General features: G+C 38.0%; 4 protein-coding genes, 1 long non-coding RNA gene, 2 other non-coding genes and 4 pseudogenes across 54 annotated transcripts; 7 read left to right on the forward strand and 4 right to left on the reverse strand.

The window, feature by feature from the left end:
• The first annotated feature begins 29,712 nt into the window (after window positions 1-29,712).
• On the forward strand, window positions 29,713-31,281 carry LOC102139572 (bone morphogenetic protein receptor type-1A pseudogene; annotated as a pseudogene).
• Window positions 31,282-34,444: 3,163 nt separating this feature from the next.
• LOC102116578 (RWD domain-containing protein 1-like) lies at window positions 34,445-36,431 on the forward strand (annotated as a pseudogene).
• A 46,602-nt stretch (window positions 36,432-83,033) lies between these two features.
• On the reverse strand, window positions 83,034-218,704 carry XRN1 (5'-3' exoribonuclease 1). 14 transcript variants are annotated; one of them, XM_005545990.4, is made up of 42 exons: window positions 218,555-218,704; window positions 209,368-209,600; window positions 205,213-205,310; window positions 203,901-204,010; window positions 203,699-203,809; window positions 202,025-202,107; window positions 201,298-201,385; window positions 201,045-201,213; window positions 199,945-200,012; window positions 199,485-199,622; window positions 197,290-197,356; window positions 196,987-197,092; window positions 195,586-195,675; window positions 192,365-192,521; window positions 190,795-190,914; window positions 183,202-183,371; window positions 182,165-182,285; window positions 181,969-182,067; window positions 177,797-177,900; window positions 174,557-174,688; window positions 160,062-160,224; window positions 159,184-159,297; window positions 155,949-156,047; window positions 153,725-153,840; window positions 153,038-153,184; window positions 148,461-148,550; window positions 147,653-147,788; window positions 142,118-142,174; window positions 141,852-141,984; window positions 136,876-136,945; window positions 133,950-134,157; window positions 132,436-132,531; window positions 123,891-123,999; window positions 111,803-111,864; window positions 109,269-109,391; window positions 108,681-108,837; window positions 105,775-105,956; window positions 95,580-95,693; window positions 95,382-95,484; window positions 89,551-89,589; window positions 89,009-89,169; window positions 83,034-88,225 (listed from the first exon to the last, which is right to left on the reverse strand). In XM_005545990.4, the coding sequence occupies exons 1-42, from the start codon at window positions 218,627-218,629 to the stop codon at window positions 87,923-87,925; spliced, it is 5,121 nt and encodes a 1,706-aa protein (XP_005546047.2). In that variant the 5' UTR covers window positions 218,630-218,704; the 3' UTR covers window positions 83,034-87,922. The 14 variants fall into 14 exon arrangements, 9 of the variants coding, with proteins under 9 accessions (XP_005546047.2, XP_005546048.2, XP_045242776.1 ...); XM_045386841.3 differs by having other exon boundaries at window positions 87,170-88,225; window positions 108,693-108,840; XM_005545989.5 differs by having other exon boundaries at window positions 87,170-88,225; window positions 108,681-108,840.
• Window positions 185,934-186,031, reverse strand: LOC123571991 (U6 spliceosomal RNA; annotated as a pseudogene).
• On the reverse strand, window positions 198,681-198,848 carry LOC123572125 (U1 spliceosomal RNA). The gene has a single exon (XR_006696457.2). It is a non-coding gene; the product is annotated as a U1 spliceosomal RNA (small nuclear RNA).
• Window positions 218,705-219,921: 1,217 nt separating the features above from the next.
• Window positions 219,922-340,717, reverse strand: ATR (ATR checkpoint kinase). 8 transcript variants are annotated; one of them, XM_065540059.2, is made up of 47 exons: window positions 340,570-340,717; window positions 329,936-330,027; window positions 328,228-328,368; window positions 324,366-325,243; window positions 323,370-323,548; window positions 322,694-322,885; window positions 321,697-321,887; window positions 321,075-321,227; window positions 318,799-318,991; window positions 318,292-318,404; window positions 316,278-316,468; window positions 316,094-316,194; window positions 315,685-315,856; window positions 312,568-312,738; window positions 310,774-310,968; window positions 309,021-309,206; window positions 303,996-304,088; window positions 302,212-302,342; window positions 299,489-299,632; window positions 296,489-296,582; window positions 295,146-295,271; window positions 287,680-287,886; window positions 286,328-286,441; window positions 283,805-283,920; window positions 279,302-279,422; window positions 277,383-277,520; window positions 276,144-276,354; window positions 272,160-272,338; window positions 269,352-269,516; window positions 267,559-267,650; window positions 263,831-263,922; window positions 262,798-262,975; window positions 261,208-261,387; window positions 260,556-260,715; window positions 257,682-257,861; window positions 249,626-249,768; window positions 240,560-240,657; window positions 239,810-240,042; window positions 238,421-238,555; window positions 236,799-237,008; window positions 235,557-235,700; window positions 232,440-232,590; window positions 229,686-229,842; window positions 229,416-229,569; window positions 228,068-228,219; window positions 224,383-224,488; window positions 219,922-220,282 (listed from the first exon to the last, which is right to left on the reverse strand). In XM_065540059.2, exons 1-47 carry the CDS (start codon window positions 340,626-340,628, stop codon window positions 220,109-220,111), a joined length of 7,785 nt encoding a protein of 2,594 aa, XP_065396131.1. In that variant the 5' UTR covers window positions 340,629-340,717; the 3' UTR covers window positions 219,922-220,108. The 8 variants fall into 8 exon arrangements, 7 of the variants coding, with proteins under 7 accessions (XP_065396131.1, XP_005546051.3, XP_045242774.1 ...); XM_005545994.5 differs by having other exon boundaries at window positions 318,292-318,554; XM_045386839.3 differs by lacking the exon at window positions 321,075-321,227 and having other exon boundaries at window positions 318,292-318,554.
• LOC102131585 (eukaryotic translation initiation factor 2-alpha kinase 1-like) lies at window positions 220,497-223,211 on the forward strand (annotated as a pseudogene).
• On the forward strand, window positions 337,485-339,379 carry LOC123571890 (uncharacterized). Its single transcript, XR_006696189.3, has 2 exons — window positions 337,485-337,701; window positions 339,176-339,379. It is a non-coding gene; the product is annotated as an uncharacterized lncRNA (long non-coding RNA).
• Window positions 340,718-358,991: 18,274 nt separating the features above from the next.
• PLS1 (plastin 1) lies at window positions 358,992-470,313 on the forward strand. 3 transcript variants are annotated; one of them, XM_065540063.1, is made up of 17 exons: window positions 358,992-359,066; window positions 420,690-420,804; window positions 421,459-421,564; window positions 427,661-427,824; window positions 429,251-429,380; window positions 434,507-434,639; window positions 436,684-436,765; window positions 440,797-440,962; window positions 441,043-441,185; window positions 443,023-443,115; window positions 446,347-446,542; window positions 451,217-451,295; window positions 454,648-454,762; window positions 460,515-460,648; window positions 461,110-461,233; window positions 468,153-468,277; window positions 468,524-470,313. In XM_065540063.1, exons 3-17 carry the CDS (start codon window positions 421,495-421,497, stop codon window positions 468,657-468,659), a joined length of 1,890 nt encoding a protein of 629 aa, XP_065396135.1. In that variant the 5' UTR covers window positions 358,992-359,066; window positions 420,690-420,804; window positions 421,459-421,494; the 3' UTR covers window positions 468,660-470,313. The 3 variants fall into 3 exon arrangements, with proteins under 3 accessions (XP_065396135.1, XP_015300669.1, XP_005546053.1); XM_015445183.3 differs by lacking the exon at window positions 420,690-420,804 and having other exon boundaries at window positions 358,992-359,344; XM_005545996.4 differs by lacking the exon at window positions 420,690-420,804.
• A 10,260-nt stretch (window positions 470,314-480,573) lies between these two features.
• TRPC1 (transient receptor potential cation channel subfamily C member 1) lies at window positions 480,574-562,843 on the forward strand. Of its 26 annotated transcripts, XR_012430775.1 has the most exons (16): window positions 480,574-481,243; window positions 492,014-492,136; window positions 492,867-493,021; window positions 499,946-500,047; window positions 504,664-504,866; window positions 532,702-532,833; window positions 535,934-536,129; window positions 539,818-540,154; window positions 546,075-546,214; window positions 547,861-548,004; window positions 551,322-551,376; window positions 552,753-552,799; window positions 557,334-557,509; window positions 558,963-559,164; window positions 559,423-559,617; window positions 560,990-562,843. XR_012430775.1 is itself a non-coding variant. In XM_005546000.5 (14 exons), the coding sequence occupies exons 1-14, from the start codon at window positions 481,075-481,077 to the stop codon at window positions 561,215-561,217; spliced, it is 2,502 nt and encodes an 833-aa protein (XP_005546057.2). In that variant the 5' UTR covers window positions 480,574-481,074; the 3' UTR covers window positions 561,218-562,843. The 26 variants fall into 26 exon arrangements, 18 of the variants coding, with proteins under 18 accessions (XP_005546057.2, XP_073887325.1, XP_045242772.1 ...); XR_012430774.1 differs by lacking the exon at window positions 552,753-552,799; XR_012430781.1 differs by lacking the exons at window positions 492,014-492,136; window positions 492,867-493,021.
• LOC123572032 (U7 small nuclear RNA) lies at window positions 556,388-556,449 on the forward strand. The gene has a single exon (XR_006696377.1). It is a non-coding gene; the product is annotated as a U7 small nuclear RNA (small nuclear RNA).
• Window positions 562,844-571,591: the final 8,748 nt, after the last annotated feature.

Consider the following 571,591-nt stretch of genomic DNA (forward strand, 5'->3'; position numbering starts at 1 on the left):
TCGTGATCCGCTCGCCTCAGCTTCCCAAATTGCTGCGATTGCAGGCGTGAGCCACCGAACCCGGCGGCCCTTAACTCTTATTTTTTCTCTTGCGTCTCCAGCTTCCTGAGAGGCAGCGCCTGCGTTTCTCTTAACCCTAGCTACATTTGAGGAATCTCTATTAAAGAAAAATAGCTACCCCATATGCTAATCGTGAGGAGGAAATTATAGGCTAGTTTATATAAAAATCTCAGAAAGTTTCGAGGTGCCATAAGGCACATTTATTCATTTCTCACCCATGATTATGACTAGAGTGTTGGAGAAATTTTTATCTCTGAGTAACTTTGGCAGACTAACCTGGGTCTCTGCATTCGTGCAGAATTTTTCAAGCTTAAAACATTTGTAGAGGTCACTACCATATATGGTTTCCATTTTTTTGCTAACATTTTGGGTACGACTTTATTTCAATATTATTAAATGCACAGCCATTGACTATGCTAGAGTTGAATAAAGTGCTGTTTTTCAAAAATGAAATAAAACAAGTGCCATAAAAAATTCAAAATTTGGCCAAAAGTATTAATGTTTATTAACAGAGAGTTGCCCACGACTTCTCTTCCCAGAAAACGTGGTAAAGTTTGCACACAATGCAAAGTGGTAAATATTTGCTAAATGAAATGCGACGCAAGGAAGAAGACTTTTCCCAGCCCTCTAGTGGGAAAGAAAGGAGAAAGCTTAATTAAGGTGGCTGCTTTGACTATCACGCTCCACTACGGCGGTTGCTTTTTGGAATCTGAAAACCTCACAGAGGCCCTTTACCTTTTGTTGCTGCCCTAGGGGATGGGCTCATCCAGACACTTGACCAAAAGGAACAAGGCGTCCTGTGGAAATTGCGAGATTCTCGCGGCTCAGGTTCCTGGGCCTGGAGCTTTCCTGGGGAAGGTCCTGATCTGCAGGGAGTGGGGAGGTGGTTCCGCCTGCGCCACCCACCTCCCACTGCCACCAGCAATCTGTGAAGTCAGGGCCTGAAAATATTCCTTATCTTTTTGTAAAATTAGCAAAATATGAATATATGTTTTGTGTGAAAACGTTTAACAGTGCCAACTGGTATATCAATTAAAAAGTAAAAGATAATCATTTTGGCTGGGCGCCGGGGCTCACGACTGTAATCCCAGCACTTTGGGAGGCCAAGGCAGGCGGATAACTTGAGGTCAGGAGTTTGAGAGCAACCTGGGCAACATGGTGAAACCCCATCTCTACAAAAATACAAAAATTAGCTGGGCGTGGTAGCCGGCTCCTGTAATCCCAGCTACTGGGGAGGCTGAGGCAGGAGAATCACTTGAACCCGAGAGGCGGAGGTTGCAGTGAGCCAAGATCATGCCACTGCACTCCAGCCTGGGCGACACAGCAAGACTCTGCCTCGAAATAAATAAATACCTACATGCATGCATACATACATACTCATTTTGAATCAAAACTTTTTAGACAGGGTCTTGCACTGTCACCCAGGCTAGAGTGCTGTGGCGCCACCTCAGCTCACTGCAGCCTCGACCTCCCGGGCTCAGGTGATCCAACTACCTCAGCCTCCCAAGTAGCTGGGACTACAACCACCACATCCGCCTAATTTTTGCATTTTTTATAGAGACTCTGTTTCACCATGTTGGCCAGGCTGGTCTCGAACTCCTGGCCTCAAGTGATCCTCCCACCTTGGTCTCCCAAAGTGCTGGGATTAGGGGTGTGAGCCATTGTGCCCAACCAAATCATTCTTTTTTTTTTCTTTTTTTTTTTTTTTTTCTGAGATGGAGTCTTGCCCTTGTTTGCCCAGGCTGGAGTGCAGTGCTGCGATCTGGGCTCACTGCAACCTCCGCCTCCCGGGTTCGAGTGATTCTCTTGCCTCAGCCTCCCAAGTAGCTGGGACTACAGGCACTGGCCACCATGCCCAGCTAATTTTTGTGTTTTTATAGAGTTGGGGTTTCACCATGTTGGCCAGGATGGTCTGGATCTCTTGACCTTGTGATCTGCCCGCCACAGCCTCCCAAAGTGCTGGGATTACAGGCGTGAGCCACTGTGCAGGGCCAAGTCATTCTTTTGGCCAAATTGTCCTGTTTATCAACTTACTTTCAGGCAATTTGACAAAACTGGCTCTTTGACTATACAACGTTAAGCTTGGAACATACACCTGGACGAGTATGTTTTTTTTGTTTGTACCCTGTTCAACAGTACTGATTTGTTCCAAGTGGCCTCAGGACTGCCTTCACCAGTCCTGACCATTTTGGTCGTGTGTGTGTGTGAATTATTGTAATTTGAAATAAATGACTAATGGGTCCAGTACTCGTCAGGGTTCTCCAGAGAAATAGAACCAATAGGATAGAGAGAAAGAGAAAGAGAGGTTTATTATTTTAAGGAGTTTCTTCATATGATTATCCAGGGCTGGCAAGTCCTGGATATTTCCGGGGCAGGCTAGCAGGCTGGAAACTCAAGAAGAGTTTCCATGTTGCAGTTTTGAGGAGACTTCCTTCTTTGGGAAACCTGTCTTTGTTCTTAAAGCTTAAAACCAACCTTGTGTGAGACTCACTCAGGTTTTGGAGGGTGATCTGCTTTACTCAAAGTGTACTAATTTAAATGTTAATTACTTCTAAGAAATACCTTCACAACAACACCTAGACTGGTGTTTGACCGAACAGCTGGGCATACAGTGTGTCTAACTAGCCTAGCCAAGTTCACACATAATAGTATCCATATCAGTTCCCCATTCACAACAGAGAAAACGGCTTTGTATTACCTGATGTTAATATTTAGTATATTTCTCAAAGTGATATTTCTTGGCTTCTTGAAACCTGACACTTCCTTAATGATCCTTTTTATAAATTCAAATAAATTATATTGAGTATTATCAAAATCATAGAATTTGAAAACAGGGGCCTTAGAAACCACTTAATCTAGTGTTTCTCAAATTGTTTTCAGATCTTGAACAACTTTGAGGCCCTAATGAACACTGTCTTCCCAAGAAGATGCTTATACACACAAAATTTTGCACATAACTTCAGGTGCTGGGTGTTGGGTAAAGCAAACATAAAGATCTCAGATAAAAATCAAGATCTTATTTCACAGTTGAGTAGGAGAGGCCTGGGGGAACAAAGAGATACCTGTTTCTCCCACTTTCTTTGTTCTCTGTCAGCACCTCCTACCCTGTTCTTCCCTAAGGGAAAGGAGTATATGGGCAACAGGGCACAGGGCTCAGAGGCTTCTAAGGCCCTTTGATAACTGGTCATTCTCTTTTTTTTTTTTAATTTTTAAAAAGTTTTATGGGTACATAGTAGGTGTATATATTTTTGGGTTACGTGAGATATTTGGATACAGGTATGATAATCACATCGGGGTAAATAGGGTATCCTTTATGTCAAGCATTTATCCTTTGTGTTGCAAACAATCCAATTATACTCTTTTATTTTTAAATGTACAACTAAATTGACTGTCAAAAAATACTCGATGTTGGTGTTAATGTGGTGAAAGGGGAACACTTAGACTGCTGTTGAGAATGTAAATTAGTACAGCCTCTATGAAAAACAGTGTGGATATTCCTTAAAAGAACTAAAAGTAGATCTACCATTTGATCCAGCAATCCCACTACTGGGTACCTACCCAAAAGAAAATAAGTCATTATATGAAAAATACGCCTACACAAATATATTTATTGCAGCACAATTCACAATTGCAAAGATATGGAATCAACCTAAGCGCCCATCAACTAATGGGTGAATAAAGAAAATGTGGTATGTGTATATATATATATATATATATACACTATGGAATACTACTCAGCCATAAAAAGGAATGAAATAATGTCTTACAGCAACTTGGATGGAGCTGGAGGCCATTATTCTGAGTGAATTAACCCAGGAATGGAAAACGAAAGAAGTAGGAGCTAAGTACACAAAGGTACACAAAGTCATATAACAGACTTTGGAGACCCAGAAAGAGGAGGGTGGGACGGGGGTGTGTGATAAGAAGCTACCTATTGGGTACAATGTACACTACTCAGGTGACTGGTGCACTAAAATGTCAGAATTCAGCACTATATAATTCATCCGTGTAACCCAAAACCACTTGTACCCCAAAAGCTACTGAAATAAAAAAAATTAATGTGATTTTTAACTATAGACACCCTGTCGTGCTATCAAATACTAGATCTTATTATTCTATTTTTTTTTTGTACCTATTAGCTATCCCCACTTCCCCTGGCCCTACTCCTCACCCCTGTCCACTACCCTTACCAGCCCCTGGTAACCATCCTTCTACTCTCTATCTCCATGAGTTCAATTATTTTAATTTGTAGCTCCCACAAATAACTGAGAACATGAGAAATTTGTCTTTCTGTGCCTGGCTTATTTCACCTAACATAATGACCTCCATTTCCATCCATGTTGTAAATGACAGTGTCAGGCCTCTGAGCCCAAGCCAAGCCATCGCATCCCCTGTGACTTGCACGTATAGGCCCACATGGCCTGAAGTAACTGAAGAATCACAGAAGTGAAAATACCCTGCCCCGCCTTAACTGATGACATTCCACCACAAAAGAAGTGAAAATGGCCAGTCCTTGCCTTAAGTGGTGACATTACCTTGTGAAAGTCCTTTTCCTGGCTCATCCTGGCTCAAAAACCTCCCCCACTGAGCACCTTGTGACCCCCACTCTTGCCCACCAGAGAACAACCCCCCTTTGACTGTAATTTTCCTTTACCTACCCAAATCCTATAAAACGGCCCCACCCTTATCTCCCTTCGCTAACTCTCTTTTCAGACTCAGCCGCCTGCACCCAGGTGAAATAAACAGCCATGTTGCTCACACAAAGCCTCTTTGGTGGTCTCTTCACATGGACGCGCATGACATTTTGGTGCCGTGACTCGGATCAGGGGACCTCCCTTGGGAGATCAATCCCCTGTCCTCCTGCTCTTTGCTCCGTGAGAAAGATCCACCTATGACCTCTAGTCCTCAGACCAACCAGCCCAAGGAACATCTCACCAATATTAAATCGGGTAAGCGGCCTCTTTTTACTCTCTTCTCCAACCTCTCTCACTATCCCTCAACGTCTTTCTCCTTTCAATCTTGGCACCACCCTTCAATCTCTCCCTTCTCTTAATTTCAATTCCTTTCATTTTCTGGTAGAAACAAAGGAGACATGTTTTATCCGTGGACCCAGAATGCCGGCGCCGGTCACAGACTGGGGAAGGCAGCCTTCCCTTGGTGTTTAATCATTGCAAGGACGCCTCTCTGATTACTCACCCACATTTCAGAGGTGTCTGACCACGCCGCAGGGACGCCTGCCTTGGTCCTTCACCCTTAGCGGCAAGCCCCGCTTTTCTGGGGGAGGGGCAAGCACCCCGACCCCCTTCTCTCCCTGTCTCTACCCCTTCTCTGCTTTTCTGTGGGAGGGGCAAGCACCCTGACCCCTTCTCTCCGTGTTTCTCCCCTTTCTCTGCTTTTCTGGGGGAGGGGCAAGAACCCCAACCTCTTATTTTTGCACCCCATTCCTGCCTTATTAATAAGAAAAATAAAACAAAATAGTGTTGAAGTGTTGGGGCGGTAAAAATATTTTGGGGGGTGGTATGGAGAGAGAATGGGCGATGTTTCTCAGGGCTGCTTCAAGCGGGAGTAGGGGCGGCGTTGGAACCTAGAGTGGGAGAGGTTAAGCTGAAGGGAGATCTTGTGGTAAAGGGTGATATTGTGGGGTTGTTAGAAGAAGCATTTGTTGCATAGAATGATTGGTGATGGCCTGGATGCTGTTTTGTATGAATTGAAACACTAAATGGACTAAGAATTGGGAGGACCTAGGACATCTAATTAGAGGGTGCTTAAGGATGCTCAGCATAGCCTTGCTAGCAAAGATTATTTATTTACTTTAAGAGGGAATTTAGAGTGGTGGTTTGGGATAGCACTAGGGGATGGATATCAGCCGTGATGGCTTGGAGAAACAGTGTAAACTAGCAGTGTAAACACGAGCAGGGCATTTATGAGTAGTTGAGAGTAGTTGAGAACAGTGAATAGGAGTATGACTAGACAGAAGATAGCAGGGATGACAAGTTTTTTGGGTTGCAGTCCAAGTTGATCTGGTGTCTGGAATGAGACTGGGACTTAATAAAAAGGAGTGTCCACACAGGAGCTCGAATGGGCTGGAACCTGTAGCATTCCCAGGACAGGCCTGAATTCTGAGAAGGGAAAGTGGTAAAAGTAATGTCTAGTCCTTTTTAAGTTGGTGACTGAGCCTAGTGAGGTGTGTTTTTAAAAGACCATTAGTCCGTTCTACCTTCCCTGAAGATTGAGGACGGTAAAGGGGATAAAGGTTTCACTGAATACTAAGAGCCTGAGAAACCGCTTGGGTGATTTGACTATTAAAGGCTGGTCCGTTATCAGACTGTATAGAGGTAGGAAGGCCAAACCGAGGAATTATGTCTGAAATGACTGCGATGGCCTTCTCAGACCCTGTGGGAAAGGCCTCTACCCATCCAGTGAAAGTGTCTACCTAGACCAAGAGGTATTTTAGTTTTCTGACTCGGGGCATGTGAGTAAAATCAATTTGCCAGTCCTGGGCAGGGGCAAATCCTCGAGCTTGACGTGTAGGAAAGGGAGGGGGCCTGAACAATCCCTGAGGAGTAGTTGAATAGCAGATGGAACACTGAGAAGTGATCTCCTTGAGGATAGATTTCCATGATGGAAAGGAAATGAGAGGTTCTAAGAGGTGGGCTAGCGGCTTGTAACCTACATGGAAGAGGTTATGAAATGATGACAGAAAAGAATGGGCCTTGTGAAGCTGGAAGGAGATATTTTCCTTGGTCTAAGAACCATTTGCCTTGTGTGGGAAGAGATTGATAGGTGGAAGTTTCAGCGGGGGAGTAGGTGGGAGTGGCTGATGTGAAGGAGGAAAACTGCCGTGAGGGATAGAAGTTGGAATGCTAGCTGCTTTTTTAGCTGCCTTATCAGCATAAGCATTGTCCTGAGCGATGGCTGGGGGAAGAAAATAGATTTGAGAAGTTATGAGAACTGTAGAGAGTTGAGCATAGTTTGTGATTTTTAGGGCCTCTAACAGTATTAAAGCAGTGGCAGCCGCTGCGTGCAGACATGAGGGCTAGGCGAAAACAGTAAGGTCATTTGGACAGAAAGGCTATAGGACGCGGTCCCAGCTCTTATGTAAGAATTATGATTGCACTAACCATGCCTAGGAAGGAAAGGAGTTGTTTTGTAGAAGGGATTGGGGTTTGGGAGATTAGCCGGACACGATCAGCAGGGAGAGTAAGTGGGTATTTATGAGAATTATGCCGAGATAGGTAACAGATGAGGAAGAAATTTGGGCTTGACTGAAGTAATGGGGCTGTCCGTGAGGCCTTGCAGCAGTACAGCCCAGGTAATTTGCTGAGCCTGATGGGTGTCAGGGTCAGTCTAAGTGAAAGCAAACAGAGGCTGGGAGGAAGGGTGCAGGGGAATAGTGAAAAAGCATCTTTAAGATCAAGAATGGAATAGTGAGTTGTGGAGGAAGATATTAAGGACAAAAGAGTGTATGAGTTGGGCACCACAGGGTAGATAGGCAAAACAATTTGGTTGATAAGGTGAAGATCTTGAACTAATCTGTAAGACTTGTCTGGTTTTTGGACAGGTAAAATGGGGAAATGTAAGGAGAGTTTATAGGTTTTCATGCTGTGGGATGGGATATTGGCATTGAGCGGGGTAAGGGTGATTGAGTTTTAATGGGATAGTAATGGGCATGTGATCAGTTGCCAGGGAAGGAGTAGAGATGTCCCGTATTTGTAGGTTAAGGTGGGGGGATACGAGGGGACGATGTGAACGAGGCTTTGAACTGGGGGGAAAGGCAGCAATGAGGTGTGGCTATAGCCTAGGAATAGTCAGGGAAGCAGATAATTTAGTTAAAATATCTTGACCTAATAAGGGAGTTGGGCAGGTGGGAATAACTAAAAAGGAGTGCATAAAAGAATGTTGTCCAAGTTGGCACCAGAGTTGGGGAGTTTTAAGAGGTTTAGAAGCCTGGCCATCAATACCCACAACAGTTATGGAGGCAAGGGAAATAGGTCCTTGAAAAGAAGGTAATATGGAATGAGTAGCCTCCATATTAATTAAGAAGGGGACGGACATATCCTCCACTGTTAGTGTTACCCAAAGCATCTGTGATGGTCCAGGAGACTTCCGAGGTGATGGGGCAGCGTCAGTCTTCAGCCACTAAGCCAAGAAGCTCTGGGAAGGAGTCAGTCAGAGAGCCTTGGGCCAGAGCTCCAGGGGCTCTGGGAGTGGCTGCCAGGCGAGATGAACAGTCCAATTTCCAGTAGGGTCCCACACAGATGGGACACGGCTTAGGAGGAATCCCGGGCTGCGGGCATTCCTTGGCCCAGTGGCCAGATTTCCGGCACTTGTAGCAAGCTCCTAGGGGAGGAGGTTCTGGAGGAACTTCTGGCAGCTGCGGTTTAGGTGTTTGGAGTTGTGTGCTAGAGATGTGGCTGGGGTTTGTCTCACAGTGGAGGCAAGGAATTGCAACTCAGAAATAAATTGCTACTTGGCTGCCTTTACTCTATTATTGTACATCTTGAAGGCGACGTTCATTAAGTCCTGTTGTGGGGTTTGAGGGCCAGAATTTAATTTTTGGAGCTTTATTTAATGTCAGGAGCAGATTAGGTAATAAATTAAAATGCATATTAAGAATAAGACGGCCTTCTGACCTTTCAGGGTCTAGGGCTGAAAAGCTTCTCAGGGTTGCTGCTAAATGGGCCATGAACTGGGCTGGGTTTTTCACATTTGGTGAAAAAGAGTCTAAACACTAATTGATTTGGGAGAGGTCAGATAAAGAAAAAGGAGCATTAACCTTGACTATGCCTTTAGCTCTAGCCACTTTTTTAAGAGGAAATAGCTGGGCAGATGGGGAAGGGCTAGGAACGAAACTGTAAGCCAGACCGGGTGTGAGGAGGGCAGGTGATAAAAGGATTATAGGGTGGGGGAGCAGAGGCTGAGGAAAAATTGGCACCTAGCTTGGCCTGGCGAGGAGGGGAGAGGTCAGATGGGTCTGTAAAAAACGAAGATTAGAAAGACTCAGCAACGCTTGGGGTTGGGACTGAGGGGACAGGAGGAAGGGAAAGAAGGAAGATTTGGGATGAGTTGCATTGGGAACAGAGACTAGGGAGGGACTGATGTGTAAAAGAATGCCTGGACGTCGGGCACCTCAGACCGTTTGCCTATTTTATGACAAGAGTTATTTAGATCTTGTAGGATGGAAAAATCGAAAGTGCCATTTTCTGGCTATTTGGAACTACTGTTGAGTTTGTATTGGGGTCAAGTGGCATTGTAGAAGAAAATAAGGCATTTAGGTTTTAGGTCAGGTGTGAGTTGAAGAGGTTTTAAGTTCTTGAGAATACAGGCTAAGGGAGAAGAAGGAGGAATGGAGGGTGGAAGGTTGCCCAAAGTGAAGAGAGTAAAGACACAGAGAGAAGGAGTTTGGGGTTCTTGCCCTCCAGAAAAGTGGGAAAGGGGTCGGGGCGTGGAAATAAGGGATTGGGGTGCAAAAATAAGAGGTCAGGGCACAAAAATAAGACGTTGGGGCACAAAAATAAGAGGTTGGGGTTCTTGCCCCTCCCCCAGAAAAGCAGAGAAAGGGGAGAAACACGGAGAGAAGGGGTCAGGGTGCTTGCCCCTCCCACAGAAAAGCAGAGAAGGGGTAGAGACAGGGAGAGAAGGGGGTCGGGGTGCTTGCCCCTCCCCCAGAAAAGCGGGGCTTGCCGCTAAGGGTGAAGGACCAAGGCAGGCGTCCCTGCGGCGTGGTCAGACACCTCTGAAACGTGGGTGAGTAATCAGAGAATCGTCCCTGCAATGATTAAACACCAAGGGAAGGCTGCCTTCCCCAGTCCGTGACCGGCGCCGGCATTCTGGGTCCACGGATAAAACATGTCTCCTTTGTTTCTACCAGAAAATGAAAGGAATTGAAATTAAGAGAAGGGAGAGATTGAAGGGTGGTGCCAAGATTGAAAGGAGAAAGACGTTGAGGGATAGTGAGAGAGGTTGGAGAAGAGAGTAAAAAGAGGCCGCTTACCCGATTTAATATTGGTGAGATGTTCCTTGGGCTGGTTGGTCTGAGGACTAGAGGTCATAGATGGATCTTTCTCACGGAGCAAAGAGCAGGACAGGGGATTGATCTCCCAAGGGAGGTCCCCTGATCCAAGTCACGGCACCAAAATGTCATGCGCGTCCATGTGAAGAGACCACCAAACAGGCTTTGTGTGAGCAACATGGCTGTTTATTTCACCTGGGTGCAGGCGGCTGAGTCTGAAAAGAGAGTTAGCGAAGGGAGATAAGGGTGGGGCCGTTTTATAGGATTTGGGTAGGTAAAGGAAAATTACAGTCAAAGGGGGGTTGTTCTCTGGCGGGCAGGAGTGGGGGTCACAAGGTGCTCAGTGGGGGAGGTTTTTGAGCCAGGATGAGCCAGGAAAAGGACTTTCACAAGGTAATGTCATCACTTAAGGCAAGGACTGGCCATTTTCACTTCTTTTGTGGTGGAATGTCATCAGTTAAGGTGGGGCATGGCATTTTCACTTCTTTTGTGATTCTTCAGTTACTTCAGGCCATGTGGGCCTATACGTGCAAGTCACAGGGGATGCGATGGCTTGGCTTGGGTTCAGAGGCCTTACACAGGGGATGCGATGGCTTGGCTTGGGCTCAGAGGCCTGACATACAGGGTCACATTTTTTTTTAATGGCTGAATAGTACTCCATTATGTGTAAGTACCATATTTTCTTTATCCATTTCATTTGTCAATGGCCACTTAGGTTGCTTCCAAATGTTGGTTATTGTGAATAGTGCTGCAGTAAACATGGGAGTGCAGATAGCTCTTCGATGTACTGATTTCCTTTCTTTGGAGTAGTCCATTGTTATTGATTCAGAGGCCACTGCTGCTGTGTGCTGCATTACCTGGTGGCCTTATCCTTCATCTGACCCAGCTGCTACATCCTAGATTCTGGGCTGGACAGCTCTCCCAGGCTCTTTCTCCACCACTGCCACTTCTTACACATTATCCTCTTACAGCAGGCCCAGGATTACAAATCCTTATACCTGCCTCCCACACTCTCAAGAAATTTGATTGCAGCTCCTCAGGGCTGGATCAGAAATCAGGTGAAGGTCATCGTTCTCTGGGGAATAATGTCATACCCCAAAGGGAAATGAATGGTGCCTCAGGACTGAACCCAGTGACCTCAATGCCCTCCTTCCTCCAAAGAAACCAATCAGTGTCCCTTTCTCCTAGGGTGACCAACAATCCCAGTTTTCCCTTGACTGAGGAATCTCTTGGAACACAGGACTTTCACTGTTAAAATCAGAAGTTGGTAGGGCAAGCTGGAACAGTTGGTCACCCTACTCCTTTCAGGAGCTGCAGGTGCTCCTACCAACGTGTTTGGGCCTAATCATCATCCCAACCTCCTTCTCACTAGTCTTCCTAGAGGCTCTCGGGTTCTGCAAGTAACTTCCGTTGGGGACTCTGGCTACATTATGTTTTGGTGTCAGTTGTTGGTTTTAGACAGTGAACTCCTTGAGAGCAGGGATGGGGCCTTAGTCTTTTTTCCTCAAGGCACAGAAAGTATTCAATGACTTGGCTGAACACAGTGGCTCACCCCTGTAATACCAGCACTTTGGGAGGCCAAGGTGGGCAGATCACTTGAGGCCAGGAGTTCAAGACCAGCCTGCCCAACATGGCAAGACCCTATCTCTACTAAAAATACAAAAATTAGCTGGGCATGGTAGCCCATGCCTATAATCCCAGCTACATGGGAGGCTGAGGCATGAGAATCACTTGAACCCAGGAGGCAGAGGTTGCAGTGAGCCGAGATTGTACCACTGCACTCCAGCCTGGGTGATAGAGCAAGACCGTCAGAAAGAAAGAAAGAGAGAAAGAAAGAGTGAGGAAGGAAGGAAGGAAGGAAGGAAGGAAGGAAGGAGGGAGGGAGGAAAGGAAGGAAGGAGAAGAGAGAAGAAGGAAAGAAAAGGAAATGAAAGAAAAGGAAATGAACGGAAGGAAGGAAGGAAGAAGTATTCAATGACTGAATAAACAAACAAATATATACAAGTCCCTACCAGACCTCATCTTCTGCCTGACTTGGCCACAAGACACAGAGGGCCCTGGGCCCTTCCTAATCTCTGCACTATGCTGGGCACATTGTAATGTGACCACCAATGCAGATCATCCAACCTGAACAGAAGGCCTGGGGTTGAGCCAGCTGCCCTGAATAACCACATGAACATTAAGCCACCTCCTTTTTCTTAACCCTTGTTTTACGAGCCCTGCCTCTTTTGCAGTGGACCTCTGTCTCAGTTTCCTGATTTGACTGTCTGGAACCCAGACCCCTCTGCAGCACAGAGGTAGATGAGCTGTGGAGTTAATGAAGCTTAAGCTTCAGGCCCCTCCCTGGCATGGGCCCATGCCAAGGCCCTGAGAAGAGCCCCTAGCAAGCTGTTCACAATGTATGTTTTAAAGCATTTCAAAAGTGAGATATATATATATATATATATATATATATATTTTTTTTTTCCCTTAAAGGGGTTTCCCCAAGTTTTACAAGCTTCAGGTCCTGCAAAACCTTAATTTTCCCCCCCACTTACATACACCTCAGAAATTCATTCTTTTCTAAGGCCGGGACTCCCTCTCCTGGATCCCCATGTTGTGGTCTGGAAGGCTGCCATGTACCCACTCTGAGTACCAGAACTCCCCACTCACCATTCTGAAGCTCCTGGAGTATGATACCTGCTGAGACTGTCTGTCTTCCCTTGACAACTGTTATATGTAAAATGTTTGTTTCTCGGTACTGCAAGGAAAAATCAACATTTAGACAATAAGTTTCCTCAGCTAAGTAATTTTACTTTCTGCAGAAAGGGTGCTGCCCGTTAGTAATCCTGCCATGAGAGCACAATGAACAAAGGAAAGGTAGGCATATTTATTCCTTACGCACTGGGTCCTTACTGCTGTGTCTGATCTCCGTTGGTTGGAGCCAGACCTCACAATCTAAACTGAACCCAATTGGCTAACAGCTTAAAAGCTTTTGTAAATAGGTAAAAGCAAGGGAGAACAGAGGCAAAGAGGAAGTTGCTTAAAAAGGACTTAGAAAAGTAATAATATTCCCAAACAAGGAAGGGGCATAGGCTGTGAGTTGGGACATGCCTGGGAGCACGTCCAGCACAAATATCTTGGTTAAAGTACAAGGACATAGAATGTACTTAATTCCCTTAAGTCTAACAGCTACATAGGATAGGGCTTAACAAAAAGTTATTAAGAAAAAGCAAGAAGGCTTTGAAGAAAGTTGTTAGTCTTTAAGAGAAACTATTATTTCTAACATTTGTTATTATTATCTTCTAACAAAAAGGAAAACTTTGAAGAGGAACTTTTTACTTTCCACAACAACTCTTGAGTGTTACAGTTTTAAACACTGGCTTCTGGGCTGGGTGAGGTGGCTTATGCCTGTAATCCCAGCACTTTGGGAGGCCAAGGCAGGTGGATCATGAGGTCAGGAGTTCAAGACCAGCCTGGCCAACATAGTGAAACCCCGTCTCTACTAAAAATACAAAAATTGGCCGGGCGTGGTGGCGTGCGCCTGTGGTCCCAGCTACTTGGGAGGCTGAGGCAAGAGAATCGCTTGAACCCAGGGGGCAGAGGTTGCAGTGAGCCAAGATTATGCCACTGCATTACAGCCTAGGTGACACAGTGACACAGCAAGACTCTGTCTCAAAAAAAAAAAAAAAGAAACAACAACAAAAAACAATAACAGCAACAAAAACACTGGCTTCCTTCCTTGGCACCACCTCTTTCAGCAGGCTAATTCCCTAAAGACTCAACCCAGGCCCATTCTTCACCACTGAAGAATCTTAGCCTTGAAAGCTGGCCTTGAACACCCTTCTTCACTGAAGTCCTAGCCTGCCTTGCTGTTAAGCCCATTCACTTCCTGAAGCAGTCAAACCAGAAGGAATGAGACCCAGAAACTTCAAATTCTCAGGACCCATATCCATCAAGATCTGAAGATAAAAGAAGACTTTGAGTCAGACCAAAATCAAGGGGAGAACTGGAAATTAAAAAGTAGAGTAACAATACCAGAAAACCTGGACTAAAGGAAATTTCTTCATAAACAAATAAACACTGAATTCCTCATGCTTCCTAGAAACCAAAGCATGAAAGGCAGTATGAATTTTCTATCAGAGAGAAAGAAGTCATGTGAGTGACTGCTGTGCCGAACACTGCATTTGTCCTTACACATACAATCCTGTATGTTCTCTTACTTAATTATCTCCAGAACCCAATGAGGGTCACTGGGTTACAGCAGAGAATAACCCCTCAAGGCTGCACAGACAGTACGTGATGAAAGCAGAGTCATTTCCCCTATACAGTAGTTCTTCAGAGGGGCTGAAACATCCAGTGTTTCCAGAGGTAAAGAATCAGGACTTACTCTGCCACCCAGATATGTTTGTGCAAACTTGACAGCATAGATGCCACCATGTCCGAGGCTGGCTTTTTTCAGCCTTCCCAGAGACAGCTGAGTAGCGACTTGCCTACCTAAATCTTAAGGGGGTCTGGGGGAAGTGATGGCGTCCCCATGGCTAAGCTGCAGGGAACCTTGGAAAGAGTTACTGTTTAATCCAGGGAAACCAGAGTCACAAAGCCACACCTGGCCAATTATCTGCCCATCTCCGTGCCCTTAAAAGGCATCCAGTGTCAGAAACATGAGCAGGCTTCTTCCTCCCTCTCTTAAATTCTCCCCTCCTGAAGTGTATTGAGTGACAAGAAATCTTTTCATTCATTCACTTACTGATCTGTACAGGTCATGGGCAGGAAGGAGCTACGTGGGGCACAGGTTTTGTGGACTCACTTTTTATGTTTATGAACAGCCAAGGCCTGGAAAGTTCTAAAGAGAGGCCATTGCCTAAGAAGAGCATCCATCATCTCATCTCAGTCACTATGTTTTCCTTAGGGTCAGATGCCTTTTCCTTAACTAGGGACATTGTAAAATCTCAAGTGAGTGAGTTCTGTGGATTAAAAGTTAAACCACGTTAGAGTTTGGCTGAAAACCTTTGTGAATACAGACAAAACTTTATTTTTTGAGGAAAATGTTTGTATAAGGCAATTAAAATCCAAGGTAAAGAAAGATTATACAAGGCCAGGCGCGGTGGCTCACCTGTAATCCCAGCACTTTGGGAGGCCGAGGCAGGCGGATCACCTGAGGTCAGGAGTTTGAGACCAGCCTGACCAACATGGAGAAACCTCGTCTCTACTAAAAATACAAGATGAGCCGGGCGCAATGGCGCATGCCTGTAATCCCAGCTATTCGGGAGGCTGAGGCAGGAGAATCTCTTGAATCCGGGAGGCAGAACTTGTGGTGAGTTGAGATCACACCATTGCACTCCAGCCTGGGCAACGACAGCAAAACTCTATCTCAAAAAAAAAAAAAAAAGAAAGAAAGAAAGGAAAAAAAAGAAAGATTATACAGAAGAAAATGCAAAAAATAAGGGAAGTTACTAGATTCAAGATATTTTTGAACATCTTTTTTTTTTTTTTTCTTTTTGAGACAGGGTCTTGCTCTGTCACCCAGACTGGAATTCAGTGGTGCAGTCATAGCTCACTGCAACCTCGACCTCCTGAGCTTAAGTAATTCTCCCACCTCAGCCCCCCAAATAGCTGGTACTACACGTGTGCACTACTGTATCCAGCTAATATTTTTCTTTTTTGTACAGACAGTGTCTCCTTATATTGCCCAGGCTCAAGGGGTGTGTGTGTGTGTATATATACACATACATATATATACCTTGTGTATATATAAAAATATACACTTTTTTTTTTTTTTTTTTGAGACAGAGTCTCACTCTGTCACCCAGGCTGGCATGCAGTGCAGTGGCACGATCTTGGCTCACTGCAACCTCCTCCTCCCGGGTTTAAGTGATTCTCCTGCCTCCGCTTCTCAAGTAGCTGGGACTACAGGTGCATGCCACCACACCTGTCTAATTTTTTGTATTTTTTTAAGTAGAGACGGGTTTTCACCATGTTAGCCAGGATGGTCTTGATCTCCTGACCTCAAATGATCCACCCACCTCAGCCTCCCAAAGTGCTAGGATTACAGGCATGAGCCACTGTGCCCGGCCCAAGGTATATTTTTCATAGTAAAGAACCCTATCTTAACCTTTTGCCTAAGAAAACTCTTCCCCACACATTGCTTAACCTCTATTGACATAAAGTTTCTTCTCAAATGGGATTGTTTTCATCTTAAGGTCAGATTTATTGAAATGTACAGTTATGCGTTTTGACAAATGTATACAGCCATGTAACCATCCCATCCCCACCAAGACAAATAATATTTCCATCACTCCAAGAAGCCCTCTATGCACATAGTACTCTGAACCCTTTATAGTGAGCATAAAGTGATGTCATCTGCATATATAAAACTCAGAATTCTGGAGTTGAAAAGATTGATCTGGGCCAGGCATGGTGACTCATGCCTGTAATCCCAGCACTTTGGGAGGCTGAGGCAGGTGGATTACCTGAGGTCGGGAGTTTGAGGCCAGCCTGCCCATGGTGAAACCCCATCTCTACTAAAAATACAAAAATCAGCAGGGCATGGTGGCAAACACCTGTAATCCCAGCTACTCAGGAGGCTGAGACATGAGAATCACTTAAACCTGGGAGGCAGAGGTTGTAGTGAGCCGAGATCGTGCTACTGCACTCCAGCTTGGGTGATAGAGCAAGATTCTCTCTCAAAAAAAAAAAGAAATAAATAAATGAAAGATCGATCCATAATTTTAATACAGCCCATCTTGGAAAAAGTTGCAGTTTCCAGGCTGACTTTAAATAAGCTCTTAGTTCTGATGACTGTCAGGCAGAATGTGTGGACCTAGGGACTTTGACCGTAATGATGTGTTTATGTAAAGCTAAGCATAATAAACTACTTGATACAATTGTTAGCAACCCAGGCATTTATTCTTTCTTTTTTTTTTTTTTTTTTTTTTGAGAGAAGTTCTCACTCTGTCACCCAGGATGAAGTGCAGTGTCACAATCTCAGCTCACTGTGACCTCTGCCTCCTGGGCTCAAGTGATCCTCCCACCTCAGCCTCCAGAGTAGCTGGGACTACAGGCATGTGCCACCATGCCCAGCTAATTTTTGTATTTTTTTTTGTAGAGTGGGGTTTTGCCATGTTGCCCAAGCTGGTCTCAAACTCCTGGGCTCAAGCCATCTGCCCTCCTTGGCCTCCCAAAGTGTGTGAGCCACCATAACCAGCCACATTTATTTATTTATTATTTATTTTAGAGACAGGGTCTTGCTCTGTTGCCCAAGCTGGAGTGCAGTAGCAAGATCCACGATCATAGCTCACTGCAACCTCCAAGTCATGGTCTCAAGCAATCCTCCTGCCTCAGCCTCCTATCAGGGAAACCCCACCCGTGATATTCAATGTGGGTTCTTTTCTATTTCCCTAAGCATTGGCAGGTCTGAGAAATAAAGGGAAAGAGTACAAAAGAGAGGTATTTTAAAGCTGGGTGTCCAGGGGACACATCACATGTTGGCAGGTTCTGTGATGCTCCCTGAGCCATAAAACCAGCACGTTTTTATTAATAATTTTCAAAATGGGAGGGAGTGTATGAATAGGGTGTGGGTCACAGAGATCACATACTTCACAAGGTAATAAAATATCAAAAAGCAAATGGAGGCAGGGCGAGATCACAGGATCACAGGACCACAGGACGGGGCAAAATTAAAATTGCTAATGAAGTTTCGGGCACTCATTGTCATTGATAGCATCTTATCAGAAGACAGAGTTTGAGAGCAGACAACCGGTCTGACCAAAGTTTATTAGGCGGGAATTTCCTTATCCTAATAAGCCTGGGAGCACTACGGGAGACCAGGGCTTATTTCATCCCTTTGTCTGCGACCATAAAAGAGAGCCACCCCCAAAGCGGCCATTTCAGAGGCCTACCCTCAGGGGCGCATTCTCTTTCTCAGGGATGTTCCTTGCTGAGAAAAAGAATTCAGCGATATTTTTCCTATTTGCTTTTGAAAGAAGAGAAATATGGCTCTGTTCCACCTGGCTCACCAGCAGTCAGAGTTTAAGGTTATCTCCCTTGTTCCCTGAGCATTGCTGTTATCCTGTTCTTTTTTCAAGGTGCCCAGATTTCATATTGTTCAACCACACATGCTCCACAAACAATTTGTGCAGTTAATGCAATCATCACAGGGTCCTAAGGCAGTATACATCCTCCTCAGCTTACGAAGATGATGGGATTAAGAGATTGAAGTGAAGACAGGCATACGAAATCACAAGGGTATTGATTGGGGAAGTGACAAGTGTCCATGAAATCTTCACAATTTATGTTTAGAGATTTCAGTAAAGACAGGCATAAGAAATTATAAAAGTATTAATTTAGGGAACTAATAAATGTCTATGAAATCTTCACAATTTATGTTCTTCTGCCATGGCTTCAGCCGGTCCCTCCATTCAGGGTCTCTGACTTCCCGCAACAGCCTCTCAAATAGCTAGGACTATAGGTAAACACCACCACACCTGAGTAACTTTTAAAAATTAACTTTGTAGAGACAAGTCTCACTATGTTGCCCAGGCTGCTCTCAAACTCCCGGGCTCAAGCAATCCTCCTGACTTGGCTTCCCAAAGTGCTAGAATTATAGGCATGAGCCACCATGCCCAACCAGCAATGAGGACATTTAGTAGGCATGTTCAGATTTTATCCTGTCAAGGAAAAAAAGCTCTACTTTAAAATATACTTAGTACAGACTGTATTTCACAAATTGTAGCTCTGGCTCTCCATCATGCTTTATTGCTATAAAGGAGAATAGAACTTAGAATGAATAAAACCTAATTGATTCAAATGCAAACAAAAGTAGAAATAAAGACTATAAGCAGTATACACTGAATTTTAACTGAAAAAGAATCATACTCGGCCGGGCATGGTGGCTCATGCCTATAATCCCAACACTTTGGGAGGCTGAGGTGGGCAGATCACCTGAGGTCAGGAGTTTGAGACCAGCCTGGCCAACATGGCAAAACCCCATCTCTACTAAAAATACAAAAATTAGCCAGGCATGGTGGCGTGAGCCTGTAATTCCCACTACTTGGGAGGCTGAGGTAGAAGAATCACTTGAACCCAGGAGGCAGAGGTTGCAGTGAGCAGAGATTGTACCATTGAACTCCAACCTGGGCATTAAAAGAAAACCCCAGCTCAAAAAAAAAAAAAAAAAATTATACTCGATTCTCATTACTCACAGTAGTTATGTTCTGTAACATCACTGGCAACCCCGAATTAGCAAATATTGAACCATTTTTCCTAGAGGAAATACAGGGTTAGCTTTCTGCAGGCCCCTCGTCACATTTTCTTGAATTGATCAATACCCAACCTTGTATTATATGCATTCCTGTTTAAAGACATCTTATTTAATATATAGTTGATTGATTAACATTGAACCTAGTATCTCCCCTGAACAAAGCTTATCTAACACATATTCTCTCCTACAATGACATTGCCTTCATATGCTTAGGAACACTGGTGAACATTTTAGTACTACACTTGGAACTATTTTAAACAGTGAAATCACCAACAAAAAGCATAAAGATGTGAAAAATGTGACTCTAAACAGACACTGAAAAGGACACCTGTTTACATTAGGAGAACTGAAACAAGAAGGCAAAGACCATCTTATTTGAGCTCAGCTGGGAACATGCATGTTGAGTGACTCAGATTTTTCACAACTCGGCCGGGCGCGGTGGCTCAAGCCTGTAATCCCAGCACTTTGGGAGGCCGAGACGGGCAGATCACGAGGTCAGGAGATCGAGACCACCCTGGCTGACACGGTGAAACCCCGTCTCTACTAAAAAATACAAAAAACTACCCGGGCGAGGTGGCGGGCGCCTGTAGTCCCAGCTACTCGGGAGGCTGAGGCAGGAGAATGGCATGAACCCAGGAGGCGGAGCTTGCAGTGAGCTGAGATCCGGCCACTGCACTCCAGCCTGGGCGGCAGAGCGAGACTCCGTCTCAAAAAAAAAAAAAAAAAAAAAAAAAGATTTTTCACAACTCTATACATGTCCACAAATTACCCTGAAAGCACTACAAGTATTTATTTTTTTAATGGGAAATGTTACGCTCTACATTTGGGGGTTACGAATAAACCTTAGTGAGCAGACTAATTTGCAAATGGAGAATCAAAGAATAATGAGGATAAACTAACTGATAATTTCTTTCTTTCTTTCTTTTTTTTTTTTTTTAGATGGAGTCTTGTTCTGTCACCCAGGCTGGAGTGCAATGGTGAGATCTTGGCTCACTGCAACCTCTGCCTCCCAAGTGATTCTCCTGCCTCAGCCTCCCGAGTACTTGGGATTATAGGCGCCGGCCACCACACCTGGCTATATTTGTATTTTTTAGTAGAGACAGAGTTTTGCCATGTTGGTCAGGCTGGTCTTGAACTCCTGACCTCAGGTGATCTGCCCACCTCAGCCTCCCAAAATGCTGGGATTACAGGTGTGAGCCAACACACCTGGCTATAATTTCATTTTTAACATTTGAGAGTTCTGTATTCATCACCTAAAACTCTCCCTCTTTTAGATATATTATCTTAATGTAGAATTAAGAAAAATCATGCTTATTAAAATAAAGATAATAAGAAAAAACATTTTTGGTTGAAGGTAAAAAGATATTATTCCAAGGCCGGATATGGTGGCTCACGCCTATAATCCCAGCACTTTGGGAGGCTGAGGAGGGTGGATCACAAGGTCAGGAGTTCAAGACCAGCCTGACCAACATGGAGAAACCCTGTCAGTACTAAAAATACAAAATTAGCCGGGCATGGTGGTGCATGCCTGTAATCCCAGCTACTTGGGAGGCTGAGGCAGGAGAATCACTTGAACCCAGGAAGTGGAGGTTGCACTGAGTCGAGATCATGCCATTGCACTCCAGCCAGGTCAACAAGAGCAAAACTCCATCTCAAAAAAAAAAAAAAAACAAAAAGAAAAAAAATCTTATTCCATTTATATGCACCTATTTCTTTATTATGTCTTCATAAGTCAGGCATGATAAATAGGGAAGAACATTACCAGTGGTCAGAGAGAATCTTCAACACAGACGGCCTGACATGATTTAGTATGATTAAAATTTAATAGGATATTAGGGACTGTGACAAAGTAATTCACATGCTGGGTTTCAGATGATTGAATTATAAGTAGTTATAAAATCAGTTTGTTTTTAATTATGTATTTTATTTTAGTGAAGGAAAAAAATATTTTCATGAGCTTCCTGTTAATCTAAATCACACTCTTGAGTGCTAATGATCTTTTTATGGCTCAACTTCTTTTATCAATCCTGAGAAAAAAACAATAATCAGAGCGCTCAGGAACAGTCTAGTTGATAGCTCTGAAGTAGGCAGGAATGCCCTCCCCTGCCAAAGATGTCCAAGTCCTAATCCCCAGAACCTGTGAATGTGTTGCCTTACATGGAAGAAAGGATTTTGCAGATGTGATTACATTAAGATCTTGAGATGGGAGGATTATCCTGGATTATGTGGATGGGCTCAATGTAATCACAAGGGTCTTTATAAGGGTAAGAGAGAAGCAGAGCTTCAGAGAAGCAGCTGTGATGACAGAAGCAGGGGTTGGAGTGATGGAATTGTTGGAAGGGGGCCATGAACTAAGGAATGCAGCAGAAAGCAAGGAATGAAGTCTACCCTAAAGCCTCCAGAAGAAACATACACCTGCCAGCACCTTGATTTTACCCCATAAGACCCATTTCAGACTTCTGGGTTCCAGAAATGTGAGACAGCAAATGGGCATTGCTTTAAGGGATGAAATTTGTAATAATTTATTTTTGTTTGTTTGTTTGTTTTTTGAGACAGATCTCACTCTGTTGCCCAGGCTGAAGTTCAGTGGCATGATCTCGGCTCAGTGCAGCCTCTGCCTCCCAGGTTCAAGTTATTCCTCTGCCTCAACCTCTGGAGTAGCTGGGACTACAGGTGCATGCCATCACACCCAGATAATTTTTTGTAATTTTAGTAGAGACAGGATTTTGCCATGTTGGCCAGGCTGGTCTTGAACTCATGACCTCAGGGGATCTGCCTGCGTTGGCCTCCCAAAGTGCTGGAATTACAGGCGTGAGCCACCGTGCCCAGCCAAGTTTCTAATAATTTGTAAATACAACTCTACAATCCTTTGACAGAAGAGACTGCCTTCTGGCATGACAGCATGAGAAAGCTCATGGACCCACACCCTAGTAATACCAGTGAAATTATAAAAACAAAACACAACAATTTAAAGCCTCTGAAAATTGTTCTAAGGTCAAACAGCAAATGAAGAAACATCTACACAAGAAAATCTATGCAGATTCAGTTAAAAAGAGTGACAGTCTGAGATATTTGAACTGAGACAGCTTCCTCGGTCCCCTCCTCCTCACTAAGCCAGACAGGAACTCCAGTACAGACAGAAGTCAAGAACACAGGGTTCCTGCCAGGCACGGTGGCTCACACCTGTAATCCCAGCACTTTGGGAGGCCAAGCGGGGTGGATCACAAGGTCAAGAGATGGAGACCAGATGCAGCTGGAAACCATCATTCTTAGCAAACTACCACAAGAACAGAAAACCAAACACCGCATGTTCTCACTCATAGGTGGGAACTGAACAATGAGATCACTTGGACTCGGGAAGGGGAACATCACACACCGGGACCTATCATGGGGAGAGGGGAGGGGGGAGGGGGAGGGGGGAGGGGGGAGGGATTGCATTGGGAGTTATACCTGATGTAAATGACGAGTTGATGGGTGCTGACGAGTTGATGGGTGCAGCACAGCAACATGGCACAAGTATACATATGTAACAAACCTGCACGTTATGCACATGTACCCTAGAACTTAAAGTATAATAATAATAAGAAATAAATAAAGAAAAAAAGAAAAAAAATTTAAAAAAAGAGATGGAGACCATCCTGGCCGACATGTTGAAACCCCATCTCTACTAAAAATACAAAAAATTAGCCAATACAAAAAGATAGGGGTGGTGGCGGGTGCCTGTAGTCCCAGCTACTTGGGAGGCTGAGGCAGGAGAATCACTTGAACCCGGGAGGTGGATTTTGCAGTGAGCCAAGATCGCGCCACTGCACTCCAGCCTGGGCGACAGAGCGAGACTCCGTATCAAAAAAAAAAAAAAAAGAAGCAAAACACTTTGTCACAGCCCCTAACCTCTTCATAGGACTTATACGATTTTCTCTTTGCTCTTGAGAGGCTGATAAGGAACAGGATGGGGTCTTGAAATTCGAAGGCATGCCGGGACAACCCTCCTTCAGGGACCCCAGCCAGTTGCATGTTTGAACATTATGGCGCATCCATGTACGTTTTTAAACTGACGCGAAGATTATACCAAAGATAATTTAGAGCTCCAATGGCCATATTTTAGGATCGTTTCAACTCTCAAGCTTGTTTTCCTTAGAATTAAACTAGAAGACCATGGCTAGAGGGTCAAACAGTTCAAAGGGGATGCACATTGTAATTGGCATCTCAAGATTAGAAAATGCATTCAGGACTCAAAAGTTGGCTTCCTGCAAAATACTGTCTCAAAGCTAGCTGAGACTCCTTCCTCTCTAGAGACTTCTACTTCCTTTCCTACGGCTCCTCCTCTTCCTTATCCTTCTCTAGATGAACTCCCTGAATTGACTAATACATCCCTTTTCTCCTACGCTCTTCTTCTCTCCACAGTCACCAACTTAGGTTTTAATGTATGAAACTTCTAGGGAAGTTCCAGTCAAGGGAAGTGAAGTCATTAAAATATGCTATTCTGGTATACTGATTTTTTAAATTAAAAACACCTAAAGAAGAGCAGGAGCAAAAAGGATCACTTTGACCTTCACGCTGTTTCTTAGCACAGAAAATGAAATTCCCATATGAAAGACATTCTCCCTGAAGGAAAGGCAACTAGAAGGAAAAACAACACTAGAAGGAAAGGCAACAACCTTATTTTCAAGAATGAGAAGTTGAGACTGAGAGAATACTGCACAGACCTTGTTGAAATAAGTCTTATTTTTAACTCTCCCCACATAATTTAGTAATATTTTCACAGTTTTCTATTCTTTGTCCAATCCATTATATTGGTAACTGACTCTAACTTCTTCCTTGGGGTCTTCATTTCCTTCTAAGGGCCCCCATTTATAAGTTTACATAAAACTTGTATTGTGCTTTTCTCCTGTTAATCTATCTTATATTGATTTAATTTTTGGAACCAGCCCAGAATCTAAAAGGATGAAAATGTAATTGTCTTTCCCTACACTTTCTGGTGATGAGAAAGAGACCCTAAAGCCTGGGACATCCTGCTTGTAATGAAGCCTACAGAAGGGATCCTGGGAGACCTGAAATTCTTACCAAAGTCAGCTCCTCCATATCTCTATCTGTAGTGCTTGTCTGAGAGAAGAAGATAAAGATTTTTGCTTCTCCCCTCTTTTCTAGATTTGGATTACCAGGATAAAAACATCAATAGGAATTGATTATTTGAATTGTGGCTCTTGTGAATTTGGTTCTAGGTGCCCATTGATTATTAATCCAAAGCCTCCCAAAAACAGACCTTGTTTTTCGTCTCTCTCTCTTTTGTGTAATTTGTTGAAAGGAGAAATATTATAATACATTTTCCTTTCATTTTCTTTTATGTCTTGAGAACTTGGCTTTGTGGCCAGTGAGGATAGGATATTCCCTCTGGTCTCCACCAGCCAGGGTCGGGGGTATAAGTTGTTGGCCTTGGGTCAGGTTGTTAGCCAGCTGGTTAAGAGAACAAAACACAAAATGCCTCTTTGTCTAACTCAGCCAGCTCTTAGGGGAATTTGTCTTAATTGTCTCAAGTTTTGTTGCCTTGTGAATAATGAGGGTCTTTGCTTTCTTAGGCTGTCTTGGGGAGAAAATCTGGATCTTCAGGGAGACTGCAACCTTTTTTTTTTTTTTTTTTTTTTTTTGAGTCTCGCTCTGTCACCCAGGCTGGAGTGCAGTGGCGCGATCTCTGCTCACTGCAACCTCCACTTCCCGGGTTCATGCAATTCTCCTGCCTCAGCCTCCTGGGTAGCTGGGATGACAGACGTGTGCCACCACACCTGGCTGATTTTTGTATTTGTAGTAGAGATGGGGTTTCACCATGTTGGCCAGGCTGGTCTCAAACTCCTGAGCTCAGGTGATCCACCCGTCCTGGCCTCCCAAAATGCTGGGATTATAGGCGTGAGCCACCGTGCCCAGCCAAGACTGCATCTTTTGCACCCTCTTTAGGGGTACTTTTCACATCCATGGTTAAGCCACAAAAAGCTTATTGGTTTAAGTGGCAATTTGACTAGGTATATCTTTGGAGATTTGGACTTTTGTATCTAAAAGTATATTTTTAAAAGAGCTCTCATCCTAAACAACTGTCCTATTTGTACCTATGGCTTGAAGGAAGAAAATAAATGGTTTTGTAAATTAAGCATTCTCTCAGGAAAATAGGAAATAACCCAAATATTTTTCAAGTTTACATGACCTGGGATGAACATTAGTAAATAAAAAGCTAGTTTAAGTCTGTTGGTTTAATTAAAACAGGCACGTGTTCAGAGTTGTTAACATTAACTATAATGCAGACACACAGCTGCTTGTACCCGGATTTGCTAATCAAAAAGCTTCTGTGGTTTAAGATGGTGCTATGGTTTGGTATATCCCTGCCAAAATGTTGAAATTTGGTCCTCAGTGTGCCAGTTTGGGGATATACGGCTTTGTAGGAGATGTTTGTGTCATATGGACAGATCCCTCATAAGCAGATTAACGCTCTCCCTCAGGGGTGAGTGAGTTTTCACACTCATGAGAATAGATTACTTCCTAAGAGTAGGTTGTTAAAAAGAGTGGATCCCTCAGTTTCTCTCTTGCTTCCTTTCTTGCCATGTGATCTCTTTGCACATGCAAGCTCCTCTTCTGCTTTCCACTATGAGTTGAAGAAGCCTGAGGCCCTCATCAGTTGTAGATGCCCAATCTTGAACTTTCCAGCCACCAGAATAATGAATCTCATAAACGTATTTTCTTTATAAACTACCCAGTCTCAGGTACAGTAGCAAATTAAGTGAACTAAGACACATCGTAAAATTATAAATACATTTAACTTGTGAACAAATACACAATAAAAATAAATTGCTTGATGTGTGTCAAACATGACATTTTTTAAAAGGAGAGAATTAAAAATAGCCATAACTTTTCTTTTCTTTGTTGTATGATGATTTTTGACAATTGCTACTAAGAAGAAAAATAACAAGAAAATGACTAACTTTGTTTAATGTCTCGTGAAATTTTTATGAACAAACATAATTTATCCATTTCTTTATTTTTAAATGTAAAGAAATACAAAATATGAAAAGACCCAAAAGATACAAAAAATGAATAAGGAAATTGAATCAGTAATAGGAGGACTTCCATCAAAGAAAAAGCTCAGAACTTGATCACTTCATTGTTGATTTCTACCAAACATTTAAAGAAGAACTAATACCAATTATTTTCACTTATTCCAGAAAATTGAGTAGAAGAGAATACTTCCAAACTCATTTTATGAGGTCATCAATATCATGATTCAAAAACCAGACAAGGACTCCACAATTAAAAAAACAAACAAACAAACAAACAAACAAAAAAACTACTGGCCAATATCCCTGATGAACATAAATGCAAAAATGATAAAAAAGGTACTAGTCAATTGAATTTGATGGCACAAACAAGCCAAAACTGCAAAAACCACAATAAGTACCTGACTCTTCAATGCCCAGACACTGATAAACATCCACAAGCATCAATACCATTCAGGAAAACATGACCTCACCAAACAAACTAAATAAGTCACCAGTGACCAATACCAGAGTGATAGAGCTATGTGATCGTTCACACCCAGAATTCAAAATAGCTGTTTTGATGAAGCTCAACAAAATTCAAGGTAACACAGAGAAGGAATTCAGAATCCCATCAGATAAACTGTCAAAGAGATTGAAACAATTTTTTAAAAATCAAGCAGAAATTCTGAAGTTGCAAAATTCAATTGACATAATGAAGAATGCATCAGAGTCTCTTAACAGTAGAATTGGTCAAGCAGAAGAAAGAATTAGTGAGCTGGAAGACAGCCTACTTGAAAATACAGTTAGAGGAGACAAAAGAAAGAAGAATAAAGGAGAATGAAGCATGCGTACAAGATCTAGAAAATAGCTTCAAAAGGGCAAATCTAAGAGTTATTGGCCTTAAATAGAAGATATATGTAGAGAAAGATCAGGGTAGAAAGTTTATTCAAAGAGATAATAACAGAGAATTTCCCTAACCTAGAGAAAGATACCAATATTCAAGCACAAGAATGTTATAGAATACCAAGCAGATTTTTTTTTTCAGACAGGGTCATGCCCAGGCTGGAGTGCACTGGCACAATCATGGCTCACCACAGCCTCAGCCTTCCAGGCTCAAGCAATCCTCCCACCTCAGCTTCCCAGTAGCTAAGACCATAGGTGCATCCCGCCTACTTGGCTAATTTTCTAAAAATTTTTGTAGAGACAGGGTCTCACTGCATTGCCCAGGCTGGTCTCAAACTCCTGGGCTTAAGATATCCTCCTGCCTCAGCCTTTCCAAGTGCTAGGACTATAGGTGTGAGCCATCACACCCAGCCTGCCAAGCAGATTAAACTCAAAGAAGACTACCTCAAGACACTTGATAGACTCCCAAAGATCATGCTGCAGAATACACATCTTCTCCTGGGAGGTGGAGGTTGCAGTGAGCTGAGATCACACCACTGCACTCCTGCCTGGGCAACAGAGGGAGACTCCATCTCAAAACAAAACAAAAACAAAAAAACAGAGACAGCCCAGAAATAAGCCAAATATTTATAGCCAATTGATCTTTGACAAAGGAAACAAAAACATAAAGTAGGGAAAGGACACCCTATTCAACAAATGGTGCTGAGATAATTGGCAACCTACATGTAGAAGAAGGAAGCTGGATCTTCATCTCTCATTTTATACGAAAATCAACTCAAGATGGATCAGACTTCAATCTAAGATCTGAAACCATAAAAATTCTAGAAGATAACATTGGAAAAACTCCTCTAGACATTGACTTAGGCAAAGAGTTCATGACCAATAATTCAAAAGCAAATGCAATTAGCCGTGGAGGGCGGCACACACCTGTAATCCCAGCTACTTGGGAGGCTGAGGTAGGAGGATCACTTGAACCTGGGAGGTGGAAGTTGCAGTGAGTGGAGATTGTGTCACTGCACTCCAGCCCAGGCAACAGAGAGCAACCCCAAGTTAACAAAAAAAAAAAAAAAAAAAGCAAATGCAACAAAAACAAAGATAAATAGATGGGACTTAATTAAACTGAAAAGCTCCTGCACAGCAAAAGAAATAATCAGCAGAGTAAACAGACAATCCACCGAGTGGGAGAAAATATTCGCAACCTGGGCATCTGACAAAGGACTAATAGAGAATCTACAAGGAACTCAAAAAAATCAGCTAGAAAAAAACCCAAATAATCACATTATAAAGTAGGCTAAGTAAATGAATAGACAATTCTCAAAAGAAGGTATACAAAGGGCCAACAAACATATGAAAAAATACTCAACATTGCTAATTATCAGGAAAATGCAAATCAAAACCACAATGAGATACCTTCTTACTCCTGCAAGAATAGGCAAATTGAAACAACAACAACAACAAAAACAACCCAATGTTGGCATGGATGTGATGAAAAGGGAAAACTTTTACACTGCTGGTGGGAATATAAAATGGTACAACCACTACAGAAAACAGTGTGGAGATTCCTTAAAGAACTAAAAGTAAAACTACCATTTGATCCAGCAATCCCACTACTGGGTATCTACTCAGAGGATAAGTCATTATACAAAAAATATACTTGTAAACACTTTTATAGCAGCACAATTCGGAATTGCAAAAATATGGAACCAGCCTAAATGCCCATCAACCACTGAGGGGATAAAGAAAATGTGATATATTAAATATATAGAAATATATGTATATATAAATACATAATATTTACTTATACAAATAAATAATGAACAAAATACTATGGAATACTCAGCCATAAAGAGGAATGAAATAGTGGCATTCTCAGCAACTTGGATGGAGTTGGAGACCTTTATTCTAAGTGAAGTAACTCAGGAATGGAAAACCAAGCATCGTATGTTTTCACTTTATAAGCAGGAGCTAAGCTGTGGGGACGCAAAGGCATAAGAATAATATAATGGACTTCGGGGACTCTGGAGGAAGATTGGGAGGGGAGTGAGGGATAAAAGACTACACACTGGGCATCTGTCCGCGCAAGGTGAATGTCGCACTGCCAGATGGAGGGGCGACCAGCCTGGGCCGCTGCACGCCGAGGGCGGAGTCGGCCCCACTTCACCCTCGCGGCTCGCCACGCCCACCCGCTCCGCGCCGAGGGCTGGAGTCCGGACTTATGAAAATATGCACCAGTTTAATACTGTCTTGGAATTCATGAAATGGAAGCATATGTCAAAGCTGTTTGGAGAAAATTGGAAGTACAGTTTTATCTAGCCACATCTTGGAGAAGTCACGAGAAGCAGTGGGAGTGGGAGTCACTGTCAAGTGCTTGCGATCTTTTAAAAGAAAATCTCACTGAAGGATAGTCATTTAAATTAGTGAAGTAGCAAGACCAGTCATTAAAGGTGGCAGTAGACAGGAAGCATTACAAATGAACAATGGCTCAGCTATATATTTACATCAGAATACTGGGAGCCTATCTGTTCATCATTTCTCGTGTCCAAGGACAGAATCTAGACAGTATGCTCCATGGCACTGGGATGAAATCAGACTCCCACCAGAAAAGTCAGAAAATGGAGTAACCTTAGCACCAGAGGATACCTTGCCTTTTTGAAAGTGCTATTGCTCAGGGCACTGCCCGGATGATGCTATTAATAACACATGCATAACTAATGGACATTGCTTTGCCGTCATAGAATAAGATGACCAGGGAGAAATCACATTAGCTTCAGGGTGTTTGAAATATGAAGGATCTGATTTTCAGTGCAAAGATTCCCCAAAAGCCCAGCTAAGCCAGACAATAGAATGTTGTTGGACCAGTTTATGTAACCAGTATTTGCAACCCACACTGCCCCCTGTTGTCATAGGTCCATTTTTTGATGGCAGCGTTCGATGGCTGGTTTTGCTCATTTCTATGGTTGTCTGCATAATTGCTATGATCATCTTGTCCAGCTGCTCTTGGCTTTTGTAACAAACATTATTGCAAGAGCATCTCAAGCAGACGTCATTACAATCGTGATTTGGAACAGGATAAAGCATTTATTCCAGTTGGAGAATCACTAAAAGACCTTACACACCGGTCACAAAGTTCTGGTATGGGCCTGGACTACCTTTATTGGTTCAGTGAACTATTGCCAAACAGATTCAGATGGTCTGGCAAGTTGGTAAAGGCCGATATGGGTAAATGGCGTGGTGAAAAAGTGGCGGTCAAAGTATTCTTTACCACTGAAGAAGCCAGCTGGTTTCCAGAAACAGAAATCTACAAAACTGTGCTAATGGGCCATGAAAACATACTTGGTTTCACAGCGGCAGGCATTAAAGGTACAGGTGCCTGGACTCAGCTCTGTGAAAATGGATCTCTCTATGACTTCCTGAAATGTGCTACACTGGACATCAGAGCCCTGCTCAAATTGGCTTAGTCAGCTGCCTGTGGTCTGTGCCACCTGCACACAGAAATTTATGGCACCCAAGGTAAGCCCGCAATTGTTCATTGAGACCTAAAGAGCTAAAACATCCTCATCAAGAAAAATGGGAGTTGCTGTATTGCTGACCTGGGCCTTGCTGTTAAATTCAACAGTGACACAAATGAAGTTGACGTGCTCTTGAATGTCAGGGTGGGCACCAAACACTACATGGCTCCAGAAGTGCTGGACGAAAGCCTGAACAAAAACCACTTCCAGCCCTACTTCATGGCTGACATCTACAGCTTCGGCCTGATCATTTGGGAGATGGCTCGTCGTTGTATCACAGGAAGATTGTGGAAGAATACCAATTGCCATGTTACAACATGGTACCGAGTGATCCGTCATACGAAGATATGTGTGAGGTTGTGTGTGTCAAACGTTTGTGGCTAATTGTGTCTAATTGGTGGAACAGTGATGAATGTCTGAGCAGTTTTGAAGCTAATGTCAGAATGCTGGGCCCACAATTCAGCCTCCAGACTCACGGTATTGAGAATCAAGAAGATGCTTGCCAAGACGGTTGAATCCCAAGATGAAAAAATCTGACGGTGAAACCATTGGAGGAGAAACTCTAGACCTCAAGAACTGTTTTTACCCATGGAATGCGTGGAATTAGAGTGGAATAAAGATGTTGACTTGGTTCTCAGACTGTTTCTTCACTGCGTGTTCACAGGCTGCTAATTAAACCTTTCAGTACTCTTAATAGAATACAAGCTGGGAACTTGTAAATACTTCATTCTTTATATATGGACAGCTTTATTTTAAATGTGGTTTTTTAGGCCTTTTTTTAAATGAGTTTTTATGAATTGCATCAAGACTTCAATCCTGATTAATGTCTCCAGTCAAGCTCTGGGTACTGAATTGCCGGTTCATAAAACAGTGCTTTCTGTGACAGCCTTAAGAAGATAAATGAGTGCAGCAGAGATGGAGAAATAGACTTTGCCTTCTACCTGAGACATTCAGTTCGTATGTATTCTACGTTTGTAAAACAGCCTATAGATGATGATGTGTTTGGGATACTGCTTAGTTTATGATAGTTTGTCCTGCCTTCCTTAATGATGTGATGTGTGTGTGTGTGTGTGTGCGCGTGCACATGCACGCCAGGATTCTTCTGCTGCCATTTGAATTAGAAGAAAATAATTTATATGCATGCACAGGAAAATATTGGTGGGTTTTTTTTTTTTTTTGGATTGCAGAAATTTATTAAAATTGGAGACGTTGTTTTAATCTTCTTGTGCCATGGGACTCCATCAGGCTGTCTACAAAGACCATTGGGAGGCTGAGGATCACTTGAGCCCAGGAGTTTGAGGCTATAGTAAACCTCAAAGGGCCACTGCACTCCAGCTTGGGTGAGGCAAGACCCTGTCTCAAAAAATAAGCCAGACTTTTAACCACATTTCCAGACTTCAATTAAAATGCTACATGGGAATACAGAATATCAGATCTTTTATTGTCATGTAATCAGTGAGAGAGTTGATATCGGTGGTTTTGTGCTTTAAAAACGCAGTATCTGACCAAGATTCGCTAATCTCATACAAGCCATTTACCTTGCAAGTGAGACAGCTTCCCCACCAGCTATGTTTTTTAACATGAAAGCTGATACAAAGGCCAAAAAAAGCTTAAAAGATCTGTAAATTTAGACTGTTTTCCTTCTACCACCTGGTTTTTTTTTTTTTTTTTGTAGTTATTATTTTTCTCATGGAAAGCATCCTCTCCAAAGTTGAAGCTTCCAGTGCCATGAACCATGCTTACAAAGAAAGCACTGCTTATGGAAGTGGATTCCTGCATTTGATAGCAATGTAAGTGCCTACAACCATGTTCTGTATTCTTTATTCTCAGTAACTTTTAAAAGGGAAGTTGTTTATATTTTGTGTGTAATGTGTTTTATCTGCAAATCACCTACTCCTTTACATACTTTATATATGTATGTACATTAATACTGTAGAAACCAGCTCATGTGTATCTCACATCCCATCCTTAAGGGAAGAAATGTTGTAAAGTAGAACTAAATATGAATTTTCAGAATTAATGCATTCAAAGTAATATATCAAATCCAGGACTTTGTTAACTTCAGGCAAAAACTTCATTAGGGTAATATCATCTCAATTTTTTTAAAAGAAAGGATTCTCTAATTAGAAATTTATATGTCAGAGGTGTTACAAATTTATCAACTGTTAAATATGTTTTGGACATCTAAATCATTTGAGATTTTTGGTTTTTGACTTCTGATCCCTAACGTGTGAAGACAATGAAAAATCAGGCAGAAATATTTAGTATCTAGTCAGTATCTGTAGTTATACTGTATAACTGTTCTTCAATAAAATGGTACATAAAAAAAAGACTACACATTGGGTACAGTGTACACTGCTCAGGTGACAGGTGCACCAAAATCTCAGAAATCACCACTAAAGAACTTTTCCATGTAACCAAACACCATCTGTTCCCCCAAAACTATTGAAATAAAAATAAAAAGAATGAAATACTGTCACTTATGACAACATGGATGAACTGGGAGGACAGTGTATTAAGTAAAATAAGCCAGACACAGAAAGACAAATACTTCATGATCTGACTCATAGATGGAATATGAAAAAAAAAAAAAAAGTTGGTATCATAGAAGCAGAGAGTAGAACAGTGGTTACCAAGACTGAGAAGGGGAGGATAAAAAGAGATTGGCCAATAGGTACAAGGTTACAATTAGATAGGCAGAATAAATTCTGGTGTTCTATTGTACAATAGAGTGACTATGGTTAAGAGTAAGGCATTGTATGTTACAATATAGCTATAAGAGACACTTTTAAATGTTCCCATCACAAAGAAATGACAGGCCTGGTGAGGTGGGTGGCTCACATCGGTAATCCCAGCACTTTGGCAGGCTGAAGTGGGAGGATCATGTGAGCCCAGGAGTTCAAGACCAGCCTGGGAAAGATGGCGAGACCCCCATCTCTACAAACAATAAAGGAATTAGTTAGGCTCTGTGGTGCGTGTCTGTAGTCTCAACCACTTTGGAGGTTGAGGCGGGAGGATCCCTTAAACCCAGGAGTTTGAAGTTGTAGTAAGCTATAATCATGTCACTGCACTCCAGCCTGGGTGAGAAAATGAGACCCTGGCTTTACAAAAAATAAACAAAACAAAACAAAACAAAACAAAAAGAAATGATATATGTATGGGTGATGGATATGCTAACTACCTTAATTTGATTATTATACAACATATATGTATTGAAATATCAAATTGTACTCCATAAATATGTAAAATTACATGTGCCAATGAAAAAGTAAAAATAAAACCACAATGATATAATTTTAAAAAATTATACAATAATGTTAATGTACAAAATGCTGATATAAAACAGTTAAAATTGCTTACTTCTTAGGTTTTCACTAGAAATTAAGGTTACTAAGATTTTAAAATTGGAATTAATAGATGTAATTCAGTATACAAAGTGTACCAAAAAATTAAGATGGGTTTTGATGAGAAAAATTTTAAGAAAGATATGAGAATTATAAGAAAGATATGAGGATATGTTTTTTGTTTAAAAAAGACATGCTTTTTGTTTAAAAAAGAATAATTTTGTCTGGTTTGGGGGTTATTTCAAAATAAACAAGAGGCCCTGGGCCTTCCAGCCAGGGACTCTGCACCAGCCGGTCCCAGCTGCTGCACACCGCCCTAGGTATCTGGGTGATCACAGGCAGTAGCAAGGGCCGTGATGACAGATGATGGCGAGGAGCAGCTCAATGAGCTGGAGGTTCTGGAGTCCATCTACCCTGACTCCTTCACAGGCAGATGTCTCTCAGTTATCCCTGTATAGCTCCAGTCCTGTTCATGTTATCTCTCACTTAGCAGTACATCTGTGCTGTGAGGGTGTAACAGGGTATAAGGGGATAAGTGAAGAGAGGTTTGAGGGTTTCATTAACTGGCTTGATTGCACATTGATCCAACCCTCCTAACAACTAGTCTTCCAAAATATACATGGACTTTCCTCATACCACATTCTCCTTCAGTAGTGCTTCACTTGACAGAGTCCTGCTAAGTAGTGTCAGAAAATCCACCCAGCTTCACCATACTGTGACATCTGAGGCTGGAGAAAATGATGAAACCCTCAAGTTTACATACCATGGAAAATAGCCAGACAGAGCTTCCTTTTATGAAATATTCTCCCAGGAAAATCTAGAAGATAATGATGTCTCAGATATTTAAATTACTAGCATTACAGCTGAAGGAAATCTCGGTATGGTGGTGATCTTTATCTAGTGACAGCTGTACAAGAAAAATTAAATGAAATAGTAGATCAGATAAAAACTAGAAGAGAGGAAGAAAAGAAACAAAAAGAAAAAGAAGAAGAAACTGAAAAGCAATTATTCCACGGTACTCCTGTTACAGTTGAGAATTTTCTTTCTTTCTTTCTTTTCTTTTCTTTTTTTTTTTTTTGAGATAGAGTCTTGCTCTGTCGCCCAGGCTGGAGTGCAGTGGCATGATTTCAGCTCACTGCAACCTCTGCCTCCAGGGTTCAAGCCATTTTCCCGCCTCAGCCTCCGGTCCTCAGCCTGGGACTACAGGCATGCACCACCATGCCCAACTAATTTTTTCGATCTTAGTAGAGAGGGGTTTTGCCATGTTGGCCAGGCTGGTCTCAAACTCCTGACCTCAGGTGATCCACCCGCCTCGGCCTCCCAAAGTGCTGGGATTACAGGCGTGAGCCACCATGCTAGGCCAAGAATTTCTTAAACTGGAAGAGCAAGCTTGATGAGAAACTCTTGAAAATTAAAAAGAAATGATTGAAAGAAGAACCAGCAAGAAAAATAAATTAAGTGGGAAACAAGATTTTGAAACAGATCATAATCTTGATACATCTGATATCCAGTTCTTGGAGGATGCTGGAAACAATGTGGAGGTATTATAAATGAGTTGTTTTTTTCTTTTTTTTTTTTTTCTTTTTTTTTTTTGAGATGAAGTTTCGCTCTGTAGCCCAGGCTGGAGTGCAATGGTGCAATCTCGGCTCACTGCAACCTCTGCCTCCCAGGTTCAAGCAATTCTCCTGCCACAGCCTCCTGAGTAGCTGGGATTACAGGCATGCGCCACCACGCCTGGCTAATTTTGTAGTTTTAGTAGAAATGGGGTTTCACCATGTTGATCAGGCTGGTCTCGAACTCCTGACCTCAGATGATCTGCCCACCTCGGCCTCCCAAAGTGCTGGGATTACAGGCATGAGCCACTGCACCTGGCTTTTTTTTTTTTTTTTTTTTTTTGAGACAGAGTCTTGCTCTGTTACCCAGGCTGGAGTGTAGTGGCACGATCTTGGCTCACTGCAACCTCTGCCTCCTAGGTTCAAGCGATTCTTCTGCCTCAGCCTCCCAAGTGGCTGGGATTACAGGCGCAGGCCACCACGCCTAGCTAATTTTTTTTTTGCCATGTTGGCCAGGCTAGTCTCAAACACCTGACCTCAGATGATTCACCAGCCTCAGCCTCCCAAAGTGCTGGGATTACAGGTATGAGCTTCCGCCCCTGGCCAGATGAGTCTTTGTTCCAGGAAATGGATGACTTGGAGCTGGACGATGAGGAGGATGACCCAGACTCCAGTCTTGCAGACCCAGAGAGTGACTTCACTGACTAATGGAACATCTCCACCTGCAGAGAGGCTCGACTGAAAACAGCACCTGTGGCTATGCTTAGAGGGTTTTGATTTTCCTTTCTTTTTTTTCTAAGAAAAAATAAGTTTCAGTAGAATGTTTTTCTGATAGCTTTCATCATTGAACTTAATAAACTGACCTTAAAATTTCAAATAGAAAAACCAAAATAAATAAAGAAAAGAGTGACACAGCTAAAACTACAATATGAAAAGTTGGGAGAAAAAATTAGAGAGAATCTTGTGTTGTTAGAGTGATAAAAAAAAATAGTATTTTTCGTTCCAAAGTAAAATGACTGGATTGTTATTGTTCCAAAATTGGAAAAAAAAAAAACCCATATATATATCCCATATGTACACATACACACACATATATAAAAACATATACATACATACATATGCATACACATAAACATATACATACATAATATGCATACATATATATAACTAGATTAAAGAGTTGTAAAATATTTTGTGAAAATTTTGTGAAATATCCATCTTGTAAAAGGAGATTTTGTGTGATCAAGCTAAGTAATATTAAACATACATTATGTGTAAGTTTTTCTAAAAACTGAGCATTCATATCAAAGGTATGCTGATATAAAACTAGAATTTTATCTCCTATGTGAAAACTACAAGATGTTCTTAGAGGATTGATCTGCTTGTAATAGAAAATAGTGAACGTTTTTTCTTTATCTTTTAGGTAATTGGCCTGTGAAATGAAGATTTGGTGTATTATCAAAATAATTCTCTATGCTTTATGCTTTCTTTACTAGGTCTTTGATTACTTTTAAAAACTAAGTCTTCTCAATATCAAAGAGCTACTTTTTTTGTTCACAACTGTGTAACCTTTTGTATTTGCCTTCATAATATTTTATTGTCATTTATACTAAATAGATGACCAAGATCATATTTGATGTAAAGCTTTAAGTTTTTTGACATTTTTGACAAACTTTCCAAAATGAAATTCCAAATTAAGTCCTTTTTTGACCTTGAAATAACTTTGGGATTTTCCAGTAGGGCCCCTGGAAAGCTCAAAGGACATGTTTCTTACCTTTAAAAAGAGCAATACTGGCCGGGTGTGGTGGCTCACACCTGTAATCTCAGCACTTTGGGAGGCCGAGGTGGGCAGATCACGAGGTCAGGAGATAGAGACCATCCTGGCTGACACGGTGAAACCGTCTCTACTAAAAATACAAAAAATTAGCGGGGCATGGTGGTGGGCACCTGTGGTCCCAGCTACTTGGGAGGCTGAGGCAGGAGAATGGCATGAACCCGGGAGGTGGAGGTTGCAGTGAGCTGAGATTGCACCACTGCACTCCAGCCTAGGCAACAGAACGAGACTCTGTCTCAAAAAAAAAAAAAAAAAAAAAAAGAGCAGTATTAAATTAATTAGGCTTATTTGATAAGTTATATAGAAAGCATTGTCAAATTATAAGTAACACTAAAGCTTCTTTAAGTTATATCTATAAATGTTATTAATATGAGTCCTCCAGAAATGGCATGACATTCCTAAAAGTCTAATACGTTATCAACTATAATTTTAGTTATTATGTTAAAATGTTATATGCCACAGAAATAATCAAATTTCCTTGTTAATGTCTCATTATAATTAACTGTCATCAGATTTTTAAGCATGGCCATTTAAAATCTTTGTCATCCATGGAGAGTTACTGTTTCACTTTAATTCTTCTTTAAGGACATTAACAGGCAGCTAGAGTTTAAAATAATTTCTTCTTCTTCTTTTTTTTTTTTTTGAGACGGTGTCTCACTCTGTCTCCCAGGCTAGAGTACAGTGGTGTGATCTTGGCTCACTGCAACCTCCACCGACCGGGTTCAAACAATTCTCCTGCCACAGCCTCTCAAGTAGCTGGGATTACAGGTATGCACCACTGTGCCTGGATAATTTTTGTATTTTTAGTAGAGATGGGGTTTCATCATATTGGCCAGGCTGGTCTTGAACTCCTGACCTCATGATACACCTAGCTTGGCCTCCCAAAATGCTTATATTACAGGTGTGAACCACCATGCCCAGCCAAGAATCTGCTTTCTTTATAACAAGATACAATTATAAAGAATAGTTTGTCTTCTTAGCCTCAAGAGGGATTTAAAAACCTGATCCATGATTCCTTATCAAAAGTTCCAGCAAAACAAACTTAAAAAGAGCCAATGTGGTCAGTCACTATTCTTGCTGCACTTATGTATATAATCAGGCCAAGTTTAATGAGGCTAAGCTTATTCTGCAAGCAAATTAATCTTACTCTGATTATCTTTGGTCAAAATGGGGGTAACTGTAGAGAGAAAAATTGTTTCTGAAGAAAAGTATAATACATCAGTTATTAGATTATAACCCTGTTCATTGATTTGGGATTTTGTTATCTACCTGTAGAGCAGACTGGATCCTTAATTCTTCTAGTTTCCTCCAGTATCTGACTACTACTCTTCAACTAAGAACAAGAACTCCTGTCAGGCACAGTGACTCACACCTGTAATCCCAGTGACTCTGGAAGCTGAGGTGGGAGGATTGCTTGAGGCCTGGAGTTTGAAGTGTCCGGGGCAATATAGCAAGACTTCCCTCTATAAAAAAAAATTTTTTTTTAATTAGTTGGTCATGGTATTCCCAGCTACTAGGGAAGTTGAGGAGGGAGAATTGCCTGAGCCCAGGAGTTCTAGGCTGCAGTGAGCTACGATCATGCCACTGCTGCTCAAAAAGAAAAGAAAATAAAAGAAAAGAAAACAAAACAAGAACTGCTTTGCCCCAGAATGCCTACCATAAACCTGAGGCTGGACAACTTTGATGTAAATTTCAAGGAACAAGTCTCATTTCTAATGGTTAGCCTCACAGACAGTTCACTAGAATGCCTGATGTCATCATCAGAGACATGCAAACTGCAAATCAGGACAAGAAGTTGATGACTTCATGCTATGGACAGCTCTCTCCAAGACACCAGAACAAGACTTTGGAGGAGACTCTCACCTTTCTTAATTTTCCCTTATGTATGTTGAGCTTTTTCATTTGGCAGAATGATGCTTTTGTCTGATTTTCACAATTGGTAAACTCCTTTTGCCTTGGCTTGGTAAAAACACCAGTGAACATGTGATTAAAAATTTATCCATCACCTTGGGTACCTTTGCAGTCTCCTCTGTAAAGCCCATTTCTATTCAGCTGCACTCATTAGACTGTCTTTCCAGAGTAGTCACAGATAAAAAATAGCTTTTGATTATCTGTTGGTTGAATCAGAAGGTGTCTGTGTCAGCACTAAGAGTACATGCTGTACCTGGATAAATTTCTCTGTGAAAATTGAGACTCAATTGCATAAAATTAGGGAACAAACCACTTGGCTATAACACATCTCATTCAGTCCCCCATGGTCATTTGTTTAGTTGACTGCCTCCATGCCTAGCTTTATGGCTCAAAACCATTATGCAAACAGGGGTTCTTATATTGCTGTTATTTTTATTCTATATTATTCCTTTTTAAACTTTGAACCTGTTACCTGTCAAATTTCTACAGAAGTACAGCTCCTAACAGAATAATGCTTTCCCAGTGCTTTAAGATAATAACCAACACCTATGGAACAGATGAAATTAAATGTGTTAATAAGATCCAGACACACATAGCCTGAGAGCTTCTCCTCTCTCAGAGAGGGAGGGAAATGTTCAAATGTGTATCTTGGTTTTAACATCAACTTCTAATTGTTGGTCTGAGCCACTTCTGCTCCACGTGGGACCAGACCCATTGGGACAATAAAACCTAATTTCAACGATTGATCAGTGATGCTTCTGGAGAAAGATCTTGATCAAAAGGGGGATATGTGAAAATTATCAGTATCAAAATAGAGTCACCTTGACCTCATGATGGGGGCAAACAACAACAACAACAAAATGGAATCACTTAGGTCAAACCCTCACACAATGGTGCCAGGAGGCCATAATGAAGGAGCCCTTATGCATGTATGGCTCTAACAAGACTTAACCATATGGAATCCCCAGATGCATGTCTACGATGGAAGCCATACAAGAAATTCCTCAGAAATGCAGTATTCCAGATAAGCCACTTGCACAAGGACACTAGCACAACGACAGCTGCCTCCACCAAGGAGTTCATACCACCTCCTGCAACAAGTCCTTGTAATCAATGGTCTTTGTTTCAAAACAACTTACATGGACTTCTCCTTTTCTTATCTTTAATAGCCTCCCCTATCCCCAGCCTCTTTGGATGTACCTATGGTTCAAAATAGTATGCTATTCCTGATTGCAATTCTCTGCTATTCCTGAGACACAGTTATTCAAACTCTGCCTTTGGATAGTCTCTTTCTCTCTCTCTCCCTCTATCTCTCCCTCTCTTTATTTTTATTTTAAGTTCACACCATAGACTCCATCCCCAGATTCAGAGCCCTGACTCAGAAATTTGCCTAGATGGAGGAGTGAGGAGTAGGCTATGAAACAGATAGCTCCTGATCTCTCTCCATTTTTTTTTTGTTTTTTTTTTTTGTTTGTTTGTTTTGTTTTTGAGACGGAGTCGCTCTGTCGCCCAGGCTGGAGTGCAGTGGCTTGATCTCGGCTCACTACAAACTCCGCCTTCTGGGTTCAAGCAATTCTTCCTGCCTCAGCCTCCCGAGTAGCTGGAATTACAGGTGCCCACCACCATGCCTGGCTAATTTTGGTATTTTTAGTAGAGGTAGGGTTTTGCCATGTTGGCCAGGCTGGTCTCAAACTCCTGACCTTAAGCGATCCACCCACGTCAGCCTCACAAAGTGCTGGGATTACAGGCGTGAGCCACCGTGCCGGCCTCCTGATCTCTTTCTAATGTGAACTGACTTAATTTGTAACAGAAATTTGGGAAGCCTTAGTTTAAGTGAGGTAGGAGATCAGCAGGACTAGTATCCCAAAACAAATGGCAATGTTGGTTTCCCAAGACACAGGTCACAAGACTCTGCTGATAAGACAAGATATAATAAAGAAGCCAGCCTTGCCAGGCATGGTGGCTCACGCCTGTAATCCCAGCACTTTGGGAGGCTGAGTTGTGCAGATCACGAGGTCAGGAGTTTGAGACCAGCTTGACCACCATGGTGAAACTCCATCTCTACTAAAAATAAAAAAATTAGCTGGGTGTGGTGGCACACACCTGTAATCTCAGCTACTCAGGAGGCTGAGGCAGGAGACTCTCTTGAACCTGGGAGGCTAAGGTTGCAGTGAGCTGAGATTGCACCACTGCACTCCAGCCTGGGCAACAGAGCAAGACTCTGTCTCAAAAAACAAAACACAAAACAAAAAAGAAGCCAGCTCAAACCAATTAGAAGTAAGACGGCAATGAAAGTGACCTCTGATTGCCCTCACTGCTCATTATAGGCTAATTATAATGCATTTCACATGCTAAAAGACACACCCACCAGTGCCCTGATAGTTTACAAATGCCATGGCAACGCCTGGAAGTTACCCTATATGGTCTGTAAAGGGGAGAAACTCCCCGTTCTGGGAGCTCCTTGCCCCTTTTCGAGAAAACTCATGGAACAATCCTCCTGTTTACCATGTCATCAAGAAATAGCCATCAAATAGCCAGGTAGCAGCAACCCTCACAGCACACTCTGCCTGTGCTGTAAGCTTTCTTTCATTTGTTTCCTTAATAAACTTGCTTTCACTTTATTCTGTCAGCTCATTCTTGAATTCTTTCCTCCATGAAGCCAAGAAAGGGTTGATTTCCCAGGTTGAACACCAATTTTTCGGGTTCCCCTGTGTCATAAGGGTGCTCTCAAAAACAGAAGAGGTTGTGGTGAAAGGCAATTGAGAGGAGATTCAAGACACAGGCTAAACCATGGGCCAGCTTGTCTGCAGGAGAGAACCAGAGAAAGACACAGCTGGGAGGAGTACCCTGGTGTCAGAACAAATATCCAATGCTGACACCCAGACGTATCTCTTCGAAGGAGCCTGAATTTTATTAGATTCGTTTCTAGATTAACTTATGCCCCTGTAACCGCCCAAGGGGTTCACCTTGCCCGATGGGTAAGCAGAGCCAATTCATCAAGATAGGGGAATTGCAATAGAGAAAGAATAATTCACGCAGAACTGGCTGTGCAGGAGACCAGAGGTTTACTATTACTCAAATCAGTCTCCCCGAGAATTCAAGGAGCAGAGGTTTTAAGGATGACTTGATGGGTGGGGGTGAAACCAGCGAGTCAGGCGTGCTGATTGGTCAGAGATGAAATCATAGGGAACCGAAGCTGTCTTCCTGCACTGAGTCAGTTCCTGGGTGGCGGGGGCCACAAGAGCAGATGAGCCACTTTATTGATCTGGGTGGCGCCAGCTGATCTAGCAAGTGCAGGGTCTGCAAAATATCTCCAACACTGATCTTAGGAGCAGTTTAGGGAGGGTCAGAATCTTTCAGCCTCCAACTGCATGACTCCTAAACCATAATTTCTAATCTTGTGGCTAATGTTAGTCCTACAAAGGCAATCTAGTTCCCAGGCAAGAAGGAGGTCTGCTTTGCGAAGGGGCTGTTACTGTCTTTGTTTAAACTATAAGTTTCTCCCAAAGTTAGTTCAGCCTGTGCCCAGGAGTGAACAAGGGCAGCTTGGAGGTTAGAAGAAAGATGGAGTCAGTTAAGTTAGATCTCTTTCACTGTCTCAGTCATAATTTTGCAAAGGTGGTTTCACCCTCTAAGACTTCTTTGAAAACAATAGAACAACTAGCTAGCAATTCATGGAGTTTAACAGATGGATGTAGTCAGGGAAAGAGATGAGGTGAACACAGCCAAGTCCACTGCCCTGCCAGGGTGACTGTGTTCATCCCCACCTGGGCCTCCTTGAGGAGCAACATCAGAGGCTTAGTAGCACAGAGAGGCTGGGGGTGGGGGAGAAACTAGACTTCACTAAAATAGTCCAGCCAGTCACTAAACAGATAAACAGCAAATAACACGAACAACCTCGGGAAGGGGTGGGGACAGACCCAGAGTGGCTACCATATGTTATCTACAATGTATCACACCTGTAATCCCCTTGGGAGGCTGAGGACCGAGGATCCCTTAAACTGAAGAGTTTGAGACCAGCCTGGGCAATATGGTGAGACCCCATCTCTACAAAGATACAAAAAATTAGCCAGATGTGGTGGTGTGCCGCTGTAGTCCCAGCTACTCAGGTGGCTGAGGCGGGAGAATTGCTTGAGCCCAGGAGGTCAAGGCTGCAGTGAGCCATGAGTGTGCCATGCACTCCAGCCGGGGTGACAGTGAGACCCTGTCTCAAAAATAAATAATAAATAGGCTGCCCTGCCTGTGGAGTAGCCATTCTTTTATTCTTTTACTTTCTTAACAAACTTGCTATCACTTTACTCTACAGACTCGCCCTGAATTCTTTCTTGCTTGAGGTCCAAAAACCTTGTCTTGGGGTCTGGATGAGGACCCCTTTCTGGTAACAATCACACCACTGCACTCCAGTCTGGGTTTTGGGAGTGAGACCCTGTCTCAAAAAATAAACAAATAAATAAATATGTTCAAAGACCTAAGAGAAACCACAAAGAAGTAAAGGAAGTTGTGAAGACAATGTCACACTAAATACAAAATATCAATAAAGGGATAAAAATCATAAAAAGCACCAAATGGAAATTCTGCAGTTGAAATTTATAAATGGAAAAAAAATCACTGAAATTAAAAAAAAAAGATTTGAACTAGCAGATGAAACAATTAGTGAACTTGAAGATAAATCAATAGAAATTACATAATCCAAAGAACAGGGAGAAAAAGAAATGAAAAATAATAAAGCCTCAAAGAAACGTGGGATACTATTTAGCACACCAACATATATATAATGAGAACACCAGAAGGAGTAGGGAGAAAGGAGCAGAAAAAACACTCAAAGAGATAATGGCTAGAAACATCCCACACTGAAAAACACCAACCTATGTATCTGGGAAGCTCAAGGGACTTCAAGTAGGACAAACACAAAGAAGTCCAAAAACAGACCATCATAGTAGAAATACTGAAGCTCAGTGACAAAGGGATAATCTTCAAAACCACAAGAAAAAACAGTTCATCACTTACAAGGTAACTCTAGGAAAACATAATTATGAAAGATAGTATAAATGCATATTTTGTTTTTTCTTCTCTTATTTAAAAAGCAATTATGCAAAATATGTATATATTACTGAGCCTAAAACATATAGAAGTAGAATATATTTTTAATATATTTGCCAATAACAACCCAAAGGAGGTGATTGGAAGCAAAGCTGTATTGAGCTAAGTGAGTACAGATGGTAAAATAATAATTATAACAACATATTACTTGGTATGCAACATTACTAGAGTTAATATGTACAACAAAACCAAAAAAGGAAGAGGGAAGAATAGACTTACATGAAAATAGTGCTTCTATATCTCACTTGAATTAAGTTAGTATAAATCTGAAGTTGATTTTAATGTGTTAAGAAGCCCTTGTTACCAGTGGAGCGTGTCCAGGTTCCTGGCATCTCAAACAAAGAATTCGACAAAACGCACAAACAAAGCAAGGAAAGAATGAAGCGACAAAAGCAGAGATTTACTGAAAACAAAAGTATACTCCACAGCGGGAGCGGGCAGGAGCATGGGGCTTGAGAGCCGAGTTACAGACTTTTCTGGGGTTTAAATACCCTCTAGAGGTTTCCATTGGTTACTTGGTGTACGCCCTATGTAAATGAAGAGGCTAAAGTGAAGTTGCAAATTTATTTATTTGGTGTACACCCTGTAAATGAAGAGGATATTTCCTGTCATAGCCGAAGTGTTTCCATTTGACTTAGTTCTAGGAAGTCCTTAGGTTCCCTGCCTCCAGGCCCTATTCTTCTGCCTCACACTGAGAAAAAACAAACCTCAAAAAGTAGGAAAAAAATAATTATAGAAATTTAAATGCTTCATTAAAAAATATTCACTTAATGCAAAAAATATCAGTAAAGGAAGAATAGAGGACCAAAAAAGAGATGAGACACATAGAAAATAAGTGAAATTGTAGACATAAATCCAACTGTACCAACAACAGCATTCAATATGAATTCATTAAACAATCTAAGGGCAGAGCTTGTAAAACTGAATTTAAAAAAACAAGATCTAACTATATAATATCTATGGAGAATATAATTTAGATTCAAAGATACAGATAGATTGAAAGTAAAAGGATGGAAGAAGATATGCAAATCACCACCACAAGAATTGAAATGGCTGTCCTAATATCAAACAAAATAAAGTGTAAAACAAAAATGTTAGTGGAAATAAGAGGAAATTTATAATGAAAAAAGGTAACACTCAAATTGTTGCCAGAGAGCTTAGGTTGGTCTCCAGGTGCTGGTGAGACCCCAGCCCCAGGCAGGTGTTTCAGGTTCTTGAAACCATTGCGAGAAAGAATTCAGGGATGAGACAGAACGAAACAAAAGACGAGAAGGTTTTGTTTTGTTTTGTTTTTGAGATGAAGTCTCGCAGTCTGCAATGGCATAATTTTGGCTCACTGCAACCTCTGCCTCCTGGGTTCAAGTGATTCTCTCATGTCAGCCTCCGAAGTAGCTAGAATTACAGGCATGCACCACCATACCCAGCTAATTTTTGTATTTTTAGTAGAGACGGGGTTTTGCCATGTTGTCCAGGCTGGTCTCAAACTCCTGACCTCAAGTGATCTGCCCACCCAGGCCTCCCAAAGTGCTGGGATTACAGGTGTGAGCCACTGTGCCCGACCAAGAAGCTTTTATTGCAAAGCAAAAGTACACACTCGAGAGCGAGAGTGGCTGGGGGTGTGCTCAGGAGACTGAGTCACAGGCAACAGAGTTTGGGTTTCTAATTTTATGGGCTCTTCTAATAAGGGAGTAGAATAATCATGAGGTCTTCTAGGAAAAAGGTGTCGATTTACTAGAATTGGGTTGCCACATATTTTGGCATGCCTGGATCTATCATGGCGTTGGTGAGTGTGTGCTTTAGTATGGTAATGAACATATAATGAGGTCTGGCATAAGGTATGGATCAAATCCAGCACCATGGTGAACCCAGTTGGTCTCAGTCAGGTTAGCACCATCCTGTTTGTTAGGGTCTTACCATCCCAAGCTTGTTCTTACCCTTGTAGCTAATTTTAACAGCTCCCTTCTGGCTGCTACCTGAAATTGCTGGGTGTTTCTTAATTAGAAGAAGGAATAATGGCTGGGCCCAGTGGCTCAGACCTGTAATCCCAGCAGTTTGGGAGGCTGAGGTGGGAGCATTGCTTGAGGCTAGGAGTTTGAGACCAGCCTGGTCAACATAGTGAGACCCCATCTCTATAAACAAAAAAAAAATTAAGAAAAAAGAAGATGGAATAATTATTAGGTATTTAGGAAAAGTAGGGGATTTCTGGGAAAACCCGTCTCCTTTGTTTGGGTTTCCCTGGAAGAGTCATGGACAGGTCACCCAAACCCGAATTTTGGCAATTTTCTCTCCCTTATTTTGGGTTTTCTATTATCCTGTAGTTTCTTTGCTCAGTTCCTGTTTTAGCTGTTTGGGGTTTTCCATCCTCCAGCCACCACCCAGTGCTATTCCTCTCTCTCAAGATTACTGGAATCAGGCAGTGTTACTTCTGACCTTACAGACATGAAAAGATTATATAGGAATATTATGAATAACTGCATGCCAATAAATTAGATAATCTATGGGTTGCGCACGGTGGCTCATGCCTGTAATCCCAGAACTTTGGGAGGCTGAGGTGGGTGGATCACTAGAGGCCAGGAGTTTGAGACCAGGCTGGCCAACATGGCAAAACCCTATCTCTACTAAAAATACAAAAGATTAGCCGGGTGTGGTGGCAGGTGCCTATAATCCCTGCTACTTGGGAGGCTGAGGCACTAGAATCACTTGAACCTGGGTGGCAGAGGTTGTAGTGAGCCAAGACTGCGCTACTGCACTGCAGTCTGGGTGACAGAGTGAGACCCTGTCTCAAAAATAAATAAATAAATAAATAAATAAATAAAATAACCTAGATCCTAGATAAAATAAATTCCTCAAAGACACAAACTATTCAAACTGACTCAAGAAGAAATAGAAAATTTGAATAGACCTATAACAAATGAAGAAACTGAATTAGTATTTAAAAATGTAAAAACTGCCCACGAAAAAGTCCCAGGTAGCTTTAATGCTCAGTTCTACCAAACATTCAAACATTTACAGAAAGCTAATACCAACTCTTTATAAACTCTTTCAAAAGTTAGAAGAGGAAGAAACACTTCCCAATTCATTCCATGAGGCCACTATTACCCTAATATTAAATCTGTACAAAGGCAACACAAGAAATCTACAGACTGGCCAGGCCCATGTGGGTCACCCGCTATAATCCCAGTGCTTTGGGAGGCTGAGGCAGGTGGATACTTGAGGTCAAGAGTTTGAGACCAGCCTGGCCAACATGGTGAAACCCCATCTCTACTAAAAATACAAAATTAGCTGGGTGTGGTGGGGCATGCCTATAGTCCCAGCCACTTAGGAGGCTGAGACAGAAGAACCGCTTGAACCTGGGAGGCTGAGGTCGCAGTGAGCCGAGATCACACCACTGCACTCCAGCCTGGGCAACAGACCATGACTGTTTCAGGGGGAAAAAAAAAAGAAATACAGACCAATATATCTTATGAGTATGAATGCAAAAGTCCTCAACAAAATACTAGCAAGCAGAATCCAGAAATATATAAAACAAATTATATTCCATGACCAAGTGGAATTTATCCCAGAGTGCAAGTTTGTTTTAACATCCAAATGTCAATTAATGGAATATGTTATGTCAATAGAATTAATGTAATATATCATACCAGTATCAAACAATCATCTCATTAGACACAGAAAAACCACTGGACGAAATTCAACACCCTTTCATGATAGAAACATTCAACATACTAGGAATAGAAGGAAAATTTTTCAACCTGATAAAAGGCGTCTATAAAAAAACTAATTTAAAAATAGACAAACGTGAGCCATGATCATGCCACTGCCCTCCAGCCTGGGTGAGAAAGCAAGACTCTGTCAAAAAAAAAAAAAAAAAAAAAAAAAAAGGACAAAAGATCTGAATAGATATTTCTCCAGGAAAGGCCAATAATCACAATGAAAAGATGCCTGACATCATTAGTCATCGGGGAAATACAAAGCAAAATCACAATGAGATACCACTTTACATCCACTACAATGGTTAGAATAAAAAGATCAGGTAATAAACTGGGCACAGTGGCACACGCCTATCACCCCAGCCCCAGGTATTTAAGAGGTTGAGATGGGAGGATTGCTTGAGCCCAGGAGTCTGAGCCCAGCCTGGGGGAAACATAGTGACACCCCATGTCTCTCTCATTCTCTTCCTCTCTCTCTCTTTGGTTCTTCTTTTGAGACAGGGTCTCACCCTGTCGCTCAGGCTAAAGTGCAGTTGGGCAATCAGAGCTCACTGCAGCCTTCAGAGAGGGTCTTTGAGTAGTTGACTTTCTTAGTTTTTGAATACTTGAAAATATCTTTATATAGCTTCACTTTTAAACCATAGTTGACCTTGGTTAATAATGCTAGTTCTTTTCCTTTTTTTTGAGACAGAGTTTCGCTCTTTCACCCAGACTGGAGTGCAGTGGTGAAATCTTTGCTCGCTGCAGCCTCTGCCTCCTGGGTTCAGGCAATTCTCCTGCCTCAACCTCCTGAGTAGCTGGGACTTACAGGTGTGCACCACCACACCCAGCTAATTTTGTACTTTTTAGTAGAGACAGGGATTCTCCATGTTGGCCAGGCTGGTCTCAAACTCCTGACCTCAAGTGATCCACCCACCTCAGCCTCCCAAAGTGCTGGGTTTACAGGTGTGAGCTACATGCCCAGCCAGACAGTTACTTTCTTTCTCTATTTTGAAAATACTGTTTCATTGGCTTCTAGCACTATTATTGCTAATGATAAATTAGCTGTCAATCTAATTCTCATTCTTTTGAGGGTATCTGTCTTGTTTCTCAGGTAGCTTTTTTTTTTGGTTTTTGGTTTTTGGGTTTTTTTTTGAGACAGAGTCTTGCTCTGTTGCCCATGCTGGAGTGCGGTGGTATGATCTCAGCTCACTGCAGCCCCCACTTCCTGGATTCAAGCGATTCTCCTGCCTCAGCCTCCTGAGAACCTGGGACTACAGGTGCATGCCATTATACCAGCTGATTTTTGTATATTTAGTAGAGATGTGGTTTCTCTGTGTTGGCCAGGCTGGTCTCGAACTCCCGACCTTGTGATCTGCCTGCCTTGGCCTCCCAAAGTGCTGGGATTACAGGCATGAGTCACCATGCCCAGCCTACATATGTTTTATTTTTTCATTCTGTTCTTCATTTATCTCTCTCTTTTTTTTTTTTTTTTTTTGAGATGGAGTCTCGCTCTGTCACCCAGGCTGGAATTCAGTGGCACGATCTCGGCTCACTGCAACCTCTTCCTCCCAGGTTCAAGAGATTCTCCTCTCTCAGCCTTCTGAGTAGCTGGGATTACAGGTGCCCACCATAATGCCTGACTAGTTTTTGTATTTTGAGTAGAGATAGGGTTTCACTCTGTTTCCCAGGCTGGTCTCGAACTCCTGACATCAGGTGTTCCAAACTGCTGGGATTACAGGCATGAGCAACCATGCCTGGCCACATATCTTAATAGCTCTTTCACATGTTCTGTTTATTTATCACTTTGTGCTATATTATGGGTGATGTCCTCAGCTCCATTTTCCAATCTAATCATCCTCTCTTGGGCTATGTCTCTGATCTAACCACTTAGTTTTAAAACTGACTATATATATATTTTTTATTTTCCAGACTTTCTACTTAAAATTACCTGTTCTTTATCACTATTTTACATTATTCTTGCCAGAGAGGGTTTTTTCTTTGCTTTACCTATTTGATTATTTTTAACATACTGATCTGCTTGTCTGTGTCCCCACCCAAATCTCATCTTGAATTGTAACTCCCACAATTCGCACCTGTTGTGGGGAAACCCAGTGGGAGGTGATTGAATTATAGGGGCGGGTCTTTCCTTCACTCTTCCTGTGATAGTGAATGAGCCTCAACAAAATCCCGATGGTTTTAAAAATGGGAGTTTGCCTGCACAAGCTCTCTCTTTGCCTCCTGCCATTGACGTAAGATGTGACTTGATCCTCCTTGCCTTCTGCTATGATTGTGAGGCCTCCCCAGCCATACGGAACTGTAACTCCAGTAAACCTCTCTCTTTTGTAAATTGTCCTGTCTCGGGTATGTTTTTATCAGCAGTGTGAAAACAGGCTAATACACATACTTATTTCAAATTCTTTTTCGGATTGCTCTATTATCTCTATCTCTTGAAGTGTAAATGCTTCCAGTTGCTGTGTATGTTCCCTCACCCTCACAGTGCTAATTTTCTTCTGTGGTTTTTTGTCTTGTAAATTGTAAAATTATCTCTGGTGGAGTTTTTTTTTCATGGAAATTCTGTGCATTGTGGGTTATGTGAGCATCCCTATAGAGCAGTTTCATGTTTGCGTCTGCCAGGACCTTGAAGGTTTCATGGGTTTCCAATGAGTTTCCATATTAATTTCTCAGTTTAGGGTTCCTACCATATGAAGTATTGTGAATTCAGACCCTGCATTGACGGGTGACATAGTGTCAGGCAGTCCTTAAGTGCCACTGACTACAGTTGCTGCTGGGTCAGCTCACCACACTTCCATATATTCAGCCACTAAGGAGACAAATCCTGATGGCTTAGGCATAGCAGGCAGTGCAAGCCTCATGCTCACTTTGGGGCACTCTGTGCATTCAGACAAGTCCTGAGGTACTAAGAGTGCTGAGGAGTAGCTCAGTGCTTCTCGGCTATGTCACAGTGACACAGTGACTGAAGCACTGAGCTTAGGAAACCTCCAATCTTTTTGAAGGGACTGCTGGCAAATATACCAATCTTTGCCCCTGAGGAAAATATTATCTTTATTATCTTTATCAAGGAACAATCTGCTCTCTTATCCGGAGGGAGGCACTATCTCTAGTTTCCAAACCCATCTCCGGTACATGCTTGAATAGAGAGTTTGGGACAGAACTTGTCATAAGACTAGTAGAAATGCCATGGAGGGCCAGGTGCGGTGGCTCATGCCTGTAATCCCAGCACTTTGGGAGGCCGAGGTAGGCAGATCACCTGAGGTCAGGAGTTTGAGATCAGCCTGGCCAACATGGTGAAACCCCATCAATACTAAAAATATACAAATTAGTTGGGTGTGGTGGTGCACATCTGTGGTCCCAGCTACTAGGGAGGCTGAGGCAGGAGAATTGCTTGAACCTGGGAGGCAGAGGTTGCAGTGAGCTGAAATTATGCCACGGCACTCCAGCCTGGGTGACAGAAAGAGACTTTGTCTAAAAAAATAAAAAAATAAAAAGCCATGGAGAATTGTATTAGTCCATTTTCATACTGCTATAAAGAACTGCCTGAGACTGGGTTATTTTTTTAAAGGAAAGAGGTGGCCAGATGTGATGGCTCACATCTGTAATCCTAGCACTTTGGGAGGTAGAAGCATGTGGATCACATGAGGCCAGGAGTTCAAGACCAGCCTCGCCAACATGATGAAACCCTGTCTCTACCAAAAGAAAAAAGAACCAAAAAACAAAAATTAGCCGGGCATGGTGGCACACACCTGTAATCCCAGCTACTTGGGAGGCTGAGGTGGAAGAATTGATTGAACTGGGGAGGTGGAGATTACAATGAGCTGAGATTGTGCCACTGCACTCCAGCCTGGGTGACAGAGCAAGACTCTGTCTCAAAAATAATAAAGATAAAAAAAAAAAGAGGTTTAATTCACTCACAGTTCAGCATGGCTGGGGAGGCCTCAGGAAACTTACAATCATGGCGGAAGGCAAAGCAAGACACCTTTTTCACAAGGCAGCAGAAAGGAGAAGTGCCAAGGGAGGAGGAGGAGAAGAGCACCTTATAAAACCAACAGATCTTTTGAGAACTCGCTCACTATCACAAGAACAGCCTGGGGGAACCACGCCCATGATTCAGTTACATCTACCTGGTCTCTCCCTTGACAGGTGGGGATTATGGGGTTACAATTCAAGATGAGATTTATGTCAAGACACAAAGCCAGGCCGGGCGCGGTGGCTCAAGCCTGTAATCCCAGCACTTTGGGAGGCCGAGGTGGGCGGATCACGAGGTCAGGAGATCGAGACCATCCTGGCTAACACAGTGAAACCCTGTCTCTACTTAAAAAATAGAAAAAACTAGCCGGGCGTGGTGGCGGCGCCTGTAGTCCCAGCTACTCGGGAGGCTGAGGCAGGAGAATGGCGGGAACCCGGGAGGCGGAGCTTGCAGTGAGCTGAGATCTGGCCACTGCACTCCAGCCCGGGTGACAGAGCGAGACTCCGTCTCAAAAAAAAAAAAAAAAAAAAAAAGACACAAAGCCTAACCACATCAAGAATTATCTCCAAACACAAAGGTTCTAGTTTCTCATAAGGGACTTTTTCCACCCATAGCACATCCTCACCACTCTAAGTACTTCAGGATTCGTCTTTCTTCGTTTCAAGTATAGTAATAATTAAAATAATTTTTGGTTGCTGTTGTTAGGCGTTAACCAGCATTTTTATTTATTTGACTGGGAGTGGGCATGGTTGGGGGCAAAGCTTCCGCATCTGGTCAGCCCTCACTATTTACTGAATGTCAGTTATTACTTGTCTACTTCCTTGTTTAAACTGTTCTGAGTATAAATCTCAATCATACCTATCACTAGTTGTCAGTGCCTCCTTACTATCACCAAGGTTGGACTCTTGCCCCAGATGTCTAACCTGAATCTAGTAATGAGAAAACAACCAGACAAATCCAAACTGAAGACCTCTCTTCACAACAACTGGCTTGGAACCTTTAAAAATATCAGTGTTATTAGGGAAATATGCCTGAGGACTTAGATTAAGGGAGATTAAAGAGACATTAATTAGGCAACTAAATTCAGTGCTAATCTGATTCTTTAAAAAATTTTTTTTTTAATTTTTGAGACAGAGTCTCGCTCTGTTGCCCAGGCTGGATGGAGTGCAGTGGCGCGATCCCTGCTCACTGCAGCCTCCACCTTCCAAGTTCAAGTGATTCTCGTGCCTCAGCCACACAAGTAGCTGGGATTACAGGCGTGAGCCATCATACCCGGCTAATTTTTGTATTTTTAGTAGAGACAGAGTTTCACCATGTTGGCCAGTCTGGTCTTGAACTCCGACCTCAAGTGATCTGCCTCCCTCGGCCTCCCAAGGTGCTGGGATTACAGGTGTGAGCCACAGGGCTTGGCCCCAATCCTTATTTGGATTCTAGATTGAACAACAATAACAACAAAAAAAGCAGTTATAATATTGGGAAATATGAATATGTTCTGCATATTAGTTATAGAATTACATCCAGGTTAAAATTCCGTATTGTAATATTCTGTGTTTTAGTAGGAGAATGCCCTTTTTTCTAGAAAATATATGTCTAAGTATTTAGAAGTAAAAGATCAGAAAAAAAGAGAAGGCTATGGAGAGAAAAAGAGAAAGACTTAATGTGGCAAAAATGTCAACAATTAGTGAACCTGGAAGATGGCTATATTTATATTTAGAAATACATATGATCCCATCCATTCATCTACATTTAGAGAGAGAGATGTTTATCATAATCTCCTTGCAGCTTTTCTGTAGGTTTGACTTTTTTTTTTTTTTTTTTAAATGAGGAGTTGGGGAGGGGGAAAAGGCTCAACACATTTGTGCCTTCTTTATGAAGCCTGTCCTGATCGACTGGAATGCTATCTTTGCCGTGCTCCACAGGGCCCTGTAGACACTTCTATGTCAGCATATATCCATTAACTTCATGCTCCAATTCTTTTCCCTGCATAGAGACCCACCTGAGCACAGGGACTTTGTTTATTTCATCTTTGTATTATCATCACCAACCACACAGCAGGGTGGAATAAATGTTTGTTGAATACATCAAGGAAAGATGCAACAAATCTTTGAGTTCAGCTAAACAATTTTGGGAACCATTCCCATTTTTAGATCTAGACAGTAAGCTTTCAGAGTTGAACTCCCACCATGAGCTGCTGCTGGGATTGATGTTTTATAACTCAACAGTTTGAATTCATCAGACAACCTAAATATGTCACTGTGAACTTCCTCTCGTAGAATGATAATCAAAATGTTAAATGAAACAAGTGTGCATTCTGATTCCTGAGATGACAATTTTCTGTTTGAGAGGAGTTCGTTTATACTTGCCCTGTTTCTTATCTCGAAGGCAGTTCTACAGATAAATTTTCCTTAAGACCAAGGAATCTCTTTAAACACTTTTTTTTAATGTCACACTAATTTTTGTAGGCAAAATACATTTTATCCTTGTTTATATGTATTGTGTCCACTTATTTGGCACTTTAAGATATTTTCCGGAGTACTTTGGCCTCCTTTCCACTTAGAGAAACTGTGGTTCCTAACCAGGTTGATTCAAGCAATATTAACTGACTTAGATTTTGTGGGTTCCCTGACCCTTGGGTGTTTACAATGTGGTGTATATGAAACGTAAACCCCTCAATTTGATTATGTTGGCTATGATTTTCTTGGTTATGATACCATTTGCCCAATGTAGGCATTAAAAATAGCATAGAATTAAGGTCATTAAGGCCTCATTTTCTATGAATTTCTAACAGTATTTTGTCTACATTAAAAACTATTTTGGAGGATTAATGAGGTTTAATTGAGGAGACTCACTATTTCTCCATTGTGTTTAACTTCTTCGATTACAAAAGCAGTGTTTTTGCCACCGGTTCTGATAATAGGATTTAAAGATTTGAATTTCAGTGTAATGTAATGCCTTCTAATCAGGATATTCAGCTCCTTTCATAAAACTAGAATAGCATCATCTGAAAAGTTGATCCTTTTAGGTAAACAATGCACACTCTTTGTTTTACCATGCCTTAAAAATATCACATGTTGGAATAAACAAACCTTAATCCCCTATTAACACTGCAAATACTAAATATAAGATAAAATTATTTGGAGAAAGAAGGTTGTTTTTTGGAGTTAAAAGAGACTTCCTGTAAAAAGGCAAACAACTCAATTTGAACATGGGAAACAGACTTGACATTTCTTAAAAGAAGTGATACAAATGGCTCGCAAACCAGTGAAAATATTTTCATTGTCACTAGTCATTAAGGAAATGCGAGCTAAAACCATGCTTACATACCACTTCACACCCGCTAGGATGGTCATAATTTTAAAAAATAGAAAACAAGTGTTGGTAAGGATGTAAAGAAACACAGCACATTGCTGGTGGAAGTGAAAAATGATGCAGCTGCTGTGGAAAATGCTTTCCTTTCACGGCATCTGCGTAAGTTAAATCATAACCCCCAGCAATTCCATCCTAGGTATATGCCCTTGAGAACTGAAAACAGGTGCACAAATAAAAACTTGCACATTAATATTTACAGCAGCACAAGTCTCCACAGCCAAAAGGTAGAAGCAACCCACATGTCCATTAAGCAGCTGAATGAATAAATAAAATATGGGATACAATGGAATAGTATTCAGCCTTAAAAAGAAAGGACCGATACACGCTGCAACATGGATGACCCCTGGATGCACGGTTAGGTGAGAGAAGCCTGACGCAAAAGGCCACTGTAATAGAATATTTCACAAGTTCTGTCTTGACCCAGTTTTGAGTCAAGCTAAAACTTGGCTAAAAGTCTTGCTGCCCCTTTGTGGACAGTTTGCTAATTCTCTCTCTAGGTGACTTCCCACCTCAGGTTCTCGTTGTTCACGGGTGCTATAATGTGTTATTTCACAAATGCTGTCTTGATCCTCTTTTGAGGTCATGGCAGTAAAATCATATTTCACAAGTGCTGTCTTGGCTCAGTTTTGAGGTCGCGGCTACACCTCTCAATTCCCCTTCATGGGCAGTTTGCTAAGGCTCCACCCTAGCCACTTCCTTTCTTGGGCTGTAGCACTCTGGATTTCTGTTCATACACACTCAACGGCAAGAGACCCCAAGATACCCATAGCCAGGGACTGGCTCTTCTTCCTGGGGCCCATGGAATTATTCAGAACAGCCAATCTGTGGGAAGCCAGCACCACCCAGCTAACCCCACCCTGTTGGTCATACATAAGCTGCTTCTACAGTTCCAGCTTGCTGTCACCCTGTCCCCAAGTGCTTCCCCAAGTGTGCTCCCGCATGGTAGCCCTTTTCTTCTTTTTGTTTTTTGTTTTTTTTTTTGGAGCTACAAGTAACAAAAGGTTCTGTCTTTCATTTGAATGTCTGGCCATGCAAAGGAACTATAATTATACCTTATATCATATAATCATAAAACAGCCACATACTGTATAATTCCCATTTGTATGAAATATCTGTAGTAGGAAAATCCATACAATAGGAAGCAGTTGGCCGGGCGTGGTGGCTCATGGCTGTTATCCCAGCACTTCGGGAGGCCTAAGCTTGTGGATCACTAGAGCCCAGGAGTTCAAGACCATCGTGGGCTACATAACAAAACCCCATCTCTATAAAAAAAAAAATACAAAAAAATTTAGCCAGGCATGGTGGTCTGTGCCTGTGGTCCCAGCTACTAGGGAGGCTGAGGTGGGAGGATCACCTAAGCCCTGGAGGTGGAGGTTGCAGTGAGCTGAGATTGTGCCACTGCACTCCAGCCTGGGCAACAGAGCAGGACCCTGTCTCAAAAACAAACAAACAAACAAACAAAAACACAGTAGGCAGTGGATTTGTGCTTGCCTGGGCTGTGAGGAAACAGGGTAGAGAATGACGTCTTAATGGGTACAGAGTTTCCATTGGGATGATAAAAATGTTCTGAAATTAGGTAGTGGTGATGGCTGTACAACACCATGAATGTTCTTAACACCAAAAATGGCACATATTATTATGTGTATTTTACCACAATAAAAAACTACAAGTCCAAAAATAAAATAAGACAGGGTCTAAGAAAAGAGAATATAAGTACTTTGTAAAATATCCTAATTTTTGGCAGGGCGCGGTGTCTCACAGCACTTTGGGAGGCCGAGTCGGGCAGATCACGAGGTCAGGAGATCAAGACCATCCTGGCTAACACAGTGAAACCCCGTCTCTACTAAAAATACAAAAAATTAGCCGGGCATGGTGGCGGGGGCCTATAGTCCCAGCTACTTGGGAGGCTCAGGCAGGAGCATGGGGTGAACCTGGAAGGCGGAGCTTGCAATGAGCCGAGATTGTACCACTGCACTCCAGCCTGGGCGACAAAGTGAGACTCCGTCTCAAAAAAAAAAAAAAAATCCTAATTTTCCAGTGAAATTGTCTACCACAGGGGGGAAAAATAATATATATATGTGTATATATATATATATAAAATAAAATATTCTAATTCCCTGAGTACAAGAAAACAAAGTTTTATCAATTTCTCTAAGTGTGCATGGCTGATTTTTCTAAAACTAATCTGACTTTGTTGTCTAAAGTAGAAAAAGTAAATAGATCTGGTTGTGTTAATGTATTTGTAAATAGATCTGGTTGTGTTAATGTATTTATCAAAAAATAAGTTGGAATGGTGGCTCATGCCAGTAATCCCAACACTTTGGGAGGCTGAGGTGGGAACATCGCTTGAGCTCAGGAGTTTCAGACCAGCCTAAACAACATAGTGAGACCTTGTCTCTACAAAAACTTTAAAAATTAGCCAGGCCAAATTAGTCTGGCACATGCCTATAGTGCCAGATACTTGGGAGGCTGAGATGGGAGGATTGCTTGAGTCCAGAAGGTGGAGGCTACAGTGAATCATGATCACACCACTGCGCTCCAGCCTGGGCAGCACAGTGAGACCCTGTTTTGGTAAATAAATAAATAGAGCCCCTATATATCAAACAGACTGGCAAAAATTGAAGACCGACAAGACAAATGTTGGTGGGGACATGAAGTAGCCTGGATTCTCATCTGTCATTAGTGGGAGCATAAAATGGCACACCCACTTTAGAAAAAGCCTGACACTTTCTTCTGAAAAGAAACAAATGCTTATCTTAGACCCAGAAATTCAATTCCTAAGTATTTACCCAAGATAAAGGAAAACAAATGTCCCCAAAAAGACTTGTACAAGGATGTTCATAGCTGCTTTATTCCTAAGAGTAGCAAACTGGAAATAGCCCAGCTGGCCATCAGTTAAAGAATAAATAACTAGCTGTATTCTCCACACAATGGACTACTATTCAGAAATAAAGAGAATCAAATTACTGATGCACACAATAGCATGAATGAATCCCAAAACATTATATTGAGAAAAAGAAACCTTATGCAAACAATACATACTGTATTATTCCATTGATATAAAGTTCTACAACTGGGAAAACTAATCTATGGTGGAAAAATTTCAGAACAATGGTTGTTTCTGAGGGTTGGGGGTGGAGAGTCATTGGATCAGCTATGAAGGAATTTTCTGTGGGTGATGGTAATGCTCACTGTCTTGATCATGGTTTAGGTTGCACGTGTATATATATGCCAGACCTCATGAATTAGTACACTTAAGATTTGTGCATTTCATTTTTTGTAAATTTTACCTCAAAAGAAACAAAAACAAACCATACAAATATTGCACTCTAGTTAATGATATGCACATTGAAATTTTGGGGGAGAAAGTATACTGATGTCTACAACTTACTTGGAAACGTATACAAAATAAGATGGATTGTTAGATGGAAAGAGAGATGGATAGAAGGAGCGGTATACGCTGAAGTAAGAAGAGAAAAATGTTAATGGTAGAATGTAAGGAATGTGTATGTGGATGTTCACTGACATATTGTTCACCTTTTATGTACATTTGGAAATATTTATAATAAACTGTAGTGGGAAAGCAATAATAAGTAAAGAAATAACAAAATATACGTCATCAAACTCATCCTTCTTATTGTTTGGTGTCTTAAAACTTGGCGAGGAAATTAGACAGACATTTTTTTCAGCAAGCCAAGGACCCCACATTCCAAGAATGATTTTTCTTTGCCTAAAAATCTCAGTGATCACCATGAGCAACAACAAAGCTTCTTTGTCAGTCTTGACTGTGCTGACTTCATAACAGCTGGGCCAAATGCTGGGAGCCAAAGCCTGTTGGTATCAATTACTAAGCTTTAATAGCCAATTACAGTGTGAGCAGATGACACTCTCTCATTTGAATGAATTAGTATGAATTATTTGTTGCCTGGGAGTAACCACTCTGCAATGTCACTCTCAACTTCCCTTCCCAGCCAATATCTGATGGTGGTCTTTTAATCTCCATGTTTTTTTCTACTTCTTCTTCTTTTTTTTTTTTTTTAAATTATACTTCAAGTTCTAGGGCACATGTACACAACGTACAGGTTTGTTACATAGAAATACATGTGCCAGATTGGTTTGCTGCACCCTTTAACTAGTCATTTTAGTCATTTACATTAGGTATTTCTCCTAATGCTATCCCTCCCCCAGCTCCCCATCCCACGACAGGCCCCAGTGTGTGATGTTCCCCTTCCTGTGTGCAAATGTTCTCATTGTTCAATTCCCATCTATGAGTGACAACATGCAGTGTTTGGTTTTCTGTCCTTGCAATATTTTGCTCAGAGTGATGGTTTCCAGTTTCATCCATGTCCCTACAAAGGACATGAACTCATCCTTTTTTATGGCTGCATAGTATTCCATGGTGTATATGTGCCACATTTTCTTAATCCAGTCTGTGATTGATGGACATTTGGGTTGGTTCCAATTCTTTGCTATTGTGAATAGTGCTACAATAAACATACATGTGCATGTGTCTTTATAGCAGCATGATTTATAATCCTTTGGATATATACCCAGTAATGGGATGGCTGGGTCAAATGGTATTTCTAGTTCTAGATCCTTGAGGAATCGCCACACTGTCTTCCACAATGGTTGGACTAGTTTACACTCCCACCAATAGTGTAAAAGCATTCCTATTTCTCCACATCCTCTCCAGCATCTATTGTTTCCTGACTTTTTAATGATCGCCATTCTAACTGGTGTGAGATATTATCTCATTGTGGTTTTGATTTGCATTTCTCTGATGGCCAGTGATGATGAACATTTTTTCATGTGTCTGTTGTCTGCATAAATGTCTTCTTTTGAGAAGTGTCTGTTCATAACCTTTGCCCACTTTTTGATGGAGTTGTTTGTTTTTTTCTTGTGAATTTGTTTGAGTTCTTTGTAGATTCTGGATATTAGCCCTTGGTCAGATGAGTAGATTGCAAAAATTTTCTCCCATTCTGTAGGTTGCCTGTTCACTCTGATGGTAATTTCTTTTGCTGTGCAGAAGCTCTTTAGTTTAATTAGATCCCATTTGTCTATTTTGGCTTTTGTTGCCTTTACTTTTGGGGTTTTAGTCATGAAGTCCTTGCCCATGCCTGTCCTGAATGGTATGGCCTAGGTTTTCTTCTAGGGTTTTTATGGTTTTAGGTCCAACATTTAAGTCTTTAATCCATCTTGAATTAATTTTTGTATTAGGTGCAAGGAAGGGATCCAGTTTCAGCTTTCTACATATGGTCAGCCAGTTTTCCCAGCACCATTTATTAAATAGGGAATCCTTTCCCTATCTCTTGTTTTTGTCAGGTTTGTCAAAGATCAGATGGTTGTAGATGTGTGGTATTATTTCTGAGGGCTCTGTTTTGTTCCATTGGTCTATATCTCTGTTTTGATACCAGTACCATGCTGTTTTGGTTACTGTAGCCTTGTAGTACAGTTTGAAGTCAGGTAGCGTGATGCCTCCAGCTTTGTTCTTTTGGCTTAGGATTGTCTTAGCAAAGGGGGTTCTTTTTTGGTCCCATATGAACTTTAAGGTAGTTTTTTCCAATTCTGTGAAGAAAGTCATTGGTAGCTTGATGGGGATGGCATTGAATCTATAAATTACCTTGGACAGTATGGCCATTTTCACGATATTGAGTCTTCCTATCCATGAGCATGGAGTGTTCTTCCATTTGTTTGTGTCCTCGTTTATTTCGTTGAGCAGCGGTTTGTAGTTCTCCTTGAAGAGGTCCTTCACATCCCTTGTAAGTTGGATTCCTAGGTATTTTATTCTCTTTGCAGCAATTGTGAATGGGAGTTCACTCGTGATTTGGCTCTCTGTCTGTGATTGGTGTATAGGAATGCTTGTGATTTTTGCACATTGATTTTGTATTCTGAGACTTTGCTGGAGTTGCTTATCAGCTTAAGGAGATTTTGGGCTGAGACAATGGGGTTTTCTAAATATACAATCGTGTCACCTGCCAACAGGGACAATTTGACTTCCTCTTTTCCTAACTGAATACCCTTTATTTCTTTCTCTTGCCTGATTGCCTTGGCCAGAACTTCCAACACTATGTTGAATAGGTGTGGTGAGAGAGGGCACCCCTGTCTTGTGCCAGTTTTCAAAGGAAACCACCGTTATTTTTATCTTTCTTAAGAAAGAACATAAATCATGAAGCAGGTATTTACTCACTGTGTGCTTATACTCCACAACCTTGTGGTATCTGGCCTTGCTGATCTTACAAATCCCATCTTCTTAATACTATTACCACTATCTTCTCTTGGCTTTTTTTTTTTTTTTTTTTTTTAAAGACGGAGTCTCACTTTGTCACCCAGGCTGGAGTGCAGTGGTGTGATCTCGGCTCACTGCAAGCTCTGCCTCTCGGGTTCACGCCATTCTCCTGCCTCAGCCTCCTGAGTACCTGGGACTACAGGCGCCCACCACAAAGCCCTGCTAATTTTGTTTTTGTATTTTTAGTAGAGATGGGGTTTCACTGTGTTAGCCAGGATAGTCTTGAGCTCCTGATCTCGTGATCTGCCCGTCTTGGCCTCCCACAGTGCTGGATCTTCTAGCATTTTTACAGTTTCAGGTTTTAGATTTGAGTTGGTTTTTGCATAAGGTGAGAGACGAGGATCCAGTTTCATTCTTCCACATGTGGCTTGTCAATTATCACAGCACCATTTGTTGAAAAGTGGGTCCTTTCCCCACTTTATGTTTTTGTTTGCTTTGACCAAGATCAATTGGCTGTAAGTATTTGGGTTTATTTCTGAGTCCCTATTTTGCTCCATTGGTCTATGTGCCTATTTTTATACCAGTACCATGCTGTTTTGGTGACTATGGCCTTATAGTGTAGTTTGAAATCAGGTAGTGTGACACCTCCAGATTTGTTCTTTTTGCTTAGCTTTTCTTTGACTATGTGGGGTCTTTTTTGGTTCCATATGAATTTTAGAATTGTTTCTTCTAATTCTGTGATGAATGATGGTGGCATTTTTATGGGAATTGCATTGAATTCGTAGATTACTTTTGGCAATATGGTCATTTTCACAATATTGATTCTATTCATCCATAAGCATGGGATGTGTTTCCATTTGTTTATGTTGTCTATGATTTTTTTCAGCAGTGTTTTGTAGTTTTCCTTGTAGAGGTCTTTCACCTCCTTGGTTAGGTATATTTCTAACTTTTTTTTTTTTTTTTTTTTTGCAGCTATTGTAAAAGGGGTTGAGTTCTTGATTTGATTATCCTCTTGGTCCGCTGTTGGTGTATAGAACAGCTACTGAATTGTGTACATTAATCTTGGATCTGGAAACTTTGCTGAATTCTTTTATAAGTTCTAGGAGCTTTCTGGAGGAGTCTTTAGGGTTTTCAGGTATATGATAATATTGTCAGCAAACTGACAGTTTAAAGTCCTCTGTGCTATTTGGATTCCCCCCTTTTTTTTTTTTGAGATGAAGTTTCACTCCTGTTTTCCAGTCTGGAAAGCAAGGGCCAGAGCCTCAGGTCTAGAACTGGGATGGGAGCAGAGGGGAAAGATAAGTGGCAGTGAGCGTGGGAGAACTGCAGTAAAGTCACTGAGAGACATCTATCTGGCTGGAAGAGAAAACTTGAATCTTTATTTTATGTAATGTTTTACCTAACACTACTTTCACATCAAAAAATGGGAAGAATCTTATGAATGTTTTCCGTTAAACTGTGGGGGTCCACACATCTCTTGGCACTACCATTGCAAGTCAGCTAGATCTCCACACCTGTTCCGAGCATGTCAGCTACATTTTTATCTGCTTTAGATAGAAGAATAATGCTTTCAATCTTGTTGATTGAAACAATCTATGGCTTTAAAAAAGATTCCCTGCAATTGGCAATGGGGTGCCATTGAAGAATTCTGAGCCAGGAAGCAGGTCAGGTTCATTTTAGGAGAAGCCTCTGATAGCAGAGTGGGGAGGGAGGCAGTGTTGCATGGTGACTCGGTCTCTGGCTTTAGGATCATGCAGATTTAGATTTGAATTACGCCTTTACCACTCACCATCTGTGCGTTCCCGTGTAAGTCACTTTACTTCCCTGAGCTTTAAACAGAAAACAGGAATACTAATGGCTGTCTTATGACAGTGTGGTAAGGGTTAAATGACAGAATGCTTATGAAGTACTTGATCTATGAACAGTATTTCTTATTGTTACTTTTATGGACTGAAGTGGAATGAAGTGGTTCAAGACTGAAAGGAGGGAAAATAGTGGACTATTGAAACAGTCCAAATATGAGAGGAAGAGGACCTGCATGAAGGCATTAACCATACGGATGGAGAGCAGAGGGCAGATACAGGAGATAATAGCACACCAGGACTTGGGAACCAACGGATTTGGGAGGCAAGGAAGGGGGAAGGAAAGGCAGAATCAAAGATGATTCATATAATTGTAACTTGTATTACTGGTTGTTCGTAAGTGTAGAAATACCAGATGATGACATTTCTGGCAAAAAATGATGACTTACTTCACTTAGTGGCCTAGAGGAAATGTAATTGAGAAATCATTATGTGATAACCCCATAAATACCGGTTAAGACTGCAGGTTCCTCTCCCTGCTTTGTGGTGAGAGAGAGAGAGAGAGAGAGAGAGAGAGAGAGAGACTGCTAGTATTTTACTAAGTTCTTGATTTGGGAGAAGTGTGTGTATGTGTCTGTGTGTGTGTGTGTGTGTGTGTGTGTGCATGTTTTGAATTCAGGAGAGATTTGTCTGGCAATGGTGGATTACAGATTTAAAAAATCACAGGCTGGGTGTGGTGGCTTACACCTGTAATCCCAGCACTTTGGGAGGCCAAGGCAGGTGGATCACAAGGTCAAGAGATCGAGACTATCCTGGCCAACAGGGTAAAACCCTGTCTCTACTAAAAATACAAAAATGAGCTGGGCGTGGTGGCGCACGCCTGTAGCCCCAGCTACTTGGGGGCTGAGTCAGGAGAGTCACTTGAATCTGGGAGGCAGGGGTTGCAGTGAGCTGAGATTGTGCCACTGCACTCCGGTCTAGCGACAGAGCGAGACTCTATCTCAAAAATAAATGAATAAATAAATAAATGATCACAAAGGCCACAAAAACTGCCTTACTAATTTGTTTCAGTTTATGCTGCAATGTGTGCAGATTCTGGGGTTTAAACTCCTGAGACCTTTGCTTATAAACACCAGCATTTGTCTCATAGCTGCTAATTTGAGATTGGCATCCTACTCTGAGTTACTTTCTTATATCACCCCGTAGTGATTTTTCCTTCCAGGGAGGAATAGATGAAATCAACAAGCTGTGACTAATGTCTGCTGTTCTCTAGCAAGGGCCTCTGTGCTCATTCTCCAGAAAATACAGTATGTAGCAACAAATGAAGAGAGTAATATTTTCTGTCAAAAGAATTGCTTTGCCTTGAAATTATGCCAGCTTACTTTTTTTTTAATGTTCTGATTAAAGAAGAGAGAAGAAAAATTGCTCCTTAAGGTTCCGAGTGAGGCAAGAGCATTGTGTAGTAAGCACACAGTCCCCTTTCTGTGAAGGAATTGAAGTCTGTATGCTGGTTGAGCCCAGGGTTCTCTCCCCACTCCTTTGGAGTTCTTCTCTGGAAGGCCGGATTTCCTGGCAACTCCTGGAACACAGCAGGCCCCTGCTATGGTTTGCATGTCCCTGTGATGTGTGCCTCTCCATTGGAACTGAAATCCCAAAGTGATAGTACCAAGAAGTGGGGCCTTTGGGGAAGTGATTGTTATGGGGGCTCTGCCCTCATGAATGGGATTAATCCCCTTATTACAGAGGCTTCAGAGACTGCCTGAACTTTTGGCCCACTGCCTTTCACCACGTGAGGATGCAGCGAAAGACATCATCTATGAAGCAGAGAGCAAAGCTTCACCAGACGCTGAATCTGCTGGTGCCTTGATCTTGAACTTCCCAGACTCCAGAACTATGATAAATAAATTTCTATTATATATAAATTACTCAGTCTAAGGTCTTTTGTTATAGCAGCAGAAGGGACTAAGACAGCCCCCAGCTAATACTTATGAAACTGCATTGAACGATCTCCTTCAAGCCGTGTCGTAAGTTCTCCCTTCAGCATGGCCAGCCCCACAGATTCTGCCCCTGGTCCTTGTTGACATTTCCTCCAATAATGTCCTGCCCTCTGGCAGAAGGCTTACCTTTTCGGCACTGCATCATCTATTACATGCTTCAAGGAACACCTTTGAATGGGGATGCCACAATGGCCTTCCTGCTCTTACATGTCGCAGGCCCAGTAACCTGAGTCACCGATGTGGGAACACACTCCTGGAAGAAGCCTACGCGAAGACCCCTACAGACAACACTGCAGCTAGAATGCTGTGTGCCCCTTAAGTCCTGCTACAACTAGTCAAAGCCAGTTTTGAGATTCTGCTTTATGTTTTGAAACATTGATTAATTCACTCTTAGTCACATTCTTTAAAAATAATAGGTGTGGAGGGAGACGAAACCTGGCAAGTTGGTACCTAGAGGTCTGTACTATCTTAGCCTGTCCATCTGTAGGTTTAGCCACACTTGATCACAAATTCCCTCATCTCAAGTGAAATAAAGATAGACTTATTGTCATAAATGACAGTTCTTGCCATTCTGGTGCTGCAAATAGTTGGTTCAGGGCTGCTGCCCCAGAGGTTTGAGTTGGATAGGAAAAGACATTGATCCATTTTGGGAAGTCATCCTTGAAGTCTTCTTCCTTGATATTAACCTGGATTCTTGACGAAGCTTTCCTGGTGCCTTCTTTTGGAAAAGTGAATGGTTTATTTTTAAATTAAATTTTTATTTTTGGAGACAGAGTCTCATTCTGTTGCCCAGGATAGAGTGCAGTGGTGTGATCTCAGCTCACCGAAATCTCCACCTCCTGGGCTGAAGCGATTTTCATGCCTCAGCCTCCAGAGTATCTGGGATTACACTGGTGTGCCACCATGCCCAGCTAATTTTTGTGTTTTTAGTGGAGACAAGGTTTCACCATGTTGGCCAGGCTGGTCTCAGACTCCTAACCTCAAGTGAGCCACCGCACCTAGTCAGAAAAGCATATAGTTTTACTACTTCTCCCCACTCATGCAAGGAGGCATAATAGTCATTCTCTGACATTCTAAGTGGAGCAGATGACTCAACACAGTGCTCCCAGGAGCTCTTCCAAGATTAAAATATTTCTGTAGATGGATAGATGAATGGATATATAATAAAGCAAGTACAGTAAAATGTAAGTGGTAGACTCCAGGTCGTGGGTACATGGATGTTCACCTGATAATATTTTAAACTTATTATCTATTAGAAAATTTTCATAATAAAACATTGGAAAAAAGAAAAAAAGCCCTTACCAGTGCCTGTTGCTGTCAGTGGCTATTATCAGCTGAGACCTTTAGCACTAAGAGTTAAGAAGAAATTACTTAGGCAGATATTGAGGGTACGGGAGTCCTTGGTAAGGTTTTCCTTTTAATAAAAAGCAGCCCCAAAGGATATGAACAGACATTTCTCAAAAGAAGACATTCATACAGCCAATAGACACATGAAAAAATGCTCATCATCACTGGCCATCAGAGAAATGCAAATCAAAACCACAATGAGATACCATCTCACACCAGTTAGAATGGTGATCATTAAAAAGTCAGAAAACAACAGGTGCTGGAGAGGATGTGGAGAAATAGGAACACTTTTACACTGTTGGTGGGATTGTAAACTAGTTCAACCATTATGGAAAACAGTATGGCGACTCCTCAAGGATCTAGAACTAGATGTACCATTTGACCCAGCCATCCCATTACTGGGTATATACCCAAAGGATTATAAATCATGCTGCTATAAAGACACATGCACACGTATGTTTATTGCGGCACTATTCACAATAGCAAAGACTTGGAATCAACCCAAATGTCCATCAGTGACAGACTGGATTAAGAAAATGTGGCACATATACACCATGGAATACTATGCAGCCATAAAAAAGGATGAGTTTGTGTCCTTTGTAGGGACATGGATGCAGCTGGAAACCATCATTCTTAGCAAACTATCACAAGAACACAAAACCAAACACCGCATGTTCTCACTCATAGGTGGGAACTGAACAATGAGATCACTTGGACTCGGGAAGGGGAACATCACACACCGGGGCCTATCATGGGGAGGGGGGAGGGGGGAGGGGGGAGGGATTGCATTGGGAGTTATACCTGATGTAAATGACGAGTTGATGGGTGCTGACGAGTTGATGGGTGCAGCACAGCAACATGGCACAAGTATATATATGTAACAAACCTGCACGTTATGCACATGTACCCTAGAACTTAAAGTATAATAATAATAAAAAATAAAAAAATAAAATAAAAAAATAAATAAATAAAAAATAAAAAAATAAAAAGCAGCCCCAAAATCATTTCCTTTTCTAACAAAGAACAGCCTGTAAAATTGAGCTACAGACATGGACAAGCAAGCTGGAAGCTTGCACAGGTGAATGCCAGCAGTTGTGCCAATAGAAAAATACTATGTGGGACTAGGCAAGTTCAAAATGGTGGCTCCATCTTCCCTTCTCTTTGTCAGTCATGTGTACAGTAAGGAGCAGACAAGATGGCACTGGCCAAGTGGAAAGTCAATTTGCATAATAAGATTAGGGTGGGGAAACCAGCCTTTCCTGTGGGCTATGTAAATGTCAAACCTGATTGAACCGATCAGTGGGCCGTACCAAGCCTACCTATAAAATCTGCTATAGTCTGCCACTTTTCCCTTTTATGGACACCTCTCTCTCGCAAGGAACTGCTCTTCTCTCTCCTTTCTTCCGCCTATTAAACTTTCTGCTCCTTAACCCACCCACATGTGTTTGTGTCCTTAATTTTCTTGGCATGAGACAATCAATGAACCCTGAGTATTTACTCCAGACAACAATGCCACTTCATTTGGGGGCTCATGCAGGATCAGAACTAAAATGGAAAGTATAAACATCACAGCGGTAAGTATGGAACAAACTTCACATCTGACCTTTAATTTCAAGGCTCTCAGCCTCCATTTAAAAATGCTTCAAACCAGTTTCCTTTCACAGAGGACCAAGTCATTGCGTGGGGCTGGGAGAGGTCCTGGAGCAACTGAGGATTTCCAGCGGGGGCACATCCTGGTGTTATCCAAGGGTTTCTGGGTTGAACCCAGCCTTTGGTCACCCATCTGAGTGCTGGCAAAAAGGATCTCCAGCTATCCTGTCACAAAATTTTCCTTCTTTTCTATCCATGGTCACCGTGTCTCCTATTTTCTCTGTATGCAATGTGCAGGAATTTTTACAGTTCAGGGAAGTAATCCTGTTAGGAAAGATCAGGAAATGCTGTAGTAACTGGAATATAGCTCAGGGGAATGGCATTGTGATTTCCTAGGAACAGAGGGTCTTGTCCCACAGTGAGCATTTCACTCTGGAGAGCACATGGCATCTCCAGGTCACTTTCTGCCCTTGGTCTGGAGAGCACATGGCATTTTAAAGATCAATAGCGCCACCTAGTGAAATAAAAATCATCTCCGTGAGGCATTGTCGGTCCTTTGACATAACACTGTAGCTTCCCAATTCTTCTCCCATTTTGCACCTCTCTACTAGAAACCAAGCTTTGTACTGCTTCTGTGGATGGGAAAACTGCGTTCAACAATTAGGAGTAAAATGTCCTCCAGAACAAAATTTTAGTTCCAATACTGTCCCTTCAGCAGGAAAATCACCATTAGGTCCATATGTTCCTCTAAGGCACCTATTATGTCTCCAATTAAAACAATACTTAATTAGTAAGGGGATTTTAAGTCCAGAAGTTAACGAGAACCATTCTCTAGGGGAAACACTTTAGCATGGGCCATAGTAGTAAAATATGGAGTTCAATCTACTACTCTCCCCCTATTAAAGGAGACTTGCCCAAAGGCAACAATTTTTTTTTTTTTTTTTTTTTTTTTGAGACGGAGTCTCGCTCTGTCGCCCAGGCTGGAGCGCAGTGGCCGGATCTCAGCTCACTGCAAGCTCCGCCTCCCGGGTTCACGCCATTCTCCTGCCTCAGCCTCCCGAGTAGCTGGGACTACAGGCGCCCGCCACCTCGCCCGGCTAGTTTTTTTTTTTTTTTTGTAGTTTTTAGTGGAGACGGGGTTTCACTGTGTTCGCCAGGATGGTCTCGATCTCCTGACCTCGTGATCCACCCGTCTCGGCCTCCCAAAGTGCTGGGATTACAGGCTTGAGCCACCACGCCCGGCTTTTTTTTTTTTTTTTTTTTTGAGATGAAGCTTTTGCTCTTTCACCCAGGCTGGAGTGAAGTGGCCCAATCTTGGCTCACTGCAACCTCCATCCCCTGGGTTCAAGTGATTCTCCTCCCTCAACCTCCTGAGTAGCTGGGATTATAGGTGCCTGCCACCAAGACTGGCTAATTTTTGTATTTTTAGTAGAGATGGGGTTTTGCCATGTTGGCCAGGTTGGTCTCGAACTCCTGACCTCAGGTGACCCACCTGACTCGGTCTCCCAAAGTGCTAGGATTACAGGTGTGAGCCACTGCACCCAGCTCCAAAGGCAACTATTACATAGTCCTTCCCAAGATCTATTTTTCAGGGAGGCACACAGATCACACAAGTGTAGGAAGTCAAAGGGAAATCACAGGCAGAGGACTAGAGTCACATGGGTAAGCATGACTAATCTCAATCGCTTAGTTCCTCTGGTTCCATGGTTGGGGGTGGTCACACTGACCACCATGGGTGGCATGTTCAACAAGGTGCCAGGACCTAGGAACCAAGGAGGGAAAACAGCAGAGGGGACGCCCCCATTGTCTTTTCCTCCACCCTTGGTCACACCAAAAGGAAGGAGACAAAAGGGATGCCTTTTTCTTGCTTCTCTTTCTAAAGGGTAACAAACCATCTTCAGCTTGCACCTTCTGGGGGGCATACGGAAGCACAGGGACTCCTTTAACCCTGCAACTTTGAAGAAAAAGCGGCTCATTTTCTTTGGCACAAGGGCATAGCCTTCTTACTAGACCTTTGCAAGTACTGCACAGTCAACCCAGCTCTTGTAGCAGTCATTATCAGGCAGGCCTATAGAGAATGTTTCCCCAAAATTGGAGATGTAACTTCTGGGGGAACCATCTGAGGATCCCCCTGACTTGGGGTCCCCTGAAGTTCCCTTATCATTACAGGACCTTAGTTTACCTAAAGGGAGATGTAGGCTGATTTTCTGACAGCCCTGATAGTTATGTAGAAGCTTTCCAAAATTTAACTCAGGTGTTTAACCTCTCATAAAGTGATGTTATGCTGCTCCTAAACCAAACCCTACCCGTAACTGAAAAACAGGCAACTCTGCAGGCAGAAGAGCATTTCAGAGATGAGCAATATGTCTCCTACGGCAGGCCAAAAGGGAAAGGAGAAAATAGGGAATATGAAGAAATAGGGGAAACACCATTCCCAATAGGAAGAGAGGCACTACCTCTTGACAATCCTGATTGGAACTCCCAGACTTTTCTCTGGTAATTTTAAACCTCTTTCATGGTTTAAAATGGCTTCTATCTCTTCTTTTATAATGTTCTTCCAACCTGGGAAGAGCTAATTTCTCCAAACCTTAAAATGCTTGGCTTAGAGTTGAGCTAGGGGTAAGGGAACCCAGAAGCCTGACATGCTGACAAAAGGGTAAAAGGTGTGTGTGTGTGTTTTTTTTTTTTTTTTTTTTTTTTGCTAGTTGAGCTTTTGGCTTCTCTTTCCCTGAACAAACTGGTAAAAGTGGAAATAAGGATTATTGTTGATATTCTTTATAAAGTTTTAATTAATGAAAAAGGATTTGTGCGGTTGGTCTTAAGCTGTAGCCATCTATTGTACTTTGTGTGTCTTTCTGCATGGTTTTGTCAAAAGAAAGGGTACCTTAGGATGCAGGGCCAGCACCCCTTAAGACTGCTATTCAAGCCAGCCCAACAAAATCGTCAGTAACAAACTTGGCTACAGGCCTCCATCTTGTTTCATGTCCTTGGAAACAAGACCTGTAACCACGTGGCAATACTTTGTTTTAGTCTCCCCTGTTTTACAGTGGTGGCTGTCTTCTTGTGCTAAGTCAGTTCCTGGGTGGGGGCCACGAAATCAGATAAGCCAGTTTATCAATCTGGGTGGTGCCAGATAATCCATCAAGGCCAGGGTTTACAAAATATCTTAAGCGTTGATCTTGAGAGCAGCTTAGGGAGAGTCAAAAATGTCATAACCTCCAGCTGCGTGACTCCTAGGCCATGGTTTCTAATCTTGTGGCTAGTTTCTTGCTCTGGTCCCTAGGCAAGAGGGAAGTATACCTTAGGAAGGGGATGTTATCATCTTTGTTTTAAACTATAAGCTGCAAACCAGGGTCCTCCCAAAGTTGGCTCAGCCCATGCCCAGGGATGGGTGAGGACAGCTTGCAGGCTGAAGCAAGAGGTGGTTACTTGGGTTGGCTCTCTTTCACTGTCTCAGTCACAATTTTGCAATGATGGTTTCAAAAGCTGCTTACCACCCCTTTGAAAATACCTCATACACTCGAGGTTAAGTTATAACCTAATTAAGGCTTGTTGGTTTCACCTGTGGGGTTACTGTTTGTAAAGTTCAAAAGCTGAAAATCTTAACTGCTTCGCGTGGCTAAAGTTGAGTAACAAAAGATTTAAAAGGATTTTCTTAAAAAGCGCTCAGCTTAATTAAAAATGGATAGCCAAGTTATAGGTATATTTAAAAAGCATTCATGTTTTTCTCTTCTTGGATCTTATTTTTCTGGAAAAGGTTCTTTTCTTCTCAGTCAACTGAAATATTTTTCTCCATTTTTTTTGTCTTTCCACTCTTAATGCACACATGAGAGGCCCTAAGATAACTTCTGGTAGCCTGGGACTCCTTGGGAAAAACAGAGGAGGCACCATAGATCCCATTTTGGGGAAAAACAAACAAACAAACAAAACCAAACCCTGTTTTCCTCATGTAATCCTAGGAAGTAAAAGTAGATAGATCCCTCTCAAAATCAAAGGCTCTGTTCTGTTTTGCATTGTGTTGTCTGATGGTTAGGAAATATAATTTAAGGGATGACTAATAGTGTTCATGGAGGGATACTTAACTCTTTGCACATTTGAATCAGAGAAGCATGCTCTTGTCCACCTGGAAGATATGGAAACATCCCTACTCCCCATTAAGAGATGAGACTCCATAGAGAATGGGCTAATGACAAAACAAGCCGACTGGCTTTGGGTTGCCTTGCAATGATATGCATGGTAGAAGCACTGCTCTGTCTCCTCCTGTAGTATCTCCCTCCTTTTGGGGATCCAAGATCCAGTATAAAATGGCACCCTTAATTTTGGGGATCTGTCTTTGCCTTCAACTGTGTCTGCTTATTAGGCCCTAAAAATGCATTCTTTCCTGTTCCTCCAAGGGCTCTACCCTGAAGCCAGTAATCCAGTTAATAAATTGGCAAATGCAAAATCTTACAAGTGCTGAATCTTCTGTCTGTCTGTGTATATATATGTTGTGTGTAATGTCTATAAAAGGAGCTCTAATCAATTGGCTTAAAGAAAAATGAGTGCTTAAATCAAGTATTTTTAAAGGAAAAATAAAAAGCTGTAATGCTTTTTAGTTCATGTGACTTTAATCTTTAAGAAATAAAAATTGTCTTAAGAATTATTGGTAAAATAAAAGGGTCATAAACATGGAAATAGGTGGTCTAAATCATGTAAGTCAGATACTAGGTTTGCCAAATATTCCAAGGTTGTAAACTACCTGCTTTACAACTTGGTAAGGCCTGGGGACATACAAAATTAACCACACCCCTAAGTATGCTGGAAAAAGTCAGACTTTATCTGTGCCTAATACATAATCAAAACAACCTACCAGGTTTCACATTAAAGTTAAAAATTACCAAAAGTTACTACCATAGTGATACAAGAGTTAAGAAGAAATTACTTAGGCAGATAGTGAGGGTATGGAAATGCTTGGTAAGGTTTTCCTTTTAATGAAAAGCAGCCCAAACAATTTTCTAACAAAGAGCAGCCTGTAAAGTTGAGCCTCAGACATAGACAAGCAAACTGGGAGCTTGCATGACTGAATGCTGGCAGGAAAGAACTAGCTGGGACTAGACATGTTCAAAATGGTAGCTCCATCTTCCCTTATCTGTCAGCCACCTGTACAGTAAGGAGCAGACAAGATGGTGCTGGCCCAGGGGAGAGTTCATTTGCATAATACGATTAGGGTGGGGTGAGAGCCTTCCCTGAGAGCTATGTAAATGTCACACGTGATTGAACCAATCTGTGAGCCCTATGTAAATCAGACACTGCCTTCTCAAGCCTGACTATAAAATCCAGTACATTCACCACTGACCAGTTTTTTTTTTCCTCTCCGAAGTCCCCTCTCTGTCACTAGAAGAAGAGTTGTTTTCCTTTCTCTTTCTTCTGCTTATGAAACCTCCAGTCCTAAACTCCTCGTGTGTGTCTGTGTCTTAAATTTTCCTAGTGTGAGATGATGAACCCTGGGAATTTACCCCAGACAACATAGCCACTTCAATAACATGTAATTTAAACTACTAAAAATAAATTTATATGCAAGGCGTGTAAAAACAGTAGAATGGACCAGGCACAGTGGCTCATGCCTGTAATCCCAGCACTTTGGGAGGCCGAGGTGGGTGGAATATGAGGTCAGGAGATGGAGACTATCCTGGCTAACATGGTGAAACCCTGTTTCTACTAAAAAATAGAAAAAATTAGCTGGGCATGGTGGTGAGCACCTGTAGTCCCAGCTACTTGGGAGGTTGAGGCAGGAGAATGGCATGAACCCAGGAGGCAGAGCTTGCAGTGAGCTGAGATTGTGCCACTGCACTCCAGCCTGGGTGACAGAGCGAGACTCCGTCTAAAAAAAACAAAACAAGCCAGGCGCGGTGGCTCAAGCCTGTAATCCCAGCACTTTGGGAGGCCGAGGTGGGCGGATCACAAGGTCAGGAGATCGAGACCACGGTGAAACCCCGTCTCTACTAAAAATACAAAAAATTAGCCGGGCGCGGTGGCGGGCACCTGTAGTCCCAGCTACTCAGGAGGCTGAGGCAGGAGAATGGCGGGAACCCGGGAGGCGGAGCTTGCAGTGAGCCGAGATCGCGCCACTGCACTCCAGCCTGGGCAACAGCGTGAGACTCCGTCTCAAAAAAACAAAACAAAACAAAAAAACGGTAGAATGTATTTTCTAGGAAAAAATTACAAGAAGGCATGGAAATGTACATTTTTCCTAGTCATAAAAGATTGTCTTAAGTTAGATAAGAAAGCTGAAGGTTTAAGCAAGTTATAGAGATTGTGAAAATTAATCTTGCAAAAATCCCATGTGTAAACATTAACTAAATCTAAAAGGGAATTATATGGTTGTTTCATAAATTAAGCATTGAAATAAAGGTTGTTTTAAAACGCTAATCTTAGTCCTGAGTTCTAGTTTGATTGCACTGTGGTCTGAGAGACAGTTTGTTATAATTTCTGTTCTCCTACATTTGCTGAGGAGTGCTTTACTTCCAACTATGTGGTCAATTTTGGAATAAGTGTGATGTGGTGCTGAGAAAAATGTATATTCTGTTGATTTGGGGTGGAGAGTTCTGTAGATGTCTATTAGGTCCGGTTGGTGCAAAGTTAAGTTCAATTCCTGGATATCTTTGTTAACTTTCTGTCTCGTTGATCTGTCTAATGTTAACAGTGAGGTGTTAAAGTCTCCCATTATTATTGTATGGGAGTCTAAGTCTCTTTGTAAGTCTCTAAGGACTTGCTTTATGAATATGGGTGCTCCTGTATTGGGTGCATATATATTTAGGAAAGTTAGCTCTTCTTGTTGAATTGATCCCTTTACCATTATGTAATGGCCTTCTTTGTCTCTTTTGATCTTTGTTGGTTTAAAGTCTGTTTTATCAGAGACTAGGATTGCAACCCCTGCTTTTTTTTTTTGTTTTCTGTTTGCTTGGTAGATCTTTCTCCATCCCTTTATTTCGAGCCTGTGTGGGCGTCTGCATGTGAGATGGGTCTCCTGAATACAGCAAACTGATGGGTCTTGATTCTTTATCCAATTTGCAACTCAGGACTAAGAAACTCAATCAAAACCGCTCAGCTACATGGAAACTGAACAACCTGCTCCTGAATGACTACTGGGTACCTAACAAAATGAAGGCAGAAATAAAGATGTTCTTTGAAACCAATGAGAACAAAGATACAACATACCAGAATCAATGGGACACATTTAAAGCAGTGTGTAGAGGGAAATTTATAGCACTAAATGCCCACAAGAGAAAGCAGGAAAGATCTAAAATTGACACCCTAACATCACAGTTAAAAGAACTAGAGAAGCAAGAGCAAACACATTCAAAAGCTAGCAGAAGGCAAGAAATAACTAAGATCAGAGCAGAACTGAAGGAGATAGAGACACAAAAAACCCTCCAAAAAATCAATGAATCCAGGAGCTGGTTTTTGGAAAAGACCAACAAAATTGATAGACCGCTAGCACAACTGATAAAGAAGAAAAGAGAGAAGAATCAAATAGATGCAATAAAAAATGATAAAGGGGATATCACCACTGATCCCACAGAAATACAAACTACCATCAGAGAATACTATAAACACCTCCATGCAAATAAACTAGAAAACCTAGAAGAAATGGATAATTTCCCAGACACTTACACTCTCCCAAGACTAAACCAGGAAGAAGTTGAATCCCTGAATAGACCAATAGCAGGTTCTGAAATTGAGGCAATAATTGATAGCCTATCAACCAAAAAAAGTCCAGGACCAGACTGATTCACAGCTGAATTCTACCAGAGGTACAAGGAGGAGTTGGTACGATTCCTTCTGAAACTATTCCAATCAATAGAAAAAGAGGGAATCCTCCCTAACTCATTTTACCAGGCCAACATCATCCTGATACCAAAGCCTGACAGAGATACAACAACAAAAGAGAATTTTAGACCAATATCCCTGATGAACTTCGATGCAAAAATCCTCAATAAAATACTGGCAAACTGAATCCAGCAGCACATCAAAAAGCTTATCCACCATGATCAAGTGGGCTTCAACCCTGGGATGCAAGGCTGGTTCAACATATGCAAATCAATAAACGTAATCCAGCATATAAACAGAACCAAAGACAAAAACCACATGATTATCTCAATAGATGCAGAAAAGGCCTTTGACAAAATTCAACAGCCCTTCATGCTAAAAACTCTCAATAAATTTGGTATTGATGGAACGTATCTCAAAATAATAAGAGCTATTTATGACAAACCCACAGCCAATATCATACTGAATGGGCAAAAACTGGGAAGCATTCCCTTTGAAAACTGGCACAATGGGCCGGGCGCGGTGGCTCAAGCCTGTAATCCCAGCACTTTGGGAGGCCGAGACGGGCGGATCACGAGGTCAGGAGATCGAGACCATCCTGGCTAACACGGTGAAACCCCGTCTCTACTAAAAAATACAAAAAAAAACTAGCCGGGCGAGGTGGCGGGCGCCTGTAGTCCCGGCTACTCGGGAGGCTGAGGCAGGAGAATGGCGGGAACCCGGGAGGCGGAGCTTGCAGTGAGCTGAGATCCGGCCACAGCACTCCAGCCTGGGTGACAGAGCGAGACTCTGTCTCAAAAAAAAAAAAAAAAAAAAAAAAAAAAAAGAAAACTGGCACAAGACAGGGATGCCCTCTCTCACCACTCCTATTCAACATAGTATTGGAAGATCTGGCTAAGGCAATCAGGCAAGAGAAAGAAATAAAGGGTATTCAGTTAGGAAAAGAGGAAGTCAAATTGTCCCTGTTTGCAGATGACATGATTGTATATTTAGAAAACCCCATTGTCTCAGCCTGAAATCTCCTTAAGCTGATAAGCAACTTCAGCAAAGTCTCAGGATACAAAATCAATGTGCAAAAATCACAAGCATTCCTATACACCAGTAATAGACGAACAGAGAGCCAAATCACGAGTGAACTCCCATTCAAATAGCTTCAAATAGAATAAAATACCTATGAATCCAACTTACAAGGGATGTGAAGGACCTCTTCAAGGAGAACTACAAACCACTGCTCAGTGAAATAAAAGAGGAAGAAATGGAAGAACACTCCATGCTCGTGGATAGGAAGACTCAATATCGTGAAAATGGCCATACTACCCAAGGTAATTTATAGATTCAATGCTATCCCCATTAAACTACCAATAACTTTCTTCACAGAATTGGAAAAAACTACTTTAAAGTTCATATGGGACCAAAAAAGTGCCCACATTGCCAAGACAACCCTAAGTCAAAAGAACAAAGCTGGAAGCATCACGTTACCTGACTTCAAACTATACTACAAGGCTACAGTAACCAAAACAGCATGGTACTGGTACCAAGACAGAGATATAGACCAATGGAACAAAACAGAGCCCTCAGAAATAATACCACACATCTACAACCATCTGATCTTTGACAAACCTGACAAAAACAAAAAATGGGGAAAGGATTCCCTATTTAATAAATGGTGCTGGGAAAACTGGCTAACCATATGTAGAAAGCTGAAACTGGATCCCTTCCTTGCACCTAATACAAAAATTAATTCAAGATGGATTAAAGACTTAAATGTTGGACCTAAAACCATAAAAACCCTAGAAGAAAACCTAGGTAATACCATTCAGGACATAGGCATAGGCAAGGACTTCATGTCTAAAACACCAAAAGCAATGGCACCAAAAGCAATGGCAACAAAAGCCAAAACTGAAAAATGGGATCTAATTAAACTAAAGAGCTTCCGCACAGCAAAGAAACTACCATCAGAGTGAACAGGCAACTTATAGAATGGGAGAAAATTTTTGCAATCTACCCATCTGACCAAGGGCTAATATCCAGAATCTACAAAGAACTCAAACAAATTCACAAGAAAAAAATCAAACAACCCCATCAAAAAGTAAGCAAAGGATATGAACAGACACTTCTCAAAAGAAGACATTTATGCAGCCAGCAGACACATGAAAAAATGTTCATCATCACTGGCCGTCAGAAAAATGCAAATCAAAGCCACAATGAGATACCATCTCACACCAGTTAGAATGGCGATCATTAAAAAGTCAGGAAACAACAGGTGCTGGAGATGATGTGCAGAAATAGGAACACTTTTGTACTGTTTGTGGGACTGTAAACTTGTTCAACCATTGTAGAAGATGGTGTGGCGATTCCTCAAGGATCTAGAACTAGAAATACCATTTGATCCAGCCATCCCATTACTGGGTATATACCCAAAGGATTATAAATCATGCTGCTATAAAGACACATGCACACTTTTGTTTATTGTGGCACTATTCACAATAGCAAAGACTTGGAACCAACCCAAATGCCCATCAATGATAGACTGGATTAAGAAAATGTGGCACATATACACCATGGAATACTATGCAGCTATAAAAAAGGTGAGTTCATGTACTTTGTTTGGACATGGATGAAGCTGGAAACCATCATTCTCAGCAAACTATTGCAAGGACAGAAAACCAAACACTGCATGTTTCACTCATAGGTGGGAACTGAACAATGAGAACACTTGGACACAGGAAGGGGAACATCACACACCAGGGCCTGTCATGGGATGGGGGAAGTGGGGACGGATAGCATTAGGAGATATATCTAATGTAAATGACGAGTGAATGGGTTCGGCACACCAACATGGCACGTGTATACATATGTAACAAACCTGCATGTTGTGCACATGTATCCTAGAACTTACAGTGTAAAAAAAAAAAAAAAAAAAGATAAGGACAAGAATGTAGCCAGGCCTGTACATAGAACCATGGCTGCCAGAGGAGCCCAGGTTTCTAGACCCATCAACTCACTTGCCGATCTTTGGCTTTCTCGTTTCCCTTCCCAAGCCTCAATTTTCCAGCTGTACTTTGTGTACTTGTGTGTGTGTGTGTGTGTATATGTGTGCGTGAGGGGAGGGCTAGGCTACTCACCTCTGAGGTCTCTTCAAACTTGGACACACTGTGGTTCTAATGAAGTAGTTAAAGCCTGAGGCAGGAGTCTGGCGGGGGAGCTGGGGCTCCTGAAAGCTATCTGGGGGAGTTGGTACATTGTGGTCTTTTTCTAGAGTGCTTGGTTGCTGACTGAGGACTGGGGAGTTCCATCCCTGCTCATTATCATCTATATAACCTTCAGCAAGTCACCGTAATGCCTCTAATGTCCCAAGGCCAGTTTTACCCCCACCTCGGTAGGACATTGCCCTTGTGGAGAACAGAAGATCCCCTTTGCATCTGATAAGAGGGCTTGCAGCATAGCTGTGAGAGGGACCCGCACCAATAAGTCTCCATTGTGGTTCCCACATCCAGCCTGGCCAGCCCCCTGCACAGCTGGCTCCTTGACAGGCTGCCACCAGACCTCTCAGCCTCCAGGGCTTTGAGCAGACTGGCTCGCCTCTGGCTGATTCTCCTGGGGCAATCACGGGTCTGGACTGTACCATTCCTCCAGCAGGTGCCCCTCTCAGCAGATGGCAGGGGGTTTCACCTTTACCCTGAGTTCATGACATGTATTCATTTATAGGGCTTTAAATTAGGCTGGGGCCAGGCACAAAATGATCAAGACCAGCGAGAGGGAGATGTCTGTGTTGGCCCCTTTAGTTGTGGCCCTAAAGGACATACGCGGAGGGGAAAAAGAAGTTATTTGGAGACACAGTGAGTTCCGAAAGCCCAGGGCTGGCTGGGTCATTTGGAGAAGCCAAAGAGCTTGGTCAGTTAGAAAACAATATCAGCATAAGTTACAGTAGCTGGAGAGAGTTCAGGGAGGGAGGGGAGAAGGCCAGAAGCTCAAAGAGCTCCCTCCTCAAGCCCCCTGACAGCCAGCCAGATACTCCTCATGGAAAGAGGCATTTCAGAAACGATTCCCAATGTCAGGGTCCATTGGCAGAGGTCAGGTGAGGAGAAGCAGTACTAGAAGTAGTGTATGAGCCTGACTGTCCCTTGGTTCTGTAACATACTTCCCTGCCTCGCTGGGTGCCTGCCCTTTCTCTGAGGTTGGTTCTTCCCCTTCCCCAACAAAACTATGAGCCATCCCAAAGCTTTCCAAGTAAATCTGTTTTTGGTTTAACTTAAAAAACAAAACAAAACAAAACAAAACAAAATCACAAAGACTCCTCTAGAAAAACTTCCAGAACTGATAAAAGAATTCAGCATCCGGATACGAAATAAATGCACACAAGTCAGTAGCTCTTCTATACAACAACAGCGACCAAGCTGCGAATCAAATGAAGACTCAATCCCTTTTACAATAGCTGCAAAAATAAAATAAAATAAAATAAAATAAAATAAAATAAAATACTTAGGAGTATACCTAACCAAGGAGTTGAAAGACCTCTACAAGGAAAACTACAAAACACCACTGAAAGAAGTCATAAATGACACAAACAAATGGAAACACATCCTATGTTCATGGATGGGTAGAAGCATTATTGTGAAAATGACCATACTGCCAAAAGCAATCTACAAATTCAGCGCAATCCCCATCAAAATACTACCATTGTTCTTCACAGAACTACAAAAAAAAAAAAAAAAAATCCTAAAATTCATATGGAACCAAAAAAGACCCCACAGAGCCAAAGCAAGATGAAGCAAAAAGAACAAATCTGGAGGCATCACATTGCCTGATTTCAAACTATGGTATAAGTCCATAGTCACCAAAACAGCATGGTACTTGGTATAAAAATAGGCACGTAGAACAATGGAACAGAACAGATAACTCAGAAATAAACCCAAATACTTGCAAGTGATCTTAGATAAAGCAAACAAAAACATAAACTGGTGATAGGACACCGTATTCAACAAATAGTGCTGGGACAATTGGCAAGCCACATGTAGGAGAATGAAACTGAATCCTCATCTCTCTCACCTTATGCAAAAATCAACTGAAGATGGATCAAGAATTTAAATCTAAGACATGAAACTATAAAAATTCTAGAAGATAACATTGGAAAAACCTTCTAGACATTGGCTTAGGCAAGGATTTTATGACCAAGAACCCAAAAGAAAATGCAATAAAAACAAAGATAAATAGCTGGGACATAATTAAACGAAAGAGCTTTTGCACAGCAAAAGGAAGTCAGCAGAGTAAACAGGCAACCCACAGAGTGGGAGAAAATCTTCACAATCTACACAACTGACAAAGGACTAATATCCAGAATCTACAACAAACTCAAACAATCAGCAAGAAAAAAACAAACAATCCCATCAAAAAGTGGGCTAAGGATATGAATAGAAAATTCTAAAAAGAAGATATACAAATGGTCAACGAAGATATGAAAAAATACTCAACATCACTAACAATCAGGGAAATGTAACTTAAAACCACAATGTGATACCACCTTACTCCTGCAGAATGGCCCTATTAAAAAAAATAATAAAAATAAAGATAAAAAAATACACGTTGGCGTGGATGTGGTGAATAGGAAATACTTCTACACAGCTGGTGGGAATGTAAACTACTACAGCCACTATGGAAAACTGTGGAGATTCCTTAAAGAACTAAAAGTAGAACTACTATTTGATCCAGCAATCCCACTATTGGGTATCTACCCAGAGGAAAGGAAGTCATTACATGAAAAAGATACTTGCACACGATTATAGCATCACAATTCACAATTGCAAAAACATGGAACCGGGCCGGGTGTGGTAGCTCACGCCTGTAATCCTAGCACTTTGGGAGGCTGATGCAGGTGGATCACCTGAGGTCAGGAGTTCAAGACCAGCCTGGCCAACATTGTGAAACCCCGTCTCTACTAAAAATACAAAAATTAGCCAGGCGTGGTGGCATGTGCCTGTAATCCCAGCTACTGGGGAAGCTGACACAGGAGAATTGCTTGAACGCATGGAAGGAGGAGGTTGCAGTCAGCTGAGATCATGCCATTGTACTCCAGCCTGGGTGATAAGAGCGAAAACGCCATCTCAAAAAACAAAAAAACAAACTAGAACCAACCCAAATGCCCATCAATCAATGAGTAGATAAACTGTGGTGTGTGTGTATATATGTATATATGGTGGAATACTACTCAGCTATAAAAAGGAATGAATTAATGGCATTTGCAGCGACCTGGATAATAATGAAGACCATTATTCTAAGTGAAGTAACTCAGGAATGAAAAATCAGACATTGTATGTTCTCACTCATAAGTGGGAGCTAAGCTATGAGGATGCAAACGCGTAAGAATGACACAATGCACTTTGGGGGTCAGAGGGAAAGTGTGGGAAGGGGGCAACGTATAAAAGACTACAAATATGGTGCAGTGTATACTGCTCAGGTGATGGGTGAACCAAAATCTCACAAACCACTAAATAACTTATTCATGTAACTAAACATCACCTGTTCCCCCAATAACCCCAGGCATGGTGGCATGTGCCTGTAGTCCCAGGTACTTAGGAGGCTGAGGCATGAGAATAGCTTGAACCTGGGAGGTGGGGGCTGCAGGGAGCTGAGATCTCCAGCCTGGGTGACAGAGCAAGACTGTCTCAAAAACAAATCAAAAGACTAATGTTTCTACTTTTGATATCAACATAGTAATAAAAGAACAAACAGCTTATAAAATCATTCTCAAGTCTTTAATTAAAATCCATAGAGCATTTAACATGAACAGATGTTTAAACTCTTTCAGTGACTCTCATATTTTAAAATCCTTTGCACAGCATTGTGAGGCTAACTTCATGCTAGAAATCTACAGATAATGTAACACCACAAAAATACATTCGGAGTCCATTCCAATGCAAGTTTAAAACACTTTAATTGGCAGACAATGTAAAGATATTTAAAAACAAAAATTACAAAATGAGCACATAAAAGTCTTCCCTTTTGAATTTTTAATAAAATACTTCTCTGTATAAGATCTAATGAAAAATTCCAGTTATTTATAAAAGTTATGTGAGAAATCAATTAAGATATGTATCTATATATGATCTATATATGTATGAATTACACTATTGTTTAAATGAACAAAATGTTGAACACTTTGACGACACAGCACACCATCTATCACTCATATTAAAATAGATGAAAATACTCAAAGAAGCAGTTGGATACAGGCAAAAGAAAGTATGATACTTGAGGCCAAAAGAAAAAAAAATCCAAAAAACAAAAACAATCTCCCCATCCCCCACCAAACCCTTAACTGTAAGGGAAAGAAAGGAAGAGAGAACTTAAAGCAAACTGTGGACCAAATTCTCATTATTATTATTTAATGAGAAACAGCATGAGAATTTGGCTTCAAATTACTAAAACAGCTACAGAAACTTATTTGGCCTGGACAATTTAATAGTATACCAACTGCTGAAATAACCAAGCGCAGCTGGTATACGGCTGGAGGAAAAAAAAATCAGACTTTTTACAGCTTTAACTTTGTAAAAAAATGTATCTTTTGGAAACCATAGTCTCCTTCACAAATTGCACTTGAGATAGCTGAATGCATTGATTGAGCAAGGCATTATTATTTGTTCACTGACACACACACACAAAAGCAGCTACAGATAGTTGACATTTTGGACTACTAAAACTATTTTAGACATGTTTTTCTTCTCTAAGAAAATGATCTATGATGTTTGTGAAACTTAACGGCCTGTCTGCTCTGCCATGTTTCCGGAGACCTGATGCTGGTTCAACACTATCTCTTACTGTAATGGAGGAGTTTGATGGAAATATGAATAAAGTCAGTCCAAATGATATTAATTTCTGGAATTTTAAGCTTTATCTTGACCAGGAAAGGAAGCTCCTGCAAAACTGATGGTTTCACTGACAGAGCTTACAAAATGTACATAATGAGCACTGCCAGTTTGAATACTATAATTTATCTCTAGAAAATGACAAATGAACTCTGTAATTGATTTTTAAAGATAGAGAATGACTTTCACAGCCACTTCTCTACAATAAATTGTCTTTTACAGTAAAAACAAAATTTGGAAGCAACATGATACTAAGAAATACAGCAAGCTCATAAGGCTGAGAAATTGTACGGTTGCTTTAAAAAACCTTGCTCTAAATAATGGGAAGAAGTGTGACAGAACTAACTTCAGTGAAGATCTGCACAGTTCTCATATAATAAAGTAAAAATTAGACAACCACTATGAACAGCTATGACTAACACAAAAACTGATACATAAAGAGTAAAAAAGACCCTACAGTTTATCTATTTCCTTGAGCTAGAAAGATATAGTATAGTCCAAAAATGCAGTGACTGGGTATGTCTTTATTTAACTGTTTCTCTTCTTCCATCTGCCTCCCTTTCTCTGCCTCCTCTCATTAAAACCAAGATTCTAGCTTAGTTTGGAAGCAGCAGTCTAAAATGAAAGCAGATACCTGATCATAGAAAAGAAACAATGAAAAGCTTGCATCAATAGTTCTTCATTCCTCCGACCAACTGGGAAAAAAACCCTTCAATCTTTATCAGTTACCCCTTTGAAAAGCAAGAAAAATCTTAAATTGAAACCAAGGTTCAGTACAGATGACTTTAATTTTTTTGTGCAACTGAGTCTTAGATGTTTAAGACTTTAGTATACATGATGTTTAAATCAATTAATACATTCAGTCAAATTCTAACACTGAGGTAATTATTAGATAATGCAGGAAAATGTGAAAAGGAACAAGACTGGAAGGAGCAATCTTCAAAATTCACTTAAGTTGCTCAAAAAAGAAAAAACTTATTGAATAGAAATATTTAGAAATGTTTCAGTTAGGAGACAAAGGCTTAAATAGACTGAAGTGCTCTAGTTATGTGGAAACATAAAGCAATTTGGGGAATCTGTCCTGTGTGCCCTAAACAGTCCACCATTTTCACAAAAAGCTCTCAGAAGATTCAAGTTGAATGAGCATATTTTTAAACTTTGGGGGTGGTCTTAGTCCACGCCATCTCAAAGAGAAGGTTTTAAATTTATTGAAGTCCAACTGCTTTTCAGATATACTCTAGATTCCAGGCCTATCAACAGATCGTTTCCTCATCACGGGGCAGAAATGGCCTCTGCCTCTTACATCCTCCATAGGGAGGGCACATCTCCCATTGACCTCAGGCCCACATTTGGAATGGGTCTACAGGGGAAAAAGAAAAGAGAATGCCTGACCACTACCCAGCCATTATGGAGCTCTATCCTATCTTAATCTCTTCTCAGTTTTGGCCTTTAGAATAATAATGTTAAAAAAAAAAAGTAAGGATAATACAACTTTTTCTTTTTGTTTTTTTTGAGACACAGTCTTGCTCTGCTGCCCAGGCTGGAGTGCAGTGGTGCAATCTCGACTCACTGCAGACTCCGCCTCCCGGGTTCAAGTGATTCTCATGCCTCAGCCTCCCGAGTAGCTGGGACTACAGGCATGTGCCACCATGCCCGGCTAATTTTTGTAGTTTTAGTAGAGATGGGGCTTCGCCATGTTGGCCAGGCTTGTCTGGAACTCTGGACCTCAAGTGATCCACCTGCCTCAGCCTCCCAAAGTGCTGGGATTACAGGCGTGAGCCACTGCACCTGGCTGGAAAATAAAACTCACTGCCTATCTGCATAGAACTGTCAGCTTGCTGTGCTCAAATATTGGGGAAGTATCCTTATGGGTTTAGCGCACTATGTTTACTAAAATTTCCCTTTGGAGTTTTCAGAAGATGGCAGGTGCTGCTTCTTCTATGCTCTAAAACAGATGTGAGTTACATGCTATTTATATAACTGTCACACAGGAGTAATGAGTGAGGCAATTTCTAAATGCTGGAGTTTGTACAGCTGAGGTGAAACATTACACACTTTAAAGTAGGAAGAGGTTAATATAAGATTACTGTCACAATTTAACTTTTCTTTGTATTACCATAATAGATGTTTCCTTTAAACACAAATAGAGTTTATAAGGCAATAACGATAAACATTGAGGATTTACTTGAGCCTCATTACTCAAGATCCCACTACAGATAAAGAAACAATGTTGGGAACTGATATACATCTGAACTTATGAAAATAACAGAAAATAAAATCATGGAAACTTATATGACTATGATAAATGACAGATAATGAATATTTCTCTTTTATACTGAAGGCACTGCTAATACACAAATATCCTGCTAACATTTAAACTCTGAAATCAGAAGTTAGTGAAAGGAGTCCATTTAGTTTAATACCAGCATTTTAAAAAACAAATAAGACTACTTTAAGAGTCATGGCAGAGTTTCCAACGAGCTAAATGAAAATCAGATATAACAAGCTGCTCCATATAAAGATTGTGGTTCCTACTTTTAAAAAAGTATGCTATAACTTACTTCCTTAAAAATATAAGCATATCACAAAAACTAAATAATAAATATATATATATATAAACATAGGCCCTGCTGAGAAATCTTCATAAATTCTAAAATAATTTCAACAGTTATAGGTTGAACCACACATTCACATATAACATGCAAAGAGAGAATCCCAGCATCATTGAACAGTTCAGCATAAAGCTAAAAATACAGAATTAGAATGAAATAGGCGGTAAATAATGTATGTCACAAACTGATGACTGTGCCTCCTATATTGTAGCACACCTTGGAACAATTAGAATTTCTTCAGTCCCAGGAAGCACTACATACCGACCAACCATGAAGCTCTCATAAAATGTCAGGTAAGCAAATAAAAAGCCATACAAAATAATACAATTTATTAACATGACTAATATTTCATATTTTGTTAGAAGATTAATTTGTAATCATTGTACCCTGTAGATTTTGAAACAATTTTATTAGAAATTCCTAATGCTGGTTCTTGAGTAATCTAAAAAATTGTATTTACTCAAATTTAGAATGCTATTTATAGTTCTAAGCAGTTAGATGAAATATTCTGATTATTCTAAAGTTGCTTTGGTACAAAATTTAGAATAAAGCAAAACTGGCAGCACCACAACAAATGTGATCCTTTCGCAGCAGGTCTAAGGGTCCCTCAGAGACAACAAAGCGTAAGTTAAAATACATATAAATAAGAGCCATTCTCCTGACAATTTTCTCACATCATTAACAAGGGAAATAAAATCCACATTCAGTAAGTTATACTGGAGGCCCAAATTTCATGCTCCATGTCATTATTCCTCAATGATAGTGTAAAAAATGCTTATTATTGCTAAATGATGTCTAATTCATAGTTCTGGATGCTTCAATGATGAGGCCAATGATTAGAGTGGTACATTTTAATGTTTAGTCCACTGATACTGTGATGTTATTTTAATGCAAGGTTTAATTTAGTTTTTTATTACAGATTTATTGAGGTATAATTGACATACAACAAACTGCACATACTTAAAGTGCACAATTTGATACACAGTCTTTTAAACAGCATGAAAAGTGCCTGATAAATTAAAAATGAAAAAATTTCAATTTACACATCTTTTTTTAAAATAGTACATTCTAATTTTTATGAGATATAGATATGGATTTATAAAAAGGTAGATGGAAAGAGAAGAAACTAATTCCAACAGCCAAATTTACTCAGAAGGTTTAGAAACACCAAAATTGACAGCCAGTTTTCTTGATTTTCTTCTTGAAGAAGAGCTTGGTGTTGACTTATGGTGAGATATACTACGGCCCTGAGAGGCCGTTTCAACTTGAAAAGAAGATGCAGGTTGAGCAATCTGAGAGGACTTCAAAGAAGCTGATGAGCTCTCCTGTGGACTTACTTTGACAATGTTGGAAGAATCTGGCTGGCTGGTCTGAACTGGAGTGGCTTGAGAACTCTGGGCTTCCTTATTCTCAAAGTTCTTTTTGTTTGCAACCCTTTTTTTAGTAACCTGTTAGGAATAAAAGCATCACTAATTAATAATGTAGGCAAAAAAAAATTGGAAATTACCATAAACCATGCATGCTGCTAATATGTCAATCACAGCTGATCTGTGACTTCCACTTATAATTTCCAAGTAAGACTTTAGTAATTCAAAGAACTTAATTACAAACAAAATATTTAAAATTCTTGGGCTGGGTGCAGTGGCTCACAACTGTAATATCAGCACTTTGGGAGGCTGAGGCAGGTGGATCGCTTGAGATCTGGGGTTTGAGACCATGGCAAAACTCCATCTCTACAAAAAAATTACAAAAACTAGACAGGCATGCTGGCACATGCCTGTGGCCTCAGGTACTCAGGAGTCTAAGGTGGGAGGATCACTTTAGCCCAGGAAGTCAAGGCTGCAGGGAGCCGAGATTGTGTGTGGGCTGCGTTCCAGCCTGGGCTACAGAGTGAGATCCTTCTCCAAAAAAATGAATAATAATAATAAAAAAACAAATAAATACAATTCTCCACAGGTTAAATATTTTAAAAATGTTTGTGATTTTATTTATATTTCAGATTTTAATCAATCTGTATTAGAATAGCATATTACTTGGTACAATTATTATTTATTAGAACACAAACTCAGAGAGCAGGGACAGGTCAGACTTGTCAATCACTGCCTTCTTACTACCCACACTAGTACTGAACTTCTAGTTGGCACTGAATAAGTAAACTGAACAAAAAAATCTTTATCAATAGTCTTTCAGCATTAAACAAATAATTATCTTAAAAATGTAATTTTTCTCACCTGCAGAGGTATAAACTGATTGTGCACACCCCCTGGCATTCCCCCAGCCATGGGCATGGTCCCAGAATATAAAGTATGATGGAAGGGCTTCCCAGGAACTGGCACTGATGGTCCCCATGGCATTGAGCCAAAGAGATGAGATGATGAAGGCATTATATTAGCTGTTAAAAACCAAGGAAAATTTTTCTTTTAGTAAAATGGTATCATCAAAGCTCTGAAGTTTGAGACCTCCTTCTGTTAGCCTGTTTGGGCTTTTTGTTTTTTTTGCCTTTAACAAAAGGCCTACACTTACTTCACCTATAATTACTCTTCCTTACAACATTTAACCTCAGGATCCCTTCCTAGGACTGTGTGGACTATCTACAGAAATGAATTTATCATTATACTGGCCTGAAAAGGAGAATACTACTACTAATATCATATGCTGATACAAGTTTTAGGAATATTTGCAATTATATTTATAAAAATAATAAAAGGGTCATGAAATTGTCCCTTGTGAGAGAAAAGCTTGGGCACAAAGAGAGAAATCTTAAGGATCTCACCTGCCCCCAGTGCATAGTTGCTTCCATAGTGATCCCAGCCTACAAAAAAACCAAAAAAGCTCAAGTCCTGAAATCTCATCACCTTCATATGACAGGTAGAATCTTTCTTTTTTCTATTTTAATAATTGGAAGTCAAGGCCTTTTTTCACTTATGGTTTGTTTCTTATTAAAAATGTATTGAACCAATGGGTTCCAAATCTAATTTGTATATCTGAATCACTTGAGGAGCTTGTGAAATACAGATTCCTGGGCAGGGCCTCAGATCTAGTAAGCCAGACTCTGATGGGCCCTAGAGTTTGTATTAAGCTCCATAGGCGATTCTTACGGAGACAGCCTGTACCAGTGCAGCATTTCAAAACTACATTAAACGGTGACAAGGCACCAGCACACTGCCACTGAAGAAGATATGCACTATGTTCAAATATTCTTTTCATAGAGATAAAAAGCAGCCAGACCCATAAAATAGTATAGCTTAATTAAAGTTCAGCTATTTAAGACATTTTTGAATTAGGAGAGAAGAATCATAACATATTTCAGTGTTATGAAATACACATACACAAATTCTAAGAGGAAGAAAACTTGTAATATGAAAAACACTAATAAGATTCAGAAAATTATGTAAAAATAAATGTTAAAAATAATTTTTTTAAAATTTATTTTTTTTATTTTTTATTTTATTTTATTTTTTTTAAACATGAGCAGTGGCTCATGCCTGTAATCCCAGCACTTTGGGATGCCAGGCATGGCATGTGGCTGTGGTCCCAGCTACTCAGGAGGCTAATGTGTGAGGATCGCTTGAGCCTGGGAGGCGGAGGTTGCAGTGAAGCAACATCAGGTCATTGCAATTTAACTTGGCTGAGAGAGTAGAGAACTTGTCTCAAAAAAGAAAACAAAAGTAGAAAATTAGGTCTTGAAACTATCTACGAGCAACTTTGGTGGGAGTCATAATGCTAAGAAGGTCTATTTAAAAGATGCTATGCTAATCTTATACAATGGTCAACTCCGTAATTTCCCCAATAGATCACTGTTATAAATATGAAATACATATTCCTCAACTGGGACATTTTATGAGATAAATTTTTTTATAACATAAAATAGAAATTTACAAAATAACTTTAAAATGTTAATTTAATGCTTAAGTTGTTCTCTGCTGATTAACCTTCAAATATCTTGGCATTTATGTATTTACATATTTTAACTGGAATATTTGGAGAACACCTTTATAGGACCAAAAGCATTCCAATTATAACCTTAAAATTATTAGTAGGTATGAATAAACTAATCAACATGAAAAAGGCTAAAATATCAATAATAAATGGGGAAAATAATCATTCCTCTTAAAAAATATATGATCATAAGACAATTCTGTTTTTAGAGAAGTTTGTGTGCAAACTTTTAGGTACTCTACACATATTAATTAAAATTAATCTATATATAGCTACTGTATTCATTTTTGAATGTGAAGAAGCAGCAGTCAAATTAGATTTTATAAGTTATGGGGATACTATTATATTGAGCTATACAAAAATATCAGATCCATTATGTCATGAAAACTTTATGACTAAAACATTGTTGGCCGGGCACAGTGGCTCATGCCTGTAATCTGGCACTTTGGGAGGCCGAGGCTGGCGGATCTCTTGAGCCCAGAGTTTGAGACCAACCTAAACAACATGGTGAAACCCTGTCTCTACAAAAAGACACGAAAATTAGCCAGATGTGGTGGTGTGTGCCATAGTTCCAGCCACTTGGGAGGCAGAGGCAGGAGGATCAACTGAGCCCAAGGAGGTCGAGGCTTCTGTGAGCCCTGATCATGCCACTGCACTCCAGCCTGGGTGACAGGAGTGGCACTCTGTCTCAAAAAAAAAAATCCAAGTCTGTCGTCATCTGTGTGTGTTTTTTTTTTAGACCTAGGCTAGAGTGCAGTGGCATAATCTTGGCTCACTGCAGCCTCCACCTCACAGGCTCAACCAATTCTCCTGCCTCAGCCTCCTGAATAGCTGGGAACTACAGGCGCACGGCACCACACTCAGCTAATTTTTTCTATTTTCTGTAGTGACAAGGTCTCCCTATGTTGCCCAGGCTGGTCTTGAACTCATGGCTCTAGTGATCCTCCCACCTCAGCCTCTCAAAGTGCTGGGATTACAGGTATGAGCCACCACACCGGCTATCTGTTTTCAAAGCCCATGCTTTTGTTACTGTACTGAATTGGCATTCCTTTGACTGTATAAAAAATGTTTTCTTTTGTTTTGGTTTGGGCCTTTGGGGGTTTTCTTGAGACAGGCCTTCCAAAGTGCTGGAAATACAGGCATGAGCCATCATGCCTGGCTCAGACTTGGATTTTGAATGCCAGTTTTGCTAGATAATAACTTACGACCTTAGACAAATTACATTAAAAAAAAAAATCAAAATACTACTATACATTGTACTAAAAAAGATTTTCTTCTTTTTTTTTTTTTGAGATGAAGTCTAGCTCTGTAGCCCAGGCTGGAGTGTAGTGACACAATCTCAGCCCACTGCAACCTCTGCCTCCTGGGTTCAAGCAATTCTCCTGCCTCAGCCTCCTGAGTAGCTGGGACTATAGGTGTGTGCCACCATACCCAACTAATTTTCAAATTTTTATATTTTTAGTAGAGACGGTTTCACCATGTTGGTCAGGCTGGTCTTGAACTCCTGAGCTCAAATGATCCACCTACCTCGGCCTCCCAAAGTGCTGGAATTACAGGCGTGAGCCACTGTGCCTGGCCTAAAAAAGATTTTCAGCAGAAAACAGCAGACATCTGTTCTACTCTAGGTTTAACTGTTTTAGATATTTATTTCCACACTGTTCAATAATTTGCTTATGCTACTTGTTAATAATTTATTAATTTTAGGCATTTTTATGTCTACTGACTTCCTATTTAGATAGAACAAAATTCAGTTTTTTTGCATTACCCCTCACTACTTACCCTGTACTCCCAATGTAAGTACATTACATCATTTGTTTAAATATACAAGCAGTGTTATCTATTTGTGGTATGTGGCTATGTAAATATTATCACTGCAGAGCCAGGCTGGGTACTCTGATTATGTTTCTTGTAAGAAGAGATCCATTATGTACTTTCTTGTAAAACCTTTTGTTTTTACTTGAGTTGGTCATAATTTTTTTTTTCTTTTTTTTTGAGACAGGTCTCATTCTGTCACCCAGGCTGGGGGGCAGTGGCATGATCACAGCTCACTGCAGCCTTGACCCCCCAGGCTCAAGTGATCCTCCCAAGTAGCTGTGACTGTAGGTGCATGCCACCATGTCTGGCCACTTTTTTATTTTTTGTAGATTAGAGATGGGGTTTTATCATGTTGCCAGGCTGTTTCGCCATGTTGCCCAGGCTAATAATTATTTTTTAAAAGCTTAGTCTTGCTTATATCAATTCTTTAGGAAAAATATAATAAAAGCTGCTCAGTCTTCTCTATATCCCTCCTTAATGTCTTCCTGTTGCTCATCTATTAATAACCTTACTGCCAAGACTTCCCTCTGCCTCTCCAGTTGGGACTAGTCACTTTCTAGACCCACTGAGCAGCTGGCATCCTGGGATTTTCATTCATTGTATAACTATACTAGATCTGCAATTTGTCATTTTGGTTTCCTAATTTTCTTTTTTAAACTGCTGCTTTGTTTTGTTGGAGCATATAATTCAGTAGTTTCTTAAAAGAGGGTAGGCAAGGCATGATGGCTCACGCTTGTAATCTCAGCATTTTCGAAGGCTGAAGTGGGAGGATTGCTTGAGCCCAGGACTTTGAGATCAGCCTGGGCAATATAGTGAGACCTTGCCACTTCAAAAAAAAAAAAAAAAAAAAGGTACATAAGAAATACATTTGCATATCTGAAAATATCTTTTTGTCTCCTTTATACTGGATTCATAGTTTGGCTATACAGAGAAATTAGGATGAAACTCATTCTGCCTCACGGTTTTGAGGTATTCAATGCTTTCTGGCTTCTAGGCACTGTTCAATAGTGCAGTACCATCCTAATTCTTGTTCTTTTATATGTACTGTATTTCTTCTCTTCTCTGAATCTCTTAGGACCATTTTTATCACTAGTATTCAGAATCTGAAGATAATCTGTGTCTTTATTCATTGTGCTCAACATTTGGGGGCTCTTTTAGAGATGCACATCATTTTGTTTTAGAAAAGTTTCTTATTTGTTTGACACTTACTCCCCTTCCTTCATCTCTGATTTCTTTTTCTGGAACTCCAATAACGTGGGAGCTGGATCTGTGCACTAAATCTCTGTTCTTTCTTATTTTACAACTTTTATCTTCCTTAGCTTTGCTAGGACTTTATCTACTAAATTTTAAAATTTTAGTTAACAATTTTACTTGTTCTCTAATTATTCTTTTTTCATCTTCCAATTTCCTATCTGGGGAGAAGGGTATGACTCGCTACAATCTGAGAATAGGATGAGGAAAAGGGAACTTTTCCTTAATCTCTGTGTTTTCAGTCTCACATTCCATTCTCTTCTCTGCCTGGTATTCCCATATCTAGAGAGCTCCTCTAGAAAACACACCTCCAGTTTTTTGCTTGTAGCGGTCTGGCTGCGTTGCGGAGGGATGAAGGGGGTAGTCTTACCACTCCACACGTAGACTTTCAACTAATCCCTCTCTTTTTAGCACATGCCTCCTCTTTATCTTCTCTAACAGTTTCTGATGCTTCCAAGTTCTGAACCTCTTGGGAACGGTGAGGGACGATCTACTTATCATGCTCATTTGTAATCTCTTCTATGGGTACTTTAGCTTGTAGCTTTTAACCTTGCTCTGCTAAAATGGTTACTTCTTCAGTTGTTTTTCTCAACACAACCTCTTTTCAAATCTCTAATCTGCTGATATTTCTTCTCCTGTCTCTTTGTCCTCGTAGATTTACACTTTTGAAATCCTTTATTATTCAGTTTAATGAGAAGAGATAACTGCATGTCATAAATTTAATCAGTATTATTCACTTTTCTAATGCTTATTGTAAGCATTATTTAGAATTCCTGGAATATTGCCTGGCAGTAGATGCAGAAAAGTGATTTTCTAAACTTAAATAAATTATTATTATTATTATTATTATTTTTTTTGAGACGGAGTCTCGCTCTGTTGCCCAGGCTGGAGTGCAGTGGCGCGATCTCGGCTCACTGCAAGCTCCGCCTCCCGGGTTCACGCCATTCTCCTGCCTCAGCCTCCCGAGTAGCTGGGACTACAGGCGCCCACAACCGCGCCCGGCTAATTTTTTGTATTTTTAGTAGAGACGGGGTTTCACCGTGGTCTCGATCTCCTGACCTTGTGATCCGCCCGCCTCAGCCTCCCAAAGTGCTGGGATTACAGGCGTGAGCCACCGCGCCCGGCAAATTATTGGCTTTAAAACAATAATAATTAAGATACAGGGAAGCCAACTGCTATTAGGGAAAAAAGCTGAGTGATTTAGAAAATCTCAGAACTTAAGATTTAGAATTATAAAATGTTAGTCTCAACAAAATTTTGGACATAGTCTACTACAAATAAGAAAATACAGTCCTGAAGAAATTATATGATTTTTTTTTACCTTTTGATATCTAACTTAAACCCAAATTCATGTTAGGAGCTATTGGAGAATAAGAGCCTACCTACTCAACCTTTTCTTACTACTCTAGCCATACTAGAGGCTATAGGAAAAGAATGGCATTTCTAGATGAATCTGCAGGCTGTGGCTTTGGACTTTCTCACAATTTCTTAACATTCCTAGATATTTGAGTACATTTTTTATTTCTTAAAAGAGACGCTTCTTAAAAGAGCTTAGTAAAAATAACAATGACAAATACTTATACATGAAAAATATCTTACCAGTAGGTGGGGGAAAGACTGGAGGAATGGTTCCAGGTGGCACAGCTGAAGGATAATTTGCAAATACTGGTGAAGGCAAAGGGAAATTCGTGCCTAAGGATCCCTGTGGAAGTATTTAAAAGTTACAAGAGAGTGAAATACAAGCTTTCTACAGAGACTAATAAAACATTTAATAGAGAAGTCATGGACAGTTCTTACCAATTGTTGTAAAGCAAAAAGTGCAGCTTTCTCCTTGGCTTCATTTTCAGAGTGGCACTGTGGCCCATGTATCAGTAAGCCATTAGATAATTTTACTTGGCAAACAGTCATTGTCTAAATAAAGAGAATATATTTGTCTATGAAATTCTCTGTCCAGGAAGTTGATCTCCCCCCAAGTTTAGTCTAAACAAGTAAAATAATTTTATCAAGAATTTAAAAAAGGGCTTTCAGTTCAAGTTTTCAATTGCCAGGCAAAAATTTTAGAGTTGTTGCCTTATATTTTTCAGTGTTTACAAAATAAAAAGCTTTCTAAGCTGGCTGAAGGGTCAAGCAACCGAATGCAAATGAAAGCCAGCAAAACTGTTTCCTTTATACAGGGGTTGACAAACTACGGAGTTCTACCTCTTTTTGTAAATAAACTTTTACTGGAACATAGCCACATCCATTCTAATGGCTACTTTCACACTGTAACTGTAGAGTTCGAAAGCTGTGATAGAGACCATCTGGCCCACAAGGCCTAAAATATTTACTATCTGACTCTTTACAGAAAAAATATGCTGACTCATGTTTATACCATCCTTTACTTAGGAGGTATTTTGGTAATATGAGTTAATTGCCAAAATATAAAAGACTCAGATATTCTGATGTGTTTTCTACTCATATTTAAATTATAACTACATTATACTTTAATTTTCCGTTTTATAAAAAAGCTTGTTTTGTTTTGGTGTACCTTAATTTTTTTTAAAAAATAGACTTGGGGGTACAAATGGTAGTTACATGGATATACTACATAGTGGGGAAGTGTGGACTTTAGTGTACCCATCGCCTGAATAGTATACATTGTACCCAGTAGGTCGTTTCTTATCCCTCGCATCCCTCTTAACATCCCATCTTTTGAAATCTCTAATGTCTATTATTCCACTCTGTATGTCCATGTTTAGCTCCCATTTATAAATGAGAACATGTGGTATCTTTCTATTTCTGAATTATTTCACTTAGGATAATGGCCCCCAGTTCCATTCATGTTGCTGCAAGACACATGATTTCATTCTTTTTATGGTTGGATAGTATCACATGGTGTGTGTATACATACACACACACACGCACACATACACCACATTTTCTTTATCCAGTCATCCACTGATGGACACTTAGGTTGATTCCATATCTTTGCTACTATGAATAGTGCTGTGATAAACATACAAATGCAGGCATACTTTTTAGATAATCATTTCTTTTCCTGGGGCAGATACCCAGAAGTGAGACTGCTGAATTAAATCATAGTTCTATATTTAGCTCTTTGAGAAATCACTATACTGTTTTCATACAGGTTATACTAATTTACATTCCAACCAACAGTGTATAAACACTCCCTTTTTGCCACATCCTTGCCAAAATCTGTTGTTTTTTGACTTTTTTAATAATAGCCATTCTGCCTGGTGTGAGATGGTATCTCATTGTGGCCCAAAACTGCACTTCTCTGGTAATTAGTAATGTTGAACATTTTTTTCATGTTTGTTGGCAACCCCTTGAGATGTCTTCTTTTGAGAATTGTTCACTCACGACCTTTGCCTGTTTTCAATGGGGTTATTTGTTTTTTACTTGTTATTTGAGTTCCTTGTAGATTCTGGATATTTAAAGTCCTTTGTCAGATACATAGTTTAAAAATACTGCAGATTGATTGTTTACTCTGTTGATTATTTCTTTTGCTGTGCAGGAGCTTTTTAGTTTAGTTAAGTCTCATTTGTCTATTTTTGTTTTTGTTGCATTTGCTTTTGAGATATTAGTCATAAATCTTTGTCTAGGCCAATGTCCAGAAGAGTTTTTCCTATGTTTTCTTCTAGGATTTTTATCGCTTCAGGTCTTACATTTAAGACTTATTTTCTAAGTTCTCTATATATTCTGGATATTCTTTTTTTTTTTTTTTTTTTTTGACACGGAGTCTCGCTCTGTCGCCCAGGCTGGAGTGCAGTGGCCGGATCTCAGCTCACTGCAAGCTCCGCCTCCCGGGTTCACGCCATTCTCCTGCCTCAGCCTCCCGAGTAGCTGGGACTACAGGCGCCCGCCACCTCGCCCGGCTAGTTTTTTTTTTGTATTTTTTAGTAGAGACGGGGTTTCACCGTGTTAGCCAGGATGGTCTACGATCTCCTGACCTCGTGATCCGCCCGTCTCGGCCTCCCAAAGTGCTGGGATTACAGGCTTGAGCCACCGCGCCCGGCCTATTCTGGATATTCTTTATCAGATATATCATTAGGAAGTATTTTCTCTTATTCTATGAGTTACCTTTTTCACTCTTGTTATTGTCTTTTGATGCACACAATGTTAACATTTCCATGAAGTGCAATTTGTCCATGTTTTCTTTCATGGCCTGTGCATCTGGTGTCACATCCCAGAAATCACTGCCAAATCCAGTGTTGTGAAGCTTCTGCCCTAAGTTTTCTTCTAAGACTTTTATAGTTTTAGGCCTTATCTTACATTTAGGTGTTTGATCCATTTTGAGTTAATTTTCATATATTATGTTAGTTAGGTAAGTTCTTTAAAATGTGAATATCCAGTTACCCAGCACCATTTGCTGAAAGATCATTCACTTTTTTTTTTTTTTTTTTTTGAGATGGTGTCTCACTCTGTTGCCCAGGCTAGAGTACAGTGGAGTGATCCTGGCTCACTGCAACTTCTGCCTCCCAGGTTCAAGCAATTCTCTTGCCTCAGGCTCCCAAGTAGCTGTGATTACAGGTACATGCCATCATATCCAGCTAATTTTTTGTATTTTTAGTAGAGACAGGGTTTCACCACATTGGCCAGGCTAGTCTTGAACTCCTGACCTCAAGTGATCTGCCTGCCTCGGCCTCCGAAAATGCTAGGATTACAGGCATGAGCTATTGCGCCTGGCTATCCACTTCCAATTGAATGGTCTTGACACCTTGTCAAAAAATACTTTGAACATGTATGCAAGGGTTTATTTTTGGGCTATCTATTCTATTCCACTGGGATTTTGATAGGGATTGCATTGAATTTGTAGACTGCTGTGGGCAGTATTGAGATCATAACAATAATAACTCTTCCAATCCATGAACACAGTGTGTCTATTTATGTCTTTTTACATGTCTTTCAGCAACATTTTGTAGTTTTTAGTGTATAAGCACATCATTTCTTTTGTTACATTTATTCCAAAGCATTTTATTATTTTTGATATTATTATAAACACTTTTGATACTATCATAGTTTTCTTAATTTCCTTTTCAGATTTTTCACTGTTAGTGTATAAAAATACAACTGATTTTTGTGAGTTGATTTTGTATTCTGCAACTTTGCTGCATTTATTAATTGGGATTTTTTGTGGAATCTTTAGGGTTTTCTACTATAAGATCATATCATCTGCAAACAGATACTGCTTTACTTCTTCCCTTCTAATTTAGATGTCTTTTATTTATTTTTCTTGCTTAATTGCTCTGGACAGAACTTCTGTTACTGTGCTGAATAGAAGTGGTAAAGTAGGCATCTTTGCGGTGGCCCTGATTTTAGAAAAAACTGCTTTCTGTTTTAGGTTAGAGGGTATCAAGAACTGGATATAAAGAGAATAAAAACTTTCTTGTGGCCAGTAGATCTCAAAGTGCATTCTGGGGATGGCTGAGGGTCTGTGAGACCCTTTCGGGAGCCACTGAGATCAAAACTATTTTCATAATAATATATGCACATATTTTTTAGAGTTGGGGTCTCATTCTGTTGCCCAGGCTGGAGTACAGTGGTGTGATCAAGGCTCACTATAGCCACCAACTACCAGGTTTAAGCAATCCTCCCACATCAGCCTCCTGAATAGCTGAAAAAATAGGTGGGTACTACCACACTTAGCTGTTTTTAAAGTTTTTTTAGAGATGATGGCCGGGCACAGTGGCTCACGCCTGTAATCCTAGCACTCTGGGAGGCTGAGGTGGGCAGATTACCTGAGGTCAGGAGTTTGAGACCAGTCTGACCAACACAGTAAAATCCTGTCTCTACTAAAAATACAAAAATTAGTTGGGTGTGGTGGCGCTTGCCTGTAATCCCAGCTACTCTGGAGGTTGAGGCAGAAGATTCGCTTGAACCTGGGAGGTGAAGGTTGCACTGAGCACGCGCCACCGCACTCCAGCCTGGGAGACAGAGCAAGGCTCTGTCTCAAAAAAAAAAAAAAAAAAAAAAAAAAAAAAGATGAGGTCTTTCCCAGGTTGATCTCAAACTACTGAGCTCAAGTAATCCTTCTGCCTCAGCCTCCTGAGTTGTTGGGCTTACAGGTGTGAGCCACTGCACCTAGCTTATGATAATACTAAGGTGCTATGCCCTTTTCCCCATTACTTTTTCTTATTTCCTGCTTTCTCACAGTATATGGAGGACAAAATGTTTATTGATAAGATTTCAGATTCCACACTGCAAGATTCTACACTACAACTAACCTTAAACAAAGTACCACTTTTAAGGTGTTTTTTTTTTCTTAATGGAGTTTTGCTCTGTCACCGAGGCTGGAGTGTAATGGCACAGTCTCAGCTCAGTGCAACCTCTGCCTCCCGGGTTCAAGCGATTCTCACGCCTCAGCCTCCTGAGTAGCTGGGAGTACAGCTAAGCACGACCACGCCCGGCTAATTTTTGTATTTTTAGTAGAGATGGGATTTCACCATGCTGGCCAGGCTGGTCTCAAACTCCTTATCTCAAGTGATCTGCCCGCCTTGGCCTCCCAACGTGCTGGGATTACAGACGTGAGATACCACGCCCGGCCCACTTTAAAGTTTTAATGTAATATTAAAGTATAGCCAAAACTATCTGAAAAGGCTACTAAGATTCTCTTCATTTTTCTAATTTTATATCTGTATGAGGTCATATATTTCTACCAAAAAGAAAACCATATAACTAGTGATTGACAGTATTAAGCAGACAGGAGAATCTAGCTTCTCCTATTACAATTGTGCTGAGAAAGATGATTAAAATGTAGAGCAGGACGGGCATGGTGGCATGTGCCTGTAATACTAGCACTTTGGGAGGCCAAGGTGGGAGGATTGCTTGAGGCCAGCCTGGGCAACAAAATGATACCCCATCTCTTTAAAAAAAAATTAGAGTAATATCACTCTTCTAACTAAATTTTTAAAGTAGTTAATATTTTTTACTTTGTTTTTATTAATTTTTTTTGTTTCTAGTTTTATGAATACATAATAGTTATAATATACATTTATGGGGTATGTGTGACATTTTGATACAAGGATACAATGTATAATGATCAAATCAGAGTAACTGAGATATCCATCACCTCAAGTATTTATGATTTTTGCTGTGGTAGGAACATTTCAATTCTACTCTTTTGGTTATTTAAAAATATACATTATTGTTAACAATAGTTGCCCTATTGTGCTACTGAAGACTAGAACTTATTCTAACAGTATTTTTGTATCCATTATCATGCACTCTTCCTCTCCTATTAATACCATCCCCATTCCCCTTCTTTCCCTCTAATAACCACCATTCCACTCTCTATCTCCAAGAGGTCAAATTTTTTAGCTCCCATGAGTGACAAAATGTGTTTTTTTGTGCCTGGCTTATTACTTTTAATACAGTGCCCTCCAGTTCTATCCATGTTGTTGCAAATAACAGGATTTCATTCTTTTTAGGGCTGTATAATATTCCATTATATATCTATATCTATATATATTTATAGATACACACACATTTTCTTCATCCATTTATCCATTGATGGACACTTAGGTTGATTTTGTATCTTGGCTTTTCTGAATAGCACTGCAATAAACATGAGAGGGCAAATATCTCTTATATATACTGATATCTTTTCTTTTGGACCTATACCCAGCAGTGGAACTGCTGGATCACATGGTAGCTCTATTTTTATCTTTTTGAGCAATTTCCATACTGTATGTCCTTCATAGTGGCTGTACTAATTTACGTTTCCACCAACAATGTATGAGGGTTTCCCTTTCTCTGCATCCTTACTAGCATCCATTATTGCCTGTTTTTTTTTTTTTTTTTGGTAAAAGCCATTTTAATTGGAGATAATATCTCATTGTAGTTTTGATTTACATTTCTCTAATGTAGTGATGTTGAGCATTTTTTCATATACCTGTTGGCCATTTGTATGTTTTCTTTTTAGAAATGTTTGTTGAGATCATTTGACCATTAAACATTGTTATAGTTATATTTTATTTTTTTAAAAATTCAACTTTTGTTTAGATATGGGGGTATATGTGCAGGTTTGTTACATCGGTATATTGCATTTGCCCACTATCAAATGGGATTATTATTTTTTTTTTCTCTGAGTTGTTTGAGCTTTTTATATATTCTGGTTATTAATATCTTGTCAGATGGGTAGTTTACAAATATTTTCTCCTTTTCCGTGGATTGTCTTTTCACTTTGTTGATTGTTTCCTTTGCTGTGCAGAAGCTTTTTAAGCTTGATGTGATACCATTTATACATTTTTGCTTTAGTTGCCTGTGCTTTTGATGTCTTACTTATCTTTGCCCAAATCAATGTACTGGAATGTTTCCCCACTGTTTACTTCCAGTAGTTTAATAGTTACAGATCTAACATTTAAGTCTTTAATCCATTTTGATTTGATTTTTGAAAATGGTGAGACAGGCATTTAGTTTCATACCCTTAAATATGGATATCTAGTTGTCCCAGGACCATTTACTGAAGGGGCTGTTCTTTCCCTAATATATGTTCTTGGCATCTTTATAAAAAATAAGTTGACTGTAACTATGTGGATTTATTTCCGGATTCTCTATTCTGTTCCGTTGGTCTGTGTGTCTGTTTTTAAGCCAGTACCATGTTGTTTTGGTTACTATAACTTTGCAGTATAATGTCTCCAGCTTTGTTCTTTTTGCTCTGGATTGCTCTAGCTATTCAGGGTCACGTGTGGTTCAAGATAAATTTTAGGATTTTTTTTTTTTTCTATTTCTGTGAAGAATATCATTGGTATTTTGAGAGGGGTTGCACTGAATCTGCAGATTGCTTAGAGGTGGTTTAGACATTTTAACAATATTGATTCTTCCAATACATGAACATGGACAATCTTTCCATTTCTTTGTGTCTTCTTCAATTTCTTGCATCATTATTTTATAGTTTTCATTGTAGAGATCTTTCACTGCTTTGGTTAATTTGATTAATTTCTAGGTATTTTATTTGCAGCTATTGTGCAGGGGATTAATCTCTTGATTTCTTTTTCAGATTGTTTGCTGTCAGCATATAGAAATGTAACTGTTGATTTTGTATCCTACAACTCCACTGAATTTATCAATTTTAACAGTTTTTTTCTAAATATAAGATTATATTGTCTACAAACAAGAGCAGTTTGACTCCTTCCTTTCCCTTTTGGATGCCTTTTATTTCTTTCTGTTGTCTAATTGCTCTGGCAAGCATTTCCAGTACTATATTGCATAACAGTGGTGAAAGTGGGCATCCTTGTCTTGTTTCCAGAATTTAAAGGAAAGGATTTCATTTTTTCCCCATTCAGTATGATACTAGCTGTGGGTTTGTTGCTGTTTATTATGTTGAGGTATGTTCCTTCTATACCCAGTTTGATGAGAGTTATCAAAAAGAGATGTTGAATTTTATCAAACACTTTTTCAGTATTGAAATGATCATATAGTTTTTGTCCTTCATTTTGTTAAAGTGTCAGTTATTGACTGCATATATTGAAACATCCTTGCATACCTAGGATGAATCCCACTCGATCACGATGAATTATCATTTAAATGTGCTGTTGAATTCAATTCACTAGTACTGTGCTGAAGATTTTATATCTAGTTCATCAGATATATCGGCCTGTAGTTCTCATTTTTTGTTATGTCTTTCTTTGGTTTTGGTATCAGGGTAATATTGGCAAGTCTGGAAGTATTTTTTCCTCAAGCTTTTGGAACAGTCTGAGTATAACTGTTATTAGCTCTTCTTTCAGTGTTTGGCAGAATTCAGTAGTGAAAACACCAGGTCCTGGAGACTTTTTAACTACTGCTAGGAGTAAAAAGTACTTTTTACTACTGCTAGGAGACTTTTTACTACTGTTTCCATCTTGTTAATGTTGTTGTTCTACTTAAGTTTTGGATTTCTTCATGGTTCAATCTTGGTATGTTTTATGTGTCTCGGAATTTATCCATTTCTTCTAAGTTTTCCAATTTATTGTATATAGTTGCTCATAATAGTCTCTAAAAATATTTTGAATTTCTGTGATATCCGACGTAATGACTCCTTTTTCATCCCTGATTTTATTTATATGGATATTCTCTTTTACAGTCCGGCTAAAGGTTTGTTGATCTTGCTTATCTTTTCAAAAAACCAACTTTTTCTTTCATCAATCTTTTGTACTATTTTTAGTATCAATTCATTACTTTCTGCCCCAATCTTTATCATTTCTTTTCTTCTAATAATTTTGGGTTTGGTTTCTTCTTGCTTTTCTAGTTATTATTTATTTTAAAAATTTGTATAAATGTAAGGGGTGCAAGTGCAATTTTGTTACATGGATTTACTGCACAGTGGTGAAGTCTGGGCTTTTCTTATATTCATCACCTGAATTATGTACATTGCAGCCATTCAGTAATTTCTCACCATCTACTCCCCGCCCATTCCCCACCCTTCCAAGTCTCTAATGTCTATTATTTCACACTCTACATCCATATGTACACATTATTTAGCTCCCACTTATAAATGAGAACATGTGGTATCTGTTTCTGAGTTGTTTGCTTAAGATAATGGCCTCAGTTCTATCCATGTTGCTACAAAAGACATGGTTTCTTTCTTTTTTAAATGTCTGAACAATATTTCATTGTGTATGCATACACCACATTTTCTTTATCCGATCATCTGTTGATGGACACGTAGGTTAATTCTACATCTTGGCTATTGTGACTAGTGCTGCAATATACACACAAGTCAGGTATGTTTTTTATGCAATTTCTTTTCCTTTAGATAGATACCCAGTAGTGTGACTGCTGGAACTAATTCTTCAAGACACACTGTTAGGTTGTTTATTTGAAGTTTCTATACTTTTTGGATGTAGGGATTTATTGCTATAATCTTCCCTCCTAGTACTACTTTTGCTGTATCCTTTAGGTTTTGGTATGTTGTGTTTCCATTTTCATTTGTTTCAGGAAAATTTAAAATTTTCCCTTTTTTCATTGACCCAATGGCCATTCAGAAACATAATGTTTAATTTCCATTTATTCATACAGTTTCCAAAGTTCCTCTTGTTATTGATTTCTGGTTTTATTTCACTATGGTCAGAAAAGATACTTGATTGAATTTTAATTTTTTGAATTTTGTGAGACTTGTTTTGTGGCCTATCCTTGGACCAATATCCAAGGATATTTGGTCTATCCTTGAGAATGTTGCATTTGTTGAGGAAAGAATGTGTATTCTACAGCTGTTGGATGAAATGTTCTACAGATGCCTATCAGGTGAAAGTTATTTTTAATAAACAATAGATTAATAAACATATAGGTTTACTTATAATATTTTATATAGATAAAATTTTATATATATATACATATATAAATAAATATTTCAGAGACAAGGTCTTGCTCTGTTGCCCAGGCTGGAGTGCAATGGTATAATCATGGCATCATGGCATCATGGCTCACTGAAGTCCTGACCTCCTGGGCTTCTGTCCTCCTGCCTCAGCCTTGTGAGCAGCTGGGACTACAGGCTCACAACACACGTGGCTAATTTTATATTTTTTTGTAGAGAAGAGGTCTTGTTATGTTGCCCAGGCTGGTCTTGAACTCCCAGCCTCAAGCTGTCCTCATGCCTTGGCCTCCCAAAGTGCTGAAATTACAGGCATAACCCACTACACCCGGCCAATTTTTTTGTTTTAATTTCGAACACAGTAAATATGGATATAAGCAAACAAAATCTCTTTGGGGTCCTCCAAAAAAAGTGTGGAGTTTCTGAGACCAAAAAATGTGAAAACTGCTACTGCAGGCCAAGGTCCCTGGCTCTATTAGTCTGAGTAATCTTGCCAGGATACCTGTAGCCCAGTTCCTCCCTGTCAGTGTCTCTTAGGGCTTTGGTTATGTATAAATATTAAAGCTAGGGTAAAAAGCATAAATCTATGCTGCTCATAAAGTTAAGAAAATTAGGCCCCATTACATTTTTTCTAGCTAAACATTTTCAACCTATTTAAGCTTAATGTTAAATAATTTATATAAATGGAACAGTAGTATACTATACCTGCGGCGTCCTAAGAAAGGAGAAATCAGGTTGTGGCATTCCAACAAGGGAACAAATTCGAGAAAGTTCAGTTACTGGTGTGGATACAGGAGGGATCTGGCTGGGGGCAGGCCAACACACATTGTCCATAGACTGAACATTATGGTACTCATGAGCACTGTGAGGCTTGTTCACATAAGATGCTACCAAAAAAGAGAAAAGAGTCTATCTGTATTAATAAAATACTATCTCAAATTATGAACTTATTGTAGGGTTTTATAGAAGAGCAAGCAGGAAACTGCTAAAAAGTGAAGTGAATTGCTCAAGGCCACCCATTATTAAATAACAGAATCAGGATTTCAGGTGCCTCTTGTTCCAAATCCTGGACTCTAGCAGTACAATCTCCCATCCAAGTGACTGTCAGCTTACCTTCAGTGGCCCTCTGGTCACACACCTTATAAATTTGGTTGAAAAGCCTGAGAAATTCAGTTAGATGCTATAGAGCCACCAACTGCATTAAAAAGATGAGTCTTCCACGAAGCACATATAAAGAACTATTTAGTACTTCCTAAAATTATTGCGACTTCAGTAAAGGTTTTTCAATGAGTATAACTGATTAATGATAAATTAAGATAAAGATTTTAAAATATGATAAGTACCTAACTGCCAAAAATTAAAACTTTGAGCAGCTAATGACTACATGGTACTGTTACAGGTAAAAGTTGAACAAATAGCTTTCTTGTTTTGCAGAAGTAAGAAGAGAAAAATAAAACAAAAGAATGAATAAACAAATGGCTTTCTTGAGCTGAAATATAATTAATCCTTAAGTTTTGAAGTTTTGGCTTCCATCTCAATTCTTGCAATTCCACCTTACATTCTGAGACACATGGATGAATATTTTTGTTGCTCTGAAATATTAAAAGTTTTTTTTGAAATTGTCTTCTAAGTGTTTTTATATGGAAGATAATTTTAAAATTCTGAGTGTTCACATTCTTTATGATTAACAAACTCACTAACAGAACGAGAGCATACCTCATTGAAGAATTAATTAATATATTCTTGCTAATATAGATTTAAAAAGCAGTTAAGTGGCTTGCTCAAAGTCACGGAGCCAGTTAGTACTATAACAGGGGGTGGATTCTGAGCTAGTGATCCTAAGACTCTAAAGCCTATGAGTTTTGTTTTTTTTTTCCTATACTGAAACAAAGTAAAACTTGTTTTTGACAATGGGACCATCTTTATCTAGTTTTGTCTTAAAATTTATTTGGTTCTATTTTAGGAGAGCGTCTGTCACTATAATAAATAATCAGTTTCCTAATACTTTTTGGAATTTTTAATTAATTATCATTGAAATATAAATGGGACAAGGTTCTGCTTTTATTCCAGGTTTTTTTTGTTTTTGTTTTGACAGAGTTTTGCTCTTGTTGCCCAAGCTTGAGTGTGATGGCGCGATCTCGGCTCACTGCAACCTCCACCACCCGGGTTCAAGCGATTCTCCTGATTCAGCCTCTGAAGTAGCTGGGATTACAGCTACTTGGTGGCACCTGCCACTACGCCCGGCTAATTTTTTGTATTTTTAGTAGAGAGGGGGTTTCACCATGTTGGCCAGGCTGGTCTCAAACTCCTGACCTTAGGTGATCCACCCGCCTCGGCCTCCCAAAGTGCTGGGATTACAGACGTGGGCCACCACGCCCGGCCAATTCCAGGTTTTGATCTTTAATACACTTAGATCTGCTTATTCAAAAATGTTTTTCACTTCTCTGAGAAACTTCTGCCCACATCCACTTTTGTATCAGTCATTCTTCCTGGCTGCCTTTGGCAGATCATTACACAGATAAAATGCTAAAGTATAAGGGTAGGAACAAATATGGCAGATATTTACTGAAATCCAGTTATGTGCCACATGTTATGTTATAGGCTTTACAGACTTAAGATTATGACCCACTTTCCTATATCTAACTCTATTAATTATTTTTAATCAATTTTGTAGATTTTTCTATTTTTACAACGGCTATTTTAACATATTAGTATCAATTATTAGCACCTACAATGTGTTGGACATAGTGCTAACTGCTTTATATTTATACATGTTATATAACTGTCACAAGTAATTTGCAATGTATTATTTTATAAATAACAAACAAGATTTCAGAAAAGTTAAATAATGTATTGAAGTTACATGATCATTTTTAAATTACTGAGGACAAAAGCTAGAATGTGCAAACTTTTAAAGGTTTGGATGTCTACAGAATGAATATCTATAACACTACAATTAAGTAATCACAAGAAGACATTTAGTGACTGTAGATCTACTGGTTACATGGTTATATTATTACTGTTCTTTTTTTCTTTTCTTTTTTTTTTTTGAGACAGGGTCTGTCTCTGTTGCCCAGGTTGGAGTGCAGTGGCATGATCTTGGCTCACTGCAACCTCCACCTCCTGGGCTCAAGCAATCCTACCATGTCAGCCTCCCCAGTAGCACAAGCCACCACACCCGCTAACTTTTTTATTTTTTACAGAGATGGAGTTTCTGCCATGTTGCCCAGCTGGTCTTGAACTCCTGAGCTCAAGTGATCTGCCTGCCTCAGCTTCCCAAAGTTCTGGGATTACAGGCATGAGCCACACCTGGCCAGTTACATTATTATATAACTGAAACAAGTATAAAAATTATAGTTTTAAGAATAAAAGTAGTTTTGGGCCAGATGTGGTGGCATATACCTGTAATCCCAGCACTTTGGGAGGCTGAGGTGAGAGGATTGCCTGAGGTCAGAAGTTTGAGACAAGCCTGGCCAATATGGGGACACACCATCTCTCAAACAAACAAATTAATTAAAATAAAAGTAGTTTTATCTTTAAAAGTACCCAATAAAAAGAACCAAATGAATTTTTAAAATGATATTATTGGTAATAGTATTTAGTTTACTTACCTAATTTCTTACTTTGTTTAGGCTGAGAGGGTAATCCATATTCATCTCTTCTAATAGAGGAAACAGGGATTTCATTACCAATCTGTTTCATTTCATTCTTACGGTCCACAGTGTTAGAGCCATCAATTTTTAGAATTTCTTTAAGCATCCGTGTTCCCTTCTTTTTGAAAATGATTCACATGGAGATGGTGAGGGTGAAGCGAAGAAAGTCAACATTAGAGTTATAGAACTTACTGATCTTTCTTGGAAAGAATTCCATTGTTAAAAATTAAGACACTAACTACATTCAGATAGAAACTGAAAAAAACCCACCACCCACATTTCTGATATAGAAATGATACTTATCCTCCTGCTTAACTTTTACCCCAGTTACCTAGTAGCAATGTTTGAAAAGCAGGGGAATTGTGGTCTAAAGAGAAAAAGTATGGCTAAATTGCCCAGGGCAGCCTGGCTTCCTCACAAGATGACAATAATGATGTAACATACCAGCCTCCACGAGGGAAGTGTTTGAACACTTGCATGGGATATGTCTGCATGGTCAACAGTCGAGAAATTACCATAGTAAGAAAGTTCCTAGAAAATACGAACCATGGCAAATGATTGTGGTGACAAATGCTCTTCACTTGGAGGCTCCCCATGATGAGATGACTGTACTTCATTTTCTTTGGAGATATTCAAAGACGCTAAAAAGTTCTCAATTCCAGAATTAGGCTAAAAGAATAAATATTTTGGGCATGAAGATGAAAGTATAACACAAGAACACACAAAAAGCTGAGTTTTATATACAAAAACGGTCATTCAATTTCACTCAACCATCTTCCCAGGTGTTAAAAGTTTGGGAAGAGAATTTGAATAAATAGTTTTTTACTGTAACAATAGCATTTGAATAACCAGTCACAACCTTTTGGGTTTCTGAGACTTCTGGACTTTCATTTCTCTTTGATAGCTTAATATCATATTTGGTAGGCCCTTCCAAAGTCTACAAAAAAAGTAAGAATAAACTTTTTGTGCAAATATATTTATAGTTAACATGTAATAGTGTTCTAAATGAATTGTTGCAAAAAATTTTATGTGCTATTTTCCCTTTTATATCGTAAGAAAAGGGTGCCTATAAACTTGGATGGGGAAAATTACACCTTTATCTTCATTAACCTCTAAATGAGATTTAGCATTTCCTGCAATTATGAATATAGGCAACAAACCACTTACATGGTCTGCATGTTTGTATTCCCCCAAAATTCTTCTGTTAAAATCCTAACTCCTAATGGGATCATATTAGGAGGTGGGGCCTTTGGTAGGTAATTAGGTTTAGATGAGGTCTTCAGGGTGCAACACCCATGATGGTATTAGTGTCCTTATATGAGAGAAAGAGAATAGAGCTCTTTCTCTCCATCATATTAGATTATGAGAAGACGCATTATCTGCAAGCCAGAAAGGGAGACCCCACCAGACAATGGCACTTTACGAGATTCTAACTGTATTTCAATATAACTGGTTTTCTTTTAAATCTTTTTAGCATTAAAGACATTATTCTGCTAGTGCCTTGATCTTGGACTTCTCAGACTCCAGAGCTGTGAGAAATAAATGTTTATTGTTCAAATGTACCTAGTCTGTGGTATTGTTATTACAGCAGCCCAAATCAACTACGAAAACCACAACACTGGTGATTCTAATTGTATATCAGTATAACTGGTTTTCTTTAAAACCGTATGTATTTTATTTTAGCATTAAAAATACTGTTCTGAGAATAATAATGGCTTCGCCAAAAGTCCATGGGCTTCACCAAAGATGTCTATTGCACAAAAAGTTTATCAATCCCTTTTCCAGAAGAAAGGAAATTACAGTATAAGTTTCAAAAGGAGAGGGCCTTAAAAGTCAAGTAATTAAACCGTTTACCGGTATCTAAACATTAATGGGTTCCATTTACTACCTGTTATGTTCCAAATATTTAGCTAAGACACTGTTTATAAATTTAATATATTACTATAAGAGATCAATTTTTAAAAATATATATTAAAATATGATAGGCATACAGAAAAGTACACATCTAATAAATACACATGTCAAATTTTTTTAGATCAAAACTTTGTTATTCTTTCATTATAAAATGTATACAAAATCCTTGTAAACAGCAGAGACTATATAAAGTAAAATATAAATGATCTCAGCTTCCCCCACACCAATCTAATTCCACAGAATTTAGCCTAAGTTTGCCATTTTGTTCCATGTACTTCAACTGTATATGTAAACATATATTTCCATATTATATATAAGTGTGTGTGTAAATATATACATATAAAAGGCCATATATATGTCATTATATGGTATATATGTGTGTGTATATATATAAGAACATATATATGTAAGACCATACACGTCTGTGTGTGTATATATATGACCATATATATATGTCTATGTGTATATATAAGACCATATATAATGTCTACGTGTGTGTATATATGTGTATACACACACACACACACACATATCAAAGACCATATATACTGGGAGCAACTACAAGGGATTAATTTTTTTTTTTGAGACAGATTCTCACTGTTGCTCAGGCTGGAGTGCAGTGGCGCAATCTCGGCTCACTGCAACCTTCGCCTCACGGGTTCAAGTGATTCTCCTGCCTCAGCCTCCCAAGTAACTGGGATTACAGGCACATGCCACCACGCCTGGCTGATTTTTTTGTATTTTTAGTAGAGACAAGCTTTCACCACGTTGGCCAGGCTGGTCTTGAACTCCTGACCTCAGGTGATCCACCCACCTCCCAAAGTGCTGGGATTACAGGTGTGAACCACCGCGCCTGGCCAAGAGATTGATATTTTTATCTCCACTTAAAGATGAGAAAATTGAGACTGTGAGAGGTAAAGTGAATTGCTCAAGGCCACCCAACTATTAAATGAGAGAATCAGGATTTCAGGTGCTTCTAGTTCCAAATCTGGGACTTTAGGTGTACAAACTCCCATCCAAGTGACTGTCAGCTTAACTTCAGTGACCCTCTGGTCCCATATCTTATAAATTTGGTTGAAAAGGTTTAGAAATTCAGTACAATGCTACAGAGCCACAAATTGCATTAAGAAACTGGTAACCAGAAATTTGATTTTAAGGAAGCTTACCTGCTTATTGGACATTTTTTGGGACCAACACTCAGCTTTAGGACTCTTACCCTCTTCTTTAACTAGAGACAAGAAAACAGAAATTTTCATAAATGGAAGTATTTACTGCACAATTAAAACTACCAAATATTTATAATAGCAAGGCACTGTGTTAAAAACTCAGATAATTTTAAGACACAGTCTTTGAACTTAAAGGAATTTATAATATAGATAAGGGGGAGAAGAGACACTTAGATAAGAGTAGTGAAAATGGAAAGGTGGCATCTGAATTGGGCCTCGAAGGATGGTAGGTTTCTAAAGGGCAGACTAAGAAGTTAAGTACTCCAGGCAAAGGAAATAGTGGGAAAAAAGACATGGAAGCAGAAAGTTAAGGAGTAAAGTGGAGCTTAAGAGAACTAAAAAAGCAGGTTAGAGCCTTAATTTGCAAGTTACTGAAGACTAAGCTATTATATTAAGTTGGTAGGCAATGGGCAGCCAATAACAGAGAGTTTTTGAGCAGGTAGTAATCTGATGAGAACTGTGCTTTAGGATGATTAAAATATGGCAATAGCCTATTGGCTAGATAGAATAATAATACAAGACCAACTCAGGCAGCTATTTGAATAGCCCTGTTAAGGGGAAATTGGGGGATGGTAGGATAAACGAAAATAATGAATTTGAAAAATTCTAGGATTCAGCTAATGACAGGATGTGAAGATGAAGGAGATAGCAAAGGATGAATCTGAGAGATTACTTTCATAGGATTTGGTAAATGACAGAATATGAAGATGAAGAATACGAGGGGCATGAGGTAGATTTGAAGCAGCAAAAAAAACATACTTTGAAATTATTGCATAATATTCTATTATACTGGATATACAGGATTATATAGATCTACTATAACTTATTTTTACCACTTTCTATCACTAGACTGTTCATTAAGCCAGCCTGGAAAAATAAAAAGGTGGGTGGAAAGAGAAGAAGAAAAAGGAAGGAAGGAAGGAAGGAAGGAAGGAAGGAAGGAGGGAAGGAAGGAAGGAAGGGAGGGATGGAGGGAGGGAGGGAATATTAAAAAAGAAAGACTGAGGAAAGAAGCAGGGGAAGGGGAATAGTGAGGAGGGCATGGGAGGGAGGGAATGCGATCAGAGACAGGGGAAGGAAGCACAAAGGGGAGAAGGAAGGGTGAGAGAGGAATAGAGAAGGGGAGGAAGGGGAGGAAAGGAAGGTAATGGAGGTAAGGAAGAGAGGAAAGGAAGAAAGTGATCTTATGAAACAAAGGAAAAGAAAATGTGAGCTGACATGCCTTGACAGTGAATATTTGTTGAGACATACACAAAAGAAAACTAATTGAAACTCCGCATAACTCAAATCGTTTACATACATTTATGTAAATATTAATTTGAAGAAAAATTAAAATCCATTTGAATATAACACCTTTATGCTATATTTATCATTATCAGATTACAGGGACATTAATCTGTATTTAACTTAAAGAGTAAAATAAACCAAAATAACATATAGATACTGGTATTAAAAAAGGTATAGCAGTTACCAAACTGAACCAAAGTTAAAAACCACAAAATTTTTTTGAAAACAGCTTTTTAGAAAAAATGTTTAAAAGATTTTACTACCTATAATATACAGATAAATAAAGTGTCATGCATATATAAAATATAATAAGTTAGACTCAGGGCTCTGCACTTGATATTTCCTTTACTGGAAAGTTCTTCAGCTAGCTTTGCACAGTTCATGCCTTCTTGAACCCTTTATTAGGGTCTCTGCTGGAATCTCATCTCCTCAGAAAGACCTTTCTTGTAAACCCAATTTAAAAGAGCACCCCTGTCACTCTATCCTCTTAATCTGTTTTACTTTTCATCATAGCACTTATCATTACTTCAGATTATGAGATTTACTGTTTACTTGCTTATTATCGGTCTCCATCTTAGAGTGTAAACGCCATTATACTCTAAGAGGTCAGAAAATCTGTCTTCTTTTTCAGTTATATATCCTCAGCATCTAGAACAGTGCCTTGTACTCAATAAATAGTAGTTGAATCAATAAACGAGTCATAATTTGAACATAAAGAATAATTTTCTGATATTTGGAAATACTTTGGTCAAGGGAAGAGAAATAATTACTACAGGATGAAGATTCTCATTCCTGACTGTGCCTGAACACAGTAGACACTACTGAATAAATTTAAAGAGTATAAATATATAAATTATGTAAGAGAGAATATTAACAAAATATTTGCACCTATTTTAAAGAAAAGCCTGTAATATAATTTGGAGTATATAATAGGTAAGTGTTTATAAGCAAAAAAGTAACTGGATCACTCTAAGATTTATCTCAAGTAGTTAGGGAAGGGACATCAGCAAAAATGTCAGAGTAAGGACCTCCAGAAATACTCTCCTCCATAAAAGCAACAAGAGAATGGGCATAAATTAGCAGAATTCATATTTTCAGAACCACAGAAGTTAACCAAAGGCTTGCAGCAATCTAGGGAGTGTTTATTCAAGAAAAAAGGCAGTGGGAACTTGAGTACCTGCAAGCCTTGCCCCCATAGACTGAAGTGCTTTGGAGCTCTAAATAAACCTGAAAGGCTGTCAAGGCCACAAGGACTATACATCCTAGTGCTGAGTTGGGCTTGCAGCCTTGGATTTGCTAGGCATGTGACTTACTGAGACTCTTGCTGGGGCAGCTAAGGGAGTGCTTTTGCCACCACTCCCCCAACTCCCCCAACCCCAGGCAAAACAGCTTGAGGCTCCAAAAGACATCCCTCTCTGAGGAAAGAAAACGGAAGAGTAAAGAGGACTTTTGTATCTTGGATACCAACTCAGTAAGGCTTGTGTCAGAGTCATGAGATCCCATTCCAGGCCGTAGCACTCCTGGATGACATCTCTAGACATGCCCTGGGCTAGAAGGGAACCTACAGTCCTCAAGGGAAGAACCCAGTCTTAGCAGGATTTGCCACCTGTTAACTAAAGAACCCTTGGGACCGAAACAACCAGCAGCGATACCAGGTAGTACCCATATGCCTTGGATGAGACTCTGAGACATGCTGGCTTCGTAAGAGACCTAGCACATGCCCAGCTGTGGTGGCTATGCTGAGAGAGTCTTACTTGAGAAAAACAGAGGGAAAAGTAGAGGAGATTTTGTCTTGCATCTTAGGTACCAGCTCTGCCAAGTGGGACAGAGCACTAAGTGGGCTCTCAGGGTCCCCAATTCCAGGGTGTGGTTTAGATGGCATTTCTAGACCTGCCTTGGGCCAGAGGGAACTCCACTGCCCTGAAGGGTAAGTCCCAGGCCAGGCAGCATTTATCACAAGCTGACTGAAGAGCCAGTGGGCCTTAAGAGAACATTAGCAACAGCCTAGCAGTACTCCCCATGGGTGTGTGGTTGGTGATGGCCACAGGGAAATACTCCTCTGCCTGCAGAAAGTGAAGGGAAGAGTGGGAAGGGTAATGTCTCAAGGTTTCAGGGCCAGCTTAGCTGCAGTACAACACAAGGTAGATTTCTAAGGTTTTTAAATCCAGTCCCTATCTCCTGGATGGCACCTCAGGATCTACCTGGGACCTAAGGGAACACATTTCCCTAAAGGGAAGGACACAAGCCTGGCTGGTTTCACCATCTACTGATTATAGAGCACTAGGATCTTGAGTAAACACAGGTGACAGCCGGGTATGGTGGGCTGCGGGCGAGATCCAGTACTGTGGTGGCTTCAGGTCTGACCTAGTGGAGTCCCAGTGGTGGTGGCCACAGGGGTACCTGTGTCACCCCATCCCCAAGCCCAGGTGGCTCAGAAAGAGAGAGAGAGACCCCACTTGTTTGGGAGAAAGTAAAGGAAGAGAACAAGAGTCTGCCTGGGAATCTGGAGAATTCTTTTGAATCTTCTCCAGGACCACCAAGACGGTACCTCTGATTTTCTAAGAACCACAGAATTATTGGGCTAGAGGTGCTCCTTAATGTAGATACGGCTTAGATCACAAAATCCAAGTCATTTCAAATACTTAGAAAGTGTTCCCAAGAAGGACTGCTACAAACAAGCCTAGACTTTGAAGACTATGAGAAGTATCTAACTCTTTAATCCCCAGACACCAATGAATGTCAACAAGCATCAAGACCATCCAGCAAAAAACATAACTTCAACAAATTAAGTAAGGCAACAGGGACCAATCCTGGAGAAACACAGATATGTGACCTTTCAGACAGAGAATTCAAAATAACTGTTTTGGTCACGTGCGTTGGCTCATGCCTGTAATCCCAGCACTTTGGGAAGCTGAGGTGGGAGGACTGATTGAGCCCAAGAGGTTGAGCCTGCAGTGCGACGTAATAGTACCACTGCACTCCAGCAACAGGGCAAGACCCTGCCTCAAAAACAAAAACAAAAAATAAAAACAAACAAACAAAATCCCCAAATAGCTGTTCTGAGGAAACTCAGAGAAATTCTAGATAACATAGAGAAAGAATCAGAATTCTATCAGATAAATTTCACAAAGATATTGAAATAATTAAAAAGAATCAAGCAGAAATTCTGGAGTTGAAAAAAGCAACTGATATACTGAAGAATGTATCAGAGTCTCATAATAGCAGAACTGATTAAGCAGAAGAATTAGTGAGCTTGAACGGGTTATTTGAAAATACATAGGCCAGGCACGGTGGCTCATGCCTGTAATCCCAGCACTTTAGGAGGCTGAGGTAGGTGGATCACCTGACATTGGGAGTTCGAGACCAGACTGACCAACATGGAGAAACCCCGTCTCTACTAAAAATACAAAATTAGTCAGACGTGGTGGCGTATGTCTGTAACCCCAGCTACTCAGGAGGCTGAGGCAAGATAACTGCTTGAACCCGGGAGGCAGAGGAAGCGGTGAGCTGAGATTGCACCATTGCACTCCAGCCTGGGCAACAAAAGCGAAACTCCATCTCAAAAACAACCAACCAACCAACCAACCACACACACACAGAAGACAAAAGAAAACAGAATAAGAAAGAATGAAACACGTCTACAAGATCTAGAAAACAGCCTCAAAAGGGAAAATCTAAGAGTTATTAAGCCTTAAAGAAGGTAGAGAAAGAGGGGTAGAAAGTTTATTCAAAGAGATAATTTCACACAACTTCTCAAACCTAGAGAAAGGTATCAAAATCCAAGGACAAGAAGGTTATAGAATCCTAAGCAGATTTAACCCATAGAAGACTACCTCAAGGCATTTAATAACCAAACTCCTAAAGGTCAAAGATAAAGAAAAGATCATAAAGCAGCAAGAGAAAAGAAACAAATAACATACAATGGAACTACAATACATCTGGCAGCAGACTTTTCAGTGCAAATCTTACAGGTGAGAAGACAGTGGCATGACGTATTTAAAGAGCTGAAAGAAAAAAATTTTTATCCTATAATAGTATACCTGACCAAAAAAAAAAAAAAAAAATCCTTCAAACATGAAGGAAGAATAAAGACTTTCTCAAACAAAAGCTGAGGAATTTCATCAACATCACATCTGCCCTACAAGAAATGCTAAAGGGAGTACTTTAATCAGAAAGCAAAAAATGTTAACGAGCAATAAGACATTATTTGAAGGCACAAAACTCACTGGTAACAGTAAGTACACAGAAAAACATATAATACAACACTGTATGGTGTGTTATATTATTATAACTGATGAACCAATGAAAAATAATAACTGACAACTTTTCAAGGCATAGACAATATAGTAAGATATAAATAGAAACAGCAAAATATTAAGCGGCAGGATGAAGTTAAATTACAGATTTTTTATTAGTTTTCTTTTTGTTTATGCAAGCAGTGTTAAGTGTTAAGTTGTTAAAAATAATGGGTTATAAGAGTATTTGCAAGACTCATAACTTCAAATCAAAAACATAAACAGATACACAAAAAATAAAAAGCAAGAAATTATATCACACCACCAGCAAAAATCACCTTCACTAAAACGAAGTCAGGAAAGGACGAAGAGAAGACCAAAAAACAACCAGAAAACAAATAACAAAATGGCAGGAGGAAGTCCTCACTTGTCAATAATAACACTGAATGTCAATGAACTAAACTCTCTAATGAAAAGAATTGTCTGGAATAAAAATTGAGGCATGAAAACTACTCGTGCAACACTAACCCTTGACACGTCAGGGTCAGGATGTAGAGGGAAATAGCCCTTTCTTCTATAAATACATCTCACTCCCCTTCTCAGCAAGAAGACCACCCTCCATGGGCTTTATTAAAATTTAATCACCATTTTGAATTGAGCTTATTGTAATTATGTTTGTAGACAATAAATCCTTTTCTCTCTCTTTTCAAAAAAAAAAATAAATAAATAAAAATAAAAATAAAAAGGAACTGAAAAGTGTGCTTTATATATATGCTGATAAATACCATAATAAAGTCCTGCTGTCAACTTAAAAAAAAAAAAAAGAAAAGACACACAGTGGCTGAATGGATTAAAAAAAAAAAGAAGACCCAATGATCTGTTGCCTAACAGAAACACACGTGACCTATAAAGACACATGCAGACAAATAAAGGGATAGAAAAAGTTATCCAATGTCAATGGAAACCAAAATGGAGCAGGGGTTAGCTATACTTATATATTAGACAAAATGCATTTCAAGACAAAAACAGTAAGACACAAGGAAGATCATTATATAATGATAAAGTGGTCAATTCAGCAAGAGGATACAACATCTGTATAAAAACAATTGTAAAAAAATATATATCCAACACTGGAGCACCCAGGTATATGGAGCAAATATTATTGGCACTAAAGAGATAAATCCAAATATAGTAATAGCTGGAGACATCAACATTCCATTTTCAGCATTGTACAGACCTTCCAGATGGGAAATAAACAATATTTGGAAAAACCTGAAGACTCCACCAAAAAACTATCAGAACTGATAAATTCAGTAAAGTTTCAGGATGCAAAATCAACATACAAAAATCAGTAGCATTTTTATATGTCAACGGCAAACAATCTGAAAACGATATCAAGAAAGTAATTCCATTTACAATAGCTACAGATAAAACTAATTATGTAGGAATTAACCAAAGAAGTACAAGTTCTCTACAATGAAAACTATAAAACATTGATGCAAGAAATTGAAGACGACACAAAAGAAGAGAAAGACATTCCAAGGTTCACAGACTGGAAGAATCAATATTGTTAAAATGTCCTATTACTCAAAGGGATCTATAGATTCAATGCAATCCCGGTCAAAATACCAATGACATTCTTTACATAAATAGAAAAAACAATCCTAAAATTTACATGGAACCACAAAAACCCCAGAATAGCCAAAGGTATTCTGAGCAAAAAGAACAAAACTGGAAGAATCACATTACCTGACTTCAAATCATACTACAGAACTATGGTAATGAAAACGGCATGGCACTGACATAAAAACAAACACACAGACCAGTGGAACAGAACAGTGAACCCAGAAATAAATCCACACATCTCATTTTTGACAAACGCACCAAGAACATACATTGGGGAAAGAATAGCCTCCTCAATAAATGGTGCTGGGAAAACTGGATATCCATGTGCAGAAAAATGAAACTAGACCTCCATCTCTTGCTATATACAAAAATCAAACTGGATTAAAGACTTAAGTCTAAGCCTAAAGTATGACACTACTAACAGAAAACATTGGGGAAGCTCCGACACTGGACTGGGCAAAGATTTCTTGAGTACTAGTCCCCCACAAGCACAGACAACCAAAGCAAAAATAAACAAATAGGATCACATCAAGTTAAAAAACTTCTACACAGCAAAGGAAACAATCAACAACATGAAGAGACAATACACAGAATGGGAAAAAATATCTGCAAACTATCTATCTGATAAGATGGATAATAACCAGAATATATAAGGAGATCAGACAACTCTCTAGGAAAAAAATCTAATAATCTCATTAAAAAATAAGCAAAAGCTTCAAACAGACTTTTCTCAAAACAAGAGGCATAAATGGCAAACAGGTATATGAAAAGGTGCTCAGCTGGATGCGGTGGCTCACGCCTGTAATCCCAGCACTTTGGGAGGCCGAGGCACATGGATCACGAGGTCAAGAGTTTGAGACCAGCTGGCCAAGATGGTGAAACCCTGTCTCTACTAAAAATACAAAAATTAGCCAAGGGTGGTGGCACACGCCTGTAATCCCAGCTACTCGGGAGGCTGAGGCAGGAGAATTGCTTGAAACAGTGAGGCGAAGGTTGCAGTGAGCTGAGATCGCACCACTGCACTCCAGCCTGGGCAACGAGAGCGAAACTCTGTCTTAAAAAAAAAAAAAAAAAGAAAAGAAAAAAAGAAAAGGTTTTCAACATCATTGATCATCAAAGAAATGCAAATCAAAACTATAATGAGATATCATGTCACGCCAGATAAAATGGCTTTTATCCAAAAACAGGAAGTAACAAATGCTGGCGACGATGTGGAGAAAAAGGTACCGCTGTATACTGTTGGTGGGGAGGTAAATTAGTACAAACACTGGCGAACAATTTGGAGGTTTTGTAAAAAACTAAAAATAGAGTTACCAAATAATTCAGCAATCTCACTGCTGGGTATATACCCCAAAGAAAGGAAATCAGTATACTGCAGAGATTATCTCCACTTTCATGTTTGTTGCAGCACTGTTCACAATAGCCAAGATTTGGAAACAACTTAAGTGTCCATCAACAGGTGAAGAAAGAACATGTGGTACATATACATAATGGAGTACTATTTGACCATAAAAAAGAATGAGATCCTGTCATTTGCAACAACATGGATCAAACTGGAGATCATATGTTAGGTGAAATAAGCCAGGCACAGAAAGACAAATTTCACATGCTCTCATTTATTTGTGGGAGCTAAAAATTAAAAACGATTGAACTCATGAAGATAGAGAGTAGAAGGATGGTTACTAGAGGCTGGGAAGAGCAGTGGGGCGGGGAGAATGGGGATAGTTAGCAGGTACAAAAAATAGATGAATTAGACCTAGTATTTGCTAGCATAATGGGGTGACTATAATCAAAATAATTATATCTTTTTAAATAAATAAGAGAACATAATTATATTGTTTCTAACATAAAAGATAAATGCTTGAGGTGATGAATACCCTATTTACCCTGATGTGATCATTATGCATTGCATGCCTGTATCAAAATATCTCATGTAACCCATAAATATATACACCTACCATATATCCACAAAAATTAAAAATAAAAGATAAAAAACAAATAAAAGGCAAGGATGTATGTCCTCACCACTTCTATTCAGCACTGCACTAGTTGTTGTAAACACAGCAATTAGGCAAGAAAAGAAATAAAAGGCATTGAGATTATATAGGAAAAAGTAAAACTATCTCTATTTGCAGAAGCCACAAAAAATTAGGGTTAATGAACAGTTCAGGAAAGTGTCCAGATCAATATACAAAAATCAGTTTTATGTCTATAACAGCAATGAACAATCAAAAAATAAAATTAACAACCCAGTTCCATTGAAAAAAGCATGAAAAAGAGTAAAATATTTGGAAATAAACATAACAAAAAAGTGTAAGACTTGTATAACTGAAAACTACAAGACATCATGGAAAGAAATTAAAGACCTAAATAAATGGAAAGACATCTTGTGTTCATGGATCATGGACAGGAAGACTTAATACTGTTAAGATGACAATACTACCCAAAGTAACCTACAGATTTAATACAATCCCTATGAAAATTCCATCTACCATTTTTGCAGAAATAAGCAAGATGATATAAATTCGTACGGAAATGCAAGAGACCCAGAATAGAGAAAACGATCCTGAAAAAGAAGAACAAAGAGGGCTCAAACTTCCTGATTTCAAAACTTACAACAAAGCTACAGTAATCAAGACTGTGTATTTCACATAAGGACAGGCATATACATTAGTGGAATGGAATTGAGAGTCCAGAAATGAACCCATACATCTAAAGTCAACTACTTCTTAAAAATGAGATGGTGTCTTACTGTTTCCCAGGCTGGACTCAAATTCCTCGGTTCAAGCAATCCTCCTGCCTCAGACTCCTGGGCAGCTGGTACTACAGATGCATGCCTGGCTCTATAATCAAATAATTTCTGACAAGGGTGCCAAGACTACTCAATGGGGTGTCAAGAAAATTCAATGGGGAAAGAGTAGTCTTTTTAACAAACAATGTTTGGATAAATGGATATCCGTACGTAGGAGAATGAATATGAACTTGTATATCATATCATGTATAAACTTTTACTTAAAATGGAAAGAGACCCAAATCTAAGAGCTAAAACAGTAAAATTCTTACTAGAAAACACACTGTAACTCTTTGTGACTTTGGATTAGGGAATGGTTTCTCAGATGTGACACCTAAGGTACAAGCAACCAAAGACAAAGCAGAAAAAAACACATAAATTGGACTTCGTAAAAATTTAAAATTTTTGTGTTTCAGGAGAGTATAAAGAAAGTTAATAGAAAACCCACAGAATGGGAGAAATTTGCAAATCACATATCCAAGAAGCATGTAATATCTAGCATATATAAAGAACTCTTACAAATCAAGAAAAAAGATAAAAAATCCAATTCAAAAATGAACCAAGGATTTGAATTGACATTTCTCCAAAGATGATATACAGTTAGTAAGTGAGCATGTTGAGCACATGAAAGATAATCAACATTATTAGTTATTAATAAATTACAAATGAAAATCACAAGGACATTCCACCTCACACCTACTAGGATGACTATCGTCAAAGAGAGGGACAATAACAACTGTTGTGAAGGATGTGGAGAAATTGGACCTTCACACATCGCTGGTACAAAGGTTAAATGGTAATATCCAATTTGGTAGTTCTACAAAAAGCTGAACTTAAGAGTTACCACCATACAACTCAGTAATTTCACTCATATGCATACACCCAAGAGAACTGAAAACATATGTTCACACAAAAACTTTTCCACAGATATTCATAGCAGCATTATTCACTATAGCCCCAATGTGGAAACAACCTCCATGTCTACAAATGGATGAACAGATAGACAAAACGTAGCATTCATACAATGGAATATTACTCAGCCATAAGAAAGGATGAAGTACTGATACAGTTGTCCCTCCGTATCTGTGGAAGATTGCTTCCAGGACCTCCTGTGGCTATCAAAATCCACATACACTCAAGTCCCTTAGAGAAAACAGTGTAGTATTTGCATACAATCTACACACATACTCCTTATATATTAAATAATCTCTAGATTACTTACAATGCTTGATACAAGGTAAATGCTGTGTAAATAGTTGTCATACTGTGTTGTTTAGGGGAATAAGATTAAAAAGTGTGCACATGTTCAGAGCAGACACAATCATCCTCTTTTTTTTTTTTTTTTGAGAAGGGGTCTCACTCTGTCACCCAGGCTGGAGTGTAGTGGCCGATCTTAGCTCACTGCAACCTCTGCCCCCCACCCAGGCTCAAGCAGTCCTTCCACCTCAGCCTCCTGAATAGCAGGGACTACAGGTGCATGCCACCACACCTGGCTAATTTTTATATTTCTGGTAGAGATAGGGTTTTGTCATGTTTTCCAGGCTGGTCTTGAACTTCTGGGCTCAAGTGATCTGCCTGCCTTGGCCTCCCAAAGTGCTGGGATTAGAAGCATGAGCCACCGCACTCTGTCTTTTCTGAATGTTTTTGATCCTCAGTTGGTTGAATCCATGGATGTGGAACCCACAGGTATGGAGGGCCAACTGTACATGCTACAACATAGATAAATCTTGAAAATACACAAGTGAAAGAAGTCAGTCATAAAAGTTCATATATTTTCTGATTCCATTTATATAAAGTGTCTAGAACAGGCAAATCAATAGAGGCAGAAAGTAAACTATGGGTTGCCAGGGCCTGGAGGAGTGACTGCTAATAGGTATGGTGCTTCTTTTTCAGGTGACAAAAATTTTCTAAATTTAGATGGTGGTGTTGGTTATAAAGTTTTGTGAAAATACAAAAAACCACTTACTGAATACTTTAAAAGAATGAATTTACTTTATGGTATGTGAATTATATCTCAATAAAATTGTTTATTTTTTTAAAAAAGAAGCAGATAGCACACACAAGTACACCTTTCTAATTTAAAACTTACATTTTCTGTGAGGGTCATGTTTTCTTTGCTGATATTTAACACTGTTGTCATTAAAGCCAGATTTATGATGTTGGTTTACTTGGCTTATTTCTTGAGGTAGCACTGCACCCTGAAAATTAAAATTCTTATAAATTAAACAAAATATTAATATTATAACTACTTATTATCTTCAACTTTTAATAATTACATTATTTTTATAAATTATATAGTTCCTTAGAAAAAAACTTAATATAGAAAAGTATACAGACTTCGAAAGCCACTTGAACTCTACCACCAGACTCATTAACATAACGATCATCATTCTATTTTTTCTATGCATTCGTTTGCAAGATATAAAGAAAACAATCATTTTATAAAGATGCTACTTTTAAAATTTGAGACAGATTCTTGCTCTGTTACCAAGGCTGGAGTGCAGTGGCGCAATCTCGGCTCACTGCAACCTCTGCCTCCCAGGTTCATGTGATTCTCATGGCTCAGCCTTCTGAGTACCTGGGACTACAGGTGAGTACAATCATGCCTGGCTAGTTTTTGTAGTTTTAGTAGAGACGGGGTTTCACCATGTTGGTCAGGGTGGTCTCAAACTCCTGGCCTTAAGCAATTCTCCCAACTTGGCCTCCCAAAGTGCTGGGATTACTGGCATGAGCCACCGCACCCAGACAAAAATGCTCCTTTCAATAAAATAATTAAATCTAATTTTGCTTGATGTTAACAAATGCAGAAACCAAACAAAATACTAAACTTTAGGTAAATGTTTCTTCACAACAGAAATATCAGTCTCTAAAGATCCCCCTAGATTTGCTTCAAAATAATCCCATCCAATGGGTAGGTGGAGGTGGGAAATGAGCAAGGGTTATAGAAGAAATAGTACTGGACTAGAGCAAGGTAGGGAATGAGTACTGGTGGGTTCATTCATTCTATTTACTTGATATCATTATGGTTAAACTTTTCCATCAAAAATTTTAAAAAGGTTATCATTTCTGGCTCTATATTATGAAAATTGAGGATGTCAGCCCACTTACATTCCCTTCCATGTTAATTTTATTAATCCCATGTTTTATTGGGATTAATAACAATCCCAATACCTGATTTTTATTAATATTTATATTGTCGAGGTTTTTAAATGATGGAAGACTTCACTACTAGATAGCCAGACTGATTATAAAGTTACAGTAATTGAGACAGTTCATAAATAGACAGAATTAGCAAAATGGCATAAGTTTCATATGAAGATTCTATCAGATCCTTTCATTTTTGCATAGGCCTGAATGCAAAAAGAGACAGACAATTTCCCACAGTTGAAGCAGCAAGAAGCAGCAAAAGTGGAGGCTAGAGAAGGTCAATACAAATGAATTATTTCACAGTTTTGCTTTTGGTAGGCCCTATTTACTTTCTTCTCAGCACAGACAAATGGACACTGGGTACGGAGACACAACATGTCCTCGCTGGTAGTGGGCAAGCTCCAAAATAGTTGTGATATGCATGGGAGTACCAAGGAAGATCTAATGAGGTCACATGGATAGAAACACTCAAGGCTCTTCAGTTTTTAAAAAATCTATTTTTTATTTTATTGTAGAGACAGGGATCTTATTATGTTGCCCAGGCTGGTGTCAAACTCCTGGGCTTAAGTGTTCCTGCTGCCTTGGCCTCCCAAAGTGCTGGGATTACACGCATGAACCACTGTGCCCAGCCCAAGGTTCTTCAGTTTTGTTTTTTGTTTTTGAGACAGGGTATTTGCTCTGTCACTCAGGCTGCAGTGCAGTGGCATGGTCTTGGCTCACTGCAACCTTCGACTTCTGGGCTCAAGCAATCCTTCTGCCTCAGTCTCCTGAGTAGCTGGGGCTATGGGCATGTGCCACCATGTCTGGCTAATTTTCGTATTGTTTTGTAGAGATGGGATTTTGCCATGTTGCCCAGGTTGGTCTCGATCTCCTGGGCTCCACGGACCCACCCACGTTGGCCTTCCAAAGTACTGGGATTACAGGTGTGAGCCACTGCAACTGGCCAGCTCTTCAGTTATTAAGACTGAAAATGGCATGAGATTTCTATCATCATGGCACAATGGCTGGTGGGACTTTGGCCTACAGCAGTACATTATAGGTGATTTTGACTCTAAGGAGAGGAATTAGAACATTAGGATAGAACAAGTATTGTCTGAGTGTCTATTATGTGCCAGGTATGGTAAATGAACTGTGTACCCATTATTTTAATATCATTATAGTAATGCTACTGTCATAATAATGCTGTTATTATTTTGATTTTATTTTATAGACAAGTATAAATGAGGCTCAAACTGATAAAGCAATTTATCACAGATCTATGTAACGGGAGAGCTGACATTTGAGGTCTAACTCCAAAATCCATGTTCACAGTACTACTTCAGAGAAAAGGTAAGCCATATGTTTAATCAGAAAGCAAATACTTGGGTGTAGTTCTTTAGGGTGTTCTGTTTGGTATCTATATAAAGGTATTTGTACACATTGCCATGTTTTGCCAATCAAAGCTTGAATATTTTTTATTACAGTGAGTTCTCTTGAATTTGCTCATCAGGTTAGGCTGCTTATTAATGTATATGTGTTATATTTTGGCTCTCATAATTCTTAGGACATTTAAGAGATAAAACATGAGAGTGTTCAGCTGAAATAAACAATGAAATAGCACCCAGTAAGACAGGCTGCATGCAGGAGATAATGAAAAAATATAACATCAAATGATTCTCAAGGAAATAGCAGATTTTGACTGAGACCTAGAGGGTTATTTGTAGTGAGAGAAAAAAATGGGCATTCTAAGTGGAAGGAACAGAAAGAACACATAACCCCAAAAGGGAATCATCTGTGGGAAAGGGAAAGTAAAGAGACCAGTCTGACAAGAACAGACTATTATGTCCAAACGGTTGGATATACATCATATAATTAGGTGGGGTTAGATTATAGAAGGCCTTAGACATTAGTTTGAGGAGTTGAGGCAGGATTCCAACCCTGGAGCTGTATATATTCTAGAGTACGACAGCAATACTATTTTGTGGCTAGAAAAGACCTTAGAGGTCATCTAAGTGAACTTCATTGTATACATGAGGACACAGAAGCCTAGGGAAATAAGCCTCTCTCTGAGGAGATAAGAGTATTCCAGACACATTCAAAGGCCCTGTTGTGGGAATCATCCCTGGCATACTCAAGGAAGAGGAAGAAGACCATTATGGCTGTAGCAAAAAGGTGAGTTAGGCCAGGCGCGGTGGCTCAAGCCTGTAATCCCAGCACTTTGGGAGGCCGAGACAGGTGGATCACGAGGTCAGGAGATCGAGACCATCCTGGCTAACACGGTGAAACCCCATCTCTACTAAAAAATACAAAAAAAAAAACTAGCCGGGCGAGGTGGCGGGCACCTGTAGTCCCAGCTACTCGGGAGGCTGAGGCAGGAGAATGGCATAAACCCGGGAGGCGGAGCTTGCAGTGAGCTGAGATCCGGCCACTGCACCCCAGCCTGGGCGACAGAGCGAGACTCCGTCTCAAAAAAAAAAAAAAAAAAGGTGAGTTATAGAAAATGTGATTAGAGAGGTGACACATCAATATTGTATGGGACATTCCAGGCCATTATATAAAAACAATGGCTTTTACTCACTGAAATGGGGAATCAGTGGAGGGTTTTGAGCTGCAGAAGGACATGATCTCTGACTTATATTTTAATATCATCACTCTGCCTGCTATCTTGAGAACAGACTGTAGAGGAGCCAGGATGGAAACAGATTACTAGACTACTGCAACCATCAAGGTGAGAGTTGGTATGAATTTGGAGTAGGGTAGTAGGAGCCTGTGAGAAATGGTCCAATTCTAGACATATTTGGAAGAGATTTACAGATGATAATGAATTGGATATGAGGGTAAAAGAGAAAAAAAGGAGTAAAGGATGTGGCTCTCAAGGTCTGAGTGAAAGGAGGGAGTGGCTATTAACTGAGATGGGAATGACATCAGGTAACCTAAGTTTGTGAGGGAAGAACGAGAGTTCAATTTTGGATATGGTAGGTTTGAGATGTATATTAAGTATCCAAGTGGAGACACAGAGTTGGACTTTTGAGTGGTGATGAAGGGTTGAACATTGAGTCTAAAGATCATAAAGGACTTCCAAGCTGGAGAGAGAAGTTTGGGAGTCACGATGTATGTGTTTTTGTAGGTATATATGTTTGTGTGTGTATCTATATCTATCTTATCTAAATCTATTTTTTTCTCTATCATCTATCTCTCTATAATTATCTATCAATCTATCTATCTATCAATCTATCTATCAATCTATCTATCCATCCATCCATCTATCTATCTATTTAAGGAAATGGGTATAGATAGAGAAAAAAATCCAATAATTTAGCCCTAGAGGATTCCATCTTGAAAGAGCCCGAGAGATTAGGTAAAACTGACAAAGAAGACTGAGAAACAACAGCCAATGAGACAGGAAGAAAAACAGGGAAGGGTGGTATTCCAATGACAAGTGAAGAATGGATGACAAGGAGAACACAGGGATCAACTGTATGCAATGCTGCTGATGGCTCAATTCAGATGGAAACTCAGACTTGATCACATGGTTTTGTACACGAAGGTCCTTGGGAACCTTGAAAGGGCAGTTTTAGTAAAGTGATGGGAATGAAAGACTGAGTAGAGTGGGTTTAAGAGGGAAAGGGAGAGAGAGGCACCAGTATAGACAATTTTTTCAAGGAGTTTTGTTCTAAAAGGAAGCACTACTCTAAGTACCTTCTTGCCTTTATCTATTTGTTCAACTTTTTAATTAACTCCTGCTCTTCCAATCTTTTACTGAGGACTGTTCCTCCAAATTCAACAACAGTTTTCTTTTCATTTTTTGCCTTACTGCTTGACTAATGACTTTGACTGTTACCTCTCTGCTAAGTATTACTAATCTATATCTCTGATTTGAACCTCAGTCAAGATTTAATCCAGTATCTGCAACTTTCTAGAACAGATATTATAGCTGGATACTCCACCATCACCTCAACCTCAAGGTGTCCCATCTTAGACAAGGCAGCATGAAAGAAGAAGAAAATTTTTTTTTAAGTAAAAAAAAGAAAAAAAGGAAAAGTCCCAGATTTGGCCTCACCTAAAGTCACTTCTCTTACCCTTATTTCTAACACCACCATTCCTCAGGCATATAATCTAAAATGCTTAGAGTCAAAAATTTTTGCTTTCTAACATGATTTTTCCAATGATATTATAAATCATTCTATCATTCTACTCCTTTTCAGTTCCTGCAACTGGACTTTAGATTGTCATTCTTGGCCTAAATTAACTTTCTAACTACGATTCTCGTTTCCTATCTTTTTCGCGTATAGTCCTTCTTACATACTGCTGACTGATGAATCTTTCTTAAAGACCCTTTCATCTTTTTTGACCCCAAGGCAAAATTGGGCAAAATATCTCTTGGGTTTGAACCCAGTTTACACCCTGAAGCAGTGTGGTGCAGTAAGTACAGTACCGGACTCGGAATCAGGAAATTAGGTTTTGTGATTCAAATAGTTTAAAAAAAAATAATTTATGGATAACCTAAAGAAAGCTTATAATAGCACATTGCCTGAGGAGACCTATGTATCTTGTCACCCTAATATTTTTCTTTACTGTTTAGACTGAGTTATGACATATGCACTAATTTTTTATGTTTATTTTACTATTTATATTTATTTTGCCATTTATGTTTATATTTCCTTTGTAATTTTCTCTTTTATCTCTGATAATGCCACCATTACTGCAGGATACTAGAATAAATGAGGGTCTGAAGGTACAGGCTACTGGTTTATAAACTTCAACATTCCTTTTTTTTTTTTTCTGAGATGGAGTCTTGTTCTGTCATCCAGGCTGGAGTGCAGTGGCACAATCTCGACTCACTGCAACTTCCACCTCCTGGGTTCAAGTGATTCTCTTGCCTCAGCCTTCTGAGTAGCTGGGACTACACGTGTGCCACCACACCTGACTGATTTTTTGTATTTTTAGTAGAGATGGGGTTTCACCATGTTGGTCAGGCTGGTTTTGAACTCCTGACCTCAAGTAATCCTCCAGCCTTGGCCTCCCAAAGTGCTGGGATTACAGGCGTGAGCTACCACGCCTCACCGAACATTCCTTTTTGATCTAAGCTGAGAAGATAGGTAACTAGCAAAACATGTAGTAGGAATTTATTCCTTTCCTCTTCCTTTCTTTGTCTGAGTCTCTACTCTTTTAGCAGCACTTTTTTCCTCTTCTTAATCTCCACCAAGGAATGCTTATTTGTTCATTCATATTTAAGATAACCAACTACCAGCATAAAGTGACATGTTCAAGTGGAAAAAAATAAGTTGTTAAATGCGATAAGGGCCTTTGTTAAATTTAAAATATAGTTACTATGACTTTGTAAATAACTAAAAAAAACTAAAGCTGATTTAAAACAAAAATTATCTATACTCTCGACTCATTGGTCCAGAAACTTTTACAGGTCTGAAAATAATTATGAAAATTCATAATCACATGGAACCAGAAAACAGCCCAATAGCCAAGGCAATCTTAAGCAAAAAGAACAATGTTGGAGACATCACATTACCTGACTTCATGTTATACTGTCAGTTTATATTACCATGTATCTGCCATGTAACAAAAGTAGCATGGTACTGGTACAAAAACAGACACACAGACCAATGGAACAGAATAGAGAACACAGAAATAAAATGGCACACTTACAACCCCCTGATTTTTGACAAAGTCAACGAAAACAAGCAATGGGGTGAGGACTCCCTATACATGATGCTGGGATAGTTGGCTAGCCATATGCAGAAGAATGAAACTGGACCCTTACCTTTAAGCATATACAAAAATCAACTCAAGATGGATTAAAGACTTACAACATAAGACCTCAAACTGTAAGAATCCTAGAAGAAAATCCAGGAAATACCACTTGGAGTGTAAGCCTTGAGAAAGAATGCATGACTAAGTCCTCAAAAGCAATCACAACAAAAACAAAAATTTACAATGGGACCTAATTAAACTAGAGTTTCTGCTCACAAAAAAAACTATCAACAGAGTAAACACACAACTACAGAATGGGAGAAAATATTCGCATACTGTGCATCTGACAAAGGTCTAATATCAAGAATCTATAAGGAACTTAATTCAACAAGCAAAAAACAAATAATGCCATTTAAAAATGGGCACAAGATGCTTGCTTCAGCAGCACATATACTAAAATTGGAACGGTACAGAGAAGATTAGCAAAATCTTAAGAAAATTTATATTTTAATTAAAAAATTATTTTTTTTAAAAATGGGGAAAAGACATGAATAGACACTTTGCAAAAGACATATAAGTGGCCAAGAAAAATATGAAAAAAAAGTTCAACATCACTAATCATCAGAGAAATGCAAATCAAAACTGCAAGATAATACCATCTCACACCAGTCAGAATGGCTGTCAAAAAATAACAGATGCTGGTGAGGTTGTAGAAAAAAGGGAATGCTTATAAACTCTTGGTGGGAATGTAAATTAGTTCAGCCACTGTAAAAAGCAGTTTGGAGATTTCTCAAAGAACTTAAAACAGAACTACCATTCGACCCAGTAATCACACTGTTGGGTACATACCCCAGGGAAAATAAACCATTCTTCCAAAAAGACACATACCCACATATATTAATTGCATTTGCTATTCACAATAGCAAAGACATGGAATCAACCTAAGTGCTTATCAATGGTGGATAAGATTGATTCATTGATTGATTGATTTAGAGACTAAGTGTTAGTTACTCTGTTGCTCAGGCTGGAGTGAAATGGGGTGATCTCGGCTCACTGCAACCTCTGGCCTCCCAAGTTCAAGCAACTCTTTTGCCTCACCATCACGAGTAGCTGGCTAATTTTTGTATTTTCAGTAGAGATGGGGTTTCACCATATTGGCCAGGCTGGTCTCAAACTCCTGACCTCCAGTGATCCACCCATCTCAGCCTCTCAAGGTGCTGGGATTACAGGCGTGAGCCACAGTGCCCAGCCAGATTTTTTAAAATGTGGTATATATACACCACGGAATATACACTATGGAATACTATGCAGTCATAAAAAAGAATGAAATAATGTCCTTTGCAGCAACATAGGTGGAACTGAAGGCCATTATGCTAAGTGAATGAACACAGGAATAGAAAACCAAATACTATATGGTTCTCACTTATAAGTGGGAGCTAAGCATTGGATACACATGGTCATAAAGATGGGAATAACAGACACTGGGGGTTACTAGATGGGGGAGACAGGGAGGAGGAGGGAAGGGCGGAAAAACCACCTATTGGGTACTATGCTCACTGCCTGGGTGACAGGATCATTTGTACCCTAAACTTCAGTGTCACACAGCATATTCATGTAACAAACCTGTACATGTATCTCCTGAACCTAAAATAATAAAGTTGAAATTATTTAAAAAAAAAAAGAACATTCATGATCAAAATTATGAGATTTCACAGAAAAATAATCATTGTAGTCTTAAAAGAAAAATATAAAAAAAATTTTCTTTAAATTAGTTGTCCATCAAAACAAGGAATACTAACCTTCTCTTGTACAGCTGGCTGAAAGTGTTGCATCTTTCCAGATCCCTGTAAGGACTGCCAAATGTTGCAGAATTCATCATCATCTTTAGTAGATACCTAGCAAAGTACAAACAATTTCTTAAGAAAATAGGAAGAAATAAAAATGCATATTAAAAATCAAACAATTTATTTATTAATGTTATTCAGTGGTAGATGGGATATTAAACTAACTTGTTTTTTTTTTGACTCGGGGTCTTACTCATGTGGGGTCTTGCTTATGTCACCTAGGCTGGGAAGCTGTGGTGGGGTCACAGATGACTGTAACCTCGAATTCCTGGGCTCAATCCTCAGCCTCCTGTGGAGCTAGGACTACAAGCATGTTACCACCATGCCCAACTAATTTTTTTTTTTTCTTCTAGGGATGGGTTACCATGTTTTGCTGTATTGCCCAGGCTGGTCTTGAACTCCTGCCTCAAGCAGTCCTCCTGCTTTAGCCTCCCAGAGTGTTGGGGTTACAGATGTGGGCTACCATGTCGACCCCTAAACTAACTTTCATTATGTGAAATCTCTTAGTTCCTTTTTTTTCTAAAGCTCAGCATAGTAATCACAAAAGTATTCTGTGAGAGTGAAACTGGTGTTCTTTATATGCAACTGGTCTTGGTTTTATTTGTTGAAAAATAAAGCATAACAAACACTATAAAAGATTATACTGAATCAATATCCCCATCAATAGGTTTTTTTTTTTTGTCTTCTAATGTAAAATACATTCTCTCACTCAAATTAACACCTAAAAATTTTATTTTAAAAATCTTCACCTTACACAAAATAATCTAATAAATTTAAAAATCAACAATTAAGATTTAAACTCTGGAAAAATAGGCACCAAATTTTGACAGTGGTTACCTATGAGATTTGAAAGGCCGTTTGCTTGTGTTTCCTTTGTTATCATCTACTTCTGTGTTTTCCAATTGGTTTATAATAAACAGGTACTATTTGGGTTAAAAAATTTACTTAATAAGCATGAGATTTGGGGCCATGGAATTAAATAGTGTCTCAAACAAGATAACTCAATTTTTGTCCCTAGAAAGAAGAAATAAAGGAAATTGCCCATAAATTGTATGGTAGAAACTTGAAAATTGCTTTTGATAAATGTGATATAATCTTTGCCCTTTATCTTTCAAATGTGTTATTTATAGCAGATAGCACAGGACATTTGGATTATACAAGAAAAAAATTAAATGTTAACTTGAAAAGTAAACATATAAAGAGAAAACATGGACATTCTTAAGTTCCTTATTTAAATACACTTTTTTCCTTTAATACAACTGTTATTTTATAGCAGAGGTAGAATGCTAGCAATAGCATTCTTTACTAGCCTAGTATCTTAAATTTGGAATTGACCTGAACCAAAACTTTTTAAATAAAAAAGGGAAACTAAGTTAAATTAGGTTTACATTTACAAAGTCTGCCGTGATTTCTGATTTGTAAAAGGGGTAGAGGAGAAGTTAAAAGAAGTTAAAGACTGAGAGTCTTACTTGAGTAGGAACAAAAAGTGATTGAGGGGAATGGTTGAGGCCTCCCAAATGCCCACAGGAAACTGATGAATTTGAGCTATAGTGATGCACAGCTGGTTGTGGTTTTACAATAGCTGTCAACTTCTGATTTCCAGTTTCAGAGCGACTCCCATGAGAAAGGTTCACCAAGGCACTTGTTGGCAGTCGATAACCTCTACCAGGCGAGCATCTAAAAGTAAAAAGTTACATCAGTGTCAGAAGGAAAACAATACTAAATGTGTTAGGGAGAAAAGTCAAATAATTTTTGGTGGACAATCCATCATCAGCATTAGTAAACATCTCTTTTTAAATTCAGTAGAGGAACCTCAAATCATAGAAATAGCTCAATTTATAAGATGATGTATTTCTACAAAGTTTCCTAAGAGCACATTTAGTATTTACTAAGTAGAGAAAACCCAACTATGTTTTAGGGGTGTGTGTCGATTTGTTGTTAAGAAGCTTGCATCTTAATTGTTGAATACAACTGAAAATTTATGAATTTTGTTGTTGTTGAGAGATGAGATCTCGCTGTTACTCAGGATAGAGTGCAATGGTGCTACATCCTAGCTCACTGCAGTGTCGAACTCCTGGACTCAAGCAGTCTTCCTATCTCAGCCTCCTGAGTAACTGAGACCACAGGTGCAAGGCACCATGCCTGGCATGCTTTTGTATTTTTTTAGAGCCAGGGTCTCACTATGTCACCCAGGCTGGTTTTGAACTCCTGGGCTCAAGTGATCCTCCATCCCTGGCCTCCCAAAGTGTTGGGATTACAGGTGTGAGCCACCACGCCTGGCCTCAAACTTCTTAAAAACTGTGGAGCCGGGCATGGTGGTTCACGCCTGTAATCCCAGCACAGCACTTGGGAGGCCGAGGCGGGCGGATCAGTTGAGGTCAGAAGTTCAAGACCAGCCTGGCAAACATGTTGAAACTCTGTCTCTATTAAAAATACAAAAAAATTAGCCAAGCATGGTAGTGCACACCTGTAATCCCAGCTACCCGTAAGGCTGAGGCAGAATTGCTTGAACCCGGGAGATGGAGGCTGCAGTGTGTCAAGATCATGCCACTGTACTCCAGACTGGGCAACAGAACAAAAATCTGTCTCAAAAAACAAAACAAAACAAACAAAAACAAAAAAATGAAAACTGTGGTTTGGGCAGTCTAGGTTATGAAAGCTCAGGAGCATGGAACCATTCTCAGTATGGCTCTTCCTAAGCAACAGGGTAAGTGTTAGCTTTGATTTCATTTGTCTATTGGTCAAATGTGGAGTCCGGCCCTTTTTATCCTCATTTTCCCATCTTAAAGTTCTGGGCCTGTATCTGGAAAGGCTTAAGAGACAAGTATTTGTGATTTCCATCTTTCATGGCCTTGATAAACGTGTTAGATATTAAACAAACCTTCTCTTAAGTTTTCAACTCTATGACCTACTTTTTTCTCTTTGAGAGTATAATTTTCTTATATTGAAAGAAAGTGCAAAAGTAGAGTTCTATGAGAAACCTTTGTAAGTTCAAGGTTGCTAGGAAGTATCTATTTTCATGAGAACTAAACTTACTAAAGATTCTGCATTACATAAATGAATATACTGCAAGCAGGTAATCTTTTACCCAGCTCTCTATCAGTCAATAAATTCACTGTCCCTTACTAGGAGACGGGGAAAAAAGACACTGAGGAAAAAAAACTCACAAAAATATACTTAAAATATATTTTGAAAAGTTAGTGAATCAAAGGCATTGGTTATCAAACATTTTCATGAACAATAAAATCAGACAGGAGATCCGGATTCTGCCACTGTATGTGAAGAGTGCAGACAGGAGAAGTCTTTGAGTAACAAGCATATTTAAATTGCAAAACAACAATAATAGCATCCTGAAGGTAACTACTTGGTATAACGGCCGAAGACTGTGATTTCATGCAAGGAGGTTAAAAAAGGGTAATTTTTAATTTTAATTACTCATTCATCAAAATAGAGGAGAAAAAGAAACTAGATAAATTCAGTTGCTTTCCAGCTGATTTTTAGAAAGTAGAAAACTGGAAAGGATTTCGTTTTATTCTTACAATAACCTAGGGAAGTATGTATATATCTTCATTATAGATGAGGAAATTGAGGGTCAGACATTTAATTAACCTACCCAAGGTAATACCATGTTTAAGTGTGAGAGTACACCACGGTGCCTCTCATTTTATCATGATCCTTGTTCCTATAACTTTAAACTTTCTATTGGCACTTTCTCCCAAAATACTCATCTTATCTGTGTTAAATTTAACTCTCTTCCTTTAAACCTCCTAACCTCCAGTTAACTTTCTCCTTTCCTTTATAGTCAAACTTTCCAAGTGTTGCCTCCATTTCCTGTCTCCATTACTACACTTGCCATTCACTTCTCAAATCATGCCAATCTGTCGTGAGTACCTACAACTCCACTAAAATTGGTGACAAAGACATACATGTCACTAGTTTCAAAGGACATTTCTATTCCTCAAGTTATTTAACCCTAATACCATTGTTTATATATGCTATTCCCTCTTCCTGTGCACATGTCATTATTCCCCCCTTTTTTCCCTCAGTAGCTATTATTCATTCTTCAAGTTCTATCTTAAATACCACTTCCTCAAGGAGGCCTTTCCGTTACTCGCAGGACAGGTCACACTCTTTATAAAAACTTGCACTTCTTCCTAGCGCTTGCCATGTTTTAATTAAATAATATTGTAATCAGTTGCTTAATTACCTCCCTCACTAAAATGAAAGCTCTATGAGGGTAGAAAGCATGTCTGCCTTATTCAGTGTTACATCTCTAGTAGCAAGTATGTCTTACACATACCATGCATTGAAATTGTAAGCAAATAAAAAATAATATAAAGCCACTGGCCACATGAACATATTCACAAAGGGCAATTATCATTGGGAAATACAAACCTTATTGTTAACCCTCCAGGAAATTCTTCATCAAATAATACTTCAAACAGTACATCAGCTTCTCTATTAGCTGTTAAAACACAGAGAGAAAGAGACAATAAAAAATCATATGATGAAAAATCAACAGATAAGTTTTCGGAGTGTTTGGAAGTATTTATTATAAAAATTCTGGATATGATATAAAATATTCAGGATATGAAGAATGGCATAATATTAATAGAAGGAATGTTATATAAGCTAAGAAACAGAATACCAGTGCCTTAGAGGATCATATTGTCCCAATTCCCAACTAGGTAACCATTATCTTCAATTTGGCAGTTATGATTCCTTATGTTTCTTTATACTTCTACTACATACATATATATCTGTGAATAATATATAGTATTGTTTTGCAAGTTTTGAAACATATACATGGTATCATAGAGAATATATTATTTTGCAACTTATTTTTATTTCTTTCAACCTTATATTTGTGAGATTCACCCAGGTAAACGTGTGCATTCAGTTTTCTGGATATACAGTATCCCATCTATGGGTAAAAAATAATTTATTCATTCTCCTGCTGATAAACATTTAGATGATTTCTAACTTTTGCTATTATAAACAATGCTACAATGAACATGCAAATGTGTCCTTTATGCAGGTGATTGTTCCCTAGGTTAAAAGTGAAAACTGCTGGGTCTTAAGGCATGTACTTTTTTTTTTAAAAAACAGCCTTACTGGGCCTGGCACGGTGGCTCACGCCTGTAATCCCAGTACTTTGGAAGGCTGAGGCGGGTGGATCATGAGGTCAGGAGATCAAGAAGATCCTGGCTAACACGGTGAAACCATGTCTCTACTAAAAATACAAAAAAAAAAGTTAGCCAGGTGTGGTGGCGGGCACCTGTTGTCCCAGCTACTTGGGAGGCTGAGGCAGGAGAATGGCATGAACTCGCGAGGTGGAGCTTGCAGTGAGCCAAGATTGCGTCACTGCACTCCAGCCTGGGCGACAGAGCGAGACTCCATCTCAAACAAACAAACAAACAAACAACAACAACACAGCTTTACTGAGGTATAACTGACATATGATACACTGCACATATCTGAAATATACAAGTTAATGAGTTTTAACATACATAATTAACCATGAAGCCATGACAAACAGGATAATCACTTCCAAACCTTTCCATGTCCTTTTGTAATCTGAATCCTCCTAAACCAGGCAACAACTAAAACTCTGCTGTCACCATAGGTTACTTTACATTTGTAGAATTTTATGTAAATGAAATAATACAATGTGTATTCCTCATTCGTCTGGCTTCTTTGAGCATAATTATTTTGAGAGTCACCTATGTTGTGTGTATCAGTAGTTTCTTTTTTATAGCTGAGAAGTATTCCCCTGCATATGGATCCAAGAATTTGTTTAACCATTCACCTATCAATGGGAATTTAGATTATTTCTAGGCTTTGGTTATTACATATAAGGCCGCTATGAAGATTCATGAACAAGGTTTAATGTGGATTTAAGCCCATTTCTCTTGGGTAAATACCCACCTATGAATGGGATGGCTGGGCCCTATGCTATGATGTATGTTTAACTTTTTAAGGACTTACCTTCATCATGATAGCCCACCAATGGGGGGAGAAAAAAAAGAACCCACTAAACTACTTTCCAAAGTGGTTTTATCTTTTACATTACAACTGGCAATATAGGAGAGTTCTAGTTGCCCTATATCGTTGTCAACACTTGGTATAACCACTCTCTTAAATTTCAGTCTTTCTAGTCTGTACATGGTAATATCTTATTTGGTTTTAATCTGTATTTCCCTAACAACGAATGATGTTGAGCAGTTTTTCATATGCTTATTTGCTATCCATATATCTTCTGTGGTAAAGTATCTGTTCAGCTATTTTGATCATTTTAAAAACTGGGTTGTTTGATTTATTAAACTGTAAAAAACTTTTATATAGTCTAAATAAAAGCATTTGTTGGATTTATGTTTTGCTAATATGTGCCTTTTCATTTCTGTAATACGGTCTTTTGAAGAGTGAGAGTTTTTTTTTTTTTTTTAAATTTTGATGAAGTCTAAAGCAGCAATTTTCTTTTTCTGTCTTGTCTTTTTTTTTTTTTTTTTTGAGACAGAGTCTTGCTCTGTTGCCCAGGCTAGAGTGCAGTGGTGTGATCTCAGCTCACTGCAACCTCTACTCTCTGTGTTCAAGAGATTCTCCTGCCTCAGCCTCCCGAGTAGCTGGGATTACAGGCACCTGTCACCATTCCTGGCTAATTTTTGTTTTTGTTTTTGTTTTTTTTTTTGAGACAGAGTCTCGCTCTGTCGCTCAGGCTAGAGTGTAGTGGCATGATCTTGGCTCACTGCAACCTCTGTCTCCCAGGTTCAAGTGATTCTTCTGCCTCAGCCTCCCAAGTACCTGGGACTACAGGCATGCACCACCATGCCTGGCTAATTTTTGTATTTTTAGTAGAGATGGGGTTTCACCATATTGGCCAGGCTCGAACTCCTGACCTTGTGAGCCACCTGCCTTGGCCTCCTAAAGTGCTGGGATTACAGGCTGAGCCACCGCGCCCGGCCCTAATTTTTGTATTTTTAGTAGAGACAGGGTTTCATCATGTTGGCCAGGCTGGTCTCGAACTCCTGACTTCAAGTGATCCACCCGCCTTGGCCTCCCAAAGTACTGGGATTACAGGCGTGAGGGCCCGGCCTTTTCTTCTTCTTTTCCCCTCCTCCCCCCACCGACCCTCCCCTGGCCTTTTTCTTTTTCTTTTCTTTTTCCCTCCCTACCTCCCTCCTGCTCCACCCTTTTCTTTTCTTTTTCTCTCCCTCCCTTCTTTTCTTTATTTCTTCCCTTCTTCCCCTCCTTCCCTCCCTTCCTTTCTTCTTTTTCTCTCTCTTTCTTTTTTTGACAGGGTCTCGGTCTGTCATCCAGGCAGGAGTGCAGTGGTGCAATCAGGGCTCACTACATCTCCGATCTCCTGGGCTCAAGTGATTCTCCCACCTCAGCCTCCTGATTAGCTGGGAGTACAGGTGCACAACACCATGACTGGCTAATTTAAAAAAATTTTTTAGTAAAGACAGAGTTTCACTTTGTTACCCAGGCTTGTCTCAAACTCCTGGGCTCAAGCAATCCTCCTGCCTTGGCCTCCCAAAGTGTTGGGATTACAAGTGTGAGCCACGGCACCTGGCTGGCAATTTTCTTTCAGACTCTCTGTGTGTTATTTAAGACATCTTTACCTAATTCTAGGTTACTAAGATTTTCTCCTTAAAGTTCTATACTTTTAGCTCTTACATTTAGGTCTTTGATTCATTTTGAGCTAATTTCTATAGAAGATGTAAGGTAAGGAGTTGTGGATTTTTTTTTTTTTTTTGCATATGGTGTCTAATTGTTCCAACACCATTTTTTCTTTTACATTAAACAAGTCCTCAATATATACAGCACGATTTTTAAATTAAATTACATTTTTTTTCCTCACCACTATACTAATGAGGACAACAGCACTTGTTAAAGACATTATCCCTTCTTCATCAAATTATCCTGGCACATTGTTGTAAAATCAATTGACCATATACGTCTGGGTCTATTTCAGGACTCTAATTATATTCCACTGATCTATATGCCATCTTTACATTAATTCACACTGTTTTTCATTACTCCAGCTTTGTAAAGTTTTGAAATCAGGTGGATAAATTCTCCAACTTTGTCCTTCTTTTTCAATTTTTTCTGGTTAGTCTAAAGCCTTTGCTTTTAAAATAAATTTTACAACCAGCTTATCAATTTCTACAAAACAGGCTGCTGGGATCTTGATCAGGATTCTTTGACTCTACAAATCAAAGCAACTGATTTCACTGACATCTTAACAATAGTGAGTCTTCCAAAAAAGTAAAAAACAAAATTAGGGAAGAAAATTCTTTTAGTTATATGGGCAGGAAGATATTCAAAGAGGATCTACAAATGGAAAATGTACAGAACCACTGTTCAAATTTAGGTAGGAATTAGGGGAAGGAGCTCAAATCCCAGCTCTGCCACTTATCTATGTAAACACAGGAAGGTTACTTAACTTCTCAGGTGAGACCACCCCTTGGGTGATAGTGAGGGTTAAAAGCAAAATGTGTTAGTGCCTGGCACATTGCTGGCACTAATTAAGCAGTTCTCTTCAGCTAGTGGCCTGCCTGTTCTTCCTACTTTTGGGATAGTGAGACCAAGAAGTCTGATGCCTGGGATATATATAGAGGAACAGTGCTGCCAGAACACTGACCCCTGGGTGCATGATACTGCTTCATGCTGGCACTAACTTTTTTTTGAATCTATGCTATAAATCTGGTTATTCCTGGAATATCTTTGAGGGCACATTCAGCTATTTAGCTGCTGCTTCCTTTTTTTTCCCCTTCTCTGATTTTTTTTTCGCCATCTTAGCCACTTTTAAGTGTATGGTACAGTAATGTGAACTGTATGCACACTGTTGTGCAACAGATTGATAGGTCTGTTTTATATATGTAATTTAGTTGTATTCATAAAGTCCAAATTAAAATACACATTTAATTTTCAAATCTTTTAACTGTAACTAACGTAATATGTATTTAATCTCAGAAACTTAGTGATTATGATTAAAATAAAGCTCTGAGCAAGATTAGACAAATGTTTAACTCGGGAGAAGCAATGAAAATTCTTTATCAGTTTCATGAAAACATATGTATGCTCACCAAGATCTTGCATAATTTTAATGTGATATAAAACTACTAAATTCTCAGCAGCCCCTTCTCAGTTTCTCCTCCTTTTAATCTCTTTACAGATTATACAATAAAAAACAGAAGAGTTTTTTCTCTGAAAAGTATAACCTAAGAAAATTTTAACTAAAACATAAAAAGATCTAGTTTGTTCCTGATTTATAGTCACTTTCTGGTTAGATATAAAAAACAAACAAGCCTGTGTATTACTTTACAATATAAACTAAGTTGAAGACATTTCAAGTATTAGGATATTACCTCCTTTTATTCCTATGATGGTGCCTCGAAGGCCAACTGGAACTGAGAAGTTTTCTCTCACATTTACAACACGGTCAAAAAGACAAAATTCTGCATCCCGATCAGGAATGACTCCATGTTGCTGTTCTAAAGGCTGAAGAGAAGAAAGCTATTAATTCTAATCAAAAAAAAAAAAGTTTTCCTACTGATATACTGAAAACATTTTTGTTCCTTCCATGAATTCAAAGTGAAAGCAACAACTCTAAATTCTTTGATAGGAAACTTACTCTGTATAGCAAATGGGGCTTCACTGTTACTCGCACCTTCTTATTATTCTTTCTTTGCTGAGGAAAAGGAAAAATTGTTAAATATTTTTAAAATATAAAATTATAAAATCACTAAACTACTCACTACTTCTACATGTCTGAATTTTAAAAAGCCAAATGAAGTGATTAATTTTAAAAATATTTAAATTTCTGCAGCTGCAGCAAGAAAAAATAAAATAAACACATATAAAATGCCTGTAGCCTAAATTATCATTTTAAAACTTTAAAGTAAAATTTTTTGTTGAAGTATAAGACAGCATGGGGAGGAAAATGCAAAATTATATGTATATAGGCCAATGAAGTTTTATAGTGTATCTATGTATAACTATACCTGGTTCAAGAAACAACACTGCTAAGTACAACAAAAGAAATTCTTCCATCTCCTCCCAGTTACTACCCTTTCCGGAAGTAACGTTACTTTTAACACAAAATATTACATTTGTCTGTTTTGGACTTTATATAAATGCTATCCTATTCAAATGTCTTTTTTGTAACTATAAAAAGAATTACATACAATGGCCAACAAAGATTTATATATTTTAAAAAAGTATCAAGTACTGACCTATGACAATACCATGAATTTTGTGGCCACTTATAAAAATTATGGTGGCAATCATTTGACAAAACTCTTTGCTTTGAATTTATTGTAAAATTCGATATTAGAATCTTTTCATTATCTAAAAAATGCTGGAAGACTCTTCTCCTATCTTTGATACTTCCTAGTTCTGTGAACTCACACTTAACTACCTTAGGCATCAGCTTCCTTCCATCTGTAAGATGGAAATATTCCCTGTTCTATCTAATAAAAACATGAGAAAAATTTATATCCTTTGCAATTCATAAACTACTATTCATACTAAAAAAATTTGAAGTTAATTCTTACCTAATTTTAAAAATTACAGCTGTTTAATTATATGGCAGCCACCTCTCTTTAGAACATAGCTTATGGGAATAAGTACAAAAGGACACAGAACAGATCCAGGCTATAGAGTCCATAAACTATAGGGTTCATGTATTTACATACTATAAAATGCTCAAGCCTTTAAACAGTGTCTACTTTCTTTTGTTAAGAGACATTTCATTTATTCTTTCAATAAATATTTACCGAGATCTATTTGTGTGCTATATATTGATTAATCTAGGTGCTGGAGATAAAGCAGTGAACTGTTCTTTTACTCTAGTTGAGGGAGATATACAAGAAACAAAATAAGGAAGATATATAGCATGTTAGAAGGTAAAAAGCCTAGAGAAAAATGAAGCAGTTAAGGAGGATAGCAGTAGGGGGAGACATTACAATCTTAACACAGTGAACAGTGAAGGCTTTAATGACAAAGTATCTATGCTGTCAGCCCACAGCAGACTAGATGCACTAAAAGACACACAACAGCCAAAGGAAAGACTATGAAGAGATTTAAGGGAACTTTAAAGAGCAGGCACAGTGGGGTATTGCATATCAAAAAACAACCCATATGCTCTAAGACATTCATAGGCATTATCACACTATGGCATTGATTAGAGGACATGGATCAAAACCGATTCATCAGGAAAAGGAATAAGCTGGGTAATGTTCACAATAGGCCCAATCCATATCTAATGTATGAGAAGTTTGCGGACTGGCTACTCAAAATGTGATCACCTAAGAGCTTATTAGAAATGCAGAATCTTGGCCAGGTGCAGAGGCTCACGCCTGTAATCCCAGCACTTTGGGAGGCCGAGGTGGGTGGATCACCTGAGGTCAGGAGTTCAAGACAAGCCTGACCAACATGGAGAAACCCCGTCTCCACTAAAAATACAAAATTAGTCGAGCATGGTGGTGCATGCATGTAGTCCCAGCTACTCAGGAGGCTGAGGCAGGAGAATCGCTTGAACCCGGGAGGCAGAGGTTGCAGTGAGTCGAGATCATGCCATTGCACTCCAGCCTGGGCAACAAGAGTGAAACCTTGTTTAAAAAAAAAAAAAAAGAAAAAGAAATGCAGAATCTCAAGTCACACCCTAGACCTACCAAACGAGAACTGTATTTTAACAAGATTCACTGGTGATTTGTTTGTATCTGAAAGTTTGAGAAGCACTGCTCTAGAGGTGGAACCCAGAATTGCTCTAGAAATGGACCCCAGAATTTTATTCTAATTTTACTAATGAGGAAATAGAGGTATAGAAGCAAAGTTCTGCCAGTAATTTTGATAATTAGCTGAGTTTGGAAACCACGTTCCAACAAGAAAACTGACTTTTTTTTTTTTTTTTTTTTGTGAGACAAAGTCTTGCTCTGTCGCCCAGGCCAGAGCGCAGTGATGTGATCATGGCTCACTGTAGCCACAAACTCCCTGGCTCAAGTGATCCTCCTGCCTTGGCCTCCCGAGCAGCTGGGACTATAGGCATGTGCCACCACGCCTGGCTAATTTTTTAATTTTTTGTGCAGCTGTTGCTCAGACTGGTCTCAAACTCCTGACTTCAAGTGATCCTCCCATCTCCCAAAGTGTTGGGATTACAGCTGTGAGTCACCGTACCCAGCCAACTACTGATACTTTTAATGATGATCCTGCATTACTTAGAAAAGTTTAAATTATCTTCAGAATTGTTGTATTTATTTTTTAGTTTTTTTCTCCTTCTTTTATTGCCCTAGTAACATAATCCTGAAAGAAAAAAAAAAAACCTCATAACTGCACCTCCCTGACACATTAACAGGTTTAAGAAAACTCCTGTCTTATCTATATGCACATATATGATTATATATATAATATATATGATTACATATTATATATATTAAAGGACATGAAGTTAATATATATTAAATATTTAACATATAAACATTAAATGTTTAATATGTAAACATTTAATTTATAAACATATAAATTTTAACACATACATATATATAAATAATGATATGGAGTCTCACTCTGTTGCCCAGGCTGGAGTGAAGTGGCATGGTCTCAGGCCACTGCAACCTATACCTCCCAGGCTCAAGTGATTCTCCTGCCTCAGCCACCCGAGTAGCTGGGATTACAGGTACCTGTCACCATGCCTGGCTAATTTTTGTATTTTTATTAGAGACAGGGTTTCATCATGTTGGCCAGGCTGGTCTCGAACTCCTAAACTCAGGTGATCCGCCCGCCTAAGCCTCCCAAAGTGCTGGGATTACAGGCATAAGCCACTGCACCTGGCCTATATGCACATATATTTTTAAAAATGTAATCAAACCTGTAGTCCCAGCACTCTGGGAGGCCGAGGCAGGTGGATCACAAGGTCAGGAGATCGAGACCATCCTGGCTAACACAGTGAAACCCTGTCTCTACTAAAAATACAAAAAATTAGCCAGGCGTGGTGGTGGGCGCCTGTAGTCCCAGCTACTCGGGAGGCTGAGGCAGGAGAATGGCGTGAACCGGGGAGGTGGAGCTTACAGTGAGCCGAGATGGCGCCACTGCACTCCAGTCTGGGAGACACAGCGATACTCCATCTCAAAAAGATAAAATAAAATAAAATAAAAAAATAAATGTAATCAAAATAATAGACTAAAACGTTGTATATGCATCTTCTATTTGTAAAGTAAAGGGAAAATGTGTGAAACATTTTAGAAAGCTCTGAATCCAAATGGCTTAAAACTGGGGGTGGGAGGGCTTAAGGTTTTAAAGATTTGTTAACTGGAAAACTTACCTCAAAAATGATGCTGAACAAACTGATTTCACTCTACACTGAAAGGCAATTAAAAAGAAATACAGGCTTTCTATCCTCAGCTGAATATCAATGACCTTTCAAAAATTAAACTCTTGGCTCTAAGCCTTATATTTTTTCCTAAAGAGAAAAAGAGTCATCTAGTGTTGATTTTCTAGACTATAACCACGGCTCTTCAGTGTGTGATAGGATAATTTAAAAAATAATAAAAGCATCTAAGCATTATTAGGCATTAATAATAGCTAGGCATTATTAGAAGTAGTTTACTCAGTATTAACTCGGTTAATCTTTTTGAGGACACTCTAAGGCAGGTACTATTTTATTCTCATTTTACCTATGAGGAAACAGAGGTATGGAAGGAGAGGTTAAGTATCTTGCCAAAGGTTATTAATATTAAAAAACCGATTCAAACTCAGGGTGTTAGGGGAGACAGCTCCAGAGCCCAGTTCTTAACTTATTCTGCAATTAGTTCAAACAACAGAATGCCGTATTGGCAAAGCAACAGCATTTTAATACAACGGGCAAATGTGTGAAAAATGAAATAAAAAGTTGAAAAAGGCAAAATAATCAATTCATTTTCTATAGATAAAATGCACAACTCTACTATAAAAGTTTACTCCGTAAAAGAAAGCAAGACATAAGAAATAGGAGAGATCAAGGGATTTCAAAAATTTTTAGTAACTCAATGAGTGTATGAGTAAGAAAAGTACATTTTAGGCTGGGCACGGTGGCTCACGGCTGTAATCCCAGCACTTTGGGAGGCTGAGGCAGGTGGATCACCTGAGGTCAGGAGTTCAAGACCAGCCTGGTCAACATGGCAAAACTCCATCTCTACTAAAAAACACAAAAATTAGCTGGGCGTGGGAGCAGGTACCTGTAATCCCAGCTACTCGGGAGGCTGAGGCAGGAGAATCGCTTGAATATGGGAGGCGGAGGTTGCAGTGAGCCGAGATCGCGCCACTTCACTCCAGCCTGGGTGACAGAGTGAGACTCTGTCTCAAAAAACAAAAACAAAAACAAAAACAAGAGTACATTTTAGAATTGATTGTCAAAAGTCAATTAAATTTTTTTGTGCTACAAAAAGATGAACTGTGTCCTTAAAGAATGTAGTCAGAGGCCAGGCGTGGCGACTCAAGCCTGTAATCCCAGCACTTTGTGAGGCTGAGGCGAGAGGATCACCTGAGGTCAGGAGTTCAAGACCAGCCTGGCCAACATGGCGAAACACCATCTCTACTAAAAAATACAAAAATTAGCTGGGCATGGTGGCAGGCACCTGTAACCCAGCTACTCGGGAGGCTGAGGAAGGAGAATTTGCTTGAACCTGGGAGGCGGAGGTTGCAGTGAGCCGAGATCGTGCCACTGCACTCCAGCCTGGGCAACAGAGAGAGACTCTGTCTCAAAGAAAAAAAAAAAGATTGTAGTTAGAACAGGAAGAAATAGGGGATTATTAACCTTATTCTCAAACTTTCTATTGTAACTAAAATCACAAAATATTAATTCTCAATATTGGAAACACTACAAGGGCATAAAATTTAAATGCTATGGCTTTTGTACGTTGAAAATATAATTTTATAAGTTTATCATTAGTTATAATGGCTAATGGAGCCATTAACATATTAGTGTTATACAATATAAATTTGGTATAACACTATTGGCTACTAATAGCTACTGTAAACGGTTAGAACTTTTTAAAATTGTGGGATTATCTGATACTAATTAGAATCACTAAGTATATGTTTTATTTGGTTGAAATACAAATGAATTATTTGTAAAGTATAGTCCATTTAATTCCAAATCTCATCAATAATCTTGGTTACTGAAAGTTAGTACCTTGCACTTTTCGACTTCTTCCTCAATTTTCTCAACAATAGCTGCATCCAGAATTTGTAAATCACAAGAAGAACGAGATAAAGTACTGACAGGATGTCCTTTTAGCCAAGTAATAATTTCTTGAACTTTCTCAGCACTAAAGCAAAAACAATAATTTTTAAAATTTGATTAAAACTTTCTCGGGGCTATAAATTATAAAAGACATCAAACTTATATCACTAATAATAGTACTGAACTTAATTGGGACTAAGTATAAATCTAATATAATATGGACATATTACCTCTTAGTAATTAAAAGACACACCAAAAGATTGGTTTAAAAGTATTTGTTGATAGAAACGAAAGAAAATTTGTTAAGCTCTTAAAAGCAAAAATGAAACAATGCAAAAACAAAACAAAACAAAACAAAAACCAAAAAGAAGTAATAGGACACGCCTGTAATCCCAGCACTTTGGGAGGCCAAGGAGCATGGCCTGAGCCCAGGAGTTTGAGACCAGCCTGGGCAACATGATGAGACCCCGTCTCTACAAAAAATTTAAAAAAAAATTAGTCAAATGTGGAGGCATACGCCTACAGACCCAGCTAACTCAGGAGGAGGCTGAGGGTAGAAGGATTGTTTGAGTCCAGGTAACCAAGGCTGAAGTGAGCTATTTGAGCCACTGCATTCTAGCCTGGGCAACAGAGTAAGAATCTGTCTCAAAAAGAAAAAAAAAGTAATATGAAATTCTTGACAAACCAGCTGGCTGCACCTGTCATTGAAAACACTCAACCGAACTACGAGGTAATAAATACCATAAATCTTGCTTACCCATTCTCATTTTCTCCAGGCCAAATGTCATCTTCATAGAACACATCCTCTTGGCTATTTTTGGCTATATAACTAAATAGTTCCGGAGCTCTGGTCAAACAAACAAAAATATTGTCTTAAAATACATATGGTTAACTTCAGATAAACTTCCTATGTAATAATTTCAGATCCTAAAGAGACATATAAAGCTTATTGAGGACTATTATAATACTAATAAGGGATATTATTAAAAGCGATAGAAAGTGTAAGACTGGTAAGTCAGAGTACTCCTAAGCCCTCAAAAAACTCCCACTGGCTAAGGTTCAAGTCATAAACTTACAATAAACTTCAATTACTGTCTCTACCCTCTTTCATTATAATGACAGCTGATAGACAAAAATGGTATCTATAGATTTTCTAATTTTCACAACAAAACTAGAGCACTCCACAATACAATAAATTAAAATAGATTAAAAGCGTTTTCTGATAATCCTCAAAACTCCATTTTTTTCTGAAGAGTGCAAGACTTTTGGATACACATAGCAAACTGAACAAATGTGCTTATCTTCCATCCCTCTCCAATCCATTAAAATGACAATATAGTAAAAAAAAAAAAAAAAGAGCATAGACCTAGAGAGACAGATGAAAAACGAAGCACAGCATCTGGTGGCATATATAACCTGTTAAAATTTTAGAAATTGGAAACTGGATGAATGAATGTTATCTGATTTGACAGACAGGAATAAGTTGAATCCTGAACTACCAGTGGGGAAGTCAATAAGCAGCAAGTTGATTTAAAACACAGAACACTCTGAAAAAGTTCAGGAATTATACGTTCCAGGTACATTTGAAAGTGTGGGGTGAGGTTTAGTAAGATTTAAAGTTTGTATAACAAGCAGTTATACTGTCATGTGGTTGCCTGCCTGCCACCCCAGCATATGACCTGTAGCGTATATTTTAGAGAGGTCAAATTGATACTATAGCCTTGTGTATACCAGTCACAGGGACTTGGGGGTGAGGAAGGCATAAGGAGGAGAGGACAGGTGTTATACTGAAAACAGGGAATTAATGAAAGCATAAATACTATACCATGTGTCACTAGGAAGCATAAGGTCTCTAGGAATGGACTCTGGGATGGAGATAAGCATGCAGAAAGTTTAGTAGGGAGTGCTTGTGTGATCAACACCTGTGAAAGGGAAGGGAGAGGAAGAAAGCACAATTGGGCATGGGAAGAGGTTGGGTTGTGACTAATTCTCAATGAATTCCTTGGCCAGCCGCACAAAGATCTCAAACTGGGATGGCCCTTCAGACTTGCCATGAATTGGGGCAATCAGAATGTCTGGGCTTCTACACCTCCTTACAGATCAGGCATTGATTTGTGGCGGTTGTGGGAAGGGAAAGTAACTTTAGGTGAGGCAGTTCTCTTCATCCAGGCAATTACTGACGAGGGCTCACAGCTCAGGGCTGTCAGAAAGCAGCATTCCTGCTGCAAGGGGATAGGTCTTTCAGTCTTGAAAAGTGATCTGGAAGGTGCATCACAGTATCCACTTGGTAATGAAACCTTCTTTCCCTGGTTAACTTCCAGAACACTGGCAATCAGTTTAATCCACTACATTTATATCCACTGCCAAGGAAAAGGCTGGAGGCCACCTCTCAGAGAAAGAAAAGATAAACATGCAGGTAGTGATACTAGGAGGTCCTCTGTAGAAATAGGCAAAGTCCCTCCTGATCCACCTGATAAGCCCCACCTAAGTACACTAAATTTCCAATCAGCTATTTAGTGCCTCATTCTTAAATATAATTGGATATCAAAGAATCACCAGACAAGAACAACAACAAAACTTTAACATTGAAAGAGAGACTAAATCAAACAGGAAGAAAAAAAGCAATTAGAGAAAACAGAAAACACAAAAAATAGAAGGAAAAATCCTAGAATTATCTTCAGAGAAATAAATGAAGATATTCCATTCACTGTAAGAACAAGATGCTATATATAGCCAGAGAATAAGGACACACTTTTAAAAATTAAAATGATTAAATCAAATATAAATTTTAAATGATAAACAATAAAGTTGAATGAATTTCCCAGAGTAGAACAGAAGTATAACAATATAGGAAATGGATGAGGAGAGATAAAACTAAGAGGATCAATCCAGACAGTCTAAGATTTAACTAAAAGGATTCCCAGAAATAGAAAGCAGGAAAAAAATAGTGAGGAGAAAATTATCAAAGAAATAATACAAGAAAGTTTCTCAGAATGGAAGGGCATCGGTTTCAAGCCTGAAAGAGCTGAACAGGAGAAGGGAAGAAAAAAGATCCATACCAAGGCACACATCCTCACATTATTAAAAAGCACCAATAAATGAAAGGTGCTAAAAAGATTTCAGAAAATGAAAACAGATCACATACAGAAATTCAGAATCGGAACGGCACAGGATTTATCAACAGCAATATGGAAATGAGAAGAGAATCGAACAGTGGCTTCAAAATTCTGAGGGAAGGCCAGGTATGGCGGCTCACACCTGTAATCCCAGTACTTTGGGGGGCCAAGGCGGACAGATCACTTGAGGTCAGGTGTTTGAAACTAACATGGTAAAACCCCATCTCTACTAGAAAAAAATACAAAATTTAGCCGGGCATGGTGGCAGGTGCCTATAATCCCAGCTACTCAGGAGGCTGAGGCAGGAGAATCACTTGAACTGGAGAGGCAGAGGTTGCAGTGAGCCGAGATTGTGCCAGTGCACTCCAGCCTGGGTGACAGAGTGAGACTCTGTCTCAAACAAAACAAAACAAAAACAAAAGCAAAAACAAAACTGAGGGAAAATAATCTCCAATCTAGGATTCTACACCTAGGCAAACTATTAATCAAGTGAAGGAGAAGAATAAAGACATCTCCAGACATGCAAGTTTTCTCAGGAAGCTATTGGAGTAAGTGCTCTATCAAAATGGAGATATAAATCAGAAAGAGTGAGGCACGAGAGTCAGAAAATGAAGGAATCCTATATGGCAGACTGGTGAAGAGAATTGAATTCCTAGGATAACAGCACCGGGAAACTGCAGAAGGAGAGCTGCACAACAGCCGTAGAGAGCAATCAGTTCAAACTGAAGCAGGAAGACAGAGGTTTTAAAAGAAGTCTCCAAGAGGAAAATGGAACTGAGCGATCACCTGATCTGTTTGACCACACTGTAAACAGCTATGGCAAAGAATTTGTTATGTGAATGTAGATAAGAAGCAAATGAAAAAAACAGCAGAGAAAATAAAAATGTGTACAAGAAATAAACTGTAATCTTAATACTCCATAACGTCCAGCTGTGAACATTTACTTCATCTTAAGGAAGTAAACTTTTAATACATATTTAATAAAAAATCTTGATAAAACTTTCGTGAGAGAGGAAATATGTGTGTGAGGGAATCCAGAGTGGTAGAAGTCAAAGAAAACTGAAGCTCAGGGTAGGAAAGCCACTCACAGTAGGAAATCCATAAATATGTCAAGTTAAAAAATTAAGAAAAAGTAGTTTAAACACGACCTTTTAAAGAAATAAGAAAGTGAACAGAAGAAACAATCTAAATTTCCAGATGGTAATATGGGATTGAATTGTGTCCTGCCCCACTCAGAAGTTATGGAATGTGACTTTATTTGGAAATAGGGTTTTTAGTAGAGGCAGTCAAACAAAATGTGGTCATTAGCATGGGCTCTGATCTGACTGGTATTCTTATAAAAAGGGGAAATTAAGACACAGAGACAGACATACAGAGATGAAAGATGATGTGAGACACCCAGCAAGAACATCACATGAACATGGAGGTCTGGAGAGATGCATCTACAAGCCAAATAATATATAAGGCTATGAGAAGGTAGAACAGAGGTGCTTCCCTAGTGCCTTCAGAGGGACCATCATTGTCCTGCAATATCTTGATTTTGGACTTTTGGTCACCAGAACTGGTTGAGACAATAAATTTCTGTTGTTTAAGCCACCCAGTTTGTGGTACTTTGTTATAGGAGCCCTAGGAAACTAATAAAGATATCTTCAAATATAAGGTTAGAAACCAGTGAAATAATAGAAAGAACATTAAATTATGAATCAGATGAAAACATACATCCTGTAAGTCTTTGTCAGTAGTAACTCAGTGAATCTTGGTACTTGGCTTTCTCACTTTTGGTATGAGTTGACTTGCTGATTTCCTTGATAATTTCAGCAATAAAATTCAATAATTCTAAAATAGTAACCTGTGCAGCTACAAAGTTCTAAGAATCAGAAAAAATCCACTATGCTAAGAGCTTTGTTTATCCATATCAGTCCTCTCAGTGCTGACACAGGTATGCAAAGTAGTGAACAATTTATGATAGTAAGTTAAGAAAAATTTTAACTAAGGAGGCCAATTCTCATTACATACTTTCTTTTTAATAACATGGTATTTTTCTACTCAATTTTAGCTAGTGGCTATGATAATCCATGATGCAAAATTAAGTTTACATGTAACATATGCCAGATTTTACTAATGGAAATATTTGTCCACTAAAACTAATGTAAGCAAAAAAATAAACAGTATTTTCCTAAGATTCTGGATGACTACTAGGATCTTATTAGGTACTTACCTCTCTAAGTACTCTGCCAGAAGTTGTTCTGCTGCAGATGAATACATCCATTCACTTCCAACTTTCTTGGTATATCCAGGTACCTCCTCATTTTTCTTGTTGAATTTGAGATTTAAACCCACATTTGCTTTATGGTCTCCATGAGGGCTGAATTTAAACCACACATGCACGCACGTGCACACACACACACACACACACACACACACACACACGTTTTAAAATATTGTTCAAGGAATAAAAAGTTTTGCTTTCAATTCTTAGAAAAGCTCAGTTTTGATTATTCTTCTATATTTTAGTTATTATGGTTATTTCCAAAGTAGCAGTAATTGAAAAACTAGAAGAAAAGCTTCAAAACCCAAGTTAACAAAGCATGTAAATAAATTATGTAACTATAGAGGAAAATGAAATAACAAGATGCAAGGAAATATACTACTGAGGTTCACACACACCCTCTGATACCTTTTTTCAAGGTTCAATTTATTAGCTGCTAAAAAATAAGAACTGTCTTTTCCAACCACCTAAAACATGTGCCATTCAGATGAAAGATTACCATCAGAGAAATTTATGCACAATTTTAAGACAATTCAGAGCAATTAATAAGAAAATAAATACTGAAATATTAAGCATTTAATCTTTATCATTTAATTTTTCTGCCACTTTAAGTAAATTTCTCTAACATAAACTTACTTTCTCCTAGATCCTCTTCCAATAAAAATACTTCCTGTAAACCTTGAAACAAGGTATCCACTCACTCCAAGGCGACTGGCCAACACATATCCTGGGTTGTACTTTATAGAATATTTCTTTAAATATAAAAACAAAAAGGTCAATTATGGAAACACAAGTTTACATTAAATGTTATTTCTTTACCTTTAAAATCTGGAGATAATCAAGACATCACTAACCATTGGATTGTGGCAATATAAGGATTTTCACTTAGATCCATTTCCCCTTTTTTTTGAAAGGATCTGTAGGCAGAATTTTTCTGCTCCTCTCTCTTTCTCCTTAAAGGACAGAATTCCCAAGGATGGATAAAAGGGGGGAGGAAATATACAGTTTGTGAAACTGTCTTAAGAAATAAACTCTACTGTAAGTACTAAATGGCAAACTCCACAGGCAACTTTTTTGTTTGTTTTTGTTTCTACTAATTTTCATATTCCAAGCAGGGCCTAGCAAAGTACTTGGGACAAAATGAGGCCTCAATAATTACTAGACTGAATTAAAAAACAGGTACGTCATCAAAATAGTTGCTACTGAGAAAAACTAAAAGTGTCCTTCATATATGGATATAAGTAATATTCTTTTCCCCTAATATTTACTATCATATGAAAATATACAAGCATGTATAGACCCATAATTAATACAGTCAATGAAATGTAACCTTAATTTATATACTTAAGGGAAGAAAACATATTGTCACATTAAAAAAAGTAAGTAACAGATCATATAATATTTAAACAGGAAGCAAATGACTGATGAATCTAATACTAACTAGGATAAACTACCATATACTCCTAACATCATGTACATAACAATAAAATATACTTAAGAACATAATCAGATTGAGCAATAATCTAATACAAATCAAGTATGCTTTCCAGAAGAGTTCAAAGAATTATGGTAGTAGGTCTCAAACATAAGTAGCAACACTTTTCTAACAAGCATTTAGAAATGTGTAGAGGCACATTTAATTACCATAACTGGCATGGGCTACTAGTACTTAATGCCCTTGAGCCAAAGATGCCAACTGTCCTGCCATATACAAAACAGTTTTATTTAATACATAACTGTCCTGCCCAAATGGCCAATAGTACTCCTTTTGAGAAATAATGGGTTTTGCTATAATTTAAAATTCATTAAAACCATCACAAACATCCTAGAAAATATAAAATAAGTAGCTGAGAATGTTGTGGTAGAAAAAGAAGGCAGCTGGAGTGAAAGTTAAACGTATGTAAAGAGACAGAAACCAAACTGAAGAAGGCATGCCCATCAACACTGTATACTACTATACAAGAGGACAGGCTCTTCGAGATCTAGAAAAAGCCAGGGATGAAGGAACACAAGTTCTTTAACCTTCACTGATTCCCAGTACAAATCTCCAGCTACTTTATTTAATGAGCCACTCTCCTGGTTTCCTGACTATGCTGTCTAAATTTGTTCTTCAAATGGCACCAGATGGTAAGATTTTAGGGATGACTGTCTTCCATACATAAAGTTTCCTCATGGGTGTGCTGATATGTAATGCCTTAAATTCATTTCACAGGATATAAAGCTTTACATTTTACTATTAGTGTGAGAAAAAAACCCCTAAGTAGCAATAGTTGGTTGATTGTGAATTAATTTTAGCTAATTATCCAACCAATCAATAAGAACAAATGACAGATATCAGAACCTTCCCTCTGTTTTAACAGGAGATAAGAAAGCCAGTGGAATTTTTTGGTGAGAAAGTCCTGAAAAAGATGCTGTTAACTTAAATGCATTTTTCCAATATTCTTTAGAATTGAGACCGTTCATTCTTAGCTGAGTGGATACATACAGCCTTTGCAGAAAGGCCATTTGTCACTTGCAACTAAAAATGCAGGCTCTGAATTATTATGAAAGGTTTAAAACACCTAAATCTATTCCCAGAGAGTGTGCTAATCAATGTGCATCTTATAAGCTTGAACACAATAATCCCTAACAATCACTATGGATTAATAATTGGATATCAGTGATTTCCCCCCATAAAGGTCTACATGAAGTTTTGAGCACAGATTCCACACTGATTTTTAAACAGCAGCTGCAACTGGGAGAGAGAATCTAATCAGTATTAAATAAAATATCTGAAATAAATTCAAATGAGGTGGCAAAAATATCCTAATATTTTAAGATTATCAATTCAAAATGCAACGATACAAACTACTGTACTCACATGCTGGTTCTGTATTAAAGCATCAAGATTGGGTTCACATGGAATGCTGAAAATCACACGAATCCTACCTTCTGTAATCACATCACCTGAATCCTGCACCTTAGAAGAAAAAAAAAATCACAGTATAGTCTCTTTCAGTATATTTTATTTTTTAACTTATTTGAACACTATTATTTTTGAAATACAGTATGACAAGTTGGATAGTGGAAATTCTCTTGAAATTTGTTAACTGGGTATGAAAATACTGTAAATTTGAGTCACTGTATCATTGCTTTAATGGTTAACTTCTTTTGAGACAGGATCTACAATACTGTAAATTTGAGTCACTGTATCATTGCTTTAATGGTTGTTAATTTCTTTTTTCTTCTTTTGTTTTCTTTTTGACAGGATCTCACTCTGTTAGACGAGATCAGGTGCGTTCAGGGTGGTATGGCCGTAGACAGGATCTCACTGTCATTCAGGCTAAAGTGGCAGATCACAGTTCATTGCAACCTCGAACTCTTGGGCTCAAGTAATATTCCTGCCTTGGTCTCCCCAAAGTGGTAAGATAATAGGTGGAAGCCACTGCACCTGGCCATTTTTTTTTTTTTTTTTCTTTGGCAACAGGGTCTTGCTCTGTCATCTAGGCTGGAGTGCAGTGGCACTATCACGGCTTGCTGACTTGCTGCAGCCTTGGCTTCCTGGGCTCAAACAATCTTCCCATCTCAGCCTCTCAAGTAGCTGGAGCTACAGGTGTGCACCACTAAGCTCAATTATTTGCAGAGATGGGATTTTGCCATGTTGCCCAGGCTGGTCTCAAACTCCTGGGCTCAACCAATCCCTGCCCCCCGCCTTGGCCTCCCAATGTGCTGGGATTACGGGTGCATACCACTGTGCTTGGCCCAATCATTCTTTTTTAAATTAAGTTTTTACTTGCAAATAATTTCAAAGTACCAAAAAGTTGCAAAAAAAAAAAAAAAAAAGTGGAGGTTGCAGTGAGCCCAGATTGTGCCACTGCATTCTATCCTGGGTAATAGAGCAAGACTGTCTTGAAAAAAAAAAGAAAGAAAATTTATCCAGATTCACCTTTTGTTATTAGCATTGTAAAACAAATGACTTTAACATTTGTGTACTGTGTATTTACCTATACATAGTTATCTTTCTGAACCCCTTGAGTATATATTACATATATCATGTCCCTGACCTCTAAATATTTCAGTGTATATTTCCTAAGATAGATATTTTACTATATAATCACAGTACAGTTATTAAGTATATAAATTTACATTGACATAATACTTTTATCTAAGCTGCCATCCATATTCCACTTTTGTCAGTTGACCTAATAATGTCCTTTATAGAACTATTTTCTTCCTTTATTACAAGATCCAGACTAGGATCAGATACTGCATTTAATTGTCATATCTCTTTAGCATCCTTTAATCTAAAATGTATCCACTGCCTTTCTTTGCTTTTATGATACTGATCTTTTAAGTTATTGTTTTTTTTTTTTTTTTTTTTTTTTTTAACAGAGTCTTGCTGTGTCATCCAGGCTGGAGTGTAGTGGTATCATCTCGGCTCACTACAACCTGTCTCCCAGGTTCAAGCAATTCTCATTTTCAGCCTCCCAAGTAGCTGGGATTATATGCATATGCCACCATACCCGGCTAATTTTTATAATTTTAGCGGAGATGAGGTGTCGCTGTGTTGGTCAGCCTGGTCTTGAACTCCTGGCCTCAAGTGATTGCCTATCTTGGCCTCCCAAAGTGCTGGGATTACAGGAGCGAGCCACCATACCCAGCCAACATTTACATTTTGAAGAATATAATTTGTCCCTCCCTTTTCAACCTACTTTTGTAAAAAAAACAAAAACAAAAAACCAGTTCCTCATTTTGGGTTTGTTTGATGCTTCCACATAATTAGGTTATGGTAATACATTCACAGCCAGAATACCGTATAGGTGATGTGTCCTCCGAAGGGTATTACATCTGGAGGTACACAATGTTTGTCTGTCCTTTAATGCAATGTTAACTTTGATTATACCATCAAGATGTTGCTCAATTTTTTTCCTTCATAATTACAGTTTTTGTTTCCCTTGCAGCTAATAGTCTGTAGGAGACATTCTAAGACCATGCAAATATCCTGCTCCTGATTAAAAAAAAAAAAAAAAATTCACCCTAGATTTAGTTCCCAAAGATGATTCTTACATGATTCAATCTTTATCATAATGGTGGCACAACAGTTTTTCAACTGCAGCACTCTCTCCAAATTTACTTCTTACATGCTACTACAGACAAGAGCCCATCCTTTCCCTATTTATATTTTCACTGTCACTATGGAATCATGAATTTCTGTTTTTCCCCCAATGGTTTATAATTCATTACTGAATTTAATTATTTTATCTCTCAAAGTATCCAAGATTTGGGCAGTGGTAGTACCCTCAACCTGGTTCTTATGTTTACATGACATACTCCCACCATTCTTCTGAGCACCTCCTTACTTTCTGGCATAACAAGATGTTCCAAGTTCATCTTGTATCTTCCCTGCCTCAGATCCAGAATCAGCAATTTCTCTGAGATGCCCTGTTCCTTTTAGTGAGGTATGAAATTAGAGGTCAAGATCTGGGTGGTGCATGTGGTCATTGTGCTAAGCTGTCTTTGCTTCTTATCCCTTTCAGCAAATAGAGCTAGAAAATACATGTATGTATAGAAACATATTCATATGTGTATATATACATACACATATACATGTGCCCATATACATAGATATACAAACATATATACATATTTTAGAAACCGTAAGTTCACACTAATACTTCCAAATTTGTCCCTATAGGTTCTTTCTTGCTTTCTCCCCTTCCATATTTGCATGTACCTTTTTCCATTTAAGAACTGAAGTTCCTTAAATATGAATGCATTTACAATTTCACTCAAGCCTGTTACATATCTAAAATAGTTTCAAAATTGCTTCATCCATACCATTACAATAAACAAAACTGATAAAAAAAAAAAAAAAGAGAGATCAGGATTTGAACACACCACCTCTTGATCCTAATCTGCTCAAGACTAAAAGTATAGAGTCTTTAGTTTTATAGTCTTTAGATATATAAGTCAAATACTGTGTTCATAAGTTACATGGATAAATTCTTTATTTTTTCCCCTCATTATTATATTTTAATTTAAACCTAAATGAAGAGAAGTTAAATAACTGCTTTAAACTAGAGAAAAATGTATCAGTAACAATAATGGAAACTAACTTCTCCAGTGCAGCCATAATAGGGAGTTCCCAGCATAAAGACCATACTTCTCAGAGGAAACAAATCATCCAATGTTTTGATATTGGAGAAACGGGAGTCGAAAGCTCGGATGTCCTACATAAAATAAAAGTAAATCATCTTAGTCACAATTTCTATAGATTGCATATCAAGTTTTTTTCCTATGGGATTATGACTATGCTGTTTGCAAATGTCAACGTGAAGATTTTTCTACATAGTGCTAACAGCTAAAATTTGCTGACTGGTTATATGGCAGGCACTCTTCTATGTGCTTCACACATTTATTGAGTTCATTTAATCCTCATGACAAACCTCTGTGGCAGAGACCATTATTAGCCTCACTTTCTGGATGAGAAAACTGGGGCACAGAAAGGGGATGAATATTGTCCAAGGTCATGCAGCTAAGAAGTCAACTCAGGCAGCCAGTGCTCTTAGTCACTTAGTCCCTACACTGCACTATAACGCCCCAAATTATAGGATAACTACATACTTAAAACATGTTTTGTCCTCTTATCATATCTAAGATTATAAAGGCAAAAGTAAATGCCTTTTACATTTATGAGATTACTTAAGGCAAATATTTTTGAAGGATAAAAATATAAAATTCAAGGGTATAAGTTAATGCTGGGATTTTTTCTTTTAGAGACTAAGTCCTTAAAAAAAGCACAAAAAACAAGTTTCCTAACTACATATAGTGAGTGTCTGAGCATGTAATACTTCTTACAAATAAGTTATTTTGTAAATTATATTAAATGATAATCTCTATTATACATTGCTGAATTAGTCTACATATCATCTTCTCATTATACAGTGTATAATAGTGTACATTAAGATAGAATTGAAATTTGATATAGACTTACCTTGACAATAGTTTGATAAACAAAAGGAACAACTTGTTTTGACCACTGTTTCTCTAGACGAACTTCACCATTTTGATTTATTTGATATTTACGACCTGTGAGTAACTGAGCATACACAACTGCAGATGTTTCATTTATTATTATTCCTTTTCTTCTCAGGTAACTAAAAGAAAGAGTAAAAATGAAATATACATATGAATGAGTAGGCAGACATTCTAGGACAATAATCATTAACTACCATAAACTATCAACTCATAATCAAATGTGTAAATAAACTTTAAATAAATATGCCAGCAGTTCTAGGTACCTAACTTGAGACTTTTTGCATTATTTATTTCTCCAACTGTCTATGCGATTAAATAAGAACTCATAGAGCTATAAGAAATTCCTGTTCTCGAATCCACTAGGATCATTACAATTAAAAAACAGGGAAAAAATGAATTTCGGTGATGACATGGAGAAAGTGGAACATCTGTACATTGCTGGTGGGACTGTAAAATGGTGCAGCTGCTGTCGAAAACAGTTTGGCAGTTCCTCAAAAAGCAACATATAATTAATATATGAGCCAACAATTCTAAGCATTCCAACCCTCCCAGATTGGAAACAGGTACTCAAACAAATATTGATACACAAATGTTCATAGCACCACTACTCAAATAGCCAAAAAGTAAAATAATAGAAATGTTCATAAATGAACAAATGGATAAACAAATGGTGGCATATCCATACAATGGAATCTTATTCAGCCATAAAGAGGAATAAGCACTGACACATGCTACAATGTGTGTGAACTTCAAAAGCACGCTAAATGAAAGAAGCCTGATACAAAAGGCCATACACCATATGATTCCATTTATATGAAACATCTAGAATAGGTATATCCATGAAGACAGAAAATAGATTAGGGGCTGCCAGGAGTATGCGATGGCTTTCCCAATCTAAAGTAATTCAGACAGCCTCCTGGTTTTTTAGATAAAAGTTTACTGGAACACAGTCATCCATTCATTTCCTGTCTATGGCTGCTTTTGTGCTACATGGTAAAGTTGAGTAGTTGTGACAGACACTGTAAAGTCTACAAAGCCTAAAATATTTATTATCTGCCCTTTACAGAAGAAGTTTGCTGACCCTTGATCTAAATATATAATCATTCTTCATTTAAGGAATATTTTCTTATCTCCTTTCCATTTTCTCTTTCTAGAACTCCTATTAGATAGACATTAAAATTCTGACTATATTATTTTCATCTCTTTGTGCTTTTGTACTGCTTACTGAAGGAATTCCTAAGGTTGATCATTTAGCTCACGGATTCAATTTTTAGTATGCCCATATTACCACTCAGTCCATACACCAAGCTCACTTTACCAATCACACTTTGAAAGTTTTATGTTTATACAAATATATTTCATAAAAAAGTATATAATACAGACTATATTTTAAAATAGTATATAATATAGTATATAATTATACAACATATTATATATTTTTTCATATCAGCTTATACTTTAATGATGTTGTCTATACCAAAGTTGGTCTGAAAAAAGCCAAGTCACTTTAGCCAGAAACAAGTTTTCCAACAAATTTCTGACACACACTATTTTCTAAAAATGTATTAGAATTTTTTTTCTACCACTTTTACTTAAAAGTCATTTAGGCAGTAATCTTGATATCAATAGCTGACCAAGACATTTCAAGAAATCTTTATCTTGTAATTATGGGCCAGTATTTCTCATGAAAGTAGATGCAATAATCTTAAACTTTAATGGATAAAATCCAATTATGTATAAAATAATAATATATCATAAATAAATGGGATTTATTTCAGAAATTTAGGGGTAGATTAATATTGGAAATTCAATCAATGTAATTCATCAGATTAACAGGACAAAAATAATATAATCAGTTTGACAGCTGTGGAAAAAACATTTTACAAATCAGCACCAATTAATGATAAAAACTCTTAATCAGAAAAGAAGGAAATTTCCTTAATCTGATAAAGAACAGTAATTAGAAACAAGCCACAGTGACAATTCTATTTAAAGATAAATTACTTAGTTTTCCCCTGAAATTGAGAATGACACAATAAGCCAGTAAAAAAAACTATAAAGCAATGAGAAAAAGATAATCAACCCAAGTTTAAAAAGGGCAAAAGACTTGAACAGGCATTTCACAAAAGAGCATGCATATTCAAATGGCCAACAAACAGGAAAGGATGTTCAATTTTATTAGTCATCAGGGAAATGCAAATTAAAGCAAAATGAGATATTACTACTATACTAAAATGGCTAAAATGAAAAAGCAATAGTAAGTACTTATGAAAACAGAAATCAACAAAAGTTCTTATAAACTGCTGGTACAGTGTAAACTGCTGGTAGACTGTAAACTGCTGGTAGAGTGTAAACTGATACAAACAGTTTGCAAACCTTTTTGGTAGTATCTGTTAAAGTTGAACGTAGGCATATGCTGTGAAGTAGTAATTCTACTCTTAGATATATACCCAAAAGGAATGCATACATACACGTTCACCAAAAGCCCCAAATGAGAAACAACTCAAATGTTCATCCACTGTAGAATAGAAAAATTGTGCTGTATTCATACAATGTAATAGTATCATTAGTGAAAATGAACAAACTATGATTACATGTAACAATATGGATATAAGACTCACAATACTGACCCAAAGAAATCAGGCTCAAGAAGAATACACTCTGTATGAATGAACTTATACTGCATAAAGTTCAAAAATAGAAAATACAAATGTATGTGGTTATAAGTCAAAATAGTTATCCTCGTCACTGGGGGTGGGGAGGGAGCAGCAGATGGTAATGGATAAAAGGGTGTGTAGGGAGACTCCTTGAAACTATTGCTATGGAGTAAAAGATGAAATGCTTCTGATTACTGTAAATAGAAAATTGCATGAAGGATTGTGTAAAGACAATGCCAGGTTGGACTGCCAGAATGAGCCAACAGTGCATGATGTGCTTCCCCGTGCAGAGAGCCTATGAATGGACGTGCAGTCAGGGAGGTTTCACATCACCAAGATTCCTATTCCAGAAAAGCAGATGTTCATAGCTCTGGGAATGGAATGCGACCCTCGTGAAGAGCCTATAAACAGATGCATGGGGGGGGCGCCTGTCCATATGGATAAGATAAACGCCCTCATCTTGCCACGGCTCTTCTAGGCCTCTTTAGAGTTAAGGCATACTCCCTTCTGAGAAATTCTGGTCTAACCGGTTGTCTAACTTCATGCCCTATTTCTATGAATTGTTTGTAACCAGCTTTTGCTGTAACTATTACTGCTGATTAATATCTTGCTAATCATAGGTTATGGAAAGACTGTGTTCCTGTTTTAAGGCTCTTGTTAGAAATTACTGACGCACACACTATATTGTAAATTCTTAACTCTGTATACTGTACTTCTGTGTACAGATGTTATGTTAAAGAATTACTTCATCCCCATGTGACCATCTCACCTCATAATCGAATGACCCTAAATCCCTCACTAACCTACCCCCACCCTCACTAAACTTAATAATAAATGCTGGCATATCCAGTGCATTGTTGGCACCATGGGACCAGAAGGCGGTGACCCCCCTGGACCCAGCTTTCACTATCTTGTGTGTGTCTATTATTTCTCGACCTGCTGATCTGCCTGGGAATAAAGAGAGAACCCTGTTGCATTGTGGGCTGCTGGCCAGATCCCACAATAAGGGTGTACAAGGGACTTCCTTGGATTATGGCAATTTTCCTGTTATTGTTTCTTGACTTGTATTCTTGTTCCACATATGAAAATTCATCAAATATACTTATGATTTCCCTTATGATTAATATACTTATAATTTGTACATATTTTTTGTTCCATATGTATACAGCCATACTTTGGGAGACATTTCAGGTTCAGTTCCCGACCACCAAAATAAAGTGAGTCACATGAATTTTTTTGTTTCCCAATACATACAAAAGTTATGTTCACACTGAGTCTATTAAGTGTATAACAGCATTATGTCTTTAAAAAATTGTATATATCTACTATGGTTTGGATATAGTTTGTTTGGTCCTACCAAGTCTCAAGTTGAAATCCAATCCCCAGTGGTGGAGATGGAGCCTGGTGGGAGATGTCTGGGTCATGGGGTGGATCCCTCATAAATGGCTTGCTGCTGTCTTCCTCGTAATGAGGAGGATACGGGGGTTTATCACTCTACTAGTTCCCATGAGAACTGAGGTTAAAAAGAACCTGGCATCTCCCTCCCTACTCGTCTCTTGCTTCTTTTTCTTGCCATGTGATCTGTACACGTCTGCTCCTCTTTGTCTTCTGCTATGAGTGGAAGCTTCCTAAGGCCCTCACCAGAAGTATATTCTGATGCCATACTTCTTGTGCAGTCTGCAGAACTTTGAGTCAAACATACCTCTTTTCTTTATGAACTACCCAGTCTCAGACTAGGCTAGGACAATACTCTCATTTTCAACTACAGTTGACACTTGAAAAACATAGGTTTGAACAACATAGGTCCACTTACTTGCAGATTTTCTTCCGCCTCTAACACCTCCAAGACAGCAGATGAATCCCCCCTCTGCCTACTCAACATGAAGACAAGGATGAAAACTGTTATGATCAACCACTACCACTTAATGAATAGTAAATATATTCTCTCTTCTTTATGATCTTCTTAATAACATTTTCTTCTATCTTTATTGCAAGAACACACTATATAATACATATACAAAATATGCGTTATCAACTACTTATGTTATCGATAAGGCTTCTGATGAACAGTAGGCTTTTAGTAGTTAAGTTTTTGGGAGTCAAAAGTTGTATATGAATTTTTTTTACTGTATTGGGGGTCAGCACCCCTACCTCCCACACTGTTCAAGGATCAACTGTACTTTATTGCTCAAAAATGCTAACAGTAGGCTATTAGTAGTTAAGTTTTTGCTAGTGGAGGGTCTCACCTTGATGTTGATGGCTGTTGATTAGTCAGGGCAGTGGCTGATGAAGGTTGGGATGGCTGAGGCAATTTTTGAAAATAAGACAATAATAAAGTTTGTTGGATCAGCTGACTTCTTCATGAAAGATTTCTCTGTAGAATGCAATGCCATTTTATAGCATTTTACCCACAAGAGAAGTTATTTCCAACTTGGAGTCAATGCTCTCAAAGTCTGCCATTGCTTTTCAACTAAATTTATGTAATATCCTAAATCCTTTGCTGTCATTTCAACAATGTTCATAGCATCTTCACTATGAGTAGGTTCTATCTCAAGAAACCACTTTCTTGGTTCATCTATAAGAAGCTATTCTTGGCTGGGTGCGTTGGCTCATGCCTATAATCTAAGTACTTTGGCATGTTGGGATGCCAAGGCAGGCGGACGCTTGAGGGCATGAGTTTGAGACCAACCTGGCCAGAATGGCAAAACTCTGTCTCTACTAAAAATAAAAAAAATTAGCTGCGCATGGTGGCGCATGCCCATAATCCCAGCTACTCAGGAGGCTGAGGCACAAGGATCGCTTGAACCCAAGAAGTGGAGGATGCAGTGAGCCAAGACTACACCACTGCACTCCAGCCTGCGTGACAGAGCGAGACTCTGTCTCAAAACAAAACAAAACAAAACAAAGAAGCAATTCCTCATCCATTCATGTTTTATCACGAGAAAGCAGCAATTCAGTTCCATCTTCAGGCTCCACTTCTAATCCTAGTTCTTTTGCTATTTCCACCACATCTGCAGTTACTTCCTCCACTGAAGTTTTGAACCTCTCAAAGTCATACAGGAGGGTCGGAATCAACTTCTTTCAAATTCCTGCTAATGTTGATAGATACTTTGAAATCCCATGAATCATGAATGTTCTTAATGGCATCTATAATGGTGAATCCTTTCCAGAAGGTTTTCAATTTACCTTGCTCAGATCCATCACAGCAATCACTCAGAGTCTCACTCTGTCGCCCAGGCTGGAGTGCAGTGGTGTGATCTCGGCTCACTGCAACCTCTGCCTCCCAGGTTCAAGCGATTCTACTGCCTCAGCCTCCCAAGTAGCTGGGATTACAGGTGCCCACCACCACGCCCAGCTAATTTTTGTATTTTTAGTAGACAGAGGGTTTCATCATGTTGGCCAGGCTGGCCTAGAACTCCTGACCCCAGGTGATCCGCCCACCTCAGCCTCCCAAAGTGCTGGGATTACAGGCGTGTGCCACTGTGCCTGGCCAAAAATGTATTTCTTGACTACTAAAACTTGAAAGTTCAAATGACTCCTTGATCCACTGCAGAATGGATGTTGTGTTTGCACACGTGAAAACATTATCTCCTTGTACATCTCCATCAGAGCTCTCAGTTGATCAGGTGAACTGTCAATGAGCAGTAATATTTGGAAAGGATCTTTTACTATGACCAGTAGGTCTCAACAGTGGACTTAACATATTCAGTAAACCACACTGTTAACAGATGTGCTGTCACTCAGACTTTGCCGTTCCATTTATAGAGCAAAGGCATAGATTTAGCAGAATTCTTAAGGGCCCCAGGATTTTCAGAATGGTCAATGAGCACCGGGTTCAACTTAAAAGTAACCAGTTGCACTTGCCCCTAACAAGAGAGTTAGCCTGATTTTCGAAGCTTTGAAGTCAGGCATTGGCTTCTCCTCTTTACCTATGAAAGTCCAGGATGGCATCTTATTCCAATAGAAGGCTGTTTTGTCTATGTTTGTTGTTTAGTATAGCCACCTTTATCAGTGATCTTAGCTAGATCAGGATGACTCACCACAGCTTCTATATTAGCATTTGTTGCTTCAGCTCATTCTTTATATTATGGAGATGGCTTCCTTCCTTAAACTTCATGAAGCAATCTCTGCTCACTTCAAACTTTTCTTCTGCAGCTTCCTCACATCTCTCAGCCTTTATAGAATTGAAGAAGGGTAGGGCCTTGCTATGGATTAACCTTTTTGGCTTAAGGGAATGCTGTGACTAGTGTCATCTTCTATCCAGACCACTAAAGCTTTCTCCATATTAGCAACAAGGTTGTTTCACTTGCTTATCATTGGTGTATTCACTGGAGTAGCATTTTTAATTTCCTTTAAGAATTTTTATTTTGTATTCACAACTGTTTGGTGCAAGAAGCCAAGTTTTTGGCCTATATCAGCTTTTGGTATGCCTTCTTCACTAAGCTTAATCATTTCCAGCTTTTGATATAAACCTAGAAACATGTGATTCTTCCTTTCACTTGACTACTTAAGAGGCCATTGTAGGGCTATTAACTGGCCTAATTTCACTATTGCTATGTCTCACGGAATAGGGAAAGAGAAAAAGACCGGGGAAAGAGAAAGAGATTAGGGGACCATTGGTTGGTGGAGCAGTCAGCACACACACAACATTTATTAATTCACCATCTCAAATGGGCATGGTTTATGGTGCCCAAAAACAATTACAATAGTAACATTAAAAAATCACTGATCATAGATGACTATGACAGATATAAAAATAAAAATAATAAAGTTTGAAATATTGTGACAATTACCAAAATGTGACACACAGGCATGAAGTGAGCGCATACTGTTGGAAAAAATGGCACTGATAGAGTTGTGACACAGTTGTCACAAGCCTCTAATTTGTAAAAAATGCAACTATCTGTGAAGCACAAAAAAGAGAAGCACAATAAAACAAGGTATGGCTGTATTTCAATGTTTCCATTAAAATAAAATCCCCCAAATAGTTATTTAGCTCAAAACTTTTAAATTCCCAAGAGGTTGGAAGATTTTCGTACATTTACTTTTTCTTTTACTATATACTTTTATTGCTTTGGCGTCAGTGTTGTTGTCTGTTTTAAAATTTCTTAGCCAGACTTGGTGGCTCACCATTGTAATTCCAAGTACTCCAGAGGCTAAGGCAGGAGGATCACTTGAGGCTAGGTGTTCAACGAGATTAGCCTGAGCAACACAGTGATACCCTATCTCTACAAAAAATTAAAATAGTAGCCTGGCATGGTGGTGCGCAACTATAGTCCCAGCTATTGCACAGGCAGAGGCAGGAAGACTGCTTGAGCTCAGGAATTCCAGGTTGTGGTGAGGTATGATATGAATGTGCCACTGTACTCCACCCTGGGTGACATAATAAGACCCCCATCTCCCTAAAAAAAAAAATATATATAAAAATGAAATAAAATTTATTGTATTTTCTTACTATCCTGCATGAAAGGGTTTTTAATGTATGGTGCATAATCTGATCTATAACTTTTACAACAATGAATTGTATTATTTTGATTATATTTTTACATATTTGTTTTTTGATTACTAGATCTGTCAGGAGCCGGGCATGGTGGCTCATGCCTGTAATCCCAGCACTTTAGGAGGCTGAGGCGGGAGGATCGCTTGAGCTCAGGAGTTTGAGACCAGCCTAGGCAATATAGTGAGATCTCGTCTCTATTTAAAAAAAAGAAAGAAAAAAAGATCTGTCAGGGATAGAATGGTCAGACTCCCAAACTTATAGTGATCCTTAATTTGCTTCAGTTTTTCCTGTAGTTTGCAAGACACTATTTTAAGACATATCATTATTTGATGTACCACTGAACAAGAAAAAGAATCCTCCAATTAAACTTTGACACTGCAAAATACATTATAAGTTCATAAATGACAAAAAGTAAAAAAACGTGTTTTAGAATCCACCAAATACAAGTATATGTCAATTATGTTCTTCAGTGTATACAGGTTTTTAAAAAATCTTTTCCCTTTTTAGTGTATACAGGTTTATGTTTGTTTTATCTACAGTGTGAAATAAACTTTTCGTAAATAATTATCTTTTCTCCTATTTATTCTTTTGGCCTTCAATTAAGCTTTGTCTGATTTTTAATACTGCAATTCTCACTTTCTTTTTACCTGTATTTCACAGGTATATATTTGAAAATGCGTAATTTACAGAGACGAAATCAAACCAAAAGTTTGTTTAATAATTTTTGGAATATAAATATAAAACTATACTTTCTAAAAACTGTAGATGGTGAGGGGTTACTGTGCTTTAGACTTCTAACTTTGGCTTTAGGTGTACTTCTTGTAGTTGGTCAACAGTTGAATGATGATCTTGGTGATGTAACCTAAGTGCTTTTGTATTTTAATAAAAGAACTATACAGCCTCTTAAATTTATTGACACAATTCTTAGTTTGGTCATTTCTGTCATCTTATTTTAGTTCTCTTTTTCAGCTTCCTAAATGATGTTTTATTTTGCCTTTCCATATTCTAGTCGTCTTTCATTTGATTTTTTTTAATCAGTCATTTGCAAGTCAGAAATCTTGTATTTCAATTTCTATTAATGGTTATTTTTTAATTAAATTTTTAAAATATTCATACTTCTTGGCTGGGTGTGGTGGCTCATGCCTGTAATCCCAGCAATTTGGGAAGCTGAGGCAGGTGGATCACTTGAAGTCAGGAGTTCAAGACCAGCTTGGCCAACATGGCAAAATCCTGTCTCTACTAAAAATACAAAAATACAAAAATTAGCCAGGCATAATGGCCCGCGCCTGTAGTCCCAGCTACTCGGAAGGCTGAAGTGGGATAATAGCTTGAACTCAGGAGGTAGAGGTTTCAGTAAACCAAGATGACGCCACTGCACTCCAGTCCAGGTGATAGAGTGAGAGTCTGTCTCAGGGGAAAAAAAAAAAATTCATACTTCTCTAATTTTCTAAATTATAAATGAAATTATCTGAACTTTCTCCTATGTAAAAAGTGTTAGCACTAAAACATTAATTCTATATTTCAATAGTTCCAGTGTTTATTACCTGTCATTTAATAACCACATTTTTTTTTTTTTTTTTTTTGGTTAGTGGGGAGATGGAGTCTCGCTGTTGCCCAGGCTGGAACGCAGTGGCACAATCTCAGCTCACTGCAACCTCCGCCTCCCGGTTCCAGCAATCCTCCTGCCTCAGCCTCCTGAGTAGCTAGGACTACAGGAGCACACTACCATACCCGGCTAATTATTATTATTATTATTTTTTGAGATGAAGTCTCACTCTTTCACCCAGGCTGGAGTGCAGTAGCGTGATCTTGGCTCACTGCAACCTCCCCCTCCCAGGTTCAACCAATCTTCCTGTCTCAGCTACTGAGTAGCTGGGATTACAGGAGCCCACCACCATGCTTGGCTAATTTTTGTATTTTTAGTAGAGATGGGGTTTCACCATGTTGGCCAGGCTGGTCTTGAACTCCTGACCTCGTGATCGGCCTCCCAAAGTGCTGGGATTACTGGGATGAGCCACCACACCCGGCCCCATCTAATCTTTGTATTTTTAGTAGAGACAGGGTTTTGTCGTGTTGGCCAGGCTGGTCTTGAACTCCTTACCTCAGGTGAACCACCCGAATTGGCCTCCTAAAGTGCTGGGATTACAAGTGTGGGCCACTGTGTCCAGCCAATAACCATACTTTTAATGCTGATCAATCTCTTGCTTGATAGAGGTGTAGGGTGTTGGAGCTGTCCTCCAAATTATCCTCTATGTGCATCACTTTCTCCATGATGCCCATAAAGTACTTCCTTGACCCCTTTTCCAGGTCTTCTCCCATTCCTAAATCTTTTCACTCCATTTTATCCTCAATTTCTACCTCCTTGTCTGAAGGTTCCACCACTTCCCTATCAAATGGTAGTTGTTTGTTTTCATACCATGCACCCTCAGGGGTAGGAGAGTGTTTTGGTGTTCTCCTTACAGCCCACTGAGACCTCAAAATCTCTAGTAGTAAACTACCCTCCACTTCCCATTCTATTCTTATGTCAATGTCTACATGTATGATCTATCCATCACCACAGTAATTCATTTTCATAACCTCTTTATCTCCAATAACCTCCTTCATTTCACCTAAGCCAGCAATTTCCAATGGCTATGACTTGGTTTTTGACATTATCTATAACTATCCAACCTCTGAAATCACTAACACAAATATCTTACTGTCTTATAACTTCCTCTTCATCCAACTTGCACGTTCAACTACTTTGTTCAATTTTATCTGGGATTTCCAAACCACTGAACTTTCTATCTTCTCCCAGACTTTCTTTTTTTTTTTTTTGAGACAGAGTGTTGCTCTGTTGCCCAGGCTGGAGTGCAGTGGTGTGATCTTGGCTCACTGCAACCTCTGCCTCCCAGGTTCAAGTGATTCTCCAGCCTCAGCCTCCAAAGGAGTTGGGACTACAGGCAGGCGCTGCCATGCCCAGCTAATTTTTGTATTTTTAGAAGAGATGGTGTTTCGCCATGTTGGGCAGGCTGGTCTTGAACTCCTGACCTCAAGAGATCTGCCCATCTTGGCCTCCCAAAGTGCTGAGATTACAGGCATGAGCCACTGTGCCCGGCTTCCCAGACTATTAACCCTCTACTTTCTTCACTTCTCCCTCTATCCCACTTAGATTCCACCATCCACCATTTCAGTAACATTCTTGCCAGTATTCTAAACTTCCTTGCCTCTTTGTCTCTTCATTGTGCTCATGTGGCAAAATCCAGTGCTGAGTAAATCCAGCCATCTGTTTTTTCTAAGGCTGTGACTGGTGAACTCACTTCTATCCCAAAACACAAGATAGAATGTTTTGTTATAAATCATGACTCCAACTTCAAAAAGGATCCTCAATACTGCTTACCATTCTACCACATTTTCCTGATCAACTGATACTCTTCTATTTCCCTGAATAACTATTTTCAAACCTCCTTCACTCTACTCCCAACTTATGACCAACCTTCCTTTTCCTCCAGCCATCCTCAATAGCTAAACTCGGCATCTACTTTACAAAGAAAATAGAATCAAATGAGAGCTCCTCAGCTTTCCCCATGCCAAACACACAAACCAACTTATATTTGCTTCCCATACTGTTAAAACAGAGGAGCTATCTTATGTCCTGTTTAAGAATCCATCTCCTTCCATCTTAGAATTTATTGTTTTATCTCTGCTCCTTCTCATTGTTTTTACACACGATTAAATCTCTCTGAATAAACCAAAACCCAGCTCTACTCAATTATATATCCTTCTTTAGCTATTTCCTACTGGTGATTTTCATCAGAAAAAAAATTTGTTACACAAGTATACAGAAATTTATTAGGTACTTCATATGTGCTTAGAGGTTTCTAAAAATAAAACTACATGATTTGGTACTTATGGAAATATTTCATGTGTATGTTTATAGGAAAAGAATATACTCAACTTGGTAGAATGTATCTTAGTTAAGATACATGGAGATACGAGATAATAGGTTCTACATTCTTACTGCAAAAGTCATAGAGCCAAATGGTTTGCATAAGGATCACTCCTATTGTTAGAGCCATGGAATCCTCATCTCATGCTACTAACATTCTAACGTGCAAAGATCACAAATAAGTAAACACTCAGGGGCAGAGCAACAGTGATCTTGTGAATTTCACCTTGGAAGATGGAAGAGCTAGGGAGGCATGAAAGGAAGGGACAAAAAGTGAGATGATATCGGGGGGAATATGGTAGCAAAGAAAAGCAGCCTAAGAAAATGGTGACCAGAATAAAATAAAAATAAATCTAAGTGCTCAGGAATCCACATAGCCTTGTCTACCCAAGTTGGTTGACAAGGTTAAACAAGACAGGCTGAATTGGTAGGCACTAGAAACTATTCTCTTGAGTGAACGTGTATACATTGTTATCATCTCTAGCAGTCTTCTGCATTGATGGTTCTCTCTGTCTTTTGCTGCCCTCATAGAAGTTCAAGCTCATTCAGAAGGGGAACAACAGATAAAAGGTCAAGATCTCTTGGTCTCTCTCTCATAGCTAAACTTTTTGAAGAAGTTGTCAATTTCTATTGTGTCTCCACTTCTGCAACTCTCAATCATTCCTTTACCCAATCCAGTTTGGCTTTCAGCTCCATGGCTTAATCAATATAGCTCTTGCTAAATCTCTTCAAGATATATGGCATGGTTTATTACCTTATTCTTGAAATAATCTTTTCCTTTGGTTTACATGATACAACCCTCTTCTAGCTGTTCTCCTACTTCTGAGGTTGCCACTTTCTTTTGTCTTTGTTGCCAAATCTTCCTCAATACACGCTGCTTTTCCTCCTGCCATAGGGCCTTTCATGTAAGTCTTCCCTCATCATGAAACACTTCCTTTTCATTCCTTGCCTAACTCCCAGTCAGCATTCAGATATCAATTTAATCAACACTTCCTTGGGAAACTGTTCCTGACTAACTAAGACAAATTCCTCCCTAGCTAAGTCAAATGGTCTCAGAGCACTACTCCTTCAAGAACAATTATCATAGTTGTCTCCCATGCAGCAGTTGTAAATATCATAAGAATAGGAACTGTGTGTTTTTATTCATTATTATTCATTATGTGTTTTTATTCATTACAATGCATACTACTGTATTATAGTAGGTATCAATACATTGACACTCACATATCAATGTTACATATATAAACAAATGACTAAACACTTTATCTGAAGTACTTTGAATGATTTTTTTTCCAATTAAAGGAGTCTTGACTAAAATATTATCTATTCATTCAAACTAACAATTACTGAGTACACAGGCACTAACCAATAAATTAGAATAAAGAGGTAACAAAAACAGATATGCTCTCTACCCTTATGATGCATAGTATCTAAAGAAAGAGTTATTAAATTAATCATACAAGTAAGTTTATTATTATGGTTTTATTTATATGCTACAAAAGACAGTTTAGAATGATGTAAACTATGATGGGGTATCTAATTTACACCGTTGGGAGGCAAAAATACGTTCTACCTCTCAAGAGCTGTTTATCTCCTTTGGTGTTGATGGTTTTTCATGGTCTTTGAACATTTTCCCAGTTTACTCATCTTTGAATAAGGATACTGTGGCCTGGTATTAGCCCCAAAATTAGATGGAGTATCCTTGAATTCTCCAAAAGCTTATCCATGGATAGGAAGGCTATGGATAAACATTTAAAACAACATTTCACGTGCCAATGCCAGCCCCTCATATTCTGCTTTTGTTTTGGGAATTCTTGTGTTTGGATGGCAAAAGAGAGATGCTGCTGGTGTGGGATCATGGGACATAAAACATTCTGATGATACTGAAAACCAGCATTCCAAGGTGGGTTAGCATCTCAGTTTGGCTGCATTCTAAGCCCTGGGGAATACAGGGCTTGGGTGGAAGAGAGTAAAGGGAACGGGGAACGGGAGATGAGGAAAAAAAGAGGGTTTTTCTTCCAATTTTCATGACTTACAGGTGGCCAAACAATTCAATGGCCTTATACAGTTAGTGAAAATAGCTCTCAAAATCAGTCAATACATTAAGTGTTCTTCCTAGTATTACACGAGTTTGTAATTTTTTTCTATACTTCATTAAGTATGTCAGTGACAAACTGGGCAAGGCTGTAACTACGGCTAATCAGATATCATTTTAAACTAGAACTCATTACTTTCTTTCAAACACAGGATGAAGGTGTAATTAGTATTCCGAGTAACTACTATGTTAAGTGGAAAATAAGTTAGAGAATAAGTACATTAAAGTGGATTTTAGTTCTATGATATTAAATACTGTTAACGATACTCACTGTTCTGAAATTCCTTGTACTTCCTTTGCCCAGTTAGATTGTTCTTTATCTCCAAGATGAACCACTTTAGATGGTGGGGCAGTTCTTCCTGAATAAAGCTTCTGTGTTCCTGGAGGTTCTTCCAAGTAAAACCTTAAAAGTTAAAATAAAAACTATATAACCAAAATGTTCTGGTTTAATATAGAGTTCTAGCAGTGTGAGTCTTCCAAATGAAATTTTTTTTTTCACATGGTATAATAGCAAAAAATCCCACAACTGTTATGTAAATTACAGAACTAAAATAATTATAATTCTTTTTATAAACTATAATATAAATTGCAGAACGAGGGCTTAATTTCATTCAAATTTTAAAAGCATGGGAAGTATAGAGGAAGAAGATAAGCTGGTTAGTACAAAGTTAGATAGAAGGAATAAGTTCCAGTGTCCTGTAGCAACAGTAGGTTGACTCTAGTTAACAATTTAGTGTCCTATATTCGAAAATAGCTAGAAGAGATTGAAAATGTTCCCAACACAAAGAAATGATAAGTGTTTGAGGTAATGGATAATTTGAAAATTACATGTTATATACATGATCAAAATATCACATGTATTCTACAAATATGTACAATTATTATGTATCAAAAAGTGTTAAGGTTGGGTGCGGGGGCTCATGCAGATCATAGCATTTTGGGAGGCTGAGATGTGAGGATTGCTTGAGGCCAGAAATTCAAGACCAACCTGGCAACATATTGAGACAGTGTCTCTACAGAGAAAAATAAAAAACTATGCCAGGTATGGTAACACATATCTGTAGTCTCAGATACTCGGGAAGCTAAGATGAGAGGATCACTAGAGCCCAGAAGTTTGAGGTTGCAGTGAGCTATGATTCGAACTGCACTCGGGGCAACAGAGCAAGACCCTGTCTCTCCCAGTCAGTCAATCAGTCAATAAAATTTAAAAGCATATTATTAGGCCGGGCGCGGTGGCTCACGCCTGTAATCCCAGCACTTTGGGAGGCCGAGGCAGGCGGATCACAAGGTCAGGAGATTGAGACCATCCTGGCTAACACGGTGAAACCCCGTCTCTGCTAAAAATACAAAAAAATTTGCCAGACGTGGTGGCGGCACAGTCCCAGCTACTCGGGAGGCTGAGGCAGGAGAATGGCGTGAACCCGGGAGGCGGAGCTTGCAGCGAGCCGAGATCACGCCACTGTACTCCAGCCTGGGCGACAGAGCGAGACTCCATCTCAATTAAAAAAAAAAAAAAAAAAAAAAGCATATAATTTTTTTCTCTTTAAGAAACTAAACATATAATAAAAATAAACATTTTTAAAGAGTTAAAAAATACAAATTCAATAAGAAGTATGTATTATTATCTATAAAGTTTGTTTTTTTGTTTTTTTTAAAGAGACGGGGTCTCATTCTGTCACCCAAGCTGGAATACAATGGAGTGATCATAGCTCGCTACAGCCTCAAACTTCTGGGCTCAAACAATCCTCTTGCCTCAGTCTCTTGAGCAGCTAGGACTACAGGTGCACGCCACTATGCCTAGCTAATGTTTTAATTTTTTCATAGAGACAGAGTCTCACTATGATGCCCAGGCTGGTCTTGAACTCCTGGCCTCAAGAGATCCTCCCACCTTGGCCTCCCGAAGTGCTGCAATTACAGGTGTGAGCCATCACACCTGGCCCCTATAAAGTATTTTCCCCAAAAAAGTTTAACCTGAATCTAATTAAGCTACTAACCCTAACTTCCAACTTACAGGAAATATGTAGGATAGAGGACAAAGTTAAATGACACTAAAAGGAAACAACAGGGTAAATCTAGAATTCTACAAAATAACTGGCTGTCCTGAACTCTAAAAATAAAATAGAAAAGAAAAAAATATTCTAAGATATAAAATCAACATAAGAAATCAACTGTATTTTTATATACTAGCAGGGGAAACAAATTTAAAACATAATACCATTCATACTCACTCCAAGAAAAATTACATAAGTCTAACAAAACATGTACCTGATCAGTATGACAAAAAAAAAACCAAACACTGAGAGAGAAATCAAAGATCTAAATAAATGAAGAGATATACTGTGTTCATGGATCAGAATATTCAACTTAGTTAAATCTCCCCAAATTGATCTATAGGTTTAATACAATTCCTATAAAAATCCCTCCAAGATTTTTTGGAGATAGAGGAGAATTATAAAATTTATACGGAAAGGCAAAGGACCTAAAATAGCTAAAACAATTCTGGAAAAAAAAAAAAAAAGTAAAGTTGAAGGAATCACACTACCTGATGTTAATTAAGACTTAAAACATGGTAATCAAGCCAATGTGTTAATGTGTCATTGGCATAAAAAAAGACATGGAGGAAGCACAGTCTTTTCAACAAATGATGTTGGAGCAACTGAATATTCATACACAAATATATGAAAGTAGATCTACCCCTTATACCTTATACAAAAATTAATTCAAAATGGATTACTGATTTCATGTAAAATGAGGTAAACCTATAAAACTTTTCAAAGAAAATCTTCAGGATCTAGGGCTGGAATAAGAGCTCTTAGACATGAAATCAAAAGCATAAAAAAATTAATAAATTGGACTTCATCAGAAAGGTAGAGGAATTAAATTCCGATTAAAAAAACCCTCAAGATTTCATATACAAAAGCAGATGCCAATAAAGGAAAAAACCATACTGGCACTGACTTCTCATCAACACTACATTAACGGAGAGATGTATGCAGAGCTCTAAGAGAAAAGGAAAAGAAACTGGGCCTCCAAAATTCGAAACCTATGTGTGAATTAAAAAAAAACAAAACATTTTTGATGTGTAATAACTCAAAATAAAAAAACCATAATATCTACCCATCTTCTCTGAAAAAAAATTATTTCAGAAAATTCTAGCCATATGAAAAATAAAATATAAGAAATCAAGATAAAATTTATATGAATGACTAAAAGAGAAATATACTTGCTAAGTGATATAATGATAACCACTTTCAGAAAAGAATTAGGATACAAAACTTCCAAGCAATTAAAAGGGAAAAAAATAACATAGGCATCTAAAACGTTTCAAGAGAGGTACAATAAACTGTCAATAGTGTTTGAACTTCAAGTGGTGTCGTTAGACTTTCATTTTTGGTATAGCGTGTAAATGTTCTTAATATAATTTTGTCAGTTAAAAAAATGAATCAATAAAAGCCATCAAAGTAACAAAGCAAATATATGTTAGAAAAATTATAAATCAAATCTTACTTACTTAGTTTCTCCATCTGATACAGCCACAACTCTAGCTTCCTCAAGGTGAGGCCAATTAACAAAGACAGATTTTCCGAGCACTGATGAAGCTACATTTTCTATGGTCTTAAAGTAAAAGCAAAAAAGTTCATTCATGATTTCGGGTCTAAGAGAAAACTTTACATAGGCAAAATTTTCCAATCTCCATTTAAGTTTTTTAAATTCTAAAATAAACAAGCTGGGGCTGGGTGCAGTGACTCACACCTGTAATCCCAGATGGTCAAGACCAGCTTGGCAAACATGATGAAATCCTGTCTCTACTAAAATTACAAAAATTAGCCAGGCGAGGTGGCATACGCCATAGTCCCAGCTACCCGGAGGCTGAGACAGCAGAATCGCTTGAATCTGGGAGGTGGAGGTTGCAGTGAGGTGAGATTGCGCCACTGCACTCCAGGCTAGGCAACAGAGCAAGACTCCATCTCAAAAATAAATAAATAAAATGAACAAGTTGGATGAGTTGCTTTACAAAATTCCATCTTTCATCCAGGTGTAAAACTCTATCATTCTAATTATCTTGCTTATTTTTTTATGGTAACTGGGAAAAGTAAAAAGAACAGCAGAAATATCTAGAAAAGAACTATTCACTGTTTCATATTACGTAGTCAATTATTTAAAACAGGATCTAAGAAATACAATCTCATTTCAGTTTATAGCTGGTGTGATGAAAAAAGAATATTAGACTTAAAATCAGGAGACACAGGTCCAAATTTGGGTTCTACCACTTTTTCAGCTATAGAATAATCTTTGGCATATCATTTAATCCCACTGAGTCTCAGTTTTCTTTTATGAGGAATAGGAATAACATCTACCTTACAACGTTGAGGATAAGAGAAAATCATATACATGAAAGCTTTCATAAACCATAAAATACTCTACAAATATACTGTAGGAAATAATATTTTAAGTAAAAAATTTTAGTTTTAAGAAACTGTAGGCCGGGGGCGCTGCAGCTCACGCCTGTAATCCCAGTACTTTGGGAGGCCAAGGCAGGTGGATCACGAAGTCAGAAGTTCAAGACCAGCCTGGCCAAGATGGTGAAACCCGGTCTCTACTAAAAAAACACACACACACACACACACACACACACACACACACACACAAAATTAGCCAGGCACGCTAACTGACAGGTGCTTATAATTCCAGCTAGTCAGGAGGCTGAGGCAGGAGAATCGCTCCTGGGCAGCAGAGGTTGCAGTGAGCCAAGATCGCGCCACTGCACTTCAGCCTGGGTGAAAGAGTGAGACTCTGCCTCAAAAAAAAAAAAAAAGAAAAAAGAAAAAAGAAAAAAGAAACTATATTATCCAATTCAATTTAACCATATTGGCTGGACAGCAATAATTTTGCAATAGAAACTGAAGTTTAAATACAAATGTTCATTCATCTTTTTTCTGTTTATTATCCTTAATCATTATTAATAATTTATTTAAATGATTACAGATAACTATTTTTAGGCTTTTTTGGGGTAACTTTTATTTTGATATTTAGACATTTCTAACTTTGAACATACAAAACAATAGAACACATATTCTGATAAACAAAACAGTTTTAACATTAAAACTAGACTCCCTCAGTTATCCTTTTCCCTTCTATATATCTAATTCTAATTTCATTCTCCCACTCTTTCCTTTAGTTTTTGAAGAAACAGTTGTCTTCCTTTCCCAGATTAATCCTTTTATTTAAGCCCCAGGTGAAATTCCTTATTAAGTCACATGGGGTCCTGTCATGATAAACATCCTTTCCCTCTACACTGCCTTTAAAACCTCCTTTCTCCATTAGCTCTCCCTCATTTCTTTGGTAGGGATTTTGATTCATCGGATTCATTGGCTGCATCTTCTCTTATTTATAGTTATGCTTCTGGCATCCCTTTCAATGATAAACTTCTTGGTCAGGCATGGTGGCTCACACCTGTCATCCCAGCACTTTGGGAGGCCCAGGCAGGTGGATCACCTGAGGTTGGGAGCTCGAGACCAGCTTGGCCAACATTGTGAAACCCTGACTCTACTAAAACTACAAAAATTAGTCAGGCGTGGTGGGGGGGTGCCTGTAATCCCAGCTACTCGGGAGGCTGATGCAGGAGAATAGCTTGAACCCGGGAGGCGGAGGTTGCAGTGAGCCAAGATTGTGCCACTGCACTCTAGCCTAGGCAACAGAGTGAGACTCCATCAAACAAACAAACAAACAAATAAATAAATAACTTATTGACCAAGGGCTTAATACTTGCTACCTTTACTTCCCGTCTACCCAATCTTAGCCTAGTTCTCAGGAACTGAAATTCTGCTTCCACCAATCTACTGAAATGGAATTTTCAAACATCAACATTGATGTTCTAATAGACAAATTCACAGATCTTATTTGAGTTTTTATTCTTCTTCAGATTTATGCAGCCTACATCCTCTGCTCCATGTTTCTGTGGTACTATTTAACTTTGGAATCATTCTTTCTTACCTCTGTATTTCTATCAGCTCCCTCACCACCACCATTTATAACTGTGGGTATTTCTTTATGCTGAGATCATGAACACTCAATGTACCTTGTCTTCAGCGAAATGAACCTCAAAGTGATCAATTCTCTGTCGACAACTTGAATATCCTTATCTCTCTCTAAGCTCTATCTCCAGGTATTTAACTGTACATAAACAGCCTTTCTTTTTTCTTTTTTGAGATGGAGTTTTGCTCTCGTCACCCAGGCTGGAGTGCAATGGCATGATTTTGGCTCACTGCAACCTCCACCTCCTGGGTTCAAGCAATTCTCCTGCCTCAGCCTCCCGAGAAGCTGGGATTACAGGCGCCCACCACCACGCCCGGCTAATTTTTGTATTTTCAGTAGAGACGGGGTTTCACCATGTTGGCCAGGCTTGTCTTCAATTCCTCATCTCAGATGATCTGCCCGCCTCAGCCTCCCAAAGTGCTGGGATTACAGACATAAGCCACCGTGTCCAGCCGTAAACAGCCTTTCTAAACAGGTTTTTCACCTGAATCAGAAAACACAAAATATGTCTACTTTCTCTATTCTCTCAAGGATGGTACATAGCTCCTACTGTTCTACAAGCACAGAAGTTAATGTATTGCTTGCAATGAATGACTTAGGGCATTAAGGCTTATACATCTTGTGGAACACTGGTTAAGAAAGGCTGGCAAGGCAGTTCCAGTTAAACACCCTAGTGTCACCTTAAAATTCCATCATTATTCATCGTTTCGTCCCCCTAAACCATCAACTCCCCTGTTTTAACTTTTCAAGTCCAGTAAACTACAGTTTTTTGTTTTTTAAGTTAATTAGCAGGGATATCTCAGTCACATTTACTATTAATAGTTTCTCTTTTCACCCCCTGTATTTGATCAAATAATGAAACCTATCAGTTTTACTTCGTATTGTTCATCTAGATCTATCGCTACTTCCGCAGTTTATGTCTCTATCACCTGATGCTATATCTACAAGCTTTCCCGCTTTCTTCAATTTCTCTTTTGTGCAATTTAGTTTATTATACTGCCACCAAATTAATCTTTATGAAAATACCAATTTCAAGATAATGGTCATGGGAAAATAAGTCCAAACGCCTTAGCCTGGTACTCAAGGTTCTCCATAATTTAGCCTCAATCTGATTTTTCACCCTTATCTTCTACTATTTCCAAACACAAATCCTCGGCTTCAATAAGGCTTATTTATTCCTTCTACTCAAATATATCACATTTATTCTAAAGAAAAGAATAAGTGTTAAGAAATAGTTCAGACACACAAAAAGGTTAAAAACAATAATATATCACATTTTTTACTGAAATGACTGGCTCATGATATTTCTTTCTACTAGAATGCCTTCCCCTCCTTTTCTTTGTCCTAACCTGTTTTTTCAGCACTCAGCTCAAGCCTATTCTCATTTACAAGTTTATACTTAACTTTTGGTTTACATAGCTTGTCTCCTTTTTAAAATTTCTAGAAAATTTGCATATTCGTTGTGTCACAATGATACAGGTTCTTGAACTATTATCTAATTTGTATGAATGTTTCTTTGCTTTATCCTTATTTAGGCTCCAAATTTCTAGAGTTATAACATATAATACCTCCTTGATAAACATCTCAGCAGTTATAGTTTAATACATTATAAGCATCTAATAAATGAATGATAAATAAAATACTTACAAGTTCATCTGATTCTGCATCCACTAAGATTTCCAACATCATGTTTTCTCCACGACTGCTTTGCTGGAATACTTGAACGCCACTTTTCTTCAAAAAAAACTTTAAAAAAATTCAAAGAATTTAATTTTAATTCTTTCTCTACAATCACTTCACACTTCATAGAAGTGAAAAAATTCTGAATTAAATAGCCACTGACTTTGTGTTTGATGTGTTTCAGAGTAGGAAATCCACAGAAATATAATGCCTTCTGGTCAACTCTGGTTATTTTGTTTTTGTTTATGTCTACACGCCAAGCATCTAACGATATTATTTTATACCTAGAAAATAAATCAAGGTATTTAATTTAAAATTAATACATTACAAACAATTACAGTTTTTAAACTTTCCCTTGAATATTTCGTAAGGTTCATCCTTGTTTTTAAAGAAGAGAATGACAATAAGTTCCAGATGAAGAAAACACAAGCAGATAACCAGCCTCTCCACTGTTATTGGTCTAGACACAATCATCCCTGTAGATTACTAAGTTGAGATCTTCCCCATTAATCTAAAACAAAACTGTATATATAAGTTTTAAGAGAAAATATGACACGTAACACAAATCTCTATATCCTCCATGTTCCAAAACCCAGGATGGAAAATAAACATTTTATAATGCCTATTTTATCCTTCTCTTTCCTTTAACAAAAGGAAAAGTTGTAACTGAGAGATGTTTACTTTATTTGCCACTGAATTGCCATCTAGGTAGATTATCTGCAGGGAAGGTGAGAGAAGAGAAAAAACAAGGAAGTAATGAAGAGAAAAAAATGGAGCTCTTTATTTCTTATTTCCGTCTTTCTAGTTGGGTGGCTGGGGGGTATAATCATCAATGTCACAGCATTACCAAATAATGCTGGGAGCAGAGACATTGACAATGAAAACAAAAATTCACATATCCATTCGAGGGAGACAAAATGCAGGGATATACATTAGAGAGAAAAAATTCAAACGCTTTTAATAGAAGAAGGAAAGAGAAATGCAGAATCTGACCAAAGTAGAGAATTATAGACACAAGTGTGAGAGATCCTTAGATCCTTGGCAAGTTAGATGTAACTCACTGATTATCAATTGACTATAACTGTCATAGACTATTTGCTAATTCTCCAAACAGATATTCAAAGCTCCCTCTCCCCTACTTCTCGCACCCTTGTGTTAGGAGGACTCTTTTGTTGTTGAAAAATTACCAAGTAACATTACCTTGTACAACACCGTTCTATGGCAGGGAACTTTTCCGGCCATGGAGAAGGATAGACAAACTCTGTGTCTCTATCATACCAGCACATTAGGCACTCACTATGTTGGTTTCTTTTCCTCTCTTCTTTTTTGAGGGAGTGGTTACATGTCTCCATGGCTTCCAATAATCGCTTCTGAATATAAGGATTGACAAGAAGGGTTAAAAGTATAAAAATTCTGTAATCTCAACAAACAGAGTAAGTCTTTTTCCTCCATATACAGTATAACCATTTGTGCTCTTGAAAAACAAAATCTTAACTAATGAAACTCTTCCATTTCATTGCATGAAAAATATGCTATTTGTTGTTTCAAAGGGCCCTAGAATACCGCTGCCACTGCAAAGTCCTCTGAAGCTATTACCCCAACAGTAGCCACTAACGTGCAAATAAGCAAGGCAGCAGAAAATAAAATTTTAAGTGTGAATCTATTATAATTATTATATCATAATTCACAGAGCATTAATCTCTTTACAAATTCTGTAGTAGTATAGCACCGTCCATCTTTCCAAATTAACTTATACATTTAAAGTAATTCCAATCAGGATATTAATGATTTAAAATATCTTTTTTTTTTTTAAAAAAAGGGCAAGATACCAGTGTTAATATAGAAGAATGAATGTATGAACAGTAAAAAGTAACCTGGGACTTGTCTTACCAGATCCTATCACTTTTGATAAAGCTACTGTAATCAAAACACTAGTACTGACACTACAAGAGACCCACAGACCAGAAGAACAGAATAGATAGAGTTCAATAATAGACCCAAATCTATGCCAAAACACAGTCCTTTAGGTATTTAAATAATAATGTCCTAACTAGCTATCCAGCTGGAAAAAAAGCACATACAATTCTGAACTTCCTACCATATATAAAAGCAAGTATCCCAATAACAAAATAATAAATGTATCAGAAGAAAATCTAGGTGGTATTGATAATTTAGTGTGATAAACTTTTATTTAAGGAAGACAGAAAAAAACCTAACAGCCTTAAGGGGAAAGACATTTTTTAAGTAAAAGATAATGTATATGACAGAAAATGCCATATACAAATCAAGAGACAGATGTGAGACTGGGGAAAACTATTTCTAATATACAAAGTAGCTAAAAATCAAAAGAAAAAAGAAAGAAAAATGGGGGAAAGAATAAAACAAGCAAATTACAAAAGAGAAAATGCAAAAGGTAAACATACATAAAAGTATTTTCAATAAGACATACAGACCAATGGAACAAAATAGCCCAGAAATAAATCCATAATTTATAGCCGTCTGATTTTTGACAAGGTTGCCAAGAACACACAACAGGGCAAGGATTGCCTCTTCAATAAATGGTGTTGTGACAACTGAACATCCATATGCAGAAGAATAAAACTGGACTTTTATCTTACCATAAACAAAATCAACTCAAAATGGATTAAAAACCTAAACATTAAGACCTTAAAGTATAAAACTACTAGAAAAAAACATAGGACAGAAACCTCTTGACACTGGTCTTGGCAATAATTTTTTGGATATGACTGGTGACACGGCTGAATTAATAAAGTCATATTTGGGAAAAGTACATGGCAAAAAGGCATAAACATTTTTGTTCATGTTTTGAGACAGGGATTTGCTCTGACACCCACGCTGGAGTGCAGTGAGGCAATCATGGCTCACTGCAGCCTCGACCTCCTGGGCTCAAGCGATCCTCTCACTTCAGCCTCCCAGGCAGTTGGGAATACAGGCATACACCACAATATCCAGTTAATTTTTTTTGGAGGGGTAGAGGTTGGGTCTTGCTATGTTGCCCAGGGTGGGCTTGAATTCCTGGGCTCAGGCAATCCTCCCAAAGTGTTGAGATTACAGGCGCGAGCCATAAACATTATTTTTGATGAGAATTTCAGCTGGAGGATGAGCAGAACAGTTGTCAAGATATAACAAAATCTTGCAGTCATCATCCAGTCAGCTTCCCTGCAGTGAGCACAAGCTGCTGGTACAAAATGTTTGTGAAATCAATCTGAAAAGATGTCCCTGGTGATCCATGCCTTTTTATCAGCATAATAATGGATTGGTATTAAATTAACACCTTGAAAACAGTGAGAACGCAAGCTTTTGCCTATCACAGCAAGTTTACACTTATGCATGCCTGCTGCATAAGCATAACCCAGCACAGTTATTTGGTCCTTGGCATCTTTAATTCTTGGAAGGGCTGTTTCATCAGCCGCAGTCAGTGTCTTTCTAGGGCAAAAATGCCCAAACGGTAATGTTTCATCAGCATTACAGACTTGTTCTGACATCACTAGCAAAGACCGTGGCAAACGTGTCAATGAATTTCTCTTACTTCATGATAAGCAGGTGCTTTATCATCCTATTTACAAGTTCAGTGCTGTGACTTTTTAAATTTATTTATTTTTGAGATGGAGTCTCACTCTATCACCCAGGCTAGAGTGCAGTGGCACAATCTCGGCTCACTGCAACCTCCATCTCCTGAATTCAAGTAATTGCCATGCCTCAGCCTCCTGAGTAGCTGGGACTACAGGCGTGAACCACCAACAGGGCTAATTTTTGTATTTTTAGTACGGTCGGGGTTTCACCATGTTGGCCAGGCTGGTCTTGAACTCCTGACCTCAAGTGATCTGCCCAACTTGGCCTCCCAAAGTGCTGGGATTACAGGCATGAGGCACTGTGCCCAGCCTACTTTTTCATTTTTATTATTACTATTTTTTAGTATGGAATGCTTCATGAATTTGTATGTCATGCTTGCGCAAGGGCCATGCTAATCTTCTCTGTATCATTCCAGTTTTTTAAAGCATATGTACACTGACGAGAGCGTTACGTCTTTTTTTAAACTTTTGCAACCAGTATGTTGAATGTTCACACTTCTCTCCAATTTCCAGTTCACTGTGATAGATCTGTTTGTTTCATTATCAGCCTGCCATTAAATGGCATGTATTCACAGCAGTGCTGACAAATGTAGTACTTCAATACATGATTGATATCCTCATTTGTAGCTTTATGCAGTATTCTCTTTTTCATTAACTTCTGCTCATCACTTTCAGCACAGAATGTTAACAGCTCACCCTTCTGTTTCTTCAGGTCATATATGGACATTATAATATCATACTCTTCTAAAAGACAGTTCACACTTACACCGTAGTCAAGTTTCTCCAACAACTTGACTTTCTATGCTACAGGAAAACATAAATGCTTCCTATTTTTCTTGACACCAACACCCATAGGGGTAGCTGCAGTCCTTTTTGACACTGTCAACACTATCTTCACGCCAGAACAAAGAATAAGCAAAATAACACAGTGAGCAATGCACATAGGCCTGGGCCCCATTTGGGGCATTGTGGGGAACCTCCCATTGGTGCATCTGGCCTACACATGTGCCATTTTATTACCCTTTGTGGGTGTGCTTAGGTGGGGGAATCTGGGTGTGTGCAGAAAAGGTATATTGCAGCTGAAGAGGGCTGGGAGGGTCTTCTATCCCTTGGGATGCAATTAAGCTGTGTGTTGTGTACCTGCATTTTGACTGCAACCCATCCCATGATGCCAGGTATAGATTTTCCATTTGCGGCATCAGGTTGATGCTCAAAATTTCTAATTTTTGGAGCATTTCAAATTTCTGATTTTCAGATTAGGGATGCTTAATCTGTACCACAATTTACTTATCTATTGTCCTGTGGACTGGTATTGGGTGGTTTCCAGTTTAGTTATTATGAATAGTCTTGTACAAAAAACATTTTTTAAACATACTTTCCCCTCCTCTTGGTAAATATCTAAGAATGGAATTGCTGGGTCCTAGGGTAGGTGTATAATTTACTTTATGAGAAACTGCCAGATAGATATGAAAAGTGCTTTTATCCATTTTATACTCCCATTAGCAGTGTATAAAAATTCCAGCTGCTCCACATTCTTGCCAACATTGGGTATTGCCTTTTAAGTTTTTTCCATTCAACCGAAATTATAGTACAGTGGTATCTTATCATGTTTTTAATTTATATTTGCCTGATGCCTAATGATATTGAGCACTTTTCCATTGCTTATTATTTGTATATCTTGCTTTGTGAAAATGGTCCTTCAAAAATATTTTGCCCATTTAAAAAATTGGGTTCTATATCTTTGAGTTGGAAATGTTGGTTATATACTCTGGATACCGGTTCCATGCATGTGTATGTTCTGCATATATTTTTTTCTCTTAGTCTGTGGCTTACCTACTCTTTTTAAAATAGCACCATTTGATAAGTGGAAATATTTTGATTTTGGTGAAATCTATTTTCTCAATTTCTTTCTTTTATGGTTAGTGATTTCAGAATCTTGATCAAAATTTTCTCCTAAGTTTGCTTCAAGAAGTTTTATAGTTTTAGCTTTTATTAATACATTTAGATCTATGACATATTTTGAATTAAGTTTTGTGTATGGTGTGAGGTATGGGTCAAGATTCACTTTTATTCACAAATACAGCCAGTAGTTCCAGCACCAACTTTTGAAAAGCACTTTCTTTACTCACTGAATGCTTTGGTGCCTTAATTGAAGATGAATTAACGGCGTAAACATATATTTGGGTGGATTATTTCTGTTCCAATTTATCTATTTGCTTATTGCTATACCAATAACACAGTGTCTTGATTAATGTGGCTTCATGGTAAGTCTGGAAATCAGGTAATGTAAGTCCTTCAACACTGTTCTTTATATGGATTGTTTTGGTTTTCTCCTTTGCAATCTTATAAAAACTTTAGAATCATATTTTCAATTACATAAAAACCTGCTAGGATTTTCACTGGGATTGAGTTTAAATATCAAATTGAGGAGGACATACACCTTGATAATATTAAGTCTTCAAATCCATGAACATGATATAATCCCTTCATCTATTTAGGTTTTCCATCTCTTTCAGGGTAGAGGGCTTCCACATAGGTTGTTAAGTTTATAGCTGTGTATATTTTTAAATGCTATTTTAAGCAGAATCTTTAAGCTTCTTAAAAGTTTTGTATTTTCAAATGGTTTGTTGCTAGTATATGGAAATACAGTTAGTTTTTGTACATATCTTACACTCTGTAACCTTGCTAAAGTTACGTATCAGTTTCTCTTTTGAAGATTCCTTAGAATTTTTACATAAATAATGCCACCTGCAAATAAAAACAATTTTACTTATTTTCTTCATCTTAACACACTAGACCTCCAGTAAAACGTTAGAAAGAAGTGGTTAGAATGGACATCTTGTCCTATTCTTGACTTTACAGGAAAATGGTCCTTCTTTTACTATTAAGTATGTTGTTTGCAGTAAGATTTTTTATATGCCTTTATCATAAGGTTGAGGAAGTTTCTCGTTATCCCTGTTTGTTGAACATTTCTATTAAAATTGGGTGTTTATGAAAAAAATATTCTTGGTCAGATAGTGGAAGGTGGAAAAAAAAAACTGGATGTTGAATACTGATAATGTGGTAAATTACACCACAAAGTAACCTTGTATTTCTAAAATAAATCCCATTTGGTCATGAGTATTATCCTTCTTATACACTGCCAGATTCTATCTCATGTTTTTTGTTTGTTTGTTTTTGAGATGGAGTCTGGCTCTGTTGTCCAGGCTAGAGTACAGTGGTGGGATCTCTGCTCACTGCAATCTCTGCCTCTGAGGGTTCAAGCAATTCTCCTGCCTCAGCCTCCCAAGAAGCTGGGACTACAAGCGCCCGCCACCACGCCCTGCTAATTTTTGGTATTTTTAGTGGAGACGGGATTTCATCGTGTTAGCCAGGATGGTCTTGATCTCCTGATCTTGTGATCCGCCTGCCTCGGCCTCCCAAAGTGCTGAGATTACAGGCATGAGCCACCGTGCCTGGTCTCATGTTACTTTCTTAGGAGTTTTTGCATCTACTTTTAGGAGGAGTATCAGTCAGAATTTTCATTTCTTTTAACGCCATGTCAAATTTGAGTATCTGGAATATGCTAGTCTAATAAAATGTTGGGAAGCAATTTCCTTTCTTCTATTTTCTGAAACTGTGTAAAACTGGCATTATTTCGGCCAGGCACAGTGGCTAACGCCTGTAATCCCAGCACTTCGGGAGGGTGAGGCGGACGGATCATGAGGTCAGGAGATCGAGGCTATCCTGGCTAACACAGTGAAACCCCGTCTCTACTAAAAGTACAAAAAATTAGCTGGGCTTGGTGGTGGGCGCCTGTAGTCCCAGCTACTCGGGAGGCTGAGGCAGGAGAATGGCGTGAACCCAGGAGGCAGAGCTTGCAGCGAGCGGAGATAGTGCCACTGCACTCCAGCCTGGGAAACAGGGCAAGACTCCATCTCACACACACACACACAAAAAGATTGGCATTATTTCTTAAATGTTTGCTAGAATTCACAAGTGAAGACATCTGGGCCTAGAATATATAAAAGACTATTTGGATTTTTATATTTTTTTCTGTGAGTTTTGCTAAGTTGTGATGAAATATGTTCACTTCATCTAGGTTGCTGAATTTGTTGACATAAAGTTTGATCATAACATTCCTTAACTATCCTTTTACTATACGTAGGAACTGTAAGATATCTCCTTTCATTCCCAATATTGGCAATTTATGTCTGTCTTCCTCACTTTTATTTAACTTTCTTGATTAGTTTAGGTAGGATTTACTGACTTTATTAATCTTTTCAAAGAACCAACTTTTGATGTCATTAATTTTTCTCCATTGTTTGTTCATTTTCTGTAAATTTCTGCTTCTTTTTATTTCCCTCATTCTGCTTGAGTTTAATTTGCTCTTCTTTTTTTATCTTCTTAAGGCAGAAGCTTAAGTAGTTTATTTTACATCTTCTTCTTGTTTAGCATAAATATCTAGAACCTTAAATTTCCTTTTAAGCCCTGCTTTTGTCATATCCTACCGACCATGGATCCTTTTTTTTTTTCTTTCCTGAGGGGAAAAAAAGCAATCCTCCCGTCTTGGCCTCCCAAAGTGTTGGGATAACAGGCTACCACGCTCAGTCCCAATTATGATGTATTGTATTTTAATTATCATTCAGATCAAAATATTTTCTAATTTTTCTTTTAATTTCTTCTTTCATCATAGGTTATTTAGAAGTGTGCTATTCAGTTTCAAAACATATGGGGATTCCCCAGATCTTTGTTACTATTTCTAATTTAATTTTATGAATAGGCTTATAGCATTATTCAAATCTTCTTTATCCTTATTGAATTTTTGTCCTCTTGTGTTATTCCTCAGAGAAAAGTGTTGAAATTTCTAGCTATAATTCTGATAATTTTTGTTTCATGTATTTTAGGCTCCTTATGAGGTACCATATATTTAGGATTTTTATGTCTTCTTGAACTGAACTCTTTTATCTGTATAAAACATCTCTTTATCTCTGGTAATATTACTCCTTGTTCTGAAGACTACTTTGTCTAATAATAGTAAAGCCACTTCAGCCTTATTATAATTAGCATACCTAGAAGTTTTTATGCACATAATGAAGAGGGTAGTTAAATCTCATTAACAAAACATAAATGGTGATTAAAATCCATTGCTCATTAACTTATGTGAAATAGTCTCTGATTAAGAATATATGTGTATGTAATGATTATTTCATGCACTGACCTCATCAATAAAAGGGATTAACACCACAGCTTCCCATTCCTGTTGTTTCCCATTTAGGTCAGTTTTAAAATCAGGTGGGTAATATTCTATAATTGGTGAATCTTCACTGGTCATCAAATGCTGTGAAAATATAAAATAGCATAATAGAAATATAAGAACCAATATCAATATAGCTTTTTGTCAATGTATTTATAATATTTCCTCATGTTAGTTTAAAATTTATAAGCAAACTAAATTTTTGTATCTTAGATATGTCACGATATACTTGCTATATTTTGATTTTCAACTATAAGAATTCTGATTTCACTGCTACTCCTCATTTACATATTTTACTAACCTAGTTATGTAGCAAAGTCATCCTTACTCTCAACATTCATTTTAAATTAGTTTTTCTTGTTTTTTTCACTCTACAAGACACACAGCTAAATTGTTTTTCTATTCAGACTTCATTCAGTTCACCTAAAAGGCATCTAGTAGTCCTCTATTTTTAGCCTCAAATTGACAATTCACTTTCATGTCATGAAGAACTGATTCTATTAAGTAATGTAACATCCAAGATAGTTTACAAGAAAAATATCCTAAAATCCAAGAACCACTGCACCACTAATATCAAAGAGAAATAGTTCAATAACACATTTCTATGACTTTATAATGGAGGTAGACAAAGAAAGCATAAGGAAATAAAGCAGTATACTCTCAGGGTAATACTCAAAATATTTAAAATAACCAGTATGGCATGGGCACTGTACAATAAAACAGACTGTAAAACACTTGCATGGTCATGCTGGTCCAGAGTGGTTGAGTATTAAAGCATATTGTATCCAAAGGCAGGAAAAAAAGAATCAAAGAAACTTATGAAGAAAGGGAAGCCAGGACCAAGAATGGGTTAAGGTTCAGAAAGATGCAGAAGGGAGTCTGACACTGCTAAAGAAGTAAAAGGTGTGTGTGTGTCTACTCCAATTCCTGACCAAACCATGGAATTAAAAGAACAGATTGTTACCCTCGAAGAATGATACAAAGTATAACTTCAGAATCACCTTAGTAGGCTTAGCATAATTTTGGTAACCTTATCACTCCTGAAATATTTTCCTCCTGTTACATGAAATATGTTAACCAAAGAAAGCTTTTTATTTCACAATTTGATAAATAAAATGTTTAAAAACAAACATATACTGAGGTAGTACAGCTGTTGGGATAAACGACTTATTAGAACCATCCCTGTACCAAAAGGTAGAGAATAAAAGGAAGAGAAATGAATCTATAAATGTTAGACAAAGTAGATAGCTTCAGATTTTGTCTGTTTTAGTCTACTTTCTTCAGTGTAGAGACAAATTGAAAATCTGTTAAAAGGTGCTGAAAATGAAGCCAGGCTCTGAATGGTTTACAGAGTTTCTTTGCATCTTCAAAACAAAGCTAACTTTAAATCAAGGAATTACTTTTCAAGGGACTTGTTAAACAAATACTATAGTTTAAAAGTGAAAATAACTATTTAGCCACCAAATAAATTTGAGTATTATTGTTTGTCCTAAATATCAAAAAGGACATAAAAACATTTAATTCTAAAGCCCACCTGGTAGCATGTAGGAAGTAAATTTTTGCTGGCTGCTGGAAGTACAGCAAGAAGCTGTTCAAACGGCTTAAAAGGTTTTCCTAGTTCAAAATGGATTCTGAGTGTACTGATGTTGCGTATATCAGATAGGAAAGGTGCATAATGATAAGGATAATACCTATAAAACAAAACTGAGTTTTAAACAACTGGCATCTTTATGAATTAGGTTAATAAGCATATGCTTTTCCCCATATTTTAAACACCATATAAAAATGATTTTGAAAAATTAGTACTGCCCATAATTCTACCATTTGAATATAAGAAATTAGCACTGTTGGAAAACTTAGGTCATTTGATGGCAACAATGTTACATTTCCTGAATTTTTTTTTTTTTTGGATGGAGTCTCACTCTGTCGCCCAGGCTGGAACACAGTGGCGCAATCCTGGCTCACTGCAAGCTCCGCCTCCCAGGTTCACGCCATTCTCTTGCCTCAGCCTCCCAAGTAGCTGGGACTACAGGCACCTGCCACCACCCTGGGCTAATGTTTTATATTTTTAGTAGAGACAGGGTTTCACCTTGTTAGCCAGGATGGTCTCGATCTCCTGACCTCGTGATCCGCCCGCCTCAGCCTCCCAAAGTGCTGGGATTACAGGCGGATTACCGGCCTATTCCCTGAATTTTTAAAGTGTGGTTTCACATTTCTGAAATTGGGATGAATGATGAATCAGATAATTGAAAAACATGTATAATGTAAGGCTTTTTTGCTTTTTTTAATTCTCAAAATGTTGATTGTGAATCTTCCAATCAATAGATTGAACCAGAAATAATGAGGTAGTCAGAAGACTTTCAGTTTGGTCACTTGAGCCTGGATCATTTAAGGAAGAGGCTGGAAACAGTTGAATGTTCTGGTAAAAGCTCACAAGGAGAGGAAGAAAAGTGAGTCTGAGCTTATCTGGCCATTACCAGTCAGATCTAAGAACTTTTATCTTTGAATTAGCATGCTTATTATTGTATTTGTGATAAGGATGAAACCGTGTATCGATCACATACACTAATTGTTTTTATTACCTTCTTATCTTAATTACAGGTATAAATATTTTATAAAGCTTTGAACAAACAACTTTTAAAAATTTCAATATGCTCGTCATGTTTGACTCAGGATACCAAAAAAATTGAAATATTTTTGTATTCCATAATTATGGCATACATTTCAAAAAAAAATGGGGAAGTTTAGGAGGCCAAATGCCATGTGGAATAGAAAATGGATAGACTTTGGAATCAGACAGGCTTTGACTTGATTCTTGGGTTTATAATCTTTAGGAAGATTACCTAACCTTTCTTTCTTTTTTTTTTTTTTTTTTTGAGACAGAGTCTCGCTCTGTAGCCCGGGCTGGAGTGCAGTGGCCGGATCTCAGCTCACTGCAAGCTCCGCCTCCCAGGTTTACGCCATTCTCCTGCCTCAGCCTCCCGAGTAGCTGGGACTACAGGCGCCCGCCACCTCGCCCGGCTAGTTTTTTGTATTTTTTAGTAGAGACGGGGTTTCACGGTGTTCGCCAGGATGGTACCTAACCTTTCTTAACCTTTCAGAGCCTCAATTTCTTCATCTGTAAAAGGGAGAAAACAATGTTTACTTTAAATAGTTGTGAAGATTATGTGAGAGCATGCTTTTTATGTGCTTGGCCTTAATGTAAGTTACAATAGGAATAACTTACATTCACACTATTTTAAAAATGGCAAATAAAGGATTTTCTTCATGAGATGCTCCTCAGGGAGGCCCTAAGAATCAGGTGATTATAAAACTTTTTTCAAAGGCTTTATTAAGTAAAACCATAATTAATGTCACGTTATTTTGCATTGGTTTGTATTGCTAGATGGCTCTGAAACAAAGCCTAGCACAGGTGCTTTGAACAAAACCAAACCAAATGGAGCTGTGTTATCACCTAAAAGTCTCTAGTATTCACTGTATCATTGTTTGGTTTTTTATTTTTCTACTTTGGTGGATGGTCTGAGAATGCAGATGAGATTTGCTAGAATAGGAAACAGAGAAATAAAACTATTACTATTTCCAGTAAAAGCAAATAATTGGGAGGCTGAGGCACGATAATTGCTTGTACCCGGGAAGGGGAGGTTGCAGCAGTGAGCCAAGACTGAACCACTGCACCGTAGCCTCGGTGACAGAACAAGAAAGAAAGAAAATAACTCCTTTCTCTTTTCTTCTTCACTTTCTAGCCTGTCATACAAGTAAGCCCATTCTTCAGTGATTATTCTTTTTTTTTTTTTTTTTAAGAGACAGAGTCTTGTTCTGTTGCCCAGGCTGGAGTGTAGCAGTGAGACTTCAGTTCAGCTCACTGCAGCCTCCACCTCCCAAGTTCAAGCAATTCTCCTGCCTCAGCCTCCCAAGTAGCTGGGACTACAGAGGCACACCACCATGCCCAGCTAATTTTTGTATTTTTAGTAGAGATGGGGTTTCACCATGTTGGCCAGGCTAGTCTCAAACTCTCGAACTCAAGTGATCTGTCCACCTTGGCCTCCCAAAGTGCTGGGATTAGAGGCGTGAGCCACTGCACCTGAACACTTCAGTAATTATTCTTGATAGAGAATTCTTTAGCAAACACAAAAAATGTAAAGAGAATATAATGAACACCCTCACATAACCATCATTCAAACCCAATAATTATCAAGACTTTGTTAAATTTGACTAACCTTGATAGAGAACATTAAATCTTTACATTAACCAAGACCTCTTATTGTGAGCCTTCTGCTAGGGCTGGAGAAGACATTACCTATATTTCACTTAAACCTGGTTGTATGGAACTTTTAAAAAATTACCATAAGTAGAGGCCAGGCACAGCAACTCAGGCCTGTAATCCTAGCACTTTGGGAGGCCGAGGTGGGTGGATCACCTGAGGTCAGGAGTTCAAGACTAGCCTGCCCAACAAGGAGAAACACCATCTCTAATAAAAATATAAAAATTAGCCAGTCGTGGTGGTGCATGCCTGTAATCCAAGCTACTCAGGGGGCTGAGGCAGAAGAATTGCTTGAACCCAGGAGGCGGAGACTGCAATGAGCTAAGATCATGCCACTGCATTCCAGCCTGGGCAACAGAGTGAGACTCTGTCTCAAAAAAATAAAAAAACAATTACCATAAGTAGAAATAAAAGGAAGTGCTCCCTAAATAAGACTCTAGTAGAATGAATCATTATAAAAAGACAAAACTTTATTTTTGTTTTTATTCTCTCACCAGCTCCAGGACTGAACTCCATGATAGTAATAGTGCAAAATCCACTGTATTGCCTGAACATAACATGCAGCTTGATCAGCCAGAAAGTCACTGAAAATAGAATATTTTCATTATAACATATTTTTTGAAGATATGCCAGTGTCTTTAGAGCATGATATCTGCTGATACAACATTTTACCTCAGATGATTTATGTAATCAATGAATTAGCTATTTATAGCTAAAAATTATAATCCTAAAAACTCCAAAATATTTTTTAAAATTCCATCTTGTTATATTATAGTTTTCCTAAACCAACTTAGATAAACCTGTTATTCATATTTACTCAGTTAATGTACCACTCCTTTGGTCTGAAGATTTACCCAATGAAGCTTTGAATGTACCACAACTTTGGTTTGAAGATTTACCCAATGAAGCTTTCCATAGTGACACTACCACTCTCTTAAATAGTGGGGGTGAGACGGGAGAAAGGGATGGGAATCTTCTTTATATGGGATGATATCTCAGAGAAGCAAAGGAGAAAATCAGGAAGATCTTAAAATTTGGTTACAGAAGCTAGAACACATTCAGAAGTGCTGTATGTGAACAATATTCCCTCTAATCCTTTCTTTGTCAAAAACCAAACGCCATCTTCTAAGTTTGGGTAAAATAAGTCTTCAAATCATCAAAACAAAACAAAACAGAGCCCTGGGCTAAAGGCAAAAGGATTCACTTAAAAATTCCATAACTACGTATTTCTGGGAGGTATGTTTTTTATCATGAAAAATAATTGCTTTTTTATTATAAAAGAACTATTTCCTCATGAGTGAAAATCTGGATAATGAAGAACAGCATTTTTATCATCTTATAACCATCACTTTTACATTTTGTAGTGTTTCGGTCTTTTTTCTGTATCTAGGTTTTTTTAAGTGTTAACGAGAGCATACTGTATGTACGATTTCATGTCTTTCCTTTACAATTTGTACTTAATAATGTACTATAAGCATCCTTCCAAATTGCTATGAACTTTCTGCAAGTACCAGTTTAGCAGTTCTGCAGATTCTGGAGATGGAAGAGGTGACAGAGATGGTGACTGTAATGAAGAAGCAGTGGCCAATTATGATGAACCTTCTTACTGGACATTTAGATTATTTCTAATTTTTTACTATTATAAACAACTTTGTAACAAAAATCCTTATATATAAGGATCATTTTCTCTTCAGCAATTTTTATCACAGTAATATAATACAAGTCAGAATTAATACCATCTTCTTCAAAACCAGATTAGTTGAAACATATACAATAATTAATGAAACCAAAAAATCCTTTTTCTCCCACTACTTTATCAAAATTACGTTGTTTTCTGAATAACTGTAAAATCTGATTTTTTCTATTTTAAAATAAAAGCATTGGCAAAAACGTACTCAGATACTATGTCAACCCCCATCTTCGTCATGTAATATGTTCTTTTATATTGTCTAAACTCAGTTTCAAATAGGTCATCATCTTCAGTCTCATCTTCTAAATTATCTGGGAAAAAAGAAAGATAGTGACTGACAATTATGAATAGCCTGTTTTTCCACCTAATGATTTGATAAATGCATATCCAAGTTGATGCTTATAAGCTATCACAGAAATCTGTTCCACCCAAAATTCGTAATAATAAAGAAAAGGTACAACTATCCTGTCAAAGTAGTAACATATCAAAACATATACTTCGTACTTACCCTTAGAAGTTACCATTTCGCCTTCATTTTTGTCTAAAGCAGCCCAACACAGAGAATTTTCCTGGCCCTATAAATTGTAAATCAACATAAAATGAATGGTAAGATACATTTCAAAATAAGATGTTATTTCTCTTCCATGCACCCATTTGCTTTTCTATAGTTCTTCCATGTTATAACATCCTTCATATCCTGCCCACCTGTTTTTCCTCCCTTGTGATCTCAATCCTTTCTCTCCTCTATTCTCTGATTTCCTATCTACTGCCAATGACTCTCTTTAGTTCTTCCTACTCCCTTATCCCCATTTCCTTTCTTTCATCCAACTTATGGCCTCTACAAACTTCCTGTGTCTGGGCTATTCCTGTACAGTGTCTCTAAAGTTAACTGCATATGGCTGGAAGACTGGTGAAGTTTAAGGACCAAATTGTGGTGGGGAAACCAGGGATTACTGACAGGTAAGTTTTGTGTGTACAGGTTCCCAAAAAGTTGCAGAACGTGTTTTCTTAGGGGAGAAAGAAAAAAAAAAAAACACCACACACAAAAACCAGTGGAATGCAGACTGACTGCTGCCAAGTTTCAGTGAGGAGGAGCTAAGTAGGGAGAAGGACTACACTACAGAAAACAAGGTCAGTTGCCCCTCCTGGAGCAAGAGTCGTTAGGTTTGAACCTAAATAGAACCAGTACAGCGAGGACAGTAAGAAACTCAACAGCATCGTGGCCGGGCGCGGTGGCTCACACCTGTAATCCCAGCACTTAAGAGAGGCCGAGGTGGGCGGACCACAAGGTCAGGAGTTCGAGACCAGCATTACTAACATAGTGAAAACCCGTCTCTACTAAAAAAATATAAAAATTAGCTGGGTGGTGGTGCACACCTCTAATCCCAACTACTCAGGAGGCTGAGGCAGGAGAATCGCTTGAACTCAGGAGGTGGAGGTTGCAGTGAGCCAAGATTGTGCCATTGCACACCAGCCTGGGTGACAGAGCGACACACTATCTCCAAACAAACAAACAAACAAACAAACAACAACAGAATCCAATAATTATGGAGAGGCTAAGGAATTTTCACAAGAGGTTTACTTTTCAAGTTAACACAAGACACTCTTTGGAGATTATCAGAGATGTTTTGCAGGGCACTATCATATTCTAATTGATTCTATTATTCATTTATTAAGCACATAACATTTACTAGATACTGTGCTACTAAGTTTGCACAAAAGTAATTGTGGTTTTTGCCATTACTGTTAGACTATTGTATTTTATATGTAAATCATTTCTAGAGAAAAATCACTGATCTAGTTAATATCTCATATCATTAAATGCTATAAATATCCACATTTTAAAAACTAGTCCATTGTTTTAAAATAACAATTTTTTTTTTAATTAAAAAAAATTGCCAGGGGAAAGCATGAATGCAGTCCTCCACTACCATAAGTCATGCAGTTGAGTTTCCCACATTTGGCGAAATCGCAGGGCATCAGCACATCCAGAGTGCAATGGATAAATCTCGCCCTGGGAAAACCACCCTCATGATCATGGTATCCTCCCTGTCAGGTTTTAAATAATTGTTTTTCTTTTTTTTTGAAACAGAGTCTCACTCTATCAGCCAGGCTGGAGTGCAGTGGCCTGATCTTGGCTCACTGCAACCTCTGTCTCCCAGGTGCAAGCGATTCTTGTGCCTCAGCCTCCCAAGTAGCTGGGACTACAGGTGCCCGCCACCACACCCAGCTAATTTTTGTTTTTTTAGTAGAGATGGGGTTTCGCCATGTTGGTCAGGCTGGTCTCAAACTCCTGACTTCAGGTAATTCACCCACCTCTGCCTCCCGAAGTGCTGGGATTACAGGTGTGAGCCACTGTACCTGGCCTTAAATAACTATTTTTAATAACATGTTTTAAATCATTTTTTAAAAAAGATAAATAATTTTCTGGGCTTTCATGTTTAGAAATGTTTTCCACATTTATTAACATAAAACACAATGTACCTCTTCAACAGTAAAAATAAGAAACTGATTATTGAAGACCTGGTTAAGTGATAGAAGCTAATAGAAAAAAAGAAACCAATTTCTGAAATGCCTATAGAGAGGAAGAAACAGAAATAAAACGAGGCAATCCCAAATCATAAGAAGAAAAATGAGAAACAAAGAATATAATTTTTGCCGTTACAGTTAAAATAATGAAAGGACACCTAAAAAAATAGACACCTTTAATTTTTTCTTTTCCTTGTAGTTCCTGGCTTCTTCTGCTGCTACACCTGCTGCTTCATTGAGGTACTTGTTACCAACTTTGCTTTCAAACCATTTTAGGTCCACAAAAACTTCACTGAAGTGCTCCCGATCAAACTGTACAAAAATATTTAAATTTATTTTAAAATAATTTAAGTATATCTAGAAAAATACAAATCAAACTTATAACAGTGACTACTACTGGGGTATAGGAAATTGGAGAATGTTACTCTTTTGTAAATGTGGGAAACCTCATGTGTGACTCTAAAAATACAAATAGAAAGCAAATAAAAATAAAATTAATTTAGGTAAAAGTGTCTATACTGAATGAGCAACTGGAATAGAATTATAAAACCCCTTTCTTATGTTATTACGTAATTGGTGACTGACCACTGATAGCTACTCTGCGAAAGGAAAACAAAAATTTCTAGTTACTTACATCTGATAGTTTCACAAGGTATTTCTCAAATCGAGGTAAGTTGAGATGCCCACTTTCATTTATATAACCTAAAAGAAACAAAAATTTAAATCTGTACTAAAAGTTGACATTTTTTCTAAACAATTCCACAAAATTCTTTCTACAAAATGTTGAATGTTCACGTTCTACAGCACTAATCAAGAAAAAACAGTGTTGGACTATATACAAACTGGCCCTAGTTTCTATGAATTTTATGCTACTATAATATGCAACATGTAAGTATTGAAGCCAAATATAAGAAATTCCAGGTTCCACAGAATAATCATCCAACATTTGGTAACAATTAATTAAATATGTTCTATAATATATCTAGATCATTCAATTTGATATGTTAACTTAAGGACTGATGTCCTGCTACCCTGTGGTCTGTTTTATTCAGTATCACTATGCTTGTCAATTTTCTGTTTTCACTGAAAAATCACTGCTTCATATTAAACACTCAGATGCATATCTATTCAAAAAAATTGAATTTCTATGCTTAAATATGAAAAAGGTAAAACCAATAAATTACGCTGGCTTTCTTAAGAAATTAAAGGCAAAGACTAGGCCGGGTGTGGTGGCTCATGCCTGTAATCCCAGCACTTCGGGAAGCCAAGGCAGGTGATCACTTGAGGGCAGAAGTTTGAGACCAGCCTGGTCAATATGGTAAAACCCCATCTCCACTAAAAATACAGAACTTAGCCGGGCATGGTGACACATGCCTGTCATCCCAGCTACTCAGGAGACTGAGGCACAGGCATAGCTTGAACCCACAAGGCAGAGACTGCACTCCAGTCTGGGCAATAGAGCAAGACCCCGTCCCAAAAATAAATAAATAATAAAAAATAAAGACAAAGATCAGTTAGCTATCAATAAGTGAGGTTCATTAACTCTGTTCACTTTCTTTCCCCGTGAATCACTGAAAATGACAACCTCAGAGGTTAGCACCTTAGACCAAAATAATTTCTCAATGTTTTTCTATTTTAGCTGTGCATGCAATAATCTACTAAACTAAGTCACATTTTTAGGGTGAGATGGTACTAAATTAAAGTATCCTCGAGAGATCATTAAATTCTTCTTACCCCCAAGTTCTGGCAGGATGGTAATATACGTTCCATAAAGAAGAGGCAGTGCATCATGATTAATATGTAAATGAGGTAGATGAGGGATAAAATCATTACCAACAAGAAACCCCATCAAAATCCAATCATCTATTATCCTTTCAATATCATATTTAAATGTGATCTTTTCCTACAGTAAAATGGAGAACAAAGTCAAATGCAATGAAAATTGCTGCAACGGAAATCCTTGGTCCATGGCTTTATTAATACTTACTTTTAATACTGAAAACTCATAATCAATATACTCTCTCATTAAAGACAAGTGTAGAAGGTGAAATGTAGTTTCTTCTGGAGCACATACCCTGGAATTAGTCAGATGACCAAGATACAGTGAATTGTATTTTTAAGGTCCCAGCTTAAAAACGTAACAAAGCTTAAATCAAAATTATCATCAGAAGATAGGCCTTGTAATTAAGGCATACAATTTATATGAAAGATGAAGGGTAACAAAGCAAAAAATACAACTGCAATGATAATAGATAACACATGTTAAAGTTCAAAACAATTGGTTTACATTATGTATTCTGTGGAAGGATTCTCAGAATTAAGAAGTCCTAAATAACATATAGTAGATATAAGAAACCGCTGAGATCTAGTCCATTTAAGGCTGGTCTTTTCAACAAATGGCGCAAGGCAGATTGGATATCCACATGCAAAAGAATGAAGTTGGGCTCTTACCTTACACCACACACTAAAATTAACTCAAAATGAATCAAAGATCTAACCATAAAAGTTAAAACTTGAAAACTCTTAAAAAAAAGAAAAACAGATGAGTTGGATTGTAACAAAAATAAAAAACTTTTGTGCATCAAAGGACACTATCAATGTAGTGAAAAGGCAACCTACAGAATGAGAGAAAGTATTTACAAATCATATATCTGTTAAAGAATTACTATCCAGGCATAATTTCTTTCTTCCAACATACATGCTATATCATTTACCGTTGTGTTTTCTTGCCACCAAATCGAACTTCTTCTCTTAAGAGAGAAAAATGTGCCTCATGACTTGTTAATCCAAGCATAATCTGTTGAAAAATGATTAAGAAACGTTTTTGTTCTCCTATTTTTAATAATATTAGGTTCACAAAAGCAATTAAAAAACAATTCTACACAAGGAAGAATAAGAAACAATTAGCACATTAAATAAACAAATAACAAAACATGATCTATTTGTAGCTTATGAATGGGATAAAGTGTACTTTTCTAAGAAAAATATGTTCACCTTAGCTCACATGCTTTTCATAACCATTACCCTATCCCCTATCCCCTCTCCTCTTCCTATTCCTCCAAATCCCAAAAGTCTCCTCTTGGTTTCACATATTTCTACTTGCCGTGGGGGAACTGGTTAGAAATTAGAGGTAGCAGCTTTTCTATGACCAAAGAATGCAGGACTCTTTTGGAGACCAGGATAGCCCAGGTATATGAAAAGTCAGAGGAAAAACAAAAAAAATTGAAAAGGGCACTTTCAGTTAATTTTCTCACATAGTATTCTTTTTTTTTTTTTTTTTTTGACGGACTCCAGGCTGGAGCAGTGGCGCGATCTTGGCTCACTGTAACCTCCACCTCCCAGGTTCAAGCAATTCTCCCTGCCTCAGCCTCCAGAGTAGCTGGGATTACAGGTACCTGCCACTATGCCCGGCTAATTTTTGTATTTTTTAGTAGAGATGCGGTTTAGCCATGTTGGCCAGGCTGGTCTTGAACTCCTGACCTTAGATGATCTGGCCACCTCGACCTCCCAAAGAGCTGGGATTACAGGCATGAGCCACCATGCCCGGCCTCTCACACAGTATTCTATTACCAAGTAAGTCAATAGTCTGTTGAGACATACCAATCAAATGCTATGTACTTGCATACTGTTTATTTCATGTGATTCAAACAAGAACAAAATGAAACATTTATGAGGCAATCAGGGAAATGATAATACTAACTGGTTATTTCTAGATAAAGAACGGGTTGTTAATTTCTGTTTTACGTGGGATGATGGCATTGTGGTTATGTATTTTTTTCTAAAAAAAAAAACAAAAACAAAACCCTAATCCTTTAAAGAAACATTATGAAACATATATAAATTAAATGATAAAATGTTTAGGATTTGCTTTAATAATCGGGCGGGGAGCGGGTAGGAGAGAGAAGAGACAGATGATTAGGGGTAGAAATTTAAAATTATTTAAGTCAGATGAAGGGCATAGAATGTTCATTACATTACCTTTTCTATTTTTGTTTATGCTTGAAAATTTCCATAATAAATAAAAGTCTAGTAAAGGTACTTGGAACATGGAGTTTTCAGATCAGGAGGTATCAAAAACCATGTATTAAGCCTGAGGGTGAAAAGGCAGCCCCACTTCTCTGACCTCGACAAAGTATTCACGGCAAAATATTCACAGCACTAGGATTAGTCACATCTGTAGACTAATTAGAGAGACCTGTTGGTCATAAACTATGGCTAAAAAGCTCATTTTCCAATGATTTTTAGAACTTTGGTAATGATAGAAGTAGCAATTATTATGATGTCTCCAATATTTGTTGCCACAGCCAGTAAGCTTCCTGTACAAAATGAAATCTCTTAGATATTTAACTATCTATGCGTAAGTTTATAATAATAAAAATTATACCTACCAAGTCGGCATCTAAACCATAAAGACAGTGTCTGGTGTTTGGATCATGATCTGGCTTTGCTTTCTCGGATCTGATAAATTCCATGATTTTATGCTCTCCTTCTCCAGGAGTCTAAATAAAATGTTTTTAAAAATGCAGTAATATGGTACGCTTGAGAATATTAAATAATTTTTTAAAACTCTTTAAATAAAAAGATAATAACCTCATGGCCTGAGAAGTAGATGGTAACTCCTTGCCATGACTTGTCTGTGGAAATTTTCATATTTACAAAATACTTCAGATGTTCATGTAACCTGGCCATAAATTCAGTTCCTAAAAATAATAAGTTTTAAAAAGGTTAATCTAAGAAAGACATAAAAACATTTAAGTTCTCAGTGACAACACATAACTGAATCTGAGCATGCAGGGAATAGCTAGGTAGGTATGGGATCTCCAAAGAAGGTCAAAAGCTCTCTTGCTTATCCTGAAAAACAAGTAATGTACCTTTTCCTTGCAAATATCACAACTGTTTCTAATGTCACTAGTCCCCCTAAATAAAATCAGTGTCACATAGGGAAAGTCAAGGAATTTTACTAGTGACTCAGCACTGTGCTTCAGGAATTTTCATATAAGGGCTGAGTTTGAACTCTCTAATGAACCTCAACCTTCTATTTCTTCTGCTGAATTCTGAAGTTTTTTTTTTTTTTTTTAAGGCTTGCAGCTTAAATCAGATTGTCAATAATAATAATAATATTACTACTGAAATTATTACTCTGAAAAATTATTACTAATTTGGAACCTGAGTCTACAATGATTACATTTTGGGAAAGGTCAATAGTCAAAAGCAATACAGTCTAAAACCACAATCAGGATAAAACCGTTGTTAAACTGAGCAATGTGTGACCAATGCACTTAAAGAAAGAGCAAATTACCACTGTTAGTAAAGAACTAATAAGAAAGTTAGATTTTAAGATTTTCATTCGAAGTAAAGAATTATAATGACGTTAGACAAAGGTTGTAGAAGTATAGAGTATGCTGCTGCATACAAAATTAAACATAATACTGATAAATTCATTTTCCTTAAAGTCATAAAAATCTTAATCAATTTTGAGAAGCAGAGTAGTAAGTGCACTGGACTCGGAGAATCAGTTCCTTACTCTCACTACCACAATATAGCTACATCAACTTGATAAGCTACAACCTCACTGAGTCTGTTTTAACACAAATAAATGGCAGGATTAGGACAGAAAGATATACAAACATAAGTTTCTTCAAGGTCTGCAATTCTGTACACCTGGGAGATTCCTGTCCATATGTGCTCTAATTTATCTACATTTGAAAATCTCTACAGTTTTTGTAGGAGTATTTATGACCAAGGTGACCAAACCATCTCATGAGCAAACGTAAGTGGGAGAATACAGTAAATGGTACCCTAAGGCCAAAATAAATAGAGCACAGAAAGTAAAATTCATTTAAAAACCAAGTTTTCAATTTATATTTCAATTCTGTCACAATTTTTCTCCCAGCGAATTTACCTGGTGTGATACAGTTGGAATCAAATCTGGCCTCTGTAGGAAGAGTTTCTCCCTTCTCTATTGCCTTTTTAATTTTGTCTTCTGCCTCCTTTGCTGACCTTAAAGGTTAAGGGAAAAAAGTACCTTAAGTTTTCTGAAAAAAAGTGAAGATCTTTATATAAACTGCTATGTAGGTGCCTTTATAACTAAAATAGCAATTCATCAGTTTTAAGGTTCAAAACGCCCAAGTTTTGAAATGATTATGAATGATAAAAATGAGCCTCAGGCTTGTTTTGTTTATTTAAAGAACTGAATTTTTCAGGCCAGGCGCAGTGGCTCACGCCTATAACCCCAATATTTTGGGAGGCCAAGGTGGGAAGAATAATTGAGTCCAGGAGTTCAAGACCAGCTTGGGCAACAAAGGAAGATCCCATCTCTACAAAAATAAAAAAAATTAGTCAGGTACAGGGGCATGTGCCTATAGTCTCAGCTAATTGGGAGGCTGAGGCAAAAGGACCCCATGAGCCCGGGAGCTCGAGATTGCAATGAGTGATGATTGTACCCATTGCACTCCAGGTTGTGTGACAAAGTGAGTCCCTGTCTCATTTAAAAAAAAAAAAAATTGAATTTTTCAGATTAGGAATACAAAAGTAGGACATTTTAACAGAACGTTAAAAACATAATTATTGTCACAAATATATAGCAAATTCATTCTAAAAATAAGAGCAAAATATAGCTTTAAATGTTCATTTTATATATACTACATCTAATGATAATGACATTTAATGACCTTAATCATTTAATGTATACTTTTAAGATCATTAAAATTATCCCTAAGATTATATAAAAATACAATTATAAAACTGAAATACCTATCTCTGTGTTTCCTAAAAACATTTAAAATGAAAGCCTAATGACATTAATGAAATCAACTGCCAAATCATCACACTTTTGAGGCAACAGAATTTACTAGAAAGAACCTGAGTTTTACAGTCAGGCAAACCTGGTATTTGAATATGGGTGTCCTACTACCTGTCTGACTTCTACTGTAACCCCTTTGCAGCATACCAGCATGCCACATGGCATACAAGTTAGGAAGCTCTACTTTGAGTGTAGTTTCTACAGCTTTGCTACCAGCTTCATCTACTGTGCCCCACAGAATTCTATTTCTGTGATGAACAAACTCTTCTTCATGTTTAACCTCTCTCTACCAACCTCTTTAACATAACAAAAACTCTGAGGATACCAACTCATTTGTATTATCTGCAATGTCTTCTTTCCTCTTTTCTTCCCTTCCTTCTTTGGCTGACCAAACGATTATTCAATGTTGTTATGTCACAAGGTCTTGGGATATAACAAAAGAGAAATTATTCTTGGCCATGTGTGGTGGCTCACGCCTGTAATCCCAGCACTTTGGGAGGCCGAGGCAGGTGGATCATCTAAGGTCAGGAGTTTGAGACCAGCCTGGCCAACATGGCAAAACCCCGCCTCTATTAAAAATACAAAAAAATATCAGCCCGGTGTGGTGGTGTGTGCCTGTAGTCCCAGCTACTCGGGAGGCTGAGACAGGAGAATCGCTTGAACTTGGGAGGCAGAGGCCGTAGTGAGCTGAGATCGTACCTCTGCACTCTAGCCTGTGCAAGACAGAGCAACACTCTCCACAAAAAAAAAAAAAAAAAAATTATTTCTGTTCTCAGAGATTACATTCTAGTGGGGAGGCAGAAAATTAAACAGCCATAATGTTTAATCTGGATGCAATAAAGAAAACGGGACAGGAATAAGGTAAGACTATTGAAGTAATCTAGATTAAGATAATGGTAGTCTAGGCTGAGATCGTAGCATTAAAGATGAAAAGTACATAGATGTGACAAATCTGAGACTGGATAAAGAGGATTGGATGTGAGGAATGAGAAGAGCGAGATGTCCAAATAACTCTTGGGACTTTTGGATTAGGTAGCTAGTGGCAGGTGTTGCCATTCATTGAAATAGGAAACACAGAGGGCAGGCTGTTCTAAGGGGAAGATGAGTTCAGTTCTAAATATGTTAACCCTGAAGTATATCTGGGGTTTCCAAAAGGAGACATTCAGTAGGCATTTGGATATATAGGAGCTCAGGAGAAAGCGATCCACCAGAAAGATAAATTTGGAGTCATCAGCAGAGATACAGTAATCAAAGCCATTGTATGAAATCACTCAGAGCCTAGGACAGAAACTTAAGAAACATTAATATTTAAGAAAAGCAGAGAAACAAAAGAAGACAAGGAAACTAAGAAAGTACAAAGAGAGAATGTGGTTACATGATGGTCAAAGAAAGGGAGAAGTTCAAGAAAGAAAGGTCAACATTGTTAAATGCTGTGGATAAATGAAGTTAAGTTGAAGAAAGAATTATTCTTTGGATTTAGCCATAATCTTTTTTTTTTTTTTTTTTTTTTTTTTTTTTTTAAAAGGCGTAGTTTTGCTCTGTTGCCCAGGCTGGAGTGCAGTGGTGTGATCTCGGCTCACTGCATCCTCCACCTTCCGGGTTTAAGCAATTCTCTGCCTCAGCCTCCTGAGTAGCTGGGATTACAGGCGCCCACCACCACGCCTGGCTAATTGTTTTTGTATTTTTAGTAGAGACAGGGTTTCACCCCCTTGGCCAGGCTGATCTTGAACTCCTGACCTCGTGATCCACCCACCTCAGTCTCCCAAAGTGCTGGGATTACAGGTGTGAGCCACTACACCCGGCCTGGATTTAGCTGTAATCTTGTCAGGAAATTTTAGTGGCATCGTGGGGATAAAAGAAGGCAGATTTAGAAACAAGTAAAACAGGGAATTATGAATGGAGAAGGTCATTACTATAGAGAATGGCAGAAAACTGACTAGGGGATTTCTAGGAAAAATGTAGTGCTCAATACCAGCACAGTATTTAATAAATGCTTGTGGTGGTTATAATGCATTGGCCCTCAACTTCCATTCCATTCTCCTTCTAGTTTGCCTTCTGATACCAGGGAGGTTAAAAAGTTCTCAGGCTTCCCTGCAGCTAAGTATCTTGATATGACTCAGATTTTGCCAATTAGATGCCTTCATATAAGGTTTGGAAGGTGGAAGTGTGGTGATGCCTGCATCACAATTGAGGCACTGGAGCTCTGGTGTCTGCGTATATTTCAGCAATGGTAAAGAAGATCCCAGTATTCAGTATCTTTGGAGGTGCTGATAAGCAAGGAACAGGGAATCAGTTTTTTTAGTACAGATCTAGCAGGTGCACTGTAGCTCTGGAACTAACAGATGCAGCAGTAGCTTCCTAATTGCTGAATTGTAACTACAGTGATGTATTCGTAGAGCCCCAGGTGACACCAAAACCTGGTCAGACATGGTGGCTCACACCTGTAATCCCAGCACTTTGGGAGCACAAGGTAGGCAGATCACTTGAAGGGTCAGGAGTTCAAGATGAGCCTGGCCAACAGAGTGAAATCCTGTATCTATTAAAAATATTAAAAAATTGGCTGGGAACGGTGGCTCACACCTGTAATCCCAGCACTTTGGGAGACTGAGGCGGGTGGATCACCTGAGGTGAGGAGTTCGAGACCAGCCTGGCCAACGTGGTGAAACTCTGCCTCTACTAAAAGTACAAAAATTAGCTGGGAGTGGTGGCAGGTGCCTGTAATCACAGCTACTTAGGAGGTTGAGGCAGGAGAATCACTTGAGCCCGGGAGGTGGAGGTTGCAATGAGCCAAGATTGTGCCATTGCACTCCAGCCTGGGTGACAAGAGCAAAACTCCGTCTTAAAAAAAAAAAAAAAGAAAAAAAATTAGCTGGGTCTGGTGGTGCCTGCCTGTAATCCCAGCTACTTAGAAGCTGAGGCACCGATAATCACTTGAACTGGGGAGATACAGGTTACAGTGAGCTAAGACTGTACCACTGCACTCCAGCCCGGGTGATAAGAGTGAGATTCTGTTTCAACAAAGAAAGAAACAAACAAACAAAAGAACCTCCAACATATGTTTTGAGAAAGGATATCTCACTGCGTTCCTAACTCATTACTTGACTGGTAAAATATGAAACTGAGATATTTCCATTTCTGGGGGAGTTTACGCAGAAAATAAACATGAACAGAAGATTGTGTTAAATCAATTATCTTTACAATAATGTATTTTTACTAAGCTAAATAATATTCCAAAATAAAACATAAATGTTTTACCTAAAACGCCTCCCACGCTGCTGGTTCATTTTTGCTCGAGGAGCCACACCATCGACAGCCATAAAGAACACTTTCCTGGGTTTAATAATGCGAAACAACACCTCCAGGTAGTGAAAAATATCAGTAAAGATTTTATCATCTGAAATTCTAAAGTGAACATCATCATCATTAGGATGGGAGCACTGATGTATAATTCCATTCATATCCAGGTACAAGTTGTCAAATTCAGGAATCTGAAAAACAAAGAAAAATGCTTGAGATAATTTATTTTAATCAACTACAGATAAGCAGCAGGGAAAAGTGATTATTCAATTATAAAAAGCAGGATTTGTGTATTCTACTATATAAAAACCGAGCAAACAATCACAGATGAATTAAAAAAGTAAAGAATTGGTAATATGGTGACAAATTTGGTTATATACAATGCACCAATGACTTGATCAAATTTACTGTCAGGAAATAATCTACTTATTCAAAATAATATGCTCCAAGAAAACACCAAATAAAGTGCTTGGTTCATTTGGTACTCAAAATATTAGTTTAGTTCCTTCCTACCATTTGACATTAACTCCTCAAGACCTCAATTTCCTCTATAATGGGTAACAAAAAGCCCATTTACATCAAAAGGCTGTTTCTACATGGTTATCGAAAGGTTTAACATATGATGTAAAGCCTAATTGTATACTTAGTTTCATTGAAACAGTCACTGATTGGTTATATTAATTTTTACAATGTTAGATTATGCCAAGAAATTTATGAAACTGAAACCTGAAAAACAGATTTCTTGTTTGTAATATGTGGGTTAATAGTTTGTAAAATCCGACTAACAAGCATCTGCTTTTATAAGATCTTAATGGCTCTCTCATTTGTTTTTCCTCTATTTAAACGTTTGTGTTGGAACTCTTGGTCCCATCAGGAACAAAAATTTTTTTAGAAAGAAAAAAAATAAATGTGTGTGAGGAAGGGGAACATTACTGAAACAAACATACATTAAGATGGAACTGAAATGGGTGCAACTAAGGAGTTATATTTTGTAGTGTAATGAAAGAATCTTAGAATAGAGTCTGCCTTACACATTCATTAAAGTAAATTACTTTGAATTTTCAAACATAAAAACATAAGGAGCTCTCCTTGTATAAACATAATAGAATCACTTCTGAAACAGTAATTCAAGTTTTACAACATGTACAGGTAACAATATATTTTCCTGCTATTGAGAAAATGGCATGCCTTTGAGTTTTGGGAGTAAAAAGTTTTGGTCTCTGAACCAATGAACACCATCTAGAATGTTCTTACTGAGTAACAAGCTCAACTGAAACGACAGCTGTAACCATAAGATTTTTAAAGTGCACTCAAGATTAACTATTTGTTCCAAGAAATCTGAAAACCTCAATCAAAATCTCAGTGTGACTGTTCATCAGGGGTATTTTTATTTTTATTTTTTGAGACAAGGTCTCGATCTGTCACCCAGGCTGGAGTGCAGTGGTGCGATCTTGGCTCACTGCAGCCTCCATCTCCCAAGCTCAAGCAATCCTCCCACCTCAGGCTTCAGTGTAGCTGGGACCACTGACACATGCCAACACACATACTAATTTCATATCTTTTTCATATGCTAATTTCATACATTAATTTTCATATATTTTGTATGAAAAAATACCAGTGATGTTGCCCAGGCTGGTCTTGAATTCCCGAGCTCAAGCGATTTGCCTGCCCAGGCCTCCCAAAGTGATGGGATTACTACAGGTGTGAGCCACTGCGCCTGGCCTCAGCACCAATGACTTGATCAAAAAAAAAATTTTTTTTTTTACATTTTACATTTTATAGAATGTTTTACATTTTATAGAACGATTCCAAAGTTTTCCTAGAATAAATATGCAATAATGGCCAAGAACAGTATTAAAAAGAAGAGTAAGCTGGGTGTGGCAGCAAGTGTCTGTAGTTCCAGCTACTTGGGAGGCTGAGGTGAGAGGATCTTTGAACCCATAGGTTCAAGGCTGCAGTGAGTGGTGATTGCATCACCAAACTCCAGCCTGGGAGACAGAGTAAGACCCTGTCTCTATAAAACAAACAGACAAAAAGAAGAATCAAAGGAAATTTTCCCTAGATAAATTATCAAACAGATGGTTTGATTGGAAATACAGTATATAAAAAATAAAACTCCATCTTACCCTAAAACAAAAGAAATTCCAGAAGGATTAGAAATTTTACTGTGAGAAATGTAACCAAAAAAAATTACATACACATATTTTGAAACTCTTAGGGTAGGAAAAGCCAGAAATCATAAAGCAAATAAATGGTATAGTTAGCTATCTAAAAATGTATTGTTTTAAATATACAGGGTTAAAAAGTGCCATATATAATTCAATTAAAAATGACAAAACATAGGGAAATGTTTGCAAATGAGAAGTCAACATCTCTAACACATAAAAAATTCTCAAATATAAGAAAAAGGGCAAATTTTTGGCTGGGCACGGTCGCTCACACCTGTAATCCCAGCACTTTGGGAGGCCAAGGTAGACAGATCACTTGAGGTCAGGAGTTCAAGTCCAGCCTGGCCAAAAAGTGAAACCGTCTCTACTAAAAATACAAAAATTAGCCTGGGTGGTGGCGCGTGCCTGGAATCCCAGCTACTTAGAAGGCCGAGGCATGAGAATTGCTTGAACCTGGGAGGCAGAGGTTCTAGTGAGCTGAGATCATGCCACTGCACTCCAGCCTTGGCAATAGAGTGAGACTGTCTCAAAAAAAAAAAAAAAAAAAAAAAGAGCAAATTTTTAAAGTAATCACAGAAAATGCAAAACTAGTCAGAAAAGAATAAACACAAAAGGCTAATAAGCACATGAAAAGATGTTCACCATCCAAAATTTCTAATTGAAAGGACACATAATTTTCCCCACATTAGTAAACATTAAAGAGACTGATGTTACCCAGTATTAACAAGGCTTTGGGGAAGCACATATTTCATATGTTATTAAAAGCAATGGCTGGCATTTATTATGCAATTATTAGATATTAAACATTGGGCTAAATATGTATATTCATTATCTGACTTAATTATACAACCTTAAAAGATAAATATTTAGCATTCTAATTTTGGAGAAAAGTCGTGGAGCTAGAAAAACAGAAATGGGGTTTACACCCAATAGTATGGGACTAGAATGTAAATTGGCATAACTAACCACAAAGTACGAATTAAAATTTGAAACATGTGTATCTTTGACCCAGGATTTCTACTACTGAAAATTTATTCTGAAAAATAATCAGATATGATAAGATATAAGTATAAAATATTCATGGCAGTATTGTACAGAAAAGATAGAAATAGAAAACTGATAATGGTACATCTATACAATGGAATTCAACACAGCAATTACAAATTATGAAACAGATTCATATTTGGCATGGAATAATGTGCATTATATATATAATCAAGTGACAAAGGCAAGGTATAAAACAGCAGGTAAAGTATCCTATTTATAGGAAATATTTATTTACATATACATCTGCATAGAAAAGTTAGGAAGTATATAAAAACAAGATGTTACTAGTGGTCAACCATGGATGATGAAAGCTTTTACTTTCCTCTAGACTATGTAATAGTTTTTATATCTTTCTGCATTATCTGATTTTTAAAAAATAATGAGCATATATTACCTTTATAATCTAAAAAATACCCCACTATAATTTTCCTTTTAGAAAAGAAATATTTGAAAAATTCTCTTAGGTTTCAGATTAGTAAAAAAGACAAAGAATAATTAATCATTGGCCAATGTGTTGAATAAAGTGAGAACATATAGTAGAATTTTGCTCCCATACAAAGAGATTACTGATAATGTAGTTTCTCTTCTCAGTTATTACATTTGCAAGTGAGAAATTTCAAGGTTATTTTATACTTTCTGCCTTCTCCAATCCCATATCTAATTAGTCACTGAGGTATTTTTCTTTTTAATTTAACATCTAAAATGTTTCTAGAATCTTACCATCTTATCATTTCCACTGTCTTCGGTAATCTCATCCTGTTCTCCATCCCCAGATCTCCTGCACTGGTCCATGACCCTCAGTTTCCCAACAGAACTGCTTGCTTCCAGTTTCCTCTCTCACCACAGTTTAGCTATTTTTCTAAAACATAATCTGATCACATTGCTTCCTCACTTAAACCCACAAGATACTACAAATCCTTAATAGCATAAAAGGTCCTGCATGATTTGGCCACTGTTTTCCCCACCGACTGTATATTCTTTCCTATTTCTATGTATCTTTACAAGCTACTACAAGAAAACATTGAAGAAAATCTCTAGGATATTGGTCTGGGCAAAAATGTCTCAAGTAATATCCCACAAGCGTAGGAAACTAAAGCAAAAATGGAGAAATCGGATCCCATTAAGTTAAAAAGCTTCTGTACAGCAAAGAAAACAATCAGCAAAGTGAAGAGACAACCCACGGAATGGGAGAAATGTATTTGCAAACTACTCACCTGACAAGGGGTTAATAATCAGAATATAGAACGAGCTCCAATAACTCTATAGGACAAAATCTAATAATCCAATAAAAAATGGGCAAAAGATCTGAACAGACATTTCTCAAAAAAGGATATACAAATGACAGACACATGACAAGGTGATCAACATCACTGATCATCAGAGAAATGCAAATCAAAACTACAATGAGATATCATCTTACCCCAGTTAAAATGACTTATATTCAAAAAACAGGCAACAACAAATGCTAGCAAGGATGTGGAGAAAAGGGGACCCTCATACACTGTTGGCAGGAATGTATTTAGTACAACCACTATGAAGAACAGTTTGAAGGTTCCTCAAAAAACTAAACAATAGAGCTACCATATGATCCCAGCAATCCCACTGCTGTGTTAATATAACCCAAAGAGAGGAAACCAGTATATCGCAGAGATATCTGCACTCTTTTGTTTGTTGCTGTACTGTTCACAATAGCCAAGATTTGGAAGCAACCTAAGTGTCCATCAACAAATGAACGGATAAAGAAAATGTGGTACATATATACAATGGAGTACTATTCAGCCATAAGAAGGAATGAGAGCCTGTCATCTGCAACCACATGGGTGGAAATGGCAATCATTATGTCAAGTAAAATAAGTCCAGCACAGAAAGACAAACATTGCATGTTCTCACTTATTAATGGGATCTAAAAATCAAAACAGTAGAACTCATGGACATAGAGAATAGAAAGATGGTTCCTAGAGGCTGGGAAGGGTAGTGGGGGAGTCAGGGGAGAGGTGGGAAAGGTTAATGGGTATAAAAGAAAAACTGAAAGAATGAATAAGACCTAGGCTGGGTGCGGTGGCTCACACCTATAATCCCAGCACTTTGGGAGGCCGAGGCGGGCAGATCACTTGAGCCCAGTAGTTTAAGACCAGCGTGGGCAACGTGGCAAAACCCCATCTCTATTTTTAAAAAGATTTAAATTAAAACAAAACAAAAAAACACAGGCCAGGCACGGTGGCTCATGCCTGTAATTCAAACACTTTGGGAGGCTAAGGTGGGCGGATGACTTGAGGCCACCAGGAGTTGGAGAAGAACCTGGCCAACACAGCGAAACTCCATGTCTACCAAAAACACAAAAATTAGCTCGGTGTGGTGGCACATGCCGTTTGTCTCTTTTTAATCAAATATTTTTGAAAGGCATCACAACGATGAACCAAATTTCAAAATTTATTTACAGTGAAATTTAAAATTAATTCTCCTCCCAGTTTCTATACAAAAACTTTGGTTTCTAGTTTCTCTTTCTGTTTTTACAAGATGATTCAAAGAAACTGAAAACCTATGCTACTGAGGCACAAGAATCGCTTGAACCGGGGAGGTAGGGGTTGCAGTGAGCCAAGATTGCACCACTGTACTCCAGCGGGGGTGACAGAGCACGACCTTGTATCCAAAATAAAAAATAAAAAAAAAGAATGAATAAGACCTACTATGTGATAGCACAACAGGGTGACTATAGCCAATAATTTAAAAACAACTAAAAGAGTATAATTAGATTGTAACACAAAGGATAAATACTTGAGGGGATGGATTCTCCATTCTCCATGATGTGATTATTACACACTGCCTGCCTGTATGAAAACATCTCATGAACCCCATAAATACATACATTTACTATGTATCACAAAAATAAAAAATAAACAAAATAAAAAATCCCAGGCTTCATTTCATTTTTTAAAAAAATACCGTTTTACAACATACTATCATGTCTATTTTAATATGCATTTCTATATACATTTTATATGCTATATGCTATAGCTAATAAATTAATTCACTCAAAAAATATTTACTGAGTACTCATTCTGTTATGCTGCTTTGTTTTTTTTCTTTTTCAGGCGCCTCTATTATTTGTCTTCTTTGCTCATCTTTCTTATTGTTACTTTTTCTTGAATCTTTTAAATCTACTTTATTTTTTAAAATGTCATCTTTCCACCGCCGATTGTTTTCTTAAATGGCATCTTTTGCTCTTGTCTTGTTTCTATTTGAGGCTTCAGCTCTGAAATTCTTTTTTTCATTTACTTCTAATTTTCTCTGTCATCTCATTCCCACATCTTCATAATTGATATATGTTGTTCTTTCATGTCTCATGTCATTTTCTTAATGCCTTTTAACTCATTGTGAAATAGATAACAGTTGTGGTTATAATTTTGGTCTATTTTGTGTGCATTTGTTTCACTGCAAGTTTTTATGTCTGGAGAGATATTCTGTCCCTTTTTCTCGTATAATAACTTTGTGATTTGATCTCAATACATTTCTGTAACTCATTTTTATGTGAATTTAATTTTCTTGAACTTTTAGAATGAGTAGGTTCAGGGAATATAAGTTCACAAAGCTGTTTCTGGGCAGTGTTAAAAAATACATGGGTTTGCTCTGTGGTTTTCTAAGATTTCTTGATTCTATGACTTTGCCTCACTTTTATATGGACTATCTCCTTCTCTTCTTGTCTCTATTTTGTCCCTTTCATAAAATTTTATTCCACTCCCAGCATAAAATTTTCGTAAGATTTTATACCACTCCCTTTTCCTTAGGGGTCTGGTCTAGAATGGCACCTTGGCAAGTCAGTTTTGAGTGTTCACAGGAGGTAAACTACTCCTGCCTAATTGGTCTTTCTTATGGTAGACCTTCACCCAATCAATAATGGAGAGAATAAAACACCTCTGAGCTACTGCTATCTAATTGGCCAGCATAGTCTTTTAGTCGATACTGTTGGCTATTCTGGAATTCTCCTTTTCTAAGGTTCATCAGATGTTGTCCCATTGCTGCCTTCTCGCTTTTGCAGAGATGTCAATATCAACTGTGTCTAGAGACTATTGATAGTTTGCCTCACCTAGTTATGTTTTGGGTTTCACGGCGATAGCAAGTCACATGGTTTGTTGTAATTGTTTTATGGATTTTAAACTTTGGTTTCTAGTTTCTCTTTCTGTTTTTACAAGATGATTCAAAGAAACTGAAAACCTATGCTACTGAGGCCACACCACTGACTTCCCATAACTCACTTCTTCTCCCTATCCTTTCCCCTCAGGACTAGCTTTTCAATGTCTGTGACTTATTAGGCATTACCATCTTTAAGTTCTACTTAACAGAGAAGCTGGTAACCCTTTGGTCTCTTTTTAGTCAAACATTTTTGAAAGGCATCACAACGATGAACCAAATTTTAAAATTTGTTTACAGTGAAATTTAAAAATAATTCTCCTCCCAGTTTCTATATAAAGCTTTCACAAAACCTATCTTTAGTGTCCATGTCATAAAACTGCATTAAAAAGATTTTCATTCTTCAGTAACAAAATTCCTCAGTATGGAGAGAATCTAAGATATTTTCACCAAACCAAATTCTGTGCCACAGACTACAGAATAAAAATATTACTGAATAAATTATGTATTAAATCATCCCGAATAACCATCGCATTATTTTTGCACTTTAGAGATAAAGTGACTGATGTATAACAGGTACTCATTGAAGGATGCAAGAAAAGCCAAAGTTGGTTGTCTCCATTTTTGCAATGTACTGGTTTCCTTTTCAGCCCTCCCCGGGGGAAAAAAAATACTTCTCTAAATCTAACTCAATCAAAGTTTCAAATAAATTCAAGATAAACTAACCTTGGAAAGTTTTTGTAGTCTATTTCTCATCTACCAAATCTGATTGGAATCCAGCAACAAAAAATCCTTTCCAGAAGTAAACTACCTTCATGTTCGTAAATACCGATTAAACCACAATTTAATAGGCTATTTACAATACTACCCATCACGACTGATTCAATCAGCTACACAAATTTCAAACTTATTTTTTTTTCTGTAAAACATCAGACAAGAGATCTATCAAATTCATTAAATGTGACAAACACCAAAGTATTACCCAAAGTCTAGTTTACCTAATAGAGGGCTGCTTTCTCCTCTCTTTCCACAGTTCCAATATATAAACTACGTTTTTGGAATCTAAACACTAACGTTGCCCTGGGGTCAGTACATGCCAAATATTATTAGTAGTATTAATGTTCTATCAATTCGTTTCCCACCCCCCTCTGTCACACAGCAAGGCCTCCAAATAAAAGGTCCTACGCCTCACTCCCCAGCCCGCCCAAGAGTTTTTGTTTTGGCAACGGGGGATTGGTGGTGCTTTTGAGATAACAGAAAGTAACAAAAGGCATCATCAATATGAACCGTCAGCCACGTCGGAAAGTCTAGGCGCCGGGGGGCGGGTGGGCAGCGCTCTAGATCAGGTAAAGTAAACAAGGTGACTGCGTGTGGAGGCGGCTGTTATTGTTTGTACGTGGGTCTGCCGCTCTGGGTGGGATGGGGGAATCTACGAGGACACCCACCCCAGCTTCGCAGCCTCTGTAAGAAAAAGGCAACTTGCAGGTTCCCGAGAGGAAACAGGAGAACGGTAAAAGCGTTCTTTCCCAGGACTTCATTTCGGAATCGCGGAAGGACCAGCCGAAGCAGGAGCTGTCAGAGCGGCCGTGAACCCAATGGCTCTGTCCACACACAGCAACCTGCCTCCTTGGCCCCTTTCGGCTCATCCGGGCGTCCTCAAACCTTCCGTCCCCCTCCCTATGCCACTTATCGTCCAGACGACGAGGGGAAAGAGGTGGCCCGAAAGCCGCAGCTCCAGGGTGGAGAGGGCCGCTGAGCCCAGGGTCCTCGGCCTTCTGAGCCGTTGCCCCTCGCTCACCCACCTGATGCTCTTTCACCACTTCGCTGAGGCAGGGATACCGCTCTGAGATCCATCGGTAAAACTTGGGGACTCCCATTTCGACCGTCAACACTAATCCCAGTCACGGCCAAACCGAAACCAAACGCCCCGCCGGGGCTCCGCCGCCGCCTCCGGCCGTCGCTCCGCGGATGACAACACACCGCCCGGCCGACCATAGAGGAGCGCCCGCTGGGCCTAGAGCGGCAGGATCCGAGGCCGTCCCAGGGGCGGGGCTTAGCCCGCCTGGCCTCGCGCAGCCGGGGCCGCGGTACTGGTCAGTGACGGTCGGGGGATCTGCGGAGTTTTGCTCGTGTGCTTCCACGTAGGTGCGAAAATGCCCCAGGATAGAGCTATGCTTTCTAAGTGGATTTGGAATTGGCATAAAAACCGCACGAAGGTGTGGGAAGGGTATCGAACACTGATTTTTGTTACGCTTCTGTCTCCTAGGGTTGCTAATCTCAGTATTTTTCAAACAGATTTGGAATGATGATTTATTTGGCTTAGTTTGTTTTGCCAAGAATTTTTTTCTCTGAGGAATTTAAACCCACGGTAAAGTTTTTTTAAAAACGTTCTTTTCCAAATTGTTCAAAAATTTCCCAAGTACCCGTCCCCCGCAACTGTTAACATAAGACCTTGGATACGAAATCATTTAATGTTTAGTTTTTACATTCATGCGTCCGCGTTTATCATATTTTTCTCCATCACACTTTCAACCGGACAACAAAGGAGAGTTCTGTCAATTTAAGTGAAATTATCAGTTTTAAATGTAAGAGTTTTCCACTTATTTGAATGTAGTAACCTCGTTACTTTGTATTTAAGTCTTCTGAACGAAAACTTACAGAAAAACCTTAAACATTTAATACTTTTTGGATTTTAAGATCTCAGGAAATGCTAAGTATCGCTGTCTTTCATGACCACTGGATTCTGCATTCTGGGACTGCAGTATGGCAGCATCATACAAATTACAGAATGTTTATTTTGTTCTCATATTCACGCTTCTTGGCTTATATTTTTTCCCTATCACACTTTAAAACAAAGTTACATTAAGTGAACTTAATGATATGCTATTTATATTTATATTTATATTTATATATCTCTCTTACTAGACTGTCACTTCTTGGAGGGCAGGAGAGGGTAACTCTATGCACAAGGCTGGCGCAATGCCTTGCCCACGGTATTTATTCCATATAATTTTGTTCTTCAAGTGAATCCTTACAGTAGCTAGGACTTTTAAAAGGAAATCAATAGAAGTTGTAAAATGAAATTAGGTTAGGCTTGTTTCTTGCAAATACAGTTTTTGACCATAAGAACACATGATATTCCATTTCTCCAATTATAATGCACAGTATGTATTAAGAAAGCAGTTTATTTCTTAATAACTGAATGTTATTTTACATATAATTAATGATCAGAGAGAAATAACAGTTGCTCTGAGAACGTAAATTTATATTGTACTTTAGAATTGAACAGATACAACCACAGATTCATACCAAATGCATTACTTTTAGATTAACATATTCTTTTACATAATTTCATTTCACATATATGGGGTCCAACCAAGATACATCTGGCATAGTAAGTTTTCATCAGTAGCTTCTTGTATAAGGTAATGCACATGTCCTTCAATAGATAATGGCAGTCCTGTCACTCTATTTCGAGTCTTGATTACACCTTGTAGTCGCTGCTCAATGTCAAGAACATGGGTCTTGGCCTAAAAAGAAGAAATATAAAACCAAAAACAGATGTTGATAATTCGGAATTTCTACCTTTCTTTATATTTTGACATTTAATAAATGTTAGTACCATTTTACTGACCAATACCCCTTTTGTAAGAGCAAATACAGGAAAAGAAGCGAACAAATACAGTTAACTTGTGATACTGATTTTGAGGCCTGCAAGATTGATTCAACATCAACTGCTTGGACATGTTTCTGGACTACGTGAAATATCAGGGAATTATTTACACATTACAATTCTAGAAAAATAATTTTTAAAATCTGCTTTGGAAGTGTTTAGTACTTAAACATTTGAATGAATATTTGAATAACAATGATCTACTGCCTAATATTTACATGATGTTAGTACACACAAATGGGTGTTCTAAGTGAGCTACTTGGAACTGTACAATTTCTTAAGCATATCTGAATGCAAAAGGAAGAATAAAGTTATTATAAGAATAATTCTTGGAGGTGGTGCTGGGTGGGCCGGTGGGCTGGGCTGCAGCCCGCGAATGCAAAGAGGAGGGCCACGGGATGGGGGCTGTTGCTGTGCTGTCTGCCATCGACTTTTCCGCCAAGAGCCTGGACTCCAAATGTGACTTATGTTCCAGCAGAACTCCAGGTGTTTAAAAGAACCCCTACAACAGCCAACTTTTCCTTTATGCAGTTGCAAACCAGCTCCTGCTTATTTCTTTGGTGAAGCACTTGAGCCATGTGCATGAACCAAACCCAGTTAACACAGGTGTTTAAGTTACTTTGCCAGACCTTTATCCTAATGGGTCTGCTGTGTTCTTTCACTTGTGACGAGTTTAGCTCATTGAGACTACATCACCACAGAGCTATTACTCACTTAATGAAGTCCACTAAAGAGAGAGTTCATCAGGATCCTTGTGAGACTATTTCTCATATCCAGAAAAATCAGATCAAGGGAAGTAGCCTTTGAAGCACAAACTTCATGTTACTTAAATGAATTTGAAAAACTTGCCATCTTAGGAAAAGGTGGATATGGAAGAGTATACAAGGTCAGGAATAAATTAGATGGTCAGTATTATGCAATTTAAAAAATTCTGATTAAGGGTGCAACTAAGATTGCATGAAGGAACTATGAGGAATGAAGGTGCTGGCAGTCCAGCACCCTAATATCATTGGTTATCACACTGCGTGGACAGAACATGTTCAAGTGATCCAACCACAAGCAGATAGAGCTTCCATTCAGTTGCCATTTCTGGAAGTGTTCTCCGACCAAGCAGAGGAGAGATACCAATACGGTATTAAAAATGGTGAAAGTAGCAGCTCATCCATTATCTTCACTAAGCTCACCTCAGAAAAGAAAAACCCTTTTGAGAATCTGACACTCAGAATAACAAGCTGGTGAACTATACCATCAATTCCATCTTAAGAGACACCAGTGAATTTGAATCATCCCTGGAGCTCCTGGAAAATGGCTTGGCGGGTTTGTCCACCAGGTCAGTTGTGGAACAGCCCCGGCTGCTCAGCTGTAATTCCCTCCAAGAGGAGAATTTCACATCCACTGAGGAATCTTCCAAAGAAAACTTCAACTTGTTGGGGATAGAGGTGCAGTACCACCTGATGCTGCACATCCAGATGCAGGTGTGCAACTCCACCTGTGGGACTGGCTAGCCGAGAGAAACAAACAGGGCCAAGAGTGTGTGGATAAGTTTGCTTGTCCTTATGGCCAGTGTTGCAACAAAAAATATTCAAGAATTAGTGGAAGGTGTGTTTTACATACATAACATGGGAATTGTAAACAGAGATCTGAAGCCTAGAAATATTTTTCTTCATGGCTCTGATCAGCAAGTAAAAATAGGAGACTTTGGTCTGGCTTGCCCAGACATCTTACAAAAGAACACAGACGGCCGGGCGCGGTGGCTCAAGCCTGTAATCCCAGCACTTTGGGAGGCCGAGACGGGCGGATCACTAGGTCAGGAGATCGAGACCATCCTGGCTAACATGGTGAAACGCCGTCTCTACTAAAAATACAAAAAACTAGCTGGGCGAGGTGGCGGGCGCCTGTAGTCCCAGCTATGTGGGAGGCTGAGGCAGGAGAATGGCGTGAACCTGGGAGGCGGAGTTTGCAGTGAGCTGAGATCCGGCCACTGCACTCTAGCCTGGGTGACAAAGCGAGACTCCGTCTCAAAAACAAAAACAAAAACAAAAACAAAAAAAACCCAAAAACAAAAGAACACAGACTGGACCAATAGAAACGGAAACAGTACACCAACACATATATCCAGAGTGGGCACTTTTCTGTACACTTCATCCCAACAGTTGGAAGGATCTGAGTATGATGCCAAGGGTCTCACTCTTGCCCAGGCTGGAGTGCAGTGGGGTCATCATAACTCACAGCAGCCTCCAACTCCTGGGGTCAAGTGATCCTCCCACCTCAGCCTCCCAAGTAGCTGGGACTACAGCAGTGTGCCACTGTACCCGGCTAATTAAAAAAAAACTATTTGTAGAGACCAGGGCTGGCTTTGTCCAGTTAGATATGTATATAGCTTGAGTCTGATTCTGCTAGAGCTCTTTCAGCTGTTTAGAACAGAAATGGAGCAAGCAGAAGTTTTAACAGGTTCAAGAACTGGTCAGATACTGGAATCCCTCAGTAAAAGGTATCCACTACAAGCCAAGTATATCTAGCACTTAATGAAAAGGAACATGTCCCAGAGACCATCTGCTCTTCAACTGCTACAGTGAACTTTTCCAAAATTCTGGAAATATTAATCTCACCCTACAGATGAAGATAATAGAGCAAGAAAAAGAAATTGAAGAACTAAAGAAGCAGCTAAACCTCCTTTCTCAAGACAAAGGGTTAAGGATGACATGAAGGATGGGGGCGTACGGGTCTAGCCTTCCTCAAGCTATATCAGTGGGATGAAAGTGGATTTAAACTCTTAAGGTAGTTAACCGGAATGTAAATTTTTAATCTTTATTAGAGTATAGTTGGTATAATTCATTGTATTTAGTAAGCCTGTATAAGACTTTTTTTTTTTTTTGAGACAGAGTCTTGCTCTGTCGCCCAGGCTGAAGTGCAGTGGCCAGACCTCAGCTCACCGCAAGCTCCGCCTCCCGGGTTTACGCCATTCTCCTGCCTCAGCCTCCCGAGTGGCTCGGACTACAGGCGCCCGCCACCTTGCCCGGCTAGTTTTTTGGTTTTTTTTTGGAAATAGATGGGGTTTCACCATGTTAGCCAGGATGGTCTCAATTTCCTGACCTCGTGATCCGCCTGTCTCGGCCTCCCAAAGTGCTGGGATTACAGGCTTGAGCCACCGCGCCTGGCCAAGACTTGTTAAAGATGTAAGAGTGGCCTCCCCACCAAAAATAATCCTCAGTTTATTCTAACTTATTAAAAACAACTATCTGAGCTAGGTGCAGTGGCTTATGCCTATAATCCCTGCATTTTGGGATGCTGAGGTGGGTGGATCACTTGAGACCAGGGGTTCAAGACCAGCCTAGCCAAGACGGTGAAACCCATCTCTACTAAAAATATAATAATTAGCCAGCTGTGGTGGTGCATGCTTGTAGTCCCAGCTATTTGGGAGGCTAAGGCAGGAGAACTGCTTGAACAGGGGAGGCAGACGTTGCAGTGAGCCAAGATCGTGCCACCGTGCTCCAGCCTGGATGACAGAGCAAGACTTTGTCTCAACAACAACAACAACAACAACAAAACTATCTGCAAGCTTTGCAGCTTCAACTAAGTAAGAAGTGAATTGCTGCATTTGTTAACATAGCTTGTGATATACTCGTATGATATTAAAGCTCAGACCTGTTGTTCTGTAAGTTCAGGCAATTTGTACTTAAGTTTTTCCTACTGTATCTCATAACTGTGAATTGTCTATGGTTAAACAAGTGTGCCATGAACAGTTTTATTATACAAATGAGAATACTGTTAACATTAGTGACAAAAAGAAAACTTATGGCATTGTGATACTAGAGAACTAGATTTCAGAGTAATCAATAGTCACTAACAGTATTTCCAAGCAGTTCTCATGCATAGAGATGAGAACTATAGCTGCATATCAAGTTCATTTGTAGAGATGAAGACTACAGCCCGTATCAAGCTATACCTTCTACTAACCTTTTCGTTGACAACTTCTCCAGTTTCATTCAGTGGTGCTTTGGAATGCCCTTTCACTGGTTTACTCCACTCCACAAGAGGATCATGTAGAAAAGTCTTTAAGACACTAAAATTGAAACAAATATTGGGGTAGGATGTTACCTTTGCACGAAGAAATCTTGCTAACATCAATATTTAAGTGAAGGATAAGAAGCTAATGGTAATACTCTTATAATGCACATTACTACCTCTTCATTAAGTTATGTGAAATTTCTGTTTTGGTGTGAGGGGAGGGTAAGAGAAGGGAAGGCAGGAAAAAAGGCAAGATAGAGGAGAGTCAGAGGTGTTTTGGAGAATAGAGTAAGATGAGTTCTATGTGCCATCTCTAAGTGTATACTGTGAACTGGTAAATGCCTATATGTTGAATGAAGGAGTTTTATCCCTTACCATGTCTTCAATAACCATATAACATCTATAGCTACCATAGAGATCTAGCCCAGACCTTTTTTTCTGCACTCTAAACATAAAATCCAATTACTTATGGGAAATACCCAGTTGGATATGTTCCAAGCACCTCAAACTCAGTATCTCCAAAATAAAATTCATTACCTTTTCCCAACTATTTCTCCGTATTCCCCAAATCATCATCCACCTAGACAAAAATCTAGGAATCATCCTTGCCCCGTCTTCCTCTAACATGCAATTACACCTCCTAAATCTCTTTGGAATCTCTTCACTTATCTCCGTCTCTGCTGCCGTGATACTATCCAGTACACCATCATCCTTTCCTGGGTTACTGCAATAAACCTCTAACTAGTTATGATATACTTCCTATTTCAGAGAATTTGCTTTTGCATATGTCCAACTAACCAGTATTCTACCATAATGTCTAATAGACAGCTTTTAAATAATGAAGGTGAATAAATAAGCTTTAAAGGTCCTTTCAAACAATCTGTTTCCCACAGCTAACTTCATACTTAAAGGTCAAAGACTGACTGCTGTACCCCTAAGATCAGGAACAAGACAAGGATGTCCACTTCTAGCATGTCTATTCGACATTGATTTAGCTAGGGCAAGTAGGCAAGAAAAAGAAATAAAAGGCATTGATATTAGAAAGGAAGAAGGAAAACTATATCTGCAGATGACATGTTGTTGCGGAGAGAAAATCTTAAGGAAGTCACAAAAATAATTATTAGAACTAATACTTGAATTCAGCAGATTGTAAGATACAATATCAATATATAAATATCAATTGTATATCTATACACTAGCAATGAACAATCCAAAAATGAAATTAAGAAAGATTCCATTTAGAATAAAACCAAAAGGAATAAAATACTTAGGAATACAGTTTTAAAAAGTTAAATATAAGACTTGACCCTAAAAACCACAAAACATTGATGAAAAAAATAAAATTCAAATAAATGGAAAAACCTTCCATGTTCATGGATCAGAAGACTTAATATGGTTAAGACAGCAATACTCCCTAATTGATTTACAAATTCAATGTCATTCCTATCAAAATCCAAACTGATTTTAAAATTAATATGGAAATACAAGGGACCCATAATAGCTAAATGATCTTGGGGGAAAAAAGCAAAGTTGGAGCACTCACACTTTCTGATTTCAAAATTTACGACAAAGGTACAATAATCAAAATACTGTGTTGTTAGCGTAAGGTTAGGCATATAGATCAATAGAATATGGCTGAAAATCAATTGACCATTTCAACAAAAAAGCCAAGATAATTAAATGAGGGGGAAAATATTCTTTTCAAAAAATGGTGCTAGGACAAATGGATATGCACATGCAAAAAAAATGAATATGGACCCCTGCCTTACACCATATATACAAAATAACTGAAGACAGATAAAAGTTCTAAATAGCAGAGCTAAAAGTCAAAAATACTTAGAAGAACACATAGGTATAAATCTTCATGGCTTTGGATTAGGGAATCGTTTCTTAGATATGACACCAGAAACACCAAAAATAACCAGAAGAAAAAAACCAAATTAGACTGCATCAAAATTTAAAACTTTTATGTTTCAAAGGCCATCATCAAAGAAAGAGAAGAGACAACCCACAGATGGAAGAAAATATTTGAAAATCATATCTTATAAAGGCCTTGTATCCAAAATGTGTAAAGAACTCTTGCAACTTGGCTGGGCAGGGTGGCTCATGCCTGTAATCCCAGCACTTTGGGAGGCTGAGGCGGGTGGATGGCTTGAGCTTACGAGTTCGAGACCCGTTTGGGCAACATGGCAAAACCCCTTCTCTGCTGGGGAGGCTGAGGCAGGGAAATCGCTTGAACCCAGGAAGCGGAGGTTGCGGTGAGTGGAGATCATGTTACTGCACTCCAGCCTGGGTGACTGTCTCAAACAAACAAACTCTTACAACTCAAGAATAGGCCAGGCATGGTGGCTCATGCCTATAATCCCAGCACTTTGGGAGGCCAAGGCAGGAGGATCACCTGAAGTCAGGAGTTTAAGACCAGCCTGGCCAACATGGTAAAACCCAAACTCTACTAAAAACGCAAGAATTAGCCAGACATGGTGGCTCATGCGCACATGCTGTCCCAGCTACTTAGGAAGCTGAGGCTTGAGAATCGTTTGAACCCAGGAGGTAGATGTTGCAGTGAACCGAGATCATGCCACTGCACTCCAGACTGGGTGACAGCAAAACCCTGTCTCAAAGGAAAAAAAATAAAAAGAATAAAAAGACAACCCAATTTAAAAGTGGGCCAAGGATTTCAATAGACATTTGTCCAAAGATGATCTACAAATGGCCAACAAACACATGAAAAGATGCGCACCATCACTGGTCATTAGGGAAATGCAAATTAAAACCACAATGAGATACAACTTCACATCCCTAGAATGGGGAAAATAAAAAGGCAGACAATAACCAGTGTTAGAAAAGATGTAGAGAAATTGAAACCCACATGCATTACTAGTGGGATTATAAATTGTTACAACTGCTTTGGAAAATGATTTGAGAGTTCTTCAAAACGTTAAGTATAGCATTTAACATATGACCCAGCAATTCCACTCCCAGGTATACGCAAGAGAACCGAAAACAAATGTCCACATAAAACTTGTGCACAATGTTCACAGCCAAACTATTTATAATACAAAAAAGGTGGAAACAATCTAAATGTCTCTTAACTGATGAACAGAAAAAGAAAATACAGTATATCCATGTAACAGGATACCATTTGGCAATAAAAAAACAATGAAATACTGATACATGATGAACACTGAAAATATTACGTTAAGTGAAAGAAGACAAACATGAAAGGCCACATATTAGATGATTCCATTTATATGAAATGTCCTGAACAGGTAAATCCATAGAGACAGAGAATATTATATCTGAGTGGTTACAAGTAGATAGCAGGAGTGGGAGGGCGAAGGAATCAGGAGTGACTGCTAATGCCTGTGGAATTTCTTTTTGGGCTGATGAAAATGTTTTAAAATTAGATAGTGGTAATGGTTGCACAATCTTGTGACTATACTAAAAACCATTTAATTATGTACCTTTAAAAGGGTGAATTTATGGTATGTAAATTATATCTGCATAAAGCTATTATTTAAAAAAACTATTTCAGTCAGTGCAAAGTGGTTCCCATATAAAAACAAACATATGTAGGGGCCAATAATTATATTCAAGGTTACTGTTAAATTATTTACAAAGTATAGATGATTACCTCATTAAAGGCTCTCGCTGATCACGCATAAGCCTCATTGTAACTTCACATGCTCTTCGAAAAAGACCCTCTGTTCCCATAGGACCCATTCCATTAACCATATTATGAGTCAGGCGAAATGGTACAATTTCTGGAACTTCAAAGGTTTCTCCCTTAGAAACAATACATTTTGTTACAAACTAACAATGTTGGAATTTAAAAATCTTTACTCAGAGAACTTCATGTCCAGATTCTTTCAACAAAGAGCAAAAATACCTTCAAAATATTTATGTTGTAATTACATTAGAGGTTTGTAACATGAAGGAGCCATGTAGCTCTCTGCCTTTGCTTTTATAGAACTGAAACCATACTTGATCTTGGATAAGATCTAGGAGATAAGTGGATTACCTTTCACTGAGTTTAGTACAGTGAATAAACAATATTACAGATAAAGTTTGTGCATTCAATATTTAGTCTCATATTTTCTTTGTCTTTCTTGAATAATATGAAATACAAATATTCTCATATATTTCTATTTTTCTTTAACACTTTCATCTTAAGACAAGAGATGAGAAGCAGCCAAGGGTCAGATGCTTACATCCCCTCATAAAGGAAATAAAACATGTCATATAATGAAGTCCAGTTGTTCATTTTCTGCTATCCTCTAATCTGCCTTTTCTAGGGACTTTTCATCCCTCCAATCAGTTACCCTAAATTCCTCTCTTGTATGGTTTAACCCATGCCAGTGTTTTATCTCTGATTTGTTCTCAGTTGGATCTATGATCTTTCTTGATTTCTTGTGACAACACAACGCAATCTGTAGATGATGGAGGTGAAGAAAATAGTGCGCTAACCTACCAGTCTGCCCTGCGGGATTCTAGTACTGGAAAATTGTAGGGGGCCTTAAAGATGGGTCCAATTGCCTCAATTTATTCCCAGGCCCCACTCTGGATCTACAGAATCTGAATCTCCTGGGTATCTATAAATTTTTTTAAAATTATTGGATAATTCTGATATGTTGCTAGAATTGGAAACTATCATATTAAACTACTCTGTCTCTCTAAAACTGAGTCTCAGTAAAATGAACTGATCTGCCCATATTCACATAACTAATAACTGAGTCAGAACCTAAACCTATGTTCTTGGACTTCAAATTCAGTACTAGCTGTACAGTATCACTCTTCTAAGTTCTCTCCATCCTAATATGCATTACTACATGATCCACTGATGAAAACTAGTCAACAAATTATCAATATAACTCAACTGTGAGTATAACTGCTACCAACAGGTATGTCAAGGAAGAACAGTTGTTGAGAAAAGGAAATTGGGGGAAAATATACAATTAGTAAGAATAACTCACATCACATACCTTATTGAAAAGACAGTTGAAATCTACATGTACGCATTCACCAGTCAAAGAATCAAAGAGAATATTTTCACCATGACGGTCTCCAAGCCCCAGAATATAACCAACCATTGACATTACTGCAGTGGAACGGCAGTATGCTGATCTACTACTGTACCTAAAAGAAACACAATGCCTATGAAATATCCATATACCATATGAGGCGAATATAAATCTAAAATATTAAAAATAAACATTCAACCATAACAACATATAATATTCTTGGTAACCTACCATGATGTAGGATCAGGGAATGTTCTCAGAAACCACTCATGAAAAATAGGAGGATGCCTGGGCAGGAGAAATTCTCGGAATACTTTGAGTTTTTCAGATAAAGCTGCTGACTTTGGTAGCATACACTGGCGAAGTTCTTTTCCTGTCATATACACTCCTGCAAGGAAGAGTGATATCCAATAATCACATCAGCCAAATGAAAAAAAAAATTTTTTTTGTTAAAATTGGCCAGGAAACACCTACTTCTTTTCAAATTGTTATTGAAAAACAAGCATAAATGAAAAATTTTCAATAAGCATACATAAAGTTACTGGTTATATAATAAAATAATAAACCACATTATCTTCCCTTGATACAGATGACCCTTGAACAATGTGAGTTTGAACTGTGTGGGTCCACTTACATGTGATATTTTTCAACCAAACATGGATCAAAAACATGGGATGCAAAATCATTATATACTGAGGGCTGACTTTTCATACATGCAGGTTCTGCAGGGCTGACTGTGAGACTTGAGTATGTGTGGATTTTGATATGTGAGGGTATTCTGGAAGCAATCCCCCAGATAAGGGGGGACCACTGTAGTTACCCAAATGAAGCCTCTTATTGATGAAAATTAATGTCAGTTAAAACCAGTGTTGTGAAATCAAATAGTTCCAGAATACAAGACTCAGAATTAAGTCCCAAATGAACTTTTTAAAAATATATATGTACATATCAATATATATGTATATATACATATATTTTACACTGACACAAATTATCAAAGAAAAAATATATTTTCAAATCCAAACTCAGATATATACAATATTTCATAGTTATAAATAAAATAGTCAACAGCAAGTTCTTTGAACTCTGACTCAAGTGTCTTTGAGTTTCAGTTTTGCAACTGTGAACTCAGACAAGTTACGTAAGTTCTCTGGCACTGTCCATAAAATAGGGATAATCAGGTGTGTTAACAATAATAAATAAAATAATGTACATAACATACTTGGCATAATACCTATTATATAGTAATTTAACAGTATTACTTAATGTTATAAATTGAACTTTATCTCTCAAAAAATATGCTGAAATCCTAATTTTTGGTACCCAGGAATGTGAGCTTATTCAGAAACAGGATCTTTGCAGATGTAATGTTGTTAAGACAAAGTCATTAAGGTGGGCCTTTAATTCAATAATCCAATGACTGGTATTCTTGTGAGAAAATGGAGACACAGAGACATAGAGACAATGCTATGTAACAATAAAGGCAATGTGGTACAATACATCCAGAAGCCACAGAACACCAGAAGGTTAAAAGAAAGGCAAGGAACATTAGCCTTCAGAGAGGTCATGGTTCTAGTGACATCTTGATATTGTATCTTTAGCCTCCAGAACCATGAGAAGATAAATTTCTACTGTTTAAAATCGCCTAGTTTGCAGTAATTTGTTATGGCAAATACCATACGAATTATGTATGAAAACATAGACTTATTTTCTACTTCACTTTGATAACTTGATCTATTCATTTTTAATGTATTATACCATATGCACTTTAAAAACATCTTATTTTAAAATAAGTTTAGATGCTACAAAAAGTTACATCATCGATACGGAGTTCCCACATATTCTTCACCCAGCTTTCCTTAATGTTCATTCTTGCATAACAATAGTACAATTATTCAAATCAGGAAATTCTTATTGTTACAGTATTATTAACCAAACTTCTGACTTTATTCAAATTTCACCAGCTGTCCCACTAACACACTTTGTTTGGGGGTCAGGATCCAATCCAGGATTACACATTACATTTAGTTGTCATCAAATGTCAACTCCTTAATGTCATCAAATCTGGGAAATCTCTTTCTTTGTCTTTCATTACTTTGACATTTGTAAGGAGTTTGGACCAGTTATATTTTTGTTTCTCTAAAGTTACTATACTTTTCCCTTTATAATTGATAAGTATCTGATAGGGAGATACTTCAAGATTCTTCAAATAACTTGTTTCTCATCTTTGCCTATTAATTTTAGCATTCATTAATAATCACTGCCTACAATAAGTATTACTATAGTGTTTGTTAATTGGTGATTTCCTATTTCCATCATCCTTTCTACATTTATTCATTGAAATTCTATTAGAATATAAGGAAGAAATTCCTTATTTCCTATTTATTTCTTTCACTTCCCTATTTATTTACTCAAATATTTATTTATATCAGTATGGGCTCATATTTATTTGTTTATTCCATGGGTTATAATAGTTTACAATCATTATTTATTTTGTTGCTCAAATTATCCCAGGTTTGGACAGTTGGAGCCTCTTACTCCAATCTAAAACGTAAGACTTCATTCTAGCCTTCTCTCTTTCCTTTCTCCAACAATGAGAAAACTGGCTCTCATTATACACAACATATTTACTTATTTGCTAAAGACTAGTACTGTATATACATAAAGTAGTTTCAGAATTGTTAACCAATATCTGTGAAAAACAAATATTCATATATAGTTTTGTAAGCTACCTCAAATCCTATTGGGATGAAGACAGGGAAGGAATCAAAATAGAAGGAAAGAAGGAAGGAAGGAAGGAAAGAAGGAAGGAAGGAAAGAAAGGAGGGAAACACTTAAGTGTTTCCATATATAAAATCTAGAAATTTCACTATGGCTTATATCAAAAAATATAGGCTAACATATATTAATACCAATATACCCATATTATATAACTTAATAGCTATTATACCCATACTGTATACTTATAAGAATTAATTTTAGTACCCTTTTCCTTATATAGTTTGGTCAGAATAGGTCTCAAACCAGCAGTGTTGTTCACCCATTCAATAATCCCACATTCATCATTCAGTGGAATAACTGCATATGTTCGAATATGAAGCTCTCTTCTACGAGACTCTGCATCTTTTCTTAAGCACTGTTAAAAAATACACAGAAATTTAAAAACAAGATAGAACTCAAAATTTCTAAACATTATATCAAATATATCTAAAGATTGCTCATTTCATAACAAAAGAACGTCGATGAAGGCTTACTATGTGGTATACATGAATAATTCTTCTAAATGGTAGGGAAGGAAACTACTGGGACAGTATCTCTATTTACAAATTATTAAAAATGTCCTGGGTAGGCCCTTCTTTTTAATTATTCACTATTAATGTGACAAGAATATTGTGTTTAAAATATTTAAGTTGTATATTTAACAATGACAAAATACTGCTGTTTTATTTTCTATTGCTTTAGAGGTATTACTGAAACAGTAAGTCTTTAGGCACAGAGACTGCTATTTAATTTTAATTATTTCTTTTTTTTTTTTTTGAGAGGGAGTCTTGCTCTGTCGCCCAGGGTGGAGGGCAGTGGCGCGATCTCGGCTCACTGCAAGCTCCGCCTCCTGGGTTCTCGCCATTCTCCTGCCTCAGCCTCCCGAGTAGCTGGGACTACAGGCGCCCGCCACCTCGGCCGGCTAGTTTTTTGTATTTTTAGTAGAGACAGGGTTTCACCGTGTTCGCCAGGATGGTCTCGATCTCCTGACTTTGTGATTCGCCCGCCTCAGCCTCCCAAAGTGCTGGGATTACAGGCGTGAGCCACCACGCCCGGCCAATTTTAATTATTTCTAAAATACATAAACAACAGAGCATGAGTTCTATGACATCCTCAAAATGTATTGCTTCTCTTGCAGTTTATCACAACCTTATTTCAAAAGCTATCCTTTAGCAGAAGAAAGGCTTACGTATTTCATCTGATTGATCCTGATATATCAGGTAAAAATAAACAGTATTACGTTTAATTCTAGACCTGTATGAAGTAAGCACACATCTATAATTGTAACCTGCTCAATTCAAAAGCACAATCCCTGACCAAAAATACATTTTACACTTTAGGAAATAGGTTCCATAACTACCAGGAAAACAATGTGGCCATAGAATCTCATATAAAGATCAGTGTGTGGCCTCCAAAACTTACATAGTTTTTTACAATCAGGCTATTTTATCTTACCATGTTCATGAGGGAAAATGTAACAAAATAATTAAAGTAACAAAGCTGATTAATGTAAATTTGTAAACTAAAGCCAGGCCACTTGATACTCAAGTAAATCTGATACTCAGAAAAACACTCAGGGAGCTTTGGAGAGAACATACTAATGGTTCAGTAGTTAATGAATTAAGATACCATTTTAACAAACAATACTTTTTTGTTGTTGTTGTTGAGACAGAATCTCACTCTGTCACCCAGGCTGGAGTGCAGTGGCACGATCTGGACTCACTGCAACCTCCGCCTCCCAGGCTCAACCAATTCTCATGCCTCAGCCTCCCAAGTAGCTGGGAATACGTGCGTACACCGTCGTGCCTGGCTAATTTTTGTATTTTTAGTAGAAAAAGGTTTTCGCCATGTTGGCCAGGATGGTCTCGAACTGCTGGCCTCAAGTGATCTGCCCTTTTCAGCCTCCCAAAATGCTGGGATTACAGGCATGAGCCACCACACCCAGCCCAAACAATGTGTTAAAATAAAAAATAATCCTCCTTTTCATATTGCTTTTGAAATAGGTTTTTAAAGTGGTATTAATTTTTAAATTACTTTTGGTTAAACCAAGCAGACGATAACTGTTCTTTTTTAAAAAACTCATCTAGTGCTACATCTTTTCTATGCTAAAGATCTATGACTTTAAAATGTGGGAAGGCAATGAGAAGAAAGGAGAAAAAGCTTTTAGAAAAATAATGAAGTTTCATCTTTCCACAGTATGGATCAATTTTTACCAATGGAAAAAAACATATGCTATGCATTTACAAATACCTGGTTACAGAATAATTCAAAATACATAAAACCATACATTTATAATAACCCTTTAATAAGATTCCTCATATCATCTTTGAGATAGAAATCAAATGCCAATAGAACTGAAAAAATGCTAATGATTACCTTTTATTTATCTATTTATTTATTTTTAAGAGTCAGGGTCTTGGCTCTGTCATCTGGGCTACAGTGCAGTGGCATGATCATAGCTCACTGTAGCCTCCAACTCCTGGGCTCAAACAATACTCCTGCTTCAGCCTCCTGAGTAGCTGGGACTACAGGCACATGCCTGGCTAATTTTTTTTTATTTTTTGTAGAGACAGGGTTTCACTATATAGGCCAGGCTGGTCTCAAACTCTTGGCCTCAAGTGGTCCTCTTTCCTGGGCCTCCGAAAGTGTTAGGATTACAAGTCTGAGCCACTGCACTCAGCCTATTTATCTTTTGATAAATATATTAACACAATAGGCAAAAGGTAGAAGCATCTAAATGTCCATCATTGGATAAATAGATAAATAAAATGTGGATGGAAAACATTAGACTATTATTCGGCTTTTAGAGGGAGAAAATTCTGACACTTGCTATAAAATGAATGAACTTTGAATAATGCCAAGTGATTTAAGCCAGTCATAAAAGGAGAAATACTGCACTTATATGAGGTACCTCAAATGGTTAAGTTCATGGAGACAAAGTAAATGGTGGCTGCTGAAGGCTGAGGGGAAGGGAAATGAGAAGTTATTGTTTAATAGATACAGAGTTCCAATTTGGGAAGATGAAAAAAGTTTTGGAGAGGGATGGTGGTGATGATTGTACAACAATGTGAATGTACTTAATGCCACTGAATGATATACTTCAAAAACTGTTAAATGTTAAGTTTTATGCATGTACATTTTATCTCAATAAAAAAAATTAAGTGAAAATGAAAAAGTATATTTCATTCCTGCTTTTTAAGAGTGATCCGTTTGCATACTAAAATGCCTATATCAGATTGATAGTAATTATAGCAACTCTGAAATAAAAGCATTCTGGTTTTATAATTGTCAAATTTTTTTAAAATAAAAAATAAATAAAATAAAAGCAAACTATTTCCAAACCTTATTAATCAAGGAATTGAATTCCATTAGTCTACAATCCTTTCTCAGGTCATCTTTTGGCTTACACATCATGATGTAGAACTTTCCATCTGACCCTTTTAAAGAAATCTTCTTTGGTTTCTGAAGAGAAGCAAGAATTTCCACCTAAAAGATGATGAGTTATATATGAATTAGGGCCAAAAATTTCTGTGTAAATGTCTGTATATTATAAACCTTGAGTTATGTAAAAAAAAAAAAAAAAAAAAAAAAAAAAATATCACAAGCTATATTATGTAGTGAATTTGTATTTAAAAATTTTTTTATTTTAATTATCTATGACCTATGAAAATAATGACTGTCTATGAACAGAAACATTTTCACCCATTAAAAATAGCTATGACATAAAAAGATTACTTCATCGCCAATACAAGTACTTACATATTCAAATCTAGACAGCCCCCTTCAAAGCAGTCAAAATGTTTAAAAGATTTTTGAAACATCTTTTCAGGATCTTTCTGCAAAGACTGAGACTCTGTTTTTCAATGCTTTATCAATTAAAAGTAATTTGATTTCTGAAAAAACAAACTCCTCCAAAATTAAGTGTACCTAATGAAGTGAGTAAATAAGGTGAATAATACTGCTTAAATTAAAAACAAAGCATAGACTGGGTACAGTGGCTCACGTTTGTTATACGAACATGGAAGGCTGAGCAGGAGGATGGCTTGAGCCTAGGAGTTCAAGACTAGCCTAGGCAACATGACGAAACCCCGTATCTTCAAAAAATTTTAAAAATTAGCTGGGCATGGTGACATGCACCTGTAGTCCCAGCTACTCAAAAGGCTGAGGTGAGCAAATTGCTTGAGCCTGAGAGGCAGAGGTTGCAGTGAGCTGAGATCGCACCACTGTACTCCAGCCTCGGCAACAGAATGAGACCCTGTTTCTAAAAAAAAAAAAAAAAAAAAAAAAAAGAAGAAGAAGAAAAATCAAACTGTGAAAAAGTAAAGATTATAGTCACACTAAAACAATAGGAGCATTTGAAAAATCAAAACATTAGGGTGAATGTGAATCATGAATCAGAATTTTTTTTAATCACTGAATTTTTTTGCCATCAGTACAAATGAGTTTAGTTTTACTCTTCTGTATTTCCAATTTTTTTTTCTTCACAAATAAGATTCACGTAGATTCTGTGAAACATACTTTTTATCTTAATTTGAAGTTAACAACTAAATTTTAAAATCATAGTCATATAAAACTGAAGTTTACCATATCATCAAACCCTGCAATATAGGCCCAATGTCCAGGAAATGGCTCATGGCTAGCATGGTTAGCATGGGTACCCAGAATTGATGGAAGTGTAGGTATCATGACTGATTGCAGAGGAATGAGGATTTCACTAAATGTTGCTTCTTCTACCAGTTTTTTAAGCATTTTAAAATGAGTCCTCATGCTTAATGTGGAACTACTTCCATCAACCTGAAAAAATAAATAGTGCATTTTAATTTGTGTTTACCTTAAATTCAACTATAACAAAAATTTCACTTTTACAATATTGTAATTACAAAGGCTCAGCAGTCTGTGGTTTCCTAATCAACCCATTTTAGCCTCTGCCATTTACCTCATTAATAATAGTACCTACATCATAGGATTGTTTAATGATTAAAGGAGACAGTAGAGGCCTAAAATCTATTATCAGATATTAGAAAATCCAAAGAGCTCTGTAAATCAAACTCTCACTGAAGAAACAGTTATGTGTTTGATTATGGGATACTCCAACAGGTTACCCTCAGTGGAAATATCAAATATTAAATATGCACTATATTACCTTAAAAATCTTAAAAATCCTGAATTTCTAGGTGTAGCTTGCCACAAAGGTTTCAGATAAAGAACTGGAAATCTGTACATGTAAAGCACTTACAACAGTGTTAGTGTTTTAATAAATGTTGGCCACCATAACACTGTTTTTGATAATGTCAAGTGCATCAGAGGTCAAATGGGATTAACGGAGATAATAAATGCAGATTACACTTTTGAGATGTTTATTGATAAAGGAAAGGTGAGAAATAGTCTATCTTTTCATCTATAAACAATGATGGACTCTGAATATTTGTCAGGTGAAGTCTAGCTATGTACCTTATTAAAGAGCTTCTCTCTCCCTCCTTATAACCACCCCCACCTCCCACTTTTATCTTTACTATACATCCTTGGGGGTTTTTTCTCTAATACTTTAGGTAGAATTATGGGGTTACTCCTGTAACCATATTCCTACTTTAGTCACAAATCTACTGAAAAAAGTACTTATTACTCTAGATAACCATCTGCTTAGTTCCCTATAAGACTATAAGCACCTCAGGCAGAGAACAGATTTTATTCATCTTGTTTCCCTTAGCATAGTGCTTGTCCCCTCACAGGCACTGAAATGTATACTAAAAGAATGAAAAGCAAAACCCCAACCGTCTTCCCTATCATAAGTGTAGTTTAATAATACATATGAATTTTGAAAGTTTAAAGATATATAATCATAGAGACTACTATAAGTAACTTTGAATATTTTACATACTTATATTTTTATGGCTTATTTCATATTCTCTACTAAAAATTTCTGAGAAACATGGATATCTACCCTCAGAAAATTCTTAATTTACAATAAGAAGAACTTTTATAAATATTAGAAGGTATTTTGAAGTAAGATATATTAGAAATATTAAAAACTGCTTTATTAAGATAAATCATACATAATTAAAATACATAATACATTTTGATATATGTGTACACCTATATGTTAGAATTTTAATTTAATTAATCAAATGAAAAAATCAGCTCAAATTATGTAAATATATATATAATTACCCAACATCAGTTTATAAGCACTAAGATTATGATAGTACCGGTTTATTGCACAATTCTAGAAGCTTATCTGTTAGGCGAGTTGCATCTCCAACAAACTTCTCTAAGGATTTTTTCATATGAATGGCTTTATTTAGGATTTCCTTGCATCTGTTCACACGCATGGGATAAGAAGACTGTCATAAAAAAGAGTTAAAAACTATTTTATATAAGATTCTTGAAAGATAAATTTTTTGAATGACAAAAAACTTAAAAAGTATTCATGATGAGAGTTTATATGATACAAATTTCCTGAAAATTTATTTGGTAATGCTATCAAGAGCCATACAAATATTGCCACCCTATAACTTTGTGAATTATAAAGTTATAAGGATCTGCCCTGAAGAAATAATTAGAAATGAGAATAAACATAGACATAGCTAGATGTGTTACAACAGCAAGAAAAACAGAAATAACCTTAATGATTAACTAAGCAGTTAAATAAGTTACTGAAGGCTATTTTTTAGAATTTTATATATTAAAATTATACCTTTAAATTATATTTAATAACATGGAAACAATAAAGTGAAAAATGTGAAATTGTATGGCAACATAATTAAATTTAGTGTTAAAATATACTAGAAAATATACAAATAAAATTACATCAAAACATTAATGAATGGCCCAAGGTATGAATTTTAATTTTTGTTTTATGTCTCTGTATTGCCTAAATTCTCTAAACATTTACTTATTACATATATTGACCAACATATGAATTCCCTTCAATGATGCAATAACAGTTTTTTAGTATTAAAAATTCAGGTGCTGGCGGGGCACGATAGCTCATGCCTGTAATTCCAGCACTTTGGGAGGCCAAAGCAGAAGGATCACTTGAGCCCAAGAGTTCAAGCCCAGCCTGAGCAACAAAGCAAGATCCCATCTCTACAAAAAGAATTTAAAAATTAGCTGTACATGGTGACACATCCCTATCGTCCTAGCTACTGGGAAGCTGAGGCAAGAGAGTCACTTGAACCCAGGACTTTGAGGCTGCACTGAGCTGTGATCCCACCATTGCTCTCCAGCCTGGGCAACAGGGAAAGATCCTGTTTCTTAAGGAAAATAAAAATAAAAATTCATGTACTTTGGATTAAAATATTTGTGAAAACATAGGTAACCATTCTGCATCAAGCATTAACCGTTTACTAGACTTCATAAAGAAAACACATGCTGAATTATTTGATCTTAAACATGCTAGTTACTTCATTATAGTAAATATATCCAAATATTAAGATATAATGCTATAATTTCTCTCTTTAAAACAATTTAAAATTACTAATCTAATATAGGAAAGAAGCCCTGGAACTTGTATATACATATTAGTATCACATAATCAATTTCAAATAAAATGGTAAAAGACCCTTTTCATATAAAAAGGTAAAAGACCCTTTTACCTTTGACACAGCTGTCATCATCCACATTGCTTGTTGAGGATAGGCTAGAAATACTTTGGCTATTATTTCCATCAAGACAACAAAAACTTCATCATGAGAATGACAAATTCGAGAGATCAATTGTGAAAAAGCAGTCAAAAATTGATATGGAGCTAAATAGTTTGTATGCTCTGTGATAACCTTGTTTATTTTACCCAAATCATTCCTCATCTGTACACGATCGGAACGGCCAGCTGGGGGAAAAAATAAGTTTAAAAAACAGTAAAGGAAAGAGAAAAATCAGTGTATCAGTTCATTTCACAGAACAAAAATTTTGTTTTAAAAATAGCTTTAAAGTATGTTATTCCCATGCCCAAGGCTACATCACTTGCCAATCTGTGAAGAGACAGTTGTCTCTGTCCAACTAGAAAAAAATATTTAGACCCATTCAAAAACCCAAGGGACATTAATTTTCACTATCCATTTTAATTTGTAGGGTAAATTATTTGGCTAAAACTAACACATTTTAATATGTGTTAGGTTCATCAAGAAATAATCAGATTTTTATTTGTGGCCCTGAATTAAAACTACTTTAAATGTCTATGATTTGTCTTTCCTTTTTAACATTTAGTATCTTACTCACACTTACATAACATCTTAATTATCAAAGTCATTCCAAGCTTTTAGGAAATTAGACTGCCCAGCCAAATCTGACTGTATACCAAAGTTATAATTCCTAGTCTTTTAAAATTTTTACGTGAAGAGTTATACCTTTTTCCCATTCATATGCCTTTGTACCATAATCAAGCCATAGAGTTAACATTCGTGGCATTGACTGATATATGAACTGATTTCCATATTGTAGAGATCTGCAATTATATAGACAAGAAACACTATTAGCATAGCTGTCTTTTTTATATTAATTAAAATTTAAAGATTTAAACTACCACATACCCTTTTCACAAAAATTATAGTATCAATATTTCTTCCTAGAAGTTATTTTTGACTCCTCTGTCTCCTTTTTAGCTCACTTAGCTCTATATTGCCTGTACCAAAAACATGTACATACTGTATGTTTCCACTTATACAGAATTTGTACATTATACAAATTCTACTCTAATCAAAGTCTATCAATACTTCTTTCAATTTTTCCTTAGGATCTCTGTGTCTTCATTTGCATTCTTTGGCCATAAGCCTAGGTCAGGTCCAATCACTCCATTTCTGGGAAGTTATAATAATTTGGTCTCCCTAACTAAATACGTATTTCTGCCCTTCAATAAATTCCAGACTAACATTCCTGAAATTCTGGTTTTATCATGCTCTCCCCTTACTCAAAAACAGGAATCAATACCTACATATTAAAACTATATAAATGATTCTGCCTGGGATTCAAATACTCAGAATCTTTTATCTCCATAATTTTCCAATCTTAGCATCTTGCCACTCACCAGTATGCATCTTCCATCAAGTCTGGTTTCCGCACCATCCTACAAACCAACCACTCAACCCTGGTTCTCGTGAAATTTGTGAAAAGTTAAAGTTCTCTCCTTCTTGAATTATTTGGAGGCCTGGATATCAGTTTATTTTCAAAATAAATTTTATTGTGGTTAAATATATATAACATAAAATTTACCATCATAACCATTTTTAAGTGTACAGTTCAGTGGTATATTAATATGGTTGTACATTCACATTGTTGTGCAATCATCACCACCATTCCCCCTCCAGAACTTTTTTCATCTTCCCAAATTGGAACCCCATACTTATTAAACAGTAACTTCCCATCTCCTTCCCTACCCAGTCTCTGGCAACCACCATTGTGCTTTCTCTCTTCATGAATTTGACTATTTGATGTACCTCATATCAGTGGAAACATACAGTATTTGTCCTTTTTGTGACTGGCTTATTTCACTTAGCATAACGTCCTCAATGTTCATCCATGTTGTAGCATATGTCAGAATTTCTTTCCTTTTTAAAGCAGAATAATATTCCATTGTGTCTACACCACATTTTGATCAATTAATCTCCCAATGAATTCTTGCACTGCTTTCATGTTTTAGCTATTGTGAATAATGTTGCTATGAAGATGAATGTACAGATATCTTTTTGAGACACGCAGAGACAGTTTAATGATACAGAATTGCATTTGCCATTCTACAACTATAGAAGAAGTGGGGACTTTCTTTTCCTCTTCTTATTTTGTCAAGATTAATTTAATCAGAAATTAGGAGAGCTAGCAGGTTGGTTTTTTTTTTTTTTTTGAGAGACAGTCTCGCTCTGTTGCCCAGACTAGAGTGTAGAGGCACGATCTTGGCTCATTACAACCTCTGCCTCCCAGGTTCAGGCCATTCTCCTGCCTCAGCCTCCCAAGTAGCTGGGACTACAAGCACCCGCCACCACGCCCAGCTAATTTTTGTATTTTTAGTAGAGATGGGGTTTCACCATATTGGCCAGGCTGGTCTTGAACTCCTGATCTTGTGATCCGCCTGCCTCGGCCTCCCAAAGTGCTGGGATTACAGGCGTGAGCCACCACCGCGCCCGGCCGCAGGTTTTTTTTAAAGGTGCACAACATGATGTTTTTGGTTTTAAACACTTATTTATTTATTTAAATTGACAAATAAAAATTGTGTATATTTATTGTGCACATGTTTTGAAGTATACATTGTGGAAGAGCTAAACCAAGCTAATTCACACATGCTAATTATTTCACATACTTATTTTCTTGTGGAATAAAATCTATTCTCTCAGCAATTTTCAAATAAAACATTTGTTAACTATAGTGACCATGTTGTAGAGCAGATCTCTTTAACTTATTCCTTCTATTTAACTGAAGTTTTACGTCCTTTGACCAACATCTCCCCAACTCCTCACTACCCCAACCCCTGGTAATCACCATTCTACTCTCTAGTTCTATGAGTTCAACATTTTTAGATTCTCCATATAAGTAAGATAATTCAGTATTAATCTTTCTGTGCTGGGCTTATTTCACTTAGAATAATCTCCAGGTTCATCCATGTTCTCACAAATAACAGGATTCCTTCTTTTTTTAAGGCTGAATAGTATTCCATTGTGTGTGTGTGTGTGTGTGTGTGTGTGTGTGTGTGTGTAAGTATACATATATATGCCACATTTTCTTTATTCATTCCTATGTTGATGGACACTTAGTTTGATTCCACAGCTTGGCTGTTGTGAAGATGCTGCAATGAACATGGGAGTGCAGATATCTCTTCAACATATAGATTTAACTTCCTTTAGATATACACCCCATAGTGGGATGGCTACAGCATATGATATTTCTATTTTTAATTTTTAAGGAATATCCATATTGTTTTCCATAATGGGTCTACTAATTTACCTTCCCACCAACGGTGTATAAGGGTTCCCTTTCCCCATATCCTCTCCAATGCTTGTTATCTTTTGTCTTTTATATGATAGCCATTCAAACAAGTGTGAGGTAATATCTCATTGTGGTTTTAATTTGAATTTATCTGACGATTAATGATGCTGAACTTTTTTTATATACCTCTGTTGGTCACTTTTATGTCTTCTTTTAAACAATGTCTGCTCAGACTCTTTGCCCATTTTTTTAATCGGGTAATTTGTTTTCTTTCTTCTATTTTTATTTTTATTTTTTGAGACAGGATCTGGCTCTGTTGCCTGGGCTGGAGTGCAGTGGTATGATCCTGGCTCACTGCAACCTCCACCTCCTAGGCGCAAGCGATCCCTGTTTCAGCCTTCTGAGCAGCTGGGACTGCAGGTGCATGCCACCACACCCGAATAATTTTTGTATTCTTTTGTAGAGATGGGGGTTTCACCATGTTGCCCAGGCTGGTCTTGAACTCCTGGGCTCAAGTGATCCATCTGCCTCGGCCTCCAAAAGTGCCGGGATTACATGCATGAGCCACCGTGCCTGGCCAGGTGATTTGTTTTCTTACTATTAAGTTGTTTGAGTTCCTTACCTATTTTGGCTATTAACCCCCTATCAGATGTGTGGTTTGCAAATACATTCTGCCATTCTATAGTTGTCTTTTCACTCTGTTGATTGTTTCCTTGGCTATGCAGAAGTCTTTTGGTTTGTATAATACCATTTGTCTATATTTGCTTTGTTGGCTGTGCTTTTTGGCTCATACCCAAAAAAATTATTGCCCAAACCAATGCCATGAACCTTTTCCTCTAAGTTTTCTTCTAGTAGTTTTACAGCTTCAGGTCTTACATTTAAGTTTTTAAGCCATTTTGAGTTGATTTTTGTATATGGTGTAAGGTAAGAGTGTAATTCCATTCTGTTGCATGTGGACATCCAGTTGTCCCAACACCATTTATTGAAGAGACTATCCTTTCCCCATTGTGGGTTCTTGGCTCCTTTGTTAAAGATCAATTGACTGTAAATGCATGGATTCATTTCTGGGCTCTCTATTCTGTTCCATTGGTCTATGTAGACATTTTAATACTAATATTATACTGTTTTGATTATTACAGCTTTGTGGTATATTTTGAAGTCAGGTAGTGTAATGCCTTCAACTTTGCAGCTTTGTTCTTTTTTTTTTTTTTAGAGATGTAGTCTCACTCTGTCCCCCAGGCTGGAGTGCAATGGCACAATCTCAGCTCACTGTAACCTCCGCCTCCCGGGTTCTAAAGAAATTCTTCTGCCTCAGCCTCCTGAGTAGCTAGGATTACAGGTGCACGTCACCATGCTCAGCTAATTTTCTGTATTTTACTAGAGACAGGGTTTCACCGTGTTGCCCAGGCTGGTCTTGAACTCCTGAGCTCAGGCAATCCACCCACCTCAGCCTCCCAAAGTGCTATGATTACAGGTGTGAGCCACCACGCTCGGCCAGCTTTGTTCTTTTTGCTGAAGATTTCTTTGGTTATCTGAGGTCTTTTCTAGGTCCATACAAATTTTAGGATTTTTTTTCTACTTCTGTGAAAAAAGTTATTGGATTTTTTTTTTTTTTTTTTTTTTTGAGACTCCCAGGCTGGAGTGCAGAGGCATGATCTCGGTTCACTGTGACCTCCGCCTCCTGGGTTCAAGCAATTCTACTGCCTCAGCCTCCCTAGTAGCTGGGATTACAGATGCACACCACCATATCTGGCTAATTTTTGTATTTTTAGTAGAGACCAGGTTTCACCATGTTGGCCAGGCTGGTCTCAAACTCCTGACCTCAAGTGATCCACCTGCTTCAGCTTCCCAAAGTGCTGGGATTAGGGTGCAAGCCACAGTGCCCAGCCAGAATTTTTAAACAAAAAAAAAAAAAAAAAAAAAAAAAGGAAAGAAAGAAAAAGCTATTGGAATTTTGATAGAAACTACATTGAATCTGTAGATCACTTTGGGCAGTATGAACATTTTAATATTCATTCTTCCAATCCATAAACCCAGGATATCTTTCCATTTGTTTATGTCTTCAATTTCTTTTCATCAGTGTTTTATAGTTTTCTTTGTAGAGGTCTTTTGCCTCCTTATATTTATTCCTAAGTATTTTATTTTTTGTAGTTACTGTAAATGAGATTGTCTTCTTAATTTATCTGCAAGTAGTCTGTTGTCAGTGTATAGAAATGCTACTTACTTTTGTATGTTGTCTTTATATCCTGCAACTTTATTGAATTCACTTATTCTAATAGTTTTTTATTGGAGTCTTAGGGTTTCAGTATATAAGGTCATGTTGTCTGCAAACAGAAAAAAGTTGATGACTTCTTTTCCAATTTGGATGCCTTTTATTTCTCTCTCTTGTCTAATTGCTATGGCTAGGATTCCTGGTACTACACTGAATATAAGTGGCAAGGGTGGGCATCTTTGTCTTAACCTTAGAGGAAAAGCTTTGAACTTTTCACCACTGAGTATGATGTTATCTTTGGGGTTACCATACATGGTCTTTACTGTGTTGAGGTACATTCCTCCTATACATAATTTTTTGAAATTTTTTAGTCATAAAAGCATGTTGAATTTTGTCAAGTGCTTTCTCTGCATCTATTGAGATGACATGATCATATGGTTTTTGCCCTTCATTCTATTAACGTTGTATATCAAATATATATATTTGGATAGGTTGAACCATCCTTGCATCCTGGAATAAATTCCACTTGATCATGGTGAATGATCCTTTTAATGTGCTGTTGAATTTGGATTACTAGTATACCTTCTTCATGAGGCCTACCAGACTTTTGCAGCAATTCAATGCAAAGAAATACACTTTTGAAATCATAAAGCCAGTGGCTTGTGGCTTGACTTTTGACCTCCATGACTTCTGGACTTCTTTGGTTCACTTTTGGTATCTGGCTAACATAGCCATTCACATAGCTGAGACCAATTTATTTCACATAATAAATTAGCCTATGCCTGGCTAATTTATTTATTTTTTGTAGAGATGAGGTCTTGCCATGTTCTCCAGGCTTTTCTTGAACTCCTGGGCTCAAGCAATCCTTCCATTTCAGAAGAATCCCAAAATTCTGGGATTACAGGCATTAATCAACGTGCCCAGCCATATCTGATATTTACTACATTTATTTTGATTTTTTTTTTTTTTTTTTTTTGAGACAGAGTCTTTCTCTGTCACCCAGGCTGGAGTGCAGCAGCATGATCATAGCTCACTGCAATCTCTACCTCCTGGGCTCAAGCAACCCCCTTGGCTCAGCTTCCCTTGTAGCTGGGACCACAGGCGTGCACCACCTTGCCTGGCTAATTTTTGTATTTTTTTGGTAAAGATGGGGTCTTACCATGTTGCTCTGGCTGGTTTTGAACTCCTGCGCTCAAGCAATCTGCCTGCCTCAGCCTCCCAAATTTCTGAGATTACAGACATGAGCCATTGAGCCCAGCCTATTTTGAGATCTAATCTCACATTCTATTATGTACCATTATTTAAATGTTTTATGTATTTAAGGTTTCTATCCCTAATTGGATTGTAGATTCTTAAGGGCAAACATTAATATTTTAATCAGTAATAACACAATTATTCAGTCAGGGGATAAATATGTCTCAATAGCTAAGTTTACTCCCTTAAGCATACAAATATTTTATTTTAACTACTATGGATAGAAACAGGTTTTGAAATGTACTTACATTCCTGAAGGGTACTTTAAAAATACTCATTATACATAACAGTTTTATGCATATAGAGGACTTTCTATAACTACTTGTTTTAAAAGAAATGTGTTAAGTAAATTCTATATCCCAAGGCACATGATATATACTAAGACTAACAGCAAACAAAAGAAGCTATCACTCATTGTTCAAAAGAACTGGGCCAAGAGTGATGGCTCACATCTGTAATCTCAGTGCTTTGGGAGGCTGAGGTGGGGAAGATTGCTTGAGGCCAGGAGCTCAAGATCAGCCTGGGCAACACAGTGAGACCCTGTCTCTACAAAAAATTATTTAAAAACATAGTTGGGCATGGTGGCATGTGCCTATCGTCCTAACAACTCAGGAGACTGAGGTAGGAGGATCACTTGAGCCCAGAGTTCAAGGTCATAGTTACCTTTGTGTGACTGCACTCCTGCCTCAGTGACAGAGTGATACTCTGTCAATTAAAAAAATGATAGGGTACCTTTAGTCATTTTGCTACCCTAATACCATCAATGATGAACTAATATTGCTTTTTTTTTTTCCATTTTTTTTCCCTGTGACATAGCCCTCAGGAGATCCCGAGAACATATGCCCTTTTCTTTCTTCTTTTTTTCTTTTTTCTTTTTTTTGAGATAGGGTCTTGCTGTGTTATCCAGGCTGCTGTGCAGTGGTGCAGTCACAGCTCACTATAGCCTTGACCTCCCAGGTTCAGGTAATCCTCCCACCTCAACCTCCAAAGTAGCTAGGACTACAGGCACACACCACCACCCCTGGCTACAGATATTGCTTTAATTCCTGAAAATATTTAACTGAGAAGTCATAGTACCTCATAATAGGCAATTTTAACAGATTTATTGATCTGAAGATATCCTTCCATGTAAAGCAATAGTATATGAGTATGATAAGGAGAATGTATGGAATGATATTATTTCTTAGTAATTAATAATTTATAAAAATATAAACAGTAGGCCTGAGATTATACTACTTGACTATAATACACTGATATATGAAATTAAAAGTTATATTTCACCTATTAACTAGTTTAAGAATAAGTACTTTCTACAAGTCTTAATGTCAAAGTCATTTTCATATATATATATTATACTACTTCCTATTGGAATGGGCTAGAAGGAAGTATTCCACTGCAATTAAAAATAACCAAGAAGGCTGAGTGGGGTGGCTCACACCCATAATCCCAGCACTTTGGGAGGCTGTGGCGGGCAGATCATGAGGTCAGGAGTTCGAGATCAGCCTGACCAATGTGTGAAACTCTGTCTCTACTAAAAATACAAAAATTAACCGGGTGTGGTAGCACGCGCCTGTAATCCCAGCTACTCAGGAGGGTGAGCCAGAATCGCTTGAACCTGGGAAGCAGAGGTTGCAGTGAGCTGAGATCGTGCCACTGCACTCCAGCCTTGGTGACAGAGCAAGACTCTGTCATAAAATAATAAAAATAAAATAAAATAAAATAGAATAAAATAGAATAAAATAAAATAAAATATAAAATAAAATAAAATACTAATACTACTACTAATAATATATATAACCACAAAATGTGACATTTAGGGTCTTCTGGAATTCTACGACTGGGGACTCAGGGAATGAGGGTCTGGAATGGGAAGGATACTTAATTTGGTGCTGTTGAATTTTTAAAAAATCCATGCTGTAGTATTATAATATGTATATTGGTTTTAGTTCACAGTTACTGGCTCCTAATTCCTTGTTATGTCAGGGCACTTTAGACCTCAGGAAACAGAATCTCTCTCTATGAGCTTCTCCTGTCCTTCACTCACCTGCCCAAGGCAGGAATCTAATCTGACTGTGGGTCAAAAGATTCTCATCCCAGAGAGGATCCTGCCCCACACCCTAGAGGAAGGAATGCTACATAGAAAAGGCCAAGAAAAGTCTGAACAGACAGACCTTGCTGGGTTTACATTATGAGCTGTTTGTCCACTCACATTTCTACATGGTTGTCAATCATGCCCATGTAATAAAGACTCCACTAAAAACCCCACAGGACAGAGTTTGGAGAGCTTCCAGAGAGTTGAACACATGGTGGCTAACAGGAGGGTGACAAAGACCTCTTCCACGCGCCAGGAGGATGGCACACCCCATCTCCATGGAGACAGAAGCTCCTGTGCCGGACCCCTCCAGACGTTACCTTATCTATCTCTTCATCAGGCTGTTTATTTGCATCCTTAAAATATCTTTCTTAATAAACCAGTAAACAGGTTTCCCTGAGTTCTGTGAGCCACTCTAGCAAATTTATTGAACCCAAGAGGAAGTTGTGAGAACCCCAACTTGAAGCCAGTTGGTCAGAAGTTCCAGAGGCCCAGACTTGCAACTAGGGGAAGGAGGAGATGGTCTTGTGTCAACCTTTGAGGTATGACACTGTCTCCAGACACAGAGTGTCAGCACAGAATTGGAGGACATCAAGCTGGTGTCCACCGCTTGGTGTATGGGGAAAAAACCCCACATATCTGGTCACATAAGTCTTCTACTGTGTTGATGATTGCTGTGTCAGTGTGAGAGCAGAGGAATAACATGGTTAGAGAGAGTTTCCAAAACACATGCCTATATCACTTTTTTCATTTAAAAAGTTAGTTTTTAAAGTGAAGAAAAAACTTGCATAAAGGAAAAATTTACATCTTATCTAAGGTGATACACTGAATCAGTCATAAGCCAGAAAATACCTAGAATATGCTAAGACATGTGATAATAGTTTCAATATTAATAGTCATCCTTTCATATTTAATCTGCAAACATGCAGTTCTCATACTCACCTGCCAAAATGAAGAACTATATACCGGATGAGATCACCTTGCTTTTCCATTTTGTTGTCTGTGACCATGGGCATCAATTTGTCATAGTACTTGGCAAGGTAAAAATGCCCATCCTCCCATTCTGGCAGGCACGCGGTCACATCCTGTAAAAAAGAACATAGGATACTCACCTAAGGAAATCCCATGCTATGCTGGGAAGTAAAATATGAATAGATGAATACGGATCAAAGTATGTGACCTTTATCTAGGCGGAGCAAAGTCAAAAGCAGACTCAATCTTTGATGTGGATAAGGAATAGCTACCTTCTTATAAAGGTTTCCTCAGGAGGGCTGATTGGTTCTGATGGGTTGTCCACTGTCCAACATGAAATAGTGTTGGAAAAATTCGCAACTTAGGAGAAGAAAACTCCATTTATGTCACCACTTTAAAAGATACAGAAAAGTAGTGTCTGGATGGGTTAAAGTTTTTTTATATATAAATATGTGTGTGTGTATATATACACATGTATCATGAAAGGCATTTTTAAAAATCCTCAAAGCAGAAGTAATATCAAGTCTCTAAAGAGGGTAGGACTTTAAAAAGCATAAAAATTATGGTAAAATTAAAATCACATATCTTATTTTTCTCCAAGATCTCTCACAAGTTATTGCCCTTTCTCTCAACGCCTTCAGAAGCAGGCTTCTAAAAAGAATTCTCCACCTCACATTGATTCCTAAAACTATGTCTTTTCAGCTTCACTCCATTAAGGAGCTCCTCAAATCCAAGAGATATTTTACAATTCTGATCTCATTTGAACTCTCTTCAATATGTTTCTGGTGTCCAAGTCACGTATTTCAAATGCTTTCATCCCTTGACTTCTGTGAGGCCACCATCTTCCAAGTTTTCTCCTCTCTTTCTGGTCACTCTCACTTAGTCTCCTTTGTCATTTCTTCTTGCTGTTCCTGCCTTAAATATTTGTGTGGTTTATTAATTTTTAATATGACATTAAATGTGATGGGAAATACACAGGATCACTAACAGTTTTTTTTTTTTTTTTAAATTGAAGCTCCACTTTTCATCTAAAGAAGTTTGAGAACATAGTTTAGACCAGAAATCTTAAGTGAGATCTTGAGTTTCTACTGACTTTAATCTTGAGACTCTACAGACACAAACCTGCCTGGGAATAGAGGACAGAATGACATGATTAGATGTGTGGTACATGCTAGGTTCATGTACCTAACCAGCCACACAGGGTAAGGGCTGCCAGAAAAACATATTAGTCAACCTAGTCTTTCCTTCCTTTCTTCCTTCCTATCTGTCTTCCTGCTTTCCTTTCTTCCTCCTTCCCTAACTTCCTTCCTCCTCCCTCTCTCGTTTCAGCTTAGATTTTAAATATTTATTTTGAAAAGTAAAATTCATATAGTGAAAAATACACAAATCTCAAATTTACAGCTTGATCAATTATCACAAAGTAATTACCTTTATATAAAAGCTCCTTCCTCCCTCCCTCCCCTCTCTCTCCCCCTTTTTAGTTAAGATTTTTAAGTTTTATTTTGAAAAATAAAGTTTATATACAGAAACATACACGAATCTTATGTATACAACTTGATTAATTATCACAAATTGATCAGCCTCATACAAGAACTCCAGGAGTTTTGTTTTACCTGTTTTTGAACTTTTATATAAATAGAATCATACTATAATAATTATTATTGGTTGGGCATGGTGGCTTATGGTTGTAATCCCAGCACTTTGGGAGGCCGAGGTGGCGGATCACGAGGTCAGGAGATAGAGACCATCCTGGCTAACACAGTGAAACTCCGTCTCTACTAAAAATACAAAAAAAAAAAAAATTAGCTGGGCGTGGTGGTGGGCGCCTGTAGTCCCAGCTACTTGGGAGGTGGAGGCAGGAGAATGGCATGAACCTGGGAGGTGGAGCTTGCAGTGTGCCGAGATCGCGGCATTGCACCCCAGCCTGAGTGACAGAGTGAGAACTCTGTCTCCAAAAATGTATATATTATTATTAGAGACAGGGTTTTGCTCTGTTGTCCTGGCTGGAGTGCAGTGGCATGCTCATGACTCCCTGCAGCCACGACTCCTAGTCTCAAGGCGATCCTCCCTCCTCAGCCTACGGAGCAGCTGGGACTACAGGCATACACCACCACACCCAGCTAATTTTTGTATTTTTTTGTAGAGATGGAGTTTTGCTATGTTTCCTAGGCTGGTCTTGAACTCAGCTCAAGCAATCTGCCTGCCTCGGCCTCCCAAAGTGCTGGGATTATAGGCATGAGCCACCACGCCCGGCCCTACATGTATTATTTTTTATCTGGCTTATTTCACTCAACATTTCATCTGTGATATCAATCCAAGTTATTGCATATAAATTTGGTTTACTATATAGTATTCCATTATAAGAATATGCTACAACATATTTATCCATTCTATAATTGATTGCCATTTGGATTACTTCCAAAATAAAATCGACAAATAATAATGTTATAAACATTCTTGTATATATCCTATGGGGACATGCTGGGTCATATTCCAGATATGAACCTCTAATGTATTGCAAATATCTTCTAATCTGCAGCTTGCCTCTAACTCACAATGGTATCTTCTGATAAAGAGAAGTTATTGTTTATATTATAGTGTTTTTGTAATGTTTAAGAAGTCCTGACCTAGATTAGCAATCTACCTCGTTTACTTTTGTTTATAGTGGGAAGAAGGGATCAAGTTTGATTTTTTGTTTTCCTGTAGGATACCCAAGTGATACAACAACATTTATTGAAAAGACTATTTTGGTTATTCACAGTTTGCCCCTCCAGATAGATACACTTGCCAACTTTAGCCTTTTCCACTCTGCTCAGTGCCCCAGGACATTGAAATTGATGATTTATATTAATGGGCCTGTTTGCCCTCTGGCTTCCTGTGAACTTCAATCAATGGAAGGTAGTAACAGATTAGAGGGTGAGGAGGAGAGTGAGGTTAAGTTCTTTATACCTGCTGGTTTCCTTCCTGCTGGGCTGCAGTTGACAGTGGTTGTGTTTCTTTCCCTAAGGTTAAGTTCTGGTCCGATGGTCCTTTCCTACAAATTTAGCTCCCTTTATAGGTTCCAGTAAATGCTCTATCCTTTTACTCCTTCAGGTCTAGAGTTAGCAACAACTCTCTGTTGTTGCTAGCCATGGGGTACTTTCACCATCCTTTGTTAATTTCCCTTAATTTAGTTTTTCATTAAACTCTCTCCAATTACTTCTTTTGATTGGGCCAACTATTTTCTCCCTGCACCTGACCTCACACAATATAGTAAAGAGCATCTCAGATAGATTGGAGGTTACTAGGAGATATGACAACTAATGCTATATGGAATCCTCAATTCTAGACAGAAAAAGGACACTATTGGGAAAACTGGTGAAATGTGGTCTACAGATAGTTAACAGTACTGTTTATCAATGTTAATTTCCCACTTCTGATACTATAGTAGTGTAAAATATTAAAATTAGGGGAAACATGCTAAAGGGTAGATATGGAAATTCTCTATACTACTACCAACTTTTTAAAAGTCAAAGATTATTTCAAAATAAAACTGAAAAAATTAAAGGTGACAGAAAAGCTTCTTGGTTATTCTTGGACTTTATGTTTCCACAGAAATTTTAAATTCTAATTTTCAATTACCTGTTAGCATTTGATGAGAACTGCATTAAACCTCTAGGTGAATTTGTAGAGAAATAATTATATTATTGAGTCTTCCCATTCATACATGTATTCTAGCTACCAATTTATTTAGGTCTTTTTTACTTCACTCAATTTTAATGTTTTAATTTTTATTTTCTGGAGAGGTCTTGTGTGCAATTTAATCTTAGGCATTTCATTATTTTTATTGCTATCCTAAATGATATCTTTAAAAATTTTAGGCTGGGCATGCATGGTGGCTCACAACTATAATCCCAGCACTTTGGGAGGCAGAGATGGGAGGATCAGTTGAGGCAGGAAGTTTGAGACCAGCCTTGGCAGAACAGCAAGACCCTGTCCCCACAAAATAAAAAATTAGCTTGGTGTGGTGGCATATGCCTGTGATCCCAGCTACTTGAGAGGCTGAGGTGGGAGGATCACTTGAGCCCAGGAGGTTGAGGCTGCAGTGAGGCATAACCATGCCACTATACTCCAGCCTGGGTTGACAGACCAAGACCCTGTCTCAAAAATAAAATAAAATAAAATTTTAAATCAACTTTCTTAAGACAGAACTTTCATACAATAAAATTTACACATTAAGTACAAATTGGTAACTTTTGACATATATACACCCATGGAACCATCATTCCAGTCAAGAAAATGAACATTCCTAACTCTCTCGAAAGTTCTTACGGGCGCCCACCCTTGCCATCACTCTCCTGCCAACTACCCAGGCAACTACTGATATTTCTATTCATATACATTAGTTGTACCTGTTTTAAAATGTCACATAAATGAAATCATATAAGCACGTAGTCTGTTATGTCCCTCTTCTTTCATTCAGCATATCTATGACATTAATCCACCTTGTTGCGTGTACCAGTAGTTCATTTCTTCTTGTTGTAGGGTAGTATTCCATTATATAACTGTGCCACAGTTTGTTTACCCATCTTCTCTGGATGGCCAGCTGGTCTATCTCCAGTTTTTGTGACTAAAGCTACTATAAACATTTGTGTACAAGTCTTTTTATTGACATATGTAATTGTTTCTGTTGGATAAACATCTAAGAATGGAATGGAATATGGTAGATTTAACTTTTTATAGTCCCACCAGGTGCATTTATTGCATTAACAGGTATTGCTAGTCTTTTAGACTTCAGCCATTTCAGTGTATAATGTGTTATTTCATTGTGGTTTTAATTTGCATCTTCCTAATGACTAATGATGCTAAGCGTCTTTTCATTTGCTTTTTGGCCATTTGCATATATTCTTATGAAGTGTCTTTCCAATACTTTTGCAGATCTTTATTTCTTTTTTTAATAGACAAAGTTTCACTCTAACTCAGGCTGGAATGCAGTGGTGCCATCATAGCTAACTGTAACCTCAAACACCTAGGCTCAAGTGATCCTCCTGCTTTAGCCTCCTGAATAGCTAAGACTATAGGCATTCATCGCTATACCCGGCTAATTTTTATTTTTGTAGAGACAGGTTCTCACTATATTGCCCAGACTGGTCTTGAACTCCTAGCTTCAAGCAATCCTCAGGCCTTGGCCTCCCAAAGCACCGGGATTACAGGCCTGAGCCACTGTGCCTGGCCTCACAGATTTTTAAATTGTCTTGCTAAGTTGTAGGGTTCTCTATAATTTAGCTACAAATCCTCTGTCATATAGGTATTGCAAGTATTTTCTCCAAGTCTATGGCTTACACCTTTTCATTTTCTTAACTGTCTTTCTTAGAAAAGGTTTTAACTTTGATGAAAATCTAATTTATCAGGATTTTTTTAATGCTTAATGCTTTGTGTGATCTAAGAAAACCTTTGCCTATCCTAAGGTTGTAAAGATTTTCTTCTATTTTTTCATCTAGAAGTTTATAATTTTAGCTTTTCAGTTTAGATCTATAATCCACTCTTTTTGAAGCAATTTTGTCTATGGTATGAGGTAGAGGTTGAAGAACATTTTTTTCTTCATACAGATATCCAACTGTTCAAGCACTTTTTGCTTGTAAATGGTATATTTTAAAATCTTTATTGGTTGTCATACAGAAGTAAAATCATCAGGCAATCTTGTTTAACTCACTCAATATTTTGAATAGTTTATAATATTTAGAATTTTCTACATATGTATTCATATCATCTGCAAATTTCCTACATTTTTTTCCTTGTCCTTGTATCTTTTACTTCTTTTTTTATTTAAAGATTGCCATTTGGGTAATATTTTAAAATGACAGCTCTATTGGGATATAATATAAAGTTCACAATTTTAAAGTTGTTTTTAGTATATTTACAGAGTTGTGTAACCATCACCACTATCAAATTCCAGAACATTTTCATCACTCCAAAAAAAAAATTGTACCAATTAGCAGTCACTTCCCAGACCCAACCTCAGTCTCTAGTACCCATTAATCTACCTTCTGTCTCTATGTATTTGCTTATTCTAGCCATTTCATGTAAGTGGAATCATGCAATATGTGGCCCCTTGGATCTTCATGCCATTCTACAGTAGTCAGCCTCTATTCTTTTCTCTACTCATTTCTGTCTACATCATGTATAGGCAACCAGAACAAGAGAGGAGGCTACTCTGGTCTTTATGACAGGAAATTAGGGGTGTACGCAGAGGAAACAGAACCTGAAAAGTTGGTAGTCTGACGACATCTCTCTTCCCTAACCCTGGCTTTAGTACCAGACAGAGATGGGAGAACTGGAATATCCACTATCAAATTCTGCTGTTAAGTACTGGTGAGTTTTTGTGTGCCTCTCACAAAGGCTTAGTATGTAAGTTGTTGCGCCTTACATACTAAAATAAATTCAGAAGATCTCTCCAACTGGAAAGGTGAAATTTACAAGTATGGTTTCAGAACCTGCCTCATTATCACTGCCCTTTAGGATAATATAGTTTTTAATGCAAATCAAGATTAGTTTCTTAGGTGGCATGACATCTTCTTGTAACCAAGGAACAGGAGCTGGACTCCTATTTATCTTCATCAGAACGCAACACTTCCTGGATCTAAAGATTAGCACTGTCTGTGCCATTTGCTTTGGCTCTTGGTCCCATTTAGGTCTTTCTTGTATTTCTGATTCCTCTCTCTTCTCATCATTCTCTTATTTTTGTTTATGTTCTTAAACTTATGGAGTCTATATACAACAGCTGTTTTTACATACTTATCTATAAATTTCATCATCTCTGTCATTTCTAGAACTATTTCTATTGATTTATTTTTTTCCTATGTATGGCTCAAATATTCTTGCTTCTTCATTCACATAGTAATTTTTTAATGGATGCTGGATATATTTTTATGTTGTCAAGTTTTAGATTTTGTTGTCTTGCTTTAAAGAGTGTTAGACTTTGATCCGGTAGGCAGTAAGGTTACTTGAAGATCAGTGTAATCCTCTTAAAGCTTGTTTTACTGCCTTTCTAGTATGGATATAGAGTAGTTTTTAGCCTAGGACTGATTTAGTCCTACTTCTAAGTTGTGGCTCTTTTAAGGTCTTTACTGAATGTTCCATATTATGCAATGAGGCCTCTCAATCTGGCTGGTGGACTGAATAACTCTCAATCCTGTCATCTGAATGAATCTCGATCCCATGTGAGCTCTGGAAATTGTTCTTATAGCTTCTGCATGTTTGTTGTTTCCCCAGCAAGTCTGTTATTCCTAGCTTGGCCTCATAGAATTCTGGATTATTCATGCGCAGGCTGGTATTCAGCCAACACAATTCCTATGCAGATAGGAACTACTCTGTTTAACATTTTTCTCTCAGTTATCTGTCCCACAAATTCCAGCCACCTGCTCTTTGCTTTATTATTTCCTTTCTTCTACTTTTTTTTCCTCCCCCTACTTTTTTAGTTCCTTTTTTAACCCGTTGGAATAGATACTTAGCTCATTAATTCTGAACCTTTATTTTCGTCAAATATATGCAAATAAAAATTTAAATCCCTTTTAAGAATGGCTTTAGCTGCACAGGATTTCATGTGCCATTTTTATTATCATTCAGTTCAAAGTACTTTTAAATTTCCACTGAAAGTTTTCATTGACCCATGGATTACTGAGAGGTATATCTCTTACAACACCATCTATATAAAGTTTAATACCTAGTCAAGAAGTTATAAATTGGTTTTGCTCAAAAATTTTCAGGCTAGGATGTAGTTAACTTTGAGACAGAGGGGGAGAATAGTGATTACTGGGGTGAAGGGGAGTGGGGTTATAGAGCTCAAATAATATTCTATTTCTTGACTTGGTGGCAGTTTCATGAGTATATTTATTTTGTGATAATTCCAATTACTTATGTTATATACTCACTGAAAAGTCAAAAAAATTTCCTGGTTATTTTTATACATATACTTTTCCATATAGACTTAAGTCATTTTACCCAGTCAACAAAGAGTTAACTGAAATTGCATTATACATATACTTGCCTTATATTTTTTCATAATGGCATTGCTTTCAAAGTTAGCTGTTTCTTCCATAAATCGGCCCACTAGTAGCATAGCTCGACCATGGATTAACATGTTCTTACCCTCAGGTGGGGTTTCATTTTCAGGAAAACATAATTCAACACCTTTTTGAAGAACAATTAGTGCCTGGTGAACATCACCCTAAAAGAAAAAAGGCAACAATAAGCCTTTTAATTTAAAAACATATTTCTATTTTCTGCAAAAGTATTAGTTCATTAAGTATGTTTTTGTACAAATCCACGTGTAATTTCATGTTTATCTTTTGTTTGCCTCTTACTAAAGTAAAATTCTAAAACTGAAACATTGCTTCATTTCATCTTATTCATTCATTTACTAATTAATTTTATAACTGTAGTTGGCTGTCTATATCCATAGGTTCCACATCAATGGATTCAACCAACAGTGGATAGAAAATATTAGGAATGGCTGGGCACAGTGGCTCACATATGCAATTCCCGTGCTACAAAGCACAGGCTGAGGTGGGAGGATTGCCTGAGGCCAGGAGTCCAAGGCATCAGTGAGCTATGATCATGCCACTGCACTGCAGCCTGGGCAACAGAGCAAGACTCTGTCTCTCTCAAAACATAAAACTTAAAAAAAAAAAAAGAAATATTATGAACAAAAAATTAAAAATAATATGAATAAGCAATACAAGTATAATAACTGTTTACAAAGCATTTGCACTGTATTAGGTATTATAAGTAACCTAGAGAAGTACACAAGAGGATGTCTGCAGGTTATATGCAAATACAGTGTATGCCACTTTATATAAAGGACTTGAGTATCCAGAGATTTTGTTATCCATGGAGAATCCTGGGACCAATCTCCCCATGGATATCAAGAAAGGACTATAATCAAAGTTCAGGGAACTGAAGACAATCATGAACAAATTAAAATCCCTGGCATAAAAAAGTTCATAGTCACATGAGGAAAGAAACTATGTGAAATAACAGCATATTTGCTAAGTGCTACAACAGAGGAATATACATCGGCATTATACAGGAGAGAGAAGAGTCCCTTAAACCTACCTGAAGAATATAGGAAAATGAAGGAAAACAGCAGTCAGGAAAAGTTATCAACAAAGAAAATTTGAATTAGGTTTTCAAGAATAAGTAGAAATCTTCTTGGCAGAGAATTTAGTGAAAGGCATTCTAGGTAGATGGAATAATTTTAATTGGAAGAAAAGCACATAGTCTGATTTTAGCTGAAGTTTAAAGGGTTTTTGAGATGGTGATGAATGACACTGAGGAAGTAGGCCAGGACTTGATCAGAAAGGGATTTATATAGTTCCTAGAGTTCAGGCTTAATCCTAAAGGTATGAAGAATACTTTGTAGGATTTAATCTTTTTGAAGGAGCAACATGATTCGATGTAGATTTTAGAAAGATCACAAACTGCAGTAAATGGTGAGATCCTAAAAAGGTTGTTAACATTGTTAGAGAATGTAAATAATAAAGTCATAAATTAAAGCAGTGGAAATAAATAAGAGGGAGAGGATTCAAGAGATATTTCTAAGGTTGAAGAACAAAGATTTAGTCTCCAGCTGGATGTGAAAAGTAAGGTTGCAGAAGGAATTTAAGATGATGTCCAGATTTCTGCTTTCGATGGGAGGATGGAATAAAGTCTTGTTCAGAAAAGTAGGAAACGTGAGAGGAGAAACAGGTATTGAGTATTAACAATAAATTGCATCTTGAATGTATTGAGTTTAAGGTATTATAATACATAGACTAGCACTAGCTCAATAAAATGACCAGGTACTGACTAATGCACACTGAATAAACTGCTTTCCCCTCTCATCCAGGAAACATCTCCTCTCCTGTCCTTTCTCAGCCACCACAAGTTTGTGTAACCACAAATGGCACCAACAATAGTTGCTAAGTATCAATTCCAGAACATGCTATTACTATTAGTAATGCCTATTACTAATTCTAAACTGGTGACTAGCCTGAGGAGAAATTTAAGTAATAGCCATTTAAATCTGGGTTATAGGCTGGGCACAGTGGCTCACGCCTGTAATCCCAGCACTTTGGGAAGCTGAGGCAGGTGGATCACGAGGTCAGGAGATCGAGACCATCCTGGCTAACACGGTGAAACCCCGTCTCTACTAAAAATACAATTAGCTGGGCATGGCGCATGTAGTACCAGCTACTCAGGAGGCTGAGGCAGGAGAATCACTTGAACCCGGGAGGCAGAGGTTGTAGTGAGCCGAGATCATGCCACTGTACTCCAGCCTGGGCGACAGAGTGAGATTCTGCCTCAAATAAATAAATAAATAAATAAATAAATAAATAAATAAAATAAATCTGGATCATAAATCTTGCAAGCAGTTCCAATGTTTAAAAAACCCCCTTCTCATTACTTTTGCTTTAATCTGAAGACTGCTGTGAACTTCTGTTCAGATGCTAGGCCCTTCCTGGCCAGATCAGAGCTGAATATTGACAGTAACACTGGCAAGTCCACAGAGAGCTAATTATCTGCCAGCGACTAAGTGACAGAGTTACATTCATTTAACCAACATTTACTGTATGTATACATACATAAGGTGAAAAATTAAGAGGTCGTTTTCCTCAAGGAAAATGTAAGATAGATGAAAACTGAAAGAACTCCACATTCAGCCTTGAAATGGGAAGGTATCTGGGGACTGTAGAGTAAAAAGAATAGTTACTTCCAGGCTATGGTAGATAACTAATGAAGAAAAGTGATAGAAAAGGAAGGTTCTTAATTTGGATTAGTTATGTTCTCTCAGTTGGCCTTTTAAGGAAGTACATAATTCCCAACAGAATATATATATATATATATATATATATATATCTGATGACATTTCCCTGGCCATTACCTTGGACCAGAGCCACTTTGCCCTTTCCACATACAGTTCAGCGAGTCGTGATTCCCCTGCATTAAGGAGAGCATTGTAGGCTGTCTGGTGGTGACCAGCCTTTCTAGCTACTCTGGCACTCTGCAGCCAGCATTCTCCAACCATTTCATCGTAATCTGGTCTAAAGGAAGTAACAACACATGGGTGAGAGAGACCACTGACAAGCGTATGCGACAACTTAACTTAAACAATTTAAATCTAGGTCATAAACTTTGCAAGTAGTTCCAATGTTTTGAAAACCCCTCTTCCTAACACAGAAACTTCTTCATATACTATTTCAAAGGAATTAATGATTAATTTGTTCAAAAAGACTTGACTTAATTTTCTTATAGTGCTCTGTTTTACCTATTATAAACCTTATTCTTGATTTTTATCAGTAAAAAACATATCCCCCAGATATGTATTTAACATCTTAAAAAAGAGAAAGAAATGGCGTAAAAAAGTGATTCTTAAGTTCTAGGTTCCTTTCAACCAGATAATGTAGCCCTGATAATTAAAAGTAGAAAAAGATAGATTCAGAAAGAAAATTAAGAAATACAAATACCCCCAAATAATATCCAAATACCAAATTCAAGATAAGTGACATTTTTAAAATAAAAGTAGTATGAGAAACCTTTTGTTGAGGCTTAGTAAAGCCCTCCGGAGAGCCAGGATAGGCTCCTTGGCTCTGTAGGAATTCTGGGTCATTTCTAGTCGAGCTACCCAGTTTAGAGAATCTTCTTGAGAACTGTCACCTGGAGAATGCTGGAAAAGTGGTTTGATGCTATGCTCCAACTCACACAACATGTGCAATCTGAAGATAGATAGAGCCTATGTTAAAATGTTATCATATTCAGCCTTATTAATCTCATATATAAAGCATGTACTTTGAATCAGAAATAAAGAATTTAAAATACACAGTTGTCTTTGGTAGAACTTTAATATATCCTTGCTAAGTAAACAATTATATTTTTATCTTTTCAAACTGAATGTAAACACCAATTTATGCTGGTTTATGTATTTAGTGCTTTAGCCAGACATGGTAGTGTGCACCTGTACTCCCAGCTACTCAGGAGACGGAGGCAGGTGGGTCACTTGAACTCAGAAGTTCAAGGTTGCAGTGAGCTATGATTATGCCTGTGAATAGCCACTGCACTCCAGCTCAGGCAACATAGCAAGACCCCATCCCTTAAAATAATAAGTAAATAAATAAATTAAATAAAATTAATTACATTAAAATTTTTAAAATAAATATTTAGGGATTTGCAGTGAATCCCAAATTCCTAATTAAATTGGAGAATGATGGATAAAACTAAATTCAAATGTATGAAAACCAAAACTTACCACCTCAATGAAGATAAAAGAAAACACGGATCCAGTATAAATCAACATGAGGTATTTGCATATATTGCTGGTGCTACTATAAGAGGGCCTGGCATAGCAGATGATAGTAAAAAATTGTGAAATTAATGTAGTTTTTTTCCTAAGAGTGATGGAAACTGTGATACATTCACTCTAGCCTTTTCCCCCTTGTATGACAGTCAGTGTCTATGATTCAGTGTTCAAGGCACAAGGATATAGCTGAGTAGCTACAGAACAGAATTAAACTCAGTGGTCCAATCTCTAGTTTCCTTAAGATATCACCAAACGGGTTGATACTAAATATAGCGAATTCTTCTAATTTAAAAAAATGTGCTATGTGATAAATTTATTATACTTTAATTACAGTATTTAGTTTATCATTTTTCCTCAGGTAGAATTCACAGACCTAAAATGTTTTCCAACAGTTTCTTCCTCACCTCTAAAAGTTAATCTTCTTTCTAGTAATGTGATACCTATATTTTTGGGGGAAATATCAAATACATTTCTAAATGAAAAGGAAAGGGAAACAATGAATAAATACCAAGCACCAATGTGCCAGGTGCTATAGATGTCTGTGTTATAACGGGTTATATAGAAAGCAAACTACGACATTACAAGAGGACAAACATAAGTTATTTTTATTGTGTGTTCCATTAGTCTCATAGTTGCCTTTCCTTAAAAGGATGTATGTTAGAATTTTTTTAACTGTAGGGTAATTGTGAGGTAAGAAGAATGAAAGAGCTATCTGGTGTAGCTTTGCATGATACCAAACACTCTCTCAATTATTTACTCATCAAAAAATTCCAATCCTGTCAGGTGACATTTATAGGCCAGGAATATAAAAATGGAAACCCCAAAATACCTCACAATATATTCATATCCTCGTTGGTAAGAGCCTCTTTCAAAGCTTGCAGCTGAAAGAGGTACAATTTGTTCTGCTCTCACTAGCTTCAATGTGTCATAAAAAGCTGTGATATCTCTTTTTTTGGCTGATAATAATAGCTGTCCCAGTCTGACACTCCATGTTGTAGATTTTCCATCTGAAAAACAAATGAAGAGTCAAGAAATGTCATGGTAGCTGGGTCCAAAACTCAGCTTTATTTCATTAGATAAAATGGTCAGCTGAAATATCAAACAGGGGGCTTCATTCCTTTTTTTTGTTTGTTTTTTAGACAGAGTCTCGCTCTGTGGTCCAGGCTAGAGGGCTATGGCATGATTATAGCTCACTGCAGCCTTGAATTTCTGGGCTCCAATGATCCTCCCACCTCAGTCTCCGGAGTAGGTGAACAGGCATGACCCACCATGCCCAGCTAAGTTTTTAAAAAAGCATTTTTGCAGAGATAGTCTCACTATTTTGCCCAGGCTGGTCTTGAGCTCCTGGCTTCAAGCAATCCTCCCATCTTAGCCTTCCAAAACACTGAGATTACAGGTGTGAGCCACCATGCCCAGCCTGGTTTCATTCTACTTTAAACAACTAAACAAGGCAATCATAAAACAGGCTAAGAGATTAAGTATGAATGTTGCTAAGTTAATTAAGTCTGAATATTTTTGTCATATTAAAACAGCTTTTTTTTTTCCTTTGAGACAGAGTCTCACTCTGTCACCCAGGCTGGAGTGCAGTGGCGCGATCTCAGCTCACTGCAACCTCCACCTCCCAGGTTCAAGCGATTCTCCTGCCTTAGCCTCCTGAGTTGCTGGGATTACAGGCGTGTGCCACCACGTCCCCCTAACTTTTTGTATTTTTAGTAGATACGGGGTTTCACTGTGTTAGCCAGGATGGTCTCGATCTCCTGACCTCGTGATCCACCCGCCTCAGCCGCCCAAAGTGCTGGGATTACAGGTGTGAGCCTCCGCACCCAGCCTAAAACTGCTTATATTTTAAGAAGTAATTTTACCTGCTGCCAAATAGTTTTCCACCAAATCCCACTGTGACAATTTCCAAGCTGCTTCCACTCTGTAAGTGTTTAATTCATCTGTCCACTCGGACCTATTAAAAGAAACCCATATCAACTAAACTTTAATTTATTTAAAGTGACATTCAGAGATTTTTCATTGGTTTACATCTCTATTTATTATATTTATTGAATTTGCATTATATTTTGTTCTTAGAAACAAAATAATTATCTCTATCCAGAAACTACCCAGAAAATTTTAATCTTTCCATCCTTCAAAAATATTTTTTCACTAATTACTTCTGATACACCATTCTTCAACAAATTAAAGTGTGCCATATATAAGAGCAGAGTTAATTCCTGAATAATAACTAAGCCCATTGTAAAAATAGCTGCATGCTTAATTTGAACAAAGAGCAAAGAAGAAAAACAGCCAACGGAACACACATAAATTCAGAGATAAGCAGTTCTAATAACTTAGAATGCTGAATTAAATTTAAGACAAAAATACAGGGGGGGCCAGTGGTATAACTTAGGGACAGTTGGGAGGCATCTAGAACAATACCAAGAGCAAAAGAAAGTTACAATGATTTGTCAATGGCATAACAAAGTATATAAAACTAGCTACCTAAAATATATACCTATTTTTAAACTACTTTCAGTTAGTTTAAAATTTGAGTTTGCAAAACCAGTATGATATAGGCTAATTATTTTGTTCTAAGCATTCTATTTAGGTGACATTAGGATGACCAGTGATATTTGAGATTATGACTACACAGAAACAGCTAGGCTTTCCTCATGTTTCTTTTTTATTAATCATACTGTCTGAATTTCTGCCATATGTTTAGATCCTAGGCTAGGCACAATTTTCCATTTAATAATCTAATAACACTGCATACAGCACCTATATATCCATATTATAAATAAAGTAACAGAGAGGCTGGAATCAATATCCTTGAAAGTTTTCCTTGCTCTTTTTATTACAGTAAAAACACATAAAGAAAAGATAACAAGTGATCTAACAAGTTTCATTTTTAAAAATTTTAAAAATAGCAGCTAGAGTATGTTCCAATTTCTAAATTTATGACCACCACCAAGAACAGTTTAGAATAAGGCTAAAGAAATACAACTGAAATGTAATTTTCAAAAGTCCAATTTTCAACGACTCTACAAGCTTACCATCACAGACACCAAAATATAAAACTTTCAGGATAAAAATCTCAGTAGAATCAGGCAGTATTTGTTATCCAAATGTGGGATAACAGATTATCTATGGGATAACAGATCACAGAGGGGATGTGTCACAAGAAGCCTTATAGCAAAAAGTACCAATGGCAATCAGGATCAGGCTGTGACAATGTATCCACATAAATGGGTACATTAAAAAGAATGATAAATAGGGTAAGCACAGTCAATATTTTAGGAAAAGTATTTGCTTAATGCAAATAGAAATTACTCCAAGAAAAACATGCCCCATCCATAATCATTTGCTTCACCATGACACAGCACCCCTTCATTGAATATTGATGCATGCCTTTTTCCCAACCCAAATCAGGAGGCTCTATGTATCCTAGACCCAAAGAGAAGAAAAGAGGAGTCTGAATGTGTAGTCTACGTCAAAAAGAAATTTGACACCCCAATTTGAGCCATGACTCTTCCCCAAATCTCTGTAATCTATCTATTCATAAAGTCTCTCAACTAATCAAGAAAAACACATCTAAACATATAAGCATTCCTTCTCTACTTCTGCAAAACTTCTCTTGTGATTTCATAAATTCCACTACTGTGATACCATCTGACCAACAGTGAACTTCTCTGCCCTTAGACATTGTAGAATGATAGTCTTTATGAATCACAGTTTTGGAACCTATACAAACAGTACTTAGAAAAGGCTGGCTTCAGAATCTATAAAAAGCTTAAATAAATCAACAAGCAAAAAACAACCCCATTAAAAAGTAGGCAAAGGACATGAGCAGACACTTCTCAAAAGAAGACATACAAGCAGCCAACAAGCATATGAAAACACGCTCATCATCACAATTAGTTGAGAAATGCAAATCAAAGCCACAATGAGATACCATCTCACACTAATCAGAATGGCTACTATTATTATTTTGAGACAGAGTCTCCCTCTGTTGCCCAGGCTGGAGTGCAGTGGTGCACTCTCGGCTCACTGCAACCTCCATCTCCCAGGTTCAAGCAATTCTCCTGCCTCAGCCTCCCAAGTAGCTGGGATTATAGATGTGCACCATCACGCCCAGCTTATATTTGTATTATTTTAGTAGAGATGGGGTTTCACCATGTTGGCCAGGCTGGTCTCGAACTACTGGCCTCAAATGATACATCTGCCTTGGCCTCCCAAAGTGCTGGGATTAAAGGCATGAGCCACCGCACCCAGCGCAGCATGGCTATTATTAAAAAGTTTAAAAATAACAGATGTAGAAGGGGCTGCAGAGAAAAGGGAATGCTTACACACTGTTGGTGGGAATATAAATTAGTTCAGCCACTGTGGAAAGCAGTTTAGAGATTTCCCAAAGAACTGAAAATAGAACACACAGCAATCCCATTACTGGGTATATTCCCAAAGGAAAATAATTCATTCTACCAAAAAGATACATACACTCGTATGTTCATTGCAGCACTATTCACAATAGCAACGACATGAAATCAACCTAAGTGCCCATTAATGGTGGACTAGATAAAGAAAATGTGGCACATATACATAATGGAATACTATGCAGCTATAGAAAAGAATAAAATGGGAGCTAAACATTGGGTACACATGGACACAAAAATGAGAACAACAGACACTGGGGACTACAAGGGGTGGGGGAGGGAGGGAGGCAAGAGTTGAAAAACTATCTTTTGGGTACTATGCTCACTACCTGGGTGACGGGTTCAATTGTATCCTAAACCTCAGTATCACATAATATGCTCTTGTTACTAACTTGCACATGTACCCTCAGAATCTAAAATAAAAGTTGAAAAAAAAGAAAAAGGTGGCTTCAGAGTAGTCCAAAAACAGTGGCCTGTATATTCTTTGGTTAAGTGAGATCCCATTCCCTTTTGACTAGATTTTACTGCCCAGAAGAGCCATTTAGAGTCTGATGAATAAATCAAGGAATACAGCTTTCAGCTCTCACAGCAAAGCAGCGGCAAGAGCAGTGCTAATCTCCACATTTAATTTCCAAACTGGAAGAACTACTCAGCCTTAATTTTTTGCCACACATATGTATTATTTTTGGTATAATTTGATTTTCAATAATAAACCCACCATCTTTAGGAAAGGAAGGCTGCTTTCACATTCATCAATCATTTAGGGTAAAATCAGTGCACATAGTCTATAGTGGTATTCCATCAATCAGTCACAAAGTTCGCTCCCCCACCTCTAGCATGGAAAACAACTGGTACTGATACTGTAAGCAGAGCATAGACGCCCTTTGAGGCCCAGGAAGTCCCATATGAGCCTCACCAATAGCCGGTGGGTTCTAGAAGTTCCTTGTGTTAAAGCAAATCTAATTCAAGGATGGCTCTTTAGACAGAAGCTGTTAAGTGGTAGATTGACTATGAAAAATTTGAGGAAAAAAAAATTTTGGTGCTTATCTCCAATACCATGAAAACACATAAAACATTTATTACTCTACTAAACATTAAATTACACAATTCACTAATTAAAAATTTCCCATTCAGATAAAATAACAAAAGAAAATCATTATTTTATAAAATATTACCTGTTAGCATGCACTCCATTCACCTGAGTGATAACAGTAGACAGCTGACCAAGACCTAACATGGACTTTACTACACCATGATAATGAATGATCTAGAAATTTAAAAATATTTAAAATAGCAATTATCACTTCAATAATAGTTTGGGGACCAAAAACAGCTTAACTGATACTCTTTAAAAATTACTATTTACTTTATTGCCCTTATTTTATTTTTTATTATTATTATTATTTTAATATTTTGTAGAGACAGGGTCTCACCATGTTGCCCAGGCTGGTCTCAAACTCCTGGGCTCAAGAGATCCTCCTGCCTCAGCCTCCCAAAGTGCTAGGATTATAGGCACGAGCCACCATGCCCAGCTACACCTTTCTTAATTTGACAATTGACTTTCTTACTTACATGCAGGACCCCCATCACAGTCCTAACACATTTAAAGTAACATAAATAAATGTAGACAACCTAGAAAATCTCAGATTGAAGTTATTATATTTTTCCAGATTTGGACTACTTTTTGGTTCAGATCAAATATTAAAAATATCTAATATCTTTGATATTCTGTTTAAAGATTGTCATATTTCTCACATAAACATTCAAGCTCAAAGGTCCTGATGTTTTCAATATGGATTTCAGGCTTTAGCAACTAAAAAGTTAAAGAGGATTACGTACTATCCTTTAAAACGAAAATAAGATTGTGAAAAATAAAGAACTTATATATCGTACTTCTGAGAAACATGTCAAATATGACAGAAGGCATCATCCCAAAATTAGAAAGAATCTAAGGCAAGATTATAAATTAATGATTCTAAACCCCTTTCCCATCCCAATAGACACACAACTTATTCCCATTACTAACTGTAACTCAGTGATTCTACAGGACCATTTTAGAGATGTGCAGGTGGGTGAGTAGGATGGGGGTAGATGTATAAAATATGAAAATCTTTCTCAGGCTATGGAGAATCCCTACTTCTACAAATTGATCCATGGCTTACACTTTTAATAGCAAACTAAAAATATATACATTTTAGAGTTATTAAATGAACATTTTAATACAGATATACTCCATAATAAATCTCATTCATTTAGGGAATTTCTAAAGTCATACAAATATAGTATTGGAAGGGATTTTTTTTTTTTTTGAGATGGAGTTTCACTCTTGTTGCCCAGGCTGGAGTGCAATGGCACGATCTCGGCTCACTGCAACCTCCAACTCCTGGGGTCAAGTGTTTTTCCTGCCTCAGCCTCCCAAGTGGCTGGGATTACAGGTGCCCGCCCCCATGCCCAGGTAATTTTTTTGTATTTTTAGTAGAGATGGAGTTTCATTATGTTGGCCAGGCTAGTCTCGAACTCCTGATCTCAGGCAATCCACCCATCTTGGTCTCCCAAAGTTCTGGGATTACAGGCCAAAGTTCTGGGATTACGAGCCACCGCACCCGGCCTGGAAGGGATCTTTAAAATCATCTAGTAAAGTCTCTAATTTTATCTGTTAGGAAACTCAAGCTTAGAGAGTTTTCCAGACACTCTGGGACACTGATAGAAACAGTATTAAAACTAAGGTTTCGGCTGGATGTGGTATGGTGGCACACGCCTGTAATTCCAGCTACTCGGGAGGCTGAGACAGAATTGCTTGAGCCCAGGAGACAGAGGCTGCAGTGAGCCAAGATCGTGCCACTGCACTCCAACCTGGCCGACACAGTGAGACTCTGTCTCAAAAAACAAAAAACAAAAAGAACTAAGGTTTCCAGAGTTCCTATTCAGGGCTATTTTCATTACAGCTGCCTTTTAATTATTATCTTACCTGGTCTGGTTCTAGCTGAATAGCCCTATCATAACAAGCAGTGGCATCCCTCAGCAAACCAAGGCTTTCATGTTCAAGGATCTGTTCTTTTAGAGATGGTTCTGCCTTTCTAATTGCGCTGACTCCGGCCACTCCATCAGGTTCATGCATAGCAGCATACAATTTCTTTGTTCAATGATTAAAAAACAATCAAAAACAAGAAAAAAATAGAACTGGAAATAAAACTATAAAACCACCTGTTTATATTGAAAGAGCAATTTTTTAAGAAATTTTTCCTCAAAGTAATAGTAAGCACTTGTTTCATGGCAGAGTCAGAGTAAAATTACAAACTTATTTCTAGACATTCTATTCCCTCAACGTTCTTATTCCTCTTAAATACAAATCTATCAATATCTGTTATTGATCATAAGGGTTATAAAGAACCTCAGGATCCTAAAACTGTCCAGATCCAAATGATAACATATTCTATTGAGTACAGTTTATAAGAGTTTTATTGAATTTTTAAATTTTTAAAAATTTAAATAACCATTTTAATATATTGTTATTGAGATGCCTTCAAGAAAACCAAGACAGCAATCTGGGCTCAAAGGAGATATTCAAGCTAAAGATAAAAATTTAGGAATCAATTAGCACAAAGACATTCTCTCACAACATGAGAAAGAATGGGATGATCTAGGAATGGATAAAGAAGAAAAGAAGGCTGAGGATAGAGACTAGAGTTTCTACATTTATCAACAAGGAAGAGCTGGCAAATGAAACAGGAGAAGCAAGAAAACTTGGAAGAAAACTGGAGAATAAAATATCCCAGAAGCCATGGGAGAAAAGCAAATGTCTTAATGAGAACGGCATGGTCAATGATACTGAGGTTAAGAAAAGGAGGGCTGGGAAAAATTTACTGGATTTAGTAACGTGGCCACCAATTTTCTTAGCAATAATAGTGTCAAGAGAAAAGAAAAAGAGAAGTCTTGTCGAAATGGGAAGAGTGAATAAGAAACAAAGAAGTGACTGTAGTATAAGGAAACTAGATAATTCTTTCAAAAACTGGTTATGAAGTTCTGGAAACAGAGAGATGGGATGTATCTAAAGGAGAAGGTAAGATCAAGGGAATTCTAAAAAGTTAAGGCTTTACCAGAACATGTCTATATGCTCTATATATTCTGGTTCCCAAAGAGAAATTAATTACACTAGAGAAAAAAGGAATATATGAAGAAGTTATATCTTGATATTGAGAACACAAGTAGAAAGACTGAATTTTGAGAGGAAGAAATCCTTCCTTAAAAATAACAGAAGAAGCCAGGCACAGTGGCTCATGCCTGTAAGCCCAGCACTTTGAGAGGCCAAGGCAGGCAGATCATTTGAGGTCAGGAGGTCAGCCCAGGCAACACGGAAAAACCCATCTCTACTAAAAATATAAAAAATTAGCCAGGTGTGGTGGCAGGCCTGTGGTCCCAGCTGCTTGGGAGGCTGAGGTGGGAGGATCCTTTGAGCCTGGGAGGTGGAGGTTGTAGTGAGCTGACATCGTGCCACTGTACTCCAGCCTAGGTGACAGAGCAAGACCCCATCTCAAAATAAATAAATAAACAAAATAACAGAAGGGAAGAAAAAGAATATGGTGCAGATGCTGTGCATTTGCAGATTTTTCTGAATGAATGATGAAGCAAGATCGTCAGCTGGAAGCAGGGAAACAAAATGAAGGTAAGAGATAGTCAACTTGACAAGTGGGAAAGTAGCCTTACTAGAGAAACACTGCAGGCCTGAAGGTAATGTTAGAGTCCTGCAGTTTTAAAGATGTTTCAGATCATGAACTTAAACTGAAACCAGTTATAACACCCACTGTGTAATTTTTCTCCAGCTGCTTATATGGTTGGAGTTTTACAAAGGGAGTACAACGCAGTGGGAAAAAGACAAGAAGTTGAGCATCACTCTAAGGGAGTGATTTTAACCATGAACCATAGACTTAAAGCTGGACAAGGAGGAACACAAAGATAGGACGGGGCTAATATTCATCTTAAGACTGCAAGTTACTAATTTTCTAGTTCTTTTATCACACTTGGCTTTTTGATTTGAAAAGCCCACCAATCTTAAGCTCTTATTTAATTCCACTGTATTCGCCTCACCTGCTCTTACTTTCTTTTCTTCCCTACAAAATCATAACATTGCCTAAATCATTATTTCACCAGCATTTTCATGCCTGATACCTGACATAACCAACACTTCCCCCCACTCACTCACTCCCAAATTCAGGACCACAACTCTCACAAGGAGAAGAGTAATTCCTTGAATCGTAGCCCTTCCAAACTCCTCCTCCATAACTGCCACAGGCATTTAGCTAAAATCCCATTGTGATCATAACACTTCCCTAGTTCACACCCTCCAAGAAGTTTGGGCAACTTAAAAAGTCCTCTATTATTTGTGATCTTTCCTCTGCCATTCCAAACCGACACTTTACTCTTTGGCATATACCATGCTTTTTTCAAACACTCCACAGAGGTGCCTCTGCTTATAATGTCTTACCTCCCTATACTGCTCATTTTTTAAGACACCATCTCCAAGAAGCCATTCCTGACCTCTTGGCTCATCCGCTTCCATCTCCCACCCTATTCCACATGGATGAGTTATGTGTCCTTCCTCGGGGTACATGTATGTTACCATACTTAAAATATTATACCAAATCGATGTTTATCTCTCCCCATTAATCTATAAGCTTCGAAGCATAGCATCTAAAACATTCAATAAAATGAACAACGCAAACATAAAAGACTGGCTACATTAATTTTGATTATTAAATTCACTACATTAACTTCAGACCTGTAAAAATCCAAGATGTTCCTGAATATTTTGCTTCTTTTCTGTAATAAATGATTCAAAGTGCATTACAGCTCGTGTGTATGCTTTGGAGCGAAAGGAAGCTACTGCCAGAGTATCCTGGGGTATGAGGTCTAGAAAACGAGTTACACTCTGATAGTCTTCATAATCCACAGTAGATACTAGATCATAAAAAAAGAAGTGGAGTAATTAAAGACTTTTAAGATAAAACTTTAAAAGTGTCAGTTAAGTAAGTTCAATTTATTTCACTAAACAAATTAAGCTGAATGTATTAGGATATATTTAGAATGTAACTAACAACAGAACAATTATTCAGAGAGTCTTGCTCCAACTCTGCCATTATAACTTACCTTTCTTTGGATAATCATTTAATTTATTGAGCCTCTATTTCTTTACCTATAAAAGGAAAACGTTAGTATCTGTCTTGCCTTCCTTACAATGTTGTTGGTGAGGATTAAATATCAATCTATTATTACGTTTTGAAAAGATATAATGATACAAAAGATACTAGATTAGTTATTTTTTGATGACTATAAAAAATGATTAAATGTAGCTATTTTGTTGGGAAAGTACAGAAGTATGGAAATAACCTTTTTTAAAGTTTAGAATTCTTTTTCTTCACCTATTTTTTATTGGTTGCCAAATGTACAGTATCACCAATTAAAACAGAAATTGAAAGTAAAATTGCCTTCAAAGTAAAACCACAAGTACTTTAGGATAATTTTTCAAGAGTGTACAAAAAGACAAAAATTAAAAACTTCTAAATGAGGACAGTCTAGTTTATAAATTGTTATTTAAAACTTCTAAATTTTAATGATTCATAACAGCATGGAGAAAACAGAAACCAATTTCTTCAAAATTTAAATTAAGGTAGTATATTTTATTTTTTATTTATTTACTTTAAAAAATTTATTTTGATCTCACTCTTGTCACGTAGGCTGCAGTGCAGTGGCATGATCATAGTTCACTGCCGCCTTCACCTCCTGGGCTTAAGCAGATCCTGCCTCAGCCTCCCGAGTACCTGGGACCACAGGCATGTGCCACCATGCCTGGCTAAGTTTTGTATTTTTTGCAAAGATGAGGTCTCATTATGTTGCACAGGTTGATCTTGAACCCCTGAACTCAAGTGATCCTCCTGCCTCAGCCTCCCAAAGTGCTAGGATTACAGATGTGAGCTACTGTGCCTGGCCTAAGGTAGTATATTCTAAACAGATTATATTTAAAATAAGGTCCTTATTTCCATCAAAATTTGCAGAGGATTTCAAATTATGATTTTTTTTTTTTTTTTTTTCTGGAGACAGGGTCTTGCTCTGCTGCCCAGGCTGGAGTGTAGTGGTGTGATCTTGTCTCACCGTAGCCTCAACCTCACAGGGTCAAGCGATCCCCACACTTCAGCCTTGCGAGTAACCTGGGACTACAGGCACATACCAACCACACCCAACTAATTTTTGTATTTTTTGTAGAGATAGGGGTCTCTACAAAAATGTTAAAGAAATGTTAAAGGTATTGTACTTTTCAACCATTACAAATGTTATTCTTAAAAGCTAGAATTTTGGCCAGGCGCAGTGGCTCACACCTGTAATCCCAGCACTTTGGGAGGCCGAAGCATTGCCTGAGCTCAGGAGCTTGAGACCACTCTGGGCAATGTGGTGAAACCCTGTCTCCACTAAAATACAAAAAGTTAGTTGAGTATGATGGCGTGTGCCTGTAGTCCCAGCTACTCGGGAGGCTGAGGCACAAGAATCACTTCAGACTTGGAGGTGCAGGTTGCAGTGAGCCAAGATCGTGCCACTGCACTCTATCCAGCTTGGGCTACAGAGTAAGACTCTGTCTCACACACACACACAAAAAAGCTACTGTCACTGAAAATGGTGATAATAGAGTGTTTGGTTTTACAGTACCATTTTGACATGCAGAAATAAAACCAAACAGGCCGGTTGTGCTGGCTCATGCCTGTAATTCCAACACTTTGGGAGATCGAGGCAGATGGACTGCTTGAGCCCAGGAGTTAGAGACCAGCCTGGCCAACATGGTGAAACCCTGTCTCTACTAAAAGTACAAAAAATTAGCTGGGCATGAGGCATAAGAATCACTTGAATCCAGAAGGTGGAAGCTGCAGTGAGCCAAGATCACGCCACTGCACTCCAGTCTGGGCAAAAGAGAGAGGCTTGGTCTCAAAAAAAAAAAACATTAAAAATAAACATTTAATTGTTAAATATGAAAATATATTAATAGCCAGATTCCAGACAAAAACATTCCCCAAGCAGGTAATTATTGGCAAGTCCAGAAAATTTTAGAAAAATGATAAACTGTTTTGCTTAATAACAGGAATGTATCTGCTTCAACAGAACAACAAGAGGGAGAGGCTCACAAATTGAGAATTATGGAAGGGGAAGGCCTCTTAAAGGATTGTTAGATAGTCAGTTTTTCAATTAGCCTGAAAGCCTGCAGGAAAAACACTTGATGTCCGTGAGAACAGCTGAGGTATAAGGCCAGATTATAACCATCCACTTATTGCAAGAATGAAAAAAAAGAAAGTAAGAATATCTATTAGTGTGTGATGAATATAATTCTCATCAATGCTCATACCATAGGAACAAATTAGCAGGTGTCATTTTTAAATCAAGATTCTTCTTAGTGAAAGTTGTAATATCACAGGAAAAAAAAGTGCAAGGTAAGATATAGCAGGGTGTAGTGTAGTAATGCATATAAGCATATCTGGACAGCTGGCTAGATACCAAACACTACTACAGACAAGAAAAATAAACAAAAATAGCTTCTCTTTAGGCCATGAAATAAATAAAATCTCCCTTGAAATGTAAAACTTAAATGTGAAAAAGATTACAAAGAATATTTTCCAAGTGAAGAATGACAAAGACCAGAGTACACACACACACACAAACACACACACACACACACAAACACACACACACACACACAAACTGAGGGAACATATAATATGTTAACATGGAGGATTAGGTTAATAACAATATTATCATCTCATTTATTTCACACTTTATAATTTCATCATCTCATTTATTCCTCTAAACAATCTCCTAAGGGAGATAATATTAACCCCATTTTGGCCAGGTGTGGTGGCTCACGCCTGTAATCTCAGCACTTTGGGAGGCTGAGGTGGGTGGATCACTTGAGGCCAGGAGTTGGAGACCAGCCTGGCCAATATGGTGAAACACTGTCTACTAAAAATACAAAAATTAGCCGGGCATGGTGGCACACACCTGTAATCCCAGCTACTCACAAAGCTGAGGCAGGAGAATTGCTTGAACCCAGGAGGTGGAGGTTGCAGTGAGCCAACATCCTGCCACTGCACTTCTGCCTGGGCAACAGAGCAAGCCTCCATCTCAAAAAAAATTAATAAATAAAAATATTAACCCCATTTTATACAAAGAAAAAATAAGTATGTGTCTTGTCCAACTAAGAAGAGAGAAAGGTCTTTTGACTATAAATTCACTGTTTCTTCTCAGTGAAAAGGCCACACTATCACCCATTTTAAAAATACACAAAACGGCTGGGTGCGGTGGCTCACGCCTGTATAATCCCAGCACTTTGGGAGGCCAAGGCAGATGGATCACCTGAGGTCAGGAGTTCGAGACCAGTCTGGCCAATATGGCGAAACCCTGTCTCTACTAAAAATACACAAAAAAATTAGCTGGGCATGGTGGTGGGCACCTGTAATCCCAGCTACTTGGGAGGCTGAGGCAGCAGAATTGCTCGAACCCAGGAGGCAGAGATTGCAGTGAGCCAAGGTCACACACCACTGCACTCCAGCCTGGGCAACAAGAGGGAAACTCCGTCTCCAAAACAACAACAACAATAACAACAACAACAAAGACAAAACAAGGTATTTTTTAAGCTAGCGCTTAAATTATGGAACTGATAAAGGGAAGAGTTAATTGGTGAATAGTTTAAAAAAAAAAAAGAAAATAAACAGAAGTGATAACTCACCCAATGAGTCTACCTTATTTCTGTTTGATTTACTGTGTGGACATTTCTCAGCTTTCAGTGCCTGAAATTTGTGCCTTGCCCACTGGGTGAGATGGTCAAGCATGGAGAACACAGTCTGTGTACTGAGTTGACACAGATCAGATGCAATGTCTTGGGTATTTATGGTATGCTGATCGTCATGCTTTAGAACTGCCATAATTTCTGCATAAACCTATGAGAACCATTTTATAGTTAATAATAATATCTATATAATACCATTTAACAATTATATGACATATAAAGCTAACCATTCTAAGGCAAAAATTTTCAAAAGAAAAAACGCAGTCGGCCAGGCATGTTGGCTCACACCTGTAATCCCATGACTTTGGGAGGCTGAGACAGACCAATCGCCTGAGGTCAAGACCAGCCTGGTCAACATGGTGAAACTCTGTCTATACTAAAAATACAAAAAAATTAGCCAGGCATGGTGGCACATGTGTGTAATCCCAGCTACTCAGAAGGCTGAGGCAGGAGAATCACTTGAACCTGGGAGGTGGAGGTTGCAGAGAGCCGAGAGCACCACTGCACCCCAACTTGGGCAACACAGGGAGACTCTGTCTCAAAAAAAGAAAAAGAAAGCACAATTGATCAATAATACATTATTGTTCTTATCTATAATTAAATCTATCCAAATATTAGTCTAAAAAGAAAATATGCTAAAGACTAAAGAAAATTTTAAAAAATTGAAAATATTCTAGATTATTCAACAAATGATAATGAAACTGTTAATAGTGAAAAAATCTTTCAGTAATATCTCACACTATATGCAAAATTAATTTCAGAGTAATTGAAGACAATATAAAAACAGAAGAATTAAAAGAAAATATAGCAAATAAGTTCATGACATAAGGAAAGGCATCACATAAAAGGCTTAAAATTAATAATCTATAAAAGATGTATAAATTTTGCATTTACATTTAAAATTTCTGCGTGGCAAAAGGTGAAAAGGTTAAAAAGAAAATGACTAAGTTGGAATAATTTTTGAAAATACGACTGGCAACAAATTGGTAGCTAGAATATACATAGAACGTCTATCAATTAAAAGGATACACACACCAAATAGGCAAAGATATGTAAATGAACATACATAGCCATACATAGATCTACATTTCCTACTAATAGGTAGTCTTTCTAATACAAATAACATTGGAGAAAATAAGTTTCACATGTTCAAAAACCAAGTAAGATGATTTATCTTACCTCCTGCTGATCTTCTTGATTACAACCCAGTAAGACATACACCAGAATATGTGGAAGAAGATAGATGGTCACTTTGAAATCATGCTTCATCATAATGCTACAGCAGGTGAAAATTTTACTGGCAAGATCATGCCGAACCTGTAAACTCAAAATGTGTAGAGACAGTAACACACTTTAATCTATTGATTAAATGTCAAAAACTAGCATGCGAGATAATTTATCAAGGGCAAGTATTCATTTCCAAATTTTAAAAAAATTTAATTAATTTTTAATTAAATTATTTGGGGTTGAAGTCAAATTTTGTTATGACTTAACTTTTGATTTGCTAACACTGTGGAACTCATAAAATTTTAAAGAGATTTTTTCTTCAAATACAAAGCCAAAAATCAAAAAAAAAAAAAAAAAAACTCACAATATTCCACAGCTGAAAATAGTTAACAGTATTCCACATTTCACACATTATATTTTCAGTATATTCGTTAAAAAAAAGAAAATGTCAGCCGGGCACGGTGGCTCATGCCTGTAATCCCAGCAATTTGGGAGGCCAAGGCGGGTGGACCACGAGGTCAAGAAATCCAGACCATCCTGGCCAACATGGTGAAACCCCGTCTCTACTAAAAATACAAAAAAAAAAAAAAAAATTAGCTGGTGTGGTGGCGGTTGCCTGTAGTTCCAGCTACTCGGGAGGCTGAGGCAGGATAATCACTTAAACCCGGGAGGCAGAGGTTTCAGTGAGCCAAGATTGTGCCACTGCACTTGAGCCTGGTGACACAGCAAAATTCCGTCCCCCCCTCCAAAAAAAGAAAATGTCTTGAAGTTACCAACTAAAATTAGTATAATGATATTTTAAAACACTAACAGAAATGTTAATGAAAGGCGGGGCACGGTGGCTTACGCCTGTAATCCCAGTACTTTGTGAGGCAGAGGCGGGCAGATCACCTGAGGTCAGAATATCGAGACCATCCTGGCTAACACGGTGAAACCCCGTCTCTACTAAAAAAAATACAAAAAATTAGCCAGGCGTGGTGGCGGGCACCTGTAATTCCAGCTACCTGGGAGGCTGAGGCAGGAGAATGGCATGAACCCGGGAGGTGGAGCTTGCAGTGTGCGGAGATCACTCCACTGCACTCCAGCCTAGGCGACAGAGTGAGACTCCCTCTCAACAACAACAACAAAAAAAACAAAGATTAGCCGGGAGTGGTGGCTCATGCCTATAATTCCAGCTACTCAGGAGGCTGAGGCGGGAGAACCTGGGAGACTGAGATTGCAGTGAGCCGAGATCGTACCACTGCACTCCAGTCTGGGGGCAAGAGCAAAACTAAGTCTCAAAAAAAAAAAAGAAAAAAAAAAAGAAATGTGAATTAAAAACAAAAATTATAAATTTTAAATATACTGTAAACATTTTCTTGGAACACAGAGTACCTTTTGTCTATCCAGCAGGTAAAAATTTCTCATTAAGGAAATAGAAATATACCTGTTTTTCCATGAAAATTCATTTTAAAAATCCTTACTTTTATTTTAGAGAAAGTTCAGATAATATAACTTCTTTTAGAAATGCCATTAGAGTATAATATATCTCTTTATTGAATGTCTTTTTATTATGTAAAAAACTCTGACATAGCATTTACATCCTTTTACACAGTATTATTTTACAATATAAAAGGAACAAACATAATGCAATTTTGCACACACATTAAGACCATAGTAATTTTCTTGGTGAAACAATTACTTTTCACTCAGAAACTATTATTAGTAACTACAGAGAAATTATTCTCTATTAGTAAACATTTTCTTCAAAAATTTCTATGATTATCAGCACAAATACTTCAATGACTATTGTGTGTACTATGCATTCAGATAGATGTTCTGGTTTCCTTTAAAATTTCTGTTCAGTGAACAAAATGAACAGGGTTTCTTACCTTTGTTATAAGATAACCTGCCCAAGATGCTGACCATTCTGCAAAGTTACTACCCAATTTACTTAAGTAAATTGGCTTCTTTACTCCAGACCAATCGGTTGACTTCTGAGAACTCTTGTATCTGTAATTTTGAAAATTTGTTTATTAAAAAGATAAATCCACCTGTATAGAATTTTAGTAAATTACAGCAACTTCTTCAGTGACTACTGTAGTACTGCCTTGCCTTTACTGCAATCTGCTTACCTTTTTCCAGCATCCTTCTTAGGGGTGAGGTAGATCATTCTTGCACATCTAAAGTACTTTTAAGGATTCGAGTCTGCCCCCTCGTCTTCCTCAGATCCTTCCAACTTTATTCTTGTATAAGAAAAATCTGTTCCTTTGAAGTTCAAGCCACCCAGGTATACTACTATTTTCTACTCCTCATTATGGGCAACTACTCAACTCACTGATTACCAAACTCACTGATAACTTTAGAACATTGCTCAGGGTTTTCTTTCTTCCCCAGTGGTGTTATCATCCTGGGTGACTTCAGTGTCTAGCTGGAACACTTAATCAAGCTCAGAACTTTCCAATGACTTTCTCCTCTACTTATCAGGCTCAGGAATTATCAGGGCTCCCATGCTAATTCAAAGAATTTCTTCACTTCAAAATCAATTATTTAGACATCTCATTGTATAGTCATAGTTTCCTAAATTTCTAGTTTTTTCACCCAGTTATTCCAGCACATCCATTCTCTCTTGTTGAGATCTTCTGTTCCGTGACCCTGCTAAGCTCTCCTGATCTATGATACCCCCGTCTCTTTGCCTCTTTCCACAACCATCTTAGTCTGTATGGTCCTTCATTTCTAGCATTCTCTTGGTAATATCATCTACCCACTCCATTGCCACACTGTCTTTTCCAGCAGTATTCATCTGCTAACCTCCCAACCTTGAATCCGTCTAAATATTGGCCTTTACTGAAATGATACTCAGGCCACTGCATCGATACAGGAATATCACTAACCCACTTATAAGATTAGTACTACTATGTATTCTTAGTCTTCAATGTCAGTGGGCCGCTAAAGTTACAGAATTCCTTCTAAGTTTTCATTATGGCTCTCTTCTGTTTTCCAGTGATTATTTCAAACCATCACCACCCTCCTAAAGTTACCTACACCAAATTCCATTGCCACTTTCAGCCAATGAGGTCATCTCTTATACCTCCTACTTCGGAGTAAAAACAAAATCATTGCTTCCCGCAATGAAATCTGTAAACTTAGCTGTGTTCCATCCATTATTTTATCTTTCCCTATTGCAAAAAAAAAAAAAAAAAAAGAGAGAGATCTTATTCCTTCTAATTCCCTGTAAAGGCCATGGTTCTCCCATTCTAGATGCTCCTTGGGGTCCTTACTATACCAACTATCACTTCTCTCTCACATTACTTCAACATGGCCCTTTCTATTTGCTCCTCAGCATTAACATTTAAACACGTTCACAGCGCTCTCATCTTACAGCTACCCGTGTGTAGGATTTTTTGAGTGGCATGGGTTTCTTTCAAATCACCAATAAAAGCTTCGGAAATAACAAATAAATGCCTATACCCAAAGTTTTATACCCAAATTTTATATGTATATAAAATTTCACTGTATTCCAAGTTTCTAACAGTTGAAAAATCCAATAATCTCTCAGTTAACCATCACACTAAACCAGGAAAAAAAATTCAAATCCCTATTTTGAATTATCACGAGTATAGTTCTCTAGATGATTTTTATCAAAATTATAGTAAACTTAGCTAGAAAACTACTGATACTGGGATACAAGCCAGGTTCTGCCTAGTCACATCCTAATGTTTTCTCCTAAAGTTATTTCTACGGCAATTTTGAACTGCAGTTGTTCTGTCTGGTTCTAAATTTCAATCTCCCAAATATAGTCATCCTTTAATCCAGACTTAGTGATTACATATAAAGAGCCCGAATTAAAGGAAAAAGAAAAAAAAAAAAACATAAAGTAGGGAGTATAAAGCTAGCAAAAATATGAATATGCTTTTAAGAAATTCTGTATTTCCCTAGGTCCTCTGGAGTAAATATCAAGCAGTCCAAGCTATAAAATTGAGCCACAGGCTAACCTGGTATTTTAGTGTTTCATACAAAAGGGAATCAACGCTACTGAAAATGCGCTCTATCAACCTCTTTTATGTGGCTCCAGTTTCAACAGGCAGATCCCAACCAGGTGAATCTCCTAACTTCTATCATTGAGGAATCATTCAAGAGGTTATTCTAACTGCTCAGGTATAAAAGCTAAAGAACAAAAGAATTTTCATTGCTTTGTTAAGGTCACACTTTTAAGCGACCACTTAAAAGTTGCTTCCTACGAAAAAAAGAAAACAAGTAGGCAGAAACGTTGGCTTCTACTTCTTATGAAGCAGATGATAGCCAACCTCACAAATTCTCCCCCCAAAAACTTGCTAAGTACTTTTTAATATTATCTCCTTTATTCCTAACAATAACCATACAAAGTGGGTAAAATTATCCATGTTTTCAAAATTAAAAAATTAAAACCCGGAAATGTTAAATAACTTGCCCAAGACTTCAGAGCTAGCAAATGCAAAGCCAACATTCAAACCTAAGCCTGTGTGACTCTAAAGGCCATAAACCTTCCAATAGATTACAGAAATGTTTTGACCTCTACAGGTGCTATACAAAACACAGACTAAGAAAATGGGGGAAGTATGGAGTCCTCAAAAACAAAAATCCAAATTTTAACTTTAGTCTTTTACTTTACTTTTTAAATAATGCTAATAGTGGCCGGGTGCAGTGGCTCAGGCCTGTAATCCCAGCACTTTGGGAAGCCCAGGTAGGCAGATCACTTGAGGCCAGGAGACCAGCCTGGCCAACATGATGAAACGCCATCTCTAATAAAAATACAAAAAGTAGCCAGGCATGGTGGCACATGCCTGTAATCCAAGCTACTTGGGAGGCTGAGGCAGGAGAATTGCTTGAATCCAGGAGGCAGAGGCTGCAGTGAGCTGATACCGCATCACTGCACTCCAGCCTGGGCAACAGAGTGAGACTGTGTCTCAAAAATAATAATAACTAATAATTCTTCCTTAATAAGGCTAATAATAATAATGCTAGTCACTTATTTAATAATGCTAGTCATACAACATAAAATGATGTTTAAAAGATTTCTAAGTATAAAAAATTATCTAGGAAATAAATATGCATACCTCGGGGCTTTTATAAAGAATTTTAGGATAAGTCTAGGCACTGTCTAAGGTTCAAAGAAGTTATTTGTCCAAAGTCAAGTATCTAATATGCATGGGTACCTAGGGTACCAAAAAGTACAGTTTCTAAATAGAAATAATTTATAATTGTATGGATTTTTAAAAAACATAAAATGCTTCATGAATTTGCATGTCATCTTGCGTATTTCATCAGTCCTAACAAAGTCATTTAAATTTTTTAAGAGATTAAATACACTTTTTTTTTTTTTTTGAGACGGAGTCTCGCTATGTCGCCCAGGGTGGAGTGCAGTGGCCGGATCTCAGCTCACTGCAAGCTCCGCCTCCCGGGTTTTTACGCCATTCTCCTGCCTCAGCCTCCCGAGTAGCCGGGACTACAGGCGCCCACCACCTCGCCCGGCTAGTTTTTTGTATTTTTTAGTAGAGACGGGGTTTCACCGTGTTAGCCAGGATGGTCTCGAACTCCTGACCTCGTGATCTGCCCGTCTCGGCCTCCCAAAGTGCTGGGATTACAGGCTTGAGCCACCGCGCCCGGCCTAAATACACTTTTTTTAAAAGTAGAGGGCGAAAATATATTCATGAGGAGAAACCGGCAGTAATGAAAACCTTTAATTGGGCTTTTTAAAGGCTTTCTGACTAGCTTTAAACTTTAAATTTCTGTATTAATTATACCTATCAAAGAATTCAACTCACATTCAGCTTAAAGTACATTCTTTCAATTTACTACCGACTGTTGAACTTTTAAAAATCAATCCTTTTAACTTTAATAAATTTATCTGAATATTTAAAGTTGTAGAATTTAACCCAATGAGCAGACTGCACTTCTCATCTAGACAAATTATAAGCATAAATCATAGTGAAAAATACATATAAAGAGATATCAAAATACTTTTAATGTTAAAAAACTATATCAAAAATGGAATTTTTTTTTTTTCCCCCAAGACAAAGTCTCACTCTGTCGCCCAGGCTGGAATGCAATGGCATGATCTCGGCTCACTGCAACCTCTGCCTCCTGGGTTCAAGTGAGTCTCCTGCCCCAGCCTTCCAAGTAGCTGGGATTACAGGTGTGCGCCACCACACCCAGCTAATTTTTGTATTTTTAGTAGAGATGCGGTTTCACCATGTTGCTCAGGCTGATCTTGAACTCCTGACCTTGTGATCTGCCCGCCTATGCCTCCCAAAGTGCTGGGATTATAGGCGTGAGTCACCGCGCCTGGCCAAAAAATCACATTAATTTTTATATAAAAACAATTTTATGAAAATACATTAAATAAGCCTGCATACCTGGTATTTAGATGAGGTTCTAGTATTTCCCGAACATGCTCAGGAAATCTCCTCCACAATTGGTGACCTGGGCCATTGGTCTCCATCTCTCTACAGTCATAAATAGAAAGCAACTCCTACAAATACATATTTTATATTTGTAAGTCCACAATGAAGCAGATAATGCTTTATCTTCATCAATGTTCTACATATTTTAGTTATTAAAACACAGCCATAACTCATTTTACTGCACTTCGCTTGATTTGTGCTTCACAGATGCTGCGTTTTTTCTTGTCTGTTTTTGTTTTTTTTTTTTTGTTTTTGTTTTTTTTTTTAGAAATAGAAGGTTTGTGGCCACTATGCATGGAGTAAATCTATCAATACCAATTTTCCAACAACATATGCTCACTTCATGCCTCTGTGTCACATGTTGGTAATTCTCAAAGTATTTCAAACTTTTTCATTATTACTATATCTGTTATAGTGATATGTCATCAGTGATCTATGATGTTACTGTTGTAATTGCTTTGGGGCTCCACAAACTGTGCCCATATAAGACAGTGATCCTAATCGATAAATGTCGTGTGTGTTCTGACCAGTCCACTGACTAGCTGTTCCGTCCCTCTCCCTCTCCCTGGGACTTCATATTCCCAAAGACATAACAATATTGAAATTAGGCCAATTAATAACCTTACAGTGGCCTCTAAGTATTCATATGAAAGGAGGAATCGCACATCTCTCACTTTAAATCAAAAGCTAGAAATGACTAAGCTTAATAAAGGAGGCATGTCAAAAACCTAGACAAGCCAAAAGCTAGGTGTCTTGCACCAAACAGCCAAATACAAATGCAAAGAAAAAGTTCTTGAAGGAAATTAAAAGTGTTACTCCAATGAATACATCAAATATAAGAAAGAGAAACAGTCTTATTGCTGAAATAATAAGTAGATGTGATGTGAAATAATAAGTAGATGTGAAATCTACTTTGCCTGTGCTCTATAAATGCAGTGACAAAGCCTGAATAACAACACATCTGTTTACAGCATGGTTTACTGAATATTTTAAGCTCACTGTTGAGACCTACTGGTCATAATAAAAGATTCCTTTCCAAATATTACTGCTCATTGACAATGTACCTGTCACCTGGGAGCTCTGATGGAGCTGTGCAAGGATATTAATGTTGTTTTCGTGACTGTTAACACAACATCCATTTTGCAGCCCATGGATCAAGGAGTAATTTTGACTTTCAAGTTTTATTACTTAAAGAAATATATTTTATAAGGTTATAGAGGACACACACAGTAATTCCTCTGATGGATCTGGGCACAGTAAATTGAAAACCTTCTGGAAAGAATTCACTATTCTAGATATCATTAAGAACATTCATGATTCATGAGAAGTCAAATTATCTATCAACAATAACAGGAGTTTGAAAGAAGTTGATTCCAACCCCTCCTGGATAACTTTGAGAGGCTCAAAACTTCACTGGAGGAAGTAAGTATAGAGGTGATAAAAACGGCAAGAAAACTAGAGTTAGAAGTGGAGCCTGAAGATAGGACTGAATTACTGCCTTCTCATGATAAAATTTGAATGGACGAGGAGTTGCTTTTTATAAGCAAAGAAAGTGGTTTCTGGAGAGGGAATCTATTGTGGTTCCACTCAAAATGCTGTGAACACTGTTCAAGTGACAACAAAGGATTTAGAACATTACAAAAACTTAGTTGACTAAGCAGTGACAAGGTTTGAGAGGACTCATTCAAATTTTGAAAGAAGTTCTACTGTGGGAAAAATGGTATCAAACGGCATCACAGGCTACAGAGAAACCTTTCATGAAAGGCAATTGATGTGGCAAACTTCGTTGTCTGATTTTTTTAAGAAATTGCCACAGCCATCCCAACCTTCAGCAACTACCACCATAATTAATCAGCACCATCAACATTAAGGCAAAATCTTCCACCAGCAAAACCATTATGCCTTGCTGAAGGCTCAGATGATGGTTAGCATTTTTAAGCAACAAAGTATTTTTTAAATAAAGGCATGTACACTGGTTTTTAGACATGATGCTATTGCACACTTGATGGACTATAGTATAGTGTAAACATAACGTTAATATGCACTGGGAAACCGAAGAATTCATGTAACTCACTTTATAGAGATACTTGCTTTATTGTGGTGGTCTGGAACTGAACCCATACTATCTCTGGGTTATGCTTGTACATAGAAAAATAAACAGAATTTTATAATTTTAGAGCTGTGAACATCCTTAGGGCATTTATTTCAATGCCTAGAATGATTTAAGTAACTCACTTAGGTCACAAAGCTGAGGCAGTAGTATATATTTGTATATACATACAAACATTTTGAAAGTAACTATACCTATAATAATTGCTTAAGAGGTATGCTTCTGTACTCTAAAATGTTTATCATGAACTTGTATAACTTTGATAAAAGTGAGAATTAAAACAAATAGGAGTTTCACGAGTATAGAATTTATAACGTATTTGAATTAAACAATTTAAAGCCAGTAATGACTATATCCACTCTCACCTGAATGGCATAGGCAGCTGAATCTTGAGCTCGGCTATTATCAGCATACGCAAGGTAAGCTCTTGTTAGTTCCATCAATAATCCATAGGCAAAGCTTGAATCTTCTACTCCAGTCTCAGTTAGAAAAAAAAAAAAAAAGAAAATTCCAGGATAACTGCTATAAATTTTCTTAGGTGTACTTCTTCTTCCATGGTGAATTTAACTTAACTGCCTAAGTGAATTTAACTTAGACAAAGGAAAAGACAGGTTCAAACTAAGTTTGGTATTAAGACTACAATATAATCTGTAGCTACAAAGCCAAAATGTAAAGCTTTTTAGGCTATTTCTAAGGTGTACAAAAAATTATTGAACTTTTGCATATCTCTGACAAGTTGCATTGTTGGTTTTTTAACCCTTAAAAAGCAAAATGTAGGCCAGGCGCAGTGGCTCACACCTGTAATCCCAGCACTTTGGGAGGCCAAGGAGGACGGATCATGAGGTCAGGAGTGCAAGATCAGACTGGCCAATATGGTGAAACGCCATCTCTACTAAAAATACAAAAATTAGCCAGGCGTGGTGGTGCGCGCTTGTAATCCCAGCTACTCGGGAGGCTGAGGCAGGACAATCACTTGAATCCAGGAGGCGGAGTTTGAAATAAGCCGAGATCTTGTCACTGTACTCCAGCCTGGCTGACAGAGCGAGACTCTGTCTCAAAAAAAAAAAAAAAAAACAAAGCAAAATGTATACATGGCATCTCCTACATTGCATTCTGTAGAGCCCAAGAGTCATTTGAGAAACTCTAAGAAATAATTTTAATATACTCATATATTATAACTCTTGGAGATATATTCTTAGAGATTCACAATGCACACAGATACATAAAAAGTCACTTTAAAAAAAAAAGTCACATTTAATTTTGTTCTATATGGATTTCCCAAACTCATTTGACTACAAAACATTATTATTGTTAAAAAAAAGTCACATTTAATTTTGTTCTATATGGATTTCCCAAACTCATTTGACTACAAAACATTATTATTGTAATATCCTGGAAACTAGTTTTCCATGGAAACACTAACAATAATGTTTAAAAAGTAATATTTAAATAATTGATTAGGCTTTTTAAGTATTGTCATTATTATATTTGGAAGCTTTATTTATAAGAATATAACACCCTGGGTGGGGTTCAAACTTTATTGCTTTTGGCTAAAGGTTTCTGCAATAGTATTAAGAAATAAACTCAGAGGTTAACTAATTGTCTGGTTCTAGGTGAAGCTGTCATTAAGAATACCCTGAATAGTTCTTGTAAATGGAATATATAAACCTCAATAGGACAGAGAACTCTTTTGTCATTCCAAATTTCCACTACTTACCACAAACGTAAAATCTTTTCCCTGAGTTTCAGTTGTTGAGAAATCTAATCGACCTGGGTCTATCGCCCCCAATTCCCCTAAACATTCCCCACAGAGCAACCGAGCTTGAGAGTTTGCATCTTGGCAACCTTTCAAAAGCACTGTCACCAACTGTGAGATAATAGGTTCTACTGTTTCACTGTCTGTTGCATACTTTATCAGTTTTTCCTAAAATAAAAGTAGAAAGAAAATTTATATGTAATTTCTACAAACTAGTATGCTTTCCTGAGCTAGGAAGCTTAAAAATATTAAGGAATATCTAACATAAATATTGACAAAATTAAATTTCTGTATCTGCATTCTTTCCAGCTAGTTTTTGATGAGTCCGCATAACATAGCTCACAATATGTCCTGTACAATTAGAATCATTAAATGTCTGAAAGTCTTTAATCATTAATCCATTAAACAAGCAGTTACTGTGCATTCTATCAGTATACAAAAAAATCAGTAAAACAAATCTTAACAAGTTCACAGTCTAAAAGGAAAACAGACAAATAACTAAAATATCATATGATATGTACGATAACAAATATATTTATACAGCAAAGAAGCAATGAATAAGAAAAAAACAGTAACTTTTAAAAGCAGTGGACAGATATTTCAGTAGATAAGTGAAGGAGGAACAACTATTAGTTAAAACAAGAAGTTTGAAAAGTGTATAAAAACTAGTAAAGAAGGAAAAAAGATATAAAAAAGGGTCTGTGAGGATGGAAAAAAAGAGGTAGGAAGAAAGAGGTAGCCTAATGATAAATATGTTAATTCAAATAGTCTTTTTTCAGCTATCTCTTCAGGATGCTGTAATGAATAAAATGTTAAGTAAGAAGAAACTATTCTCAAGACAGTGAAGATTTAGATATTGTACTTGTGTGATCACTTTAAAATTACTTCATTTATATTATATTCTTTCTAGCAAAAGTAAAGTGCATAGGAGCATCTCAAACTCCACGTTAGAACTGTAATGAGTAATACAAATTAGAGTAATACGTTTCAAAAGAAAAACAAAAAGACATTTAATCTTATGCAGAATCTTCAATAGATGATTTCTTAAATAACATTACAGATTAATTCAGCTGTAAAGATCGCCCCCCCCACACCCACACCCGCCACACACACACACCCTGGTAATCAGTTAAAAGTAAAACTCAGATAAGAAGTGTTACTTTTTATCATACACTAAATGTCCACACGTACTTGGGTCTATTTCTAGACCTCCTATTCTTTCCCACTGGTCTGGTTATTCATATACTAATTACCTCTTTGTTATAATTGTAGTGGCTACAAAGTATATTAATGTTTGGTTGGGATACTATATTCTCATAACCTTTTTTTCCAGGGGGAGTTTACTAGCTATTTTTACATGTTTTATTTTTCCATATCAACATTACTATAAACCTCCTACAGTTAAAACAACAACAACAACAACAACAACAACTTTAGCAACATATTCATTGGGGTTGCATTATATTAACTAACCTAAGGAGAATTGAAATCGTTATAACGTCAACCTATCCAATAAGGGATTGATCTAGCTTAGAAATCTGTCCCCTCCAAATCTCATATTGAAATGTGATCCCCAGTGTTGGAAATGAGACCTGGTGGCAGGTGTTTGGGTCACAAGGGTGGATCCCTCCTGAATGGCTTGGTGCCATCCCTGTGGTAATAAGTGAGTTCTTTCTCTATTAGTTCAGGTGTCAGCTGGACTCCATTAGTTCAAGTGAGAACTGGTTATTTGAGAGCATGGCACTCTTCCCATCGCTCTCTTGCTCCCTCTCTCACCATGTGATATACCAACTCCCCTTCCCCTTCTGCTACGAGTAAAGGCTCAGGCTTGCTGAAACTATCATCAGAAGCAGATGTTGGCACCATGCTTCTTGTAAAGGTTGCAGAACCATAAGCCAAATAAACCTCCTCTTTTTAATAAATTACCCAGCCTCAGGGTAATTTACTATAATTCCTTTATAGCAAAGCAAATAGACTAAAACAGTGATGGTTTCCATTTAGTCAAATCTATTACCCTTTTGTGTCTTTCAGAAGCATTTAAAAATTTTCCTCTTGTTGGTTTATACATTTCTTGTTAAGTTTATTCTCAACTATATTGTTTTCCTGTTGCTATTGTAAATGAGGTATTCCAGAAAATTTTCTACCTGGTTACTGCTTGTCATATGAAAATTATTAATTTTTACATTAATTTTATATCCCCTACTTCACTGAATTCATCTGTGGTCGAGTTAGTTTTATCAGTAATTCTCTATAATTTCCGAAGTATATTAGCATAAGAAATGGAGACAGTTTTACATCTTTTCCAATTCTTATGTCTCTGATAAGCATATCATCTGTAAACAAAGATAGTTTTACATCTTTTCCAACTCTTATCTCTCTGATTGCTTTTTTTCCCTAAATTCCTTAGCCAATACCTCCAAGTGAATGTTAAATAGTGCAGGTAATAGGAAACCTTGCTTTCAGTGGGAATGTTTCTTGTTTCCCATTAAGTATGTGTATATATGTATGTACGTATGGGTACGTATCCATACATACATATATAAACATGCATACATATACATACACATATATTTATAAATTAAGATAATATTCATCAATTTGTTTTCTTTAGTGTTTTCATTCGAAGTAGGTGATGAAATATGTCAGTCTATTCAGCATCTATGGAAATAACAGCATGATTTTCTCTTTAGATCTATTAATATAGTGAATTATATTCATGGATTGCTAAGTATTAACTATCTTTGCAATACTGGAATAAAATGCAACTGGTCATGGGGTATTGTGGGTTTGGTTTTTTTGTTTTGTTTTTTTGAGACAGGGTCTTGCTCTGTTGCCCTGGCTGGAATGTAGTGGCATGATCTTGGCTCACTGCAGCCTCAAACTCCCCAGGCCAAGGTGATCCTCCCACCTCAACCTCCAAGTAGCTTGGACATTAGGCATGCGCCACCACACCTGGCTAATTTTTGTATTTTTTGTAGAGATGGGGTCTTGCTATATTGCTCAGGCTGGTCTCGAACCCTTGGGCTCAAGCAATCCATGTGCCTTGGCCTTCCAAAGTGTTGGGATTACAGGCATGAGCCACTACACCCAGCATGGGGTATTTTCTTAATGTGAAATTGATTTGTTTGATAATATTTCATTTATAATTTTTTGCACTGATATTAATATGATAATCTTTAATTTTTTGTTTCATGCTGTCTTTTTTGGGTCCACTGAACACTGTTATATATTGCTGCTTTTATAAAAGTGGAAGTTTTCTTTCATCTCCTATACTCCAGGACAATTTAAACACCACTGAGACTTTTAGTTTGTGAAAATTTGATTAAAAAATCCCCTCATCTGGGCCTGGTGCTTTCCTATGGATGAAGTTCTTTTATAATATTCTCTATTTCTCCTACAGAAACTAATCTTTTAAGCTTTCTATTTTAGCTAGAGTCCATTTTGATACACTATATATTCCAGGAAAAGTACACATGTTTACAAATGTATTTGTGTAAAAGGGTACAAAGGAGTCTCTTGTGATTTTTAAATATCTTCTATGTTTCAACAGTTTATTATTTACATATTTGACATTTACCAGTTTTGCTAGTTTTTTCAAAGACCTAGAATTTTTACTCATTAATTAATTTTACTGCTTTCTGTTCTCTACATTTCTTTTATTTTTATTATTTTCTTCCTGTACTATCTTTTCTTAAATAGTTTTAATGAAGTATTTGTTTCACATACTATAAAATTCACTCTTTTAAGGTATACAAATGAATGATCTTTAGTATATTCACAAGTTTTAGTATATTGAAGTATATCACAAGTGCAACAATCACTTCTGTTTAATTTCAGAACATTTTTACCATCTCAAAAGGAATCTGTACCCATCAGCAATCACTCCCCATTTCCCCCAAACCTCCTAACCCTAGGCGACCAGTAATCTACTTTCTATCTCTATGGATTTGTTTATTCAGGAATACCAAAGATTGCCAGCAAACCACCAGAAGCTCTCAAAAGGAACCAATCCTGCCAATACCTTCATCTCAAACTTCTAGGCCATGGGAACTGTGAGACAATAAACTTGTTTATGTTGTTTAAAGTCATTCGGTTTGTAGTACTTTGTTACAGCAGCCCTAGTAAACTAACACAAAGAGCCAACTAATACAATAATCAATTTGAATATGAAAGTTCTATCTGCTCTTTAGAATAAAGTATGCGTCTATTATCAAGGTGTAATGTCTGACATATATTCACAATAGCTACTTTACTGATTATGTTATTTAGATCTTCCATGTATTTATCTACTAACTATACTGAGAATAGCATGGTAGTCTCCTCTTATTGAGTTTCTATATATATCTTCTTAAGCTTCTTATTTTGGCTTTATCAAGGTGGCTGGTGTATTATTTGGAGCATATTAATAACTAGTAAATCTTCCTTATGAATTATGGCTTCAGGCATTAAAAAGTATCCATTTTGGTCATATTTAACGCTTTTCGGCTTCAGTTCTATTTTGTTTGGAATTCCTGCTTTCATTTATACTTTCCACTTAGCTGGATAATTTTGCTTATCCCTTTATTTTTGGCCTTTCTGAATCACTTTATTTTAGGTATGTATCCTACATGTGGCAGAGAGTTTTTTCTTGCTTTGTAAGCCAATTTGTAAATTTTTTTCTTTTAAGGTTGTTCACACTCACTAATGCGACTGAGATGCTTGGCCACAATTCTGTCAGATTTTTTATTATAATACAGTGAATTTAATTATAATATAGTATACTATAATTAGTGCTTTCTTCCCTCTATTCTGTTTTGTGTTTAAGAAATCATTTATTTGGGGCCAGACGCGGTGGCTCATGCCTGTAATCCCAGCACTTTGGGAGGCCAAGGCGGGTGGATAACAAGGTCAGGAGCTTTGACCATCCTGGCTAACATGGTGAAACTCCATTCTCTACTAAAAAACATTTTTAAAAAATCAGCCAGGCGTGGTGGCGGGCACCTGTAGTCCCAGCTACTTGGGAAGCTGAGGCAGGAGAATGGCGTGAACCCAGGAGGCGGAGCTTGCAGTGAGCCGAGATTGTGCCACTGCACTCTAGCCTGGGTGACAGAGCGAGACTCTGTCTCAAAAAAAAAAAATCATATATTTCATTTATTTGGGTAAGGAGGAAAGTTTATATTTTTGTTCTGGAATTATCACACACACACACACACACACACACACACATATATATATATATACACATACACACACATTTTTTTTTTTTTTTTTTAAAAGAGTCTCGCTCTGTCACCCAGGCTGGAGTGCAGTGGTGCAATCTCGGCCCACTGCAACCTCTGCCTCCCCGGTTCAAGTGATTCTCCTGCCTCAGCCTCCTGAGCAGCTGGGATTACAGGTGTGCCACCATGCCTGGCTAATTTTTGTATTTTTAGTAGAGACAGGGTTTCACCATGTTGGTCAGGCTGGTCTCAAACTCCTGACCTCGTGATCTGCCTGCCTCGGCCTCCCAATGTGCTGGGATTACCAGTGCTACCGCTCCCAGCCTATCCAATATATCAATACCTTTTATTATGTCTACAGTCCCTTTTTTCCTTATTTGACTTTCTGTAACTAGTTTGCCAGTATAGAATGGTATATTTTGACTCCCAGTTATTGCTTATGCAACAATTACTGAGTTTATCTTACTTACTCCTTACTCTCCCCCTTCTCTCATTTAAAAAAATTTCATTATTTCTACTTTACTAGAATATAACATTTACACATAATTATCCCACTCTTGCCCCATTGTTGTTTTAGTCTTAATATATTTTGTTAAATACATAAACAGTAACCATCAGACTTTTTGCCAAAGTCTCCCCAGTTCTCTCTTGACTTAATGAAGCTCATCCTCTAATACATCTCTTAGGAAGGAATCACTTGTGAAAACCATATTACTTCAATTCTTGTAGGTTTAAAACCATGTTCTTATCCATGATACTCTAAAGACAGCTTGACTTTTTCTTGACTCATACTTTATGACATTTTTTGACATTTTTTAAAAATGTTGCTATTTTCTAGGCCCACTCTGTACATTCCTACAGAGAATTCTGATACCAACCTACTTTTTTTGTCCTTGCAAGTAATTTTTTGAAAAAATTTCTTTTGCCAGGAAGCTTTGAAGATTTTTTATTATTAAAGTCTAGGATACATCTCAGAGTTAATTATCCTAGGTCAATTTTCTCCAGGATACAAGTCTTTTCAATATATAGATAAGGTCTTTTTTTCCAGAAAGCTTTCTTGGATTATAATTTTAAATATTAATTCTGTTCTCTTGTTTTGGTTTTATTCTTTAGAGACACTAATTATTTGCACGTGAAATCTTTGCCAATCTTCCATTTCAACTACTTTTTCTTTTTACTCCTTTATCTTTTTTACTCCTTTTTAAACCTTTTTCTAATTTTTGTTGTTGTTTATACCTTTATTCAATGCCCCTTGCTAAATGTTTAGTCAAATACATTCTACCCTGTAGTTCTTGTAATTTAATCTTCATTTCAATTTCTTTCCTAAGTTCAATCACCCTTGTTTCATCTTGGTTTTTGTTTATTTCTCTTGTTTTTTAATTTTTTCATTCAACTTTTTTTATATCTGAAAATGCTTAAAATATTCAATTCAAATTATAGTGCTAAGTTCAATTTTCCTCCATGTTGTGGTTGGTTTTGAGGAGGAACTGTCATCAACTCACAGACTTTATTTTCATTTTCTATTTTTGTCTTACAGGAACCTTGCATATATACATTTTTTTTTCTACACATATTGTGCAATTTCTAAACTGGAAAACCCTCCATAATAGCTATATGCAGTAACAGTAAGCATTCTGCAGTGGCTTCAGGATTTCTCTTTCACAAATATCCATGTCAGCATAGTGAAGTGCAGTTTTCTTCATGAATAGCTTTTTTTTTCTTCTTTTTCTGGTAGCAGGGGGAGGATTTGGTTCATCTCTGATTTTGTACATTTCTTTTACTACTGCAGGACCCTTAAAATTCTCCCTCTTACTTTCTTCTTTCTGTTTATGACTAAGTCTCTGAACAGTGCCTTTCCCCTCCTCTTCTTTTACTACTCCCTAGAAACTAATTTTCAGAGACTACAAACCTTGGGCATACTTTCAAGTATCTTCCCTGTAGCCAGCAGTCTGATATACCACATCCTGGACTTATTTTCAGTAATGTTGCACTTAAGAGTATGACTGTCTCTTTCTGTTGGTGATTTTCTCTTTGCTCCATCAATTCTTAGTTCCTATTCTTCATTTTCTTCTTCTTTTATACAGTCTTATCAGAATGTACCTGCTCTCAGCACCATACATAGTGAATTACTTTCACTAAATCACAAACAAAAATGTCATTCTGTCATCTTTTCTTTAAGCCTCCAATCTTTCTTTGTTATACATTTTTAATTATATCATCTTAGCATACCTGATTTTTATACAAGGTTTCCTTCAAGCTTGTAAGAGCATGAATACGAACATCGACATTTTCATGCTGAATGGCCTTCATAGAGAGCTGAAGAGTTGTTTGAAGATCCGTGCTCTCAGAGGTCTCCTATATACAAAGCACAGAGAGATAGACCTTATTTATTTTTTTTTTTAATTCTTTTTTTTGAGACGGAGTCTCGCTCTGTCACCCAGGCTGGAGTACAGTGGCCGGATCTCAGCTCACTGCAAGCTCCGCCTCCCGGGTGTACGCCATTCTCCTGCCTTAGCGTCCCCAGTAGCTGGGACTACAGACGCCCGCCACCTCGCCCGGCTAGTTTTTTGTATTTTTTAGTAGAGACGGGGTTTCACCGTGTTAGCCAGGATGGTGTCGATCTCCCGACCTCGTGATCCACCCGTCTCGGCCTCCCAAAGTGCTGGGATTACAGGCTTGAGCCACCGCGCCCGGCCGAGATAGACCTTATTAATCGACTATTTTAACAACCATTTCCAAAGGCCTGAATTCCCTATATAGTTACCATTAAACTATACCAAACCAATTTTTTAAAGTAATAAAATTTCCATTCCTTCCTTTATATAGCGTAAGTCATTTTTAGTAATTCTAAGGGAAAGGGATTTCGTTGTAAAATTTTTAGACGTGGAGAAAAATTTTATCCCAACTAAGAAAGAACTTACTTATCTAAAATAAGTACTTCTTGACAGGAAGTATAAGTTTCTCTTAATTTACAGAGGGTTACATAATAGCTTTGAACCAGGTCTACAGATTATGTAAGTAATTCACTTCCTTTCACTACCCAAGGTGACACCCAAGGTCAGATATTCCACTTTCTACCCAGAAGTGCTATGAAATCACCACTAACATCTTCATAATTTTAGAGAGCTAAGATTTAAGATGCTGGAATTATACATTATTCCCCTTCGAAATCTCAGGAATCATTCACATCTGACATTTCTATGTCATGGTTTGTAGCACAACAAAACCAGAATCGTCCCACAGCTTTCCTTTCTTCTCTTAGGACATGCCGCTGTGGTAGCTCTTCTTTTTGGGACAATAAGGACACTTTGGTCTAGGTAGTAAAGGCATAAGAACTGTATTTTTTGCTCTCTGTTCTATCTAATGCTGTTACATCTTTAATCTAAATGCTAAAACTTCCTTCCAAAAGTCATGGATTCATGGTAGCATTATCTACTTACCAGGAATTAGCCATTAGAATAGGACTATATTATCCCTAGATATGATCCTAAAGGATCTTTATTCAATGTATTGGAATTTGGGAACAATTCTATATTAATGATCTCCTAAACCACAAATTAAAAATTAAATACCTTTCTGTATTCCTGGAGAATGGCTTTTATCTTTTTTAATTCTGGATGATCAGGTAAAAAATATATTTCATGAAGAAAATCTTGCACAGCATCCCTAATAGTCGGAATAAAAAGAATTATTTGCCAAGAATATGAATACTAAAAAAATGTAAAGCAAAAGTTGAAACTAAGGCCAATTTAATTCATAATTAAAAGTGCTAGTTGATTACTGAGCTGCAAAGTATTTTCTAATTATGTCTAAGACGCTCAGCTAAATTATTAGTGGAAAATGACCAAAACTATGAAAATCACTCTATAACAGTGCTAAAATCAACCATGCTTCTCAGCATACAAACCCATATATACAGTCCCTTCCTCTTCAAGCTGGGCTGAGTGTGCGACCTGCTTTAGCAAATAGACGGTGCAGAAGATATGCTGTGCCAGTTTGGGACCTAGGTATTAAAAATGCCTGCAAGTTTCGCCATAAAAAAGGATGAGTTCATGTCCTTTGTAGGGACATGGATGAAGCTGGAAACCATCTTCCTGAGCAAACTATCGCAAGGACAGAAAACCAAACACCGCACAGGTGTTCTCACTCATAGGTGGGAATTGAACAATGAGAACACTTGGACACAGGGTGAGGAACATCACACACGGGGGCCTCTTGTGGGGTGGGGGTGGGGGGAGGGATAGCATTAGGAGATAAACCTAATGTAAATGACGAGTTAATGGGTGCAGCACACCAACATGGCACATGTATACATATGTAACAAACCTGCATGTTGTGCACATGTACCCTAGAACTTAAAAAAAAAAAAAAATGCCCGCAAGTTTCCATTTGTGTGTTCTGGAGAGCCCTGAGTCACTATGTCAGAAGTGTGGCCACTAACATGGACAGACCACGGTACAGAGAGAGAGACTCTGAGACTACACAGAATGAGAGAGAGGCCCAGCCCAGTCCACCTGCCAGCTGAATGTGGCCACACCAGGGACCACTTATAAGACCAGTAGAACTGACCAGCTTAGCACAGTCCAGATTGCAAAATTATGAGCAAATAAAAATGCTCATTGTTTTAAGATACTAGGTTTGGGAGTGATTTGGAGTGTAGCAATAGACAGCCAAAGACTACCCCAATACACAAATTATCATGAAGAATTATAAAAATATATATATATATAAGTAATCCTTATCAGGGCTATAATTTTTAATTTCCTTCTAATATAATAAATGCTCTAATATTTCTGGGTCCAAATATAAGTGTTTCTAAATTCTAGTCTTCGTTAACTCATGCAATAAATATATATTAAATAACTACTATGTGCTATTACATGCTAAGCACTCTGCTAGTCACTGGGGATGGAACAATAAACAAAGCCAAAGTAGTGCCTTCATTCAGCAAGCTTAAGGTCTTCTATCTTGCAGTGTCATGATCATAACTCACTGCAGCCTCAAACTTCTGGGCACAAGAAATCTTCCTGCCTCAGCCTGCAGTAGCTAGGATTACATGCTTTTTTTTTTTTTTTTTTTTGACAGAGTCTGGCTCCGTCGCCCAGGCTGGAGTGCAGTAGCGTGATCTTGGTCACTACAAGCTCCGCCTCCCGGATTCACACCATTCTCCTACCTCAGCCTCCAAAGCAGCTGGGACTACAGGCGCCTGCCACCACACGTGGCTAATTTCTTGTATTTTTAGTAGAGACAGAGTTTCACCATGTCAGCCAGGATGATCTCGATCTCCTGACCTCGTGATCCGCCTGCCTCAGCCTCCCGAAGGGTCTTTTTTTTTTTTTTTTAATGTTTCTGTATTTTTTGTAGACGTGGGGTTCTCACTATGTTGCCCAGGCTCCTGGCCTCAAGCAATCCTCCTGCCTTGTCTTCCCAAAGTGTTGGTATTGTTGGCATGAGCCACCATGCCTGGTTGGGATTTTTCTTATGATTATGAAAAAGGTAGAGAAATGACACTTCTGTAATAAACAGCAAAGATATGACTATGTACAAAACACAAATTTTAAAGGTACTTGAAAAGTAGTCCCAAAATCTAACTTAGTGATTTTGTTGTTTTATCATGCACAAAATATCAAAAACAGAAGTATTTTAATTAAATAAAAACACATTAACTTTTCCTTCTTCTATGACTTCTCCCTAATTAGATAGTTACTGCAACTGACTAAAGGGACCAGCAATAGCTTATGGGTGAGTAGGTAAATAAGGAGTACTTCAAACCCAACTTTTCACAAGCAAAGGAATGATTATATACAACGTTAAGTAAAATCACAGGAAAAAAATTAAATATATAGAAAGACATCCCCGTCTAAAAAGCAGCCTGAATCAAAAATACAAATGGGAAAGAATGATGTATGTTCTGTCAACAGTAGTCCACATTGGCTATAGCCTAATGCCTGTTTTGAAAAATTATGGGGGAAGATAGTAAGAAATAGTCTGTGGCCAGATTTTTAGAAAGCCTTCAATATCAGGCTAAGTAATTTGGAATTTGTCAATTAGGAAATGGAGAATCTCAGAATGCCTTTGTATGCCGGAATGACACCAATAAAGAGATATTTTTAAAACACAGTTCTAGTAACAATATCAAGAAAAGTGATAAAAGCTTAAAGGAAGAGAGGCTAGTTCAAAGCTTAATGCAATGAAGTAATAAAGATTTCAACTAAGGTAAGCTGCAGGAAGTAGGTATTTCGCCTAACCTTTCTCATGCTATTCAACTATCTGCCTTTTGACTGTGAAAACAAAGGTAAATTAGGTTTCACACTTACAGAATTAATGAAAAATAATTTTTAACTGCTGACCTATTAATTAGTGAGTTTTAGAAATAATTATAATAGAAGCAATGCCACAACTGAAATAGCATCATGTCAATATGTAATTACATGCCAATTACTTTTGTTACTGATGAACCCTGAAATTCAAAAAAGTGACAGTTCCACATTACCATCGGTAATTTTAATACCTTGAGACATAAAAATACAGTTTAAAAAGTTATTATTTTACTTTAATTTCAGTTACAATACCTGTTTTCAATTATGAGGTAGTGAAAGATAGCTGCAGTTTCTTTAGGCTGGATGTGTATAAGAGGTAACAAAGCTACTATTACATGACTGAGAAGGGAGCCCAGACAAGCATGATCCAGGCAACGAACAAAGCAGTCCCAAGCTCTATGTGAAAAAACAAATAGAAATGAAGTCCAATTAGTTTTATTATTTGTAAAGCTCTATCAATTAGTTATTAGTTGAAGACACACGATATATACAAACAATAGATTAAAAGGCAGCTTTACAGCAAAGATCAGTGCTATATATTCAAATAAAGTGATATCCAAATTATATGAAGTCAAAAAAGCAAGGGGAAAAACAGTGTTTGGGGCAGAATTAATACCAAAAAAAAAAGTGTGTGTGTGCATTTGCTTATTCTTTTACAAAGAGTGGATACACAAAAATGAATAAAAATAGATATCCGTAGAGGTCAAAACTGGAATCTAGATTTCTGACTATAATTTGTTACACAGATTTGAATTTGGGACTATGCAAATGTTTTATATAATTTTTAAATTAAATAAAATAGAGGGGAAAAGCAACCCTTAAAAATTTTAAACAAACTGAAACAAGTGAACATAACTAAATATTAAGTTGGTAGCACATGCACACAGAAAATAATTACTTCACATGATTTTAAAACATATTCTGACTATACATCTCTAACAGGATATATTTTATTGACAAAAAGAGCCTCCAAGAAGCTTAAACTGCACTCAGCAGTCTTACTGTTTGTAGTAATATTGAAATTGTCATTTTAAAGACATATATATGTATACAGAAAGAAAAATTACATAAATGTATAATATAAGTCATTAGGAACAAAGACAGAATAACCGGAAAGAAATATAATGTAAAACAAGAGTTAAGTCAAAACTATGTGATCTTTATTGTATTGGAAATATACATATATATATATATACATATAAACTCAAAATCTTTTTCTCTTTATAAAAATTTTCTAGTAGCTATATTCACTTAAGACTTAGAAGCAATGACAGTAGGCCCAATGAGTGCCTATACTGGGAATTAATCTGGGCTCAAAGGAACCCAAGCTAGGGTTCCTTGAAGAAATCGCTAATTTTAAGTCAGGGGCAGGAAATGTTCAAGATGAGCCCGGGTCATCTTGTCATGCCTAAAAGCAGAAAATCTATAAGAGATTAATGGAGGTCATATCAAAACTCATAGATGCCAACTTGAAAGGATTTCTACTTGCTTAAGATGGGACAATTTCAGCAATAAAAAAGGCTAGTGATTTTAATGGATAAAATTAATCAAACTTATAAAAATCTATGTAATCAAAATGATATTATAAAAGAAGAAAAACTTCACTGGAGGTTGCTACAGCACAAACCTATATTCCTAAATTGATTAACTAAAAGGAAATATTCAAGTAATTATGAACTGCTTTTCCTACATGAACTACAGTTGTTTTGTTTTTAAAGACAAGGTCCTGCTATGTTGCCCAAGCTAGACTCAAACTCAAGTGATCCTTCTGCCTCACCTTCCTAAGCAGCTGGGACTACAGATACGTACAATCATGCCCGGCTAGGCAAATCTTATGAGGAATTTTAAGAGTAATCCCACCTAGTAAATACAGAAGGAATAATAAAATTAGAAAATCACTATTTTATCAACTGTAATGAAATAATGGACTTAGGCAATGATCATTAATTAATGCTAAAATCATCAGATGAAAGATTAATGAGGAATTTTATAATAAAGGGATTCAGGTTGGATAAAACCTACTGTCTAATCTTACCACTACTAAAAGTGGACAACTAGATGTTATTATGTGGCTCATACTGTGCCACAAGAGAAGCACAAAGCCTCACCTATGAGGCATGTTATAATAATAAATTGAACCTAAATCTAATCCAGCATCTATATCTAGGTGCCCATTTATAGAAAAAATAGGGATGAAAGAAAAGATAGAGGGAAAAGTTAAATTAGCTATTCGTCAAATCCCACATCCTAAAATCTTAACAGCCTAAAATAAGTAAAATGTGTGGGTAGGGAATTTAAGGGATGAGGTTGTTTACAAGAGGCACTTAAGGAGCCAGGCAACCAAATACATGTACGTAAACTTCATTTACGTCTAACTCAAGAAACAATGATACATACAAACATCTCTGGGAAATGGCATCTACAACATGATATACAATATCTTTGGGAAAAACACCTTTGAGACAACTGGAGGAAATGTGAATAAGGACTGAGTTTTAGATTAGATATTTCTATTAATCCTGCTAAGTATAACAATTCATGAAGGTTATTTTTTAGATGCCCTCATCCATTAGATACATCTAAAGTATTTACAAGTACAATGATGTGATTCTTGGATATTCTGTAATATACCCCAACTAACAATCAAAAAGGTAGAAGCGGATTAGAAAAAACTAGCAATGTTGATAACTGCCAAGGTTGGGAAACAGGTATTGAGGTTCATTGATAACTCTTCTATTTCCCAGTATGTTAAAAGACTTTCATGGTAAAATGTTTTAAAAGAAGTAAATATGTTCTGTTTTCAATACAAATAGTCTTTCTATTTGTATTGAAATAGACTATTTCAATACAAATAGTCTTTATTTATTACTTGAACCCAATTTCCTTCAAAGAGATAAGAATTCAAGTTAGTGCTACTGGAAAATGCAAAAAAAAAAAAATAATAATAATAATAATTAACTCAGGCAGTCATTTACCTGCAACACAATTCAGGAAATTCATCCTTGAATCGAAGGCCAGTTCTCAGTGTGGTCATCATCTTCACCCTCACAGAACTGACATGTTTGGGTCCCATTAACTTCATCAAAGACATCAAACTGTTCAAGGCCTATAGAGTTAAGTAGTGCTTCAGAGTAAAGCTTACAAACATGCTGCCAGAAGCAGATGAGCCCTAAGGACAAGTGCTTCCCATCCAATATCAGGGGCCATCTATTCTCAGATAACACAAAAGATCGAATCAATGTTGGCCAGTTTGTTTCGTCCAATTGCTTATGTCTTATGTGGGAATTATAAATGTGAAAAATACAAGTTGAGTTCTTTTTTGTTTTGTTTTTTCCCTTGAAGGTGATTTGTTATTTTGGCCCAATATTTGTCTAGAATAGTAAAATTTCTAATGTATTAAAGGTATAATGCATATTGTTTAATTTCTTTCATATCTATCCCAAACTGCCATATGCATACATAAAACAAGCTGAATTAAAATCATTTTAATTTGAGACCATATAAAAATTTTTGAAGTAAATGGAATACTTCATAGTGATCAATAGTTAAGGAAATTTTTGTCCTAATGATATTAAATTCAAGATGTCCTGAATTTAGCAAATAATTAATGATATACTCAGAAAATGAAACACATGAAAAACACAGAACCAGACCTGTTACCAGCAGCTCCAGTTTATAATGAAGGGGTAAAGAAACTCTCTGGTTGACTTTATATGCCAAAACATGCAAGCTCTTTATGGTTTACAAGACAAACTCTAGTTTTCTTAGATTCAAGGTGATTCTCTCACTTAGGATAGCAATTGGAGAAATAACAAGAAAGCAGCCATGTAGATAGAATAGTAGTTGGTTGGGGGATTAAATTTACTAGTTGACACCAAAAGAACAGGCATTGGTTGCTGAAATTTGCAGAGTTTAATATGGTATCATATGTCTTTCTTGACTCCTTAAGATTATTAAAAAAAAAGAGGAAGGGAGTAGTATACACTGAAATAAAAGCTTCCATTCATAGGTGTTTTTTGTTTGTTTGTTTGTTTTTATTGTAATCTTACGGACTGCAGAGGTGGAAAGCAACAGAAAGGGAAATTCTATCAATATCTAAAATTTTACTCCAATCTTTAGGACAAAAATTTCCAATGGTGGCCAACTATTGCAGCAGTCATAATGAAACTTCATTGTGGCACAAGCATTTAAACATAAAGTTGCTTTACATTATAATAACCTAAGATTTCTGGTGTTCAAAAACACTATGGGCCATGACCCACACTAGATCAATCTAAACCAAGGAGACTCAATGATGCAACTTTTGTTTGAGTTTTCAGTGATTGCTAGTCTCTTTCTTCAAATGCTGGACTAGATGTTGTGATGACGTGAGCTTGAAGCCATTGAGGTCATTACCTGGCTCTTAAGTACAGAGCCAATCCAGGTGAATCTGAGCCAAAAGACTGACTCTGAGAAATTTTTTGAGTCCAAAATCAAGTTATGCCCAAAGCTACATTATCCTTACGCTTTTAGTAACACAGCCACAAATTCCTTTTAGTCACTTTGGGTTGGGTGTTCTATCCCTCCTAAACTAAAGAAATGAAACGAATACAATTCCAATTTTTAAGATTCCCAAAAAGCTTATATAAGTTCTTCAGCAATAGAGAATGTCATGTTTGATTATTTCTCATCTTTGAATGTTTGTAGCTAGATGCAGAATTTATCTATATTCTATATGAATTCTATCTTAGCACTTTGGAACTCAACTATCACCACTTACCATTTTCTTATCTTCAATGCCAACACTAGAGCTCAGTAACTGCATGTTAAAAAAAGCCAAAATGCCCAACAATTTGGGTTGTAAATAATCAGCCTAAGAAATAAAAACAGATAATATGTAAGCTTTATACAGATTGAATTTCTTAAGTTGACATTTTAATTATTTAATTAATGTCATTTATATTTTACTTAACTAGATTAGCATATTGGAAATAAAGACTTGGTGAATTAAGTTTCTCCAAAAACATATATCTTCACACGTAGTATTTAAAGAAACTAATGAAATGATTTATAGTCACCTTGAAAAAATATGATTAAACGTATAGTACAAGGAGAAAATGGTAAGTTTTTTAATCATGGAGTGAGCTGGGGTGGGATCCTCAGGATCTGATTCATTTCAGGATGTGGAGTGGAGAGGAAAAGAAGAAAGAAAAGAATAGAGAAAGGAAAGGGACTGTCCTTATTCTATGACATTTAGAGCTAAGGTAGAAAAGTACGATTAAGGAAAGGGTATCCCACCAGAAAAATGATCTAACATAGGGGATAATATCCCCAGAAGTAATAGGGGAAAAGAGGCACAAGACTATGGGCATCAAAAGTTGCAGGCTAGATATCATCATCCATGACACTTTAGGTTTCCTGAAGTAAACAGAATTCCTTTCTTAGTTCCTTCCTTCCTTCCTTCTTTCCTTCCTTTCCTTCCTTCTTCCCTCCCTTCCTCTCCCTCCCTCCCTCCCTCCCTCCGTCCGTCCCTTCCTTCCTCCCCTCTTCCCTTCCTTCCTCCCTCCTTCCCTTCCTCCCTCCTTCTCTTCCATTCCTCCTTCATTTGCTTCCTTCCTCTCTCTTTCTTCTTCCTCTTTTTCTTAAACAGGGTTCTTTCCTTCATTCCTTCCTTTCTCCCTCCCTCCTTCTTTTTCTTTCTTTCCTAGAGTTTTTCTTTTTTCTTAGAGTTCCTTCCTTCCTTCCTACTTCTTTCTTTCCTCCTTTGTCTTTTTTTTTTCTCTTCTCTTCTTTTCTTCCTCTCTCGATCTCCCTCTCTCGCGACAGGGTCTCGGTCACCTAGGCTGAAGCGCGTGGCACAATCACAACTCACTGCAGCCTCAACCTCCTAGACTCAACCAATCCTCCCAGCTCAGCCTCCTGAGTCCCTGTAACTACAGGCATGCACCACCATGCCCAGCTAATTTTTTGCATTTTTTGTAGAGATGGGGTTTCGCCATGTTGCCCAGGCTGGTCTCAAACTCCTGGGCTCAAGCCATCCTCCTGCTTTGGCCTCCCAGAGTGCTGGGATTACAGGTATAAGCCACTGCTCAGCTGAGTTAATACTTTCTTAAGAGACGGTCCTGGAGGAGAGGGCATGGGCTTTAAGTCAGCCAAATCTAGGTTTGAATCTTAATTTTGACACTTCCTAATGTGTGATCATCTATAAGTTACTTAATTCTTCCAAGTCTGTAAAATGTGAACAATAAAACCACCTACTGCATAGAGCTGTTGTAAAGGCTAAATAAGATACTATTTATTGGCCAGGTGCGGTGGCTCACCCCTATAATCCTAGCAATTTGGGAGGCTGAGGCAAGTGGATTACATGAGCTCAGGAGTTTGAGATCAGCCTGGGTAACATGGCGTTTCTACAAAAAAATTAGCCAGACATGGTGGCACACACCTGTGGTCCCAGCTACTCAGGAGGCTGAGGTGGGAAGATCGCTTAAGCGCCAGAGGCAGAGGTTGCAGTGAGCTGAGATTGTGCCACTGCAGTCCAGCCTGGATGACAGAGCAAAACCCTGCTTCCAAAAAAAAAAAAGATATCATTCACTAAGGACTTAGTATATGGTTAAGTATTAAATCAATTTGTTCATATTATTACAAACTGAGAATGTGACCACTCTGTAAATAATATTCTTCTGTTTCATGTCTTTATGTACAGACAGAAGGAGCCAAAAAAAAAAAAAAAAAAAAAGAGCTGGGAATGAGTAGCAACTAAAGCATTTTGAACTCTATAAGAAAGTTGCACTGCTTGATGTTGAGGCATCTGATTTAGGTATCTTCAGGTTCCATGCATTACCAAGAAAAGGGTAGGAGGGTGTGTGCTACCATATAATAGAGAGGAGTGAGGTATCCTACAAGTCTCTCCAGATTAGATGTCAGGATAAATCTTTATCTTGCCTAGCACCGGAAATCATCTGGTGTTTAATGCCTAAAATTGCATTTTGTTCTGCAAACTTCTGATTTAGATTGAGAGTCAACTTTGGCATAGTAAGCCACAATTCACTAATTGTATGGTTCCAGCCTATATTGCTTAAATAAAAAGCAGATAAGGATCACATAATCTATGTTAACATTCCAATATTAAACTTCTTGCACTCAAACAATTATTTGACTTTATCTATCTACCAATATATTATCTATCACCAAATACTTATTACATATGCCTAGAATCCTGTGCTGGGTACAGGTGTACAAGATAAGCAAAGTCATTCTCTCTCATTAGCTTACATGGTAGACTAGTATGAACGGAAGACACTAAATAAGTAAGTATGTAAACAAAGTTGTGATAATGCTATAAGAAAATAAACACGATCCTGTGATAGACAAGAAATGTGGTAAGGGAGTTGAGACAGGGTATTTGGGAAACTCTTGAAATCTAAAGAATGAGAAAGATCCAGGATATTATTCCAAGTAGACAGACCATCCTAGGTCTCAAAGCAGGAAAAACTTTGGCATGTTTAAGAAACACAAAGGAAACCATGTTGAAATACAGGGAGAAAGGAAGAAATAGGTTGTACCATGTGAGAGTAGAAAGGTAGGCAGATCATGCATGGCCTTACAGATTTTATTTTATGTTAAAGGCAATGAAAATCATAGAAGGAATTTAATCAGGGGAATGATATGAGTTTGTAAAAAGAGCACTCCAAAGGCTGTATAAATAATTAATTGTAGAGAGGGAAGAATGAAAGGACAGAATCATTAGGAGGCGTTCACAGTTGTCCCAAGAAAGATGATGGTTATTTGTGTAAGGGTGGTGGTGGCAGAAATGAAAAAGATATATTTTGGAAAGACTTGATAGCATTTGCCCATTGTTTGATTATAAAAGGATAAAGGAAATGGAGGGCTCACAAATGCTTCTCAGGTTTTGACTCATGCAACTAGGTAGATGGTACCATTACTGAGATGGGAAAGAATGGGAGAAAAACAGGTTAGAAAGGGAAAATAAAGATGTCTAATGAACATATTATATTTGGAATTGTTTGAGATGCCTATAAGACATGAGAGTAGAGATGATGAAAAGGTGAATATCTGTTTGCCATCCTCTCTCATCCTCAGGTCTATTCTTTGCCGCCTTCTGCCCTTCTCCGTACCTGGGACACTGACCAGACCGCATTACTTAGGATCCCTTGCCCTCTGGCTTTCCACTGAATTCAGTCAGCAGGAAATACCACTAGAACAGAGGGTAGGAGGACAGAGTATGGTTTTCATATTTCCTGCTCTGTGGTTTGAGGTAGTTCTGGCAGTGGCTACATTCCTCTACAATGAGAGGACTCCCCTCATGGTTCTGGCTCTCAATCAGGTTCTAGTAACACTATTTCTTCCCCTTTCCCAGAACTAAGTGGGGGGATTAAGTTTTCTGCTGTTTATAGTACCTGGGTTCCTTAACATTCCTTGCTGGTTCCCTTAACCTTGCCACGTCACTAAAAGTGGCCCCTTTGTTAAACTATTTCTGTGTAAATGTTTGTGTGTATGCCATCTGTATCCTCCCAGAAACTAACCTATATAAACCAAGCTCAGGGGCAGTCTGGACTGAAATTTCAACTAAAAATTCCCAAAATATAACTCATATTAAAGAAAAAGATCAAAGAAGATCATTAAAGGAGAGAATGATGACTGAAGAAAAACAGCCAGTTACATAGTCCTGAGTTATTCTAACATTTAGAGGATAAAGTAGATAGTTTACAGGGAAAAAGCCAGTAAAGAAGCCTAAACATGAGTGAACAGTGAAGCAAAAAAGAAAAATCAAGACAATGTGGTATCACAGATGCCACGTAGGAAAGGATGGCCAATTGTATTGAATGATACTGAAAGGTTGAATAAGATAGGACAGAGAAGTGACTATGAGATTTAATAGCCAAGAAGACTGTTGGTGATCCTGAAAAAACGAATTTCATAGAATAGTGAGAAAAGAGCCAGACTAGAATGGGAAATGAGAAACCAGAGATAAAAATCTCTCTTAATGAACTGATGCCTAGCATTCCATTATTGGAACGGCAAGCTTGTGGAAGTTATTTATATCCTACTGCTCAAGGTCATCACCAAGGTCTGATTTTTCACAAAAAAAAAATTTGCAACCTCTGGCATAAATGGGTTAAAATATTTTGCCAATAGTCCTTTAAGTCTCTTACAGGAATGAAGGCAGTTGAAAGAAAAAATAATAATTCAATTCTGAGGATTTATATATTTTTTTAAGATAAACAGTAAAGTGATTTCAAATACAAATTTATGGTAGAGAAAGATTTAAAATAGAGAACGTATTTCCTAACTTCCCTTCTATCCAACAATGGATTAAACTACAGTTAGAATTGAAAAGTTTCATTTGTTGAGCTAAGGAAAGAGTAGTTGGAGGGGCAGGGTGAGAGGAGAGCTACAAACATATTCTAATATACACGTAATTTAAAAGTAGTAAAGAAAAATAAACTTCAACATTTTTATTCCGTGAAAAAATAAAATCTACTCAAAACACTTAAAAGTCTACATTTTCCAACGCTAATATATGTTGTTAATAGCCTAAATATGTAAATATGTAAACAAAGTTGTGATAATGCTGTAAGAAAATAAACATGATCTTGTGTTCATGATCTTGTGCATGTGACCATGCAATTTCAATCAACCTTTTCAAAATAAAAATACCAACTTAAAATTTAAACAAATTGCTAGCAGCCAGAAAATGATCAAAAATACGGTTTCTTCAATTTCATAATTAAGCTGCAAAGGGAAGAAAAACAAACAAGAAAACCTCATAGAACATATTCCTTACCATCAGTTCAGGTGATATGATATCTCTTGGGCCCTGATACGGATCATCACTGGATGCAAATGAGGCAAGTATTGACAAACCATTGAAAACCTGTTGATAGTGTTCTCCAATACGCAGCAATAATTCATTATGCAATCCTTGGAAATCTTGTCTCAACAGGCTCCCCAGTTCAATTTCTGTTTCATTCTAACCCAAAGACATGTTTTAAAAAAAGGTTTTTTCTTCATACTAACATCCTGGAAATAAGTATACTGATTTTAACATGCTATTAGTACATCAGGAGCTCTAGACCAGATGACAGGATTTACTAATGGTATTAAGAAAAGGCATTGGAAAAGATTCTAATCTTATTCTATCCTGGTAGGTCTCCCATGGATTATATTTAATGAAGTGAAGTGATCCAACTTTATATAGAAATAAAATATTAAAAAGCAAGTCCTAGTTTTCTCTAAGGTCTTATAATATCATCAACTCATTACTGGGGACACATAACCCTGGCAGGAAATGTAGTATAGTGGCTTATAGCAGTCTTTCTGTTCAGATTGTTTTAGTTTAAATTCTAGCTGTCATTTATCAGATATGCTGACTTGGATAAGTTACCTAATCTAACCTCTCTCTGCCTTAGTTCCTTATCCATGAAACAAAACCAAAAATAGTACCTTTGGCTGGGTGCGTTGGTTCACACCTGTAATTCCAGCACTTTGGGAGGCCAAGGCAGGTGGATCACCTGTGGCCAGTAGTTGGAGATCAGCCTGGCCAACATGGCAAAACCCCACCTCTACTAAAAATACAAAAATCAGCTAGGCCTGGTGGCAGACAACTGTAATCCCAGCTACTCAGGAGGCTGAGGCAGGAGAATCGCTTGAACCCAGGAGGTGGAGGTTGCAGTGAGCTGAGATTGCGCCACTGCACTCTAGCCTGGGCAACAGAGCAAAACTCCATCACAAAATAAATAAATAAAATATGAATAGGACCTTTATCTCATTGGGTAATTGTGAGGATTACATGAAATGATCCATATCAATTGTTTAGCTCAATTTCTGACATGTAGTAAATACTCCATAAACACTTATTATTATCATTCTATCTCTGCAATATACAGTTGTATTATACTTTCTCAAGATGAATAAATATATTTGATATTCACTAACTCTCATGTGGAAAGAGATGTGCTGTTGGCATATACTATGAAACAAATGAAGTAAATTAACATCAGAGAAAACAGTAACGTTATATGCATATTTCTCATAGTTTTTCTGTTCCCATGTAGTTTTATTCCTGAGAGATATTTTGTTAATATGACACCAAAAAAAGCAGCACAGGTTATAATTTTAAACGTAAAACCTACCAAAAAACTGGACCAAATTGTAATCAGAACACCAAGTAACTAAACTAAACACAGACATTATACTGCATTTGAAGGTGATTGCCTCTTCCTATGTACATAATTAAGTGTGTATCATCAGTCAACTTATAACTCCAATCAACTGAAAAGTCCTATAATGAAATAGGCTGAGAACCTCTCCTATAAAAGGATGTCTATCATATCCCATTACGGTGAAATGATCAAAGAAAACAAAAGGAGAATTCTATTTAATATAGTCTCAGGACAAAGATTATTTAACAACACTTAAACTTACATTCTTCTAGGACAGGCTATAATTTACTCACCCTCCTTCCTAGAAGAATGTTACATCTTTCCTATAATGCTAATTTATATAAAAAAGTAAAATATATAGAAATATTCAATTACCTTCAGATAATGAAGGGCACGTTCTAATTCATCTTTGGAACAAGAACAGACCAAATGAGAAAAAATATATTTGAAGTTGTTTATTAAAATCTCTCTACGATTGACATTTAATTGTTTTCCTAAAGTTCGAATGAGAGCAGAAGCTGCAGGGCTTGCTTTGGCAGCAAGATCGGGTAGTAGAACTTGTAATGTCCTCTGAAAAAGAATGCAACAATTACCAAAAAGTACATTTGTCTGGCTGAAAAAAATATTCACATAAGCTATGTGCAAAAATATTTTTAAATGCCACACATATTTGGAGTCCATGTAGGACTTGTATTTGAATTCAGATTTACCATTTATTCACTCAAATAATATTTACTGGGCAATTTGCTATGATTCAGGCACTGCACATAGCAGTAAACAAAATAGGCAAGGTACCTGATGGCACAGATCTTACATTGTAAAAAGGTAGAGAAACAGACAATAAATAAGCAAATGGAAAGGTAAAAAAGATAATTTTTCAGGAGTATGTGTTAAAATATACTCATGCTCTGAGGTAGAAATTACAAGTCTAATGTATTACTTGAACTTGTATTTAAAGAATAAGCAAGAGTAACCATAAATGCAATTTTTAAAGACATTTTTTAAGAGTTGATGTTGAAACATATATAAAAAAATCTTTTAACACACACACCATCCCAATACTGCAACAATTCATTTTTGTCTATTCCTTTAAGACGTTTTTAATAAAATATATACAAAATCCAAAGATAAGAGAAATGGACTTGCATTTATTCATTCTACATGTACTTATTACATGTCAGTTACTATCCTAAGCACACATGTCAGTTACTATCCTAAGCACTGGAGATGTGATAGTGAACAAGAGCCAAGTTCTGCCCTCAGAGACACTTATATGGTACTTCTACTTTACCTTTCAACTTAATATTAACATTATAAGATTGTTGTAATAGTATAAGGTAGTTTCCTCAATGTTATAATAATTTATGATGTTAATGGTTACATAATATCCACCTACCTAAAATTAAGACATTTCGTTTCTACTCAGAGTTTTGCTTTTGTTTTCTTTTGCTACTTGGATAATGTTATAATAAATATCTTTGCTTTTCGATTCCCAGAGTAGAATGAGTGAATGAAAATGTATGAATGTCTTTGTGGTCCTCCCCACATACTAACATATTTCCTTCCAGTATTTGACCAATTTATAAGCAATTTATGTTTGCTAAACTATAGTAATGCTGTAGGGAAATATTCTGCATGAACTGCTATTATAATTTATTAATTAAGAGTAACAATAAACTTTGCCTTTGTGAAAAGGTTAAAAGATAATCTATTTTATCATTTGTAAACCTCAGTACCAATTTCTTTTTTTTTTTTTCTAAACTGAAGTGGTAGAACATTTTTTTTCTGAACCCAATGACTTTTCAAAGGCTTCCTAAACCACTCCATACTATAAAATATGTCATAGTAGATCATTTATACCACTACAATTTTATACTTTATTATTCCAACGCCTTACGAGTAGAAATGATCATATTAGACTTCAAATTACCAATGGAAAAAATCATAGCACCAAAGACATAAGGGCTCAAATAGCTAACTGAATTGATTAGCATTATTCAATTAGTATTAACTTTTCAGGACAGCTAACCATAAAGAGCAATGACTCAAATCCATTTAAACTTAAGTTTTACAGTGTAAGCAATAATCTAGTATCAAAGTCAAAATCTAGAACGGCATGAACAAAATACTGAATTGCAAACCTCAAGTGAACTATATGTTGCAACTTACAGTAAGAAAACGATTAAGATCAGGAAAGTCGAAAACGTTGGCAATTTCAGACAAGGTATTTAAAGCCATTTCTCTTTGGTGAGCCACATCTTGTTTTCGCATGTCAGCATTCTGGCATGGAGTACTCGGAAGTGCTGTCATCTGACTAGAGTGAAGGGATTCTACCAAAAACTAGAGCAAAAACCATTTTATTGTTAGTTTTCACACAAAGAAGAAATTTTAACTAATACTTTTTAAGCTACCATAGAGGGCAGTATCAAATAGTATTCTACATTATCTGAATTGGTTCATTCAATTTTTATAACAACCTTAATGAGGCAGAGTATGTCACAACCTGCCTTTTACAGATGACATAATCAGGCCTAGTTAAAAAACTTGAATATCATGCTAAGGATTATACCACAAATCAGTATTTTAGCATAACCTAACTTTTCAGCCATTAATTGAATATATTTAAAACAAAGTGTCATATAACATAGTATCAAGGCGTAAAAGAGTTTACTATCACTAAAAAGGGTATACATCATTATAAGATGATTTTCTTCCTCTCCCATTTATAACCTGTATCTTCAGACCAATATCCTAAAATATAAAAATGGCAAGATTTCAGTTCTATTAAATAAACTAAATACATCCTTTTTAACAATTATTTATTTTTTTTCTTTTAGACAGAGTCTCGCTCTGTCACCCAGGCTGGAACACAGTGGTGCGATCTCGGCTCACTGTAACGGCCACCTCCTGGGTTCAGGCGATTCTTCTGCCTCAGCCTCCTGAGTAGCTGGGATTACAGGTGCTCATCCCCATGCCTGGTTAATTTTTGTATTTTTAGTAGAGATGGGGTTTCACCATGCTAGCCAGGCTAGTCTCAAACTCCTGACCTCAGGTGATTCGCCCACCTTGGCCTCCCATAGTGCTGAGAATTCAGGAAATGAGTCACCACGTCCAGTCTTAACAATAATTTTTTAAAGCAAGCACAATGCTTTCTTTTTAAAACCAGGCACAGTGGCTCATGACAGTAATCCCAGCACTTGCAGAGGCAGAGGTGGGAGGATCATTTGAGGCCAGGAGTTAAAGAGCAGCCTGGGCAAAATACAGCTGCTCTCTCTAAAACCCCATCTCTATAAATAAATAAATAAATAAATAAATAAATAAATAAATAAATAGATAAATAGCTAGGTGTGGTGGCGCACACCAGTAGACCCAGCTACTCAGGAGGCTAAAGTGGGAAGATCTCTAAGCCCAGGAGTTAGAGGCTTCAATGAGTTATGATCACGCCACTCCATGATCACTGTATGTTGCCTGGACAACAGAGTAAAACTTGGTCTCTAAGAAATATTTAAAATAAAAAATAAAATAAAACTTTTAAAAAGCAAATGGAACAGATTAGATAACTCAGAAATTCGATGACACATCTACAACCATCCAATCTTTGATTAACCTGATGAAAACAAGCAACAGGGAAAGGATTCTCTATTTAATAAATGGTTTGGAGAACTGACTAGCCATATGCAGAAAATTGAAACTGGACCGCTTCCTCATACCATATACAAAAATTAACTCAAGATGGATTAAAGACTTAAATGTGAAACTCAAAACTATAAAAATCCTACAAGAAAATCTAGGCAATCCCTCAGGATATAGGCACAGACAAAGATTCCATCACAAAAATGCCAAAAGCAATTTCAATAAAAGCAAAAATTGACAAATAGGATCTATTTAAACTCAAGAGCTTCTGCACAGTAAAATAAACTATCATCAGAGTGGACAGACAACTTACAGAATGGGAGAAAATCTCTGCAATCTATTCATCTGACAGAGGTCTAATATGCAGAGTCTACAAAGAACTTAAACAAATGTACATGAAAAAAACAACCCCATTAAAAAGTAGGCAAAGGACATAAACAGACTCTTCTCCAAAGAAGACATACATGCAGCCAGCCAACGAACATGAAAAAAAACTCAACATCACTGGTCAAAACTACAATGAGATACCATCTCACGCCAGTCAGTATGGCTATTATTAAAAAGTCAAAAAACAGACACTGGCAAGGTTTCAGAGAAAAAGGAATGCTTTTATACTGTTGGCGGGAGTGTAAATTAGTTAAACCATTGTGGAAGACAGTGTGGCAATTCCTCAAAGACCCAGAGGCAGAAATACCATTTGACCCAGCAATCCCGCTACTGGGTATATATCCAAAGGAACATAAATCATTCTGTAATAAAGATACATGCACATGTAGGTTCACTGCAGCACCATTTACAATAGTAAAGTTGGCCAGGTGCCTTGGCTCATGCCTGTAATCCTAGCATTTTGGGAGGCTGAGACAGGTGGATTGCTTGAGGTTAGGAGTTCGAGACCAACCTGGCCAACATGGTGACACCTCATCTCTACTAAAAATACAAAAATTAGCCAGGCGTGGTGGCAGGCACCTATAATACCAGTTACTAGGGAGGCTGAGGCAGGAGAATCCCTTGAACCTGGGAGGTGAAGGTTGCATTGAACTGAGATTGTATCATTGCACTGCAGCCTGGACAACAGAGCAAAATTCCATCTCAAAAAAAAAAAAAAAAAAAAAAAGCAAAATCATGGAGTTAACCTAAATGTCCATCAATGATAGACTGGATAAAGAAAATGTGGTACATATATACCATGGAATACTATACAGCCACAAAAAGGAACAAGATCATGTCCTTTGCAGGGACATTAATGGAATTGGAAGCCATTATCCTCAGCAAACTAACACAGGAACAGAAAACCAAACACAACACGTTCTCACTTATAAGTAGGAGCTGAATGATGAGAACACATGGACACATTGAGGGAACAACACACACTGGGACCTGTCAGGGGGGTGGAGGAAGGGAGAGTATCACAAATAATAGCTAATGGATGCTGGGCTTATACCTAGGTGATGAGATGACCTGTGCAGCAAACCTCCATGGCACATGTTTACCTATGTAGCAAACCTGTACACACGTAATACACCCCTGAACTTAAAATAAAAGTGAAGAAAAAAGAAAAGCAAGCAAAATAAAACATATATAAATATTCTTCTTTTTTGTAACTCTTAAAAAGTACCGCTGTTGCCTATAATCAAGACAAATGCTCACTCTTACCTGACAAATGGGTTTCTTATACTGGCTGAAAAAATTTTGCAGTTTAACACTTTTAGCTGCAACCAGAGCTCTAATTTCTGTGTATGCTGCTCCAGAGACAGATGCTGACTTGGATAACAAACAATGCAATAAGTGCAAGAGTGCAAAAGGTACCAAATCTCCTTTTGCGGCCCTAAAATTAAAAACAACATACATATGAATACACACACACACACACACACACACACACACACACACACACTTATCTCCAATATCCCAGAAACAAATGGAAATCTAAGAAAACATTCATGTTGACTCACATTTTGTCTATAATTTCACAAATATCATATCACCATTTTTAACAGCAAGCAAATAAAAAACGAGAATGGCCAAAATAAATAAGGAAGAATACAAATGCTGCCAAGTATACCTTCCAATATCCCCTGTTGTAAGAATCAAGGTATCCTTCAGCTCATAATCTCTTGATATTTGGGCATGTGTATATGCTTCCTTCATTCTTAAGACAAAAAGCTAGAACAATAAAATCAACTGGTTAAAGAAATTTTTAGAGCTAGGCTGAAGTAATCTAACTGTTAAGAACAAAAATTATCAACCTCCTTTATAAATCCATCTTCAGAGTCCAAGGATTCCAATATATGCTTGATATTTCCACTAAAAGCCACTCTAACATCTTTGTCTGGATCTTCCATTAAATTTAATAAAGTTCCAAGAACTGCTTTTACATCTGTTTCATCTTCTCTAAAATCAAGATGCTTACAAAGATGATGCAGATTATCTATGAAAGCTGAAGGACAAGAGTATACAATACCTAATTTAACATTAAATGTCAAGGTTGTACTGTAAAAATATTGCCAACAAATAATATGCCACAAAGAATCCTAAGTTCTCTTACAATGTTAATGTTTCATATTTAAGTATGTATAGCACACAAAATCTTAGGAAATTAAAATGAATACTTAGAAATCAAAATTTACTTTATATTTAATAAATGTCACATAGGAGAGAGGGTCTTGCTCTGTCACCCAGGCTAGAGTGCAGTGGCACGATCACAGCTCACTGCAGCATGCAGCCCTGACCTCCCTGGTTCAAGGGATCCTCCCACTTCAGCCTCCCAAGTAGCTGGGACCACAGGTATGCACCACCATGCCTGGCTAATTTTTGTATTTTTTGTAGAGATAGGGCTTCATCATGTTGCCCAGACTGGTCTCGAACACCTGAGCTCAGGCAATCCACCTGTTTTGGCTCTCCCGAAGTGCCGGGGTTAAAGGAGCGAACCACTGCACTTAGCCTGTAAATAATTTAAATCTAAAATAATTTCCAGAATTGTTACAAAATAACAAGTCTCTTTCAGATTTTGTAGACCATTATATGTTACCAAGATAGGCTTAAAAACACATTGCAGGCCAGGAGTGATGGCTCATACCTGTAATCCCAACACTTGGGGAGGCCAAGGTGGGAGGATCACTTGAATCTAGGAGTTCAAGACTAGCCTGGGCAACAAAGTGAGATCCCTCTCTACAAAAAATTTAAAAATCAGCTGGGTGTAGTGGCACATACTATGCTCCCAGCTACTCAAGAGGCTGAGGTGGGAGGAGGTCAAGGCTGCAGGCTGCAGTGAGCCGTGACCATGCCACTGCACTCCAGCCTGGGTGACAGAGCAAGACCCTGTCTCTTAAAAAAAAAAAGAAAGAAAGAAAGGCCAGGCATGGTGGCTCATGCCTGTAATCCCAGTAATTTGGGAGGCCAGGGCAGGTGGATCACCTGAGGTAAGGGGTTGGAGACCAGCCTGACCAACATGGTGAAACCCCATCTCTACTAAAAATGCAAAAATTTGCCCGGCATGGTGGTACGCGCCTGTAATCCCAGCTACTCCGGAGGCTGAGGCAAGAGAATTGCCTGAACCCAGGAGGTGGAGGTTGCAGTGAGCCAAGATCGCGCCATTGTACTCCAGCCTGGGCAACAAGAGTAAAACTCCGTCTCAGAAAAAGGAGAAAAAAAAAAAAGAAAAGAAAAGAAAAGCACATTTCTAAGGGGGATCTTAGCTTTATTGTTAACCTTACATTACAAGATTTAGGGAGTACTTTCTATTGCTTTGAAAACTTGAGAACAAGTTTCAACTTACTACCTAAACAAATGGATCTTCTAAGTATTTGTATAAATCTCATGCTTCGTAAAAACTTATACTCCATTACCACTGGAAAGTGGCCAAGAAGATACACTCTATAGTCCTCAGCTGGGCAAAGTAATCTATTTGAAGTTCTCAAAGTCCAATGTGTCCAACAGGGGACACATTAAGAAGGTCTCTGGTATCACTAAAGAAGATATAGAATATTGAATCTTACAATATTGAAACGACCATAGGTATGCCCCATTTAGGCTGTCAAATCACAAAAGTATTCGAAAAAATCCCAAAATCACCTCTCCTATAGGTTCTGTGATGTGATCTAATACCAGTTATCTCATTTATAACTAATCAATACTGAGCGCTGAATCTATAAAGCAAGTAACTTCCTGTAATTTTTCAAGGCTTCAGCCTAATTCTTTTACTGATTTGAAAAGCAGGGTTTAAATAGGTTTTAAAATATTAAATAAGTCATAATCACTCACCAAGTTTTACTGCACTAGGTGTTTTCTTTTTTAGTAGGAAAAGGAATGGCTTGCAAACAGACGCTTTTAGTTGAGAAGATGAACATTCATGTTGAGAAGTGGCTTTCAAGTTCCTACAGAAGAGGTCCACATGTTCATGTTCAGAGAAAGGTTCTGTTAAAGAGCTTGTCAGATAAAACATGCCATGAAGGGTACAGACAAGTTGACCAAGTATAGAAGCAAATTCTTTCTTGATAATGTCAGAATCATCTTTGACTTTATCTCTGGGGAAAAAAAAAGAAAAAGTACTAAACTTTCTTGCCTCATTTTGTGGTCTAAATAGTCTTGCTTAATTTGGGACAAAAGTACTGGTAAAACAAAGCCTAGAAGGAAAAAATGTTAAATTCTAAAACTAAAAGCAACATTTGCTTTACATATTCAACAATAAACATAACCCTGCATATATAGCCAGAGAATTATGATCTTTCCAATAGAGTGATATATTCAAATTAAAATCTTAGTACATACATTAGAATCTTGGGAACTCTGTTACAAGAATTCTGCTGCTGCAATAAGATAAAAAATCCACTAACACAACTAGCCCGGATTACTTCATGGGAGCTCTGCAGGGCCCAGTTGTAAACTGCTGTTCTCCATTCAAGGAATATTCTTCTTGGAAACAGAGTCAGAAGAAACACACATCGTGACTGTGCCTGTGGTGCTGAAAAAATTAAGTCTGTTAAACATGATTTCTACTAATGTTAATTTTATGTATACACATATACATATGTAACATTTGTGTATATATAAAAAAAGTCAAGTAACATTTAAAATACATTTAATACCTAATTTAATTAAAAGCTCCTTTTCAGAAAATAAAGTGCACTGAAAAAGGTCTATACACAACCTTACTAAATAATCAAGGAAATGCAAATTGAAAATCATACCTACCAGATAAGAAAAAGAAAAAAGTTTTATAACTCCATGACATTTTTTATTTTCTAGATAGCAAAAATTTTAAAGTCAGCTAAGTGTCAGTGAGGATGTGGAACTCATACTCTGCTAACAGGAGTGTAAACTGGCATATCTTTGGAGAACAATACAGCAGAATAGAGGTGAAGATGTGCAAACTCTATAACCCAACAATACTACTCTTACGTAGGTAAAAACGTTAAAAAGTGCTTCTCAAACTTTAATATGGATATGAATCACCTATCTTGTTAAAATGTAGATTCTGATTCAGTAGGTCTGGGTGGAGCATAAGATTCTCCATTTCTTTATTTTATTTTATTTTTTTTTAAATGTGCTCTCTCAGCAGAATCAAAGATGCTCCATTTCTAACAAGTCCCTAAATGGTGGCGATGCTACTGGTCTGTGGACCATACTTTTCAAACAGCAAGGCCTTAGAATGACTAAAGAATCATTTATAAAAATATTCATTTAAATGTTGCATGTAATTGTGAAAAGTTGGAAACAACGTGATTGTCCACCAATAGGAGGTCTGATAGTGTCTATCCATACATTTGGCTACTATTTGGAAGTTTAAATAAAAACTAGAGTTACCCATATCACCAAGGATAAGTCTCATAAAGATAATGTTGACCAACAAAATGTAAGCTGTAAGAAGCAAAACAATTTCTTTTATTATTTACAAATAAACACATATATAGTAAAAGTAATAGAACATTCAACAGAACAATCAACACCAAATTCACAACAGTAGTAATCTCTGGGGGAAAAAAATGAGGGGAATGAAATCATAGAGGAACAAAGGGCTTCCATCATATCTCTAATATTTTTATTTCCTTTTTAAAAAAAATTTCATGAAGAGAGGGAAGGGTGAAGAGAAATTGACTTTAAAGGGCTATGATGTTTTTATTTCTTTTTTCTTTTTTTTGAGACAGAGTCTCACTCTGTTGCCCAGGCTGGAGTGCAGTGGCGCAATCTTGGCTCACTGAAACCTCTGCCTCCTGGATTCAAGAGATTCTTGTATCTCAGCCTCCCTAGTAGCTAGGACTACAGGCACAAGCCACCATGCCTGGCTAATTTTTGTATTTTTAGAAGAGATGAGGTTTTGCCATGTTGGCCAGGCTGGGCTCAAGCTCCTGACCTCAAGTGATCCACATACCTTGGCCTCCCAAAGTGTTGGGATTACAGGCGTGAGCCACCGTGCCTGGCCTAATGTTTTTGTTTCTTAAACTGAGAAGTTGGTATAAGAATTTTTGGTATATTGTTCTTCTTTTTAAAATATTTCTCAAATACTTCCTAATCTTATTAAATGAAGATAATGACACGTGAGGATACATTGCAAATGTTTTACAAAAAGAAAGGAAATGGGATATGTGGGTCAGGATTTTATGTGTTACTTTTTATATATCTAACCCCTTTCTGAATTATTAAAAATATAACTGCTCTTTTAATTATTGAAAAAAATTTAAATAAGTCTTAGAAGTCCTATATAGAGGTGAGTTAAAACAAACCACACAAAGCCGGGCATGATGGCTCACGCCTGTAATCCTAGCACTTTAGAAGGTTGAGGCAAGTGGATCACTTGAGGTCAGGAGTTCGAAACCAGCCTGGCCAACATGGTGAAACCCCACCTCTACTAAAAATACAAAAATTATCTGGGTGTGGTGGTGCACACCTGTAATCCCAGCTACTCAGGAGGCTGAGGTAGGAAAATTTGCAGCAAGCCAAGATTGCGCCACTGCACTCCAGCAAGGATGACAGAGTAAGACTGTGTCTCAAAAATAAATAAATAAATAAAACAAACCACACACAAACATATTCTTGTGAGCACTTACAATAGCTATCTGAAATCCTATGGCTTAATGTTAGAAGATTAGTGGCAAATGTGGTTAACTTTAAACTGCCATCATCAGAATGGGAATAAATCCATGGAAGTGAGAGCATTCCACATAAATCTTCCAGGATATGATCTTCAAATGAACTGTTTACTACAGAAGCACAAAATAAGTCATTAATTATAATTTTTCCTTAATCATATCTCTTTTAAACAAAAATAAAGACATTTGAAATACCAAATACTGTTATAATGATCATTCGATAAGAAGAAAATTCTTAACACAGAGATCCATAAATGATGGTCTGAGGTCTGTGAACCCAAAGAAATTAAATGTGACTTTATAAAAACATGTATCTGTGCCTTTTTTAAAGAAGAACCACAGCATTCCTCAAACTCCCAAATCAAAAAACTTTAAAGTTATAAATAATTTCTATTGACTAAAGAATCAAAATATTACGCACATAAACTGGCAACTCAGAAATTGACAAATTTAATAGAACTGAAATCAAGAACAAACTTCTGGGTATTCCATGCACTTAGGCTTCAGGCAAAAAAGAAAGCGTATTTCTATACTGATTATCTTTAAAGGTTATTCTGATCTATTGCTTATTTGTACTCACCTTGCATATAAATCAAAGCATCATAAATTTTCACCACCTTATCAATGGTTGCCTCCAGGTCTGGTTTCTGAACAGTTTCTAACAAACTTCTACAGCTCTTAAGCACTTTTGTGTAAAAATCCAATGACATCCAAGTTATCACTACAGAAGGTTTCTTCTTGGATTTGTGTTGACAGTCCTTGAAAGTAGGGCTGCAGTAAGTACATTTTATTAAAGACATTGGAATTAAGACGAATTTTGTTATAGTCAAACGTAAAATTGTAGTAAAGCCAAAAGAAATTGTGAGTACAAAATTTACAACAATTTAAATATGCAAATCAAGTAATCATTATTTTAAATTTAATCTATTTATGTCAGCTTAAATCACCCTTAGGATTTGGGAACTAAAATTACTTTGGGAGGCTGACATGGGAGGATCACTTGAGCCCAGGAGTTTGAGAACAGCCAGGACAATACAGGGAAACCCATCTCTACAAAAAAAATTTTTTTTAATTAGGGTATGGCGGCGTATGCCTATAGTCCCAGCTACTTTGGAGGCTCACTTGAGCCCCGTACGGAGATCAAGGCTGTAGTGAGCCATGATCATGCCACCGTACACCAGCCTGGGAGACAAAGCGAGACCCTGTCTCCAAAAGCCAAACACTGGGTTTTTGAGTTGTACACAAATGTGTTCTGGTACTTTCTAACCATGCGTCCCCAAGAAAGTCAGTTTTGGCTTCAGATAAAAAAGAGCCTCAGTTTCTCTGAGTGTCAATTTCTAATTTTTAAAATGGGCATAACAGCATTTACCTTAGAGGACTACTGTAAATATTAACTAAGATATATACAGTGCTTAGCACTGTGCCTAGCATTTGACTCAATAGAAAATAAATTTCTTAACTACTTCAGTGAAAAGTTTGTGTTCTAAGGTCACATGATTCAAGTGAATAATGAGTAAACAGTAAATCCAAGTTCATTACAGGAAACCCAACCCCAAGAAACAAGAAGTTTGTTTTACCAGTTCATGTTTTGATGAGAACAATGAACAGTACACAGAGCAGTCAGTTGTAAGACAACAGCGATTCCTTCTAACATCTCAATAACAGGATTCTTTAGGCCACTGTATTCAAGGGAAATCTGAAGGGATTCAGCTTTCTGTTTCAGTGCACTCCATAATACGCTCTTTTGGTTCATGTTCACATGTTTAATTCTATAATTATGAATACAGTAGAGAGATATTCTTATGCAATATAAATTTGGTTAAAACATGAAACATCTTTAGAATAAAACATACTATGTAATATCAACTATTGAAATTCATATTAAGATTTAAAACAATTAAAACAATGTTCAGAACTGAAATATAGCAATTATTTAGCTACTTTATAAAAACTGTTTGTTAACATTTTAAAAATTGCTAATAGATGCACAGTCTCAAAGATTTTTCACCTATTAAAAAGTTAAATTAGATAAGCATGTAAAAACATGCAAACTAACTATATTTAACCATGAAATGTTTTATACTACTGACAGTCTACAAGAATTATTAAAATATTTTAAGCACTCCCTTGGCTACATTTAGAAAGATGTTCTTTGTGTATTTAAATCAAAGCACTTAACTAATAAGTTGATTTTTAAAAGTGAACAAAGTTTTATTTAATGGCTAAATACAAACTGAATGAAGGTCATCATACTCCTCAGTCTGTTTTGGTGCTCTTTTAGAAGGGTTTAGAGATGAGCTGAGACGACGCCTTTTGGGTGATATTCCATCACTATTACTGCTGAGGTTTTCCTGTTGAGTTTGGCATTGAATCTCCTCAATGATTTCCATACTTTCCACTTTCAAAGCTGCATAAAGTGGGCCCAACAAGTACTGAGAAAATAAAAAATAATTTCCAGAAATATTCCTTAGAAAATATATTTATATTATTCATAGGTAGCAAGAATGTATTAGATGTTAGTCAGATGTTTTCTAGTGAAACTACTTTTAGAGTCTCATAAAACAAAACAAACATCTAAATTGATCTATATTATTTAAGTCTATATATAGACTATGGTTCTATAGTCTCAGAAGGTTTAAGACAAATCCTTCTCTCTATATCCTGTTTTTCCTCTTACCAAAATGCTATAAATTTTAATTCCCTTATAAAAAATGTTGTAAGGGAATTACCAACTTTTTTCATGTAACAAATCCAGCAAGATTAATAAATTAAAATATTTAATCAAGTTACTGCATCTCTGATGATTTTATTGTATTTCCTGACTCCCACAGTCCAAACAGAAAAAAGCACATAATTTGGCATGATTAATCATTCATAGGTTTTCTAAAAGTGATTGATTATAACTTGTCAGACACAAAATCTATTTGAGTGATCAAAGCTTCTGCAATTAAGTTGATAACTGCCCCCTTTTAATTAATAATGCAACAAATACATTTACACATCACAGATTCTACTTAGAAACATTCTACTCCATTGGCAGTTCATTACCAACTTAAATAACAAATCCTTCTGAAATCAAAGTAAAAGTCCATAACAGTGAGCCAGACTACACAATGAAAATCATTATGTTCCAAATATAAATTACTATTAAAGATATTCCATTTCCTTATTATTACATTTTGCACATATGTATACAATTAAATGATGAACAAAATACATACTTAACAAGTAACCTGAAAAATTACTTACCTCTGCATCTACCTGAATTCCAAGCACATCCAAAAGAGCTTTACAAATATTTGTCACATAGACCTTCCTGACTTGTAAAGCAGATTCATACCCAGCTGGCACAAATTTAAGAAAATACTGCAGTAAATGGCACAAAGCTGCTTTTAGCAAATCAGACTTAAGCCGCATGAGCACACCATCTTCAAACATGACACAGAGTTTTTCCAGCAGCATATTTAAATAGACAGGTTCAATATTTCTATAAGCTTCTGCTTCAAAGGGAAATAGTGTCTTTATCAGCTTTGATAATGGCTCTTCATAGAGTTTCAATTGGTCAGTATCCATTTCTACAAGGTGTTTTAATAATTCCAAAAATGAGCTGAAAAAAGTGCTAGCTGGTTGTGCTGGTAGTCCTCCAAGCTGAAAAAGTTCAGTTAAAAAGCTAATTGCTAGTGATTTAATTTTTGGACTACCATACTCTAGCAGTACACAACCTATCTGCCAAAGTAAGAGTTCTTGCCTTCTAAAAAACACAATTGCAATAATACGAGTAAGAACCGTTAATAAAGTGACTTCAATAAATTCTAAATTTTGCATACTTATCAACCGCAAAGGAGCTGATTGTAAATATCCCATGTGTTCATCTAATTGACTTAAAAATCGGCTAATGACCACTGGCCATTCCACAGCATGACCCATCACATTTCTTCTATGGAGGTAAACCAAGTCTTCAAAAAGTTGTAATAATTCTTTCGTGAGTACCCCAAAAATAGCAGGACTCTTGCTTTTAAAAAGAAATAATAATGAACAGATGACTTCACAGATTTTCTTGTGTAACAAATGACAGGAGGGAGTTGCTGCAATCCGCAGAAGTCTTGTTATGATCCAATTACTGAATTCTTTGAAATAAACAAAAAAGATATTAAATAAACAAGTATATCTGAAGTGCTAATTCATTTGCTAAATCCTTGACGATTGACTTTTAAAGAATAAACTTCACTAACAAAAGAGTGTAAAACATTCCTTTCACAGTGGAAACATAATAGTTTAGAACACAGACATACCCAGTTTTATTGCAGGTTGCAGATGCTGCATTTGTCACAAATTGAAGGTTGTGGTAACTCTGCATCAAGCAAGTATATCAGTGCCATTTTTCCAACAGCATGTGGTCACTTCATGTCTCTGTATCCCATTTTGGTAATTCTCACAATATTTCAAACACTTTCATTATTATCATATCTGTTATGGTGATCTGTGATCAGTGATGTTTGATGTTGCTATTGTAATTGTTTGGAGCTGTCATGAACCACATCAATATAAGGTGGCAAACTTAACAGATAAATGTATGCGTTCTGACTGGCCCACCGACCAGCAGTTCCCCATCTCTCTCCCTCTCCTTGTGTCTCCCTATTCCCTGAGACACAGTATTGAAATTAGGTCAATTAATAACCCTTACAATGGCCTCTAAGTGTTCAAATGAAAGAAAGAGTCGCACATCTCTCACTTCAAATCAAAAGCTAGAAATGATTAAGCCTACTGAGGAAGCCATGTTGAAAGCCAAGACAGGTTGAAAGCTAGGCCTCTTTCACCAAACAACCAACCTGTTCAAGAAAAAGTTTTTGGACGAAATTAAAAGTGCTACTCCACTGAACACACCATTGATGAGAAAGTGAAGCAGCCTTATTGCTGGTATGGAGAAAGTTTTCATAGTCTGAATAGAAGATCAAATCATTAAAAGATGAGGAAATTTCCAGTAGGAAAAAAAGAAGATCAAACCAGCCACAACATTCCCTTAAGCCAAAGCCTAATCCAGAGAAAGGCCCTCAACACCAAGGCAAGACCCTCCACCAGCACAAATATTACAACTTGCTGAAGGATCATATAATAGTTAGCATTTTTTAGCAATAAAGTATTTTTAATTGTTTTTTAGACATAATGCTATTCCACACTTAATATACAATGTAAACATAACATATATGCACTGGGAAACCAAAAAATTCACATGACTTACTTCATTGCAATATTCACTTTATTGTGGTGGTCTGGAACTGAACCCACAATATTTCTGAGGTATGCCTGTACCAACTTTGGAGTCAAAAAGACAAGGCCCTAGCTTTCCACTTACTAATTGTATAAACTTTTCATTTCTCTGAACCTTTGTAATTTCATGTATGAAAGGAGAATAATGCTATCTATGTTATGGGTTACTGTGAGGACCAAATAAGACAATGTACATGAAATAGCACAGTTCCAAAGTAAAATAAATGTTCAATAAAGGGTAGCTATTATCATTCCTTCAACTAAAATTTGAGTGGTGACTCTGTCTCAGGTACACAAGAATAAATCAGTCATAGTCCTGTCCTCATGAATCGCACAGTACAGTTTGAGCTTTTTGACTGCAACAAAGAAATAACATTTTATATCACGACCCAGTACATATACATGCATTTTATTTAAATATTTAAAATAAAAGGCTTATGAAATAGTACTTATTCTTATTACATACAATGTACTCTAATATTTTCTTCTTTTTTTCTTGAGACAGGTTCTCACTCTGTCACCCAGGCTGGAGTGCAGCAGCACAGTCTTAGCTCACTGCAATCTCTGCCTCCCAGGCTAAAGCAATTTGTGTGCCTCAGCCTTCCGAGTAGCTGGTACCACAGGCATGTGCCACCACGTTCAGCTAATGTTTTTGTTTTGTTTTGGCTTGGTTTGGTTTTGGTAGAGACAGGGTTTCGCCATGTAGACTAGGCTGGTCTCGAACCCCCAAAGTGTTGGGATTACAGGCGTGAGCCACCACGCCCAGCCGATATTTGCTAGTTTATTTCATCTTGTTTTAAATGCTGGTAATTGCCTAATGTCATAACCCACTAGTGGGTTATGACTTGTAGTTTAAAAACTACTGTAGGAAAGAATATAGACAAACCAATGATTAGAATACAGTTTAATAGCCTCTACGATAGATGAAATGCAGAACACTCAGTACTAAGAGAGAATAAAGGAGTAACCAAGCCAGTTCTAAGCAGTTAGAAGTAGTGCTCAGAAAAAAACTTCTTGGAGGACATGCTATCAAAGTTGAGTTAAAGTTCGAGCAAAAAATTTTTAAATACTTTATCCACTATACAAAAAAAAAAAAAATGTTTATTTTGCATCTCCTTTATGAAGACACCAATGAAGGGACAAAAGTAGTAGGTGCAATAATGAATAAGCCTAGAGAAAAGCTTCAATATACAGAAGAGCAGTCAGCAAACTTTTTTTAAAGGACCAGATAGTATTATTTTTGGCTTGAGTGCCCAAGTTGCCTCTGTAGTAGTCACAGACAATAAGTAAAAGAATGAGCATGGCTGTGTTCTGATAAAACTTTGCTTACAAAAAATGAAGCCAGGCACAGTAGCATGTGCCTATAATCCCAGGTATGCAGGAAGCTGAGGCAGGAGGATCCCTTGAGTCTAGCAGTTCAAGACCAGCCTGGGCAATATAGTGGGACCCTGTCCTATTTAAAAAAAAAAAAAAAAAAAAGGAAACAAAACAAAACACAAAACTTAGGTCACAAAAACAGGCAGCCACACTGTGGACTAAAGCTTGCCAATCTCTGATCTAGAAGAAAGAGATTACCAAAAACAGAATAAAGAAAACTATGCCAAAGTGTTCAATGGCAAATAAACAAATTTGATTATTTCTAAGTACCTAGTATACAATACTAAAAAGAAAACAATAAGGATATGTGAAGGAAAAATAACCATTACCATTTTGCTCCTTCAATTTACAGCAAAGCTGACCCAAAAAAGTGTAATTATGTACTTGTAATATTTCACAAGAGCAGTAAAAGAAGGAGGATTTCATAAAACAGATGACAAGTGAATGCACGAATAACAGCACTTACCAATACAACTGCCTTTGGCCTCATGGCTTCCATTCACATTTACAAACATAAGTGGGGAGGATTTCATGATATGCTGGATGAAATCAAGCAACATTACGGAGGTCGGCTGAGAGTCAGTTTTCTTTACAAGTTCTACAGCAACTAAAACAATAAGATTCATTTTAAAGAGTCATGACAAATTAAACAATGGTCCTTTTGTTAAGAAACCAAACTGTGGGCCGGGCAAGGTGCCTCACGCCTGCAATCCCTGTACTTTGGGAAGCTAAAGTGGGAGGATCACCTGAGCCCAGGAACTCAAGACCAGCCTGGATAAGATGTCAAGATCCCATCTCTACAAAAAAAATTTTTCTTAAAATTAGCTGGGAGTGGTAGTGTGTACCTACAGTCCCAGCTACTGGGGGGCTAAGGCAGGAGGATTCCCTTGAGCCCAGAAGTTCAAGGCGGTAGTGAGCTATGATCACACTATTGCACTCCAGCCTGGAACAAAGCAAGACTCTGTCTCTTAAAATTAAAAAAAAAAGGGGGGGGGTACCAGACTTTGGTGACCAGAATTATATCCAGTGCAGCTAATTTTGGTATTTTTAGTAGAGACAAGGTTTCGTCATGTTGGCCAGGCTGGTCTCAAACTCCTGACCTCAGGTGATCCACCCGTCTCAGTCTCCCATAGCGCTGGGATTACAGGCGTGAGCCACCGTGCCCAGCCAACGCTAGTCTTACCTAATTTTAAATGTTTAAAAATCACATGCATTCCTCCACCATACATCCATTTATCAAACATGTACTTCAGGAATAACATGTCAGGCAGTGCTAAAATCTAAGGATTAAAAACAAAAGTTCTCACAATCCGATGGGGAGTCAAATAAACTAATAATTACAATACAATATGGTAACTGCACTAATCCAGAATAAGGAGAAACAGGTATCTGGGAAGACACTGTGAAGGAAATGATTCCTAGATGAGGAGTTGGTCAGAGAGGGGAAGGGCAAGTAGTCTAAACAGAGGGAATACGAATACAATACAAAAACACATCTTGCAAGTATTAAGCAGTCCTTTATTATTTTTCAGCAACCCATCATTTTTACTGGTTGAAAAAGAAAGGCTTAATGGCTAGTCTAAGTCATAAAATCTATGCCAAATTTAGAATTCAAATTATAAACCCTGAGCCTAATGCCATTTTATATTATCCCTTCCATGCAATTTCAACAGATATGACAAATGTGACACCATTTTGCCAGGTAGGTAATATTCTGTCTATCAGATTGGCACGAACAGGCAATAATTGATTCAGTAACTCACATAATCCTATAATCTCCTACAGGCACAGGCATGAACTTACTTACAGAGTAACTTAATTAAAGAGGTTTTTTTGGGTGGCATTTGCTATTAGTCTACCACTGGCATAAGAGCTAACCAAAATAGGGTCCATGTGATTGGTACTAGCCAAATATTTTTACGTATAATATCCAATATCAAAGAACTCATAGCAAGCAGTAGAAAATCAGATAACAAATAGGAAGAGAGAATTATTTTAAAAGCCTAATCATAACAAGTAGTAAGCAATATTAACAAATAACTTGCTTGAAAATAGTAACTATCATAAATACTCTATATCTAAAACTACATGGAGAAAATGCTACTATAATGTATACATGGAAAAGAAAACAGTCCAATTTATAAAGTTTATATAAGAAATAATTGGTTTCTTACCAACATTTACATCTGTAAGTATCCGGTCAATGAACTGACATAGAATTTGTCTTGGTTTCTGTACAACTGCATTATATTCCTCTGGTGTGGCACTAAAATACAAATTAAAAGCTTTTAATTCTTAAAGTGACTCAGTTTCATTTGCAAAAAAAATTCTCTAAAGTACAACTTATCAAATGCGTTTAGCATCAATGTTGATAGTCACAGTATTCTGTTTAAAAATTGAAAAGAAAATCTGAATGTTACCAACTTACAAGAAAAAAAAAATATGCTAAGTAATAGTAAAGAGATCCAATCAGCAAAGCCTAGACCTGAATATGGTGGCCACTAGCTACAAGTAACTACTAAGCACTTGAAATGTGATTAGTACAAATTGAAATGTGCTATTAATGGCAGTGGCAGCCCAGTTGGAGCGGCCACTGCCATGATGCCCGCTGCAATAAGGAAGGTGGGGCTGGGGCTGCTCGCTCCCTGGAGCCAGTGGGCAGAAGCCCCGCCCCGTTCTGAGTTGCAAGAGAGGTGGAAGCTCCAACCCCCTTCCGAGTTGCAGGGTCGGGAGCCCAGCCATCCGGGGCGCAGCTGCAGCCATCCAACCATGGCTGCAAACCCAGGCATCCCTGCTCTCTCCAGGGCCGGGAAGGCCCCCTGCCCTCACAGACTTGGAAGTGCCTGCTCCCGCCGCCTGGCCTCTCCCCGCTCCCGGCGCCCACACCAATTTCGGAGCAAAGTTGTGGCGGAGCCCAGGTGTTGTCACGACCAGGCCGGGTGTGCAAGTGCTCAGGACGCCACTGACACAACAGCCCCCTGCTGCCTCAGCACCCTCTGGACTTCGGGCGCCTATGGGCAGGCCAAGCGGTGGGCTGAGGGCAGCTCAGTATGGGCCTGTAGGCGCCCCTCGGCACGAACAGCCTGGGTGTAGTGGGCGGCAGGTTGATGGCAGCAGGAAGTAGACAGGCTCCTGGGTGGAAAAGGGTGGGCCCCCAGTGAAGACCTACCTTTAAGCCAGGAATGGCTTGAAGCCTGGGGGCCTGGCTGCCAGTCACATGGACCACAGTGAGAACTTATGGCGCTTTTTCCAGGCCCACCCATGACTGCCCATGGACCAATCAGCATTCACTTCCTCCCTTCTGAAGCACATAAAAACTAAATTTTTGGTGGAACTCTAATACCCTTTTCCACAGTGGCTGTACCATTGTACACTCCCACCTGCAGTGCACAAGGGTTCCAATTTCTCCACATCCTCACCAACACACGTTATTTTCTGGGTGTTTTTTAAATTTTTTTTCCCCTTTTGACGACAGGGTCTAACTCTGTTGCCCAGTTTACAGTGCAGTAGTGTAACCACAACTCACTGCAGCCTCAACCTCCCGACCTCAAGAGATCCTCCCATCTCAGCCTCCTGAGTAGCTGGGACCACAGGTGCATGTCACCACACCCAGCTAATTTTTTGTATTTTTTGTACAGACAGGGTTTCACCACTTGGCCCAGGCTGTTCTCAATCTCCTTGGCTCAAGCGATCTGCCTGCCTTGACCTCCCAAAGTGCTGGGAGCCACTATGCCTCCCAAAGTGCATGAGTCACCATGCCCAACTGTGTTTTCTTGTGGGTTTTTTTTTGTTTGTTTGTTTGTTTTGAGATGGAGTCTTGCTCTGTCACCAAGCTGGAGTGCAGTGGTGTGATCTCAGCTCACTGCAACCTCCATCTCCCGGGTTCAAGCAATTCTCCTGCCTCAGCCACTCAAGTAGTTGGTACTACAGGCACGCACCACCATGCCTGGCTAATTTTTTGTATTTTAGTAGATATGGGGTTTTACCATGTTGGCCAGGATGATCTCATCTCAATCTCCTGACCTCATGATCTGTCCGCTCAGCCTCCCAAAGTGCCAGGATTACAGGTGTGAGCCAACGCGCCTGGCCCCAACTGTTTTTTTATTAATAGCTATCATAATTGGTGTGAAACAGTATCTTGTGGTTTTGATTTGCATCTCCCTAATGATTAGTAATTGTGAGCATCTTCTCATGTGCTTATTTGTCCATTTGTATATCATCTTTGGAGAAACGTCTATTCAAGTTCTTTTTCTATTTTTCATCAGGTTATATTTGTTGTTGAGCTGTAGGAGTTCTTAATATATTCTAGATATTAAACTCCTTATCAGACACATGATTTGCAAATATTTTCTCCAATTCCATGGGTTGCCTTTTCACTCTATTGATACTGCCCTTTGATGCACAGTTTTTAATTTTGATGAATTTCAATTTATCTCCTTTTTTATTTTGCTGCCTGTGCTTTGTGTCATCAAAGAAATCATTGCCAAAATCCAATGTCATAATGCTTTCCCTCTATGTTTCCTTCTTTTTTTTTTTTGAGACAGAGTTTTGCTCTTGTTGCCCAGGCTGGAGTGCAATGGCACGATCTCGGCTCACGGCAACCTCCGCCTCCTGGGTTCAAGCAATTATCTTGCCTCATCCTCCTGAGTAGCTGGGATTACAAGCATGTGCCACCACGTCTGGCTAATTTTGTATATTTTTAGTAGAGATGGGGATTCTCCATGTTGGTCAGGCTTGTCTGGAACTCCTGACCTCAGGTGATCCACCCGTCTCGGCCTCCCGAAGTGCTGGGATTACAGGTGTGAGCCACCACACCTGGCCCCCTCTATGTTCCCTTCTAAGTGTTTCACAGTTTTATTTCTTATGTTTAGGTATTTGATCCATTTTGAGTTCACTTTTGTATGTCTTTTGGACTTTTAAAGTTTTCCTGTAGAGGTAAAGACAGGAGCCAGATTGCAAGGGGCTGAAAAGCTAATGAAATGTGACTACTGAGAAGAGCCAGTTCTTTCCAAAGCTTGATCATGAAATGAAGAGAAGCAGAGTTGGTGATAACTAAAGAACTGTATGAGATCAAGCGGGCTTTGTTTTGTTTCTCCCTTAGAGCAACCGATTCTTGAGATTTGACTCCTCTTCTTGGAACCAGATACAAGTAAAAAGATAATTCTTGGACAGGAGGGTAACTCTTTCATAAACATAGAAATAAAGGATGGGTATAGATGCAAATAATTTAATAAATTCAAAAGGCAAGTAAAACAACATCCTCTGCTTCAAAGAACTCAGAATAATTGCTGGGGAGAGGAGAGGAATGCACTTAAATAATCAAAAGCGGCCAGACATGGTGGCTCACGCCTGTAATCCCAGCACTTTGGGAGGCTGAGGCAAGCGGATCATGAGGTCAGCAGATCTAAACCATCCCAGCTAACACGGTGAAACCCTATCTCTACTAAAAACACAAAAATTAGCTGGGTGCGGTAGCGCGCGCCTGTAGTCCCAGCTGCTCGGGGGCTGAGGCAGGAGAATCGCTTGAATCTGGGAGGTGAAGGTTGCAGCGAGCTGAGATCGCCCCACTGCACTCCAGCCTGGGCGACAGAGCGAGACTCAGTCTCAAAAAATAAATAAATAAATAAATAAATAAATAATCAAAAGCAAGTACCATGTACACCCAAAGCAGGGAATGATTAACTCTACCTAGAGGATTCACAGAAGGTTGTGTGTCAGTGATTAGCAAAGTCCATCACTTCTGACAAAACAGCTTAGGGTATAGTAAGACAGACGGTTACTTATAAATAATAGTATATATTTCATATATGTCACAGTTTATTTCTATATAGCACTGTAAAATGTTCATACATTTTCCCCACTTATTATCTCAAATAGTGGTAAAAGAAAAAGTGATTTTTTTTTTCTTTTTCTGAGACAGAGTCTCGCTCTGTCGGCCAGGCTGGAGTGCATGATCTTGGCTCACTGCAACCTCTGCCTCCCAGGCTCAAGCAATTCTCCTGCCTCAGCCTCCCAAGTAGCTGGGATTACAGGCGTGTGCCACCACACCGAGCTAATTTTTGTATTTTTAGTGGAGGCGGGGTTTCACCATGTTGGCCAGGCTGGCTTAAACTCCTGACCTCAGGTAATCCGCCGGCCTCAGCCTCCCAAAGTGCTGGGATTACAGGCATGAACCACCGCGCCTGGCCTTTTTTTTTTTCTTTTGAGATGGTGTCTCACTCGGTCACCCAGGCTGGAGCACAGTGGCACGATCTCGGCTCACTGCAACCTCCGCCTCACAGGTTCAAGTGATTCTCCTGCCTCAGCCTCCCGAGTAGCTGGGACTACAAGCACGTGCCACCACGCCCGGCTAATTTTTTGTATTTTTAGTAGAGATGGGGTTTCACTGCGTTAGCAAGGATGGTTTCAATCTACTGACCTCATGATCCATCCGCCTCGGCCTCCCAAAGTGCTGGGATTACAGGCGTGAGCCACCCTGATTTTTTTTTATTATTCAAACCACAAAGTCCAATCCTAATTGATTACATATAGGACCAATGGCATTTACAGCTAATAAATGCCATAAAAGAACTGATCCTGGTCGGGCATGGTAGCTCACGCCTATAATCCCAGTGCTTTGGGAGTCCAAGTTGCGCAGACTGCTTGAGCTCAGGAGTTTGAGACCAGCCTGAGAAACATGGTGAAACCCTGTCTCTACAAAAGAAATAGAAAAATGAGCAGGTATAGAGGCACACACCTGTAGTCCCAGCTACTCAGGAGGCTGAGGTGGGAGGATCACTTGAGCCTGGGAGGTGGAGGCTACAGTAAACCGAGATTGTGTCACTGCACTCCAGCCTGGGTGACAGAGCCAGACCCCTGTCTCAAAAAAATAGAAAAAAAAAAAAAAGAACTCATCCCTGGTCCTGGTACATAGTAGACATTAAAAAAAAAAAAAAAAAAACTGTTCAATGAATGAATGGTTCATAAGAACCTTCTTGAATGTTGTGGTTTCTTCATTCCTAATGTATAGCCCTCTGGACCTGTGGAGTATTTACCTATTCCCTGCCACTAGACTATAAGCTCCTACGGGTGGCAGACTGTGCTTTATTTTTCTCTGTATCTCCTGAAGTGCCATTAGACCGTAAGCTCTTATAGGAGAGAGAATGCATTTTATTTCTTTTTGCCTCCGCTACATCACCTAGAACTTGCTTAACAGAAAAACTTACTGAAATTAACAAATGTTTTTAAGTAATACAAACTGTAGACACAAAGAATCAAAGGGCCAGGTGTAGCGGCTCATGCCTGTAATCACAGCACTTTGGGAGGCCAAGAGGGACAGATCATGAGATCAGGAGTTCCAGATCAGGCTGCCCAACGTGGTGAAACTCTTTCTCTACTAAAAGATACAAAAATTAGCTGGGCGTGGTGGCAGGCGCCTGTAATCCTAGTTACATGGGAGGCTGTGGCACTGAGGCAGGAGAATCGCTGGGACCTGGAGGCAGAGGTTGCAGTGAGCTGAGATCGCACCACTGCACTCCAGCCTGGATGACAGAGTGAGACTTCATCCCGAAAAAAAAAAAACAAAAAAGCAAGTTTGTATATGCTACTAAATAAAGTCCTTAAAAAAAAAAAAGAATCAAAGAACAAGTAGTTACATTTGCATATGAAAGCAAAACAACTTAGTGCTATATATCTTATTTAAATCAGCGCTGGCCAATAGAAATATAATGTAAGCCACAATTCTGTATTTTCTGGTAGCCACATTAAGAAAAGAGATAGGCAAAAAAAAAAACAAAAAACAAAATTGATCCTAACAATGTATCTGAAATATTAGTTGAATGTGTAATCAATATAAAAATTATTCATGAGATCTTTTACATTCTTTTTTCTGGTACTAAGTCTTTGAAACCCACTGTGTATCTTATACTTACAGCACATCTCAATTTAGACTAGCCACATGTGAGGTGGTCAATGGCCACATTTGGCTAGTGGCTACCGTAGTATAGGACATCACAAATTTAACAAAAAATTCAAAATCTGTAATTACAAGGTAACATGAATTGTTTTAGACAAAGTCAGGAGACACTGTGACAAGCCAAGGGTAATTTCACAAGTATCATTTAAAAATGTGAACAAAGAGGAACATGGGAAGAGGAGCCAGGATTGTGGGTAGTGGTCAGAATTTCTTACAAAGTTTCATTTTGTAAAGATTATGTACTCATGTATTATTTGTGTAATTTTTAAAAATGAGTTTTAGAAAAAAAGTAAATAGATTACCATTCATTAGATATACTAACAGATGAAAGAAACTTGGCCAGGCGTGGTGGCTTATGTCTGTAATTCCAGCACTCTGGGAGGCTGAGGTGGGTGGATCGCTGGAGCCCAGAAGTTTGAGATCAGCCTGGGCAACATGGTGAAACCCCATCTACAAAAAATACAAAAATTAGCCAGGCATGGTGGTGCACACCTGTAGTCCCAGCTACTTGGGAGGCTGAGGTGCGAGGATCGCTTGACTCCGGGAGGCAGAAGTTGCAGTGAGGTGTGTTCACACTATTGAACTCTAGTCTGAGCAACAGGTGAGCCAGTTTCAAAAAAAAAAAAAAAAAGAAAGAAAACTCACAGGAGTGAGCATTTCTTATTTTGTGACTTCTAGACTTCTACCCTGGAACTGAGCTAAGAAGGTGTAACTTTTCAAAAGTATACTATAAAACGTGAGTATTAATGTAAGTATTATATAAAGCTTAAGCACCTCCTCTGAGGTAAGCATCAAATACCAGGATAACCAAGATAGAATGCACCTACCCTAAAATAATTTGCAGATTAAAGGACAAACAAGAAGTAATTATGGTTAAGAACTGATAGGCCCAAGAAAGAACACAAGAGAGACACTCAGTCCTGAGCAGGGCCCTATCAGTCAGGGCTTCCTTAAGGAGGTGATACAAAACTGAATCCCTAAGGGACAAAGCAGGTAAAATAAGGGTAAGAGGGGGGTAGTCTAAGCACTAGAAACTGTAAGAGGCTCTATATGGCTAAAGCCTTTAGAGATGCAGCTGAAGAGGGAAGATAAGGTCAAACCTCAAAGGACTGGCTAAGGAGTTTGGATTTTACACTGAAGGCAATGTGTAAGCACTGAAGGACTTTAAGGGAGTAAAAATTAAGCAAGTTTTAAAAAACATGAACTCAATTGTTATTTCCCTGTTTAAAAGATTCCAATGGTTTCCCATTATACAATAAAATCTCACTCCTTTTTCTGGCCTCTAAGGTGCTGAAGGATGTGGCCCTTGCCTACCCCTCCCTGTTTAACTCATACCACTCCCCTCTTTGCACCCTGTGCTCCAGCCTTCTTAATATTCTTTTAAAAGTAGGCTCATTCAGGCTCCGCACGGTGGCTTACGCCAGTAATCCCAGCACTTCCGGGAGGCTGAGGTGGGTGGATCACTTGAGGTCAGGGTTGGAGACAACCTGTGCAACATGGTAAAACCCCATCTTCACCAACAATACAAAAATTAGCTGGGTGGTGCAAGCCTGTAGCCCCAGCTACAGGAAAGGGAGGCTGAGACAGGAAAATCGCTTGAACCTGGGAGGCAGAGGTTGCAGTGAGCAGAGATCACGCCACTGGAGAGGGCGAGACTCTGTCTCAAAAAAAAAAAAAAAAAAGCAGGCTCATTCCCACTTACGGGCCTTTGTACTTCCTATTTAATCTCAGATTCACATGACTAGCTTCTTTACACCATCCAAATCTCTAGTGGCTAATGCTGCTGCTCCTCAGAAGCTCATCCATATCCCACTGTTCCATTTAACATTTTAATAGCAACTATCACATTTGAAAATGTCTTACAACTGCAGGAAAATCAGAGAAGGTGATTCTGAATGACATCTAAATGAAACCATCCAGTGTTCAGATAGAAGGAACAGCAAACGATTAAAGGCAGGAACAGCCTTGATGTCCTGGAGAAACAAGGTCAGTATCACTAAAGTAAGCAAAAGAGGGACAGAAGGTGATGAGGTCAGAGGCAGGCTGAGACAGATTATGTAGGACCTTAGAGGCCTGGTAAGGGGTTTGGATTTTATAGTGATTTTAAGTGTGCTGGAAAGTCAAAGGATGGTTTTGTGTAGGAGAAACTTACAATACGACTAATAGATGAAAAATCACTTCACTGAGTGGAAAATCTATTTTAAGTAGGTAAAAGTAGAAATGGAGAGATCAACTAAGTTTACTGTAATACTTTAGGTAAAAAATTCTGGTGGTAGCAGTGGAGACAGTGAAAAGTGTTAGATTCTAGATGTATCTTAAACATATAGTTGTCAGAACTAACTTAAGGATTATTAAGGGACAAGGGGAAAAAACCAAGGATGACTCCTAGGCTTTTGGTTGGTATATTTACAGTAACATGGGAGAAGGAACAAATTCAAGGGCAGTAAATCAGGCGTTCTGCTTTGCATATGTTAATTTTCACTTCCCAGTGTGGATGTTGAGTAAGCAACCTAATATATATCTCTGATCTAGAAATATAAATTTGTGAGTTATCAGCATATGGATGACATTTAAAGTAATGAGATTAGGTAAGATTACTTGGGAAGAGAGCACAGATTAAAAGAGGGCCAAGGACATAGTCTAAAAGCACATGGGAGAACAGTCAAGAATGACTTCTAGATTTCTGTTTTGGAGAAATAAGTGAATATGGTGCCATTTACTGAGATAGCTCTACTTCAATGAATAAGAGAAAAAAAATTTTTTTTTAATTTAAAAAAAGAAAGCTTATGAAGGTTAGGACATGTGGAGAATTTGTATTGGATATGCTGACTTAACTACACATAGGACACTCAGTGAAACTGCCAGTATACAGTAAATATACAATTCTATAGGAGACATGATTTGGAAAAACATATTAGGAGTCATCAAATAGCAGATTATGGTTGAAGGCAGGAAAGTGGAAAGGTCATTTGGCAAGACTATGCAGAGCAGAGTGCTAACAGCAAAAAAACAATAGGACAAAATTTATCTGAGGGACTGAGGAAGAGCAGTCCATAAATTAGAACACTAGTATCTCATTTTTTTTCAGTAGTCTAATTGCCACAGTCAATTAAAGGAAAACGTTTTGGAAGAAAAGGCCTTGAGAGCTTGAATCTGAAACCTAGCTCTGGTATCTGCTAGCTGTGCCTTTGGTTCTTCAACTTCTCTGACCCTTTTTCTTAAACAGTGGTAACACTTATTCCATTCTATGTCATGGACATACTATGAAAATGGATCAGCTTTTTTGATTCAAGTAGTTTTAATGAAAAAGCCATGACAATTAAAAACTATTAGACAACTCTCTATGGGTCAGTTTTTCTATTCTTTCTCTTGGCATAGCTACAAATAAATGAAAGGTAACATAAGCTCTACTGATGAACAGACTATATATAATCCAAGAACCAATTATTTTTATTAACAGGACCCACGGAGGAAGACGCAAGAGGGAAGAGAAGTATTAACCAGCTAATTCTACTTTAAAGCAAAGTGGGAAAAACATACTGAGCTTCACAGTGAGCCTGAAAGATGAAATTTGTAAACCACCTTCCTACAATGATCACTTTTCTTCATCTTCTTTTAGAGATGTAGAAGTTAATTTGTAAACTAGACACGAAGTATATTTGCCGCAGATAAAAAGTGGAAAAAATTCATACACTCAAAAATAGTGACGCAGTTAGGACAAGAATGATCCCTTCATTTATCCTCTTATTCATATATTGAAACTAGATTATTTGGATGGCCAACCAGTGGAAATGAACACAACTGCGCTGCAAAAAGAAAGAGAAGTAGCTATCCCATTGGCTTAATGTCAGCTTTGACTTTGTGTGGGAAGTTTTCAAACAGTTTAAGAAACTGGGAAGCAGTTGTTCCAACTGATAATTTAACTGCAGTAGCACCACGAGCTCATTTATTTCTTGTTCACAGGTTAGAATTAAACAAAACAAAACAAGCCCTACCGAGTCTTTAGGCCTGGTTCAGGGAAGCCTGCCTGTGTATTGATGGGGTGTGGCAGCCATCAACCCCTCTCCCTCCTTCTTTTGGTAAGATACTGGTTTTCACGAGGTTTACAGACAACAAGCATTTGCAAACCAAATATTAAATCGTCTCCAAATTTTGGCAACACTCTGTGCACGCTGAGATTTTGTGGACCCTGAGGTCTATCTCTCCAATTTCTGACTAAAACAACGGATCGGGAACTGGACGATCAATACGAAGGAGGTCACATCTTCAGTACGTACTGTGACTTCAATTCAAAGAAAAAAATTGCCTGTTCCAGCAAGTGATGTCACTTGCAGAAAATAAGAAGCGGTGATTTTCTTCCAAGGACAATTTGGGGACAAAATGTAAGGCTAAAAACCAATTCCTCCACGAGTGATCACGAAGAACAGAACCTGATGGGTCAAGTCCCTCGTCTAAGGAAAAAGATTTTCGAGAAGGAAATGAGTGTAGAAAAGTGACCAGAAAGCGATTATCAGGCACTCTTCCCTCCAGCTGCAGGAAGCAAACTCTCGGGTCGGGGCTAATTCTCGGGTCGGGGCTAACACCCACGGGCTGCTGCGGTAAACCAGGGCCAGCAGACGCCTCTCTCCCCTACGGACCGGCTTCCCGCAGGTTTGTGGCGACCGCCCCATGTCCTATCAACTGGCACTCTGAGGGAGAAGCGCCCAAATCAGCCACGGAGCATCTCCACAAGGGCCGCAGCGCGGACTTAGGGGATGCCAGCCATGGCGCGGCAGGGGAGGGGAAAGCATGTGAAACCCCAGCCGGGACCGGAGGAGGAGGAGGATGCAGGACCCAGGCTGGGCCTACCCCTACCTGCCGAGCTCCCGCAAGGCGGGGATCATGGAAGCCAGCTCCACACCATGTTCCCCCATGCTGGGGCTGCGCGGCACTCTTCAACCACGCCGACTCGGGTTCCCGGTGTCTCCAAAGCTACCGCTGCCGGAAGAGCGCGGCGCCCGACGGAGCCTTGCGGAAGCCAAAACTCCTCCCGGAAGCCGCTACTGGCCCCGTTTGCCAGGCCCTGCGTATTTTCTGCTTAGGACCCGGGGGAAGCCGGGAAGCCGTTAGCGGGCGGGGCAAGCGGGCTGGCGCGCGTCGGTCGAATTTCCCGGGTAGCGTCAGCCTTCGTTCTCAGCACCCAGCGAGCAATGTTCGTGAAGCTTTCGTTTTGAGCGGCCAGACTCTACTGTTCTCAAGCCTGGGAGGCACAGCGAAGCAACATCCCCGGATCGGGGGAGAATAGGGCTTGAGGGCCGCCAGCCCAGACTCTCGCTTCACAAATGTGAGAACGATGACAGCGAGTAAAGGCCAAGAGTAGACTCCAGGTTTCCCCAGAGTAACGCTCTCACATTTTAAAAGTTCCTCAGTTTCCCACCGCTCTTGTCCCTCTTTCTGAGAGATACAGGCCAAAAGGTGGGCTCTCCCTGTTTTTTTCCTTCTAAGCATTCTTTTTCAACTTGAAGTCACTCTTAGGTTTCCTTGAGGACCCTACCAACCTTTAATATTTAAAAATGGGGTTGGTTTATATTTTTGTCTCATCAAATCAGCAGCAGTACTATGTGTGGAAATGCCACCATTACGGGCATCCACAACCTGTGATTTAATTTTTAAAGTAAAGCAATGGGTTTTGGCAATACACATTTTCTAGCTCAATTTATTGGAAAGATGATCACTATAAGAGATTGTTGACATGTCGAAGTTAGGTAGTTAATCACTCAAAGTCATGCAGTATGTTTACATTTGTTCTTTGGTACATGAGGATAGTTAACTGATACAGGATCTTTTAAAAAAGTGATGTAATGACAGCCAAATATGCTCTTGCCTCAAGAACTTTCCATTTGCTGTACTCTGCCTTGAACGCCATTCTGTCATTGCCCCTTTTCCTTCATGTGTTTGCCAAAATAACACCAAAGAGCTTCATATAGACTAACATATATACACACTCTCTCTCGCTCTCTTTTTTTTTTGTTAGAAACATTGTCTTACTCTGTTGTCCAGGTTCTAATGCAATGAATGTTGCAATCATAGCTTACTGCAGCCTAAACCTCCCAGGCTCAAGCGATTCTCTCACTTCAGCCTGGGCTCAATTGATCCTCCTGCCTCAGCTTCCTGAGTAGCTGGGACTACAAACATGCCACAACGCCTGGCTAATTATTTTTTGTAGAGACAAGGTCTTGCTATGTTGCCCAGGCTGGTCTCAAACTCTTGGCCTCATGCGATCCTCCCACCTCGGCCTCGGCCTCCCAAAGTACTAGGATTAGAGGTGAGAACCACCACACCCGGACATACTATGTTATTGTTTCTCTTCAGTTACAATGTAAGCTCCTGGAGAGCAAGGTCTTGTCTATTTCGTTAACTATCAGATACCCAGGACCTAAAACAGTGCCTGGCACATAGGTGGTATTCAGTAAACATTTGTTGAATGAATCACTGAATGTTTTAGTAGAAAGGACATGGGATTGGGAGTTACAGTCCCTACACAAGTTCTCATTCCATCTGCTAGAAACTGTATGTCCTCAGTAAAGTTACGTAATCTCTTAGTACTTCCATTTTTTCATCTGTAAAATGGGATTAATAATGTCTACCTCACAAGACTACAGCAAAGATTAAATAAGAGGTGGTAAAGTCATAAAGTGGCATATAATTTCTTAGTTAAAATGAATGAATTATACCACATTTGCCAACGATGAATCCTGAAAACTATGCTGATTGAAAAAGCAAATTCAAAGATATACAAAACAGTGTCATATCATTTATATACAATCTTAAAACCACAATACAATGCTTTGTGTTTGTTATGTATACAAATATGTATGATAAAAGTATGAAAACATGGTTGGCAGAGATAGATATCAACTCCAGGATAGTTGCACCTGTGGAAGGGAGAGAAGGGAATGAAATGATGAAGCTTCAACATATCACTAAGGGTTTTCTTTTGGTAGAATTTAAATTAATTATTATTGAATCAAAATTTAATGTTATATTTGGGTGGATGTTATATTACTATTTGTATCTGCATAGCTAGGATATTCCAACATGTATTTAAAAAAAAAAATAGCTCCTTCCTCTCTTGCAAGATGGTGGGGGAAAAAGTTGAGAAGCTAGATACCAAGGAGAAGAAACCTGAAGCCAAGAAGGCTGATGCTAGTGGCAAGGTTAAAAAGGGTAACCTCAACTGGGTGCGGTGGCTCACACCTGTAATCCCAGCATTTTGGGAGGCTGAGGCAGGCAGATCACCTGAGGTCAGGAATTTGAGACCAGCCTGGCTAACATAGTGAAACTTTGTTTCTACCAAAAATACAAAAAATTAGTTGGGTGTGATGGTGGGCGCCTGTAATCACAGCTATTTGGAAGGCTGAGGCAGGAGAATCACTTGAACCCAGAGGCGGAGGCTGCAGTGAGCTGAGATCGCACCATTGCACTCCAGCTTGGGCAACAAGAGCGAAACTCTGTCTCAAAAAAAAAAAAAAAAAGGTAACCTCAAAGCTAAAAAGCCAAAGAAAGGGAAGCCCCACTGCAGCCGAAATCCTGTTCTCATCAGAGGACTTGGCAGATATTCCCAGTCTGCTATGTCAAAAAGTCCAGGTACGAGAGGAAGTACTCAGCTACTAAATCCAGAATTGAAAAGAAAAAGAAGAAAGTCCAGAATTGAAAAAGGAAAAGTTTCTTGCCATTGCTACAAACCCAGTTGGTGGCAACAAGAATGGTGATACTTTTTGTGAAGTAAACTTCAGAAAACGCCTAGATCCTTCAAAGAGGTACCTCGAAAGCTGTTGTTGAACCACAGGAAAAACAAACAGAAACACCTCAGCACAGAGAAAACTGCAAACTAGCTTCTCTCCTGGGATCATTCTGCTCATGCTCACTGGGCACCACAGGGGCAAGAGGCTGGTTTTAGTGGAGCAGCTGAGGAGTGGCTTATTAATTGTGACTGGACCTCTGGTCCTTGTTCAGGTTCTGTGGAGAATACACCAGAGGTCATCACAAAATTGAAATCAGCAATGTGAAAATTCCAAAACATCTTACCAATGCTTGCCTCAAGAAGATGGTGCTACAGAAGCCCAAATACTGGCAAAGTGACATCGTCAACACAGAAAGAGAGTAATAGAAGATTACAGAGCAATGGAAGGTTGATCAGAAAGCTGTGGACTCGTGGCCAGGTGTGCTAGCTCACGCCTGTTACCCCAGCACTTTGAGAGGCTGAGGCAGGTGGATCACTTGAGGTCAGGAGTTCAAGACCAGCCTGCCAACATGATGAAACCCCATCTCTACTAAAAATACAAAAATTAGCCTGGCGTGGTGGTGGGCACCTGTAATCCCAGCTGCTGGGGAGGCTGGGGCAGGAGAACCACTTGATCCTGGGAAGCAGAGTTTGCAGTGAGTGGAGATCGCACCACTGCACTCCAGCCTGGGTGACAGAGCAAGACTCCGTCTCAAAAAAAAAAAAAAAAAAAAAAAAAAATTAGAAAGTTGTGGACTCGTAAATGTTATCAAAAATCAAAGCTATTCCTCAGCTCCAGGGCTACTTGCAATCTGTGTTTGTCCTGGTGAATGGAGTTTATCCTAGCAAACTGGTGTTCTAAATTTCTTACCAAGAACCTAATTAAATAACTGATGCATTTAAAAACTAAAATAAGTGTACTTTTAAACTTAAATAGCATATCTGAAAAATAGTTTAAAAATATATTTTTAGAACATAGGAAGAAAGATTGTAAAAATTAGAATGCTATCTGGAAGGCAATAGCTGAATAGCATGGTAGTTCTAAAAAGCAGTATAAACCTGCAAACCTTATAAATAGTAGAGCCTTGGGAATCCCATTTAATTCAAAAAGTCATTTTGTGCAAGATATTGGGTTAGGTACTTCTGTGGCAGATACAAAGATGAGGAAGATGAAGTTAATTTCAGCCAGGCATGGTGGCTCACACCTATAGTCCCAGCTACTTGGGAGGCTGAGGTAGGAGGATGGCTTGAGCCAAGGAAACCAGGTTTGCAGTAAGCCACGATCTCGCCACTACATTCCAGCCTGAGCAACAGAGCCAAATCCTGTCTCAGAGGAAAAAAAAAAAGTTAATTTCAGGTAATGCACAATTTGTGGATACAGAAAGGATGTAATGAGAACATAGACAAGAGCAAAGCGAAATCCAGTGAATGCTAGGAGAGGGATATAAACAGTATGTATTGGAAAAATAGAGGACACAATCTACTTCAGTGGAAAGAAGAGGTGGATCAGGAAGGAGCTCAAGGAGAAGGTGTCACCATATCTGAGATTGGACTTAAAGGATGAGGAGGAATTCAAGAGACAAAAATTGGGGAGAAGGAATATATTCTAACTAGAGGCAGCAGTATAAGCAAAAAGCATAATGAGGGAGGGACACGGTCCCCTTCGGCTGGTATGAGGGAACATTTAGAGTAGTCTGAAACATTTGTACAGACTTCAGTAAGTAGTGGAGAGGCTCTGGGAGATTTTATATAAAGAGTGATGGTCAAAGCTACACTTGAATCTGGCAGGAGGGTGTAGGACAGAATAAAAGGAGAGTAGCAGGTCATTTAGAGAAATCAAACATCTGTAGCAGTATTTTAACAAATGAGTGTTGATTCAAGAAGTCAGCATTCCAAGTAGACATCCTCCCTCTAGTAACTCATGTATTATCCAGGCTGGTTCCATTTCTACACCTTCTACTCAGCCCTAAACCTACATATACTATACTCTCTGTCCTGTTTGCCCTCCCACCCCTTAAGTGCCTCTCACCAGAGTCACCCATGACTTTCATATGTCTGTTGACAGTTCTTGAATTTGACCTTTTAGCAGCATTTGACAATACAGACCAGCAGTCCCCAACCTTTGTGGCACCAAGGACCAGTTTTGTGGAAGATAGTTTTTCCATGGACAGGGAGGTGGAGGGATGTTTTCGGGATGATTCAAACACATTACATTTATTTTGCACTTTTTATTATTACATTGTAATATATAATAACTCACCATAATGTAGAATCAGTGGGAGCCCTGAGTTTGTTTTTCTGCAACTAGATGGTCCCATCTGGGGTAATGGGAGACAATGAGAGATCGTCAGGCATTAGATTATCATAAAGAGCGTGCAACCTACATCTGTCGCATGTGCAGTTCACAATAGGGTTTGCACTTCTATGAGAATGTAATGCCTTGCTGGTCTGACAGGAGGCTGAGCTCAGGCGGTAATGCCAGTGATGGGGAGCTGCTGTGAATAGAGATGAAGCTTCACTTGCTTGCCCTCCACTCACCTCCTGCTGCGTGGTCCAGTTCCTAACAGGCTACTGGCCAGTACTGTGGCCCAGGGGTTGGAGACCCCTAATGTAGACCACTCCTGCTTTCTTGGAAAGCTTTCTTTGGACTCCATGACTCTTTCTTAACAACACTTCTTTGCCATTCCCTTTACTGTTGGTATTCCTCAGGATTCTGACTTAGGTTCTTTTCTCTTTTTTATTATTTCATTCACACTCAAGGCTTCAGTTAACTTTCCGTCTGCTGTTCACTCCAAAATTCATTGCTCTTCCCTTATCTCTCTCCAAGATTTATATTTCCTATGTCTATCTCCCTACTGAATATTTTCCCTTCTGCATTTCCCAGGCACTTTATTTTGTTTAACTTTTTGTTATGGGGACTTTCAAATAGATATAAAAGTAGACACAATAAGGAACTCCTTTATGCCCATCACCCAATCAATGATTATCAGCTATCAGCATATGGTTAGTCTTTGTTTCATCTATAACCACCTTTCTCATTTTCTCTCTCCTCAGTTGTATTAAAGAAAAGTCTAGACATTATATAAATTTATCGGCCGGGCGTGGTGGCTCAAGCCTGTAATCCCAGCACTTTGGGAGGCCGAGACGGGCGGATCACGAGGTCAGGAGATCGAGACCATCCTGGCGAACACCGTGAAACCCCGTCTCTACTGAAAAATACAAAAAACTAGCCGGGCGAGGTGGCGGGCGCCTGTAGTCTCAGCTACCTGGGAGGCTGAGGCAGGAGAATGGCGTGAACCCAGGAGGCGGAGCTTGCAGTGAGCTGAGATCCGGCCACTGCACTCCAGCCCGGGCGACAGAGCGAGACTCCGTCTCAAAAAAAAAAAATAAATAAAAATAAATAAATAAATAAATAAATTTATCTGCAGATACTTCAGTTTATATCTTTAAAAGATAAGGACTAGATTCTATCTCCTAAATATCAAACCCATCCACTTTCCCCCAAATTCCCTTACCACCATTCTAGTTTTAGACCATTATCACCTCTTGCCTAAATTACTTCAACAGGCTTCTAGCTTGCCTATCTGCCTTTGGGCTTGTTTTTCTCTAACCCATTCTCCATCATTGAGGGGGAGGGAGTCTCCCAGACCTTTTCTTTTTCCTGAAATGAGTCTCACTCTGTCACCCAGGCTGGATTGCAATCACTTGATCTCGGTTCACTGCAACCTCTGCCTCCTGGATTCAAGCCATCCTCCCACCTCAGCTTCTCAAGTAGCTGGGATGACAGGTGCGTGCCACTATGCCCAGCTAATTTTTGCATTTTTAGTAGAGATGGGGTTTTACCATATTGGCCAGGCTGGTCTTGAACGCCTGACCTCAAGTGACCCGCCCACCTTGGCCTCCCAAGTGCTGGAATGCTGGAACTATAGGAGTGAGCCACTGTGCCTGGTAATCTCCCAACTTTTTTTTTTTTTTTTTTTTAAGATAGAGTCTCACTTGCTGGAGTGCAGTGGCACAATCTCGGCTCACTGCAACCTCCGCCTCAGGGATTCAAGCCATTCTCATGCCTCAGCCTCCTGAGTAGCTGGGATTACAGCTACTGTAATCCCAGTGTGTGCCACCATGCCTGGCTAATTTTTGTATTTTCAGTAGAGACAGGTTTCGCCATGTTGGCCAAGCTGGTCGGGAGCTCCTGGCCTCATGTGATCTACTGCCTTGGCCTCCCAAAGTGCTGGGATTACAGGCAGGAGCCACCATATCCAGCCAATTCTTAATTTTTGTGGGTATATAGTAGGTTTATATATTTTATGGGGTACATAAGCTATTTTGATACAGGCACACAATGTGTAATAATCACATCAGGGTAAATGGGGTATCCATCACCTCAAGCATTTAGCCTTTGTGTTACAAACAATCCAATTATACTCATTTAAAAATGTACAATAAATGCTTGACTGTAGTCACCCTGTTCTGCAATCAAATACTAGATATTTTTTCTTTTTTCAAAGTCTCATCTGTTGTCCAGGCTGGACTGCAGTGGCATGATCTTGGTGCACTGCAGCCTTGGGCTTCCAGGCTCAAGTGATTCTCCCACCTCAGCCTCCTAAGTAGCTGAGACTACAAGCGCACACCACCACACTTGGCTAATTTTTGTGCTTTTTGTAGAGACGGGGGTTTTGCCATGTTGCCTAGGCTGGTCTTGAACTCCTGGGCTCAAGTGATCAGCCTGCTTTGGCCTCCTGAAGTGCTAGGATTACAGGCTCAAATACTAGATCTTATTCTATCTAACTATATTTTGTAGCCATTAACCATCGCTACCGCACACCCATCACCCCCACTACCCTTCCCAGCCTCTGGTAACCATCATTTTACTCTCTATCTCCATGAGTTAAATTGTTTTTATTTTTGGCTCCCACGAATAAGTGAGAACATGTGAAGTTTGTCTTTCTGTGCCTGGCTTAATTCACTTAACATAATGACCTCCAGTTTCATCCCTGTGGTTGCAAATAACAGGATCTCATTCATTTTTTATGGCTGAATACTACTCCGTTGTGTACATGTACCACATTTTCTTTATCCATTCGTCTGTTGATGAACACTTAGGTTGCTTCCAAATCTTGGTTATTGTGAATAGTGCTGCAATAAACATGGGAGTGCAGTTATCTCTTCGATAAACCAATTTCCTTTCTTTTGGGTATATACCTAGCAGTGGGATTGCTGAATCATATGGTAGTTCTAGTTTTAGTTTTTTGAGGCACCTCCATGCTGTTCTCCATAGTGGTTGTACTAATTGACATTCTCACCAACAGTGTACAAAGATTCCATTTTCTCCACATCCTTGCCAGCATTTGTTATCCAACTTTTAAAAAATTATTCAGTAGTACTGTTGAAAATTTTAAAATGTATGTCCTAATATGTGCACATTTTTATTAACCATATATATTTAGTTCTTCATCCTAATGTACATGAAATTCATGATAATGTAAATTTGAACATAATACAACTGTCAATTGATTTCTGCGTTCCTGTCAGCCCTCTTTTTATCATTTGCGGAGAGGGAGTGTGGAGGAGAGGGTGAGGCAGGAAGCAGAGTGGTTGGTGTGGATGGGTCCCAGTGTCCCTGGTATTTCCTAAGCCCAGTGTCCCAGATCAAGTTGACAAAGGGGCATCAGTCAATGTTCTGGAATTCCAGTGAGCCATATGTATAGAATTGTCCCCATTCATGATTAAACGCGAGTGTGGAAAATGACCACCAGGTGGTACTACAATCCAGTTGAGACTAAAATGTACTTGGTTCTCAGCCAGAGGCCCAAACTCCTGGTTGGTTAGCTATGCAAGTTCCAACATAGTGCACCAGTTTTACAAGTTCCTTTCTACATCTGAATGAACTTCAGTGGACACCTCTTGGCACACACACATTCAATAATACGCATTGTTAACAAGCTTCTAGATGATGCTGATGTTGTTTGGAGTTGTTCTACACAGTAGTCAGAGCAACCTTTTTTTTTTTTTTAAGACGGAGTCTCGCTCTGTCGCCCAGGCTGGAGTGCGCTGGCGCGATCTCCGCTCGCTGCAAGCTCTGCCTTCCGGGTTCACGCCATTCTCCTGCCTCAGCCTCTCGAGTAGCTGGGACTACAGGCGCCCGCCACCGCGCCCGGCTAATTTTTTGTATTTTTAGTACAGATGGGGTTTCACCGTGGTCTGGATCTCCTGACCTCGTGATCCGCCCGCCTCGGCCTCCCAAAGTGCTGGGATTACAGGCGTGAGCCAGCGCTCCCGGCAACCTTTTTAAAACCCAAAGACCATGCCATTTCCCTTCTTTAATAGCTTGGCTATGTATAGAATATTGTCAGACATAGATTGAGGGTAAAAGGGGGCACATGTCTGTTAGTTTTCTTTGGGTAAAGCCTCAAATAATAGACAACGTAACCACAAGCCAACATTCTGAAACCTAATAGTGCAGAATAAATGATCCAGTACGGCCACACTGTCCCATTGAGTAGAAACACTGCAAAAACCCATTACAAAAAAAAAAAAAAAAAAAAAAAAAAAAGCGGTTATAAAGTAACAAAATATTTAAGAAACTTAAAAGTAAGCCATTTGGTTTCCTATTCCTGTGGCAGTTTCACATCTACTAAGACTGTGTTATAGAACTAACATTCCACTGTGTTTGGAGACAATTCAGCAATAAGGACATGGACTACTTCTTTATGTTTCCAAGAGATTTCTATTTCAGTAGTGAATTATTGTCATTTTCATTGCTAGGTCCTGAGTATGACCCTAAGATTATGTAAAATATATTGGAATAGTATGATTATTAGTATTTGCGATTACTATTTTTACTTTTCTGAAAATACTTTCATCTGCTATTATCCTCCAAGTAGCTCTGTAAGTAAAATGCAGAGAGGTTTCAGAGTTCTCAAAATTGAACATGCATCAGAATCACCTGGAGAAATTCTGACTCAATCGGTCTGAAAGGAAACTCAATAATTCGCATTTTTAACAAGCTGCTAGGTGCTATCACTGCTGGTCCACTGCCCACACTTTGAGTTAACACTGTTTTTGGGTAGTGGTTCTTAACTTTGGCTACACATTGAAATTATGTGGATGGGAAGATTTTTTAAAAGCATCTGGGGACTCCCAGAGATTCTGATTTGATTGGTTTGGGTTAAGGCACTTACATGTATGTATATGCATTTTTCTACTTACCAACAAGTTCAAGCATCTGCTCATGTCTATTAATTTTTTGGATTACCTTTTTTTGGTAAATTACCTGTTTATAACTTTATCAGTTTTAATTTGGTTGTGTCTTTTTTATTGATTTATACAAACATTTTAACATATTATGAATTAAACCTTTTCTGATTTATATCTGAGAATATTATATCTTAGTCTGTCACTTGGCTCTTATGTAGGAATTTTAATTTTTATTATATCAAATCTACCCATCGTTTCCTTTATGCCTTCTGGATTTTCATCTTGCTTAGGAAGGCTAACCACAAGATTTAAAATGTTCCTTTATACTTTTCCCTAATATTTTTATACTTCAGTTTCCTAGTATTCATTTTCCTGTTTATCTACAAATCATTTTTGAAACAAGATCAGACAACTCATTTCCCAGACAGATAGTTCATATGTTGGTATTGAAGTCCCTTCTGCCACTTTTAGAATAAAGGGATTTGTTAAGGGATCTAGATGATATACAGAATCTTTGAGAAAAACAGACTTCATCATGAGTATTCAAGAACTCCCCGAATAACTCGTCCAGGCAGCTGCTAACTCTGAAAGGATCAGGACGCTGCAGAATTAGGAATCTGCCCAAAGGGGTTCATGCCTTTCCTCTCTCTTCATGTAATACAAATTTGAATCAGTCTTGCTTGACTTGGTAAAACCTAAATTATTTTTGGAACCATAGCTACAAGTGAATGTGGAAAATACTGGTTTTGGCTTTCCAGGAAGGCATCCAAGAAGAGAGTTGGTTAATTCATGCATGGTATCTGTTACTATGTCACTGACTAGTCCATCAGTTTCCTGTATTTTGAAATGCCGTTATTTTCATAAATACATCATAGATATATTTAATGAAAAGATATTTGGGGACAATCAGCAGCCTTTGCCAGACCCCATAGCTCTTTTATAATTTACCATCTGTTTCAGTTAATGTGGTATAAGATCTTACTTTCTTCCAAATGAGGAAGGGCAAGGTGTAGGGGGAGGGTGGAGAATATAGAAAATTGCCTCAGGGTACCCTTATAGGCCCTAAAGCCATTTTTTTCTGCCACTGCTTGTTGGGGTGACATCATTCTGGGATAAGTGGCCAGCTTGAGTTTCCAGTTACTAATCTATGTCTATTCTGAAACCCAGAGCATTTATTTCATTTTTTAATTTCAGCTATCATATAATATATATCATATATATCTCATATATCATATGTATCATATATCTCTCATATATATATATATATATATATTTTTTTTTTCCTAACAGGGTCTCTGTCACCCAGGCTGGAGTGCAGTGGTGCAATTATGGCTCACTGTAGCCTCAATGTCCTGGGCTCAAGTGATCGTCCCACCTCAGCCTCCCAAGTAGCTGGCTGGGACTACAGATGTATGCCACCATGCCTAGGTAATTTTTTTTTTATTTTTGAGATGGAGTCTCGCTCTGTCGCCCAGGCTGGAGTGCAATGGCGTGATCTCGGCTCACTGCAACCTCCACCTCCCGGGTTCAAGTGATTCTCCTGCCTCAGCCTCCTGAATAGCTGGGATTACAGGCATGCACCACCATGACTGGCTAATTTTTGTATTTTTAGTAGACACAGTGTTTCACCATGTTGGCCAGGCTAGTCTCAAACCCCTGACCTCAAGTGATCCACCTGCCTCAGCCTCCCAAAGTGCTGGGATTATAGGCGTTAGCCTCTGTGCCTGGCTTCCCAGCTAATTTTTGTATTTTTGTAGTGATGAGGGTTTAGCTATGTTGCCCAGGCTGGCCTCAAGCTCCTAAACTCAAGTGATCTGTCTGCCTCGGCCTCCCAAAATGCTGGAATTACAGGCGTGAGCCACCATACCCAGCCTCAGTTATCAAAATTTTAAATTTCCAAAAATATAGTCAAAGTTTTTGTACATAGGACATCTTCTCATGTTTCTCTGAAGATATTAATTATACATTTCAAATGTCTTCTTCTGATTGTTCTCTAGCTTTGTTTTCTCTAATGATAATTGTAAAAATGTTGCCTCTCTCATGGTGACTTTTTTTCAAATGTGTGATAATGTGTTAGCTATCTGTTCAATTTTATATTTTAGAATCTCTCTTCCTTTTGCCTTTTTATTTACAGTAGCTGTTCTTTGCCAATTTTGTGTAGGGAACAGCACTTAAAAGATAAGGGTGTGTGGGAGCTCATCTTCAAAGTGTGGAAGACTGGTGTTCTTCCTGGTGGTCTATTGCTTTCTGGGCCACAATTTAGAACCAGCTGGAGAGGAGAAAGTGGTTGACCAGCCTAGCTACTCTAAATCTGTCATTCTAATTACTCTCCCTGACCATTGTCTCAGTACCCTGCTCCCTAAATCTTGATCTGTTAACTGTGAGTTTGTACATCCTCTCTCCAACTACTCCTACTTTTGCCTTTAGCAGATTCCTCCATATGATTTGAGCTGCATTTTCCTTCCATTTTGTTTTTCTGAGATTTAATCTGTCTGCATTCCATCTTTTCTCAACATTTCTGTTTGTCGATGGCAATTTTTTTTGTTTGTTTGTTTCTAGGATTTCACCATGTTGACCAGGCTGGTCTCGAACTCCTGAGCTTAGGTTGATCCACCCGCCTTGACCTCCCAAAGTGCTGGGATTACCCGCGTGAACCACCAGGCCCAGCCTTCTTTTACTTTTTTTTTTTTTTTTTTTTCTGAGATGGAGTTTTGCTCTTGTTGCCCAGGCTGGAGTGCAATGGCATGATCTTGATCAGTAGCTGGGATTACAGGCATGTGCCACCACGTCTGGCTAATTTTGTATTTTTAGTAGAAGGAGAAACATGGTTTCTCCATGTTGGTCAGGTTGGCCTTGAACTCCCAACCTCAGGTGATCTGCCTGCCTCGGCCTCCCAAAGTGCTGGGATTATAGGTGTGAGCCACCACACCCAGCCTTTACTTTTTAAAAGTATCTCCTGGCTGGGCTCTGTGGCTCATGCCTGTAATCCCAGCACTTTGGGAGGCCGAGGCAGGCGGATCACTTGAGCTCAGGAGTTCCAGACCAGACGGGGCAACATGGTAAAACTCTGTACAAAAAATACAAAAATTAGTGGAGCATGGTGGTGCATGCCTGTAGTTCCAGCTACTCAGGAGGCTGAGGCAGGAAGATCAATCGAGCCCCAGAGGTGGAGGCTGCAGTGAACCATGTTCCTGCCACTGCACTCCAGCCTGGGTGACAGAGAGAGAGCCTGTGTCTCAAAAATAAATAATAATTAAAATAAACAAATAAAATTATCCCCTTTATCATTTCATGAGATTTTAGGTGGTAGGTGGGTGTAGGTGTGTGTGCTTTGTTGGCTATTTTGATCTTATCTGTGTTAGATCAAAACAGTGTGTGTGTGTTAAATTGTGTGTGTGTGTGTGTGTGTGTGTGTATGCATGAGAGAGAGAGAGTTTTGCCCTGTTTTTTGGACTTATTTCTCATATTATTGTTTTCTTCTCTAAATGATTTATCACAAATTCAGAGTCGAAATGAATACTGAATCTCCCATCCAAGTACTAACCAGGTCTGACCCTGCTTGGCTTCCGAGATCACACGAGATCAAGAGTGTTCAGGGTGGTATGGCCACAGACTGAATATTGAATCTTAGTCTTTCTCACATATGTTTTTTTCCTCTACTCTCTTTGTTCTGGAAAACATAAAACCAGGCAAATAAAATAAATATGGTCACATCACACTTGCTGGTATCATTCAGAATGCACCTACTTTTTCTAAAATTGATTGTAAAATTGGTGCCTATATAGTAGTTGATTTCAGGATGCTGATCAGGGCTGGGTGGCAGTGGGGTGTTGTGGTTATAAGCATGTTAGAAACCATCAGGCTCTGGGGAATGAACTAATATTAGCCACATTCACAGAGACTAAATGTTATAACTTTACAGGGACCAGTATTGTAAATAGCAGAAAACTGGAGTTGAATCCTGGTTCTTCCATTTGCTGGTTTTGTTTGTTTGTTTGTTTGTTTGTTTGTTTGTTTGTTTGTTTTGAGACAAGGTCTCACTCTGTCACCCAGGCTGAAGTGCAGTTGTGCGATCTCAACTCACTGCAACCTCCGCCTCCCTGCTTCAAGAGATTCTCCTGCCTCAGTCTCTCAAGTAGCTGGGACTACAGGCACATGCCACCACACCCAGCTAATTTTTGTACTTTTTGGTAGAGATGAGGTTTCACCATGTTGGCCAGGCTGTTCCTGAACTCCTGACCTCAAGTGATCCACCTGCCTCGGCCTCCCAAAGTGTTGGTATGAGCCAGCGTGCCCGGCCCACCATTCCCACTTGAGTTGGAATCCTGGTTCCGCCATTCGCTTTCTTTGTTACCTATTATTACTGAATCTGCACTTTTGTCCTCATGAATATTAAATGAAATAAACAATGTGAACTTCTTGGCACAGTAGCTAGTACATAGAAGACATGGAATAAATATTAGCAATGATAATGAAGATTATAATGGCAGTAATCACTAGAGCTCTGCTTTTTTGGTAGCCCTCTCAGTATCAATGAGCCTGGAAAAATAAATTAATAGTTCACATGGATCCTTGGAAACTGTGAAATTAGCAAAGATTGTCTTTATACAAAATATATTTTAAAAATGTAGTTGTAATTAGTTATTTAGTCTTTAGTTGTGTTATCATGGGAAAAATAACATTTTGTACTTCAATTTTCTCACCGATAAATTGAGGATAATTTCATAGGGTTGGCATGGACATTCAATGAGTAAATACTGTAAATGTTTAAAATGGTGACTACCCAGTAGCAGTTCAATTTTTTTTTTTTTTTTTTGTCAGATAGGGTCTTATTCTGCTGCCCAGGCTGGAGTACAGTGTAGTGAATACAGCTCACTGTAGCCTCAGACTCCTGGGCTCAAGAGATCCTCCCATCTCAACCTCCAGAGAAGCTGGGACCACAGGCACATGCCACCACACCTGGCTAATTTTAGTTTTTTTGTTTTTGTTTTTGTTTTTTTGTAGAGACGGGGTTTTGCCACATTGTCTAGGCTGGTCTTGAACTCCTGAGCTCAAGTGCCCTTTCCACCTTGGCCTCCCAAAATGCTGGCATTACAGGCGTGTGCCACCATGCCCTGCTTTATCCTTGTTTTATTTTTAGTTGGTGATTTTTTATATTATTATTTTGAAAAGCACCCCCCAGCTTAAAAGATGTTTTTTTCAACCAACAGTTGGAATACATGATTAGATATAATTTATGTGATAAGCAAATATTTAAATTAAGACTATTCTAGAAAAATTGGAACATATGGTTATTATAACTACAGTGTACATTTTAAACTAGTTTAAAAACCTTTGTATATATTTTTTCTCATTGCTCTGCAATCCAAAGAACAGTGTACACTTTTGATTACCAGAATACTTAGGTCCACCAAGTATACCATCTCTTTGTGAATTCTTACTACCTGATGCTATTACTTCAATTGTTTTCAAACGATTGCTCTTTTAATTATCAATGACAGCTGGGTATGGTGGCTCACACCTGTAATCTAAGCACTGTGAGAGGCCGAGGCAGGTGGATCACCTGAGGTTAGGAGTTCGAGACCAGACTGGCCAACATAAAGAAACTCCATCTCTACTAAAAATAAAAAAATTAACTAGGTGTGGTGGTGTGCACCTGTAATCCCAGCTACTCGGGAGGCTGAGGTAGGAGCATCTCTTGAACCTGGGAGGCAGAGGTTGCAGTGAGCTGAGGTCATGTCACTGAACTCCAGCCTGGGCAACAGAACGAGACTTAGTCTCAAAAAAAAAAAAAAAATTATCAGTGAATCCCTTTTATCAAATAAGATTTCACAAGATACTACAATGTGTAAGCAGTCTGGGTTAGGGTCCTTGATCCAGAGCCCTGTGCATTTTTCTCTCCATGAAACCCAGGGCTCCTGGAAATACAGTTTGAATACCTGATTTCTCATTGATAGTGATACAATCAGTTAAGCAGATAACAATTTTCTTTATATAATTATTACACACTGGTTGTGCATTTCTTTTTTCTTTCTTTTTTTTGAGACGAAGTCTTGCTCTGTCGCCCAGGCTAAAGTGTAGTGGCTTGATCTCGGCTCACTGCAACCTCTGCCTCCTGGGTTCAAGCGATTCTCCTGTCTCAACCTCCTGAGTAGCTGGGATTACAGGCGCCCACCACCACGCCCGGCTAATTTTTGTATTTTTAGAAGAGACGGGGTTTCACCATGTTGCTCAGGCTGGTCTCGAACTCCTGACCTTAGGTGATCTGCCCACTTTGGCCTCCCAAAGTGCTGGGATTACAGGCGTGAGCCACTGTGCCAGGCCCTGGTTGTGCATTTCTAATGATATACTCTAGTTAGTATTTTACACTTAGAAACACTTTTGGGAAACAGTTTTATTAATGGTATATTTACAAATCATATCTTAGGGTTGGCTGCTTTTACAGAGGGTTGTTACAGACATTTTATATGGATTATTTTTTGCTCCGTTTACAGAGTATGACTTTTTATTTTACCTTCCCCAAATCAGGTTATACCATATTTAGAATCTACATTTCCTCATGAACTTGCCCTGGTCAATATTACCACGAAATAAACAGATTATAAGAGTATTTCATGAAAAAAGTGTTTTCTTATCAAACTTATTGGTGAATAATTTACATACATTTTTCATGTTTAAAGTGTACAATTTAGCGATGACAGTTGCATACACCTGTGAAATTGTCACTACCATCAAAACAGAAAATTTCCATCGTCCCCCTCCAAAAATATTTTTTCTGCTCATTTGCAGTTTATCCTTCCCTCCACTCCTGGCTCCAGGCAATTACTAATCTGGTTTTTGTCATTAAAGGTTAGTTTGTACTTCATATAAGTGGGATTATTCAGTATGTTTTGTCTCTAGTTTCTTCAACTCAGCATACCAAGTTTGAGAGTTATCCATATTGAGTCCTGGGTGAGAGAATATTTCTTCTTTTTTATCGTTGAATAGTATTGCATTGTATAAATATACCACAATATGTTTTTTCATTTACATGTTGATGGACAGTTGGGTTACTTCTGCTTTGGGGCTTTTGTGAAAAACAGCTGCTATGAGCATTCCTGTTCAAGTTTTTGTGTACGCATATGTTTTACTTTCTCTTGGATAACATCTAGGAATGAAATGGCTGGGTCATATGTTAGATGCATGTTTACTTTTTAAATAACTATTTTGCTTTATTTTGTGAGAACTTAACTCCCCCTGCATATCTAGATAAGTATCAGATAAGGATACTAAATTTACCAGATTCTCTAGGTGGCAGGTGGGAAAAATCAGATAAGAGTCCTAAATTTACCTGATTCTGTAGGTGGCAGGTGGGAAAAATTCCTTATCTTCCCTCTCTGTGGCCCACCTACTTGCATAGTTCATTGCTCGTCCAAATTCTTTGGGTTCTTAAAATAATTTCAATTTCGCTTTTTTTTCTATTGTTACCATCTCAAGGTTGGTTGGGTGCCTATTCCGTATTGAATATTGTGCTAGGCGCAGAAGGGGCACGTGGGACTTTGAGTTAAAGGGGCAGCAAAACCTTGTTCTGTTCTCTGGACTGAGTTGGACAGACCACAACTACGGATTATGCTTCAGGCAAAGTATGTGAGAACTCTTGAGGCAGCATTCCACTTACTTGACTCACATGCGAGGGAAAATATCCCACTTTTGTTTGTGTGGGCTTTCGTTATATATTTATTTTAATCAGGTGTGGCTGTTAAATGACAAGTAAGCAATACGTGAAACAAACGAAAAAAAAGAGAGAGAGTGAGTAGGGGAGAGAAGCAAATCTTCTTTAGTAACGTATACCCTCTCTTTTGACCTGCAGGTCCCAAAGTGTGGTACCCAGACTAGTAGCACCAGTTTTCGCTGAGGACATGTTAGAAATGGGAACTGTCGCGCTACGCTCCAGACCTAACTGAATCGGAAACTCTGGGTTTGGGATCTGTGATTTTAAAAAGCTCTCCAGGTGATTCTGATCCACGCTCAAGTTTGAGAACCGCTGTGCTAAACTCATTCCCAGGGTGTAGGTGGTCATCTTTAGACTTGGGTAACTGTAGGGGGTAGAGATAACGTTGCCACAGCGCCCATCCACCTCTCCCCATCCACGCTCCCAGCGCCTGCAACTCGTCTTTCACCCCTAGCCTGAACCCAGGCTCTGGGCTTCCCTTTCCTTCCCCCTGGGAGCCGCAGGCAAAACGTGGCAAGTGGATTCAGAGTTTGCGGGCCCGGGTGCCGGCCGAGCATGCGCAGTGGCGCGAGCGCAGCGGCTGCGCGGGCGCGGAGAGGTAGCCGCAGAGTAGACCTGCAGGTACTTGGATCTCCAGTGGGAGCTGCGCTCTCTAGGGCAGGACGGCGGCGGCGGCGGCAGGTACGCGGGGGTGGGGATAGGGCCCAAAAGGAAGGCTGGACAGACAGATGGAAAGCGAAGCGTTACTCCTTTCGGGGCGCGCGGAGGCTCGGGGGCAGTCTCTCCGGGTCCCCTCGCTCGCCTCTCGTCTCCCGGCTGTGCAGTGCGGCGCCCACCGTCCTCCGGGCGCGCTTCTGCCCGGTCCGGGCAGGCAATGCCCGCAGGTGTTAAATCGCGTATTTATGCTGCTTAAACAATAATCCTGTTAACTGAATTGTGATTCCCTGCATTGAAGTAAGGTATTTCATTAAGTTTTCTGTTTTCAACTTTGGGTGGCTGCCGGTGAGGCTTTCTGATCCAGCCTGTTTTGTTTTAATTCTGAGACTGTTTTATTTGCCTTTGGCCTTTCGGTGCATAGGATCAATAGGGCTGTAGTGAAATCCCATCCGTGCTTTCTGTTTTTGGTACCTTTCCTGGAGCATAGGGACCTCTGGATGCGGCATAAAAATGTCAGTTTTCAGCGAATTTCACTGCCAAAAAACTTTCCGTGTTTCAGCTGCATTTTCAAGTGCAGAATTTACAAAATTTAAGATTTCCCCCTAACTTTTCAATTATTACCGTATTTCGGGCTTCATTTGGCATTACTAAAAGGAAGCCGTCGTTCAGATGAGTAACAGAGTTCTCACCTTTCCCCCTTTACTTACTGTGTCACATTTTATGGCTTATACCGTGATATTTTTCCCTCCAGCCACGGTGTTGGATATACTTGTATGAGACTTAAGCTGTGTTGCATAAATTGCTTGAAGAACCTGTGAGCCAGAAGCAAAATTTCAGGCCAGGGGGCCCACACAGAACTTGAAGCAAGTTCTTTTACACGCCCCCCCCCAACCACCTTTGTAATCAGCTCTCCTTTAAATTGAATTATGTAATGAAATTCTATAGTAAAGTGTTAAATGTGGAGGCATATATATATATATATATATATAGACAGAGAGAGAGAGAGAGAGGTAGTAAGTTTAGGAAGAGGAAATTTTAAGTTCAGGAAGAGAAACCTATATGGAAAGGGAATACAGGTATTCTGCCCCCCTTCATTCCTCCCATGATAAATGTTTTAATGGCAGAAATAATATACAGTTGGTCTAGTTTGGGCTGTAGAGACCTTTGAGGTCAGCCAGTTCAGCTGCTTCAGTTTACAAATGAGAAAACTGAGACCAGCGAGGTTAGATGACTTGCTGTGGCCACCCAAGCCCCTCATTAGCAAAGCTAATTAGCAAATCCCCTCATTAGCAAATCCAGGTTTTCTCATTTTCTGGGGTCTTTTTACCACTCCCTGCTGATACTCTTCTTTGCCTCGATTATTAAACTTCCTTTTTCTCTTCTATCTTCTTATACCATGAAGTCTGACTTAAGCAGAAAATTAGTTGTTTCTCTTACTAAGCTTGCTGGTGCCTTGCAAACTGCTTTCAAAAAGTGCCCTTTCACTGAAGCCCCACCTAACAATTTGCTGGTCCTGAAACCGCCCTCCTTCCTTCCCTCAGTCACTTGGGCCCTTGGCCGAAAATGCCTGTTTGCCTCCCTCTTTCCGTATTGAAGTCCTGCCCATGGTGCAAGGTGTAGCTCGGGTGTAACCTCTTTTTGGAAGCCTTCCTTGATTGCCTTAGCATGAAGTAGCTCTCCCTCTTCTGAACCCTATAGCACTTACTGCTGTTGTTTGTGCTGTTAATATCCCCATTGTATATAGTATCCTGAGTATTTTAGCACCTCCCAACTTCCCGACCAGGAAGTTGACAGGTTGTGTAAGCCTTGGAGGTTAAAGCCTACGACTTAAACATCCCACCCAGCACTAAGCACAAAGTATATTCTTAGCTCCTGTTTGTAGGAGGGAGTGGGGGAAGGAAGTGCAGTATGGATAGTTTTGTAAAGGGATTTCATGTGTGTTCTATAATATGGGGAAGGCCGTCTTAGAGCTGTATCAAGACAGCAGCCAAGTCCATTTCTGATTCCTCATATTTTGTTAACAGATCACAGATTAGTTAGGGTGAGTATGGGAGACAGGTGTAAAAACATAACAGGGGGCGGTTGGTCCAGGCCCTAGATTAAGCCTGTGACTCAAAGTGGAGAAAGGAGGGCACAGAATTAAGAAATGTAAAGGAAGAAGCATGTGGTGAAAGACTAGATGCAGAGAAGGAAAGACATGTTGAAAATGAATTTCAGGGTTGGGGTGTTAGTAATGGGTTTATAATGTTCTTTTTATCTTAAAAGTACCTCCAATTGGCTGGGTGCGGTGGCTCATACCTGTAATCCCAGCACTTTGGGAGGCCGAGGCAGGTGGATCACGAGGTCAGGAGATCGAGACCATCCTGGCTAACACTGTGAAACCCCGTGTCTACTAAAAATACAAAAAATTAGCCGGGCGGGCATGGTGGTGGGCGCCTGTAGTCCCAGCTACTTGGGAGGCTGAGGCAGGAGAATGGGGTGAACCCGGGAGGCAGAGCTTTCAGTGAGCCAAGATCACACCACTGCACTCCAGCCTGGGCAACAGTGCAAGACTCTATCTCAAAAAAAAAAAGATACCTTGAATTGTGACATTGTCTCTGTTTCTTATAGTTAGTGATGTGATTGTCTTATTTCCCATTCTAGATGATAACCTCTCTGAAGGATGATCTTTAACCCCTCACAATACCTGGCACGTTGCTTTGCAATGTCAGATACTCAATAGTTATTACATGAATGAAAAAACAAATAAATAAGTGCATTTTGCCATGGGGAGGGTGGGCATTTAGGATCTTAGAGCTATATGGTAGCATATCCAGACTATCCCCTAATTGTATAGAGGAGGGACTCAGATATTCTTAACTAAGCTAGTTAGCGGGATAGCCAGAAGCTCTGTTCAAAATTCCTTATTACTAGACCCAAGCTCTTTTCATTATCTATTTTTGAGGTTGTTGGCCCCACAATTATTTTTATTTATTTATTTATTTATTATTTATGTTTGAGACAGGGTCCCACTCTGTCACTCAGGCTGGAGTGCAGTGGCATGATCACTGCTCGCTGCAGCCTTCATCTCCCCGGGCTCAAGTGATCCTTCGCACCTCAGCCTCCCGAGTAGCTGTGACCACAGGGACGTGCCACCATGCCTGGCTAATTTTGTATTTTTTGTGTTTAGAGATGAAGTCTCACTGTTTTTCCCAGGCTGGTCTTGAATCCGTTGGCCTGCCTCAACCTCCCAATGTGCTAGGATTACAGGCCTGGGCCACCATGCTCAGCCTCCCAAGATTAATTTGAGTTGGTAGCAAGACATTCCAGTTCAAGAAGTTTTGTGGATTGAAAGCCCTCAGAAACCAATCTAAAGGAGAAATCTAAAGGAGAGAATGCATGTGTCATTGGAAGAGGTGAAACACAAGGCTGCTGGCCAGTTCAAGGTTGAGTGTACACAGTAAGGAGGGAGTGCGGCTGGGGTCCTAGGAATCTTCACACTGGGGAGTTGAATTCTGGAAAGGTCATGGTAGCTTAGCTTGTCAGAGGCAGACACAAATGGGTTGGCCCAAAGTCCTTGGGACTGAGAGTCTATTTCCTAAAGACATTCTACACTACCAGGAGGTGGTGAGCAGTGGCTTTGGAGAGGGTAGGCCAGGTGCCGTGAGGCTAGGCCAGGAGGGTAGCACCAAAGGTTGGTGTTTATGGCCCAAGAACATGGGGCTGAGGTAAGGCTGATAGAGAGACAATTGTGATCAGGTTCTACCTGGAGAAACAAGACAGAAAGCAGTGGTGCTGACTCCAAAATTCCAGTTCAAGAGGTGGTTTGGAATATTTGTTTACTTGGAACAAACGTTGCATTTTGCAAATCATAACCATTTTGCAAATCAAAACACAGCCTTTCCATTGAGCTGCACTCAGCGATGAGGGAGCTGTTGGATGCCACATCCTTGCCATTGACTTGCACCCTGTGGTTGACCACCATCTTCGTATTTCCACAGGCAATGATGGTCCATTAAAAATGTCAAGGAGAGAGAGAGCAGTTGAGAGGAGAGACAGAACAAATGAGCTTGAGAAATGGCTAGTGGGGGGAAGGGAAAGGTTGGCCTGGTTTTATATATTTTATATATATTTATGTTTTTCATGACGACGTTAGTGAAAATTGATGAGGCAAATGCAAAATCAGGTAGTATGTTGAAGTTAATGTCTCATACACTGAAATGTCCAAATATTAAATCGTAGCATTTGCCATGGCCCTTTGTAAAATGACAAATATCTTTCTTAAAATAATAGTAATATTAATAACTAGTATTACAGAATATCTTCCATGAACCAGGCACTATACTAAATACTTTACAAGTAATATATCTTTTCATTTTTATAAACCATCCTATGAGATAGGTGCAATAATTACCCATTTATTTTTAATTTTTATTTTTTGAAAACAAGGTTTCAGTCTGTCACCCAATCTGGAGTGGAATGGCATGATCATAACCCACTGTAACCTTGAACTCCTGGGCTCAAGCAGTCCTCCCGCCTCAGCCTCCCAGGTGTGCACCACCGTGCCCAGCTTATTAAAAAAAGTTTTTTTTGTAGTGATGAGGTCTTGCAATGTTGTCTAGGCTGATCACAAACTTTTAGCCTCAAGCAATCCTCTCACCTCAGCCTCCCAAAGCCCTGAGATTACAGGCATGAGCCACTGCACCTGGCCTACTTTCATTTTCTAGATGAGAAAATTGAGGCTTAGGGAGATAAATAAAAGCATTTATCTGAGGTCACACAGTTTACAAGTGGCTGAGCTGAGATTTGACCTCAGGTCTATCTGACTTTATACACTGAGCGCTCAAAAAACTTAATCAAATGTCTTAACAAAAATGCAAAGCTCTTTCTGAGGTAACTCTAACAGATGCTTAGAATAGCCACAGGTTTCAGCTGGTGGAACCACCAACATTCTTTGAGCCACATTTAAAAACACCAAAACAATAGTGATAAATCATTCTTTTTGTTTTCGTTTTTTTCATTCCACTTAGTCTTTATCTCCTTTTCTCTTGAAGCGTTCCTGAAGAAAGAGACAGCAGCTTTTTCTCTGGGTACACCATTAAAGCCACTTCGATCTGCTCCCACCCTCTTTTGGGGTGGAGCTGTGGTGGAGGAGTGAGTTGGTGGTCATCCAGGGGGTGTCTGTGGAGTTGGCAATGGGAAACTGGGAAACTCACCTTGTGTAGGAGCCTAAGAACTTTGGAGTGACCAGGTGTAAGGATTTTTTCCCCTGGGGTGTCAGGATCCACTGCTGGAAGCTCCTGGAATATCTATGGGTCATGACTCTAATCTCAGGCCTTTGAACTATGGCCATATGGAAGAATCCAGGTGTGAACACATTCTCCCCCAATTTTTAAGATCGGGGAGTTGTGAAGTCCCTGTGGACTAATTGGAGGTGGGTGTGGATACCTCAGGAAAGGCCCCAGGTCAAAGACAAATAATTTAAAGACCTCACTTGTAGGCCCCAGCTTAGACCTGTGAGAAAATGTGCTCCTCTCTCTCCTCTTGATGAACCTAATTACATAGAGAACTTACTCACTCCTGGGAGTCTCAAAATGGAACCCAGCTGAGAGCATGCTTCCCTCCCTTGCTGCCTGAGCTCTCTTTCCATTTCCTGGTTGTGCTTTACCTTCCCCTGAGTGGTTCTGTGTTCCCAGGGCCTTTTCTCTGGATATGAAAGGCAGGGCCGGCAGCTTCTGGCTTCGCCGGGCTAGTTTTTGTATTTTTAGTAGAGTTGGAGTTTCACCATGTTGGCCAGGCTGGTCGCCAACTCCTGACCTCAAGTGAGTCACCTGCCTCAGCCTCCCAAAGTGTTGAGGCTGAGGCCACCGCATCTGGCCCTCATTATTTCTCTCAACATTCAAAAGCTTGTCACTTCATCCAGTTCCGAATTAACTTTTACTCTGACTGATGATGAACGTCAGGGAGAAAGAGAAAGAGGCATTTGTGCTGCATATGGGTTTATTGGTTATAAAATGGTTATACAATTTTGATTGTTGGAAACTTTGCTGACATGTAAGGTCACATGAGATGTGAGGCTGTTCAACTTTGATCATCTGATTTCTTTTCAGCACTTCGTCTGAAAGGGCCTATGTACCGTTTTCGGTGAGACATATGTAGCATGGCTTCTGTAAAAGCATATTGCTTTTTATTATAGTAATATTGTAGGCACAGAAAGGATGAGGAGTTAGATGATTGGGTGAGTTTTTTTCTTACTTAAAACACTTGTTTCATCAGAAAATATTTCCTAGCAGAGTTAGACATGGCTTTGGTCATAAAGTCCAGTGGTGAAGGGACTTCAGACTTTATGATAAACTAAATTTTATGATTGACTTTTGTGAGCAATTCACAGCTATAAAACTACGAGACTGGGCATGGTGGCTCACACCTGTAATCCCAGCACTTTGAGAGGCTGAGGCAGATGGATCGCTTGAGCTCAAGAGTTCAACACCAGCCTGGGCAACATGGCAAAACGTCGTCTCTACAAAAAAATTATCTGGGCATGGTGGCGCGTGCCTGTAGTCCCAGTTACTTAGGCTGAGGTGGGAGGATCATTTTGAGCCCAGGAGGTTGAGGCTGCAGTGACCTGAGATTGTGCCACTGCACTTTAGCCTGGGTGACAAAGTGAGACACTGCCTCAATAAAAAAAAAAAAAAAATGCTTACAAGAATATCTGGGTAATAACTCACTGCACACAGACATGCCTCCTTCAAAAGATCCAAGCTGACCACAAAAAAAAAAAAAAAAGAGAGAAACTGTCTTTTCTTGATAGTAAATTGGATGGAGACATTAGTAAGGTACAAGGTGTCTGAGGGGCTTCTTCATGATAAAAAGCAAAAGGTTTTGGGTGTTGACCCAAAATATTAGCAGGAATCAGATTTACTCTATTACTGAGGAACACAATACATTAAATTGTTTATAGATCCAGTTTCAAGAAATAAGATGTTTTGGCCGGGCGCGGTGGCTCAAGCCTGTAATCCCAGCACTTTGGGAGGCCGAGACGGGCGGATCACGAGGTCAGGAGATCGAGACCATCCTGGCTGACACGGTGAAACCCCGTCTCTACTAAAAAAAATACAAAAACTTAGCCGGGCGAGGTGGCGGGCGCCTGTAGTCCCAGCTACTCGGGAGGCTGAGGCAGGAGAATGGCGTAAACCCGGGAGGCGGAGCTTGCTGAGATCCGGCCACTGCACTCCAGCCTGGGCGACAGAGCGAGACTCCGTCTCAAAAAAAAAAAAAAAAAAAAAAAGAAATAAGATGTTTTTATTAAAAAAAAGACAAAAGCTCCTTCAATTTTTTTTTGAGAACTAAGAAATAAGAGATTTTAGCAGTACAGCGAAAATACAATTTGGATTTAAGTTTAAGACCCTGGTAAATGGCTGTGAAAGGATCGGTCTTGTTAATTACGCCTTGGACCAAGGGCTGCTTGTAATGAATAAAAGAGGGGGAAAGGTTTAGACAAGTAGAATCTCTAGGTTGATATCAAGTTGGTATTTGTAACCTTTGTGAATAAACCAAAACCTCTCAAAGACTCCCGCTCTCTTTTCCTGGAGAGCTCTCAGAATTCTTTCCTGGCGGTCTCCCTTTTCCTTCCCCTCTCCCCAGGTTTAAGATCATTGGGACATCCTTTTAGGCAAGGAAATGTTTCTAAGAGTGACCCAGTTATTGCAATTTTAAGTGTTAATCAGGTCAGTGAGGTGCCAGCTGTGAAACCCAGCTCACAAAAACCCAATGATGTTTTTTTATCAGAAGTTGTCATGGAAGTGAGTTAATTTTGAGTTAATTTTTTGGAAAAAACAATAATAACAATTTGCTTGATCCCTTTCTTATCCTCAAACAGCCAAATTAAATTCAAGATTATTGGTTGGGTGTGGTGGCTCACGCCTGTAATCCCAGCACTTTGGGAGGCCGGGGAGGGCGGATCACGAGGTAGGGAGATCAAGACCATCCTGGCTAACATGGTGAAACCCGTCTCTACTAAAAAATACCAAAAATTAGCTGGGCGTAGTGGCAGGTGCCTGTTGTCCCAGCTACTCAGGAGGCTGAGGCAGGAGAATGGCATGAACCTGGGAGGCGGAGCTTGCAGTGAGCCGAGATCACTCCCCTGCACCTCCAGCCTTGGTGGCAGATGGAGACTCCGTCTCAAAATAAATAAATAAATAAATAATTCAAGATTATTATCAGTGGAAAAAGGTAATCTGAAAATCTCTGAATGTTTAGTGGTCAATTAAAATGAGCCTTAGGGCAATTTAAAGTTTAGATACCTGAAACCAGTTGGCCATGAGAACCATGAATGAGAAGTCAAAGTCTGTGATTGTGTTTCTGACCCCATGAGAAGGAAGGCCTTCTCTTCAGCTGTAGGTTTGATGATCAAACAAGATAGTGAATGTGAAAGTAACTAGTCAACTACAAGATAAAGAGGTAAGGCATTTATTGAGGTTTAAAAAAGCTTTCTGATTTTGCTTCCTTTCACTGATAAGTGACCAAGACTTAGGGAATGACTTGCCTCCTGGAGGTTGCCTGATTTGAAAGTGGCAGAAATTAAACTCGTAACTGTGTCTCATAATTTCAACATTTGAAAAAATGTCAGGGTTTATTTATTTTTTTGAGACAGAGTCTTGCTCTGTTGCTCAGCGTGGAGTGCAGGGGCACGATCTTGGCTCACTGCAACCTTTCGCTTCCCAGGTTCAAGTGATTCTTCTGCTTCATCCTCCCCAGTAGCTGGGATTACAGGCATGCGCCACCACGCCCAGCTAATTTTTGTATTTCTAGTAGAGACATGGTTTCTCTATGTTGACCAGGCTGATCTTGAACTCCTGACATCATGGGACGTCACTCTAGCTTCAAATCTAGTGCTCTTCCAGTCAATTCATATTTTCTTCTGTTACCAAATAAAATAATTTCTCTATGAAATTTATATGCAATTTTTATAAAAGTCTAAATGTATTTTATGACTAACCCTCAACTATGTAGCATTACAGTTTCTCTAATTTTAACAGTAAAATGAGTTCTTGAAATAAGAGTTGATTAACATGGGAAAATATCCATCTCTTTCATCTTGAACAAAGTAGTTTTGTTTTAAAACTTATACTTCCTGCTAATGTACAGCTGGCATGTATAGGATAAAAGATTAAACTTTCTAAATATTTTACAAAGTTATATTCTCCCCATGTGATATATATAGTTCTGTGGGAGACTAAGCCTTAATTGAAGTATTTCTGCGAGGTTACTATAAGCATTTCTCATAGCACTAGGACAATAAATAATGGGAGAGCCCAAAACATTGTAATTTTCTCATAATTCAGAGGAAATGACTGAATCCTGAAGCATTGTACAAAAGGGTACACAGTGATACCCATTTTTGCATGTTAATGTATTGTTAAATATCAGTGGGAATATTCTGCATGCTATTTCACATCTCAGGCACACTTAAGGAAGACCTTGTGATGTACATGTTGCTCATTTAATCTAGAAAGGATACCAAGGTTCATTTACAACTTCTTTATGCACAGTTTTTTTGACTATGTTATGCCCTGAGGCATTAAGGGTATTACTAAAGCAAGCAGCAGGACTTCTCAGAGAAATTAAAGGTTTCATATCAACCACACATTGTCAAAATCTTCACTTTGAATAGGATTAAATGATGTTTCATCAGTATTCTTGGCACTTATGACATTGTTTTTGAAATAACAGTTTTATTACTCTTGGCTGTGACAGTTTCTCAGACTTTCCTTAATACCATACAATTTGCCTATTTAAAATGTACAGTCAGTTTTACAGTATTTTCATTACCCTGTATTCATTAGCACTTTCCTCATCTTCTACTACCTCCTCCCCAACTGCCCCGTCCCAGGCAATGCCATATCTACTTTTTGTCTATAGATTTGCCTCTTTATTTGAAATTTGAAATTTCAAATAAATGGAATCATGTAATATGTGGCCTTCTGCGTCTAGCTTATTTCACTTAGCACAATGCTGTCAAGGTTCATTCATGTTGTAGCACATATCAAGACTTCTTTTCATGGGTGTGCATAATATACCATTGTGTGGACATACCACATTTTATGTATTCATCATTCAGTTCATAGACATTGGGGTTGTTTCCTCTTTTGGGCTATTATGAATATTGTTGCTGTGAACCTTTGTGAACTGGTTTATTAGGGACATTTATTTTCATTTCTAGAAGTGGAATTGCTGGGTCATGTCACCTAGCATTTTGAGGAACTGCCAAACTGTTTTCTGGAGCAGCTGCACCATTTTACATTCCTACCAGCAATGGATGGAAGTTCCTGTTTCTCCACATCCTCACCAGCACTTAATTATCTGTCTTTTAAATTATGGCCATTTTAATACATGTGAAGTAAGTATAACATTGTAGTGACTTAAAAAAAATGAATAGACTATCTTTTAGAACTGTTTCAAATTTACAAAGAAATGAAGCAGATGAAACAGTGCTCCCATATACTCCCACAATGATATACTGTTACCCTATTATTAACTTTTTTTTTTTTTTTTTGAGACAGAGTCTCACTTTGTCACCAGGCTGGAGTGCAGTGGTACGATCTCGGCTCACTGCAACCTCTGCCTCCTGGGTTCAAGTGATTCTCCTGCCTCAGCCTCCCGAGTGGTTTGTACTACAGGTGTGTGCCACCATGCCCAGATAATTTTTGTATTTTTAGTAGAAACGGGGTTTCACCATATTAGCAAGGATGGTCTCGATCTCTGGACCTCATGATCCACCCTCCTCGGCCTCTCAGAGTGCTGGGATTACAGGCGTGAGCCACCGCTCCGGGCCGTATTAATAACATCTTACATTAGTTAGTATGACATGTTTGTTTTAATTAATGAACTGATCTTGTTATTATTAACTAAAGCCCGTAGGTTATTCATATTTCCTTTGTTTTTAGCCAAAATCCCTTTTCTGTTCCAGGATCCCATCTAGGATATTACATGACATTTAGTTGCTGTGTCTCCTTAGTCTCTCCTTGGCTGTGACAGTTTCCCAGACTTTCCTTGTTTCTTGATGATCTTGAGAGTTTTGAGGAATAGCAATCAGATACACTGTAGAATGCCTCCATGTTGGAATTTGTCTGAATTTTTTTTTTTTTTTTTTTTTTTATCATTAGCCTGTGGTGACATTGATTTTTAGTATCAGGGCAACTTACTTGGATTATAAAAATACATGATCAGAATTGGAAATCAGCAGAATGTGGTTGGTGGGAAATTATTTTACTTTATTTTTATTTTTAAAATTTATCTTATTTATTTTTAGAGACAGGATCTGCCATGTTGCCCACGCTGGTCTCAAACTCCTGGGCTCAGGCAATTCTCCCGCTTTGGCCTCTCAAAGTGCTGGGATTATAGGCACTATGCCTGGCTGGGAAATTCTTAGGAATTTTTAAAAGTCGGTTGCCTCTAGAAGATGAGCAGAAATTTAACTCAAGATATGTTTTCCTAACAAGAGCTTGATCATATTGGAAGATGATCAGATTAGGTAGTGGAATTTATCTTCATGACTATTATGAGACAGCATCTAACCTAAGGGTAAAGCCAAAGATACATTTTTCACTGCTTTAAATGTAGCAGAGAATGTTGTTTTAATAAAACATAAAGTTAATGAAATTCAGATTGACTTTTAGAATTCCATAGCACTGTGGCAGCATCCAATGTATATTGAGTACTTCCACCTACATCAATCCCAGTAATTCTCAAAATGCTTTGTGAAGGGAGTAGGAACTGAGACTCAAAAGAGGTTGTGTCATTTGGCCTGAGACTCACACAGCTTGTCAGTAGAAGAGCTGAGATTTGAACTCAGGGCTGTGGAAGCCTATACCCTGCTGCCTGCCAGATTCCAGAGTTTCCAGTGGTTTTAAATCATGAATGTATCAAAGGACACAGGCTTGAGTCCTTATCTTACTGGATATTTTTACTGCCAGCCAAAGGAGATAGCATCTCTCTGTGTTTAAGGCCCCACTGAAATTGGTTGGTCCGATTAACAGCATACCTGTTGACTGCTAACAAAGGGAAACTAAGCCAGCTTTGCCTGGGGCACTAATTCCTGCCACATGTCTTCTGAAAATGAAGCCCAAGGGTCATAAAGCAGGCAACCAACTATGTGAGAGAACAACATTAGCTGAGTATGTTTGCCAGTGGTTACATTGCTCAATGTATGTCTTAGTTACCTCTCAAGTTTTTTCAATAAGTAAGTGTCAGAGAGGATTTGATTTTAAATATTTATCTTTAAATTGGAGTAGATGTGGTAATAATGTGTGAATGTACTTGAAATGAAATAGTAAAGTTGCATAGATAGCTGTCTGAGGAAGGTTTGGAAAATTTCCCTGCTTATTCAGCTAATTTTTGTAAAGTGCCTGAGATGACTGATCACAGATTAATACAAAGTTTCTTTCTATACTACCAAAATATCAGACTTTATGTATTAGTCAGGATAGTTTGTGCTGCAGTAACAAATTAACCATGAAATCTCCATTGCTGTCTTGCTCATGTAAATGTCTGTGTTTATTGGCTGTTCTCCAGGGCAGCTCACCTATACGCAATGACTCAGAAATCCAGGCTGCTGTCATTTTTGCGAATTTGCTTTCTTAACATGGAGCTTTCAAGTGATCCCACCAGAGGAAGGGGAACTGGATAATCATGTACCAGCTCTGAAATGCTTTGGCCTCGAGTGACAAAAATCACTTTGATTCACAGCTTATTGGCTAGAACTAAGCTTATCACCCTGCTTAATAGCAAGGGCCTAGAAGTGAGAGGGAGCACATGGGTATTCAGTGAACAATAAATGTCTTTTGCATCCCTGGTTTTAGAGCAACAGAAGTAGTTAAATTGTTTGCCAAAGTCTCCTCAGTAGAGATAGAAAAGTGGACTGAATATTTAGTGATAATTACTTGATAAAAAATTGTAAGTAAATTTTGCCATAAACTATTAACATTTGCAATAATTTATATATGGCTGATTTAGCAACCTGATTTCCATTTGTGGATATGGTTATACCTTCTAAGGGTATGACAGTAAAGTTAGCTTCTTTTACATTATAATATTTCAGCTGATGGTGCTGATGATCAAAGCTTGTATGTATTTATTTTGAGATGGAGTCTTGCTCTTTCGCCCAGGCTGGAATGCAGGGGTGCCATCTTGTCTCACTGCAATCTTCACCTCCCTGGTTCAAGCAGTTCTCCTGCCTCAGCCTCCCGAGTAGCTGGGATTACAGGCACGGGCCTCCATACCCAGCTAATTTTGTATTTTTAGTAGAATTGGGGTTTCACCATGTTGGCCAAGCTGATCTCGAACTCCTGACCTGAGTTGATCCATCCTCCTCAGCCTCCCACAAAGCTTGTATTTATTAAGTATCTCCTATGTGCCAGGTACTCTAAGTGTTTTATATGAATTACGTTAATTTAGATGGGGACTGCAATTTCATCTCTATGGTAGCTATTCTTCAGTTCCATCAACTTGCCTTGTTTGAATGGTGCCTAGATTAGACCCATCACTGTGCAGATAGCTCCCCTCTAGAAACCAGGTTGTCACTAAATTACCTTAAAAATAAGGCTCCGTAGGTTGAATGTGACACTCTGGATATTGTCTAACTAGCACAGAGTACAGTAAGATCTAACATTTACTGTGATTCGGATCATACTTACATTTAGCAGCTTAAGACTTTGTAAACCTTTTAAGCAGCCATATCTAAAAATAAGCTTGAGGTAAACTAAGCCCATAGGATTTTTTTTAATATAACTTTTTCCAAAATGAATTCTCCTGTATTTTTGTGATTCTCATATTGTCTCAAAATGGGTATATTTGATGAATGCAGAATTCTCTTGTTGGTTTGTCCTTTTGATGTCCTCTTTCCCTACTCTCTTCAGTGTGGCCTCAGATTCCACCATTAGAATGATAGGATGACAAAGATCCTCGCTGGGCCACACAGACTGGGGCAGTCCTCTCTCACTCAGTTTTCAAAAAGGCTCTTGGTTGTTTGAGAACAACTATCTTTACCATGTATGAGGAGCCCCATCTCAGGCTTTTCATGTTGATTCCACATTTATTCATCAAAAAGCTGAACACAATTTTGGGCCCAGGCGCTGAGCTAGGCCTCATCTGTCTCTACCATCATAGAGCTAACAGTCTAGACCAGAAGTTGGCAAACTTTTTCTGTAAGGGGCCAAGTAATAAATATTTTAGGCTTTGTGTTTCATATGGTCTCTGTCTCTGCTACCTAACTCTGCCCTTGTAGCGTGAAGGCTGCCATAGACAATATGTTCATGAATAAGCATAGCTGTCTTCCAATAAACTTTCTTTGTGTGCACTGAAATGTCAATTTCTTGTAATCTTCCCTTGTCACAAACTATTATTCTTTTGATTTTTCTCTCTTAGCTGTTTAAGAATGTAAAAACTGTTTTTAGTTCACAGGTTATATGCAAGCAGGCAGTGGACCAGATTTGGCCTTCAAGCTGAATTTGTCAACCCCCTGGTCTAGAATGAGCTCTGTGTTGTTTTATTCTCACAAATACATACTGAACTGCCTTAATAATTACTTAAATTGGTCAAGCATGGTGACTCATGTCTGTAATCTCAACACCTTGAGAGGCCGAGGTGGGAGGATCATCTGAGGCCAAGAAATCAAGACCAGCCTGGGCAACGTAGTGAGACCTTGTCTCTACAAAATTAGCCAGATATTGTGGCATGTGCCTGTAGTCTTAGCTACTCTGGAGGCTGAGGCAGGAAGGTCACTTGAGCCCAGGAGTTTGAGGCTGCAGTTAGCCATGATCGTACCACTGTACTGCAACCTTGGCAACAGAGCAAGACCTTGTCTCCCAAAAATTTTGTAAAAATAGTATGTATATAGTACTATATATAGTATGTATGTAGTATTATATAGTATGTACATACTATATACATAAGTGCATACACATATTGCTTTTGAGGACCACTGATTTTATGATAATCATGAATCACCAATATTGAAAATAATAGCCAATATCTATTGGGCATTTACTATTACATATATTAGGCTTTTTTTTTTAAGCCTTTTGCTATTTGTTTTAATTAAGCCTCCCTGAAACTGTATGAAGTTGGTATTATTATCCTCTTAACTTTTTAGCTATGAAACCAAGACTCAGAAAGGTTAAATCACTTGTTTAAGGTGATATAGTTAGTAAGAAGCAGACATTCTCGAGAATTCTAACTCTAAAGCCAGTGCTCTCAATGACATATTATGCCTCTTTAGGTACTGAAATATATGTGTAAAAGTCGTTAGGCCATTTTTTATTACAATGTAAGAAAACAGAAGTAAAGATTAAAAAATTATTTTTCCTAAGAAACAAGTATGTCATTGAAAGAGGAATTTAGCAAATAAGTGCTTGAATAGTTCTCACTGGTTTAATTTTAACTAGTTTCTGTCCATGAGAAAGAACAATCAACTCCAACTCAGGATAAACAGCATGCTGGGACCTTTCCCTTTTCGAAACTGAATTAACACTGATAATCAGGGCCAGGCTGGATTTACAGTATAGTGATGTATCGTGTCCAGTGCCAAAATCGTAATACAGATACGTTGTATTTGTTTATAAGGTTTACAGAATGCTCTGTTGTATGTGATAAGTTATGTGAAAGTGCTTCGTGACCTGCAAATCATATTCCAAAGGGATCATTGTTCATCATCCTGGTGGCTCATTCCACTGTAGATAGAGCCTTAGTCCGACCTTCATTGTTGCTTTAGCTGGATCAGTAGAAAAGGTTAGATCTCTAGTAAAGATAACTGAAAGATTCCTAGTGGACTATTTAAAATTTCCCTTCACCAGCCAGTTGTGGTGTTGTGCACCTATAATCCTAGCTACTCAAGAGGCTGAGGTGGGAGGATCAGTTGGAGCCCAGGAGCTGGAGTCCAGCCTGGTCAACACAGCAAGACCTTGTCTCAAAAAAAAAAAAAAAAAAAAAAAAAAGAAAAGAAAAGAAAAAATAATCCCTTATTTAATTTTGAGCCTGTTTTATTTTTAATTTTTTTTTTTTTTTGAGACAGAATCTCAGTCTGTCGTCCAGGCTGGAGTGTGGTGGCACGATCTTGGCTCACTCCAACCTCTGCCTCCTGGGTTCAAGCAATTCTCCTGCCTCAGCCTCCTGAGTAGCTGGGATTACAGGCATGCGCCACCACACTCAACTAATTTTTGTATTTTTAGTAGAGACAGGGTTTCATCCGTGTTGGCCAGTCTGGTCTTGAACTCCCAACCTCAAGTGATCCACCCGCTGCGGCCTCCCAAAGTGCTGGGATTACAGGCGTGAGCCAACGTGCCCGGCCAATTTTGAGTCTGTTTTATGTTGAACTAGGAGAAAAGGACTAAAGACTCTATTCTCATCCTGGGAAGTCTGAAAAGAAAGAGAAGTAGGATCAGATACAGTTTATTTTTCCATTTAAGTTCTGGTCTTAGGGCTGGGCGCCATGGTTCATGCCTGTAATCCCAGCACTTTGGGATGCCAAGGTGGGCAGATCACTTGAGGCCAGGAGTTCAAGACCAGCCTGGCCAATGTGGTGGAACCCTGTCTCTACAAAAAATACAAAAATTAGCAGATGTGGTGGCTAAAGCCTGTCACCCCAGCTACTCAGGAGGCTGAGGCAGGAAAACTTGAACCTGGGAGGCGGAGGTTGCAGTGAACTGAGATCATGCCGTTGTACTACAGCCTGGGTGATAGAGCAAGACTCTGTCTCAAAAGAAAAAAAAAGTTTTCAACTTAGAAAAGAAAAAAGGTAAGTTCTGGTCTTAGAAGGAAAGAGGTATGAAGGAGAAGGAAGGATTTTGAAAAGAAAATATTATTTACCTTGACGCTGACTCACTAATCTAATCTTGTGAGCAAAGACCAGGAATTCAAAAGATACCCACATTTGTGCCACCCTGGGGCGTATCTCTTGCTGTAACACTGAGGTCATAGGATGGCATAGTAGTATCTTCAACCAGTTCATTGTACATGCAAATAACAGATGATTCAAGACAGGAAAAGATCTTTGTACACTTTTATTGCACTGTGATTGTTTCCTGTTCCATAAAAATTCTCCTCTGAGCTACTCTGTAGTAGAGCTTATTGCTAAATGAAGAGGACTAGCAGGTGACAGGGTCTTTCCAAAAACAACATACTTTTATTTTCTTTATGTATAATTAAAAATTAGGTGCACCATAAAATTCTATATTTGGTACCTTCTGATTATGGAATTTCTGTCCTGTAACAATACAGGATATGGCTACTTTTTGCTTCATTAGTCCAGATCTTTTAAGGAACTAGAAATGTTAAAAAGAGGATTGCCTTTTTATTTTGAGTCCCTTGACCATCTCTCTCCTCACCCTCTGTGAGTCAGGCCACTTTGGGATTTGCCATTTGTTCATGATCCTTACAATTACAGTTTCATGACTGAGAATGGAAGCAACCACCAGCTGAGGAGGAAAAAGAATACATATATTCTTTCTCTCAACAGCACCATACCATATAATTTCAACACAGGGATAGCTCAGGAAATTAGCAGTGGCAGGCAGTAGAGCTTACACTTAACTACCAAGGGTAGAAAGGGTGTGTAGAAGGGGGTAGTCGTTCAGGTATGCTCTGTGGAAGAAGGCAGTGAAAGAATGAGGATGGCAGGGAATCACAAGGCCTGTGCCAGACTTCAAGGTTCACATGTTATCTAGAGGGCACAGCAGCCCTGGCTTAGCCCAGTGTTACCATATAGGAATGTGGGTGCAGTATTGCCGGACATTCCGATTTTAAATGAAAAAATAGAAATCTGAACTTTATGCTAATCTCTGAATTTTTATATTTTTGCTCCAAAATTAAAAAAAAAAAAAATCCAACACTCAATGAGCCACAGAGGACATGTGTCCAGGCAGTGTTTGGCCCATGGGTGCCATTTTGTCCTTTTGTCAGCCAGGAGAGGCTCTTAGTTTGGTGAAGGAGGAGTTATAAGAGCCTGTGATGGGTGCCCCAGGAGTATGGCGGCTATAGAGTGTGAGACCTGGCCTGGGCTCCACCTGCTACTTTCTTTTTCTGTTTTGTGGAGGAAGGTGTGTTTTAATTCTGCTTAAGGAAACTCTTTTGCTCTCTAGATTTCCTTCCTGGAGAAAGAGGGGTTGGAAGTGTTGAATGCTGTTGGGGACTTCAAGAGCTGGGTGAGGCTGGGCAGTGGTAAGGCAAGCCTGGCGAAACTACGGGTTTCAAGGCAGGGTGTCATTTGAAAATTGAACAGAAAATTGAACAGACAGAGAAGCATCCATCTGCAGGATGTGGGTAGGGTGGGAGAACACAGAACAGAAACAGAGCTTCCAGACCCAAGGATGGAAAATGAGGGTAGAGTGGGAGTAGTTAAGAGGTGCCCAAGGCACTGAAGAATAGCCCCAGGTCTAGGTTTAGTTGTGGGTGGGAAGGAAGCTGTTGAGGCAGCCAACGTGGTCTGGACAAGTTAGTTGTTGATGATTGACCCAGAGAAGTGATGTAGGCTGAATTTCTTGAAGATCCTATATCTTCTCTCCATTTACATTACTTTGGTGGTAAAAGCATGTTCCACAGGAGCAAGAACATTATTCATTGTATACAGATGATATCATCTGGCTTCAGCATTATGGCTGAGACAAGGCAGGGTCACTGTGCTTCCAGAGTGAGGTCACAGACTTTGGAATTCCTAGTTATCTTCCCGATCATCCCACAATCATGATCATGATGGATACTCTTGAGGGCCTGATAATTCAGACTCTTCTTCCTTTTATTTTTTGAACCAACTGAGAAATAGATACAGGTCTCTCAAATGGAGTTTGAAATGTCAACTTTATTCTTGGTGGAGCGAGACCAGGATTGCAGCCTGGGTCTGTGGCCAAATGTCCTTCCTAATATTGTTCTTCCCAGAAGCTTAACGTCTACTCACCACATCCCCAGGAAACCTAGTGAACAATTGCCTTTGGGTCTTTTACCATGTGAAGGAAGAGGAGAGCTTGTGTCCTGAGGACAAGCAGGTGCTAAAGAGGGAAGGGGCAAACCATGTAAGGACAGTGATGTTTAGCACTTTACCCCACCCCGCTCAGTAAAAACCACTTTAGCTCCATTGAGTATAGCAGTGGTTTTAAAAGTGTGGCCCCCAGACAAGCAGCATTAGCATTCCCTTGAAGCTGACTAGACATGCAGACTTTTGGTCTCCATTCCAGACAAACTGAATCAAAGATTCTGGAGGATGGACCCTGGAGTCTACGTTTTAACAAGCCCTTTTGGTGATTCTATTGCATTTAAAGTCTGAGAACTATTGCAGTAGAGGAATGAGGTTCAGTGGGCCCAAGACACTTACTGTCTCTCCAGTGAGGTAAATCAGTTCCCATTTTATGGAGGAGAGAGAGAGAAGTGCAAAGAGGCCAGAAGTGCTGCTTTGACAATAGGTCCTCATGGAAACATAAAGATAAGGGTTTCCCCCAACAGATAATCCTGCCCTGTAGTCTGGAAGATGATAGTTTGAGAAAAAATAGCAAGAGCAAACATGAAGACTTTCTTCAGATGCCCCTTTTCTTATTAATGTTTTCTACCTTTTCTATAAAGGATAAGGTAGAGAAAAAACAATGGTGGAGGAAGACACACTAGCAGGAAGAGAAAGAACACTAAATGATATAGAAAATAATAGGTATTATATTTCTTCCTTTACAACTAATCACTAACTTTTCTATATCATTAATTAAATTTTTAGTCTCTATCGCAAGAACAGAAAACCAAACACCGCATGTTCTCACTCATAGGTGGGAATTGAACGATGAGATCACTTGGACACAGGAAAGGGAACATCACACACTGGGGCCTATTGTGGGGATGGGCGAGGGGGGAGGGGTAGCATTAGGAGATATACCTAATGTAAATGACGAGTTAATGGGTGCAGCACACCAACATGGCACATGTATACATATGTAACAAACCTGCACGTTGTGCACATGTACCCTAGAACTTAAAGTATAATAAAAAAATTTTAGTCTCTGATTTGTTTTTCTAGTTGTGACCCCAACAGCAGGCCATTTGACTGTGATCATGTCAGCATGGACTGCAGTGCTATTTACTTTTTGTATCTATTAATTTTCATGTTGAATTGTGTGTACTGTTTAGTGACACAATTATTATAATTGTATTATTATTATTATTTTTGATGGAGTCTCGCTCAGCCACCCAGACTGGAGTGCAGTGGCGCGATCTCAGCTCACTGAAACTACCGTCTCCCGGGTTCAAGCGATTCTCCTGTCTCAGCCTCCCAAGTAACTGGGATTACAGGCACCTACCATCATGCCCGGCTAATTTTTGTATTTTAGTAGAGATGGGGTTTCACCATGTTGGCCAGGCTGTTCTTGAAACCTTGACCTCAGGTGATTGTAAGCCCAGGCCTCCCAAAGTGCTAGGATTACAGGCATGAGCCACCGCACCTGGCCAGTGACACAATTATTTATGTCCTTCATATTCACCTGGAGTTGAGATTATTTAAATTGCTTTGTAACCTTGAGTAGGTCATTTAATTGCAGTTTCAACAGTCTTCAAATCACAATGGACCCTATCCCAGTTAGCCACTAAAATAGCCTGTGATGGCAAGCTCTGGTCACAATAATCCATATAGTTGGCATTTCATATTTTAAGGTTAAAAAATGGATACATTTCCAAAATGTTGTGATTAGGAAGTTTTTTTGTTTGTTTGTTTTTGTTTTTTTTTTTTGCTTTAGCCAACGTTTTTAGAGGTTTGGAATAAAATTATGCCCCCTTGGGTACATGTAGCCTTAACTAGACATGGATGCCAATCTCTTGTAAACACGCTCAATTCCTTGCAGTCCAGAATGGAAGCTTGTTTCCATTAAATGTTTAGTCTTTCCAGATACTCCAGGAATGAAAAATGCTAAAGAATTCAAGCTGCCTCTGATTTCATATGAAAATGGAATTATGGTGGTAGTGATCATCATAGTAACTGAATGGTTACCATGTTCCAAGAACTGTGCTTAATCTGTCATAACTCTGTGGGCAGGTAGGTATTTCATTCCTTTTATACAGATGAGGAAACTGAGGCACAGAGAATGTAACTGACTTGCCCAAAGCACCCCATCTGTGCTTGAGAAACAGGAGCCGACTCAAATCCAAGTCTTCTCATATCAAAGCTATGTCCTTAATCATCTGGTCTGCTAGATGGGCTAACTCCTGACAAGATTTGCACTTGGGGCCTTGATCAGCATAGCAGAGGTCTCAGGTAGTTGGTGGGAGAAATGGGGAGTGCTTCAGCAATATTAACCATTTGTTCGAGGAAAAAGTTCAGAAATACTTATTTTAGATCTCATTCAGATTCCTAGGCCCCATCCTAAAACTTCTGAAATGAGACTCGTTGGGTTGAGACCCAGGAATCTGCATTTAGAATAAAGTCCACATGTTGATTTTATGACTAATGAAAACCTGCTACACCTGGCCGGGTGCAGTGGTTCAGTCCTGTAATCCTAGCACTTAGGGAGGCTGAGGCAGGTGGATCACTTGAGGTCAGGAGTTCAAGACAAGCGTATTCAATATGGTGAAACCCCATCTCTACTAAAAATACAAAAATTAGCCGGGCTTGGTGGCATGCGCCTGTAATCCCAGCTACTCGGGAAGCTGAGGCAGGAGAATTGCTTAAACCCAGGAGGCAGAGACTGCAGTGAGCCAAGATCGCACCACTGCACTCCAGCCTGGGCAACAGAGCTAGACTCTGTCTCAAAAAAGACAAGACAATTACTGCACCTAATTGCTAGGCATCATTTCATGTCTATTTCAGTAATCTGTGGGGCCCAGTCTCTCAGGAAGGGTTAAGACAGAGGTATTCCTGCTCATCATCATTGGCAGAATCTAGAGTATTTTTATTTTTGTAGTGTTTTTCTTTTTAAGCTCCTACACTAAATATTTGACTAACATCTAATACGTATATGTTATTGGAGGGAAAATGTATTTAAGGAGAACTGTAAAATTGACATTGATCTCTCTCCTCAAACTCTGCCTACCCCCGCCCTGCTGCATCTCCCAAATGATAGCTGTTCTCTCGTGGATAATCCAAGGCCAAGGTGATAAGAACATCCCATTCTGAATAAAACTATCCGAGCCTGTATTAGCTTTCTATTGCTCCCATAACAAACTTCCACAAGTTTAGCAACTTAAACAGTACAAATTTATTATCTTACAGTTCTATAGGTCGGAAGTTTGACGCAGGTCTCACCAGGCTAAAGTCAACACAGCAGGACTGCATTCCTTTCTGGAGGTTCTAGGGGAGAATCGTTTTCATGGCTCATTGGGTTGCTGGCAGAATTTAGTTTCTTTTGGTGGTAGGCCTGAGATCTCCGTTTTCTTCCCGGATGTAAAGGGAAGGCCATCCCCAGCTTGTAGAGGCCACCTGCATCCCTTGGCCCATGGTTCCTTTCCTTTGTCTTCATAGCCAGTGACAGTGGGTCAAGCCCCTCTTACACTTTAGTTCTCTGCTTTTAAAGACCCATGTGATTAGGTTGGGCCTGCCCAAATAATCTAAGACAATCTGCCTCATCTCAAGGCCCATACCCTTAATGAACATCTGCAAAATCTGTTTTCCCATGTAAGGTACCATATTCATAGGTTCTGGGATTAGGATGCAGGCATCTTTGGGGGACGGGGTATTATCCTGCCTGCCACAGATGCATTGTCTGCCTTTGTTGACAAATAAGATAGCGGTGGTTATCACTACCAGCAGGGCTCCAAGCATTCATGTTGATGTACATGAGAAAATGTGACTTAACAGGATATCTTTCTAAATAGAAAACATTTCAGGGCCAGATTCCAAAACAAATAGTTTTGAAAAGGATGTTTCAGGGCTTTTGTGTAGTCAAGCAGAGCTGCCACAACATTTGTCTCTGTGAGTAGGAAAGGAAAGTAATTCACATTGAGCCTGCTTCTCTGGTAGCTTGGATTCAGAAAAAAAATTCTGATATGAAATAGGCACACCCATTCAGCCAGAATATTTGCTTTTTGTGACTCATTGCCTACCATATGCTCCCCTGCTTCCACACCTTTGTTCATGCACTTTCAGCTGCTTGGTGTGCCCTCTGTCTACCAATTTATCTATGATACACATTTATGACAAGTTTTGACACCTACTTATTCTAGACAACATTTTCCAAGATGCTAAAAGTATGGCATCTACTCATTTTCCCCAAAAACAGAAGTAAAATGCTAAAAATAATCCATGTCATCTGCCAGATTTCCAAAGGCTGTTTTTGAGTTCTTCTCTATGATGTTTTCCTCCATAAATGTGTTGAGCATTAAAGAAACCCCTGCAGCATCTTGGCTATAGTGAGTACTTAGTAACTAGTTACTGAAGTACTAAATTTAAGTAATTGATTATATTATCTTTATACCAAAAGTCTGCAAGATGTATGTATGTATTGTATCCTTAGAATATTCTAAACAAAAGAACATTGCTAAGAGTGTTTCATATAAGCAAGTAAAACTGGGATGGTTAGAGGTGAGGTTTCCAATTCATCTTTTACTAAATATGTTAATTCATGTTCAGTCAGATTACTCAGAGGTATAATGAGCAAGGGAGTGGACTTTTTTCTTCTATTTTTAAATGTGATGTATAGTATATATGCAGAAAAACATAAAAATTGTGTGTATAGATTGGTGAATTTTCACAAATGACTACTCCCACAGTCAGCACCCTATTGAGAAACCAGAATTACTCCTGGCTCCCCAGAAACTCTCTGACTGCTTTCTAGTTGCTGTCATTCTCAGGGGTCATCACTACTCTGATGCTTCAGAAGTTTAAGAAGTAGACCTTTTTTTTTTTTTTTTTTTTTTTTTTGAGGCAGAGTTTTGCTCTGTCGCCCAGGCTGAAGTGCAGTGGCATGATCTCGGCTTACTGCAATCTCCGCCTCCCAGGTTCAAGTCATTCTTCTGCCTCAGCCTCCCAAGTAGCTGGGATTACAGGTGCCTGCCACCATGCCCAGCTAATTTTTTTGTATTTGTAGTAGAGATGGAGTTTCACCATGTTGGCCAGGCTGGTCTCAAACTCCTGACCTCAGGTGATCCACCCACCTCAGCTTCCCAAAGTGTTGGGATTACAGGCGTGAGCCACCGTGCCAAGCCTGAGAAGTAGACTATTTTTAAGATACAGAAAGATATTCTCACAGATGATATGACAATCTTAGAAACAAATCTCTAAGCAAATGTTTATGGGTTTATAGAGATTTTTTAAAATGTGACTCTTGCCTTGAAGGTGCATTTAAACATGGAATAGTAAATTCTTTTCTAAATGTTCTTGCTTTATCAAATAATTTGAATTACATATACAACTTTGACTCAGTTTATTATTCTCCAGTATTTATTGAGTACTTGTGATGGTTCAAAATATTCATAGGCTGTTAAAGCTGCACCATACAGGCCGTGTGCAGTAGCTCACACCTGTAATCGCAGCACTTCAGGAGGACAAGGTGGGCAGGTCACTTGAGGTCGGGAGTTTGAGACCAGCCTGGCCAACATGGTGAAACTCTGTCTCTACTAAAAATACAAAAATTAGCTCAACACGGTGGTGGGCGCCTGTAATCACAGCTACTCGGGAGGCTGAGGCAGAAGAATGCTTAAACCTGGGAGGGGCAGAGGTTGCAGTGAGCCGAGATTGTCCCCCTGCACTCTAGCCTGGGCGACAGAGTGAGACTCTGTCTCAAATAAATAAAATAAAATAACAAACAAGAACTGAGCCATATCCTTGGCCCTGATCAGTGATATGATCTCAATATCAATAACAAGATTGAGATCAAATTAGAAAATTTTTCAGTATTTTTTTTTTGGAATTTTGGTTTAGGCTCATAGTGGATATTGAAGAAGAATATATTGTCAGCAAAAGTGGCAGTCTCCATACTGTACATCTTAACTGTCTACTGTGACATTTACCGACAAAGGGGAAATTGAAATGGCTTGTAACAGAATGGAATGGGTAAACTCTTAGAGCAATTGGATTCACAGCTGTAATGTCCCTCATTCCCCATCTACCCTCTGTGTTCAAGGATGTTTGCTGAAGCATTATTTCTAAAAGTAAAACATAGGAAACCACCTTAGTTAGCAACCTGAATGCTTAAAAAAATCATGGTATAGTCACAACATGGACTGTTATGAAGCATGAAAGGCATACTTTCAAAAACTGAAAACTTTAGTATTAAGTAAAACTGTATATAGCAAATACCAATTTTGTTTGGAAAATTGTATATTCAAACACATGTACATAGAAGAAAGATTGAAAATTTATAACATTTTGGCCTTGGTTATTTCTGAATGGTGTGCTTGAGAACAATTTAGATTTTATTATTTTCCAAATATTTTTAATTCTGCATATTGCTTTTCAACAATCAGAAAATAACCACACAGGATCCATTTTTATAAAAGGACACATAGGGCAGATAATTGGTTTTTCCCGTGAAGTGAAGTCCTACAGGAAATCAGAGCAAATACATGTTTAGTCAAGAGGTTAGCAGAACTCCATGCAACAGCAGCAGGACTACAGCCATCCACAGGTGGTCTCCTTGAAATAATGTAATTTTCAATGCAAAAAACATTAATGTCACCTCATCCAACTTTCCATGTAGGGATTCCCAAAGACAACAGCCTGTGCACCTCCAAAATTGACTCTGAGCTTTTGGACACACAGGTCCAGTGTTCCGGGTATAGAACCTCACTGTTCCAGTCCAGGTTGTCTCTGGACCATGTGGACAGAATATTTCCTTACATTGGTGCAGAATTTGTCTCCTGGTATTTCTGCCAGTGGTTCTCACTCTACCAGCTTGTGGCCATAAAGAGCAAGAATAAGCCTTCTTCAATACAGATGTCCTTTAAAATATTTAAATATGAGTGTGTATTTTTAACATTCATTGAGGTATAATTTAGGTATGCTAGACTGTACCCATTTAAAGTGGACAACCAGCTGTGTTTAGACAGGTATATACAGCCACCAAATCACCACCACAATCAAGATGTAGAACACTTCTTTTCCTCCAAAGCCGCCTCGTGTATTTTGCTTTCCATCCCTCCTTTCACCCCGTTCCAAGCAACCTTTGTTCTGCTGTCACCATAGGTTAGTTTGTATTTTCTAGGGATCGTGCAGTACTGTATGTACTTTAAACAAAAAAAAAAAAAAAAAAAAAAAAAAAAAAAAAAAACTGGCTTATAAAAGTCCTTAACTTTTTCTTTCACTTTATGAAACAGTTTTATAACATCCATTCTTTACCTTTATGGAGCCATCATAAAAGCTGTTTTAGACTTTCCCTTGAGATAATTAACCAGACAGTGAAAATGCATTATACATTTTGTAAGTGAAACTGTTCTTGCCTCACTTAAATGGTAGTATTGGACTATAACCCTTGGGGCATCTTCTGGTTTTAACACTGTATGATACTATAACATGTTTTCAGTTACTATTCAAAGATAATTTTGGATATTTGCTTGAAATTTGTCCAGTGACTCTAATTGAAATTCAGTAAGATGTTAGGGTTTGTTTGTTTGTTTTTGGTTTTACAGTTTTCTAATTATTTCTGGGAATTAATTCTTCATGACTTTTTACATGGTGAAAACAATATTGGTATTTTCTTCTCTTTTTTAAGAGGTAGGGTCTTGCTATATTGCCCAGATTGGAGTGCAGTGGCTATTCACAGGAGTTATCATAGCACACTACATCCTTGTTCTCCTGGACTCAGGTGGTTCTCCTGCCTCAGCCTCCCAAGTAGCTGGGATTATAAGCACATACCACTGTGCCCAGCTTAACATTGCCATTTTTGAATTAAAGTGACAGAGGAACATTTATAAAAAGAATATGGAAGCTCATAGGTACTCCCATTCCATAGGAAGAAAACCTACTTGGGTAAAATCTAAGTGGTAAGGTGAATACAACAATATATTTTCAGCTCCCCAGCTATAATCAAATGGAAATGATTACGACATCCACATTTTTGTCTCTTGATTTTTTTTATGGTTCTAAACCACACCCATGTTGCAGGTTGGCCTTTCTACTGAGAGTAAGTTCCGTCGAGATTAAAATCTGTAGTAATAGGCAGAACACTTCTGTGTGGAATTGCTTCTTTTCTTTGGTCAAACACCAGCTTTGGCAGAGGATAGACACAGCTTAGGAAGACTGAATTTTAAGTCTTCTGAACTGTTTTTCTGGACTTCCAAATCTCAAGTGATAAGACCAGCAGAAGCAGGTATACAAAAATTTCTCTCTGTCAATAGCAATAAGACAGCCTCGGATTCCAGTTTGCTTTTTCATATAATTGTTAGACTGAGAAAAGCACCCTCATAGTATTTCTTTTTTAAATGCATTGTTGCTTTGGGACTCTAGATGGCTTTGCATAATCAATGTAAATAGGAACCTTGGTGTGAAGATATAATGCTTAATTCTCTCTTCATTTTTCTGTTTGAATACTTTCTTCTATAAGCACCACTGGTTAGAGAAGAAAGGACTGTTTTGGTTTATTCGGGGCTGGATAAAAATATTAGACTCATAATTCTCGGTTGGGCCTTGATTTTCCTTTCAGAAATGGATATAAGTTGTTAGGAGGATGCTGAAGTGACTGAATTTACTCTTTCTGTGCCATCTAGAATGTGTGTGTATTATTGCTTGGAAACTTGATGCTTTCAGTCTGATGGAAACAGCTCTTCCAGTCTATAGTTTAATTGTGGATAAGCAAAACTCCGCTTTTTTCCAGAGAAATTTCACAGATTATAAGACATAGTAATAGAGGGTATCTCCAGTACTAGGAATGTAATAAGATTCTGTCTAAGCAACTGCAGTCTGAAGAAAATATCTAAATGGAAATACATTCTTTATCATTATATTTGTTCTTCAGCATTTCCAAGTACCAAAATGTACTTGGGGATAACAACTTTGCTTAAAACCTTTTCACGGTTTCATTGAATTTGGGAAAGGCCTGAAAGCTTTCAGAAAGATGATTTTCTTATAAATAGTGTACAAATAAGCAAGTTGCTCTTTCGTGAACATTTTTAATGGTTTCTGAGGCTGGCCAAAAAACTCTCTGTCTTTACCCTACGCAGCCCTAGAAGCTGTAGCAGCCTTACCTTAAGTTCTTTTCTTAGTAAAGCAGAAAATGAGCAGTTCCCACCCTGTGTAAAGCTGAGAAGATCTTGAATGATGCATGTCGAGGAAACTTGGATACTGATACTGCTGGCAATTTATATAGGCCCCAGTGCCAAAGAATTAAAGACTCTGGAGTTTTCTTAAAAGAGGCCAGCTTTTAAAAAGTTATGTTTTCTTTTTCACAGTGACCTGAGCTCTTAAACCTAAGTAGAGAATTAAGACTTGCTCAGTTTTGTGAAGCAGTCAACTTATTTGTATGCACCATAGAATGCTCTGTGGCTCTTGTTAGAGAAGTGAACACATTGTGACCAATTAACCATGGAAAGTGAGTGCCATGGGAACATGTTATGTAGTTAAAACAAAACACATGGCTTTCTTAGGAACTGGAATTGCCTTTCCTATATTATACCTGGAGTCCAACAAAGGCTATGCCTTTGTGCCAGTCCTTTTATAATGAATCAACCAATTGCTCAATTGTATTCTTGTGGAGGAGGGGGATAACATTCCTTTATGATCCCCAGTTTAGATCAGTTTACCACCCAAAGCATGATATTTGATTACCCTTATTATGTTTCTTTGCGTAGCTACAAATGTTACTAATGGTGTGGCCTTGTCTAGCCATTTAAAAAAAAGTCTGCCTCTGTGATGACTTAACAGTCAGTGCTGTAAAAGGCACTATTGCTTGCAACCCTGGAAATATGAGCCCAAAGAGAATAGAGCAGCACTTTGGGGTTAGGGATAAACTGCAGAAACAAACCTCTTAAACTCCTGAATATGCCAGTGAGTGCCTGACTGCCTACTTTTTCTTCTAAGTGCTGATTTTAATCTCTAAAGCTCCCCGGGTCTGGGCCTCAATTGCTTTAAGAATTATAAAAGTTTAGCTACCATTTCTGACTATGTGACTATGTTCTTCTATTAGAATTGAGGTTTCTAGGGTTCCCTGTTTCTCTTTCCTTCCAAATGTTTCCAACTCAGTTATTGGCATTACAGGAAAAACAAAGTGTTGTCAGAAGCTACTAAATGCTTATCCCTGTATCTACCTACTCCAGCTGAGATGGGAGGTCGAGATGCTTCTCCTCACATGTTGGAGCAGTGGTTCCCAGTCTTCTGGAATTTGTAGCTCATCAGTAACAACATGTTGTGCATATACTACTTGCAAGGTCTATATTTTTAACTTTTATATACTAAATATATGTGTTATACATGTTCTACTTAATGTGTAGGTTATATATACTAGGGTATATATGAAGATAAATGCTGCTGGATGTGGTGGCTCATTCCTGTCATCCCAACACTTTGGGAACTGAGGCAGGTGGATTGCTTGAGCCCAGGAGTTCAAAACCATCCTGGGCAACACGGCAAAACCCCATCTCTACTGAAAATAGAAAAATTAGCTGGGTGTGGTGGCATACGCCTGTAGTCCCAGCTACTTGGGAGGCTGAGGCAGGAAGATTAATTGAGCTGAGGAGTTCGAGCCTGCAGTGAGCTGTGACTGTGCCACTGCACTCCAGCCTGGATGACAGAACAAGACCCTGTCTCAAAAAATGAATGAATGAATGCATGAATGCATGAATGAATGAATGAATGAATGAATTCATGCATGCATACTACTCAGGAGGCTATGTCTTCCTATGTTGGGATTACAGGCATGAGCCGCTAAAACTAAACTTAAAAGGATAAGAAGGGGAGCTCATAGAGATTGTGGCGCACTCCTCTTTTGCTAGGGGGCTGCTACTTCCTCCCAAGTAGAGCACAGACAGAGTTTTAGCAACAAGAAGAGTGGGGATGATGGAAAATCAGGAAGAGGGTATCTTAGCAAACACATGTTAATAAGCAATGAGACATGGATTTGTTTTGTTAGGGAGGATGGAGGGGGAGGAGTCTAGAGCAAGCACCCTCGCTGCTGCTGTTTGAGTGCTCTCTACATCACTAACGTTGTGCTGGGTGTTTTTTGTACATTATCATTTCATCCTGGCAGCCAATCATAAAGTAGGGTTTAAGATGAGGAAACTAAGGCACACAGGAGTTAAATGAGAAATAAAAACATAAAATAAGATGATTTTTAAAATCTATTGTTAATTGGAAAGACTTTATCATATCATTAACTAATATCTCGTACAATATATGCACAAAATACTGTTTATTAATGAGTGAGTATAAAGTTGTATTTTAAATAATCTCGATAATTTTGACTTTTTTGCCCAACATGCGATCACACTGCTCCTCTTTTGTTTTCTGATGTAGCTGATGAAGACTCCTACTAAGATTAAAGGTGTGTGTTCTATTGTTTTCTTATGCTTATATGATTTGTATTTTTTACAGTCTCCAATTGCTTTGCAGACATATTTTTAAAGCTACTTGCTTATTTAGTGAGTGTAGCTTTGGTATCAACGGGGTTATATAATCTGTTAATCCACTCAACCAGGCATGCACAGACTGTAGAACATCACAAATGCTGGAAGCGAAAAAGGAATGACAGTCACTGTCCAGACTCTTTGTGGACTGTCTACTCCTCTCTTGGGATATCCCTTGAACTGTTTGCGTCATGGGATCTGGTCATAAGGACCAACTTAGGATTCTACAAAAATATACACATTAAATATTTGTAAAGCTAATTTTGTTTCCTTATTTTTAGTTTTAAAAATATACATTGTTCTTATATTTACTTCCTACACTCTGGTAGAGATCATTGTTCTTGGTGACTCTTGTCTTCTGAGTAGACAAGGTTGTGACCTCAGTTTTCTCATCTGTTAAACAGGGAGTTGGACTAGATGACTTTTTAGGTGTTTGGGGAGGGGATTTTTTTTAACCACATTTAGTTTTGTACCTACTTTTTTGTACTGGCATATGCCTATTAACTCATCCTTCTAAGTAACACTCACTGGTTGGAAGTTTCTGTAAGGAATAATGTTCAGAAATAGGAGTGACATATTAAGGTTTGCTTTTTAAGTCAAGATTTTGGAAATATCTATTACACCCAAAATGGAACTTGAAAAGCTTTCTTACTCTTCAAGGCCCATCCAGTTTAAACCCTATCCTCTCAGGATAATTTTTGTCAGACCCATGTTTGAAGTATCTGCTATCTGTTTTTTTTCTTCTATAGAATTCTGCTTGTACATTCATCAGTAGACTTGAATTATGGTTGTATGTGTACATGTTTGCTTTCTATGAGGCACAGCTGTTTATTGTTTGTTTTGTTTTTGAGACAGTGTCTCGCTCTGTCACCCAGGCTGGAGTGCAGTGTTGCTATCAGAGCTCACTGCAGCCTCGACCTCCCAGGCTCAAGAGATCCTCCTGAGAAGCTGGGACCATAGGCATGTACCACCATGTCCAGTTAATTTTTTTAAGACTTTTTTTTTTCTTTTAGAGACAGTCTCCCTGTGTTGCCCAGGCTGATCTTGAATTCTTGGCCTCAAGCAATCCACCCGCCTTGGCCTCCCAAAGTGCTGCAATTACAGGTGTGAGCCACCATGCTGGGCCAATCATATTTTAAATGTTTAGAAAAAAATGAGGATTTGGAGTTCAGTTAGAATTGAGATAGTAAAAAGAACCATGTACAGGAAGAATTGTTTTGTAATTCTCTATACTGAGTCATCTAATTTCAATGTCTACATAAAAGAAGCTCAGATCTCTTTCTTGAATATCATGTAGAAAGATGATACCTTGGTTCCCTTGAGAACCTGATTCATGACATCATTGCTTTTGGCCATTCAAGAGTCATTGTGGTTTATTGAAAGGAACATGGAACTGGGACTCGGGCACACTGGAAATACTACCAGCTTTGACACTTACTAGTGGATGACCTAGGCTGTTTAGCTTGATCCCTCTGAACCTGTTTCCTTATATGTAGAAATGGGAATAAAGATGGGTCCTAGAACTGAAAATACAGTGTGTGTGCGTGCGCACACGTGTGTGCAGTGTACCTGTGTGCATGCACACATGTATGTGTATAAATTTATGTAGTGTAATATTATTTTTATTCCCATTTTACATGTGAGGAAACAGCTAATAATTCTATAATATGTAATATTCAGTCCTGTTCCTTAGATCACTGGGCTGATGTGAAAATCAGATGTGATAATACATCTGAAAGTGCTTTATAAATTAGAAAACATTTAAATCTGAAATGTAATTTACCTTGATAATGGCACCTGTTACTTATAATATCATGGTGGCCTTCCTTAGTCTTTGGTTTTAGGCCACCATGAAGAATCACTTTCAGACTTACTTCTTTCTTTCACAACATTTGTCATTGTTATTAGCTGAGAATAAAATCTCTAGTGAATTTTTACTGAGACATTCATACTACCTTATGACTTAATGAAAAAACCCATCACTTTGAAACAAACAAAAAACACTGGGTCAGCCGATTAATGCTACTTTAAATAATGAAGTTAACTAAAGTAAAATATTCTAAGATTTCAAGAGTTGTATAGAGTCAGACTAACTCTGTAAGCAGAATGACTAAATTCTCTTATGGCAGGTCCAGAGGGGAAGCTTCCTGGACCCATCTTTATATTAAATAGTGATAACGTGGACTTTCACACACTTGTTTCAAGTTTGTTTCAGTATGACTCTAGTTGTTTTGATGTTAATGTGTGCCTACTAACTGAGTGGTGTTGGGCAAGTTAGTTAACCGTAGTGAGCTTGATTTTATCAGTAAAAATAGATATAACAACTACTACTTTTGGGGGCTGTTTTAAGGATTGGAAAGTTTTTTTTTTTTTTTTTTTTTTTTTTTTTTTTTTTTTTTTTTTTTTGAGATGTAGTCTCGCTCTGCCGCCCAGGCTGGAGTGCAATGGCATGATCTTGGCTCACTGCAACCTCCGCCTCCCAGGTTCAAGCGATTCTCGTGTCTCAGCCTCCCGAGTAGCTGGGATTACAGGTGTGCATCACCATACCTGGCTAATTTTTGTATTTTTAATAGGACGGAGTTTCACCATGTTGGCCAGGCTGGTCTCGAACTCCTAACCTTGTGATCCGCCCGCCTGGCCTCCCAAAGTGCTGGGACTGTAGGCATAAGCCACCGTGCCTGGCCGGATTAGAAATAATTTATTTAAAGTTCCTGGCAAGTATTCATCAGAATTCTGGTTAGCACACATGTGTATGAGGAAACTCACTGGAGACCTGGGAAAGAACTGTTGGGAAGGATTAGAAGGAATAGTGCTTAGCACTCACACAGACCAGCAATAGTGCCAATTCTTACCAGCCACACGGTAAAAAACCATGTAGTAATGTACAGGTTATTGGGTACTCAGAACCCTCTTGCCTCAATCATGGGGAATAATTAGCCCACAGACAGTGTGGTTTCTCAACCTCAGCACTATAGGAATGTTAGACTTGATAATTCTTTGTTTTAAGGGGATCTCCTGTGTATTATATGATGTTTAGCAATGTCTCTGGCCTCAACACACTAGATGCAAGTGATGCCTCCTTTTGTGAAAGTAAAAAATGTCTCCAGACCTTACCAGATGTCCTCTGGGGAGCATAGTCATCTCTTGTTGAGAATCAGAGCCCTAAACTCACTTCTGCCCTGGTCCTGCCTAATGAAGCTTAAAAGCAAGACCTAAGGGTCAAACTCTTTCGAAGAATTTAACTGCATCCAAGAATAAAGATCAAGAATGGTTATAGGGCTTCCCCCTACCTACAAAAACAGAAAAAAAAATTTAAAATTTTGCCCTGGCAAGGTGGCTCACACCTGTAATCCCAGCACTTTGGGAGGCCGAGGCAGGTGGATCACTTGAGGCCAGGATTTTGAGACCAGCCTAGTCTCATGGTGAAACCCCATCTCTACTAAAAAGACAAAAACTATCCAGGCATGGTGGCAGGTGCCTGTAATCCCAGCTGCTCAGGAGGCTGAGGCGGGAGGATTGCTTGAGCCCAGGAGGCAGAGGTTGTAAGTAAGTAAGTAAGCTGAGATTGCACCACTGTACTCCAGCCTGGGCATCAGAGTGAGACCCTGCCTCACAAAAAACCAACTCTAAAATACAAAATCTTGGCTGGGTGCAGTGGCTCATGCCTATAATCCTAGCACTTTGGGAGACTGAGGCAGGCAGATCACAAGGTCAAGAGTTTGAGACCAGCCTGGCCAACATGGTGAAACTCCACCTCTACTAAAAATACAAAAATTAGCCGGGCATAGTGGCGAGTACCTGTAATCCCAGCTACTCGGGAGGCTGAGGCAGGAGAATTGCTTGAAACCAGAAGGCAGCGGTTGCAGTGAACCGAGATCACGCCACTGCTTTCTAGCCTGGGCAACAACAGTGAAACTCTTCTCAAAAAAGAAAAAAAAAAATCCCAACGGACCTTGAATATCCAAAGCCATCTTGAAAAAAATAAAGTTACAGAGTGTACACTTCCTGCTTTCAAAATATACTACAAAGCAGCAGTCTGATATCAAGATGGTATAGTACTGGCATAAAGACGTATATATAGACCAATGGAACAGAATAAAGAGCATGTAAATACACACACACACACACATATATATGGAGAGAGAGAGAATATCAAATGATCTTTGAGAAAGGTCCCAAGACTTACATGTTGGGGCAGAGACAGTCTGTTCAACAGATGGTGTTGGAAAATTGGATCTCCATATGCAAAACAATGAAGTTGAGGCCGGGCATGGTGGCTCATGCCTGTAATCCCAGCGCTTTGGGAAGCCGAGGCAGGTGGATCACCTGAGCTCAGTGGTTTGAGACCAGCCTTGGCAACATGGCAAAATCCTGTCTCTATAAAAAATACAAAAAATAATTTTAAAAAAAGGCCGGCATGGTGGCTCAGGCCTGTAATCCCAGCACTTTGGGAGGTCACGGTGGGTGGATCACTTGAGGTCAGGAGCTGGAGACCAGTCTGGCCAACATGGTGAAACCCTATTTCTACTAAAAATACAAAAATTAGCCAGCTACTTGGGAGGCTGAGGTAGGAGAATCGTTTGAACCTGGGAGGTGGAGGTTGTGGTGAGCCAAGATCATGCCACTGCACTCCAGCGTGGGTGACAGAGTGAGACCCCATCTCAAAAAACAAAAACAACCAAAAAAATCCCAAAGCTGGCGTGGTAGTGTGTGCCTATGGTCCCAGCTAATTGGGAAGCTGAGGTGGGAGAATTGCTTGAGCCTGGGAGGTTGAGGGTGCAGTGCACCAAGATCATGCCACTGCAGTCCAGCCTGGGCAACAGAGTGAGACCTGTCTCAAGAAAAAAAAAAAAAAAAGGACGAAGTTGAACCTTAAACCATATGCAAAAATTAACTCAAAATGGATTAAAGACCTAAATGTAAAACCTAAAACTCTTAGAAGAAAACATTGGGTGAAAGCTGCAGGACACTGAATTTGACAATGATTTCTTGGATATGGCATCAAAAACACAGGCAACAAAAGCACAAATAGACAAATGGGACTTCCTCAAGCTAAAAAACTTCTGCACATCAAAGGAAACAATCAGTAGAGTGAAAAGGCAACCTTAGGTGTGGAAGAAGATACTAGTAAATCATATGACTGATAAGGGGATAATATCCAGAATATATAAAGAGATCTATAATTCATTAACTAAAAACAACCTAATTAAAAAGTGGGCAAAGGATTGGAGCAGATGACATTCCAAAGATGACATACAAATGGTCCATAAGCATATAAAAAGATGTTCAGTATCACTACAAATGGTCCTTGACTTACAGTGGTTAGACTTACAATTTTTTAACTGTATGATAATGCAAAAATGATAGACATTCAGTACACTCCTCCACTTACAATGGGGTTATGTACTAATAACCCCATCACAAGTTGAAAATATGTCAAAAGTGAGTTTTCTATGCACTTTCATCATCAGGATATAACATCACTATAAGTTGAAGAACATCTGTATTCATAAGAGAAAACAAATGTGCATCAAAATTGTAATGAGGTATCACCTTATGCCCATTAGGATGACCAACAGCAAACAAACAGAAAATTTAAAAAGTGTTGCTGAGGGGATGCAGAGTAATTGGACCCCTTTTGGGAATGTAAAATAGTGTAGCCGTTATAGAAAGCAGTATGGAGGGCCCTCAAAAAATTAAAAATAGAATTAACATATGATCCAGCAATTCCACCTCTAGGTATATATTTGAAAAAAATTAGAGCAGGATCTTTTTTTTTTTTTCCTTTTTCTGAGACAGAGTCCTGTTCTGTTGCCCAGGCTGGAGTGCCGTGGTGTGATTTCAGCTCACTGCAACTTCCACCTCCTGGGTTCCAGCAATTCTCCTGTCTCAGCCTCCTGAGTAGCTGGGATTACAGGTACACGCCACCATGCCTGGCTAATTTTTATATTTTTAGTAGAAATGGGTTTCACCATGTTGGCCAGGCTGGTCTTGAACTCCTGACCTCAGGTGATCCACCTGCCTTGGCCTTCCAAAATGCTGGGATTATAGGCATGAGCCACTATGCCTAGGCTAGAGCAGGATCTTAAAGAGATATTTGCATACCCATGTTCACTGCATCATTAGTCACAACAGCTAAGATGTGGAAGCAAACCACATGCCTACTTGCAGGTGACTAGATAAAGGAAATGTGGTATAGAGATACAATGGAATATCATGCAGCCTTTAAAAAGAAAGAAATCTTGTCATATGCTACAACATGGATGAACCTCAAGGCCTCATTTTGCTAAGCAAAATAAGCCAGTCACAAAAGTACAAAGACTGTATGATTCCACTCATATGAAGCATGTAGAGTAGTCAAAATCACAGAAACAAATTAGAAGGGATTGCCAAGGGCTGGGGAGAGGAGAGAAGGGAAGTTAGTGTTTAATGGGTATAGAGTTTCAGATTTGCAAAATGACAAAGTTATAGAGAACTGTTGTATGACAATGCAGTATAATTAACACTACTGAAATATATACTTAAAAATGGTTAAGAAGGCTGGAGCAGTAGCTCACACCTGTAATCCCAGCACTTTGGGAGGCTGAGATGGATGGATCACCTGAGGTCAGGAGTTCGATACCAGCCTGGCCAACATGGTGCAACTCTCTCTACTAAAAATACAAAAATTAGCTGGGCGTAGTGGCTACACCTGTAATCCCAGCTACTCGGGAGGCTGTGGCAGGAGAATCACTTGAACCTGGGAGGCGGAGGTTGCAGTGAGCTGAGATTGCACCATTGCACTCCAGCCTGGGCCACAAGAGCGAAACTCCATCTCAAAACAAACAAAACAAAACAAAAACAAGGTTAAGATGGTAAAATTAATGTTATGTGTTTTTTACCACAATAAAAAAATTTATGGGAATGCAAAACTGTTACCCAACAAAGTAAACTTTACAGTGTCTTTTATCCAGTAAAAAATTAGCAGACATGCAATGAAGCAGGAAAATGTTACCCATAACTAGAAGGGAAAATCTATGAATCAAAACTGACCCAGAACTAATACAGTTATTAGACTTGTCAGACAATGAAATTAAAATGTAATTAGCGCTGTATTACTTATGCTTAAGAGAGTTAAGTGGAGACATAGAAAATATTTTAAGATACCCAAATCAAACGTCTAGAGATAAAAACACAGCATCTGAGATGAAAATACACTGGACAGGATTAAGGGCAGATTAGACATTGCAGAAGAAAAGATTAGAGACCTTGGAGACATAACAATGGCAGCTGTCTAAAATGCAACCAAAAGGAAAGAACTACAAAAGTACTTAAAATAGCAGTAATCTGCATGATAACTTTAAGTGGTCTAATATTTGTATACTTAAGTTCCCTGAAGGAGGAGGGAGGAACAGAAGAAATATTTGAAGAGATCATGGCTGAAAAAATTTTCCAAATTTAATGAAACCTCTAAACCCAAAGATCCAAGATGCTCAATGAACCCCAAACAAAAGCTATATGAGGAAAACTACATCAAAGCATAATTGTTTTGTTTCAAATCCACTGATAAGGATAAAAATCTAAAAGAACCCGAAGAAAAAAGACACATTACATAGGAAGAAAGGTAAAGATGTTGTAGATGTCTTTTGCTTGTATTCAATTGAAGTCTTCAACTATGCTTGTGGATTTATCTATTTCTCACTGCAGTGCTGTTTAAGTTTTGCCCAAGATGGTATAGTATAGATAAGATAGTGGAGGAACATCATTAAGGTAATAAAAGAAAAACAGTCAACCTAGAATTCTATACCCAACAAAAATATACTTCAAAAAAAAAAAAAGAAGAAATAAAGACTTTTTAGACATGTGAAAACTGAAAGAATTCATCACCAGCAGCCTTGCCTGACAAATGTTAAAGGAGGTCCTCAAGGCAGAAGGAAATACGGGTCTATACAAAGAAGAGCTTCAGAAATGGTGCTACATGAGTAAACAGATAAGATTTCTTATTGTTTAAATCATTTTGAAAGCCAGTTGTTTTAAATAAAAATAATAAAATATATGGAGCTTGAGGGGAAAAATGGAAGCATACCATTGGAACTTTTTTTTTTCTTTTAGAGACAGGGTCTCACTCTGTCACCCAGGTTGGAGTGCAATGGTGCAATCATGGCTCACTGTAGCCTCTGAACTCCTGGGCTCATGCTATCCTCCCAACCTTAGCCTCCCAAGTAGCTGGAACTTCAGGCACATACCACCACACTGTAAAATTCTTATCCTAGATTTGTAATGGTGTAATAGGGCTTGAAGATAAGCTGTAGTAAGTTAAAAATGCGTATGCTATAAATCCTAAAGCAATCACTAAAATGACAAAGAATTATAACTAATAAGACAAGAAAGGTGATAAAATGGAATTATAAATAATATTTGGGTAATCCGAAAGAGGAAAAAAGAAAAAAGAAAACAAAGAACAAATGGGACAAATAGAAAACAAATAGCAGGAGGAAAAACTTAACCTTATCAATAATCACATTAAAGATTAATTGTCTACATATCTCAATTAAAAAGTAGAGATTAACTGGCCAACATGATGAAGTCCTGTCTCTGCTAAAAATACAAAAAAAAGAAAAAAGAAAAATCCGGGTGTGGTGACGCAAGTCTGCAGTCCCAGCTACTCAGGAGGCTGAGGCAGAAGAATTGCTTGAATCTGGGAGGCAAAGGTTGTAGTGAGCCGAGTTCGTGCCACTGCACTCCAGCCTGGGTGACAGAGTGAGACTTTGTCTCAAAAAAAAAAAAAAAAACAGGTTTGAATAAAGAAATATAACATGGTGATGAACTCTCGGTATTGTTCAGATGTCAATTCCCCAAAATCAATCCTCAGGTTTAGTGAAATTCCAGGCTAAATCACAGAAGACTATTTTGGTAGAAACGGACATCCTGATTCTGAAATTCATATGGAAATATGAATGACCTAGAATGGCCCAAACTATTTTGGACAAAAATAACAGAATTGGAGAACTAGTGCTACCTGATTTCTAGAGCTTTTTGTTTGTGTGTGTGTGTTTTGTTTGTTTGTTTTTAAAAGACAGGGTTTTTTTCTGGTGCCTAGGCTAAAGTGCAGTGGCACCATCATAGCTCACTGCAGCCTTGAACTCCTGGGCTCAAGAGATCCTTTCGCCTCAGCCTTTCAAGTAGCTAGGATAACAGAAGCATGCCATCATGCCTGGCTAATTTTTTTTTTTTTCCTGTGGCGACAGGGTTCTCACTATGTTGCCCAAGTTGGTCCCAAACTCCTGGCCTCAAGCTGTCCTCCCACTTCAACTACCCAGAGTGTTGCGATTGGGTGAGCCACCACACCTGGCCCCTCTAGACATTTTATAATGTTACAGTAATTAACAGTGTTGTATTTGCACGAAGATAGACATATGAATGGAATAGAATAGAAAGTCCATAAATAGGCTCACACATATGGACAACTGAATTTCAACAAAGATGCAAATGCCATTCGGTGGAGAAACAGTAATTGCCCACAAATGGTGTTGGAAAAATTGGATACCCGGTTGCAAAACAAAGAACATTGGTTCATACCTTGTATTATAAACAAACCCAAAATAGACTGTAGACCTGAATATCAGTCCTAGAAAATATAAAACTTCTGAAAGAAAAAATGTTGTGACCTTGGGTTTGATAAAAATTTCAAAGATACAACACCAAAAGCATAGTCTATTATAGAAAGGGTTGATAAGTTGGACTTCATCAAAATGTAAAAGTTCTGGCATTTCAAAGAAACTATTAAGAGAATGAAATGACAATTCTCAGACTGAGAGAAAACATGTACGAAGTATATATCTAATAAAGCACCTATATCCATAATATGCAAACAACCCTCAACTCACTAAGAAGACAAAACACACAATAAAATAACAGGCAAAAGATTTGGACACTTAACCAAAGAAGATATATAGGTGCGTAGATAAACTCATGAAAAGATGCTCATCATCATTAGTCATCAGAGAAGTGTAATATAACATACCATAGTGAGATAGCACGATTTGAATGGCCAAAATTGGAAAGATCAATCATACCAAGTGTTGGTGAATATGTGGAGGAACCAGAAATCTCATACACTGTTGATGGGACTGCAAAATGGTATAATTATTTTGGAAAACAACTTGATAGCATCTTAAAAAGTCAAATATACATCTACCACAATTTCCAGCCATTCTACTATAGGCATTTACTGAAGAAAAATGAATGTGTTTGTCCACACACAGACTTGCACACAATAGTTCATAGCAGCTTATTTGTAATAACCAAAATCTGTGATCAACCTAAGTGTCTTCATGATTTATCCATTCAAGAGAACACTACTCAGAAATATAAAGGAATGAACTATTAAAACATACAACATAGATAAATCTCAAAATATTTATGCTGACTGAAAGAAGCCAGAATAAAAGAGTATGTACACATGATTCTGTTTATATAAAACTCTAGAAAATGCAAATTAATCTATAGTGACATTAAACACATCAGTGGTTGTCTGGGAACAGAGGAGGATGGGAAGGAGGGATTACCAAGGAGCATGAGGAATATTATAGGAATCATAGACATGTTCACTTCTTAATAATAGTGACAGTTTCAAATTTGTTGTAATATGTCAAAACTTCACATTTTATACGTTAAATATGTGCAGCTTAGTGTATGCGAATTATAGCTTAAAGCTGATAAAAATCAATTTATAGTTTAGAAAAATGTTCATGAAAAGCTTAACATCATGGGAAAATACCATGTAATATTCAAAGGTGGATAAATAGTTTTGTATAAATTATGTTTTAAGAAAAAGCCTGTGAAAAGCCTATGAAGGAACAGTCCAAAAAATTGAGTGTAGTTTTCCCCCGTGTATATGTGTATGTGTATTCAGGATATGTAATTAAATATGGAAAAGAAAGTAGAAAGTTAAAGGTTATCCTAGATCCCATCATCCTGATTAATACTTTTTATCTGTAGATAAACAACATGCCAGCGCCCCCCCGATTCTCTCTCTCTCTGTGTGTGTGTGTGTGTGTGTGTGTGTGTGTGTGTGTGTGTGTGTGTGTATGAATGAGAGATTTGGAGCTGCTTTAATGGACAAGAACTCTTTCTCCATTGTTTATTCCTCTACTCACCCTCCTGCTGTCACTACTCTCGAAGAAGCTAGCCAGCGCCATCGGAAAAGGTGATAGTTGCATTTCGTGTGTGAGATGTGAGTATAGGGACCCAGGGGATCCCTTTTCCCCAACATACCTGTCTGTCTGCTCACTTAACCTGAGATTCCGAAATTCCTAGAGAATAAAGCTGTTTATTCTATAATTAAGAAAGTCGTTTTAAGCATACAGTCTCTTGAAAGAGGCAATAAAATAGTGCCTGGCCTTTCACATGTGCTTTCTCATTTGATCCTGACAATGCTATGAGATAGGTATTATTTCTTCCAGTCTAAAAAGTGAGATCCAGAGAGGTCACATACCCCAGATTGCACAGCTGGTAAGAGGTGAAGCCAGCATGGCATTCTGGATCTGCCACATTTCAAAGCTCAGTTGAAGGCAAGAAAGCATAGGGTGTAGAGAAGGCAGAAGTGCTGTCATGAAGGGTTGACACCTGTAATAACTGTGGCCCCCTTAATTGGTCTGGGAGCAGTCTCTGAATACAGGGACAACAGTGACACTTCAGGGTGGGCAGAAACATGCCTGCTTTTGAGTGCTGTAAAAAGGATGCCTGAGTGGTGTTTAGCATGTGTCTTTAAACTCTTTCTAGCCTTACCATTTGCTTCTCTGAGGCACATTTTCTCAATATTCATTTTGGAATGTAATGATGTACTAGCTTGTATTATATTTGATTTAAAAATAAAAAACAACTCTATAGCAAGGATGAATTCCCAGGCCTCAAAATTTAGGTGTGTAAGAAACATTTTATTTTATTTTATTATTTTTTTGAGACGGAGTTTCGCTCTTGTTGCCCAGGTTGGAGTGCAATGGCGTGATCTCAGCTCACTGCAACCCCCACCTCCCATGTTCAAGCAATTCTCCTGCCTCAGCCTCCTGAGTACCTGGAATTATAGGCATCCGCCACCATGCCCGGCTAATTTTGTATTTTTAGTAGAGACGGGGTTTCTCCATGTTGATCAGGCTGGTCTCCAACCCCTGACCTCAGGTGATCCACCCTCCTTGGCCTCCCAAAGTGCTGGGATCACAGGTGTGAGTCACTGCGCCCAGCCTATCTTTATATTTATTACAACATGATTTCTATCATCAGTACTTACATAATAGAAGACTTCCTTAGGGTAAAACATACAGGGCAAAACTCAGTCATTTAAGGCTGAGCTCAGTTGTCATCCCTGGGTGATAGCAGTAAGTTTTCAGAAACTTCATCATGTCATAGCATGGATAGGAGGGCGAGGAGTTCAGGGCTGCCATTTCTCTTAAACCAGCTTCTGCTGAGACTTTGTGTAGTCCCTGGGTGTGGTTGTCCCTCCCTGCTGACGTCTGAAGTGTCTGAATTTCCCCTTAGTCTGTAGTAATGAGGTCCATGTGGGGCCCCTTCGTTAAGACCCTGAATCCCCTTCAAGTCCACTTGGTTTTAGTAGTGGAATGGTAGAGGGAATGGGTTGAGATTGTCAAAGAGTAAGTTATTGTTTAGCAGTTTTACACCACTACACTTGAGATAACATTGCTTTTCTCTAATACCTACTTCTCCCTTGAATACTTTCTGTATCATTTGAACATATGGACACCTCTTCTTCCTCTCACCTCCTTAATTCTCTGTGTCTAGACTGCACCGGATGGTAAATTTTATTGATTACACTTATACTAACATTGCTCTTTAGCTTACTAATTTGTTTTTCTTACATACCCCCAACTAGTTTGAAAGCTCCTGGAATCCCTAGACCAGAAATTAAACTTCTTGATGCCCTTCACAGTGCTTAGCATAGGACTGAGTGCACAGGCAGTTCTTAGTATTAGCTAGATGAATAAATGAATGAATTTAAACTTTTTGAGTGTAGAGAATAAATCTAATATTTCTTTCTATATCCCCTGTGATGTTTGACATAGTGTTAAACACTAAGCAGTCATAAACTATTTACTTAATTCAATTGAATTGGGAGCCATTTTGTATTACTAGTTCTACATGTATTTCTAGTGTCTAACGAAGCCTCGAAAAACCATGTCTGCTGCAGACTGCTCATTGGAAAATATTTTAAGCTATTGATTAAAATTGACTGGGAGAATTGAATACAATAGAGGAGATAAGTGTGATTCCATACATGGCATATCAGAGACAGGAAACAATACAAGACCAGAAACATTTAAAATCCTGTTGATATTATTTGAAGTGTGTGTTGTTTAAGTGGACATAAGCAAACAGGAGGCAGATGAATCCACCTCACTTCTCTGAAGGTATGGGAGAAAAAATGGACTAAGAAGATGATTTTCTTGAGTTTATCTTTTGGTAGGGTTTTAGTGACCTTCTGTACTTGGGTTCATACAACAAATTTTTATCGAGCACCAACTATGGGTAAATAATGCTTTCGACAGTTTTCAGAGATAACCTGAAAAAAGATGTCTCTTATTTCCAAGAAGGCGTAGACCTTGATGAAGGCAGGATGAACAGTAAATACTGTATGCAAAATGGCATTAATCAGAAGGCTCAGTGAGTTCCTTTGACATCACTGAGTGATATGATTGCTTATTCAGGCTGAAGGATTTGAGGAAGACTATACAAGAAAAATGGTATTTCATTGGATCTGGAATGATTAGCAAGACTTTACAGGGTGAAGAAAGGATGAAGAGAATTTCAGGAAAAGGGCATCTATAGAGGGTTAATATTTAAAAATAACATGTACAGGATCTTCTGATGTGCTCATGTGGTATGGAGTGTGTGGTTGGGTGATGTCTGATGTGGGTTTGGCTAGGTTGTAGGGGCATTCATTAGAGGCCAGTTTGGATTTATTGTAGTAGTTTATCAAGGTTTATACCCTTCATTTCTCAAAAATTCTTTTTAGCCATCACATGGCAATAGTTAAGTGTGAATCTTCACCTTTTTTCTTCCTCTCTTGTCTGTTATAAAAGTAATATTTGAGCCGGACCTGGTGGTGGCCCATGCCTACAGAGACCAGCCTGGTTAAAAGAGCGAGACCTGGTCTCTACAAAAAACAAAAACAAAAAAACTTTTAGCCAGGTATGGTAGTGCATGCCTGTAGTCCTAGCTTTGAGAGGCTGGGATGGAAGAATGCCTTGGGCCCAGGTGTTTGAAGTTGCAGTGAGCTATGATTGCACACTGTATTCCAGCCTGGGTGACAGAGCGAGACCCAGAGTGATTATATGTATATATATAATATGTATATATATAATATGTATCTATAATATATATGTATATATAATATATATATTTTTAAAGTAATATTTGGTCATTGTTGGAAATACACAACTATATAGAAAAAATTTAAGGCATTCATAATCTCACCACCCTCACCCCCAAAATAGCTCCTATTATCATTTTTGTATATATATGAATATATATCCTATTCTTTTAAAAAGATATGTACTTTTTCTTTTTAAACATTTTCTGTTCTTATGAATGAATTCCTTTTTTCTTAATCTCTGAAAAATTTAGACATATTTATTACAAAGTCCTTTTTGTGATTCCCAGTTTGGAAGTGTCTTCCTTTCATGCTGATGGATTCTCAGAGTGCGTAAGTTTTGTCCGTGTGAGTTTTGTCTTCAGGGCACTATCTTCAGCTGGAGTCCAGCGTGTACTCTGGGTGGTGCCAGTCTTCCTACCAAGCACTTCTGCTTTCGCCTTTGTGAGATCCTTATGGTTTCCTTGGTTTCTTGGGTTCTGGGTTTCTTTAGGGGAAATGGTATGAATTCAGGCTCCCCCTCACACCTAGGGCAGTTTTGGGGTTCAGATTTTTCCTGGGTGCCTTTTTTTTTTCTGTCTGTAGTATGTGTGAAGTATACCTCTTTACAGACAGGACTGCCTCTTCCCAGGTTTGGGCTTTCTGTTCCACTTCTAACTTTCCCCTGTGTTCAGGATCCGAGGTCTCACTCCGTTGAGTTGTGAATGTTGTCCTGCTCTTATGCAGCTTCCCACTTCATATCTGGCTCTGGAGATTTCTTTTGCTTTCTCTAGATCATGTATCTATCGAAAAAATTTAAAGATGTGTATTTTATTAAACATTTCTACGTGTTTCCCTATCACCTCTGTCTAACCTGTCTTTTTTTCTTTGCGCAGGTGTATACTTTAAACAAAGTTGGGAATATACTATACATATTGATAATCTCCTTTTTGGAAACCTGAATAGTATATGGTGAATTTTTTTCCATGTTCTTTGAGAACAATGATTTTTAATTACTATCTGATTTTCCTTTTATTGGGAGATTTACCATATATTATTAAATAAATTCTCTATTTTTTAGAAGTTTAGGTTGTTTTCATTTTCCGTTATTTTAAGTAAAAATGAAGTAAAGATCTATACCAAAATCTTTCCGCTCACTTTGGAATACTTCTGTAGAATAAATCCTACAAATGGAATTGTTTCATCAACATTTTTGAAGAAAGCCTTGTTCATTTGAGGCTTTTGAATCCATTGCTGCTAAATTGTGCTACAATGTTTGTTCCAGTTTTCACCCTATGAGTGTGGTCTGTCAGTTTGTGCCCCATATAGCGGGGTCTCTGTTTCCCAGAACATATTATCCGATTATTATCCTTTTAAAAGTATGGTTAATTTTCTGAGCAAAACAATGGTATTAATATTTAATTGTTATTTTAATTTTCATTTAGTTTAATGGCCTTTTAAAAATATAGTTTGAATAGATCTGTGGTATTTTCAGCTTTGTAGCCTCGACTTCCTGGAGCTCAAGTAATCCTCCCACCTCACCCCTCCAAGTAGCTGAGGCTACAGGGATGTACCACCACACTGGGCTAAGTTTTCTATTTTTTATAGAGACAGGGTTTTGCCAGATTGCCCAGGCTGGTCTCGAACTCCTGGACTCAAGCGATCTGCCCACCTCACCACCATCCTTCACCCAGTCCATTTCCCACCCAGGATTATAGGCATGAGGCTGTTCCCAGCCTTCTTTTGTTATTTGCTGTCTTCCTATTGCCTCCCAAAAGAGTTGGATCTTTAGGTGGAAGTTGTATTTGTTAAGGGCAATGATGGATGAGAGAGCTTGCAAATTGTAGAAGCTGAGGAAAAAATTAAATTGCTCAACATAAGAAAAGCTGTTGAGATGGAGGTTGAGGGGAAAAGGCCTTGGTGAAGGGAAGACTGGAGCCCAGAAAGGAAGGGCCAGGAATTGTGTCAGGGTAGAGAATTTTAGAGTGATCAGAGAGGAGGTGGCTCTCTTGCAGAGAAGAGCTTTGGAGAAAGAACAGTTAAAGGAAATTTTGCAGTTTTGCCCAGTGGTGTGTAAAGTAAATTTTTCTTCTTGATTTCTCCACAAAGTCGTAAGTAAGATATTTCTTGTTAAATGCATTGTGAGGTTGGCTGTATTTGATAGGAATGCATTGAAGCTGTGGTTATGGCCTATGATGGGCACAAGGTGAGAGGCAAATACTGGAGGGAAAGAGGTCGAGCAGCAATGAACCTCCTGAAGTAGCCCTGGTAAAATATCAGAGTACTGAAGCAAGGCTCTGCTCACTGATGACAAAAGGAGTCCAGTTTTTCCTCTTATATAAGTTCTGGGGTCCTGGTATATATCAAAGAATGGAGAGGGATCTACATAACAACTAGCATTGGTCTTCTAATACTGAGTATGCTTAGAGCTAACTTTGATTTAGTTAGGAAAATAAGGAACATAATTTGAGAATTATAGAATATGTTAGTCAAATTCTCTTTATCTTCATTTGCTCTTGATTAAACTACCAACAGCTAAGATCTCCTACAGTAGTTCTGCTCTTGTTAATTTCTTCATTGCTTTTTTTTTTTTTTTTTCTTTTTTTTTTGAGATGGTGTTTCGCTCTTGTCACCCAGACTGGAGTACAGTGGCATGATCTTGGCTCACTGCAACCTCCACCTCCCGGGTTCAAGCGATTCTCCTGCCTCAGGCTCCCAAGTTGCTGGAATTACAGGCATGCACCACCATGCCCAGCTAATTTTGTATTTCTAGTAGAGACGGGATTTAACCATGTTGGCCAGGCTGGTCTCGAACTCCTGACCTTAGGTGATCCTCCCGCCTCGGTCTCCCAAAGTGTTGGGATTACAGGCGTGAGCCACCATGCCTGACCTCTTCTTTTATTTCTAAAGCTATACAACCCATGGCATATAAACATTAATGTCTATTGTGTCTTAATTTTGGCTTGAACCTCTTAGGCATAAAAAATGACAGTGGTTTTCTTTGGTCATTTTTTTGTTTGTTTGTTTGTTTTGTTTTGTTTTTGAGACAGGGTCTCACTCTGTCACCCAAGCTGGAGTGCAGCGATACAGTGATGGCTCATTCCAGCCTCGACTTCCCAGGCTCAAGGAATTCTCCTACTTCAGCCTCCTGAGTAACTAAGACCACAGGTGCGTGTCACCACGCCTGGCTAATTTATTTTTATTTTTCATAGAGAAGGGGTCTCTCTATGTCGTCCAGGCTTGTCTCAAACTCCTGGGCTCAAGTGATCCTCCTGCCTTGGCTTCCCAAAGTGCTGGGATTATAGGCATAAGCCACAGCACCTGACTTCTTTAGTAGTTTTTTACTTAAAGTCCTCTTTTGATGTGCATACTCTTACTCAGCATTGTCAATGACTTGTTCTGGAACATGAAGCATATCATTTTACCCCTCAATCTATATGCTGTTTTTCTTAATTGTGGAGTGAGGAGTGTGGACAGGACTTTATAACTTATAAATCATTAAACTTGAGTGTCATGATTCATTTATGAGGGTAACTTTGTCTAATAATGAGGTAATGGATGTGGAACTGCTTTTAAAAGTATAAAATGCTTGATCAAGTGCAGTTATCAGTTTTTCTAATGCCAAGATTCTAGTGAGAGACAATTTCCAGAGTTGGTAGTGGGCACCACCTACCTCCTCCAAAAGCAAAAGGTATAATTACTTCATAGTTCTCTGGCAAATATCTGGTTTCCCTAAGGGGCATCCATGTTTTGCGAGTAGGAAAAACTCTAACCCGTTTGATAGAATCCTTCAGTGGTGGCATTCAGACTATTAAAAGAATTATAAAACATAGATTTGTTAATTAGTTGTATTCTTTAAGTAAATTGTGTTAATAATTTGATAGTTGTTAATTCTTTGTTATTATGGCATTCTTTGTGATTGATATTTTTCAGTACCTTTTCAAATCCATAACCTATCAAAACTTAGGATTTTAGGAAATACTTCTATGAATCCTTGGAAAAGAATACATGTATAAGACAATTCCTTTTGTCTTTTAATAGGGAAGGCCAGAGTTGGATTATGTAGGTTGCAAAATGCGGTACCTCAGACTTGCAACTCTGAAAAGCACTGCTTGAAATCTCTGCAAAGAATGAAAAATTTCAAGTTTTAAACAATGTGTGTTTTAGAGGTTAAAGTTTAAACCCTGACTTGGAAGCACGCTGGGTAGGACTCTTCTGCTTACTCAGATGCAAGTTGGATCAGAATCTCTCTTGTGGTGCTGTGAATCATTTACACTGAAATTCTCAGCTACAGCTGGAGGAAAGAGGATTACAAAACCAGGAGGTAATACCTGGGTTATTCCAGAGCACTTGGAAATGACTCACAGCTTCCTGCTCTCTGACAGTTCTTCAGTGTTGGTCTTGAGGCATTCATTCTGAATGAGATATTTGGCGTTATAGGGAGTTACAGTTTGAGCATTATCCCTAATGTATAATTTCCTGTTACTAAATAATACGTAGAAAATAGGAACAAGGTGTTTTCAGAGGAAAGAAATGTGATGTAAAAAAATTGTGTCATAGAGGAAAACTAATGTGATGTAAAAAAAGGGTGTCATTTTCACAAAGCTCATTTCAATCTTTTGATCCATTCCCTGAGTATCATAAGACAGGTCACATTCTGCCCACACTTCACCCTGGCAGTTCTGTACCAACAAGTCAGGTTCTAGGGCAGCTTCCAACAGGAGAAGGTCCTAGGGGGTACAACATAAGATGCAGGCATGGAAGGGGCTTGGTGGAGACCACCAATATGAAGGCATTGTATAATTAAGGGTCTGGACTTAGCAGACTCCTTGGGTTCAGAGCCCAGCTCTGCCACTTATGTGAAGCGTTTGGTCTCAATTTCTTTAATTCTAAAGTGCAAACTGTAATAATATCAACCTCATAGAGTTGCTGTGAGGATTCAATGAGTCAATACATGTAGTACTTAGAACAGTGCTTGGCCTATAGTGAACGCCCATGAATGCCTATTATTAAGGCGGTAAGGGAAGTCTTACTTGCTGTGTTTGGACTGCCACTGTGTATGAGGCATGAGTGCTGTGTTTTGTGTTTTTTGGGTAGGGAGTTAAGGGGAGATTTTATGAGCCATGTTTATACAACCTTCATGTGTTTTTGATTGGATGCAATGAGTTCAGGTCAGGAGAAGATTCTGAGATGGCATGCTTGCATTTGCTTCGGATTCAGATTTAAAACTTCATCTTTGCTTCATGCAAATAAAAAGACTACAGAAGGCAAATGAGTATAGGAAAAAGTTTCTCCATAGCTCCAGGTCTTGTCTTCCTGATATCCCTTTACTACAGGCATGGGCATGTTGCAGAAGCTCTGCCAATCACACAACATCCTGGGAACTAGACTGTCATCCTCAGACAGCAGCAGAGGCATCTGGAGACAGTGCTGTAAAGCAGCACATCATGGTTCTTACTGTGGAGCTCCGTGGAGTGGTCTGGCACCTGTTCTTTGGGAGTCTATTTCTTCAGCCCTCTCTTGATTCTTTGAGTCAATGCCCTGAATCTAGTGCATTCCTTTTTTGACAGATGTTACCAGAATCAGGTTTGTTTGTTGCTTATAGTGAAAATACCTTAACTGGTACAAATAGCAAGTAGGAAGATTAAATATTTCCATTGTCAGTAGATAAGGGGACACAGTTGAAGCTAAGAGTCCTGGAAGTCATAGAAAATTCCTTCTTAGAAAGCATGGCTTGGAGGGAGTGAGAATATCCTTTCTTTTCTGAGGTACATAAGAAGAAATGCACTTTTGACCTATTTGGGTGGAAAAAGGGAGAGTCCTTAAGTTGGCCAATATTGGGCTGCTCTAAACACAAGGTGCAGCATGTAAGTGTGTTTGGAGATGGGAGTGGTGATTTTTCATGTGCCGGAGATGCAAATTACCAATAGGCAAAAAGACTAACAGAAAATTAAAGGCTTTCAAAGAAGTGACATTTTTTGAATAGAATCATCACCATCATTGCCACTGAGAAATTAAAAGTGATGTTGTTAACTGAAATCTATATTGTATTGCATCATCTTATCACCTTAGGGGTTTCTTAAGGATAATGGTGTATCTTATATTTCTTCTATACTTAAAAATTACAAGGTGATAAGATGCTATAATACAATATAAATAGTCAAGAACTCCGTTTGTCAGATTATGAGTGGTCTGTGGGGAAGACCAGTAAGGTTTTCTTTTTCTTTTTCTTTTCTTTCTTTCTTTTTTTTTTTTTTTTTGAGACAGAGTCTCTCGCTGTTGCCCAGGCTGGAGTACAATGGCACAATCTTGGCTCACTGCAACGTCTGCCTCCTGGGTTCACGCGATTCTTCTGCCTCAGCCTCCCGATTAGCTGGGATTACAGGTGCACACCACCATACCCAGCTAATTTTTTGTATTTTTAGTAGAGACGGGGTTTCATTATGTTGACCAGACTGGTCTTGAAATCCTGACCTCATGCCTGTTCATTTTTCAATTCATTTTTCAGCCAATTGGTACCTACTCTAGAAATCCTTCCTTGAATCTTCTAGTCAGATGATTCTTTCTTTCCTACTTACTTAATTCTAGCCTGTAGAGGGGTTCTAGTTCATTTTGAGAGCTGACTCTCCAGTAGGGGCTGTGTGGAGGACTGTGTTGAAAAGGGATCCTGAACCACTCAAGGCTCAGTGAGAAAGAACTGCAATTGGTGAGGCATGTCTGCAGTGGGTAAGGGAGTCATGTGTTTGCCATTGCTGTCATCTTTGGTTCATTGACTCGCTTACTAAATTGTAAACTCTTTGAGAGTCAGGTCTGTGTGTGAGTCACCGTTCGATTGCCTCCAACACTTGGCACAACACCTAGCACCTTAGATGTTCTCAATAAATCTGTGCTGAAATGAGGGCAATGAAGGAAAAAATTCGTGGTGGAATTTGAGCTTTGCTTTGAATGGGGGTAAAGATTTGGCTGTGGGAGAATAGAGTTTCTAGGGACAGGAAATGGCATGAAGGAAAGTTGTAGAACAATATGGAAGAGGCCTCCAGAGAAAGAGGAGGCCTTTTTCAGGATGTAGTGGGAAATCAAGATTGTTAAAAGGAAAGGTTTGGAGTCTATAGGTAAAGGTTTAACTAAAATTGTTGAGGCTGTGATCTCATGAAGGAAATTGTTTGAAGTATAGTTTAATGGAACAAACTAAAAAAAAGAGAAAATTCAGCTGTGGGAGGCATCAGTTTTTGGAATATTTTCCTCCTCCAGGATTTGAAAATAGAGAATTGGGCAGCTTGTGTGATTATGATTAGCAATATAGTGACATTATTATTGTCAACTGGAACTTCAGAACAACAATAAAAACAACAAATAGATTTGATAAAGAAGCTCTCATTTCTAATGTTCCTACATAAGGTTTATTTCAGGCCAATTTTTTTGAGCAGCTGTACCTATGTTAGATATCTGACCATATATAAAAATGCCCGTACAAAAATGAATGGAGAATTTTGAATTTTTTCAGCTTCATTCGCTCCTGAATTGTCTGCCGTGCATCGTTCTTGTTCCCTTTGTGCTTTGAAAGCACATTATCACGCCACACAGCAAATTACAGTGTGGGTCTTACTGAGATCTGGGTCAGGCACCACTTTGGAAATCTAACTAACTGAAAGGGACTTGCCACTCAGTGTACCTGTTTTTGGTAGGATGTTGGATAAATCTGCAAACATCTTGGACATAAATATTTTTTAGTCTCAGATACTAAGTAAATTGCTTTTTTCTCTCTACATGCAATACTTTAGAAGTTTCCTGATTTTAATGATTATTGACTTTGTATGTCATTGCAGCTAGATTGCCCTGCCCTGCCTCATGCCAGAAAGACCTGCCCATTTCTCGTAATATATTACTACTCACTTTGTCATATCTAGCTGAAGGTGAATTAAAAGTTAATAGGAGCCAGGCTTGGTGGTACACGCCTGTAGTCCCAGACACTCAGGAGGCTGAGGTGGCTCACCTGAGCCCCGGAGTTCCAGGCTGCAGTGAACCATGATCATGATACTGCACTCCAGTTTGGGTAACAGAGTGATACCCTGTGTCAAAAAAAAAAAAAAAAAAAGACAAAAAGCCAGGTGTGGTGGCTTACGCCTGTAATCCCAGCACTTTGGGAGGCTGAGGCGGGTGGATCACCTGAGGTCAGAAGTTGGAGACCAGCCATGACAAACATGATGAAACCCCGTCTCTACTAAAAACACAAAAAATTAGCCAGGCATGGTGGCTCATGCCTGAAATCCCAGCTACTAGGGAGGCTGTGGCAGGAGAATTGCTTGAATCCGGGAGATGGAGCTTGCAATGAGCTGAGATCACGCCACTGAACTCCAGCCTGGGTGACAGAGCAGGACTCTGTCTCAAGAAAAAAAAAAAAAAGTGAATAGGAAGAATTTTTCTGAATGAAGGGAAAGGGAAGAAAAGGTGCAAGTAGTCATAGGTCTAGAGACCTTTAGGCTATGAATATAATATTTAATACAATACTACTGATCAGTATGGGAGCAACTATAAACTGACTTGTGGTTCACTGATGCACTGAGTTTCTGGGATTAGGTGAGGTCGTGGTAAAATACAAATTATGACCAAAGTAACGCCTATAATCTAGATGTAAACTTATTTGGAAAATATAGGTAATTTTCTTTCCCAATTCAGAATGACCAAATATTCTCCATCCTTTGAGGAAGTGACTTGCCTCCCATTTTCTTCATGTAGATTGTTTGTTTTTGCTCTCTCTGTATATTCGTTTAGACACTTGTTGCTGAAAGCAATAGAAACCCAGTTTAAATGGCTTTTAATAAATTGTTTCGAGTAACCACCAAAAAAAAAAAAAAAAAAAAAAAAACCAAAAAACAGAAAAACCACAGTGGAATTCAGGACTCTGAATTCCTGACAACTCTGCCAGAATGTGTCTTGTCTTTACTGTTTGTCTTCTGCAGCGTTGGTTTTGGCAGCTGCTGCTGCTGCTGCTGCTTTCTTTTTTTTCTTTCTTCTTCTTCTTTCTTCTTCTGTTTTCTTTTTCTGTCTTCTTCTTCTGTCTTCTTCTTCTGTCTTCTTTCTTCTTCTTCTTCTTTCTTCTTCTTCTTCCTCTTCCTCTTCCTCTTCTTCCTCTTCCTCTTCTTCCTCTTCCTCTTCTTCCTCTTCCTCTTCCTCTTCTTCTTCTTCTTCTTCTTTTTGACTGAGTCTCGCTCTGTCGCCCAACCTGGAGTGCAGTGGTGTGATCTCAGTTTACTGCAACCTCTGCTTCTCGGGTTCAAGTGATTCTTGTGCCTCAGCCTCCTGAGTAGCTGGGACTACAGGTGCCCACCCCCATGCCCAGCTAATTTTTGTCTGGTTTTGGCTCCTTCTTAGCCTTGTGTTCTCTCTTTGTTGGAGGCATGATGGCTACAGCTGCTCTAACCTCTACTTCCTCTCTGATTCGGGGGATCATGTGGGGACTCTCATTATAGAATGTTTTACAAAAGCCTTGTTATGTCTTGTTGGCTCCAGCTGGATTTTATGCCTATTCCTAAAGCAAAATCACTGTGGCCAGGGAATATGATGTGCTGCATGGCTTGGACCTGGAACCTTAGCCAAAAATGGCATGGATGTATCATTACAGGTGGAACATCAGAACTAAAGTTAGGACTGTTGCCAGAAGAAGGAAAATAGTTGTTGAAGGAGAAAACAAAACATGTTGAGGAAATTATACTCAAAGTGTTAATACTGACATTATAATGATGGGGACTTGGGTAATACTCATGTGTTGAATTTTCCCAGAGAGCCAGTGAAGGCCTAAAGTGGGAGAAGGGGTAGGGGACAGTAGATGGGATATAAATACTAAATGAGAAGAAAAAGATCCTGGGATGCCGGGTAGGCCCAGTTGCCTGAGCTGGGAAAGTCTCTGTGGTTAATAGGCTTGTGACCTGCTGGCCCCTTATCTTTCAGAGGAGGCGACAATTGGAAATGCCCCTTATTGGGTTCAGGGATGTGATGAGTGGTGTAAAACTGAAGTTGGGTTTTTGACAAATTTAGAGACAAAATGTTTTCTTTTGGCCCTCAGTGAGCTAATTTGATGGGAGTGTTTCTTTTTCTTTTTTCTTTTCTCTTTTCTTTACTTTTAAGAGATGGAGACAGGACCAGGCACAGTGGCTCACATGTGTAATCCCAGCATTTGTGAGGCCAAGGCGGCTGGATCACCTGAGGTCAGGAGTTCGAGACCAGCCTGGCCAACATGATGAAACCCAGTCTCTACTAAAAATATACAAAAATTAACTGGGCATGGTGATGGGCACCTGTAATCTCAGCTTCTTTGGAGACTGAGGCAGGAGAATCACTTGAACCCAGGAAGCAGAGGTTGTAGTGAGCCAAAATCGTGCCATTGCACTCCAGCCTGGATGACAAGAGTGGAACTCTGTCTCAAACAAACAAACAAAGAAAACCCCAAAAAACAAAAAGAGATGGAGACAGGGGGTCTCACTGTCTTGCTCAGGCTGCATTCAAACTCCTAGCTTTAAGCAATCCCCCCACCTCAGCCTTTTGAGTAGCTGGGACTACAGGCACATGCTACTGTGCCCAACCAATGGGAGTGTTTCTAAAGAAACACAGCATTTCCATCCAGGCCCCCTGGGAGGCCAATGAATGAACAGAATCGAGGTGAGGAACCAAACTTAATAGACTGAAGGACTCATCTGGCACACACAGTGCTTTATAATAATTCAAATTGTTTGCCAAAGCTTAAAAATCAAATTTCACCTAAAAATATGGATCTGTGACTTCCCTTGAAAAATCAGAAGATCTAGCAACCCTGGGCCTCATTCCTCTTGGCAACTGTCCACTGGAGCTCAGCAGTGGCTGCTCCTTTTCAGAGCCCTTCCCATCCCCTACCAGGTCTGAATCACACTTCTGACTTTCCCTGCCTGGCCCTTGTAGGCTTACAAATGTGGATGGGATTTCCAGGGGACAGGCATTACGGACACATTAAGAAAGGGGTAAAGGTTAGGAGTCAGATGGGGAGGGGCCTCTTTCTTCATCCAGGATTTCAGGAACTAGGAAGAATATTCATGGCTGTAGATAGGAAGTGTTGCTGAGCTTGTGGCCATGAGGCATCATTGTTCAGCGGGTCCTCAGAAGAACTGATTCCCACTGTGTGGATTCTAATTTCCTCAGCTTACAAGTTATCTATCACCCAGTGTTGGATTTAGAGAGGACTTAAGGCTTTAGGAAAGTACGGGGGACTAAGTCATTCCCTTTCTTTCTCCCCTACAAATAGTTCCAGTCAGTCTCCTATTGATACTTTTTATTGTGCGTTAGCCAGTAAATCCTACTTTGCACCATTTATATATACTTTTAATCTAGTTTCCTATTTTTCAGCTAAGAAAACTTACTAACCTTGGCTCTGCCAACAGAGGCAAAGATTTTTGTGCCCCTTGAACAGGCTGCAGTGAGGGAGCAGTGCCTGAGTCCTCGGAGGCGTGGCAAATCCACTAACGCATCTGAGTGGAGCTGAGGGCACAGAGTAGGAGGCGGGGGGACCAAGTTGAGTCATACGTTTCACATTGTCCCTCTGTGCCTAGGCCATCCCTTCAATATGTACTTCCTCACCGATCACTTGAAGTGTTTGGGTTTCAAAACTGAATAGCGCCTGTTTGGTGGTAGCCATGGATAATGGTAGAACTCTGGGATAAAGGCCTTGTGAGAAGAGACTACGTTGTTGTTGGTTTTTGTTTGTTTTTGGCATGCTGATTTAACCATTCAGTGAGCAGCTCTAACTCTGCACACTCATTCATTCAGTTGCACAAGTCAAATAACATTTGAACATCTGTGCTTAAGTGACCAAATCCCATGTATTAAAAAGTAAAGTCAGAGCTGAGGTGCCAGCAGCTTTCACTTCAATATGTTGTCTTTCCTTGGGAAAGTGATTTCCTCTAAGTCCTTCTGTACAGCCAGTTTTTGGGTCCGCATCCGTATTTTTCTTCACCAAATACTTGCTGACTCATTGCATGTTTTTACATTGTTATTCTGCCCTGACTTGCACTTAGCTTTTTATGAAGAAAGGGATAATTTTGCTGCAATGTGAATCTTTCTCATATCAAATGCTTTTCCAAGAGCTTGTTTCTGTTTTCTTCAAGTCTTTGGTCTTTGTCTTTCTCTTATTCTTGTTTTCTCTTAAACTCATGCATGTGAGTGTATGTGTACATATGCCTAGTCTCACCCACCCCTTTTAGCCTTCTTCTCACATCACCATTCCATATAATACAATTGCTTTGGTTACAATTAGTTCAGAAACTTTTTTTTTTTTTTTGAGATGGTCTTGCTGTGTTGCCCAAGCTGGAGTGCAGTGGTGTGATCTCGGCTCACTGCAACCCACACCTCATGTGCTCAAGTGATCCTCCCACCTCAGCCTCCAGAATGGCTGGGACTACAGGCTCAAGCCACCACGACTGGCTAATTTTTATATATTTTTTTAGTAGAGATGGGGTTTTGCCACGTTGCCGAAGCTGGTTTCCATCTCCTGAGCTCAAGCGATCTGCCCACCTCGATGTCCCAAAGTGCTGGGATTACACGTGTGAGCCACAATGCCTGGCCCTAGTTCACAGACTTCTAACCTAAAGCCATATATGATATATGCTGAGTAACTCCTATAATATGTGGTATATAGTATAAAAGAGACTCCTTTATATCTAGATTTAAACAGAAAGTGAATTAGAAGATGATTCTAATTTGTTCATCAAAGAACAATAATCATAAGATTGTACTATTTACAAAAAATCCGTTTAAGTTAAACTTTTCAGGCATTTACAGTTGAACCTGATAAGCGCTATGTCGTATGAGTACAGTTTTAGGAGAAACTGATTCTTACTCATCTTTATATCTTCATTTAGCCAAGCCAAATAGGATGTATTTGTTGAATACATGAATGAATGAATTTAAACTCCCTTACTAGGGGCCACATGTTGGGACTTTTAAGTAAATAGTAGAAAACTCTTGGTGGTGAGTCTAACAGCCACTGAAGGCCAGTCCCAAATTGCCAATGCATGGGAATCCTCCTAGAGGATCAGTTCCTCTTCCACTTTTCTTTTTTTCTTTCTTTCTTTTTTTTTTTTTTTTTTGTTGTTGTTGTTTTGTTTTGTTTTTTGAGACAGAGTTTCGCTCTTGTTGCCCAGACTGGAGTGCAACGGTGCAATCGCGGATCACTGCAACCTCTGCCTCCTGGGTTCAAGTGATTCTCCTGCCTCAGCCTCCTGAGTAGCTGGGATTACAGGTGTGCACCACCACGCCCGACTAATTTACTTCCACTTTTCTTTAAGCACAAATCATTTTAAATGGGACCTTCTTTCACCAATTAAAGCCTCTTTTTTCCTTGCCTAATCCTCAAGAGTACCATGACACAACCAAATATATATTTGGAAAGTTACGCACATTCTAAAAGAGACTTTTGAAAATTTAGATAAAATTGGATTTGATCTTTTATCCTCCCTCAAATTTCTTCCTTGAGCCTTTTAAAAGTTTACCAAAGTTAGAGCAGTTCTTTATGATTGGCAGAATCTAAAAGCCTTCTTAGAACAGTTTCAGGAAAAAAAGGCAGTAGAAACAACCCTGAATTGCCATGAGACTGACAATGTAAAATCACAACTGTTACCATTCTTTTGTACCCTTCCAGAAAATGTTTTATAAACATACTGCTGATACCATCACTCTCCTTTCCCTGCCACACTTACTTTTCTGCATCTTGTTTTGTTTTTTTGAGAGTACAGATGCTCCTTAACTTACAGAGTCCCATTTCAATAAACCCATCGTACGTAAAAAGTGCATTTTGTACACCTAATCTACTGAGCCTCATAGCTTAGCCTTGCCTACCTTAAATGTGCTTAGAATGCTTACAGTAGCCTAAAGTTGGGCAAAACTTTCTGACAACATGGTAAATGTAGAGTATTGGTTGTTCACCCTTGTGATCGCGTGGCTGACTGTGGCTCACCACCTCTGCCCAGCATGGTGAGAGTATCATACCACTCTCTGCTGACTGTGTATAACTTCCGCACCATTGTGAAGTTGAAAAATTCTAAGTCAAATCATCGTAAGTTAGGAGCTGTCTGTGTATCTTGAAGATCCTTTTATATTTTTCTATTTGTTTCATTTTGGTGTCAAAGGATTCAAAGCAACATCTTTACACTTATTAGCTATAAAAACAAAGCTTTAAAGATAGGAAACAGCGTTGTATGGGTTTGGCTTTTTTGAGAAGTCTACATGTTGCTTTTGCCTGATTATAGGAGACTAAAAATATTTTATGTAATTAACAAATTATATAAATTTGAATAGGCATGAGCAAAGAATATAACCCCAGGTTTATTTTTATCGTTTCAAATGCAAGGTCAACACAAACACTGTTAATTTGCAGTCTTTCTGTGGAGTGCAAATGCTAAAATTGGGCCACTATTTTTAAAACTTGAGGCAAGGGATAGCATTTTGAATACAGGAAAGGATATACAGGATGACTGAAACCACAGAGATTCAAAGCCAGCCACAACACAACTAGCATTTTGCAGACCCAGGGAATTATGCTTAACAATCCTTAAAAAAACGATTTAATCTATTTGAACACAAAATAAGTATGCCTCTAAATAGTTTTAAATACACTAAAGCTTTCTAAAGGTGAGAATCCAATGAAATGAATATTTAATGCTAAGATGTAAGAACCTGCATCTGGGGAGTAAGATGACTTCTATTTACTCCTTTTTCTACTGACTTGAGCGCTTTAGAATTTTTTAAAAAACAATATAGAATTAAATAGCGGACAGTAGTATATTTAAAACAAGACCAAAAGATTTAATTGCACATTTAATTAGAACCAGGTTCCAGAAAAATTGTAAGAGATAGAAATTTGTGATTTCGAAAGAACGCCACAATTTCTGAATAAATTTGTGTACAGATCACAAATGAGCCATACTCTTAGAGGGCTTCACACAATTTAATGTAATTTTTCAATGATGAATGAAATTTCAGTGAATAAATTATTTTGAAAATTGATGTGCTTCACTGAAAAATTAGGGATGATATTGAACCTTCTATATAAATACAAGTCTATAAAAGTGTATAAAAAGAGGATTTTCCACTTAGCTTCAATTCCTATTGTTTTATAAAGCACTTGTCACTTATTTTCTGAGGCATATATTAACTATATGATAGAACTAAGTGTTTATGAGGAATACAATATAATTTGTATTCATCTTTAGCTTTATAGTGAATAGACAAGCCACTAAGTCATTTTAAAAATAAGAGTTGTGGCTACTCTATGAAGTAGCCATTCTTTTATTCCTTTACTTTCTTAATAAACATATTTTCACTTAAAAAAAAAATAGGAATGCTCTTACACTGTTGGTGGGAGTGTAAATTAGTTCAACCATTGTGGAAGACAGTGTGGCGATTCCTCAAAGATCTAAAACTAGAAATACCATTTGACCCAGCAATCCTGTTACTGGGTATATACCCAAAGGATTATAAATCATGCTGCTATAAAGACACATGCACACGTATGTTTAGTGCAGCATTATTCACAAGAGCAAAGACTTGGAACCAGTCCAAATGCCCATCAATGATAGACTGGATAAAGAAAATGTGGCACGTATACACCATGGAATACTATGCAGCCATAAAGAAGGATAAGTTCATGTCCTTTGCAGGCACATGGATGAAGCTGGAAACCATCATTCTCAGCAAACTAACACAAGAACAGAAAACCAAACACTATGTTCTCACTCACAAGTGGGAGTTGAACAATGAGAAGACATGGACACAGGGAGGGGAACATCACACACTGGGGCCTGTTGAGGGGTGGGGACTAGGGGAGGGATAGCATTAGGAGAAATACCTAATGTAGATGACGTGTTGATGGGTGCAGCAAACCACCAGAGCACATGTATACTTATGTAACAAACCTGCATGTTCTGCATATGTATCCCAGAACTTAAAGTATAATAAAAATAAATAAATAAGAGTTGCATTGCTAGATATTGGAAGTCTTAAAAATGTAAATAATTCTACTTTTAGATATTTATCACACAGAATAAATATGGAGAAGAACAAAGATTTATCTGCAGGGATGTTCATTGAAGCATTATTTGTAATGAAAAATTAAAAGCAGTGCAAATACTCTGAAAGAGGGGATTTACCAAATAAGTTATGATACAGTAATATGTAGCCATTAAATATTATGTTGATGAACCAACATGAAAACATAGTGACAATGTGTTATTACCAACAAAAAGGTTATAATATAGTATGGTCACATTGTTCTCACCCCCAAAAGGTACACATGTGTTTTAAAAGTAGGTCAGAAGGGGGCCAGGCGCCATGGATCAACATCTGTTATCCCAGCACTTTGGGAGGCTGAGGTGGGTAGATCACTTGAGGTCAGGAGTTCGAGACCAGCCTGGCCAACATGGTGAAACCACATCTCTACTAAAAATACAAAAATTAGCTGGGCATAGTGCCACATGCTTGTAATCCCAGCTACTGGGGAGGCTGAGGCAGGAGAATCACTTGAACTCGGGAGGCGGAGGTTGCAGTGAGCTGAGATCGCACCATTGCACTCCAGCCTGGGTGAAGAAGCAAGACTCTGTCTCAAAAGTAAAAAAAGAAAGTAGGTCAGAAGGATAAAGACAACGAAATGATATTTGTCGATATTTCTGTATAGTAGGATTATGAGTAATGTTAATTTTCTGTTTGGGACAGTCGTTATCAATTATTTTCTGTAATGAACACACACCACCTTGTGACTTTTCCTATAGCCCAGTTTTACATAATTTTTTCCTTTTTAGTTTGTCTTACCTGCTCAGAATACGAAGTCCCCCACCCCCTCACCGCTCAACTTTCAAAGGCTGAGACAGGAGGACTGCTTGAGGCTAGGAGTTCAAGACCAGCCTGGACAACATAGTGAGATCCTGTCTCTACAAAAAACTTTTAGCTGGGTGCAGTGGCAGGAGGCTGAGGTGGGAGGCTCACTTAAGCCTAGGAGTTTGGGACTGCAGTGAGCCACGATCATGCCAAAAAAAAGAAGAGCCCCACAGACCCTCAGAGACTTCACACGGGGGAGGAGAATGTGGCAGTGGCTGAATATTGTAAAGCTGAATGTTAAAACCACACATCCCATTATAAGATAAGCAGATTCTGAATTTACCTTTTTTGTGGACATTATTCGTGTCTTAAAAAGTTTTACTTTCTGACCTTATGCTGTACATTTATAAATGCTCTACTTTTCTCAAACTTGAAATGCATTGCTTGTTTTCTTGAAATTGTGGGGCAAAATGCAAATAGAAATTAATATTAATTCATTAGGCTGTTGAGAAATATCTGTGTAAAAGCACGAGGTGAGAAAAACAGGTGTTTCTTCCCCTTACTGAGTCTCAGTTATAGTTTGGCTGGCCTATGCTGAGAGATTGTTACCAGGGGACCTACTCCTATTTGTTCTTTGTCAGCCATATCTCATAGATAATTTCTCCTAGAGAATGTACTTCCTCTGTACCTTATATTGCTTAGATAAATGTTTCCAAAGGTTTCATGCTCTTTTTATAATATTGCTTTTTCTAGATATAAAGACCTGAAGATAGTCTTTTCTGTCCAAAGATGGAAAACAGTACTACTACCATTTCTCGGGAGGAGCTTGAAGAACTACAAGAAGCGTTTAATAAAATAGGTATGCTTGAGAAAAAGTAAATACGATATTACTGGTCTGCTTGATGTCAGACTCCAGGAATGAAACAATACCTTTTATTTCATCTACCACCAGCCAATTACCTCCAGATTTATTCCTTTTTTTCTATCTAGGTTTCACTGGATTCTTTCTTTCTGAAAGATAAGCTAAGACTGGCTTGAATTTCTAGGTGAATTGGACTTTGAATTCTTTGATCATTTCTTTACAGAGGATAATCCAGGTTAATGAATGACAGTGTAATTGAATACACTTAACACGGTATCCTTATTACAGAGAGAAAAAAATATAAAAATACTTCCTTGTGTATAAACTGAACTCTGGCCTTCACATCTTTGTCACTAACTATAACACTTTCTGACTTCATGCAGAATATTTTTAAAATCTCAGTATTGTTTTTAAATGCCATGTATCTTATTTTCCTTCTCCCACATGCATAATTTAGAAAGTCTTAGTATTGTTTTTAAAGGCCGTATGCCTTATTTTTCTTCTTTCACTTTTTATAGCCATTTAGTGTTTTGTCTTTATGACATTATCATTTTGACAGTTTTGTATTTTTCTTCCAAAAAAATGTTCCTCATACTCTGTTGGATCTCAGTTCTTCTGCAGTTTGCTCTTAGGAAACCTATGGTAAACAAGGAGAATACAAATACCTTTTTTTTTTTTTTTTTTGCTTTAGTTTGCAAATGCATGCAAGTGAAAGGTGAACCCAGTGAAAGGTGAGTGCAGTGAATAGACATTGGGACAGTGACACCACCACGTTTGCCCCTTACTCATCAAGCTCCTTCTCTAGTGTAATAGAGCCCTCCATGAGAAACAGTCATGTGGTAGATCAGGGAGGACAAAATGATCACCGCTGGTCTTGTGCTTAGATTTCTCACAAACCTAATAATGACTAAAGTTAATGTGAGTAAAATATCATGCAGCATGAGTTTTATTGACCAATACAAAGAAAAAAAGATATGTTTAAAAAAATAAAGCGCTCCAAAAAAAAAAAAAAAAACTGTAAAACTCAGGAAGCTCATGTTTTACAAATCATTACTGTGAAATAAAGTAAATTCTACAGATCTCTGGGCTATTCCATTTCTCCCTGGGAATGGCATATTTGTCATTAGAGCATTGTATGAATATGGTACGATTTTCAGAAAACAGTCATACATTTTATAGAGAATTACATGTAGTGTCCAGAATCTTTTCAAGACAAAAACTGGGCAATTGTTGAAATGTTCTGCTCATTTTGAGCGTTGAAACAGAGGAAGTAATAAAAATGTATCTCGTAGTTTGTTATTTCTGTTATTTTATAGATGCAGTTTGGTAGCTTGAATAAAAGTTCTACCTAGGTCTTGGTAAAATAAATGAATTAGTAATATATTTGCTTTGTTTAGCACACCAACTGTAATCTTTATGACTCATGAACATATTAATATAATCTTGCAATATTTATTTAATGACATATTGAATAAACAAATCACTGATGGAACAATGTCTTTTTTTAAACAAAAGCTTGTATGGAGGGCTGCCTTTCAATAGATGGTAGTGAGGGAGCTGCTCTGCTATGTACAAAATCCCAACCCAGAAGCAGGTCCTTGATAGAACAATTTTGACAGCAAGATAATTTGTTCTGTTTGAGCAAAGCAGTAACACTAGCAGAATATGTACTTGCTGACTTTATTTACAAGACAAACTGCTACTCTGTGAACTCAGAAACCTCTGCTAATTCCTGGCACACTTTTCTCAGGGACAGAGGGACATGGCCATCCAATGTTATTAGATGGAGTATTTTGGGGCCACTGGAGAGAAGGGGGAAGTTAAAATATTTCTCAGTATTGTTTCTTTTTGAAATTGTGGTTAAATATACATAACAGAATTTACCATTTTAACCATTTTTAAGTGTATAGTTCATTAGCATTTAGTACATTCACACTGTTCTACATTCATCACCACCATCCCTTTCCCAAACTGAAACTCCACATCCATTAAACAATAACTCCCACTTCCTGCTCCCCCAGCCCCAGGTAACCATCATCCTACTTTCTGTATGAATATGACTACTCTAGGTACCTCATATAAGTGAAATCACATATTTGTCTTCTTATGACCGACTTATTTCACTTAGTACAATGTCCTCAAGGTTCATCCATGTTGTAGCGTGTGTCAGAATTTCCTCCCTTTTTAAGGTTGAATAATATTTTATTGTATGTATATGCCACATTTTGCTTATCCACTCATCCAGTGATGGCCATGTGTGTTGCTTCCACCTTTTGGCTATTGTGAATAATGCTATGAACATGGGTATACAAATACCTGTTCAAGTCCCTGCTTTCAATTATTTTGAGTGTAAACATAATAGCGGAATTGCTACATCATATGGTAATTCCATATGTAATTTTGAGGGGGAACTACCGTACTGTTTTCCATAGTGGAAGCACCATTTTACATTCCCACCAGTGGTGTACCAGGATTCCATTTTTTTCACATCCTCACCAACATTTGTTTTCTGTTTTTTTTTTTTTTTGGATAATAAGCATTCTCCTGGGTGTGAAGTAGTATCTCATTTTATTTGCATTTTCCTTATGACTAGTGATGTTTAGCATCTGTATGTGCTTATTGGCCAATTGTATATCTTCTCTGGAGAAATGTTGTTTCAAGCCCTCTGCCTATTTTTGAATCAAGTTGTTTTGTTTTGTTGTTGCCGAGTTGTAAGAAAGTCTTGTTTTCTTTTCAAACTGTGACCTTTATGGTTATTTAATCTAAGCCTTTATTTCCTCACTTTTAAAATGGGGATGACATTAGTAACCACCTCAAAGTTATTGTAAGAATTTCGTGAGATGGCCAGGCGCAGTGGCTCACGCCTGTAATCCCAGCACTTTGGAGGCTGGGGCGGGCAGATCACGAGGTCAAGAGATTAAGACCATCCTGGCCAACATGGTGAAACCCCATCTCTACTAAAAATACAAAAGTTGGCTGGGTGTAGTGGCTTGCACCTGTAGTCCCAGCTACTCAGGAGGCTGAGGCAGGAGAATCACTCGAACCCCGGAGGCAGAGGTTGCAGTGAGCTGAAATCGCACCACTGCATTCCAGCCTGGCAACAGAGCGAGACTCTGTCTCAAAGAAAAAAAGAAAAAAAGAATTTCATGAGATAAGTCAAGTTCTTAACAAGTCACTTGGCTAAGCATATATGTTCATTAAGTGGTTTCTGTTAGTTCTTGTCATGTCACACCAAAACCACAGAGGGCCTAGGGATGGAGCTGGGAGCTTAAGTCCCCATATCTGTCTTCAGAATCCTAGCTCTTAACTAATCTTGTTAGTTTAACATGATAGTTATTAGGCAATAGCTTCCTCAGTCTTGTTTATTTTAAAATATTTCCTACTATTATGCTGGTTTAGAAATAAGCCAGCCTAATCTATGTGTGTATTTCAGAATTATGGGAAACAGTTCTGAACTGGTGATGTAATGAGATTTTTCTCTAAATTCAAAGAAAGCAATATTATTGCAATATCAAGCAACTTAGCTTCCTAGCTGACTTTTGCAATTATACCAATATTTTGGTTATCAGTGGTTCTAGTTTAGAAATATTCTATCATTCTGAACAGTATTAATTCCAAAACTTTCATATGAGCGTTCCAAAGAAAAATTTCTCTCCTAACCATTAATTCAGTGAGTATGGCATCTCTTTTATTAAGAATAACAAGAAATATAGGAAACAAAGCAGCTATTACCAGATGAGCAAAGAGAGCCTATCCAAGGCAGATCCAGGCAACAAAACAATGCAAAGCTCTGCTGTCAACTCTGGGCAGAAGTGTTTTGTGTCGCCTTTGTTCTGAGTCAAGAAGTGATACCCAGTCTCTAGGGAAAACCTAGGGAAGGGCATCTCTCAATGATGACATGAAAACACCTGGAAACCTGTTTCCCAAAGTCCAAATATAGTTGTGAATTTCTGGAACACCTAATCTCAAATGACATCAAATGATTCAGCATATGTAATGGTATCATGAATACATAATGAAGCAGCAATGAATTATTGACAGATTAAACAGAATTGCCACCAAGTGAAATGTAGAACACAAATATCTTATGTGTATTTTACACAGCACACATATTTTATATGGAATGTGGGGTCAGCAGATTCATTTTCTAAATTCCCTCAAGAAGTTAAAGTCTGAGTGGGTGCTCCCTTTTTAGCTATCTGTGACTTCCTCATGCTTATTCCTCTTTTTTTTTTTTTTTTTTTGAGATGGAGTCTTGCTGTGTTGCCCAGGGTAGAGTACAGTGGTGCAATCTTGGCTCACTGCAACCTCTGCCTCCCAGGTTCAAGTGATTCTCCTACCTCAGCCTCCTGAGTAGCTTTGATTACAGGTGCCCGCCAGCATACCCAGCTAATTTTTGTATTTTTAGTAGAGACAGGGTTTTGCCCTGTTGGCCAGGCTGATCTCAAACTCCTGACCTCAGGTGATCTGCCCACCTCGGCCTCCCAAAGTGCTGGGATTATTAGCTTGAGCCACTGTGTCTGGCCTCTCCCCCCCAATGCTTATTTCTTTGATGCTTAGTCATGTGCTAAAACTGAGTTTTCTATCAGAGTAACAGTACCCTTAAAATATATATGGTGGCCCTAAATCTATGGGGATATAGCAGGGAAACCCACCCCGATAATTCTTTGTGGGTTCTTTTCTATCTTCCCTAAGTGTTGGCCAGTCTGAGAAATAAAGGGAAGAGTACAAAAGAGAAATTTTAAAGCTGGATGTCCGGGGTAGACATCACATGTCAGCAGGTTCCGTGATGCCCCACAAGCTGCAAAACCAGCAAGTTTTTATTAGTGATTTTCAAAAGGGGAGGGAGTGTACGAATAGGGTATGGGTCACAGAGATCACATGCTTCACAAGGTAATAAAATATTACGAGGCAAATTGAGGCAGGGTGATATCACAGGACCGGGGTGCAATTAAAATTGCTAATGAAGTTTCAGGCATGCATTGTCATTGATAACATCTTATCAGGAGACAGGGTTTGAGAGCAGACAACTAGTCTGACCAAAATTTATTAGGTAGGAATTTCCTCGTCCTAATAGGCCTGGGAGCGCTATGGGAGACCGGGGCTTATTTCATCTCTATCTGCAACTGTAAAAGACAGACGTCCCTAGAGTGGCCATTTTAGAGACTTCCCCCTAGGAACGCATTCTCTTTCTTAGGGATGTTCCTTGCTGAGAAAAAGAATTCCAAGATATTTCTCCTATTTGCTTTTGAAAGAAGAGAAATATGGCTCTGTTCTGCCTGGCTCTCAGGCAGCCAAGACTTTAAGGTTATGTCCCTTGTTCCCTGAAAATCGCTGTTATCCTGTTCTTAAGGTGCCCAGATTTCATATTGTTCAAACACATGCGCTCTACAAACAATTTTTGTGCAGTTAATGCAATCATCACAGGGTCCTGAGGAGACATACATCCTCAGCTTATGAAGATGATGGGATTAAGAGATTAAAGTAAAGACAGGCATAGGAAATCACAATAGTGTTGACTGGGGAAGTGATAAGTGTCCATGAAATCTTCACAATTTATGTTCAGAGACTGCAGTAAAGACAGGCGTAAGAAATTATAAAAGTATTAATTTGGGGAACTAATAAATGTCTATGAAACCTTCACACTTTATGTTTTTCTGCCATGGCTTCAGCCGGTCCCTCTGTTCGGGGTTCCTGACTTCCCGCAACAGAGATAAACTCCATTTAAATATATACAAGGGTTTTGTTTTGTTTTTGTTTTTGTTTAAGAGATGGGGTCTCACTCTGTTGCCTAAGTTGAAGGGCAGTGGTGTGATCATAGCTCACTACAGCCTTGAACTCCTAGGCTCAGGTGATCCCCTCACCTTAGCCTCCCAAACAATTGGAACTACCAAGCCTGATTTAAATATGAGTTTTTAAAATAAAGCATATAGCATATTCTGTACAGTTTAGATACAGGAAAAAAGGTTACTGCCACCTGTGAAACAAATGTGGAAGGCTCTGTCTGCATGTCTGTGAGTCCTCCCAAAAAGCCTTCTTAGTGTACATCTTCAACAAAGATTACAAAATATATTTGATGATATATCTTTACAGATATTGACAATAGTGGGTATGTCAGTGACTATGAACTTCAAGACCTGTTTAAGGAAGCAAGCCTTCCTCTGCCTGGCTACAAGGTGCGAGAGATTGTGGAGAAAATTATATCAGTTGCTGACAGCAACAAAGATGGCAAAATCAGTTTTGAAGAGTTTGTGTCAGTAAGTAATCTCATCCTTTTGGGCTACTGATAATCTTGCTTAAAGCAGAATTGTAATAATGTCATCACTAGCTTTGGTTAAATCCAGCTTCAGAGGCCAGAAAAAGGACTGCTTTAAAATGATGATGATAATGACAATAACTATTATTATTGAAATAATTTCCACAACTAACTCATAAAACAAAGGAAAAAATTATTCTCAAATTGTTGGAATGGAAATCAGGTTTAGATAACAGTAATTCATTCCCTAGAATAACTAGGTGAGTTCAATGCTTATTGTCCATTAATATAATTGAATAAATATTTATGAAATATAAATTGACTTTGCATTCTTTATTGATTAAGCAGATATTGTAGCTCTTCTCTTCCTAGAAACTTTGCTAGGCACTGTGAGTAATTTGATGAGTAAAAAGAAACGTGATTCCTGCCTTCATGGAGTTTATATGTGTTGGGGAGACTGTAATGCACAAATTGATAGAAGATAACTGAGAATTGCTATGACAGAGTGGTACAGGTCCTGTGAGAGTTTGTGGTAGAAGGAATTGAATTTGGAGGCGAGGCTGGATAATGCAGGGACTCAGGGAAGGTATCCCTACAGCGTGAAGACTGTGATGTGTTCTGAAGAAAGATTTTAAAAGTGGGTTGCAGTAAAATGAATAATGTGGGAGACAGGTAGACATGACAGCATGTGTAGAGGCCCTGTGGCTTTAGAGATGGTGAGTATTCTCAAGCAACTGAAAGAATGTTTGTGTGGCTGGAGCTGAGATGGTAAGGGTAAGGAATGTAGCTGGGGAAGTCAGTCAGAATCAGGTCACACAGGGCCATGTCGAATTTTTGTTTTTATCCTAAAAGCAATAGGAAGCCAATGAAGTGAGAAGAATAGAATGTGAAGTGACAAGATCAGATTCGCATTTTTAAAAAACCCAATCACTTTGCTGCATGCAGAACTGATTGAATTCAGTCTTGCCAATCTCTGGTGAGTCCAGTGAGAAAGTGATTGGGAAAGGGAGTTTCTGTAAGCCTATGTTATTTCCTTTAAGAGCTGACTTATTTTAACATGAATACATTTGAGATGTTCAGCCAGGAAAATATCTTCATTAAGGCATTCTTTTATTTTTAGCATGTAGTTAGTTATATCTTAGGTTTTCAGTACAGAAGATTATGGCAACCCAACAAGAATAATTTCAGTGTGTTCAATTTAAGCTTAGGTATAAAAAATTTATTTCACTGTTTGGGGTTCAAGTATTTGTCTATTTTGTGTTATTGGTAAAATGATGAAAGTTATCTGTGAATACAAGCAATAAGTACAACTGACTAGTATTTAATTTGATGTTATTTCTTATTAAATAAAGAAGTATAAATAAATATCCTTCATCTTGTCAGGTTTTTGTTATCTGATTCTCAATTTTACTTATGTTCCATTCCAGCTAATGCAAGAATTAAAAAGCAAAGATATCAGCAAAACATTCCGAAAAATAATTAACAAGAGGGAAGGGATTACTGCTATTGGAGGAACTTCATCTATTTCCAGTGAGGGCACACAGCATTCTTATTCAGGTAACTGACTCCTCCAAATCTGATCTTTTAGTCACTGATTCATTCATTAAGTGACGTATTTAATCAGTTCTAAGATGCCACTCATTGTGATTCATACCATTATTTTATGTGCCATTGAGGAGAAAAAATAGTGCAGAGCACAATATAACATGCCACTGAATTTGAAATACATGTCAGTTTCAGAGATGTCAAAATGAAAAATCCTAGAATCATTGAAATCAATGAGTTCCTACTATGGATCAGGCTCAGTCTACAGAAAAAAGATTATAAACAACAAAGTGGAAGTTGTTTGTACTCCAGCATTAGATGTATTTAAAAGTGGCTTTTGAATGGCTTTTCATCCTGACTGATGAGATGGCTTTACTTTTACACCTGAGCTAGGAATGGTGGAGAGGCTTATATTGCAAGGATTTTTCTCTTCCATTTTCTGAGATCTGAGATACCTGATTCACCTTTTATCTAGTAACCAAGTGACTAGAGAGCATAGCACCTGATTTGCTTGATCTCATTAATTTGCTGGACCATTGCCCAGTGGGAAATGCAGAGGCATATTAACTTTTAAGATGAGGTATCTTCCCCATGTTAAGCTATCTAAGATGTCTAAGAACCTTTGGCCAAGTTCTTTTTATTCATACGAACATAATTAGAACTATGGTTTTTGGTCTTTTGACAAAATTACCTGTAACCTTTTCCCCTCTTTCTTCATTTCAGACCTGAATCTGTTAATTATCTTCTTGATTCTGTCCCTTCCTAATTGGATTTTCCTCTAGTCATACACTCAAATTTCTCTCATCTATTGTATGTTTTTCCTAACTTTTTACCATAGAGGTACATAACTGTTACCTTCACTTTTTGAAAGGTATTCACCCCTTAACCCAGTTTCTGCCTGTCATTTCTACTGAAGTGGCTTCTTTTTAAAGACAAAAAAACAAATTATTGAGGTATAATACACATTCAGCAAAGTGCTGTAATCTTAAGTATACGGCTCAATGAATTTTTCCATGTGTATATATTCATGTAGCTGCCAACCGGAACAAGATATGGAATCTTTTCATCACCTGAAGACTCCCCCCAATAGTAGTAACTATTCTTCCCTAGAGGTTACCTCTTTTCTAATGTTTGTCACCATAAATTTTTGTTTACTTGTTTATTGAGGTATAAGATACATGTAGTAAAGTGTGTGACGTGTACTGGTCTTTTTCTTTATTAAAAAAAAATTTTTTTTGAGACGAAGTCTCGCTCTGTCACCCAGGGTGGAGTGCAGTGGTGCGATCTAGGCTCACTGCAAGCTCCACCTTCCAGGTTCACATCATTCTTCTGTCTCAGCCTCCCGAGTAGCTGGGACTACAGGCATCCGCCACCACGCCCAGCTGTTTTTTTTTTTTTTTTTTTTTTTTTTTATTTTTATTTTTTGTAGAGTTGGGGTTTCACCATGTTAGCCAGGATGGTCTTGATCTCCTGATATCATGATCTGCCTACCTTGGCCTCCCAAAGTGCTGGGATTACAGGTGTGAGCCACTGCACCCAGCCAAAGTGTGCTATTCTTAAGTATATGGCTTGATGATTTCTTTAACCTATGAGTACACCTATATAACTATTCTCTAGAAAAAGATATGGAACATTTAATGGCTTTTATTAAAAAAAAAAAAGCAGCTTTATTGAGATATAATTGACATACCACAAAATTCATTTTTAAAGTATACAGTTCAGTAGTTTTTAGCATATTCATAGTTGTGCAATTGTCATCACTATTTAATTTCAGAACACTTTCATTACACCAAAGAAAAACACCATACTTGTTATCAGTCACTCCCCATTTCCTTCTTCCCGAAGGCTCTGCAACCATTAAACTACTTTCTATTTCTATAAATTTGCCTATTCTGGAAATTTCATAGAAATGGAATCATACTGTAAGTAGCCTTTCATTTGATAGGCTTCTTCACTGGCGTAATATTTTCAAGGCTCATCCGTGTTGTCACTTATATCATACTTCATTCCTTTTATTCTGACTGCAGCCTCGACCTCCAGAGTTCAAGGGATCCTCCCACCTCAGCCTCCCAAGTGCACAACCATGCCTCCCAAATGTGCACCACCATGCCCAGCTAATTTTTCTATCTTTTGTAGAGATGCGGTTTTGCTGTGTCACCCAGGTTGATCTTGAACTCCTGGGTTCGAGAGATATGCCTGTCTTGGCCTCCCAAAGTACTGGGGTTACAGGTGTGAGCCATGGTACCTGGCCCCTTCATTTCTTTTTATTGCTGAATATTCCATTCTATGGCCAATACCACATTTTGTTTATCCTTTCATCAGGTGATGGACATTTGGGTTGTTTCCAGTTTTTGGCTATTATAAATAATGCTGTATGAACATCATGAATGCATTTCTGTGTGGACATATACTTTGAATTCTCGTAGGCATATACTTAGGAGTAGAATTGCTCGAATTTTTGTTAATTCTGTGTTTAACATTTTTAAAGAACTGTCAAATTGTTTTCCAAAGTGGTTACACCCATGGCTGTAACCACTGTCTGCCTGTGGTTACAGGCAGTGACATCTGGCTGTGACATCTGTCACCCCATTGATTGCCAGGGTTGATTTGGCTGATCTGGCTGGCTAGGCAGGGTCCCCTTCCTCCCTCACTGCTCCATGTGAGTCCCTCCCGAAGCTGTGTGCTCAGCTGAAGAGGACAACCATCCCCAATAGAGGTTGACTGGTCTTTGGTCAAGGGTATATGAGTAGCTGCACTCCCCTGCTAGAACCTCCAAACAAGCTCTCAAGGTCCAAAGTGGCTGCACCATCTTACATTCCCACCAGCAATGTATGAGGGCTCCAGTTTCTTCACTTTCTCACCAACACTTGTTTTTGCCCATTTAAAAAATTACAGCCATCCTAGTGGTTGTGATGTGGTATCTCATTCCTGGTTCCTATACCTGAAACATCCTTTCTTTCCTTGCCTATATTCACCTATTGAAAACCTGTATTTCAAATAGTACCTTCTCCATAAAGCCTTTTCTTGATCACCCTAACTAAAAGTGATTGCTTCTTTTTTTAAATTCTGAAAACATTGCATATATATTTCTGGTGGTGTGTGTATTTCCCTTATATCACATTTCTTTGTATATTTGTTTTATAATTACACTAAAAAATTCCTCAATGGCAGGTACAGTATTTTAGTGATCTCTGAATACCTAGACTCCAAATCCTTTTAAGGAGGTCTGTATGAAGAGGCGAGAAGATAAGGCAGATTATGATATGTACAAAGAGGAAATATTAGTACATATTTGTGTTTTTGTTGGCTTGTGTGTGTATGTATGGATTAAATTTTGGGGGTACCTGCAAAATATTCCCTTGGGAAAATTACCTAATTCTAGGAACTGTGGCAACAATGGAGAAGGCCAACTCATTATGTGCTACCCTCTGATGGAAATGGGGATTATTTACTTTAAGGATTTATAATCTTAAATGATTTTTATATCTACAGAATAATAATAAAGCTGTACAATGTTTTTACTTTAAGTTCCTTCCTATTTTCCCTACTGCATAACTCATGGGAAAATATTTTCTACTTAAGATCAATGTACCCATACTAGAAGCCATGTGTTGAGAAGTTGGTGGATGAAGATGGCCAAGGATAGTGCTGGTGTCTAGATTTGTGTCAGTTTTTTTGTTTTTTTTGTTTGTTTGTTTGTTTTTGAGACAGTCTCACTCTGTCGCCTAAGCTGGAGTGCAGTGGTGTGATTTCGGCTCACTACAACGTTCATCTCCCAGGTTCAAGCAATTCTCCCTGCCTCAGCGTCCGGAGTAGCTGGGATTGCAGGTGCCTGCCACCACACCTGGCTAATTTTTGTATTTTTTAGTAGAGATGGGGTTTCACCATGTTGACCAGGCTGGTCTCAAACTCCTGACCTCAGGTGATCCGCCCGCCTCAGCCTCCCAAAGTGTGGGGATTACAGGCATGAGCCACCGCACCCAGCCAATTTGTGTCAATTTTTTAATAGTAAAAGTTCCATGGAAATTGAGCTGTTTTATTCATTTGAATAACTCTTGACTGAATTCAGTATTTCTGTTGTAAGCTAAAAATCACAGCTCTCTAAATCTTTTTGGGGAGGATGGATTTTATTGCCATGGTCTTTGTTTCTTGTATTTTTTTCCTTATTTAATTACATATACATATTTGACCTCTGATGGTCTGCTTCTGATTCATTAGCTTTCAGAAGCAATACATATTTGGAAATATTTTTGAATCAAACCAAATATATATTGTGCTCATTTAAGATATATACCTTCATTTCTCCTAATATATCAGGTGGAAATGTGGAATGAATTCCCCTCCCCTGTCCTGTCATTTCTTTTTTTTTTTTTTTTTTTTTAGACAGAGCCTTGGTCTGTGGCCAGGTTGGAGTGCAGTGGCGCCATCTTGGCTCACTGCAAGCTCCGCCTCTCGGGTTCACGTCATTCTGCTGCCTCAGCCTCCCAAGTAGCTGGGATTACAGGCGCATGCCACCAAGCCCAGCTAATTCATTTTTGTGTATTTAGTGGAGAAGGGGTTTCACCATGTTGGCCAGGATGGTCTTGATCTTTTCACCTCGTGATCTGCCCGTCTTGGCCTCCCAAAGTGCTGTGATTACAGGCGTGAGCCACCGCGCCCCTCCCGCCCACCTGTTTTTTGTTTGTTTGTTTGTTTGTTTTTTTTGAAAGAGTCTCTCTTTGTGGCTTAGGCTGGAGTGTAGTGGCATGATCTCCGCTCACTGCAACCTCCACCTCCTGGTTCAAGATATTCTGAAGCCTCAGCCTCTCGAGTAGCTGGGACTACGGGCATGTGCCATTATGCCTGGCTAATTTTTGTATTTTCAATAGAGACGGGATTTCTCCATGTTGCTCAGGCTGGTCTCGAGTTCCTGACCTCAAGCGATCCGCCCGCCTCGGAATTGCTTTGGGAAGTGCTGGGATTACAGGCCTGAGCCACCACATCCAGCCCCCTTTCGTCTTTTCTTAAACCCTTTTGTGTTTTAGTAGGTTTTTAATAATGGTCAATTATTATCTTTGAGCAGAAATTAACAAGTATGTTTTTGTAGTGCAATAAAGTTTGTGAAATGAGATTTGCCTACAAAGATTTTCTCCTTTCAGAGGAAGAAAAAGTGGCTTTTGTTAACTGGATAAACAAAGCCCTGGAGAATGACCCTGACTGTAAGCATCTCATACCCATGAATCCCAATGATGATAGTCTTTTCAAGTCACTTGCAGATGGCATCCTTCTTTGGTGAGTTCATCTTCTGGTTAAGGAAGCTGTGTTCTTCCTGATTACATTGATGCGCATTCCATGAAAACTACAATTCAGCCGTCCATTGTCTTTTGGAATCAGTAGCTACTTAGGTCCTGGAGAATGTATATTGCATAGAAAATGAACTACTGTGTATCTATTGGAAAATTTCCAAAATTTTCTTTCAAATACAATCCCTTGTTTTTATGTTGTCTTTTACGTGTGTTACTATAATAATTGCCAGGAATCTTTTATTTGTCTGGTGCAGTTTTAAATATTCACAGGGTTTCTCTTTTCTTTTTCCAGTAAGAGAGTACTGATTATTGACTGGAACAGGAACATGAGGAGATGCAAAGGGAAGATATTCCTTATTTGTACCTAAATGAAAATTATGTTTTGATTCAGCCTTGTGTTATCCTTGGCTCTTTGCATTCTATTTTTTCTCCCTATATTGTAAACTCTCGGAGGGAATGTCTTTGTCGTCGTCGTGTGTACCACAGTCCCAGCATACTCCTTTGGATAAAGCGGAGATCTTTTCTTTAGTTTATAAAAAGTACAGAAGATTTACAAAGTAGAAAATAACCATCACAAATATCCTTACCATCCATAAATGACTTGCTAACATTCTAACACATTTCCTTCAGTCTTTTTTTTTGATGCTTTTACTTAAAAAGGAAAACAAAACCTTACCCGTAAGTACAGGATGTTAGATTTTAGGACATTAAATGTAAAATATACCTTGACCTCCACCTGCAATTCTTATGTTTCTTTGACTCTCAGAGAAATTCCTATTATGAACTCAATGGGTATTTTCCTAATCTTGTTTTAAAAGGTAAAATTCTAAAATATAGAGACAAAATTTATATTAATTTCTCTGAAAATGTCTAAATTATTGGTCTGAGATGAAACCTCTGGCTTCGTATCTTTCTGCAACATCAGTAATTTTACCAGTGTTGATACTACTTTATGAGGCTTCTTGGAGAATTTCTTTGTGTTTTAGGCTGTTGAATGCTGATGACCAGTAAGTGAAATAAAGACAAAACGAACATTAAGAAAATTCAGGGTGATGGCTGGGCATGGTGGCTCACGCCTGTAATCTCAGCACTTTGGGAGGCTGAGGCAGGAAGATCATTTGAGGTCAGGAATTTGAGACTAGCCTGGCTAACATGGTGAAACCCTATCTCTACTAAAAATACAAAAATTAGCTCTGAGAGGTGGCACACACCTGTAATCCCAGCTGCTCGGGAGGCTGAGGCAGGAGTATCACTTGAACCCAGGAGGTGGAGGTTGCAGTGAGCTGAGATCGCACCACTGCACTCCAGCCTGGGTGACAGAGGTAGACTACATGTCAAAAGAAAAAGAAAAAAAAATTCAGGATGGTTAAAAAAATTAGGAGAAATGCTAAGATTACTCTTGTAGTGAGTGATGGATTTGTTTTAGGAATGGGAATATTTCTTGGATTTTAAGAATTAAGTTCCTGAGCCGGGTGTGGTGGCTCAAGCCTGTCATCCCAGCACTTTGGGAGGCCGAGACAGGCGGATCATGAGGTCAGGAGATCGAGACCATCCTGGCTAACACGGTGAAACCCCGTCTCTAGTAAAAAAATACAAAAAAACTAGCCGGGCGAGGTGGCAGGCGCCTGTAGTCCCAGCTACTCGGGAGGCTGAGGCAGGAGAATGGCGTAAACCCGGGAGGCGGAGCTTGCAGTGAGCTGAGATCGCACCACTGCACTCCAGCCTGGGCGACAGAGCGAGACTCCGTCTCAAAAAAAAAAAAAAAAGTTCCTGGCATGAATTACAGTTTAATTATTATTATTATTTTTTTTGAGATGAGGTCTCTCTGTTTTGCACAGGCTGGCCTCAAACTCTTGGGCTCAGCCTCCCAAGTAGCTAAGATTATATGCATGTGCCACCATGCCTGGCTTACTGTTTAATATTTTAAGGTAATGAATTGTTATTTTCAAAATTTATCTATTTTGGCTGTTTGCAATAATAAACTAAAAAAAATTTCTTTGAGTATTAAACTATTCTCATTTTCTCTTTAGCAAAATGATCAACTTATCTGAACCAGATACAATTGATGAAAGAGCCATCAATAAGAAAAAGCTCACGCCATTCACTGTTTCTGTAAGTATTTGCCCTTTGCTTATAATCATGTTACTCTGCTGAGAAATGTAAGACCTTTATTAATGAATGCTTGGACCCAGATAAAACCTTTGATTTAATGTAATGTTGTTCTCCTATAAAAACTGTTTGGTTTTTTTTTTGTTTTGTTTTTAAGAGACGAGGGTCTTCCTATACCCCCCAATATAGCTCACTGTAACCTCAAACTCCTGGGAGCAAGTGATCCTCCAACCTCAGCTTCTTGAGTTGTTAGTGCTATAACCATGTACCACTATGCCATGCTAATCTTTTAAAGTTTTTGTGGAGATGGGATCTTGCTATGTTGCTCAGTCTGGTGTTGAACTCGTGGCCTCAAGTGATCCTCCCACTTCAGCCTCCCAAAGTGCTGGAATTATAGGCATGAGCCACCATGCCTGGCCAAAACTGGACTTTTATTAAATAAAAATTCAGTTGGATTTTGTAATGAATGAAATGAAGATTCAGGGTACTTTGGATGCACTTAAGCTGTAGTATTCAGTTTATATTATTGTAATTATTGAGTTATTTATTAATGAGCACTTGCTTGATGCCAGTGCCCTTATTGGGTGGTTGAAAAATAACACTGCAGGTTTATCATTTCACAAAATTTTAAATTATTCTTTTTGTACTAAATTGTTCTGTAGTTGGCTTCTCCATACAGATCTTGTAAAAGTCCGGGTATTTATACATACCACACTTTCCCCCTCAAAATCTCTAGAACAATGAGTGGATAGTAATATTTACTGAGTATTTACTGGGTGTCAGTCACTGATCTAAACACACTATGTAAATTATCCTCCCAGCAACTTTATAATAAGGTATATACTATTATTTTGTAGATGAGGAAACTGAGGCACTGACAGGTTATACAGAGGCAGAGCCAGGATATGATCCCAGTGGTCTAGTGCCAGAGCTCATTTCTTAATCACTGTGTTATACTGCCACTCTCATGTGGTGGTAGTAATAGCAACTATTTAAGGTGTGGTCACAATAGTAGCTATTAAAATTAAGCTACTGCTAACCTGTGTCCTTCATTTGGCAAGTGCAATCCTTGATTTTGCTAAAATTATTGAGTCTTCTATAGAAAGCTAGTCTTCTATAGACTATTACCCCCTGCATATATTGGAAGTATGCTATCTCTAAAAATAAAACTGCATGATAGCCCCTCAGATCCACTCTGTGGCTACCACAAAATACTTACAGAATATTTTTTCTTTATTTTCTTTACTGCACTAAATATAAATATTAAAAGTAAAACCAAGCAATAAATGTATACAATAGTAAGAATTGCCGTGTTTCAGATTCAGTGGCAAAAAAATGGTCATGTATGTATCCTATAAATAAGATAGACGTGAATATTTTCAATAATCATCGATATTAAATGAAGATTCCAGTACAACATGTGAAAAATAATCTGGCAATTGCAACTGGAAATAGGCTTCTTCAAGAATGGTAATTTCTATTAGTGATATGCAACATTATTGACCTATTAGCAAGCAGGGAACAAGAAAGCCATGTAGTCAACATCCAGTTCTGTACTTCTCAAAGATAACAGGAAATGAGGGAACCTGTTAGACAGTCCAAGCCTAACCATGTACCACTGCCCTATAGAAGGCGGGGCCACCTCTCGTGTGTCCCAATTGTTTGTGGTTCCCTACTGTCCCTATCTTTCCGCATCAACACAAGTCTTCAGGAAGGCTGGGCATTCAGAGCAGTTGTCCATGGTAAGAATTGTATAGCAACTTCTCCATGGGGTTCTCCTATTACTTCTTGTTCTTAAGATATTTAGAAGTAGCTTAGTGTGACCACTCCATTCCCTACTAACTGATAGGGCAATAATGTTGTTATTTATCAAGTAGAAACTACCATTTACTTGAAAGAAACGTTGCAACTCCTTATTTTCTACCCATTTTTTAAAGCCAAATTACTTGTCAGACATTTGATATGCTTGCAAAGCAAACATCTTTGAATAAAATTAACATCAAAAGCAGTTTTTCTCCTATATGACCAACACGACCCGTTGATAAGACAAAGCTGAGTTAACTGTTTATTGCAGTAAGAGAAAATACTTGCAAAGCTTTGTTAGTGTCTTGGTGCTGGGAAAGTGAGGGCAGCATCTGAGAATTGGAATTGTGGTTTAGGGCAGGTCTTTCAATATGAGAGAGGGCAAGAGGGCTCTGATCCAGATTGGGCAAGGTTCTCAATGCACCGGCCCAAGACTGGTGGAAATAGCAAGGGGAGGATTTTAAGGTGAAGAGGTCAAAGATTCTTAGAGTATAAACTGTCATTGATGTTTTCATTGAAGAGTTAATGGGTCTTTTAGGTAGTGCCTGCAGTGAAAAATTTTTGCCTAGGCTCAAGACTCCTGGAAGAATAAGATCATGCTAATGAAGACAGAATAGTCATGCCAGTGAAGACAAGAGGATAGCACACAAGGTCATATTAATGTAGGCAGTAACACGTGGTTTTGTTTGTTATTGTCCAGGCTGAGAGTAGTGGTAGGTTTTGGTTCTTACTAGTATTGTAATCAATTTAGCGAAATTATACACTTCTTTTGGCCCACAGTACATGCTGTCAATTGCATATGAAATGGGTTATTGTGAGATTAACACTATTATTGGCTTCATTTTCAGTCCAGTTCTTTCCCCTGCTGATGCATTCTGGGGAATCACAACTGGAGCAAACATCATTTATGCTCTTGGAAGCAAAGAGAAAAATATTAGTGATCATGCCTAAATCAGCAGCAGTTGTCTCTTGAAAGTTGCATAGATTTGATTTATGGTAACTTAAAAAACATCTGAAGCAGGAATGTTAATTAAAAACACCTGAAGTTATTAAAAATCTTAGATTTCCACAAAGTATTTGCAATTTGCTGTTAATGTTTTCATGTTTATGTTTATTTGTAGTGAATTATGAGGTTATAAAAATATTGAAGGTTTCTCTGGTTCTGCTTCTTTCGGGAGAACTATATTTAAATGAACATTGCTTAATACTGCTACAAAAATAATTCAAAATGCTTATTTTAATCACCCCAGATGAACCCCAAAGATACAGCCATTTATTTACTTGGAGCTCAATAAATCACTTCAGCACACTATAGGAGGAAGCCATTGAAATATTTGCTATGCTTTGAGAACCTCTGTGCTTTGCTGCTGTTGTGACCAGCACATTAAATTGTTGCTATTACTGCTACAATATGAGAATGGCAGTAATGCATGGCGATTAAGAGGATGGGCTCTGGGCCGGGCGCGGTGGCTCACACCTGTAATCCCAACACTTTGGGAGGCCGAGGCAGGCAGATCACAAGGTCAGGAGATCATCCTGGCTAACATGGTGAAACCCCATCTCTACTAAAAACACAAAATATTAGCCGGGTGTGGTGGCGGTCACCTGTAGTCCCAGCTACTCGGGAGGCTGAGGCAGGAGAATGGCGTGAACCCGGGAGGCGCAGCTTGCAGTGAGGTGAGATCGTGCCACTGCGCTCCAGCCTGGGTGACAGAGCGAGACTCTGTCTAAAAAAAAAAGAAAAGAGGATGGGCTCTGGAGACCACTGGGATCAGACCCCAGCCTTTCCACTGTGGAATCTGTCAGTGCTGCAGTTTCCTCATTTGTAAAATCCATCTTAAGAGTTACTTTAAAATTCTCTTAAAACCTAATTGTACATAATTTTTTAAAGAAATACTTCCAAATGAGCACTTTACAGAAATATCATGTTGAGTTGGAGGTATTGGCAGAACATCCAGGTAGACATAACAAAGTACATATATAGATACAGAGCTTAGAGTGGGGACTCAGAGGAGGTCTGGGTGGAAATAGGGATTTGAAAGTCATTGGCACATAAAGTAACAGTTAAAACCATGTGATTTTTTTCGAGTAGTGGTATTTTCATTGTATATATATTATGTTTATAAATCTGAAATTTGGCAGTTCATTGTTTCTTATAGATAATTTTTATAGATAAGACCTAAGAAAGTACTTCCTCATGTGTACTTTTTTTTTTTTTTTTGGCAATTCAGGAAAATTTAAACCTAGCCCTGAATTCTGCCTCCGCCATTGGTTGTACAGTGGTCAACATCGGTGCATCAGATCTCAAAGAAGGAAAACCTCACTTGGTCTTGGGACTTCTCTGGCAGATCATCAAAGTTGGCCTTTTTGCTGATATTGAGATTTCCAGGAATGAAGGTAAGATCATTAGAAATATTTGCTGCTCATTGCATGTACTCGCTATGGGAAGAATTTACATTTCGCTGTTTTGCCCTCAGCTCTGATTGCATTGTTAAATGAAGGTGAGGAACTAGAGGAGCTGATGAAGCTTTCTCCTGAGGAATTACTGCTGCGATGGGTGAACTACCATCTGACCAATGCAGGATGGCATACCATCAGCAACTTCAGCCAAGACATTAAGGTTTATACTTAAATGTTCAAATTTGTGACATGAAATAAAGGATGTGGAGTGTAAAAATAAAAGGGGTTCAGACTTAAATTTGAATTAAATTCACAAGAACACTTGGGATAGAAAATGAAAATTTGCATTACTGTGTGAAGTAGATCCCCCAATTATATTCACGAAATATATATTTTCTAAAAAACCAGATACATTGGCTTTTAATAAGAACTACAACTGGCTATGAGAGGAAAGAGATGTTAACCTCAACAGATTAAAACACACTTTCTCATTTTATAGGCCACAGATCTGCTAGATTATAATGAGGATGTCAGTCTGTTCATTTGGACTAATAATTCTATCTGTTTACTGGTTTAACACTCTTACTCCCACTTTGTCAATAACCAGCTAACAGGAAATCAGATTATCTGAGGGCACAGTGAATCAGTAAACAAAGGGATCTTAAGGTTTGTGCCTTAACCAGCGTAGCTTAAAACACTTCCCTCTCTACTGGGAGAATCTTGTCAAGGAGACTATAACAGGCATTTCTGTCTAACGACAACTTTCCCTTGCTTACTGCCTGGATGGGCACTGCCAAGCCAGGGTGCTGTGACTTTCTTCTCTCTGTTTTTTTATGTCCTCCCCTGCCCTGCCCCCTGCCCCCAGAGTAATCAGTGCTGGCTCTAATTCATGTTCCCTCTTTAGCTAGATAACCTTCAGTCAGGTTATCTTTTTCCATAATGGCCTAGAGGACAGTCTCTCAATTTGAAGTGACATTTTATTTCTCTGCTTTCATTCTGAAATCTCTTAAAATTCAGCTAAGCAAACATTTATTCAGCTCTTCCTAAAGGGCATTATGCCCAGGGGATGCAAAGACTCAGCTCTTGAGAAGCTTGCCAATTCTACTCATAGACAAGCATGTACCAGAAGGATATTTCAGTTACCTATTGCTATATAGCAAACTATGCAAAATTTGCTTATAATGATTATTTCTCATCATTTTGCGGGTTGATGCATCTTGGCTGGGTGGTTCTTCTGCTTCGCACGGTTTTGGCTGGGATTACTAACTTAGTTACGTTCAGCTGTCAGTTGGGCTCATCTGGAAAGTACACAAAGGCCTCAATCACATGTCTGGTGCCTCAGTGCTCCTCCACAAGGCCTCTCTACATGGTGAGCTCAGGCTTCCTTACAGCATGATAGTCTCAGATAGTTGGACTTCTTATGTAGAGGTTAACTTTAAGACAGAGGAAGCAGAGGCTCTTAAGATTTGGGCTTGGAAGCCCCAGAACATCACTTTCACAGCATTCTCCTAGTCAAAGTGAATCATAAGGCCCGTCCAAATTAAAGAGGACAGCACATAGCTTCTGCCTTTTGATGGGAAGAGTTCATGTATATATGGGGAAGAAGCATGATATCCATCTTTGGAGACAATGACATTGGATGATGAATAGTGTGGTCACTGTTTACACTGAGGTAGGCAAGGGGTGCGGTGCACTACAGAGGAGTGTTCTTAGTTCATCCTGGAGAATCCAGGGAAGGCTTCCAGGAGATAATGCTTGGCCTGAATCTTAACTGATGTGGATGCTTGGGTGTGTAAACAGATGGAAAAGTAAGGGAGGGTATCCAGGTGCAGGAAACAGCATTGCTATAAACTCTGAGGTGTGAAACAGGATTGCTTTGAAGCTCTGAAGTGTGAAACAGCATGGTACATTCAGGAACCTACAAGTAATTCTGTATTATTCAAGTTATTCCATTCTTTGAGATAGAGGCAGTTTCTTCAGTTTGAGCACTTGTTTTCCCTAAATTCAACGATGATTTTATTCATTTTAAAAATGCTATTTCGTGTCTTTCCTTGAAGGACTCGAGAGCCTATTTTCATCTGCTTAATCAGATTGCCCCTAAAGGTGGGGAAGATGGACCTGCCATTGCCATTGACCTTTCAGGAATTAACGTGAGTGCAATTTTTAACTTTTAAAATATATTTTGGTAAAAGAGACATAGAAAATTTACCATTTTTGTCATTTTCAGTGTTCAGTTCAGTGGCATTCAGTACATTTGCATTGTTGTGCAGCTATCACCATTATTCATCTCTGCAAACTTTTCATCATCCTGTAGGGAAATTCTGTACTCATTAAACAAAAACTCCTCATTTTCTCCTCCCCCCAGGCCCTGGTAACCACTGTTCTACTTTCTGACTATGAATTTGAATTTGAGTAGGAGGTACAGTCAAATTTAAAGTACAGTTCTCTACAGGCAGCATTCCCCGGTAGAGCCCTCAGCTCTCCATTAAAGTTTGGTGCTTTGCTCTATGGAAGTTTTTTCCATGCCCCAGACTCCAAACCTCCATGTCAAGCTAACTGGCTGTCATGACAGAAGAAAGGGAACTGCATAATTGTGACCTTGAATATTTGTGGAATCAATCCTACACTCACGTTTCCCTGGTGCAAGGCAATTGGAACTCACCAGGGTGCTCTTGTGACTGTCAACATATGCCAGGAAAGGAAGCAACAACCTGTTGTTAGATTTTTAAGCAATCAATTATCAGTTTTAGCAGCTTATATTTAGAAATAATACAAAATAAAAATAGATATTCCTAGTATTTATGGTGTTCCTAGGAAGGACTGATAACAGATTCTGACCTACCAAACACACTTCCTAGGAATCTCATTCTTTTAGCATAAGTTATAAATACCAGGGATGGTTATATCTAAATCAGGATGTCCAGTCTTTTGGCTTCCCTGGGCCACATTCGAAGAAGAATTGTCTTGGGTCACACATAAAATACACTAACACTAATAATAGTTGATGAGCTTAAAAAAAAAAGTTGCAACAAAATCTAATAATGTTTTAAGAAAGTTTACAAATTTGTGTTGGGCCACATTCAAAGCTGTCCTGGGTTGCATGTGACCCACCGGCCGTGGGTTGGACAAGCTTGAATTCTAAACATTAAAATCTGGTCAGATAATAGATTGTATGAAAATATGTCATGTACTTAAAGTGCTGTATCCATAACATTTGGTTTTAAAGGCAACTTGAGTCATTACTAATTAATTATATCTCACATTATTATAATGACATATTTCAGAAACAGTACTGCAACGCTCTGTAAAATTTGCAAAGCATTTTAATTAAAAAAATTAGGAACTTAAACTTATGGAAAATTTTGACTATATTCAAAAGAGAACAGACTTAGTATACTAAACTGTCAGGTACTCATCCCTCAGTTCCAACATCTGCCAATTCATGGTCAATCTTATTTATTCCCTATTTCCCTCCTCCTCTGTATTATTTTGAAGCAAATCTTAGACATTACTTCATGGATATTTCAATATGTATTTCTAAAAGATAAAGACACTTTTAAAGTAAAACCACAATACCTTATCATACCTTAAAAAATTGCAACAATCTGTAACATCATCAAAATATCTAGTCAATGTTGACATTTCTACTTGCCTCATAAATGCCATTTTTTTCATAGTTTATTTGAATTAAGACCTAAAATAAGGTCCACATATTGTCTTTATTTGTTTGGTTGGATTTTTTTTTTAGATGGAGTCTTGCTCTGTCACCCGGGCTGGAGTGCAGTGACACAATCTTGGCTCACTGCAACTTCCGCCTCCTGGGCTCAAGTGATTCTCCTACCTCTGCTCCCTGAGTAGCTGGGATTACAGGTGCACACCACCACGTCTGGTTAATTTTTTTATTTTTAGTAGAGATGGAGTTTCACCATGTTGGCTAGGCTGGTCTCAAACTCCTGACCTCAAGTGATCCGCCCACCTCGGCCTCCCAGAGTGCTGGTGGCATGAGCCACCACGTCCGGCCACATATTGTCATTTTTTGATGTCTACATTGGTAACTTTTCATCGTTGTTTAATTTAATAATCTGTTGCTTTCTCCGATTTCATTTACATGATTATTTTGCAACTGTGGTGCACAGAATTAGGTAGGTTATCTTTGGTCATGATATACTCATATGGGTCTGTGCATACCCATTTTTAAATTTATTTTTGTGTGTGGTTGTCTTGAAATTGTAACAAGCCTCATGAACTCTCAATCTAACAGGAAAACTAAGACCTTGACATTACATTTTCTGTCCAGTTCTTCCCTATTCCATCTCTGTTTCAGCCCAGTGTGGTAACCACAGTCTTGAATCTTGTGTTCACTGTTGTTTTGCTTTTCTTTTCATGTAGTTTCCCTTCATCCAAATGTATCCCTTACAAAATTAAATTCTTCATTTTACTTTTAACTTCCTTTAAAGTTTATCATGTTATACTTAAATTTCTAGTACTTCTTTTTGAATTTGTGTCTCTAAGAGTTACCCATATTGGATGTCATTGTGTGAATATACAAATTCATTCATCTACTCTCCTGTTCATAGGTATTTGGGTTGTTTCATTTGTTTTCAGGGTTTTGCAATTGTGAAAGGTGCTTTTCGCTATGATTTTAATTTTTAAAATATGTAATTTCAACTTGTTTTTCATCAAGAAGAGCCTTCTGGAAATTTCACTCAGTGTACAGTGGGTATGATAACTATACCTGTTATCCAGAGGGCACTCTACTAGCTGGCCTTGAATAAGTTACGTATAGTGCGACCACTGTGAGCTTACTGATAACAATATTTGAGGATTTTGCTGAGTATTTTAGCAAAAAGGGTAAAATATAACTCAGTTATCCCAGCAAGGAAACTCAGAGACTTTTTTCCCTTTAACTTAAAAGGCATGGAGGCCAGGTGTAGTGGCTCATGGCTATAATCCCAGCACTTTGGGAGGCCGAGGTGGTTGGATCAGGAGTTCGAAACCAGCCTGGCCAACATGGCAAAACCCTGTCTCTACTAAAAATACAAAAATTAGCTGGGCATAGTGGCATGTGTCTGTAATCCCAGGTACTCAGGGGCTGAGGGAGGAGAATCGCTTGAACCCAAGAGGCAGAGGTTGCAGTGAGCCAAGATCATGCCACTGCACTCCAGCCTGGGGAACAGAGCAAGACTCTGTCTCTAAATAAATAAAATAAATAAATAAATAAAGGAATGGGTAAGTTGAGTTGGAATTACTACACATTTTGATCTTATTTTGAGTTATTATTTGATATATTTGTGGAAAAGTAATTGCTTATAAATACGTATACCAATAAAAATTATGCCAGTTAAAACCTCAATTGTAACCATTTTTGCTTTATTGTTTAGGAGACAAATGACCTGAAGCGTGCTGGACTCATGCTTCAAGAAGCAGATAAACTGGGCTGCAAGCAGTTTGTTACTCCTGCAGATGTGGTTTCAGGCAATCCTAAACTTAATTTAGCTTTTGTAGCTAATTTGTTTAACACATACCCATGCCTGCACAAGCCGAATAATAATGACATCGATATGAATTTACTGGAAGGTGTGTTCTTTCTGCCTTTCTTTAATTGACTTACTATATTTATCTTCTTACGGTGTTGTCTTACTTCACTGTCAGAGATAGGGGCTGTAGTGGGAAATGCAATTTAGTGTGTGTAGTAGGTGTGTGTATCCATTGAAAAATTCAAATTATGGAAGGTGGTTGCTGGTTTTGATTAAAAGAGAATGCTGGGGTAAATCTTATCTTTCATTTCTCCATAAGAGGTTAGTGAAAAGTATCATACATTTAAAATATTCTCATAAATGATCACATAACAGCTCTACCACCAATATGGACAATGAATTATCTATTAGAATAAAATAATTATTTGTAGGTGTTTTTCTCCTTTGAAAGCTCCAGTTTGACTCTAGTATTGTTCTCTTTTTAATGTTTTTAGTGTACATGAAAAAATTAGTGTTCGTTATTTGTCTTTTGTGTGGTCTATCGTTATCTGTCTCATAATATATAATACTTTCCTGTTTTGCTTCATGAAATGCAGATTTGACCCCTCCTAATGTAGGTACTGTATTTAGTACTTTTCTATACTCTATAAATATATTCATTCTGAATGTTCTTTTTATTAGTACCATTTATTCTTTCCATCTGGATTGATATTTTATTTTTTGCATTGTTCATGCTGTGTTATTTCTCTCTTAATATGCCCATAGAATGAAACACAAAACTTAATTAGAATAGCAGAACAAAGCTTTGATTTTTATAAAATTTCTACCTAATTTGCCTTCTATAATGATGGGGTATTGTAGTTGTAAACACATTAGAACTCAATTTTGAGAAGTGGACTTCATGATTTGATGTAAAACCTTTATCCCTCTCCTGTGATAAAATGTATCTTTTATCACAAGTAATCTTTGAAAGGATTAATTTAGGTTCTATAACATATTATTTTGTATCAATTAGCTATGTTATATTTACTGAACCTCACTGAAGCTTACAATCTATGAATCATAATGACAAAACATTCTTAACACCCAGTTCTTACTCATTTTTTGTTTCCCAGCCTTTCTTTTTTCTCCCACTCTCACACATACCAACACCCACATTAGTATCAGAACTTAAAGTAAAAACAGTGGCAGTAGTAATGGCAGTTGTTGAAGGGAGAGGCAGTTGTCAGAGGAAGGCGCCAATCTTAAGATTTTTCTTGCTAGTTGCCCTGGTTTGGAGAAAGCGGGGATTCTTCTTTGTAGGGAGAATCTGATGTGCAGTATTCATGATCTCAGTGTTCATCCTCTCACATAATTCACACTTACTCCCTTCTTTCCCAGTGAGACAGAATGAGAAATCAATTTCATGGTCTTTTTTTGCTTGACTGCCATAACCAAAGTTCCAATGTCCTTGTCACCTCATAATTACAGTTTTGTGATTAATGAAAGACGCTTCAGATTTAACAAATACATTATTCGAAGAATATGAGTAATTCATTTTTTTGAAGGTCCCGTAAAATAAAATAAAGATTATATTTTCTATGTAGATATGTAACTGAGAGGGAAAGTAGACAAAAAATGTAGATTTTTCAGCAAAGAGAAATTTAGGGTAAGAGATTAGAACTTGAAAAAAAAAATAAGCCAAAGGAACACTGCTAGGTTTTGGCAGTCTGGAAAATTTCAAAATCCCTCTGTCAGTAGAAGGCATTGTTTAGAGTGGCATATTAAAAATGATCTGCTTTTTATAGTCACTGAATTCTTGCTAGATATCTTTTCCAACTTGCTCGCTCTCTTATTTTTCATGTTTGAATTCTTTTGCTAGTGTTCAGCATGCTTTTGGAATTTTTCAGTGTGAATAGGATTGCTAAATATTTCCGTTATTATTTACTATCTATTAAGATAACATGGGAAATATTTATCAGTCATCTTTATTTAGAACATATGTATGTCCTCATACATCTGTCAAAAATGTATTTGACTTTGACTGTCATTGGATTATTTTCCTCTGTAAATTTGAGTTTTAATATATCCTTATGAAATTTGAAGCTTGATCTTATCACATCCCAAATTCATATGTTAGTATGTCCTCATTGGCAGAGAATTTTCTCTCTAGAGAATTAAAGAAAACACAATTAAATATTAAACCCTCACATCAAATTGAGCCAGATATGTGGGCTCTGTATAGAAAGACCATCTCAGAATTCATTTATGGTTACAGAAGGTACATAGACCACAAACTATCAGACTTTGTTCAAATCTTAGTTCCACTATTTAATCTGAATAACCTCTGTGAGCCTTGGTTTTTTTCATATATAAAACAAGACTAATAAACTTAATTCGAAGAGTTACAGAGCAAGCTAAATGTGATCATGAATGAAAGAATACAGTATGTGTTTATTAATGGTCAGGGAGGGAGGAGGAAAGCACTTCATGTGTCACAGCACATTTATTGAGTGTTAAATATATGTTAATTCCTTTTTTCCCTCCTAGTAGCCTACTTCTAAGATAGTTGTTATTTTTATTGCTATTTTTTATTTTATTTTTTATTATTTGTAGATGTCAAATTGAGCCTGCAAATGAAAAGAATGTTTTATAGTTCTTTCAGTCTTGTATATCAGCAATTAAGATTTTACTTCTTGAAATTGTATATCAGATCTAGGGGGAAAAAAGATTTTACCTTGAAGATTGCTTTAGCTGTCTGTAATCCAGACATTTTCCAATCTGGAATACATATATTTTTGTAATGCTTTACCATGGCTCTTGCACAAATGCATAGTGCCTCTAGCTTTGAGCATTTATGTACCAAGACATTTTGAAATGTTATTAGGTAAATAAATGCTCACTTAAAAAATCTATTTTACTTTCCAGGTATCAAAAATTAAAATAATTATATAATCAGTTGAGAACAATAGGAAGAAATATGAACCCCTGAAGATAGTTTCAGAACTCCATTAAAATGCAAGTTTAGTTATTTTAAAATATTACTGCATCATTAGGTTCAACAGAATTTGGATATTTTAATTAAAAATTAAACCAATAAGGCACTGTTAATCTTCATAATTTTAAGACATTTAGATTTTCCTAGATGGAAATAATGTAAAACTTCTGTAACTATTAGAAAAATATATATATATATCTTTATGATAGATAGTAATAGAGAAACAACTGAGAGGTAAATCCAAATCAAAGGCATCAAGTTATTGATCACAGTATGTTTATATTTATGTCACTTTGGGAATAGTTCATAGATTTAATTTGTACCTGTTTAATAATTCCTACAAATAAAACTGGCATGGATTCTGGAAATATTTAGTTTAGCTTGGTTCTTCTTAAAAAAAATTCTCATTTTTTAAAAAAAGATTCTCTTTATAATAAAGTGGTGGTAGCAGATACAACAGACTGATCAGTTACCTTTTATGCAGACCAGAGGGAACAAAATTTAAGCAAGAAATTATAGGGCTATATAATAGAGCAATAATTAAAGCAGATTCTGGGAAAGCTGTTAGATAATGGCATTGAAACCACATGAAACTACAGTGAGTAGATTATTTCCTGAACAGTTGGCACAAATAACAGAATTCTTTAGCTCTGACAAGGCTTGGGTTCCTGTCCTGGGTGTGCAGGTTTATACTGTCTTTGGCACTCAATGTGAAGATGACTGTTGCAATGGCTCTATACGAACAAGCCCCTGGAACGCAGATGATTATAGATTTATGTGCCAAATTGTCACATGGGCCAAAATCTAGAGTTACTTGAACTTGCCTATAACTTAGAATTGATGAGAGGTATAAATGTTTCAGTTTTTCAGGAGTCTGGTGGTAAGATATAAATTGGGCCATTCCACTGTCTACTACCTTTGCTGAAGAACAAATAATCATGATAGTTACTTAGGACTATTAGCCATCCGGAGATGACTAGAAGGCAGACAGTGGTAGAACCAGCCCACATTCCTGCTCACTTTGTGGTATACCATAACCCACATTTTCGTTATAGATTATGTAAGCACTGTTATGAAGGGAATGCTCAGGGAGGTAGGGTTAAATAACAGCACCTGAAGGAGTTATCTCCTTGAATGGATCTTTGAGGTCCAGGAACTTACTATGACGAAATGTATCTCTCTCTTATCAATCTGTATTGGGTCTGTGTTCCTTATGTATTTTCAGTAATGACAATCTAAACTAACTCAGGAAGCCTGTAAAATAGTTATATTCCCTTCATTGTGTGTTTTTATATTTACCTGTAATCTCCTATGCCCTTCATTGTGTGGTGTAAAGTGTAGTTTGTGTGCGTAAAACCATAATTTGTACAAATTTAGAAACCCTGAATCGAGAAAGGTATAACTTTTCTATTTGTGTTTAATGTGCTAATGTTATCCTGACTGCTAAAAGATTTTATTTTTATTAATGTTTAGTGAATCCCTTTTGCATCTAATCATAATTATAGACCACAGAAGTGTATCTGTTATTTCTAGGCAGAGAAACCCATGGCTCAGTACTAGTTCACAGACATCAAAGGGAATCTAGAAGAGATTTAGAGCAAATGGAGGCTTCCTAGGTAGTAGGAAAGAAGGGACTTTGGCATTAAGAGACTTTTTTTCTCCCTTTAAAGAAACTGTAGTATCTAAAGAACCATGGCAAGGTAGGTTTGACCAGTTTGTACCTGCTAGAATGGTTTAACATATAGTTCCTGGTTCCTTTTGTCCTGAGTCATCAGTGTCAGCTTGTGTCTACTCTAGGAGAGAGCAAGGAAGAGAGAACATTTCGGAACTGGATGAATTCCTTGGGAGTCAACCCATATATTAATCATTTGTACAGGTAAATATTTTATTGTGCTTCAGCTGTACTGTCAGGGTCAAACTTTTCAAGTTTCAAACTGTAGGCATGTTTAAATGGAACATTTTCTCAAGTCGCAAGAATTTTAGCCAAATTTTAGAGTTTCAGGATGCTGGGAATTGGCAATACAATGGATTTTAAAAGAAAGTTACTATTCAAAAAAGGAATAATAGTTATGTTTTTGATGATATACATAAATCAGTAAAGATAATCCTTTTATAGTTATTGATCATAAAAATAATTTCAACTTTAACAGAGTAACAGTAATAACTGATAAATTATTATGTTTTTCATTGTCATTTTTCATTTATTTTTGCCAAAACCTCAATTATTCCATAATTTATGTGTATATTTTTTCTAATTTGTAAAAGTAACTTGTTTTCCTTGAATAATTGTTATAGCTTATCTCATTCTTTCTTGTTTAAAAATGATAACACATTATTGGCATTAGTAGGGCTAAGAAAATATTTCACTAAATCAATTCCTGGGCTAACGATGCATCTTTCTAAGTGTGGATGAGAGGAAACCGTTCTTCTCTCTTTATTATACAGTCTACCAGCCTGCCTTAATAAAATGCAAAAGAAGCCAACTTCAGCTAGTTGTATTTCTTTTTTTTTTAGAAAAAAGTTCTAATTAACTAAATGTATTAATAATTTACATAACCAAGAAACTCCTTAAAGAAGATTAACTAAGATTAACTCCTTAAAGAAGATTGTCACAACAGGCCAAGTTCACTGGCTCACTGAGGATTTATGATGCTGTAATTTCTGCTGCTTGGTGTTTATTCACAATGTTCTTTAAAATTGAAAACCAGTGTTACCTTATTATGGTAACTGGCTTTGATTGTGGTAGACCCGTATTTGTAAAGCTCTTGAAGAGTGTGTAAATTTCAGCTAGATGAGAGGAGATATACGTCAATTAGACCGGAGCTCCTGTTACAGTAGCAGGGAAGTTAAAACACAAATATTGAAGGCGAGGAGGGGTCCACTTTTTATGGACTGATTTGAAAGAATGTCTCTAATATATAGTCAAGAGAAAAGAATAACAAAGTGTAGTATGATCCCATTTTGTTTACAATTTGAGTGTGTAGTATTTGTATTCGAATTTTAAAAGAAAATCTAGAGAGGTACCTAGCAAACTGTATGTAGCCTGGGTAGTAGGAGTAGAGAACAGTAAGGAGACTTTTATTATTATTATTATTATTTTATTTATTTATTTGAGATGGAGTTTTGCTCTTGTTACCCAGGCTGGAGTGCAATGGCATGATCTCAGCTCACCACAACCTCTGCCTCCCGGGTTCAAGTGATTCTCCTGCCTCAGCCTCCCGTGTAGCTGGGATTACAGGGATGTACCACCACGCCCAGCTAATTTTGTATTTTTAGTAGAGATGGCGTTTTTCCATGTTGGTCAGGCTGGTGGCGAACTCCTGACCTCAGGTGATCTGCCTGCCTCGGCCTCCCAAAGTGCTGGGATTATAGGCGTGGGCCACTGCGCCCAAGACTTTTAATCTTAGTAACTTAAACATGATTGTATTTTTTTTGAACCATGAACATGTATTTTTCTATAATTAAAGAGTAAGCTTAAAAATAGCAGATTAAGAGTTGTTGATACTCATGTAATTATTTCACAAATATCAGAAACACTAGATTCTATCATTGACAGTGGAGAAGAGAATTGCCCAAACCTTTTAGCTAAAGATATCTGAAGGATATCTTTATTCAAGAAGTACCAGCATTGGGCTTCTGAGCATATAGTATTTTTTCTTGGGAAAAGAACTGTTCAGAAACTGTTTCAGAAAATTCTTTAACATAATCTTAGAGAACCATCAGATGCAGAAGAACAATAGGTGGACATCTAGTTGACACTGGAACCATGTCTCCATAGAATTGTGTCTGCATCATATTCCTAAACCCACCCCCAAGAATTTTTAGGTTCCTGCCTATAGTATAGCCAGCCCAAACCAAAACAGCTAGATTTTCCCTGAAAATTCTCTTCTCTAAAATGTTATAAATATATTTCAAGAACTGTTAGTCCTAGAGGTTTTCTATGACCAGTTGGTTCCAGAACTCATCTTGAAGTCTCTGGAAATCATTTAAACTCTCTGGGCCTCAGTTCTATTTGCAAAATAATAATAATACCATACTAGACAGGAATAAGAATGAATTCATTTAAAGTAAAGAAGAAAAATACATAAAACAGATAAGATTCCAGAACCTGTAGAAATACTTTAGTGATTCTTTTTTTATACAGAATGTTTCATGTGCCTAAAGATAATCTACTCAGATCTTAATTACCTTCATATCAGACTTTCTCCCTCTATCACCTAGTACTGGGCCCAGCTGCCTTCACTGCCATGTGGTGTGTGCTCAGAGAATGCAAAGTAATTTAATATGAACCTTAGCGAACCATAACTCATTGGACAAGCTGTTGGAGGAGAAAAGTCATGTAATACATCACAAAGCTAGCAATTTAAAAAATCAGTTGCTATTGCTTTATGTCCTTAGCATACTGCATTAAAAATAGACTAAACAGGCATACATTAACCTTCTCAGGAGAATATATTTTTCTGAATCCAAAGTAGTTAATATTTTTACTTCGAGAATTCCTACTTGTTCATAAGTTCCTTCTTCTTAACCTTCATTCCTGAACACAAACGGCTGCCTACTGGGTAGCTATTGTGATTTTCCTATAATTATTTTTAAGTTAAAAAATAATGTATAAATAATACATGAACTTATTCTTACTGGACAAGTTCCAGAAAGTATGTAAGTATATAGAATAAAATAAAACATTCCACCCTTACTCTCTCGTACTCCCCTTTTCCTGACCTCTTTCTTTACCTAATAGAGGTAATTGCTATTAACTGTCCTTAGCATGTATAGGTATATAAACATATTTGACTCTAAATTTTTTTAAACAAATGAGATCAAATTGTATGAAATGTTCTGCCATTTGTTTTTTAAAGTTTGATATGTCTTGCAAAGCTTTTCATATCAATACATAGAGATCTACCTCATGTCTAATGGTGGCCAAGGAGTTTATAGTATAGTTTACTCAACAGCTCCCTACTGCCAGGCAGTTAAGTTGTTTCCAAATTTATAAATACTGTGGCAATGAATGTCCTTGGATGTATATACCTTTGTAAATATTTATGTAAACATTTTAGACAGATTCTTAGACTGGAAGTTCTGGGTCAAATGATATGTCCTGTCATTCCTTAAGGATTAAATGACTTACATTCTTAAAGATATAAGTCTGTCTCCAATGTACTTAATACAATTAGGTAGTACCCAACATTTCCTCCTCCTTTATCTGCTTTTCCTTCCTGTTTTAGTGACCTCACAGATGCTTTAGTGATCTTTCAGCTCTATGAGATGATCCGAGTGCCAGTCAACTGGAGCCATGTCAACAAACCTCCTTATCCTGCCCTTGGAGGGAACATGAAGAAGGTGAATGAAATAATGGCCATGGATATATTGTTATTGTTCTGATATAAAACAAAGAATTTAGAGTTTCATGGAGTTGAATGAAGTGTACTCTGTCCCCACAATTCTGATTCAGACCAAAATGTGTTAAGCTTAATAGCCTTTTTACAAGTTTGCTTTAATAAATGCAAAGATGAAGGCAATCCCTGTAGTCAGACACTTTATATAACTGTTTTCATCTTTATCAAGTCATAGTACTTAATGTTCTTTGAGATGTACTGTAAATGTATTCTTATTTTACAATTGGTATAACTTGCTGAATTTTTATTGGTTATCCACTCATTTATTCAACAGATATTTATCAATTACCTGATACCTGTACAGGGTTATGCAGGATATAACAAAAAGTATAAAGCATGGAGTTGGTCCTCAGGAAAGCCTAAATAAATTAGGGAAATATGTGTGCAAACAACTACAATATGGTACATGGTAAACAAAAGTGAATATTATGATTTCTAGGGAAGAAAGTTGAAGAGCTACTGAAGTAGTAATAGCAAAATGGGAACAACACATGAGTGAACAATTCATAGAAAAATAATGATGAATAGTAAACATACAAAAAACTTTTCACCCAGAATAAAGAAATGCAATTTAAAACAAGAAACTATTGAACTGCATCCAATGTTAGAGGAAGTATTCATTTGTATAATCTTTCTAAAACCAGTTTGGCAATACATATTAATCTTCCAAAAAATTCTTTGACCTAATTTCACCTTTTTCCACCTATCCTGATGAAAAAATCAGAAAGACACAAAGTTGTGTGGCAAAATGCTAATCATAGCAGTGTTTATACAGCACACAAGAAAACAACCCAGTTGTTCAATAAAGGGTTAATAAAATTGACACACTCATAAGATGAAGTAAAATGTGCCATTAAAAATAGTGTTTGACAGGAACAGAAAACCAAACACTGCATGTTCTCACTCATAAATGGGTGTTGAACAGTGAGGACACAGGGACACAGGTAGCGGAACATCACACACCCAGGCCTGTCAGGGGGTGGGGGGAAAGGGGAGGGGGAGAGCATTAGGACAAATACCTAATGCATGCGGGGCTTAACACCTAGATGATGGGGGCCGGACGCAGTGGCTCACACCTGTAATCCCATCATTTTGGGAGGCTGAGGCAGGTGGATCACGAGGTCAGGAGTTCGAGGCCAGCCTGGCCAATATAGTGAAAATACAAAAATACAAAAAAAATACAAAAATACAAAAAATTAGCTGGGCATAGTGGCGGGCACCTGTAATCCCAGCTACTCGGGAGGCTGAGGCAGGAGAATGGCTTGAACCGGCGGAGGTTGCAATGATCCGAGATGTGCCATTGCACTCCAGCCTGGGTAACAGAGCGAAACTCCATCTCGAGGAAAAAAAAAAAAACCTAGATGACGGGTTGATGGGTGCAGCAAACCACCATGGCATATGTATACCTATGTAACAATCCTGCATGTTCTGCACGTGTATACCAGAACTTAAAGTATAATTAAACAAAGAAAAAATATTGTTTTAGTAATAGTGGTATGGAAATGAGCAGGACACAAAATTATATATATACATAATATGAATCTAATTTGTTTAAAATACATAACACACACAGAGATGCATTCAAAAGGGACTTTGGGTTTTTCACGTCTATAGAATGAAAATGTATTTATAGATACTGTAATTTTTAAAGAAAAAAATTTAAAAAGACCTTTAAAGGGAAATATATCATAATATTAAAAGTAGTTAAATGTGTGGTATAATTATAAAGAGTTATATTTTTCAGCATTTCTAGTCATTGGACTGCCTGCATTTTTAATTTCATTTGATTTGCATATAATTCTTTTCATGGGAGTGGAATTCAGAAAATTTTATTGACTAATTTCATGTAAGTTTTTTTCTCCAAAATTCTGAATGCAAAATGTAACAGGAAAACAGAAATTAACCATTCATTATACCTGGAATTTTAATGTGAACTACAAATAAATACATATGTCACAAATGAATCATATGCAGAATACTTTTTCAACAAGTATAGAAGGAAACATAAAGCCTGAAATAAATTCAAGATGTTTAAAAAATGAAGAAGCAGTACTTTCATGACATAGTATCACAGGGAATTACTTTATGGAATTATTTTATGGAATTTGGGCAATAATCAATAGATGTCACTTTTCCTTCGGTTACAAAGTTCTTAAAGCTGCACCGTTAAAATAGCCTTTCTTCATTATTATTATTATTTTTGAGACAGAGTCTTGCTGTGTTGCTCAGGCTGGAATGCAGTGGCATGATCTTGGCTAACTGCAAGCTCCGCTCCCAGGTTCATGCCATTCTCCTGCCTCAGCCTCCTGAGTAGCTGGGACTACTGGCACCTGCCACTACGCCCAGCTAATTTTTTTGTATTTTTAGTAGAGACGGGGTTTCATCGTGTTAGCCAGGATGGTCTTGATCTCCTGACCTCGTGATCTACCTGCCTCAGCCTCCCAAAGTGCTGGGATTACAGGCATGAGCCACCATGCCTGGCCTTCTTCTTTATTTTTAAGTATTTATTTTCACTTGAACCCTTGTGTCCCATTACGTAACTCTTCTCATTGTCCAAATGATCTAAGCTTCATTTTTGTCCAAAGCATTTAAAATACTTGGTAATTGATATAGTTTGGCTGTGTCCTCACCCAGATCTCATCTTGAATTGTACTCCCATATTCCCATGTGTTGTGGGAGGGACCCAGTGGGAGATAATTTGAATCATGGGGGCAGTTCCCCCATACTGTTCTCATGGTAGTGAATACGACTTAGGAGATCTGATGGTTTTATCAGGGGTTTCAGCTTTTGCATCTTCCTCATTTTCTCTTGCTGCTGCCATGTAAATAGTGCCTTTTGCTTCCCACCATGATTCTGAGGCCTTCCCAGCCATGTGGAACTGTAAGTCCAATTAAACTTCTTTTTCTTCCCAGTCTTGGATATGTCTTTATCAGCAGCGTGAAAGCAGAACTAATATAGTAATCATTTCTTTCGTTAACCCTGTGAGACTGCACTCCAAGTTTTTCTTGCTTTCTTTGTGCTCATTCTTACCTTTCATAGGTTCTTCATCTTTTAGCCTGACAACTCAGTATTTCCAAGGCCTGGTTCTTGGCCCAAAGGTCTTAACTTCTATATTTACACCCTCAGGGAGCAGATCTGTTTTTAGGGTTTTAAGTACAGGCTGAGCATCCCTTATCCAAAATACTTGGGACCAGATGTATTTCAGATATTGGAATATTTGCAGTATGCTGGTTGAACATCCTTAAGCTGAAAATCTGAAATGTTCCAATGAGCTTTTCTTTTGAGTATTGTGTTGGTGCTCAAAAAGTTTTAGAGTTTGGAGTATTTTGGATTTTTGGATTTTCAGATTAGGGATATTCAACCTGTACTACCATACACATGGATTACCTCTAGGAACCTAATTTCTTATTCCTTCTCTAGTTTGGTACCTCTCTAGATCTCTTAGAAGTGTTCTGCCAAATTTGGAACCAACTATTGCCAATACATAGAATATATGCTTTCCCTTATGTTAGCACCTGTTTCCAGTTTCTCTTTCAATGCTGGTCATATCAGTATGTTCTTAGGCCTCTATACTAGCAACCCTGAACTCCTTTCTCGCCATCATTTCCCTTAGGAACTTTGGTATAACTGTAAAGCAGATGGCTCTTCATTGAAACACATGTGATTACTGCAGTTTGCTATAAAATTCTCCCACTGAAATGGGTGTCCATGGTAAATACGCTGGCTTTTTACTCTTCTGTACACAGTGTTAAGTAATTCAAGTGCTAATGTTATTTTCCATAAATTAGGAATCTATTCTGTTTTTTAAAATCGACATTCTTATAGCATATATTTCTTTTAAGCGGTCTAAGCCTATAATTTAATATGATTCCAAACAATTTTTTGGAATATTATCTCTGCATTAAAAAACTCTTTAAAAATTTTTTTAGAAATAGGGTTTCACTATGGTGCCCAGGCTGGAGTGCATGCTATTCACAGGCATGATTATAGCACACTACAGCCTTGAACTCCTGCCCTTAAGTGATCCTCCTGCCTCAACCTAAGTAGCTGGACTACTGGCATGCCACCACACCCAGCTTCTCCTTGGATTTAAAAAAAATGAATACATATCAAACATTTTACTCAATTTGTGAAGTGAGCCAGGCAGATGTTATAGCAGGCTCAAAGATCTTCCATTTTTATTTGTAGTAAATTGAACTTTGGGAATTTGGATTCTCTTTTTTAAAGAACAATAACCATGTATTTGTACAAATTCTTTCATTAGCTGTCTCACATTTCCTGGAAATATTTTCTTACTATTGGGAAAAATGTATCTATGTACCTTAGGTTAGACTATTTTGTAATGGTGCCTTAACTAACTTTTGGAAGAAAATTAAGAAAAATAGTGTTCTCCTTTTAAATGTTTATTCCAAAAAGTACTTAGTGTAAGCACTTTTGTTCCTACTGGTGATAAGATTATGAGAGCTTATAATTTCACTGGAGCAAAAAGACTCAGATACATAAGAATTTATAAGTTCTGATATAAGAAACACAGCACTAGATGATGGAGATAAAAAACCCTATTGACTCCAGGATAGACAAAAAAAGTGTTAGAGAAAGGACCCAGCTGGACCTATATCACTGGAAAGAAGTATGTGTGTGTGGTTGGGGAGGGTAAACAATTTATTAGGTGTTTATGTATCAGATTCTTACTTTAGACAGGGCATTGTGCTGGAAGTGGATAGATTGGTGCATGAAAAAATTTTTGTCCTTTAGAAGAAGCTTATACTATAGTTGTTGAAAGGAAACACATAAAAGGCTAAGTATAAGTAGAAGATGGTGCATAAGCATTACAAAATAAGCATTCTTAGGAGTTCAAGCAAAGGATAGATCATTATTAGCTGGCACAGTTAAGGTTAAGCCTTTATTGAAGAAAGGGGCCAAAAGCTGAATTTCAGAGGATGAGTAAGATCTGGGTAAAGAATATTGGAGATGAAGTTAGATTCTTAATAAAACAATTACTTTCTTCTCTTTTTTTAAATTTTAAATCTAAACAAAACATCATCTATTACTTCATTAAAGGAAAGCAAGAAACCTTGTCTTTTAGTCACAGATGTACCACTAATAAGCTATTTCATCTTGGATAGTCAAGAAAATTTTTTTTTGAGACAGAGTTTTTTCTCTGTTGCCCAGGCTGGAGGGCAATGGTGCGATCTTGGCTCACTGCAACCTCCACCTCCCAGGTTCAAGTGATTCTCCTGCCTCAGCCTCCTGAGTAGCTGGAATTACAGGCACCCACCACCACGCCTGGCTACTTTTTGTATTTTTAGTAGAGATGAGGTTTCATGTTGGCCAGGCTGGTCTCGAACTCTTGACCTCAGGTGATCCACTTGCTTCGGCCTCCCAAAGTGCTAGGATTACAGGCATGAGCGACCACGCCCGGCCTGGATAGTCAAGACTTTTAGAATAGGAGGGGATCTTAAAACTTTCCAGCCAGTTGTTCCTCTATTTAGGTTAACCCACTCAGTGCTTTAAATCTTCAACTATAAAATGGAAATAATTATGTCCTTGCTTTCCCTGGGTTATTATTATGAAATTGGTCATATAAATTTAAGGTGTCATCATAACTGTTTTTCAGATGGCTGAACTAGGCTGGTGTATTCAGGAGATATGTTTTTAAAAATCTGTTTTATACCCAAACTTTTACTTATTTATAGATTGAAAACTGTAACTATGCAGTGGAACTTGGGAAGAACAAGGCCAAATTCTCCTTGGTTGGCATTGCTGGGCAGGACCTAAATGAAGGGAATTCAACACTTACCCTGGCATTGGTATGGCAGCTGATGAGAAGGTAAAGGCTGATATGTTGGTACCAACACTGCCTGTTTCCTCCAACAAGTAATCTGAACTAAACTTTTAGCTATTTTTGAACAATAATGAACACAGAAGAAATATACAATGTAAAATATTTTAATTTTTAAAGGATTTACTGTTGCTTATGGTTTTTTTGTAAATTGTATTTTATTTAAAAATGGGTCAATATCCAGAAACACTATCACTTTTATTAATGCCTCTTAAAAATGGCTTCATAAGGAATTGCTTTAAGTTTTAAAACTACCATGTAGTAGTTTTTGTTTCAGATTAATGAGGTTTGTAACTTTGGAATGTAACTGGGTGCAAATGCCAGACTAAAATTAGAAATATTTGTTAGAACTGAACTGTTCCTTAAGTATTTATCTAAGCATTGATATAAATTATGTGAAAGCAAATTTTACCCTTTTCAGTCTCAAATATACATCTTTTCTGTTGCAGGTACACATTGAATGTGTTATCAGATCTTGGAGAGGGTGAAAAAGTAAATGATGAAATTATTATTAAATGGGTCAATCAGACTCTTAAAAGTGCAAACAAAAAGACTTCTATTTCCAGCTTTAAGGTAAGCAAGACTCTTAAATTTCTTTCTTTTTCCATTGCTATAGGAAGGAATTTTTTTCTGTTTTGAGACGGAGTGTCGCTCTGTCACCCAGGCTGGAGTGCAGTGGCACGATCTCGGCTCACTGCAAGCTCTGCCTCCCGGGTCATTCTCCCGGGTCATCATTCTCCTGCCTCAGCCTCCCAAGTAGCTGGGACTACAGGTGCCTGCCACCACGCCCAGTTAATTTTTGTGTGTGTGTTTTTAGTAGAGACAGGGTTTCACCATGTTAGCCAGGATGGTCTCGATCTCCTGACCTTGTGATCTGCCCACCTCGGCTTCCCAAAGTGCTGGGATTACAGGCATGAGCCACCGCGCCTGGACAGGAATGAATTTTTATTGGAAATTACATTGGTTTGGCTTAGAATTATATTGATGTTGTATGTCAGAAACATGATTTATGAGTTTAGGCATACTAATTATTTGGCATGTGTAAACTTGAAATATTCAGTTTTAATTACTAAATTTTTGATTGGTTGTCCAGTTAAGTATAAATGCAGGTTAATATTATCTGACTCTGGTAATCTAATCTTAAAAAATAAACAGAATAGAGCCAAAAAAAATCCAGTTATCAAATGAAAAAGATAAGCCATTGTTTATATAGGACCTATAATGTTTTGTGCTCCCTAGCAGCAGTCTCAGAATTGTATTGACATCATTTCCAAGGCATAACAGAGCCAGCCAAACCGATCCAAGTGGGAATTGAGAAAACTGGTAGGAAAAAAAAATCTTGTCATCTGGCTTCATAATGGCACTTAACACTCACTTCCGAGCATTTGTGGATGATTCATAAAGCACTCAAAATGTAATCTGTACATACCTACCCACTAATTTTCATGCATTTCCATTGTGTTTTGCTTTTGCATGCAAGCCGATGTTAGCTACAAATAAGCATGTCTGCTTGTACACATTCATTCAGTGAGCCTTGTGTTTGTGCTTTTATTATGTGTGAAAAACTGCAATCAATTTGTGTTTTTTTACTGAAATAAAGTACAAAGAGATGAAACACTAAGCTATCCTAAGAGATATCTACCCATTTTTATTTCTCTCTTTGCCCTTGCTTTATATGCTTAACAACATTACAAAGTGAAAGAAACGTCAGAAATTTATCAATTCAATCTTCTCATGTTTGCCAAAAACTGAGGCCCAAGGCGGTTTTAATAGGACAGCTGGATATTGGCAGAGATGTTGCCTGAGTCCTAGTTCAATTGCTTTTTTTTTTTTTCTTTTTCCTTTTCTATCTTGGAAGAAACTAATGACACTGAGTTTTTGTTACTTCTTATTTTTTTTTGAAGTAATTTTCAATCCATGATTTGTCTCTCTGTGTTTTAGACATAGAACACAAAAATATAAAATAGCAAGGGGCATTGTATTATAAAATTCTCTAATTGGCAGTTATTCTTTAAAATTGTTATGTTGAAATTATATGCATTTGCACATTAATTTATAGAAAATATTAAGCATGTATATAGCTAATACAATAGAAAATATTTAGGAGCAAATTAATATTTATTGAGCTCCTATTAAGTAACTTTTCTAAGTAAAGAAAAGGGTATAAAGTATAGGAAATTAATTTGGCCCTCAGAGTGTTCACCATTTATTTTAAAGACAAAGATTGTATAACTGAGAAGGTAACAATACTATAGAGTAAATGACAAAATTCAAGTAATACAACTAATATTGTGGATGAAAAGTTTGATCATTTCCAATTGAATGGTCAGTGAAGAGCCGATAAAGACAGCTGGATTTGAACATCATAGATGGCGGGAGGATTTGAATTGGTGGAGAGAAAGGGGGATAACAAACTTAGAAGGGTCCATCTTGAATAAAGGCATGTCTAAGAAAGTTAGGAGAAATAAGATGGTTCCTAAGGGATGTTGTGCAAGACATAAATTGGGTCAAGATTGTGGAGGATTTTGGCCTAAATAAAGGATATTGAGTAAAGGGGGTAATAAGAAAGGCAGTTATTTTAGGAATACTAATCTGCATGTGGTGAACAGGATGGGGAGGGAGAATAGTGTAACTGCAAGGACAGTGCAGAAGAATCCAAGGCAGTACTCAAGGTGTGAAGTAATAAGGGGGTTGGGGCTGGGAATGGAAATGGTAAGATTAGAAAGCTATAAGTTATTGCAAAAGAAGAACTAGGATTTGGCTTCCTGATTTGGGGAAGAAGAGGGGAGGGAAGAGCCAAAACTCTTGATGTTTTGGGCACGGGTAACTGGAAAACAGATAACACTAATAGAAATGGGGATGTCATGAGGTACAGCTTCTTCCTGGAAAAGGTGATAAATTCAGTTTTAGGCCTGAATTTGAGGTAATTTTAGGAAAATGGGGGTGGTGAAAGGAGACATTAAAACTGGAAAGACAGACTTGGTGATCAGTTGAATAAAAGAGTTGAGAAATGGGAGTGCATAAACCTTTTAAGGGAGAGCAACCATAGAGAACAGCCGACTTGAGAGTTTGGCTCTACTTAGAACTGAGGTGGCAGAAACATCGCAAAAGTGCTTGGCATTTTGCATATGCTTAATGATAAAATCTTTAAAGAGAGCACAAATAGTGAAGAAATGAGGCAGTGAATGCTAAAACATAGTTGAGGTGAGGGAGGCTTTTTTCCAACTACAGAAGTCATTATGTTTGAAGGCTACATTAAGTGGTACTAGCAGAAAAAACATTTTAATTATAATCAAAGTAGCACTATAACTAGGAATTTCAGAAAAGACAAATTTACCCTTTTTAGCCACAAAATAAATTTCTCTTGCTAAGAAGATAGAGAAGGTGGTATATCAGCAAATAATAATCATAATTACCATTTATTGAGTCCTTTGTGTCACTGTGTTAAGCACTTTACATATTGTTTCTTTTAATTAAATACTCTGAGCAAAAAGGTGAGCATTAGAGAAGTTAAGTAACTGTCTACTGTCATACAACTTTTAAGCAGAACAGCTGGGTTTCATATCCAGGTCTGTCTATGCACAAGTGGAAAGCCAAGCTTTGGAGTTTTTATGGTCCTGGGTTGACTCTTGGCTGAGCTACTGATTAGCTGTGTAACATACTGCTCATTTATTACATAAATATTCAAAGCTTGCCCTGTGTCAGCTGCCTTGCTAGTAGCTGTGGCTACATAGTGCCCTCAAAGAGCTCACTATTCAGGGAAGGTGGCAAATAAAACAAGAATCACAGTATGGGGTGTCAGCAATACTATATAAATTAGCTAAGCGGGGGAGTGTGGGACCACATGAGAAGGGCATCTGTTTTACAGAAACCTTAGCAATTTATACTAACAGCAGGGCTACATCTACTGATGAATAAACTACTGGCTCAGCATTTAGTATCTGTGTGACCATGGGCAAGTTATTAATTTCTCTATCTTCAGTTTCCCCATATCTAAAATGGGGAAATTAATAATCCCTATCTACTAAGATTGTTGTTAGACTATGTAAGTTAACAAAATGTAAAGAGCTTAACAGTACCTAGCACATATTAAGGGCTCAATAAATGGGGCTTACCACGCTGTTGGCATTGCTAATATATAAAGGGCATCATATGTGGCGGGGCAGGGGAGTCTGCTGAGCCTTTTAGGGAAGTCTGGTGGCCACATCACTGTTTTTCTACATTTATTTATTTATTTATTTATTTATTTATTTATTTATTTAATTTTTTTGAGATGGAGTCTCGCTCTGTTGCCCAGGCTGGAGTGCAGTGGCGCAATCTCAGCTCACTTCAACCTCCGCCTCCCAGGGTCAGGCAATTCTGCCTCAGCCTCCTGAGTAGCTGGGACTACAGGCGCCCGCCACCACGCCCAACTAATTTTTTGTATTTTTAGTAGAGATGGGGTTTCACTGTGTTAGCCAGAATGGTCTCAATCTCCTTACCTCATGATCTGCCTGCCTTGGCCTCCCAAAGTGTTGGGATTACAGGTGTGAACCACCATGCCCGGCCTTTCCATTTTTATTTTTTAAAATGACAGAAACAGCAGTGGAATGAAATGTTCTAATATGTATCAAATAAAGGGAAAAATGATTATCTTGAAAATCAAGCTCTAGGTAATTCTAGATTAAGATAATGAAATTCTTTTTGCTGAGGTCATTTCTTTATGATTAACTTAAGGAAATAAAAGGAAAAATAGTGGAAATGTATTTATATACTAACCTAAGGGTTTTCACTGTAACCCCTTTCCCTTTGCAAAAGTAAAATGTCTTTCACTGATAATGTACGAATTAGAGGATTTGGAAGACAGGGCTATTTTATCGAAAACAAGAAGATAAGAGATCTGATACAATCTTTAGAAACTTAAAATTTTCATTCAACTCAGTAGAAGCTTTACCCAAAGTAACTCATAAGAAAATGGGTGGGAAAAATACTTGTTTCCTAAATCTAAATGAAATATTTAAAATAACACATATAAATAAGGAATCAAATTATAGCACAATTAAGTCACTTGTCTTTTAAAAAATTAATCATAAATATATGAAAGATAAGCCCATAGAAATTAAAATTTATTCTAGAATGAAATAAATATTATTTTTAGAAAGTATAATACAGTACACATTTAGAATCATCTAGAGAGCTTATTAAAAATGTAGATTCCCAGCCTCATTCATAGATAACCTGACATTAGTTTGAGTGGAGCTAGATTTGCACTTTTAACAAGTACCCCACATAATTTTCATGTGGGTGGTCTGCAGACTACATATTGAGCAAACAGGTATGATAATTTCTCAGAAACAGAGAAGATACGAAAAGCAGATCCAGATTACCAGCATCAGATAGACTTAAAGGACCTAATTATTTTTACCCTTACCCCTGCCCAAAGATCTGTATCATAAAATGAACATTCCTAATAAGAATATTACCCCTGCCCAAAGATCTGTATCATAAAATGAACATTCCTAATAAGAATATAAATTTTTGTAAAATTAATAAATGAGGCCGGGCACAGTGGCTCACGTCTGTAATCCCAGCACTTGGAGGCTAAGGTAGGCGGATCATGAGGTCAGGAGATTGAGACCATCCTGGCTAACACGGTGAAACCCTGTCTCTACTAAAAATACAAAAAAAATTAGCCAGGCATGGTGGCGGGCGCCTGTAGTCCTAGCTACTCAGGAGGCTGAGGCAGGAGAATGGCCAGAACCCAGGAGGCAGAGCTTGTAGTGAGCCAAAATCACGCCACTACACTCCAGCCTGGGCAACAGAGTGAGACTCCGTGTCAAAAAAAAAAAAAAAAAAAGTAATAAATGAAGTGGCTGATCGTGGTTCAAAGAAGTCTGTTACTGTTCTTCACATGGCTTCAAATTGTTTTATTAGATATTGATTAAGAACTGACATTTGGCTAGAGCCTATACTAGATGCTTTCACCTATACCACCTCAATATTCCTAAGAATCCTATGACATTCTACTTTAGAGATTAGGAAAGGGTGCTCTGGCTTCAAGTAACAGAAACCCAATTTCAAGTGGTTTAAACTGAAAGGAAAGGTATTGACCACAATAACAGTAATCCAGAGGTAGGGTAGACTTCTGGATTGGTTGAACCAATAATTGAAGAATGTCATTCGGAACTCAATTTTTTTTTCCCATCTCTGCTTTGCCATCTAATGTGCCAGCTTCACCCTAAAGCTGGTTTTCCTTTTGATCATAGGATAGTTGCTGCTTGTGACAGAGGTTTCATCCGCCATTCACATCCAGGAGGAGCGGTTGCTGGCTTTCCATAACATAGGCCCAAATTAAATCACTGTGGTAATAGAATAGGATTCCTCTATTTGGCTTAGACCAGTGTTTTGAAACCTTAAAAGAAAATTATCCTCTAAGGAATATTTTTAGACATTTTTTCCCTTTTTCTCTCTCTCCCATGAAATTTTAATGCAGAGATACACTGTATACCTACCTGTTCATGCACTGCATGCTTTATACATAAAAAAGGTTATCACCCTGCTTCCATTAAGAATGCTTGACCTAGGTTAATTTAGATTCACTCCTGGAACTGTGAATGTCGGCTTTCCTTGAAGCTTATGTCTATGTGAAGGAGGTATGGATATAGAGCAAAAATATGGGTTCTATTTGTATAGAAGAAGTAAAGAGTGGGTAGATTCTGGGTAGGCAAGCAGTGGTGGCCACTATTCAAGCTGAGAGAGAACAAATAATTTGTTCAAGTACTGATAAGTGGTAAAAATCAGTTCAGACCAGGATGTCTGATTTCATCTGCAATGCACTATTCACTACAATTTAGTTGTCTATTTTTAGCTTGCCTTGGTGGTAACTTCAAAATGCTCTTGGGCATTTTAGAGTCAGACTGTCATGGGTTCAAATACCAGTTCTGTATTTACTGGTTGTGTAAACAAGTCATTTGAGCTATCTTAGGAACTTCATGTTCTTCATCTTTTTTAAAAAAAGAATTCCTTTACTATCAATATGCTAGGGTTTAAAAGGTGGATTAAATAAACTAAAACATGTAAAACAATAAGAACAATGTCTTTGTAAATGTTCCCTTTCGCTATTTCATTTTTCTTTCTGAAAAATATTAAGGGAAGGCTTTGGGATTTATGGTCTAAGAAATATATGAGTAGAATTTAAAAACTGTTAATTAAAAATTCATCTACTCCCTTTCAAAAGATGTGTATTTTTTACAGAATAGAGACTAGAGTTAGCATACTTAGGAGCTATCGTCCACAAACCTTATTCAGGTATGCTGACAACTCTATATAAAGATTTAAGGAAAAGTATATTTTAAATGGTTTATTTATGTGTGCTGGTTGCAGAAAAGCTGAACGTTAGGTTAGGTACAAATAATTTATAGATTGCCTTCAGTTATATGATCAGAAGAGTCTGAAAATAATGAAAATTAAAGGTCAGAAGATTATGAATGTTCATCTATGCTTTGTTTTCTAGGATAAATCTATAAGCACAAGTTTACCTGTTCTAGATTTAATAGATGCCATTGCACCAAATGCAGTTCGTCAAGAAATGATCAGGAGAGAAAACTTATCTGATGAGGACAAGCTGAACAATGCTAAGTAAGCCTTTATGGTTTATATTAGAACACAGTGGCCCTTTAATTCTCTAAAATCCTTATAGGAAAGGTTACTATGCCCTTAAAATTCATATTTTTAAATATAACTTGTATGGGGAATATGATTTAAGACTCACAAACTTAACCTTTTCGTAAAATTAATCTTGTCACAATATTTCACTCTTTTGTTAAAATATGTTAAGTGAAAAAACAGTGGATAACACCAAGATATTTTTCTTGTCTCTTCAAGATATGCCATTTCAGTTGCTCGGAAGATCGGTGCCCGGATATATGCATTACCTGACGACCTCGTAGAAGTAAAACCAAAGATGGTTATGACGGTGTTTGCATGCTTAATGGGAAAAGGACTGAACAGAATAAAATAATCATTTCATATGATTTTCTGCCACATTAAACATATTGTATGCCTCACAGTTTACAGGATACTGAAATGTAGTGGGTGTGTAAAACCAGACATTATTTGTATGTTCAAAATAGTTATATATTCATTAATGAATTCAATATCCTGTTCATACTAGTTAGAGCTGGTCAGCCTTTTTGGATAACACAGTTAATTTACCAACTGATAAAGATAATAAAATATATTCATAATCAAGCTGATACTTCATGATTACATTATTTTTGTTGCTTAAAAGTCATATTAAGACTAATTCTTTTTTATGGTTCAGAAAAGATGAATACAAAAGTTTTTGCAGGTTCTGCTGTGAAATGTGTTTTGATTTTTTTTGTGTTAATTTTGATCATAAATGCATTCATACTCATAATCCAGTTTAATCCTTTTATTTGCTTCCTCCAACTATTTAAAGTGGTCCAAAAACACTTTTCTGTAAGTTTCTATACTGTCTAAAACCTTCTGGTGACAAGAATTGTTTATTAATATCAAACTTTTTATATATGAGAACTAATTCTTGAATAAACCCCAAAGTTCACTCTCTTGTTTAAGTAGCAGCAGCTTTTTACTTAAAATTTAATTTTAACTACATTGATACCTTACATATCCTAGTTTGGTAATACAGCTTTAACTATGTCATCCAACACATATATGTTGGTAGGATGTTATTAGAGATACATGTGTGCATATATATTTTTTTGCACCTGTATCACCCAGCTTTTCATAAGTGGTATGTATAATTGGTCATTCAGCCAACCATCAGTATTTTTCCCCCACAACATGTGTAACACTTTTCAGTTTGTGGATATTGGATACATTAAGATTTCTTTTTATAAGTATTCATTTTGAATGTGCATATAGTTATTTGACTCCTTCCAAATACTTGTAGCCAAACATTGGCTAGAACACCCCAAGATATGTTGACACTATCCTGTTAGCTTCATATTATACTTGCTAGTTTAGGTCTCTATAGAAGCCCTATATAATTTAGAATATGCCCACTGAGTATCTTTATTAGAAAGTAACATAAAGCTATATTAATGTAGAGTATTTTCATTTGTTTTTTCGTAGCCCGTTACAAATTGGCAATGTTTGGTTAATGTTTGTGTTACTTGGAAATCGCTACAGCTTGGCCCTATTTTTTTCCTAAATTTTTAGCATTAATCCAATTCTGCTGCTAACAACTGAAGCCAGAAATCTACTTCCTCCATCTTCCACTCTTAGTGCAGTGAGCAATACTGTTGTGCAACAAAAATGTCACTTTATCCCAGTGTGAATGAGTAGTCTAAATTCCCCTTCTACCATTGATTTAAACATACATGTTGGTAAGACTGAGACTGCCCATGTGTTTAGATAGAATTTTTTAAATGAAATGATCAGATGGAATTTTGAAATATATTCTCCTACAAAAGAGATTTCTTTCCCTTTTATATTTTGATGATTGTTTTCTTATATGAAGATTAAGATATGTTCTTGCTCTTTTATAAGATTATTTAAATTATGTTTCCCTCTGATTTTTTTTTCACTATTGTATTTACTAAGTTATTGGATTTACATGAAATCTGGCACTTTTAGGGTGTTCTTTTTCTCACAGAGTATATTTAATAAAAATGCTGTGTATATAGAAATGTGTTTGTATTTATTTCATTTGAAGAAAAATATTCAGTCTTGAAAATTAGTCTAGCATAAACTTATTTTCCAGAAAAGAAAACAGTTCCTAAATGAGTTAGTAAAACAAAAAAAAATTGTATTTGATAATTTCTTTGAAGATGAGGGTATGTTCTTAAATATGAATAATTATTAGAAACCAACTGTGTGATTACTACAATTTAGTTTGTGCTGAAATAATTCAGGTGAATCAATCCATTCACAAATTTATCATCTATTTTGATCCAGATACTATGCTATACACTGGGGATTCAGCTGAGAAAAATACAGATGAAGTCCCCTGACCTCATGTATCATATCCATGTATCATATCCTAGTAGAGAGACAATTTGTAAATAGGAATTTTAGATAGTGATATGCAGTAGAAGAAATAACATAGGGTAACGTGATATAGACTGACTTGGGAAATGGGGTGGAGATTATTTGTATTGGGGTGAACATGGAAGGTCTCTCTAAGGATATTTGTGCTATGAGTGTTCAGCAGAGAGAACAAATGTAAAGAACCCGAGGCAGGCAGTCCTGTAGGCATCCTAGAAGACAAACAGGCGAACGTGACCTGAGAGTACTGAGGGAGAGGCAGAGTCTAGAGATGGAGATGGGGTCTAGGGTATTGTAGGACTAGATCTAAATCTGGATTTTTTTTTTTCTTCTCTGACTGAAGTCATGACTGCTCTTTTGTATATGTGGTTTGGGTAAGCTGCTTGAAGTAATATGCTGCTTCTGAATCTTGGATGCTATTGTTCATCATAACTCCACCACTGGTCTCTGTATCGCCTGTGTAGAAAAAACTGATAGACTGCATAGATTATGTTAAAATACCCCAATTTATGCTGGATAAAGAGTGTACCAGACCAGGCACAGTGGCTCATGCCTATAATCTCAGCACCTTGGGAGGCCAAGGTGGGAGGACTGCTTGAGGCCAGGAGTTTGAGATCAACCTGGGCAACATAGACTCTTGCTACAAAATCTTAATTTTTTTTGAGACAGAGTCTCACTCTGTCACCCAGGCTGGAGTGCAGTTGCACGATCTCGGCTCACTGCAACCTCTGCCTCCCGGGTTCAAGTGATTCTCGTGCTTCAGCCTCCTGAGTAGCTGGGATTACAAGTTTGCGTCACCACGCCTGGCTATTTTTTGTGTGTGTTTTTAGTAGAGACAGGGTTTCACCATGTTGGCCAGGCTGGTCTCGAACTCCTGACCTCAAGCAATCTTCCCACCTCAGGCTCCCAAGGTACTGGGATTATAGGCATGAGCCACTGGGCCCAGCCCTTAATTTTTTTTTTAATTAGATGGGTGTGGTGGTGTGCACCTGTACTCCTAGCTACTTGGGAGGCTGAGGTGGGAGGACTGGGTGACACAGCAAGACGCTGTCTCTTAAAAACAACCAAAGGTGTATCAGAGAGGTAAGAGAGGATTTCTGCATCTGAGATGATCCAAAAAGACTTCTGAAGAACAGGGTGCAGTTGCCACATTGGCTTAGTTTGAAGTAGGAACAGTCCCCCAACCTCGAGCACTTTGAAAGGCCTCCTAGGATTATCTACTAAAGTAGGTTGGGATTCCCCAGTCTTAGAAATTAATCCAGCCCCTACGGGAGTCCTCTGGATAAAGAATCACCTAAGTCCAGCAACTCGCAAATGTCTCGGATTAAAGTGAAGCTGTATCTACATGGCGCTCTATCTCGCTTGCTCTCCTGCTATATCACATGTGCGACATAGTTCTGAGCCATCTAAATTTTTTCCCTCAAACACGAAATTTTGGGTACATCAGGATTAGTGTTTTTCTGCTACTAACTAAAAATTGTGCTGCACTATAGATAGTGTAAGCACACACGCATAAATACAAATATGTGCCACTGTTCACTGGCCACAAATTTACAATGAACAATCTTGACATTCCACCAAATAAACAAACTTGGAACTGTATTAAAGATTACAAAATGAGGAAGATTTACCATCTACTAGAGATAAGACAGAAAACAAATGCAATAGATTATCAACTGTTTTGAAGTAAATACATGAAAATGTTTGAAAGGACAGTCTGCTAAAGCCTCTTAGAGAAGATCTAACAAAGACTTTGAATTATGAGAAAGTTTTATGTAGGAAATTTCGGGAGTTAAAGTGTTGGCGAGACAGGGATGGAACATACCAGCCTGAACAGGATAGGGAGTATTTCCCCCAAATATAAGGTACTCTGAAGCAAATTTATGTATTCTCTTAAAAATCTAAAACTTTAAAGGCACAATTTAGATTTTTCTATATGATTATGGGAAGCAATAGGAATTAATCAAGAGGCATAATTTCCAGTTTCTCCTCCATTATCTTTTAAAAGCGGAAGACAATAGCAACTCTATAATGGTAATAATAATTTAAAAGTTTGGTTAAAAATAAATTATTTGGCAGGGTACGATGACTCAGGCCTCTAATTCTAGCACTTTGGGAGGTCAAGGTGTCGGGGGGCACTTGAACCCAGGAGTTCAAGGCCAAACTGGGCAACACAGTGCGACCCCTTGTCTACAAAAAAACTTTAAAAAGTTAGCCGGGTGTGGTGGCCTGCACTTCTCGTTCCAGCTACTCAGAAAATTGAGGTGGGAGGATTGCTGGAGCCCAGAAAGTTGACGCTGCAATGAGCTATGATCGTGCCACCGCACTCCAGCCTGGGCCACAGAGCAAGACCCTCTGGGAAGAAGACAGGAGGGAAGGAGCACTTATTGAGCTTCATTCCATTCTTGCCCAAATAACAGATCTATCTTTTAAAATCAGATTAATAAACATGATGACAAACTTATCCAATAGTTACATGTCCGTACCTTTGAATTAATTGCATGTGTGACACCAGGAATCTTATGCCAATTTCAGATCACAAACCAGTTGTTAAAAAAATATACAGCCTCGGCCGGGTATGGTGGCTTATGCCTCTAATCCCAGCACTTTGGGAGGCTGAGGCAGGCAGATCACAAGGTCAGGAGTTCAAGACCAGCTTGATCAACATGGTGAAACCCCGTCTCTAGTAAAAATACACAAAATTAGCTGGGCATGGTGGTGGGCGCCTGTAATCCCAGCTACTCAGGAGGCTGAGGCAGGAGAATCACTTGAACCCGGGAGGGAGAGGTTGCAGTGAGCTGAGATTGCGCCATTGCATTCCAGCCAGAACGATGGTGCGAGACTCCATCTCAAAAAAAAAAAAAAAAAAAAAAAGAAAGAAAGAAAGAAAAAGAGGCCAGGCGCAGTGGCTCACACTTGTAATCCCAGCACTTTAGGAGGCCAAGACGGGCAGATCACGAGGTCAAGAGATTGAGACCATCCTGGACAACACGGTGAAACCCCGTCTCTACTAAAAATACAAAAATTAGCTGGGTGCAGTGGTGCATGCCTGTAATCCCAGCTACTCAGGAGGCTGAAGCAGGAGAATCACTTGAACCCGGGAGGCAGAAGTTGCAGTGAGCCAAGATCGTAGCACTGCACTCCAGCTTGGTGACACAGGAAGACTCCATCTCAAAACACAAACAAACTATATATATATATATATATATATATATTTTTTTTTTTTTTTTTTTTACACACACACACACAGCCTCGAGAGACCTGCAGATGGTTCACATCATAGGACTCAGTGCAGACAACCCCCAGTACCAGCCCAGAGCCTGATAGACTTGCTGGGTGCCTAGATCCAGAAGAAAGATAACAATCACTATAGCTTGGCTCTCAGGAAGCCACATCCCTAGGAAAAGGGGGAGAGTACAACATCAAGGGAATACCCCATGGGACAAATGAATCTGAACAGCAGCCTTGAGCCCTAGACCTTCCCTCTGACATAGCCTACCCAAATGAGAAGGAACCAGAAAAACAATTCCAGTAATATGACAAAACAAGGCTCTTTAACCGCCCCCACCAAAAAATCACATTAGCTCACCAGCAATGGATCCAAACCAAGACGAAATCCCTGATTTACCTGAAAAAGAATTCAGAAGGTCAGTTATTAGGCTAATCAAAGAGGCACCAGAGAAAGGTGAAGCCCAATTTAAAGAAATCAAAAAAATAATAGAGGAAATGAGGGGAGGCCAGGAATGGTGGCTCATACCTGTAATCCTAGCACTTTGGGAGGCCGAGGTGGGTGGATCACTTGAGGCCAGGAGTTCAAGGCCAGCCTGAGCAACATGGCGAAACCCCACCTCTACTAAAAAAAAAGAAAAACCAAACAAACAAAGAAACAACAACAACAACAACAAAAAGAGGGAGAAACCTTCAGTGAAATAGCATAAATAAAAAACAATCAAAACTTCAGGAAACAATGGATGCACTTAGAGAAATGCAAAATGCTCTGGAAAGTCTCAGCGATAGAATCGAACAAGCAGAAGAAAGAACTTTAGAGCTCGAAGACAAGGTTTTCAAATTAATCCAATCCAACAAACACAAAGAAAAAAGAATAAGGAAAAAATGAACAAAGCCTCCAAGAAGTCTGGGATTATGTTAAACAACCAAACCTAAGAATAATTGGCATTCTTGTGGAAGAAGAGAAATCTAAGAGTTTGGAAAACATATTTGGGGGAATAATTAAGGAAAACTTCCCCAGCCTTGCTAAAGACCTAGACATCCAAATACAAGAAGCTCAAAGAACACCTGGGAAATTCATTACAAAAAGATCATCGCCTATGCACACTGTCATCAGGTTATCAAAAGTTAAAATGAAGGAAAGAATCTTAAGAGCTATGAGGCAAAAGCACCAGGTAACCTGCAAAGGAAAATCTATCAGATTAACAGCAGATTTCTCAGAAGAAACCCTACAAGTTAGAAGGGACTGGGGCCTTATCTTCAGTCTTCTTAAACAAAACAATTATCACCCAAAAATTTTGTATCCAGCGAAACTAAGCTTCACAAATGAAGGAAAGATACGGTTTTTTTTTCAGACAAATGCTGAGTGAATTCACCACTATCAAGCCAGCACTATAAGAACTGCTAAAAGGAGCTCTAAATCTTGAAAAAAATCCTGGAAGCACATCAAAACAGATCCTCTTTAAAGCATCAATCTCACAGGACCTATACAACAAAAATACAATTTAAAAAACCCCCAAGGTATACAGGCAACAAATAGCACAATGAATGGAACAGCACCTCATATCTCAACACTAACATTGAATGTAAATAGTCTAAATGCTCCACTTAAAAGATACAGAATTGCAGAATGGATAAGAATCCATCAACAAACTATTTGCTGCCTTCAAGAGACCCACCTAACACATAAGGATTCACAGAAACTTAAAGTAAAGGGGTGGAAAAAGACATTCCATGCAAATGGACACCAAAAGCAAGGAGGAATAGCTATTTTTATATCAGACAAAACAAACTTTAAAGTAACTGCAGTTTAAAAAGACAAAGAGGGACATTGTATAATGACAAAAGGCCTTGTCCAATAGGAAAGTATCACAATCCTAAATATATATGCACTTAACACTGGAGCTCCCAAGTTTATAAGATAATTACTACCAGACCTAAGAAATGAGATAGAGAGCAGCACAATTAATAGTGGGGGATTTCAATACTCCACTTACAGCACTAGACAGGTCATCAAGACAGAAAGTCAACAAAGAAACAATGGATTTAAACTACACCCTGGAACAAATGGACTTAACAGATGTTTACATAACATTCTACCCCAAAACTGCAGAATATACATTCTATTCATCAGCGCGTGGAACTTTCTCCAAGATAGACCATATGATAGGCCACAAAACAAACCTCAATAAATTTAAGAAAATTAAAATTATATCAAGCACTCTCTCAGACCACAGTGGAATAAAACTGAAAATCAACTCCAAAAGGAACCTTCAAAACCATGCAAATACATGGAAATTAAATAACCTGTTTCTGAATGACGATTGGGGCAAAATTGAAATCAAGATGGAAATTAAAAAATTATTCAAACTGAACAACAATAGTGACATGACCTATCAAAACCTCTGGGATACAGCAAAGGTGATGCTAAGAGGAAAGCTCATAGCCCTAAATGCCTACATCAAAAAGTCTGAAAGAGCACAAATAGACAATCTAATGTCATACCTCAATAAACTAGAGAAACAAGAACAAATCAAACTCAAACCCAGCAGAAGAAAGGAAATAAGATCAGAGCAGAACTAAATGGAATTGCAACTGAAAAAACAAAAATACAAAAGACAAATGAAACAGGCCAGGCACGGTGGCTCATGCCTGTAATCCCAGCACTTTGGGAGGCCAAGGTGGGCAGATCATGAGGTCAGGAGATCAAGACCATTCTGGCTAACACAGTGAAACCCCATCTCTACTAAAAAAATACAAAAAATTAGCCGGGCATGGTGGCGGGCCCCTGTAATCCCAGCTACTCGGGAGGCTGAGGCAGGAGAATGGCGTGAACCCAGGAGGCGGAGCTTGCAGTGAGCCGAGTGCACCACTACACTCTATCCTAGGTAACAGAGGTTAAAAAAAAAAAAAAAAAGACAAATGAAACAAAAAGCTGGTTCTTTGAAAAGATAAATAAAATTGATAGACCATTACAAATATTAATCTAGAAGAGAAAAATCCAAATAAGCTCAATTAGAAATGAAATGGGAGATATTACAATTGACACCACAGAACCACAAAAGATCACTCAAGGCTACTATGAACACCTTTACACACATAAACTAGAAAACCTAGAGGAGATGAATAAATTCCTGGAAAGATACAACCCACCTAGCTTGAATCAGGAAGAATCAGATACTCTGAACAGACCAATAACAAGCAGCAAGATTGAAACAGTAATAAAAAAAAAATTACCAACAAAAAAAAGTCCAGGACCAGATTCACAGCTGAATTCTACCAGACATTTAAAGAAGAATGTCACTATTCCGCAAGATAGAGAAAGAGGGAATCCTCTCTAAATCATTCTATGAAGCCAGTATCACCCTAATACCAAAACCAGGAAAGAACATAACCAAAAGAGAAAACTACAGACCAATATTCCAGATGAACATAGATGTAAAAATCCTTAACCAAAATGCTAGCTAACTGAATCCAACAACATATCAAAAAGATAATCCACCATGATCAAGTGGGTTTCATACCAGGGATTGCAGGGATGGTTTAACACATGCATGTCAATAAATGTGATACATCACATAAAGATAATTAAAAACAAAAGTCACATGATCATCTTAACAGATGCAGAAAAAGCATTTGACAAAATCCAGCATCTCTTTATGATTAAAATCCTCAGCAAAACTGGCATACAAGGGGCATATCACAATGTAATAAAAGCCATCTATGACAAACTCACAGTCAACACAATACTGAATGGGGGAAAAGTTGAAAGCATTCCCTCTGACAACTGGAACAAGACAAGGATGCCCACTCTCACCACTCCTCTTCAACATAGTACTGGAAGTCCCATGCAGAGCAATCAGACAAGAGAAAGAAACAACGGGCATCCAAGTCAGTAAAGAGGCAGTCAAACTGTTGCTGTTTGCTGATGATATGATTTATATCTAGAAAACCCTAAAGACTTCTCCAAAACGCTCCTAGAACTGATAAAAGAAGTCAGCAAAGCTTCAGGATACAAAATTAATGTACACACATCAGTAGCCCACCTATACATCAACAGCAACCAAGCTGAGAATCAAACAAAGAACTCAATTCCTTTTACAATAGCTGCAAAAAACCAAAAAAACAAAAAAACAAAAAACAAACAAAAAACAAAACTTAGGAACATACCTAACAAAGAAGGTGAAATGCCTCTACAAGGAAAACTACAAAACACTGCTGAAAGAAATCACAGACGACACAAATAAATGGAAACACATCCCATGCTCATGGATGGGTAGAATCCATATTGTGAAAATGACCATACTGCCAAAAGCAATCTACAAATTCAATGCAATTCCCATCAAAATACCACCATCATTCTTCAGAGAACTAGAAAAGACAATCCTAAAATTCATACGGAACCAAAAAAGAGCCTGCATAGCTAATGCAAGATGAATCAAAAAGAACAAATCTAGAGACATCACATTACCTGACTTCAAGCTATACTATAAGGCTACTGTCAACAAAACAGCATGGTACTGGTATAAAAATAGGCATATAGACCAATGGAACAGAATAGAGAACCCAGAAATAAACCCAAATACTTACAACCAACTGATTTTCGACAAAGCAAACAGAAACACAAAGTGGGAGAAAGGACACTCTATTCAAAAAATGGTGCTGGGACAATGGGCAACCCACATGTAGGAGAATAAAACTAGATCTGCATCTCTCACCTTATACAAAAATAAACTCAAGATGGATCAAGAACTTAAATCTAAGACCTGAAACCATAAAAATTCTAGAAGACAACATTGGAAAACCCCTTGTAGACACTGACTTACGCAAGGATTTCATGACCAAGAACCCAAAAGCAAATGCAATGAAAAGAAAGATAAATAGCTGGGACTTAATTAAATGAAAGAGCTTTTGCACAGCAAAGGGAACAGTTAGCAGAGTAAACAGACAACCCACAGAGTGGGAGAAAATCTTCACAATCTATACATCTGACAAAGGACTACCTTCCAGAATCTACAACGAACTCAAACAAATCATCAAGAAAAAAACAAACAATCCTAACAAAAACTGGGCTAAAAACATGAAAAGAACTGGGGGCGGTGGCTCATGTTTGTAATCCCAACACTTTGGGAGGCCGAAGCTGGGGGATCACCTGAGGTCGGGAGTTTGAGACCAGCCTGACCAACATGGAGAAACCCCGTCTCTACTAACAATACAAAATTAGCCTGGTGTGGTGGCGCATGCCTGTAATATCAGCTACTGGGAAGGCTGAGGCAGGAGAATCGCTTGAACCCGGGAGGCGGAAGTTGCGGTGAGCCCAGATCACACCATTCACTCCAGCCTGGGCAACACGAGCGAAACTCTGTCTCAAGAAAAAACAAAAAAACATGAATAGACAATTTTCAAAAGAAGATATAGAAATGGCCAACAAACATGAAAAAATGCTCAACAATACTAATGATAAGGGAATTGCAAGTCAAAACTACAATGCCATACCACCTTACTCCCCCGCAAGAATGGCCATAATCAAAAAAATAAAAAAAAATAGACGTTGGTGTCGATGCGGTGAAAAGGGAACACTTCCACACTGCTGGTGGGACTGTAAACTAGTACAATCACTATGGAAAACAGTGGGGGGAGATTCCTTAAAGAACTAAAAGTAGAACTACCATTTGATTCAGTAATCCCAGTACTGGGTATTTACCCAGAGGAAAAGAAGTCAGTACACGAAAAAGATACTTGCCCATGCATGTTTATAGCAGCACAATTTGCAATTGCAAAAATGTGGAACCAACCCAGATGCCCATTGATCAATGAGTGATAAAGAAACTGTGATATATATGTATAAAATACGATGGAATACTACTCAGCCATAAAAAGGAATGAATAAATGGCATTCGCAGCAACCTGGATGGGATTGGAGACTATTGTTCTAAATGAAGTAACTCAAGAATGGTAAACCAAACATCGTGTGTTCTCACTCATAAGTGGGAGCCAAGCTTTGAGGATGCAAAGGCATAGTAATGACACAATGGACTTTCGGGACTCAGGGGCAAAGGTTGGGAAGGGGGTAAGGGATAAAAGACTACAAATTAGGTTCAGTGTATACTGCTCGGTGATGGGTACACCAAAATCTCACAAATCATCACTAAAGAACTTATGTAACCAAACACCACCTGTTCCCCAAAATCCTATGGAAAAATATGGAAATAAAAATTTATATATTTGTATAAATTATTTAAACATAATATAATTATATATATAGCCTTTATAAATGAGAGTTCATTTCCAGGCTAAAATGAGTGCAACATACAAACCCACGAGTCTGGCGGCGTGGCGGGGTTCTCCATTGTGCTTTAAGCATAGTGCACCACAATATGAAATAGCTGGACAATTCCACAAAGGGTTTCCACTAAACATTAAGTCGTCAGAGACTCAATTAGCATACTGCTCCATATTTGCTTAATTATCTCAAACCAGTACGATCGATGTGGAAAGGGAAGACTGTAGCTGGTTCACCTCAGCTGAGCGAAGGAAGCTGCTGCGGGCTCCAGGAGCCCATCGCTTCCCCACCGCAGGCCCCGCCCACCCAAGCCCGCCCTTGCCGCAGGCCCCGCCCACCCATGCCCGCCCTCGCCGCAGGCTCCGCCCTAGTGTCGTCGCTACGGTGGAGCAGAGAATGACGTGAGGACAGAGTCGCGAACATCTCGGAGCGCAGCTGGGCCAGCGGTTCCCACAGCCCTGGAGCCCAACGTGCGCAGAAGCGCCTCTCGGAGCTCCTCTCCCACAGATCTCTCGTCCTCTTCCTGGGTTAGGCCGCCCCAGGCGCGGCCCCTGCGACTCCTGGCACGGCCCCGTGCTCGGCTGCCGCCCTGGCGCGCGCCACACTGTCGTCCCCGGACGGGCGCGGACAGGCTCGGCCGGCGCGCCGGCGGCTGGGGAGGGGTCGCTGGCCCAGGGGTCGCGCATGCGCCGCCACCAACCTGGGGCTGTCAGTGGAGGGCGAGTGCTGGTTCGCAGGGGAGGCGACGCCCTTCGGGGCCAACGGGCCGCGAGCCGAGGCAGCAGTGGGAACGACTCATCCTTTTTCCAGCCCTGGGGCGTGGCTGGGGTCGGGGTCGGGGCCGGTGGGGGCCCCGCCCCCGTCTCCTGGCCTGCCTCCTTCATGGGCCGCGATGATGGCGGCCCTGTACCCGAGCACGGACCTCTCGGGCGCCTCCTCCTCCCTGCCTTCCTCTCCATCCTCTTCGTCGCCGAACGAGGTGATGGCGCTAAAGGATGTGCGGGAGGTGAAGGAGGAGAATACGCTGAATGAGAAGCTTTTCTTGCTGGCGTGCGACAAGGGTGAGAGTTAGGCCCCTTTCTCCTCCTCTGGACCCCGCTGCCCTCCAGACCTTTCGTTGTCTCCCCCGCCTCAACTTACTCGGGGCATTCCCTCTGTCTTAGGCGCCGAGTGTCTTCCCGCCTCGCCTGCTGCCTCAGGCGGGCTTTTCCTCACTGCCTCTGCCCTGTGAGTGTGGAGCTGGCGGGCGAGTGGAGCTGGGGCTGCGCCCTCGGAGCGCGGCACCGTGGGGGGCGGCTGTGGCCTTGGGGTCCGGGGTTTAGGTAGCGCCGTGGGAGCCCAGACCCCAGCGTTTTAGCGCTCCCCTTGCCACTGAACGCATGAATGAGCTGGTCTATCTCTCTGGCTCGCAGTTCATTCCTTCCGGGAGTCGAGAGGCTAGTTTCCGACCCTCCAGTCCGAAAGTTCCTTACCTTAGGATACCTCGTATGGAGGGCTCTCATCACCTGGTTTTTGTTTTTCTTAAAAACAAAACCAGACCCTCTATTATTTAGCTTCACCTGCCCAGTGCTTTAGCCAGTGACTGTTGACTGGTATTAATATCGGAATATCCTAGGTGGAGATACATGAAGGACAGGACAGAAGAATTCTACCTTAGTTGCCAAAACTTTCTCCAGATTTACGGAACGCCTTTGATTGTTCGTGCTTTTTATTGGAGAGAACGATTTATTGCTCCCCGATCTTTGGGAGATAAAGATAGTGAAAAATAATTACAGGAATTACAGGGCAAAAATATGTGGAATATATTTAGCGCGTTTTCCTTTTTTTAGTCTAGAAGTTAATCATTTTTATGGCCATATTAACGCCATGTCACGCAATCGTCCTTTGTAGTGATGCATATAACAAAAGGAATAGGAAATTGCCCTAAGACTGCTTTTATTTCCTACATGAAAACACTAAAATTTTTCTGTTTCCAAATTTATATGGCTGTACACTTAGGAAAACTCTATTAGACCCATGCAGACTTCTGGAACAAACCCAAAGGGCAGTTTACACTATGAAAAGACTAACTGCAGAGGATTTTTGTTTGCTTGTATGTGTGAATGTGTAATTAATAAATGATAGCCTTACTAACCTCTCCTACTGCTTTTGAAATAGGATTTTATTTACACGATTTTTTTAAAACAATTGACATGTAAACTAAGTCCACCTGTGGTTGAGCCACTTTTATGTTCTTATGTAATAGTATTAAATAATATTATGAAAGCAATGTTAATAATATTGTTAAAGTCCACCATGGACACAACTTTGAGCAGTCTTTGAGATGTAAAGAAACAGAATATGTATGTACAACGTCACAAAAATAGGATCTGCGGATTATGTAAAATTATTTAGTATTGCTGGAGTGGCTTGCCTGAGTTCTCTTCCCTCAAAAGTTCTGAGAGAGGAAGGGGAAAGGATTGTATTGTACTAAAATGAGTAAGTGCTGGCTCCATGTATTCCAGCTCACTGTGCAATGGTTATTTTAAAGCAAACAGAAAGTATGTCAAGAAAGGAAATTTGATATTCCTGTCAAACTGAGGACAGAGAAATGTCAATGGAATATGGTTGAGCAAGTATTTGTGCATTGTGTATATTTAGAATTATTGCATGACATATCTCAAACAAAAGAGAGTTTTAATTTATGATAGTTGTATAGCCTATTTAGTAGTGCCAGCTGAAATAACTTGATATTCTTTGTCTTTTTTTTTATTTTATAGGTAATTGAGATGAGAGAGTTGGCTTTGGGGGATAGGGTGGAAACTAAATATGCATATTTTCCCCATATATAATTTAGAAATTTTAAAAACAAGTGAGCTAAAATAGGAATTTTCTATTTCAGGTATGTCAAAACAACTTCTTGAGTTCGATTGGGAAAAATAGCATAATTCTTACATATACTTATGGGGTACATTTACATTTAAAAAGTAACTGAGTTATGGGAATATTCTTTTGATTATATGTTTGTATTCACTAATATTGTCAAACTTTTTAAAATGTTACCTAAACCAATCTAAAAGTGAACAATTTCCCGAAGTAGCTATGGCTTTCACCATTGCATTGGAGCCTTCCTCAGACCAAATGTTAATCATTCACTAAAGCAGCTATTGGGGTCGAGTGTTCATGCTTTTCATAGAGGATTTCATTTAAACCCCACAACCCCGTGAGCCAGATCTGTTGTTGTTCTCAATTTGTAGATGAGGAAAATGAGGCTTAGCAAAATTTTAAAATTACTTTGCCCAAGGTTACATTGGTTAGAAAGTAGTAGAACTGGCATTTATCTTGAGCCTGCACTCTTAACCACTATGTTATGTAGATCTGCTTGTAGATGAATGAGTGAACATCATTAGTGTCAGAAAAGACACATCCATATTTGGACTTACTAGTTTAAATTAAATTTTCTTTGTATGGATGCTTTATAAACCTTGATTTCTGTGTATTACATTTGTTCAATAAAGAAGGGTAAAAAGCAAGCATGGTACTTTAGTAGAACCAGAGTAAATCAACTCTAGGGTATCTGTGGTGTTCTAGAGTGTCTCATTCTTTTCATGTAGCATTCTTGTTCTACATATGCAAAATGTTCATAGCATATTCTCTTAGGGAAAATTGAGGAATTCCTAAAGCAAAAATTGTGGAGATGAGATGGATATGTGTATGTTAATGAATGAGTGGCCCTTTGAAAGATGTGTACAGATTAAAGAGTACACAAAAAATGTAGGAAAGAGAAAAGGAAAAGATTTATAGTTTGTGATAGCTGGCTTTTATATAAATAAGTTCAGTAGATTTCGGCAACTGCTGATCCAGGTAGTGGCCCCTTAGTAATGGCTGTTACTGATCTTCACAGAGGGTGAGGATCATCTCAGAGGTAACACTGAATCCTTTCTTTGTAAAGGAAAACTTTAATTGAAAGTTCTTGTGCCAGCCGTATATAAAGTGAAGTCTAGGCCCCCCAGATTAAATTCTCAGAAAGTATACTCATGTTCTTTCTAGAAATAGAAAGCTGTAATTCAGAGGTAAAACTTAATTGAAACAAGAGCTGACTAAAAATATGTTGTTTTATGAAAAATTAAATAGTGATTCTTACAGCCATGCCTTTGTCCTCCCTCATTGAGAATTAGTGTCATCATCATCATAAGCCTCTTTTATTTGTAGGAACCTATGGTGTCCCTTAGGTCTGTTGACAGGAGAAAGGGTAAATAAGTTTATTTAGAAAGCACCTAAACTAAGTATAGTTCATGTTAATTTTCCTCTTAAAAAAAATTAAAAACCTGTTGAGTAGTTGGTAGCTTTTAGTATATATTTGGAAATAAAAACCTGCATAAACTGTTCGATTTGCTGATGATCAGTAATCAGTTTATGTGCAGGAAAGAAAGTATGAAATGATTCAATCCCTGCCGACTCTCCATGGAGAGTATTTTCAGGAAATCTGATGTGCAGTTAATGAGTCAGAAGTCCCTTCTTGAAATTTCAGCATGGAGTTAGGGAGAGGGATGGAGAGGGCAGATTTTCACCTTTATCACTGGGCTCAGCCTAGTCTCAATGATGACTGTATTTCTTTTTCTTTCTTTCTTGTTTTTTTTTTTTTTTGAGATGGAGATTCTCTTGTTACACAGGCTGGAGTGCAGTGCAACCTCCACCTCCTGGGTTCAAGTGATTCTCCTGCCTCAGCCTCCTGAGTAGCTGGGATTACAGGTGCCTGCCACCACGCCCAGCTAATTTTTTTGTATTTTTAGTAGAGACGGAGTTTCACCATGTTGGCCAGACTGGTCTCAAACTCCCGACCTCAGGTGATCCACCCGCATTGGCTTCCCAAAGTGCTGGGATTATAGGCGTGACCCACTGTGCCTGGCCTGATGACTGACTTTCTACATAAGCTTTGTGTACCTTTGGGCTAAGGATGCTTTAAAAATGTGCAACAACTCTAGAGAGAAGCCAGAGTCAGAAGAAAAAAGTGCAACATTTCTAAGAGAAGTAATATTAAGCTGCTGTTTTTTGAACACCTTATTTATATATAATGGGCCTTTAAAAATTTTTTACCTATTTGAGAAGATATTTTGAAATCTGGTGTTAGAGGATGGTGGTGGGAAGAAACAAAAAGTGATGAGTACTGAGTATTGGTGTGAAGTATTATGTTGACAACGGGGCACCTAATGTAAGGAAGTATGTGCTGTGAGGACAAAAACTTTGCAGAAATGGGAGGTAAAGAGGGTATTGTAGGCAACATTCTAAAAACACTTCACAAATCATCATAGGCATAGCATTTATGTACTTTATATAGGAAAGCTTTTCAAATAACTAAAGTTTTAGAATGTACTAGTTGAAAAATATTGCCATAGGGAATGGTTCAGGGATACTTTTTAACAACAGCAACAAAAGACTCAAATTGCGAAAATCTTAGTGGATAATTTATCTCTAACAGACTAGTAATTCAGCAGCTAGCTGCCTGGTAGTTCTATGATACTGGTAATTCTTTATAGTGATCACACAACTTTCCTGCTCTTTTTCTGTAAGTCACCATCAAACTATACTTATCAGGCTCTTAATTATGTTAAGGTGCTACGAAAGTGCTTTATCAAGAAAGTACTGAGAACATCCCTGTCCTTTAGGAGAATATTCTGTAATGGAGATGCTCTCTTGTGCTCTAGTGAGAAGTAAGGAAACAAAAGTATGTTTGTATGAAATGTATCTGTCTGAAGGGAAGAAGCAAGTGCTCAATTTAACTTAAATGGCCTATACGTGATTTGGAGGATGGGATATTACTTGTACAGAGTCAATCTTTTATCTGGGCAGTTAAAAAAAAATGTAACCCAAGCCAGACTCCTAGCTATACCTTGTATACAGACTTGGAGGAAGAGTGTGAAAAGATTAAATTTTGTTATATAGGTGTTATTGTAACCTAATAATTCCTCTTCTACCTTACTGCTAGTGCTCTAAATATCTTCTTTATTGCTAACTCTTCCTAATTTAATGATACTGAGAAATTTAAGATTTAAGATCAGTAGTTGAATAAGTAATGAGGATTTCAAAAGTTATCACTAAGAGGTGATTAAGTAATGACTTTTAGGAGCCTAGATGAATGATAAGGACTAAAAGAATTCTAGCACTGTATCAATATAGTCATGAGACTCAGTAGATTTATTTGGATGCCAAAGCTTTGTTATGTATAAAGTGGGGGTGACTGGCACTGTTATTAATAGCTTCTGTTAATTTTTAAAAATATGTTTTTCTAGATTAACATATTGGCCAGTAATATATTTTTCTAGTTTTATAAATATGTATAATTCAAATGTATATGAGATTAAATTTAAGCAACACAATAAATCCTTTCTGAGACTGTGTTGCAACAACCTGATATAAACTTGATATAAACTAAAAGTTTTAAACAACTCACAGCAGCATTGTGAATGTGATCTCAAGTCATTTATCAGACTCTTAACTACAAAATAAACATTGCTTTTGACTATTCTTCTAATAGAGTTAAAAATATGCTGTTTATAATTTTTATCAACTGATTTACTATGAAAAAAATCAGCATTACTTTCTGTTTTATAGTATAATTTTTTCCATCAGCAGTGTGAATCTTTGCTCTTTTGCTAAATGATATTCATTATTATTAATAGTCCTCATTAGGATTCATAAGCATGAAATTATGGTAATAATTGTCTTTTTTCAAAAATATTCAAAGTGTTATAAACAGTTTAGCTACCATGTTTTTTAGTATCTTTAATTTTGAAGGTTTCATTTACAACAATACGCTTATAAATACATTGGGGTCTGTAATACAGAGTTTTGCGCATTTGATAAAGCTACATTTTAAATCATTTTCATTGTAAAAAGTCTGCATGGTTTTTTTTTTTTTCCTTTTTAGAATTCGATTCAAACTAATTTGAAGTTGGATGTCAAGTTAACATTTTTATTAGTATTGTCATTTATATTTCCAGATCCAGCAACTGAACTTGATCGTGTCTTTGTATTTTTTTACATCATCATTCTTTTCCCTCTTAATAAAATTTTCTGTTTTTAGCTTCATTTGTAATATTTCAGTTAGAATGTTGCAATTGCCACATTCAAGTTTGTTACAGAAACTTGGTTTGGAAAGCTTTACAAATGTTTTGACATTAAATTCTCTCACACTTCACAACTAACTTCAAATGTGGTTAATATAAAATTAAACTGAACAACATTAATGCTCTCTTTGCCATGAAATCAAACAAAATGCCAATGAGGAAGAGGTGGAATCACCTGTTCTATCAGTATTATAACATTTCTCCATATAATATTTCTCAAGGGTTTATTACAGTTGGCGAGAGTAAATTTGTTGCTAAGGATCTGTGGGATCACTCTGGTATTTTGTATACTAGTTCATGTTTTTTTAATTGCTGGTTAGGACTCACTAAATTGATTTCATGATTGTTAATGGTTTGCAACCTGCAGTTTGGAAAACTGCTTTGGAATGATCATTGGCTGAGCCGTAGAGAGGCATAAGATGAATTCAGAATGGTAACAAGGTCTAACCACCCATCCTATAGGGCTTTATAGGCCACAGTAAAAATTTGGCCTTTATTTAGAAAATCACGAAGGTTGTAAGCTTGATATGTTTTGAATTTTTTTTTTTTTTTTTCTTCTTGAGACGGAGTCTCACTCTGTTGCCCAGGCTGGAGTGCAGTGGAGCAATCTCGGCTCACTGCAAGCTCCACCTCCCGGGTTCACGCCATTCTCCTGCCTAAGCCTCCCGAGTAGCTGGGACTACAGGTGCCCACCACCACGCCCAGCTAATTTTTTTGTGTTTTTAGTAGAGACGGGGTTTCACTGTGTTAGCCAAGATGGTCTCGATCTCCTGACCTTGTGATCCTCCTGCCTCAGCTTCCCAAAGTGGGATTACAGGCATGAGCCACTGTGCCTGGCCTATGTTTTGAATTTTTAACTGATAACTCTAGCTGTGGAGTGGAGAGTGGATTGAAGGGGTGGGGCTAGAGCAGGAGTGAGCAAACTGGGCCACAGACCATATCTGCCTGTTTTGTGAGGTCTTGGAGCTAAAACTAGTTTTTTTACATTTTATATTTCAAATGGTTAAAAAAATAATATTTCATAACACATGAAAAGTCTGTAAAATTCAAATTTCAGTGTCCATAAACAGAATTTTCTTAGAACACATCCACTATCATTTGTTTACATATGGTCTGTGGCTGCTTTTGTGTTGAAAGGGCAGAGTTGAGTAGTAGTGACTAAGAGTGCATGGCCCACAAAGCCTAAACTGTTTACTGTCTAACCGTTTTTCAGAAAACTTTGTTGAACCCTGTGCTACAGTATAAAGTATTAATAAGTAATATAAGTTGCAATAAGGAAAAGAGTAAACAAGGAAGGGGGTGAGTGTGGGCTCAGTGGAATCAGGGAAGTGAAAAATTACAAAATACAGGGCTTGGGGAGTTGGTCCATGTGAAACCCATCTGAGTTTGTTAATGGCACTTAAGGAGTTAGGCTCCTACCCTCCCTGGAGGCTGGGAGATAGGGGCCCTGTCTTCAGGTGTTGGCTGGAACAAAAGTAAATTTTTATGTCGGCTTTGAGTTTTCTCAGGCAGACATTTTAAGAGGGGCTAGGGTCATCCTAGGGCTCTGGCCTTCAGCTGTTAGAAACACTTAGTGTTTTGTTCAAGTTTATATGGGCCAAGGTGGAGGCCTTGTGAAGGGCTCAGAAAAGCCTGACTAAAGTTTGGTCAGGGAGAGAATCTTGGTCAGCAGCTGTGTGTGTTAAGAGGCTATTGCAGAGTCCAGGAGGAAGATCATGGGGGTTTGGACTGCGGGTAGCAGTATACATGGAGACAAGTAGATGATTATGGGAGATATTTTGGAGAGGGAGCTAAGAAGACGTGCTGTTGAATTGGTATACTCCCTGTGGAATTGATTGAAAATCGTTTCTTTTTCCTTCACTGAAAAAGACTACCATCTAGCCAAAAAAGTAAACAGATTATGTTGCGCTTCCTTCTATGTGTTATATTTTAAAAGACAAAAGATGTAACTCTTGAAAGCAACTTCAGTATAAAATGAATGGCATTTATATATTTGTCTGTCATACACAGGCATTTTGAATTTGTAATTCTTGTTCTATAACTTCTTGCTGTTTATTTTAAGTTTTCTAACCTCTTTTTACATATATGCTCATCCTAAAAATTAAGACTGTTCTGGTCTTTTTTTTTTTTTTTTTTTTTGGACATAGTACTTGTTTTAAATGAATTGCAAATACAAACTTCTCTGAAATGCTTAGCAACGACTCTAGGTTTCCTATAGGTTCTGTGACTGTAACATTTTTCATTTGTATGACTGTGTTAGCTGTAGCAGGGTGGAACTTTTTATTTTTAGGGATGAAAAGTATTTATTTGGTTTTGATTTTTAGGGATTTTCTTTCTTTCTTGTATAGCTCCTTGACTACAATAGAAATACTCTTTAAAACTTTAGGACTGGGCACAGTGGCTCATGTCTGTAATCTCAGTACATTGGGAGGCCAAGGCGGGCGGATCACTTGAGGTCAGGAGTTCGAGACCAGGCTAGCCAACATGGTGAAACCCCATCTCTACTAAAAATACAAAAATTAGCTGGGCGTGGTGGCAGGCGCATGTAATCCCAGCTACTTAGGAGGCTGAGGCAGGAGAATCGCTTGAACCCAGGAGGCAGAGGTTGCAGTGAGCCGAATTTTGCCACTGTACTCCAGCCTGGGTGACAGAGGGAGACTCTGTCTTAAAAACAAAACAAAACAAAAAACCTTTAAAGCTGGAATATGTGATATTTGTAATGCGCTTTCCTTTTTAACAACAATCTAAACTTATAAACATGTAGCAATTATTTTTGTCTATTTGCTATACCTGAAATTTATTAAATGTCATAAGGATTTATTTATGTAGCTCTTCCTACTTTTCTGTCTCTAGCAATGTGGTTGATTAGATAATCTGAAAACCTTTCTTCTTCAAATCACTTAGAAATGATAGCTGAAATATAATGAACATCTAGTTAAATAAACAGCCGAGCTTTCAAGAAAGTAAGGGAAACAACCAAGATACAAAAGTGAAGAAAACCAGGAGTTTGTGAGCTGACACTATGGCTGCTCCATGGGTGGGGATAAGAGTTACTGTTTCGGACATTGCACAGATTTGAGTCTTAATGCCCATATGGGAACAGGTTACAAGGGCTGGAGACTGTACAAAGTGAGGAGTTGGATGCAACATCTAAGCATAAAACCAGGATCCTTAAAGGACTGTACCTTCAGCAAAGAGGTAGATGAGGAGAAAAACCAATCTACCAGCACATGGAGACTTCAAAGAAGCTTGTTTGTGTTATTGTGGGCTCTGAATAAGGGTAAAAATAAGACTCCTTTAAGAATACATAACCATGGTCCTGCCTCTTGTTGTCTTGGGGTTCAAATTAATACTCCTTTCAGATAATTAAACTATCATACAGAGACCATACAATAATTACGTTTAAAATGATGAAAAAGTTAAAATAAGGAAATGAAAACATAAGAAAATAAAAGAGTTGGAAAGAAATCTGGTAAAACTTATAAAAATAAAAAATACAGTCATTAAATTTTTAGGAAGTGAGTGAATGGATTAAAGGAGGAATGTGACTGGAAGCTGAAGAAGAAATAAGTGACTGGAAGAAATGTGTGAAAAAACTACCCAGAATGCAGGAAAGAGAGAGGAAAAAAAGGAAAAACAGGAAATCTTGAGAGACACAGATGTTGAAATGGGAAGGTCTAATTTAATGCCTAATGGAAATTGACAGGAGAAAAAGTAATATGGAGATGAAGCAATATTTGAAGAGATAATGGCTGAAAATACTGAAGAATTAATGAAGGGTAGAAATCCTTAGATTTAGAAAGCTTAGGCCCGATGTGGTGACTCACGCCTATAATCCCAGCACTTTTGGAGGCCGAGGCGAGAGGATTGCTTGAGGCCAGGAATTTGAGACAAACCTGGGCAACATAGCGAGACCTCATCTCTATAAAAAATAAAAATTAAAAAAATAAAAACAAATTTAGAAAGCCTAATGAGTCCTAAGCAGGATAAATAAAAAATTACTCCTCACCTAGACACATCATGGTAACAAAGAAAATATAGCAGAATTTTTATGTGTAGCATTCTACTACTAAGATGTTGAAATAGATTCACCTGAAATAGGGTTTTAAATGTCACTTTCCAGTAATAGCAATAAATTTTCACTGGTCTATCTTTGGTCACTATTGATTCAACTTGTGACTTAGAACATCACTTTGTGAAGTGTCGGTCTGATAAGGTTCTCCCAGGGAGCATTTGTGTCTAACTATTAACTACTAGTACTATGGGGAAAATATTTCTTTTTGTGACTAGTTTTCTTCTTGAGGGACCTTAGGAAATACGTTGTCAAGAAAACTATCACCCACCTTCCTTCAAAAGAAGTTGTATGTGTGAGGCAGGGAGTTTAAGGCCATAGATTAAAAATAGTAGCAAATTTATTTGAAAATTTAACAAATAAAATCTGTTACCTGTCTTTCTTACTCACTTATTTAGCCCAGTTTCAGTATTTTCTTTTTCTGTATAATGAAATCATTTCTTTTTCTATTTTCTATGCTGATTGTTCTTTCCCTGTTTATTTATAGACTTCTAAGGAGCAACTATATTTGCACATCACTTAAAATGGCTTATTTGTCTAATGTTTAACAAGTCAAACAAAACAAGCAAAATCCCCCTTGCTTTTTTTTCTCTATTTAATTAGCATTTCTCTTTTGATTTATTCCCCATATTCCTGTACCATCTGGTCAGCAGACAAATACGGTGGGGCCTTGCTGAAAATAATTACTGCTGTAATTGTTGTCATTTCCTCTCATGGGACAACTGTTTTGTTGTGGGCTACAGTCACAAAGAAGGCAATTTGCCTGCTCCTAACAGGTCAGGCACTAATCCTAGTCCTGCCTTAAGAATTTTGTGAACTGAATGTTCCCTGGTCATTTAATCTAATCAGCTTAATTAATGAGATGGTGTGTGTGTGTGTGTGTGTGTGTGTGTGTGTGTGTGTGTGTGTGTGTGGTGTGTGCTGGGAGAGTGGGGAGTAGGGAAGAGGATTTTCAGACATCCTTCCCTTTACTATACATATCCTTGAATATATATGTATGTATATTGCTTTTCCAAAGTATGTTTATTCCTGTAAAACCTCTTTGTAATATCCTCCACTTATTATTACTAGATCTCATTTTTAACTCTGTTGTGTAAGTAAATGTCTGTGTATATTTGAGATATAAAACTTAATTCTTTAAGCTTTTTCCGTCTAATTTTTCTAGCTTCCAGTCTGTGCCTTTGGGCATCCTTTATTAAATTGCTTTAAATATCTTCCAAAAGTTTCTCCTTTTATGATCATTCAGTTATTAATTTTAAACTAATGGTTTTTATTTCATTCTGTACATTTAAAATATTTCTACTTTTTATGTCTGCTGCTGATACACGTATTATTTTATTAAGGTATAAATTTTCATCAAGGAAATGTTCACATTTTCTGTGTACATTTTCATATACAAAAATGAGTTTAGGCTTTTAATCTTTTAATTCAACAAGCCAAGTTTTTCTCTACAGTCATCCTTGATATGTCATGGATATTAAATTATGTTTGTATATTGTTATTTAGGTGACTATTATATGGTTAAAAAGATTTTGGAGGAAAACAGTTCAGGTGACTTGAACATAAATTGCGTAGATGTGCTTGGGAGAAATGCTGTTACCATAACTATTGAAAACGAAAACTTGGATATACTGCAGCTTCTTTTGGACTACGGTTGTCAGGTACAAGGCTAGATAATTTAATCCAGTTAACTTCTAAGTGCTGTTAGATATGCCATGCTTTCTTCCCTTCTTGTTTTCTTTCTTCTTTTTCCTCCTTTTCTTCCTTTCTTTTTCTTTATCTCTCTTTCTTTCTTTCATCTTTTATTTGGTTTCGAACCACTAAAAGTTTTAAAGACAAACCAAAAACACTTTTTGAAAAGTATAATATTTTGAATTGATTTATCTTTTTCCTCCCAAGTGTCATTTTCCCCACATCTGTCTGATAGAGGTAAATTATCATGACTTATTAAAGATGACTTGGTTGTCATTACCTATGTTAACAATATTTATATTATATATCTAAAATAGTACAAACACTCTGCAAGTGTCAGAGGAATAGTTTTTTTTCTGACCCCTATTAGTTACAGACACATCAACAAAATGTTCCTGACTCAAAACAGTTTTCAGTTTGACTTTAGTTTTCTCCTAAGTTTTATTAAATTTTATTTTTTTGTTTGAAATTTAATGTTTGTTTTTATCTAAAGATGAATGATTTTTATTCATCTATAAAATATAGACCTTCCTACTTATCTTCATATCAGTTTTGGGTAGAAAAAAGGCATGTGTGTAAGTCTTGAAAATTCAGTCTAGAGATTCTGAAGGAAATTTGATAATATTATTTTCCTTTCCTTTTTGATTTACTTATGATGGGACTTGGCACATTAATTCTACCTCTCTTTTTTTTTTTAATGAGGCACTTTTTTTCAGTGTCATCTGGAGACATTTGCAGCAGATTTTCTGAATATAAGTAGGGTAATTCTATGTACATTGCTATTATATATATATATAATATATATATATATGTATAAAGCAACATGTGGTACTGTCTCCATGTATATGTTTGGAGTAAAAAAAAGAATTGCTTACCCAGCAACTTCAGCTATCCAGACCACAATTGAGAAGCAGAAAGTAAGTAAAAAATAACCTCTGAGCAGCCAGTGGTTTGCTGCCATGAAGTTTACAAATTAAATTTATGAACTTTAGTTATAGGAGTCCTCCATCAGAGTCTATTTTTTCTCATTTTAGGCTCCATTTTAACATGATTAATTTCTAATCCATAGAGAATCTGAGGGACAATGGAAGGGGCATGAGAGCTGCAGTAGAACAAAATGAGGCGTGGTACCTCTGACACTATTTAACAGAGGTCAACAGCATTACATATCTGATACTCTCTGAGGGAGCTGTAGGTTAGGATGATAATTAAGGCTTATAACAATGGCCCAGAGTCAATAAGGAAGAGTTAAATTATATTCAGTACCTATTGTTTTAGAAGAAAGACTATATATATGTGTGTTTGTGTGTCTACCAGACACAAAAGCAGAAGACTTCCATCAAGATAGTTTAAATTTTAAAATTAAACACTTAAAGGCATAAGCTTCAGTTACCTAGAAAATAAGGGTAGAAAAAAATTCACACACTGATTCTGGATAAAAGAATTACTGTGGTATTATAATTTTGTCTTTTTACACATGGTTATATACATGTAATAGTTTTGCATTATACCTGGTGCTTTCATATACTTGATCACATTCGGACATCACAGTCAACCTATATAGATGTTACATTTTATAGATTAGAAAACTGAGGCTCATAGACTTTAATGAATTTCCCAAAGTTCTAAAATTAGTAAGGACAAGACTACGATTTGAATTTAATCTTCTAATTGCAAATCCCACGCTCTTTCTAGTTCACTGTGTTCTGTCCAGGTTACCTGTGTCTTATCAATCCACAAATGCCCAAGGCCTTTGGTTGGGTGTGATTGTGGAAATGAATAAGTAAAACATGGGTTCTGCATGATAGGATCTTTAAGACAAATTGGACAGTTAAAGTATGTGTGAATTACAAGTCAAGTAATACAAAGGTGTATTTGGTAAGTGTTGAATGCTAATAGTACTTGACCATTTTATATTGCTTTGCATTTACAAGAGCTTTCACGTATCTTGTGTTATATTGGTGGTTCTCAACCAAATGATTTTGTCACCATAAGGGGATGTTTGGCAATGTCTGAAGATACTTTGGTTTCACAATTGGAGGGCAGGTTACTACTGTTATCTAGTAGGTAGAGGCTAGGAATATTGCTGAACATCCTACAATAGCCAAAACAGTCTCCACAACAAAAAATTATTTGGCCCAAAATTTCAGTAGTGCTGCTATTAAGAAACCCTATTTTATGTTTAAACTTTTATGGTTTAATATACATTATTTAGAAATATAGAATAGGTTGGGGCTATCAAGAAAGATTTCATTGGAAAAGTATCAGTTGACTCAGCCTTGAAATACTAATAATTGCTAACATTTATATAATACTACTCTCTGCCAGGAACCTTAAATATGTTCACTTACTTAATCCTCACAACATAGGGATGAGTTAGATATTATTTTATTATTATTATTTTTTGAGATGGAGTTTCGCTCTTGTTGCCCAGGCTGGAGTGCAATGGCGTGATCTCAGCTCACTGCAACCTCTGCCTCCTGGATTCAAGCAATTCTCCTGCCTCAGCCTCCTGAGTAGCTGGGATTATAGACATGCACCACCACGCCCAGCTAATTTTGTATTTTTAGTAGAGACGGGGTTTCTTCATGTTGGTCAGGCTGGTCTGGAACTCCTGACCTCAGGTGATCCACCTGCCTCGGCTTCCCAAAGTGCTGAGATTACAGGTGTGAGCCACCGCGCCTGACCTAGATATTATTATTATCCCTATTTTATAGAGGAAGAAACTGAGGTAAAAAAGATTAAGTAACTTGCCTAAAGTCACACTGTAAATGGCTACCTGGAATTTGAACTTAGGCTCTGGCTCCAGAATCCATGCTCTTACCTATTATGCTAATCTACTCTCGAACATATAAAGACAGGTGGGGAACAGGGGATGTGGAGAAGGATATAAACAAAGGCATGTGCAATGTATATTTTTGAGACAGTGAATTGATTTAGCGTTTTTGAACAAAACAGTTGGGTTGGGGAGTAGTGGGAATTAGGAAAAATAATTTAAACAAAATGGATACAAAGGACCTTGGATACCAGAATAAGGAATTTGGGTTTTATATAATAGATAGGGGATATCATTACGTGATTTTCGAGAAAGATGTCATGTGTCCAGTGGTATTTTAGAAAGATTAGTGGCTGAATTTAGTATAGATTGGGAAATGGAAAGTGGGAAAGGCTATAGCCTATGTGAACAGTTTTTGTAGTAATCTAGATATGAAGAGGTTAAGGCTTGAACCAGAAAAGTGCTGTAAGAAAAACAGTGGCTATAAGAAGAGGGGGAAAAAGGCAGATATGGGTCCATGGCCTATATGGTTCTGTGGCCTGTTAGGAACTGGGCTGCACAGCAGGAGGTAAGCAGTAGGTGAGCGATCATTACCGCCTGAGCTCTGCCTCCTGTCAAGTCAGCGATGGTATTAGATCCTCATAGGAGTACGAACCCTATTGTGAACTGCACATGCAAGGGATTTAGGTTGCATGCTCCTTATGAGAATCTAACCAATGCCTGATCTGAGGTGGAACAGTTTCATCTGAAACCCATCTCCCTACCTGCTCTATGAAGCCAGTCCCTGGTGCCAAAAAGGTTGGAGACTGCTGTGAGGAATTGACAAATCTTAGTGAATATTTTGATTTGGAGGGGGAAATTGAGAAGGAGTCCAGGATGATTTGGAAAACTTAAACATGGGTGACTAGGAGAAGGAAGAAAGGAAAACATTAAGTTCAGAAGCTAAGTAAAGCTCGGGGCAAGGAATGTGAATTCCGGTTTTATCCTTGTTGATTTGGCGGATATCAGGCAGTCCTCATCAGACAAACACAGATGAACATTTTATTTCTAGGGGTTTCTAGGGAGAGATCAGGCTAAAGAGATACAGTAAACAGTCATGGCCATGGGAATGCCCATCATCATTGTGAGAGTAGATGAAATCATGGAGAAGAGCAAAGGGCTGGTGCAGATTCATTCTTAAGGAAATATCTACATTTAATAAAGAGCATTACATGGAAAGTGTTTCATTAAAGACCAAATGAATTGTTGAAGATATCAGAGGCAGTTAGGATAGTACAGCATTGTGAAAGCCAAAAGAATAGTTTTTAACATATTGCTTAGAGATTAAGAAAAATTAGAAGGTAGAAAAAGTAATTGGATTTTGAAACTATGGAATCAGTAGAATTGGAGAAATGATACACTTTGATTTGCAAAGTTTGACACAGTGAAAGGAAGAAGAAAACTTGAGTAGTAAGAGAAAGATGGAGTTAAGTTAGCAAAGAGCTAGTAAGCAAGTTAGCAAAGAATGAGGAAGGATTTAAAGTTCTGGGATGTGGGAGATGAGACTGGTATTTCTGCAAATGAAGGACCAGGGTTCTAAAGATTGGAGAGCATCAAATAGAAGACTAAGGTGGAAAATGTAGCTTTGGAAAGAAAATAAGTAACTTTTTTACTCTGAGCTTAAAGGAAAGAGTATGGGAATTGTTGAAAAGACAAATTCTAAGGTAGGAAGGAAGATAATGATCTCATAAATATGTAATAAGTATATGTATTAAAAAGTTTTTAATAAAGAATTGTCAAATATCTGAGAAATTGGAAAGCAAAACTAGTGAGGATTTTTTGTATAACTGTGTATTTTTAAAATAATTTAAAACATTTGTTTCCCTCATAACTGCCATTGATTTATCAAATAACATACCATTTGTGCAGAATAAGTCAATGGTAACTCCTTATTTACAAGACATTTTAATGTAAATGAATATTTTTATAGCTGAAGCTTATCCTTTTAAGCATTGAAAGATTTAATGTAAATCTTTATTCTTTACTAACTAATGTATCTGAATATAATTTAACTTTACCATCCTTAGTTGGAATAATAGAGAATGTAATTATTTTACTTTGCTTCATATGGTCTGAAACTATTAACATGTCTGTCCTTACATTAAGTGGCTTTAGACTGCTGTGCATGGATAGTGATTTTGCTGTACTGGTATTTAATCTTTTCAGTAGTCAACTTTTAGTAATTCTTTCTTCCTTTCCCTCTACGCTGTTGGTTTTAATCTAGCTATTATTTTATTCAGTAATGATCCAAAGGATACTTGGGAAAGCCAGATATTCATCATTTATAGACAATTTTAAATCAGAATGATTGGGTCTGTTTCTTTTGGGAAATAATACCCATGGAGTTTGTTTGTGACAGCTCAATATGTTGCTGTTTTTAAATCCATGGCTATTTTTCAGATTGTTGAAGTTGCCTGGTGTTTGACTTTGCAAGCGATGGCATTACTATAGTTAGCTTTATTGGTTAAAATTAAAAATCATGTGCCAGGCGCAGTGGCTCACACCTGTAATCCCAGCACTTTGGGAGGCTGAGGTGGGTGGATCTCTTGAGGTTGGGAGTTAGAGACCAGCCCAGCCAACATGGTGAAACCCTGTCTCTACTAAAAATACAAAAATTAGCCGGGTGTGGTGGCGTGCACCCATAGTTCCAGGTACTCAGGAGGCTGAGGCAGGAGAATCCCTTGAACCTGGGAGGCGGAGGTTGCAGTGAGCCAAGATTGCACCACTGCACTCCAGCCTGGGCGACAGCAAGACTCCGTATCAAAAAAAAAAAAAAAAATTAAAAATCATAAATGAAATATTTAGTAGTAATGGATATAGCATTCTTTTTGTTCATTTCCTTCTACTGACTAAATATGCTAAAATCTGAAGAGAAATGTTTGCAAAGCCGAATAATAATGCTAGGACTTTAAAGCATAGGCCACAGCTCAATGAACCCTGAAAGTTTTAAGGGATAGTACAATGGGTTCAATTTCCCATCTGGGTGGGGAGTTTTTCTGTGGGAAAACATAGGTGATTCCTATGAGGACTCCAACCCTTTTTTTTTTGAGATACATAGTCCTATTTTTAGATATTCAAGTAAAGTCTGCTACTTTTAGTCCTATTTTTTACATCCAGATAAAGTGGATATAAACTACTCTTTTCAGCTGCAAAGAATATTAAAGATCTGATATAGTTTTGTTCCCAAGAGCAAGAACATTGATTTAGTTATTAAATATTATAGCAGTTAAAATGTACAGACTGAAAATAATCAGGGCATTTTCTTATATTGAATCATTATCCCTATGTTTTCCTTCTTCCTTTATAGTTTTCCCTAAAAATCAAAAAACCTGATGTTATAGTTACCAATAGGACTATAGGCTTTGTTACAGAGTTGAAAAGTCCCCATTTCCGCAGAGTCTCCTTACTTTTTCCTCTTGTTAAAGTCGGATCTTGACAGTGAGTTATAGATTGGGAGTAGAATATATAAAGTCACTTCTCCCTCCTGTCTCTATGAGCTTTGGTAGCCTATTTGTGGATTATACTTGATAAAATTGCTCATAGATGTCAAATTTGTAGCATTTTAGTCAGCCATGTGTTTTAAAAATGGGAACAGAAGGCTCTTCCCTTTAGATATTCTCCCCATATTCCTGTTTGCATTGATGATGATCGTTTTCATTAGACTCAAAACAATCCTTTACGTGTAGTAATAGTTCTTGACAGTTTCTTTTATAGATTTGGATTGTTAAGATTCTTTTGGTCCACAGCTCAAGAGTAAAGATCTTGAAAAAAATTTTTCAACTTTAAATGCTGCATGAATCAGCACTGTTACGCTAATAATCCCTTTAGTGAAACATTCATTATTTTACCAACTCATGCACTGAAACCAGGACAGAAACGTGTGTATTGTGGTACACAGAAGTACTCCTAAGGCAAGCAAATGTACTAATATTTGTACAGTCAACATTTTTGAAAAGTTAGTATTACTGTATATAATACAGTTTAAAATTTTTAAAAAGTTTTATTTATGGATTAGTGAAAAGAAGTAGTTTACCTTTTTATCTTCCATTTTCATTTTTAACTTTTTTTTTTTTTAAAGTCTGCAGATGCACTTTTGGTGGCAATCGACTCTGAAGTAGTGGGAGCTGTTGATATACTACTTAATCATCGACCAAAACGATCATCAAGACCAACTATAGTAGTTAGTACTTTTAAATATTTATTAATTTGGATTTTTAAACCAGAATAGATCTCCTGCCCCATTGCCATTTTTTCCTTCCCTCAAATTGATTTTCTTTTTTTCAAAAAATAGATCTTTTTTCTCACTCTGTAAAATATTACTTTAAAGTAAGTAGACACTTGCAGGAATAATTAGTATTTCTTTCAGGAAAGCTTTTTTAATTTAGTTGATATTTCCATAATTTTGTCACTGTGGACCAGTATTTATTGTTTGAAATATTCTGCAGGTAATGTTGAAAATATAGATTAGTTTGCAGATAGATAAGAATTAAATGTAAACAATGAAACCAACAAACTGGAAGAAAATGTAGGTGAATATTTAACTGATTGGGAATGGAAAGACTTTATGTGCATAAAAGCAATGGACAGAAATCACAGTGGCACAGTTTTTGCTATTAAAAAAGTTAAGTTTTTGGAATCCAAACGTCAGACAAAATTTAGAAAGCAGATGAATAACTGGCAAAAGATATTTGCAGCATATATCATAAATTAATAATCTTAATATTGGACAAATTGGTGAAAAACATTAGAAAAGGACGTAAAAATCACAGAAAATACAAAATGTTAAATCTTAATGATAATCAAATACAGTAAGATACTAATTTTAAACTTACCAAGTTTACTTATTAAAGTTGAAAATTAAAAAAAAATCATTGATAGCAAGGGAGTATTACAGTCTCATATGCAACTAGTGAGGCAGGTATTTTGGAAAATGTTTTGGCAGGATCTGTCATAAGAAAGATGTTCATATGCTTTAACTTAGTGCTTTCTCCTCTGGGAACCTATCAAGGAAATGGGCAGAAATGTGGACAAAAATGTTGGTTGTGATCTTATTTGTAGTAATTTTTAAAAGCCCATGTAACATAATCTAAACATTCCGAAATAGAAGATAGGAAATATAAATGATTACATATATGTACGATGGAATATTATGCCGTCATTAAAACAGTATTTTTAAAAGAATAGTTAGGAACATGGAAAAATATAACATAGTAAGTGGAATAAGAAAAATTAAATAGATTGTACATATAATTTGATCCAAGGTTAAAAATATGCATAGAAAAGGGACTGTGTGGAAATGCAACAAAATGTTACCTAACAATCATCATCTCTCATTGAATAATCAAATTACAGATTTTTTTGTACTCTTTTTATTTTTCTTTATTGCTTTTGTAGTTAGGAGGATAGTCACTACTACATAAATGCTAATTTTATTGTTTTTTATCAAATTTTAAACATGATAACATTCATTATTGGTGACGATATAGTGAAACAAGCAGTTTAAATAACTCGTGGGTATATAGGCTGGCTATAAGCAGAATTAAAATACTGTTTTAAGAAAGAATTATAAATTGGTTGTTGACTCTCTGCCATGTTTGAGAACTGTGAGAGGCTCTGCTAAATTGCATACTTTATTTTATATATTAACTGAAAAATCTTACTCTCATTCAGACTGTTACAAAAGTGTGACTTTCTCCAGAGGATAGTACCATCTAGTTTAAGTGATGGTAAGAAACCAACAGGAATAAGGAACAAAGGGCTAAGAATATAGTCGCTATCCAAAGGATCAGAAATATCTAAAATACCATTCAATTTTCTGCCATTTATCTTGCAGTTACTATTATATTTTGGCACACCTGTCCCATCTTCTAGCCTTTTAGTCCATTTCCTTTCCTGCGGGGGAAGGGTAGGGTGTAGTGTGCTTGAGTACTGGAACCATTAACTGGTTTTATTAATCACCATTATCACTACTGATTAAATCTTAGTGTTGGCAGCCCTCACCTACTTAGTAAAAGAAACTTTGGGAGGCTCAGATGGATGGAACATCTGAGGTCGGGAGTTTGAGACCAGCCTGACCAATATGGAGAAACCCCGTCTCTCCTAAAAATAGAAAAATTAGCCAGGCGTGGTGCTGTGCACCTGTCATCCCAGTTACTTGGGAGGCTGAGGCAGGAGAATTGCTTGAGCCTGGGAGGTGGAGGTTGCAGTGAGCTGAGATCAAGCCACTGCACTCCAGCCTGGGTGACAGAGCAAAACTCTGTCTCAAAAAAAAACAAAAAACAAAAAAACACTTTCTACTCTGTCTCTACTCTATTCAGCTTTTATTTAAATACACTCAATGACAGCAAGATCATATCTTCTTTTTTTTTTTTTTTTTTTTTTTGAGATGTAGTTTCACTCTTGTTTTGTTGCCCAGGCTGCAGTGCAATGGCGTGAGCTCAGAACACTGCAACCTCCACCTCCCAGGTTCAAGTGATTCTCCTGCTTCAGCCTCCCCAGTAGCTAGGATTACAGGTGCGTGCCACCATGCCCAGCTAATTTTGTATTTTTAGTAGAGACGGGGTTTCACCATGTTGGCCAGGCTGGTCTGGAACTCCTGACCTCAGGTGATATACCGTTCTCGGCCTCCCAAAGTGCTGGGATTACAGGCCCAGCCAAGATCATATCTTGATAGCCCTTTTACTTCTAGAGAGGCAATATTCAATATTTTTATATATTTTAAATAACTGCTGGGAATATAAACTGGCTATAAGCAGAACAAAAATATTGTTTCCTTTAGCATTTCAATAATGGTAATATTCTTTTAGCATTTCAATGAATTCATTCTCTATTCTTGGCTTGCCAGATTGTCTTTTTGGCAATTTACTTTCAAATTTAGGTTTTTTATTTAATAGTATACAGATTATATTATGAACAATGGAATTATGAACTTTAATCTTATGCATATCTAGTGGTGTTTTTCATATAGTTAAGTATGTTTCATAGGAAACATGAGGACCACTTTTCTCTTAAGGGATTAAATACATATTTTTTTCTTCTTTATAGCTTGTAATGCAATGATAAGATGGAAAAGGACTAGTTTTAGGTTTCTCTGTAATTTTAAAATAAAGTCATTAATTTGAAGTCTTCAATAAATAAATAAGAAGCATATAAACAAATTAGTCATAAAAGAGGAGGAAAATCAGATAAGTATATCAGAAAATATTAAAACTTACCAGTGATCAAAGGAAATTAAATTACAATTTCATGATAGTATTTTTCACTATAAATTGGGAGTGATCATGCCTAAGGCTGGCAAGTGAAACTTTAGTTTGAAATGGGTACCTTCGTATATTATTGGTAATATAAACTATTAAAAGGACTTTAACAATATGTTTCAAGAGCTTCAAAACTGTTCATGGCCTTTAGACCCATAATTCCACTTCTGGGCTTTTATGTTGATGAGATAATCCTAAATTTGGAAAATGCTCTTTTCATAAAGATGTTTATGGTAAATTAGCAAAATAAAATACTTGAACACAGAATCTATGAACTTCCTCAAATTGCATACAAAATTCTGTGCATGAATTATTTTTTTCTGAAGATTCTGGGTTATGTAAAGATCCTGCTTTATGGATTATTAAAAGGGTCCCTGATCTTGGAGACATTGAGGACCACTGTTTAATCATTGGTCCTTAGAATACCTACTGTTTATGCCAAAGATGTCCTTAAAAGTCGGGGGGCGGGGGGTATAGTAGAAAAAGGATTAGAATGAAATACTATGCTGGAACATGTTCTTTGGGTAGTAGGAATGTGGGTATTTAAAATTTTTTTTCTGATTTTCTGTATTTTCAGATATTTTATAATAAGTATATATACTACTTTTACAATATTACAAAAAAGAAGTATTAGAAAGAAAATATGATAGTTATAAAATAGTCAACCTTTTTATTTAAGCCTGGTTCTTGAATTACTAATGTTACTTTCCTCATTTCATGCTCTTACCACACCCATGGGCTCCTGTAGTGGAAGGAGCTCCAGCTCCAGAGTAATACAAACCTGGATTCTGATCAGCACCCAGCCACCCTGTTTGTGGCCCAGGCACATTAACTTCTCTGAGCCTCAGTTTCTTCATGGGGATTATAATGCTAGGTTTTGCAGGCTATTGTGGCAATTAAATGAGATGATAAATGTAAAGTGCCTAACAGTTCCAGAACTCATTAAATATTAGCATTATTGTTAATTTCTTGGCATTTATAGTAGGAAGTAGTATATGTAATGATTGAAAATGTGTAGAAAATTATACAAAATGAAGAGTGCTTCCTATTACCCTTTTCAAGTAGCTGCATTGCTGTCAATGTGATAAGGTTTGCCATAGAGGTGAAATTCTTATAGTTTTTCGACCATGTTAATATTCTCCCTATTTTTTAAGCATTTTTGTTTTTCTAATATATTTTTCTAACATTCTTGTTCTTTATTTTTGTCAGACATGGTTCTATAATCTTGTGAAAATTAAACACTTTTCCCTAAGATATTTCTGTAGATATTCTCACTTCTTTGTTGGAAAAAAACAGATCTCTAGTTATATGAATGTTACCTATTGAAGATTTTGTCTGTTACAATTACATTGCATTTATTAATTAGAGTTAAGTTTTGAGGTTTCAAAGAAAAATTTAATCCAAGCAAGATGTTTAACGTATTCCTTAAATAATTCTTAAGTTCTTTGTGCCTTCCTGTTTTTTCATTTCATTCTTCAGATAAATATATTTTTTGAAGTCACAAATGATAACTTTGGACATTTATATAAATATTTTTCAGAAACTAATGGAACGAATTCAGAATCCTGAGTATTCAACGACTATGGATGTTGCGCCTGTCATTTTAGCTGCTCATCGTAACAACTATGAAATTCTTACAATGCTCTTAAAACAGGATGTATCTCTACCCAAGCCCCATGCAGTTGGCTGTGAATGCACATTGTGTTCTGCAAAAAACAAAAAGGACAGCCTCCGACATTCCAGGTTAGAACATTAAACTTTTGATAAATAGATGTGTGATATAGTATATATCAACAATGTTGGTTTTTAAAATTGGTATTCTTTCTGTGCAGCTTTTAAGAAATGTTATGCTGGGATGACTTATAAAAGCCAAACTTGTAGCTCCTTTGCTTTATATAATGCATTCTGCAAATGTTCACCAAATGCTGAATAATTGCAAAAATCTTTCAAATTATGAATGAAGTTATCTCATACCTGCTGGCAGGGGCACTATTTGCTTTTTAGAGGCAGAGTTTATTAATCCAAGAGATGTTCCAAGTCATGGAAGAAGTAGAGATACCACCTCCTATCTCATTTGTAAAGAAATCAAAACTATTTTCTAACTAAATATTGACTTTTTATGCCTCTATCTTCACCTCTCACACAATGTTCAAGTCTTTTTCTCTTTCTTATTGATCATCTCTTCCTGTTTCCCCAGTTAAAAATGTTAAGAACAACTCAGAATTGATTGACCAAGAAAATACCCTGTCATAGGTTGAGCAAGATCTCACATGGGCATTCTGTATAAGATACATGGTGCTGGGCTAGATTTGAGAATCCAATTTTCAGCAGAAACATTTATACATACAGTCATGTGCTACATAATGACATTTTGGTTCAAAAACAGTTCACATATATGACATTGGTCCTGTAAGATTAAAATGGAGCTGAAAAATTCTTATTACCTACTGATGTCATTGCTGTGGTCACATCATAGTGCAACGCATTACTCACATGTTTGTCGTGATTCTGGTGTAAACAAACCTTACTGCACTGCCAGTCATTTAAAAAAAGTAGAGCACATACAATTTTGTACAGTATATCATACTTGATAATGATAATAAATGACTATGTTACTGGTTTATATATTTACTATAATATATTTTTATCATTATGTTAGTGTGTATTCCTTCTACTTATAAAAAATAGTTAACTAAAACAGCCTCAGGCAGGTCCTTCAGGAAGTATTCCAAAAAAAGGCATTGTTGTCATAGATGACAGCTCCATACATGTTATTACCCCTGAAGACGTTCCAGTGGGACAGATATGGAAGTGGAAGACAGCGATATTGATGATCCTAGGCCTAAGGTAATATGTATGTTTGTGTCTTAATTTTTAATAGTCTAAAAAGAAAAAAGTTAATAAAAAATTTTACAAAGGACAAAGCTGGAGGCATCACGCTACCTGACCTCAAACTATACTACAAGGCTACAGTAACCTAAACAGCATGGTAATGTTACCAAAACAGATATATAGACCAATGGAACAGAACAGAGGCCTCAGAAATAATGCCACACATCTACAACCATCTGATCTTTGACAAACCTGACAAAAGCAAGCAGTGGGGAAAGGATTCCTGTTTAATAAATATGTTGGGAAAACTGGCTAGCCATATGCAGAAAACTGAAACTGGACCCCTTTCTTACACCTTATACAAAAATTAACTCAAGATGGATTAAAGACTTAAACGTAAGACCTAAAACCATGAAAACCCTAGAAGAAAACCTAGGCAATACCATTCAGGACATAGGCATAGGCAAAGACTTCATGACTAAAACACCAAAAGCAATGGCAACAAAAGCAGAAATTGACAAATGGAATCTAATTAAACTAAAGCATTTCCACACAGCAAAAGAAGCTATCATCAGAGTGAACAGGCAACCTACAGAACGCAAGAAAATTTTTGCGATCTATCCATCTGACAAAGGGCTAATATCCAGAATCTACAAGGAACTTAAACAAATTTACAAGAAAAAAACAACCCCATCAAAAAGTGGGTGAAGCATATGAACAGACAGTTCTTAAAAGAAGACATTTATGTGGCCAACAAACATGAAAAAAAGCTCATAATCACTGGTCATTAGAGAAATCCAAATCAAAACCACAGTGAGATACCATCTCATGCCAGTTAGAGTGGTGATCACTAAAAAGTCAGGAAACAGCAGATTCTGGAGAGGATGTGGAGAAATAGAAATGCTTTTACACTGTTGGTGGGAGTGCAAATTAGTTCAACCATTGTGGAAGACAGTGTGGTGATTCCTCAAGGATTTAGAACCAGAAATACCCAGCAATCCAATTACTGGGTATATACCAAAGGATTATAAATCGTTCTTCTATAAAGACACATGCACACGTATGTTTATTGCAGGACTATTCACAATAGCAAAGACTAGGAACCAACCCAAATGCCCACCAATGATAGACTGGATAAAGAAAATGTGGCACATATGCACCATGGAATACTATGCAGCCATAAAAAAAGGATGAGTTCATGTCCTTTGCAGGGACATGGATGAAACTGGAAACACTCATTCTCAGCAAACTAACACAGAAATGGAAAACCAAACACTTCATGTTCTCACTCATAAGTGGGAGTTGAACAATGAAAATACACAGACACAGGGAGGGGAACATTATACACTGGGGCCCATTTGGGGGGCAGGGGCTAGGGGAGGGATAGCGTTAGGAGAAATACCTAATGTAGATGACAGATTGATGGGTGCAGCGAACCACCATGGCACGTGCATACCTATGTAATAAACCTGCACATTCCGTACATGTATCCCAGAACTTAAAAGTATAATATTTAAAAATTAACAATAGTAAAAAACTTATAAAGATATGAAGAAACAATATTTTGTACAGCTGTATGTGTTTGTGTTTTAAGCTGTTGCTACAAAATGGTAAAAACGTTAAAATTTAAGGTTTACAAAATAAAAAAGTTACAGTGAGTTAGGGTTAATTTAGTGTTAAAGAAAGAAACTTTAAAAATATAAATTTAGGGTAGCCTAAGTGTATACTTTTTATAAAGCCTGTAGTAGTACAGTAATGTTGTAGGCCTTCACATTCACTTACCACTCACTCACTACCTCACCCAGGACAACTTCCAATTCTGCAAGCTCATTGATGGTAAATGCCCTGTACAGGTGTACCATTTTTTAATATTTTATGCTGTATTTTTCCTGTAACTTTTCTATATTTAGATACACAAATACTTACTATTGTGTTACAGTTACCTACAGTATTTAGCACAGTAACATGCTATACAGTTTTGTAACCTAGGAGCAGTAGGCTATACCATATAGCCTAGGTATTTAATAGGCTATGTCAACTAAGTTTGTGTAAATTCAGTTAATGATGTTGGCAAGATGATGAAGTTGTCTAACAACACATTTCTCAGAATATATCCCTATTGTTGAAGAACAAATATTTGATAGATTTGAGATAGTGACAAATCTCTAATTTGGGAAAGTCTCCTGGGAATCAATCTGATGTTTATTTGCAGGGGTTTACCTGGACATTTTTTCTGTTTTCAAGTCTATTTTACAAAGGGATTTATGTTTCTCTTTGATAAGATCTGGTTGATAGCTATGGCTACATGACTTAACTTTTTAGTTTTAAAATGACTAGTTTATAAAATGACAAGCAGAAATTATCTTTAAGGCTTTTTCCAGTTTTAAAATCCTTTATTAGTATTAAGTGTAAATATTTTCCAAATTATATGCTTGTTAAATAAGTGTGTAGTTGAAGCAGCGGGGGCTTAAAGGTTGAAGCTAGAGAAAACACTTTACCTGGCTTGGTTTGAGGTTGGGGGACAAACTTGTTTGAAGGCTTTTAGGGGAGCTATGACTTGACATGGATCTTTTAGTATGAGTAAGAGTTAAAAATTGAAAGGTACTTTAGGCAGAAAGTACAGCATGTGATTTGTTTATTTGGAAACTGCAAATGATTGGAACATTAACAGTAGAGTTTGAGAGAGTTTGTTAATGATCTTTGAGAAAACATTTGTACGAAATGGCAAGGACCCCTGACTTCAGTGATTTCTGAGAATTGCTAAGTAGAACTGCAGAAGAAAAGGAGGTTAACAAAATTAGTAAAAAGAGACCGGGCATGGTGGTTCACGCCTGTAATCCCAGCACTTTGGGAGGCTGAGGCAGGCCGATCACCTGAGGTCAAGAGTTCGAGACCAGCCTGGCCAACTTGGTGAAACCTCGTCTCTACTAAAAGTACAAAAATTAGCTGGGCGTGGTGGTATGCCTCTGTAGTCCCAGCTACCCGGGAGGCTGAGGCAGGAGAATCACTTGAACCTGGGAGGTGGAGGTCACAGTGAGCTGAGATTGCGCCATTGCACTAAAGCATGGGCGACAGAGTGAGATTCTGTCTCAAAAGAAAAAAAATTAGTAAAAAGAGAAATAGCAAGGTTTCTCAGAATTTGAAGAGCCAATATATTAGCAATAAGAAAGTGAGATGGCTGGACACGGTGGCTCACACCTATAATCCTAGCATTTTGGGAGGCCGAGGCTGGTGAATCACTTGAGTCCAGGAATTCCAGACCATCCTGGGCCACATGGCTAGACCTTGTCTTTACAAAAATAGCCAGATGAGTTGGCTTGCACCTGTGGTCCCAGCTATGCAGGAGGCTGAGGTGGGAGGATTGCCTGTGCCCAGGAGGTTGAGGCTACAGTAAGCTGTGATTGCACCACCGTATTCTAGCTGCAGTAAGCTGTGATTGCACCACTGCACTCTAGCCTAGCCTAAGTGACAGAGCGAGACTCCGTCTCAAAAAAAAAAAAAAAGAGACAATTAGTTTTTAAATTTTAGAGATGGTGTAGTTTCAGGGTAATATTTCCTAATGGGCCAGGGAAGGGTAGTGAACCATTGTAGTTTAGAAAAACATTTTCAGTGATATAATAGCTGTGATTTGGTTTTAGTCTCAATATTTGATGTATTTTGAAATTTCAAATAACTTTAAAGGAGTCTTTATTTGTTATCTATTAGTGGAAGACAAAAATTTTAAACAACTTGAGAAACACCGGAATTGGGAAAGATAGCAAAGAAATGAATTGCCAGTTAAATTTAATTTGCAGAAGAGTTTTGTTTAACTTGCATAGTGTTTTTTATAATTTTGAATTTGAATGCCAGTAAGCCCTGTGTACACTCAGCTTTATTCATATTATTACCAACATCACTCCTGAAGGCAAATGAATTTGTAAAACTTGGCTTAGTATCTACCAAGAAAGTAGGATGTTGGCTGGGGTCATCTTAGGAATATGGAATTCTTCTGGCATAGTGGGAGAAAATGGCTTGGGAGAGAGACTGCTTAGTGCCACAGTCCTCAATGAATATACAAGAGTGACACAGAGGTAGGAAATGACAGTGATGATGATGAAGGAGTATTGGAATAATGGAATGGAATGAATCTCCAAAAAGAGTGCTTTTGATATGAGAATGAATGAATAATATAGCCTGTAAGATTCAGGTATTATGACATTATGCTTCTGTATTGCCAGAATCTCTAAAGGGAAGTATTGTTCAATCCCAATTTTTCTTTTCATTTCTAGAGCTAGCCACTGTTACTAGTTTGGTATTCTATACATGTTCCTTAATGGTTAATATTGCCATTGGTTAGAAATGTTGAGTCTTGCTGGGCGCAGTGGCTCATGCCTGTAATCCCAGCAGTTTGGGAAGCTGAGGCAGGTGGATCACCTGAGGTCAGGAGTTCAAGACCAGCTTGGCCAACATGGTGAAAACCCATCAGTACTACAAATAAAAAAAAATTAGCTGGGCGTGGTGGTGGGCACCTGTAATCCCAGCTACTTGGGAGGCTGAGGCAGGAGAATAACTTAAACCTGGGAGGCAGAGGTTGCAGTGAGCCAAGATTGCACCATTGCACTCCAGCCTGGGCAACAAGAGGGAAACTCCATCTAAAAAAGAAAGAAAGAAATGTGACTCTTCGCTACAGTGTTAGATTGGCAACTAGTCTCATCAATGGCTTAGTTACATGTTAGAAATCCCCTCTCCCAGTTTCTGCCTATACAGAATTCCATTCATGTTTCCTTTCCTTTTTTTATTAAGTTTGCCTGCCTATTACTAATCTTGCCTCATTTACTCCAGTTCTTTTTATAGTTGCCCAAATATTTAGGTTGAACCATATGAAATTCATATTTTAAAAGCACTTTAGACATAGGGAATTATATATTTCCATATTTTTATATTGGTGTCGATGAAACCAAAACCCCAGAAAGTTACACAGAACATAATCACTTAACTCCATAGGGCCTCAAAAAAGGCTTTTTTAAACAGTGTGGAAATGGATGATTTGCAGTATGTTTAAAGTGTGTAACTATTACCATAATCTAATATTCTAACATTTCTATCATTGGAAAAAGTTCTCTCTTGCCTGTTCATTCATGGTCAATCCTTGCTTCCATCCCAAACTCCATGCAACCACTGATTTTTCTATTTCTGTAGTCTTTTCTTTACTAGAAATGTCATATAAATGGAATCATAAAATATCTTGACTTATGTCTCTGGCTTTTACTTATCATAATATTTTTGAGGTCCATCCATATTGTTTCATATGTCAGTAATTCATTTTAAAAATTGTTGAGTAGGCCGGGCGCGGTGGCTCAAGCCTGTAATCCCAGCACTTTGGGAGGCCGAGACGGGCGGATCACGAGGTCAGGAGATCGAGACCATCCTGGCTAACACCGTGAAACCCCGTCTCTACTAAAAATACAAAAAACTAGCCGGGCGAGGTGGCGGGCGCCTGTAGTCCCAGCTACTCCGGAGGCTGAGGCAGGAGAATGGCGTAAACCCGGGAGGCGGAGCTTGCAGTGAGCTGAGATCGGGCCACTGCACTCCAGCCCGGGCTACAGAGCAAGACTCCGTCTCAAAAAAAAATAAAAAAATAAAAAAAAAAAAATTGTTGAGCAGTATTCCATTGTGTGGATATAGTACCACCTTTTATTTATCTGTTCACTAGTTGCTCAACATTTGAGTTGTTTCCAGTTTTTGGCAGTGAACATTCACTTACAAGTCTTTGTGTGGACATGTTTTTATTTTTGTTGGGTAGACCCCAGGAATGGAATTTCTGGGTGTGTTTAACTTTTTAAGTAGTTGTCAAACTGTTCCCCAAAGTGGTTGGAAACAGTTTTACATTTTTACTAGTAAAGTATGATGGTTCTAATTCCGCCACATACTCATTGAAACTTGATATTGTTAGTCTTTTTTATCTTAGTCATTTTAGCAGAAGTGTAGTGGTTTCTTACTGTGTTTTTAAAAAATTTTTTATTTGTTTCTTGTTGAGGTAAAATATATGTCTATAATTTACCATCTTTACCATTTTTAAGTGTACAGTTCAGTGGTAATAAATACATGAATATTATTTTCTTTCCCCTTCATCCATCCCATTCCTTCCTGGCCTCTGGTAACCACCAGTCTACTCTCTATCTTCATGAGATCTACTGTTTTTAGCTCTGAAATATAAGTGAGAACATGTGAAATTTGTCTTTCTGTGCTTGGCTTATTTCACTTAGCATAATGGCCTCAGGTTCCATCCATGTTGCTGCAAATTACAGGATTTCATTCTTTTCAATGGCTGAATAATATTCCATTATGTATATAAACCATGTTTTTAAAATCCATTCATCCATTGATGGGTATTTAGGTTGAGTCCATATCTTGACTATTGTGTACAATGTTGCAATAAACATGGGAATGCAGATGTTTCTTGGATATATTGATTTCCTTTCTTTTGTATATATATATCTAATAGTGGAATTGCTGGATCATATGGTAGTTCTTTTTTTTAAAAAAAAGGTTAAAATAATCCCAAAGGATTATAAAGCATTCTACTATAAAGACACATTCACACATATGCTTATTGCAGCACTATTCACAATAGCAAAGACTAGGACCCAACCCAAATGCCCATCAGTGATAGACTGGATAAAGAAAATGTGGCACATATACACCATGAAATACTATGCAGTCATAAAAAAGAATGAGTTCATGTCCTTTGCAGGGACATGAATGAAGCTGGAAACCAGCATTCTCAGCAAACTAACACAGGAACAGAAAACCAAACACTGCATGTCCTCACTCATAAGTGGGAGCTGAACAATAAGAACACATGGACACAGAGGAACATCACACACTGGGGCCTATTGGGGGATGGGGGGGCAAGGGGAGGGATAGCATTAGGGCAAATACCTAATGCATGCAGGGCTTAAAACCTAGATGACAGGTTGACTGGTGCAGCAAACCACCATGGCACATGTATACCTATGTAATAATCCTGCACGTTCTGCACATGTAGCCCAGAACTTAAAGTATAATAATTTTTTAAAAAGTTTTGTGGGTATATAGTACATATATGTATTTATTGGGTACATGGGATTTTTGATACTGGCATGCAATGTGTAATAATCATGTCATGGAAAATGGGGTATCCATCCCCTCAAGCATTTATCCTTTGTGTTGCAAACAATCCAATTATACTCTTTTATCATGTACAATAATAAATGTAGAATTAAATTATGGACTATAGTCACCTTATTGTGCTATCAAATACTAGGTCTTTTTCCTTCTAAATTTTTTTGTACCCATTAAGCACCCACCTTCTCTTAACACCCCCACTACCCTCGTATGGTAATTCTATTTTTAGTTTTTTAAGAACCTCCATACTGTTCTCCATAGTGGCTATAATTATTTACATTTCCACCAGCAGTGTGTGAGAGTTCCCCTTTGTCCACATCTTTGCTTGCATTTGTTATTGCGTGCCATTCTGATACCATCTATTTTAACTGGAGTGAGATGATACTGCATTGTTTTTGGTTTTTTGCTACTCCGTTGTTTGAGCTCCTTACATATTCTGGTTATTAATCTCTTGTCAGATGGATAGTTTGCAAATATAGTCTCCCATTCTATGAGTTAGCTCTTCACTTTTGTTTTCTTTGCTTAGTGGAAGTGTTTTAGCTTAATGTAATCTCAGTTGTCTATTTTGGCTTTGGTTATCTGTACTTTTTTTTTCCTTTTTTAAAAATTATACTTTAAGTTCTAGGGTACATGTGCACAACATGCAGGTTTGTTACATGTGCCATGTTGGTGTGCCACACCCGTTAACTTGTCATTTACATTAGGTATATCTCCTAATGCTATCCCTCCCCCCTCTCCCCACCCCACAACAGGCCCTGGTGTGTGATGTTCCCTACCCTGTGTCCAAGTGTTCTCATTGTTCAGTTCCCACCTATAAGTGAGAACATGCAGTGTTTGGTTTTCTGTCCTTGTGATATTTGCTCAGAATGATGGTTTCCAGCTTCATCCATGTCCCTGCAAAGGACATGAACTCATCCTTTTTTATGGCTGCATAGTATTCCATGGTGTATTCTTGCCACATTTTCTTTATCCAGTCTATCACTGATGGACATTTGGGTTGGTTCCAAGTCTTTGCTATTGTGAATAGTGCCACAATAAACATACATGTGCATGTGTCTTTATAGTAGCATGATTTATATTTCTTTGGGTATATATCCAGTAATGGGATCGCTGGGTCAAATGGTATTTCTAGTTCTAGATCCTTGAGGAATTGCCACACTGTCTTCCACAATGGTTGAACTAGTTTACACTTCCACCAACAGCGTAAAAGCATTCCTATTTCTCCATATCCTCTCCAGCATCTGGTTTCCTAACCTTTTAATGATCACCATTCTAACTGATATGAGATGCTATCTCACTGTGGTTTTGATTTGCATTTATCTGATGACCAGTGATGATGAGCATTTTTTCATGTGTCTGCTGGCTGCATAATGTCTTATTTTGAGAAGTGTCTGTTCATATCCTTTGCCCACTTTTTGATGGGGTTGTGTTGATTTTTTCTTGTAAATTTAAGTTCTTTGTAGATTCTGGATATTAGCCTTTTGTCAGATGGGTAGATTGTAAAAATTTTCTCCCATTCTGTAGGTTGTCTGTTCACTCTGAGGGTAGTTTCTTTTGCTGTGCAGAAGCTCTTTAGTTTAATTAGATCCCATTTGTCAATTTTGGCTTTTGTTGCCATTGCTTTTGGTATTTTAGTCATGAAGTCCTTGTCTATGCCTGTGTCCTGAATGGTATTGCCTAGGTTTTCTTCTAGGGTTTTTATGATTTTAGGTCTAACATTTAAGTTTTTAATCCATCTTGAATTAATTTTTGTCTAAGGTGTAAGGAAGGAAGTCTCGCTCTGTCGCCCAGGCTGGAGTGCAGTGGCGCTATCTCGGCTCACCGCAAGCTCCACCTTCTGGGTTCATGCCATTCTCCTGCCCCAGCCTCCCAAGTAGCTGGGACTACAGGCGCCTGCCACCACACCGGCTAATTTTTTGTGTTTTTAGTAGAGACGGAGTTTCACTGTGTTAGCCAGGATGGTCTCGATCTCCTGACCTCATGATCCACCTGCCTTGCCCTCCCAAAGTGTTGGGATTACAGGCCTGAGCCACCATGCCCGGCCTTGTCTGTGCTTTTGAGGTCTCACACACAAAAAATCTTTGCCCAGACCGGTGTCCTGAAGAGTTTCCCCAGTGTTTAATTTGAGGTCTTATACTTAAGTTTTTAATCTGTTTTGATTTGATTTTTGTGTATTGTGAGAGATTGGGGTCTAGTTTCGTTTCATTCTTCCACATATCCAGCTTTCCCAGCACCATTTATTAAAAAGACTGTCCTTTCCCCAAAATATGTTCTTGGCACCTTTGTCAAAGATGAGCTGGTCGTAATACATGGACTTGTATCTGGGTGTGTTCCATTGGTCTATGTGTCTGTACTGATGCCAGTACCATGCTGTTTGGGTTACTATAGCTGTGTGGTATATTTTGAAGTCAGGTAATGTGATGCCTCCAGCTTTGTTCTTTTTGCTTAGGATTACTTTGCTATTTGGAATCTTTTGTGGTTTAATATAAAGTTTAGTATTATTTTTTCTGTTTCTCTGTGAATGTCATTGGTATTTTGATAAGGATTGCATTGAATCTCAAAATTACTTTGGGTAGTATTGTCATTTTAACAATATTCTTCCAGTATGTGAACATGGAATACCTTGCCATTTTTTGGTGACCTCTTCTATTTTTTCATCAGAGTTTTATGGTCTTCCTTGCCTAGATCTTCCACTTCTTTGGTTAGATTAATTCTTAGTTTTCTTGGTTTTATTTTTTTGTAACCAATGTAAATGGGATTGCTTTTTTGATTTCTTTTTCAGATTGTTATTTGACATATATAAATGTTATTGACATTGTATGCTGATTTTTGTATCCTGCAACTTTACTGAATTTTTTTTTAATCACTTCTAATAGTTTTTTGGTGGCGTATTTAGGGTTTTTTTGATGTAAGATCATGTCATCTGAGAACAAGGCTAATATGACTTCTTCCTTTCCAATTTGGATACTCTTTATTTCTTTCTCTTGCTTAATTGCTGTGGCCAGGACTTCCAGTATTATGTTGAATAACAGTGGGAAAGTGGGCATCATCGTCTTGTTCCAGTCTTTAGAGGAAAGGCCTTCAATTTTTCCCTGTTGGCTTTTATTATTTTGCAGTATGTTCCTCCTATACCTGTTTTGATGAGGGTTTTTTGTTGTTGTTGTTGTTGTTGTTATAAAGGGATGTTGAATCTTATTGAGTGCTTTTCTGGCATCCATTGAAATAATTATATGGTTTTTGTTATTGATTCTGTTAATGTGATGTATCATGTTTATTGATACACATATGTTGAATCATCCTTTCATCCTTGGGATGAATCCCACTTGATCATGACAAGTGATCTTTTTAATGTGTTGTTGAATTTATTATATCAATAAATCAAAGTATATTGGCCTGTAGTTTTCTTTTTTTGTTGGTTCCTTGTATGGTTTTGGTATCAGGGTAATGCTAGCCTCTTTGAATGAGTTTAGAAGCATTCCCTCCTTTTCAATATTTTTAAAGAGTTTGAGTAGGATTGGTACTAGTTTTCTTTAAATTTTCGGTAGTATACAGCAGTGAATCCATCAGGTCTTGGGAACTTCTTTGATGGGAAACTTTTTACTATGGCTTTGATCTTGTTATTCTTTACTGGTTTGTTGAGGTTTTCTATTTCTTCATGGCTCAATCATGGTAGGTTGTATGTGTCCAGGAATCTAACCATTTTTTCTAGGTTTTCCTATTTGTTTTGTATATAGTAGTATATAATATTATTTAATGATTCTTTGTATTTCTAAGGTTTCAGTTGTTATATCTGCTTTTTCATTTCTAATTTTTTTATTTGGATCTCTCTCAGTCTAGCTAAAGGTTTGTTGATTTTGTTTATCTTTTCAAAAAATCAGTTTTTCATTTCATTGATCTTCTGTGGTTTTTGTTTTTGTTTTTTTGAGACAGGGTCTCGCAGCACGTGCCACCACATCTGTCTAATTATTGCATTTTTTGTACAGATGGGGTTTTACCATGTTGGCCAGGGTGGTCTTGAACTCCTGGACTCAAGTGATCTGCCTGCCTTGGCCTCCCAAAGTGCTAGGATTACAGGTATGAGCCACCATGCCTGGCCTCTTCTGTATTTTTTAAAATTTCAATTTCATTTATTTCTGCTTTGATCTTTATTTCTCCTCTGCTAATTTTGGGTTTGGTTTATTCTTGATTTTTTTTTTTTTTTTTTTTGACAGAGCCTCACTCTGTACCCAGGCTGGAGTGCAATGGCATGATTTTGGCTCACTGCAACCTCCACCTCCCAGGTTGAAGCAATTCTCCCACCTCAGCCTCCCGACTAGCTGGGACTACAGGTGTGTCCCACCATGCTGGCTAATTTTTGTATTTTTAGTAGAGACGGGGTTTCACCATGTTGGCCAGACTGCTCTTGAACTCCTGACCTCAAGTGATCCACCCATCGTGGCCTCCCAAAGTGCTGGGATTACAGGCGTGAGCCACCATGCCCAGACTGTTCTTGATTTTCTAGTTCCTCAAGGTGCATCATTAGATTATTTGAACTCTTTCTACTTTTCTATAATGGGAATTTATTGCTGTAACCTTCCCTCTCAGTACTGCTTTTGCTCTGTCTCATAGATTTTGGTATGTTGTATTCCCACGTTCATTTGTTTCAAGAAATTTTAAAATTTTCTTCTTAATTTCTTCATTGACCCATTGGTGATTGAAGAGCATGTTATTTAATTTCTATGTGTTTGTGTATTTTCCAAATTCCTTTTGTTATTGATTTCTAGTTTTATTCCATATGGTCAGAAAAGATACTTGATGTGATTTGTATTTTTCTGAATTTGTTTAGACTTGTTTTGTAGCCTAAGATATGGTCTGTTCTGGAAAATGTTTCATGTGCTGGTGAAAATAATGTATATTCTGTAGCAATAGGGTGAAATGTTCCGTAACTGTCAGTTAGGCCTATTAGATCTAGTACGTAGTTTGATTTTACTCTTTCTTTGTTGATTTTCTGTCTAGATGATTTGTCTATTACTAGAGTGGCATGTTAAAGTCCCCTACTATTACTGTATTGTAGACCCAACACTGGACCCCCCCATGTATATAAAGCAAGCGTTAACTTTATATACTTGGGGGCTCCAGTGTTGGGTTCATAGGTATTCGTAATTGTTATATCTTCTTGCGGAATTGCCACCTTTATCATTATATAGTGACCTCTTGGTCTTTTTTTAGTCTTTGTAGTCTATTTTATCTGATATAAGTATAGATACTCCTGATCTTTTTTAGTTTTCAGTTACATGGAATATCTTTCACTTTCAGTTTCAGTCTATGTGTATCTTTTAAGTGAAATGGATTCCTTGAAGGCAGCATATAGTTGGGTCTTATTTCTTTATCCATTAAGCCACACTGTGCCTTTTAATCGGACAATTGAGACCATTTATATTCAGTGTGATTATAAATAAGTATGGACTTAATGCTACCATTTATTGCTTGTTTTCTCCTTGTTTTGAGACTTCTCTTATCCTTTCTTTGTTTCTTATTGTCTTCCTTTGTAGTTAAGTGATTATCTCTGGTAGTATATTTTAATTTATTGATGTTTATTTTTAATGGATATTTATAGGTTTCATACTATCATTACCATGATTCTTGCAAAAAACATCTTATAAATATAACAAATTATTGCACTCCAGCCTAGGCAATAGAGTGAGACTCCGTCTCATTCATATATATATATATATATGTGTGTGTGTATATATATATATATATATATATATATAAACCAGATTAATTTAAAGAGATGACACTTATCTTAGATCACAGACAAAAGAATGGAAACAAAGGCAAAAAAAATTCTACACTTTAACTGCATCTCCCAACATTTTCCCTTTTAGTTGTCAACTGATATATTTTTATATTACCTATTTCTTAACAGGTTGCTGTAGCTATTATTGTTTTTGATAAACTTGTCTTGGAGGCTTCACACTAGAGATGTGAATGGATTATATACCATAAATACAGTAATAGATTATTCTGTGTTTGTCTGTATACTTAATTTTACCAATGGTTTTATACCTTGAACATTTTTTCTTTTGCACACCAGTGTTTTGTATTTTCTTCCAGATTGAAGAACTCCCTTTAGCATTTTTTGCAAGGTGAGTCTGGTGGTGGTGAATTGTCTCAGCTTTCATTTGTCTGGGAAAGACTTTATCTCTACTTCTTATTTAAATAACAGTTATTTTCTGGATACAAAATACTTGGATGGCAGGGCTTTTTTTCCCTTTGGGCACTTTGAAAATGCCATTCCACTCCTTCTTGCCTGCATGGTTTCATTGAGAAGTCTGTTTCCAGATGAATTGGGGCTTCTTTGTATGTTATTTGCTTCTTTTCTGTAGCTGATTTTAGGGTATTCTCTTTGTCATTGACCTTTGTGAGTTTGATTATTATATGTCATATATGGATTGAATCTGTTTGGTGGTCTAAGACCTTCCTGTACATGGATATTTATATCTTTCTCAAATGTTGGGAAGTTTTATGTTGTTATTTCTTTGAATAAGTTATTTATCCCTTGTTCTTGATCTGCTCCTTCTTAAACACAGGAATTCTTATATTTGATCTTTTGAGGTACTCTTCTATATCTTATAGGCAGTCTTTGTTCCTTTTTGTTCTTTTGTCTTTTTTCTCCACTGAATGTGTATTTTCAAACAACTGATCTTCAAGCAGAATTTCTATACATCAACATTGTTCAAGCTGAGGGCCAAATCAAGAATGCAGTCCTATTTATAATAGCTGGAAAAAGAATAAAATATGTAAGAATACAACTAACTCAGAAGGTTAAAAAAAGTCTCTACAATGAAAACTACAAAACATTACTGAAAAAAATCAGAGACAACACAAACAAATGGAAAAACATTCCATGCTCATGGATAGGAAGAATTAATAGTGTTAAAATGGCCATGCTACCCAAAGCAATTTACAGATTCGGTGCTATTCTTGTCAAACTACCAACATCATTTTTCACAGACTTAGAAAAAAACTATTTTAAAATTCATATGGAACCAAAAAAGAACTGAAAAGTTAAAGCAATCTTAAACAAAAACAACAAAGTTGGAGTCATCACATTACCTGACTTCAAACTATACCACAAGGCTACTGTAACCAAAACAACATGGTACAGCACAAAAACAGACACATAGACCAATGGAACAGAATAGAGAATCCAGAAATAAAGCTGCACCCCCACCATGTGATCTTTGACAAAGTAAACAGAAATAAGCAATGAGGCAAAAGGCTTCCTATTCAATAAATAGTGCTTGGAATAACTGGCTATCCATATGCAGAAGAATGAAACTGGACCTATCACCATATAAAAAAATTAAGGTGGATTAAAGTCCTCAAACGTAATTTCAACACAAACAAAAATTGACAGGTGGAACCTAATTAAACTGAAGAGCTTCTGCACAACAAAAGAAACTATCAAGGGAATAAACAGATGACCTATAGAATGAGAGAAAATATTTGCAAAGTATGTATCTGACAAAGATCTAATATCCACAACCTATAAAGAACTTAAAACAAATAACCCCATTAAAAAGTTGGCAAAGGACATGAACACTTTTCAAAAGAAGACATACATGTGACCAACAAGCATATGAAAAAAAGGCTCAATATCACTGATCAGTAGGGAAATGCAAATCAAATCTACAATGAGATGCCATCTCCTACCAGTCAGAATGTCTATTAAAAAGTAAAAAAATAACAGATGCTGGCAAGGTTATGGAGAAAAAGGAACGCTTATATGTCTATATGTACATCAATATAACTCTGTACTGATTACTATAGCTTTACATAAGTTTGAAAATCAATTACTGTGTGATGGTTAATACTAAATGTCAACTCAATTGGATTGAAGGATACAAAGTATTGATCCTGGGTGTGTCTGTGAGGGTGTTGCCAAAGGGGATTAACATTTGAGTCAGTGGACTAGGAAAGGCAGACCCACCCTTAATCTGGGTGGGCACAATCTAATCAGCTGCCAGCGTGGCTAGAATATAAGCAGGCAGAAAAATGTGAAAAGAGAGACTGGCCTAGCCTCCCAGCTTACATCTTTTTTTTTTTTTTTTGAAATGGAGTCTCACTGTGTCACCCAGACTGGAGTGCAGTGTTGCGATCTCAGCTCACTGCAACTTCCACATCCTGGGTTCAAGCCATCTTTCTGCCTCATCCTCCTGGGTAGATAGGACTACAGGCATGTACCACCACGCCTGGCTAATTTTTGTATTTTTAGTATGTCTAGGCTGGTCTCAAACTCCTGATCTCAGGTGATTCACCCACCTCAGCCTCCCAAAGTGCTAGGATTACAGGTATGAGCCACCGCACCTGGCCTCAGCCTACATTTTTCCCCATGCTGGATGCCCTCAAACATTGGACTCCAAGTTCTTCAGTTTCGGAACTCAGACTGGCTCTCCTTGCTCCTCAGCCTGCAGACGGCCTATTGTGGGACCTTGTGGTCCTGTGAGGTAATACTTAAACTCTCCTTTATATATATCTATTCCATTAGTTCTGTCCCTCTAGAGAACCCTAATACACACTGTAAGTACTCCATTTTAAAATCTTTTTCTTGAAAATTTCATGTATTCTGTGTCCTTTAAATTTCCAAATGAGGTTTGAAATCAGTTGTCAATTTTTACAAAAACATCTGCTTAGATTTTTGAGAGAGACTGTGTTGAATCATTTAGGCAGAAATGCCATCTTAAAAATACTGGATTATCCAAGCATTGAACATGGTGTATCTCTCCATTTAATAGGTTTCATTTAATTTCTCTCAGCAATATTTTGTAGTCCCCAGTGTACAGGTCTTGTGCTTCTTTATTTTTACTACTTATTCCTAAGTATTTTATACTTTTTGATACTATTATACAATAATTATTTTCTTAATTTTATTTTCACTGTTCATAGCTAACTTTAAAAGTTCAAAGCTAACTTAAAAATATGTTTAGATCTTTCCCATTTTAAAATTGAGTTGCTTTCTTATGGTTGAATTTTTAAAATATTTAAAGAGTCCTTTGTCCAGTATGTTATTTGCAAATATTTTCTCCCAGTGTGTGGGTTGCCTTCTCATTCTCATGATCCATGGAGTATTTTAAAACGTGCTGTTTTACTTTCACATATTAGGGAGTTTCCTAGATTTCCTTTTTTTGGTGATTTCTACTTTAATTCTGTTGTGGTTAGAGATTATACTTTATTTTTAATGATATCTTTGTTGAGATATCATTTATATATCATAAGTATACATTTCAGCTCTTAGGATATTCACAAAGTTGTGCATCACTTCAAAAAGAAACCCTATATTCATTAGCAGTCACTCTCCCAGCTGGTGGCAACTACTAAATCTACTTTCTGTCCCTACGGATGTACCTGTTCTGGATATTTCACATGAATGACATCTTTTGGTTGCTTAATGGATATTTGCATATCTTTATTAGATATATGTCTGTTCACATTGTTTTCCTAGTTTTTAATTGGTTATCTGATTTTTTTATAGATGAATTGTGTGTGTGTGTGGTTTTTTTGGTTTTTTGTTTGTTTGTTTTACTTTTCTGATGGTATCCTTTGAAGAATAAAAGTTTTAAATTTTGATGGAGTCCAGTTGATCTTCTTTTTTCTTCTTTTGGTCATTTGCATATTGGTGTCATAGCTAAGAAGCCATTGCTTAATTTGGAGAATGTACTTTGTATGATTTTTATGCCTTTTTAATGTGTTAAGAGTAGGTCCATGGCTCAGCATATGGTCTAAAATGGAAATGTTCTATGTACTCTTGAAATAATATACATTCTGCTGTTTTAGGGAAATGTTCTATAAATTTCAGTTTGGTCATATTGTTTCATAGTGTTGTTTAAATATTACATATCCCTACCAGTTTTCTATCAATTTCTGGGAAAAGAGTATTAAAAATTCTAACTACAATTGCTCCAGTATCTTTTTCTGTGTCAGTTTTTGCTTTGTATATTTTCAGGCTCTGTTGTTAGGTACATACACATTTATACTTGCTATATATTCCTTCTGCTATTAATTTATCCATTCTAATTCTCTCATGGTTACTAATTACATGGCACTTTTTCCGACCCTTTATTTTCAATGTGTTTGTTTTTCTTAATTTAAATAGTCTTTTTTGGAGAGTGTACTATTGGATATTGCTTTTTATCTACTTTGACAGTTTTTGACTTTTGATTGTTTAGTTCACTCACATGTAATGTAATTTTTGGTATGACATTTATTTTTTTTTATTTTGCCATTTGCTTTCTATATTTCTCATGTATTTTTGTTATTCCTCTGTTCCTCCTTTGGTGTTTTCTTTGTGTTAAAAAAAAGTATACTTTTTGTTTCCTCTTTTTTTTAGCTATTTAAGAATTTTTTCTTTTAGAGATAATAGTATATATCTTTAGTGTATTACAATCTATTTCAACTTCATATCGACTTAAAATGTAACAACTTTGCTGCCCATTTTCTTTGTGCTATTATTTTCACATATATTACATCTAAATATGTTATAAACACAATAATGCAGTATTACAATTATTCCTTTAAACAATCTTACACTCTTAGAAATGCAAGAAAAAAATATTCATATATAGAGTCTTCTGTATTTATCCACATTACTACTATTTCTGTTCCTCTTCATTTTTTCTTGTGGATTCCAGTTACCATTTCCTTTCAGCTTTAGCATTCTCAGTATGGCAAGTCTACTATCTGAAAATTCTGTTAGTATTTATGTGGGAAAATTTTTATTTCACCTTCACTTTTTGAGCTTTATTGAGATAGAATTCACATACCATACAATTCACCCATTTAAAATATATAATTTAGTGTTTTTTCATATTATCTATAGGTATGTAAAATTATCACCACAGTCCATTTTAGAACATTTTTATCACCTTATAAAGAACCCTCATACCCTTTGCTCTTTTTTGTCACTGTTTTAAGGTAGAAGGTCATGTTACTGATTTGAGATCTTCTTTCTATTTTTAAAACATTTTTATTTTTGAGATGGGGTCTTTCAATGTTGCGCAGGCTGGTCTTGAACTACTGGCCTCAAGCAGTCTTCCCACCTTAGCCGCCGAAAGTATTGGGATTATAGCCATGAGCCACTGTGTCTGGCCTCCTCTTTCTCAATATAGGTATTTTCCTCTAAGCACTGCTTTAGCTAAACCCCATAATTTGTTATATGGTGTGTCTTCATTTTATTTCATCTCAGTTTTTTATTTTCCTTCTATATTAAACCCATTAATTATTTAAGAGTGTGTTGTTAATTTCCACATATTGTGGGTTTTTAAAATAACTTTCTTGTTACTGATTTCTAATTTATTCCATTGTGGTTGGAGAACATACTTTGTGTTATTTCTGTCCTTTTAAATTTATTGAAGTTTTTTTTTCCCTTATGGTGTAGCATATAGTCTAATCTGGAGAATGTTTTATGTAGACTTGAGAAGAGTATATAATCTGCCTTTGTTTGATAGAGTGTTCTGTAGATGTCTGTTACATCTAGTTCATTTATAATGTTGTTTAAGTCTTCCATTTCCTTATTGATCTTTTGCCTCGTTGTTCTCTCCATCATTGAAGGTAGGATATTAAAGTCTCCAACTGTTGTTGTTCAGTTATCTGTTTCTCCATTTCTGTCTGTTTTTCCTTAATGTATTATGGTGCTCTGTTGTTAGTTGCATATATATTTATGGATGTTGTATGTTCTTTTTTTTTTTTTTTTTTTTTTGTGACAGAGTCTCACTCTGTCACCCAGGCTGGAATGCAGTGGTGCAGTCTTGGCTACTGGTTTCCTTTTGCCTCAGCCTCCTGAGTCACCAGGACTACAGGCATGCACCACCATGTCTGGCTAATTTTTGTCTTTTTAGTAGAGATGGAGTTTCACAATGTTGGCCAGGCTGGTCTTGAACTCCTGACCTCAAGTGATCTGCCCGCCTCAGCCTCCCAAATTGCTGGGATTACAGGCATGAGCCACTGTGCCCAACCATATAGATGTTATATCTTCCTGATGGATTGACCCTGTTATTCTTATAAGGTATCCCTCTTTATTTCTAGTAACTTTTTTTATTTAAAGTCTGATATTACCATAGCCACTAAAGTTTTCCTGTTGTTGCTGTTTGCATTATACATCTTTTTCCAGCTTTTAGTTTTAATCTATTTGTGTCCTTGAAGCTAAAGTCTGTCTTCTGTAGACAACATATAATTGGATTTTTAAAAAATCTAGTCTGACAGCTGCTGCCTTTTGATTGGATTGTTTAAGCTGTTCACATTTAATGTTATTGATAGTTGGATTTATGCCTTCCATTTTACTTGTTTTCTGTGTCTACTTTTTGTTTGTTATGTGTTTCATGTCTTTTTTTGTTCCTGTTTGTTCATTAGTGTTGTCTTTTGCATTGAGTATATTTTCTAACGTGATTTATTAGACTGTTTGCATTGTTATAAAAGCATACCTGAGGCTAGGTAGTTTATAAAGAAAAGAGGTTTATTTGGCTCATGATTCTGCAGGTTGTACAAGAAGCATAGTGCCAGCATCTGCTTCTGTTAAGGACTTTAGGAAGCCTCCAATCATGGTAGAAGGCTAAGGGAGAGCATGCATGTCACAGAGCAAGAGAAAAAGAACAAGAGAGAGAGAAGGTGGTGCCAGGCTCTTTTTAAAAATCAGATATTGTGGGAATGAATACAGCGAGAACTCACTTATTACTGCAAGGATGGCACCAAGCTGATCATGAGGGATCCAGCTCCATGACTCAAACATCTCCAACAAAGCCCCACCTCCAACATTGAGGATCAAATTTCAACATGAGGTTTGGAGGGAACAGATACCCAAACTATATCGTGCAGCATTTTTATTAATGATTTTTTCACTGAATTTTTTGAGCTTTCTTTTTTAAACTGGTTTCTCTAGGGCTTATCATATACATTGTAACTTGTCAAAGTCAGTGTTAGATTTTTTTTTTTTTTTTTTGTAGAGATGGGGTTTTGCCATGCTGCCCAGGCTGGTCTCGAACTCCTGGACTCAAGCAGTCCACCCACCAGCCTTCCAAAGTGCTAGGATTACAGGTTGTGAGCCACTGTGCCCAGCAGCTTCGGTTTTATACTAGCTTAATACCAATAACGTATAAAAATGTTACTCCTATACATCTGTATTTTCTTTCCTTTCTCATAATGACATTTTTGTTATATATACTATATCTATTAATATTACTAACCCAAGAAAACATTGTTATAATTGATTACCATCTCATCATTTTCTTAGCTCATTACAACTTTGGCCCCACCTACCTACTATATGCTGTTATTGTAAAATATTTACACCAAATGTAAATAGAAATATATTACATTTCTGTATGTTATAGGCCAAACATTACTTTCTGTTCTATAAATATTATTCTATATAATTGCTTTTTAAATCACTTGCTTTCAGCCTGATGAACTTGCTTTTATGTTTATTGTAAGGCAGTTCTGGTAGCAATATATCTTGTGAGTTTTTGTTTATCTAGTAAAGTTTTTATTTTTCCTTTAGTTTTGAATATTCACTTTGCTGGATTTAGGATTTATGATTAACAATTTTTAAATTTCTTTGAGTACTTTGAATATGTTACCTCACTGCCTTCTGGCATCTGTTTCTACTGAGAAGTCAGCTGTTAATATTATTTGGGTTCGCTTGTAAGTGACCTGATAATTTTCTCTTGTTGTTTCCAAGATTTTGTCTTTGACTTTCATGATGTTTCTGTTTGTGGGTCTCTGCATTTATCCTACTTGGAGTTTTTTGAGCTTCCTGGATGTGTTCATTGTTTTTCAAGATATTTGGGAAGTTGTTAGCTATTATTTCTTTGAATATTTTTCTTTTCCTTTTTCTTTTCTTCGTATGGCACTTCCATTATGAGTATGTTGGTATGCTTAATGGTATTCTGCATCTCTCTTAGGCTCTGTTCATTTTTCTTAATTATTTCTTCTCTTTGTTCTTCAGCTTGCATAATCTGTATATCTTCAAGTTTGCTAATTCTTTCTTCTGCCAGTTCACAGCTACTGTTGAGCCCTGTGTTAGTTTTCTGGGGCTCCCATAATGAGGTACCACAAAGTAGCTTAAAAAACAAATTTTGTGGCTGGGTGCCGTGGCTCACTCTTGTAATCCCAGCACTTCTGGAGGCTAAGGCAGGTGAATCATCTGAGTTCAGGATTTCGAGACCAGCCTGGCCAATATGGTGAAACTAAAAATACAAAAAAGTTAGCCGGGCATGGTGGCGTACACCTGTAGTCCCAGCTACTCAAGAGGCTGAGGCAGGAGAATCGCTTGAACCCAGGAGGTGGAGGCTGCAGTGAGCTGAGATCGTGCCACTGTACTCCAGCCTGGGTGACAGAGACTCCATCTCAAAAAAAAAAAAAGACAAATTTTGTTTTCTTTTGTTTTACAGTTTGGGAACCTAGAAGTCAGAAATGAAGATATTGGCAAGGTTGATCTTATGAGGGTTATGAAGGAAGGATCTGTTCTAGGCCTCTCTCCTTTGTTGTAGTTGGCTGTCTTCATGTTCACATGACATGCTCCCTGTTTGCGTGCCTGTCTCCACATTTCCCTCTTTTATAAAGACACTAGTCATATTAGGTTTAGACCTAGCTTGATGTTCTCATTGTATCTTAATTTCCTTTTTAAAGACTCCATCTCCAAATAAAGTTATAATTTGATGTACTGGTAGACAGAACTTCAGCAGATGAAATTTGGAGGGATACAATTCAACCCTTAGCAAGCCTCTCTAGTGAATTTCTAATTTCAGTCATTGTACTTTTTAATTCCATAATTTCCATTGTATTCTTTTTTTTTTTTTTTTTTGAGATGGAGTCTTGCTCTGTCGCCCATGCTGGAGTGCGGTGGCGCAATGTTAGCTCACGGCAACCTTCATCTCCCAGGTTCAAGCAATTCTCCTGTCCCAGGGAAAAAAAAAATCTGCCTGCAGAGTAACCAGATGTCAGATTTAAGAGAAAAAGATTTCAAACTAGCATTATAAATATGCTCACAGTACTAAAAGGACAGCATGATTGCGGAAGTAAAGCAGGGTAAGAGGACAATGTCACATCAAATAGAGAATATCCATAAAGGGAGAAATAATGAAAAGGAACACAGGCCGGGTGCAGTGGCTCATGCCTGTATCCCAGCATCCTGACATCTGGTCACTCTGCAGGCAGCTTTTTTTTTTTTTTCCTTCCTGGGGTATGGGTCATACTTTTCCATTTCTTTGCATGTCCCTTAATTTTTTTGTTGGAAACGGGGCATTCTAGATAATATGGCAGCAACTCTGTGTGCTAGTCCCCACCCACCCTCTTTCCTGGGGCTTGTTATTATTATTTACTTGTTTAGTTTTTTAGTGATGGATTGGATTGTTTTAATGAAGTCTGTCCCCGCCCCCATCTCCCCCATAGTGGTAAACCTCTAATGTTGCTCCTCAGGGAGGCACCTTTTTCTTGAACATCTAGTATTTCTTTGTTTGAAAACTGGACAGTTTCATGTGTATTACAGCAACTCTGCATACTTTTTTCCTGTTTTGTTGTTTATTTATATATATATACACACACATATATATATATATGTATATATATATATTTAGACGGAGTCTTGCTCTGTCACCCAGGCTGGAGTGCAGTGGCGCGATCTCAGCTCACTGGAAGATCCGCATCCTGGGTTCACGCCATTCTCCTGCCTCAGCCTCCTGAGTAGCTGGGACTACAGGCACCCGCCACCACACCAGCTAATTTTTTTTCTTTTTTTTTTTTTTGTATTTTTAGTAAAGACGGGATTTCACTATGGTCTCGATCTCCTGACCTCGTGATCCGCCCGCCTCGTCCTCCCAAAGTGCTGGGATTACAGGCGTGAGCCACCGCCCCTGGCCTGGCCTGTTTTTTATATTTTTTACATTACTTGCCTAGCCTACAGAATTTGTCTCCTTGTGGTGTACACTTATTGATGTCTATGCTTTCTGTTTTATTCTCATTTTCATTTTTTAGGTTTGATTCCTAAGGACTCTTTTAGTGTCTACATATGTCAGCCAAATAATTGGGCTGAGGTTGTGCTAATAATGCACCTTGGGCCCATAAAGTTTCTACTGTCTGCTGATCAATCTGTGGGTTAGTTAGGGAATGCATTTGAAGTCGTGGGCATTTATTAATTTTTCCTTGGTCTTTTCTTTTTACCAGCGCTCTGATGTTCTCCACACGTATGTAATTTTCTAGTCAGCCAGGAATTTGTGGAGACCTTATGTGAATCCATTTATAGCTTTCTTATTTCCAGGTTCTCCCTGTTAAGTTTCTGGTTGGTCCACTGCTTGCCTCAGCTTGGTTTGCAGCCTCAGTCTTGCAAAACTGCAGGTTTTCTCTGTCCATGTCCACCAAGTTCATTACTTTCAGCCAGTAGGTTTATAGGCTTTTGCCTCTCATTGAATTGATTTTGTCACCCTGGCATAAAACTACAAGTATACCAGCTACAAGCTGGCAAAACTACAAACCTCACTGACTGAACTGGGGGCAGGGGTGATGGAGGCAGTTCTAGGCAAGGCTATTCCTGCCTGAAACACTGGCAGTTTTTCAACAATCAACAATTCTCAATAAACAGTTTCCAGTGGCCTGAAGTGGTTGATCTTTTTGGATAATTTTGTTCAGTTTTATGTATTTTTTTTGTGGAGGATAATTACTGACCTCTTCATACTGTTATTATTTTAATGGTGTTTTGAGTACCAAAATTGATAGATTTTATGAAGAAGTGGCTTCATTATTTGTCAGATTATATCTAAATGCTTTCCACACGATGGTGCTTCATTATAGTGTGAAACAAATGATTACCAATCTTTTCATTCCACCATTATTGGAAGTTACTCTTGCTGTGCATTTTGTGATTAATCCTTACTGTATTTTGAGACATGATAAAGTAGGTTAATACAAAAGTCTGTTTTTGAAACAGTGTGATAAAATTAATTAATGTAGATATATTGTTGGAAACAGAAGGGTAAGTTGCATAATTACATATTATTTTTTTTCTCAGTTTTTTGACAGTATAGTATAGGCAAATACCTCTTCAGAAATCCTTACTTAATATACTTATTAATTGAATAAGTAGATCATAACTGAATTTCATAAATATTGTTTTCTTAAAAATGTATTATATGGGATTACTTTTGTATCTAAGTTAAGACATTAAACCTATAAGCTAAATAAGGAATATATCAATAAATTTGTTTAAATAAAGACTTGGAATTTCCATATAGAAAAATTCATTACAACAAAGTAGAAAGATAAACAATAAACTAGATTAAAAGTATTTAAGTCACCTGTAATCCCAGCACTTTGGGAGGCCGAGGTGGGTGGATCACTTGATCCTAGGAGTTGGAGACTAGCCTGGGCAATATGGCGAAACTCCGTCTCTACTAAAAATACAAAACTTAGCCAGGTGTGGTGGCACACACCTGTAATCGCAGCTACTCAGGAGGCTGAGGCAGGAGAATTGCTTGAACCCAGGAAGCAGAGGATGCAGTGAGCAAAGATTGCGCCACTGCACTCCAGCCTGGGTAACTGAGTGAGAGTCTGTCTCAAAAAAAAAAAAAAGAAAGAAAGAAAAGTATTTGAATCACTTTTGATTGGACAGTGGGCTAATTTCTTTGATAATGAAGAGGTCTTAGAAATTGACTAAAAGAAAGATAAATAATCATTACAAAAAATGGGCCAAAGAATATGAACAGGCAAGTTACAGAGGAAGAAGTATAAATGAGTATTACACATGAAAAGATGCTCAAGCATCTAAATAAATTCATTTTAAACCACCTACAAAAATTATATTTTCTGTTAGATTGAAATAGTAATACCCAGTATTAATGAAGCTGTTGAAGAAAATGAGATCTCCTTGTTATTACTGCTTTGGAAACATCTATCAGAATTTAAAATACAAATGCCATATTACCCAGAAATTGAAAGTGCACAAAAGATATGCAAACTGAAGCATATTCATTGCTGCATTTTTTATAGCAGAAAAAATGTAGAAGCAACCTAAATGTTCATTAATGGAGAGCTTATAGACCTCCGTCCAGTTGTATGAGATGAATCTGTATGTGGTGACATAGAAAGAGGTTCATTATATGTTACATTTTTTAAAAAGCAAGCTGTTCCTTTATTGTGTCTGATTATGTTCGTGTATAGATAGAAGCTATCAAGAAGGACATGCACAATTCTATGTAAAATGACTAGTTTTGAGGATTGCAGTTGGGAGGTGATGGGAGGACAAGGATTAGGGAGTATCATGTTTCCAAATTGCTTACCTCATGTTTTATAATAAGCATGTATTTAAATTTATATTAAAAGAAAAATATGCATTATATAATATCTACCAAATTTGTAAATTAAGAATTATATTTATAAATGAACTATAGCAAAATTTTTCTGGTTTGTTTTCTATTTAGGTATGGAAATATGAATATTTATAGATGGCAAAGGGAGTGCTTTTTACATTAGAAACTGCATAAGGAAATGATTTCACTCTTAAGATTTGAAACATCTTTCAAACTCATAACCTGAATGAATGAACAATGTATTACATAGATTGAGCATATTAAAGTATTTTTATGGTCTGGGTGCAGTGGCTTACACCTGTAATCCGAGCACTTTGGGAGGCTGAGGTGGGTGGATCACAAGGTCAGGAGATCGAGACCATCCTGGCCAACATGGTGAAACCTCGTCTCTACTAAAACTACAAAAATTAGCTGGGCGTTGTGGTGCATGCCTGTAATTCCAGCTACTCGGGAGGCTGAGGCAGGAGAATCGCTTGGACCAGGGAGTCTGAGGTTGCAGTGAGCCGAGATCGTGCCATTGCACTCCAGTCAGGTGACTGGAGTGAGACTCCATCTCAAAAAAAAAAAGTATTTTTATTATTGAAAAAGAAAAAATTTATTAGTCATCAAATCCACATCATATTAAAAAATTATGTTATTAGCATATTTTATTTAAAGTTATATTGGGTTCAAACCAGGCACAGTGGCTCACACCTGTAATCCCAGCACTTTGGTAGCCCAAGATGGGAGGATTACTTGAGGCCAGGAGCTTGAGACTAGCCTGGGCAACATAGCATGACCCTGTCGCTATAAAATTTTTAAACATTAGCCTGGTGTAGTGGCATGCACCTGTAATCACAAGGCTGAAGTGGAAGGATCCCTTGACCCAGGTGTTCGAGGCTACAGCAAGCTGTGATCACTCCACTGCACTCTGGCCTGGGTGACAGAGCGAGACCCTGTCTTTTAAATAAAAAAAAAGTTGGTCCAGAAATATGAATTTAATTAAATTGAATTAAACAAAAATCTTTATACCAAAGGCATTTTGAATCTATGAAAAGAGACAGTAAAACAATTTTCTAAAAAGCGATAGCGAGGTTTTTCAATATTTATATCTCAAAATATTTGTTTTAAGTCTTTTTATGGAGGTTATCTTGTAATAAATAAATCTGTAGTTTTTCTTTTAATTTTATAATATTTTAAGTATGCATTTATGAAAATTATAGATTAGAATACTAATTATCTGTGTATAAGTTTATTTTACATTATGGAATCCAATTTTATCACAGGTTTCGTCTCGATATATATCGATGTTTGGCCAGTCCGGCTCTAATAATGTTAACAGAGGAGGATCCAATTCTGAGAGCATTTGAACTTAGTGCTGATTTAAAAGAACTAAGTCTTGTGGAGGTGGAATTCAGGTGGGAATGAATGCAAATTGTAAATTATATAATGTCTTTTGTTTCAAATCTTCAACCTTAGTTTCTTCATTACCCAAATTATGATTTGTATATATTTACATTTGATCCAAGAACACTACACCTTGTTGCCACTTTCCCTCAAAGGAACAGACCCTGGTGCTACTTAAGTCATTCCTTCCCCATCTGCCCTCTGCCACGTTATAACCACCCTTACTCTCTTCCCCACTTTTCAACCTAACTGAAGGCATTGTAGAGCCGTGTGAAATACAGTAGGAGTTATAGCCTAAAGCAGCAGCAAATTTATTCGTAGTTGCTCTCTCTCTCACACATCTCCTCATTCTCCGATTCTATAATCATCCTTCAGTAATGATCCTTCAGATCTTTCAAAAGCACATGGAATGCTTTCTGTATGTCAAGGACATTCCACACACACACAGACATAGTCCCTTTTCACTATTTGCTCAGATTTTCTGGTAAGATAAATATATATGTAATACATGTAAACATAAAAATAAAATACAACTAATTAAGAGGGATAAATACCCAGTCTGAGTTCTCTTCTGAAATGAAGATTAAATGTAATTTTGGTACTTGGCATACCAAGGAAGCACTCCTATTATTTTCCTTTTAGGGGGGTAAGTTGAAGAAAAAAAAAAAGACTTTGTAATAGCAGCCTATGAAACTACTAATTTAAACATTTTTTTAAAAAAATCCTTAGAAAACTACTTTTGTTAATAGTGGAGTTGAGAGAAAGCGTTGAGATTTTCCTTTATGGAAAAGTATCCCTGTTGCCCTCTAAAGAAGGAGGAATTGATTGCGATTTTTTACCAGCCCCTGTTGCAGGGTTCCTACTGGGGATCTATAACTATTACTACCTTTTCTTTCCTATAGAGCTGCTATTAGAGTCCCATGTGTTGTGTGACACTCTTTCAGTGACTTGACAAAATTGGGAAAGTTCAAACTTCTTCCTGGAAGGGCAGTAAGAAACTTGGAGTTTTCTTTAGCTTTAACAGCAGTACTTAATGTGTTCTTCATAGACCTCAGTTCCAGAAACTGAAAAAAGACTTGTTTGTGTTTTCAAGTTTGGAACTACTGTCTTGTAACTTGGATAATTTAAATTTTGTTTAAACTTGATATGACATAAAGTATGTACTTTACTTTGATGAACACATAAAACATGGTTCAAATGTAACTTGTTGCTACTTTTAACTTTATTAGCACATGAGGCTGTTAAATTATTCTGTTTATGAAGAACGACTGTTAAATTATTCTGTTTAAATATGAAGAACTTCCTATTATAACCTCATAATTTGAGTCTGAGTTATATAAAATAAAACTTATTCAACTGCTTTCAAACAGGATTTGAAGAAACTGCTGTGATTATATAATCATAACATAATAAAGCTAGATTTAGAAGTGATCATAGAACCCATTTACTTCAATCCAGTGTTTTATAGACAGTGGAAGAGATTTATAAAGGCTAGATTTTTACTGATAGCAGCATCTAATTAGGAATAGAGTTAAAACTGAAAGTAGGAACAAAGTTATAACTAGAATATAGGAATCCTTGCTTCTGGTTTTCTGTATTTCCATCTAAACTATACAGCCACTTATTTGTCTTCAGTAATGTGTTAGAAATGGATTAGATTAATAAGATGTATAAATTTCACTTTCGAATCTCGTAGTCCATCAAATGTTTATCCAAATATGGAATATTTTTGTAATAATATATACTTTTGATAAACGTTCCCATCTGCAGTTAGATTCCTAAATCAAGAAGCAGGGAGTGCCGCATTTGTTAAATAAATCCAATTATTTATTCTCAGGAGTTTTGACTACATAGAAAGTATAAAGAATGATGAGAGACTAAAAAAAAGAAAAAAGAATGATGAGAGAAGTTAAGGCAAAGAAGTTTTTATTCTTAAGTTATAATTTTTATATAGCCAGTTCATGGAAAACCCCATTATATAGAAAGACTAACCAGTGGGAAATCTTTCTGTTTCCCTTTCCTTTCTGTTTGGGAAAAAACTGAATAAAAACATTATTTTCTGAAGCCCAACCTCAAGACCATGGCTCATAATTATTTATTTCTGACTTCATTCCTAAGTTATTATTAAGCTTAGACATAAAGTTAATGTAATTGATTTTTTTTTTTTTTTTTTTGAGACCCAGGCTGGAGTGCAGTGGCACCATTTTGGCTCACTGCAACCTCCCCCTCCTGGGTTCAAGCAGTTCTCCCAGCCTCAGCCTCCTGAGTAGCTGGAATTACAGGCGCCTGCCACCATGCCTAATTTTTGTATTTTTTAGTAGAGACAGGGTTTTGCCATGTTGACCAGGCTGGTCTTGAACTCCTGACCTCAGGTAATCCACTCGCCTTGGCCTCCCAAAATGCTGGCATTCAGGCGTGAGCCAACACACCGAGCTGTAATTGATATTTTTTAAAAGAATTATATATTAAAACTTCTTCATTTCCCACAAATTAGTTCAGGCCTGCCTTTAATAAGCAGTTCAAACCCAAGATTCAAGGAATAGGGATTCTGAAAGAGAGTTTTTTGTTAGGCGCATTTTAATATCTTTCTAATTTGAATTTCACTCAAATGAGAACTTTATGAATCAAAATGCTATTTTAATATTAGAAGTAACAAACATATTGTAGACTATTATTGAAAAAGCTCTAGTTAAAAATTTTATGATAATGATTGGATAGCATTAAGATATTATGTCTATCGTTAAGGTGAGTAATATAAAAGGAAGTTTTAGCCAAGCTTACAGAGAATAAGGGAAAATCAGTTAAGTGAAGAACTGGTTGATAAACATTATTAGAATTTTTAGGAATAACATCAGTATATATAAATGAAAACTGTGCTCATCTAAGACTATTAGTATGAACACAAGGAACATAATTGTGTTATGGTTTTCCCCAAAGCTGTGGAAAATTCGTGCACCAGTAGTTTCCTTTGATTATCCACAGAAAATGACTTCAGATTTTGTATAACACTGTCAGAATTAAAATGTTGCTGAGTAAAAACATTTTTAGTGAATATAGCTTAATTAGAAGATGGAAATGACATTTCTGATAATAGAATGCTGCATTTTGTAGGAATGATTATGAGGAACTAGCTCGGCAATGTAAAATGTTTGCTAAGGATTTACTTGCGCAAGCCCGGAATTCCCGTGAATTGGAAGTTATTCTAAACCATACGTCTAGTGACGAGCCTCTTGACAAACGGGGATTATTAGAAGAAAGAATGAATTTAAGTCGTCTAAAACTTGCTATCAAATATAACCAAAAAGAGGTATGAGGCTTTCTGTAACATATTTAAATTATTTTCTCTACAGTAGTCTAGTGGCTCAGAGCAAAGGCTTTGGAGCAACTCATCTGGGTTGAGATCCTAGTTCTGCTTCCTAAAAATTGTGTCTTGGGATAGTTATTGAATCTGTCTGAGCTTTTGTTTTAATAATTAATTAAGAATATATACTAAAAGGGTTTAGCACAGTAAGTATTAGCATTAAGCAAGTATGCAATAAATGGTAGTTTTTATTATTTTTAATAATATTGATTTATAACATGGATGTTGATTTAATGTTTTTGCTAAATAGTTGCTACACAGGTAAGATCCTTTGTAGTAGGTACAAACTTTATAGTGAAGTTTCCATCTTGTGTTTTGTCTGTCATAGGTTTGTTTTCATTGATCTGGTTACAAATAGCCCCTTCTATAGTAATAGTGATTTCTATTTAAAAATAAAGTATCAGATATTATATTTCCTGATTCTTCTTATTTATAATTCATTGTGAAACTCAAAAGTGGAGAGGTACATGATATGATAACTAAGTTAAATCTGACTTTTCTGGCATCATCCCTTTCTGTTAAGAGAAATGCCCATTTCTACTCCCCATGCATACATATACATGTGATCCAGGAACTTGAATCAGGAAGATATGCATTTTAAATTTCATTTTTGAGATAATTAACTAAACAGTGAGATTCATATGTAGATAATAACAATATATAATTGATAGTATGAGATGTTGGTAAATGATATTTATTAGGTATTCTAAGACTATTTTCATTATTAATATAGATGTTTAAATAAAACTTGCTTATCAAATTTATATTATTACAAAAATGGGGCCTGAAATATATAATGATAGAAGGCCAGATACAGGACCTTTGGTGCTAAGGGCAGAATTTTTTCTTATCTTGGTTAAAAATTTAAGCCTGACAAAGCTATTAGGAAATTGATGGAGGAATTGATGAAGGATGTTTATAAGTTAATATATTTGCTTCTGTGTTCCACAACCTAAAAGGGACATGAAGTACTAGAAAATGATATAATAAGGGGATTACAAGGTATAAAATCAATTAAAGTGATTTAAAAAAAAGAACCTCAAAGAAAGGTGTAAAGAACTAAAATTATCCTGGTTAGGAAAAAAAATCTAAGAGGCAATTTTCTAATGATAGCTATATCCCTGAAGGACTCACAGAGTGGAGTCAAAATAGAACCAAATGTACCGTTTTAAAGAAGATGAAAGAAAAGACAGGAAGTAACAGTAATATTTGTGAGTTGAAAGGAAGATATTTTGCTATTTTAAAGATGAATGAAAATGTAAAATAATTTTTAAAACTAGATTTCTAAATATCAATTGGGAAGATATTTTCTCAAATAGTTGGTAAGCTTTGTCTAGGTTATCAATCTTGAATAGCAAACTACCCTGAAACTTAGTGGCATAAAACACTTCACAGTTATTTTATAATAATTTCGTAATCGTTTTATTCTGCTCGTGGATTCTTAGGTCAGGAATTAGGAAAGGGCATGGCAATCATGATTTGTCTCTGTTTCTCCGTGTCTGAGAATTCAGCTGGAGATAAATGACGGGGCTATCATCAGCTGGAGGCTTCTCCGCTCACATGTCTGGTGTCTGAGCAGCAGCTGAGGCCTCAGGAACAGAGAGCTCTGAGTGGTCTGGGTGCTCAGATGGGTGAGTCCACAGAAGGTGGGGCTCCTCAGAACTCACAGCAGGAACCAAGGAGAGGCATGGCCATCACAGTGGGCAGACTTTGAGGATGTGATCTGAGAAGCCTCTGCGGGCTGACTGGGGTGTATACATATGACCTCTGTATGTAGCCTGGGCTTCCTCACAGCATGGTGGCTTCAGAGTGGCTTTTTACATGGCAGTTCATGGCTCCAAGAGCAGGTGTTCCAGTGAGCAAGGTGGAAGATGCATGGCCTTTTAGGACCTACCTTCAGAAGTCACATAGCATCACCTCTGTTAGAATCTACTAGTCAAATCTATCACAACCCTGTTGAATTGAAGAGTAGGAAATTTTGACCTCCCCCTCCCCCACCTCTTGATGATGGAAAGAAAGTGTGTCCATCTTTTACTGCAGACTTAGAACATTTCTAGTTAAACTTTTTATTCCAAATACATAGTTAACATTACTGTGAATTAAATCATCATTGTATAGAGGCATAGCAAGGACAGTAACCAGTCCTGAGATTGCTTTGATATTTGGAGGAAAGGTGAAACTACTGAATTTGAGATGTTACTAAACCTAGTCATTGGTGAGAGGAAAATCTGTTTCTCTCCCAACATTTCACCTTGAGGGACAAATTAAGATTTCCCAAGAACATTGGAATCTGAGCAGAAGAGTAAAGAATGAAGTAAGACTTAATTGCCAAAATTAAGTATTTGCATATAACATACACACATCTTCCCATATACTTTAAAGTGTCTTTCAATCGCTTATAACACCTAATACAGTGCCTACACCTCATTTCATTCATTCAACATAGTACTTGCTGTGAAGAATATTCAAGTTTTGCTTATTTGGAACTTTGTGGATTTTTTCTTCCAAATATTGTTGATCCATGGTTGGTTTAATCCACAGATGTAGGACCCACAGATACAGAGGGCCAACTGTATAGTATATTAGAAATTTTCTTGAAAGCACAATAAACAACAAAACACTATCCAATTCTTTTTTTCACTACAGTGTTAATTCTACAAATTATATTCTATTTTGGGATAAATCATTTTAAAACAGAAGGTTGACCAAATATTATTGTGGGTTACCTGAATAATATCATTTTATAATAATTTCAAACCTGATCACATGATTATATATAGAATTATCAGGACCCTTAAGTTATACTTCACAACATGAGCATTATATTGGAAAAATATTGCCTATGAAATTTGTCAACTAAGAGGATTTGTAAACTTTGGTAAATTAGTTTCTGTACCTGAACTAAGATTTTTCTCATATTTGGGAATATTTTTTCCTTTTCTTCTCACATGAAATTCAGTTTTAAGCAGGCTTAAGAGTGTCTTTAATGCTTTTTAAGAAATCCGCAGTGTTTCCTTGGAGCAAAAATAGGTCTAATATTTAGCTTTTTATTGTTTTTGCTATCTTGACATCTTGGCTCCTTGTAACTAAACTCAATAGTTTCTTTACACTGAAGATGTCCAACATTAGTTAGTAGTATCTTTTTCTATGGATTGTGCATGCTAACTTTGAAATTTCATAAATATTATTATAAGAGGTTTTATATATTAAACATGACAAAATGGCTAAGTAGGCTAATAATAATAGTTAATACTTAAAGAGTGCATGCTATGAACCAGGCACTATTCTAAGAGCTTTACCTTTAATCTTCATAACTTTATGAGTAGATACTATTATTATTCCCATTTTACAGATGGGGAAGTTGATGCTTAAAGAAATTTAAAAACTTGGTAAAGGTCATTTACCAAGTAGCAGAGCCCAGATTTGAATCTAGATAATCTGGCTCCATAGTCTGTCTTCTTAACTTCTACATGCTTTTATTACTTGTTAGAAAAAGGGAAAAAACAAAACTATGTTCAATGTATAGAACTGATTTGTAAACTTTTATTCAGTAAACTTTGAATATCAACCAATCAGTATTTAAAGGTTTCCTTTTACTTTTTTTCTTTTTAATGTGTGTGTATGTCCTTTTCAGTTTGTCTCCCAGTCTAACTGCCAGCAGTTCCTGAACACTGTTTGGTTTGGACAGATGTCAGGTTACCGACGCAAGCCCACCTGTAAGAAGATAATGACTGTTTTGACAGTAGGCATCTTTTGGCCAGTTTTGTCACTTTGTTATTTGATAGCTCCCAAGTCTCAGTTTGGCAGAATCATTCACACACCTTTTATGAAATTTATCATTCATGGAGCATCATATTTCACATTTCTGCTGTTGCTTAATCTATACTCTCTTGTCTACAATGAGGATAAGAAAAATACAATGGGGCCAGCCCTTGAAAGAATAGACTATCTTCTTATACTGTGGATTATTGGTAAGTATCAAGTTAGTTTGAAAGGTTTTGTCTTTATTTAGCCCACTAATTCTTTCTTGCTTGATGGCATTGTGAATATTGAGTTCAATTTACAATTTCACAGTGTTCATACCACAAGAATTTGAATACTTCCATGATCACTGAAGACTTAACTAACATGTCTGTAAAGATAAATGTTCCTGAACTTGATGATAAGGAAGCATATCTCTTATTTAATATTTCTTAAATACATGGAATTTTAAAATTATTTATTCTCAGACTCTACAGTTATTCATGATTGTAAAACAGAAAAACAGCTTTAACACATGAATGCTTTTTTGGTGTAAGAATATGAAGTTTTCTTAGGTATTTTGAAACTATTTATACTGTTCTGCATTTTAAAAGTTAACTATTCTATTTCATTTATAACATTAGTTTTCCTTTTAAGAACCTATGATCTTTTTGGTTTTTGTTTTGTTTTGTTTGAGACAGTCTCACTCTGTCGCCCAGGCTGGAGTGCAATGGCACGGTCTTGGCTTACTGCAGCCTCCGCCTCCCAGGTTCAAGCAATTCTCCTGCCTTAGCCTCCTGAGTAGCTGGGATTACAGGTGCTTGCCACCACACTTGGCTAATTTTTGTATTTTTAGTAGAGATGGGGCGTCACTACGTTGGCCAGCCTGGTCTCGAGCTCCTGACCTCGTGCTCCCCCCACCTCAGCCTCTCAAAGTGCTGAGATTATAGGCATGAGCCATCGTGCCCAGCCTACAACCTATGAACTTTTGCAGATACATCTTGCTTTATCTCTATTTTGGAAACATTATTTAATTTAGATTTAAAGGAGTCCCTGGTGACTCATTCCGTAAATCATTTCTTTGTAGTGATAGCCAGATCTCTTCAGAAATGATAGTTTTTTAAAAAGTATAAGACATTTTATTTCTGAAAATTATTTTTATAAGTATTACACTATATAATAAATATCTTAAATCACCTTCTACAGTTTTTACTCATCTTGCCCTCTGTGTGTCAGGGTGCGTGTGGAGAGTTGAGGTAGAATCACATTATCTGTTTATGGTATTTTAAAGACACTTTCTTTATTTCCATCTGTATCTTCTACCTTGTTTTTAACCTCAGCACTTCCCATCTGTCCATCTACTATTTGCTATAGAGTAAAAGGGTATTAAAATTTAGTCTTATATATGGCACAAAGTATTGATCATATTTATCTTTTGATTAATACGTTCCTGATTGTTTCAATTATTTAATACTTTGATAAGTTATTTCACAATGTTCAATTTTAGTTCTTCTTTAGCTATACAAATACTTTTTATATTTTAGAATGTTTATTTGAAAATCAGTTACTTTCAGGTAACTTGATTGTAATTAGAGTTTCGCTTTTAACAGTATTCAATCCATGATGCATTAATGTTTAAAATTAGGTAAAAATAATATACATCTAAACTCTAGGTTAAAGAGAATTAAATAATTCCTTCTTGTTAATATTTTTATTTCCTGTAGTTTTGCTCTTATCTAAAATTTAATATTTTAATTTAGGAAATAATTTAAACTTTATCATATATGGTTTTATATTGGATTGTGGGACTCTTTTCAATGTGAAATATGTTTGTATTGCTATTTGAGTAGTTAAAAAATTCCTGGAAGTATTTTACACATTAGTTTGAAGAGAATTGCTAAGAAGCACTTTCCCTATATTCATTTAAACTGTTTGATTGTTATATATTCCTTAGTCTTAAACAGATGAAATTTTATAACATTTATCTCTATAACCTATTGTTTAGTAGTAAGAAAGAATATTTTCTGTGTTTTGTTGTATTCAGCTTACCCAAGTCTGTATAAGAATCAAGTTAAAGTTTGTATGTCTTAGCAATGAGTAAAAACTCACCAAACTAAAATAGTCATACCACTCTTTGAATAGCATAAATATTACTACTGTCCCCAATTTTCATAATAATAGTAAAACTATGGTTCTTCCCTTTTAAGAATGATGATGCTGTTTTCAATGATATTACATGTATACAAACATGTACCCCCTTACACACATAATATGATGAATTTTCTAACCATATTCTACCTCACTAGAAGAATGCATGTGCATTAAGCCAGTAAAATTCCTGGAAGTATTTTACTTTCCTCAGCACAGCTTCTGCTTTGAAACAGTTTGATCTCAATAAGCCTTGCCAACGAAGTCTTCTTAAGCCTTTTATGTAATTAGGTCACTCTGGGCTTTTTTTCAGTATATAGATCCAAACCTGCTCTAAGTGAGCATGGAGGAGTATTTTGCTTGCTTGCCTAAAGTCATTGCTTAGTTCAACTTATTATTTCAAACAATGAACACAGTGACTTTTTAATTCATCATGACCAATTTTTGTATATTTGTTTTGTTTGCTTTCATTAGCTTTTCAGAAAAAAAGTAGGGTTAGGTTATAGTACGTAAAAAGAGAATAATTTGTTGAGGGATGCACAGAATATTAGTGGTATCCTTTTACTTAATTTTTGCTATTAAACATAATAGAATGGCTATTATAAAAATGTATTTTTTTAATGTCATGTACCTACTTTGTCTAAGCACAGGCAAAAGCAGATACGGCCCCTACACTCATGGAGCTTATGATCTAATAAAAGCCAAATAAAACCATCAAAAACTTGACTTGAAAATCATACAGATAGATGAAAAATCAAAAATAGATTAAGTGCTATTGATTAAAGGTCATAGTGTTAGGAGAGCAAGCATATTATAGGGGCATTTGCCCTAGTCAGGGAGGTGGGAAAAAACACTTTGAGGAAGTAATAAGTGAGCTAAGATCTAAAAGATAAATAGATGTCAACTGAGAGAACTGGGAGAGGAAGCTACTCTAGGCTGAGATAAAAGCACATTCAGAAGCCCAGTGGCAAGAGAGAATGGTACAAAGAAGGATCTGAGTAAAGGCTAACATTACTGGAGCAGGGAGAACCAGAAGAGCTTGATTCAAGATGACGCTGTAGAAACATATTTTACCAGACCATGCATGGCCTTGTAGGTCAGGTTAAGTAATTTTGACTTTATAGTAAGAACAGGGGGAAACCATTGCCTGCCTGAAGTAGGCGACTGACATGATCAGTTTTGCCTTTCGAAAAGATCATTCTATCTACAGTGTGGAGGATGGGCTGGGAGGATAGTGCTGTGGCAGGAGTAGATGGAGACCAATATTGATGCCGTTGCACTAATCCAGATGAGAGGTGATGGTACCTTGGACTTACGGTGATTGTGATAAAGAGAGAAGGTAACAGACTTGAGAGATATTTATAATGTAAGGCCAGTAGGACCTGGAAATACATAGTATATGAGAGGTGAAGGACAGGGAGATTATTAAGCAATATTGGTCTTTTGGAAAAGTACTAGATTTGGGGATTTGTGTGTTGGGGGTAGATCCTGAGTACAGTTTTGGATATGTTGAGTTTGAAAAGCCTTTGAGATATTTAAAAGGGATGGCAAGCAGGCAGTTTGTCTGGAGCTTGAGTTAGAAAAGTATGAATATCTGAAAATAGGTGGTATATGAAACTATAGGCATAGGTGAGACACAAGGAGAAAGAATAAATTGAGAAAAAGAGAGGACCTAAGATCAAACCCTTGAGAAATCCCAAGATGGCTGGGATTGCTGCTTTCTAATGTTATTATTAACATTAATTCTAAAAAAAAAAAAAAAAAAAAAAAAAGACCTAAAATATAGAATGTTGGTTATGTAGTGTTTGCATTGCTTGAATTAGTTTAAACTTACTTTGTTCTTTTTGATCCAGCTTGGAAACATGGAATACATCAAGTGTATTAGCTTCATTTTTGTGGGGGTATTGCAGAGGAGCTGGGAAACTAACCAACTGGTCTTCACTGTACTTTCATGTCTTTTTTGGTCAAGTTTTCTCCAATTCATGTTGTAAGTTTTTGTTAAGAGTTTCTTTTAGGTGAAATATTGCATTTCACAGAAATACATTTCTGTAAGCATCTTTCTTAGTTTGATGTTTTAATATTAACAGGAGTGTATTTAAAGTTTAAATATAAGGGTTTTTGTTTGAAGATGTTTCATAAATAAGGATTTGCACACATCAGGATCTAGGATTAGACAATAATTTTGAGTCTTCAAGAAAGTATGGTCATAGAGGATTTGTTTAATATGTTTCTGCTCCACAGCTCTGAGTGGTAGGTGAAGGTTGAACATAAGAAATATCAGAAAGTTTTCATTCCTACTTCTTCCCCAAATAAAACAGTATTTGAGTTAATAAAATGTTACCTGCAGACTATTTCATTTAACATTTTTAGACAGTTTTCATCTATTCATTTTGAGTAAAAACATACTGAGGTGGAATTGTTAAAAATGTTTTTCTTGTCAGATCTGCAAATGTTTTAAAAACTTTTTTTCTCTATAAAATATGGGTACTGCATAATTACGATGTTTTGAACAGAGATCTTCAAGGATGTTTCTTGTGTTTCCCAGGGGAATTATTTTGCTTACTGATAAGCCAGAGAATGATTCTGATTGGACTAATTTGATCTCCCCCCATGTGTACTCTATTCTTTTGTTACTCTATATTCTTCCTGAAGATGACTTAATGAAGGAATGTACCATAAAATGATCCTGAATTATGTTACTGAAGTCTGGTACTCCTAAAAATATATAGTTATAGAGGAGCTTCTGGCCAAAAAAGGGAAAGTTTTTCTGTTTGTTTGCTTTGGTTCTTATTTTTGTATATTTATTCATTTAGCAATATTTTTAGCACCTTGTTTATATCAGGTACTTTTCAGGACATTTGGAAACATTGGTAAATAAGACAAAGATTCTTACCCTTGAAGAGCTTACCCAAAGTGGGGGAAAGGATAGTCAATTAATAATATACCTAATAAGTAAATTATATTCAGTGTTAAAAAAGAGGTAAGTACTACAAAAGAAAGGTAAAAGCAGAGTTAGGAGAATTGGGAGTGGGGGACAATTTTAAAGTTGCAAAGAGTTTGCAATTTTAAATAGGGTAGTCAGGGAGGGTGATGAGCAAAGACATGAAAAAGTGAAGTAGTTAGGCAAATGGATCTCTGGGTGAGGAGGGTCCAGCCTGAAGGAGGCCAGTATAAAGGCCCTAAAGGCAGGAGTCACGTGTTCAAAGAACAGCAAGGAAGCAAGGAGGCCAGCGTGGCTAGAATAGCACAAGGAAAGATTAGTAGGAGATGAGGTCAGAGAGGATAGGTAATATGGAGCCTTGCAGGCCATTGTAAAGACTGGTTTTGATTCTGAGTAAAATGGGATTTAAGGGAGGGTGCAATGCCCACTATGCACAATCAGCAGCAGTGGTTTTGTTTTTTTTGATATTCGCACTCACAGAACAAAATAGGCTGAAACCTGGTACTAGGTTTACTTAAATTTGTAGAAGTAAAAGATTTGAACTTAAATATATAAACTTGAGATCCTTTGCCATATAGATGATTTTTAAAGCCATTAGATTGAGTGAGATCATTAAAGTAGTAAGTTTAGGTAGAGAAAAGAAAAGGATTAGGGACTGAGCCCCTTGGGCGGGGGTGTGTGTATGTTTGTGCACGCACATCCATGTGTATGTGTCCGTGTGTGTGTATCCGTGTGTGTCTCCGTATATGTATGTATCCCTGTGTGTGTGTCCATGTGTGTGTATCCATGTGTGTTTGTGCCCATGTGTGTTTGGCATCAATTTATTTGGTTTCTTGTATTTGTTCCACATCCAAAGATGAAACTTAAGGTTATTTTCTTCAAGTCATATGAAAGTTAAGGTTATTTTCTTTCAGATTTTAAGAACTTTTCACTAAAATGTTTTTGTTTTTGTTACTTTTCTTTTGAATAAGGCTATAGGTGGCCCAAGGATTATTTATTTAATATTTAGTTTATTATTGAATTAAGAAAGTGTTATCTGATTTTTTTCTTCCTTTTCTTAGGGATGATTTGGTCAGACATTAAAAGACTCTGGTATGAAGGGTTGGAAGACTTTTTAGAAGAATCTCGTAATCAACTCAGTTTTGTCATGAATTCTCTTTATTTGGCAACCTTTGCCCTCAAAGTGGTTGCTCACAACAAGGTGACTATTTACTATGTCAATTGAAGGCACAAATTAAGTTTATTTTGGAAATAACTAAGATATTTAGCTATGTAACTCAGAGTTACATTGAGCCAGATCGGTGTCTGGTGTGTTTTCATTCTAAGCCTATCTGTGTGCACATAGTTTCCTATTTTACCAGTAGTTTACAGGGCGTGACGTACCTTTACATGATGGTTATGTATTATATAACAGGGACCATAGTTGATATTTGGTATACTTTATCTCTTTTTATCTACCCTGGGATTCTTTGAGACTGAAGTCCTTATTTCCTTACTCCCATTTTGCAAATAAGAAAAATGAAGCCTAAAAATATTAAACAACTTGTCCAAACCACACAGTAAGAAACCAAGACTGGATTTAAATCCTGCTCTGTCTAGGCATTTTCTTTCTACTACATGCCAATTCCTTATATCTGACCCTAGGTTCTTTTAGCTTATTAACCTGTATATACTTAAAATGAGAACAAAGTAACTTAAAATGATTAGTTTTAGATATCTTTATATCCGCCAGAAAGAGAGTTTCCATTCCATTCCATTCCATTATATAATATTTTACACATTTCAAATCATGATTATCAGCTTTAAAAGTGATGTAAATGTTATTTTTCTAATAACTATATATTTTATTTAGAATTTGACAAAAATCTACCCTTATAGATAACTTATAATTTTACTTTCATCAAAATTTAAGTTCCCCCAAGCCCAGAAAGGGTAATAAATTTTGTGTTAACTAACTTTGTTTAAACCCTGAGTTTAGAATTCTTCTGGGGTGTCACATTCAAGGAACTAAAATATACAATATTCTCTGTTTTTCTTTTTATTAGTTTATAGATTATTGAAAAGGCAAGCTCATTATATCATTTTACTTTATTAAAAAATTCTATTTAATTGATCAGTACTATGGAATATGTTAGGTATGTTCAGTGTCTAGAGTATGAAATTACTCAGAAAATAAAAATTGGTCATATATAGATAAATTGTTTGATAATGGAATTGAGAGACATTGCTTTTTCAGATTGATCTCTTTAGTTCTATAAGTGAAGTACCCATATAATTTATTATCCAAATCAGGACATTTTGAGAGTGAAAGGGGGCACTATTAATAATTATGCCAGGACAACTGGTACAGCATCTTAAACTATCCCAGGCAATGGGGACATTTGACCGCTATGTCTAGGTACAATAATGCCCTCTTTTTTATTTTGTCTTTAAAAGGGGGGAAGAAACTCTAATTCCAAGTCAAGGAGTAGGTTAATGTAATATGATAGGGAATTAATTGACAGCACATGTACTTAACGTTTGTGTTGTGAAATTTAAGAAAACTAGCCAACATTTCATTGATAAAAAGTTTAATGATCATTTAAAAAATACTTAATTTTCTAAAATTTAAGAGTTTATGGAAAAACCTCTTCATATAGAGTGATAATGCCTCACATACATAATAATCTTTTATTTCATTAAAATATTATTTCTATTTAAAAAGAAGAACCCTATAAAATGTAAGTGGAGATCCCCCTATAAGAAGACAAAATTAAAATGGCTTTCTTTCAACAGTCAGAATACTTGCTTTTATTTTCCTAAATTGAGAGAGCTTATTTACCTTTGGCTTTTTCTTCCTAACCTTAGTTTCATGATTTTGCTGATCGGAAGGATTGGGATGCATTCCATCCTACACTGGTGGCAGAAGGGCTTTTTGCATTTGCAAATGTTCTAAGTTATCTTCGTCTCTTTTTTATGTATACAACCAGCTCTATCTTGGGTCCATTACAGGTAAATAATTAAAATTTCTTAAAGAACATTTGTTAGATGTCATTATTGTTACATCTTTCTACTTGTCCACTGGAATACTGTTCTCTCATGATATTAAAGCTAAACTTTGCTTTTGAGAATAAGTAGCAATTAGAAGGACACAGCATGTTTATCTGCTTTGCTTCTGGCTCAGTGATAATCCTTTGCTTTCAGGTATTCCAAGTTTATTACGCTGTGATCCATTAGCCTCCTCCCCCCACTCCATAGACATAGATATGTTTAAAATATAATTACACTTCAGACAGTAGAGTAACATAAAAATCTGCTTTTTGTCAAAATGAATCTCACATTTAAAGTTTTAAATATTTTAGGTTATAAGTATAAAGGAGGACCTGTGCAAACAAAAATAATCATATTTGATGATTTTGAATAAGCTATATTTAAAAGAATACCTTCACTTTTGTTTAGTAAATATTAAATGTAATAAGTTGGAAAGTAGCATACTTAGAGCTTAAAAATTTATAGAGGCTATGTAGTTCAGCTTTATATTTTATAATACTTTATAGTTAAAGAAATTGAGCTTTTGAGATGGGATATGATTTGTCCAAAGTAGTATGATTATGTATGAGAATTCAAGACTAAATTTTCAGTCACTTTGCACCAAAGACAAGACTCACAATTGGTTGCATTTACCCCACAGAGTTTCGTAACTGGTTGTTTTCAGAAGGTGGGGTCAACTCTGCTAGCTCTATGTAATACTATAGCTTATTAATTCTGAAAATCTGAACAATATTCATTTTTCCTTAATTCAAAATTTACTAACAATTTAGATTGTGTCATATTTTTAAAGGTGATATTTTAAATAAAAGGCATAATTACCTTCTCCAAACAGGGATATGAAAATAAAATATATAGGAAAAACCTGATTTGATTAGGCTTGTGCTGTCATCCAGCAACAGTGTTTCCTGAAGTGTGGCTCTTTCTTAACCAAGTCCTGTGAGATGCTCTGAATTAAGTAAGTTTGGGATACACTGCATACTGTATACCTCTTTTGGGAATTGACAGTGCATGTTATCACATTAAAGCCTCTGAGAAAGAAAGAAATTTGTTTAGCCTTATTCAAATCATCATTACCTAAAGTCATTTAACCTCATACCTGTTTTTCATGAAATATGTGCAAGTCTCTGTATTTTTCCAAAACATAGTAAGCCATAGAAACACTGGCTTAAACTATCTGTTCTTTTGATTTATTTTTGTCACTAATATCATCTATGAATGCTTTAATCAAGAGTCTACAGTGTTTTTACATGCACATTGATTTTTTTTTTTTTTTTAACTGAAAATGGATGACAGAACTAGGTTTCTATACTACAAATTTCTTTATGGACCCCTCTAAAGGGTTAAAAAGGAGAAAGTATAATATTGTTTAGGAATGAAGAGTCAATTTCTGACTTCTGTTTCCAGCCGACACGGAGTAATAAGGATTGGATTTACCCTTCTACCTAAAGCAATCAAAAAGGAAAAAAGAACAAAATATATGAAAGAACAGCTTATAAGAAACTAGACAGAAGGCAATAAACAACAGTGATCTCTAAGAAACAAGAAACAAAGATTACTCCAGCTTACTGCTTTGTGAGAATTTTTAGGCTATTGTGCAGAGTGGGTCATTGCAGTCAGAGCCTGGCAGAAATCTGGATTTAGGAGACTGATATGAGAGGCCAGTGAGACCCAAAAGACTAGAGTTTGCAGGAAGGGTACTGGAGAGGACACAGCAGCACAGAAAGAAAATTCTGTAGATCTGCAGTTGTCTCCCTTGAGTATTCAGCAGAGTACTGATTAGCATATGCATGTGAGGACACTACCTGGGGCAGGGAAAGAACCGTCTCATCCGACAGGATTAGTGGAAACAGTACTTAGAGCTCACGTAGAGGAGAATGCCTGTTTAATACACTGATCATTGGGTAGAGTACTTAGAAGGGTCTTGCCTCAATACTTATCTCTAGCCTACACACTGCTCTGGTTTCAGCAAACAAATATTAAAAGCAAGATGTGAAAGGATTAAATTTTTTCCAAGTAACTTAAATGTGTTCATCAAAACCTATCCAAAAGCAACACGGATGTTAGAATTATCAGATAAGGACTCTTCAACAGTTATTATTATTGTGTTCTATACATACAAAAAGTTTAAAGTTTAGTAGAGACATGGAAGATGTAAAAAAAAAAAAAACAAAAAAAAAAACAAATTAAACTTTCAGAGACGAAAATTTCACTGTGACATGAAACATGCACTGGATGTGATTAATGACAGATTAGACATTGCAGAAAAACACATTAGTAAACTTGAATAGGTAACAATAGAAACTATTCAAAATAAAATGGAGAAGAAAGAATTTTTAAAAGTGAAAAGAGTATCTGTGAACTTTGGTACAACTTCAGGCAGCCTAATATTAACACTAATGTAACTGGAATCCCTGAAAAAAGGAGAGACCAAAAAAATTTTTGAAAAAATAATAGCAGACATTTTCCAAATTTGAAGAAAACTACAAACCCACAGATCCAAGAAGTTCAATAAACCTCCAAACACAAGAAACATGAGGAAAATCACACCAAGGGACATCATATTCAGTATATCACTGCTGAAAATCAGCGATAAAGAAAAAATCTTCAAAGCAAACAGAGAATAACAGGTCATCATATACAGAAAAAGAAAGGTAAGGATGACAGTAGATTTCTTGTCAGAAACAATGCAAGCAAGGAGGCAGGGGAGTGATATTTGTAAAGCACTGAAAGAAAAAAAAAAAACTGTCAACCTGGAATTCTCTACCTCGCAAAGTATCATTCAAAAATGAAGGTAAAATGTAGACTTTTCCAGACACACAAAAGCTAAAAGAATACATCACTGGAGACCAGCACTACAAGGAACATTAATAGAAGTCCTTCAGGTGGAAGGACTACAATAACATAGGGGAATATGGATCTAAACAGAAGAATGAACAAAATACAAATATACCCAAAGGGAATGGTAACTACAAAGCTAAATAGATAGGCATTTTTTTGTTGTTTCTTCTCTTGCTTTAATGAAGGATGCCAGCTAATCCACTTCAGCAGATATAAGAAACATGATTGGGCATAAATCAGTAATGCTTTATATTTTAAAGAAAAAAAGACATGAAGATAGAATCTATACATAATTGTGGTAACAGTAGTAATAACAGCAAACATTTATTGAGCCCTTACTATGTGCCAGATACTGTTCTAAAGTCTTTATTCACATTTATTACCTCATTTAATCCTCACAACCATTCTAAGAGGCAGACTCTTTTATTTCCATTTTACAGAGGAAGAATCTGAGGCATAGAGACATTAAGTAACTTGCGCAAGGTCACATGGTTGGTAAGTAGCAGAACTGGGATTCCAGCCTAGGTGGTTTGGCTCCAGAGCCAGTGGTCTTAATCACTATACTAAATCACCCTGCAGGTTGTATAATATTAAAGAATAATATGATTCCCTCATTAACTCTTATTGTATAATAACTTCTGTGGGCAGGCTTTAATAATTTACAGATTTTAAAAAAATTATTCAAGTCACATGTTTCAAATGAATTAAACAACCTTTTACACTGACAGTTGGATAATTTAGACAGAACAACCCATGACCACACAGCACTCTGCCCTTTTTTCCTTATTTCCTTTTTTCCTTACCTGGTCCCAGGGTGGGGCCCTCTCTCAGGTCCCACATGCTTCCTGTCTTTATTCTTGTAGCTTAGTACAAAAGATGTGATTATTAACAGTTCCTCCTGCTCCAAGACTCTGCTGCGTGGGTCCCTGATTCTTACCCATCTGTAGCACATACTGTTGGAAAAATGGCACACATAGACTTACTCAAAACAGGGTTGCCACAAACAACACAGTATCTTGTGGACCACCACAAAGTGAAGTGTAATGAAATGAGGTATGCTTATATTTTGAGAGCAGTTACTGGTACTAAGTAGTGAGAGGGTTCTAACTGAATCTGACATTTAAAGTGTAGGGTGGAGTGGGTTGAGGAGGATAGAAGAGAAAGAGGCAAGGCCTTCAGAGAAAGCAACCCTTCAAGGAGTTTTACTCCTGCTGTCCAAGGGACTGTCAAATCCAAAATCAATCCAGAGAAAGCTAAAGTTTATTATGATTGTCATATTTGATAAGACCCAGACATAAAGTCTAGTGGACCTGTTTGCCCTTCCTCTTTCTTTCTTCCCCTTCCCACTGTAAAACATCACCACCTTTTCTTTGGTGCTATGCTAACAAGTCCTTACAAAAGCAACAAGTCTCCCACTTCAGCTTGTTTTTGACCTCATGCTTTCAGGCCTCACATCTAGAGAAACTAAGTGGAAAAAATATTGGTTTTTTTTTTGGAGGGGAATATGTTATTTGGGAATTTTCTCAAATATTAATCCCTTTTCTTCCCTAAAGTTCCTCCCCTTCCTACTTCATTTAGGATAGGAGGTGCATTTCTTTCCCAGAGGTTGAAATGTTTCCTAGGGAAATCTGCCACATCATGTGATTCTAGACAGTTTAAAGGCAGCACTTACATTGATTAGGTTTCTCTGAGGAGGAGCCCCAAAGCAGAAGTCTCTGGCAAGGATTAGTTCTGGGGTGGTGACGAGCAAATCAGACCCAAGGAGGGGAGCCCTTGAGGGTCTGTGCATGCATTCCTAGGCCTCAATATTTACGGTACTTGAAAGTGCTTGTATCTAAATGTCTTGCTTTTCTGTTTGGTCTAATTATTAGAGCTACTGATATTACAAATGAATGAACATCCCCTTGGATTCTGACAGGTTGGTTCAAAATCTTGCTCCATCACTTACTGTTTACAGTGTCTGTGAGCCTCAGTTTCTTAATCCGTTGTTGTGAGGATTAAATGGGTCAGTGTATGTAAGATGCATACCAGAGTACTTGACACATGGTGGGCTTTACATAAATGTTTAGGTCCATTTTTTCCATTCCTTTTATAGTTAGTTAACTATGGCAGACCTGAAAAATAATACAGGAAAACTTGGAAAGCTTAGTACTTGAGACATGAGTGTGTATTTTATTTCTAGTGAATTGTTTGGTTTTACTGGATAATTATCAGGTTTTATTTAGTAGCCTGTATAATATAAGTGGCATGTTGGTGCTGCTTCTAATGAGTAAAGAGCTATTTCAGGTGTTTTGCATTTTTGGTGTATATTATAGTTAGAGAAACCGAGGAGTCATGTAGTCCAGAGGTTCCCAAACTGGTGGGGCTGCAGAATCACCTGGGGAGCACGTTCAACCTAGATTCTCAAGTCCTACCCTCAGAGATACTGGTTAAATTGATTGGGTTAAAGCTGAAAAATTACATGCAGATGCACCATTTGACTGTATCCCTTGTATAGATCAGGAAACTAAGGCCCAGCTCACACAGTGTTAGAACCAGGACTTGGTGTTAATTAACTAAGTTAATTAAGAAACTAGGAAAATGGTAAAGAATCATTCAACATTTTAATTAATGCACCAGGCTCTGGAGCTTACTAAGACATGGTGCCTGCTCTTAAAGACTGCTAGAGGAGACAAACATAACATAAATACTAGTATGAAGTCAAAAAGACTGTTTTAGCAATAACAAAGTTACTTTGGAATCATGACTGAGGAAGTATCTGGAGAGAGTCAGGAAGGCTCCTTAGAGGAGGTGGCATTTGATCTGAGCCTTGAAGGGATGAGAAGCCTGCCTGGCAAAGGACAAAGGGGGAGATAACATGCAGAAGTGTGGAGTCATAAAGCACAGTGTGCTTGGAGAAGACAGCCTATCCTTTATAGCTGGACTGTGGATTGGAGTTGGGGAAATGAGGCTAAAAAAGACAGGCTGGGCTGGACACTGAAGAGACTGAAGGTCTCTTTGCCAGGAATTTTAATACCACATGTGCAAAGGAGGTTTTTGAGCCTGGGTGGCTTGCTTAGATAGAACTTTTGGACAGATAATTATGGCTTTATTCTGGAGGGAGATTTGGAAAGACAATGACTAGAAATTGTCATTATTATTGCTTTCTTTTGTTAGCAACTTTTGTAATTTAATGAGCCTAATGATAGCAACCTTTTCCTTACGAGGGATTTAGGTTGTTTTTGTTGTTCTGCATAGTACTCGTGTGTATGAGGCTTTTTGCCTCTGTTATTTCTAAGGATAAGTCTCCAAAAATAGTATTAACAGATCAAAAGATATGATCCACCTGACACCTCAGTATTTTTATTTTTTTACATAGAGTGTGTTAATTTTCTGTAACACAAGCAGTATAAAAATAGTTTCACTACATTAATAGCATTTGGTGCTTTTTTTAAGTTACGCTAATTTAGTGGTTTGCTTTAATTTCACTTTTTCTGATTAGCAAGGATTTTTTCCTCTGTGTGTACTAGTATTAACTCCTATGTAAATTTCAGTATTAATATTTTAATTACCTTTCTCTTTTCATTTCACAAGTTTTCATATTTCTCAAGTTAAACTGCCAAATAGTTTTTAAAAATATTTGAGAAAGCATTAGTATTACTTTTACAAATACATAAACCTTATAATCTCTCAATGTAAAATAAATTTACTGTTTTTAATATTTGCCTCTCACATGAATATTTGGTTAGTATCTTCAAGCCAGTATTCACCTAAGTGGCATCCACTGTTCTACTTTTAGTTCTTCTTGTATAAGAACCAATATCATGCTATTAAACAACAAGTCAGGCCAGGCATGGTGGAACACACTTCTAATTGCAGCACTTTGGGAGGCTGAGGCGGGAGGATAGCTTGAGGCCAAGAGTTCAAGACCAGCCTGGGCAAAACAGCAAGACCTTGTCTACAAAAAAATTTTAAAAATTATCTGGGCATGGTGGTATGCGCCTAGTTTCTCATGAGGCTTGAGTGGGGAGGATGGCTCAAGCCTAGGAGGTCAAGGCTATAGTGAGTCATGATTGCACCACCATACTCCAGCCTGGACAACAGAGTAAAACTCTGTCTCTTAAAAATTTCTTTTTAAATTTAAAATTTAAGCAAGTCATGAAGTTTGTGGTGTTCTCATTCAGAATTTTTTACCTTGATATTGAACTCGATTACATTTATTTAAAACATGTTAAATTAAAACTACTTTGACTACATGTTTTAAAATTAAAATTATATCATACATGGTCACTATTGGAAAACCTGATTTACCTGTAAGCTTACAGTGTCCAGACTTTCCTCAAGGTGATCTTTTCTGTAGTTATCAAAAGCAGTTACTGTATTCTTATTGTCATAAGGGATTGAGTTCTCTACTGAGTTCTCTACTGAGATGGTATAGCTTTATTCTAAGCAACCACAATCTGAATGGATGCTTTTCTTTCTCAAGGTGATCCAATAAAGCTGTCATTAATTAAGAGGAAAATGCATTTCTTCTCCTTCTTACATATTTTGAGTTTTCTGATTCTAAATGTCCCCCGCTTCTTGTGTCAGAATTTTATAAGGGGGCCAAGTGAGGGAAGCATAGGCCTTGAAAAGTACCGCATGGTCTAGTCAAAAGCACAAGTCAGGCATATTGGATCTCTCCACTCTGGCAGAGTCTGGGTTACTAGCTTGTGGCATGCCTAAGAATTTAAACTCACCTCTTCTGCTTAAATAGCTGGTCCACTTTAGTGGGCTGGAAGCATCTGGCCAATTGCCTGTGGCTACCATTTTGTATCACTGAAAGCAGGGATGTGCTATGCTGGCAGACTTGGGCCAATTAGGAATTTTATTTGAACTTTGATGTAATTAATTATATAAATTTGACCTATTAAATTTGAGGAAGGGTTGTTTCAAAACACTAATTTTTGTATATCAAAAATAATGAGGCCAGGCACGGTGGCTCACGCCTGTAATCCCGACACTTTGGGAAGCTGAGGTGGGCAGATCACTTGAGGCCAGGAATTCGAGACCATTCTGGCCAATATAGTGAAACCCCATCTCTACTAAAAATACAAAAACTTAGCCAGGCGTGGTGGTAGGCATCTGTAATCCCAGCTACTTGGGAGGCTGAGGTAGGAGAATCGCTTGAACCTGGGAGGCAGAGGTTTGTAGTAAGTCAAGATCGCGCCACTGCATTCAAGCCTGGGCAACAGAGTCTCTGTCTTTAAAAAAAAAAAAAAGTCTGCCTTCTATACCCTTAGTTATATATACTTCCATAAACATAGTTAACAATTTCTTGTGTAAACTTCCAGAAATTTCCTATGCATATTAAATCAGATCTATATTAAAATATGTATCTTGTCTATCCTTTAATAAAATAGAAATGGGAGCCGTTCCACATATACATACAGTTTTACACCCTGCTTTTGGAACTTACTGTCTTACAGCCATCTTTGTATGCTAGCACATGTAGATGTTCTTCATTCTTTTTAAAAACAATGTTGAGTAATGTTATAGCTCTTTTAGAATTTGTCTAGCAGGCTTTCTGGTTTTTGCAGGAAAGTCCCCCCCCCCAAAAAAAATAAAAACTAAAAACAATATTGAGGATTTTCTAAAATTTTTTTGCTACCTCTAACAATGCTGCAGTGTAAATCCTTGTATATACACGCATCTTTGTGTACTTCTATCTACTGGTTAAATTTCTAGGGATAGAATTGCTGGGTCAAAAAAGTACTATCACATTATTCCCCAAATTTATATGCCAATTTAAAAACTAAGAATTTATGAAAAGTACCTAATCTAAATTTTGAAGGAGAATGAAATTAGGATTAAAGCTTCTATATGCACTATACATGTCTAAACTACAAAACATACTCACTACTAATACTGGACACCCTCATTTGGCTTGCACACATAGTATTTTCTTAAAATGGACCCAAAGTGAAAGAAAGTCTGTCACCTCAGCAAAAGAAATTAGGGCAGTCCCGTAGGAGGAAATGCTGATTTTAGGAACTGGTTTCAAAAGTCAGGTGAAATATTTTGCCCCATAATGATTTTATATTTGTAAAATTTAAGAAGCTATGTAAATATAAGCATTTATTTCTCTTTAAGTTTGAGCAGGGTATTTTCCTTTTATCCCTTGCAAATTCAGCCTTTTCTTAAATCTCCGTATCTCTGCCTCTATCTCCATAGCAACAATGTCCTCTGAAAACCTGATCCAGGTTCAAGAACATGCCTTCTAAACAATGATAGTGTTGGTATGATTAAAATGACTTTTTGTTAGGCAGCTGGATTTTCAATGTTTTTAAAATGCTGGTCTATCTCAACCAGACGCAATAGAAGGGGTGGCCTGTGGATTATGTGTTTGTCTTCCTTTTGTTGCTGGGTCATTTATATTTAATATTTTGTTTTTCTGATAATCTTAATGAATACCTGTGTAATATATTCCACAGATTTCAATGGGACAGATGTTACAAGATTTTGGAAAATTTCTTGGGATGTTTCTTCTTGTTTTGTTTTCTTTCACAATTGGACTGACACAACTGTATGATAAAGGATATACTTCAAAGGAGCAGAAAGACTGTGTAGGCATCTTCTGTGAACAGCAAAGCAATGATACCTTCCATTCGTGAGTGTCTTTTAAATGTTTTAGTAAATATATTTGTCTTTTAACCATCTTCTATATGAATTAGTATCTATAGAAATAGAACTTCAAATTTTAAGAAATTCCTTATTAATGTTCATAAACTTTAATAAATACTTATTTTTCATGAGTCACTATAGTAATCTTTACATACAGAATCTTAAACAGTGGGTCCAAGTTATTACCTTGTCTTCCCTACTGCAGTCTATCTTAACAGAGGAATTATTGGCATTTTGCGTGCTCTTAGCATTTTGAGCAATTCTTTGTCAGTCCCATATATTGCAAGATGTTCAGCATCTCTGTCCTTCAGGTATTAAATGTCAGTAGCAACTCTCAGTCATTGTTACAGCCAAAAACACTCACAGCTTCAACACTTTTTAAGAGGTCATTGGAATTGAGAATCATTAGAACTTCATGAACATTTTTTTCTCTAATGTATCATAAGGATTTGAACACCCTGTTTTGAGGTAAACAAAATACCTCCCCTCATTTTTAAATAAAACAATGGAGAAGGGGTGTGGAAGGACACATTTGTCATGTTCCTATTATGTGTCAACTATTCTTTAGTTATTTTGTGTGTCATCTTATGTAAAGAATAAGATTAATGAGTGTCAGTGTAGCCTTTACTATATACCAGACAATGCTCTAAGTGCTGAGCAAATGAAGCATTAGTAAACAAAACTATCCTGATGAAGCTTAACATTCTAGGGAGGTGATACAGGCAATAAAAAGAGGAGTAAAATACTTATTATGTTACACAGTGGTCGGGGCTACAAAGACAAATAAAGCATGAGCTAAAGAGCATCTGTGTGTCAGAGTTCAGTTTTAGCTAAGGAGCTAAGGAATGCCCCAGAAGAGATAGCATTCATGTGAGGATCTAAAACTGGTAAAGGAGCAAGCCATGAAGAAGATTTCTGGGGGAAGCGCATTTACAGAGAGAGAGAACAGCAAAGGCCAGTGTCCAGAGGTAGGAGCATGACTGGCATGTTCAAGAAAATGCCAGGCAGGCAGTGTAGATGCAATGTGTTGAATTGGAGGGGGAGTTGTAGGAAATGAAGTCAGAAAGGTAATGGGGATCATGTAGGACCTTTTTGCCCTTGTAAGGATTTTGAGTTATTGAAATTGAGTTATTTGAAGGTTTTGAGCAGAGGTGTGACAAAATCTAATTAGATATTAACAAATCATATAGGCTGCCTTGTTGAGAACAGACAGAAAGGCAGCAAGGGGTTAAAGAGTTATGAATAATTTATCTTCTTAGGGCCTGTCTCTTTGTTTAAAGTAAGACATATCTGTACTGTGGAAATCAACATCATTTTAAAATAAAGAATTGTTCATGGATTATCAGTGTTTTATTTAAATAATTTTGATATAAACAAATTATTCGTTTTTGCTAATTTCTTTAATTGCCTTTTAAACAGAAATGCAATTGTCTTTACAGGTTCATTGGCACCTGCTTTGCTTTGTTCTGGTATATTTTCTCCTTAGCGCATGTGGCAATCTTTGTCACAAGATTTAGCTATGGAGAAGAACTGCAGTCCTTTGTGGGAGCTGTCATTGTTGGTACATACAATGTGGTGGTTGTGATTGTGCTTACCAAACTGCTGGTGGCAATGCTTCATAAAAGCTTTCAGTTGATAGCAGTAAGTTCATTCTTTTAAAAACTTTATATTCTCCTCAGACCATACTAAGTGCATACAATAGATAAGACAGCCAAAGATTATAAGATTATAAGAATTGAAAAATAGTATTTTAAAGTTAACTATAGATTTTTAAAATGTAAGTAATGTATAATAATTGCAAATGTTGAACAAAATTTTTTCTACAAGGTGTGGAAACATCCCCCATATTTGTGTGTGTGTTCCTATTCTACTTTGCTTTTTAATTTGCCTTTTATATAGAATCATGAAGACAAAGAATGGAAGTTTGCTCGAGCGAAGTTATGGCTTAGCTACTTTGATGATAAATGTACGTTACCTCCACCTTTCAACATCATTCCTTCACCAAAGACTATCTGCTATATGATTAGTAGCCTCAGTAAGTGGATTTGCTCTCATACATCAAAAGGCAAGGTCAAACGGCAAAACAGTTTAAAGGTAAGAAATTAGAAGCTTGAATGGCAACATAAAAGTTTTAACAATTCCTAATCTCAGATATTTCTTAAAGCAGAAGTATGCAAGTTCCTTAAGGGCTGGGGCTGTGACTGACTTTTTTCACTGCTGTGTTCCCTAATGTATGGCATTGCATCCAACATAAAGTAAGGATTCAATAAATACTATTGAGAGTGAGAGGGCTGGGCGCGGTAGCTCACGCTTGTAATCCCAGCACTTTGGGAGGCTGAGGCAAGCACATCACTTGAGGTCAGGAGTTCGAGACCATCCTGGCCAACATGGTGAAACCCTGTCTCTACTAAAAACACAAAAATTAGCCGGGTGTGGTGGTGCATGCCTGTTGTCCCAGCTACTCAGGAGGCTAAGGCAGTAGGTTCACTTGAACCCAGGAGGTGGAAGTTGCAGTGAGCCAGGATCAAGCTACTGCACTCCAGCCTGGGTGACAGAGCGAGACTCCACCTCGAAACAAACAAATATATGTGTGTGTGTGTGTGTGTGTGTGTGTATACACACACATACATATAATTATTAAGAATGAGAGACAGTACTGAGATTTTTTTTTTACTTTTCAGATTCCTCCAATATATAAAATTTCATCTCATAGTTTTAAAACATGGGAAATATTCGAAATACCTATTCTGTCACTGTAGCTAAAGAATGACTACTAGAATCAGCTCATATTTTTCTGGTTCTTCTTGAAAGCCATTCAATACATCAATAATTCAATATATGTTACTATAAACCAGGGGTTGGGACATTTTTTCTGTAAAGGTCCAGATAGTAAATAGTTTACACTTTTCAGGCTGAGACAAAATCGAGATACTGTGTAAGCAGTGATACAATAAGAGAGAAAACAAATTTTCACAAAACTTTTATGGATAAAATTCAAAATATAACAATAACAGTAATAATTTTTAAAATACAGATCTACTAATGAAAAGAATGGAATTCCTTTTGGGAGGGGATAAATTTTCACTTAACTAGAGTTTAAAATTAGTGTTATTATCAATTGATGATAAATGTTCATCTGTAAAATCTATTCTTAGCTCACAGGCTGTAAAGTCAGGATATGGACCATATTTGGCCTGTGGGTTGTAGTTTGCCAATCCCTGCTATAAACTAAGGATTCCTAAGACTAATTTTTTTCAATCAAAATAAGCATAAAATTAAATTTATTAAACTAATATGCAGGCTATATTTGTTTTAAACAAGTGTTGAATATTATACCATGTAGTAGCAAAACTGTAGTCTAATAAAGCATTTAAAGATGTGTTTGTGTCTGTGAATATATTTTTGAACTCTACCTCATTTAAATATTGTTTCTGCATATCCTTAGTATCATATTGTTGTTTTGAAGGAATGGAGAAATTTGAAACAGAAGAGAGATGAAAACTATCAAAAAGTGATGTGCTGCCTAGTGCATCGTTACTTGACTTCCATGAGACAGAAAATGCAAAGTACAGATCAGGCAACTGTGGAAAATCTAAATGAACTGCGTCAAGATCTGTCAAAATTCCGAAATGAAATAAGAGATTTACTAGGCTTTCGGACTTCTAAATATGCTATGTTTTATCCAAGAAATTAACCATTTTCTAAATCATGAAGAGAGTAATTTTCAATAACAGATCCAAAAGACTATATTGCATAACTTGCAATGAAATTAATGAGATATATATTGAAATAATTATGTAAAAGCCATTCTTTAAAATATTTATAGCATAAATATGTTATGTAAAGTATGTATATTGAATTAGTTTTTTAAAACCTTCTGTTAGTGGCTTTTTGCAAAAGCAAAACAGATTAAGTAGATAGATTTTGTTAGCATGCTGCTTGGTTTTCTCACTTAGTGTTTTAAAATGTTTTCTTTTTATGTTTTAGAGGGGCAGTTATAAAATGAAGATCGGCAAATGTGGGCTGATCTCCTTCATAGGATACACTTGAAATATAGAAGTTATGGTTTAAATATCTCTGTTTTAGGAGTTCACGTATAGTTCAGTATTTATTGTTTAGGAGTATAACTTTATCTAAAATAATAGTCTATTTTTTTCTTTTGTATTTTGTTATAATCTTAAGCAACAAAGAAAAAACCCTAATATTTGAATCTATTTATGTCTTTCAATTTAAATTCACTTCAGTTTTTGTTATTGTAATATATTTACTTTTACATGGTTATAATCACTTTATATTTTTAACATTTTTTTCACTTAATATTTTATATATACATTTCCATGTATTCATGTAGTTAGTCCACATATTTAAATTTTTATAGAATTATATAGTTTTTGAAAAATATAGTCAGTAGATGTTTTATTTTTTAGCTAGAGCATTCAATTATGTTTATAAGTTTGCGTAGCTACTTGTCGACATTTGGTTGAATTTTTTCATATCATAATAGTCCTATTTTTTTTCAAGTTGGAGTGAATGTTTATAGTTTTAAGATAGGAGACACTTTATCACATGTAGTCACAACCTGTTTTGTTTTTGTAAAACATAGGAAGTCTGTTTAATGGAATGATTTGTTTTATATTTGGGAATGATTTGTTTTATATTTGGACTAAGGTTCTTGAGCTTATCTCCCAAAGTACTTTCCAGAATTTAACATAGCTTCTATAAAAGTGACTTCATACTTATTTGTGGATCATTCTTGCTGCTTAAGATGAAAATCACTGGTTTTTTAAAATTAAAGAATAAAATATGTGTTTAAATTTTTTGTGTGTTCACATAAAGGAATGTAGCTAAAATGTTTTCATAGGCTATTATATATTCTTGCAGCATTTCCAGTTAAGAGGGTATTAAGTATATAATTCTCTTCTTAACTGAATGTCAGATGGTCTTACGCCACAGGGTGCAGGTAACCCTTGGTCTGTAAGCACCACCGATCCAGGGATCATTGTCTAAATAGGTTAGTATTGTGTTTCATCTTGCTTTTGCATTTTTATTGTTTAATTTCTAAATTTTAAGTGTTCCCTCTTTGGGGCAAATTCTTATAAAAATGTTTATTGTAAAGTTATATATTTTGTCTACAATGGGATTATGCACTTCCCAATTGGGATTTTACATCTGGATTTTTAGTCATTCTAAAAAATACCTAATATTAAAACATTTATAGAGTGCCTACTGTATGCATGAGTTGAGTTGCCTATGAGGTACATTTTGAATGACAGCATCGTGTAAGAAAAAAGGTGAATAAAATTTGACATTAGATGATAAATGGATGGAGTCTGTCTATTGTATTACCAATTTTTAAAACTTTAGATATACAGTAGTCCCCCTTTATCTGCAGTTTCACTTTCCATGGTTTCAGTTACCCATAGGCAATCATAGTCCAAAAATATTGAATGAAAAATTCCAGAAATAAGTCTTGAGGTTTTGTTTATTTCTTAGAGACAGGGTCTCTCTTTGCCCAGACTCTCTCTGCAGTGGCACGATGATAGCTCACTGCAGCCTCGAACTTCTGGGCTCAAGCAATCCTCCCGCCTCAGCCTCCCAAATTGCTGGGATTACAAATGTGAGCCTCCATGCTCAGACAGTTCTTAAGTTCTAAGTTGTTCACTGCTCTGAGTCATATGATGAAATCTCATGCCATCCTGCCTGGGCATGAATCATCCCTTTGTTCAGCATATTCACAGTATAGACTATCCACCACTTAATCACTTAGCATCATTCTCTGCTATCAGATCGACTGCCATGGCATCCCACTGCTTGTGTAACCCTTGCTTTATATGTAACCCTAATTTTACTTCATAATGGCCCCACAGTGCAAGAGTTGTGATGCAGGCAATTTGAATACGCCAACGAGAAGCTGTAGCCTGCTTCCTTTAAGTGAAAAGGTGAAAGCTCTTGACTTAAGGAACTTCAGGAAAGAGAAAAAATGTACATATGGTAACATCTACAGTAAGAACGAATCTTTTGCCTGGGAAATTGTGAAAAAGAAAAAAAAATTGTGCTAATTTTGCTGTTACACCTGAAACTGCAAAAGTTACAGCCACAGTGTGGGAAGTGCTTAGTTAAGATGGAAAAGGCATTAAATTTGTGGGTAGATGGTATGAACAGAAGCGTGTTCCAGTTAACAGCAGTTGGGCTCAGAAGTATCTGTGGTTTCAGGTATCCACTGGGGTCTTGGAACATATCCCCTGTGGATAAGGGGGGACTACTGTGCCATGTTTTGAAATAATCTGCCAAAACAAAGACCTGTATGTGAATATTTCTAGAAGCTGTATTCATGCTGTCAAACTGAAAACAACCAAATGTCCATTAACTAGTGACTGGATCAGCAAATTGTACATCCATACAATGACAATTTATTCAGCAGTAAAAAGGAATTGTATCAGTCACAGAGAAACAGAGCTACTAGGATATCTGCAGGCACACATGTATGTGTGTGTATAGTGATTTGTTTACAGGGATCTGACGTTACACAATTGCTGGAGTTGGTAAGCAGTCTCTGTAAGTCTCTGTTTTTTCATCTAATGCTGGAGCAAAGCTGGAAGTCCACAGGGTAGGCAGGTGGGAAGAAAAGATGGATGTCAAGTGGGAGAGATCAGGGACAAGCTGGAACCCATGAAGACAGACCAAGTCCCATGTGACTCCTCACATCTCCAACTTTATGATGTGGTACCCTGTTGGAGGAGTGTTGCCCTTTGCCACTTGCTTTTGCAAGTATGTTGCTAAACATTCACTTGACCCAGGAATCAGAGAAGCTGAAGGAGGATCCAAGGAAAGGTGGGTCAGCTGTAGGCCTTGCTACTGCCCCATATTAGCAAAGTGAACCAGCAGATAAGTTACAGCACGTGTGAGCTGCAGAAGTGCCCGCATCAAGAACAAAACAGCTACTGCTTCACTTCTGCTGTCCAGTCTCGCGCTAAAATGTCTCTTGTAACTGGAAGCATACAAGGAAGGGAATTTTGGGAAATATAATTAGGCCTAGCCAAGTTGATACATTATAAAGCCACCGCAGGAACAAACTGCTGATATATGCAATAGCATGGATGAATTTTTAAAGTAAGTGAAAGAAGCCAGTCACAAAAGGCTACAATACTGCATGGTTCCATTTAGATGACATTCTAGAAAAGACAAAACTATAGGAACTGAAATCAGATCATTGAGTACCAGGGTCTAGTGGTCTAGGAGACAACTGACTGCACACTCATCAAACTGTATGCTTAAAAAGAGTAAATTTTAATGTATAGAAATTATGCCTTAACAAACAAGACAAAAAAATCTAAAATATAATGCTACAACATACTAAAATAAATAAGAAAATAGCAGTGGAATCTTCCAATTCATTACCACTGCCAAAGAAAGTGGTGCTTGCATATGCAAGTTGGTAGCCCATCACTCACACAGCACAATGGGGTACAGTAATAAATGCCAAGGTGAATAACTTTGTATTACTTTTTCAAATTCATTTTTGCTATTTGGGTTCTATGATTTTTCATTTAAATTTTGGAAACTATCAATTTCTAAAAAAAAAACAAAAAACAAAAAAACAAAAAAAAAACACTTGGGATTTTTATTGGAATTGCTTTCAAACTAGAGACCACTTTGGTAAGAACTGACATCTTAACAGTATTGTCTAAACTATCAACATGATGTAGCTTCTCATTTAATTAAGTCTTCCTTAATTTCCCTTAGCAATGTTTTATAGTTTTTAGCATTGAAATCTAATAGCATTGTATATTAATAACTAAAAAAATAGAATGAGATTCTACTCACATGAAATCCCAATGAAGACGAGGTTGCTTATCATTTAGTTATGTGTTCAGATTTCAAAGCTTAACATCTTTCCTTAAAGTAACTAGAGGTTGTTGTTATTAATTGTTTGAGGGATGCAAACCAACTGCTAATCATTGACAGTCTTTCTTAAAATGATAAAAACGGAAGTGCTCTTAATCTTATTAATAAATACTTATCTCTTTTCTACCTGATAAAGAAAACTTCGTTTGATTCCTTAGACTTCAAAATTTTTGTTTTCCTCAGAAAATACATGTATAAAATACCAAATAAATTGAGGGTATAGGTCCTGGGAGTAAACCAACTGGGTCTATTTATTCAGATTACACTAAGAAACTAGTAATAGTATCAGGGATAATCACTGCTCTGAATTTCTCATTTGTAAGTTAATTTATTAGTTTTCTGGCATCACAGCCCCATTCGTAAACAAGCTGTGTTTCTGAAAGATACACTTAGAAGAATTTCCCATTACAGTGCTTCTCTTCATTTGACAATTTCATATTATGTTTTCCTATTCTGCTCTCCCTACCCACTGACTGAAATAAATACTTCAGATATGCAACACATAAATTAGGAAAAATTTTATATGCTAGTTGATGCTTTAAAAATAACCATCTTCTGTAATCCCAGCACTTTGGGAGGCTGAGGCGGGTGGATCAAAAGGTCAGGAGATCAAGACCATTCTGGCTCACACGGTGAAAGCCCGTCTCTACTAAAGATACAAAAATTAGCCGAGTGTGGTGGCAGGCACCTGTAGTCCCAGCTACTCGGGAGGCTGAGGTAGGAGAATGGCGTGAACCCGGGAGGCGGAGCTTGCAGTGAGCGGAGATCGTGCCACTGCACTCCAGCCTGGGCGACAGAGCAAGACTCCGTCTCAAAAAAACAAAAACAAAAATCTTTAAGAGACATGATTTCTGATATAAATTAAAGTATAGTAATAAAAGAGGCAAAACAGCAGGTTTGTGTAGGAGGTAAATGTATTTAAAAAAAAAAAAAAATGACTATCCCAGCCAGTCCAATATGTGATAAGTAAGTTCCTTTTTTTTTATCCTGCTACCAGCAATCTGGAAAATTATCTCTCCCTCTCTCTCTCCCCATTAGAAAGGTTATTTACCTGTAATCCCAGCACTTTGGGAGGCCGAGACGGGCGGATCACGAGGTCAGGAGTCGAGACCATCCTGGCTAACACGGTGAAACCCCGTCTCTACTAAAAAATACAAAAAACTAGCTGGGCGAGGTGGCGGGCGCCTGTAGTCCCAGCTACTCGGGAGGCTGAGGCAGGAGAATGGCGTACACCCGGGAGGCGGAGCTTGCAGTGAGCTGAGATCCGGCCACTGCACTCCAGCCTGGGCCACAGAGCGAGACTCCGTTTCAAAACAAAAAACAAAAAAACGAAAGGTTATTTAATCCATCCTTCAATTTTAGGTAAATTTATTCTTACTGAAAGATAAAATGGGCCAGGCACAGTGGCTCACGCCTATGATCCCAGCACTTTGGGAGGCCAAAGCAGGTGGATCACCCAAGGTTGGAAGTTTGAGACCAGCGTGACCAGCATGGAGAAACCCTGTCTCTACTAAAAATACAAAATTAGCCGGGCGTGGTGGCGCATGCCTGTAATCCCAGCTACTCAGGAGGCTGAGGCAGGAGAATCATTTGAACCCGGGAGGCAGAGGTTGCAGTGAGCCAAGATTGCGCCATTGCACTCCGGCCTGGGCAACAAGAGTGAAACTCCGTCTCAAAAAAAAAAGAAAGATAAAATGATTGAGTGCTGTTTTAAGAATTTTAAGGAGGAAAATACACAAGCTGCCTCAGTAACTCATTCACTCATTCAGAAATTGAATTAATTCTGTGAGGTAATTCAGCTTCTCATTTTAAAATTCATTTCCTCCATTTTTATTTCAACAGAAAAAGCAATCACAATATTTTCTGTGTTTGCTTGAATGCAGATGTCTTCTTCTCCCACCCACCCCCGCTGACCCCAGTGACAGAGTCTCACAATATTTGCCAGGCTGGAAGTACAGTGGCTATTCACAGGGGCCATCAGAGCACACTACAGCCTCCAACTTTTGGGCTAAAGAGAACCTCCTACCTCGGCCTCCCAAGTAGCTGGGACCACAGCAGTGTGCTACTACACCCAGCCTCTTTCTTTTGAAAAGCTGTAAAACAAGACTAGGCACAGGAAGGAACAGTTCTCTCATTCTCTTCTGTATCCTCACTCTAAGTATGGTATTAGTGTTGAATGGCACAAAGTTATTAAATGAAAATTTAGCCATTATCCATTAGTGTAAATATTACAGGAATGACATCTAGTTTATTAAATACTCGTTACAATTGTGTGTTCCAGATCCTATTTTCTCAAACTGGATTAAAAGAAAACCCAGATTCTCTACTTCAACCTTCTAATTTAATACACAGGAAAACTAACATTTTGAGTAATTTGTCCAAGTTTATATACTGACTGACTTGAGATGCTGAATTCAATTTATTTTTCCTATCAGTCAATACATATCCAAAAGCTTTCCATTTTTGAATTAGCTTCTCATTGTAGGTTCATCTTGGTCAGCAAACAGAGCTTAAAGTCCCTACTTTTCTAAATGACTAATTTTTTTAAAACTTTTATGACAAGTGTCAAGCAGAGACAGCAAGATGAACAAGAGTTGGAGGAAGAGGATGGACAGGTAGGTAGTGAACATCGTAGGAAAGGGGGAGTTAGCCTCAGAAAGTAACAACCAGACCAGAAGGGACCAGAGTGTTTAGAGCAGACTGGTGAATTTCATTTCTGTGCCACTTTCTTTCCTTATCAATTTGAATATTCAGCCAGGCGTGGTGGCTCACACCTGTAATCTCAGCACTTTAGGAGGATGAGGGGGGTGGATCACCTGAGGTCAGGAGTTCGAGATCAGCCTGGCCAACATAGTGAAACATTAGCTGGGCGTGGTGGTGTGCGGCTGTAATCCCAGCTACTCAGGAGGCTGAGGAGGAGAATTTCAACCTGGGAGGCAGAGGATGCAGTGAGCCGAGATCACGCCATTGCACTCCAGCCTGTTCAGCAGAGTGAAACTGCATCTCCAAAAAAAAAAAAAAAAAAAAAAAAGGAATATTCAAGGATCCAGAAACCATTTAAGACCATAAGGGATCTCAGAAAGGATCCAATTCAACTTCATGTTACAGAAAAGGAAACTAAAGTTATTCCATTGCCACACTGTGAATGAGAATCCAAGTCTTTTCCCTTTTCACTCAGGAGGCTCTTACCTGCATTATGTTACTATTAATATCAGTTTTTTTATGAGATGAATTAATCAGATGTATGAAGTCTTGCTTTCAGCTTGTACATTTTAATAGGTTTCTATACTTAAAAGCTTCATCTCATTGTTGAAATCTAACCCAATCTTAGTATTAGAATGCTACAAGAACATCCTTTAGGCAAAGATGTTTCATTTATATCTAATCAAATTTTAGCCTTCTAAACTCAATTGTTGACTTGGTTTTTAAAAGGGAGAAGCAAATGACAAAAAAATCAAAACCAGGATTTTTAATAATAACTTTAGAATACCTCAGAACAAATTTTTATGTATATTCCAGAGCTACTCACCCAGAACACCCGATTCCGTGCATCCATGGGCAATCCCACACTTGTACATCCAGAGAGCCTCTGTCAAAAAGAGGCTATTTGTGGCGCGGTGGCTCACGCCTATAATCCCAGCACTTTGGGAGGCCAAAGTGGAGGATCACCTGAGGTCAGGTGTTCAAGACCAGCCTGGCCAACATGGCGAAACCTCATCTCTACTAAAAAAAATACAAAAATTAGCTGGGCGTGGTGGCGGGCACCTGTAATCCCAGCTACTCAGGAGGCTGAGGCAGAAGAATTGCTTGAACCCGGGGGCGGAGGTTGCAGTGAGCCAAGATTGTGCCACTTCACTCCACCCTGGGCAAAAAAGGGAAATTTCATCTGCAAGGTGGGGGGGAGAAAAAGAGGCTTTTTGTGCAAAGGGTCCTGAATTCAAGGCTCTTAATTATAAAAGGTAAAAAAAAAAATCAATATTCTGTCCTTAAGCTAGGGCTTATTTATACACCTAAGAGATAAGAAGCATGGGAAATTTTCTATTTGAATCACTTGCAGGTTACCTTGGGTTTTTCTATCTGGATAAGCATAACATCTCTCTACTATAATAGTCTTGTTTCTCCCTTTCCAATCCTTATATCACATATTTCACTGTCTTGCCTTACCACACTGTCTAGATCCCTCAGTGCAATTTCTAATAGATATGACAATTTCAGGCATTCATGTCTTACCACTGATCTTAACAGAAATGCTTTCAATATTTCACCATTAAGTATGAGCTTTGCTGCAGATTTTCTTGTCAACTTGAGGACATTTCTTTCTATTCACAGTTTTCTCAGGGTTAATTTTTTGTCAGGAATAAATGTTGAATTAGATTAAATGCTTTTTCTGCATTATTAAAATCAAATGAATGTTCTCCATCTATTGTGAATAGGGCTTAACAGTACCTTTCCCCATTCCGTTAAGAATTTGACCTTTGTTTACTATAGTTTAGGTTACCTAGTAATCTGATATACAGTAGGTCAGTTATGTTGCTAGGCATACTTGCTTATGGTAATAATAAGCCGACAGGTAAATTGCATCTGGATTGGGAGGAACAATCCTTGAACTACGAATACCTGATGGAGGGACATCGGCTGCGCTTTCCTGAGTGCGTAACTTTTACAACTAGGCACGTCATCTATGAGAAGTCAGGAAGCTGTGCTATGGAGTTGTAAGAAATATTGGCTTCTGTGGAGATGTGACCTTTCAGCTGGTGTGTCTACACCCACTTGTGTTCACTTTTTTTTCTCCTTGATTCTGAGACATCATCTAGGGAGGCAAAAGAAAACAGCTAATGCTTAGCTGTGTAAACTTCTGCCAGAATGCTACAAGGATTCTCACAGAAAAAGAAATTCTGACACTGTCCTTCTGTTAAACTCTCATCCCTGTGCTATATCCTTCTGAGGACATTGGTACCAAGAAAGATCCGTGGTGCTTTTAAGAGCCTGAAGGTTTCGTTGCACCTCAGTCTCCCTAGTTAGTATTGCAGATCTATTTATTCTGTAAAGTATGTTCATTTTTTTTTTATTATTATTATACTTTAAGTTCTAGGGTACATGTGCACAACGTGCAGATTTATTACATATGTATACATGTGCCATGTGGCTGTGCTGCACCCATTACGTTCATTGATTTTCTAATGTTAAATCAACCATGCATCCCTGGGATAAACCCAACTTGATCATGATCTGTTTTGTTTGCTGAATTTTGTTTGACAATGTTTTGTTTAGAGTATTCGCACCTATGTTCATAGGTGGAAGCAAGTGGACTGGAGATTTTCCTGGTTCCTACTGTCTCTAAATTTTGGTATTAAGATTGTATTAATCTCATAAAAAGAATTGCTGAGTGTTCCTTCTTTACGTGTACTCTGGAATAGTTTATGTTAGATCGATAGTATTTATCACTTAAATGTTTGGTAGGCCTTCCAGGTAAAACTAGGCCCCAAGTTTTATTTGAGGAAATATTTTAAACTACAGGTTAAATTTCTTTAATGATTATAGGACTATTTAGGTATTCTATTTCTACTTGAGTCTGTGTTAAGTTCTCAATACCCAGCTTCACCTTCCCCCTCGGAATTTGTCCACTTTACCTAAGTTTTCAAATCTATGAGCATAAAGTGATTCATAGTATCTTATTACCTTTTAAGATTCTGAAAAATCTGCAGTAAAGTCCTCGTTAAATTTCTTTAATGATTATAGGACTATTTAGGTATTCTATTTCTACTTGAGTCTGTGTTAAGTTCTCAATACCCAGCTTCACCTTCCCCCTCGGAATTTGTCCACTTTACCTAAGTTTTCAAATCTATGAGCATAAAGTGATTCATAGTATCTTATTACCTTTTAAGATTCTGAAAAATCTGCAGTAAAGTCCTCTTTCAATACAAAATCGGTTTATTTCTGTTTTTACTTCTTTTCTTGCTTAATCTGGTCAGAGTTTTGTCAATTACATTAGTCATTTTAAAGAACATTTGGCTTTCCTTTTTTCTATCATTTAAGATGACAATTTTATTCAATTTCTGCTCTATGCTATTTTCTCCTACCTTTTAAAAGTTTATGCTGTTTTCCTTTTACTAAGTTCCCAATTTGTATCATTTACAAATTTCCACCCTTTCTTTTATAATGT

The sequence above is a fragment of the Macaca fascicularis genome, chromosome 2 (genome assembly GCF_037993035.2).
Source record: "Macaca fascicularis isolate 582-1 chromosome 2, T2T-MFA8v1.1".
Taxonomy (NCBI): Eukaryota; Metazoa; Chordata; class Mammalia; order Primates; family Cercopithecidae; genus Macaca; species Macaca fascicularis.

Coding starts and splice junctions, on each gene's coding strand:
- XRN1 (XM_005545989.5), bottom strand. CDS start 218,629: ATGGGAGTCCCCAAGTTTTACCGATGGATCTCAGAGCGGTATCCCTGC. Junction 202,108..203,698: donor ATGGTTTAGATGCCGACTTG/GTAGGTATAATT, acceptor ATTTTTCAACAG/ATTATGCTTGGATTAACAAG. Junction 182,068..182,164: donor TGAAACACATCAAACACAAA/GTCAGTGGCTAT, acceptor ATTTTTTTAAAG/TTTTTTTTGAAGAAAAGTGG.
- ATR (XM_005545994.5), bottom strand. CDS start 340,628: ATGGGGGAACATGGTGTGGAGCTGGCTTCCATGATCCCCGCCTTGCGG. Junction 287,887..295,145: donor AAACCTTGTATAAAAATCAG/GTATGCTAAGAT, acceptor CTTTTATTTTAG/GAAAAACTGATAAAGTATGC. Junction 237,009..238,420: donor TAGAATTGTGCAATAAACCG/GTACTATCATAA, acceptor TTATTTTTTCAG/GTTGATGGAAGTAGTTCCAC.
- PLS1 (XM_015445183.3), top strand. CDS start 421,495: ATGGAAAACAGTACTACTACCATTTCTCGGGAGGAGCTTGAAGAACTA. Junction 440,963..441,042: donor TGAGATTTCCAGGAATGAAG/GTAAGATCATTA, acceptor TTTTGCCCTCAG/CTCTGATTGCATTGTTAAAT. Junction 443,116..446,346: donor TTGACCTTTCAGGAATTAAC/GTGAGTGCAATT, acceptor TTTATTGTTTAG/GAGACAAATGACCTGAAGCG.
- TRPC1 (XM_005546000.5), top strand. CDS start 481,075: ATGATGGCGGCCCTGTACCCGAGCACGGACCTCTCGGGCGCCTCCTCC. Junction 500,048..504,663: donor CATCAAGACCAACTATAGTA/GTTAGTACTTTT, acceptor AATATTTTTCAG/AAACTAATGGAACGAATTCA. Junction 557,510..558,962: donor AGCAATGATACCTTCCATTC/GTGAGTGTCTTT, acceptor TTGTCTTTACAG/GTTCATTGGCACCTGCTTTG.